This window comes from Aquarana catesbeiana, linkage group LG03, assembly GCF_042186555.1.
Source record: "Aquarana catesbeiana isolate 2022-GZ linkage group LG03, ASM4218655v1, whole genome shotgun sequence".
Classification (NCBI taxonomy): domain Eukaryota; kingdom Metazoa; phylum Chordata; class Amphibia; order Anura; family Ranidae; genus Aquarana; species Aquarana catesbeiana.
Window position 1 is genome coordinate 228,281,111 of NC_133326.1, and position 570,931 is coordinate 228,852,041.

The 570,931-nt window shown below is 42.8% G+C and overlaps 3 protein-coding genes across 8 annotated transcripts; 1 reads left to right on the forward strand and 2 right to left on the reverse strand.

Moving 5' to 3' along the window:
- The first annotated feature begins 11,043 nt into the window (after window positions 1-11,043).
- WNT2 (Wnt family member 2) lies at window positions 11,044-171,309 on the forward strand. The gene is made up of 5 exons (XM_073619830.1): window positions 11,044-11,467; window positions 35,347-35,582; window positions 47,679-47,956; window positions 50,185-50,449; window positions 170,300-171,309. Exons 1-5 carry the CDS (start codon window positions 11,334-11,336, stop codon window positions 170,527-170,529), a joined length of 1,143 nt encoding a protein of 380 aa, XP_073475931.1. The 5' UTR covers window positions 11,044-11,333; the 3' UTR covers window positions 170,530-171,309.
- A 3,412-nt stretch (window positions 171,310-174,721) lies between these two features.
- Window positions 174,722-432,485, reverse strand: ST7 (suppression of tumorigenicity 7). 6 transcript variants are annotated; one of them, XM_073619832.1, is made up of 16 exons: window positions 432,278-432,485; window positions 329,395-329,477; window positions 308,746-308,905; window positions 296,892-296,946; window positions 260,422-260,537; window positions 259,745-259,807; window positions 255,711-255,786; window positions 253,230-253,384; window positions 249,188-249,285; window positions 215,927-216,041; window positions 213,837-213,909; window positions 211,672-211,774; window positions 210,948-211,083; window positions 185,017-185,109; window positions 178,146-178,285; window positions 174,722-175,014 (listed from the first exon to the last, which is right to left on the reverse strand). In XM_073619832.1, the coding sequence occupies exons 1-16, from the start codon at window positions 432,420-432,422 to the stop codon at window positions 174,919-174,921; spliced, it is 1,707 nt and encodes a 568-aa protein (XP_073475933.1). In that variant the 5' UTR covers window positions 432,423-432,485; the 3' UTR covers window positions 174,722-174,918. The 6 variants fall into 6 exon arrangements, with proteins under 6 accessions (XP_073475933.1, XP_073475932.1, XP_073475936.1 ...); XM_073619831.1 differs by having other exon boundaries at window positions 210,933-211,083; window positions 432,278-432,484; XM_073619835.1 differs by lacking the exon at window positions 432,278-432,485 and adding an exon at window positions 376,708-377,090 and having other exon boundaries at window positions 210,933-211,083.
- Window positions 432,486-460,952: 28,467 nt separating this feature from the next.
- On the reverse strand, window positions 460,953-502,204 carry LOC141131964 (F-actin-capping protein subunit alpha-2-like). The gene is made up of 10 exons (XM_073619837.1): window positions 502,073-502,204; window positions 482,581-482,644; window positions 479,347-479,398; window positions 477,310-477,373; window positions 476,642-476,848; window positions 476,421-476,500; window positions 475,188-475,266; window positions 474,259-474,330; window positions 462,545-462,607; window positions 460,953-461,842 (listed from the first exon to the last, which is right to left on the reverse strand). The coding sequence occupies exons 1-10, from the start codon at window positions 502,109-502,111 to the stop codon at window positions 461,702-461,704; spliced, it is 861 nt and encodes a 286-aa protein (XP_073475938.1). The 5' UTR covers window positions 502,112-502,204; the 3' UTR covers window positions 460,953-461,701.
- Window positions 502,205-570,931: the final 68,727 nt, after the last annotated feature.

A 570,931-nucleotide genomic window follows, 5' to 3' on the forward strand; every position in this document is an offset into this window, starting at 1 on the left:
TGAAAAAAACTTTACTGGGAACACTCCAGACCCTCATGTCTCTACTGTGTGTTGTACGTAACACTATTGTAAGGTTTTCCTTTTCAAATTTAGCAGGTTTTTCCTACACAGCATTGTTGCTTGAGTGGTGATGTAGTTAGCTGACACATTTCCACCAAGAACACAAGGCGCATGTCTCTTGTTGTTCAGGCTGCCTGCTGTTCCAGAAACACAGCCATGGGACCTAAGTCAGTGCTTGGGTTATCATGGCTCCCTTTCCGGACACACTGATACCTTCATCTCTATTGTGAGTACCCCACAGAGGATCCCCTCATTTTGCATTGGCAGAGAAAAGATACAGATAAACTGAGGAAAAAAGGGTCTGAAAGCACTCATGCTACAGATGGCACTGCGGAAAACCAGTGAGACATAACAAGCCCCTGCTCGCTCGGTTCCACTCTCCCGACACTCCTCTGTGGCTATTGAATCAGACTGCAGATCGCAACGTCTGATGGTTCGGTCATCTGATGCTCCGGGAATCAAACTACAGCCGTTCGAATACAGTTGTGATAGCTCAGAACAAACACCAGGCAGGCTGTATGTAAGTTCAAACAGGAATCTCACTTTTATTGGATGCACACAACACACTTTTATACACAGCAGTTTGAACACCCCGCCCCCAACAACCACTTTCCTATTGGTCAATTGTAAAGTACACTTTAGTCTTCAATTAGGTTCTCTTGGCCATGCAAATGAGGACGTGTGGAGGTGCGGTTCTGTGGAAGGAAATTACCTCCATACATGGTGGGATTGCACAGCCATACAGTCCCTTTGGTCTCAGGTTTTTACCATATAGAGCAGTCTATATGATCGACCAATGACACCATCCCCAGAGATAGCGCTATTATCAATGCTCCCGGGCTCGGTCATCTGATGCTCCGGGAATTGAACTACAGCTATGTGCCGTTCGAATACAGTTGTGATAGCTCAGAACAAACACCAGGCAGGCTGTATGTAAGTTCAAACAGGAATCTCACTTTTATTGGATGCACACAACACTCTTTTATACACAGCAGTTTAAAACACCCTGCCCCCAACAACCACTTTCCTATTGGTCAATTGTAAAGTACACTTAAGTCTTCAATTAGGTTCTCTTGGCCATGCAAATGAGGACTTGAAACAGGGTCAGCAGGGATTGGTCCAATAGCTTGAATAGGAGGACTGATATGTGTAATGACACAGAGAAGCCCCAGGGGGTAATTAAAGTACATAAACAAACAGTCAAACACAGAACAATGCCTTCCTTCCAGACCATGGAGCCGTTTGGAGGGGGTTAGCCTTAAAACAGGGCAGAAGACCACCCCAATACTCCCCCCTGGAAAACAGTCCAACTGCCACAGTGGGACCCCGAACGGGTCAACTCGAGGATGTTGGAAAAGTAGTCTTAAGGTTCCAACAGTATGAATCGGTCACTCTTTGTAATATGGCAAATACAGGGTTCCTAGAGTCTGTGTCTCTTGAGGGGATATGGACCTGAATCCAAAGTAACACCACCTCAAGGGTCCTCAGGTATACAGCTCACAAAGAGCACCGTTCCCCCAAATGCCAGGGCTCACGATCGGTCGGCAAGAGGCTTGCATTCAGTCCCCTCCAAAAGCCTCTGTCCCAGCTAGGTCTGTCACATTTCTCCCTTGTCGGCAGATGAATAATACAGGAGAAGACCCCAGCCGAGTTGTCTCCAGGACAGAGGAGCACTCATACGCTTCAACACGTTGCCTTTCCAACACCAGCCCATGGTGACAACGACACCCACCGGCACAGTGTGGAACTACACGCAACTCAGCCAAGCTTGAACAGAGGCAAATCTAACTTCACCTAACAAGTAACCCACAAGATTTACCTATCAGCGGTAGATTAAAAAATCTACCAGCACAACATGGTATTGAGCCAAAACACAAAACAATAATACATTGCAGCTTAAACATTCTCCTCTGGGTGATCTATGTACATTGCAAGGCGGATAACAACCTTTGTTGCAGATTCTTACCTTTTGTTATTCTAAAAAAATCTATATACAAGTGATATAAGAAAAATTAGAATATTGTGCAAAAGTTCATTTATTTCACTAATGCAACTTAAAAGGTGAAACTAATATATGAGATAGACTCATTACATGCAAAGCAAGATAGTTCAAGCTGTGATTTGTCGTAATTGTGATGATTATGGCTTACAGCTCATGAAAACCCCAAATCCACAATCTCAGAAAATTAGAATGTTGTGAAAAGGTGCAATATTCCAGGCTCAAAGTGTCCCACTCGAATCAGCTAATTAAGCCATAACACCTGCAAAGGGTTCCTGAGCCTTTAAATGGTCTCTCAGTCTGGTTCAGTAGGAATCACAATCATGGGAAAGACTGCTGACCTGACAGTTGTGCAGAAAACCATCATTGACACCCTCCATAAGGAGGGAAAACCTCAAAAGGTAATTGCAAAAGAAGTTGGATGTTCCCAAAGTGCTGTATCAAAGCACATTAATAGAAAGTTATTGGAAGGGAAAAGTGTGGAAGAAAAAGGTGCACAAGCAGCAGGGATGACTGCAGAACTTCAAGCTTCCTACCGCAGACGAGCTCTATGGGGATGCTGACTTCATTTTCCAGCTGGACTTGTCACCTGCCCACACTGCCAAAAGCACCAAAACCTGGTTCAATGACTGTGGGATTACTGTGCTTGATTGGCCAGCAAACTCGCCTGACCTGAACCCCATAGAGAATCTATGGGGCATTGCCAAGAGAGAGATGAGAGACATGAGACCAAACAATGTAGAAGAGCTGAAGGCCGCTATTGAAGCATCCTGGTCTTCCATAACACCTCAGCAGTGGCACAGGCTGATAGCTTCCATGCTACACTGCATTGAGGCAGTAATTGCTGCAAAAGGGGCCCAAACCAAGTACTGAGTACATATGCATGCTTATACTTTTCAGAGGTCCGATATTGTTCTATGTACAATCCTTGTTTTATTGATTGCATGTAATATTCTAATTTTCTGAGATTGTGGATTTGGAGTTTTCATACCAATAATCAATTGTCAATTATGACAAATCACGGCTTGAACTATCTTGCTTTGCATGTAATGAGTCTATCTCATATATTAGTTTCACCTTTTAATTTGCATTAGTGAAATAAATGAACTTTTGCACAATATTCTAATTTTTCTAGTATCCCCTGTATGTTTCTCCATGCCTATTTGGGAAAATGAATCTAATGGGAGTGGTTTCAGAGTTATCAATCAGCTGTGGCACCTGCAGAGCACTAATGAGGTGGTGCTGGGCCTGCATCCCTTTAGACGTGTTCCTATTGGAAGTATCTCACCAAAAATTACATTTTTGTTACAGGGGATGCCTGAAATCTGACTTGTATCTTAGTGCAGACTTCTGTGGAAAATATGTGAGCCAATCACACAAGCAGGAAATTATGTTTCTGGGGTGTGTTCAGAACCACTATATTACCATATATAACCACTATATTCAATTACAATGTGACTACTGTCTCAATTGTATATGCTATATTATTTTTTCTTTATTTGCCATTTTTTTTCCCCACAAAATTGGAGTTACCCTGTAACATTTCTTAGATGTAATGGCTGTATTAGGTTTCTTTTTAGGCTTTTTTTCCTTGGATTTCACCTGTTGATCTGACCAGTTAGTTTGTTATTTTTCTAATTCCTTAAAAAGACTATACTTCCAACAAAGTAGCAGTAAGAAAGCTGAGACAAACCATAACACTAACAGGGGTACTTGCGATGGTCATTTTCAATCATTTAAGTAAAACCTTTATCCAAAATGCAAAAAAAAAGTTGTTGTTACTGGTTACATGTTAGCTGGAATGTGGCTATGATGTGTTAGTCAAGTTGCTCTAAATTTGCTAATGCATTTAGCTACCCTCTCCCCAGATTGAAAATGCTTCTGTTCCAAAGGTGTCTTTTTTGCTCCTCCAAAGAGTGAAGCCACCCTAAAGCTAGCCATACATGGACTGAACCAGCCAAATATCGATCCATGTATGGGCATCTTGTTTGTGCAGAATCAATCTAATTATCAACTTCTGTACAACCAGCCTGTCGGATAAATACCACTTGATCAGTCCTGCCGTTTAAAGACATTTAAAGATTATTAAGCCGCAATATATCACATTTTTGGATTTGGTTTTAATACAGCTTTAGATCTTGATAATTGTGTTATAGCGCCAGCTGCAGAAGTTAGAATGCTAGAAACAAAACAAAGGAGAAACTTCCTAGGGGTGGCCCCTGTTGGTGATCAACCCCTGTATGCTAAAGATCACTCAGTAACCAGTAGTAGAACAACACTGGCAACAACCAACATACCAAAGTGGTTGGTTCTATGTCCATCATTGAATGCAGAGAAAAGGATTTTATGGTAAGTACAAAACTACCATTTTATTATTTAATTTAAGGAAACGATGGTGAGTTTTTCTCACTCGGTTACCTTCTGCAAACCAGCAACTGCATACATAGCTCTCACCGCCACTTCAGGCTTTCTGTCTTTTGGGTCCTTGAAGGATGACGGCAATGCTTTCATTAAAATGACTGTGGCCCTGTTGAGCCAAGCGAACAACCACTTGTGGAGAGCACCACTTCTTACAGAAAGCTTCCTAATCCAATAAATAGCTAAAAAAAAAGTTTTGACACTGTAAATGCCTTGCTTGGTTGCTTCCACTCCTTGTAATTAAAATTGTCAAAAGATAGAGAAAAGGCAAAGCGGGGACATTCATGCTCCGCCCCCACCTGCAGGGAAACGCCATGTCTAAGTGTACTGCACTGTTGCCCGCTGGCCCTCATCTGTTGTCCATTCAGGTGCTGTATGCAACATAATATGGGATGGATGAGAGAGACAGATCACTTCTCTGCTCAGCATATGGGTGAAATCTGCCCTGCTGACTCCTGTACTCTGCCTTTCAAACTGTTGACACCGAAACTATGCACTACAAATGGTTGGCCCCTGTGCACTGCCCTACAAGCTATTGAGCCCTGTACACTACCCTACAAACTACTTGAAATAATATTTAAGGTAGACGTTTATATTGTATTTGTACAGTCACATTTGTTTCATTATATTTTCCTAAGTTTTCTTCATGTTGTCCTTACTTTTTAATGGGGCTTTACTAGTTAATTTCTTTAAAACAAAAAAGCAATGCACCCTAGTAATCTTTGATCTTTTCCACGTTGTTCAGATATATCTCCACCTCTGAAAGGTTGTCAGCCCCTGACCTAGTCTTATGTGGATGACCAAGTGTTTACACTACACCACAGGTTGCACACTTTACTGCCACTTCTACCTAGAGCTCTTATAAGGTACTCATCCACTTCCTCCTGCCTTTTAGCTATGAGGGCTTTACTACAGGATGGTCTGCACCCCAAATTCTTAAACAAACAATTGCTCTGTCTCAGGCCCAGACTCCACATAATACTCAACTTCAGAATGTTGATGCTTTCCTTGCACCAGAGCAGGAGCTACCTTTAACAGTCTCTGCCTGCTCTATCATGCAACAAATGGCCTACCTGACTAAAGAAGATTTGTCATAATCCTTTTGACAACTAACAGCTTTAATATAGCCATCACAAAACACCAGGCTCTTTCTCCTGTGTCATGATACAGGATTACTTATTGTGATATTGCACTTTAAATGGGTTTATTATTGTTGATATTTTTGCACTGACTTTTGGTTCTCATCTACCTTTTGGGTGGATTGGTGGGTTCCTTAGTGTTTGATCCAGTATCTTACTGGATGGTAAGATACTGGATGGTGGTGTTTTGTACATTCTCCTATGCCCTGCTCATAAATAGTAGGCTATTTTTATGAATCTCATTTGCTGGTGAGGATTTGCTACCCCATGTGATTTTTGTCCTTTCATAGCCCATATAAAAATCCTTTCTTAGTATGTATATTTTTTAATTTGTACAGTTTGTGTGAGGTGTCATCTGTGACACTTGCATCCCTCCTGTGGCCCACTTGTACTTCCTGGGGCAGTGTTTGGATGCACGCTGGCATAACTGTGATCTATTTATGCACAGGTAAATAAAATTCCATATTTTATGGTTATGTATGCTCCCCCCCCTAAATTTAATCTATTTGTATGTATTATATTATGGAAGCATATATATGATTATTCTAAATTCATATTTGTGCATTGTGTTGTTAATTGCTTTATTTTTCTTTTTTTTTTGTGGTTTAATATGTAGCGCTCAAAAGAGATGAAAACATTTAGAGGTCAAGTGACTGGATGAATACAACATATGGATATCTCATTCCGGCATGTTACCATGGGAAAAAAATTGTAAAAACCTTTTTAATCTATCTTATTGATGCATCTTGAATAAAAATATGGTTTTAAGGGTATATTGTTTCATTTGTTGGCACCTTTAAAATCCCAAGGTTTTTTCTTGTATGTAGTTTTATGCTAGTCTAGACCATATTTTCTTTCTGAGGTGGTATCCGTCTTCCAACTCAATAAAGACCTATTCCTTCCATCTTTTTGCCACACTCCAAAGCACCCAAAAGAAATTGCTCTTCACTGCCTGTACATAGAGCCATCAGTATCTACCTCAAAGCAACAGCTCTTATCAGACAGATTCCCTATTCATCCTACCTTCAGGACCTTGCAAGGGACATCCTGCTTCAAAGGCACCATCACTAAGATAAGAAAACTCAATACCAGAGCTTATGCTCTAAAGCAGTGGTCTCCAAACTGCAGCCCAGGGGCCGGATGTGGCCCTCTGCTTGTCTTTATCTGGCCCTTGGGGCACTACTTTTCCAACTGACACCAACGATGGAGTACTGTTCTACCTACTAACACCATCAATGAGGCACTATTCTTCTCATTGATATCAACAATGGGGCGCTATTCCTTCCATCAACACCAATGATGGGGCACTGATGCCACAGCATTTTCTACTCCCACTGGCCACCCTCCGGCCCCCCTAAAGCCTGAAGGGCAGTAAACTGGCCCTTTGCCTAGAAAGTTTGGAGACCCTTGCTCTAAAGGACAAAGCTCCTTCTGTGCTTTTGTTCTCACTCCATCAATTTGGTGAGTGTTTCCTGAGCATTCTGGCACCCAGTCTCTCTAGCTCAGCTTTGTACAGCTGCCACCTGGACCTCTGTTCATACCTTTTCAAAATTCTAGCAGGTGGACGTCCAAAGTTATGCAGATGCAGCTTTTCAGCCGCAAGGTTCTTGCAGCGGCTCTCTGAAATTGGATCTGTTGACCCCTGTTGTTATTGGGCCTGTTGACACACTTCTGTTTTCCTAGTTGTTGCCCGCCCATCTCATGACTTGGAGAAGTCCCTGAGTCTATGAATACTCAGCCTGAGTCCTGTACTGTATGATTAAGATAAGAAGAATTTTGACTTACCTGTAAATTACATATCTTTGAGTATAGTACAGGACACCCTCCCTTCCATTCCTGGGTTACTCTGCATTAATTGCTACAAAACTGAGAACTCTGAGTAGTGCAGGGTAATTGGGGAGGCGGGCGCTTGTCCTTATAAGATTGCCTGTGTACAATCTCCTGAAGGTACCAGCATATTACCCATGTTCTAGGAACACTCAGCCTGTGCCTTGTACTGTATTCCAGGAAGTGGAATTTATGGGTGCATTAAATCTCTCTTTTTGTAGATGTCTGTTCACAGGAGATTGTGATGAGACCTTGAAGAAGGTAGACATAATGTAATTCATTCAAGATAGTGTGTTACATCATATGGACATGTAGGATATATATATTTCATATTACATGTTCTACTCCACTCAAACTGCATTGCTCTTGTTCTTGCAAAACTGGGAAATGTGAAATACATTACACTCATAGGGGGAAGGGAAAAAATGTTTTTTTGGTGGAGTTTAAGGGTGCTTTAAATGATTTCTGAATATGACTAACTACTATGAAGCTATACCATGACCTAGATAAATGAGATAAAAAGAGTCTGCAACTCCTTGCTTGCTCTTTAAAATCTTCAGAATTTATTGTTTCTCCATAAAAGACACAGTAACAGACAGCAGATGTAAACGCGTTTCGGCCTTGTTCACTACCAGGGTAGTGGTAGTGAACAAGGCTGAAACGCGTTTACATCTGCTGTCTGTCACTGTGCCTTTTAAAGAGAACCAATAAATTGTGAATATTTTAAAGAGCAAGCAAGAAGTTGCGGACTATCTTTTTTCATGACTGCTATTGCAGCTGTGCGACTGCCTTTCTGCACCCAGGTAGCTCTAAATATTTTCTCATCTTTTTGGGTAGTAGCACCCTACCTCTGCTTTACTTTATAGATGGATGAGAACCTTTGCAAACACATACTATAATATGTTTATTAATGGGAGTGGAGATGTGTTGCAGCATGAAACTCTGAACTGCCCACATAGAGCACAAGTATGTACAAATTGCATACAGTGCCAATGCTTGTAGAGCAATTTGCATAGATTATTTCTCACAGAGTAAATTGTAGTATTTTACCAGGTATACAGTACCAGTTACTATCTTATGTTTGCATGAATTAGTTCAACGTTCTTAAAACTTTTCATGTGAGATTTATAAACATTAGTGGCCTATCTGGAAACAATTCTGTTTCTCCGAGCGCATTTATTGTTTGCTTTACCTAGTTGCATTGAAACAAGGTTTGCATGACTGTTATATCTAAATATTATTATTAATGCAAGTTTTGTATTGGAATATTTATGATGTAAATGCTTATCAGATTTACCACAGTTTTAAATGGAGAAAATCCCTTAAAATTTTTCATGCTAAGCTATCAATTTATATTGTAAACTGCTTTAACTTTGTGTATTCACTGCTTTGTATTTAGATACTAGTGAATATCCCCACAAGTGAAATTTGTGGCCAAATGTAGACATTAGGTGTAATGTTGGAAGATGTTAAAATAACAAGCCAGTGCAAAATTTAGTGCAGTACCAGCAAATGAGCTTCTAATGTACTTATGTATTGCTAGAAGCCTGTTATGGACCTACAATCAACAGGTCATTTGCCCAAATTGCTGTCTATTTACAATACGTAAATACATTCTCGAATTTTCCCTAGAAAGTTTAACATTTCATTAAAGCCAGTGCAGCACTCAGGAGAAGTTGAAATATGTGGTTATGAGAAAACAGGACGACCACCAGGTTTGTGCTAACAGATTTCCAACTTTGCCATTGAACTTCTAAAAGGTCATAGTCATCTATACCTGGTTAAATAGTGTGTTATGTTACTGACCTTAAATAAAACAACATGCTTTTTTTGCTGATGACTTGTTTGTATCCCTATGCAGTTTAAGTATTTGTTTTAAGTGAGTTTTGATTGGGTATGTAGTTGAATTAAACTGGTATTGTTTGGTGTAATGTTTTGCAGAGCTTGTGTTTTTTGTATTGGTTTTAAATCTGGACTGTATGTTCAGTTAAGTGTACTATGTTTGACAATGAGAAGCGTGGCTGTTATTCCAGGCACGGAAACTGATTATGGTTCCTTGGAAATCCAAGGATCCCCCAATGCTGGGGGAATGGGTTAAAAATGTAGGCAAGGTGTTAAGAATGGAGAAGCTTATTTACCATCATAGAGGAAGTACGCTTAAATATGAGAGATTATGGGCACCGTGGTTGGATGTCCCGGGGCTTGCCCCGGTGGATCTGATTATGGATAGTCTACTTGGGCTCAATGCTGGCTAACGTGCTTTACAGATGTTCTTGCTTGTATTTACATGGTTACTATGTTTTGACTTCGTTGGCAAAAATATTTTCGTTGTGTTTTGCACTGTAATGCAAAGCTGGCAATTGATGATGCTTAATCTTTAATAAACATCTTTTTTGAATAAAAAAAAAAAAAAAAAAAGAGATGTGTGGCTGTGTTAAATATTGGTAAGGTAAACCGTGTTATGTGCAGACTCTGATACTTAGTTCCTTCATCAGAATGGAGAATTTAACTCAAAGTAGTTGTCTGGAGGGCATTAAAAGTTGTTGAACTAAATCCCTTCAGTTAGCCAGTAAATGGCATCACTTAAACCTTGTTCTTTTTTTCTTCTAAATTCTAAAATGTAATCATGTGGAATGTTTAAGGCAGTGATAGTTGTTGCCACTAATTTATGTACTGTTATAGGATATATCATGAATCAGGAGATTTACGTGTCAGAAGACCATACACAATACTGATGTCCACTAATGTGTGTTTATACTATTGAGATGTTTAACCTTGGATTTCACCTTTCACTTTCACATGCTTTCACTTTTTAAAATGTTACTGTGTTTTTGATAGGATACATGAACGTTTAGTATTGTTGTCTACTTTCTAGTAGTTTTTTTTTTTATTTTTTTTATATAATATTGAAATTTACTATTTTATAATAATGTTTTTTTATTAGATGACTGATTTCTAAAGGCTGCACATTTAAAATGTAGTTAGTTTGTAAACTTGAGTGTTTCCATGGGTAACTCAGCTGTGAAATCAAATCGAACTGTTGCATGATTTTTGTCAGCTCTAATTATTTGCACTTAAGTAATGTATACTTATAGGCTAAGGATACAAAAGCTATTCATAGTTTCAAGGCAAATGTTAAATTATCTGTAAATCATGTTGTTCTTGTCACTGAATAGTGGGTACTGTGCATAAAAATGATCTGAGGCCCTAGCAATGTTACCAGTGATAATTTAATTAACCTCTACTTGGCCCAACAGTCCCATTTACAGACAAGTGTACTTAATTATAATACGGTTTTACAGAATCACAAGTTGTTTATCTACTTTAGTATGACTTGACATTAGAAGGAATGTTATCATTGGAAATGCAGTTATACGTACATACATTTTCAGAGTTCTGGACTACAGTTTATAGGAGGGGGACACATGGATCGTATTAATATAGTATTTTCATATACTTACATTCGATCGGATACTGTTTGGGTTTCATGTTGCTCAGAAGTGACCTCAGGGTTTAATTGTCAATCAAAGGTGTTCCACTCAGCCCTCCCTTCCCTAACCCATCTTGTCTTTTGACATCATTCCATCCATCAGTGTTATAAACCCACCCATTCTTTATGCAACGTCCATCAGCTCCAGAACAGTCCTTCCACTGCACAGGAGAGATGAAATAAGCTCACCTCTCATTTCTTTCCCGCTAACCATTTGATTCTGAGACAGAGCTGAAGTCATTTGAGAATGTTCCAAGTCCTTTTTTGCCGTAGTTTTTAATTTCATATCACAGTAGCTGATCAGACTCCCAGGAAGCATTGTAAGCTTCAGATGCACAGAATATTATGAAGTCTTTTGGTTGCTTTTTAATGCTAACATAGCAGTCTTTTTTAATTTCTCATGGGATTTTCTGTGTTAACATTGATATGCTGTGAAGGTTTTTCTTTTAATATGAACACCTTGTTCCCGGACGTCTGTTTTCTTGCTCCTGTCATCTTGCTGCTTGTGACACCTGAAGCAACTACTTCATGGTGGTAAGTCTTTAGCTCTGGTGCTAAGTACAGGAATTGTTGGTTACTGGCTGATACTTTTTTTTTCTTAATGCATCAGCATAAATAGGGCAATTATATGCTATAGCTTGTAGAACTAGTTTATTCCTCTCGACTCATTCCTTTGTATGACATTTGAATTTTAAACAGAAACAGTCATGCAAATGTGGCAGTAAAGTTTAATCTGTCTATTGATGCACTTACTTTTGTTTTCACTGTTAACTACAAGAGATGCCTCAGCATATAATTTAACTTAAAAATACCACATTGCTTTCTTATCAGCTGTGCATGTAATCATCTTATTTAGGTTGTTGGGATTGACTGTACACTGTAACTGTATATTAGACATGCAGGTTATGTTAGTGAATTCATCCTTTTCTTTGCACTGTAAAATAGTAGTATCTGTACACCTTGTAACGTATGCATTGTTTTAGTAGCTGTAACCTATGTTGCATGGATGTTTGTTTTTAAATCTGTATTTTGCTTATAGCTTTGTAGAAAAATACTCAGCACTTCATAATTACTTTTGATAAGAGAAAATGTATTGCATGCACTAAATAATACTTTAGCTACACAAATCCTGCGTAGATGATTCATAGCTGAGTCACAGGAGCATTGTCACTGGTTGCCAGATGTAATCCAATTGGATGATACATCAAAACATGAAATTTGGCTATTCTTGCATGCAGGGCACAAATACCATCCTATACATTATCCATATAAGCAAGATTCATCTCTTCATTTATTTCTCAGCATTTATCTTAACTATTTCAGGATGCATAAACTCTCTGGTGTATTTTCTTAACACTTTGCATTCTATAGGGAAACCTTTTTACCCCCAAGGAGCCCTTGAAATCATTTTCAAGTTCAGGGGATGCCCTGCTAAAACCAGTTAGCCAGTAAGGGGCAGTGGAAAAAATGCAGCTGTTGGGAGAAATACTCCCTTTACAGTGATGGTCAGAATGCCACCCTTACAGACCACTAAAAAGATCATTGGTGTCATGCTGCTGGCTCTTTTATGTCGCATTGAGCCAGGAACTGTAGCCACCATCAAATGAAAGGTCAATCATCCACAGCTCAAGGAATGCCTAGAAACCTCTGTAAGAACCCTTGAATTTCAGGAAACCCTTATTGGTAATGGCTTCTATAGAGTGCATATGACAGCTGGATGAAAAAAAAAGTTACTAGATTTTATAAATGGTTTAACTGAATCAGGTACATGGGTTTCAGAAAAAGATATGATCATTTTGTAAAATAAATAAATAAAAATAAAAAATGTGGCTTCAAGTAGTTGCATTATTGCATTTGATAGGGCTTCAGTGTATTAACCAAAGTGTATTTTTTATTATTCCATCTGAGATGGTTTATATATAGAAAAAAAATAATCACTGTTTTTCTTTTTTTCTTTTTTTTTTTTTGATATTGTCCATTTTGAATCCAAATCCTTTTCCAGCTTAAAAAATCAAATAGAGTTTAACAGTGAACAGCATGGTAAAAAGTAAAAACTGTGGGGAAAGTGCAGCAAAATTGGAGAAAAATATGGTGCTCTCTTGGCAGAGATTCCTTAACTATTCACAATATCTAATGGGTTGTTCTCAGTATAGTGTGGCTTATCAGAAATCTTTGGCAAAAAAAAAAAAAACATGGAAAGTTTTGTTGTCTTATTTCCATTTTAGATATAGCCCAGGTCAGCTTTATAAATAGGCAATTCTGATGGAAGATTTGGCTTTTTAATAGGACCCCTTTAAATAGCACTTGATTTTCATACAGTACAGTATTTATTTTGAGTATTTACTGTATATTTATATCACCTACTGGCTTCTTATATCTTGCAGGCGCAGGAACAGGAATTTTCTGCAAGCAATGCAAGGTGGTCTCACTCTCCCTGCTGCATTTTTAGCCAGGGGTATGAGACTATACAATATCAATTGCAGAGTAGGAAACTTGGGCAAGCTAATATTTCTCAGTAGAGTTCCGAAGAAAGTCCATCCATAGCAGAATTTCCAGCTTTGTTAGTGCTAAACTCTGAACAAAAATGATTTTTATAATTTTGGCCTTCTTAAATGCATATTTAACTATAAACTAGTCACATACATTGAAAAAAATTGGAACTGTAAGGGTGGGGTAATGTTTTAAAGGGTTTAAAGATACATTTGTGAGAAGCCTTTTAAGGTGCCTTTGCAGTATGTTTTCTAATCAGGAACATCTGGGCACAGATGATGTAATCTCCCTTTTTAAGACTCTTCTTTAATAATATGCTTCTGGATACATGCAATGCTTGTTCATGCTAAAGTTTTCATCAGACTTTAATCAGTCTTTTTCCATGTAATTATTTGGCTTCTAACATTTTTGTCATTGTGAATAACTTTATACGTTTTTATACATTAGTGTAAGGTGATCGCTTGCTAGTTGGGTTTGTTACATGTGCCAATCTTTGTTCATGCTTTAATTTTCATGGTTTTGAATGTTACATAAAGTAAATGTCAGTAGTTCTAAGTAGTTTACTGTTGTGACAATTACTTAATTATTAGGGTAACACATGAAGTGAACATATGCAATTTTTGTACATATTGTATATGTACATATGTACATATCTAGACATATATAAGTCTAGATTCCTAGTCAGATTTTCACTACTGTGTGTCCTAAATCAGAACTCCAGTCAAAAATAAAACTATTAGGAGCCCTTATGGTAAGGGGAGCCAAAGCCTGGACTGTTTCATTAATCAATCTCAGCTCATATATATTTATGTATTCACAGATATCCCCCTTCTTACAATCTTTACTCAAACAAATAAAACACTTTCATGACATGACACCATTTGAATTGACTTGCAGGACAAGAAACTCAATGCTGTACAAGATTCTCAAAAGCTGATAAACATGGTATGGGAGCATATCTTGAACAAATCTTAGGACACTCCAGAATGGAAAGTAGTAATATGCAATCTATCAGAATTATCCATTAACACCTCTCTAGTCCAAGCCAGTTATAAATCCCTGATGTCATGATACATTTAGGTTTTCTAAAGGGATACCTCTGGCATCACCTATGTGCTTTAGATACTGTGGATAGCTAGATACCACATTTGATGTCTGTGCCATACATTGTAACAGTTCTGGATATGGACCTACAATCTTCTATATTAGCCAAATAAACAGTAAGGGCCATAATGACTAAACTCAATCCAGATATCGCTAGACACATTATAACTTGTAGCTAACAAGATAGCAGTTGCAAAACTTTCAATATCCATGAGATTGCATGCTGGACAAGAAATGAGCAGTTTGAAAAGAAATATTATAACTCACTAGATAACTAAAACATGTTCTTTGGATAAGGGGAGAGTCTGACATTATTCTGTCCCTCCTCTCCCCTTGTCCATTCACAGAAAAGAAAAGAATACAAGTCATTTTGTGAATGAACAAGGGGGGAGGAAGGTGGAGTGAGCGATGCTATCCTTCACTGTATGGGAGACAGAACTGCCAATCCTAAAACTAGAAGTTCAGCACTTTGAGTAGTGTTGGGGATGAATGCAACTAAGGGCTTGCTCACAAAAGGTGTGATGGGAGTGTGATAGGCAGCCTTGCCCAGCACAGTCCCACTACAAGACATAGCAAGTTCACACCACTGCATTGCGTGGTGTGGGTTGAACTAAAGTATGCTATGCAGTGGTGTGGGCTGAACAAAGTTATGCCATGCATTTGGGGGCACCAATAAGGGGGTACAGCCAGTCCTCTTGTATGGGGCCTGGGCAACTTGACTAGCAGGGGGAAGGGCATCCTGTACAGGAGAGGCTGATCGGTTTGATGATGCAGTGCATTTACCCCTTGCAGCAGCTGAAAGCCAGTTTTTCCTCTTCTCCCTTCTGCCGGCTTTCAGCTGCTGCAGGGAGGAACTACTGGGAATTGGCTCCACTAAAGACACCCCTCGCTGCACCAATAACCCCCTCCTGTACAGAATCCCCTTCCCTCTGCTGCCTGCCCACTGAAATAACACAGTGAATGAACAGTACCAATCACTCAGTGTTCATTTATAACTGAAGCACAGTAAACTGTGTTTACTATGCTTCAGTTTGTGAATGAACAGGCAGACTCTGTGCAGAGCTCTTTCTGATCATTTATTTTGTATAGCCGAGGCTTCAGAGATAAAGATTGAGGACCATTGAGGATCACTTAATCTGTCTCACAAGTTAAGACCCCTGATATTTCACCAACCCCCCCCCCCCCCAACAGTATCGTAAAAAAAAAAATGCAAAAAAATTAAGGTTCTATAGTCCATACAGTGTCAATGAGCAATTTGTTTGTGCGACTGGAGTTGCCTGTTACTCTATATAGATGGAGTGGCTGTACAAACACTGCAGCAGGTTCTAGTTTGACAGGTGTGCAGGTTCAGGTGAGGGGACCCAAGTGTAGTGTCGGGAACAAACACCTGCACCAGTAACCATAAGACCTGCTGCTATGTTCGTACTGCAGCTTGCGTCCCCATAGTGTGTAACATAGGCTGCCTGCACACAGCTCCAGCCACATAATAAAAAGCTGATTCACACTGTACAGGCCACAGCGCCTATATAAATGGGCCCCTAAGACCTCATACACATGCACACGTTTTTTGTCATTTTGATAAAACAAGTTGGGGGGGGGGTGCTATCAGGTAGGCTGTAAGGCGCCCTGTGAATTCTAACAGCAGCCCTGCATGCTGATAGAAAAAAGGAGTTTCACATAAAAAGTGTTGTGTAGACATCAGAAGAGCATGTTTGCACCATTATGTTGGAAATTAACTCCTAACTATCATTGTATCATACATAAAACTGTAAAATCTCATATTTGTAAAACCAGTGAAAGATTGGGATACACTAAAGAATAAAGCAGCTTTGTTGCAATTTCTCCCTCAGTCCAGAGCTGTTCAACAAAGTACTGCTTTTTCTTATTTCAGTCTTCCAGGTTAAATTGCAGCCACCATCATTTAACCCACTTCCTCTAAGCCCGGGCTGTCATGTACCCACCCCACGCCTGTGACTGGACAATGAAGAAGCAACAGCACAGTGATGAGCTTATCTCTGTCACTCTGCTTTCTCCTACTGTCAGCATGCTCCTTGTCGGCACATGAAGTGGTTTGGCTCCTTGTGCTATTTCTTCCGATCGTATTTGAACTCTGCTGTGCAGGGGACTGCAAGAGGCTGACACCAAGTCAAATTCAGATATGTACAATTCTTTCAGTTTAAAAACATAGTATTTCATTGCAAAGTTGTATTCATTTTTTTCATATCTGCCTTGAGGTCATCTAATATGCAGCCAATAGTAACTAATCATTCAATCTGTGTTTTTAGAGCAGGTTATACCAACAACAGTCAGAGAGCTATCTGGATCCTAGGCAACACAGACAGCTCATCATGCTGATGCTTTCATGCAGATGACCAGTTGTAATTAATAGAAAGTATTATTTATATTGCATCATAAAGAATATTTCATACAGAGGATGGCTGAGATGCATTTATTGGTTGAGTATAAATGAAGATGAATGTATATACTAGTCATCTGCTTTTTACCATGTCTCTTGTTCATGCATATTCTATTACAATCATATTTAAAGGAAAATTTCAGGTAGGCCAGGGTACCACATTCACAAACATATAACAGTACAAGTTTGAAATTGATTTTCACTGTAGCACACACTAATGTTTCATGTAAAAAGCACTTTTTATTAGTACCAGTTTAAAACTATTCTGTACACAAGCAACTAATCATAAAAAGACAATGGTATATTACATAACTCGACTTGCAACCTCCCTATGTAATATCCCTACTCCTACTGATCAGCTATTTCAATGTATTGTTTTAATTACGTTGTATGGAAACCTAACAATCCACTATCAGATGCCTTGAGGTCCTTTCTGTGATGCAGCGGCTTACTTAACCGACCAGTGTATAAGTAAGGGCTTGTTTACATACGTGTTGCCTCTGAAGAATGACCCACTGTGGATTGCTTTTCAGAGGGTACTTGACAGGCAGAGTAGAGGCAATACCATTTTATTTTCTGATGAACTGTTTATGTACGGAATGGTTTTAAACTGACCCTAATAAAAATTTGTTTTTTACATAAAAAATGAGTGTATGGTACAGTGAAAGTCAGTTTCAAAAATGTTGTGGTTAATTATATTACAATAGTTTCCTATGCTGCATGGTCTTAGCAAGGCCTAAGATCTCCCTACAGTGATCTTACCACATCCATGTTAAGGCCCCAATTCACATGGGGTATTTGTATAGACAAATCTGTTGCTCCTAGTTTGACATCTGTGTGGTTACAGGTGCATGTCTTTGATCTCACACTGTGCGTGTTCAGGGACATGCTCCTGCACCCAAACAGATGTCAAATTGGGAGCAGCAAATGTATCTGTGCAAACCAATTGACATCAGTGGGACTGCCTGCACAGGGATGCATGGAATTCTGTGCACCCCCATGCAAACAAAACACGGCCCTCCATGAGTATATGCTTTACTACGCTCCAATTTGCACAAGTGTGAACACAGCCTAAAAGAAGTTGCACCAACTAAATAGATACCAAACATGTCAAGTCTTAAAACTGTGTGAACCCGTAAAACAGTGAAAAAACTTCAACACTCTTATATTTTCCATAGGCAACGCTTTTAAAGAGTTACCCTGTGAGGGTGGGCTCAAAAATTTTATTTTTTTTATTTTAGCATCTCTCTAAATGTTTAAAACCTGGGCTGAAAAAGAAACCAAAAAACGGTTTAACGCTGCGCTTGAAAACTGTGTGTGATAAGGAAATTTGAAATAAATCAAAAATATATTAAGCTGCCAGCACCAAAAAGTTCTATATACAAAACTCAAACATATGAAAAACATGGAGTGGGTGCAGCGCTAATGTTAATATGTGAAAAATTGCAAAAAGAATTTCTTAAATTAAAAGTGCATTTCAATTATTCAGAAATGGTGAACATTCTGTAAAATAATAGAAAACTAAAGCAAGGTCTCAATGACTGAAACTGCAAAGCATTAATATATGTGAAATATGAAAACAATTGTGGATACAATCTTAAACTTTAAAAATGACAAACCATTCAAATGAAATATTGTTTTATCAAAGATAAATTGAATATCAATGATCTGTAAAAATACACAATAAAAAATAGTGAGAAACCATGAATTATGAATTCTGTGACATGAAATGAGTCCGTAAAGTCCCAGTATATTCAAAAAGAATCCATGCAAGTGAAAAAATTTGATGAGAACACAACGCTGTGAAGAAATGAGGGACCCTTCTTCCAAACAAGCTGATCACCCAAGGTGGATATGTAGTCTCCTTACCTGACAAAAACATTAATCAAGCATAGGGAATTCGGTCTCCCAAAAACCTATGTAGGCGTCCCAAGCTGCTGGATCCTTAGCACTCCTTAGCACTCAAAGACATAAAAAAATTCCGCCCATAGTGAAGTATGTATAGGGATATTTATTAAAATCAAAGGAATTGCACTTACAATGTGAAGCTCATAAATGCGCGGTGTAATATAGCATCAAGATCACGGCGTCGTCTCGGGCTTCCTCTACCTGCCGCTCGCTAAACCACTATCTCCGAAGAGACAAAAAGGTGATGACGTAGGTGTCACAAGCCCACCCTTGTGAGGCATCACCCCTGCACAGTCCCCTCCCCCCTTCAGTTAGAACACAAACTAGGGAACACATTAACCCCTTGATCGTCCCCTAATGTTAACCCCTTCCCTGCCAGTGACATTTTTACAGTAATCAATGCATTTTCTATAGCATTGATCGCTGTATTAATGCCAATGGTCCCAAAAATGTGTCAAAATTGTCCGATGTGTCCGCCATAATGTCACAGTCCCGATAAAAATCGCAGATCACCGCCATTACTAGTAAAAAAAATTAATAATAAAAATGCCATAAAACTATCCCCTATTTTGTAGACAATATAACTTTTGCGAACACCAATCAATATACGCTTATTGTGATTTGTTTTACCAAAAATATGTAGAAGAATACATATCGGCCTAAACTGAGGGAAAAAAAGAATATGTTTTTGGGGGATATTTATTATAGCAAAAAGTAAAAAATAATGCGTTTTTTTCAAAATTGTCGCTTTTTTTTTGTTTATAGCGCTAAAAATAAAAACCGCAGAGGCGATCAAATACCACCAAAAGAAAGCTCTATTTGTGGGAAAAAAAGGAGGTCACTTTTGTTTGGGTACAACATCGGACTACCGCGCAATTGTCAGTTAAAGCAATAGAGTGCCGAATCGCAAAAAGTGCTCTGGTCAGGAAGGGGGTAAAATCTTCCGGGGCTGAAGTGGTTAAAAAAGCACGTGTTCCCAAGTCTCAACTCAAGTGGTTTATCAGCTGAGATTTTGTCCTCCTAAGGCCCCTTTCACACGGGACGGATCCGTGTTGATCCGCCCCGTGTTTATCCGCTGCTCAGCGGGGATCGCTCCGCTTTCCCCAGCTGAGCAGGCAGATGACAGGGCGGGACCCGCACACTGTGCAGGGACCGCCCTGTCAGATCTCCGCTCTCCCCTATGGGGGATCGGAGGAACACGGACCGTCTGTCCGTGTTCCTCCGATCCGCTCTGCAGACGGATAGAAAAATAGGATTTTCTTCCGTCCACAGAATCGGACGAGAGCGGAGGCGGACAACATCGGGTGTCAGCGGATGTACATCCGCTGACACCCGCTATCCCATAGGGATGCATGTATGTCCGTATTTCATCCAAAAACGGTTGGATGAAATACGGACATACGGTCCGCACGTGTGAAAGGGGCCTTAGTTCCTTGCTGTCCCAACATGCTAACGACGTTTTCAAATAAACCTTTGCATTTTTATGACATACCTTATTTTAGGTCCAGGAATATCATCATTGTTTACAGTTCACAGTGTGCAGATTAATCAGAATATGTATTTTCAGTAGAATACAGATGCCTGTACAACAGTGGAAAATTGAAGGTAAGGCTAGAACTGGATTCATTTGTGTCTTATACTGTATATCTGCTTACAGATCAGCTTTAACTGTTCTTTTACTTTATTTATTATTATTTTTTTGAATGTTTGTTTTTTTTTTTAAGGGTCTGATGCTTTAAAAAAACAAAAAACAAAACAAAACGTTATTGGGCCAAAAATCCCTCGGACACAATCTCTCTTGTAGTGTAAAAACATCCTCAATAACAAAACTATCCTAGTAGATCACTAAATGGATGAGCTGTGCAGATGCCTTCAAGAGTGTTGACCCTTTCAGCTTGTGAAAATGATCATCTGCCCAGTTTTTATTTTTTATAAGGCTACTGTAAAGAAGCATTGTGTGTCTGAAAATAAATAGCCTCCCCCAGAAATCACCTTTTACCTCTTTGGTGGTAGACTGCTCCATCCATAGCTGTGATCGTGTTCTCAAAAGTTCACTTTGTCATCAAGGACCTTACTGCCTTATTGGATAGCCCACTTCTCTACATGCCAATCCAGGCCAGTCAATTTTAGAATGCCTTTGTAGCACAATTGCCCTGGTACCCACTGACACTGATTTATTTGAGAACAGGTAAAATTGACCTCATGGGTGTGCAACGTGTGAATCAACAAAGTTGCCCAGCAAGTGCTCACACAATTTGGGTTGCTGGATATCTGTGCAGTCCCGAGCAACAGGGGGCCAGCTTGTAACCAATTATCTGGCAAGCCGCACTTATGAGCATAAGTACCATGTACTCTGCAGTTTATTTTGAAGCACCCCTTCTCTCTTTGCAATAGTGTAATTTTATGTATTTATTTATTGTTGTTAGGTATGTTGTACATTACTACTAGCTACAGCAGTAAAAGATAACATTACTGAGTATTTGATACTCTGCAGAGTACTTGTTCAGGATAGTTGGCTGGGAAATGTAGATTTGAATATGAACAAAAAAAATATTTAAGGATGAACTATAAAATGCAATGCACAACAATTTCTCTTTCTGTTCTGAACTCCAGTATGTAATTAACACAAAGTAAGAATATTTTTGTGGCTATTACTGGAAAATGAAACATTTTAGTGCTTGCTTAAATATATGCTGAGTTTTAAAGTATTATTATTTTTTAAACTCTTTGCAGAATCATCACATCTCAAGCACAGTAAAATACATTAGAAACTTTTCAAAGAACTGCAAATTACTTTAGGCATAGTAAATTAACAAATTATAAAACTGACCCCTAACACCATTTTTGAAAGATTCTCTAATAATTCCATAATTTCTTGTGTTAAAAGTTAAACTAAAACTTCTCTGTAAAAAGGATCAAGATTGCCAAAAATAAAACATGTGATTACTTTGTTCAAAACATAAGTCTGCCTTTAAAAAAAAAAAAAAAAAAATTAATGTAATGTTTAGCAATATAAACCAAGTGGAACACTTTAAAAAATGTTTTTGCAAGAAATCCTTAAATTTCATTTAAAAAATTCTGTCAGGCCTCTACACCACAATTGTCAATGCTTGCAATGCTCGCATGGAGGCCAGCACTGGAGTTGAAATGGCCAAACTGGACACTCCTTCCTAAGTGCAGCTCACTAATGCTGAGCTTCCTGCCTGGCCAAACAGGAATATGGTCGAGGAGTTTGTTGTGGGTTGGGTGAAGCCTGATGGGAAACTCTGTGAGACTGTTCCCCATTAGATCTGCCCTGCTGTTGATTGACAGCAAGTGGCAATGTGTGGATTCCATAGCTGCTATTTTGACCAACAGTGGCTATGAAATCCACTCGCTATCATCTGCTATCAATTACAGGGAAGGCAGACCTGTTGGGGAACTAGTTACTCAGCATCTTAATTGGGTTCTGCCCACTGTCCGTGTTCGATCTGCATCATTGATTCATTGGTCTTACTTACCTCCAGTTTTGTTATCTAAGAACTGAATGTTCTTTTTGAATTTAACCACTTTCCGCCCGGCCTATAACAGAATGACAGCAGGGAAGTGGTTCTGTTATCCTGACCTGGTGTCATATGATGTGCAGCAGGATAGCATGCCGGCGTGCGCCCGCAAGAAGCGTGGCGATCACGAGTGCGGTGTGTCAGTCTGACATGCCACATCTCCAATCGTGACCAATCACAGCTGATCATCGCGAGAACCAGGAAGTGCTGGTAAACGGCATTCCTCGGATCGCGCTGACAGGGAGAGCTGATCGGCTGTTCTCCCTGTCAGAGGGGGATCTGTGCTGATAATCAGCACATTGATTATCAGCACAACCCCATCAGATGTGCAAATCAGTGCTCAGCAGTGCCCCAATAATAAAGTCTGCCAGTGCCCACCACAGTGCCAATTAGAGCCCACCACAGTGCCAATCAGGGTCCATCACAGTGCCAATCAGTGCCCAGCATTAATACCTGTCAGTACCTGCCCAATTAGTGCTGCCCATCAGTGCCATCTATTAGTGTCCATCAATGCCACCTATCAGTGCCGCCTGTCAGTGCCCATCAGTGCTGCATATCAGTGCCACCTATCGGTGCCCATCAGTGCAGAAAATCAGTGCCCATCAATTCTACATATCAGTGTCACCTTACCAGTGCCAACTCATCAGTGCCCATCAGTGCCGACTCATCAGTGCCCCTCAATGAAGGAGAAAACAACATTTTATAACAGAAACAAAGAAAAACTTTTTTTTTCTTTTTTCACAAATGTCGGTCTTTTTTAGCAAAAAATAAAAACTGCAGAGGTGATCAAATACAACTTAAAGAAAGCTCTATTTGTGGGAAGAAAATTATAAAAATTTAGGGTACAGTGTTGTATGACCGCGCAATTGTCATTCAAAGTGCAACAGCACTGAAAGCTCAAAATTGTCCTGGGCAGGAAGGGGCGAAAGTGCCTGGTATTGAAGTGGTTAATAACCGTGGTTGTAAAATGATGCAAAAGTGAATGCATTGTAAAATTAGTACATGAATCTGACCCATGTCAGAATTGTTAATGAAACTTGCAATGCTTTCCTAAATTTGGCATGGGATGTCTAAAGAGACCATACAGCCATAAAAGTGCTGCAGATACTTTTAATGAATTCCCCCAAAGGTTTTTTAAAGTGTATTTAAAGGCAAAACTTTTTTTTTTTTTGGATAGAGTACCCCTGTCAGATTTTTTTCTTCCATTTGTGTCCCGTTGGCAAGATTAGTCTTCACTTCCTGTCCCATAACCAAAACAGGAAATGAGAGGAAGTCCTCCAAAGTAAGGGAATCCAAGTGTGTCACCAATGTCAACAGAATGTCCGATGATAAGGTTTCCAAATTATTACTGTTCTGGTGAAAACCCAAAATTTAGGATTTTCTGTTACTTTCACTCTTGATAATAACAGTAAATAGGACTACAGAGGGTGAATCCCCCTAACAGGGGCACAGACCGACAGACTGACGGGTGTTATAATCCTCCTCCACGCTATCCTAAAGAAAAAAAAAATTTTGCCTATTAGTTACACTTTAAGCTTTTGAAATTAAAAGGATACTCCTTTTGAACTGGCCATGCTACTTCCTCAAGGGAATAAGTCAACTGGTATGCCTATAAGCATTCATAGCTGCGAATGGCTAATGCCCCGACAGGGTATCTTGATGTATTGCGGCTTGTAGATGAAACCAGCTCTACACGTTTCCTGATAAAGATTGCTTCCTCAGGAGCATGACAATATGGCTCTGAACAACTTAAAAAAAAATCTACAATCCCCAATACATCAAGATACCCTGTTGTGACACCACCCTGTATTGTTGCTGTGTTGCCATTATACATGGCTTTGTAGTTGGTGGTTTCGTTTATGAATTGATCGTGTGCTTTTTACTAAAGATATATTTTATAATTGTTTTATAATTGTTGTAACTAGCTTACAGATAAAGCGTCCTTGTGACGCCGCTGTGCCGGTAAATACCCAGCTACGAATGGCATGGGAGGTGGTTTTGGAGCCAAACTACCAAGCGGCTCTTCCGCATTAGCATAGGCGCCTCCTCTTACTGAGTGCTCGCGTGCGTGATGTTGGCAGAGTTTTCCAGCAGCGGCGCTCATATATGGGCGCCATCCATGGGCGGTTCAGGTTTTTGGCTAGTTCTCACCTCACAGGACAACACACGCCACATGTTTCTCAGCCTGGATAGCAGGTAATATCCCTGGTTTCCCCACTTTGTTCTTTGCCTCATCCTTCACCAATCCTCCTATCTACTTGTCTCTGTTGGGGGTCCCTCTCCCTTTCTTTTCTAGGACTTACCTCACTTGTGTTTTCATTGGTCATGCTTGATTTAAGTTCCATTTGTCACATTTTTTCTCCTACACCACCTTCCACTGTTAAACCACCATAAAACATAAAATGCCATTGAAGGGCAAAACATACCTCATATAAAGGTTAATGAAAACTATATGTGATAGGAAAGTTTAGTAGGTAGAGGTGGAGAAATAGAGAAAAGAAAGAAATGGAGGGGGGGTTGTCCTGCCTTGACCTAACACCGAGGTACACAATAAATTAAATCAGATTTATTTCTAAGGGAGTAAGTGAGATCTTCCATGTGATATATATGGTCTACTTCCAGTATCCATTGGCGTAGGGTTGGAATAGTCGGTTGTTTCCAGAGTCTAGGTATAAGCGACTTAGCCACGTTCAAGTGATGTGGTGTTATAGCATTTTTATATGGTTCCACTGACTTGCCTGTACAGTTAAAAACAATATCACCAATGGGTCATTGGGAACTTCTGAGCCCTGAATCTCTTTGAACCAGTATAGTATGGTAGACCAATATGGACGAATGCGCGGGCACAACCACCAGACATGAGCGTGGGTTGCCTGCTCACCGCATCCTCGCCAACAGAGTGCTGATATGGACGGGATGACTTTATGAAGCACCACTGGAGCATGATGCCACCTCGTTAACAATTTACAATTTACCTCCGCTGTTTTGGAGGCTATTGAAGAGGTGTGGGCTAATTGGAAAATCGTTGATCGTTTCCGAGAGGGGATCTTGTTCCCATTTAGATAAGAAGGAAGGCCATTCCTTTGAGGTTAGTGAAAACAGTGCCTGGTAGAAGTAGGAGACAGGATTCTCAGACGGTTAATTACTGAAAAGGACATTTTCCACCGGAGTTAGATTCGATAGTGAACATAGTGGCTTTGGTAGAGATTTAATGAACATGGAGAGCTGTTTGTATTTCCACCGGTCTATGAATGATACCATGGAAGATGGTAAGAGTGTAGAGATAGGTAGAATACCAGTGGTAGTTGTTACTTAGTGGAGTAGAACCGGTGTCGTAGAAATCCAAGTGCGGAACCTAGGGTCAAGGTTCCCTGGAGAGGAGTAGGCATGTCCCCTTAGTTGCGTTATAGGAGAGTTATAAAGCCATTTGTGTGTTTGGCATAGTGAGTCCCATATCTCAAGAGTCGACCAAGTAAGTGGTGAAGTGTTCAAGGATAGCTTCCGGAATTTCCTGGGTATCCATATCTGAGGGAACAAGTCCACACCGCTTAGGTCTAGTTTTAGTTGTACCCATAGCTTAGACTTTTTATGGTATTTCTAGTCCGATATTCTATTTAATACCATCGCTAAGAAATAACTCTTAAATCTGGTAAAGCTAGACCTCCTTCCCTTTTAGGTTTAATAAGTTGGTTTCTAGCAATTCTGGGTCGCGTGTGATTCCAGACGTACTTACATACTATTGATTTCAACACTGTGAAGAAACACAAAGGGATCATTTGGAACATGAAGAGCAGCCTGGAGATGTTCATCTTCACAACGCTGATTCTCCCCTACCATGAGTGTGCTAGCTGGGTCTATTTATGCAGGTCTGATCTAATCGAGTTCAATAATGGGGTTGGGTGGATTTATTGAAGTACAATTTTACTGAAGGTAAAATTATGTTTTAAGGTAAGTGAAATATTTATTGCATTACTTAACGTGATTGTAAAAAATGTTTTTATTCAAAAATTAAACATGTCATACTTACCTGCCCTGTGCAATAGTTTTGCACAGAGCAGCCCCAATCCTCCTCTTTTCAGGTCCCCTGCCGGGGCTCCTGGCTCCTCCCCCCGCCGAGTGCCCCCATAGTATGTCGCTTGCTATGGGGGCTACTGTACGGGCTCATTCCCAAGCCTGGCCGTTTGCGTGAATTCAGACACACTGAACAGGTTGGACCCAATCTCTGCTCACAGGTTTTGACTGACAGCAGCAGGAGCCAATGGCCTTTATGGCTCTCAGCCAAGCCTGTGAGAGCAGGGATAGGGGAGAAGAGCTGCTGCAGATGTGCACAGCGCTGAATCCAGATGAGAATTTGCGGGGGGTGTGGGGGGAGCTGCACATAAAAGATTTTTTACCCTAAGGCCCCTTTCACACTTGTGCGACCTGAAGCACTGCCTGTGTAATCTTGAGGTCTATGGATCGCAAGCTGCATCAAAGTTGGACCAAAGTAGTGCAGGAACTACTTTGAAGTCGCACAGATATGAATGGTACTCATTGGAAATCATGAGGTATGACTTGTCATGCGACTCTGCAGTCCTAAGCCGCAGGACAAGTCGCACAAGTGTGAAAGGGGCCTAAAGTACAGAATGTATTAAGGAAAAAAAAAAACTTTTACAACCATTAAGGCTAAATGTTTCCCTCTTGTTCTAAATTTTGATTTGGGTGGGGTGGCAGTTGCTGCTAATATTTTTATTTCCTGCACAGCTTACAGCAGTACGTGAAATGATTTATATATATGTACAGCACGCTGCTGACTGTAAATGAAAATCTAGCTGTATGCTATACACACATCATGAATTACAAATACTGCTGCTTGAGTGGAAAACATGTATCCCACCCATGTACCTAACAGTTTATTTGCAGCAAGATACTGCAGATTTTTCAGTTGTACAGGAAAGGTGAACCTGGAAGAAAGGTGGTATTTGCCCTTCTAGATTAGGGAGTGAAGTATGCATCCTGAAGAGGAAGAGATGGAAGTTGCAGAGCTAATCTGTTGAATTACAACAGTCTGTTTAAATGCTATTTTTGCTGAGGCCACAGTCCTGATTATCTGATACTTTCATAATGAAGTCAAAAGAAAAATGTCAAAGTGGCTAGCAGGTACACAAGCTGTTTTTTTGCCGAAATTTAACAGGAAGATAACCACTGCTACTTTCTACTGTATCGCTAATAGTAGTTATTCACATTAAACTAGACTTGTTCTGTTGAAGAGGTTTCTCATTTTACCCAAGCCACTGCTTCAGGTCACTTATTTTGCGGCTTATCCAAGCCACCCCTTAAATCCAGTTTAATTGATTACTAGTGTAGTGCTACCCCCTTGAAGGCCGCTAGAATTTGGATCCCCCTATTCCTGCACAGCCAGGCAACATGCATTTTCCAACTTTCATCCTGAGACAGAAATCAGTCCATGGGCTTGGTTTTGTTGTTTTATTGGGGGAAACGACTTTGATAGGGAATAAGGATTATGGGATACCCAACTTGACTTGAAGAACAACAAATGAGGACAACTTCCTTCTCTATGCACACTGCAAAAATGACAAATCCTCAATTGCATTCCCTCTGGAACAGCGACAGTCTTACTGGAGATGGACATTCCCCCTGTAGGAGCTCTGTGTCCCCTGGGTGAAATTTAGCAAAGTCCCCAACTGGCAGGAGCTCTATGTTTCTCTCTGAAAATGCCAGCCCAACTGGCTGCCTTGTAAAGTATCCAAGGACAAGGGGTTGGGTTTAGCAGTTGACACTGTCCCTGGAAAGCTTGCTGGATATTGCAGCCTTCTCCCTTTTAGGCCCTGGAATCCTGCTGCTTTGGAGGAGACTGCTGTTCAGGCCTCCTACTGTCCAGGTCCACCCATGCTAGCCAGGGTGTCTCCTAGAAGAGACTGTAAGATAGAATGCATTTAGCACTTTAGAGCCACTTTAACCACTTAAGGATCGGAAGATTTTTCCTCTTAATGACCAGGCCATTTTTTGCAATATGGAACTGCGTCGCTTTAACTGACAATTGCGTGGGCGTGTGACGCTGTACCCAAACAACATTGACGTCCTTTTTTTCCCCACAAATAGAGCTTTCTTTTGGTGGTATTTCATCACCTCTGCGGTTTTTATTTTTTGCGCTATAAACAAAAAAAACCTGACAATTTCAAAATATGTATATATATTTTTTTACTTTTTGCTATAATAAATATCCCCAAAAAAAAAAAATTCTTCATCAGTTTAGGCCAATATGTATACTATATATTTTTGGTAAAAAAAAACGCAATAAGCATATATTGATTGTTGTGCGCAAAAGTTATAGCGTCTTCAAAATAGGGGATAGTAGTAATGGCGGTGATCAGTGATTTTTAGCGGGACTGCGACATTGCGGCGGACAGATCGGACACTTTTTTTGGGACCACTGACATTTATACAGTGATCAGTGCTATAAAAATGCACAGATTACTGTATAAATGACATTGGCAGGGAAGGGATTAACACTAGTGGTGATCAAGGGGTTAAATGTGTTTCCTGGGAGGTGTTTCTAACTGGGGGGGTGTACTGACTGGAGGAGGAGAGAGAGATTGCTCTTCCTGATCACTAGGAACAGACGATCACTGTCTACTCCCCTGTCAGAAAGGAGATCTGTTTGTTAACATTGACAGATCCCTGTTCTGGCTCTCTGTGGAGCGATCTCAGGTGGCCGGCAGACATCGCGGCCGGCGGTCATGCGCATCGGCTCCCCCACCATGCAGTGGGCGCGTGCGCCTGCTATAGCTCTTGACAGAGCCAACATACACCTATGGCGATTTGCGGGAATGAGCCGACCTGCCACAGTATAATAAGAAATTCCTGGGACCATTTTTTCCTCTATCTTGCCAGAATTTAAAGAAGGCTCTTCATTGAAGTGAAGATATAAATCAGTTCATTCAGAATCATTTACTACAAGATTTACTGCAAAGACTAGGAGATCCCTGGTCTTGGTTATCATTTTTTTTCCCACACAAATACAGCTTTCTTTTGGTGGTATTTAATCACCACTGGGTTTTTTATTTTTTACTAAATAAACAAAAAAAGACTGAAAATTTTGAAAAAAAAAAACATTTTTCATAATTTGTTATAACATTTTGCAAACAGGTAATTTTTCTCCTTCACTGATGTGTGCTGATGAGGCTGCACTAATGGGCACTGATGGGCAGCACTAATGAGGTGGCACTGATGAGGCAACTCCGATAGGTGGCACCAATTGGCAGCACTGATATGTGGCACTGATTGGCAGCATTGGGCACTGATTGGCAGCACTGATGGGAACTAATTGGCAGCACTGGTGGGACCGCACGGATAATCAGGACACAACATAAGCTGGTTATCAGCTTTCTTGTATTTATAACCAGCTTGTATTTACATCCTGTGATCAGCTGTCATTGGCTGACAGCTAAACACGTGGTAAAGGGCCGATCACAGAGCATGCCGCAGAAGATGTGCGGGCAGCGTGATCACCGGCGGATGTCGATGTACGCCCTCCCGGCAAAGGAAGCCTGCACTGTAGCCACCTTTTGGCTATAGCATGGGCAGAAAGCGTTTAAGGAGATTCACCCTCATTATTTGTAATGTTTACCATTATTACTGAAAGTGAAAGTAAAAGAAAATCTCAAATTTTGGCTTGTCCCCAGAAAAGTAATAGGGGGAGATCTTCCAATGGGGACACTAGTTCTGATGACCTGGGGGTCCACAAGTAATTTCTTTAATTTGCAGGGACTTCCTTTCAATTCCTGTTTGGTTATGTAACAGGAAGTGAAATCTCCACAATGGGACACAGATGGCCAAAAAATTTTTTTTATATCTGACAGAGGTTATAACCCTCCCTTACTCTATCCAAAATGAAAAAAAAAAAGTTTTGCCTATAGTCCTACTTTAAGTTTCAACCAGAGGAGTAGCGGACTCTATTCTTTTAGCTTGACTTCTGTTGTCCCCCTTATGGGATATGCTGGCCACTGTTGTGGGATTGTCTAGCTGCACCTTGGGTGACCTTGCAGAAAGAAGGTAGTGTTGTAAACATCTCTCCCCTTTTGGGCTTACACAATTACTTATATTGCACAGAACATACCATACCCCAGAGAAGTTATTTCAGTGGAACCATAGACTCCCCGATCTCTCCTAAATGCAATAGAGCAGAGGGTAGGCAACCTTTGAGCTGTGACGCAGCTCGGGTGCCCCAACAGCAAGCTGCTTGCTGTAGGGGCACTCAGCAGGAGGGAGGGGCCAGGAGCACAGAAGAGGGACCTGAGAAGAGGAGGATCCCAGCCACTCTCTACAAAACCAACTGCAAAAAGCAGGTAAGTATAACGTTTGTTTTTAAAAAAAAAAAAAAAGACTTTACAATCACTTTAAAGTGGACAGCGTCAGTCAGTAGGGCAGTGGATGGTAACATTAGTTTTTATTTTTATTATTTTTTCAAATGTTTTTTCTTTCTCAATTTTTATTTTTTTGGAGCCCTGTTGAGGGGCTTTGGTGAAAGGGGAGCACATGGTGTGGATGGGGGGGGGGGGGCTGGGCTGAGCAGTAGAAAGAGGGAGGAACAATGACAGGAGTGGCAGCAGGGGAGACATTTACTGGAACCGATCCCCTGGATTTTCCTCTTGCAGGAGCTGTATGCCGGTGGAAGGGAGAGAAGGAGAAGCTGGTTTTCAACTGCTGCAGGAGGGAAATATAGGGGATCATCGGAGAGCAGGTATTTAAAAAATCTGAATTCCCAGCAAGTGGTTGGGGATTCAGATTTTACTCCCCTCCCCCCCACACCTTGGCGCCCTAAGGCGGCACCATAAGCCTTATGCTGGCAGTGCCCCATTTACGTCACGTCCCCGCATAGTAGTGTCCTCTGCCCCCCGCCCATAGCACTGCCCCCCTTTACATCACCGCCCCCCCCACACACACAGTAGTGTCCTCTTTCCCCCCATAGCAGTGTCCTCTACTGCCCTTTACATCACCATCACCCCCCCTCCACAGTAGTGTCCTCAGCCCCCCCCCATAGCAGTGCCCCCCTTCACATCATACCCCCCCACACACACACACACAAACACAGAAGTGTCCTTTGCTCTCTCTTCTCCCCGTAGCAGTGTCCTCTGCCCCCTGCCTTCCCCACATAGCAGTGTCCTCTGCCCCCCCCCCCCCCCACGCCTTCCCTTTGATAGCAGTGTCGTCGTCCCCCTATAGCAGTGTCCTCTGCCCCCCTCCCCCTATAGCAGTGTCCTCTGCCCCATCCCAAATAGCAGTGTCTTGTTCATGGACTACCTGTCACCTGCCCACGTCCGACAGGTAGACTGCAATTCACGGGTTTGCAACCACCAATAGAGGACTTAATACATACAGTATGGTATGGAGGTATCCTACACTTCAGAGATAATGGCAAGGCATTGTAAATACAACAGGGACGTGCAGTCAGGGGAGGCAGGTGAGCCAGGGCCTCATCTGCAATGAACATTAAAAAAAAAAAAAAAAATCGAGTTCAAGGATCATAGCTCGGCGACCTGGGGTCACAGAGACCCTAAGTCCTGCCCCACCACTTAATACAGAACGGCCACTTAATACAAGCTGACACACTTTGTTTGCAGCAGACTAGGGGTTGAGCTCACAGTGCCTCTCCTCACTTCTTGTCAGAGGCACTAAGCTCAATAAACAGCTTGGAGTCTTAGACCAATAGTAAAGTACCATTGATCCCAGCTGTCCAATAAAAATGCTGCAGTGGAGGCACGCCACTCACTGCAGTGTCATAGAAGGGGCATGTGTCTAAAAACAAATGCTCCCTTCCAGCCCAGCCCTTTTAACTACAAGGAAAAAACATGTTTATGAGTATAGGATTTACCCACAATCCCATGTGTTTCTCACACAGTTAAGAGGGAGAATGAGAATCTACTGCCTGCTGAAAAGGTACTGTTATATTCAAGCTAAATCATATACTATAATGCTATATGTTATAAGACTTATTATTTAGCTATCTACTGTGAAATTACTGGTTGGAAGTTATAACTTCAAACTTTAGCAATTTGTCCGTTAAGCCACCTGCTTGAGTACAGATTTTGAAAATATAGTAAATTACCTTAAAAACAATATATAATAATTATTTGTATATTACTTATGCCACCCAGGCCAATTCTGACACTTCTCTCCTACATATAAAAATCATAATTTTTTTGCTAGAAAATGACTAAGAACCCCCAAACATTATATATAGTATATTGTTTTAGCAGACACCCTAGGGAATAAAATGGTAGTCGTTTTTTATGTCACACGGTATTTTCACTGCAATTTTTTTAAACGTGTTTTTTTTTTTTTTGAAAAAAAAGACTGTTTCATGAATTAAAAAAAACAACACTAGCATTGGCACGATTTTTTTGTATAATGTGAAAGATGATGTTACGCCGAGTAAATAGATGCCTAACATGCCACACTTTAAAATTGCGCACACTTGTGGAATGGCACCAAACTTCAGTACGTATAAATCTTCATAGGAGACGCTTTAAAAATTTTTACAGGTTTTATGTTTAGAGTTACAGAGGATGTCTAGTGCTAGAATTATTGATCGCGGCGTATGTAACCTGTGTGTATCTGGCTCTGATACTATCCAGTGCCTCACCAGCCATTGACCTCACCGCACGTCCCTGAAATACAATTAACCAGATCCTTCACACCAATCTTCTATTTGAGCCAATGTTTGCTTAGAAAATATAATAGATGAGGAAACTATTCCTGTAGACGTCTGTGTTCCTATCATCAGATTATTATTTTAGGCACATAAACTACTGGCCCAAACGTATATATCTCCTAATTCACTCACACTAGAGGAGTGGAGTGTGCAGGTTAACTATTAATTAGCTACAGAAACGATTGAAGTATCAACATAGAAGTTCAAATACCTTTGAAAAAATTAGGATTCTTTGGCTGGCAACCAAAGGTATAGCACCACCCTACCTGATATTACATAGGTTGTTCTTTGAACAAAGGGTCTGGAATATCACATATCATACTCCCCAACAAAAGTTAAACACAATTGCCTTACAAGCAGCAGCACAAAAGTATATAAATATATGTTGCAGGTATGTTTGATACATCTGCAATAAACAATACTGTTAATGTATGGAATGATGTGATAAAATAACTGCAGAGCCTGAACTGTTACCACTGTATGTTTTGGTTTGAATGTAATGGCTGGAGTTGTAAAATTACAATAAAAATGTTTTGTTCGCTCTGATAGCGAGCCCTAGACCATGCCTCACATAGATCAACCATATCCCTTGGTAAACATGCAGGCTGCAGCTACAGTCCCTGCATCTTGGCAACTTAAAGGGTATCTCCAGCTTTTGTATTTGAAACAATAAATATTAAAACATGTCCTAACAACCTCCCCACTGCTGCTGTCCCTGTGCACTTGTCTGATTTTGTTTAACATCATCTGCCACCCACAGTTGACGGTGTGCAATTTCGTACACTTAAAACATTTGTACACAGCCCTGGAAGGTATGTAGAAGCATAATCTGCATAATGGTTGGCACAGTCTTGTGACAACGCTGACCAATGAGAGGATCTTCTTATTTTAAGACAAAAGAAGAAACTATCATTAATCAGCGCTGTCATATGACTGTGATAACCAATGACTAGGAGTCATTGCACAGATTATTATTCTACACAGCTTCCAGGGCTGTGTACGGATGTTTCAAGTCAATGAAATTGCACACCGGCAGCCGGCAGCCACTTATTTGCTTTTTGTTATACAAAAGCAGATAAGTGCACAGGAGACAACAGCAGTAGGGAGGTTGTTAGGGAGGATTACTTTTTTTTTCAGGTACAAAGGTGGAGATGCCCTTAAGAAAAGAAAAGTTAATCTGATCGCTCTTGTTTCCAAAATGTTGTTGTGTTGTTTTAACTCCCCTAGGGACTATGTTCCCTGGACAATCAGAGACTTGTGAATTCTGCTTCAAGGCTGACATCCATTGTCACCACCTTCTAAGATATGATTGACTTTCCCAATTCCAAGGCAGGATTGGAGATCCACAATGTCATAGAGAACTTTGACTGGATTGAAACATTGGGTGATCCAAGGATTTCATTTGTTTTCTTCCACATCGTGAGTATGTTTGATTAAAAAGGTCTGGGGTGAAGCCGGGCATTGGGAAGCTATCAGTAAGCTCAGAACCCTTGCAAAAGCGAACTGAGGGCTGCTTTTTGACCTAAGGAGTTGCATATGGTACCTTAGAGAAGTTGAGGCTTCACCAGTCACAGTGGGCATACCCCTAAAGGGGTCTTCAGGATCTGGGAGCATAAAAAATAGACTGTGGCCTTGGAGAGTTATAGCACCCTATAGCTAACTAGATACTTTGTATTTCATGAAAAGGTGAGCACCTAACACAGAATCTGGTTCCGAGGCAAACATTGCAGGCTGTCCCCAACTAGTGGGGTTAGGATACGGTCCCCAAGGTTCTCACCGAGGGTCACTGATCCAGAAACTGCTAGATAACCCAAGGCAAGCAGCAGTGAAAGCACCAGGGGGTAAAATGTAATGGATTAAAAATGAAAAATACTTCTTCAGAGGAGAATAGGCCTATCACCTAAGGACACTAGCAACATACTTGAGTCTTACAGAGTAGATGGGGTTATATGAGTGTGCACTAGGGCAGCTCTAGCTAGTATTTTGCCAGTCTCCAACCACCTGAAGATAGCCTGCATATAACCAATGGTCTATGAATACAAATATTGCACTGTACAATTCAAGATTTATATACTGTATGTTTTGAATATTCATGTAATCTGTAAACAGATGGATGAAATCACTGCATGTTTACAGGCTTTTTCACGATAATGATGCATTTGTTCCAAATGTTCATCGTATACAAATTTGATTAGTGAGTAAATGCAAGTAGTAGTTCTACATTTTTTGTTTTCTGTAGGTACATGGGAGCTCTTGGATCCTCTTCAACTTCTTCCCGTGTTATGTGCAATAATGTTCCAGGTTTGGTGACCCGCCAGAGGCAGCTTTGTCAACGTTACCCTGAAATTATGCATGTGATTGGTTTGGGAGTGCGTGAGTGGACAACAGAATGTCAGCATCAGTTTCGACATCACCGATGGAACTGCAACACGCATGAAAGAGACCAAAGCTTATTTGGAAAACTAATTTTACGCAGTAAGTATTTTGATATGTTGTATAATTGTGTTCTCCTTTCCAACATGTCACCTGAAAAACCAATGGCTGCTTTAATCCAAGCCTATGAGAGCGGGTTGAAGGGAGAGAGCTGCTACAGATGGACACAGCATTGGATGGAGTGAGGACTCAGGTAAGTATAAAGGTGGTGAGGGGGCATACTGCTGCCTAAACATTTTTTAGCTTAAAGAGGGAGTCCACCTGAAAAAAATTTATTAAAAGCCAGCAGCTACAAATACTGCAGCTGCTGACTTTTAATAAACGGATACTTACCTGTCCTGGAGTCCAGCGATGTCGGCAGCCGAAGCCGAGCAACAGCTCGGCTCTCGGCTGCTGCCGCCGCCATTCTCAGTGAGGGAATAAGGAAGTGAAGCGTTGCGGCTTCACTTCCCGGTTTCTTACTGCGCATGCACGAGTCGCGCTGCACGTCCTAAGTGGTCCCGGCTATCTCCTGGGACCTGTGTGTTTCACAGGAGACAGCGGGGGGGTGCGGGAGGGGGCGTGACTCCTGCAGCAGTCTATTCCCGGAAAGGTGCCAAGGGGGGGAATCAGATGAGCGAAAATTCCACTTTTTTGCAAGGAATGCTTTAAGGTAACAAATGTTTAGGCTTTAGGACAACTTTAACTGACTATAGAATTCTGAGATGTCTATGGACAACATAATGATCCTCATTTCCTGATAGACATCAATCCTATATGATCATTCTGTGATTTCCTGTTAGATATCAATTCTATATGACCAAACCGCGATTTCTAATGCATATCTATTTTACAGGTATTCTTAATTTGCAAAGTGTGCATATTTCACCAACAACCAGGGGCACGGTCGTGCGACGCTGTACCTAAATTAAAAGTATGCCTTTTTTCCCACAAATAGAGCTTTCTTATGGTGGTATTTGATCACCCCTGCGGTTTTTATTTTTTGCGCTATAAAACAAAAAAAGGCCGACAATTTTGAAAAAAATAACATTTATTTCTGCTGTAAAACATATCTAATAAAAAAATGGGAAAAATTAAATTTCTTCATCAATTTAGACCAATATGTATTCTGCTACTTAAAAAAAAAAATTCCAATAAGCGTATATTGATTGGTTTGCCCCAAAGTTATAGCTAGTAATAGCCACGATCAGCGACTTATAGCGGGACTGCGACATTGTGGCGGACAACTCAGACACTAAGTGACACTTTTTGGGGACCAGTGACACTAATACAGTGATTAGTGCTAAAATTATGCACTGTCACTGTACTAATGACACTGGCAGGGAAGATGTTAACATCAGGGATGATCAAAGGGTTAAATGTGTGCCTAACCTTTGCAGGAACACAGGATCAGAACCTTCCCTTCCCATAAAACGGCGATCTGCCTTGTTTACATAGGCAGACCACCGTTCTGCCTGTGTCCTGAATGATCGGTGGGTCCGCTGATTGGCTTCGGCTGTGTCCAATCAGAGTGGGAGCAGGTCACCGGCAGCGCAAGTGCATGCCCCAGAGCCATAGGGTCACGTGCAGGTACGTGATCCCACCCAGGAGAGCTGTCTTGACGCTGTATGTATACAATATACGGTCGGCAAGAGGTTAAATGGACTGTAGGGCGTTTAAGCAAAAAGCACAAAAAGAAACATATAGGTGTGAACCAGGCCTCAAAGTGGACCTTTCAAGGCTGCCTAAATACATTTTGGACATATCACAATATATAGGAAGAGTTTTATTTTTTTTTTTTTAATTTGTTTTGATTTTTAACAAAGCTGCATTTTATCATTAAATGTAATCTGAGTTCCAGCGATAGGACTTTGCCTAAGCTCAGATGATGTGGTCAGGCTGTTAAAGGGAGAAGGAAGCAGGGCATATCTTAGACCCCTTCCACACTGGGTTGTTTTGAAGGCGCTATTGCGCTAAAAATAGCGCCTGCAAACCGACCTGAAACAGCCGCTTCTGTGTCTCCAGTGTGAAAGCCTCGGGGCTTTCACACTGGAGCAGTGCGCTAGCAGGACGCTGAAAAAAGTCCTGCTAGCAGCATCTTTATCTTTGGAGCGGTGTATACACCGCTCCTGCACATTGAAATCAATGGGGCACCGCGGCTATACCGCCGGCAAAGCGCCTCTGCAGAGGTGGTTGTTAACCCTTTCTCGGCCGCTAGTGGGGGGTAAAACCGGTCCACTAGCGGCCGAATACCACCGCTAAAATGACAGTAAAGCGCTGCTAAAAATAGCGGTGCTTTACCGCCGACGCACCTCCCACCCAAGTGTGAAAGGGGCCTTAGTCGTACAGTTCTTGGCTGTGTTTACAAATGTCTAAGCACCAGAATTTACACAATTGTGCCACCTTTGAGCCAGCATCCCAGTCCACAAAGTAAATGCACTGACCCTGAATACTGCCTGAACAATGATAACACCATACTTCTGAAGAGCAAAAGGCACTTTTAAGGTGGAGTTCTGTGCTCAATGTTTGGGGTTAAAAAAAATGCCTTCAAGTGTTTCCCTTGCATGTATGCACTTAAGGCTGGGTTCACACTATTGCGAATTGGCATGTCAGGAAATTGTGACCGGGTCTCTATGAAGCTGGTTCACACATTTTCGAAGCGGCTCCAGTGCAAATTGCACAGGAGTCCCGTGGTGCGTCTTCTGGTCCATTTCAGGTCTGAATTCAGCCAAAAATACAGGCTGAAATCGGACCTTAACCAGTTCCAAACCAGCCGCCACAGTTATACTGCGGCAGGTTGGCCCGGCTGCGCGAAATCACGTAGCTGTACGTTCCATGCGCGGCCGGCTGGGGGCGACGCGAAGATTCGGGTTTGATCAGGAACCAATCAATCCCCAGGCCTAGGCCAATGATTTCTGGCCTGGACCTGGTGATCGCTCCTGACGAAGGATATCCTTCCCCTGTCTGTGTAACTGTAAACATTGACAGGGGAAGTGATGTCATCTCTCCTCATGTCGGTCTTTTCCGTTCCAGACCGAGAGGAGAGAGCATCTAAAAATGAGTTGTACAAACACTACACTGACACCAGTTCACGTAGGCACACAATTCACCCCCGATCACCCCCTCCCCAGTTAACCCCTTCACCACCTGTCACTGTGTCACCCAGTACAGCAATCAGATTTTTTTTTTTGATCCCTATACAAGTGTCACTAGTGACAAAAATCAGTGTTAGGGTAATTAGTCTTAGGCCCAGATAGGTCTAGGGACCCCCCCACCCCCAATAAAGGTTTAACCGCTTGATTACCCCCTGTCACCTGTGATCACAGTCTAAGGGACGCACTTTAGCTAGTTATTTTTTTATAGCGCCAGGGTACCCGCCGTATTTTACCCAATAAAGGTTTAACCCCCTGATTAGGTTTTAGCATCAGCGTAACTGCAGCGTTCACAGAGTCAGGCCTAATCCCTGCTAATGCTAACAGTTTTTTTGGTAGCATTTGAATCAGTCACTAACAGTCAGGAGCTTTTTTACCTGTGAGTCTCACTACTATACCAGTAAATTTGGAGACCAAAATGTCAAATCGAAGGTACAGTAGTGAAGAGGCCTACACGTTTCTGAGCATGACAGATAGTGAAGAGGAAGTCACTCATCTGTCAGATTCAGGCTCAGAATACGATCCTGTAGACGACAGCGGCACCCTGACAGATAGCTCTGGTTTTCCTATAGTCTCCTCTCCACAGTCCACACACGTCTGACTTCTCCCGTGATCCCCATCCTGGCGGCACTCCCACTCTTGACTCCTCTTCAGATTCCCTCAGAGACTGCAGACATGATACAGGAGATGTCAGAGGCTGTGGGCATGGTACAGGAGATGTTAGAGGCCGTGGGCATTGTACATGAGAGGTCAGAGGCTGTGGGCATGGTACAGGAGATGTCAGAGGCTGTGGGCATGGTACAGACCATGTCAAGATGTCAGAGGCTGCGGGTAGGGTACAGGAGATGTCAGAGGCTGCGGGTATGGTACAGGAGATGTCAGAGGCTGCAGGCATGGTACAGGAGATGTCAGAAGCTGTGGGCATGGTACAGGAGATGTAAAGATGTCAGGGGCTGTGGGCATGGTACAGGAGATGGTCAGAGGCTGTGGGCATGGTACAGGAGATGTCAGAGGCTGTGGGCATAGTACAGGAGATGTCAGACTGCAGACATGGTACAAGAGATCAATGCAGCCTCACCATCAATTCAGCCTGTGTGCCAGTCCTTGCAGCCTCACCGTGCCCATAATTGCAGCCTTATCATGCCCATAATCGCAGCCTCGGGATAAATAGAAAATAATACTAATCAGCGCAAACAAATAACTGAAATAAAAACTATTGCAAGCTGAACACTAAGGGTTAATGTCACATAGCCCCAAATGCAAATTTGTAAAAACAGACAGTGCAGAGCAATCAATATGATGAATTTATAAAAAGTCCAACATGGCATTAATCATTAAGAGCAGTTCAGAACCCAATAAAAGACAAATGAATCCACAAGTTTTATCAGATCCACTTGTACCAGCAACCAACAGGCAAAATGCTCCCCTCCACTCGCTTCATAGGAACGACCCCTGAACCAAAAGGAAGATCACTAAACACTTTTTTCCCACTTCAGAGGGAAACACTTTGGAGTGCGAGAGATCCCAATCTCACATGTATCCCAGTCATGAATAAATAAAACAAATCTAAGTGCTCTCTATTATTGTAAAAGCACAGACTTTAATGTAAGTAGAAAACTTGCAGACAATATTCTTGGTAGCAAGCATAAACAGCACACATAATGCCGATCCCATATCGTCTCGTCAGGATAGAAGCACGTGACAGCACAGTGGCTGAGCTGAGTGTGATAAGTCCCGCCCTCCTCCTAGACCAGCTCACGTGATAGACGCATTGTTCTGCCTATCACACCAGCTGCTCTAGGAGGAGGGCGGGACTTTTCACACTCAGCTCAGAGACACACAGCAGGAGATGCCTGCTATGTGTGACATGTAGAGGAGGAGGAGGAGGGAGAGCAGTGCTGCAGCCACAGCTTAGCCCAAAGAGGCCCCAGGGCAGGCAGCCTACCGGGAAATGTCCCGGTGTCCCGGTAGGCCAGTCTGGCCCGGCTTGTAGAATCCCGACTTAGACGGGGGGAGAGAGTTTGCTTGAAGTGTAATAATTTGTTAGCAGTGAAGTGGAGGGATTCACAGAATGTTTTCGTTCTGTCCTTGCTTCACGCAGACATGGCAGTCCAAATTCCTACGGTGACTGGTGTTGTAGAGAAACCTCTCTGTGTCCACGAATACAACCTTAACATGGGAGGGGTGGACCTCAATGACCAGTTGTTGGCACCGTACCTAATTGCCTGTAAGGCCAGACGCTGGTACAAAAGAGTGTCTGTTTATTTATTTCAATTGGCTTTGCTGAACGCTTTTGTGCTATACAAAGCTTCAGGATGGACTGGATCCTTCCTTAAATTCCGTGGTTGGACTGCCAAAAAGTTCCACACATGTGGTATCCCTTACTCAGGAGAAGGAGCAGAATGTATTTTGGGGTGTAGTTCCACATATAACCATGCCATGTCTGAGCAATATATCATTTAGTGACAACTTTGTGTAATTTTTTTTGTCATTTTTCTGTCACTTGTGATAAAAAAATAAAATATTCAATGGGCTCAACATGCCTCTCAGCAATTTCCTTGGGGTGTCTACTTTCCAAAATGGGGTCATTTGGGGGGGGGGGGGGATTGTACTGCCCTGCCATTTTAGCACCTCAAGAAATGAGAGCAGTCATAAACTAAAAGCTGCGTAAATTCCAGAAAATGTACCCTAGTTTGTAGACTCTAACTTTTGCGCAAACCAATAAATATACTGTACGCTTACTGACTTTTTTTTTTTTTTTTACTAAAGACATGTGGCTGAATACATTTTGGCCTAAATGTTTGACTAAAATTGAGTTTATTAAATTTTTTTATAACAAAAAGTAGAAAATATCATTTGTTTTCAAAATTTTCGGTCTCTTTACGTTTATATCGCAAAAAATAAAAATCGCAGAGGCAATCAAATACCATCAAAAGAAAGCTCTATTGGTGGGAAAAAAAAGACGCACGTTTCGTTTGGGTACAACATTGCATGACTGCGCAATTACCAGTTAAAGAAGCGCAGTGCCAAATTGTAAAAAGTCCTCCGGTCATTGAGCTGCCAAATCCTGCAGGGCTAAAGTGGTTAAATGGTGAACGGAAGCCCCGGACCCCTGCTGTGAGTAGCTCTGTACTGAGGTGTGAAGCCAGCCTAAATGATTAGTATAGTTAGGTAAACACCCCTCAAAAATCCCCTTTATACAGGTATTACCTGTCCTTGTTCCTCCAAGATATTCTATATGAGAACCGTACGTCTCCAGCCAGACTCTGCTTCTTTCACGTGGTTATCTTCCAAGGATCTCCCTGCCATCCCTTGGAAAGTGCAGGCCATGATTCTTAACCATCTCGCTTGATCACCTAGCAATAACATTTTATACTCCCTCAGAGCAAGCAAATGTATTTAATAGGTCTATACACCGATCAGCCATAACTTTATGACCACTGACATGTTATGTGAATAACATTGATTATCTAGTTACAATGGCATTTGACAATTGGTGGGATAACTTAGCCAATAAGTAAACATATTGGCCCTGAAAATGATGTGTTGAAAGCAAAAAAAAAATGGGCATTGCAGTTTGTTGTGTATGGGACTTCATATCCGCAGACCTGTCAAGGTGCTCATTCTGACCTGTGTCCACAGCCAAAAGTGCCTACAAAAGAGGTTTGACAAAGGGACTATGCCCCGAAACATGTAACCACACCCATTCACATCACATCATTGGGACCATCTTGTGGGCCTACAACATTTCATTGCTGTCCACAGTGATTTTCATCCATGTGATATATACAGACAGTTGGCTGCTTCTGTTGGCTTTTCCTAGTGTTCCCGTGGTTAACTTCCTGGTTCCAAGCACGTTACATCACATCCACCCGGAGGGGCTTTCTCACCATTGACCACCTGGAAGGTTGCCACCTGCTAGAGACTTATCAATATGATTTTTTTAATATCTTGTAAATGTGAGTGCATATTTATTGTTTTAAATTATATAAATATGTTTTTAATAAATTCACTTATGTAATGGTGCCTTTCTCTTCTTCTTTTTGTTTTTACCAATAGAAGGTAATGGAATTACATTTCAATAGTTTGCACAAATAAAAAACCTAAACAATGTGATGCTCTGTCTTCAGTGGATCTGCACTGCTGCCTCCCATGTAGTAGTGCATGCTGCTAGTGTGAATGAGACCTAATAGATTTGAAGTGTATGTAAAACCAAAACTTTTTTTTTTATTTTATTTTTTTGGGTAGAGTAGGAAAGGATTAAAACCCTGTCAGGTTATTTTATTGCTGTTTGTGCCCTGCTAATTATCTTTCACTTCCTGTCATGGAGACCCAACCAGAGTTGAGAGAAAACTCCCCAAAGTGAAGGGAGTTCCTATCTTAGCCAATTGCTACCAGAACATTTGTTCCCATTGGAAGATTTCCCTTTACCTTTACCTTTGCTTTATGATAACTGTAATATGTAGGATTTCCCCTCTTAGCGACAATGGTCATGGGATGAACCTTCACAGCAAGCACACTGATTAATCCCTTTCCACTCTGTATCCAAAATTAAATAAAGCGTTTTCCTTTTCATACACTTTACCAGTCATGGGTAAGATAATTTTTGAATACTTTAGCCATAACTAGGGCTGCCTATAATTCTCTCTGCCAAAAAAGAAAGCAGTATGTGAATGTCTTTGGTTATGGGTCAGAGACTGTGGAAGGACATTGCTTTTTGGGCCAAAAGCCATGTGCCAAAACCTGGCACCCAGAGTCTACGTGATAAATAAATTGTGCATAGGGATACATTAAGAATTAGGACTGTTGACAACAGTAGCAGTGAATGTTGTAGATTAGGTATAAAGTCATTTTATCACATATAGAATGTTTATTACTATGTAATATGGTGCTTGGCAACATGGCAGGGTCATGAAAATAATTTCTGTGTTTATAAATCTAAACCATACAAATATATATTTTTATGCATAGTATATGTGTTAAGGTAAGCTTTAAAACCAGTGTTTCATCCAGCAAAATGTAACATTTTCAGTGGATTATGACAATAACTGCTAAAATAAAAACAGATGTTCTTTTTTGTGTGTTTCTTGATGTACTGTATAGCATGTGCTATATCAAGATTAACATTTGGTGAATTAAATTGACAATTCTGCAGCAGGGCTAAATTGTTGCCCTTTGCTTAATTGCCTAATTCTGTTCTTATACAGTGAATTTAGGAGGGTGGTTGGTTTTCTCCTTAACATTTATAACTGTAATGATTCATTTTCATACACACACACAGGCGTGCATGTATGTGCTTTTCTTAAGAGATTTTCAGCTATTTGTTCACTTAAGTTTTTAAAATCCAATAATCACATAACACATCATTTGTGCAGGTATATTTTTTCCTTAGCACTCATATTTCCAGTATTTGATATAGGCTAGAGTTTTGGATAATGCATCAAATTGAATATTTGGACAGTGTCTTGTGCAGGCTGTTTTCAGGATTGTGCATGCAAAAATAAATCCTTTCACTGGTCTTCACCCCACCCAAGTATTTTCTGGAGTGACTTTACATTTTCCTTGGCCATTGCAAACTTGAGAAGTACAAGTACTTAAATCTGAAAAGTATTACAGAATCTGATGTTTTAGCAGCATCTGTTAAAATGTCTTTAATAGAGGTCAAAAATTATTTAACATGTTTGATTATATCAAAATAATAAATAATGTTTATAGTGTATAAAATATATTTAAAAAGTGTATATATAATAAATAAAAATACTTAAAGTATCTCTAACCAAAACTGAATAAAAAGGTTTTAGCTAAAAGTTCTATCATTTTCTTTCTGCTGTCTGTGGACCTGTGGTGAGATTTTTACCTCCCATTTCCTGTCCCAGTGACAACATGCTAGGAGAAAGAGAGCGTAAGGAACATTTTCCAACAGAGATACAGCAATAAAAACATTATTTTTTAAAAAGGTAGTTAAGGGGAAGGCTAATACCCCAGTTAGCTTTTTATTGCTGTCTGTGTTCCTGTTAGGGATTTTACCACACTTCTTGTCCAGGTGACAACATTGTCATGCACCCCAACAGGAAATGTGGGGCATTCTCCCCAGTGAGGTCTCAGACAGTAGTAAACCCTGAGAGGTTCTTCTCCCTAGCACCAGCTGCCTACAGAGTTTTTTGCATGTCCAAAGACAGAGGCAGTAATACACGAAGTAAGCTCTATAGATGCAGTCTAAATCTGTTCAATTTATTTGTTTATTACAGGTACTTATATAGCACCGTCAATTTACACAATTTAGGCAGTTTGCACTCAAAGAATAGAGATCATATTGATGCCAGTGAGTGATGTTAAAACTGAATTTTGTATTTTATTTTACTAAGTAAAATCAACAGATAGTGTTTTTCAGTGGCGGCCCGTAATGCAAGACGCACGGGTTCCATCCCCCCCACCCAAAAAAAATATACCACCAGGCGCCTCTGGTGTTTTTATTTAATCATAATTTCAGTTCCCCTTCTCTTAAGTGGACCTCCTATCAGATTCTGCATGCTAATGGTTAAAGTTGGCTGTATACTGTTTGAATTTCAGCCCGGTCTTGATGAACAAGCTGAAATTCACTTAGTGAGTGGCCTCACTCGAAGGAGCCAGGCAGAAAATTGACGGCTGATCAGAGGCAGCACTCAATCAGCTGCTGGCTGCAGCTGTCAGAATACGATAGCCCTAAGAAACAAACACACTGGAGATTTAGAGTCCAAAAAGTAGGATTTTATTCCAGACATATATTAAATACAAAAACCAACATGTTTAAGGGCCATACAACTCCTCCATCATCAGTGCTTTGAGAAAGATGGTATGGTATGGACACTGGATGATAAAAAGTACTGTAAATCTGCAGGGAGCTCTGTTATGTTCAGTAGCTGGTTGGAACTATCAACCAGCCCCCATCAGCTCCTGAATGCAATTGAGTTCCCTGAAGATTCACATACTTTTTTTTTTTATCACCATCCTAAGTCCATACATCTTTCTCAAAACCCTGATGAAGAGGGAGTTGTATGGCTCCCAAAACACGATGGGGTTGATTTACTAAAGGCAAATATGCATGCTATGCACTGCAAGTGCAGTTGCTTCAGAGCTTAGTAAATGAGGTAAAGCTTCACTTTGTAGAGAATACCCAATCACATGCAAGGAAATAAAAAAAGCATTTTTGCTTGTACATGATTGGATAATAGAAATCAGTGCAGAGCTTCCCCTCAGATCTAGAGTAACTGCACTTTCAGTGCACTTGCAGTGCACAGTATATTTGCCTTTAATAAATCAACCCTATTGGCTTTTGCACTTGTTTGGAATAAAATTCCACTTTTTGGACTCTAAAACTCCAGTGTGGTGCTTAGATTTTTAGGTACAAACATTCCATTCACATACCGAAGCTTCTGTGATAGTTCCTCAGCATATGGAAGCATCACACATATTACTGTTTTGCCTTGTTGGGTCACCATTAGTATACTTGCAATAAAATCTATTTCAAGCACAAATTTACTCAAGATTCCAACACTATCAATACAGAATACAATAGCCTAGCAGGAGGAATTTGTTCATCCACACTGTAAGTTGGATAGAAGTATCTGGACAAATTTCTGAACAAAAAGAAATCTAATCGTTTATAGCCAGCTTTAGTCTAAATACATAATATTAGCATCAAAAGGAAAGTAAAAGAGACCTACACCTCTTTTAAGTGTTCTGAGCTGCCATTATTCCACGTTTGGTTGTCAGTAAAATATGTTGGCTGTTGCTCATATAAGTGACCATTTTTAGTTAAAGGTTTTTCAGGTAAACTGAAGAGTTATTGTATATCTGGTCAAAAAGACCCTGAAGTACATGAAAAACTCTGCTCCCCTAATCTCCCACAGTGATTTTCTTATGTTTGGGGTCCTCTTGCGTTTAACTGTAACTCCTATGAAAATGTGTTCATGCTTTCTTCTGTGTGTATCTTTACTTACAGGTCTGAAACATACAAAAGTATACAAATGCATCCCCCAATGTCATTAGGCTATGCTTTCCCATTTGGTAACTTGCTGATTCTTTGCATATAGTAAGTAGATGATCTGTGACACCAGTAGAGAAACCTTGTAACAGGGATGCTGAGGATTCCAATTAACATAATCCCTTCCTTCCTCTCATGAGAGACTACACATTACTCATGCAGGCACAAGTTGCCAGGGGAGTTAATTTGCTTATTTAGGACGAGGGCAAATCTCAGCAAGTACAAAACAGATTTTAACACAGTATATTTTTTAAATATTCACAACTTGGTCATATACATATATAGTGCACTTTTGTCTGAATCAAGACTTTTTCAAGTGGACTTGATTTAAAAAAGTGAAATGTTGTTGTTATAGGGAACATTTAGAAATAAAAGTGCTAAAGCAGAACTCTGAAAAATTACCTTTTTTCTTCCTTTGGTAAAATAACAGAACATTTTCTTGTATGTGAAAGTGCCTAGGCACTTCTGTGCCTATAACCTCAGTTGTATACCTGCAGTCAAAGTTCTAAGGCAGGAGATATGGTGATATCACTACTGTGCTGCTCACGGTTCTCTTTGGTGGAGGCTCTGACATGAGGAAGCAAATGAGACCAAAATGGCCAACTCCATGCAGAGACTCGGTGTGAAAAAAGGCATGGTAAATCAGTAATGGGAGGGAAACTTGCAGGGAAACCACAGGCAATACCTTAGATTTGTCTTATGCCCTCTGCTTTTTTTCGGCATGGTTTCCTGAGTTCAGTTCCTCCTCAATGTTCAGCTATGTCTAGTGGTTCCCTTGACTGCTATAGGCTGCGAGTTAAAAATATAAACTTTTTTCTTTTACTTTTCTCTAGGTAAATACGTTAATTATGTTTAAGAGAGAGATATATGTGAGTATTTAGATGTAATGCAATACTGCCATTTTATATAAAATTTGAAGCTGTTAGGAAAAAATATAATCACAGTATATAGGGATCACTAATTCTTTTTTGTTGTCATTTTCAGGTAGTCGAGAATCGGCCTTTGTTTATGCCATCTCTTCTGCTGGTGTTGTATTTGCTATTACAAGGGCATGCAGTCAAGGAGAGCTCAAGTCCTGCTCATGTGATCCTAATAAAAAAGGTTCTTTTAAAGATATCAGAGGCAGCTTTGACTGGGGTGGCTGCAGTGATAACATAGACTATGGTAGTAAGTTTGCTAGAGCATTTGTAGATGCAAAGGAAAGAAAAGGAAAAGATGCCAGAGCTTTGATGAACCTTCACAACAACAGAGCTGGAAGAAAGGTACAAGTTTACTTTTCTACTGTGTATGGCAGTGCTGTTTATTATGAGCAGGGTATACAAATATTAAGGTTACTACATGTCTAAAGCATGGGTAATCTTATAAAGCGAATAACAGAATTTGACTGCAGCTCAATGAAGTACAAAAAAAAGGATTTCAGATTAGAGATGAGTTTTAAGGACACTCAAGTATGAACCACTACACACACACTAGGTTGTGTGCTGTTGACATCACTGGCAATGATAACTTTGTAAGAATGGCAGAGAATCACAGCTGAGATGGGAGAAACCAATCCTGGAGTAACTATGCTTGGCTGTTCACCAGTATGAGATTTAGGATTGATGAGGAAACCCTTAAAAAACAAAAAAAATCATGAACTCCCTTTCAAATATGCCAAAAGATGTAGATGAGATGCAGCAAAATTATAGAGAGAACCTCTGCAATTTGATGAGATGAAAATTAATTTTTTGGGATTTAGTGAAAAAATGTTCCATGTGGAAGAACGCCAACAAAGCTCATAACTTAGTTGGATGAATGACAAACCTGGTAACGTGGGAATAATATTTGTTTGTCTGCTGAAAACCCAAGCCTAGGACAGGAGTTCCCCTACCATCAGTAGAATGACCCTAAATACAAAGTCAGCTACATTGTAGTGATTTTAAACCAATAATTTGAATGTCCCAGAAAAGCCCAGTCAAGAATCTGTATCACAACTTGAAAATTGCTATTCATCAACAGTCCCTGTCTAAAACTGCAACATGTGGGAATAGCTTAATTTTAATACACAGTTGTGCTTATAAATTTACATACCCTGGCAGAATTTATGAATTTTTCAGACAATATGAATGATAACACAAAAACTTACACAAATTTAAACTGTTATACAAGCTGTACACTCCTTTACATTGTACCAAAGTGTCAATTCTTCAGTGTTGTCACATGAAAAGATATCATAAAATATTTACAAAAATGTGAGGGGTTTACTCACTTTTGTGAGATACTGTACATGTGCAAGATTATAGTGATGATCTAATCAACATATGCTATCTGATTTCATCAGAAATGTTTAATTCCTAGTCATATGTAGTAACCTTATAACTCACGTGAGGTAGGGGTTACTTATTTGTGAAAATATATATATATATATATATATATATATATATATATATATATATATATATATATAGTAAACAGATGATGAAGATCCAGTGAAGAAGCAAAAAATGCAAAATATTTTAACTTAAAATAATAAGGTTCATTCATAAATGTTGCAGATGAGTGTCAAGATTTCAAGTGACTTTTGTGCTTTGCCAGGATGACTTGTGCCCAGATTAGAATTTAAAATATTTAGCATTTTTTGCTTCTTTACTGGATACATAAACGCTACATTTGGAGAGGAGTCAACAAGGCCTATGATGAAAGGTACGGAGGTGGATCGCTGATGATTTGGGGATGTGTGAGCTACAAAGGCACAGGAAATTTGGTCAAAATTGATGGCAGGATGAATGCAGTATGTTATCAAAAAATACTGGAGGAACATTTGCATGCATCAGCCAGAAAGCTGCGCATAGGACGTACTTGGACATTCCAACATGACAATGATCCAAAACACAGGGCCGAGTCGACTCGTCATTGGCTACAGCAGAATAAAGTGAAGGGTCTGGAGTGACCATCTCAGTCTCCTGACCTCAATATCATTGAACCACTGTGGGGAGATCTCAGACGTGCAGTTCATGCAAGACAACCCAAGAATTTACAGGAACTGAAGGCTTTTTGCTAATAGGAATGGGAAAGCTTTACCATCTGAGAAGATAAAGAGAGCCTAATCCACAAATACCACAATAGATTTCAAGCTGCCATTGATGTTAAAGGGGGTAATACACGGTATTAAGAACTGGGGTATGTAAACTTTTGATCAGGGTCATTTGGGTAGTTTCTGCTGTCATTATGATTTAAAAAGAGTAAGCACAGTTGATTGATAATAAATGGTTCCGGCCAAACACTAACCATGAGTGAAAGAAATGTTTTTGTGTTATCATTCATATTCTCTGAAAAATGGCCAAGAAATCATAAATTCTGCCAGGGTATTGAGCACAACTGTGCATACTGTATATCTAATATTTTTAAACTGATGTTATCTATTACAATATATTACACAATGGTACAATAATAAAGATAGTGTTTGTGGTCTATGTGTTGATAATAGATTAATTTTGTCTTTGTGATCTAGGCTGTCAAGAGGTTCATGACACAAGAATGCAAATGCCATGGAGTAAGTGGATCATGTACTTTAAGGACATGCTGGCTAACTATGGGGGATTTCCGAAAATCAGGAGATTTCCTTCGTAAAAAATATAATGGAGCTATACAAGTTGTTATGAATCAAGATGGAACAGGCTTTACAGTGGCAAATAAAAGATTTAAGAAGCCTACTACCAATGATCTGGTATACTTTGAGAGTTCACCTGACTACTGTATCAGAGACAGGGATGCTGGTAAGTTCTGTAGCAATAGATATTTTTGCATCATGCAGTTTTTACTTTACAGGTTAAGTCCACATTTAATAACATCATGTTACACCATTTTTTAGGGTGTAACATGGTGCCAAGCACACCCTTACCCACAAACCAGATAAAATTGCTTTTTTTTTTGCAAAAAGTGGACTTTACCTTTAAAACGATGTCTAATGTTAACCATTCCAAGCTGTGTGTTAAGTGGACACTGTAATGCCCATCTTCATTCCCAAGAAATCGATGATTCCTCACCTCCTAAAGGTGGTTAGAAATCTGATCCTGATGTATTGAAGGACATATAGACCATAACCACCTGTGGCCAAATGAATATTGTGAGTAGACAAAATACAACTGGTGGAATAAATTAAAAGAAAGCTGAGTACAAAAACTATTATAAAACCTGTGCGAGCTTGCTATATTTTAAAAACGTAGATTCTGTAAATCACTGTTGGAGAGAGCTTCAGATCTTATTTTACAGTAGAATGTGCTATATCATATACCTTCTGAAATACCTCTGAATAAGCCCACATTACAAAGAGGCATAACTACTACTAGTGACCCAAGTCTTAAGTAGAGACCAACACCCTTCTGCCTCCTTGCCTGTTTGCTTGTGGTATTTGTGAGAGCAATAAAATAATACTACTCGCTCTGATGACCTGTTTTTTTTAGATTGTAAGCAGGGCCCTCTGATTCCTCTTGTACCAAATTGTAATATAACTGTAATGTCTGCCCTCATGTTGTAAAGCGATGCGCAAACTGTTGGCGCTATATAAAACCTGTATAATAATAATATAATAATAAAAAAGGCCGCACCGCTTCTGCCAGAAGCGATCGGCCAGGAAACTGTCAGGAGGAGAGCCGGCTGGATCACACAGAGCGGGTATCTCTCACTGTGACACAGCTTGGATTTGAAACACCGGCCACTATCAAACAAAGTCCCGCCTTCTACACTGGCTCCTATGATTGACAGCAAACTGGTCCAGTGTTGGTCCAGGGGGGGTACGATTTTGTTTGACAATGGTCAATGTTTCATCTTCAAGCTGTGTTACATCGGGAGATCCCCACTCTGTGTGATCCACCCGGCAGTCTTCCTGTTTCTCCCCTGTGATCCCTGCTGTATTGACGGCACTGATGAGGCTGCATTTTGGGCACCGATAGGCTGCACTGATGGGTACTGATAGGCTGCACTGATGGGTACTGATAAGCTGCACTAATAGGCTGCATTGAAGGGCACTGATGAGCCTGCACTGATGGGCACTGATAGGCGGCATTGATGGATACTGATAAGCACTGATGAGGCTGCACTGATAGGCGGTATTGATGGGTACTGATAAGCACTGATGAGGCTGCACTGGTGGGCATTGATAGGCACTGATGGGCACTGATGAGGCTGCATTGATGGGCACTGATGAGGCTCCATTGATGGGCACTGATGAGGCTCCATTGACGGGCACTGATAGGCTGCACTGACGGGCACTAATGAGGCTGCACTGACGGGCACTGGTGAGGCTGCACTGACGGGCACTGATGAGCCTGCACTGATGGGCACTGATAGGCGGCATTGATGGATACTGATAAGCACTGATGAGGCTGCACTGATAGGCGGTATTGATGGGTACTGATAAGCACTGATGAGGCTGCACTGGTGGGCATTGATAGGCACTGATGGGCACTGATGAGGCTGCATTGATGGGCACTGATGAGGCTCCATTGATGGGCACTGATAGGCTGCACTGACGGGCACTAATGAGGCTGCACTGACGGGCACTGGTGAGGCTGCACTGACGGGCACTGGTGAGGCTGCACTGACGGGCACTGGTGAGGCTGCACTGATGGGCACTGGTGAGGCTGCACTGACGGGCACTGATGAAGATGCATTGATGGACACTGATAAGGCTGCACTGATGGCCACTGATGAGGTGGCAATGATGGCCACTGATGAGGCGACACTGATAAGCTGCACTGATATGGGTGGCACAGTGGTGTAGTGGGTAGCACTCTCATCTAGCAGTAAGAAGGGTCGCTGGTTCGAATCCCGACCACGACACTACCTGCCTGGAGTTTGCATGTTCTCCCTGTGCCTGCGTGGGTTTCCTCCGGGTACTCCGGTTTCCTCCCACACTCCAAAGACATGCTGGTAAGTTAATTGGATCCTGTCTAAATTGTCCCTAGTATGTATGAATGTGTGTTAGGGACCTTAGATTGTAAGCTCCTTGAGGGTAGGGACTGATGTGAATGTACAATGTATATGTAAAGCGCTGCGTAAACTGACGGCGCTATATAAGTATCTGAAATAAATAAATAAGGCAGCACTGATATGCTGCACTGATGGGCACTAATAGGCTGCACTTCTGGGCACTAATAGTGCAGTGATGAGGCAGCAATGATAGGTGCTGATGAGGCGGCAATGATGGGCGCTAATAAGCTGCACTTATGAGGCAGCAATGATATGCTGCACTGATGAGCCGGCACTGATGGGCACTGATAAGCTGCACTGATGGGCACCGATAGGCTGCACTGATGGATACTGATATGCTTTATGTTAATATTGGTAAAGTTGTTCTTGTTAATATTTATTTTTGTAACTTAATTTTGCATAAAACATTTAACAGTGTCATTTCATGAGATAATTTACGAGGGCATGTTTAGGGTCAGGGTAGGGTAGGGTTTGGCTGGGGCAACTGATAGCGAGTAACTCTTAAGGCCTGGCTAGTAGCTCAGGACTTCAAATTTTGAGCCCTAAGCTAAACAACTTGGCAGGAGCCAATTCCTGGGCTAAAACTTAAGAAAAATATATGTCAACATAGTGATGACATTTTCAGGATCAAATGCTAGTCCAGCAGAATTACGTGGCATTTTTAAGATGACTACAGTTCATGCCTGAAGTGAGGGGCTTGCATTCAGACTAACTGTACTAATTTGATAAACGAGTATAATGGTCATTCATGTGAATTTACATCCACTTACATTGACTTTATGCACCAGTGAATGAAGTGTTTACAGGAGTGAAAAACAACCTTTTTTGTGACCTTGCAACAAGATGGGAATTGGGAGTTGTTCAGCCAGGCTTCCAGGGGGCTCAAATGGCCTACAGCAGGGCTCAAACTGTTGGCCCTCCAGCTGCTGCAGAACTATAAGTCCTATCATGCCTCTGCCTGCGGGACGCATGCTTGTAACTGTCAGCCTTGAAATGCCTCATGGGACTGCAACAGTTGGAGGGCCTCCAGTTTGAGACCCCTGGCCTACAGGAATGATGATAAAATAAATCAACGCTTTACAAAGCTACACAGTTTATTAATACCTACTGGGGCCCATTGACTAACCTATTGGAAACATGGTACTAATAAAAAAAACAATTCTCCCAGTTTAAGATTTAAAACAGAAAATAAAATCTTATATCTACCCCGAGTGAGCATTACTATTCACAATGGAGAGCAATGATATAATGTTGCTCAGTGAATCTACTTTTAATGAACAACTATTATACACAAGATCCTTTTTTTTTTTTTTTTTTTGGTTTTTGATGTGACGTACTTATCAACCCTAATGGAAATAGCAGTTTCCAATGTTGGATATCAGTGTGGTGACTTCACTTTCAGAATCCACATCTTTCTGTATATCAGGACTTGAAATGTATTGATTACGATGTCAGATTTACATAGAATGAGCTGATGTAGAGAGTGCACTTAAGGAATGAAATAAGCAAAGATGCACTTAACCTGATTTTATAATGTTCCTCTCAGACTGTGCTATTTTCTCTGAATTTCAATTGTACGTCTGGTATTAAACTGTTCGCATAAGGTCACTTTGAAAGGAATGACGTATTTATAGGATTTAAAAGAAGTACTTCGTTTTAGCTTCCTTTTTAATTTTTTCCTTTATGCTGTCTTAGAATTCTGTTTACTATAAGCATTAATATACCCAGGGCTTTTTTTCAGTTCAATCACTTCCGGCAGCCCAGCTCCCTCCAACCACTAAACACTGAAAGCGATAGAGGAAGTTTTTGTTTTACTTCCTCTACCTTTGTGCCATGGGGGTGGTTGCATAGAGAGAAGCAGCTGTGGGGGGGGGTATTGTGCAGACGTGAAAGGGAAGGTAGGAGTGTTGTGCAGAGCTTAAGGCTGTAGGGAGAAGGTTGGCAGGTTGTGTAGAGGTGAAAGATTGGGGATTGAAGAGGTGAGAGCTATGGATCGAGATGCATAGGTGAGTTGTGGACTGAGGGTTGCTAAGGTGAACTGTGGACAGGGGTACATAGGTGAGCTGTGGACAGGGTAGGAATAGGTGAGCTTTGGCTGGGGAAGAAGAGGTGTGTTGTGGAAAGTGAAGTAAGATGTGGACAGAGGAGAAAAGGTGAGTTTTGGATGGGTCGATTGGGATGAAGCTGAGATGTGAAATGGGGGGAGAGGAATTGAGTTGAGCTGTGGATGGGGGGGCACAGAGATAAGCAAAAGGTGTGTAAAGGTGAGCAAATAGATGGTTACTTTTGGGGGGCGGGTATATGTAAGTACTGTTCCTTGTGCTGATTTTTGTCTGTGCCCTGTGTGGGTTTTAATATAAGCATCTTTGAAAGTTCGAATCTTCTTTTGCTAGGGATGTCTGTAATTTGATTTCAAGCTTTGTGCCAACTTCTGAGAAGAACAGTTAGCCAAAAACACAAGCAAGGGTATTGAAAATCTGTACACAGCGTGCTATAGCATTTAAGAACAGTTTGCACTGTTGGGCAGTTAGAGAACATCATAGCTGACTACAGATTTAAAGTGTAATTGCTTTTAAAACCTAACTAAGCCTAAATCATTCTAAGCCTACTCTATCTACCCTGTAAAAGGAAAGATGCCTATACTTGCCTATTCTGAAGTTTCTCTAGTCTGGTCACATGATTGGGTGCCAGCACCTGGTATTGATTTTAGGGGGGGGGCCCGTACAAAAAAAGAATGTTGTGGGGGTCTCCCCCAAATTCCATACCAGGAAAGGGGAGGACAAGTGTGCGCCTCCCTGAACCATACCATGTCACATGCCCTCAACATAGTGGTGTACTTTACCAGGGGGAGACACCCAGCAAAGCACCTTGTCCCCATTATGATGAGGACATGGGCCTCTTCCTCACAATCCCTACCTGATGGTTGTGGGAGTCTGCGAGCTTGTTGGTTTCTGGAAGCCCCCTTTAACAATAAAGGGCCCCCAGATCCCAGCCCCCCCATGTAAACGAGTATGGGGTAAATGACATGTAAATTAACACGCATCAGTTGTTGATCTGTCCTAAAAAATAAAAGTAAGTCCCCCGATGTACAATCCATCATCAATTACAGTGCCTTGAAAAAGTATTTATACCCCTTGATATTTTCCATATTTTGTCACGTTACAACCAAAAACGTAAATGAATTTTATGTGATAAACCAACACAAAGTGGAAGGAAAATGATAAATGGTTTTCAGATTTTTTTACAAATAAATATCTGAACAGTGTGGCGTGCATTTGTATTCAGCCCCCCTGAGTCAATTCTTTGTAAAACCACATTTTGCTGCAATTACAGCTGCAAGTCTTTTTGGGTATGTCTCTACCAGTTTTGCACATCTGGAAAGTGAGATTTTTGCCCATTCTTTTTTGCAAAATCGCTCAAGCTCTGTCAGATTGGATGGAGAGCGTCTCTGAACAGCAATTTTCAAGACTTGCCTCAGATTCTCAATTGGTCTTAGGGCTGGACTTTGACTGTGCCATTCTAACACATGAATATGCTTTGATCTAAACTATTACATTGTAGCTCTGGTTGTATGTTTAGGGTCCGCCCCAATCTCAAGTCTTTTGCAGACTCTAATGCCCTGTACACACGGTTGGACATTGATCGGACATTCCGACAACAAAATCCATGGATTTTTTCCGACGGATGTTGGCTCAAACTTGTCTTGCATACACATGGTCACACAAAGTTTTCGGAAAATCCGATCTTTCTGAACGCAGTGACGTAAAACACGTATGTCGGGACTATAAATGGGGCAGTAGCCAATAGCTTTTGTCTCTTAATTTATTCTGAGCATGCATGGCACTTTGTGCGTCAGATTTGTGTACACACAATCGGAATTTCCAACAACGGATTTTGTTGTCGGAAAATTTTATAGCAAGCTCTCAAACTTTGTGTGTCGGAAATTACTATGGAAAATGTGTGATGGAGCCCACACACGGTCGTAATTTCCGACAAGGTCCTATCATACGTTTTCCGTCGGAAAATCCGACCGTGTGTACAAGGCATAAGATTGCCCTGTATTTGGCTCCATCCATCTTCCCATCAACTCTGACCAGCTTCTCTGTCCCTACTGAAGAAAAGCATTCACACAACATGACCCTGACACCACCATGTTTCACGGTGGGGATGGTGTGATCAAGGTGGTGTGCAGTGTTAGTTTTCCACCACATATAGCGTTTTGCTTTTAGGCCAAAGAGTTCAATTTTGGTCTCATCTGACCAGAGCACCTTCCACATGTTTGCTGTGTCCCCCACATGGCTTCTTGCAAACTGCAAATGGGACTTCTTATGTCTTTATTTTAACAATGGTTTTCTTCTTGCCACTCTTCCATTAAGACCAGATTTGTAGAGTGCACAACTAATAGTTGTCCTGTGGACAGATTCTCCCACCTGAGCTCTGGATCTCTGCAGCGCCTCCAGAGTTACCATGGACCTCTTGGCTGCTTCTCCGATTAATGCTTTCCTTGCCAGGCCTGTCAGTTTAGGTGGACGGCCATGTCTTGGTAGGTTTGCAGTTGTGCCATACTCTTTCCATTTTAGGATGATGGATTGAACAGTGCTCTGTGAGATGTTCAAAGCTTGGGATTTTTTTTTTTAAACCTAACCCTGCTTTAAACTTCTCCACAACTTTATCCCTGACCTATCTGGTGTATTCCTTGGCCTCCATGATGCTGTTTGTTCACTAAGGTTCTCTAACAAACTTCTGAGGACTTTGCAGAACAGCTGTATTTATACTGAAATTAAACAGATTAAATACACAGGTAGACTTCATTAACTAATTAGTTGACTTCTGAAGGCAATTGGTTCCACTACATTTTAGTTAGGGGTATCAGCAGGGCTTTTTTTCAGCGAGAACGCGGGGGAACGCAGTTCCGGCACCACCAGCACTAAATATATGTAATAGCATGGGGTGTGGGGTGTGCTGGAGGGTCTATTGATATTGGCTGCTGGGAGATCTATTGTCACTGGTGGGGATCTGATTTTGTGTGAGGGTCTATTGTTGCTGATGGGGAATCTATTGTTGCTGGTGGGTCTTATGTTGCTGGAAGGGATCTACTGTTGAGGGAGAGGTCTATTTTTACTGGCTACTGGAGGATCCATTGATGCTGGCTGCTGGGAGATCTGTTGTTGCTGCTGGAGGGGGGGGCGTCTAATGTTGCTTGGGTGGATATTTTGTTACTGGGTGTGATATTTTGTTGTGGGTGGTTCACTGTTGCTACAGGGAATCTATTGTTGTTGGGGTGGAGTCCATTGTTGTGTGGGGATCTATTGCTGGGATTCTGTTGTTGCTGACTGCAGGGATCAATTTTACTGCTTTTCTTTTTATCATTAACATGTTCCATACAAATGATTTAGCACCACAAAAATGATACTTGGTTCTGTATTCTCTAAACGGGGCAGTACTGGTAGGTGGGTAGGGGGTGGAAACAAGGGACGGTGGTCAGAGGTGGGTAAGGGGCAGAGACAAGGGGTGACTCTGATGGGGGGAGTTCCTGCACCCATTCTCCAAGAAAAAAAGCCCTGGGTATCAGAGTAAAGGGGGCTAAATACAGATGCATGCCACACTTCAGATATTTGTTTGTAAAAAAAAATAAAAATGTATCATTTTCCTTCAACTTCACAATTATGAGCTGCTTTGTGTTGGTCTATCACCCCAAAAAAAAAATTTATATTTTTGGTTGTAATTTGACAAAATGTGGAAAATTTCAAGGGGTATGAATACTTTTTCAAGGCACTGTATGTTGTCCAAATCAGTCACAATGAACAACAGCTGCCGACCCACACAGGAAAAAAAAAAAGCCTGCCCACACCTGACTATTCCCTTCGCTTGACACTCACCGAATGACTGCTCGGCTTGCCCGCTGCTGAAGTAAACAAAGGTCTATATATGGACAAAGGATCATACATCATCAATGACATCACCGGGTGACCACAATCCTTATAATGTCATTGAGCAAATATGGATACGCCCATATATGGTCAATTATGGGGTGACCCCCACCCCTTTGTTTATGCTAGCATTGCAGGGAGCGGAGTGTCATTTAGTGAGTGTCAAGCAATATTATTATTATTCAGGATTTATATAGCGCCAACAGTTTACGCAGCGCTTTACAATATAAAAGGGAGACAATATAGTTATAATACAATAGGATTAAGAGGGCCCTGCTCAGAAGAGCTTACAATCTAATAGGGTGGGGCAGGTGGTACAAAAGGTTGTAACTGTGGGGAATGAGCTGGTGGAAGTGGTAGGAGATTAGTTGGAGACGTGATAGGCTTTCCTGAAGAGATGAGTTTTCAGGGATTGCCTGAAGGTATCAAGAGTAGGGGATAGCCGGATAGATGGAGGTAGCGAGTTCCAGAGGATGGGAGAGGCTCTGGAGAAATCCTGGAGACGAGCATGGGAGGAGGAAATGAGAGAGCTTGAAAGCAGGAGGTCTTGAGAAGAGCGGAGAGGTCGATTTGGGTGATATTTGGAGACAAGATTAGTGATGTAGCTTGGGGCAGAGTTGTGAATGGCTTTGTATGTTGTGGTTAGAATTTTGAATTTAATTCGCTGGGTGATTGGGAGCCAGTGCAGGGATTAAAGTAGAGGGTTGGCAGACACTGAGCGGTTGGTAAGGTGGATAAGTCTGGCAGCAGCATTCATGATAGACTGAAGAGGGGATAGCCTATGGAGAGGTAAGTCAATGAGAAGTGAGTTGCAATAGTCAAGGCGAGAGTTAACAAGGGAGTGAATGAGGAGCTTGGTGGTTTCATTTGTTAAAAAAGGGCGAATTTTAGAGATGTTACGGAGGTGAATTCTACAAACTTTTGACAACGATTGGATTTGAGGCTGAAATGACAAGTCAGAGTCTAGGATTACACCTAGTACCCTGGCGTGAGGGGAGGGACTGATGGTTGCATTGTTGATTTTGATGGAAAAGTCATGGAGGGGGGCACGGGCGGGGGGGAATATTAATAGCTCAGTTTTAGAGAGATTTAGTTTAAGGAAGTGGTGCGACATCCATGCTGATATGTCAGTTAGTAATGCGAGAGGAGACTGAAGGAGTGAGGTGAGGAGTAGACAGATAGATTTGGGTGTCATCAGCGTATAAGTGGTATTGGAAGCCGTGGGCAGTTATTAAGTGACCAAGGGAGGAGGTGTAGATAGAGAAGAGAAGGGGTCCAAGAACCGAGCCTTGGGGGACCCCCACAGAAAGGGGCAATGGAGAGGAGGAGACAGAGTTGTAGGTGACACTGAAGGAGCGCTGTGATAAATAGTCAGAGAACCAGGATAGAGCAGAATCTCGGAGGCCAAGGGAATGTAGTTTATTGAGAAGGAGCGGGTGGTCAACAGTATCAAAGGCCGCAGAGAGGTCAAGTAGTAGGAGTATGGAATACTGGCTGTTGGTTTTAGCAGTTAGTAAATCGTTAGTGAGTTTTAGTAAGGCAGTTTCCGTGGAGTGCTGCAAGCGAAAGCCAGACTGTAAGGGGTCAAGAAGGTTATTTTCATTGAGGTAGGAGCTAAGACGGTTGTAGACTAAGCATTCTAGAAGTTTAGAGGTGAATGGGAGCAATGAGATGGGTATTAAGTTGTTCAGGTCGGTAGGGTCCAGTGAGCACTTTTTAAGAATGGGAGTGATCTGCGCATGTTTTAGAGGGGAGGGGAAAATGCCACTAGAGAGGGAGAGATTGAAGATGTGGGTGAGGGAGCATAGGATAGAAGAAGAGGGTGACCGTAGTAGTTGTGAGGGAACAGAATCCAAGGGACAATTGGTTAGGTGGGCATCCGAGAAAATTTTTGTAACCTTTTTGTAGCCAATTCAAAAGAGGAGAGTGTTGAATGTGCTGCTAGGCAAGGTAGGTTGGGTGGGGAAGACATACGCACAGTGGAGATGTCCTCGTGAATTGCATCGATCTTGTCTTTGAAGTGATTGGCAATCTCTTGGGCAGTGAGTGAGTTAGTGGGAGCAGTCAATAGGAGCAGTCGGTTGTTTGTGGGCAAGCAGGGTTTTTTTTTCCTTGCGGGTTGGCAGCCATCGTTCATTGTGATTGACATGGACCTATATCGCTCAATAATGTTGTTTGATGATGGATGTATATCAGGGGACTTCTTTTTTTTAATGAGGGACTTGTCAAAATCTTGTGTTGTTGTTTTTTGCTTTTTCTTTTTTTTTTCTGTGTACATTGTTTTGGTGAATGAGTAGAAAAACTATGTATCCCATGGGGGGGGGGCAGAATCTGGGGGCCCTCTTATTGTTAAAGGGATGTTCCAGATTCTGAAAATCTTTCCATCCACTGACATGTTCATTCCCCCCCCCCCCCCCCCCCCCCCCGCCCTTTTCTGGCCCTCCAGGTTGCATGCACAGGTGAGGGTCTGGTGTGGATTTTGGGGAAACCCTACGCTTTTTTTTTTACATTTTTGGCGTGGGGCTGCCCTTAAAATCAATACCAGACCTGGAAATCCCCAGCTGACAGCAGTGATGATTCAATGGTTGTTAAGGATACAGCAGGTCCTGGCTCCTTAACAACCATATTTTAATTTTATATATTCGTTAAATAGCACGTTGACCACAACTTATTTAACAAGTGTGTGTGTGTGCGTGTATATATATTTATACAGTATCTCAAAAAAGTGAGTACACCCCTCACATTTTTGTAAATGTATTAATATATCTTTTCAAGTGACGACACTGAAGAAATGACACTTTGCTACAATGTAAAGTAGTGAGTGTACAGCTTGTATAACAGTGTAAATTTGCTGTCCCCTTACAATAACTCACACACAGCCATTAATGTCTAAACCGCTGGCAACAAAAGTGATTACACCCCTAAGTGAAATTGTCCGAATTGGGCCAGTGTCAATATTTTGTGTGGCCACCATTATTTTTTAGCACTGCCTAAACCCTCTTGGGCATGGAGTTCACCAGAGCTTCACAGGTTGCCACTAGAGTCCTCTTCCACTCCTCCATGACGACATCACGGAGCTGGTGGATGTTAGAGACCTTGCAGTCCTCCACCTTCCATTTGAGGATGCCTCACAGATGCTCAATAGGGTTTAGGTCTGGAGATATGCTAACAAGGCAGTGGTCGTCTTGGAGGTGTGTTTGGGGTCATTATATTGGAATACTGCTCTGTGGCCCAGTCTCCGATGGGAGGGGATCATGCTCTACCTCAGTATGTCACAGTACATGTTGGCATTCATAGTTCCCTCAATGAACTGTAGCTCCCCAGTGCCGGCAGCACTCATGCAGCTTCAGACCATGGCACTACCATGCTTGACTGTAGGCAAGACACACCATGCTTGACTGTAGGCAAGACACACTTGTCTTTGTACTCCTCACCTGGTTGACTGTAGGCAAGACACCACCATGCTTGACTGTAGGCAAGACACACTTGTCTTTGTACTCCTCACCTGGTTGCCGCCACACACGCTTGACACCATTTGAACCAAATAAGTTTATCTTGGTCTCTTCACACCACAGGACATGGTTCCAGTAATCCATGTCCTTGGTCTGCTTGTCTTCACCAAACTGTTTGCGGGCTTTCTTGTGCATTATCTTGAGAAGAGTCTTCTTTCTGGGAAGACAGCCATGCAGACCAATTTGATGCAGTGTGCGGTGTATGGTCTGAGCACTGACAGGCTGACCCCCCCACCCTTTCAACCTCTGCAGCAATGCTGGCAGCACTCATACATCTATTTCCCAAAGACAACCTCTGGATATGACGCTGAGCATGTGCACTCAACTTTTTTGGTTGACCGTGGCGAGGCCTGTTCTGAGTGGAACCTATCCTGTTAAACTACTGTATGGTCTTGGCCACTGAGGTGCAGCTCAGTTTCAGGGTCTTGGCATTCTTCTTATAGCCTAGGCCATCATTATGTAGAGCAGCAATTCTTTTTTTTAGATCCTCAGAGAGTTCTTTGCCATGAGGTGCCATGTTGAACTTCCAGTGACCAGTATGAGAGAGAGCGATAACACCAAATTTAACACACCTGCTCCCCATTCACACCGGAGACCTTGTAACACTAACAAGTCACATGACACCGGGGAGGGAAAATGGCTAATTGGGCCCAGTTTGGACATTTTAACTTAGGGGGTGTACTCACTTTTGTTGCAGGCGGTTTAGACATTAATGGCTGTGTGTGAGTTATTTTGAGGGGACAACAAGTTTACACTGTTATACAAGCTGTACACTCACTACTTTACATTGTAGCAAAGTATCATTTCGTCAGTGTTGTCACATGAAAAGATATAATAAAATATTTACAAAAAGGTGAGGGGTGTACTCACTTTTGTGAGATAATGTGTATATATATATATATACTATGTGTGTGTATATATATATATATATATATATATATATATATATTTATTTCGGTGAATTGACTTTATTTACACTGGTTTATGCAGTTAAATATATTTGTTTTATTTATGTTTCTTGAAATTTTTTAGGCATTCGGGAGACCTAACAAATTGACCGATTAAGAGCCCTTTCACACTGCGCCGCCTAGGGCGTCAGTGCTAAAGCGGCGCTTTACCGTTGTATTAGCGGCACTATTTGGCCGCTAGCGGGGCGGTTTTAACCCCCTGCTAGCGTCCGAAAAGGGGTTAAATTCGCCCGAAATTTGCGCAGGGTATCGCAGCGCTGCCCCATTGAATTCAATGGAGAGCAGCGGTGGAGGAGCAGCTATTTTAGGGCGTTTTGCAGGCGCTATTTTTAACACTATAGCGCCTGCAAAACGCCTTCAGTGTGAAAGGGGTCTAAATATATTTAAAGTGTAGTGCAATTATTTAACAAAAAATTATTATTCACTATAAATATATATGTGTACCCTTGAGGAAGTCACCTGAAGTAGTGATGAAATGCGTTGGGGCAGGGCCTGTGACATCTTCTGTAAATCTGGAAGTAGACGTACAGTGTCTTTTACAGAGATGATGCCAATGGGTTGGTCTTAAGGGGGCAATGCTACAACATTTTTAAAAGTGGCCTCGGTTAAATTGATGATAGGCAACTCCCATCCTCATATTGATTAGTGGTTCCAAATTAATAATAACTACTGCAGTAGGGAACAGACACAAAAGATACGCTCAGCATCTTTCCAAATTACTGTTCTGCTTTATTATGACGCAATTGAAGGTTTTTATGCACATGATTACGTAGGTATCACATTAATATTACAATTGTACATTTATGGTAACAAGGGGCGTTACATAGGCAGGCTAATTCTAATCAGGACTCGAAAGAATGTAAACATTTACTGAAAACATTATTAGTGCCGTGTGCACAGTGAGGGCAATGTGCAATACATACAAAATACAATACAATTATATACAGAACTTACACATTTCCATTACAGTCTCCCCTCTTTTGATCAATATTTTGATCACTAACCATACCTGCTATCACCTTTAACCTGGAACCTCCACACGCTTAGGTGGAGGTAGTCCTGGCCAAAGAGGCAAAAAACTCCATTGTGGAGAAAATAATAGCTGAGCAACTTTTTTCATTACCAAATGACTTTTCATTGTGAAAAACAAATGATTGATAAGACATATTTACAGAGTACTGGCTGTACACTCCTGTGGCCAGAATGGCCTTCTAGCTGAATTGTGGACATGCTGACTTATCAGCATATGTAAACACAGACAATTCTACATAAAATGGAAGACGTACAAAAGACAAATATGACTTCAACATGGCTGAACTACTTTTCAAACATATATATATCCCTTACAATTAAAGTAATTGAATCAAAAAGTACCCTAGACTGTGATCACAAGAGGGAAACAAATCAAACACAGAAATTTCTCTAATTTAGTCATTTTTGCAGTGTCTGGTGTGGATCCAGGTGACTTTTCCTTCAAGTTTTGCAAAAACTGTACATGAAATAGATGCTGTATTGAGTCTCCAAACATTTCCTTATATATAAATGTCTCTTAACAATCCACAAGTCACCTGGCTTTAGTTTTAGATCCTTCCAAACTTTTAGGATCTGGAATTGGGGAGAAAACACATAAATGAGTTTGTCAAAAAACCTTAAAAGATCAGCAACTTTCTCTGTGAGATCCGAATGGAGGACTTCAGCTGCTGAGACAAAATATATGCAAGTGAGTAACACACTCCCAAACCAAATCACATAGGGAGAGAGTCCAACACCCCCCTTAGGGGCTTCATAAAATATAAGAAAACATTCAGGCAAAAGTTTTCTAGGTTCTTACTCTACTTTGTCTGCTACATTGTAGACAGTAAGGGGTGTAAAAATAAAACCTCAAAACTTCTATTAAGGACTCTCCTATAAAAAAATGATTTCCTCTGTTACTCTCTGTACTTTCTGCACTCTATATTTACAAACTACTAATGATAACACTTTTTACTGTGGCCTTTGCAGTAGCATTTGCCACTGGACATCCAAAAAACATGTCCATACAGACAAAATGCATACTCGTAAGATCCTAACTTGGGCATCTGGATATATCTTTTTGTAATCTCTGGGAGGGATGTTCAGCTTTTGGTAACACCTTTGGTAACAGGTAAAACAAGAAGTGGTATGTTATAAAAACAACTGTGGAGAACCCTGGCTCTATCCCACGCTCCTTTACTAAGGCAGCCATAACTGCTTGTGACTCATGACACGGTCCATGTGTCAAGCTGGAGGAAAAAGAGTGGTTGGCAGACATAAATGATCACCTTTTCCAAAGTCCTGTTTCATAAGAAGTTGCCCCCTGTGGACCACTTGTTCTTCTCGTTCTGGGGTCCTTAAAGTTGAATTATTAATCCCAGCTATACTGGGCCAGAACTAGGGTGGAATCTGTGAGTTGCACAGACCCATCAAGTGTCCGGGGCTGTAAATGCAGCATCCTTAGAGTCACCTGGTCTGCTTCCATGTGTGAAAGTTAATATGGCTACCTCAGCAAGAAGCTGGAAGGCTGAAAACAGCCGATCAAATTAACTTGGCATGCTTGGTTGGTTTACCTGCCGAAGTAAAAACAAACTTCTGGCCCTTCAAATGGAACCAAAAGCTCTCTATATCTCGACTATCTATATAAATATACACTCTTTTTATAGCTCACAGGCTTTGCTAAAACATGGAGCTCTGCTTCTTGAGCTGGGGAAAAAGGATCCAATGACTTTGAATACAGAGTATCCTTCTGGGTGATAAACTGCATACTCAAATCTACAAAAAATGAAATATCTGGGTCTTCAGGGAGTGTGTCCCGCACTGGGCTCACAGCAGCTGATTCCTACACCATCAATTTAACACATGTGTCTATTCCTTTCTTTTGAATAAATGTACGCATTTTTCATTGTTAGATTTGTACATAAACAAACTCATATTTTAAACCTTTCATTAGACAAACATTTAGTTAGCTGTATATTTGCTGCACAGAATGTCTGACCATTAAAAATTAAATGTTTGACCGAAACAATATCTAACTTTGTCTAATAGCACCTTTGCATAAAAGCTACAGCTCTGATATATCGGGATGAACCCTTCATTACTGGGTCCAGCTTCCATAAAAATATTACAATGGCTTGTTTTCTATCACGCTGTTTGTGTAAGAACTCCAGTTTCATGTTTCAAAAGACAACTTCTTCCTGGCAATATTATAATAAATGATAACAATACCCTGCGGTCATGCAGAGATGCCCATAAATCCAAAATATTCTTCTGCTTATACCACGGCACTTACAAGAAAAAGGGGCACATCATTTCACAATCCACACATTGCTTTGGATTTCAAAAATAAAAATAAATAAAACAAAAGGACCAAGAATCTGTATGATGGACCAGAAAGCATCAAAAACTATAAAACAACTGGCTGCAGGTGGCATCTATCCTAACAGGGTGTGTGGATTTGATGTGATGGGTCTGTTATATTTAAATTTTATTTAATATTACTCTTACATCATGGACCGCACATCAAGTTTTCATCAAAAACCTTAAAATTTCATTTTTGTAGAAGAACTTCTTATGTATTCCATCCATCTTGGCTTTGTTAAATATTATGGCAGCTTTATTCAAAATAACAACCTCATCTTAATCTTTTTTTCTCTCAATAAGGGCTTATTGTATAAATGTAAAATTACAAAATTGTTATCTTAATCTAAACTATTCCCATTCATTACAAATTTCCTCATTAACCTCGACTTCATTTCCAACCAAAGGTTGTCTAAACCAGTTTCAATATATCTATATTATTAATAAAATTGTTAAACTCATATTAGAAATTAATACTCATTACTACTTAATTTTTCTTAATTTCCCTTTTTTAAATGCACTGTTTCCACTATCAAAGGATATTCAATTTGTGCAATACACGGTTAAATGTAACCTTCATTTTACCATGTTTGGAAAACAGATTCAAAATAATTGTGATCACATTGTTTACCATTAGATTCGTTAACCCGGCACATTTTGTTATAAATGTTTTGTCTAAAAAACAGAAATTGGCATGGTGTCTTTCCAGCTTATCACTAACCTCTCATCCCAGCCACATTTCTTTCATGAGAGCACAAAGGAGGGGGTCACATCTGCGTACATGACACACACAAGCAATAGAACTAAAGGTCCCAGCATTCGCACACACACACATCAATATCTCTCTAAAATCGCTTACATTTTTCCCATTTGTACACAACACATGCATATCATTCTCTCACTTTCTTTTAACTCTTTAATATTTCCCTGTCTAAATTCTACTTTCTTTATTTTTGTTCAGATAACTTTTATATCTAGCTTCTATGATCAGATGGGGAGCCAGAGTGCTCATCCCATCTTCCCTCTCTGACAACATATAAAGTATTCTGTTTTACCTCTCATTTCTCTGCTTCTGACTTTTACTAGTTGTAGTGCCTGATCCCAAATTCATCCCACAACTTAACATGAAAATGTCCCTTTCTGTCTAGTTCTAATGTCACCCTTGATCCATCCTGCTCACATAGATAGCTGTTCCTCTAGCTGTTTACTCTGCATGATTCTTAGTCCCTGTGGACTTTGGTAACCCAGTTACCCATTGTGGATCCCTGTCCACTCTAACCATTAATCTAGGGGCTCAGTATAGGCGGAACCGCACCTTTGGTTCATATGTAGCGCTCCTCTTGCGCTGGGCATTTTTGAGGGTCTCTTACCCTTCATTCCCTTACTTAATTCAATGCCCATAATGACTGGCCAGTCTTCTCTCTTCTCTACGTGTGCCTATACCCTCTTGCCTCTAAACTACTTTATCTAGCAGATGTACTACATATACCTGTGAACAGCACTATTCTTCCCTTTCTTATTTATAACACTCCAATGGACAATAGACAGGGACAACATAACATATAACCACCAATCAATACAGTTCGATTAAGGGGAGTAAAATAGGTACCCTTTGTCCCGAAAATGCCTTACCGATCAAGGAAGTCTGATAACTCAAATGTAAGCAAAAGGCTTACCTCAGCCGGCTGATTATCAGAAATTCCCGGATCGTCTCAAGCTCCTCGTTTCGGATACTCAGGGTCACCTGGAATCCCCTCCTAAGGCAAAGCTCGCCATGCTGACTCGGTTAAATTGATGATAGGCAACTCCCATCCTCATATTGATTAGTGGTTCCAAATTAATAATAACTACTGCAGTAGGGAACAGACACAAAAGATACGCTCAGCATCTTTCCAAATTACTGTTCTGCTTTATTATGACGCAATTGAAGGTTTTTATGCACATGATTACGTAGGTATCACATTAATATTACAATTGTACATTTATGGTAACAAGGGGCGTTACATAGGCAGGCTAATTCTAATCAGGACTCGAAAGAATGTAAACATTTACTGAAAACATTATTAGTGCCGTGTGCACAGTGAAGGCAATGTGCAATACATACAAAATACAATACAATTATATACAGAACTTACACATTTCCATTACATTGGGTTCACAAGTGCACAAGAAAATGTGAGTGTATATTTACAGCATTTTTATTAAAGAAATTTTTTCTATGGCAGTGAGCACAATGTTTTTTTATGCTCTGAGCTGGGGTATATGTCAATTGGACTATTGGCATAATCCCTTCTGCTGTCTGAAAGATTCATCAAGGATTGAGGATTCCTAATAGTAAATCTGGAGGTATCTACAAGAAATGTTTTGAAGCCCCTTAAAGGAGAAGGACTTACTGTATATGTATGTGTACGTGCATAAATGTAGGTGAGCTCACAGAGTGAAAGGTGGTGGAAATCACTCAGCATGTTTTAATGAGAAGCATGCACAAGGACATTGGGTAGCATAATAATTAATAAGTACACATATAGTATATATAAAAAAAAAAAATCTTCATACACAAAGATAAATGAAGGATTTTTGATTTATACTGTATATTGATGTCGCACTGTGGACATTTTGTCTATTGACAGACACTTGCACTAAGTTTTTGCATGTAGTAGTCTTTGATTTATTGCTTGGAGTTGGGTACACATACCTGTATATATTTGCAGTATATATTAATTTTTCTTTTGTTGAATTATTGTGCTGCACTTTAAATATATTTAATTCACAGGTGGTATGGGAACACACATAAGCGTGAGCTGCAACTAGGGTTATATGCACACATTATTTTACAATTAGTAGGGCTGGTTGTGCAGAGATTTATTTTTATTATTAACTGTTTATGCTGTATTTACTCAGTGAGCATTTCTTTTTAGTACGATAAATACAGCATAAACCTAATGTTAATATTGCATGCGATACTTTGAATAAATATGTCACATGACTGAATATCGCATGATATTGTTTAGTAAATTGAGCTCTAGCAACATGCAGGTATTTTTTTTTTCCTTTTGTCACCAATTTTGGAAGTGGGTACTTGTGTCTTACCTTCTTACTTCATGTATTGATATTCCTAATAGCTTATTATAGGACATACACACACTGATGATAATTTATTAAATATTATTTGAACTGTTGTGTATAATGCTAAAAATACCCTTGGCTGCTGATGTATACGTTTGCGGTGAGGTCTTTTAAGAGAGGGCTTCAATTTATTGTACTAGAAGATCTTTTAGGCTGGGTTCACATATGAGCCGCATGCGGCTCACAGCAGGGGTCCAGTGTGTGCTGGTTCACCATTTCAGGTCAATTTCAGCTCAAATTTTGGGCTGAATTCGGACCTGAAATGGACCAAAATACGCACAGTGTTTTTGTGCAAAACGCACCATAGGGAGCCGGTCAAAATTTCCTGCTATTGCGAATTGGATGCCGGGAACCTGCATCCAGTTTGCAATGGTGTGAACCCAGCCTTAGTGTGTTCTGAGTAATGATATTGGTATTTCCAGAAAGGTGCAGAAAACATACATAAGGGACTGATAGATCTGATAAGGGGCGAAATGAATTTTGAATGTGTTCGTAATTTTGTCATCTGTGTTGTTTTCTACTGCATTTGGAACATCTGGTCAGAAAAGCAGTTTACAGACTGAGTGAGGCAAAGAACCCCTGTCCCCTCCTATCCAATGACCCATCCAGCTGCTTAAAGATCACTATCACAGCCAGTAATGTGTGTTAAACATATTCAGTTCAGTATTTGGTGCATGTCTGTTTCAGCATGTAAGATTCTTATATATACTTTTGCTTGATATTTTAAACTAGGCTTACTTAGTGAAAGTAAAGGCAAAACCTAACTTACTCCAAACCTACTCCCAACCCTATTCCAAGCCTAATCTATCTAGAAATGTAAAGAAAAGATCGCTATACTTACCTATTCTGAAGCCACTCTGGTCTGGTCCCAGACTGTCAGCAGCGGCTTCAGTGTGTAGGAGAGGCAGCCGACAACAGAAGCCCCTTAGAAAATCTATAGGTGACATCACTTCTCACGCATTTCCCACCTGTTGTTCGCTTTCTCCGGCACACAGAAGGTGCCGCTGTAGACCGGAGCGGCTTCACAATAGGTAAGTATAGCGATTTGTTTCTTTACAGGGCTAGATAGATTAGGCTTATGCTGCGTACACACGAGCGGACTTTACGGCAGACTTTGCCCGGCGGACTTTTCAACATACTTTACGACGGACTTTCTGAATGAACGGACTTGCCTACACACAATCCACCAAAGTCCGTCGAATTCATACGTGATGACGTACGACCAAGGAAGTTCATAGCCAGTAGCCAATAGCTGCCCTAGCGTGGCTTTTTGTCCGTCGAACTAGCATACAGACGAGCGGACTTTTCGACCGGACTCAATTTCGACGGATTGATTTAAAACAAGTCCGTCCAACTTTTGAGAAAACAAAGTCCGCTGGAGCCCACACACTATCGAATTGTCCGAGGAAATCCCGTCCGCCGGGCAAAGTCTGCCGTAAAGTCCGCTCGTGTGTACGCGGCATTAGAGTTGGGGTGGGAATAGGTTTAGAGTTAAGTTTTGCCTTTACTTCCACTTTAAAAACAGGATTGTGATAGAGCTGTGTGAATAGTTCTGTGGGATACATATACTTCTCTTTTCTGTCTGGAATAAAAGCAGACTACAATGTCTGCTTTGAACATGGAAGCGTTATACTATCAAGAGTGAATGTAGTAACATGCAGTACATGCAGTACATGCACTAACTCTTAAAAAAAATTTGGGGCACCATGACAGACATGGATTTCTCTCTGCAACCCTCTCCTAAATTGTTAGCTCATCACTGTACAGTCTACATACTTGTCTCCTACATCATATACCCCCAATTCTCAATACAGTGCCACTTTCTCTCCAACCTCTTATCCAGTCATCCGCAGCCATCTCATAATTGTTTATTCTGCATGCCTAAATCCTACAATTGTGTTCTAACTTCTCTGGGACACATGTCCCAGATCTACACAACTATGTCTGTGCATGAAGATGGATGGATTGATACTGGTCAATGATGTGCTGATACCAGCCAATGAACTGGTGCAATTTGCAGAAAAAAAAAGGTGAATGTGCATTAAAACCTGCATTGTGGTATGTTGACAGCCAAACTAAAACAAATGGGCTGCCTTACCATAAATGTACATGAATGCGCCGCAGCAGTATGACCCTTGCCTTAATGCATTAGGTTTTTTAAATTTTAATTTCGCTTAACCAGAGCATTGATTGATTTGGTTGGATACATTTCTGATATTTGTATGTATAGGTCTATTTGTGGAAAACAGGGTGTGTACTTTAGTCAGTAAAAAAATGTCCACAGCCAAAAGTGTCTGCAATGGCCATGTGAGCATCAGAACTGGACAACGGAGCAATGGAAGAAGTTGGCCTGGTCTGTTGAATACAAGACAGGGTTGAGGAACACAACAATGAGTTTGAGGTCTTGACTTGGCCTTCAAAGTCTCCAGATCTCAATCCAGCCAAACATCTGTGGGATGTGCTGGAAAAACAGGTTTGATCCATGGAGGCCCCCACCTTCCAACTTACAAAACTTAAAAGAGAAGTATGGGTTTCCTTTTTTTTACTAATATCTATTCCATGTGAGCTGCTGATATCCAAAAATCTTTCCAGCCCTCTCAGAAGTGCCCCCATTGTGTCAAAATCGAGTTAAATACCTGTGGGAGGGTCTACTGACTTTCATGACGCATCATACCGACAATGGTCTGGCTCTGGAGTCTGGATCCACCCACTTTCCTGTCATCTTGCTTGATTGATGTTGGCTTTCTGCTCGTTCCCGAGACTTCACAGAGCGTAGCTGCTCCCCCCGTACAGTGCCATCACATGCTGTATGGGGATGATGGGATTGTATAGGAATACAGGGTATGGGGATGATGGATTAATAAAAAGTCCATATATTCAAAATGGGAATCAATTCCTCTTGATAGGGGGGCGTGACCGGATGCAGGTGTGAGCGGTGAGTGTGTGCTCTCACCCGGCTCCGACCCCTATGCTGCACTAACGCTGTGGAGTGGATGGGCTTAGTCAGCCCGATGAAAGCCATGTGAAGCTCCTGGCTCCGGTTCATGACCACGGTCTCCACGGGCTGCTGACTGAGGAGTGGCCTCTTGACTGGCGGGGGCGGCAAGTAAAGAGGTCGGGAAGGACCAGCTGGCTTGCTGAGCTGTCTCGCTGTACTAGCTAGCGGAGCGCTGAGGGGAAGCCCGGCCACAGTAACGCCGCCGCTCCTCTGGCTGTGCCTGGTCGCCTGGTGACACTTCACAGGCACTGCAGGAGGCTGAATAACCTACCCAGTGAAGGTTATAGGCGAAGACACTGACGCTGAAGGATGGGTGGCAAAGGTGAGGCGACCCTGAGTGAAGGACAGCGGATCTGGATGGGCCTGGATGGATCAGCTGTAAAAACTACCTACAAAAGCCCTGTAGAAGCCCTGCAAACTCCTTGGAAGCTAACAGGAGAGAGGTAAAAACCCTGTTCTCTATATAAGTGTAAAGTACAGTGACTGTGTGTTAAAGCAGGGAGCCTGGGTCCTGTCGCTTGTTACTATAAAGAGTGGTCATCTAAAGCAAGGAAGGATTGGTTGGTGGACTGGGCAGGCTGGTGGGCTATAGAGTGACAAGAGTATCCTAGTTGGCTATGACTAAGAGGAAGGGGGTAGATCAGCTACAGCAGCCCCAAGAAAATATGCCTGTTCAAGCTACCCGTTCAGCCAAAGAAAAGGAGAAGGGGTCTCAAAATGCAGCCGCATTAACAGTCGCGGCGAAGTTGGAAAAATTTGCACATAGCGCTACGCAGTCGCCAGCCAAAAGTAATCAGCCGATTTCGGGAAAATCGTCAGCTGGGGGTTCGGGGGACAGGAAGAGTATAGGGAAGGGCCCTGATAACCCGGTAGCTAGCACAAAAGTAATGAATAAAAAAAGCCCGGAGAGGGAGCACCCAGGAAGAACAGGGGATAGCAGCCCCGATACAGCCGCAGCTAGCGATCAAGAACCCACCTTAAAAGAGGTACTATGTGCCATAAACGCTTGCAGGAGTTCGATAAGTGGAATGTGGGAAGAGCTGAAAGCGTTAAGTGAGGAGTTTGGCAACATTAAACAAGAACTACAGAAAACAGTGGAGAGAATTAAAGGCGTGGAGGAAAGGGTCAGCCAAGTAGAAGATATTGTATCCCCAATGCGGCAAGAGTTTAAAAAAATGCAAGTACAGCTAGACACCAACAACCGTAAAATGGACGATTGGGAGAATAGGTTGCGAAGACAAAATGTAAGAGTGATGGGTCTCCCCGAGAAAAGTGAGGGGTCTCGCCTCGAAGAATTTATGGAAAAGTGGCTCAAGGAGGTTTTTGGGGCTGAGGCTTTCTAACACTTTTTTTCTATCGAGCGAGCCCACAGAGTGCCTTCTAGACTGGCATACTCAGGAGATCGCCCAAGACCAATGATACTGAGGTTTTTTTGTTATAAAGATAAGCTGAATTTAATGCAAAGGTCTAGAGAGAAAGGAGACATTTTTTTTAATGGAGCTAAAATATCGATATATCCAGATTACTCCCCGGACCTACAAAGGAGAAGAGCTGTTTTTTTGGACATTAAGCGCATCTTACGAAACCATAATATTCCATATGCATTATTATACCCAGCACGGTTGCGTATTGAGGCTCTAGGAACTATCCATTTTTTTGAATCTGTTAAAGGAGTCACGGACTGGTTTGAAGAGAACAAAAAGAAATTATAAAGTTGAAATCGCATATGGGCAGCTGAAGGATTAATTTTTTTTTTGCAGTAGCAGCAGCAGTAGGGGTCAGGAGGGAGAGGGATGGGAGGATGAAGTGTGGGTTGAGAGCAATGTTTAGAGTGGTGATGGGGGGCTTTTTCAGCCCTTGGGTCAAAAGGGTTGCTGTGGGGGGAGGGGGGAGCGGGGGGGAGTGAGGGGAGTGTGGGGGGAGGGGGGTTGGATGAAGTTGGGTGAGGGGAGAAGAGAGGTCACAAGGAAGGCCCCTAGGGCACGCCAAGTGAGGCAAGGGAGGGGGAAGAAGGGGTTATGTAAAGTAGGGGATAGCACAGTTGCAGCAATAATGGTAAAAATGCACAGAGCACTGCTAACAAATTTTTTGAAGGTGAAAGAAATGAAGTGTAAATATTTAAAGTGTATAAGATTTAATAAGCTGAGGAACACTGTTTTGGATGGAGATGGGAGGGGGGGGTGTGGGGGTAATTCTCCCCTGGACCCGCTCGGTCCCCTCCCCACAATAATAGCACTGATCGTGGTAAGAGGGGGTATTGTAGATTTGAAACAGAAGGCCAAAAGGCCAGGGGGAATGAAGGCACATGCGGTGAGTTGGTATTATCAGACTAGAGGCTGGGGATTTTTTCTTTGTAGTCTTTTTCAAAAAAGTTTCGGTTTAGATCCGCACCATCTTATGGCCGTGACTTCTCAATATATAAGTAGAAGGGTAACCTTACTCTGGTATTTGCATAGCTGGTATTGCTCTTTGTTGATGTATATTTGAAATGCAGCCTAGAACATTCGGTATAAGTTCCTGGAACATCAGGGGTATGAGTGAGCCTACGAAAAAAGCCACTGTGTTCCAGGAAGTAGAATCTTGTGCTACCGAGGTGATATGCCTGCAGGAAACTCACTTGACCGCTGAGACCAAATTATTAATTAGAAATAAAAAATTTCAGTCACAATACCACTCAGTGTACTCCTCCTATTCAAGGGGAGTGAGTATTCTGATCAGAAAGGGCTTGATGTTTTCCTGCAGGGATGTCAGTATCGATAGATTGGGGTGTTATATTTTTTTGTATTGTTTAATTGAGGGTAGACCTTTTGTTATAGTAAATGTGTATATTCCCCCACCATTTAAAATGGAGATCCTGTTCTTGATACCAGGGTTCTTGGAGGATAAGAGAGAGGTCCCAGTTGTTATAGTGGGGGATTTCAATACTGTGCTTGATAGTAGGCTAGACAGATTCCCACAAGGGCTTAGCGGAGGTAGAGGGTCGGAGGGAAGGCTGGCACAGCTCCTCGAGGAGGTTGGGTGGTGTGATCTGTGGAGGGTTCGTAATCCTACTAGCCAGCAATATTCTTGCTTTTCAGGGACCCACCATACTCTCTCTCCTATTGATATGGCCATTGGCAATCAAGAAGTCCAACCCTTAATAGGTAGAATTGAATATCGCCCAAGGGGAGTGTCCGATCACTCGCCATTAATATTGACAATAACCATGCGGGATAATGGTAGCCTGAGAATGTGGTCATTAAATCCAACATGGTTGGAGTTAGTGGGGAATAGGGGCGAAATTAAATTAAGATTGAGGGAATTTATTGACTTTAACACTGGTACTGCTTCGGGGGGGGTGATTTGGGACTCCTTGAAAGCATTCCTTAGAGGGCTTTTGATTCAACAGATATCTAAGTTAAAGAAGCAAACAAGGGCAAGGGGAGAGCTTATTAGAGAAGAGGTCCGGGAATTAGAAAGAAAGTATGTATTGGATCCGACTGTGGAGAATCGAGAACTCTGGGTATTGAAGCAGCAAGAATACAAAAAGGAAGAAATTAGAAGAGCAGAGAACAGGAAGTGTTTTCAGAGGCAGAGGAATTTTGAGGAGGGGGAAAGAGTGGGTCGGACGTTGGCCTTGTTGGCCAAAACTAATTCTCCCTCTTCAATAATTCCCATGATTAAAACAAATGAAGGAGATATCTCATCAGATCCTGGGATAATTAATAAAACATTTGTAGAATTCTATAGCGAGCTATATAAGACGCGCCACTGTCCTGAACAAGCAGAGATGGAGGAATTTTTGGAAGGTATTGTTTTGCTGGTGCTGTCGGACACAGATATGAATAGTCTGGAAGCACCGATAACATTGGAGGAAATTGCGCAAGCAATAAAGAACATGCCGAACCAAAAGTCCCCGGGTCTCGATGGATTGCCATCTGAGGTTTATAAACAATATGGGGAGGTGTTGGCCCCAGAATTTCTGAAGACACTGAATTAGTCAGCTGCAGTTGGGAGTTTACCTTTGTCAATGTCTGAAGCTATTATAGTACTGATCCAGAAAGAGGGGAAAAATCAATTAGATACATCATCATACAGACCAATTTCATTGCTGGGCACGGATGTCAAGATTTTGGCAAAGGTCCTAGCAGCTAGGCTGAATAAATGTATATCTACGCTGATTCACCCGGATCAGTCTGGGTTTATGCAGAACAGGTCTACTAGTAAAAACATAAGAAGGACTTATTTGAATCTCCAGACTCCGGTAGAGAATGCAGGTTCCAGGGCTGTCTTGTCCTTGGATATTGCCAAGGCATTTGACACCCTGGAATGGGGTTATTTATGGTGGGTACTGGAAAAATTTGGGTTCGGCCCCCTGTTCATTAAGTGGCTTAAGATACTATATCTCCATCCCAATGCTAGATTAAAAATAAATAATACATACTCAGAACGGATCTCCCTTGAGAGGGGGACTAGGCAGGGGTGTCCCTTGTCGCCCCTGCTGTTCGCCCTGGCAATGGAGCCGTTCGCGGAGGTAATAAGAAGCTCTTCAGGTCTGCAGGGGTATAAAAGAAAGGGGGGTGAGGAGAGAGTAGCATTATATGCTGATGATGTATTATTGTTTTTGGGAGACATGGGGCCATCACTAGTAAAGGCAATGCAGTTGGTGGAAGGGTTCGGTAGGATATCGGGGTTAATAGTCAACTGGGAGAAATCTACACTTCTCCCGCTTGACTCGACTACCGGCTCCCTCCCCCAGGAGATACCTCGCTTTGGGGTGGTGGAGAAGTTTAAATATTTGGGTATAGTAATAACCGATAACCCAACCCAGTATATCAGAGACAATCTAGCTCCGCTTGTGGAAAAATTTAAAAGGAAGAAAGACATCTGGTGTCGGCTGCCTCTATCTATGGCAGGGCGAGCAAATTTGATTAAGATGATCTGGATGCCACAATTAATGTACATGTTACATAACTCACTGGTTTGGATTGGGAGGGAATGGTTTGTAAAAATAAATTCTATCTTTCGTGAGTTAATCTGGAAGAAGGGGCAGGCCAGGATCAGTCTTCAGACCTTGCAGCGCCCCAACAGGGAGGGGGGATTGGCGGTGCCCCATCCATATAGGTATTTTCTGGCGGCCCAGATGCAACATCTGGGGGGGTGCGAGTGCGGGGGTGAGGTGAATTCCAGTGTAAAAATCATGTTATCAGGGAATCCGCATAATTACCTGGTAGGGGCATTGGAAGCCGGGTCATTAGGATGCGCATTTCCAACATATAAACTGGTAATAAAAGTCTGGCGGTCAGTGAAGATTGAAATGGGATATAGGGGGGTTACGGAGTTTTCACCTATATTGCAGAATGGGCAGCTACAAGAACTGAAGGCTATAGGAGTAAACAGGATCTGGGAAAGGGCGGGTATAAATAGGCTGAAGCAAATATTTGATGGCAATACATTAAAGTCCTTTGTGGACCTGAGACGGGAGTTTGGAATTCCCAAAGAATCATTTTATTTTTACCTCCACATTAGACATGCACTAGATAAGCAATTCAAGATTAAGGCACTGGAATGGTGTAGCGCACCTCGGCTTAGTAAGGTGGCGAGAGTACTTAGCCTTAAGGGGCTAATATCAGAAATTTACGACCAACTAACGGCCAGGGCAATTAGTTTAGCTCCACTTTTGCGTGCAAGGGAGGGGTGGGGGGCCGATGTGGGGGAGTTGAGCGATGATCAATGGGAGAGGATATTGGAGCTTGGTCCACTGGTGTCCCTCTCTCCGTCGCAGCGGGCCTCACACCTCTTGCTTGTACACAGAGCCTACTATACCCCCAAGAGGCTGCATAGATTTGGTCGAAGACCAGACGATAAATGCCCCAGATGCCTAGAGACGGGCGATCTTATACATATAATGTGGAGATGCCCGAAACTAGTTAGGTACTGGAGCGAGATCCTAAACATTATAGATGCTAGATTTGGGATAAGAGTGGAATACGAGGCTAAGGCGTGTGTGCTGGGGCTATTTAGCAAGAATATTGGGGAAGACCACATAGGTATAGCAATTGTACGTGGTTTATACCAGGCGAGGAAATTGATCGCTAAAGCATGGTTATTAGCAGTGCCTCCTACTCCTGAAGAATGGGTTAGCACAATGAACTCATTAGTTGGAACAGAAAGGACAATTTATATTAGAAGGGGAAACTATAGGAAGTTCACAAGGATTTGGGGTTTGTGGTGTCAGGGAAGGAATATATAGATTTTTAGTGAGGGTAGGATTATTAGTAAGGAATGGATATATGAGGGAATAGGTATTAAGTAATATGTATTTATGTAGGTAATACGTTTTGCCAAGTTTAAGATATGACTAATTTAATAGAAGCAACTGTGGGGGCGGAGGGAGGGTAATTGGGGTGGCTATGGAGGGGGGTTGGGTTAAAGGGAAAAAGTAAGGGTTAGATAACTTATATTTGATTGTGTTATGGGACAATATATTAAAGAATGGCTGCTCTTTGTTTTTATGCTGTTTATGATGAATAATGTATAACATGAAAAATAATAAAAAGGATATGATTAAAAAAAAAAAAAATCATCTTGATAGAAGCAGGTCAATCACTTATCATAATGCATCTGATGTGATAAAATTAATCATGAGGGTGCACTTACCGGACCGGGTGGACCCCTTAATTACAGGGGGTCAGACAAGCCTCAAACAGCTGGACTGGATCTCCTTTGCAGGGAACACCTCCACTGAGTCTCATCTGTAGGGAATGGTTAACGGTGGTCCAGGGTAAATCCGTGCCTTAAAGCAGAGTGGAAAACAGCAGTCCCCCAGGAAAAAGAAAAGACTCTAAGAGCGGTCTGTATGGCAAAACTTTCCAAGCTCACTAAAACACTAAACAAAATGTCATGCCCCGTCACAAAAATCCTCATCATTCAGCTTCTTTTAACACATGAACAGAACACATCTTCCAACTGTCAACTGCACAGTGACAATTCTTGCTGCGTTATATAGAAAGTATGCCACAGGAAAGTGTCTTTTCCTAAGGGGACACAGGAGCAATAATGTAAAATTAATGTTCACTTATTTAGGAGAATCCAAACTTGATCACTCTTCCTTCTTTTCCAGTAGTTTTTGAGATGTATTTCCAGAGCAAGAAAAGTTTCACATTTCTTTTGTCTTTGGACTTATTTTTCTTTAAAGGCCTTGGTGTCCAGCTGTACTGGACACCAAGGCCTTTAAAGAAAAATAAGTCCAAAGACAAAAGAAATGTGAAACTTTTCTTGCTCTGGAAATACATCTCAAAAACTACTGGAAAAGATGGAAGAGTGATCAAGTTTGGATTCTCCTAAATAAGTGAACATTAATTTTACATTATTGCTCCTGTGTCCCCTTAGGAAAAGACATTTTCCTGTGGCATACTTTCTATATAACGCAGCAAGAATTGTCATTGTACAGTTGACAGTTGGAAGATGTGTTCTGTTCATGTGTTAAAAGAAGCTGAATGATGAGGATTTTTGTGACGGGGCATGACATTTTGTTTAGTGTTTTAGTGAGCTTGCAAAGTTTTGCCATACGGACCGCTCTTAGAGTCTTTTCTTTTTCCTGGGGGACTGCTGTTTTCCACTCTGCTTTAAGGCACGGATTTACCCTGGACCACCGTTAACCATTCCCTACAGATGAGACTCAGTGGAGGTGTTCCCTGCAAAGGAGATCCAGTCCAGCTGTTTGAGGCTTGTCTGACCCCCTGTAATTAAGGGGTCCACCCGGTCCGGTAAGCGCACCCTCATGATTATTTTTATCACATCAGATGCATTATGATAAGTGATTGACCTGCTTCTATCAAGAGGAATTGATCCCCATTTTGAATATATGGACGTTTTATTAATTCATAATTATCTCTTAGTTCTTTTTGCGCTGCACTTATTTGTTTTATGAATGTTTTTTGAGGTTGGTGAATTCCTTTAGTGTTCAGCTTGCATTTATTATTTTATTTTAGTTTGCGCTGATTGTCCTCTGTTTTGTATGGGGATGATGGGACTGTATAGGAGTACAGGGGATGGGGATGATGGGACTGTATTGGAGTACAGCGGATGGGGATGATGGGACTATATAGAAGTATAGGCGATGGGGGGGATAGGGATGACATCAGTGGGAGAAGGATGGTGGTGGGGGAATGGGATCAGTGACAGAGGGATGATTTTTTTATGTACAATAAAGGAGACTCTGGGGACACAAATGGGGTCACTTTAGATGTGAGGGAGTTGTCAGTCTCCCTCTCCTATGTACAGTACACAGGTATGCTCTCTACACATAGCTCTGTGTATATTTCAGAGAACAGGCACAGGTCACTATGTTCCTCACCATGTCTCCTCTTCTGATAAATACAATACCAGTGACCTTGTTTACACTTTCAACTCTTCCTCCCCCTTCTAAAATGCAATGTCTACCACTCCTTCTGACAGATGTGTCTTCTATCCTTAAACTAACTCTCCTACACACCTCTTCTCCACTCCACACCTTATAAATATCACCCTCTTCTGTCCTCTCCCTATTACTGCACTCACCAACTCTGGCTAATTCTAAATCCACACTCCCAATACTCCACACCACTGGGGCATGTCCCTTCATTACCTCCCTCACCCTTCTGCTTCTCCTATCCCCTGGTGATGTATCCCCAAACCCTGGGTCTCCTTCATCTAACTGTACTCAACACACGCATTACCCAACACCCTCTGGCTGCAGCCGCAGTGCACACAATCTAGTTCCCATTTTCCTTCTTCCCAAGACCAGACTCCCTTTCTCTTGCACCCTTTGGAATGCTCGCTCTGTCTGTAACAAACTCACCTCCCTCCATGATCTCTTTATCGCTAACTCATTTAATCTACTCGCCATTACCGAAACCTGGCTTCACAAATCCGACACTGCGTCTTCTGCTGCTCTATCCCACAGTGGTCTTCTTTGGACTCCCTCCCCCAGACCCAGTGGATGCAAAGGAGGGGGTGTTGGATTTCTTTTAGCCTCACATAGCACCTTTCAAGTACTTCACCCACCTCCCTCTCTGTCACTCTCCCCATTTGAGGCGCACCGCATTTGTCTCTTCTCCCCAGTTTCTCTAAGGATAGTTGTAATCTACCGGCCCCATGGTCCAGTATCATCCTTTCTTGATAACTTCTCTGCCTGGCTACCCTACTTCCTCTCTTCTGAAATCCCCACAATCATTCTTGGGGACTTCAATGTCCCTACTAATACTAACATTCCTGCAACTTCCAAACTTCTCAGTCTAACCTCCTACTCACTCTGAAGGCAATACCCTTGACCTTGTCTTTTCCCACCTATGCACTCCATGCAACCTCTCCAACTATCCTTACCCTCTGATCACTACCTTTATTAATTTCACTCTCTCCCTCTCAACACCTAACGGTTACCCATAGAAACCTTCGCCATCTCAACCCTTCTCTTCTCTACTCTGCGACTGACCACTTCTATAACAAAATCACACCCCTGCCCTGCACCAACCTAGCCACTTCTGTCTACCACACTTCACTTCTAGCCTCACTGGACACACTGGCCCCCCTCACTACACACAATCAGGCCCTGTCCCCTTCAACCCTGGCAAACAGATGATACTAGAAGTCTGAAAAAACACAGCCATGCTCTCGAGCGCCTATGGCGTAAGACCAAGTCCCAGAAAGATTTCAGCCAGCATGAATCTGCCCTTCCAAAAATACAATTCCAGCCTCCTCACTGCCAAGCAGGCCTATTCCATTATTCTCATTAAAAACTTATCATCCTGTCCCCGTCAACTCTTCTCTACCTTCAACTCTCTACTTTGTCCTCCACTGCCTTCACCCACTAACTCACTCACTGCCCAGGAGATCGCCAATCACTTCAAACAAGATTGATACAATTCGCAAGGAGATCTCTACTGTTCAGATTCCCTCCATGCTTTAAATGTCACTGAAATCATTAGTCTGATCCATAAATATTACTTAATCCCATTAACAATAGCCTTGTTATAGGTATGTGCATGCATGGTTGAAGCATGATGCAGCTGTTCGTAAACAGACAACGTTGTCTATTTTTAATATGATCTTGGTGTTGGTGGTGGGTACCTGGTCTTGGCCCCTTTTGTATTAAATATATTTTTCTAATAAAATGTATCCCTTATTAAGCAGCATGGTCCGCCTGTGTCTCTTCTCAGTGGGAGCCTTTCCCCTGAAAAAATGTTTTCTCTCTGTAGTATTTTAGGCACAGAGACCGCACTTATTATTGGTGAGCCTGCAAATTTTGGGACATCACACAGGTATATTGAACACCTAGTATTGTGTTTACTAATAGCGAGTATTGATCTCCAACCAATTTTTCTATAGAGGTTGCTAAATTACTTGCTAACGTCCATTTTACCACCTGCCCTCTGGATCCTGTTCCCTCGCAAATGCTACATTCACCCTCTAGCTCTATTCTACACTCTCTAACCCACATCTTCAATCTCTCCCTCTCTTCTGGCATCTTCCCCAACTCTTTAAAACATGCACTTGTCAGCCCCATACTTAAAAAGCCCTCACTGGACCCATCCAATCTTAACAACCTACGCCCCATATCCTTGCTCCCCTTTTTATCCAAACTCCTTGAACGTCTAGTCTACAACCGACTGAGCATCCACCTTGCTGATAATAGCCTTCTTGATCCCCTTCAGTCTGGATTTCGTCCTCAACATTCCACAGAAACTAAAGTGGGGGAAGATGGTAGTTGCGCTGTGATGAAGGGGGGGGGGGGGGGGGAGCTACAAAGATGACTAAAGTGGCAAAGTGAACTAAAAAAGAAACGGGCCAATGCATGAATGGATCCTACATGCTAAAAGAACATGGTGAGGATGCAGTGCAGTGCAACGTAGCTGATCAACATGACTATAATGTTGCGGGCAGACAAAGCCTAATATAAAAAGGTAATTGTGAAACAGTGACTGCTTGAATATAGCAAAGCAAAAATGCATATACTGACACAAATAGGATAAATAATGACACAATGCAAAAAAAATATAATGCAAGAAAAATACATGTGGGCTAGTCCCCCATTAGCAAAAACGTGCCAAATCCTGGTGGACTACAAGTGACAAATCCCTAGGACAAACATGAATAATAGTTCTATCATCCAGTCCAAAAACAAAAACTCGTGATGAGAAACACAAAACAATTCCAATCGTGAAGGGAAGGGGGATCTTGAGTGAGGACACCTCCGTGTTTGCAAGCCGCTTACCTTACAGCTGTAAGGTGTACAGCCTGTGTTGCAAATGACCCGCAGGTGTAGACGTTCCGTGTATAAGGTAGTGACAATGATGAACATGCCAAGCGAAATATAAAAAATAAAAAGTATACAGCATGTAAAATAACTCTGCGACGACCACAGTGGAGGGGGGGGGGGGCAAGACACACGGGGGGAGGTTGCACTCACTTTCATGAAGTGAGTGTGGGCATCAATCCACGAGCGCCGAGCTCGTATGCCTCCAGGGGTATCACCAATCTGGAATCTGTCCCGTGCCTGGAAACTGGAATATGTCCCCGTGCCTCTCTCCTCAGTGTTCGTCAGATAGAGTAGTGATGTACAGTGTGAGAGGGAAAGAGACGCACATAGCGTGATCCCATATAAAAGGTATATTTATTTAATAAAACAAGTCCAATCAACTTACATTTAAAACAATGCTGCAGTGTGTAGTAACTACGAGCGCCAAGCTCGTCTCCTGTTGTTTGTCTGTGGCAGCGTCCCGTGCTCCAATCCTAATGCCCTAAGGCATCCTAAGGCATTAGGATTGGAGCACGGGACGCTGCCACAGACAAACAACAGGAGACGAGCTCGGCGCTTGTAGTTACTACACACTGCAGCATTGTTTTAAATGTAAGTTGATTGGACTTTTATATGGGATCACGCTATGTGCGTCTCTTTCCCCCTCACACTGTACATCACTACTCTACCTGACGAACACTGACGAGAGAGGCACGGGGACATATTCCAGTTTCCAGGCACGGGGACAGATTCCAGATTGGTGATACTTAGTACTTAGATGTTGCAATGTAGCCCCCCCCCCCCCCCCCCGCCAGCGCATGAGTTTCCACTTTCACATTTCACAGAAACTGCTCTCCTAAAACTAACACCGATCTACTAACGGCCAAAACTAAGGGACGCTATTCTGTACTCCTACTCCTGGACCACTCTGCTGCCTTCGATACGTTTGACCACCCTCTCCTCCTCAAAAAACTCTACGCCTTTGGTCTCCGTGACTGTACTCTTCGGTGGTTCTCTACCTACTTATCCAACTGCATCTTTAGCGTTACTTACAATTCTTCTTCCTTCTCTCCCTTTCTCTGTTGGGGTCCCCCAAGGTTCTGTTCTTGGACCTCTCCTATTTTCAATCTACACCTCCTCCCTGGGTCAGCTGATAGCCTCCCACGGCTTCCAATACCATCTCTACGCTGATGACACTCAAATCTATTTCTCTACCCCTCAACTCACTCCTTCATTCTTCTCACGTATCACTAATTTACTATCAGAAATATCAGTCTGGATTTCGCACCACTTCCTCACACTTAAAGTGATTGTAAAGCTTTGATTATTTAAAAAAAAAATAACAAACATGTGATACTTACCTCCACTGCGCAGCTCGTTTTGCACAGAGTGGCCCCCGAACACCATCTTATGGGGTCCCTCGGCGGCTCCTCCCCACATCAGATAACCCCTTAGGAGAAGCGCTCTCCCAGGGGGTTAACCTGCGGGCGTGCTCCTGAGTCCAGCATTCGGCCGAATGTATGACTCGGCCCCATGTCATTGGATTTGATTGACAGCAACGGGAGCCAATGGTTGCACTGCTGTCAATCTATCCAATCAGAGCCGAGAACCCCGGTGCAAAGTTCCAGGACTCGGGTAAGTAAAGAAGTAAAGCGGGGGGGGGGGGGCTGGGGGGCCGGTCACTGGCAGGTGATTTTCACCTTAATGCATAGGATACATTAAGGTGCAAAAACACAAGGGTTTACAACCCCTTTAATCTATCCAAAACCAAACTTATCATTTTTCCTCCCCACGTGCCTCTTCCCCTGATCTCTGTCGTGCCTCTTCCCCTGATCTGTCTGGCACAACTATCAGCCCATCCCCACATGCCAAGGTCCAAGGAGTAGTCCTGGACTCTGAACTGTCCTTTAAGCCCCACGTCCAATCACTGTCCAAATCTTGCCACCTCAACCTCCGCAACATCTCCAAAATACAACCCTTTCTAACCAATGACACAGCAAAGCTCTTAATTCACTCCCTGGTCATCTCTCGCCTTGATTACTGCAACTCCCTCCTCATTGGCTTACCTCTGCATACTCTATCCCCCCTTCAGTCCATCATGAATGCTGCTGCCAGGCTCATCCACCTTACCAACCTCTCTGTCTTTGCTACTCCTCTCTGTCAATCCCTCCACTGGCTTCCGCTCACCCAACAAATTAAATTCAAAATACTAACAACTACCTACAAAGCCATCCACAACTCTGCCCCCAACAACATCACTGACCTAGTCTTAAAATACCAACCTAATCGTTCTCTTCGTTCTTCTCAAGACCTCCTGCTCTCTAGTTCTTTCATCACCTCCTCCCATGCTCATCTCCAGAACTTTTTCAGAGCCTCTCCAACCTATGGAATTCCTTACCCCAATCTGTCTGTCTATCTCCTACTTTATTAGCTTTTAGATAATCCCTGAAAACCCTTTTCTTCAGTGAAGCCTATCCTACCCACACGTAACAACTGTATTTTCATTTTGTCCATCTGATCATCACCCACAGCTACTACCCTTTGTTCCACTTGACCCTCCCTTCTAGATTGTAAGCTCTAACGAGCAGGGCCCTCTGATCCCTCCTGTATTGAATTGTATTGTAATTGTACGGTCTTCCCCGATGTTGTCAAGCACTGCGCAAACTGTTGTCGCTATATAAATCCTGTATAATAATAATAATAACATAACATAGTGTTATGTGTAGAGAGCTCACCAGTGTTCATTTCTGTACATGAGAAGTTTTCAGTAACTCTCCCCCCTCCCCCATCGGCTGGAGGAGACGCTGATATGAACTTTGAATGAGTGGGGGGGGGATTCGGAGGACACGGGAAGGAACATCAAAATCCAGGGGAGAGGTGATGGAGTCTCGCAGAGGAGAGCTTTCAGATAACAGCCAGGGAAAGGTGAGGACTTCACTGCTTGTTTCACACTGTCTCTCTGCTTCTCTGGGTTTTAGCTGGAGACATGCTGCCATGGAAACAGGCACGTGAAGAACGTGCTCGTTCTGGATAGCAGCCTGGGTGTGCACCTCTTCACCAAACACACCCACATGTCCTACAGAGGGAGAGAGTGAAGGAGTAGCTGGATTGTGGAGCTGTGTCCACCCCCTGGAAACTTTTGAACTGAAAAAGAACCGTTAGAGGCTGATTCTGCACACTTCAAAAGACTATTCTGCAAAAACAAAAGGGCTGAGGACAGAAAGAAATGCAATGCAGGTATGAGGGTAGCATGTACTACCTATTTTTGCATTCCCATACTTCTCCTTTAAAGCATCTGCTACTGACTGCTTGGTGCCAGATTCCACAACATACTTTCAGAATTCTAGTAGAGTCCACACCTGGACGAGTTATGGTGGGTCGTCATAATGTTATAGCTGATTAGTGTATGTTAGCTTTTTTTTTTTTCTAATAACAAAATAACTTTTGGATGTGCACCCCCCCCCCCCCCTCCAGAAGTAAGGGTTAAATATTAATTTGGTCTTGGAGGAAGATAAAGCAGAGGGATACTTACCTTAGTCCTTGCTTCTTCCCTGCCATTTTCAGGTTGGACGGATAGCCCCCTAAAGCCACACCTCTTTGCCAATTGTGTGGCCAACACCTTGTCGACATCCTCACAAACATTGCAGGACTAGGACGTTGAGGGCCTGAGAAATTGGAAAAGAGTGCCAGCCAACAGGGGAGTGAGGAAAAAGGTAAGTATTCCTCTACTTTACACCCTTGCTAGACTAAACAAGCATTTACAGTGCCTTTAAAAAGTATTCAAACCCCCTTGAAATTTTCCACATTTTGTTATGTTACAACCAAAAATGGAAATGTATTTTACTGGGATTGTATGTGATTGACCAACACAAAGTGGCACATAATTGTGAAGTGGAAGGAAAATAATAAATGGTTTTCAAAAATTTTTTACAAATATCCGAAAAGTGTGGCTTGCATTTGTATTCAGCCCCCTTTACTCTGATGTTCCTAACTAAAATCTAGTGGAACCAATTGCCTTCATAAGTCACCTAATTAGTAAATATAGTCCACCTGTGTGTAATTTAATCTCAGTGTAAATACAGCTGTTCTGTGAAGCCCTCGGAGGTTTGTTAGAGAACCTTATCGCACAAACAGCATCATGAAGGCCAGGGAACACCAGACAGATCAGGGATAAAGTTGTGGAAAAGTTTAAAGCAGGGTTAGGTTATAAAAAAATATCCCAAGCTTTGAACATCTCACGGAGAACTGTTCAATCCATTTTCCCAAAAAATGAAAAGAGTATGGCACAACTGCACAGCTACCAAGACATGGCTGCCAGAGAATCTGTCCACAGGACAACTATTGGTAGTGCACTCAACAAAACTGGCCTTTATGGAAGAGTGGCAAGAAGAAAGCCATGAGAAGTTCCATTTGCAATTTGTGGGAAGCAATGTGGGGAATACAGCAAACATGTGGAAGAAGGTGCTCTGGTCAGATGAGACCAAAATGTAACTTTTTGGCCTAAAAGCAAAACGCTATGTGCAGTGGAAAACTAACACGGCACATCACCCTGAACACACCATCCCCACAGTGAAACATGGTGGTGGCAGCATCATGTTGTGGAGATGCTTTTCTTCAGCAAGGACAGGGAAGCTGGTCAGAGTTGATGGGAAGATGCATGGAGCTAAATACAGGAAAGTCCTAGAAGAAAACCTGTTAGATTCTACAAAAGACTTAACACTGGGGTAGAGGTTCACCTTCCAGCAGGACAACAACCCTAAACATACAGCCAGAACTACTATGGAATGATTTCAATCAAAGTATATGCATGTGTTAGAATGGCCCAGTCAAAGTACAGACCTAAATCCAATTCAGAATCTGTGGCAAGACTTGAAAATTGCTGTTCACTGACGCTCTGCTTCCAATCTGACAGAGCTTGAGCTATTTTGCAAAGATGTCACTCTCTAGATGTGCAAAGTTGGTAGAGACATGCTCAAAAAGACTTGCAGCTGTAATTGCAGCAAAAGGTGGTTCTACAAAGTATTGACCCAGGGGGGCTGAATACAATTGCACACCACACTTTACAGATAATTATTTGTAAAAACTTTTGAAAAACATTTATAATTTTCCTTCCACTTCACAATTATGTGCCACTTTGTGTTGGTCTATCACATAAAATCCCAATAAAATACATTTATGTTGTTGGTTGTAACATGACAAAGTGTGGAAAACTTCAAGGGGTATGAATACTTTTTCAAGGCACTGTACCTTTACTGTCCTGGGGGGAGGGCATTCAAAGTTATTTTTATATGCTGATTGTGGTGTAGTTTTAAACCTAAGATAGTTTAGAGTATTTTTCGTATATAGTATCCTTCAGCGTTGGGTGGGCTCGTCAAAGAAATTGATGACTCACCAATAAATCAAGTACATTTTTTCTACATAATGCAAAAAAGTTATTTTTTTTATGGGTTACCTGAGCTCGGTTTCAGACAACACCCAGGGAATCCATTAAGACACTAATGGCAGCATACTAAAAATGATAAAAACGGGGTATTTACTTTTTTGATAGTAAGGTGGCAAAAGAGGCTGCTGTATGCAGGTATTTGCCATGCAACAAACATTAAAGTTAGAACTTAAGGCAAACCTTTTTTCATTTTGGATATCCTGTCAGATTTTAGCCATTTTAACCCGTCAGATTTTTTTTCTGTCATCTGTGTCCCATTTCAGAGATTTCCCTTCCATTCCTGTCCCAAAGCCAAACAGGACATGAGAGGAAATCCCTGAAAATTAAGGGAATCCCTTAGGGACCCCCAGGTCACCAGATTTAGTATCCCCATTGGAGGATTTCCCCTCTCTTACTTTTCTGAGGATGCACCATAATTTGGGGTTTTCTTTACTTTAAATGATATTGGTATACAAGACAAGAGGTAGAATCTCCTTAGCGGGGGCACAGACAGCAGTAAAAACCCGACCAGGGCACCAATCCCACTCCACTCTTTAACTTTGAAAAAAATGCCTTCAGTTATACTTGAATCCTGCAATTGAGATGAATTTGCCTTTTATTCTCACTGACTTGTATGGTGAATTAAAAGCAAATCATAAATTGATCTCAGATTTGCCCCTAACTGATTTCAAAAGCCTACGGTGTTGATTTACTAAAGGCAAATAGACTATGCACTAAGTGCAGTTGCACTCATTTTTTCCCTGCAGCCTAGTAAATGTGGTAAAGCTCTGCTGATTTCCATATCCAATCATGTGCAAGCAAAATGTTTTTTTAAATTTGCCTTGGACCTAATTGACTATTTTTTGAAAAGTGAGGCTTTACAATTATTGGCATGTACTAAGAAAAAAAAAGAGTGCAACTGCATTTGCAAAGTGCAATCTATTTGCTTTTAGTAAATCCACCTCTATCTGTACTAGTCTAAAGATGTTACTCTCATTGAAGCAGCATGTTGCTTTGTTTGATAAATACGGTGCACCACTAATGAACTTCAGAACATATAGTACTGAAAGCTTGCATGTGAATTGTATTGAGATTCTTTTACACCTTAGTAAAATGGTATTATAGAGTAAAGTTGTCCTCCAAAGGAAATTGATAAAGAACTGTTCTTTTTTATTACATTTAAGGTATTCTACTGTCATTCTAACTCATTAATCTAGGACAGGTTTCTCTAAACTTTGTAAATAAAGAGCCAGTTTACTGTCCTTCACATGGGGACGGCTGACGGCTTTGTAGCTGAAACATGTCGGGTGTATCCCTCACGATTACCGCTATTTGACCTTTTTTGAGCTGTCTTTGATCTCCTAATATGTGAGTTTATCTTTTATTATTTTAATAAATTAGTGTTTTTTAAACGTTATCACGCTATGTGAGTTTTATTTCTGGCATGGTATTTGAAATATCCGTTTGGCCTATTGGATCGTTCGGGGATGTTGAAAGCTGTGGTGATACCCCTCCTCCCATTGTAAGCTGAGGATATCTGACGAGTCATCTTGTCCAGACTGGTTGGTCAATAAGCCTCTCGGACTTGTAAGACGTAGGTCTTTTCAAGTCACTAAACTCTGGTAAGCCTCTTGATGCTCCGGTGTTGGTCCTGCCACCCACCTAGACCCTCTGTCCACCTGAGGTTCCTTATTTGTCCACTCATCTGCCAGATGTGATCAATCCCATCTACGAGGGAATTTGGGAGCTTTACTTCCACCATTTTCAACGCACAACCCCCATAGACTTTTGATGGTGGTTTTCTTTTTCACAAGTTATTTTCAACACATTTTTTGGATTTATATGGACTTGAGTGGTTGATTTGCCAAATGCGTATGGTTTTCCAGACTCAATTTATTATTATCTTTATTATTGGTTATTAATATTTACTGTATTTCAATTGTTGTTTTGAACCACACAGTGTCACTTCAATATGCACTCTTTGCCCTATAAGGGATGATTAGGTTTTTATTCACTGTTTCTATACACGTAAGACCTTTCGATATATATATATATACATATAGCGCTACACTTTTATTTTTATTTTTAACCCTTACCTGAGTCTATAGGTGTGTTAGCTGCTAATTGTAATATATATTTTCTAGTATTTTTTAGTGCAGCGCTGTCCTTACCTCCCTATTGATCCTACCAAAAATCTGAATATACAATATAATGGGGTTTTTTTTACATCTGTCTCTGAAATGTCCCTTACCGACATCCTTTTGGTCTAAAAATCCCCAGATTATAGCTGCCCCACCTCTCCTGTACCTTCTCAGCCAATAGAATGTATGTGTATACTGTGTGATTGTATACTGTTTGTGTATGTATACTGTGTGGCCCCATAATCTCTGATTGCCTGGGGGCCCCATAATCTCCTATTGCCCGGGGGCCCCATAGAGTTGTCAGTCCACCCCTAGGCCAGACTGTGGCCAGTGGGAGCATAAATTGTCCTGGTGTCAGTGGGAGTAAACAGTGCATCTTTGGTATTGCGGGAGGATAGTGTCCCACCGTTGCTGTCAGTGGGAGGAATAGTGCCCCATTGTTGGTGTCTGTGCGAGAAAGTATGCCTCATTATTGTTAGTGACAGGTATTATCCCCCATTGTTTCAGTGAGAGGAATAGTGGCCCAAGGGCCAGATACAAGCAGGCAAATGGCCGCAGTTTGTAGACCACTGATCTAAGAGAAGGCTAAACAAGCCTTGAGTGAGCCGCCTGCCAGTTAACAGTATATTCAGATGGAAAAAAGTCTTTAACCCTATCAGGGTCAGGTAGATAAGGTCCCTGGATCAGCCACACCAGTACTGGATTATAGTACTCATAAAGGATAATCACTAATCCTACTGGCCATCATCACCTACTTTGGCAAAGAAATGTGATGTTTGCTCTGCTTTACAGTGAAGAACCACTCTCTGTGGTGGTGAATAAAATGTTTTTGACATGATAAGAATAGAGGGAGTGATTTAAATGTAAAATTAAATGATCCCATGGAAAAATGCAGGTGTGGAAATTTGAGAATAGTAAAAGTCTAAATTAAAGAAATTCAACAAAATACAAAGCCCTTTCTGAACTTAAAGTGTAGCTAAAGGTAAAACTGTTTTTATTGCAGTCTGTGCCCTTGTTAGGGAGTTTTTCCCTCTCTATTTGTCCTGTTTACAGTTCTCATTGAAAGATATAGCAAATGAAAATCCCACATTTTGGATTAACATCAAAACAGAAATAGAGGGGAAATCTTCCAATTGTAACACTAGTTCTCTTGCTTGCTGTTTTGGTTATGGGACAGGAAGCATAGATAAATCTTTCGTATGGGACACAGATGGAGAAAAAAAACCTGACAGGGGTCGTAACCCTTCCTTACTTCATCCAAAACAGAACGAAAAAAAGTTTTGCCTTTAGTTACACTTTAATGGCAAGATGTAGCCTTAAGGCTCTGCGCTACCAATCCCAGTGCAAGGTTTAGACTGATTTCATGTATAGAACACACTTCATCTAGGGCTGAGATCATTTGTTATATGAAAATATAACAAAAATAAATATTAAAAAAAAGAGAATATAACCAAGCTGATCTCACAACTATTTTATAATTTCAGTGGTCAGTAGTAGGTAGATGTCCTAAATAAAGCATTGATCATAGTAGTAGACAGTAGACTTCATAATTTTAAATATGAATAGATAGCTCTTGCACCTAGTGAAAGGAGTGCTTACAATGATTATTTTTTATTTATTCATAAAACCTTTATCCTAAAAGGAGAAAAAACTGTTGTTGTAACTGCTTGTGCAACTGCAGTGTGAGCTGGAGTTTGGCTTCAATTTTGTTAGATGTACTGGCAAATTTAGATACACTAACACTCCCCTCCCCCCGGATTGGCAATGCTATTGTCCAAAGGTGCCCCTGTTCTCCTTCATCCAAAGTGGGGTCACTGCTATACAAGAGGTGTGTTACTGGCCAGATGACCAGATGAAAACAGATGAGGAAAAAAGTTTAAAAAAAAGAAAACGAATGCAGCCACTACATCCAAGAATTGGCAAGCTGCAATACATTACATTTTTGGTTTGGAGTTTAAAACTGCTTTAATATCCATACTGCCTACCCAAAGAGCAACAGGCAAGGTACCTCACCAGGACTGAGGTGCAAGGCCCACAATGTATTTCTGAGTCCTACAGATGACCAAGAAGAAGACTATATACGGTCATTATTAAATGGTACCACCTCATGTCCAAGGTGCACTGCAACTGTTTCAGGACATTGCAGCAAAAGGACCTACAGCTACATGGACCTTGATTGCAGTTAATGGGCTGATTTCCAGCAGCGGCTAAAGAAACTGTCTATAAGCACCTCTGATACCCTGCAGGAGCTGGTGATTAATGAGCAGTTCCTCCACATAGGGCCCAAGAGGATCAATCGGTGGCAATTGATGATGGAGGACTACTACAGCCAACTAGTAAGGAGGAAAAGCAACTGGGCTCTCCTCTTAGGACAGCCAGAGGTCCAAAGCACCCAGACTGTCAAAAGCCAAACCAGCAGCTTTGGACACCTGCAAATATTTTGTTTGCAACAAGGTGTGTCATCTCAGTGTGAGAAAAAGAAGTCTCAACCTCCAAGATATCCATCACAGCACCTGCAATTTTATGTGCTTCCAGGAATGCAGGAGGTCTCTCAAATATTCTGCAGCCTTTCACTGTCACACTGGGTTGGACCTTAGTGCACTGTGAGCTTGTAAGTGCTGTTAATCTTAATTTCCAAAAAAGACCATGACTGTCTTGGGGCATAACACCCAAACAGTATCCACGGCCTGTGTTCACATAGACTGGGGGGGGGGGGCCTGGAAGTGGAATCCCACTAATGAGATGCTTATCTCACTATTGTGTTTTTGGATACTGACCTAGGGCAGTTGGTAGCCTGGTTTGAGCCAAGTTCAACCGCCCTGGAACCTACATATCCAGGCCTCAGATTCACCTAAGGTACTGTTTAGAGGGCAATTCTGGGGAAGGTCAGTGGGTGAATGACTGTGTGCCAGGGGGTCTCTGGAGCAACGTTTGGATTGGAACTTAACTGGATGGACTCCAAAACTGATGACATTGTGTGATGTACATTGTTATGACATATACAATGCAGACACTCCCTCTGTCGCAGTAGTGAACCACAGAACCCCCCAGTCCTCCTTGAACTGGCTGCTGCCCACCACTACTGTTTAAGGAAGGGCCCGTCACACCAGTTTAGACCCCTCTGAACCTGGCCCAGAGGGTTTGGCTCACAGACCACCAGCCAGGGATGAGAGGATAAGGCTATATTGAGAATAGGGGGGGGTTACACCGAGAGATCATTCCCTCCTGCGTCGTCTAACTAAAGGGTGTTAGACCACAAGTTTGTTGTACCCAACAAGTCTCATAAGCAGCTCTTGTAGATCGCTATTGAGACTTCTCTCGCCAAGTACTAGGGGATACAAAAAAAAAAAAAAGGGAAGAAGAGGCCCATCTTGCTTGCAACTTTTACTGGCCACACTTGGGAACTCATATCGCTAATATTTGCCAGACCTGTGTTGCTTGTCAGTGAGTTGGCAAGACTGGAGACACAAACAGGGCCCTACTGAAGCCGTTGCCCATTTTAAAGAGCCCTTCCAGATGGTGACAGTAGACATTATTGGCTATTATCCTTACCCAGCAATTCAAAGAATGTTTAATCCCCAACATAGTAGATGATGCTGCTTCATACTTGAAGGCAGAAGCCCTAAACTTTATTTGGGTAGACAAGGTTGCAGGTGTACTGGTAAAAATGTGTCCTTGTGTCTGTTTTCCCTGTCAGATGCGCACAGATCTCAACACGCAATTTGTCTGTCCTGATACAATGCCCTTGTCAGAAGATGCAGATGGAGCATATCATGGCAAGTCTCTACAAACCACAGACCAATGGACCTTTTTCGTGGAATCTCAGGGAATGTTATCAACTCTACCTGCTCTTGGCCTATCATGAAGTGTCCCGGGTGTCTGCCCCTTCATGCGCTTTTCTTTTAATGGTCTGCGGATCCCTTAATCTCATCCAGACTTGGAAAAGGCAGAATGTTGGTCCTGGGGTGTCAATTGAGGAGTATGACCTAAAGATCTGGGAGAAAATGGCCACTCCTGGGATGGTCTGTTCCACCAGCCAGAACCCTCAATGTAGATTTGTTGCCTGACCCGTTTAGGCTCCGCTGTGCATGAGAGGTCATATGAAAATATAGAAATAAGCTGATCTCACAGCCATTTTATATTTTCAGTGGTTAGTAGTACACAGATGTGCTTATAAATTTAGTGGTCAGAGTAGTAGGCAAAGTTCAAATTTGAATAGACAGATTTTGGGGTTGGGGGAACACTTAGCTGATAACGTTCCTCTGACATATCCTGTAGACTTATGTTCAAATAAGGGGAGGACAACTGTCCCCTCACCATCCAACGTCAAAGCGATGCTTCAGACCTGTTGGCAGAATTAGCAGGTGGCTGAGGTCGTTCCATATAGGAGGAACCAGACTGTCTGTTGCAACACTCACTTTCTTAAGAGCAGTGAAATTATGTTTTATCTATGATAAAGTTCCAAATATTAGTCGCAGGGAGATTAAACATATCCCCTCTGATAGTATGCATTGTGAGCTTTGTGCAGATGCAAAAAAAAGGTTATATGTGGCCTACTCTTGGCAGCAACGCAGCATGTGGACTTGTTGCAGTTGGGTTGATGCGATGATCTTGGCAAACCCAACTTCAACCCAGCCATCAGAACCCTGTAGAACATTTAACGTATGGCCGCTTCAGAAGGCAGGTGAGGTAACACCTCAAAATGGGAGAAGTCCATCCCACAACTTTCCTCTATAAATTAAATAATTACCCTCCTAGATGGTTTTTTTTTGGTCATTGTTTGCATGTTAAAATCTGCATTTTTGGCTATAGATTCCATTTCATTAAACTATAAAATTACATTACAGTATATATTTTCAGGAAGCAGAGGCCCTGTAAAATAAAAAAGGTTTCTCAGGGAAAAAAACACTTAAATTGTATTGCATACAAACACAATGTAATTCCCAAATATTTTGTATGAAATTGAAGATGAGAAAGTGTAGCCTAAATAGATAAATGTATCAAGCCTCAAAACTGCATGTGCCAGAAAAGTAGCAAAAAATTATGGTACTCAAATTTATCAACAAGCAACACTATAAATGCCTGTTGAACTCATCAGTTTAAAATAAACCATAAATAAGAAACCTTGGGGGGCGTGGCTTAGCGATGGCCGTGTGAGGAAGCATTTCTAGAGAGCTCCTGGCTACCCCCTTCCCTGCCCGCACAAAAAGACGGCTAAACCCTTGATCAACGCGGCATGCCAACCAGCAAGAAATACAGGACAAGAGCTTCGGTTAGTGGCGCCCGGAATTCTACCCCTCGGAGCAGTATACGGAGCTATTTCCCGGACTCCCAGAGGAGCTCACCGGGCGCCATTATATCGGCACCACGTGTACATTGCCCAGCAGAATCTACGATACCGCCAGCACCTACATCCCCATCCTCGCTAGTCGGTTCGGAGTGCCCTCTGGAATCTACAAGAGACCCTCATACAGTTATGACGAACCCGGCGAGGTATGGAAGGGACATTCCGGATGATATCCGCGCCATTCTACAGGCACTCCCCACTAAAGCTGATTTTGAGGCCCTACCATCCAAATCTGACATTGAGGCCCTTATCCAGCGTGTGGAGGAGGCACATACCAGGGACATACAGGAGATCCGAGAGGAGATGCAGACGATCGCAGACCGAATAGACGCAGGAGAAAGCTCGGTTAGTGCCCTCGCACAACGGGTGTCTGACCTAGAGCGCTCACAGGAGACCCAGGCTTCCGCGGCGGTAGATTTGCAACTCCATCTCGAGGACTTGGAGGACCGCAGCCGCCGCAATAACTTGCGGCTGAGAGGTCTTCCGGAGGCCACTGGAACTGAGGACCTGGCAGCAACAGTGATGGCCATCTTTCAGGGGATCCTGGACACACCGTCACCATCCATCGAGCTGGACCGCGTACACAGGACGCTCGGCCCAAGACCCACGGACCCAGACAGACCCCGAGATGTGCTTTGTAGGGTACACCGATACACCCAGAAGGATCTTATACTCCGCAGAGCATGGGAACAAGGGGAGGTAATGTTTGACGGCGCCGAGATCAAGATCCTTCCGGATCTCTCCAGAGCCACGTTACTAAGACGAGCTAAGCTTAAACCTGTCTTGGAGCTGGCAAGGAGACAGGGATGCACATACCGCTGGGGTTACCCCCTGGCGGTGACTTTCCGGAATACCACAGCATCCTTTACCCTACGCACCCCAGCGGACTTGCCAGCTCTCTTTTCCTTCCTGGGATCAGAACCGATCACTGTCCCTAATTGGCTGATCCTTGTTCCGCGCCCCACAGGCAGATCTGGATCCACTGCACATCGATCTCACCCACCCCGCCAACAACGCACCAGAGGGAGGTCCAGGGCACCCTCTAGCGAGGGCACACGTGAGTCATGATGTAGCTACTCCATACCAGATCAATCTGTTACCTGAGCATGACATGTTACTTTCATGCCTGCTGTTGTTGACCTATTGACAGAACCTCCTTATGTGTACATAACAGATGTCTACATGCTCACTGACTGACAGTCATTTAATTCTGATCCACCTGAATATAAGAGACCTTTTACATCCTGGGACATAACCACATTGTGATATAAATCCCGAATAGAGGAGATAGGAACATTACAATGCTTGTGTTCAGGTTGGATTGGATATGCCAGAACTATAGGAGACGCTAAAGACGCAAAACTCCTCCCGAGCTGAAGGTCACACGTTCTACACTTACAGCCCTATCGCCCTGTGCCTACAAGAGACTCCGCCCACTACGGAGTTGGGAACATAATACGTGATTCCTCAAGTTTAAGCTTGCCCCATAAACTCTGATGGGGTGATGACTGCCTCCACAGCACAAACTCCCATTCTGTATTGAAATGGCACAACCGCAGAAAGGAATACTAGTTCTGATACGTTCAGCATCGGGAGACCCACTACAGTAGAAGGAGGTATTTGAGAAATGCACATGGGGACCCGGGGAAGCGGCCTCTAGTTAAGTTTGGTTTCCGGACCCCCTTTTTACATTCTCTTTTGTGTATTTTTCCCTTTCCTTGGGCCCGGAGGCTGATCTCCCCGTTTCCCCTTGTAGACATTACAGAAACAGTCTTTCTTACTTTGTTTTCAATTATTGTCGTGCTCGGGTTGGCGCACTATGTGTTCCACACAGATTGCAAAAAGATATATATCTGTTTGCTAAGCAGTTGCTGTTACATGTTTTAGCCATGCTGTATCTATATGACCAGGTACAAATAGCCGTTCTCATTGTAACATTAACATATACAGATTTATAGCGGGTTTTTTTGTGGGGGAAGGGGAGTCAGTGAGTTCAATCCTGGCTATCTCTTTTCACAACCCCAATTAGGCCTGCGCTCGATTACCAGTTGGTACTGGTGAGCGCCCTAGTACCGTAGTACTACTGATTTAGATACTCTACATAGAGTCTATAAGTGTGTTTAAAAACTTGCTAATTATTCCTCCCATCTTCTGATCTAGGTTTCTTTTTACCTTCCCCCCCTCCTTCTCTGTCGCCCCCCCCCTTCACCTCTAGTCCACCCCCCTTTCCTTTTTTTTTTTTTTTTTTTTTTTTTTTTTTTGCTCAGACATGGCGGTAGATTCTCTCATTGTGACCTCTCTTAACGCCAGGGGCTTAAACATCCCAGAGAAGAGGCGTATGTTACTTTGTGACTTTAAAAGGTCGCGGACTGACATCGCCTTCATCCAGGAGACCCACTTTAAAACAGATAAATCCCCCATATTGCAAAATAGATCTTTCTCTCGTGTTTACCACTCAACCAACTCCCAATCCAAATCTAGAGGGGTTTCCATACTAATATCCAGCAAACTACCATGGGAATTTCAAGAGATGCTAGCAGACCCCGAAGGGCGCTTTCTATTTGTAAAGGGCTTAATTGCGGGGAATCAATTCACACTGGCCACACTGTACGCCCCAAATGAACATCAGGACAGATTCCTTAAACGCACAATAGAAAAACTGTCAAAATATAAACAAGGCCAACTACTCATGGGAGGAGACCTAAATGTCCCTTTGACCCCTTCAATAGACACGTCATCTGGTAATTCCTCTTTCTCCCCTGCCGCCAGAAAACGAATAATGCAGACTTTACTTAGTGCTCAGCTGACCGACGTGTGGCGTCTTCAACATACAGGGGAGAAGGACTATTCCTTCTTTTCTCCCCCACACAAGGTATATTCCAGAATCGATCTTTTTCTGATACCCCATGACCAGTTGCACCTTGTGAGCTCCTCATCAATAGGTCAGATCACATGGTCCGATCATGCTCCCATCTCTCTCACATATATCCTCACAGACCGACCCTCACCTAGATCCCTATTTTGGCGTCTGAACGAGAGTCTTCTACAAACTCCCGAAGTTCTGGAGGATGTAACTAAAGAGCTTGATCTCTACTTTCAGGAGAATGATATCCAGGGATGCGATCCCGGAGTATTGTGGGAGGCTCACAAGTGTGTCCTGCGAGGGGTTCTAATTAAACACGGGGCGTCCATAAAGAGAAAAAGAAATGCACAAATAACTAAATTACTCGCAACTCTGGCCTCAGTAGAAATGCAACACAAACAAACCCCCACTAGAGACCTGGAGGCGCAGTTAACGACACTACGTACACAAATAACAGACCTTTTGCGCTACAAAGCAAAAGCGGCCCTTCAGTTCTGCCGCAAATTATCCTACGAATCGGGAGACAAATGCGGGAAATTGCTGGCCAAATCTGTGCAGGATCTTAAATCAGCTACTTACATCCCACAAATAATTAGCCCCGATGGCCAAAGAGCTTCTACCCCACAGCAAATATCCAAAGAATTCGGAGACTTCTACTCAAACTTATATAACCTACCCAGCTCCCCCATCGAACGAGCAAATATAGATAAATACATATCTGACTCACAGCTCCCATCTCTCCCGACTGAAACCCAGGAGATCTTAGACGAACCAATAACTTTAGAAGAACTCCAGTCAGCGGTGAAATCTATGAAACTAGGTAAGGCCCCAGGACCTGATGGTTTCACTGCCCAATACTACAAAACCTTTCTCCCCATTTTAGGCCCACGACTAGTAGCCTTCTTTAATGCCCTGGGAGAAGATGCTAAATTCCCGAGTGAGACTTTAAAAGCCCATATCTCTCTGATCTATAAAGATGGGAAAGATCCGAGCACGTGTGGCAGCTATAGACCTATTTCCCTCTTAAATTTGGATTTAAAGTTATTTTCCAAGATAATTGCCACCAGACTAGCACAACATCTCCAAAACCTAATACACTTAGACCAGGTTGGGTTTATACCCTCCAGAGAGGCAAGAGACAACATCATTAAGGCTCTCAATCTTATCCACGTAGCAAATGATAGCAAGACCCCCTCCATATTTGTAAACACCGACGCCGAAAAGGCCTTTGACAGAGTGAACTGGACCTACATGTTCTCGGTTCTCCGTCATATTGGCCTAGGAAACAAGATGTTGAAGTGGATCCAAAATATTTATTCCAATCCCTCTGCCCAAGTAAAAGTTAACGGTGTGCTATCAACCCCCTTTTCTATCGCCAATGGCACTAGACAGGGGTGTCCCCTTTCCCCCCTTCTATTTGCCCTATCCTTGGAACCCTTTTTATGCACTATTAGAGCAAACCCAGACATCTCAGGACTCCAAATAGGTAACTCCCACTGCAAAATCTCAGCATACGCTGATGACCTACTATTCTCCCTAACTAACCCCAGAATATCTCTGCCAAATCTTATGCAGGAATTCAAAACTTATGGAGCCATATCTCATTTAAAGATAAACTTTTCAAAGTCAGAAGCAATGGGCATTTCTATACCCCCCATGACACTAGGGGACTTACAGTCTAATTTCAATTTTAGGTGGACAGATACAGCCCTAACGTATCTAGGTACAAAAATCCCTTCTGACTTGTCACGTACGTTTAGCCTGAACTTCCCACCCTTGCTGATTAAAACCCGGATTTTACTAGAAAAGTGGAACGCGGGCTACCACTCCTGGTTTGGGAGATGTAATCTTCTGAAAATGTGCGTTCTACCTAAATTTACTTACCTGATCCAAGCACTACCAATTAATATCCCACCCTCATTCTTCAAGCAGGTCCAATCCCTCTTCACCAGATTTATCTGGGCTCATAAGAAGCCCCGCTTAAAACACTCACAACTCACGCTCCCCAAAAGAGAGGGGGGAATAGCTTTACCTGACATCCGCCAATATTATCGGGCCTCTCATCTAGGACGAATACTGGACTGGAGGAGAAATAAAGCATTTAAACTCTGGGTCCTACTAGAACAGAACCAAACACTGATACCTTTAAAGAGTGCATTGTGGTGTTTCGATGCCCTCCCACCTAAATTGAGGTCTCATCCCTTGATAGGCACCACTCTGAGACATAGCTACCAAACAGCCATGCAGACCTCCCTCACAACAAAAAACTCGACCCTATTCCCCATTCTTGGCCATCCAAATTTCACCCCGGGATTACATACAGTAAACTACAACAACCTTAGAGACTCAGGTAGGGACCACGCCGCCAAATTTATTATAGAGGGACACTGGCCATCCATACAGGACTTAACCAACCCGACCGGTGACTACCATCTATGTTTCTGGAAAGCAGCCCAACTGCACCACTTCCTCCACTCCCTTCCAAAAACACAAACGTTCGTCCGCCAACTAACTACGTTTGAAGAGCTCTGTTTAGAAGAGGGCCCATTGGCCCATATCCTATCCCAAACCTACTCATTATTAATCTCACCGAACGAACAACCCCCACCTCCTTACTTAACTAGATGGGAAAGAGACCTGAACTGCACATTTTCAGTGGCAGAGCGACAACGCATACTCACACTTGCCCTTAAGTCCTCGCTTTGCACTAAAATTCAGGAAACGAATTTCAAGCTCCTCACCCGTTGGTATCTGACCCCCTCCAGACTACAGAAATGCTTTCCTACCTCTTCGGACCGGTGCTGGCGCTGCGCTGAGGAGGAGGGAACATTGATACACATTTTTTGGTCATGCCCGAAGTTGAAGGACTTCTGGGGTGAGGTCAGACGGATAACACAAAAATGTACAGAGTATAATATCCCAGACGAGGCCGCGTTCTTTCTTCTACACCTTTCCTCGATCCCCATCAAGAGATACAAGAAATCTCTCACGCGTCATCTGCTCAATGCCGCAAAGACGTGCATTCCACTTTGCTGGAAACAATCCTCCCCACCAGCCCTCTCGTTGTGGCTGCGGAGAGTAGAGGATATAAAACATATGGAGGACCTGATACTTACTGCTCAACATAAACAAGAAACCTTTAAAAAAACTTGGGACATCTGGAACACATTTATTTATTCCGAGGAAGGACAACGCCTACTTAACTTATAACTCCTTCCCCATATGTATTGAATAGATTCCGTAGAGCCCAATATACTGGCTTAACTACCGCCATGTCTCCGTCTCCGTCTCCTTCTTCTCTTCCTCTTCTCCCACCTCCCATTATCTCTCTATTATTTCTCCTTCTATCCCTAAACCTTCCCCCCCTACTCTTCTCACCTCAACTCTGGTCCAGGGACTTCGGTCCCCATCTTTCTTTAGAAAATATGGAAAAAGTTGGGAGGGGAATACCCCGGAACTGTAGATACCATCACTTTGACGTGGGTCTCTTTATTTTTCATCTAAAGTATACATGTTATAGGAAATCTCAAGTCTCAAAGTGTACTGTATTATACTCTGTACTGTTTCATCCCTTGTATAACGACCATGACAAAGTGCTCTTTATTTATGTTTCTGTATCGGGGCCCCACCCCTGTTTGGAGTTGAAATAAACTTGATATTTGAAAAAAAAAAAAAAAAAGAAACCTTGAATTATTGCTCTCACTCCAAAATTCGCTGCAATGTATAACATATGCGGCACAATCGTTTGCATACATATGTGCACCGTGTGCTCATGTTAGCATTTCAGGTATGTGTTTATTTTATTTAATTAGATTTAACCACCTTCCTGCCCAGGTCAATTTTCAGGTTTCAGCGTTGTCGCATTTAACTGACAATTGCGCGGACATGTAACACTGTACCCAAACAAAATTTTTATCATTTTTTCCCCACAATTAGAACTTTCTTTTGGTGGTATTTGATTACCACTGGGCTTTTTATTTTTTGCGCTAAAAATAAAAAAAAGACCAAAAATTTTGAAAAAGAACAAGTTTTTCTTAGTTTCTGTTATAAAACTTTGTAAATAGGCAAGTTTTCTCCTTCACTGATGAGGCTGCACTGATGATGAGGCACTGATAGGCGGCACTCATAGATGGCACTGACAAGCAGCGCTGATTGGCACAGATTGGCATCCCTAATGGGCAGTGATTGGCATCCCTGGTGGGCTCTAGTAGGCATCCCTGGTGAGCTCTAGTGGGAATCCTCGATGGGTCTGCACTGATAATCAAGGTGCTGATTATCAGTGCAGATCCCTGCTGTCAGGAGAGCCGCTGATTGGCTTTCCTCTACTTGTGCCTAAACTTCCTACCTGCACCTGAGGTGTTTTTCGCCTGTATAAGATGTGCATTGACAGGGTTGCCAATGACCCACAACTTTTTTTTAATTGACAAAACAGATATTTACTATATTATGTTAGCAATAACATAAATACTCATAACAAGTGATCTGCCTATTTTTACAATGAAAAAGTCAAAATAGCATGATAAAATATGAGCATGTTTAGGATTATGAAAAACTTGGACAGTGGGGAGCCCTGGGTAGGAGCAGAAATATAATGACATAAGTAGGGATGATTTAACATAACCAGAGCCTAGTTGCTGTATACACTGCATACCTATGCGTCTTTGCACTCACAAAATACTCGTAATTACTGTTCCACACATGACAGTCTCACAAGCACACAAAAACCTCAGAACAAAGGAACAAAACTTCCTCTGATTGGCTGAGGCGGAAAGGTGGGTGAATGACATCATGATCTCTACCTCAGCCAATCACAGGAGACTTTGTATTCATTCAAAGTATACAAAGCTCCCTGTGAATAACTAAACAGCAATCAGCCCGACTAGATTTTGTTCTGGGAGTGGGACAGGAAGTTCCCTTCCCACTGTCAGAACACAGCGCTCTATACTGTATGTAGCTGAGGGGCACACAGCTTCTGCATCTGTTAGTGAAATAAATCCTTAATTTGGACCAACTTGGTTTAAATGAACTATATACAGTTTTCTAAAACCTTGAGACCAGCCTTTAACCACTTGACTACTGGGAAATTTTACCCCTTCCTGCCCAGGCCAATTTTCAGCTTTCAGCACTCTCGCAATTTGAATAACAATTGCGCGGTCATGCAACACTGTACCCATATGAAATTGTTATAATTTTTTTGACACAAATAGAGCTTTCTTTTGGTAGTATTTAATCACTAATAGGTGTTTTATTTTTTGCTAAACGAAAAAAGAACAAAAAATATGAAAAAATTTAAAACTAAATTTACGTAGTTTGTTATAACATTTTGCAAACAGGTAATTTTTCTCCTTCACTGGTGTGCGCTGATGAGTCTGCGCTGATGAGTCTGCACCGATGAGTCTGTACTGATAGGTGACATTGATGAGGGGGGAATGATGGGCACTGATGAGCACTAATATATATATATATATATATATATATATATATATATATATATATATATATATATATATATATATACATTTTTTTATTATTATTTATTTATATTAAAGTAAGGGTATTAATCGATAAAAAACTGATTATTATAGTGATAGGCCCCTTTCACACGGGACGGATCCGTGTTGATCCGACCCATGGACATCCACTGCTCAGCGGGGATTGCTCCGTTGATCCCAGCTGAGCCGGGGGATGACAGGGGGGACCCGCACACTGTGCAGGGACCGCCCTGTCAGATCTCCGCTCTCCCCTATGGGGGAATCGGATGAGCAAGGACCGTCTGTCCGTGTTCATCCGATCCGCTCTGCAGACGGATAGAAACATAGGATTTTCTTCCGTCCGCAGAATCGGACGGGGACGGATGAACATCCGCTGACACCCGCTATCCCATAGGGATGCATGTATGTCCGTTTTTCATCCAAAAAGGGATGGATGAAATACGGACATGCGGTCCTCACGTGTGAAAGGGGCCTAAGGTGTGAAAAGTCCCAAAACAAACTCTAAAGTTGGAATCCACACAAAATATTTATGTTTGATGTATCAAATGAAAGTCCAAACTGAAACAAATTGGCAAGGTGATGACAATAAGCAACTTTTGATGCCGCCCCTCACACTCTGCAAACTTGATCAGATGCTTCAAATCTAGATAGAAGAAATAAGCTTTAATGGAGCCAGATGGCCTCTTACTGAATATGATGGACCCCAAATTATAAGGGTCAAACTCGCCTGGTAACAGCAGTACTCTATAGTGGCATTTCACTCGGTCCGCTCCTGAGAACAAGCCAGCCAATCTTCCCCTTTAGGAACACCAAGATGAATTCATGATTTCCATTCACTCTAGCGACGGCAGTGATCAGCAGTGATGTTCCACCTGTTCTGCTCAAAAGGGGATAGCAGCTCTCTTCCATCACGGATAACAGGATGGATTAATAACTTCCCTTTATACTCCACTCAAAACTCCTCCAATAGGTATTTCAAAGGGGGTTCCCAGTTGATGCTTGTTACAGGGAAACGCGTCAGTTGGAGAGAATCCCGTGAAGTCACAACGCACCAGCTGATAGCCTGATAACTCGGAGCTGTGTGCTGTTCATATTTCTTTGCTGTTCATGAGAAAATCTTTGGAATAAATACTACGATTTGCTGCACTATGAAGTTCCTCTTCTTTTTTTTTTTTTTTTTTTTAAATTTGAAATACCTATTGGAGGAGTTTTGAGCGGAGTAAAAAGGGAAGTTCTTAATCAATCCTGTTATCCGTGACAGAAGAGAGCTGCTATCCCCTTTTGAGCAGACCAGGTGGAACATCACAGCTGATCACTGCTGTTGCTAGATTGAATGGAAATCATTAATTTATCTTGGTGTTCCTAACAGGGAAGATTGGCTGGCTTGTTCTCAGGAGTGGACCGTGTGAAATGCCACTGTAGAGTACTGCTGTTACCAGGTGAGTTTGACCCTTATAATTTGGGGTCCATCATATTCGGTAAGAGGCCATCTGGCTCCATTAAAGCTTATTTCTTCTATCCAGATTTGAACCATCTGATCTATTTTGCAGAGTGTGAGGGGCGGCATCAAAAGTTGCTTATTGTCATCACCTTGCCAATTTGTTTCAGTTTGGACTTTCTATTGATACATCAAACATAAATATTTTGTGTGGATTCCGACTTTGTTTGTTTTGGGACTTTTCACACCTTATCACTATAATAATCAGTTATCGGCTTTCTTCTTCTTCTCCTTACGCTGTCAGTGTGAGGAAAGAAAAGCCGCTAACCGGCTTGTGTTTACATCCTGTGATGAGCTGTCATTGGACACAGCTGATCACGTGGTAAAGGGCCGTTGTGATTGGCCCTTTACCCCGATCTGTGATCATCTGAGTCTGAAGGACTTGGCAATTACAAAGCACAGCAGGGGGTGCGTGGGCAGCGCAATCACGGGGGATATCCATGGATGCCCTCCAGGCAAACTAGGCCAATGCTATAGCCATCTTTCGGCTATAGCACGGGCAGGAAGTAGTTAACCAGTTAAGGACCAGCCACCGCAGTTATACTGCAGCAGGTTGGCTCCCCTGGGCAAATCTCCATAGCTGTATGTCGGCTGCTTTAAGAGCTCTAAGGCACGTGCACCCATGGTGTGACGACGGAGCCGATGCACCCGCGATTGCTTCTGAGAGAGACAGAACGGAGATCTGTCAATGTAAACCGACAGAACTCCATTCTCCATTCAGATATCTGTTCTGTCAGGAGAGAGGAGACAGATCTGCGGTTCATACTGATTATGAACAGCGATCAGCCTCCTCCTCCAGGCAGTCCCATCCCCCCACAGTTAGAAACACTCCTTAGGACACACATTTAACCCCTTGAGTGCCCCCTAGTGTTAACCCCTTCGCTGCCAATGACATTTATACAGTAAGTGTTTTTTCCTATCCTTTCACCCATGGTTTATTTATTCATGAGTGGAGGAAGGGAACTATTGCTTTTATATCTGGTTAATTTTTTCCCTTCTTTTGAATAAAGGTGGTATCTGGCAATACAATATTAACTTTTTTCTCTTTTTTTCTTAGGTTATAAATATTGTAATGTGTACATTATGATATTTTTATACATTTTACAATTAATTGATATTGCAACATTATTGTTGCATTGCCATAGGCTATGGAACTTTTATGAGTGCGTTGGGCGATCTGTCACTCATGAAAGGACCATGTGGGGGGGTGCTAACTTTGTATACAGGGGTAGTGATGTGGAGTTCATCCTTGAATTTCCACTGTTGCAAGATCTATAGTTAGAGTTTAGCTGCAACATTTTTATATGTGATTAATAATACCCATTAGCTAAACAATCTCACCGTCTTATCTGGGTGCGGAAAGATGAACATGATCTAGGTAATAAAAGTTTGCTCTATGAGTTAGTCAATAATCCCCTCTCTTACATAATTCTTTATTTGGAGTCACTATTATCTCCATCTGGTTGGTAGCCACTTAATATGATACTAGCCGGATTGTAGATTGTTGGTTGTTTAATCAATACTTCCAGCATCAGGTAGTGTATGGGCATTCGCCCTATTCCAAAATGGCGAACAGATGGAGGGACACCAGGAGCTCAGAGATGGGCGTCTCTTGTTGTGTTAGTTGTATATATATATATGGCGGTGAGTCAGCATGCCGCCCGTGCCCCCGGAAGACGTCATCTGTGGCGAAACGGCGTAGGGAGGAGCGGCATGCTGACGTCACCACAAACCACGCTTGTCCCGGAAGCAACAGGCAACGATCGAGAGCTGGGCGGCTCAAATATTATACGAAAACGCTTTTATACCCACGGCTAAATTGTAAGTGCAATATAGTTGGTTTTTAAGTAATAAATGTTTTTAAAGAATTACGCTATGGAAGCCTTTCTATGCTTACATGGGGAATGAGCGAATACCATTCATGCTGTGGATATCTTAGGTGGAGTATCTGGAAACACCTTGACTTCCAAGTACAGAGACCCAAGGCTGGGGAAAAAGCCACAGGCATATGCGACCTCCTTAAACAAGAGATCTAGCAAGCTGGTAAGCGGCAGTTTTTTACCAAAAATATTTAGAAGAATACATATTGGCCTAAACTGAGGAAGAAATTAGTTTTTACATTCATTTTTTGGCTATTTATTATAGCAAAAAGTAAAAAATTGTTTGTTTTTTTTCAAAATTGTCGGTCTTTTTTTGTTTATAGTGCAAAAAATAAAAACCGCAGAGGTGATCAAATACCACCAAAAGAAAGCTCTATTTGTGGGGAAAAAAAGGACATCAATTTTGTTTGGTACAGCGTCGCACAACCATGCAAGTGTCAGTTAAAGCGACACAGTGCCGTATCGCAAAAAATGGCCTGGTCATTAACCACTTGACCACTGGGCACCTAAACCCCTTTAATAACCAGACCAATTTTCAGCTTTCGGTGCTCTCACATTTTGAATGACAATTACTCAGTCATGCAACACTGTACCTACATTTGTTTTGGTGGTATTTAATTACCGCTGGGTTCTTTATTTTTTGCGCTATAAAAGAAAAAAGACTGAAAATTCTGTAAAAAAATGCATTTTTCTTCGTTCCTGTTATAAAATTTTGCAAATTAGTAATTTTTCTTCATATATTTTGGCCAAAATTTATACCGCTACATATCTTTGGTAAAAATAACCTAAATCGGTGTATATTATTTGGTCTTTGTGAAAGTTATAGAGCTATGGTGCTAATATCTGAAAATTGATCACACCTGAAGTACTGATGGCCTATCTAATTTCTTGAGACTCTAACATGCCAGAAAAGTACAAATACCCCCCAAATAACCCCTTTTTGGAACGAAGACATTCAAAGGTATTTAGAAAGATGCATGATGAGTTTTTTGAAGTTGTCATTTTTTCCCCACAATTCTTTGCAAAATAAAGATTTTTTTTTTTTCACAAAATTGTCATATTAGCAGGTTATTTCTCACACACAGCATATGCATACCACAAATTACACCCCAAAACACATTCTGCTATTACTCCCGAGTACGATGATACCACATGTGTGAGACTTTTACACAGCGTGGCCAGATACAGAGGCCCAACATGCACGGAGCACCTTCAGGCATTCTGGAGTGCCCAGGCCAATTCTGACATTTCTCTCGTACATGTAAAAATCATCATTTATTTGCTAGAAAATTACATAGAACCCCAAAACATTATATATTTTTTTTAGAAAAGACCCTAGAGAATACAATGGCGGTCGTTGCAACATTTTATCTCGCACGGTATTTGCGAAGCAATTTTTCGAATTCGTTTTTTTGTGCTTTAAAAAAAAACAAAACAGTAAAGTTAGCCCAATGTTTTTGCATAATGTGAAAGATGAAGTTATGCCGAGTAAATAGATACCTAACATGTCACCCTTCAAAATTGCACACGCTCGTGGAATGGCGCCAAACTTCGCTACTTAAAAATCCCCATAGGTGACGCTTTAAAATTTTTTACTGGTTACATGTTTTGAGTTACAGAGGAGGTCTAGGGCCAAAATGATTGCTCTCGCTCTACCGATCGCAGCAATACCTCACATGTGTGGTTTGAACACCATTTTCATATGTGGGCGGGACTTACGTATGCGTTCGCTTCTGCATGCGAGGACACGGGGAAAAAAAAAATTATTATTATTTTTTTTTTATTGTTCATTTTACTTTATTTATTTTAGTTTGACACTTTTGTCAAAAAATACATTTTTTTATCACTTTTATTCCTATTACAAGGAATGTAAACATCCTTCTAATAAGAATATGGCATGACAGGTCCTCTTTACAGTGAGATATGGGGCCAATAAGACCCCACATCTCCAACAATCAACAATCCTGGCTTCGATCGTAGCAGTGATTCGATAGAAGCACCTGAGGGCAGCGGGGGGGGACGTCACTTCTCGCCTCCCGTAAGAACGATCAAGCAGTGGAACAGCCGCTATGATCGTCCTTATGGTGTAGGGAATCGCCAGCTAAAAAAGCTGATATCTGAATGATGCCTATAGCTGCAAGCATCATTCAGATATCCCCGCACAAAGTCAAGGACGTCATATGACGGCCGGCGGGCGGGAAGTGGTTAAAACGCTTTTTTTTTTTTTAACACAAAGTTGTTCATTTATACAATATTTCTAACACATAGCATGTACATACCAAAAATGACACCCCAAAATAGATTCTCCTATTCCTCCTGAGTACGGCGATACCACATGTGTGAGACTTCCACAGCCCGGCCACGTACAGCCGAGTATGGCTGAGCATGGCTAGGTATGGCTGGGTATGGCAAAGTATGGCTGGGTATCACCGAGTATGGCAGAGTATGGCTGGCTATGGCAGAGTATGGCTGGCTATGGCAGAGTATGGCTGGGTTTTGCAGAGTATGGCTGGGTATGGCAGAGTATGGCTGATTATTGCGGGGTATTGCAGGGTATTGCAGAGTATTGCAGGGTATTGCAGAGTATTGCGGGGTATTGCAGAGTATTGCGGGGTATTGCAGAGTATTGCGGGGTATTGCAGAGTATTGCGGGGTATTGCAGAGTATTGCGGGGTATTGCAGAGTATTGCGGGGTATTGCAGAGTATTGCGGGGTATTGCAGAGTATTGCAGGGTATTGCAGAGTATTGCAGGGCAATGCACAGTAGTGCCGAGCATGGAGGGATGGCTGAGCATGGATGGATTGATGGCTGGATGTGACTGTACATGTCACAGAGCAGCGCTGTGGGCACTACACATCCAGCCCACAGCGCTGCTGCCATCCGATCCCTCCCCCTCTGTACCGATCGGTACAGAGCGGGGAGAGAGGAACTGGCGTCATGACATGACGCCGGTTCATTTACATGTGATCGCTCTGTCATTTGACGGAGCGATCACATGGTAAACGGCCGTGATCAGCACACGGATGTTCCCGTGTGCGCGCCCCAGGGGGTGCGCGGGAGCGGTTTTCCGGGATCACGTCATAGTACGTGCTCCCAGAGTTATCCAACTGCCCTGCAGCCGTCATTTGGCTATGGGCCGGTTGGTAACTGGGGGCAAATCCTTCCGGTCCTTAACTGGTTAAAGAAGAACATTGTTTAAACCAGCAACTGATGAGACATTGATCACTTTGGTATGTGCTCCCCTACCACTAGGTATAGGAAACCTTTGGAATTTTCCACTTGTAATGGCACTACAAGTCCTATTGTGTCACTTTCAAGCCATTCCTCCTTTTAAAAATACACAGCTGTAGAGCTCATGGATCTCTCAGTCCATTCCACCACCATTTTTTTTTCTGAAGGAGCCTTAGAGCTCCGCTTTTAGGCAAACAAATGACATAAGGAATATAACTACACTAATATCTAGTTAAAACAACAAAAACATTTGAAAGTGTACAATGCCTTTAATCCCTTTACGACCATGTAACACATATACGTGGCGTCCAGAAAACGGGCTTTAATCCTGGGCACTGCATGTATGTGTTCCAGTGTTTGTGCTGGAAGTGTGCGTGAACATACACTTTGATTGGGCATGTAGATTGAGCGAGCTGTTGGTGACAGCCCTGAGTCTTGTACGAACGATTGAGAACCAGAAGAGCCAGCTCTTGATCACAGGATTACTGTGATAGGCTAGGATTGGCTATCACAGTGATCATTCACTCTATAGCCCGTCCCTGTGTTGTTTCTCCTATGTGAAGAAGAGAAGCAAAATACTTCTCCTCTAACCAAGAGGAAAAGATCCAATGTATCTTTTCCTGCTCACTAGTGAAGTTTGTACATTTTATTGAAAAAAAATAGATTGATCAGATCAGGGCTTCATCTAGTTTAGTGAGTGTTAATGGTAGTGTCAGTTACTGTTAGTGCCAGTGAGATAGAACAAAAAAAAAATCTGTACTATTCTTTCTTGGCCTTACTACTGGTACAAAGAACAAATAATGCACACGTATGTGGTATCTCTGCGATTGTAAGGAGTAGGAGAATTTTTTTGGCAGGTTTTTACTGGTTTGTCTATTAGACTCCTATTGTCTCCCCTGCGCTTCACTGCAGCTAATCAAGCACAGATTGTGTTTCCTTAGCTCAGTGGTTCTCAACCTGGGGGTTGGGACCCCCTCGGGGGTCGAATGACGATTTGCCAGGGGTCACCAAATCCTGAGCTGTTCCTGAAGCCCACACCGCTCTCCCAGCCTTTTCACAGCTACCCAGCAGGGCTGTCCCTGGAGCTTGTGGCCGCCCAGCTGGGCTGTTCCTGGAGCCTGCGGCCACCCACTCAGCCTCTTCGCAGCCGCCCATTCAGTTCACAGCATGGCTGGGGGCAGAGACTAGAGGTCAGCTGATTCATGAGGAATGTGAAGTGGGAGGGGCTGGAGAAGACCCTATCTCCTGATTTTGGCATAGATGTCACTGCTGCGAGACACAACAAAGTGTCATAGTGAGACCAGTGAAGCCAGAGACACAGTGAGTAACACTACCTGTGATTATAGTTGCCATTAAAAGTCCCCACTACAGTTCTCAGATCAGCAGATGACCTTGATCAAGAACACCCAAGTTGGCTGATCAGAACTCCCCCCAGCACTGCCACTCATCCCAACTCCCCGCCAGCACTGCCACTGATCCCAACTCCCCCACCAGCACTGCCCCTCATCCCAACTCCCCACCAACACTGCCCCTCATCCCAACTCCCCGCCAGCACTGCCACTGATCCCACCCCCCACCAGCACTGCCCCTCATCCCAACTTCCCGCCAGCACTGCCACTGATCTCACCCCCCATCAGCACTGCCACTCATCACAACTCTCCACCAGCACTAACACTGATCCCACCCCCCACCAACACTGCCCCTCATCCCGACTCCCCGCCAGCACTGCCACTGATCCCACCCCCCACCAGCACTGCCACTCATCCCAACTCCCCACCAGCACTGCCACTGATCCCACCCCCCACCAGCACTGCCCCTCATCCCATCTCCCTGCCAGCACTGCAATTCATCCCATTCCCCCACCAAGGAGTAAGAGAAGCAATACAAATAGAAAATACATGAAAGGGAGAGGAAAAGAGGGGGGGAACAAAGAAAAAGGGAGAGAGAGAATAAGAGAAAGAACAAGAAAGACGGCTAGAGAGAGGGGTGGGGAAAAAAAAAACAAGAAATTAGGATAGAGAGAGATAAAAGGGAAAGAAAGGAGGACAAAGAGAGAGTGGTACATCCTAAAATGTATAATGTTTTTTTTTTACTGTACGAGTGGAAGGGACTCAGGGAACGCTAAATGTCCATGTGTTAGGGGCGCAGGTTACTTGTCTTGCCTTGGGTGCTGACAACCCACGATAAGAAAATAATTTTACTGTTAGGGGTCCCCACAACTTGGGAAATTTTATCAAGGGGTCACGGCACTAATAAGGTTGAGAAACACTGCCTTAGCTGTTTCTCCTTTTGTTGTGGCCCTAGGAAGAGAGTGAGGACCTGGGAACCATGGAGGGGAAAGGGGTCCAGCAGGGTGGCATCACACTGCCAGAATATATATAGCCACCCAGATCACTTTTACAGCCAGTAGATGGCTGAAGAAAACAAATACAAGCTCAGGGCTGCTACTGCAGCCCTGAGCTTGTAAACCCTTCACACTCTGGATTTACATAGTAGAACATTGAATTCATCTGGGAGAGTGTATTCTAAGACTTGTTTATAGTTTTCTAGCATTCTCCCACCAACAGGATAAAATAATACAACATTTTATGGCATATAGCCAAATTTCTGTAATCCCTTTTCTTTCTTGTATTTTTGTAATTTTCCTTTGTACAGATTTCTATGCATTGTCCACCTAAGTATATTCAATTATAAAATTAACATTACTTTCTGTGTACCAAGCTGCAAATGTATAATCCTAGACAGACTGGTGCATTATGTTACCTGTGTCTGTAAGCCAGGTATGACTTCACTGTTAATTTGTATGAAATAGCATTGTGGCACTGCTAATTTAATGCACATTAGCTGTCCATGTGTAAACTGGCAGATCTGTCGGACTGGGATCTGTGTATGTGTATATGGTTGCCTAGCAGACGAGCCAGCTGAAAACTACAGCTGTTGGCATGCTACAAACAAGAGTTTTATCTGTCTGTGTACATCCAGCCAGTTAGATTTTAGGCCAGTGGTATTCCAGACTGTGATGTGGTTTTATCTTCGCAAAATAAACTCTCGCCTGATTCATCTTTGAATTGAGGAGCCTAAATCACATGCCCCCTTGGCATCTGGTGGAAGCGTGTTGTTACCCATCTTCGGATCAGTGAACTTTGGGTCATTGCAACAATTTGGCAATGTGCTGGTCTATTATGTAGGATGCACTATGGACCTCGCGTATCTTCCGACCTCTTTCATCCTTATACACTTAGTACCCTCATCCATGACAATCATAATGTGCTTAGCATAAAATACAAGAACCTTTGTGAACCAAAGGTTATGTGGACACTGCAGGAAACACCAATGCAGTACAATTGTGCATATTCAAAAAAATTACACTGTATTAGAGAATAAAAAGTGAGTTGAATCTCAAAAATGTGAGGCTACTAAAGTTTGTAGAAAAACGCAGAAAATTAAGTGCAGAGTGTTGGCTTCCCTAAATATAAAACTTCTCCCTGGTCCAAACCTCAACAAACAGCTTCCAGACTACCTAGGCTTCATAATGTTATAATTACATTAGCCCTGTTAAGACCTGTTGGAGCATTCATCAGAGACAGCAAGTGCCAAATTAACCAAGATGTACGTGGAAACAGGACACCAGATGTTCCTCCACAGTTTAGTGTAACTGTCCATACTGCCCATGTTAGGGACAGGGTCTCTAGTATAATAGAAGCTTTATTGCACTCATTTGCTACCATACAACATTACAGCAATATCTTTAGATTTTCTTGGTGTGACTTAGCATCAGTGACTAGCAAACTGTGCCAAATGTCTGTTTTTTCTGGTCCAATTAGAATAAAACCATGCAAAATGCAACAGGGCGCAGCTAGTAATGATACTGTCTTTTTTTTTTTTTTTTACAAAACTTTTGCTATCATACATGCTGGATACCAAAGATGCTTTTAATATAGTGTAGTGTTTGAAGTCAATGTGCTTCAATTAACACTGACAAAAACCATACCACAGATTGTTATGAAATGTTTGTTTGAAAAAGTTAATTTACTGTACAACTTAAACTTTTGAACGTCCAATACAAATCAGGGATCGTGAAAATTGCCTAATATTTTCCCAGTTCCCAGTGGTTCAGAAAGAACCTCCCAGTCCTCCTTCGCCATCGTATTTTAGTGCAGTGTTTCTTTCCAGACAGGTCTACTTCTCATTTCCTGCGTATTCTGCAGGGTCATTTTAAAAAAATACACCCTGTGAAAAATGTATTATGAATTTAGAACTGTGCTTACCAGAATCTCCATTCAGCTATTGCATTAATCTGTGATTATCCATGTGTGATTTCACTGTGCTATATAATGGCAGCTCAAGTTTGTTGCACCTCTGAAAAATCAGACATGGGAATGATTTATATGATGAATTATGTTCTAACAGTAAACACAAGAACATTGGAGAGCTGTATTTATTTAGTACGTAGCCTATGACATCACAAACTAGTCCTCATATTCTCCTTTGCCTCATATGTAGTAAGCTACTAATCAAAATGGGGTCAAATGTTGGCCTTCTCATGTAAACATACTTTGGCATTTCAGACCATCTTTTCCTTTCTAATATCTGTATAGAATAAAGAATGGAAAAAAAAAAAAAACATACAAAAGAAGGGAAGGACTTTAATTGAAACAAATGGTGTGGCATATCACTAGTCATACTCTATGCTGTATGCCAAGTTGACTTTAATTGTGTTCAGATGAAGCTAGTACTGTATGTCATAATGCTTTTTTTTTATATATTCCATTACATGTTGCAGCACTACTTTTCCCACTATATCTATCAATTTCTTTTAATTATATATTTTAAAGACAAGCTTGAAAGTGATTGTAAAGGAAAAATGTTTATTTAAAAAAAAAAAAACAACAACAACAACAAACATGTCTATACTTACCTGCTCTGTGTAATGATTTTGCACAGAGCAGCCCTGATCCTCTTCTCGGGCCCCCCGCTAGCGCTCTGGGCCCCTCCCCCTTGCCGAGTGCCCCCATAGCAAGCTGCTTGCTGTGGGTACACTCATGCCTTCTCACTCCCGAGCTGACTCTCTGCGTCCATAAAACACAGAGAGTGCGGCTCAGCCCTGCCCAGCGCTCCTGCCTCACTGACTGTGATTGGCAGCAGTGGTAGCCAATGGCTGATGCATCTCAGCCAATCAGGAGGGAGAGCCTCAGGTCTCGTGCACATTACTGGATCAAGATCGGGCTCAGGTAAGTATTAGGGGGCTAAGGGGGGAATGCTGCACAATGAAGGTTTTTTACCTTCATGCATAGAATGCATGAAGGTAAGAAAAAACCTTCAGCCTTTACAACCACTTTAAATAACATAAACTACTTATGTTTTCCATGCAACTGTGCTAAAGTCAGGATGGTCACTTAACCAATTCAGCCCGAAAGATTTGGCTGCTCAACGACCAGGCCATTTTTTGTGATACGGCACTGTGTCGCTTTAACTGACAATTGCGCGGGTCTGTGACACTGTACCCAAACAAAATTGACGTCCTTTTTGTCCCACAAATAGAGCTTTTTTTATGGTATTTTATTGCCTCTGCAGAGAGAGAGAGAGAGAACCCTGAAAGAACCGGGATCTGTGTGTTTACACACACGCAAATCGCGGTTCTTGCTCTGTCACGAGCAATAACGGATCGGCTCCGGGCACACGCTGCGGGCACGCGTGCCCCTAGTGGCCAAAAGGCGAAGCGACGTAAGGTAACGTCGTTTCGCCCAGCCGTGCCATTCTGCCACCAGTGGCTGGTTGGCAATCGGTTAATTTACTGTATTCGAAGTTTTATGTTTTCTATTGCAACAGGTTATACCAAGCAGTCATCTTCCACAAATTTGTGCTTTTCAGATTTTATTTTATTAACTTTAGTCAGAAAATGAAGTCCTGCTAGATCACTTCAGGCTGGCACCTTTTGCAGGTATAGCTATGTAAAACATTAAAAACAAGTGGCTATACTGTTTAAAATTCAGTAACACATGAATTTTAAACAGTATAGGCAGTATAGGCATAGAATGCATTAAGATAAAAAAAACCTTCTGCCTTTACAACCCCTTTAAACCCTCATATCTTTTACAGCCAAGGAAGCTGCTTCTATTTGATCTGCAACTGCCATTGTGCTGCACATGTGATCAGTTATGACATCTGCCATTTGATGGTTTGACAGTTTGGTTGAGGACACAAGCAAATGTGACAGTTAGCAATCCCGACATTCCAGGAATATAACTGTTTTATCAAACCGCAAATTGACAGGTTTAGTTATGATTTACTGCTGTTCAGGGGCTGTGGGCTTCCGCAAAATGGAAGCCTCCAGCTAAAAAAAAACAGGAGCAATGCTGCAAGCAATTTACAGCACACGCTAATTTTGGTAGATTCATTATTAATGTGGACTGTGTGTTGCTTGCTAAAAACCATTGTTATCAAGTTTTTATGGGTAGAGTTGGGAATACCAAGCCTGCAAATGAAAGGGGCTCAGAATATGATGCTTCCAGAACTCTAGATTACTGCCTACAATATAAATTTTAAGCAGCAGGGTGGACTGATACAATGCAGCCATATCTGGATCGAAAACACGTTACTGCTGTATTTCTTTCTGGACCTAATTTTCAACTTTGCTTGCAGTTAGCTTTTAAAGTTGTTGTATACCTTTTTTTTTTACTTTTACCTACAGGTAAGCCTATAATAAGGCTTACCTGTAGGTAAAAAAAATATCTCCTAAACCTGTACGGTTTAGGAGATACTCCCCTCACAATGAGCCCCTGACTGCAGCGGCGCATGCGCACAGGGGATTCTCGGCAGACAGCCCGTCAAACTCCGGAGCTTGCCGGACAGAAGACTCCTGTGCGCAGGCGCGGGAGTGACGACATCGCGGTTCCGGTCACTCACAGTGCCGGAGCCGCGATACCCGGAAGACACGCCGAGGGGAAATGTCAGCTCCATCGGCGTGGACCGTGTGAGATGCCGGCGTCTCGTTCTAAGGTAAGTATCTCATAATGAGCTAGTATGCGGTGCATACTAGCTCATTATGCCTTTTCCCTTGCAGATGTAGAAAAAAACAAAAACAAAAAAACAGCAGGTATACAACCGCTTTAATTTGGTATGGTGCGTTTATAAGGTTAGATTCATACAGTATAGGTTATTAAACCTTTTAATCCAGGGAAAAATTGTTACCGTACTGGTACCCAAGGAAAGAATTATTGCCAAAATGTCAGCAAAGACACATAGTGATTTCTTGTTAGAAAAAAAAAAAAAAGAAGGCACGTAGTGATGGCTGTAAAACATGCTGCAGATGCTCTACACCACTTCCATAACCTTTAGTAAAAGGAGAAGAAAAAAAAAAGTAAAATGTATACTGAATGTATATGCCAAGAATCCACACCCAGTGCTGAACAGGAAGAAAAAAATCTGTTCACTTTCTAAAGAATATAGCAAGCTGAAGACAGCAGATATGCATGTAAAACTTATGTAGGGAGATTTGTTTCATCTCTGTGTACAATTCCATTCCACATACTCCTTCTCTAGGGGAGTAAACGTGCAGATTAATAAGAATATCTCTTTTTATTGTATGGAGAAGCAGATTAACAGAGAGGATAAATTTGTATTCCCGTTGAGCAGCCTGGGGGGCTTCAGATGTATTGTTGCAGCAATGTATATACCTCCACCCTTTAATTCAGATCCCCTGAAGAAATTAGCGCAATTTATGGCACTGCACCCCGGGACTCCTATTCTAGCTCTGGAGGACTTCAATAATGTTATTGACCCACGGCTGGACAGGCTGCCCACCCGCCCTGGTACTAAAAGAGTAATGCCCCGTACATCCCCCTTTGCCGCTTTAATATCTGAATTGTGTCTATGGAACATCTGGAGAGGGCGTAACAGGGATGTACAATGCTACTCCTGCCACTCCGCATCTCATTGAGGCCTCTCTAGAATAGATATGGGTATAGGTAATGATATGCTGCTCCCACATGTTTTGGATGCGGCCTATGAACCCCGCCTCCTTTCGGATCACTCTCCATTTTGGGTGGGGGTGGACACAGTAGCTCCATCTGTCAGACCGAAGTGAAGAGTTAATCCGTTCTGGTTAACTTTACTCCCTACCCCAGACCCCATCCCTGGCGAGCTGAGGGAATTTTTTATATTCAATAAACACTTTGCTAGTGGTGCAGTAGTATGGGATACTATAAAGGCATTCCTATAGGGTCTTCTCATACGGGAAATATCTGGTATAAAGAAAAGATCTAGAGAATGGGAGGACACGGTCCGCCTTGAGTTACAAAGTAGAGAGATAGCTCTAGTGGCGGATTCTACTCCAGCCAACCAAAATAGCTGGAAAGAGGCCCAATCACTATATAACAAGGTGGTGTTATCAACAGCTGAAAAAACATAATAAAACATAATAAAAAAAATACAGGTCACTTATTGTCTATGGTCGCTAAGGCGCAGCAGGAGTCCACCTCCATTACAGAAATTAAAAAAACTAATGGGGAGGTTAGCACTTCTACAACTGACATTTTGGATACATTTCAGCAATTCTATGCAGACTTATACACCTCTAAAACTAACAATACCCCCTCTGACCTGGCTTTGTTTTTTGGTGGACTGTACCTTTCCCCAGGTAACCACGGCCGAAAATAAGCACTAGATTCCCCGATCACGATAAAAGAGCTGACAGGCATTGGCAGATGCACCAAACCACAAAACTCTTGGATCTGATGGGCTGCCTGTCGAGGTGTACAGAAGGTATGGGTCTATCCTTCTACCTCCGCTATTGCGGGCCTTATAAGAGGTGGCTAAAATGGGCCATTTGCCTGACTTGATGAAGGAGGCCATTATAGTGGTCCTTCCCAAGCCAGGCAAGGATAGACAGGTGCAGGATTCATAACGCCCCATATCGCTGCTTAATATCGATGTCAAGCTGCTGGCAAGGGTTCTTGCCAACAGCCTTGCGGGTGTTGTCGGGCGGCTGGTACATCGTGACCAGTCCGGATTTATTCCGACATGGTCCATGGCAGACAACATCCGACGCCTCTTCCTCAATATTCAAACTCCAGTAGATAATCCAGGGGGTAGGGTCATTCTGTCCTTGGACGCTGCCAAGGCTTTTGACAGCATTGAGTGGCCCTATCTCTGGGAAATCCTGGCTGGCTTTGGCCTAGGGAATGCTTTTATCAACTGGGTGAAGGTGCTTTATGCTGAACCCCGGGCCAGAGTATGAGTTAATAACTCCCTCTCCCAGCCCCTCCAGTTACACCGGGGTACTCGTCAGGGCTGCCCGTTATCTTCCCTTTTATGTGCGCTAGCAGTAGAGCCACTTGCAATGTTAATCTGCAATAATGGGGACATTGTGAGATTCCGCAGGGGTCAGCTGGAGGACAAGTTGTCCCTTTACGCTGATGATGCCTTAGTATACTTGGCAGACTCAGAAGACTCACTGCAGACCCTGATGGCAACCATTACTAAATTTGGTGATTTTTCCGGATTCACTATTAATTGGTCCAAATCCGTACTTATGCCTCTAGACCCACTAATATCACCTCTCCCCTCAGAGGCGTCCCAAATAGCCATTGTTAACACTTTTAAATATCTGGGGGTAGTGATATCACTGGACCCTACTGAATACCTGAAACTTAACCTAGCACCCCTAATGGAAAGACAACGTGTTAAATGCCAGGGATGGTGTAAGCTTCCACTATCAGTGGTAGGGCAGGTAAATCTGATCAAAATGATCTGGGCTCCGCAGCTCCTATACATCTTCCACAGTTCCCCTATGTGGATTCCCAATAAATGGTTTAAGAAGATTGACACCCAATTTCACAATCTTATCTGGAAAAAAGGTAGAGCCCGTATCAGCCTAACAACACTACAATTTGGCAAGGACGGGGGGGCCTGGCGGTACCGCACTCCAAGATGTACTTCTTAGCATCACAGCTGCAACAACTTGCAGGCTGGGAGCTGCATGAGTCAGATGACCCTATTATACAGCTGGTGTCTCGCACCAATCCCATATTAACAGCTGGCTCTCATTTGGAGATGGGTCTGCCGGGTATGCTTTTGTCCTCCCCAACGGTAATACTTCTCCAGAAGGTTTGAAAGGCAGTTAAAAGGGCACTAACCATAGATGGTCCAATGGAGTTTACCCCCATTTGGAACAACCCCAACTACCCTGAGCTATTCAAACTACAGGGATTCGTCTCTTGGTCAAAAATATGGATATGGTTTTTTACACAATTATATAATGGCAATGTACTCAAATCATTAGGAAACCTATGCAGGGAATTCTCTCTAACACCGAATCAATTCTATCAATACCTCCAACTCAGGCATGCATTACAAACCCAGACACGGACGGTCAGTCTAAATATCACTAAATCTTTTCTGATACAGGAGGTCCTACAAGCTGACAGCTGCAAGCTCTGTGACATCCAGAACTTATTCTACCCTGGTAGCAACAATCCAAAATCCGGCCCTACTTAAATGCAGAACGCACTGGTCCACAGATGTGGGTTACATAGATGGTGACCAATGGGACATGGCCTGGAATCAATCCCGGCGGTGTCAATTGCGGCATCTCATAAACTCTCACAATTGTTTATACTTCATAGGTCATATCGTAAACCCATACAACTATATGAATGGGGCAGAAGAGACTGCCCCTTACGCCATAAATGTGCCACATACAGGGGAGATTTTATACACATGATATGGCGCTGCCCGAAGCTTGCTATATATTGGACAGAGGTCACACAGACTGTATCCACTGTAGTACAGACGCCCATACCATGTACACCTCTGGTGTGTCTCCTGGGTTCGGTTGATGCTGAAATGTATCCAAAAGGCGTTTATATAATGGTAACTAGACTACTATACCTGGGCAGAAAACTCATAGCACGTTATTGGCTTGCGACTTACGTGCCTACAAAGGGCCAGTGGATCGCGTATGTCAATTCCCTCCTTCTTAGGGAACAGTTGGCATACCGACACCGAAAGGTTCAAAAAAATTTGACTTTATATGGCAAAACTGGTTGAATAACCTCAACCTTGCTCCCCCCCATTTAATAATGGATAGACTGCCACGGTTATAGAGACTCTAATGTTGTAGATAGGCACTCCTCTTGAGCTTGAAGCCTCTCCTATAATGCATATGCTGTGCAGAAGGTAACTCATATCGTAAAAAGGCCCATAGACAAGCTTAGAGGAAGGAGCCTATGCTTTATAATATTCTGTTTTGTTTTATTTTATCTCATGTTAGCTTACTTTTCTATTATTTTAAAAGTGTGAGTTTTTTTTTTTTTTTTTTAAGTTTTGTTTTAAGTTCTACAAAAAACGAGGTTATATGTACCTAACACTATACAAACAAATATTCTTTTTCAACTCTCATTGAAGTTTTTTATTCCGTGCTTCAAAATATATATATAACTCATGAAATATGCTTAACAAAACTGCTCTTTTACTCCTGATTAGATGATTTCCAATAACTAAGCAGTGACCTTGAAATTTAGGAAATTGTAGGTTGTTCTCTAATTTTGATCTCCAGTGTATATATATATTTATTTATTTTTCCTCAGGAAAAAAAAGCATCTAAAGCATCCCTCAGGTGCTCAATAGAATAATCAGTGTATGCTAATTTTTGAGGGAATGAGGGATAGATAGAACTTCTGCTGAATTTTCACTACTATCCAGGGCTCCATTAGGAGGAATTACACTTCCTGTCTTGCTGATGTTTTACTAAAGTAAGGAAAAGTCTTCAAAAATGCAAAGCAAACTTATTGCACTGCAAATACAATAAATGCACATTAAAAAGTATTCAGAAGTGTATTCAGAAAAAGGTGTCACTGATATCAGGTCAATGTCCCCACTCTATATTCTCAGATGTTGATAGGGGATATTACTGCGCTAACTCAATTAGTGAAGAAAAATTAACAGCTGCTACATAAGAATGTGACAAAAATTCAATGCAAAAGATCAGTGAAAAATGTCGCGCTAAAAATATAAAATTCTCAGATGAGAGATGCAAAAATGTGAGAGAATGCCAAATGGACTTTCAAAGCCCAAATGTTCCCCACTATTCAGTTTAGATGTTGGGTGGATTTTGCAGAATTTTGAGGGTTTTGAACTAGCAAAGGCTGCTGTTTATGGTGCTGGATAAATAATCCATGGCTACTTTGCGTTTTGGAACCTCTATTAAACTATTAGCCATGTACAGAACTAATAAACTAATCAATCAAGCATAATTAATTGGAATTTTTTATCAAGAAAAATGTTTTTTTTTTTTTTTTTTTTTTTTGCATTATTACAGGCTTCTTATTGCTGTAGCAATTAGGAATTGTCACAAGAAAGCATTAAGTCGAACCCTGAATATTCTTTACTTTTTTCAAATATTAAAAACTTTCAAACTTTAGTTATTTTAATGGCACATGGTTTATTAATTCAAAAGAATCCCCAGATAGGTCTTAAATGTCACCTCTAGAAACACCTTTCATAAACTACTGCAATAATTTTCAGATTGAAAGCTCTTAACACTTGTGCAATTTTTCCAGTATAAATCATTTTGCAATATTCATAAGAGGTGTTGAATTTAAAGCAAATGTAATGATGTGAATGAAGAACATTTAACGGACACAGACCTTGTCCCATCTATTTAGCCTTGCCAACTTTTTCATATTCTTCAATTGCTCACAGAGTTTAAGATGAAATCTTCCATCATTTTACCTTTTTAGAACGATGAGTCATTTTATGACCATGTCTGTTTATAGTAATTGATGTCTAGCAGATTGCCTCACCACAGAATGTCCTTCTACAGAAACGTAGAAGGGGCATCCATACCAGCTCTGCATCAAGCATGGAACAGCACTTGACATAAATATGTCAACAACAGTTAATGCTTGGCTATTAGAAATGTGTAGGGATATCTATCTATCACACAGGTACTCTGTCATTTTCTTTTTAGTAAGGAGCCTGAATGGCATTAACTCTTTGCATCAAAGGACAACTAGATGAATTGGTGAGATTTAAAACCGGTATGTTTAGCTTGTTATGTAAAACAGTAACCGTTTAATGTTTAGGTTATAAAGGTTATAATAAAATTCTTCACACCTGCATATTTTATTCACACAAGTTGCTAGCAGTACCTGCATGGCTTGTCATTATTTTTAACAGTAGAGTACACACATCATGATGCATCACATATTCAGACATTATAAAATTATGTATTTTTCAAGAGCACACAAGGACGTATAATCTGGTAGTTTGATGATCAAGTTATCACTAAAACCCTGGCATCCTCAAAAAAATAAAAACATCAAATACCACATGGACTTCAGCCTCCCTGTTACATAGTTACATAGTAGATGAGGTTGAAAAAAGACACACGTCCAACCTATGTGTGTGATTATATGTCAGTATTACATTGTATATACCTGTATGTTGCGGTCGTTCGGGTGCTTATCTAATAGTTTTTTGAAACTATTGATGCTCCCCGCTGAGACCACCGCCTGTGGAAGGGAATTCCACATCTTTGCCGCTCTTACAGTAAAGAACCCTCTACGTAATTTAAGGTTAAACCTCCTTTCTTCTAATTTTAATGAGTGGCCACATGTCCCTTCTGCGAAAAAGTTTTATCCCTATTGTGGGGTCACCAGTACGGTATTGATAAATGAAAATCATATCCCCTCTCAAGCGTCTCTTCTCCAGAGAGAATAAGTTCAGTGCTCGCAACCTTTCCTCATAACTAATATCCTCCAGACCCTTTATTAGCTTAGTTGCCCTTCTTTGTACTCGCTTCATTTCCAGTACATCCTTCCTGAGGACTGCTGCCCAGAAATGGACAGTATACTTCAGGTGCGGACCAGAGTCTTGTTTGAGCAGGAAAATTATCGTTTTATCTCTGGAGTTGATCCCCTTTTTAATGCATGGCAATATTCTGTTTGCTTTGTTAGCAGCAGCTTGGCATTGCATGCCATTGCTGAGCCTATCATCTACTAGGACACCCAGGTCCTTTTCCATCCTAGATTCCCCCAGAGGTTCTCCCCCCAGTGTATAGATTGCATTCATTATTTTGACACCTAAATGCATTATTTTACATTTTTCTACATTAAACCTCATTTGCCATGTAGTTGCCCACCCCATTAATTTCTTCAGATCTTTTTGTAAGGTTTCCACATCCTGCGGAGAAGTTATTGCCCTGCTTAGCTTAGTATCGTCCACATATGCAGAGATTTAACTATTTACCCCATCCTCCAGGTTGTTTATGAACAAAATAAATAGAATTGGTCCCAGAACAAAACCCTGGGGGGGCCCCACTACCCACCTCTGACCATTCCGAGTACTCCCCATTAGGGATGAGCCGAACACCCCCCGGTTCGGTTCGCACCAGAACCCGCGAACGGACCGAAAGTTCGCACGAACGTTAGAACCCCATTGACGTCTATGGGACTCGAACGTTCGAAATCAAAAGTGCTCATTTTAAAGGCTAATTTGCATGGTATTGTCCTAAAAAGGGTTTGGGGACCCGGGTCCTACCCCAGGGGACATGTATCAATGCAAAAAAAACTTTTAAAAACGGCCGTTTTTTCGGGAGCAGTGATTTTAATGATGCTTAAAGTAAAAAAAAAAAAGTGAAATATTCCTTTAAATATCGTACCTGGGGGGTGTCTATAGTATGCCTGTAAAGTGACGCGTGTTTCCCATGTTTAGAACAGTCCCTGCACCAAATGTCATTTTTAAAGGAAAAAATCTCATTTAAAACTGCTTGCGGGTTTAATGTCATGTCGGGTCATGGCAATATGGATGAAAATCAGTGAGACAAACGGCATGGGTACCCCCCAGTCCATTACCAGTCCCTTTGGGTCTTGTATGGATATTAAGGGGAACCCCGCACCCAAATTAAAATAAGGAAAGGTGTGGGGCCACCAGGCCCTATATACTCTGAACAGCAGTATACAGGCGGTGCAAACAAGACAGGGACTGTAGGTTTGTTGTTAAGTAGAATCTCTTTGTAATTTTGAACATTTTTAACGTGTTTAGCTCCAGCCAAAAAATCTTTTCTAAGCTTTTTGGAAAACATAGGGAAGGGTTATCACCCCTGTGACATTTGTTTTGCTGTCTTTCCTCCTCTTCAGAAGATTTCACCTCACTTTTTTGTCCCAATGAAAAATGTTTTTTGAAAATTTGGGTTTTTTTGTGGAACAAGGATTGGAAAGCATCAGTGGAAAGGAGAACTTGTTTTCCCATATTAACTCTTACAGGAGAGAATTTCCCTTCCTAGGGGTAGATTTCATCTCACTTCCTGTTGTCTCCTTCCGTTTGCAAGTAGGAGTCGTTTGTAAGTTAGATGTTTGAAAGTAGGGTCCTGCCCTATATACTCAGCAGAAATTTGGGCCTTAGGTGTTGCTGTGGCCACAACACTGTAAGCCCTCACAGGGCCCTGCTGTGAAATATTAGATCAAGAATTGTAATTACATGCCCCTGTTGAACAGGAGCTGAAAAATTAGGCCTTAGGCACTGGTGCTGGTGCCACAACACTGCAACCCCTCACAGACACTCTAGTTGGAACGCAGGAACGAGCCCTGCTGCAAATTATTGCTTCAAAAATTGTAATTACACGCCCCTGTTAGACAGGGGCAGAAAAATTGGGCCTTAGGCACTGGTGCTGGTGCCACAACACTGCAACCCCTCACAGACACTCTAGTTGGAACGCAGGAACGAGCCCTGCTGCAAAGTATTGCATCAAAAATTGTAATTACACGCCCCTGTTAGACAGGGGCAGAAAAATTGGGCCTTAGGCACTGGTGCTGGTGCCACAACACTGCAACCCCTCACAGACACTCTAGTTGGAATGCAGGAACGAGCCCTGCTGCAAAGTATTACATCAAAAATTGTAATTACACGCCCCTGTTAAACAGGGGCTGAAAAATTGTGCCTTAGGCACTGGTGGTGGCGCCCAGAACCAAAAATGTTCTTACAAGCTATCAGCGTGATGATTGAGGAGGAAGAGGATAATTACTCAGGGATAGTCACTCAGCATCAGCATAGGCAGTCTTTGAAGGGATCTGAGATTTCAAAAAAAATTATTCGGTTACATCAGCATCAGGTGCTTGGTAGCTGGTGGTGATCCAAGACTCATTCATTTTTATGAAGGTCAGCCGATCGACCGAGTCGGTGGACAGACGCACCCTGTGATCGGTTACCACGCCTCCAGCAGCACTGAATGTGCGTTCCGAAAGAACGCTGGATGCAGGACAGGCCAGTAGCTCAATTGCATACTGTGCAAGCTCTGGCCAGTGATCCATCCTCAAGACCCAGTAACCCAGAGGATTTTCGGTGGGAAAGGTGTCCAAGTCTGATCTTGCCCCTAGGTATTCCTGCACCATGTAAAACAGACGCTGGCGATGGTTGCTGGAACCGATCATACCTTGGGGCTGCGGACCAAAAAATTGTCTGAACGCATCGGTCAGACGGCCACCTTCTCCACCGCTCCTTCTTTGACTGACCGAAGCCTCAGCAACACGTTGTCCAGAAACAGGAGTTTGTAACCTCCCAGTCTCTGGGAACGCGTTGCACAGACCTTTCTGCAAGGCCTCCCGAAGATGTTTCATCCTCTGCTCCCTCTGCGATGGCAAGATAAGGTCCGCAACCTTACCCTTGTAACGTGGATCAAGGAGGGTTGCCAGCCAGTATTGGTCCTTCTCCTTGATACCACGAATACGAGGATCCTTACGCAGGCTTTGCAGGATCAGGGAGGCCATGCAGCGTAGGTTTGCTGAGGCATTCGGTCCGGAGTCCTCTGGGTCACTAAGAACGACATGGTCCGCAGCCACCTCCTCCCAGCCACGTACAAGTCCATGTGTTTCTTGGGACTGATCCCTTAAAGACTGCTGCTGATGCTGAGTGCCAGGCTCCACCTCCATACTGACACAATCTTCCTCCTCCTCCTCTTCCTCCTCGTCCTCTTCCTGTGTGATCGGCGGGCACGCAGGAACACTGTCTGGATAAAGGGGGCCTTGAGAGCTAAGGAAGTCCTCCTCTTCCTGCCTCTGTTCTGCCTCAAGTGCCCTGTCCATTATTCCACGCAGCGTGTGCTCCAACAGGTGGACAAGGGGGACAGTGTCACTGATGCATGCACTGTCACTGCTCACCATCCTCGTGGCCTCCTCGAATGGTGACAGGACAGTGCATGCATCCCTGATCATGGCCCACTGGCGTGGGGAAAAAAAACCAAGCTCCCCTGACCCTGTCCTGGTGCCATAGTCGCACAGGTACTCATTGATGGCCCTCTGCTGCGTGTGCAGCCGCTGCAGCATGGCCAACGTTGAGTTCCACCTGGTGGGCATGTCACAGATTAGGCGGTTCTTGGGCAGGTTAAACTCCTTTTGGAGGTCCGTCAGCCGAGCACTGGCATTATATGACCGGCGGAAATGCACACAGACTTTCCTGGCCTGCCTCAGGACATCCTGTAAGCCCGGGTACCTGCCCAAGAACCGCTGCACCACCAAGTTAAGGACGTGAGCCAAACAGGGCACATGGGTCATTTGTCCCTGTCGGAGGGCAGAGAGGAGGTTGGTGCCATTGTCGCAAACCACCATTCCTGCCTTAAGTTGGCGTGGCGTCAACCACCTCTGAACCTGCCCCTGCAGAGCTGACAGAACCTCTGCCCCAGTGTGGCTCCTGTCCCCCAAGCACACCAGCTCAAGCACCGCATGGCATCTTTTGGCCTGCGTACTTGCGTAGCCCCTTGAACGCCTACGGAGCACCGCTGGTTCCGAGGAAGAGGCCATGGAGGAAGAAGAAGAGGAGGGGGTGGAGGAGAGAGGTGTGTCACAATCAGCATTTTGGAGGCGTGGTGGCGGAACAACCTCCAACACTACTGCACCTTGTCCTGCATCCTTCCCAGCTGCCAGCAGAGTCACCCAATGCGCCGTGAAACTTAGGTAACGTCCCTGTCCATGCCTGCTGGACCATGAGTCAGCGGTAATATGCACCTTACCGCTGACCGCCCTGTCCAGCGAGGCATGGACATTGCCTTCCACATGCCGGTAGAGAGCCGGAATCGCCTTCCGTGAGAAAAAGTGGCGTTTGGGTACCTGCCACTGAGGAACCGCACATTCCACAAACTCACGGAAGGGGGCAGAGTCTACCAACTGAAAAGGCAGCAGTTGAAGTGCTAGCAATTTTGCCAAGCTAGCATTCAACCGCTGGGCATGTGGATGGCTGGGAGCAAACTTCTTTCGGCGGTGCAGCAGCTGGGGCAGGGAAATTTGCCTGGTACAATCTGACGTCGGTGTACCAAAAGCAGATTGCCCACAAGTACTTGGCTGTGACACACCTAATTCTACACCTTCATTCCTCTCACTGCAGGTCTCAGAGAGGACTGAAGGTCTAGTGGGGTTGGAAATCTCAGCTGATGAGGAGCAAGGAGAGATCCTCTTTGTTCTTTGGTGTGGGTCTTTTAGATACGCTTGCCAACGAACTGCATGGCAGGTCAACATATGTCTGGTCAAGCATGTGGTACCCAAGCGGGAGATATTTTGGCCACGCGAGATACGCTTGAGACATATGTTGCAAATAGCAGCGGTGCGATCTGATGCACTCGTCTCAAAAAAGGCCCACACCAAAGAACTTTTTGAATAACGCGCAGAGACTGCAGCGCCCTGCACATGTGGAGCTTTGGGGTGTGATGCAGTCAATGTGCTGCCCTTAGGCTGGCCCCTGGAGGGCATCCTGCCTCGTTGGTGATGTGCTGCCGCCTCCTCCTCCTCCTCCTCCTCCTCCTCCTCCTCCTCCTCCTCCTCTCTCCTATCAGGCACCCACGTTGAGTCAGTGACCTCATCATCCCCTCCCTCCTCATCACTGGAGCAAACCTGGCAGTATGCTGCAGCAGGGGGAGCATGACTGCCAGATTGCTGTCCTTCTTGGGCACCCCCTCTGTCCGCGCTCATGTTACTGCCTTCATCGAGCTCAGTATCGTCATCAGAGCCTTCCAAACGCTGGGCATCCTCCTGGAGCATGTACCCAACACTGTGGTCAAACAGTTCGAGGGAATCCTCATGAGGACATGGTGGAGCTAGGGAAGGAGTCACTGATGACATTGAGCTGAGGGAAGAGGCCGCTGCTTTGCCAGACAAAGCACCCTGGGCATGGGTGAGAGAGGATGAGGAGGATGAGGACGGCTTGGTCATCCACTCGACCAAGTCTTCCGCATGTTGCGGCTCAACATGGCCAGCTGCCGAAAAAAAGGCCAAGCGTGTCCCATGGCCACGTGCTGATGAGGATGCACCGTCTCCACGACCAGCACTAGACACAGAGCCTGCTTGCCCTCTCTTATTGGCTTGTGACTGTCTGCCTCTCCTTCTTGGCCTTCCAGACATACTAATGGCCTGTAGCTGCACTAAGCTGGGATAGAACACCTGTAATTTTCTTCAAGTAGCTTTATATACTGTAACCAGACAAGCCTGCCTGTCAGTAGGAAGATAACAGGAACGGATCTAGCTGAACACTGTGAGCAGGACGCACTGTACTAAATGTAAATAGTCTAGCTGCCTGACCGTGGTACTAATAGGATCAAATAGAACACCTGTAATTTTCTTCAGGTAGCTTTATATACTGTAACCAGACAAGCCTGCCTGTCAGTAGGAAGATAACAGGAACGGATCTAGCTGAACACTGTGAGCAGGACGCACTGTACTAAATGTAAATAGTCTAGCTGCCTGACCGTGGTACTAATAGGATCAAATAGAACACCTGTAATTTTCTTCAGGTAGCTTTATATACTGTAACCAGACAAGCCTGCCTGTCAGTAGGAAGATAACAGGAACGGATCTAGCTGTACACTGTGAGCAGGACGCACTGTACTAAATGTAAATAGTCTAGCTGCCTGACCGTGGTACTAATAGGATCAAATAGAACACCTGTAATTTTCTTCAGGTAGCTTTATATACTGTAACCAGACAAGCCTGCCTGTCAGTAGGAAGATAACAGGAACGGATCTAGCTGAACACTGTGAGCAGGACACACTGTACTAAATGTAAATAGTCTAGCTGCCTGACCGTGGTACTAATAGGATCAAATAGAACACCTGTAATTTTCTTCAGGTAGCTTTATATACTGTAACCAGACAAGCCTGCCGGTCAGTAGGAATTTAACAGGAACGGATCTAGCTGAACACTGTGAGCAGGACGCACTGCACTAAATGTAAATAGCAGGAACGGATCTAGCTGAACACTGTGAGCAGGACGCACTGCACTAAATGTAAATAGTCTAGAAGATAACAGGAACGGATCTAGCTGAACACTGTGAGCAGGACGCACTGCATTAAATGTAAATAGTCTAGATAGAAGATAACAGGAACGGATCTAGCTAAACTGAATACAGTGTATATATATATATGCAACACCTGGGATGCATATATATACACAATACACTGTAAGTGCAGCTAACTGACTGACTGTTCTGCCTAATCTATCTAACTCAAATCAAATGACACTGTCTCTCTCTCTCTCTATCTCTCAGCACACCGGAACACACACTACACAGGGCCGCCGTGCAGGCGGCCTTATATAGTGTGGGGTGTGTACTAAATGCCCTGAGCCGTAATTGGCCAAAGCCACCCTGGCTTTGGCCAATTACAGCTCTCTCTACTGACAGCGCTGTGATTGGCCAAGCATGCGGGTCATAGTGCATGCTTGGCCAATCATCAGCCAGCAATGCACTGCGATGCCGCAGTGAATTATGGGCCGTGACGCGCCACACGAATTTAGCGCGAACGGCCCATAACGTTCGCAATTCGGCGAACGATCGAACAGCCGATGTTCGAGTCGAACATGGGTTCGACTCGAACACGAAGCTCATCCCTACTCCCCATTTATCACCACCCTCTAAACTCGCCTTATGTTTCATATTTGTGTGATTGATACTGAAGCCAATTGACCTGTGATTGCTTTTTCCTAAATTGCCCCGTATTTCCACATCCGTGATGAGGTCTGTATTGTTGGTAATCAGTAGATCCAGTAACACTTTATTTTTTTTTTTTTTTTACATGAACAGACTGTTCTTTTACTGAGAAAAAATATAAGTGTGATACATTTTATGAAGTACAATATGTAAATAATTAAAAATTACATGTAGGGTGTCATACAAAGGTTGCGCATCATATAGGCAGGTTAGTGGATTATCATCATAACATGCAGGACCAAATTTCCTCCAGAGAGGTAATAGCATTAACACGAGAGGACTCAGTTACATCTTGAGTGGGAACCATACTAGCGGGTGTTTGTGCGCCCGATATGCTGTCCAGGATTGCCAAATCCTCTCATATTTCCCAGGACAGTTCCTGCTTATGTAGGTGAGTTTGTACATGGGAAGAGCTGAGGTAATAGCCTGTCCCCAAGAACCCACGGAGGGGGGATTCCACCTAAGTATGATTTCTCTTCTAGCGTAATATAATAGAAAACATATCAGTAGTTTAGTGAATCTGAGTCTTTGATCGTCATCAGGAATGCTTAAGAGCAACAGTCCAGGGGTGACCGGCAAGGCCAGCTGAAGACGAAAGTTTATAAGTTCAACCACCCGCAACAAGAACCGGGCAAATCTAGGGCAGCTCCAGAACATATGCATATATGTACCCTCCTCTCCACCACATCTAGTGCAATTGGCAGATCTTTCTGGGTATATGCTATGTAGCCGCTGGGTGGGTAAAGTAAAGCAAGAACTGGACTTGAATCAGCCTGTCCCTAGATGAAATTAATGTCTGGGCACTTTCTCCGAGACAGCCATCCCAGTCCTCCCTGTCTAAGTCTGGAATGTCAGTATTCCATTTTTCCCAGAGGCGCTCCGTCCTAGGGGAGTGACAGTCCAATAGGTCAAAATACAGTGTGGATAGGGGTTTAGATATTTGTTCCAGGGCCAATCTCCCTTCTATTGGATCCATGTCTAGCTTCGGGATAGTGAGGAACTGGGCTCTAATGGCGTGACGTAGCTGGAAATACCTGAATGTCATCCAGCCAGGTAGACGTAATCCGGCCCTGAGTTCTGTTAGTGAGAGCAGTCTGTCAGCCGTTAGAATATCTCCCAAGGTCTTTATCCCGTATCTAGCCCAGAGCTGAGGGTTAAGGATTGTGCGGAGATGCGGAAGATTGGGATTCCCCCATAGCGGGGAAAAAAGGGGACCATCTATTGGGGGAAGTGAATCTAGTCCTAGCAGCAGTCCACACCCTGAGTGTAGTCTTAGTGGACTGAGGCAACTCAGCATAGGCTCGGGGCCCCCGATAGACCAAATTCCCCAGTTCCTGAAGGGAGCCTATGATCGCCGCCTCAAACAGACCACCGCATTCGTTCGTGACCGCACAAACCACCATCTGACAGTGACTAGCACTGCCGCCCAAAAATACACCCGCATGTCTGGGAGAGCCAGGCCTCCACATCTTACCGGAAGGATCAGGGTATGTTTTGCTATCCTGGGAAGTGTCCCTCCCCATATAAAGCTACCCATACATTTCTCCACCTCCTTAACCACTTTACCCCCTTCCTGACCAGAGCACTTTTTACAATTTGGCACTGCGTCGCTTTAACTGCTAATTGCGCGGTCATGCAATGCTGTACCCAAAGGAAATTTGCGTCCTTTTCTTCCCACAAATAGAGCATTCTTTTGATGGTATTTGATCACCTCTGGGGTTTTTACTTTTTGCGCTATAAATGGAAAAAGACCCAAAATTAAAAAAAAAATTATATTTTCTACTTTTTGTTATATAAAAAATCCAATAAACTCAATTTTAGTCATACCGGTACATTTAGGCCAAAATGTATTTGGCCACGTCTTTGGTAAAAAAAATGTCAATAAGCGTATATTTATTGGTTTGCGCAAAAGTTATAGTGTCTACAAACTAGGGTACATTTTCTGGAATTTACACAGCTTTTAGTTTATGACATTTATGTCATTTCTTGAGGTGCTAAAATGGCAGGGCAGTACAAACCCCCCACAAATGACCCCATTTTGGAAAGTAGACACCCCAAGCTATTTGCTGAGAGGCATGTTGAGTCCATGAAATATTTTATATTTTGCCACAAGTTGCAGAAAAATTACAAACTTTTTTTTGCACAAAGTTGTCACTAAATGATATATTGCTCAAACATGCAATGGGCATATGTGGAATTACACCCCAAAATACATTCTGCTGCTTCTCCTGAGTACGAGGATACCACATGTGTGGGACTTTTTGGGAGCCTAGCCGCGTACGGGGCCCCGAAAACCAAGCACTGCCTTCAGGATTTCTAAGGGCGCAAAGTTTTGATTTCACGCCTCACTACCTATCACAGTTTTGAAGGCCATAAAATGCCCAGATGGCACAACCCCCCCCCCCCCAAATGACCCCATTTTGGAAAGTAGACACCCCAAGCTATTTGCTGAGAGGCATGTTGAGTCCATGGAATATTTTATATTTTGGCACAAGTTGTGGGAAAGTGACAATTTTTTTTTTTTTGCACAAAGTTGTCACTAAATGATATATTCCTCAAACATGCCGTGGGCATATGTGGAATTACACCCCAAAATACATTCTGCTGCTTCTCCTGAGTATGGGGATACCACATGTGTGGGACCTTTTGGGAGCCTAGCTGCATACGGGGCCCCGAAAACCAATCACTGCCTTCAGGATTTCTAAGGGCGTAAATTTTTGATTCACTCCTCACTACCTATCACAGTTTCGAAGACCATAAAATGCCAAGATAGCACAAACCCCCCAAATGACCCCATTTTGGAAAGTAGACACCCCAAGCTATTTGCTGAGAGGCATGGTGAGTATTTTGCAGCTCTCATTTGTTTTTGAAAATGAAGAAAGACAAGAAAAAATTTTTTTTTTCTTTTTTCAATTTTCAAAACTTTGTGACAAAAAGTGAGGTCTGCAAAATACTCACTATACGTATCAGCAAATAGCTTGGGGTGTCTACTTTCCAAAATAGGGTCATTTGGGGGGGGGTTTGTGCCACCTGGGCATTTCATGGCCTCCGAAACTGTGATAGGCAGTGAAGAGTGAAATCAAAAATTTACGCCCTTGGAAAGCCTGAAGGCGGTGCTTGGTTTTCGGGGTCCCGTACGTGGCTAGGCTCCCAAAAAGTCTCACACATGTGGTATCCCCGTACTCAGGAGAAGCAACTAAATGTATTTTGGGGTGTAATTTCACATATTCCCATGGCATGTTTGAGCAATATATCATTAAGTGACAACTTTGTTCAAAAAAAAAAAATGTGTCTTTTTCCCGCAACTTGTGTCACAATATAAAATATTCCATGGACTCTACATGCCTCTCAGCAAACAGCTTGGGGTGTCTACTTTCCAAAATGGGGTCATTTGGGGGGGGGGGGTTTGAACTGTCCTGGCATTTTATGCACAACATTTAGAAGCTTATGTCACACATCACCCACTTTTTTAACCACTTGAAGACAAAGCCCTTTCTGACACTTTGTTTACATGAAAAAATAATTTTTTTTTGCAAGAAAATTACTTTGAACCCCCAAACATTAAATATTTTTTTAAAGCAAATACCCTACAGATTAAAATGGTGGGTGTTTTTTTTTTTTAACAGTATTTGCACAACGATTTTTCAAACGCATTTTTTTGGGAAAAAACACACTTTTTTAAATTTTAATGCACTAAAACACACTATATTGCCCACATGTTTGATGAAATAAAAAAGATGATCTTAGGCCGAGTACATGGATACCAAACATGACATGCTTTAAAATTGCGCACAAACGTGCAGTGGCGACAAACTAAATACATTTTCAAAAGCCTTTAAAAGCCTTTACAGGTTACCACTTTAGATTTACAGAGGAGGTCTACTGCTAAAATTACTGCCCTCGATTTGACCTTCACGGTGATACCTCACATGCATGGTGCAATTGCTGTTTACATTTGACGCCAGACCAACGCTTGCGTTTGCCTTTGCGCAAGAGCAGGGGGGGACAGGGGTGCTTTTTCTTTTTTTTTTTTTTTCTTTTTTATCTTATTTTTAAACTGTTCCTTTCATTTTTTTTTTTTTAATTATTTTTATTGTTATCTCAGGGAATGTAAATATCCCCTATGATAGCAATAGGTAGTGACAGGTACTCTTTTTTGAAAAAAACTGGGGTCTATTAGACCCTAGATCTCTCCTCTGCCCTCAAAGCATCTGACCACACCAAGATCGGTGTGATAAAATGCTTTCCCAATTTCCCAATGGCGCCTCTTTACATCCGGCGAAATCTAAGTCATGAAATGCTCGTAGCTTCCGGTTTCTTAGGCCATAGAGATGTTTGGAGCCACTCTGGTCTCTGATCAGCTCTATGGTCAGCTGGCTGAATCACCGGCTGCATTCTCAGGTTCCCTGTTGGGACAGGATAGCCAGAGAAAAACATGGAAGACGGTGGGGGGGGATTCCATCCCACTGCTTGTACAAGCAGTCTAGAGGCTAATTAGCCGCTAGGATTGCTTTTACATGAAAGCCTACTGCTGGCTGAAAAGAATGATACCAAGATGATACCTAAACCTGCAGGCATCATTCTGGTATAACCACTCAAAGTCCAGCAACATACCAGTACGTTGCTGGTCCTTGTTGGGCATATATTGTAAACTTTTTTTTCATGCAGCCTGTGGGCTGAACGAAATAAAGAGATTGATCGGTGGGTATGCCCACCATTAGAATACCAACAATAAAACATTGCAGAATAGAATACAGTAAAAAAGAGCAGAACAATAGAGAGAGAGAGAACAATAAAACGACAACTATTTTTGTTTTTTTTATTTTTTTATTTTTTTTGTGTTTTCATTTTTTTTTATTTTTTACACTTTTTTTAGTAACTTTAACTTTTGTAACTGGTACCAGGTTTGGGTCTCTCTAAATGCGATGGCATCTTGGGAGACCCTGTGAAACTGTGTCCTAGTCTGTGCAGTGCTGTACCCGACACTAATACTCAACTAGTGAATTGGTAGCGTTCAAAACATTCACCAATGCATAGACCAGGATTGTCAGGACAGGAGGGACAATAATACCGGGTGTCAACACCTATATCTGCGCTTGCTGCAGACACGACATCTTCTTTGTGGGGCTCGATGGGTAGGGGTACTCGGGAGGACATAAGGAAAATGCCTTTCATGCAGCCGGCTTACTGCATTTGGTTGGGGAAGGTGAGGTGGAGCACCGTCTGGAAACAGAAGGGCTCTGACGATCTCTTCCTGGAATTTAAGGAAGGATCCAGTCCGTCCTGAAGCTCTGTATAGCACATGAGCGTTCAGCAAAGCCAATTAAATTAAATAAACAGACACTTTCTTGTACCAGCGTCTGGCCTTATGGGCAACTAGGTACGGCGCCAACAACTGGTCGTTGAGGTCCACCCCTCCCATATTTTGGTTATATTCGTGGACACAGAGGGGTTTCTCCACAACACCAGTCGCCGTAGTAATTTGGACCGTCGTGTCTGCATGAAGGGAGGTAAGAACGAAAACATTCTTATTATCCCTCCACTTCATAGCGAGCAAGTTATTACACTGCAAGCAGGCTCTCTCCCCCAGCTTAAGACGGGAATCTACAAGCCGCTGGGGAAAGCCCCGGCGATTAGGTCTCACGGTGCCACATGCTCCAATCTGTTGATCAAAAAGGTGACTAAAAAGTGGCACGCTTGTGTAATAATTGTCCACGTACAAGTGGTACCCCTTTCCAAATAAGGGTGACACCAATCTTGCCAGCGCTTCCTATGTAGTCAGGGCAGTTTGTCGGCTTTGCCCTCGTAAACCATAAAACTACATGTATAGCCTGTGGCCCTGTCACAGAGCTTATACATCTTGACCCCGTATCTGGCACGCTTGCTGGGAAGGTACTGTTTAAATGACAAGCGGCCAGAAAATTTAATCAGGGACTCATCAACGCAGACAACTTGATGGGAAGTAAACAAGTCTGCAAAACGCTGGTTGAAGTGGTTTATGAGAGGCCGAATTTTGTAGAGCCGATCGTATTCAGGGTCTCCACGAGGACGACAGAGTTCATTGTTGTTGAAGTGCATGAACCGCAAAATCTGCTCGTATCGTGCCCTGGCCATGGAAGCAGAGAACAAGGGCATATGGTGAATTGGGTCAGTGGACCAATATGACCGCAACTCACTCTTTTTGGTTATGACCATGTTGAGGGAAAGGCCCAGAAAGATCTTAAATTCGGAGACCGTAATTGGTCTCCAATCTCTGGCAAGGGAGGACTGGGGAATAGTGGCGATGTGTTGACCAGCGTATAAATTGCTTTGGTCCACAATAGATCTATAGAGATCTTCGGTGAAAAAGAGCAAATAAAAATCCAGTGGCATAAAATCAACTGTTTCCACCTGAATGCCGGGTTGGCCAGTGAATGGGGGAAGTACAGGTGCTGCTGAAGTGGTGGGTTCCCAATTTGGATTGGCAAATGCAGCAGGAAGGGCACTATGGGCACGACGGGCCTGTGTTTGTCTTCTTGGTGGCAGCGGGACACTACTAGTGCTTGCCACCTCGTCAGCTTGAACTGCACTTATGGGACTCGCCACGTCACCACGTGATACTGCAGTGCTGAATGTACGATCAGGGTGTACTAGGCCGCTGGTGCTTGCCAGTTCACCAGAAGGAATAGCGGCGCTAGTACTGCTCTGCTCCATACGACGGACCTGCGGTTCTTGCACATCAAGGACAGAAGAAGAAGTTTGGGGTCTGGTATGCCTGACCTTGACAGGGACCACAACTCCGTCGTCAGAGCTATCTGTCATGGAGCCGCTGTCCTCTACAGGATCGTATTCTGAGCCTGAATCTGACAGATGAGTGACTTCCTCTTCACTATCTGTTATGCTCAGAAATGTGTAGGCCTCTTCACTAGTGTACCTTCGATTTGCCATTTTGGGATCTAAATTTAGGGGTACACTAGTGAGACTCACAGGCAAAAAAGCTCCTGACTGTTAGCGACTGATTCAAAATGCTACCAAAAAACTGTTAGCGATCGCAGGGATCAGGCCTGACTCTGCGAACGCTGCAGTTATGTGTGCTTAGTGTTTTGTAAGTGTCAGTGATCGATCGATACTGCACTTGGGTGGGCTGGGCAGGGCTGGGCCGAGGGGCAAAATGCAGGTGCTAGCAGGTATCTGGGCTGATCCCGCTAACACTGTGTTTATGGGAACCCTAAACTGCTGGGGACGCTAGTATAGATCTGATCGGATCAGATATTGATCTGTTCAGATACTATAGCACTAAGGGAGGTGTATGCTGCGTGCGTGGGTGTTAGCGGTACTGGCGCTAACCTGACGCTGTCTGGGGCGACGCAGACCTTATCTGACCCTAAAAACGTAACTTATATCACCGCCGGGAAATTAGGGGGTTAAACCTTTATTAGGTAATAAACGGCGGGTGCCCTAAAACTATAATAAACAAACTAACTAACCAGCATCACCCGTAACAGTTATACGGTCATCACTGGTGAAAGGGTTAACTAGGGGGCAATCAGGGGGTTAAAACCTTTAGTAGGTAGTATATGGGGGTCCCTGTCGCTATAAAACGCTGACGGCGAACCTGTATACTTACCTCCCTAACTAGCGTCACCTGTGTCACTAATACAGCGATCAGAGAAATGATCGCTTAGTGACACTGGCGACGGGGGGTGATCAAGGGGTTAACCTTTATTAGGGGGGGTTAGGGGGGTACCCTAGACCTAAAGGGGGTACCCCAGACCTAAAGGGGGCTAACCCTAACTGCCCTAACACTTATAACTGTCACAAACTGACACCAATGCAAAAAAAAAACTGCTATTGGTGTCACTGTGACAGGGGGTACAGGGGGTGATGGGGGGTGAAAAGTGTGCCTAGTGTGTTCTACTGAAAGTGTAGTGTTTGGTGCACTTACTTGATGTCTTCTCTCCTCGGCGCCGGAACGAAAAGACCGGCTCGAGGAGAGATGACATCACTTCCTCTGCCTCTGTTTACATTACAGAGGCAGAGGAATGATCTCATTGGCCGGGAGCGATCGCGAGGGGGTGGCCACGAATGGATGGCCTCCCCCTCACCTCTGATCGCTGGGGGAGAAATGCCGACCGCCTCCATCGGACCCCCCGCCCGCGGGAGGCAGATCACGTACAGGTACGTGATTTTGCCTGCCCGTGCCATTCTGCCGACGTATATCGTCGTGAGGCGGTCGGCAACTGGTTAAAGAATAGTTTGGGCATCCAAGTCAGAGAGATATGAAAAACGTAAAGAAATTTGCGAAGGAAAATCATCTTTAAGAGGCTGATTTTTCCCATAAGGTTCAGGGGTAGTGAAGATCAAGCCGTGCATTTCTCCTTAAGTTGGGTAAGTATAGGAGATATGTTAAGTTCAGGGTAGTTGGTTGGATCTCTTCTAACCTGGATGCCCAAGTATTTAAACTGTTCCACCCACACCAGCTGGTTGTCTGGGGCATTGGTGCATGTTAGGGGATCAAGAGGGGAGAGAATTGATTTATCCCAGTTAATGCGCAATCCTGAAAAATGTCCAAATTCGTTAAACAGGTCTAGGGCCGCCTCAAGAGAGCCATCTGCGTCTTGTAAATAAAGCAGTGCGTCATCAGCATATAAACAGAGCTTCTCTTCCAGCGGACCCACCTTAAGTCCTTTAATCAGGGCAGATTTCCTAATAAGTATCGCCAGTGGCTCCAAGGCCAGGGTAAAAAGGGAGGGAGAAAGCGGGCACCCCTGCCTTGTATCCCTCTGCAATGGGAAGGACTTGGATAGTTTATCATTGGTACGGACTCGGGCTCTGGGGGAACTATAGAGCATTTTAAGCCAGTGAATGAAATGAGGGCCGAACCCAAATCTCTCCATCACCTCCCACAGAAATTCCCATTCAATCGAGTCAAAAGCCTTCTCGGCATCGAGGGAGGCTATGACTCTGCTACCACTGTTGGTGTGAGTGACCGAGAGGTTCAGAAAGAGGCATTGGAGGTTAATGTCGGTGCCCCTACCCGGTATGAAGCCGGTTTGGTCAACATGGATTATGTCTTCCAGGACCACTGTAAGTCGGTTTGCAAGTACCTTGGCCAAGATCTTTGCATCAACGTTAAGAAGGGATATCGGCCTGTACGAGGAGCATTCCTCATGATTTCTACCGGGCTTGGGCACCAGCACCACCACTGCCTCTGACATGGAATCCGGCAACTCTCCCTGGAGTAGACATTGTTGGAAAAGGGAGGTGATCCTAGGAGCTAGAAGGTCCAAATATTGTGTGTAAAATTCTAGAGGTAGCCCGTCTACCCCAGGTGTCTTGCCCAGTTTGAGTTGGGTCATGGCCTTCTGGACTTCCTCTAGGGTTATTCCCCAATCAAGGTGAACACACGTCTCGTCAACAAGGTTAGGTAGGTTAATTCTATCAAGGTAGGAGTGCAGCTCAGAGGTGGTGTAGGAAACCTTGGTGGAGTAGAGTTTTTTATAGTAAAGGAGAAAGCGGTCATTAATTTCAGAGGGTGTGCGCAGTATGGTACCCGTCTGGTCCCTAATTCCACTAATAGTAGTCGCTGTAAATTGACCCTTTGCCAGCCAAGCCAACATCTTGCCATTTTGTTTCCGAACTCGAAAATCCTCTGGGCTAGGTGTAAACAGGATTTGTGTGTTGCGTCTATCCTTAGCAGTGATAGTTGCTGCAGTGCAAACTGCCATGCCCCGTATGCAGTGGGATTTGGGTTAGCCACGTATGCTGCCTCTTTTTGGTCAACCTCCCTCTCAAGCTCAGTGAGCGATTGTGCAGAGGCTTTGCGTGCAGCAGCTATGCGGGAGATATAGGCCCCCCCAGAGCCGAGGCCTTAAAGGCATCCCATGTAACCTCAGGGGTAGCAGATTCTTCATTGGCAAGCCAGTAGTGACGCACACCCTCCTGAATATGTTCTTGTATAGCTGGATCCTCTATCCAAAATCTGGACAGACGCCACATCCGCAACCCCGGCGCGCTTTATTTCTAGTTGGTGCATCTACCATCTGAACCATGAAATTGTCTTGCAAGACATTTAGGAACTGACGAACCTTCGATAAATGCGTGGTTCCCTCCGCCCAGTCTATGTCTCGATAATTAAAATCCTCCATTATGATAACACTTCCCATCCTTGCTGCTAATCCAACTTGTGATGGGAGATCCATCTCCCCCTCCTCCCTCAGGTTAGGGGGCCTATAGCATACTCCCAGTAATATTTTCCCTATAGCTTCATCCCACTGGAGCTCTATCCATAAGGATTCCACCTCCTCCCTAGCCCCCTTAGTGATGTCATCTCTCACAATCACTTGTACATTATTCTTGATATATAGGCATACCCCTCCCCTTTTTTACCCTCTCCCTGCGATAAAGGGTATACCCTTGAATGGTTGCCAGCCAATCATGAGAGCTGTTGAACCAGGTCTCTGAAATTCCCACAAAATCAAAATCCTTCTTGTACAACAGTATCTCTAGTTCACCCATCTTGTCCGCCAGACTCCTGGCATTGGTGAACATGCCACGTAGTTTAGACCGGTCACATACTATTTTCTCATTGGATGTTCCGAGATTGCAACTAGGACCTGTTACTAAATGAACAGCAATGAACAACACATTCATATGACTAAATCCGCACTCTGATGAACAGGTGGTTGGTTCATTTTGTCTGTTAGAAATTGCTTTTCTAAGTTCTTGCAGGTCTCTGTTTATTTCTTCAGTAGAACAGTCTATCCACCTTAAAGTGAGTCTAATGCCAAAACTTTTCTTTTTTTTATAGGTGGAGTTATAAACCCTGTCAGAGTTTTTATTATTGTGTATGTCATTGCTGGCCAAAATTCACCCCAATTTTCCTGGTAAAGAATGATGGAAAGTACACATGTTTAGAGCTGCCCCTTTGAAGAAGTACGTAAGGGGAAATCTTACAATGTGTAAACCTGTATCAAAGACAATTGTATAAAAGCATACTACACCATGGATGTCCAGGGAAGTTGTCTTCCCTATCTTCAAAGAGTTAATAAGGATAGTTGTCATTATATTTTCATGATGTTGCGTTACAAGTTGCCTTGCACTGCTCAGAAGACGCAATAGACTATAATTTCTGTCTGTTTTAGGCAATCGGTATGGTTGCTCATATTCTTTCACTGAGATTGTAATTCCAACATCAGAATCTTCTACTCCAGAATCGGGGTTGGAATTACAATTAGGCATGGTTGGCTCATGCTATAGGCACCCTACTGGGAGGGGTGCCTGAAATTGTTATGATCAGTTGTGAGAATGCCTGATATGACACATTTCTATATGTGTATTATATCCCCTTGAGGGATTGGGGGGGGGGGGGATACTATCAAGTGTTGTTGGGAGTTCTGTGAAAACCACCTTTTTTTTTATTTCATGGGACAGAGTAAATTCTAAAGGATAAGGGAAATGCTAAGTGTTTAAGGGTCCGTTTAAAAACCATGCAGCTAACTTGGGAACATTTGGGTGAGATACTAGCGAGTGTAAGGCAAGTCATGGAGTGGTAAGGATAGACGGGGGAGCTGGTTAGCAGAGGGAGAGGAAACTGGGCAGGAGGAAAAAAAGGTGGGGGTTAACCTCCCTGGCTGTATGATTATGTCAGATTTTTGCATCTCAATGCGGTACATTGCTTCGCATGGAAATTTGGTGTTTTATATTGTAGGCCTGTAATTCTTAGGAATAACTCCCTTAAATCTGTCCAAATAAGAGTCTAGTAGACATCCCAGGTATGATGAAGTTTGAAACACTAAATTCTAAATTATAATATAATAAATAACTATAAGTAATTATAAAAAAATAATAATACATTTTACTAAATAATGTAATCAAAGCAAAAAAGCAGAAATTTGCTCAGTCGCAGAATTGTCGCTGTTGTTACTTTCAGTGTCTGATGACAAATTTTCCCACAAATCACTATCGCTCAATTCTGCAAGTGATTCTAATTTACTATCACTGTTTTCTAGCTGGTCTAAAACCACTTTTGACATAAAGGGATGCTTTTTGGATGCCATGGACATTCTCAAGTTTCCAGGCAGAAAGAACAGTATATATAATATAAAACTGCAGGCAGGGCACTGGACAAAGCATTAGGGAGGTGAAATGATTTGATACAGTAATGTAATCTGTAAGATTACAGTGCACTGTATGTGTTATGTTTTTTTCACCTTTTTGAAATTCCCGCCAGCTCCGCCCCCGTGTGTCGCAAAGCTTGCAGGGAATGGAGCCTGGAACACAGTACATTGGGCGGAGGAACCGGCCAACGGATACAGCAGGGAGACATCGCAGGATCCTGGGGACAACATAAGTAACCTGTACCAGGATACTGCAATGCAATCCCGAGACGATGTCACTAATGCTAATGGTACTGAAATTTAACCTCGAGAAACTCTCAGGATTACATCTAGGGAGGTTAAGAAACAAAGGAAGAAGGGGGAAGTGGTATCTCATGAAGTCTCATACAGGAGTCAGCTCTCGTGTTATGCTGATACTCAGAGGACTGACTGTTCTGTACCATATAGTTAAAATCTTAAAGGTTTAGTGATCTGGAACCCTTACTTAGAGAAGCGGATCTTACCAAAGCTTCATCCACTATCTATAAACATTTAGTCATAGACATCCCTAAGGTTTTGTCTGGTTGCACTGCATGATTGTCAGGCTTCCCACAATTAGATGGTGATAACGTATGGGGTTGATGTAATCGCTGCAATAATATACAATCTAATATATCCTATATAACTATTGCATACATGTATTAATTTGTCTAGTCCCTATAATTGCTAATCTATAAGAGTCTGATAAGCACAATGATATAACAAACACCTCTGCTTAGTAAACAAGTTACATTTATTTCCCAAGAAAATAGGAATGTACTAAAACAGCAGGATTAGGAAAAAACTAACATGAAGGTATTACATGAAATTGCAATGTTACAAAGCTTACAATCAGAACACAATACAAGACTTATACTTATCACGTCCTCTCGGCTGGTCTCCAGGTGTATTAAGAGAAAGCTCTGTTTGAAACATTACTTTTTCACAAATACACCTCATCCAAACCCCTTCCCATTGCCTGCCCAACTTTGCTTTTGGACAAATCACAGTATCTCTGGGGCGTTTCCTCAACAGGTTATATCACTGACTGTCTTGCCATAATTGGCCTCTGGGGGCAGTGTTTGTCCATGAATTGCCATTATCCGACAGGAGTCAACTTTCACAGATATCTGGGTCCTTGATCTCCTTTATCCCAACTCATTCATCACCTCTGTCAGGTTCTCTTTGAAGTTCGCTTGCAGAGCAGCTAATCAGAAATTCTCATAGACAGATCAGAGCCAGCATTGTCATACGCAGCTAGAAGCTTAACGAGCTACATTCTGACCTGGGGGGGGGCATCCTGTCCTCCAAGAAGTGTGAAAATCTCATTCTTTCAAAAACCATGGGAGTCTGGCTTCTCTTGAGAATAGGAAAACATATGTACAAAATCCAGAAATGTGATATTAATTCATGTTGAATTCCAACAGGGGTACTACTCTTTCTAGATTGGTAATTTGGGTCCATAATGTTTCTTGCATCTGTGTTTGGGCTCTATAAATAAATAAGTGCAACACCAACTAAGCATTGGTATCACATAAACTCTACACAGATGAGTGGTTTTAATGGCTTTCTTTTCTCTAAAGTCTAAAGCCTAGTGCACACTATACCCCCCCCCCCCCCCCAGAACATTGGCTGAGAGCGCTGTTTGGGAGGTGGTCAGCAGACCTTTTTCATTCATGCCCCTTTGAGAGAAGCTGACCCGACTCCAGCATACACGGGTTGAATGTTGGTCAGTTTCTATTGAACCGACATTCGGCTTGTGTGTACTAGGCTTTAACAAGTCTATGGGAGGTTTTACTATGGAAGTTTACATTGATCCATCGATATAAAGTCTGCTGTCTGCAATTCAATAATTGTCCATACTTTTGGGTTCCAGTTACTGACTTTGGGATATGTTCCAGATTTATTTTCCTAGTCCCTCTGAAGCAGAAGAGTACTTGGCCTCTGTATGTTTTCCCTTTTATGTATGGTATCAATCTCAACTTTTATTGACAGCTCCAGTCCCTGTAAGTGACTGAGAACTAATCAAAGTGGTTTCCAATCATGTGATGACTATGGTGTACGTTTATCAAACAGAGAAGAGCCGAGGTCCTGATTATCATCTCGGGTGTGCCAGTTTATGAAGCTGAGATGAGGAGTGGAAAACATGTTCTTCACTTCTCATCACAGGATACACCCTTCTGTCATTCACTTTTACACAGATGATCAGTTTATGAAGGTGAGATCTGAAGATTTCACTGGCCATCTCTGTAAAATATCTCCCTCCCAGATTCTTCAGGTCAGAGGTGGAGAATATGGGTGAGAAGCTGTTGTGATGTGAGGATGGAGGCTTCATTCTTCCTAATATCAGCAATAGCAAGCTAGATTTTTGTTTAATTCGTTTTTATTGAGAAAAAACAAGGTATACAGAGCATATACAAAAGAAACACATAAAAAAAAGAGGGAAGGGGTGGAGGGATTGAGTAAAACTACTAATGAGCCTTAAAATTACATAACAGACAATTTGGAAAAAGGCGTCCAGAGTACATATCTAGTGTCGTGTTATAAAATTATAAACTCCATCTGTGACGGGTACCAATGTGCAAAGTTGCTGCAAGCTAACCCTTTTGTCCAAAATACTGAGGTTATCAGCTAGCATAGGACATAGGCACTAATAAACTCTCTGTAAGGGCCCTTAATCAAACATAGAACATTGAGAGATCCACCAAATAAAAAGTAGGAGGGAGAGAGTTGAAAAAGAAGAGAGGGGGAAGAGAGGTTAAAGGTAGGAGTGGGGGGGGGGGTGTCTGCCTCGGTCCAGACCCTCTGAACAGTATAGTCGACAAATATCACATCACATCATTTATTTTGAGACATAATTTCCGCATATGTGGACGTATATTTGAAGGCAAACCAGCAGGACCATATTTTCTTTACCAAATCAGACTTATTCCTAAGGGAGTAGGTGAGGTCTTCCATATAATATGTGTGATCAACTTCAATTAGCCATTGGTGTAATGAAGGTATGGTCGGTTCTTTCCAGTATCGAGGAATGAGTGCTTTTGCAGCATTAAGCAGGTGCGGTGTTATGGATTTCTTATATGCTCCTACTGGTGAGCCTGTACAATGAAGTATAACCAGTGGGTCATTGGGGAATCTCAAACCCTTGTATCTGTTTTGCCCAGTGTAACATAGTCAACCAGTATGGGTGGATAAGCGGGCAAGCAAGCTAGATTGATATAAATAAGATTGATATAAATAATAACTGTATATGTTTGTGTATATATATATATATATATATATATATATATACACACACACACACACACAGTATAGTTATAATGTATTTTCTTTTAGGACCCATTCACATCTGAGCAATGCAGAATTGTGCAATTCTTGCCATGATTCCAAATTGCTGTAAAATTGTGTCAAAATACGCTATGCGCTTTTGGGTGCCATTCATTGTTAATGGCACCCCAAATGCAGTTAGCAGACATGCATTTTGCCACACATTTTTTCATCTGACAAATACACTACCGACGTGTCAAAATGTGCATTGAAACAATGCTCCATGCCCAAAAAATGTTCAATTTGGCTTTTTGGGCCTTTTTTGTGTGCATTTTGATACAGTTTTTGGTGCACATTTTGCTGCTTTTTTCAACACACATTTTGGCTTGTTTTTTAAAACACATTTTATGATTTTTTTAACATGTATTTTGGCTCATTTTTTACCTGCGTTTTTGTGTGCATTCCGGAAACACATGCAAAATGCATGATATGCTTGCGGTGCCGTTAATTGTTAACGGCACCCCAAAGTGGCTAGTAAATGTGCTGTTTGCCAAAATATGCATAAAAAGCAAATCAAAATGCACGTTAAAAAGTGTCAAACTACATGCTAAAAGAAGCACCAAAATGTGCGTTACAAACCACACCAAAATGCATGTTAAAATAACCTATGCCAAAATGTGTGTTTAAAAAAGTGCCAAAATGCACAATAAAAAAAAACAACGGCCAGATGCCTGATAAAAAATACAGCATGTTAAAAAAAACAACAAAATGCCTGCAATAATGCCAAAATGAGCAATAAAAAAGGGCCAAAATACACATTTAAAGAATGAGGTGAATCATTCTTTAACATGAGGGTCATGAGCAGTGGACAGGGATCTGCTACGCTTAGGCCCACTCTGGGATGAGATTAACGCATCAATCTTTTGCTCCAAACTTATAATGGTAGAAGAAAAAACCTCCTTGGTGATATATACAGGGGCTGCAGTGTCGGGAGCTGCTGCAACACCAGCCCCCCTAATGGCTCACTCTGACCGGTCACATCACTCTCAGAGGAGCATGCCAGCTTTTTAGAGATGGATCTAAGCTGTCGTGCAACAACAGACCCTCTAGAACCCTTTGAGGTGTTCCTTATCCCCCTTCCACTCATAGCCCGATGCACAAAGCAGAGGTACTACCAGAAGGAATGCATACACTGGTTGAGCGATAGTCCAGCACAGTTCCTGCTATCAATGCCCAGCCTGATGCAGCAGTAAAATGTGTCAAAGGAAATGCCTGTGTCACCAACCAAACCTCTTAATGCCACTTTGCTCTTGTGTCCCTCCACAGCCTGCAACAACACAAATGGTGCTTTTAAAACCTTGCCCCCTTATGTTGGACGTTGGAGGACGACAACGCCGCTAAGCCCTGCCCCCCCAAGTTGCCTACAGCTCATCCCCTCCCTTTTTTTTTTTTTAAAAAAAGGAAGCCTTTTACTGCTCGAGCAGCGGGCTACAGGTCCTCTGGGACCCATGGGATGAAGCAGTATGGCGCGAGGCGGTCTGTAAGCCGGGAGCAGCGTGCTGATCGCGCCAGTTTTTTTTTTTTCTCAAAAGAAAACTTAAAGAGCTTCTTCCCCCATGAGGAGGGGAAGACAATCAGTACAGGAGGGCAATTGGTGGGGAAAAGACCCCTTCTCAAGCTTACCGGAGGTCCCGTTGTCTGCCTGGAGGAAGAAGCATCTCAGGTCTCCTGACACAGCGTGCTCTCTCAGCGTGAGGTGGTGAGTGCTCAATACAGCCCCCAGTGGTGACACATAGGCATGACATCATTTACTGATCTTAAAGGAGACATTCATATGTGCTGCTGACGGACCCTAGGTCGGTGGCAGCTAAATTTCGGGCATATTATGCAGATCTTTACTCATCTAAAATACAAGTTACTGCACAGGAGACCCGGACCTTTCTGCAGGATATTCCCTTTCCTCAAATCTCGGAATCCCAGTTGAGGGACCTTGAAGCTCCTCTCACTGTAGATGAGATTGCAGCGGCCGTGGCATCCCTGGTGCCTGCAAAGGCTCCCGGGTCGGATGGCCTGCCACTAGACTTTTATGCAGCTTACTCGGAGGTATTGGTACCTGAGTTATTGAGGTTATATAACCACATTTTTGAATCTGGGTCCCTTCCCCACTCACTCAGACAAGCGGTGATTACAGTGCTTCCCAAGCCGGGCAAGGATCCCCTGTACCCCGAGTCTTACCGCCCATTCTCACTGCTCCAGGCCGATATCAAGATCTTGGAGAAGATTTTGGCTAATCGCCTGAACCAAATCATCGTGTCCCTTATACACCCGGATCAAACGGGATTCATGCCGGGAAAAACACGGCTATGAATCTACGTCGCCTGTATATGAATGTCTCGGCAACACATGAGGAGATAGGGAATAGGGCAGTGGTGGCACTCGACGCTGCTAAGGCGTTCGACTCCGTGTAATGGGGATATCTATGGGAGTGTTTGAGGGGATTCGGGTTTGGACCCAATTTTATAAAATGGGTTAAATTACTTTACTATTTACCTGAGGCCAGTGTGTCGGTGAATGGGAGAACATCGGACCCATTCCCCCTTGAACGGGGGACCAGACAGGGCTGCCCGCTTTCCCCACTCCTATACGCATTGGCGGGGGAGCCGCTTGCCATTTCTCTCAGGAACAATTCAGAAATACGAGGCCTTAGAATGGGGAGCTTGGTGAGACGGTGAGCCTATATGCTGACGACATGCTCTTATACCTGGCAGATACAGGCCCGTCACTGCAGGCTGCCCTCCAGACAATTGAAGATTTTGGTAAACATTTGGGGTTGCGAATGAATTGGTCAAAGTCACAAATTTTGCCTCTAGATGTATCATCTCCTACTAGCCTCTCAGCAACCCTTCCTTTGCAGAGAGTGGCACGAATTCAATACTTGGGAATACAAATAACTAGGGACCCCACGGAATTTTTAGATAATAACATAGAACCGCTCTTTTTATACCTAAAATCACACATACAGGTATGGGCACGCCTTAACAACAAAACAAAACAAAAACTCTTGCGCATAAATGTATAAGCCCGACAGTTCAAAGTTCTCGATGGATGGTAGCTTTCAGCCTTGCTGCCCTCAAGGATAGGGAAATCCTAACATACAGACAAAAAACAGAAAAGAGAGGGTGCACCGGCCTTGTGCATTATCTTTAAAAAGGTTTATTAAAACAGAAAACGTAAAAGTACTACTCACAAGGGTAGATAAAAATCACGCATAATAGTCAAATGATGGTAGCAGTCTCCAGACCTATGGACAAGACGTGCAGACCGCTGCTGGCTGACGCGTTTCGAAGGTAGCACCTTCTTCTTCAGAGCCTAACAGTATCCATCTCTTACGGTACCTTAAATAGTGTGCTCATCAAGGGAGCACAGAGCAAACTGATCTAGGAGCCACTCCCATAAAGTGGGCAGTCAAGAGGCAGGCCTTGACACAGCACCATAGTAACCATTTGTATACACATATACATTAAAAAAAAAAAACGCACACAAAAGGCGCACACAAAAAATGCACACAAAAATATATATGTGCGGGGAGCGCAAGTGCACAGATCTACAGTGTGATGAGTGTCATAAAGAGGGGGGGGGGGTTGTAATGTGCACATACTATGTGATACAGTACACCAGACAGCCAGGCAATCTCCAATCCTAAATCTTACAAATGCGGCCACCTGCGCAAACAAGGAAACCCAGCTATCAAATTAAACACAAGATCAAATACAAGAATCTGCACTATGAACAGCGCACAATAGACTTCACATGAGACTATGATATAAAATTAAATGAATCACCAGGACCCATCCACACTTGTCCTCCAAGGAGATGAATGACTTAATCTCCATAGTGTGTAAAAATATCACAGATCTTACCTCAAAGACGCTGTGTAGCTGCAGGCGGCGGTTGGAACGCACGCCATATTCATTACATGTAGTGCGGTCCAGGGGGCGGAAGAAGAAGCTCCGTATTGCTTCCTGTGCGCCCGCTGACGCTCTAGGCTGTGTCAGCAGTAAAGATACCAGCAGCCATATAAGGGAAGACCAACTATAGAGGCTGAAGGCAGACACATATTAGGTGGCTAAACGAAATATCATATCAAGGTGATAGAAAAACATGGGACAAAAACAAATATCTAATTTCCAATACCATCCGTGCACTTGTATAATCCGCAACCCCACACAACTAATGCGTGTATACATGTATACAAAGGGAGCGTGTTGGTCAGTATTGTAGCTAAATAAAAGAATATGGCCAAATAGTCAACAGGGCATGCACACTCACATGCAAGCACCCATAGACATACACACGTACACCTATGTGCGCGTGCGTATAAATGCAATGGGCACGCCTTCCATTGGGTATCATGGGTAGGATCAACCTTATCAAAATGATCATAATGCCAAAGTTTTTATATGTGTTCTGGAACTCACCAGTACTCATTCCCCTCAAAGTATTTAAAACAATCGACAAACTTATCAATTCATTTGTGTGGGGCTCGAGTAGACACAAATTAGCCTGGAATACTCTTAAAAACCCTACCTCATCGGGGGGGCAGCCCTTCCAGATTTTCACACATACTACTTAGCCGCACAATTATCGCACTTTTACTATATTCACAACACGGATAGCGCCAAATACCATACTCTTGTTTGTAATAAACCCAATAAGGATACCTACTCCCCCCTACAAGTATTGTTCAGGGGTAGAGATGGCGGGAGGAGTGTAGGGGGCCGTGGACTCCTGTTGATACAGCACCAACGCGATTTTTTTCACTCTCATACCCCTTTATGGCACAACCCGCAAATGAGAGAATTGTTATCGATCCCAGGTGCTGCCAGTTGGGCTGCAAGGGGGATCATATTTTTGCACCAGGTGGTCACCCCAGCTGGTGTAAGAGACTTCCAATCTCTAAGTGATGAGTTTCAACTGCCTCCACGAATGTCATTTAATTACAGACAATTGCAACATGCCTTACAAACACAATTTGCAAACGGTTTCCCGAATACACAAGTACTATCTCTGGTGGATGTGATAACGGGAGTAGACTCAGCCAAATTGATATCAACCTTGTATTTAGCTCTTCGGGCAAGTTCGGTTGCGGGTATAATTGACACAGCGAAACTTAGATGGGAAGAGGACATAGGCCCAGTGGAGGATGCTGATTGGGATGAAGTCCTAGAAAACGTTAAAAAGGTATCCCCAAGGCTCCCGGAGCGTCTGACACAGCTGTACATAATCCATAAATCCTATCTCACACCAACTAGAATAGCTAAGTTCTCCCAAAGCCAGAATACCCAGTGTCCACGGTGCACAAGTTTATCAAGCTCCTTTTTTCACCTTATGTGGTCCTGTCCTGCTATCCAGAGTTACTGGACTCAAATTATTAAATTCTTGCATGACGATATGGGTTCCCCTGTTCAACTGGAGCCAAGGCTATGTGTATTGGGGGTACTTCCAGATGCTACCATAGATAAATTTACAGCTACTCTTCTACACGAAACACTCTTTTGTGCCAGAAAACTAGTAGCAAGACACTGGATGAGGGCCGTCCCTCCTACTTTCCAGGCTTGGATTAAAGTGGTAAACATGTCCCTACCCTACAAAAAGGTCATATATAAACACAGGGGGTGTCCTGATAAGTACAATAAGGTCTGGGATACGTGGCTTAACAATACAAATACATATGATGTATAGACTTACGAATTTTATGAGTAGTGGTGTCAGGAATTGTCCTTAGGTTAACACAACAATGATGTTATACTACAAGAAGGGAGTACCCAGAAAGTTCTGTGCTCTGCTAACATGTACTGAATACTATTACAAAAGTGTCAGTATTTTCTAGATTATGTTACTCAGTTTGTAAACCTATACGTATACCACACACTTATACAGGAGATATGTATAATGTAATATATGCTTGTATGTTTCTTTATTTGTTTTTTTTGAATAAACATGTTTCTTTAAAAAAAAAAAAAAAAGGAGACATTCATAAGAAAATTAAAAACATTTCTTAGAAAACTCCACTTACCTTTCCCGCCGCAGGGTTTTCTGTAGTAAACCAACAGACCCAATCTTCACGGTGGGTTCCGCTAAACCTTCAGGAGCTGGGAATCCGTAAGGAAACCCACTATCCTGGACCTGTAATAGCACCTCCGCCAGTAAAACTTTATGACCTTACTACCAAAAAAGTACTGGATCCCAGGGTCCAGCTCTCTAAAAAGAGAAGCGCTTACAGGCAAGACCTCGGTTCTTTGAATACGAGGCCCGGGTACCATTCAATTCGGCCAAAAAGACACCTTGAATGGATCCGGTCTGCATGGCTAGCCCCAGCAAGGATTGCTCCAGTGAAGCTCAGCACACATCTTTACTTGTGACACTGGCGAAAAAACTGAGTACTCCCAGTAGTAGGAGGGGTTATATAGGGGGTGCACTTTTTGTCTTAGGGCGTGCGAGTGTCCATCACCTGAAGGTGGCCTATAACCCACATAGTAACTACTATGGCTCTGTGTCCCGTGATGTACTTCAAAGAAAAGGATTTTACAGGTAAGCTGTTATAAAAATCCTGTTTTTCCATTTTGGAGTTTCTAGGTCCTGGTTTTCTTCCCTAAATGCTGTCATCTGCTGCTCTAGTTGGTCTTCATTGGTTAGTTCTTTGCCATGAGATTCGAGTAACTCGATGATATCATTTTCACTGATGTCCAACTGCAGATGATTACCAATAGTAACCACAGCTTGCCTGGTTGTGGCGATTTCTTCATCTGTAAACCCCAGAAATTCTTGCGTGAATTGGGGGCACAATTTGTTCCAAACTCCTCTCATATTTGTTTCTTTCACTTCAGCCCAAGCATCAGCAATATTTTTGATGGCATCATAAATGTGATAATTAGTCCAGAACTCTCTTAAAGCGAAGTTCCACCCTAAAGTGGAACTTCCGTTCATCGGATTCCTCGCCTCCTCCGGTGCCTCAATTGGCACCTTTCAGGGGGGAGGGGGGTGCAGATACCTGTATAATACAGGTATCTGCACCCATTTCCAGGAATAGCTAGCCGCAGCTAGCCGCAAATGCCCGCCCCCCCCCCCCCCCCCCCGTTGTGTTGTGGGAAACACACAGTTCCCACAACACAACGGGGATCAGTGTAGACGCACAGCGCGACTTGCGCATGCGCAGTAGGGAACTGGGCAGTGAAGCCGCAACGCTTCACTTCCTGATTCCCTGACCGAGGATGGCGGTGGGGGCAGCCGAGAGACAAGCGATCGATCGGCTTCGGCTGCCAACATCGCTGGACCCTGGGACAGGTAAGTGTCCATTTATTAAAAGTCAGCAGCTGCAGTATTTGTAGCTGCTGGCTTTTAATATTTTTTGTTTAAGGTGGACTCCCTCTTTAAGGTCATCTGATCCTTTTGGGTAGCCCTGACAGCTTGTGAGAATGTCCTCCGTAAATAATATGCCTTAAATGCTATGACTCCTTGATCCATTGGCTGGAGTAGTGATGTGGTGTTAGGGGGTAGAAATATCACCTTTACATTGGGGTGCATGTCAGCTAAAGTGTTTGGATGTCCAGGGGCATTGTCAAGGAGAAGAAGAATTTTGAAGGGAATGTTTTCCCTCAAGCAATAACGTTCAACAGCAGGGACAAAATGGTTTGAAAACCAATCTTCAAAGACTGTAACTGTAACCCAAGCCTTTGCATTTGCCCTCCAAATAACAGGAAGAGATGCCTTAGTGACATTACGTAGTGCCCTGGGATTTAAGAAGTGATGCACTAGCAAAGACTTGAGCTTTAAATCCCCAAGTAATATTGTAAGCCTGTCCTTTGATGCCCTATGTCCTGGTGTACGTTTCCTCTTTTGAAATGTAGGTCCTCTCTGGCATTTTTTTCCAAAACAAGCCAGTTTCATCCACATTAAAAAAAATTTCTTTCAATATCTTGGGAAAATCATTTGCAGCACTTACATCGGCACTTGCTGCTTCTTGAACTCTAATGTTATGCAAATTAGCTCTTTCTTTAAAGCGATTAAACCAACCCCTACTTGCACCAAATTCTTCATTGCAATCGTCTTTACTGGTTGGATGGGCAGCTTTTAAATCTTTGAATAGGCTTCGAGCCTTTTCTTGGACTAAAGAAAGACAGATATTACGCTAATTTTAGTCTTCTATCCAAATTGTCAGCAGTCTTTCCATCTTGACAATTAAAACCACTGCGTTGCTTGGTAATAATCGCAGACTGCATTGGGGTATGGCCTTTCACATACTCCATTATTCTACCTTTATCTTTTAAAATTGTTATGATCGTTGACCGATTGTAGCCTAATGCTCTGCCAATAGATGATGGAGTTTCACCTTTTTCTGATCTTTTTATTATTTCTACTTTATTTTCCATGGTGATGGTTCTTCTTTTCTTTGCTGTATTACCAGCACTTGCATCAGATTTGTTTTTCGGCATGTTAAAGACAAAAAATGTGGAATGAAGTGCACTCTAGAAAAGAAGAGCAAGAAGAAAAAGTGTAGCAGCCAGCCAATTTATTACCAGTTTATTCTAATAAAGCGGCAAGATATAAGGTTGGAGATGCCCGCTTGTTGTGCGTCCTCAGCCCTCAGCAGCAGTGGTCCTCAGAGCTGTCCAGCACTGTGGGATCCAGTACAAAAAAGAGGGCTAAAAGAGACCCAGAAGGATAGTTACATTCAGGACCAAGCAACTTCTGTACAGTACTGTATAAACAATAAAAGATGGTATAAAAAAAACCCACACACGATTGAATGAAAGCTCCACATAGGCAGATGACATGAGCTCATGCTGGGATGCAGAGATAGAATGTACAGTAACCCAGTCCAGCTATCACATAAGTTACAGGTACAAGTACTGTACAGGGCATATAGTAGTGGGCACAGAGAACAGTATGTAATCTCACCAGCTCCACAGGGGGTGTTTTTCTGGGCATGCCATCCTGTACTGTATGTGGGGTGTACAGTACATCTGCAGTGTGAGATGTGTCCCGTTCTGCAAGATGGCTACTTGGCAGTTGCCGGGACCAGCGTGGAACACAAGCGGCTGGCAGTGACGTCACGCCGACTCCGTTCGTAAGTAGGAGTCGTTCGCAAGTCGGATGTTCGTAACTCGGGGAATGCCAGTACTGTACTCCTAGATATAGATGTTAAAGCTATGTCAAAGTTCCTCTTATCTTTATTGTACAGTACAGGACACATGAGTGGATTCTTAGACCATGGGCTGTCCCCAACCAATAATTGAGTCATGTGCAACAACTAAACAGCAGCAACAGGCTCACTAGAAAAAACAACAAGAGGCAACTGAACCAACAAAGTTTTAAGCATTTCGTGGGCATATGCATAGAAAGTAAAGACATTCTGGAGATCAGACAGATCACATTCTCCATGGCATCTGCAAAGAAAAGTAGAGCAGAGGGCAAGAGCTGTAATTTGAAGAAATTCACTATAAAATTCCCCAGCCCATTTAGCCACGGTCTGGGCAACCACTAAGGTGGCAATGGCAGACTGTAGTACCGGGCAAAGGAGGATTTAAGAAGAATCTCCAAAAGCCTATCTACTAAAGGGGGGTACTCTCAATAGTAATAGTTGATTAAAAGATAAGTAAGGGATTTTTTTTTTTTTTGCAGATTCATACTTACATAGGTGGATGCAGCATCAGTCCCCCAACACCTCCGCACTGAGAACCGAGTGATCGAACACCGCCGATCACTCGGTTTTCAGAGCTCCGTGAGCAGAGAGCTGTAGACTGTCAATCACGGCTTTCTGTTCTTCTCCCTCCTTGCTCACTGGAGTGATGAGCTGTGGAGGGGGCGGAGCGGCCGTCTCATGCACTCAGTGGCTCGCTGAGTGGCTGAGCCTGTTGTCAGTCCAGGCACCTTCTGATCAAGATTCTGTGGTCAGGATGACGCTGTGCCTGGACTGACATTGGTGACGTCAGCAGAGAGTGGACTTTAGTCCGCTCTCTGCTGAAAAGGGGTCACAGGGGTGCAAAACGAATTGCACTCTTGTGATCCATAGAAGAAGTACAGCCAAACGAGCTTTGGCTATACTACTTCTCCTTTAACCGCTTTCCGACTAACCGAGTTGGCTCCCCTGCTATACGTCAGCTTGCGGGGTCGGGATAGCAGGCGCGCGCGCCCGCTGTGCAGTGGGGGTGCCGGTGCTTGTGGCCGAGGGTTGCGATGACTGGTGGCCACGAGAGATCGTGAGCAGGAGAGACAGAACAGGGACGAGTGTGTGTAAACACACACTTCCCTGTTCTGTTCTGACAGGAGTGACAGATCGTGTGTTCCTATTAGCTAGGAACCACGATCTGTCACATCCTCCAGTCAGTCACCTCCCCCTTCAGTTAGAATCACCTCCTAGGGAACGCAGTTAACCCCTCGAGCGCCCTCGAGTGTTAACCCTTTCACTGCCAGTGACATTTTTACAGTAATCAATGCAGTAATCAAAGAATACATATCGGCCTAAACTGAGGAAAAAAATTGTTTTTTTTTATATTTTGGGGGGATATTTATTATATCAAAAAGTAAAAAATAATGTTTTTTTTCAAAATTGTTGCTCTTTTTTTGTTTATAGCGCAAAAAATAAAGACCGCAGAGGCGATCAAATACCACCAAAAGAAAGCTCTATTTGTGGTAAAAAAAAGGATGTCAATTTTGTTTGGGTACAAGATCGCACGACCACGCAATTGTCAGTTAAAGCAACGCAGTGCCGAATTGCAAAATGTGCTCTGGTCAGGAAGGGGGTAAATTCTTACGGGGCTGAAGTGGTTAGCCCTCTGGTTGAATTACCAGGTCTACAGTGGCTATGGACCATTTTTGTTAAATTCTGCATTCATAGGATACAAGATTTCACAATTGTCAGGATGGGGAAACGAACTCAAGTTTGACCAATCGTAAAAAAGCCCAACTTACCTGATACAGAGTAGCAAAAGACTTGCTACAAAAGGTCCTTTTTTTTTTTTTTTTTTTTTTTTTGCTTTTACATACAGTTTAACAGACACATGCTGATGTTGCTGAAATTGGCCTGGGTATCTCATATCAAGGACCTTAGGCCACAAAAGGGTTAATAGAAAATGGTCCTGAAAGTCATTTTAACAACTATGATCTTGTTGTACAGCATAAAACTGCCCTTGTGTTTTGGGTTACTTTTTCGTAAAAGAAAAAAAAATACCTTGAATATTTTGCATGTTTATTATGGCAAGGGATTGTTATTTTATCATCTCGGTTTAGAAATAAGATTACATTTTGTGTTGGCCTTACAGGGATTTGAGGGAAGCACATGTTCTAAATTTTCTGGTGATGGATGAATACCTGGCTGATATCTGCACTGAGGAAGCGATTGGGTGTCTTTGTCTTCTTGCTAAAACGTTACAGTATATGTGAGAGAACAGCATGAAATGTGATCCCAATTAATAGGTATACTAGATTAGTATTTTAGACATACAACACTGTATTGTCAAAACCTGCCACGATTTATTTGTAACATTGCGAGGACTTGGAAACATTACATGGCACCGCGAAAAAAAAAAAAAAAAAACAGCTCTACATCGTGCTGTCTCTTATCTTAGTGACTTGGAATTATAACTATGCTTGTGATGTTTCACATTTAGTCCTTACTTTTAGAAACTTGCCCTGTACTTAAAGTGATTGCAAACCCTTGATTTTTTTTTTTAAATAACAAACCGGTTATACTTAACTGCTCTGTGCAATGTTTCAGCACAGAGCAGCCCCAACCCTCCTCTTCTCAACCCCACCCATGTTCCCTCTTCACTGGCTGTGATTGAGAGCCGAGAGAGATGCTGCTCTCATACACATCGCTGGATCAAGATCCGTCTCGGGTAAGTATTGGGGGAGGGAGGGAGGGGGGTGTAGCTGCACTCAGGTATTTTTTTTTTTTTTACTGATTTGCATTGTTTATTTGCTGATGTTTTTGTTATATTGCACAGATTGAATTTTTAAGATACATATAGTTTTGTTTAGATTGTATAATTTAGGGAGAGAATTTAATTACAGAGCACTTCAGTTATCATTCTAGGCATATGCATTTTATTAGTGTAGTGTTTGCACTGGTAGCTGCTCTGAAAAAAAAAATGTTTTCCTATTTTTTTTTATTTTATTTTAGCACTATTAATAGCATGGGGTCCTTTTATCTTTTTTTCCCAAACTGTTTATTGAATTTTTTTACATTTTTCAAGGCAAGAAATAAAATAGAAGCTTACAAATGTTGCATCTGAATGCTTGTAATTTCTAACAATAATGGAGTACATATAGATATGCTAAACTAAACATGTAGTTAGTGCCCAAAAACAAAAGGGGCATCTATCATAATAATAATATCGTACAAGTGATATGTATTGTTTGGTCTACAATAATATAGTGATGTTGGACATATTACCAGCATTTCCGGACACCCCAAGGGGAACAAGCTGTTTCTGGGTGTGGGTATGTCCTTACATCGTGCTTATGTATAATTTTTTCTGACTATTTGAAGAAACTGTATTATCGTAATGTTTAATTGAATTTTTATTGGAATGTTGACTCTGTAAACAAATCATCTTTGAAGGATGTTTCTAAATCAAGTGGTCTACTCATATTGTGTTTTCCACAACCTAGGGGTATGTGGTTCCTATTAGTGGGGTGCGGATGGGCCATGGAAAAGAGAAAGATATATCCAATCAATCTTCTTTAATTATTCAAGGGATGTGGTCTCTGTGTAAAGAGTTTGAGTAGTGGATCCAACAAGCCCATGTTTTACTGAAAATATTGGTAGGAGCAAAAAACATGGACTTTAGAGGCACACCGTAATTTTAGATAGAAAAATCAGAAAATGTATTAAACATGATTAAAAATAACATTGTTGGCATAACATGTTAAAACTAAACATGGTGTTTGATCTACACGACACTCCCACCACCTAACACAACCAAGTGTTACCACAGTACAAAATATCAACACTGATTCAATTCGAGTGATGATAGTTGGTGGAAAAGGCTGGTTGGTGGTAGAGGTGTAATGAGGAAACTCTACATGTTGCGCGCCCTTAGGCGCTTCTTCAGGAGCTTGCAGTGATATAGAATGTAAAAGGCAGTATGTATGGGCTGATCTTTTGTTGATCTGTTGTACTGTTGTAACAATTGGTTGTGTTAGGTGGTGCGAGTGTCGTGTAGATCAAACACCATGATTAGTTTTAACATGTTATGCCAACAATGCTATTTTTAATCATGTTTAATACATTTTCTGATTTTTTTATCTAAAATTACGGTGTGCCTCTAAAGTCCATGTTTTTGCTCCTACCAATATTTTCAGTAAAACATGGGCTTGTTGGATCCACTACTCAAACTCTTTACACAGAGACCACACCCCTTGAATAATTAAAGAAGATTTATTGGATACATTTTCTGATTTTTCTATCTAAAATTACGGTGTGCCTTTAAAGTCCATGTTTTTTGCTCCTACCAATATTTTCAGTTAGGACATTGGCACACTTTACTATTTTGTATCCACACCGCCATCTTGTGGTGATACATTAAACCCTAGTTTTCATGTTTTACTGAATTTGGAGGGGTTGTCTCTCATTATATGTATCAGCTCTTCGATTTCAGCTGTTTGATGAACATAGCGTATCCAATCTGAAATTGATGGTGGGGTAGAAGAGTTCCATTTCAGTGGGATACATCTTTTAGCTGCGTTTACAAAATGTAGAGCCAGGGATTTGCAGTATAAGGATCGTGGAAGGGATGTGTGGTGTAAAATGTATTGTACAGGTGTAAAATCTGGTGTGTAGGTGGTAATCTTTGTTATATTTTTCATGTATTTCCTTCCAGAAGGGTTGTACTTTCAAACATGTCCACCAAATATGTAACAGGGTACCACGTTCATTTCCACATCTCCATAGGGCGTCTATAAAAGTTTTATAGTATGCCGCAGATAGGCCATCTGGTCTAAGTTCTTCTATGGAGATTGGGCAGTCTAGTATGTTTGAGTCTAGTGAGGACAGTGTTTTTGGGCTATATTTTGAAAGGAAGTTTGTTATTGCTGACTGGCAAGCGATTTGTTCTTTTGGTGAGGTTGCTTCAGAGCCGGTTCACACAGGGGCAACACGACTCTGGCCGTGACTTTGCAAGGCGACCTGGACATGACCTGAGCGCGCACCACAGCGCGACTCGGGGCGACTTACAAGGCGACTTCAAGTCACCTCCAGGACAGGTGACTTTCCAGTGGCCAATCAAACAACAATCAGCTCTGTGGGAGGGAGGGGGGAGGGAGGGGTTTGCCTGAGAAAACAATTTTCTCTTCCTGTATTGTTGCTTCAGTTAAGACACGATCCGACTTTGGAGGCAACTTCCATTGAAATCAATGGGTACAAGTCTCCTAGAAGTCGGATTGAAGCAGTACAGGAACCTTTTCTGAAGTCAGAGTGACTTCAGTAGTGTACATTAAGACGGGTCTCATTGGGTAACATGGAATTTGACATGTTGCGTGACTTGGGGCAACCAAGGGCGACTTCAAGTCGGATCCAAAGTCGCCCTGTGTGAATGGGCTCTCAGGGTGAAGGTTGTAGAGGTTTGTATAATATTGAACAAACTGAGAGGCAATATCTGTATTAGAATACGATAGACTACCATCTGGGCCTTTTATGTGGTGGATCGTAGATTTTACTTGTTTGGCTGTATATTTGCGTTTAATATTTCTTTCTAGTTTTTCTAACAGTTATTTTCTAGCTTGCGCGAGTTCCTGAAGTGTCTGTTCAGTCTGTGATTATTTATGCACTGCTTCTAGTGATTGGATTTGTGTAATGATTTTATCTATTTGTGCTTGGTATTCTTTTTTTCTGTGTAGCTGCTGCAATGAATTCTCCTCTTATTACACATTTGTGTGCTTCCCAAATTGAGATTGGAGACAGGGCGGGATCAATGTTCTCTTTGAAGTAAGTTTGTAGGCAGGCTGTAAACTTTGTGGTCAGATTTTTATCTGTGAGTAGTGAGGCGTCCAGACGCCAAATTTTGGAGTATTTTTCTTGAGTGGGTATAGTCAGGGTCATGGTGACTGGATTTTGGTCTGAGAGAATTGCTGGCTCTATGGTGGAATTGGTCAATCTATGTAGGTCTGTTTGTTAAAGAAAGAAATAGTCAAGTCTAGAATATTTGTTATGAGGGACAGAGAAGTGGGTATTATCACGGATGTTTGAATTTAAGGTACGCCACGTATGGTGTACCTGGAGTTCTTGTATCGAGAGGTTAATTTTTTTCAGGACTCGATAAGGAATAGAGGTCGTTCCATTAAATGTATCTAATGTGGGCTGAAGAGGGACATTCAGATCTCCTCCCAAAATTAGCCCCCCAATTTTGAAGGTGGATCGATGTGATGCTATAGAAAAAATAGGTTTGTTTTGTGTTTTGACAGTATATGTTTGCTATTGTGATTGGTTTGTTATATATAGATTACCTTTTAAAAAAAGGTATCTCCCTTCAGTATCCGCAAGAGTGTGTTATGTTTATGGGTAAATGTTTTGCGATAAGTATTGATACCCCTTTCGTTTTTGTTTGGCAGTTGGTTGATTAGTGGACCGTAGGAAAAAAATGATTGGTCGGTTTAGGTATTAGATTCGTTCTGAAATGTGTTTCTCGGACCAGTACAAAGTCTGCTTTTTGTTTCTTAATTAGAGTCAATTGTGATCTTTTTTCTGGTATATTAAGACCTTGGGCATTGATCGATACTAGCTTCAGTGTTTTGGATTCTTGTTTTCTTTGTAGCATGTTGATCCTTTATGTTGTTAGAGTGTTAGGAGGAGTGTGTACACGGGAGGCAAGGAAGAGCCTGCTAGCTTGCCTAAGATGGGGATTGGGATAAGGATCTTTACCGGGGGGGAGTCAGCAGAAAGGAGATAGTTCACAAGGTATCAGTTATATCTTTTTAGGAGGCTATCTGCTGTGGGGTATTATAACCTAGATTGGACTCGTGATGAGAGCCTAGGCCTGGTAGAGGATGTAAGAAAAGTGGTATTTATATAGAGACATTTTGAACTGTGCATTTGTGAAAGTCTCCAATGGGTTTCTGGAGTATGGGTCGTGAATTATGGAGCCCATTTCTGTTCAGTGAATAGATTTCCTAACTATGTTTCAGCTTCAAATCTTGTTGGTTATATTGACATTTCGGTGTATGAAATCATATGTGGGCATGAGAACAAGGTTTACATGGATTTCGCAATTGGTCGATAATTGCAAAAGTGTTTGATTCGAGTTTTTTTTTTTTTTTCCCCTTTTTTTCAAAATGTGAGTTGTTTGCCTTGTTCTCATCTCAACAATTTATTTCTGAGTTTGTTCAATGACACTTTGAGAACCATGACAGTTTGTGTTCAAGTTAGACTTGTGACAATTGGTAGTCACAACTGGATGTGTTCTACTTCTTTAAGCGGCTGCTTGGTTTTTGAGTATTGTATGAAATTTTGACATTGCGGCCATTTTGAACTCTCCAAAATGTTAAAAAAAAAAAGACACAACTGGTATCTGTATATTCTGCATAATAACTGTGTTCATTCTTTAAACATGTTTTCCAATCTTACCTATACAGCTTCTGTATGTATATATATTTTTTTGAACCAATTAAACTTTTAAGTTCGATTACCACTACTGGTGATTAAATCTTTTGAAAATTGCGATCAACAGATCAACTTTGCAGTGCCTAAAGGAACTATTAAGCAAACATATTATTCCTGTATATATGGATGAATTTCTGTATGGTACTTCGCTGCAGACCAGAATGTTATGACAGATTATGTTTCTTGTCTGGGCCTCCTGTGGGCAGGCGAAGCGGTGGGGTTTGGGCCCTGTAAGGATCTTCGGAAATTCTGATGAGGTGCATCTGGTCTTGGTGACGTCTGTAACGGAAGGACTGTGTTTCCATTCTATCTTCTCTGTGGTGTTCTCCCATTAAAGAGGGAGGACGGAATTCTGCATACCATTCAGGAATTTGGACCATAGGATTGCCTAGGCAGTCGCAGAATTGTGGAGGGTCTTCCGGTACTTTTAGTAGAACTGTTCTTCCAGCTGTAGTTGCCGAGAGGCAGAAAGGAAATTTCCATTTATAGTGAATCCCTCTTGTCTGCAAAACATCCAATAACGGTCTCAGATCTTTGCGATGTTGCAGAGTTATGTTTGAGAGATGTTGATATATTTTGATATCGCTGATTCATGGGTTATATGTATTCTATTGCAAACTTTTCTCAGTATTTCCTCCTTAATGCAAAAACTGGTTAAGCAGCAGATTATGTCTCGTGGTGGATCTGTGTTGCTCCCTTTTGGACGTAATGCACGGTGTATTCTTTCCATCTCAATACGTTCTGTGGCTGGTCTTTCTAGGAGATTGTTAAAGATGGCTGTCACAGTTTGCTGTATTTGATCAGATTCAATTGACTCTGGGACACCACGGACCCGTAGATTATTCCTGCGTCCACAGTTGTCAAGGTCTTCCATGTGTCTTTGCATATCTCCTAATTGCAGTGTATATGCATCTTGAGATGTTTGGAGCTGATCTATTTGTGTCTTATGCTGGGCAGCAGAGACTTGAACCTCCTGTACTCTATCTGCAATGTCCTGTATGTGCTGGCAGAGATCTGCTATGGCTGCAGAGAAGGCTGCTGTGAGTGTTTCTTTAATGTCATTAGCCCCACTGCATGGAGGTCATTTAAGCAGAGAAACCTCAACTTTATACGTTGGACAACAAAAAATACATTATTTTGCATTGTTGTTCAGGTTAGGTTCATACTAATGCGGTGCACAATTCGTACGCGTTTCCCACACTGCATTCAAACCGCACTGCCCTTGCGATTCACAATGGGTGTCAGTGCAGTCTTAAAGTAGGACTATAGGCAAAACTTTTTTTTCTTCATTTTGGATAGAGCAAGGGAGGGTTATAACCTCTATCAGACTTTTTTTTTCACCATCTGTGTGCCATTGTGGAGATTTCCCTTCACTTCCTGTCCTATAGCCAAACAGGAAATCTCTGTAAATCAAGGGAATTCCTTGGTGATCCCCAGGCCACCAGAACTGGTGTACCCATTGGAAGACTTCCCCTCTATTACTGTTCTGGGGACAACACAAAATGTGGGTAATTTCTTTTACTTTCAATGATAATGGTAAACAGAACAAATAGAGAAGGTGAATCTCCTTAACGGGGGGCACAGACAGCAATAAAAACACAGAAGTGTTCTAATCCCTCTCCACTCTATCCAAAACCAAAGAACAAGTTTTGCCTTTAGTTATATTTTAATGGCACCTCAAATGCAGGTTGCAAATGCAGTGCATTTGCTGGGACCGGATCGCATAGTAGAAAATGACCAGTTCCTCTGTAATTCACATGTGGTTCATAGAATGCTTTAGATAAGATTTATTGTCATTGTAGAAAACAAATTCACAATGAAATTACATTTCTACTCCACACATATTTCATACATGTGGTAAATGCATGGTTAATAATTGTGATGTAGGAATAATGTGTGGAGTAGAAATGTAATTTCAGTGTGAATTTGTTTTGTACAACAATAAATCTGATCTAAAGCATTCTATGAACCACATGTGAATTGCATAGGAACTCGTCGTTTTCTACCATGCGATCCGTTGAACCAAGCGTTGAGGTTTTCTTTTAAATGTCTTTTTTTTTTTTTTTTTTTTTTTTTTTTAGGGAAAAGCTTTGTAGCTAGTTACTTTCATTTTTAGTATGCAAGGATGCGCCCCTAGTGGATTCCCAACTGTGTACCTAATATTTGCTACACTTTGATTTAGACATATACTTAGTTGTATCCCTGTTTAGCCTCCAGTTACACCCGTGAGTGGAGAAATATGGGAGATTTTATTGCTGGCCTCTGAGACTGCTAGTTTCCTGGACATGTCCAGCTTTATTACATTTGAGGTACTGATCAGGAAAAAGTATGCATGAAATGAAAGAGAAAAGTCAGAATTTCTTATTATTATTTTTTAGGTCGGTGGCTAAAAAAGTGCCAAGGCATCAGCAAAAGAGAATCTTGTGACATTTCTTTTAAATACATACATACATGCACACACAGGCAGCGCTATAATCTCCAAAAATACAGTACAAATATTAAAAAAAAAAAGCGCCAGGGTGTGGCTTTACAACGACCATCAGTGACCTCAGCACGCCGCTCCGGACACAGCGTTCTCTACCGCTGGAAAGGGCAGGAGAATGTGGTAGGAGACACCACGCTATACCTGTATGGTCTGCTGATGCAATCTTGTTTAATGTTATGCGTGTTTGCAACGTTGTTTCGGTAAGTGCAAGTCCTAAGAGGGGGTGTTTTGTGGAAATGAATAAATCCTTTTAAACTGGATTACTCTATGGAATTTCCTTTTGATTTGAATCGAGTGTAATACTGTGTGATCCAACCCTCTGGTGCAACTTTCCCTGGGAGATTTGAGGCAGAGAGATCAAACCTATGTTATTTGAAGGGGGATGCGAGTGCCCCCCTGTTTCTGCACGTGTGGAGGTGTCGGTGACAGCTTATCATTTTGCAAGCAGAAATTGAACTTCTCTCTGGACAGTCTCACAGATTTAATATAGAATCTAGCTGCAATATATTATGGACTCTTATCGTCCCCCGATTGGGTTTTATGGTAGCAGCTTTAGCCCTAATTGGCCACATATTATTCCGATTGAGGAATTCATTCTTTTTCACCTAATCCAGAAGCGCTTGTTTAAGTAGGAATAGGCGCAGTTTTTTTTACATATTTTCTTTATCTTTTAAATATATGCTGATCTGCAAACGCCAAGCTCCTAATCTCCAGATTTTTCTTGGATCCTCAGAAAGTAACGAAGCCACAGGCCTGCTTTGGCAAGCAGTGAGAACTAATATGGTTTTATGGCTCACTTGTCTTTTGCTGAAGTCTGGAACCATAAAATACTCCTTCAGGGTGGAGAAAGGTATGAGAAGTCCATTGGTCTTCTCTACATACTATGAACCTGGAAGTGATCAGTGAAACTCTAGACTACTTTGCTTGTAAATAAGTGGTGTAATCACTCAGTTGCATGAAATCAAAACTATATATAGTTTAGTGATTGAAAAATAATTTATGTTCTAGCACTATCCAGGGAGTTTAATAGACACACATAGAAACTCCACTCCAGCAGGTGACACAAGGGCCTCATGCACACACGGACATTAGATCTGCTGCTCCTAGGGGTGTCTGGCGTTTTTTTCTCCTGCATCTAAACTCCCCTGTGTGTTAGCATATGTGACCATGCATACAAAGGCATTTAGAGGCGGAAGAAAAACCCCACAGTCAGTGCATCCAGGAACAACAGCGTTTTGATGGAAAAAAATGCTTGACGTGCCTAAACAAACACATGTAAACGCACTTGAGCAATAATACATTTCAGCGGCCAGAATAAAATCTTATTCTGGCCAATAAGAAGGAATTAATGCCCAAGCGCTTTACACACCTAAACTTGTTACAGAAATTTAAAGGTATTTTCAAGTATTTTCTCTGCCGAAACTTTGCTGCCAGCAGGGGTAAGGGGTCTAGGGTAGTTAGCAAAATGTCCAGTGTGCATGAGGCCTAAAAGCTCAACTGAAATATGTCTCAGCTTGGCGCAAATGTGCCAAAACTGGGGGGAGGATTCCCATGAAGCTGTGAAGATCCAGCATTGGACTGAAACCCCAAGCCCACTCAAAAAAATTATTTTCTGACTAAAGTTCCACATTAAACTAAATAAGTCCTGCTAAATCACTTTCGGTTGGCCCCTTTTTCAAGCATAGCTATGTAAAACATTAAAAATAAGTGTCTATGCTGTTGAATATTCAGTAATACTGTCTCACCCTGCTCTGCACATGCTCAGTTGCTCACTATTTAAAGTCACTGTGCAGAGTTTGTAGAGGCGATCTGCGGACAGCCTTAAAGTGGAATGAAACCCTCCTATCCTTTACAGCCAAGGAAGCTCCTTCTGTTTGATCTGCAACTGTCATGGTGCTACACATGAGATTAGTTATGACACCAGCCATTTGATGGTTTGACAATTTGGTTGCGGACACAAGCAAATGTGACAATTAGCAATCTCAACTTTACAGGAATGTAACAGTTTTTTGAAACCGTTAAATCAATGGTTTTAGTTCCACTTCATGATTTACTGATGTTCAGGGGCTTCGGGCTTCAACAAAATGGCAGCCTCCAGCAAGAAAAAAACAGGAGCAATGCTGGAGGCAAGTTACATCACACTAATTTTGGTAGCATAAATTGTTAATGTTCTTTGCTGAAGAACATTATTTTTTATCAAGTTAACTGCTTGCTGACCGCGCTAAAGCCTAATGACGGCTGCAGCACGGTCGGATAACTCTGTGAGGGCGTACTATGACATCCTCCCACAATCTCGCTCCAGTGTGCCCCCGGGAATATCCGTGACCGCCGGGTCCATCAAGGTAAACGGCCGCTGATAGCAGGCGTTTACCACGTGATCGCTCCGTCAAACGATTGAGCAATCACTTGTAAACAAACTGGCATTACGTCCGGTTCGTCTCTCCCCTCTGTATCGATCGGTACAGAGAGAGAGATCAGAGGCAGCAGCGCTGTGGGCTGGATGTGCAGTGTCCACAGCGCTGATATGTGGTAACTCCAGCACTCATCAAGCCATCCATCCATCCTGATCAATACTCATCCATCCATGCTCAGCCATCCCATCCATACCCAGCCGCACCCAGGCATACTCAATCATGCTTAGCCATCCCCATCCACGTCTCATCCATCCCCATTCATGCCACTAGAGTTCCTCACAAAAGTGTAATAGGTAGTCAAATTAGATTTGATATTTATGCCCCTAGAACACCTGACAGTGCTTCCTGCATGTTGGGCCTCTCTATGTGGCCACGCTGTGTAAAAGTCTCACACATGTGGTATTGCCGTACTCAGGAGTAGCAGAATGTGTTTTGGGGTGCAATTTATGGTATGCATATGCTGTGAGAAATAACCTGCTAATATAACAATTTTGTGAAAAAAAAAATTGATTTTGCAAAGAATTGTGGGAAAAATTCAAAATGTGAGAGCACCGAAAGCTGAAAATTGTTCTGGTGAGGAAGGGGGTTTAAGTGCCCAGTGGGTAAGAGGTTAAGGAAGAATCATTCTTCAAAAATGTTTGAGACTGGCAGTAGAATAGTTGTAACATCACCTGCTCTTTTCATGACCTAGGCTCATTTGGAACAGCTGGCAGAGTTTGCAACCAGTCATCACGTGGAATGGATAGCTGTGAAGTCATGTGCTGTGGAAGAGGATACGATACCGCTCGCGTTACTAAAATGGTAAAGTGTGAATGTAAGTTTCACTGGTGCTGTGCGGTGCGCTGTAAAGACTGTCTGGAGACTGTGGATGTGTACACATGTAAAGCCACCAAAGATGCAGCCTGGAGGGAGAAAATGTAGGTGTCCAGGTCACTGTTCTACCTTCTCCGAAGACATTTGTGCTGTAAATAACTGTGGATTGAAGAGTTGCTCTATTCCTTTATACCACTTTTAAATTATAATAACTTATATTGTAAATGGAGTCTTTATTGCAACAGTTACTAAAATATATTTGAGCTGTCATTTAAAGATGTGTAATTTTCAGTAATGTATACTCCAAAATATGTATCGTCTACTTGTGCTCACACAGAACATACTTGATGGTTGTTTTTATTGAACCTGCCATCATTAAACAAGATGATACATTTGTGCTTTCCCAGTACAGAATGTGTATGTTTGTATCATCTGAAATGAAGACCTGATACTGCAATCACTTCACATACCAGCAATTTAGTCTTCCTATCTCATCACTTTACATCTGTGAAATAAAAAATAAATTGGGTAAAGTGATCATGTCTTTTTATATTGCCTTGCACATTCTTCAAATTTGTAAAATATAACATAAAACAGTTGCTATATATAATTACAACAAGTGTAGCCTTTTAATGAAGGTTAATTAGTGTATGGAAGTTTGGTGTGTCCAATATCTGGCCTGTGTTGCAGCCATTGCTCTTAACGCGGAGTTCCGCCAATTTTCTTTTTTTTTTTTAAAGTTAGCAGCTACAAATACTGCAGCTGCTGACTTTTAAAATATGGACACTTACTTGTCCAGGGTGCCTGCGATGTTGGCCCCCGAAGCTGATCTGTCCCTTGGCTCTCGGGTGGAGGCGCTGCCATCTACGATAAGGGAATCAGGAAGTGAAGCCTTGCGGTTTCACAGCCTGGTTCCCTACTGCGCATGTGCGAGTCGCTCTGCGCAATCCCACTGGTCCCTGCGTGTCTCCCAGAAGACAGCAGGGGGGGGGTGGTCGGAGGAGGCGTCAGATATGGCATAGATATCCACGGATACTGCGGCTATCTATGCCCGGAAGTGGGAGCAAATACCTGGATTATACAGGTATCTGCTCCCCCCTCCCCCTTGAAAGGTGCCAAATGTGACACCGGAGGGGGGGGAGGATTCCGAAAAGCGGAAGTTCCATTTTTGGGTGGAACTCAGCTTTAAATTTATTTACACCTAACTGCAACAGTTACTTTGATGCTGTTTTATTAATAGCCCAAGACAATGTGCAGCATCAAAGTATTGTGATGCAAACTTTCTGCAATGAGAGATCACCAACAGACATAAATGAAGCGTCACGGTTTGTGCTAGTTGCTTTCTACAACAAAAAGTCATGTAAAGCAGGTGACATTTCACACAATTTTATATCATGTACTTTATGTGAAGGTTTCACCACCATTTTGCATACAAAGTAATTTATTAGGCATGAGCCTATTGATTTATTACCCACATGTGGCCTGTAAAGGGTAGTTCTAATGCTATTACCATGAAAGAAATCCACGCTTTTACATTTTAACCACTTGCCGACCGGGCCATAGTCGAAAGACGTCTGCAGCGCGGTCGGCTAGTTCTGGGTGGACGTCCTCCCAGGATACTGCTCTCGCGCGCCCCCTGGGGCGCGCACCCGAGAACTTCCGTGACCGCCGGGTCCATAGGACCCGGCGCATCACGGATCACGGTAAACGGCCGCTAATCGCGGCCGTTTACCATGTGATCGCTCCGTCAAATGACGGAGCGATCACATGTCAACAGTTCATCCCTCCCCTCTGTGTACCGATCGGTACAGTGTGAGAGGAGAGGGGGAGGGATCGGATGGCAGCACTGCTGTGGGCTGTATGTGTAGTGCCCACAGCGGTGCTCAGTGACAATTGCTGTCACATCCATCCATCCCTCCATGCTCAGCCATCCCTGCAATACTCTGCATAATAGCCTGCAATACTCTGCATAATAGCCTGCAATACTCTGCATAATAGCCTGCAATACCCTGCAATACTCTGCATAATACTCTGCATAATACCCCGCACTACTCTGCAATATACCCGGCACTACCCTGCAATATACCCTGCAATACTCTGCAATTTTTAACCAGTTCCCGCCCACAGTCATATGACGTCCTTGAATTTGAGCGGGGATATCTGAATGATGGGTGCAGCTACAGGCATCATTCAGATATCAGCTTTTTCAGCCGGCGATTTCCTACACCATAAGAATGATCATAGCAGCTGTTCCACTGCTTGATCGTTCTTATGGGAGGCGAGAGGGGACGCCCCCCCCTTCCCGCCACCCTCCGGTGCTTCTACCGACTCACCGCTAGATCGAAGCCAAGATCGTTTTTTTTTTTTGTTTTTTTTTCAGGCTTCCCAGCCTAGAGGTGAGATGTGGGGTCTTATTGACCCCATATCTCACTGTAAAGAGGACCTGTCATGCCATATTCCTATTACAAGGATGTTTACATTCCTTGTAATAGAAATAAAAGTGATCAAAAAATTTTTTGGGGGGAAAAAAGTGTCAAACTAAAATAAATAAAGTAAAATAAACAATAAAAAAAAAAAAAAAATTTTAAAGTGCCCCTGTCCGTGTGCTCACATGCAGAAGCGAACACTTACGTAAGTCCCGCCCACATATGAAAACAGTGTTCAAACCACACATATGAGGTATCACTGCGAACGTTGGAGCGAGAGCAATAATTTTGGCCCTAGACCTCCTCTGTAACTCAAAACATGTAACCAGTAAAAAATTTTAAAGCGTCACCTATGGAGATTTTTAAGTAGCGACGTTTGGCACCATTCCACGAGCGTGTGCAATTTTGAAGGGTGACATGTTAGGTATCTATTTACTCGGCGTAACTTCATCTTTCACATTATGCAAAAACATTGGGCTAACTTTACTGTTTTGTTTTTTTTTAAAGCACAAAACTGTTTTTTTTCCCCAAAAAACGCGTTCGAAAAATTGCTGCGCAAATACCGTGTGAGATAAAAAGTTGCAACAACCGCCATTGTATTCTCTAGGGTCTTTGCTAAAAAAATATATATAATGTTTTGGGGTTCTATGTAATTTTCTAGCAAATAAATGATGATTTTTACATGTAGGAGAGAAATGTCAGAATTGGCCTGGGTGCTCCAGAACGCCTGAAGGTGCTCCCCTGCATGTTGGGCCTCTGTATGTGGCCACGCTGTGTAAAAGTCTCACACATGTGGTATCGCCGTACTCGGGAGTAATAGCAGAATGTGTTTTGGGGTGTCATTTGTTGTATGCATATGCTGTGTGTGAGAAATAACCTTCTAATATGACAATTTTGTGAAAAAAAAAAAATCTTGATTTTGCAAAGAATTGTGGGAAAAGATGACAATTTCAAAAAAACTCACCATGCATCTTTCTAAATACCTTGGAATGTCTTCTTTCCAAATAGGGGTCATTTGGGGGGTATTTGTACTTTTCTGGCATGTTAGGGTCTCAAGAAATTTGATAGGCCGTCAGTACTTCAGGTGTGATCAATTTTCAGACATTCGCACCATAGCTTTTGGACTCTCTAACATTCACAAAGACCAAATAATATACACCAAGTTGTACTTATTTTTACCAAAGATATGTAGCAGTATAAATTTTGGCCAAAATTTCCAAAGAAAAATTACTAATTTGCTAAATTTTATAACAGAAACAAAGAAAAATTCATTTTTTTACCAAATTTTCAGTCTTTTTTCTTTTATAGCGCAAAAAATAAAAAACCCAACGGTGACTAAATACCACCAAAAAAAAGCTCTATTTGTGTGAAAAAAAGGCCAAAAATTTCATATGGGTAAAGTGTTGTATGACTGAGTAATTGTCATTCAAAGTGTGAGAGCACCGAAAGCTGAAAATTGGTCTGGTTAGGAAGGGGGTTTAAGTGCCCAGTGGTCAAGTGGTTAACAAGCAGTGGACCCACTTATGTTTTTTTTGTTTTTAAACAGCTCAATATAACTACTAAAGAGTGGCATGAAACCTTTAGTACCTTGCTTTAGATATATTTACGAAGCTGATTCTTGAAAGCTAAGGGACACCGAGTAGGGAATGTTGTGAAAAAGTTCCAAAGGTCTTCCTCCTATTGCTCACATATAGCACTGAGACGGCTTCTTTTTCTGTTCATCCACAAGAATGAACTTTAGTCAGTAGTAATGTTAGCGGATATAGAGCATTATCTTCTGTAGGAATTGGACTAAAATTATTAGATTGGCCGGTCACCAAAAATATTTGTATGGTGATGAAGTACCACATTGTAAATTCAATAAAACATGCTGCTGCCATACACAAAAGTTTTATTTTAAAGAATCGTTTTCTGCTCCTGAAGGCAAAATATAGCAGAACTGAACATCATGTTTTCCCATTAACAACAAAAAAAATTTGTTTCTGAGAACAGTCTATTCTTTTTAGGTAATTGGTCTTCTGTTAGTCATGCGGCTGAGTTGTTGGGTTCATCTTGTAGTGCTGCAAAAGTGTCAGATTCGAGTAAGTTGGTGCCACAAACTGGAGGGGAGTATGCTTTCCACTTTCTCCATGACAAAGTTTAAAGGTGCAAACAGGGTGCTCAAGAACTGTTAAGAAAATGACCAAAGATTAGAATGAGGCAGACAAGTTTTCAAAAGTTTCTTTAAAAACAAAAAAAACAAAAACCACGTTTGAGTAGTGTTCTCATACAATACAGCTTCAGATTTATTTTACACACACGCATAAATGCCCTCAGTATGCTAGCGTACATTGTGTAGGTGCAGTGTCACTATGAATCACATGATTTCCGTTTTCTTTTAAACTTTATTGAACGGTCACAAAATGACACTCCACCTAACTCTTTGCACCACAGCATGCTGCATGAAAATGCATATATTGCTGCATTTTTACACAACACACAGAAAAAATTGTTGTTTTCTATGTGCTCTTGCATTGATCTATGCAGATCAACACATGGTGTGAAAATTCTGGATAAAGTAGGGTAGTGTTTTTTAACCTTTTTCTGGCTCGAGGCCCCCCAGTCTCAGACAAGTTCACATTACTGTGTGTCAGGAACGTGTGTGTGAAATCACGCATGAAGCAGACAAAACATGCTGTTCTTTAGCAGACACGCGGGTGGGTTCCAGTAATTCTTTATGATATCCCCACGCATTGGAAAATGCGGCACGTTTCAGTGTGTGCCAAATCGGCTATTTTAATAACAGGCTTCTGCACTTCTTTCCCTGTGTTTTTGTTGGTAGGGTAGCCTATTAAAACGGATGGGCTGCCCTACACACAGCTGCATAGATGTGAACCAAGGGCTCTTTCACACGTTAGGTTGGGGAATGGTAAAACCATGCTGTTTAGCCATGTTTCCCACCCAACTATTAATCTTTTAGCTGCCAAAGCCAGGGTCGTACACATGGAGAATTAGGCCATCCTGCAACTGTGCCCATTGCACATGGTTGCGGTATGGTGGTGTTGCTGCATTTAGGGGATGAAAACAGGCAGTGATGTTGTGACATATCTTCACCATCTGCCAAATGTCTCTTAAAAGAGAATGGAGCATTGATCACTTTTCAGAAAAACGGCAGTTTGGATTGTATGGGTTTAGGGCCCAAGATTAAAACTAACATACACACACACACACACACGTTCAAAAATTTGTAGTACTGTACCTTTACCAGCACTGCCATGCACTGCACTTCAGGGGGAGGCAGATAGCAGAGGATTAGGAAAGATGCCACCCTCCTTCCCTACTATGCACTTCACTGTCTTTACCTAGCTCTTGCTGTACTGATTTACAATTTGGCAGATCAGTGGGAGCTCAGTCTGATATCTGAATGACCTTATCCATGATGCCATGGCACCCTGGTTGTAAAAAGCTGGAGTAGGGAATAATTAGGAGTTGTTCGTGTTTACACAAAATTTGCTCCCTTTTGATATGGTAAATACCTGTATACAACCTGAAAGTGTTTTGTTGTATCGGTTAGGTGAAAACCATATACCTGGGCAATACACATAAACATACTGTGTACAGAAGGAAGAGCGCTCCACTCTAACCTTTAGCTTTCTGTATATATATATTTTTTTGCTGCATTGAACAGACCACCATGGCACCTCCCTTTGGTCTCTCCAGCCAAGGTGCAGCAATAAAGTATACAGCAACTAAAGATTTATAATATAGCCCCGGATTCTGCCAGATTTCTGGTCACGTGATCATTTTCTTTATTATCTGGCTCTGCTGACGCTTACTAGTTACATTGTTCCCACTACATAATACTTCCCCCTCAGAATGTTTTGTTCTGTGGTCCTGTCCTAGGAGGCAACACTGCTGTCCCTGAGACATATCACGCAATGAAAATAAAACAAAGAAGCCTAAGTGAGAATTGTCAATTACCAGTAAACTCCAAATCTTGGAGTATAGTACAGGGTAGGAAGTTATAGACCATGGGTTATATTCTGCTACCTTAAGGTGAATGAACAATTGCAAAGACTTTGCCCCTGTGCACCCTCATATTGCCCCACCCACTCCGTAGGACTCCAATTTTGTAGCAAGCAATAAGAGGTGTCCTGTACTGTATTCCAAAATATAGCAATTCCCGGTAAGTTAAAATTCCCATTATCTTAATCGTACAGCACTAGACAGGAAATCATAGACCAGGGGTCTCCAAACTTTTCAAAGGGCCCGTTTACTGTTCTTCAGACTTTGGGGGGCTGGATTGTGGCCAGTGGGGGTAGAAAATGTCCCAGGCCCAGCATCAGTGAGAATAAACATGGCCTCAGGGTTGTTGGTCAGTAAGAGAAGGAATGCTACACCATTATTGGTATCAGTGGGAGTAATAGTACCCCATTGTTGGTGTCAATAGGAGGAAAAGTTCCCCATCATTGATTATAGTGGGCTGACTAGTGCCCCGTCATTCATGTCAGTGGGAGAAATTGTGCCTAATATCTTTGGGAGGAACATTGCACCAAGGGCCGGATAAAGGCTAGCAAAGGCCCACATCAGGCCCTTGGGCCACAGTTTGGAGACCAATGTCATAGACCATGTGATGTCCCCAAGCAATAACGTGATGGGTAGGCAACAATAAAACAAACTGGCCCACAAAAACAGACCCGAAACACTCAGATGACAGCGTCTAGAACCTTGCAGCCAAAGCTCGTATCAGCAGAAGCCTAAATATCCACCCTGTAAAACTTTGAGACAGTATAAACATGAGACCAGGCAGCAAACCTGCAAAAAAAAATGCTTATATTAAAATTGGTTCAAAAGGTTTTTTTTTTTTGAAGAACTGATGCTGATCAGCGGGTGCTGGGCACTCGATGTCCGCCAGCAACCACCAATCGTCAGTCAGAGAAGCAGAACAGAGATCTGTCTATGTAAACAAGTAGATGCAGGCATCATTCAGATATCCCCACGCAAAGTCCAGGAAGTCATATGATGGCCTACGGGCGGGAAGTGGTTAATGTACTAAAAACTGATCCGCGTGTTGGGATGATATTCACAATATATTAGGACACACTGTAAACTACTTACTTAAAAGTAACACTTTATCTATAATCTACCACTGGAAACTTTTTTGAATCAAACGTAGAACATTTCTTATACTGTACTCCTGCTGTACATATGAGCATAAAATGTGTTTTAACGTACCAAATGTTACCAAGCACTAGATTTAAATAAACCAACACACATAACAGGTTGTGGTACGCCAATATCAATGTGAGAAATACTTACAGCTTTTGCAAAAACTCCCATGAGTTCTGGGAACTGATGTGTGAGAAGAGCCAGCATAGCTGTGAAAGAGCATAGGCCCGCTGTGAAGAGTATGAAGAAAGGAAGTTCTTTCTTTGGATAGACTGAAACTTCATGGAATGCTAAAAACAATGAACAAGGATTTAGGGGGTTACTTTTGAAAAATTAAAACACCATTAAAAAGCAGTATTTGGCACTCGAGTTGTGTGACAAGAAGCTCACATTTCTTTTAGGATAATGCACCAAGTCAATGCTCTAGAAACACAGAAGGTTTGCAAGAGGAAAGCAACATCCAGTGCATTGCCCATCTCTTGAAAACACAACATAGTTTTACACTGACATTTCAGATTCTATGCTACCCCACACACAAATGTGTATGATAATGTGGACACTTTGGCAATGCAGTGCAGGAACCAGTGATAGGGATGAGGGCATGTCTAAGCTCCACTCTTATGTAAGCCACCTGATTCATGACAGATCCTGAGGCTTACTTTCCGAGGGAACGCTGGATCTTAGAAACCTCTGAGGGGGAACCCCCCGTAACTCCAGCTTGTAACCGCGGGATATAGTTGAGGTGACCAAGTTGTCCTGAACTATTGTTCTCCAAATGTCCGCAAAGTGCAGCAGCCTTCCCCCCACCCGATAGAGTGGGGGGCGTCCCCACGAAAGAAGGGCTTGGTGCTGGGTTAAGAGTTTTAGACCCAGGGCTTTTTCTGGCCCTGTCCTTGCGGCTTGCCCCTGGCTCTAGCACCCTGTTGGTGGCAGAACTGCCTTGGCGCTGAGACACTTGAGGAAGCAGTCCCTGACTGCTTTTAAACGAGGGATGCCTGGTGCTTTTCTTCACAGGAAGTAGAGAACTCTTCCCTCCGGAAATCTTTTGGATATACTTGTCTAAATGATCACCAAATAAACGTTCCCCATGAAAGGGGAAACCTGCCAATAACTTTTTACAAGGAAGCTCGGCTGACCAGTTCTTAAGCGACAAAAGTCTGCGCATATGTACAGACAAGAGAGCCAAATGAGAAACCTGCTGTACTGAATCCTTTAAGACGTCAACAGCAAAACACAGCGCTCGAGGAATATCTGTCTTATTTTCAGCCAGATCATCCTCCCGGTTAGGCCGTCTGACCTGATCCTTTACGGACTGATAGATACCAATTGCTGCAACAGCTGGCTGAATAGCTGATCTGTCCAAAGAAAAGGAAGCTTGTAATAATGACTCCAATTTCTTGTCAACAGGGCCTTTCAAGCCCTTTGTGTTATCTACCGGATAAATTAAGTTCTTGTTTAACCGCTTCCCGCTCATCGGCCGTCAAATGACGTCCACCCAGAACGACCGCTCCTGCGCATCGAGGCTATCGGTGGTGCGGTGTGTCAGTCTAACACACCGCTACACAGATCTCGGTAAAGAGCCTCTGACAGGGGCTCTTTACCACGTGATCAGCCGTGTCCAATCACAATGTAAACAGGAAGAGCCGTTGATCGGCTTTTCCTCACTCGCGTCTGACAGACGAGAGCTGATCGGCTGCACTCCTGACAGGGGGGTCTATGCTGGATTGTTAATCAGCGCAGCCCCCCCCACGGATGCCCATCCAGGACCACCAGGATGTTGCCAGGACCACTAGGGATGGCCAACACACTGGACCAGGGAAATGCCAAAATGCCAATCAGTGCCCATCCCCAATGCCTGCCAGTGCCATCAGTAATGCCTAACAATGCCATCTATCAGTGTCGCATATCAGTGCCCAGCAGTGCCGCCTATCAGTGCCACCCATAAGTACCCATCAGTGCAGCCTTTCAGTGCCCACCAGTGCCACCCATGAGTGCCCACCAGTGCCGCCTATCAATGCCCATCAGTGCTGCATATCAGTGCCACCTCATCGGTGCTGCCTTATCAGTGTCGCCTTATCAGTGCCCGTCAGTGAAGAAGAAAACGTATTTACAAAATTTTATAACAGAAACAAAAGAAAAAAACGTCTTTTTTTTTTTTCAAAATTTTACATCTTTTTTTATTTGTTTAGCAAAAAAATAAAAACCGCAGAGGTGATCAAATACCACCAAAAGAAAGCTCTATTTGTGGGAACAAAATGATTGGGTACAGTGTAGCATGACCACGCAATTGTCATTTAACAGCTTCAGCCCCGGAAGATTTTACCCCCTTCCTGACCAGAGCACTTTTTGCGATTCGGCACCGCGTCATTTTAACTGACAATTGCGCGGTTGTGCAATGTTGCACCCAAACAAAATTGACGTCCTTTTTCCCCCACAAGTAGAGCTTTCTTTTGGTGGTATTTGATCACCTCTGCGGTTTTTATTTTTTGCGCTATAAACAAAAAAAAGCGACAATTTTGAAAAAAAACGCATTATTTTTTTATTTTGCTGTAATAAATATCCCCCAAAAATATATAAAAAAATATTTTTTTCCTCAGTTTAGGCCGATATGTATTCTTCTACATATTTTTCGTAAAAAAAAAAACAAAACGCAATAAGCGTATATTGATTGGTTTGCGCAACAGTTAAAGCATCTACAAAATAGGGGATAGTTTTATGGCATTTTTATTATTATTATTTTTTTTTTTACTAGTAATGGCGGCGATCTGTGATTTTTATTGTGACTGCAACATTATGGCGGACACATCGGACAATTTTGACACGTTTTTTTGGACCATTGGCATTAATACAGAGATCAATGCTATAGAAAATGCATTGATTACTGTAAAAATGTCACTGGCAGGGAAGGGGTTAACACTAGGGGGCAATCAAGGGGTTAACGTGTTCCCTAGTTTGTGACCTAGGGAATCTCCTTGGTTTGTTTTGGATTGGGGCAGAGGGAAGGAATGACAATATCCTTATTGAGGTGGAAAGAGGAGGAGACCACCTTGGGTAGAAGAGGTCTCTGTCTGTAGACCAGTGAAGTCCCTGAGCAAAACCAAAAAGGTTCCTGTATAAGAAAGGGCCGACTGCCAGCTCAAAAACTCACCCAATATAGACATATTGGCCTCTAGGAAGGCAAGCTTACATGGAAGGTCTCTCAAGGGGAATTGGCTAAAAGAGGAGTCTCTGGAGTACAGAGAGCACCAGGTTCAGATCTCTAGGTGAAAAAAAGAGGTCAAATTGAGAAGACTATATGAGCAATTTTCTGAAGAAAAGTCTCCGTTAATGAGTGTGACCCAAGACATTTCTAGAAAGGAATAAATAAGGCAGAAACATGTCCCATAAATGAATGCTGGTCAAGCCTAGAGATGTAAAATTTCCGGAAATTTTGAAGCTTGGAAAAAAAACAGTTTTTTGTCCGTTTTTTGGGGGGAAAAACGGAAATTTTTGGAAAAATTGAAGAAAATGCTACATTAGCACTTTTTTGTCTTTTTAAGATTGAAAGTCATTCTGTTACTTTAGGAACATAAAATATGACTATGGACAATTTGACTTGGCATAAAATTATCACAACTAGCATATCACAATTATCACAACTAGCATATTAAAAATATAGTGTAGCCAAACAAAGGGAGCAACAATCTCATGAACTGCTTACTAGTTTATGTGGAACAGCCAAAAAGCCTTCACAAAACAAAAGTAACAATTTTTCATATTTCCTCTCCACAGTATTAAATAAAAATAAAAACCCCATTCTCATAAAAAGAATTGAAGATGGGGGAAGTGTTAAGAAGAGAGTGGGACTAAATTTCAATGGACATTTAATCAGAATCATTTTCTGAGCTGAAATTGTCAGTACCCGTCTCTGCTTCTGCAGCTGCTCCTTTTTGTCCATCATCACAATTAGGAACTTCTAAAAACTTAAGGTGAACACCCTGTCTTAAAATATTTTATTCATCATGTTAAAATAAAATATTCCACATTTTTTTTTCTATTTTTCCAATTTTTTGGAAAAAAACAAAAAAGCCTTCAGGAAAAAAAACTTTTTTTTCCCGAATTTTACTGTTTTTTTTCCGGGCCTTCACATCTCTAGTCAAGCCCAGCTTGGCTAGGATACAAACAGAGCATTCTCTGAGACGCAGATATCTGTAAGGTGGGAATGACTGAATCAGATATACCTTTATCCTTTGGGACCTAGGTTTCTACAGCCATGTCACTAAAGCAAGAGAATAAGATGCAGAGTGGAATAAAGGGCCTTGCCTGAGTACAAGTCTGTTTGGAAGAGGCCAAGGTTCATCTGCCAGGAGTCCGAGTATGCCTGCGTACCACAATCTTCTTAGCTAATTTGTTGCAATGAGGCTTGCCTGAACCTTTTCTGCCTCTATCTTGCATAGCAGTCGAGGGAGAATATTTATCGGTGGAAAGGCATAAATCAGGATGAATAAAGTCCAAGGAGTCACTAGTGAATCAACTGCAAAAGGCTAGGGGATCCCTGGTCCTGGCTACATATCTGTATTTTGCTGTTGAACCTGGAGGCCAGAATATCCACATCTGTTTTCCCCCACTGTTGACAGAAAGACATTCTGGAAGATCTTGGGGTGCAGACTGAGACCATTCCCCTGGGTCTATAGATTGGTGGCTTAGGAAGTCTGCATGCCAATGGTTGATGGCAGAAAGAGCTGGAATGTATATTTCCCAGGAGAGGTTCACTTCTGGTGCAACCTGACAATTTATGTAGGCTACTGCTGTGGCACAGTCCGACTGCACCCTGACTGGGTAACCTCGCAGAAGGGGGTTCCAGTGTTGTAGAGATAATCCGATATCTCTCCTGCCTCCATTAAGGACTAGGTCCCCTTGACAGAAAGTTGTAAATGCCCCCACGACCGGCATCTGTTGTCACCTCCTTACAGGACGTGAGAAGGAATGACTTTCCAGACTCCAGGGCAGAGCTGGAGCTCTATCCAGCCATAATTGTCTGGCTGGTTAGATGTATAGGATAATCTACAGAGTGGATCTTTTTGTTACACATTATAGGGATGTTGAGTTTTCTGGAGTAAGAAACTGGGAAAAGGGACTACCTTGAAGGAGAGATGCCTTTTTGAAAAAGAGCTCTTCAGTGTGAAATAGATCAGAGGTGACCCCCTTCTTTTATTTAAAAGAAAAAAAAAAACTTGAACTTGCTGCAGCCCAGAGTGCAGAGAATCACTTTTGTTTGCTAAAGACAATGAGCAGGACCAGCACCTGTGAATTACAACCCCTGGCAAAAATTATGGAATCATCAGTCCCTGAGGATGTTCCTTCAGTTGTTTATTGTTGTAGAAAAAAAGCAGATCACAGACATGGCCAAAAACTTAAGGCATTTCAAATGGCAACTTTCTGGCTTTGAGAAACACTAAAAGAAATCAAGAAAAATAATTGTGGTGGCCAGTAACAGTTAGATTTATAGAACAAGCACAGGGAATAAATTATGGAATCACTCAATTCTGTGGAAAAAATTATGGAATCACCCTGTAAATTTTCATTACAAACACTAACACCTGCATCAGATTAAATCTGCTTGTTAGTATGTAGGTAAAGAGGGTAAATCATCACGCGGTGTTGCACAAGATGTTGGTTGTTCACAGTCGGCTGTGTCTAAAACATGGATCAAATACAAACAACATGGGAAAGTGGTTAAAGGCAAGCATACTGGTAGACCAAGGAAGACATCAAAGCGTCAAGACAGAAAACTTAAAGCAATATTGCCTTGAAAACAGAAAATGTACAACAAAACAAATGAGGAACAAATGAGGAACAAATGGGAGGAAACTGGAGTCAACATCTGTGACCGAACTGTAAGAAACCGCCTAAAGGAAATGGGATTTACATACAGAAAAGCTAAAAGAAAGCCATCTCTAACACCTAAACACAAAAAAATAAGGTTACAATGGGCTAAGGAAAGGCAATCGTGGACTGTGGATGATTGGATGAAAGTCATATTCAGTGATGAATCTCAAATCTGCATTGGGCAAGGTGATGATGCTGGAACTTTTGTTTGGTGCTGTTCCAATGAGATTTATGCAGACGACTGTCTGAAGAAAACATGCAAATTTCCACAGTCAATTATGATATGGGGCTGCATGTCAGGTAAAGGCACTGGGGTGATGGCTGTCATTAAATCTTCAATAAATGCACAGGTTTACATTGAAATTTTGGACACTTTTCTTATCCCATCTATTGAAAGGATGTTTGGGGATGATGAAATCATTTATCAAGATGATAATGCATCTTGCCATAGAGCAAAAACTGTGAAAAAATTCCTTGAAGAAAGACACATAAGGTCAATGTCATGGCCTGCAAACAGTCCGGATCTCAATCCAATTGAAAATCTGTGGTGGAAGTTAAATAAAATGGTCCATGACAAGGCTCCAACCTGCAAAGATGATTTGGCAACAGTGATCAGAGAAGGCTGGAGCCAGATTGATGAAGAGTACTGTTTATCACTCATTAAGTCAATGCCTCAGAGACTGCAAGCAGTTATAAAAGCCAGAGGTGGTGCAACAAAGTACTAGTGATGTGTTGGAGTGTTATTTTATTTGTTTTTCATGATTCCATAATTTTTTCCTCAGAATTGAGTGATTCCATAATTTATTCCCTGTGCTTGTTCTATAAATCTAATTGTTACTGGCCACCACAATTATTTTTCTTGATTTCTTTTAGTGTTTCTTAAAGCCAGAAAGTTGCCATTTGAAATGCCTTTAGTTTTTGGCCATGTCTGTGATCTGCTTTTTTTCTACAACAATAAACAACTGAAAGAACATCCTCAGGGACTGGTGATTCCATAATTTTTGCCAGGGGTTGTACACAGTGGGATCTCTAATGAGCCACTCAATTTTTTTTTTTTCTATGATGCCAGAATAATACTCCACTATATTAATAGTTAGAAACACTGCATTTCCCATGTCATCCATACATGTGTGTATATTGAAATGGTACTTACATGGAAGTAATTCTCTGTCTGCAGTCTCTGTACAGATGGGGTATGGATAGAAAAGGTGGCCTTTTTCCAGTGGATAGGGAATCATTCTGAATGCTGGAAAACAAAGCACAGCAAACTGATATTGAAATGGGTTTAATAACACAAAGACTGCTTTAATAAAATAAAGATTTGCATGCAGTATTTTTTGACCCCTGATAAAAAAAATCTTTCAGGCTCTTCTCATTGCTGTAGGAAATTAAGTGAAACTACAGGAAGAATAGCTTCATTTTCAACATGTCTATACCAATGGAAGAAGAATAAGCCAACTATGTTAGTCTAACAATATGAAATAGTATTCTTTATTATACTGATGTTGAATCTTGGAAGTATTTGAATAAAAAATACATTTTGTGAAATGCGTTGATGGACACTGAAATCATATAATTTCATGTATTTTCTCAAAGGAATACATTGTACATCTACAAAGTATATGTACAGAGTAACATATGAAGCCTTTTTGTTAACCAAATACCCTGAAACAAGAAATTGTTAGACTCCTCTGTGTTGTATCTTAACCAATACCAGTTCTAGGTCTGACCACTGATGTGCATATTACCACATAGCCTGTCATCAATGTTTTAGCCTGTGGATATAGATGATAAATTTATGAAAAAAAATGCAGAAAATCGAGTTCTAACACATGGCATTTATTTTTTTGTACATGAATCACAGACGTCTGAAATATATTTAGCAAGGATTAACACAGCATGTATTGGATATAATCATATACAGCTGCCTTATTCGCTACAAATGGGATAGTTCTGAAAATATACAGTGCCAAGTCACAATGGATATCATATATGCAGGAAACTAGACTACAGAACATCCATCTAACACAATGCATGGCCTTTAAAAAGAGTGACGCTTCTACGAGACTCACTCTTCAAGGATCCCATTACATCACATGCTCCAAATTTGAAGACAGACAATGACAAGCCTACTATCCTCATGTCAAAACCTTGCTGCCACACAAGAACAATCAAATGTTTTAAAGTTATCTTTTCTAGCTATTCAGATGCATTTTAAATCAAACCTAACTTCTAAGGGATGGTTTCACACCCCATTATGGTCATTGTTGAGATGAATTCAGCATTTTACATACAGTGCCTTGAAAAAGTATTCATACCCCTTGACATTTTCCACACTTTGTCATGTTGCAACCAAAACCATAAATGTATTTTATTGGGATTTTATGTGATAGACCAACACAAAGTGGCACATAATTGTGAAGTGGAAGGAAAATGGGTTTCAAATTTGTTTACAAATAAATATGTAAAAAGTGTGGTGTGCATTTGTATACAGCCCCCAATACTTTGTATAACCACCTTTTGCTGCAATTACAGCTGCAAGTCTTTTGGGGTATGTCTCTACCAGCTTTGCACATCTAGACAGTGACATTTTTGCCCATTCTTCTTTGCAAAATAGCTCAAGCTCTGTCAGATTGGATGGAGAGCGTCTGAACAGCAATTTTCAAATCTTGCTACGATTCTCAATTGGATTTGGGTCTGGACTTTGGCTGGGCCATTCTAATACATGAATATGCTTTGATCTAAACCATTCCATTGTAGCTCTGGCTGTATGTTTAGGGTTGTTGTCCTACTGGAAGATGAACCCCCGCCCCAGTTTCAAGTCTTTTGCAGACTAACAGGTTTTCTTCTAAGATTGCCCTGTATTTGGCTCCATCCATCTTCCCCATAAACTCTAACCAGCTTTCCCGTCCCTGCTGAAGAAAAGCATCCCCACAACATGATGCTGCCACCACCATGTGTCACGGTTGGGATGGTGTGTTCAGGGTGATGTACAGTGTTCGTTTTCTGCCATGCATAGCGTTTTGCTTTTAGGCCAAAAAGTTCAATTTTTGTCTCATCTGATCAGAGCACCTTCTTCCACGTGTTTGCTGTGTCCCCCACATGGCTTTTTGCAAACTGCAAACTGGACTTTTTATGGCTTTCTTTCAACAATGGCTTTTCTTCTAGTCACTCCATAAAGGTCAGATATGTGGAGTGCACGACTAATAGCTGTCCTGTGGACAGATTCTCCCTCCTGAGCTGTGGATCTTTGCAACTCCTCCAAAGTTACCATTGGCCTCTTGGCTGCTTTTCTGATTAATGCTCTCCTTGCCCGGCCTCTCAGTTTAGGTGGACGACCATGTCTTGGATGGTTTGCAGTTGTGCCATACTCTTTCCATTTTTGGTTGATGGATTGAACAGTGCTCTGTGAGATGTTCAAAGCTTGGGATATTTATAACCTAACCCTGCTTTAAACTTTGCCACAACTTTATCCCTGACCTGTCTGGTGTGTTCCTTGGACTTCATGATGCCATTTGTTCACTAAGGTTCTCAGCTGTATTTATACTGAGATTAAATTACACACAGGTGGACTGTATTTACTAATAAGGTGACTACTGAAGGCAATTGATTCCACTAGATTTTACTTAGGGGTATCAGAGAAAAGGGGGCTGAATACAAATTCACGTGACACCACACTTTTCAGATATTTGTAAAAAAAAAAATTGAAGACCATTTATCATTTTCCTTCCACTTGACTACAGTTGTGCTCATACGTGTACATAGCCTGGCAGAATTTATGATTTCTTGGCCATTTTTCAGAGAATATGAATGATCACACAAAAACTTTTCTTTCGCTCATGGTTAGTATTTGGCTGAAGCCATTTATTATCAATCAACTGTGTTTACTCTTTTTAAATCATAATGCCAACACAAACTACCCAAATTACCCTGATCAAAAGTTTACATACCCTGGTGGTTTTGGCCAGATAACATGCACACAAGTTAACACAAAGTGGTTTGAATGGCTATTAAAAGGTAACCATCCTCACCTGTGATCTGTTTGCTTAAAATTAGTGTGTGTGTATAAAAGGCCAATGAGTTTCTGGACTCTTGACAGACCCTTGCATCTTTCATCCAGTGCTGCACTGACGTTTCTGGATTCTGAGTCATGGGGAAATAATTGTCAAAGGATCTGCGGGAAAAGGTAGTTAAGCTGTATAAAACAGGAAAGGAATATAAAAAATATATCCAAGGAATTGAGAATGCCAATCAACAGTCTTCAAACTCTAATCAAGAAGTGGAAAATGAGGGGTTCTGTTGAAACCAAACCACGGTCAGGTAGAACAACTAAAATTTCAGCCACAACTGCCAGGAAAATTGTTTGGGATGCAAAGAAAAACCCACAAATAACTTCAGGTAAAATATAGGACTCTCTGAAAACATGTGGTGTGGCTGTTTCAAGATGCACAATAAGGAGTATCCCACTTACAATACACCAAACAGCACAGAGATAAGCCTCAAACCACTTTTGTAAGATACTGTACATGTGCAAGATTATAGTGATGATTTAATCAACATATGCTATCTGATTTCATCCTAGTCATTTCCTAGTCATATGTAGTAAACTTATAACTCACGTGAAGTAGAGGTTACTTATTTGTGAATATATATATATATATATATATATATATATATATATATATATATATATATATAGTAAACAGATGATGAAGATCCAGTGAAGAAGCAAAAAATGCTAAATATTTTAACTTAAAACAATAAGGTTCATTCATAAATGTTACAGATGAGTGTCAAGATTTCAAGTGACTTTTGTGCTTTGCCAAGATGACTTGTGCCCAGATTAGAATTTAAAATATTTAGCATTTTTTGCTTCTTTACTGGATACATAAACACTACATTTGGAGAGGAGTCAACAAGGCCTATGATGAAAGGTACGGAGGTGGATCGCCGATGTTTTGGGGATGTGTGAGCAGCAAAGGCACAGGAAATTTGGTCAAAACTGACGACAAGATGAATGCAGTATGTTATCAAAAAATACTGGAGGAACATTTGCATTCATCAGCCAGGAAGCTGCGCATGGGACGTACTTGGACATTCCAACATAACAATGATCCAAAACACAAGGCTAAGTCAACCTGTCATTGGCTACATCAGAATAAAGTGAAGGTTCTGGAGTGGCCAACTCAGTCTCCTGACCTACATGTATCATTGAGCCACTCTGGGGAGATCTTAAAACGTGCAGTTCATGCAAGACAGCCCAAGAATTTACAGGAACTGGAGGCTTTTTGCTAAGAGGCATGGCCAGCTTTTCCATCTGAGAAGATAAAGAGCCTCGTCCACAAAAGACTTCAAGCTGTCATTGATGTTAAAGAGGGCAATACACTGTATTAAAAACTGGTGTATGTAAACTTTTGATCAGGGTCATTTGGGTAGTTTCTGTTGTCATTATGATTAAAACAGATGATTGATAATAAATGGCTTCAGCCAAACACTAACCATGAGTGAAAGAAATGTTTTTGTGTCATCATTCATATTCTCTGAAAAATGGCCAAGAAATCATAAATTCTGCCAGGGTATGTAAACTTATGAGCACAACTGTATGTGCCACTTTGTTTTGGTCTATCATATAATATCCCAATAAATAACATTTACGTTTTTGGTTGTGACATAACAAAATGTGGAAAATTGCAAGGGGTATGAATACTTTTTCAAGGCACTGTAGGTCTACTAGGCTGCTAATTTAAAGTACCGAACAATGGGTTCAACATGATAGCCTGGCAACCAGCATTTTCAAAGGAGAGGTCAACCAGGGTAGCTGCCATGGTTCTGTCATGAAAGGTTTTCTTTAACTTTACCATATAATATAATATATAATGGCTTTTCATATTTATGCTAAATAATATCTTTTACCCTGGTAAAATAAATTAACTTAACCTCTACTAGTAAAACACCTAAAGAGAAAAAGCACCTTAGCTATTATAGCTTGTAAAAATGCAATCAAAAGCATTTTCTGGGTCCCTTGATAATTTGTATCAGTGTATTTTGGCCACTGCGGATGTAGGGTCTTTATATACCATTATCGGACATGATCAGGCTGTATCTGTAAAATGGGCATTGGAGAGCTCCAACCTCCACAGTAAACTAAAGAAGTTTCTGATTAAATGTTTACGATTTTGTTTAAAGCATAATTATTTTTGGTATAGCGGCGATTATTATTTGCAAATAAAGGGTATAGCTATGGACGCGAGGTTCGCACCGAGTGTTGCGAACCTCTTTATGGCCCATTGGGAGGACGTGGATGTACTCAACCCCAGACCTAAAGAACTTATTTTATACAAAAGATTCATAGATCTTGTAATCATCTGGAAGGGGGATGACATCCTTTGAAGCATTTAAAGGATCCCTGGAAGGGAATGACAACAATATTCGACTCACCTGAACTGTCAGCAATGAGTGTATCACCTGCCTTGATTTAGAGATCTTCAAGGAGGAGGGTAGACTGTTGACAAGGAACCATTTTAAGCCCACCGACAGAAATTTCTATCTGCCAATGGACAGCTGTCATCATAAGCCCTGGTTGGTGAATATACTGAAGGGCCAGTACATGAGGATTCGTAGAAATTGTACCAAAAAGGAAGACTTTTTGAGTTAATCCGAAATACTGACCAGTAGGTTTAAGGAAAAAGGATATGACCTTGAGAAAGTTGAGGACGATAAAATGAAGGTACTAAACATGGATAGGGACCAACTACTATCAGATAAGAAATCACATGAGCGCTTGTGTTGTGAGTTTAATCTCATTCTCGATTGTAATGTGCAATTCAGACGAGTGTAAAAAATAATAAAAAAAACATTGGGGTATTCTAAGGAAAGATAGGCTGCTAGGACCCAAATTACCAGCCCTTCCAGGGTTTATTTACATAAAAGCACCTACCTTGAAGGATCTATTAGCACCAGGAGTGATAGATCCCCAAAAAAACAGAAGGGACCATCTGCATCTTGTTTTGGCATTTTTACTGATTTCTTTGCGTGTGGCGGGTGTAGGGTGTGTCGACACACAAAGAATATTAAAAAGAGAAAGGAATTCTGTTCTACCAGTACAGGCAAAAGGTACGAAATTCGATATTTCATAACCTGTGCATCCACAGGTGTTATTTATATGCTGCAATGTGGATGTGGGTTGCAGTACATTGGCGGCACATCAAGAACCTTGCAGATTAGAGTGGGAGAGCATATTGCCAATATTAAAAAAAAGGTATAATAGTGTCCTGAAACATTTTACACTAGTATACAATAAGGATTCCAGTTCGCTGCAATTTTGGGGTAAAGAACAGGTAGACAGACACTGGAGTAGGGGTCATTATATCAGACAACTCAGCAAAAGGGAATCCTTCAGGATTTATGAAAGTAAGGTACTTTGGCCGAGGGGTTTGAACAAGGACTTCGATTTGAACTGTTTTATCAGTAATTTATGAATTTAGTTATTCATGATTTTATATATATATATATATATATATATATATATATATATATATACATACACACACATACACACACACATATATATATATATATATACACATATACATACACACACACATATATATATATCTTTATTTTATAATAATATTATTTTTATAGTTTTTTTTATGCAATTTTATTATATTAAATGTGGTCAAGATGCTTATAGGATGGTGTCGCCAGCAGTAGGTTTAGTAATGGTCACTTACACAAAAGTTTTTCTCTATGAAAAAACATGACTTGGGAAGAATTGATTTTCCGCTTGTCAGATGTCCCCATGTGAATTGGTGTCGATTTCATCACTTCCCGTTTCCTGTGTCAGCCCGGATGGTGTGCCATGAGGCCTGGTTCAGCAAGGTGGGCCGGACCAGGGAGTGATGATGCAGAGCACCTGATTAGAGAGTATTAGTCTATTTAAACAGCGGTGAGACGTCCAGTCTTCACCCTTTACTGAAAAGTCACGGTGGTGTTATAGCCCATTAGACATAACGCGTATAGGGGGAAGGAGTCGCAGTGGCAACGTCATCCCGCAAGCATCTTTTCGTTTCTGTGCATCCTGAGCCCGCACTACTTAAGTGCTGCGTTTGTGAGTAACGTTTTAATGAGGAAATAAACTGTTTTGATTTACAGAGAGCACTAGATTTTGCCTTTTCTATTCCTATGTGCACCGGACTTTATTGAGGGAATCTGTACTGGCTGGTATCCATCTAATCAGCCGGAGGCAGCACGAACGGAATAGGAGCTCCATTACCAGCTGATTCGTTTGTATTCCTGAGAGGGAACCTGCTTTTTCTGACCTTCTGGTGAAACGGGTTAGAACGTGAAGTGAGCGGCTAGGATATTGAGGTGGAGGAGAGCACTTGCATTTTTCAACGTTTATGCACTAGTGGTGTGCTGTGCATTTTTGTGCAGAAGACTCTGAGGATTATATTTGTGCATTTGGACTCTTATTTTTATTCAATTCATTTTTTTGAGTGTGTGGACTATCTGTAGTGTTTACTGTTCATTATTCCCATTTAGGGAACACATATATTTCATTATTGTGTATTGTTCACTATTCCCAGTCAGGGAACACGAATGTTTGATTGTGCACTCAGTATCTTGCTACATTGCAAGTTCATCATTTAGTCTGATTTAAGGATTTATTGGTAGTTATTTAGGAAGCGCAACACTGTTTTGTTATGTATACTTTAGGTAGTAGGACCATTTTGATCAAATTGATTCTACCCATAACACCCAGTGGCAGTTTTGCCCAAATGTGATAATGTGGGGTCTTTTTAGAGCTTCATGCTAGCCACTAGTACTGAAGGTGAGGTGGTTAGTGGTGAGACAGTGTTACCCAAGGTTGGATTTTCTGCTGCTAGCAGGAGCTGCCTTGAACTGTATATACTAGCCTTATCTTGATTCTGGCCTTGTTAACCAGCATGCTTTGTGTCGTGCGTCTGTGACCTTGTACCCTATCCCTTTCTTGGGAAGGATATACATACATGTTCACATCTACTACTGAGCATACTTTCCCACCTCAAACAGCCAGCGAGTATACACCCACCTAAAACTCTGCTGGAGAGCCAGTGAGTAGACCCACCTTACTGGCCAATTAAAGAACCGACTGTTGTACCTTTACTAAAAATTCAGCACTGTAACAACCATAATGGCAGCTGCTGATACCAAAAGTAAGTGTATACGCATTTTACAAGATTATTATTATACAAGATCTAATGCTATTATTTAAAATCGTGTTAAAAAAATGCTCATATAATAAATGTTTGGAAATTGATGAATAATCAGGAACTTCATGAAGGGGTCGATGAGCAGAACTCCTGTTCTTGATGCTTATAAAAGAAGCCTGGCTGACTTCAAGACAACCTGGGCCTCATGAATAAATGCTGGAGGCAAAATAAAGTTTTACTTTACAAGACTCTAAGCTTTTGATGTCAGTGACATCATAGGTTAAGAAAATAAAAAGAAAGAATCTAATTGCTATGGGCAATATTTATATTCTTCTTAATTGGCAGATCGGTATCTGTTATGTTTGGATAGGGGGATTATTATGAAGATTTACATCTTTCTCATGTTCTTTGTGATCTCCTTCTCAACTGCCAAGAATCATGGAACATCATACTCTAATTCTAGAGATTAGTTCCTTTCTCTTAATTAACCAGTTACAAAATTATTTTATATAAGAGGATATCAAAGCCCTAGGCCTGCCATACACAAGACAATTGCTTGGCAGGAGGGATTCCCCTGTCAGCACCATTTGTGTTGATGGGGGAATCATGCAAATTTTTTTCTGGCAACCGAAGAAATATTCCCCGTCTATGACCTACCTTAGGATTTGCAGATCTTTTTATGACCACAAAAACATTCATACACAGTTTTTTTTCTTCTGACAAATGGTTCAAGTTTATCTGGCTACTTCCTATACTTGGAATAGGGATGAGCTTCGAGTTCGACTCGAACATCGGCTGTGCGCAAGTTCGACGAACAGCGAACAATTTGGGGCGTTCGCAGCAAATTCGAAAGCCGCGGAACCCCCCTTTTAAAAGTCTATGGGAGAAATCAAAAGTGCTAAAATTTTAAAGGCTTATATGCATGGTATTGTCATAAAAAGTGTTTGGGGACCTGGGTCCTGACCGCTTTTTTTAGGACCTTGAGGCAACACAAATGGAAACATCTGTTTTTCGAATCTGAGCAGTCGCCTTCAAGTAGACTTTGACTGCTCTCACCACATCCAGAGAATGTAGTGATATCTCTTCCGTAGAACAGGGTTCTGGAAAGAATGAAGGCAGAATAATATCCTGGTTTAAATGAAAACCTGACACTACCATCGGCAGAAAATTAGGATGAGGATGCAATACTACCTTATCCTTGTGAATAATTAAATATGGCTCTTTACAAGAAAGAGCAGCCAACTCCGATACCCTTCTTGCAGAAGATATGGCTACCAGAAAAATTTGTTTCATTGTCAGAAGGACGGCTCAAAAGGCTGTTTCTGCAATGCTGACAGGACTAAATTCAAGTCCCAAGGGTTCAGGGGTGACCTAACCAGAGGATTAAGCCGTGTTACCCCCTAAATAAAACCACAAACCAAAGAATGTGAAGCAAGTGGTCGTTGAAACAATACTGATAACGCCGAGACCTGGCCTTTGATAGTACTCAAGGTCAGTTTCATCTCTAACCCCACAGGAGAAAGTCAAAGATTCTGCCAATGACATACTTCCTGGGGTGCCAACCCCTGGATTCACACCAGGAGACATATGCCTTCCAGACTCTATAATATTTGATTCTGGAGGCCGGTTTCCTTGCATTAATCAAAGTAGATATCACAGAACCCGATAGCCCACGCTTCTTCAAAATGTGGGTCTCAATAGCCAAACCGTTAAACTTAGCGTTTATAAGGTAGGATGGAATACCGGACCTTGCAAGAGAAGGTCTGGACATGGTGGTAGGGTCCATGGTTCCCCTACCGCCATTCTTATGATCTCTGCATACAAGGATCTTCTGGGCCATGCTGGAGCCACAAGAATCACCGGCTTCCCTTCCTGCTTGACCCTGCAAAGAAAACGCGGAAGCAGCAGAATAGGAGGGAATGCATAAATCAGTGAGAACTGATTCCACAGGAACACCACGGCATCTGTTCCGCATGCTAGTGGATCCCTTGTTCTTGATACAAAGTAGTCGATCTTTTTGTTGAACCTGGACGCAAACAGATCTATGTCCGGGATCCCCCATCTCCAGCATATTGCCAGGAATACATCAGGGCGAAGGGCCCACTCTCCCGGGAACAACTGCTGGCGACTCAATTTTCTATTCCTGGAATGAAGACTGCCGATAGGCAAGGTACATTGTTTTCTGCCCAAGTTAGGCTATGATTCACCTCTATCTGGGCCGCACGACTCGTGCCCCCTTGGTGATTGATATAGGCCACTGCTGTGGCATTGTCAGATTGGATCCTGACAGGACAATTCCACAACCTGATCATCCAGGCCCAGAGGGTCAAGCGTGCTGCCCGATTCTCTAGAATGTTGATGGATAAGGTAATTTCTGATCTGGACCATTTCCCTTGGACAGTTACCTCTTCCGGGACTGCTCCCCAACCTGAAAGGCTGGCATCTGTTACCACCTTCCAGGTAACTGGTAGGAAGGATTTTCCCTTCTGCAGATTCATGGTTATTAACCACCAACTAAGGCTCCGGCGCACCCTTGGAGGCAGACGCATTGGGAAATCTAGCTCTTGGACCTTCTTGTACCAAGCCAAGAAATTGTTTTTCAGTAGCCTTGAATGAAACTGAGCATAAGGAACAGCCTGAAATGAAGCCACCATCCTTCTCAACAACCTCATGCTAAGTCGAATGGAAGGATTCTTGTTTGCCTTGACCACCTGAATCAGTTACCTTTATGGCACTGATCTTTGCCTGGGGGAAGAATACCTTTTTCTGGGCTGTATCTATGATCAGACCCAAGTATTGTCTCCTTGATGGTTTTAAGGAGGATTTCTCTAGGTTGAGAATCCAACCTAGGTAATCCAGGTAGCTAACTGTGGTGGTCATGCTTTGGTCTAAGCAGGCTACCGACTGGTTTATCAAAAGTAGATCGTCTAGAAACGCTAAAATCGTTATACCTTGGGCCCTTAAAGTAGATGTAAACCCGAAAATTTCTTTTTTTTTATGTCATAATGTAGCGTATAAGATTTCCTATCATTTGAGCCCAGTCTTGCCACAAAGAGTTAATCCAGCTCTGAGCAATCCTCTTTTATTGTTCAGTGAAATAAATTATTATTATTATTCAGGATTTATATAGCGCCAACAGTTTACGCAGCGCTTTACAATATAAAAGGGAGACAATACAGTTATAATACAATAAAATACAAGAGGATTAAGAGGGCCCTGCTCAGAAGAGCTTACAATCTAATAGGGTGGGGCAGGTGGTACAAAAGGTTGTAACTGTGGGGAATAGTCAAGGCGAGAGATAACAAGGGAGTAAATGAGGAGCTTGGTGGTTTCATTTGTTAAAAAGGGGCGAATTTTAGAGATGTTACGGAGGTGAATTCTACAAACTTTTGACAACGATTGGATTTGAGGCTGAAATGACAAGTCAGAGTCTAGGATTACACCTAGTACCCTGGCGTGAAGGGAGGGACTGATGATTGCATTGTTGATTTTAATGGAAAAGTCATGGAGGGGGGCACGGGCGGGGGGGAATATTAATAGCTCAGTTTTAGAGAGATTTAGTTTAAGGAAGTGGTGCGATATCCATGCTGATATGTCAGTTAGTAATGCAAGAGGAGACTGAAGGAGTGAGGTGAGGAGTAGACAGATAGATTTGGGTGTCATCAGCATATAAGTGGTATTGAAGCCGTGGGCAGTTATTAAGTGACCAAGGGAGGAGGTGTAGATAGAAAAGAGAAGGGGTCCAAGAACCGAGCCTTGGGGGACCCCCACAGAAAGGGGCAATGGAGAGGAGGAGACAGAGTTGTAGGTGACACTGAAGGAGCGCTGTGATAAATAGGCAGAGAACCAGGATAGAGCAGAATCTCGGAGGCCAAGGGAATGTAGTTTATGGAGAAGGAGCGGCTGGTCAACAGTATCAAAGGCTGCAGAGAGGTCAAGTAGTAGGAGTATGGAGTACTGGCTGTTGGTTTTAGCAGTTAGTAAATCGTTAGTGAGTTTTAGTAAGGCAGTTTCCGTGGAGTGCTGCGAGCGAAAGCCAGACTGTAAGGGGTCAAGAAGGTTATTTTCATTGAGGTAGGAGCTAAGATGGTTGTAGACTAAGCGTTCTAGAAGTTTACAGCTGAATGGGAGCAATGAGATGAGTCTTAAGTTGTTCAGGTCGGTAGGGCCCAGTGAGAGCTTTTTAAGAATGGGAGTGATCTTCGCATGTTTTAGGGGGGAGGGGAAGATGCCACTAGAGAAGGAGAGATTGAAGATGTGGGTGAGGGAGCATAGGATAGAAGAGGAGGACGACCGTAGTAGTTGTGAGGGAACAGGATCCAAGGGACAATTGGTTAGGTGGGCATCCGAGAAAATTTTTGTAACCTCTTCCGTAGTAGCCAATTCAAAAGAGGAGAGTGTTGAATGTGCTGCTAGGCAAGGTATGTTGGGTGGGGAAGACGTACGCACAGTGGAGATGTCCTCACGAATTGCATCGATCTTGTCTTTGAAGTGATTGGCAATCTCTTGGGCAGTGAGTGAGTTAGTGGGTAAAGGGGGTGGTGGACGAAGCAGAGAGTTAAAGGTTGAGAAGACCCGACGGGGACTGGATGACAAGGAATTAATAAGAGAGACAAAGTAGGCTTGTTTGGCAGCATGGAGGCATGAATTGTATTTTAGAAGGGCAGATTTATATTGGGTGAAGTCTTGCAGGCATTTGGTTTTACGCCACAGTCATTCAAGAGCACGGCAATGTCTCTTGAGATTTATAGTGTTGTCAGTTTGCCAGGGTTGTAACGGTCGGGGCCTGATTCTGCGTGTAGTTAGAGGAGCAAGTGCATCTAGTGATGATGAGAGTGAACTGTTGTAGACAGAGGTGGCCAGGTCAGGACAGGACAGGGGAGAGATTATGTCATATAGGTGGTCAGTAGCAGAATAGAGAAGAGAAGGGTTAAAGTGGCAAAGGTTTCTACAAGTAATTGTTTGCTGCTTGGAGGGATGGGTGGTTGGAGGCAAGGATACAGTGAAAGTAATGAGGTTGTGATCAGATAGAGGAAAGGGGGTGTGGGTGAGGTTGCCAGGGTTCCAGAGATGGGAGAATACAAGGTCAAGGGTATTACCATTGGAGTGAGTGGAAGTATGTGTCCATTGGGTTAGGTCAAAAGATGAGGTTAAGTCGAGAAGTTTAGCTGTAGTTGGGCTGTTAACATTGACAGGAATGTTAAAGTCACCAAGAATAATGGTGGGTATTTCAGAGGAGAGAAAGTAGGGTAGCCAGGCAGCAAAGTCATCAAGAAAGCGCGATACCGGTCCTGGAGGCCTATAAATTGCTGCAATCCTCAGAGAAATGGGAGAAAACAGACTAATACAGTGCATCTCGAAAGAAGAGAGGGATAGAGAGGGAGGGACAGGAAGGACGTGGAAGGTGCTTTGTGGGGATAGAAGGAAGCCAACTTCACCTCCTTTCTGTCTGTTGGGTCTGGGGGAGTGAGTCCAATGGAGACCACCATGGGAGAGGGCAGCAGGAGAAGCTGAGTCAAAATTTTGAAGCCAGGTTTCTGTTATGGCGAGTATGTTAAAGCCATGAGAGATGAAGAGGTCATGTACAGATGTTAGTTTGTTACAGATGGAGCGGGCGTTCCAAAGGGTGCATGAGATTGGTGGGGTGCTTTGAAGAAACCGGGGGATAGAAATTAAACTGAGTGGATTGCGGTGGTTGCCAGAGGGGGAGGGGTATTGGATATGTGGCTTGCATCTGGAAAATGGCAGACCAGGATTAGGAGAAATGTCACCTGAGACTAGGAGGAGGAGGGCAAGGAAGGCAAGGTGGGAGTGGGATGTGCATGAGCATGTCATGTTTATGTCAGCATGTGGGTGCAGCAAATGCAGGAGATGATGGGTGCCATAGTAGGGAGAGGGTAGGAGTGAGGGTGATATGTGCATGCTGCATGGAAGAGAGGAAGGGTAGAGTAAAGATAATTTGAGGATAGAAGACACCAATGTGAGAAGGATGAGAATAAGGAGCATGTTAGTGGATAGAGAGTGGGAAACTAACCTAATATAAAATAAAATTCAAAGCTGGTTTGCTTGTCGTCTTGCAGAGTGGAGCAGAGTTCTTGTTCATGCAGCTTTAGTTATCCTGCTTTTGTTAAACTGCGTCGGTGAAACTGCGCATCGCTCGTGACAGAGCCACTCAGGACAGAGCCACTCAGGACAGAGCCACGATGTCTGCGCCTTGCCCCTGTCTGCGCCACCCCATAAGCTGCCATAAATTTATAGGGAGACTAAGCTGGGATGCATTTCTCAGTTGGTCATTATTGGGTCTGATGTGAGACACCTGAATATGGGGAGGAGATGGCCAGTGCCAGACCAGCTACAGACACAGGCTAGGGTCGTAAAGCTAATTATCTCTCTTGATCACTCAAGCCATATGGAGTTGAGAATCAATCACCAGTAATATTGCTATTGCAGTGTGTTTGTTATAGAGCTAGCAGTAAATATGGAAGTTTAAAGATATGGCAGCAGGAGACAATTACCAAAAAATAAGTAACAGTAAAGTCAGTTCAGTAGGGCTGTACAGATGGATAGGAGACAATTACCAAAAAATAAGTAACAGCAAAGTCAGTTTAGTAGGGATGTACAGATGGATAGGAGACAATTACCAAAAATATGTAACAGCAAAGTCAGTTCAGTAGGGATGTACAGATGGATAGGAGACAATTACCAAAAATATGTAACAGCAAAGTCAGTTCAGTAGGGATGTACAGATGGATAGGAGACAATTACCAAAAAATATGTAACAGCAAAGTCAGTTCAGTAGAGATGTACAGATGGATAGGAGACAATTGTAAAAGAGCAAAGAAGACATGATCAGAATTGATAACTGTGTCGGTGAAACTGTGCATCACTCGTGACAGCCACTCAGGACATGATGTCTGCGCCTTGCCCCTGCCTTGCCCCAATAAATCTTGACAAACTGAGAAAAACTTTGCCAAATCCTCCCCCTTGCTGTGAGTGACAGGTGATTTACATATCTCGTGCACTAGCCTAAGACATGCATTATTTTTTAATTCCCACCCCCACCTCCTTTCTTCAGCAGCTCTGCAAGGATTGGCTGTTCCACACCTCAGCATGATTTGGCATGCTGAAGTCATGTGGTTACTTTCCTGTCTTTTCACTGGATGTTAGAGATCATAGCAGAAGTTCAGTGTAAGAAATAAACAGGAGAAAATGCATATTGACAAGGGGAGTATAGAGTTGGGCGGGGAGTCTACTGACATCACGACTCCACCCACCGAGCTCCAGACAACAGACCCACCCACAGAATGTGCAGTTTGTCAGTTCTCATAACAGACAGAGGGGAGACATTTGACAGGTAAAGATACATGCAGGAGGCATGTAAATCCTTCTAGAAAACCCTTATGGTAGTAGTTTAGAAAGGATGACATTGGGTTTACATCCACTTTAATCTGGCTAGAGGAAAAGCCAGGACATTTGTAAACACTCAAGGTGCAGTAGCTAGGCCGAAAGGCAGAGCTACAAAAATGAAAATGAAGATTAAAGATCAGTAGGATGGAGACTACTGATCGGATTGACCCCATGTGGAAAGAGCGGATATTCAGAAACCGGTTTAGATCTTTGAAATCCAGAATGGGTCTGACATCTCCATTTGGTTTTGGCACCGTGAAAAGGTTTGAATAAAACCCCAATCCCTGCTCCTGCATGGGGACCACCGAGATCACTTTTTGCGACAAAAGACGGTGCTTGAAGACTTTTTTTCTCTGGATCCTTGGGAATGTTTGATCTGAGAAAGCGAGGCGACGGGGACTCTCGGAACTCTAGCTTGTACACTAGAGCTATTGAAGAAGTCACCCATTTGTCTGGACACTCTTCCTGCCAGATCCTTGAGAACTGCAGAAGTCTTCCCCCCACTCGAGCGAGCGGGGGCACCCCTTAATAAGGAGGCTTTAGTATTTTGTTTTGTAGGTTTCCTCCCCCAGGATTTCTTTTGTCCCTGGGGTTGACCCTGAGGTTTACCTCTTGAACCTGATGGCGGAGGCCGTCGTGACTGCCTGGAGGCTGATGCCCCTGGCACTGGAGAAGGAGCTTGTTTAAATGAAACATGTTTACTCCTCTTCCTAACTGGCAAAAGAGTACCCTTTCCACCAGAAATTCTTTGGATGAATTTATCCAGCCGTTCACCGTGAAAAGGAAAACTAGCCAGGAGCTTTTTGCAGGGTGTCTTGGCTGACCAATTTTTCAACCATAAGATTCTACGCATATGCGCCAGCCCAAGCGTAAGACGCGAGGCGTGAAGAATGGAATCTCTCATGGCGTCTATTGCAAAACATAACGCCGCTGGTAGTTTGGCCAGATCCTGGGCCTGCTGATCAGGAATAACCTTGAGCACCTGTTTAAACTGGTCTCTCAAGGATTGACATACACTAATTGCTGCCAGCGCAGGCTGAGTCACTGAACCTGCCAGAGAAAAAGTGTATTTTAATAGAAATTCCATTTTTTTGTCTGTTGGATCCTTAAGCATTTGAGCATTTCTATCAGACAAGTCAAACTTTTATTCACAGAGGATATAGCAGCGTCAATTGCTGGTATCTCCCACTTTTTAGTGAATTTCTCCTCCATAGTATAAAGTGTTTTTAGGAGGGAAAAAATGTTTATCTGGGTTGATCCCACTCAGAATGCATAAGCTTTTCCAGCAAGGAATGGACAGGAAAGACATGCACGGCTAGAGGAGGCTTTAGCGAACCCAAACAAGAAGTGGGCTTATCAACTGACTCAGTTAAGGGTAGCATAAATGTGGAATGGACCATCTCAGTAAGAGATTGCACCATCAATCTTTCAGATTGTGAAGCTGATCCTTCCACATTTGACCCCTCAGAAGACTAGTCATCAGCCTCTTCATGGTCCCCTGAGAGAAATTAGTCTTCTCCCGCCCCGAGATTCTCAGCTTGAGGGTTCTGGGTAATGGAAGGGGACCTGTCGCATTTTGACCCACACTGGGATGCGATTAAAGCCGCTAACCTATCTTCCAAACCTATCATGGCAGCAGAAAAAACTTCTTCAGTAATATAAACAGGGGCTGCAGTGTTGGAAAGATTTGCAACATTTGACGGCCTCGATGGCTCACTCTGACCAGCCACCTCAGATCTCTCAGGGGAGGATGCCATTGTAGAGATGAGTTTAGGCTTTTTAGAGCTTGAAGGAGTCCCTCTTGAGCCTTTTTTTGGGGTGTTTCTACCTCCCCTTCTGATGCACAAATGCAGAGGTACTACCAGAAGAAATTGCACCCACTGCTTAAGCAAATAGTCCAGCAACTGCCGCTGCTAATAGTGCTCAGCCTGGTGCTTTAGTAAATGTGTCAAGGGAATGCCTGTGTCATCACTTACATGCCCCCGACCGACAGTAGCAGACAGTAAAATAGAGCTTTTGAAAAGTTCTCCCGCACTGGACGTTGCCGCATGCCAACGCCGTGCTAAGCCACGCCCCCATATCCCACCGCCCCCCCTCCGCCTTCTTTTTAAAAAAAGAGTGTTTCCTGCTCGAGCTTCCCATCCAACGGGATCGGCGTGTGTGGGGGCGAGGAGGCTGTGACAAACCACCGTGCAGGAGGTGAGAAATGGAGCGGCATCCGCCGATTATCCAGAGGGGGAGAGCTACTGTCCAGGTGGGGGGTGTTTTTAGGAAAAAATCCGCCCACCCCCCCACACCTTACCGGAGTCCTGGGACTGCTCGCCGGAGGGAGATCTGCAGCTTCTGCTGAGACAGCGTGATCTGAGGAAAGCATAACAAGGTACATGCTCTATACACCTCCCAGTGGTGACTTTTAGGCATGACAACATTTACTTTTTTAAAGGGGACAATTCATAAGAGAATTTAAAATTCCTTAGAAATCTCCACTTACCTTTCCAGCCGCAGGGATTCTGTGGTAAAACAGACCCAATCTTCACCCCTCACGGTGGGCTCCGTTAAAAAATCTTCAGGAGCTGGGGCCCCTTTTTATCGGGGGATTCACGCTCCTGGACCCATAAAACACCCCACCAGGAAACTTTATGGCTGAAAAAACCAAAAGCACTGGATCCCGGGGTCCAGCTCTCTAAAAAGAGAAGCGTTACGGGATAAACCTCGTTTCTTCCGCAACGAGGCCTGAGTACCATTCAATTCGGCCTGAAAAGACACTTTGAATCAATCCAGTTGCATAGCCTGTCCCAGCAAGGAATATTCCAGTGGAGCTCAGCATAGCACATCTTTACTCGTGACCAACACCTAAGACACTGGCGAAAAAACTGAGGTACTCCCAGTAGTGGGAGGGGTTATATAGGGAGTGGACTTCTTGTCTTAGGGTATGTCAGTGTCCATCACCTGAAGGTGGCCTATAACCCATATAGTAACTACTATGGCTCTGCGTCCGGTAATGTACGATAAAGAAATGATGATTTTTACATGTAGGAGCGGAGTGCAAGAATTGCAACAAATGGAGAGGCGCCTCTGGGTGCAGTCGTTTTTATAAGTATAAAATGCTTTAATAAAATGTAGATAAACTCACATTGTAGCAATAAAAACAGGCATGGTAATACAAGTCATGGATGGCGCTCCCAATCCTGTGCCTGTGGACAGTCTCTGCGGTGGATGTAGTGACAGCTCTTCCGGATGTGATAAGCCGGCTTCAAACAATGGAGGAGCGGCCTCAGAGCGAGGCTTGTAACACACGAGACTGCTGGCTGCAGGGGGATGACGTCATCAGTGGTGGACGCGTTTCTTGGGCATGCGCGCTTGGATGGTTAGCAAGCCGCGCCCCTTTCTCAACAGACAAGTCTAATCACCATGCAGGGACGTTTAATAGGGAATGGGGGAGGGAACCGGAGCGGGGAAAGGAGGGGAAAAGGCGGGGGACAAGAGATATGCAAAGCCCAATACTATTGAATGTGATCAGTGACACGAAAGGATGAAAACAGAAGGGGGCTATAAGTGTCACCATGGAGAAGTGAAAAGTGTGTGACCAAGGAATGGAAAAAAAGGGGGAGGGGGAAGGGGAAATGGAGAAAGAGGGAAAACAGAGTGGTGGAAAATACCATAGCAGAGGAAAAGAGAAGGGTAAGGGGGGGGGAGGAAAAAAGAAGGTGGGGGGGGCAAAGGGGAAGGAGAATAGATAAACCAGACTCGCAAGAACCCATGGCGCATGTCTGGAGGTCGATATCTGGAACATCTAAGTAACATTTAAATATAGTCTTACGGATTGATATGAAAAAATAATAATAATAAATTATGTATATGAGACAATAAATATACAGAATGTGTATATATACAACATGTGTATGAAATATACTAAAATATACCAATTCTACAAGAAATAAACTAACATAACATAACCACTGCCTATGCACAGCATAGTGGTAAGATTGTAACAGTAGAAAAATATATGTACGTATATATTAGAATTGTGTATATTAACTAACACATACATACAGATAAAAGTGAGTGAGAAGGACTGGTGTAATAAATGTGGGAATTAGGATATATGATGGATATATGATGGAGTGCAAGAATTGGCCTGAGTTGCAAGGGGTTAAAGTGGAAGAAACGCTGACTATAACTATTATTAAACATGTTCCCTCCTCCTACCTATCCTGCATACCCTCTATAAAAAAAGATCTGTGTAATTATCTGCTTTGGTCACATGATCTTGCAGCTCCGGCTCCCCTTTGTTGGTGATGCAGGGGACGGGAGGTAATACGGACAACAGATGGGCCATGGGAGCCTATGGGGGATGTCACAGTCATTGTTGATCACATGACCGTACTGGGAAAAAAAAAAGGTAAGTATATACATTTTTTTTTATACAGAGTGGGAAGGATAGGTAAGAGGAGGAGGGAGAGAATATTTTTAAGAATAGTTATAGTTTGGCTTTTTTTTCACTTTAAGATGTATGATTTTACATTTTGACCATAGATACACGTTAAAAAGTCCAGCCCAAGAGCAGGTACCACTTTACATTTATCTTGGATAGCCAGAAAAGTTTTTTTGCCGTTCAATGGTTCAGTTTCACTTTCTTACAGATCTAACTTTCCATTACTAATCATCATGTAATCCCCTGTGTCTGAGAGAATGCCCTTAGTGACCAGGAAGGTAGTTCCTGTACCTCAAGATGTGTTACCGGGGACTCAATTTAGATTACTAAGTTTCCTCCACTGTAATCCACCTGTCCAAGAGAGTGTCCTTACTGGCCAATGATGCACTTTCAGTACCATACAATGAAAGAAGCATGCCAACATCACTCTACAAACTAAAACATGTTGCTGTTCATTATCTACATATACAATACACTATAACATTGAAGTACAGAAAATTACCAGAAGCAAATGTAACATCCCCCCTATATCTACTGCTTTCTTACATTAGCACACAGTGAAAAAGCTCTTCAGCAGATAGATTATACCAAAGTGAAGTATTTGGTAGATGTTTACAATGAATACGCCATTTTGTCCAAACAGACACATCGTTAACATTTTTGGAAAAAGACCAAAGTTATTCAAAAGGTATGTGAAGTCTTTCAATGTGTTTTATTGAATTTACATGTTAAAGAGATCTACTGAAGATTACATAAATAATGTTTTTAAGGTGTTTTAATGTTCTTAACTTAAATAGGAACTTTAGCAGGAAATGGGAAAGTCAGCAGCTACAGTGTTTGTAAGTTGCTGACTTTTATAAAAAGGGACTAACCAGCCCCTACAGTCTAACACTGTCTTCTATGCAGCAGATTCTCCCCAGAGCTTCAACTCATCTTGCTTTTGGGAGCTGGCTGCGACTCCTTGATGTCTCACAGTTGGCTCCCCTGCCGCGCATGCACAGGCCACAGCCTATAGTGAGACATATTCTACAGCCTCCTGTAACGTGTGACGTGATTTCAGGGGGCTGTGGCCATGGAGAAAAGGTACCCAATCCAAACACATCTGCTATTTCTGACAAGGCTGGAGGTGAGGAAATTAAAAAGAGGTAAAAGAATTTTCAGTGAATGTATGCTTTAAAGTGACACTGGACAATATCCTTTCTCTCCACCAAGATTCCATACACATCAACTACTTAATGGCCCTGTAATCTAGGTTTCATAAAATGGTTTCTTACTTTGTTTTTCTGCCTCTATATAACATCCCGTGTGCTCCTTAACCTCTCCTTTTACCTCTGACTTCTAATAGCGCCTGTAAAGCGCCTCTCATGCCTCCTCAGTGTGAAATCCTGAGTGCTTTCACACTGGAGCGGTGCGCTTGCAGGACAGGAAAAAAAAAGTCCTGCAAGCGGCATCTTTGGGGCAGTGCGGGAGCGGTATATACACCACTCCTCCACCACCCCTGCCCGTTGAAATGAATGGGCAATGCTGTTGAAGCTCCTGCAAAGCGCTTCAGCAGCACCGCAAGATGGGCTCTATTAACCCTTTCCTCGGCCGCTAGCAGCCAAAAAGTGCAGCTATAACAGCGGTAAAGCACCACTAAAAACTAGCGGCACTTTACTGAGATTTCTATGTAGAAATTGGTTTCCTCAAGAGTCACAAAAATCACAACATTGCCAGCAAGAACACAACTTCGTTTTTTATGGAGTTAGTGTTTAAAAAGACACCTGAACAGATTACCATATGCTGACCTTAGTGAAAATGCTAGTCATCAGGTTGTCATGCTGAATGGTTTCAATACTGTGACTTATCAAGTACACTAATACAGCAAGTGAATTCAGAACACCTGATCAACATACTAGGCAGTGATGCACAGTACTGAAGTCAGAGGATCAACATGAAAACCAAGGAAATTGCACTGTCAGGAGAACTTCAGCAATTGCAAAATATGCAGTTCTCGCAATAAAAGGTTTCTTATAAATACTGATACAATTATTAAACACTATTACCTACTCCCATAATACAGGAGCAATGTTCCCTTGTACTTTGCAGCATTCTGTTGTGCCTTGGCAAGATACGAACCTGCCATCAAGTGTTTAATTCCATTACTGCATGTATTTTTTCTTTTTTTATGCTGCGACATGGAACGATATGGCACTGCCACCAGATGTTGGATTTTAGTACTACATTTAATGTTTTTCAATTTCTTGTTAAAATATAAAATTATCACTTGCAAAAGGTTTTTGGTGCAGGCTCAGCTATTCCATGTTAAATAAAATGTCCTTTATCCAAAAAAAAAAAAAAAAAAGCAATGTGTAAAGCCCAGTAACCTATAGCAACCAAAGTCATCATCTTTCACTAGTCTGACTACACTGTGTTACTGCACATCATTGTTCTTTGTACTGTGCTAGGAGTTGTAAAATTGTGGAACTAGAAGATAAAGAAAGCATAACGAATCTCAGCCAAACCAATTCAACAAAATAAAACAAACATTCTGGAACAATCTATTGCTCTTATGCTATGTATTTAAGTTTATCATACAAACCCTGACTGAACAATGATTTAAATTAAATGAATTGTTCCCTGTATTCAAAACATAAATAACAGAAGGTTTTTGCCTTGACTTAAAGTGGTATTAAACCCAAAATCAAACAATTATATTGCAGCTTACCAATTCTTAGATATGATGGCTGCATTTTTTTTAAGGCTTTTTACTGCAACAGTTTTTTCTTTCTTTTAGAATTAAGTGTTAGCTGGAGTTTGTGTTCAACTTGCAAGTGTATCTAAATCTGCTAGTTAGTATATTCAAAACTACCCTCCCTTCAGAGTGACAATGATGCTGTCCAGAGGTATTTCTGTGCTCCTTCATCCAGAGTGTAAGCATCATAATACAGGTGGTGTGTTAGGCTCGGTTCACACTGGGGCGACTTGTCAGGCGACTTAGCCGCCTGACAAGTCGTGCTCCATTCAGTGCAATGGAACTAACGTCGCTCCGACTTAGAAAAAGGTTCCTGCACTACTTAGGGGTGACTTCGGAGCGGCTTGCATTGACTTGTATTACAGAACTCGTTTGCACATCATGCTGAAGTTGCACTGTACGGGGCAGCTTCAGAGTTGGGCGACTTTGAAGCCGCCCCAGTGTGACCCGAGCCTAACTGGCCAGATCACCAAGTGAAAACAGAGGAAAAAATCCTAAAAATGTATGCAGCCACCACATCTAATATTTGGTAAGCTGCAATAAATTCCATTTTTGGTTTATTACCACTTTTAAAATTGTTTTCAGTCATGAACTGCAATAACAATAAAAAAAATTGCACACAAATGTACACCTAGAGGTGTGCACGACTTCCAAAGCGCTCCTAAAGCGAACTGTGTCCATATCCAAAATTGTAAAGTCCTGAGGGGATGGCCATAGAAATTAATAAAAGGTCCAAACAAACTCCTGCAGCTCTTTTGACAGATCAGGGATGGACCTCAATACATGTGCAAAAGGCAACACAGGACGCTGGAGTTAGAAAACCATAAGAATTAACACTTTATTGAATATAGCACACTTACATATTAGGTGTATGAAGACTGGCATGTAGAAATCCAAGTGGACAAGTAACACACCCCGAGGATGACAAATGGATGTAGCCCGCAAGACACTCAGTGCTATGCTTCGTGGTGTACCGGCGGCATGTACGGCCACAATGGAAGGAGGTACAGCTGTCACAGTCTGATTGTGATAGCTGGACCCCCTTCCACTCAGGCCGTACACACCGCCAGCTTGCCCACCAAATTCTGGCACGGCTGTTTGTACACCACAAGCATAACGCTGTGTCTTACTAGCTACATCCATTTATCATCCTTGGGGTGTGTTACTTGTCAGCTTGGATTTCTACATGCCAGTCTTCATACATCTGATATGTAAGTGTACTATATTCAATAAAGTGTTACTTCAGATGGTTTCCTTACTCCAGCACCCTGTGTTTGCCTTTTCCACGTGCACTGCAATAAGAGTATAGATTTAAAGTGGAGTTCCACCCAAATTTTGAACAATATCTGTATGTATTCTCTTCCTTGCCTAGATGCTGACATGCCGTTTAAAAAAATTGAAATCGCCGTAATTACCTTTTATTTTTCTATTCTTCTTTGCACTTCCTGATTCTCCTCCCGTGGGAGTAGGCGTGTTTCTAGCCTCTCCCAGACTCCTGGGAGCTAGTCTCAGGCTTCCCAGGATGCCACTGAGCATGTGCGGGAACGAGCGGTGAATGCTGGGAGCACAGCATTCACCACATCCAGGAAATAAATGCTTGTGGGCTTCAAATGCCCACAATGAAGATGGAAACCGCCTGCAGTGAATAATATAAGTTATTGTTTCCGACGAAATCTGACACAGGCGGACATATTACACACAATATGTGAGTATGTAATGCTGAGAAGAAAAGTTTGTGAATGAACTCAAAAAAAAAAAATAAATAAATAAAAAATGATAGATAGGTGGACCCCCGCTTTAAGCAGATTTGCTTTCTTTTTAACTGGAAGTTACAACATGCCTCCTTTACAGATTAAATAACATTATCTTGGTGCAAAGTTTAGTGGAGAAAGCTGAAGATGCCACCTGGTTTCCTTAAGTGGAACACCAAAGACATATAAGTTAATTCAGAAACATTAAATAATGTTGGATTATGCCCCCTGAGGTTTGTCTCTGATTCCTAAAAGGCTATGTGAACTCCCCCAGTTTTTAGTTGCTATGACCCCTGATATGAGAAGATGCTCTGCTACACATCTCACAAGGACATGGGCTAGTACATGAGCCACTATGTTAGGTACAGTGTGTTGTTCATTGTAAGGGTATATGTATTCTTTCTACAAGTGACCTCCCCTGAGAGGGCTAGCTCACTTGGAATCTGTTCAGCTTTTTAGCTTTTCAAAAATCAAAAAAATTGATTAAACAAAAAAGAAAATAGCCCAATATGCCAACTAATTCCTGTTAGCATGACAATTGCATAAACAATTCTAAAGTCTAGAGGCTAGGTTGCTTAGCTTCAATAGACATGTGATCAGCTCTTGCTAGTTATATGCTAGCACAGGCTACTACTGGCCATATAGGTGGCAACCTTGGAGCATGTCATCACAATATGGTTTAATTTACTGCACCTGCCATGCACAATTTTATTTGATCACCAGCTTTAAAAGCATCGTACACTTTCAAATGTTTTCATTGTTTTGACTAGCTATTTGTGTAGTTATTTCCCCGTGTCATTTATTTACCTTACCTTGTAATGATGTGCACCATATGTGGCTCCAATGTGTAGTGTCATGATTGATTGATTCCCCTATGTCCATGTATTCATTCACCTAGCTTTTTCCTATTCACTAAAGGGACAGGCAACTTCTTGCTCCAGATCATGCAATGTCCAATCCATGCATCACCATGTGCTTTGTGTTGCATCACAAATGTGGGTGTACTAATGTAATTAAAACATACTTCTTACCTTATTTGCTCTGCCTGCATGTATCTGTCAGATCCAATTACTATGCAGCTTTCACATGCAGAACAGTAGACTTAATGACCCAGAGACTGTGATATGTCATTTCTTCACAGGAAGTTTCAGTTCTCAATGCACATTTTATGCAGGTGAAAAACCACAAGATGCCGGTAGGAAGGTTTAAAATGCCTTCAAGCAATAAAACATTCAAAATAGTGGTTGAAATGGATGCTCCCATGCACCATTTTATGGAACAATGAATGAAGTCCAGCGGCTGTCTTAGTCTCACCCATGAAACAGCATGCTATGCAAGAGAATGCTGTGTCTGAGTCAGAGGCTCCATGCTCCCAAAATCTAGGGCATAAGAGGTCTAGTAATGTTTGTTTAGCTCCACACGGAAATAATACCATATTTACAGAGATCTGTACAATGGAGTTCATATAAGAGAACAGATGATAGAAGATGCCAGCATTGCTCCACCATTCTCTATTCAATATGTTCTAGGAAAAAGAAAAATACTTACTCCCTTCCCACGTACAATGTAAGAGGTTTAAGGCTCCCTCTACCCTTTTCCAGTGTTGAAGGTGAAAGAAAGCATATGCTATTGCTTCACTGTCCCCTCTCTTCAGAATATGTTCAGGGGGTAATATTAAACTCTTCATTTCAAGAAGATACTGTGGAAGAAAAGAAAATGTAAGTAGATGATATGAATCATAAGCTTGACTTACATTGTTAAAGACCATATTTCTAGTTTTATAATGGAGAACCTTTTGAGAGCGATAGATAACCCTTCTGATGGTTGGTGGCGGTTCTTATAGGGTTTCTGTGACACCATCTATACTTTAGACAAAGTTCTACTGCCAAAGTTCCAGATGCAGCTAAGCAGAGAGGCACCGCAGGTGAAGGATACACTCTAGTGTGTACAAGCCCTAACCTGTATTTTGCACAACTAAACAAATCATAGTGCTCTTTGTGATATACAGACCTTGGACAACCCCAATGAAAATTATACTGAGAATTTCCCCAGAAGGAAAATGTCCCAGGAGGAGTTGGCTGCATACTCCAATCTTTATTTTGATGTACACAGTCATCTAGTCATTGGAAAACAGGAACAATAATGTAGTATTGTCGCATTATTAATCAACTTCCACATTTGTGAGGGTAGTGAATAAAACCACCATTTACAGCACTAGCGTTTTAGATGGAACTATGGATTGTAACAATCTGCTGTCAGGACATAATGAATTGCCAAGCTGACATACTTTTGGCACATGTGGATTAAATTCCACTGCTCTGTGAATAGCCTCTACAGCGTTCATTTCTGCTGTGCTCAGCCCTCGTCGAGATGCAGCTTCTGGAGAAAATCTGCAAAAGACAAGACCAACAAAAAGGTGTTAAAATGACATATGTGACACAAAGTAGGTTATTCTGGGCTTTATTATTTATTGTTCAGTATAAAGTAGACAAGGATTAACTGGCCACAACAGCTGTTTAATCTGCACTAGACTTTCCATTTTCCTTTTTAAAAAGGACATAGAAACTTGGAACACAGTCATCACATATATTAGGGCTGATATACTCTGCCATTCCAGCATATGTTCCATGTAACTGGTGACACTGGTACAGGATCTATCCTACTACACTGGAAATGAACCAGACCATGCAATCTCTTTCTCACCTCACGGCAAACTCCAGTGCTGTAGTTGGCAGGCAGACACCACAGGGAAAGCTGTGAGAACCATTGCTCTGCCCTCCCAAGCTGGAGTCGCTGTGTAGAGAGGAAAGATGTTGCAGGTACTGGTCGATCTACAGGACAAAAAAAAAAAAAAAAAAAAAAAAAAAAAAAAAAGCAAAACAAAAAAAAATTACTTTTCTAATATAGCATATATTAAACACCATGCTAATACGCCTAACACCTTTTTAGGCTGTATCTCCAGAGTCTCTTGTATGGTCTGTTATTAGTGCATTAGCAATCTTGCCATGTCAGGCACTATAGCAACTTTGTGGCAATAGTGCGTTCATATATAGTCTTGGTGAAAGATATTCAGTGATCCCAAAAATGAACACATTAAATTGATATTACAAAACCAAAAAGATTTCTCTATTAAAAGTTTGTTTGTTTGCCAATTTATACTGGTAACTATTCTAAACTCACTTCAGTTATTCTACAGCAGATAACTGGGCATTTCACAAAATAGTGAAGTCCTTTTCAGAACTGCAAACTTACTTTGAATTTCTAGGTAAGTACCATGATATACAGTACTTTCAAGAAGAATACTAACTTATATTAATCTGTAATGAGGAAAGGATCTCCCCTACTCCCAACTAGCCAAGGTGAATAGGCGATAAGGAGCAGCCTCAACCTATGTGTCTCCACCAAACCACACGCCCTGATGCATTTCACCCCACCCACCAGGGCTTTGTCATATATTAATTGCTTGTTAACTATCTGGAATTACTCTAAACTTACATAATTCTAGAAGAAATGTGAAAAGGAACGATTACCTTAAGAAGACTCTTTCTAACTCCCTTTATTCCTCCTAAGAAAAATACAAAGACCTCATAGCAGACAATAATTGTCCCATATTTCCTAACCCACAGCTGAGTAGCGATTGAATGGTTGGATAACCTACTGGCCAGCGGCCCATACTCCTTATAAATGAATATCAGGCGCATGAACTGTGCTAGTTAGGAACCGATAGATAGGCTGCAAGGAGGAAGGTTGCTTCACCAAGCCTCTGATTTCAGAACCCTTGGGTAACTGACTTGGAACATAAAGCCAATTAAGTTAAAACTCCTGAACTGATAACGCAGTCTTGGTCAGAAAATGGGTATGAAAACCAGGTCAATTACATTTATGCTACATTTACATAGCCATAAAAAATTTACTGATGGTTTAATTCTTGTGTATGATGCTTGCTTTCAGATCTGTTTTAAATGCATACAATTTAATGGAGAAATTGCATATTACATATTTCCTTAGTTAAAGTTGTCTAGTGGTCTCACAAATCTCTAATATTAAATTTGTAGCCTGGTTAAGGGGCTATAATTTCACAACACTAAAAATGTGGGGAAACTGAAGGAACACAGTTTACATAAGGGTGCAATTCTAACATAGCATGTGACTGATGTGCTTCCTACTATTTCCTCAGATAGCATCCATTTGCTGTGTGCATAGATCTACAGAAGGCATACTGTCTAAGCTGATAGATGGTTAAAACACCGCAGTGTACTTGCACAATGCTGGCTCTTTAATGAGATTACAGTTCAGCTTCTATAAACCAACTCCACAAGGTGGACACGATCAGCATGGCTATATTTAAATTTTAAGAATTAAAAAAAAAAAGTACACTTTTAGAGGAGAACCTTTTGTGGACATTATATAGGCTCACCGTAGTTGAAGCACTGGCTTTGTAAAAGTACTCACTTGTCTGATACTGCTCTTGCTTTGAGTAGTGCAGCTGTGTAACATATTGTGGCAGATTTTGGTAAACTGATATCTGTGGCAATAAGAAGACACTGCTGTTATGAAAAGGCTAGTTCAATCGCATAAAAAAACCCAAGTAAAAAGCTTTTCAACATGAATTTGCAATCTAAGTCTATGTGTACATGCTGTAAGCGTGACCACGGAGACCACATACAGCTTTTATGGAGATGCCCAAACCTACACTCTTATTGGGTGGGAGTGGTGACTAAAGTTAACTCAGTATTTAAAATATCTCTTCCACTGGATCTGAGAGCTTGCCTGTTGGGTGTAATAGAAAAATAGGACTGGGAAGCACACACCAAAGAAGCCTTCCACAGAGTTTTATTCCAGGCACGGGAATGGATTATGATTCATTGGAAATCCGAGGATCCCCCAAAGATAAGGGAATGGGTTAAAAATGTAGGTAAAGTGTTAAGAATGGAGAAGCTTATTTACCAACATAGAGGATGTACGCTTAAATATGAGCGATTATGGGCACTGTGGTTGGATGTCATGGGGCTTGCCCGCCCCAGTGGATCTGACTATGGATTGGCTACTTGGGCTCAATGCTGGATAAAGTGTTAATTACAGATGTTCTTGTATCTACATGGCTATTATGTTTTAATTTCATTGGCAAATTTATTTTCGTTGTTTGGCATGGTTATGTAAAGCTGGCAATTTATGATGCTTAATCTTTAATAAACATCTTTTTTGGATGAAAAAAAAACAAACTTTTCAACAAACAGAATTTCTAAGTCTTACATTAAAGAACAAAGTTTTAAATAACGTGTCGTTTTAATCCAAAAGTCAAATGTTGTAGGTCTAAGAGACCATAAAAATGCAATATAGCAATACAAAGATCTAGGACAATTTAATGATCAATTTGAAGAATCAATGCGATGAGGGCAAAAAATGCAGAAGAAAAACAGATAATCACTGAATTGCTTGAGGCCAGCACATCAAACTTATCTTTTTTGGCCACATGGAGTTCTTGTTTCTAGAAATAAATGAAGAATGGTTGTCTTGGGATAGACTCTGGAATGATCTGTATGATATTATCTCTGGGTACTTACAAGGTGTTCTGCATTTCTCAAAAAATAAATGAGCAAACAATAACCTAGCTAGATTCCAGGAAAAGTGGAACCAGCGTGGACTGCAAGTTTTTCTGGGACAAAGACTGAGGATTATTAAGTGGTGTATAATCCTTTGACACAAAAGCACCTGAAGACCTGTGCTTTACCAATGCAGGGTAGAGCAACAGGTTTAAATTTAGTGGTGGCCCCACAGATGATACAATTACCTTTCCTTAGCTCCCCTGCTGCTCTCTTTGGGAAACCAAAGTTGCATACTTGGTACTTTCTGATATGGGAGGGCATTTAAATCCCCTTAGTCCCATGTGCTAGCACAGGTGCTTGACCACTGAGCCACCCATCACTATCACGTTTGGATGGGGAGATCATACTCAGCTCTGTGAGCTGCTGTTGCAGCATACACCAGGGGCTTCTTCTCCTCACTTCCAGGAACAACTGTGCTGAGAGAAGAAAATGGAAAGATAGGTATTAGCAGCTGCAGGAGCCCTCATTAAAATGAACAAGGTTACCTGTGTCTAAGCAATACTCTGAAAAATGTTCCTTTTGTCTTAAAATTCTCCTGAAAAGTCACTGTGCTGTCCTCTTATGTGAGGGTACTCCAATAGCTAAAGGCCCTGACATAAGGACACAAAATCTTGTCTAAACCGAGCTTCTTCCAAGATGACCACCTTCACACAGAAACACAGTGAATAACAAAACATAAGCATGGTAAGTCAGTAATGGGGACAAAATCAGCTGCAGAGAGACAGAGACCACAGGCAATACTGGCTTGCCTGCTTTTTTTTGGGGGGGGTGGGGGGGGGGTGTAAATCTTTCAGAGTTCAGCTCCTTTTTAAGACTCTAAATATGGTGCCTAGTAGGAAAGCTTACAAAAAAGAGCCTGAAAAACCACCATTTAATAGCGGTATGGCAAAGATATATAGCTTCTTGTAATTATTGGAGTACAAGAACTGAACTTACCATCGTACTTTGCTAAAACTGCTTGCACATCTGCGTATGCCTGGAGCTCTAGCAGAGCTTCTAATAAATTCTCATGAATATTGAACATGCTCAGCAGTGGGAACTCCTTCATTAACTAGAAGAAATAGGACAGAGCACAGTTCTTTTTAGGATGAATGCTCGCTCACACTGTACACAGGAGAATTATTATGCAGATCATATCACCATCATATAGCAGCCCATTTGAGCAATATACATCTGAAATAGTAGTTAGCCAGATAAAAAAACATCTTGGTAAGTTACCTTTGTGCATACAATTATTACATTAGGTTTAAAATATACGTAAATTACTTTCTATTATTGTCGGCTTTTCTAGCCACTATATTTTTTATATCCCTGCTTCTGATTTACTTTACTTTTCCCTAATAGTACTGGCTAAACAATATTCACCACTTATAACTAGTGGGGGCAGCACTGTTCACTTCTATCCCATGTTACTCTACAGTCTTAATCCCCACATATTTAAAGAATGTCCATGGACACCCACACTTTATAATAGAGAAAAGAAGAGAAGAGACAACGACACAGATCAAGTTTTGTATGATAAATATATACAGAATGGAGGAAGTCCACACTCCTGGACGTAACACAGAGTTTGGAGCATGACGTCATCCCGCAGCCATCTTGGATAGCGGCTATTTAGCCAACACATGCTTTTTCAGCTGGCACTGCTTTTTCAGATGGCACTGCTTAAAACAGAGAAGACTTGTCTGGTGTGTTCTTTTTCCATATGCACACATTTAAGTTCTGAGGTTGGTATTTTGGCATAGACACGGAATAGTGGAAACACTACACCTGCATCCTTATTTCCCTTAAAGGGAACAACAGCTTGTTTATGACCTTACAGGTGATACAGGGGTCATAGCCATAAGGTGAGCGGCTAGTGAGCACTGGTGTTGGGCCGCACAAATATTTTTATTTTTCAACATGGTGGTGGAATACAAATCTTTCTGGGACATTTTCATGGTCTTGACACACAAGAAGACTGGCACAATCATTTAAATGGAAACTTTATGCCCATTTATATATTATATTATATATTTAGAGCATATATATGATATTGTATTGTGGCATAATATTGGCAATAGTTAATCATTTCTTTTGAGTTGCACTAGACTGTATGAGTATGATATTGGGTGTGCCTATGATCTTTTTTTAAGCTTTCGTAATTTGGGTGCCCATTTCTGAAAGAGAGAAGAGCCACTATCCTGAGGATCGCAGCTGATCTCTCATATGTACCGGTTAGGAGCAAAAAGCACGCCTTTCAACACAGCACACAATTGTTCTGCCATTCACTTGTACGGCCAGTTTATGAAAGTGAGATCTTAAGATCTCACTGGCCGTTAAGTGTGAACAATCCACGTCCCAGATTCTCCAGCTCAGAGATGGAGAATCTGGGAGAGAAGCTGTGCGAGGTGAGGAAGAAGACTTTTTTCCTATATATCAGCATCAGAGGGTTAAAAACAAATTATAATCATAATATATATATATATATATATATATATATATATATATATATATACACACATACATATACACATACACACACACACACAGCCTTGACAAAGTATTCATACCCCATGACATTTCCACATTTTGTCTTGTCAGGTTACAAACAAAAACGTAAATATATTTTATTGGGATGTTATGTGCTAGACCAACACAAAGTGGCACATAATTTTGAAGTGGAAGGAAAATGATAAATGGTTTTCCAAATTTTTTACAAATAAATATCTGAAAAGTGTGGTGTGCATTTGTATTCAGCCCCCTTTACTCTGATGCTCCTAACTAAAATCTAGTGGAACCAATTGCCTTCAGAAGTCACCTAATTAGTAAATAAAGGCCACCTATGTGTAATTTAATCCCAGTATAAATACAGCTGTTCTACAAAGCCCTCAGAGGTTTGTTAGAGAACCTTAGTGAACAAACAGCATCATGAAGGCCAAGGAACACACCACACAGATCAGGGATAAAGTTGTAAAGAAGTTTCAAGCAGGGTTAGGTTATAAAAAAATATCCCAAGCTTTGAACATCTCCTAGAGCACTGTTCAATCCATCATCTGAAAAAGGAAAGAGTATGGCACAACTGCTAACCTACCAAGACATGGCCGTCCACCTAAACTGACTGGCTGGGCAAGGAGAACAATAACCAGAGAAGCAGCCAAGAGGCCTATGGTAACTCTGGAGGAGCTGCAGAGATCCACAGCTCAGGTGGGAGCATCGGTCCACAGGACAACTATTAGTTGTGCACTCCACAAATCTATGTATATATATGTATGCCCTAGGTTCAGGCTTTATGCTGACTTATACCACTAGGGGGAGTGCTGGGAGTCCTGCAGGGGAAGAGTTAATGAGCCCAGCTGAAGTAAGTGGGCTCATTAAGACCTATACAAAAAGCCCCAGAATGCTTAGGGAGATGCTCCATCCTGGAACCAGTTCTCTGTGTGTAGACTGGGGAGTGTGGTAACTGTCCTGTGCGGTGAGTTAACGCCTGTGTGGCAAACTTCTAGAACAGAGATAGGGACTGGGGCAGCACAAGGCTGCACACAGTTGTTAGATAGGGGATCTACGTGTGTAGTAAGCGGTCAAACTGACCAGGGGGTCACACACACCCGCTGCCGAGCTAACCCCCTTACAGTTGGTGGAGAAACAGGGGCAGGTTTTTTTTTTTTTTTTAAGGCCAGCATGGAGGAGATACTGAGACAGCTGGCTCTAGCAAATGCAAATCAGCAGCAGACAAATGCGGGTTTACAAAAGAGCCTTGCAGCTCAACAACAGAGCCTCGCAGCCCAGCAGCAGACAAATGCAACTTTGCAGCAGTCTGGAAGCTCAGCAGAAAGCTCACCAGCAGAGTCTGGAAGCTCAGCAACAAGCCCAGCAGCAATCTGAGGCCCGCTTCATAGACCTGTTACAAAAGCAAGAGCAGAGACTCCAACAACAAATGGAGACATTAATGCAGCAACGTCCGCAGACCAGTGAGGCAAGTGGTTCCACTAATACCGCATCCTTTGGTGTGAGCTGAAAGGGAAAAGTGGCCTAAGGAGCAGTGGGCAGGACTGATGGCCCCTCTGTTAACGGGAGAATCGCAGAAAGCCTATTATGACCTAGAGCCTGACCAAGCAAAAGACTATGTGGTGCTAAAAACGGAAATACCCACGTCCGGGCTCAGCGTGTACATAACTGGACTTTCCGGCTTCGAAAACCCCCAGGTCTCAAATGTATGATCTCATTCACCTGAGCAGGAAGTGGCTGCAGCCAGACTTTGACCGCACCAAACATTGTGGAACGTGTTGTTATGGATCGTTTCCTGAGAGCTCTTCCTACTGCCATCCAAAAGTGGGTAAGCCATGGAGACCCAGAAACTGCAGATAAGCTTGTGGATCTGGTTGAGAGGTACTTGGCTACAGAGAACCTGACCACCTCTTCCAGGGACTCACAGACTTTCCATCCTAAGACCAGACCATCCCCAGTGGTGGGTAAGATGACTCCAAGGGGTGAGGGTGGAGAGAGTGAAAGGGTGGGGGTTCAACCTAATGTCTGGTGGGAGCAGCCCAGGAAGCCCAGGCCGCAAGAGGCAGCGAGAAAGATTATTTGCTACCGCTGCCAGCAAGAGGGACATATTGCAGCCAATTGCCCACTTGTGGATGAACCTATGCAATGTGACTCTATAAGGGACAGATGTCAGTCGCTGTTTGCGACAGTTGCATACACTGCCATTCGGGGACCTGAGAAACATTTATGTAAAATGTGTATTAATGGTAGAAATGTTGATGTGTTGCTGGATTCAGGTAGCCTGGTGACATTGATAAAGGCTGAATTAGTTACTACAGAGGTCTCTGGGAATAACAAGGTGGCTGTTATTTGTATGCATGGGGACACCAGAGAGTATCCTGTAACTTCAGTGTTTTTTGAGACCCAAAGGTAACCTCTCTCATCAGGTGGGGTTATTGTCTCACTTACCACATGATGTCATTGTAGGAAGGGATTTTCCAAAGTTCTGGGAACTCTGGGATTGTCCTGAGCCCCCCACTGGTGCCCCTATAGACCAGGAAGATGATGACCAGAATTCCTCTGAGAGTGGTGAGGACTCTCCAGAATTTCCCTTGTCGGTATTGGCGGGGGAAACTTGAGAAACTGGGGAGGAGCCAACATCCTCAGATGAAAACATGCCGTCTGTGGAGTTTTCGGATCTCGAGGTTCACAGAGAAAACTTTGCCACAGAACAGTTAAAAGACTCCACCCTAACAAAGGCACGGGAAAATGTGGTGAAAATAGATGGCGAGTTAGTGAACCCAGATAAGACTTGCACTTACCTGTACTTCACTGTGGAAAGGGACCTGCTGTATGGAGTGGCTCAAAGGGCAGAAGAAACCACTGAGCAACCTGTGGGGCCCAAACCTTACAGGAAGTTGGTGTTAGAATTGGCCCATGGGCACATTCTTGGAGGTCATCTGGGGACAGAGAAAACCAGAGGGAGAGTATTGCAGAGATTCTATTGGCCTGGGGTCATGAAGGAAACAGAAAATTATTGTTCCTCCTACCCTGTCTCTCAGAAGTCGGCACCTATGTCACATTTCCGTAACCCGCTGGTACCTCTTCCTATCATTGAGGTCCCCTTTGAGAGGATCGCAATGGATTTGGTAGGTCCGATAATGGAGTCCGCTAGGGGGCATCAGTACATTTTGGTTATATTGGACTATGCCACCCATTATGCGGAAGCGATTCCTCTTCGAAATACCTCGGCCAAAACCATAGCCAAAGAGCTATCTCTTGTTTTTAGCCGCATGGGTATTTGTAAGGAACTGCTGACGGACCAAGGTACACCCTTTATGTCCCGGGTTATGAAAGAACTAAGCAAGTTGTTCAAAGTGACACAATCACGTACGTCCGTGTATCACCCCCAAACAGATGGGTTGGTTGAAAGATTCAACAAAACCCTAAAACAAATGTTAAGGAAGGTGGTGGATAGAGATGGAAAGAATTGGGACTAATACCCATTACTAATAATAATAATACTAATTTGATGTTTGCCATTAGGGAGATACCCCAATCCTCTACGGTTTTCTCACCCTTCGTGTTACTCTATGGGAGACACCCAAGAGGACTGCTGGATATCGCCATGGAAACTTGGGAAAATGAGAGTTCTCCCCACAGAAGTGTGATTGAGCATGTCGCCCTGATGCAAGATAGAATTGCACAGGTAATTCCAATCGTAAAGGAACATTTGGCCCAAGCGCAGTTAGCACAGCAGAGAGAGTACAACCGTGGGGCCAAGACCCGTACTTTTTCCCCGGGGGATAGGGTATTGGTGCTAGTCCCGACGGTTGAAAGCAAATTCATGGCCAAATGGCAAGGTTCATACAAAATCATTGAAAAAGTGAGTGAGGTGAACTACAGGGTCAGACAGCCAAGAAGGGGAAAGCCAGAACAGATATATCACATCAATCTGCTAAAAGCCTGGGGGATAGGGAATCCCTAGTCGCAGCGACTTTGTCACCGGCCCAGTCTGATTGCTTAGTTTCTGAGGTTGGAATCGCAGTCACCTTATTGAAACCCCAACAACAGGAGGTTAAAGAGTTTGTACTTCGCAACAAAGAGATTTTCTCTGAGCTGCCGGGAGAAACATCTGGCGTAGAGCATGACATTATCACCCCGCCAGGAGAAAGGGTAAAACTAAAACCTTATAAAATACCAGAGGCCCAACAGGAGGCAATACGTGGGGAGGTTCAAAGGATCCTGGAATTGGGTGTGATAGAAGAGTCCCAGAGTGACTGGTCCAGTCCTATCGTACTAGTGCCCAAACCTGATGGGAGCTGGCGGTTTTGTAACGATTTTCGACAATTGAATAAAGTTACAAAATTTGACACCTACCCTATGCCGCGTATAGATGAGTTGATCGACCGGCTGGGAACAGCCCGATACATGACAACTCTCGATCTCACCAAAGGGTATTGGCAAATTCCCCTGGGCAAGTCAGCCAAGGAGAAAACTGCATTTGTAACCCCAGATGGGGCGTTCCAATACAAGAGAATGCCGTTTGGGTTACAGAATGCACCAGCAACATTCCAGCGGAAAATGGACAAGATTCTGAGGCTGCATCAGAAGTATGCTGCAGCTTACCTGGATGATGTGATTATCCATAGCACAGATTGGGTCTCACATCTGCCAAAATTGCAAGCAGTCTTAGACCCGGGAAGCTGGGTTTACGGCCAATCCAAAGAAGTGTACCATATCTTGGTTACACTATTGGGAGGGGAGTGATAAAGCCCCAAGTCAATAAAGTCAAGGCCATACAGAGTTGGCCACGTCCTAACAGCAAAAAGCAGGTACGAGCCTTTCTGGGAATCGCTGGCTATTATCGGCGATTCATTCCCCATTTTGCTTCTCAGGCTGTGCCCCTCACCAACCTGACAAAAGGGAAAGAGTCTGTCATGGTTAGATGGTCCCCAGAGGCTGAAGCAGCATTTCAGTCCTTAAAAACAGCCTTATGTAGCCAGCCAGTGTTGTACTCACCAGATTTCTCTAAGGACATTGTTGTACAAATTGATGCATCAGACGTTGGGTTGGGGGCAGTGTTGTCCCAGGTCTGGAATGGGGAAGAGCACCCAGTCATTTACGTCAGCAGGAAATTGAAGTCCCATGAGGTAAATTACGCCACGATTGAAAAGGAGTGTTTAGCGGTGAAGTGGGCTCTAGATTCCCTTCGGTACTATCTGCTAGGTAGGCACTTTAACCTGGTTACTGATCACGCTCCTTTAAAGTGGATGGTTCAAAACAAGGAGACCAATAGAAGGATAAATAGGTGGTTCCTGGCCCTACAGGAGTTCAACTTTACAGTAAAGCATCGCCCTGGAATTAAAATATGGAATGTGGATGCTTTGTCTTGAGTACATGCGTGCCTGACTGCGTGTGTTCCAACTCCAAGGTTGAAACAAGGGGGGGGGGGTGTGTGTGTGACAGCAGGCAGGTAAAGTCACCTGGTTGCAACCAGGATGGAAAATATGTATGCCCTAGGTTCAGGCTTTATGCTGACTTATACCACTAGGGGGAGTGCTGGGAGTCCTGCAGGGGAAGAGTTAATGAGCCCAGCTGAAGTAAGTGGGCTCATTAAGACCTATACAAAAAACCCCAGAATGCTTGGGGAGATGCTCCATCCTGGAACCAGTTCTCTGTGTGTAGACTGGGGAGTGTGGTATCTGTCCTGTGCGGTGAGTTAACGCCTGTGTGGCAAATGTCTAGAAGAGACATAGGGACTGGGGCAGCAGAAGGCTGCATCCAGTTGTTAGATAGGGAATCTACGTGTGTAGTAAGCGGTCAAACTGACCAGGATTTCTTTTCATGTTTCTTTTTGTTTTGCTGTTATATTTTTTCACTGCATATAGCATAAATAAACCGCACCTTTGTTTTTTTTCAGCTGCAACGCTGTCTGCTGTGCCTGATTTTGTGTGGTGAACCCATCCAGGGGGTCACACACACCCGCTGCCGAGCTAACCCCCTTACATGGGGCAGAGGTTCACCTTCCAGCAGGACAACGACCCTAAACATATAGCCAGAGTTACAATGGAAGGGTTTAGATCAAAGCATATTCATGTGTTAGAATGGCCCAGACCTAAATCCAATTGAGAATCTGTGGCAAGACTTGAAAATGTTAAATTGCTGTTCACAGACGCTCTCCATCCAATCTGACAGAGCTTGAGCTATTTTGCAAAGAAGAATGGGCAAAAATGTCACTCTCTAGATATGTAAAGCTGGTAGAGACATACCCCAAAAGACTTGCAGCTGTAATTGCAGCGAAATATGGTTCTACAACGTATTGACTGGGGGGCATGCATTTGAATACAAATGCATGCCACACTTTTCAGATGTTTGTAAAAAAAAAAAAAAAAAAAAAAAAATTTGAAAACCATTTATCGTTTTCCTTTCACTTCACAATAAAACACATTTACATTTTGGTTGTAACATGACAAAATGTGGATAATTTCATATATATATATATGTACATTTAATAGTATATATAGTTATTGCAGGATTGCCTGCAATTCCAGATCATACTGAAATTGCCCCCCCACCCCACCCCCATGCGGTTGGTGAACATAAATTTTACCACATTAAAAAGCGCCAACACACATACTGAAAAAAGCACAATGCTTCATGCCCGAAAAGGTTTATTTTGGCATTTTGTAATTTTTAATGTATTTTGGGGCTTTTTTTTTTTAACACACATTTTGGTGCGTTATTCTTTTACATGCATTTTAGTACATTTTTATGTGCATTTGAACCTCTTCCGGACCGCGGCAGGGCGGCCCGGCTGAGCGCACCAACATACCTGTACGTCGGTCTGTGCATGAGATACAGTGGGTGCATGGGAGCGCGCCTGTGGGTCCAGCGGACTATGACAGACGGCATCTGGGATCGCAGTACAGAGGCAGAATGGGGATCTGCCCATGTAAACAATGCGAATCCCCATTCTGACAAGGGACAATACTGAGATCTGCTGTTCCAAGTGATCAGGAACAGCGATCTATGTTGTTCCAGTAATCCCATACCCCACACAGTTAGAACACACCCAGGGAAAACAGTTAACCCTTTGATAGCCCCCTAGTGTTAACCCCTTCTGTGTCATTTATACGTTGATCAGTGCATTTTTTTTTTTTTTTAGCACTGATCACTGTAATAATGTCACTGGTCCATAAATCTATACCATAGTTTGTAGACGCTATAACTTTTGCGCAAACCAATCAATATACGCCAATTGCGATTTTTCTTTACCAAAGATATGTAGAATACTACATATTGGCCTAAATTGATGAATAAATGTGTTTAATTTTTTTTTTTTCGATATGTATTATAGCAGAAAGTCAAAAATAATGTTTTTTTTTTCAAATTGTCTTTTTTTGTTTATAGCGCAAAAAATAAAAACTGCAAAGGTGATCAAATACCACCAAAAGAAAGATCTATTTATGGGAAGAAAAGGACATCAAGTTTGTTCGGGTACAGCTTCGCAATTGTCAGTTAAAGCACGCAAAAAAATTGCCTAGTCATTAAGGGGGGTAAATCCTTCTTGGGCTGAAGTGGTTAATGTGCATTTTGGCACTTTTTTTTTTTTTTTTTTAACATCCCATTCACACCTGGGCATTCCAGGTATTTGCAGAAATGTCTTTGTGTGCAAAATGCATGTCCCGCAATGAGACTCAAAACTTTAAAAGTTTAAAAGAAACCACACCAAAAATGTATGATAAAGAACCTGCGCCAAAATGTGCATAAAAAAAACCAAGACAAAATGCATGTTACAAAAAAGCCCCAGTGCTTAAAGTGATACTAAACCCAGGTCCCTGCATTCACTATACCTGGTCTCCCCACAGTACACAGAACATGGAAATGGAATTATTTTAGTAAATATAAACTGCTAAATACCTTTCCTCATCAGCAGTATATAGCAGTCTTATGACTTCTATCTGTGTCTGGTTAAAGCTTGCAGGAGTTTTCATTTTACTCTGACTGTCCTATGAGGCTGCAGGACCCCTGGCCCTCTGGACAGTGGCGATGGGCCCTGTGCCGATCGCATGCCCCCTCTCCAGGAATAAAGAAAAAAAAAATTAGCAATACACACCAAACTGAGCATGTGCAGACTGCCCCCAAGGCTCTGCGCTGAGCTGAGCTGGATTGGGGACATTGGAAGAAGAGGAGCATCAGAGAAGACAGGAACAAACAGCGTTTTAAACACAATGCGCAGGATTAACCCCTTAATTTTCACAGCGAGTATAACCAGCATGATTTACTGGATATACAGACTGATTTTACTGTTGTGGGTTTAGTAACACTTTGCTTTTTATGCAAGTGTGTTATTTAACTTTGGTTTCACTTTTTGAACTAGGCTGCACTGTAATCTCACAAGATCACATGCAGGCCTTCCCTCTCTATTCAGATCTCTGCCATTCTCAGAAGAAAAACTTCTCCCCTCTTCTCCCACTGGGAAAAGTAGTTCTCCACTTCACGAACAGGCTGCAGAGGAGAATATTTTTTTTTTCAGAGAACTGTGGAGAACTGAATTGAGAAAAATTCTCAGTTTAATAAATGTACACCCTAACAGTTTAACGTAATTTGATTACAATAGTATTCAAGAGACACAAGTGCATGGATAGGTATTGTAATTGAGATAACGTTTTTGAGGACATTATAATCAAAAGTTGATGGACAGATTTGATCCCTATACCTGCACATTCCTGCATATCCTCCAATTTAGCAAATTAGGATAGTTATGGATTACACCAGATGTTATTTGGTGGACTCCTAAGAACAGCCCAACCTAGAATGCTGGCAGCGTTTTTAAAGATTTTTAATGAAGTGGTTCCTTTAAGATGGTAGAGAACTTGCTTATGCAGATAATTAGCTAGTTACATAGTTGGCGAGGTTGAAAAAAAAGACACAAATCCATAAAGTCCAACCTATGTGTGCGATTATATATGTCAGTATTACATTGTAATATATCCCTGTATGTTGTCCTTCGGGTGCTTATGTAATAGTTTTTTGAAACTATCGTTGCTGCCCGCTGAAACCACCACCTGTGGAAGGGAATTCCACTTCCTTGCCGCTTTTACAGTAATGAACCCTCTACGCCAGGGATATGCAATTAGCGGACCTCCAGCTGTTGCAGAACTACAAGTCCCATGAGGCATAGCAAAACTCTGACAGCACAAGCATAACACCCGGAGGCAGAGGCATGATGGGAGTTGTAGTTTTACAACAGCTGGAGGTCTGCTAATTGCATATCCCTGCTCTACGCTTTTCAGTTTAAACCTCTTTTCTTCTAATTTTAATGAGTGGCCACGTGTCTTATTAAACTCCCTTCCGCAGAATTTTTTTTTCCCCTATTGTGGGGTCACCAGTATGGTGTTTGTAAATTGAAATCATATCCCCTCTCAAGCGTCTCTTCTCCAGAGAGAATAAGTTCTGGGCTCGCAGACTTTCTTCATAACTAATATTCTCCAGTCCCTTTATCAGCTTTATTGCCTTTCTCTGTACTCGCTCCATTTCCAGTACAGTTAGTCCCTGAGTTATGAACACCCGAGTTACGAACGACTCCTACTTACGAACGGCCTCAACTGCCGGCCACTTGTACTCCACGCTGGTCCTGGATACCTCCGGACACATCCCATACTGTAGTGCTACATGTACTGCATGGCCAGAAGAGCCCCAGATAACATAACAAGCGTCTGGAACATCCCACACCCATGCACAGGCGGACGTTACAATTACGAATGCATTGTTCCGACCGGACGTTACACTTACAAATGCAGTGTTGTGACTTATGAATAACTTCGACTTACAAACAAACCTACAGTCCCTATTGTGTTCGTAACTCAGGGACTTCCTGTACATCCTTCCTGAGGACTGGTCCCCAGAACTGGACAGCATACTCCAGGTGAGGCCAGATCAGAGTGGGAGAATTATCGCTTTATCTCTTGAGTTAATCCCCTTTTTAATGCATGCCAATATTCTGCCTATCATCTACTAGGACCTCCAGGTCCTTTTCCATCCTTGGTTCTCCCCCCAGTGAGTAGATTGCATTCATATTTTTGCCACCCAAATGCATTATTTTACATTTTTCCACATTGAACCTCATTTGCCATGTAGTTGCCCACCCCATTAATTTGTTCAGATCTTCTTGCAAGGTTTCCACATCCTGCGGAGAAGTTATTGCCCTGCTTGACTTAGTATCATCCGCAAACAGAGATTGAACTGTTTACCCCATCCTCCAGGTCGTTAATGAACACATTAAATAGGAATGGTCCCAGCATAGAACCCTGGGGGACCCCACTTTCCACCGCTGACCATTCCGAGTACTCCTCATTTATCTCTACCCTCTGAACTCGCCCTTGTAGCCAGTTTTCAAACCATGTACTCACCCTATGGTCCGTGCCAAGGGACCTAACTTTGTACAGTAAATGTTTATGGGGAACTGTGTCAAATGCTTTTACAAAATCTAGATACACCACATCTACGGGCCTTCCATAATCTAGATGGCAGCTCACCTCCTCATAGAAGGTTAATAGATTGACTTGGCAAGAACAATTCTTCATGAATCCATGCTGATTACTGCTATTGATACTATTTTCATTACTAAAATCTTGTATATAGACCTTAGCGCGGGCATAGTGTGGGAAGGCCATAAAGCTGTGGTCAGAGGGGAGTTCATATCCCTGGGTGCAAAACTTAAATAGATGCTTCAGGCAGACTTTGACAGGGTGTTAGCAGCTCTACAAGATGCTGAACTCAAACACAAACAAAATGGGAGCCCTGAGGCATTGCAGAGACGGAATGATTTAAGAGACTTGTTCCTGCGTTTGCTTGATCGGCAGACTCGCAAGAAAGCCAGGCACTTATCACACAAATATTACGAACATGGCAATAAGTGCGGCCGTATGCTTGCGAGGGCTATCCGCAAGAAACACGCTCAAACCTATGTACAAAAACTTCGCTCTCCATCCGGAGACGTTCTGCTCCAGTCCTCCAAAATTGCCTCAGGGTTCCGAGATTACTACTCAGGCTTGTATAACCTAAATCCTGACCCTTCAGATACTCAGAAACCCAGAGCCACTACCATACTAGATTACTTAGCCTCAGCTGGCGTCCCGCCCCTAAGTGCAGAACAATGTAATGACCTTGAACTTCCAATTTCCTCTAGGGAGATTGAATTGGTGGTGAAGTCCCTTCCCACAGGAAAAAGCCCTGGGCCGGATGGATATACTGGGTCATATTATAAAACCTTCCTGCCCCTCTTATTACCCTACATGTGTACTTACTTTAATTCCACAGCAGAGGGGTCCCCCATCCCTCCAGGGGCCCTCTTGGCACATATCACAGTGTTGCCAAAGGATGGTAAAGATCCGATGCTCCCCCAAAGCTACCGTCCCATATCCCTCCTTAATATTGATATTAAGATTTTGGCAAAGGTCTTGGAAGATAAACTTGGGAGTCTTTTGCCCCATATTATCCACCCGGACCAAACCGGGTTCATTAAAGGAAGAGAAGCGAGGGACAATTCAATTAGATCAATACAATTAACCATTGGGCCCGCTCAAGCCCTAACCCTAAACCTTACATCATCCTCTCCACAGACGCCGAAAAGGCTTTCGACTGGGTCGATTGGTCATACCTCAAAGCAGTGTTGGAGGCTCTAGGGCTGAAAGCACGCATGATGTCATCTATCTTGGCCCTTTATTCTACCCCCTGTGCACAGGTCAAGGTGAATGGAGTGCTTTCCCCCCCAATTCGCGATTCGGAATGGCACGAGACAGGGGTGCCCCCTTTCCCCACTACTCTTCGCTCTAGTTTTGGAACCGTTACTGAGCACCGTCAGAGCGAATGCAGACATTAGGGGCCTGAAGGTAGGCAATAATGAACACAAACTGTCCGCATATGCAGACGACGTATTGTTCCACCTCTCAGAACCCCTGATCTCGTTGCCAGTCCTGATGAAAGAATTAAAATTATTCGGATCGCTTTCTAATTTTAAAATTAATTTTTCTAAGTCTGAAATTCTGCCGATCCACTTGACCCCCGCATTGACCAACAGCTTACAAGCTTCATTCACCTTCACCTGGGCCAAGTCCTCCATTCGGTACCTGGGTATACAATTAACAGATAGTCTTGATACCCTCTATGCTGCAAATTTTCCACCGTTACTTAATACAATTAAAAAAGATCTATCCATCTGGACAAAGACTGCATTTACGTGGATAGGTCGCATTAACATCATAAAAATGAATATTCTGCCCCGAATACTTTTTTTTCTAAAAATGATACCAATTCCCCTGCCCAAACATTTCTTTTCTCAAATTAATAGCATACTAACTAGATTTGTGCGGAATGCAAAAAAGCCTAGAATAGCTATGAGCATCCTGAAGCGCTCAAAACTAACAGGGGGCTTGGGGATCCCAGACATTTTAAAATACTATAGAGCCGTCGCTCTCCAGAGGATCCTCAACTGGCGCTTCCACACCCGGTCCAAATTATGGGTCTCACTAGAAAAGTGGTTAGCCGGCAGGAATCTGGCCTTTGCTCCATGGCTGCCGCGTGAATACCGAGGATTGTCAGATACAACCTCCCCGTTGACGACCCATGTTCTTTCTATTTGGGACACACTGAACATAGCTCTAAAATTATCTCCACCAATGTCCCCACTTGCTCCGTTAGGGGGGTTCCTTTGGTTCCCACCAGGTGAACAAATGGCTTTTTTCGGCTCATGGGTAGATGATGGAAATGCCAGTTGCGGAAAATTAATGAGGGATGGCAAACTGATGAGTTATGAAACCCTACAACATGAACATGGAGGTTCCAAAATGAACTTCTGGAGATATAGGCAGCTCCACCACTTTTTCGAAATTCACGGGCGTTCCATAAGGGACATTTCCACTCTTACTCCATTTGAACAACTCTTTATTGAAGAAGACCCGATCCCACACATGATCTCGGAAATATATCGCTTATTAGGTACCACTGACAATCTCAGAACAACTTACATACGGGCATGGAAGAGAGATTTACAGTTAGATTTTTCCACGTCCCAACTCACGCACCTATACCAACTCACTCATTCGAGCACTATGGAATCCAAAACCCAAGAAACAAACTATAAGATTCTATCGCGCTGGTACAGAGTACCAGCTGATTTGGCTCGTATCTACCCCACGGTGTCGGATCAATGTTGGAGGGGATGTGGCCAAAGAGGTACACTCCTACACATTTGGTGGGAGTGTCCTCTGATCAAGCCATACTGGAATGACATTAAGTCTAGTGTGAAAGAGATTTTAGATCTGGATATTCCTCTGTCCCCAGCCTATTTCCTCCTGCATGTCCCCTTGACACCGATTGGTAGATATAAAAAAAGTGTACTTCCACGTCTACTAAATGCATCTAGGCGCCTTGTTCCAATTTATTGGAAACAATCTAGGGTCCCTTCAAAAGAAGATTGGATAAAAAAAAGTGAACGATATTAGGGAAGCAGAACATTGGATAGCATCATGTAAAGGAAAGACAGAACGTTTTGAAATTATATGGGGCCCATGGAAAGACTATATGTTCGATCCGAATCATATGTCTTCGAGTTTAGACCTGGCACTTCTAGAGTTAGCAGAACCATCCTTGCGATCCCGCTTAGATAATGTAAACAAGACCCACTGAAAGACATACTTTAACTTTACTTACTATAAAGAAGATATATTATTGAGGGACTCGCCCGGCACAGACCAAAAGAGCCTTCTTAGGCTAAGAGGTACGCTCCCATACCCGTTCCCCTCTCCCCTTCTCCCCTACCCTCTTACCCTTTTCTATCTGTTATCCCTTTACTCTTACTCCTTTTCCACCCTTTATTTCTATCCATATTTTTGTTTAAATGACTACTTAACGTCTCTGTTACCAGGCGGTTTTCATTTAAGATACTTGTTGTTTGTCTGGACTCACGGTGGAGATGATTGGCAGCAGGAGAACTGCCTCGTCACACAGAGGCGGAGGCCCTTTTTTCCGCTTCCTGTCGGGCGGGGCAGAGGGGGAGATGTCCTCCTAGAAACAGCGAGAAGGGCGAGGTTGTAGGAGGCTAGTGCCCCCCTCTGCCTGAATCGCTGATGGAGGATGACCCCCCATGTAAACACTCTAGCCCATATAACACTTATGGAGGTTTGTGGCTAACATCTGACCGTTTTATGGTCTCCTGACCATCCTGATTCAGGAACTCATTATAAGCTCCTGATCTCACTGGCACCTTGGGTCCAACTTAACCTTTTGGCTCTAGGCCATACCTGGATATGTTTTCTATATGTTCTACGTTGCATTTCTGTAATGTGTGTAGTCTTTTTACCAAAATGTTACCAAAATAAAGACTTTACAAAAAAAAAATCTTGTATATAGTCCCTTATCCCCCCTCCAAGAGCTTGCATACTATTGATGTTAGGCTAACTGGTCTGTAATTCCCAGGGATGTATTTTGGTCCTTTTTTAAATATTGGTGGTACATTGGCTTTTCTCCAATCACCTGGTACCATTCCAGTCAGTAGATTGTCAGTAAAAATTTGAAACAATGGTCTGGCAATTACTTGACTGAGTTCCCCAAGGACCCTCGGGTGCAAGCCATCTGGTCCCGGTGACGTATTAATGTTGAGTTTTCCAAGTCTATTTCTAATTTTGTCCTCTGTTAACCATGAGGGTGCTTCCTGTGATGTGTCATGAGGATAAACACTGCAATTTTGGTTACTGAAGCCCCCCCTGATTCCCTTGTGAAGACTGAGGAGAAGAGTTAATTCAATACCTTCTCCATCTCCCCATCCTTTGTAACCAGATTTCCTTCATCATTCTTTATGGAGCCAATTCATCCTGTCCCTTTTTTTTTACTGTTTATATACTTAAAGAATTTCTTGGGATTTTTTTTTGCTCTCCTCCGCTATGTGTCTTTCGTGTCTATCTTAGCCGCCCTAATTGCACCCTTACATTTCTTGTTGCAGTCTTTGTAAAGTCTGAATGCTGATGATGATCCCTCAGCCTTATATTTTTTGAAGGCCTTCTCCTATTCTTTTATATGCATTTTTACATTGGAGTTAATCCATCCAGGATTTTTGTTCGCTCTTTTAAATTTATTTCCCAATGGGATGTACTGGCTAATTGTCAGAAACCATGAAATCAGACCGAGATAGAAGTACAGTTAAAATCACACTTGTTTAATAATAAAAGTAAATAGAACAAACGTAGTCAAAACATTGCCAGAGTTCAGGAACTGGAAATGATAGTCAGACAAGCCAAACGTCAGGGAGCTGGAGATGAGCGTAGTAAAACAGCAAGCAGGATCTGGAGCCAGAAGGGATGTCAGCCAAGCAAGTCTTTCAACAGGAATGCAGGAGAGCGTCTCTGTGATGTTGACTAAGGCGAAGGCAGGGCTCCTCTGGACGGCCTAAGTAGGCAGGACTGACGAGCAGGATATCAGCAACAGCTGAGTAACTGTGGAGAGATAGAAGCTGGCAATTAGCCGACAGCTGAGTGGCCAGCTCAGAGAAGGAAGGGCTGAGCCCAGCCCTGACACTACCCCCTCCTCAATGACCCCCCTCCCTCAGAGGACCACCAGGCTTGAGGGGAAAACGTCCATGGAAATCACGGAGAAGGACAGGGGCATGTTTGTCTGAGGATGAGACCCAAGAGCGTTCCTCTGGACCGTACCCTTTCCAATGCACCAGATACTGTATGCGCCCACGGAACCTACGGGAGTCAACAATGGACTGTACTTCATACTCCTCATGTTTATCAACCTGTACTGGGTGAAGACGTGCCACTGCGGTGGTAAAGTGGTTGCAGACCAAAGGTTTTAATAAGGAGACATGAAATACATTTGAAATACGCATATTAGAAGGAATGTCTAACACGTAAGCCACTGGGTTAATTCTGCAAAGAATACAGAAAGGCCCAATAAACTGAGCTGCGAACTTCAGTGAGGGAACATGAAGTTGGAGGTTGCGAGATGACAGCTAGACCCTATCCCTAACCTGGTAGGAAGGCGCAGGTAGGCGTCTGCGGTCAGCATGGAGTCTGTACCTATCATTAGCATGTCGCAAAGCCTCCTGGACCTCTGCCCAAGTGGAACGAAGACCACGGAGATACTCCTCTAACAAAGGAATATTCTGCGGAACAAATTAATCAGGCAACAAAGAAGGTTGGAAACCATAATTCGCCATTAACAGGGACAAATCGGGAAGCAGAATTCAAGGCACTGTTGTGAGCAAACTCTGCCCACGGTAATAGGTCTGACCAGTTGTTACGATGGTCAGAAATATAACAACGTAGGAATTGCTCCAAGGACTGATTGGCTTGTTCTGCGGCCCCATTAGACTGCGGGTGATATGCAGAGGAGAAAGCAAGCTGAATTTCCAACTGTGCACAAAAGGCTTGCCAGAACCGGGACACAAACGGACTACCCCTGTCCGAGACAATCACCTTGGGTAGCCCATGTAAATGAAGGATCTCCCGAGCAAAAATGGAAGCCAATTCCTTAGAAGCGGGAAACTTCTTAAGTGGAATACAATGACACATCTTTGAGAACCGGTCAACCACCATGAGGATAACTGTGTTGCCCTGGGAGTTGGGTAACTCCACAATGAAATCCATAAACAGGTGGGGCCAGTGCCTCTCTCCATTGGGTATGGGTTGTAGGAGGCCCATTGGAAGGTGTCGTGGAGTCTTATTCTGAGCACACACACACGGAACAGGCAGCTACGAAGGTAATTACATCAGCACGTAGACTAGGCCACCAGAATTGTTGGGAAATGGCCCAAAAGAGTTGATTCTTCCCAGGGTGGCCAGCAGCCTTGGGATAATGGTAAGTCTGGAGCACGGCACAAAGGAGGCTCTCTGGGACAAAGCAGCGGTCACAAGGTTTCTCAGGAGGAGCATGGACCTCAGCAGCAAGAATTTTGTCACCCAAAGGAGACGCGAGACTGGTGTGAACCATAGCCAGAATACGATCAGGAGGAATCACCGGAACCGACTCCAACTTGGAAGTGGAGGAAAATTGTTGTGACAAGGCGTCAGCCCTTACATTCTTAGTACCGGGTAAGAATGAGACAATGCAATTGAAACTTGACAAGAAAAGAGCCCATCGTGCCCTTCTGGGAGAGAGGCGTTTAGCCTCAGACAAGAATGTGAGATTCTTATGGTCAGTAAGAATGAGAACCGGCACAGTGGTACCTTCGAGGAGATGTCTCCATTCTTTCAGGGCTAAAATGATCGCCAACAGCTCTGTCACCAATCTCATAATTGCACTCCGAAGGTGACAATTTCTTGGAAAAGTAGTCATGAGGATGCAAAGTGCTCTCAGAGGTAGGACGTAATGACAGAAGGGCACTGACTCGTCTCAGAAGTATCAACCTCAAGAATAAAAGGTAACACAGGATCAGGATGTGCCAACACAGGAGCAGAAACAAAGGCAGCCTTGAGACTCAAAGGCCTTTACGTACTCCGGAGACCAACTCTGTGGGTTACTGTCTGGTCATATCCGTCAGGGGCTTAACCAGAGATGAGAAGTTACAAATAAACCTCTGATAATAGTTGGCAAAGCCCAGGAAACACTGCAGAGGACGTAAACCCACGGGTCAAGGCCACTGTAGGACTGCTGAAAGTTTCTCTGGGTCCATCGAAAAACCAGCAATGGAAATGACATAACCCAAGAATTTAACCTGTTCACGGTGGAACTCGCACTTCTTCAATTTACAATAGAGATTGTTCTCTCAGTTTCTGAAGCACACGACAGACATCTGTGTGGTGGCTCTCCAGGGACTTGGAAAATATGAGGATATCGTCGAGATAAACCACCACACATAACTAAAACAAATCTCGGAGGACATCGTTAATGAATTCCTGGAAAACTGCTGGGGCATTACAAAGGCCAAAAGTCATTACGAGGTACTCATAATGGCCTGTTCTGGTATTAAATGCAGTTTTCCACTCGTCGCCCTCCTTAACCCCCCTGGCAGTATTCCCGAGTCTGGCTCGGGGTGGATTTTCAATACCAAAAGCAGTATCCCCGAGCCTTACCTTGTCCCCTGGATCCTGCGATGTCTCCCCGCTGTGATCGGCGAGCCGCCGTGTCTCGTTCAATTCACAGTGCCGAGCTCCGTTCCCTGCGAGCGTTGCGACGCACGGGGACGGAGTTCGCCGGCAAATTCAAAAAGTAAAACACACAGTACAGATACAGTATACTGTAATCTCACAGATTACAGTACTGTATTAAATAATTACACGTCCCCTTTGTCCCTAGTGGTCTGCCCAGTGTCCTGCATGCAGTTTTATATTATAAAAAATGTTCTTTCTGCCTGGAAACTGGAGATTGTCCATAGCAACCAAAAGTGTCCCTTTACATCAAAAGTGGCTTTAGACCAGCGAGAAAACAGCGATAATAAATTAGAATCACTCGCAGAATTGAGCGATAATGATTTGTGGGGAAATCCGTCACCAAAACTCAAAGTAACGAAAGCGACAATTCTGCAACTGAGCAAATTTCAGTGTTTTTGATTTGATTACATTATTGAATAATTTTTATTATTATTATTTGTTATAATTATTTATAGTTATTTATTATATTATAGTTTTTTATTTAGTTTTTCAAACTTTATCATACCCGGGATGTCTACTAGACTCTTGTTTGGACAGATTTAAGTGAATTATTCCTAAGAATTACAGGCCTATAATATAAAATGCCAAATTTCTGTGCAAAATAATGGTACCGCTTTCAGCACCTAAAATCTGAAATAATCATACCGCCAGGGAGGTTAATCCTCACGAGATTGTATGCCCCTCTCAAATCAAGCTTTGTGAAAAACGTTGCTCCCTTGAGGCGGTCAAATAATTCCGTTATCAACGGAATCGGATACGCATGCTTAATCGTGAAATGATTGAAACCCCTATAATCAATATAAAGGTCTCAGTTCACCACTCTTCTTCACAAAGAAGAAGCCAGCACCAGCAAGGGACGAGGATTTGCGGATGAAACCTCGGGAAAGTGCGTCTGCAACATACTCTTCCAGGGCCTTATCCTCCAAGACCGACAAAGGGTAAACCCGGCCACGAGGGGGTATGGCAACAGGTTGAAGGTCAACTGCACAATCATACGGCAGGTGTGGAGGCAAACTACCAGCTTGACCTTTGTCAAATACATTGCTAAAATCGCGGTACTCCTCCGGCAGAGGATCTTGGCTACCTTCTGGAAGCATGTCTTATTGCATTGTGGTGACCAGGAGAGAACCTCAGCATGGAGCCAATCAAAAGAGGGGTTGTGCCTCTGTAACCAAGGATAACCAATAACCAGCAGAAACTTAGGTGAGGAAATAACTTGGAATTGGTGAAGAGCCCCTACGGCCATGGACAAAAGAACAGTCTCATGAGTCACATGGGCAGGCTGTAGATGTCACCCATCCAGGGAACGCCCGAACCTTGAGGTCCTGTCACGGACAGACCTTAAGTGGCGTTGTTTTGTCCCCAGTTATCCAGAATAAGCCTCTGGTTTCGGTTACCCTTTCTTGGGCTGAGTCATCCGTCGAGATACAGGCTTCTAAATCTACTCTGGGGCTGCAGGCCTGTTCATTGATGCTTCCTTTGGAGGAGGGGGTCTTTCTCTGAGTCTGGTGTCAATGAGGATGGCAAATGTGATCAACTTCTCCAGCTCAGCGGGTATATCTCGGGCTGCTATGTCAACCTTGATGGTATCCGAGGGACCATGAGAAAAAGCAGCCACGAGGGCCCGATTGTCCCAAGCAACCTCTGCTGCCAGAGTATGGAATGCAATGGCGTAATCGGCAACAGTTCTCGTACTCTGATGACATGAGGCACTTGGCAGCAGAATTGGAGTGTGCAGGAACATCAAATACCCTTTTAACCACCTCAATACAGGGCACTTACACCCCCTTCCTGCCCAAGCCAATTTTCAGCTTTCAGCGCTGTCGCTGTTTAAATGACAATTGCGCAGTCATGCTATACTGTACCCAAACAGAATTTTTATCATTTTGTTCACACAAATAGAGCTTTCTTTTGGTGGTATTTGATCACCTCTGCATTGTTTATTTTTTCCTAAACCTAAAATTTTGAAAAAAAATTTTTTTCTTTTGTTTGTTATAAAATTTTGTAAATAAGTAAGTTTTCTCCTTCACTGATGGGCACTGATAAGGCGGCACCGATGAGGTAGCACTGATAGGCGGCACTGGTAGGCGGCACTAATGGGTGGCACTGGTATGCAGCACTGATGGGCATTGATAGGCGGCACTGATGGGCACAGAAAGGCTGTACTGATGGGTACTTAGGGGTGGCACTGATAGGCGCCACTGCTGGGCACTGATAGATGGCACTGGCAGGCATTGGGGATGGGCACTGATTGGAAGCTGCCTGGGCACTGATAGGCAGCTGCGTGGGCACTGATTGGCATTTCCCTGGTGGTCAAGGGTGGCATACCTGGTGGTCCAGGGTGGTGCCAATCCCTGGTGGTCCTTGCGGCATCCTGGTGGTCCTGGGTGGGCAGCGCTGATAAACAGTCAGCACAGACACCCCCTCCGTCAGGAGAACAGCTCATCGACTCTCCTCGACTAGCGTCTGTCAAACGCGAGTAAGGAAAAGCTGATCAACGGCTCTTCCTGTTTACATCGTGATCAGCCGTGTTTGGACACGGCTGATCACGTGGTAAAGAGCCTCAGTCAGAGGCTCTTTACCGAGATGGGTGTAGCGGTGTGCCTGACTGACACACTGCACCACCGATCGCCACGATGCACGCCCCCACTGGCGTGTGAGAGCGACATTCTGAGAGGATGTCATATGACGCCCGCCCTGACCAAGAGCTGCGCTACCTGGCTGTCATTTGACGGCCGGTTGGCATGAGGCGGTTAAAAGAAGCCACAAACTCAGGGTAACTCAAGACAACAAGTTTTTGCATCTCCCATAGAGGGTTTGCCCAGGCCAAGGCTCTCTCAGAAAGCAAAGATATCACAAAACCTATTTTGCTTCTGCCCGTGGGAAACACCTGGGGCAGCATCTCAAAGTATAGCTCAACCTGGTTGAGAAACCCTCTGGGGAAGCGGAGCAGAACCAGACATACCTCTTATAGAGGTAATATTCGAGCCGGGTGCCTGCACAGAGAGTGGAGCAGCAGCAGGGATGGCCTGCAACACAGGTTGTACCAGAGCAGCCACAGTGGGAGATACCAGGTGAGCTGTGTGACTCAGGAGCATTTGTAACACCATGACAAACTGATCCATGCGGTGATCCTGCTCATCCAATCTGGAAAAAATATTACCAACAAGTGGATTGACTGCATCTTCTGAATTCATGGCCTTCACCTACTGTCAGAAACCATGAATCAGACTGAGACAGAAGTACAGTTAAATCACACTTGTTTAATAATAATGGAAAAAAAGGTAAACAGATTAAACGTAGTCAAAACATCGCCACGGATAGACAACCCAAAACGCCAGGGACCCAGAGATGAGCGTAATAGGACAGCAAGCAGGATCTGGAGCCAGAAGGAATATCAGCCAAGCAAGTCTAACAGGTACACAGGAGAGCATCTCTAGAGATGTGACCAAGGCGAAGGCAGAGATCATCTGGACTGGACGGCTTAAGTAGACAGGACTGATGAGCAGGTGAGTCACTGTGGAGAGACAGGAGCTGGCAATTAGCCGACAGCTGAGCGGCCAGCTTTGAGAAGGGAGGGCAGAGTCCAGCCCTGACAAAACTTTAATAAAGAACTATTCAAACTAAAAACATAAAAATGGGAAGAACCAACCCTCTTTTTGTCACAGAATTACAAACCACAGCCAAAGACATCCTAGGTGTGGATAAGCCACAGAGAAAGGTCAGGAGGCGAAAATCCATGTTTTAAAGGCTAAACGACTATAAAAATTACAGAAAATGTATAGAAATTTTGGTAGGTTTATCTTAAAAAGATTGATTCTGGTCTGATTGATCTGGTTAAACTGGAAAGTGAGCCAGTTAAAGGAAATTATTACTGGGGTTACATTTTTGCCAATATAACAGTGAAGGCAGAGTTCTATATTATTGCCCTAATGTTTAAACTTATTCTTATTCATAGATCTGTAATTTACAGCCTGATGGTAACTGAAAAGGGCAAGTATCATCTAAAAAAAATATGTTTATCCAAACTGACGTTGAAGCTGGAAAATATACCGTAAGTGTATATTATGGACAGCAAATTTAGAAGGTGGGAATGTGGATCAGCCAAATATACTAGCATATTATAACACCATACAGTATATTAGCCAGCCCATGGATCTGGCGCATTAACCAGATTCCAACGAGGATTGAAACATTTCCGGGTCCCTGGACAGTATAGACTACATATTACACACATTTGAGGTATTCAATATTTGAATATATGTTCTTTAGATGGTCACGCTGAACATAATCCAGATGCCACATTTTAGGTGCAGACCCTGCACAGTATTTTAATTAGCCTTAAAACTGTCCTCTCTCCCTTTCTAACACCTATACTAACTAACTTGTGCAAGAAAGATGTATATACTTAATTTTTTGCCTGCTGCAGTCTGGTTACGTGAGAGGAGGAAGTGCAGACACTGAAGCCTTTAAATGGATGGGCCATTGAAACCTATGGGTGGCATCACCACTCCAGGCTTTACTAGCCCTTGTCAGCGCACTCTCTCCTCTCCCCTACAGCCACCGCTGGCTGACACAGGGGAGATCACGTGACCAAACCAAAGTGGCCTGAACATAGGAAGTATATGCAGGCTAGTTTACACTTGTGTTGATTAGTAACAATAAAGTGCCTACCACTTTAACATGCGTTTTTGATTGCACAGGAGATGTGAAGTCTGCAGCAGACACTCTTGGTATATATACATACACTAACCGGAAGTGACTGTTGATGAAGTCTTTCAGGTTCAGGTGTCTTTCAGGGTGTTACAGGATACCCTCTACACTGACCACAGCATGACTCTGTATTATGCTTATGGCAATACCTGTACCTACTAGGTTTGATTGCCAAATCTTACTGTGAAATATATTTGATGTACATGTATGCTATGTTATTTTTATTTATTTATTTTTTTTTTTTAGGGCTACGTTTACCCGTTCTGTATATGCTATGTACTAAAGTCGTGTCACTGCCTTTTAAACCTTCTATACTGTCTATAACTCAAATTTCTGCTTTTAAAGTCCAAGGAGATTATTCTAGTGCAATGCATATATATATATATATATATATATATAGGCAGTTACACCCTATACACCCTTCCCGGAAACACATTTATCACACTAACCAGAAGGGACTGTTGATGAAGTCTTTCAGGTTCACTGGTTGGTTTCCAAGTGCATCCTGGGATATCTCATAACTCTAAAAGAAAGTGAAGCTAGTGCTGAATAAGTGCCCCCTCAAGAGCAGCAGGTTGTGCTAGAGAGCGCAGCCACAGACTTCTATGTAAACTTTGAAGATGCTATGAAGCACAAAGAAAATTACAAGGGGTATTACATTTCCGAAGCAAAGCAGGGCAAACTCAACAGCGTGTACAGGACTGCAAGGCAACCATTTTAGTTAGTGACAGCTGCTTTAATTGGCATTCAGAGTGCTTTAAAAACAGGGCACTTGATTTAAAGCTGAATACTCAGAATCAGCAACTCATTATTTTAACAACCACACAATGATATCCCTGGATCTTAAATGATAAGAATACAGCCCTTAAAAAGGTAGGGATCAGCAAACCAGGCAAAGTTTGGCTCCCAAGAAAATTGCCAAACCCAAAAGAAAAAAAAAACAAACAAACCTGAACAGCATTAAAGTCTATGGGAGCTGAACATTTTTTTTCAATTGTTTTAACCCGAAACAAAGAGCAATTTTTTAATTCTTTTGCACACATGTAAAAATCTGCATTTTTTTTTAGCTTAAACCCCACATATTTTCTGAAAGCAGAGGACCTGCAGAATAAAAAGTAACTTGTTGCAAGATATTTGCGCAACTGTCTATTAAATGCATATTTTCAGCAATAAATATAGCAAGAGCAATTTTAGTGCAAACACACAAATTACCCAATTTTTTAGGTAAAATATAAAAGATGAGGTTGCATCAAGTAAATAGATACCAAGCATGTTAAGTTTAAAAACTGTAAGTGACCACGATATCGCAGAAAACTAGGATACCTAAAAATTTCTATACAGTGCCTTGGAAAAGTATTCATACCCCTTGAAATTTCCCACATTTTGTCATGTTACAACCAAAAATGTAATTGTATTTTATTGGGATTTTATGTGATAGACTAACACAAAGTGGAACATAATTGTGAAGTGGAAGGAAAATTACGGTATATTCAAAATGTTTTACAAATAAATATCTGAACAGCGTGACGTGCATTTGTATTCAGCCCACAAGTCAATACTTTGTAGAACCACCTTTCGCTGCAATTACAGCTGCAAGTCTTTTTTGGGTATGTCACTACCAGCTTTGCACATCTAGAGTGACATTTTTGCCCGTTCTTCTTTTCAAAATAGCTCATGCTCTGTCAGATTGGATGGATAGCGTCTGAACAGCAATTTTCAAGTCTTGCCACAGATTCTCAATTAGATTTAGGTCTGAACTTTGCCTGGGCCATTCTAACACATGAATATGCTTTGATCTGAACCAGGGGTCTCAAACTGGCGGCCCTCCAGCTGTTGCAAAACTACAAGTCCCATGAGGCATTGCAAGGCTGAGAGTTACAAGCATGACTCCCACAGGCGGAGGCATGATGGGACTTGTAGTTTTGCAACAGCTGGAGGGCCACCAGTTTGAGACCCCTGATCTAAACCATTCCATTGCAGCTCTGGCTGTACATTTAGGGTCATGTCCTGCTGGAAGGTGAGCCTCCGCCCCAGTCTCAAGTCTTTTGCAGACTAACAGGTTTTCTTCTAAGGTTGCCCTGTTTTCGACTCCATCAATCTTCTCATCAACTCTGACCAGCTTCCCTATCCTTGCTGAAGAAATACATCCCCACAACATGATGCTGCCACCACCGTGTTTCATGGTGGGAATGGTGTGTTCAGGGTGATGTGCAGTGTTAGTTTTCCACCACACATAGCGTCTGACTAGAGCGCCTTCTTTCACATGTTTGCTATGTTTTCCACATGGCTTCTCTGCAAACAAAAAAATACAACAAAAATAGTCTTTGTGCTAGAAATGTTCAATCCAAAGTGATAACACACTGGAAAGGGAATCCCTTAACTAGTTGCCGCCCGCCCACCGTCAAAGGGTGGTGTGGCTCTCGTTCTGGGACGCCGTCATGACGGCATACCAGAACGGCCGTGCCGTGTTGCAAGGACACGGCAGGACCCCGATCTCCGTAAAGAGCCTCATCTGCGGCTCTTTAACCATGTGATCGGCTGTGTCCAATCACAGCTGGTCACATGTAAATACGGAGATGCCGGGAAATCGTCACTCCTTGCCTCACACTGACAGTGTGTGTGGCGAGGAGAGCCGATCAGCGGCATCTCCACGCAGGGGGACATCTACACATGTAATCATCAGTGCCCTGATTACAATATAGTGCCAACAGTGTCACCAATCAGTGGCCACCATTGCCAGCAATCAGTGCCCATTAGCGATGTAAGTCATTGCTGGCTATCAGTGCTCCCTATCAGTGCTGCCATCACTGCTGTCGATCAATGCCCACCAGTGCCGCCCATCAGTGCCGCCTATCAGTGCCCATAAGTGCCGCCTCATCAGTGCCACCTCATCAATGCCGCCTCAGCAGAGTTCTCTCAGTAGAGAACCTTAGCGAGGGACATATCCGTGCTTCAGAGTAGATGAGAAGACCGCTGGATGGATGGGCTGGCTCCACAGACACAGGCTCATCAATCAGCTGCCAACAGGCCGCAAGTGAGCCGCTCACTGACTGAACAGACGGCCGGGTCAGGAGAGGGCTGTGGGGCGCCTACAACACTTGTCCCAGGGAGAGATCTGGTGAAGCCAACTGATAGAGGACGCTGTAGTTGTCAGGATAACATGTTTCAGAGGGCGTGGCCTCCTTCTTCAGATCTGCCCTCTGTTATTCAGGGAGTCTTTTTTTAGCTGAAATTGATTGGCCTGGGTTTTTTAACCCTATAATCAAAATTTATCAAACAACTAAAAAACATATGGGGGATAGTATGACAACTAGAATACATTTAAGAACAGGATGCATACAATATGCCTACGATAATTACATATGTTTTTCTCCCTTTCTTGGCAATACAATTAAATAAAAGATAATTATATATAATAATAAATCATAAATTTCAATAAAATTGGATAGGTAGAAAATAGTACTAGGGTTGTTCTATAATTCATTTCTACATATACACATACAGTATATATACACACACATTAATTCTTTTATCATTATCTTGAGATAGACAGAGATTATATTTTATATATATATATATATATATATATATATATATATATATATATATATATATATATATACATATACATATACATATACACACACACACACACACACACACGTACACACAGTGGGGCAAAAAGTATTTAGTCAGCCACCAATTGTGCAAGTTCTCCCACTTAAAAAGATAAGAGAGGCCTGTAATTGTCATCATAGGTATACCTCAACTATGAAAGACAAAATGTGGAAACAAATCCAGACAATCACATTGTCTGATTTTTGAAAGAATTTATTTGCAAATTATGGTGGAAAATAAGCATTTGGTCACCTACAAACAAGCAAGATTTCTGGCTCTCACAGACCTGTATCTTCTTCTTTAAGGGGCTCCTCTGTCCTCCACATATTACCTGTATTAATGGCACCTGTTTGAACTTGTTATCAGTATAAAAGACACCTGTCCACAACCTCAAACAGTCACACTCCAAACTCCACTATGGTGAAGACCAAAGAGCTGTGGAAGGACACCAGAAACAAAAAATTGTAGACCTGCACCAGGCTGGGAAGACTGAATCTGCAATAGGCAAGCAGCTTGGTGTGAAGAAATCAACTGTGGGAGCAATAATTAGAAAATGGAAGACATACAAGACTACTGTATGTCTGGGGCTCGATCTGGGGCTTCACGCAAGATCTCACCCCGTGGGGTCAAAATGATCACAAGAACGGTGAGCAAAAATCCCAGAACCACACGTGGGAACCTAGTGAATGACCTGCAGAGAGCTGGGAACAACGTAACAAAGGCTACCATCAGTAACACACTACGCCGCCAGGGACTCAGATCATGCAGTGCCAGTGTCCCCCTGCTTAAGCCAGTATATGTCCGGGCCGGTCTGAGGTTTGCTAGAGAGCATTTGGATGATTCAGAAGAGGACTGGGAGAATGTCATATGGTCAGATGAAACCAAAGTAGAACTGTTTGGTAGAAACACAACTCGTCGTGTTTGGAGGAGAGAGAATGCTGAGTTGCAACCAAAGAACACCATACCTACTGTGAAGCATGGGGGTGGCAGCATCATGCTTTGGGGCTGTTTCTCTGCAAAGGGAACAGGAAGAGTGATCCGTGTACATGAAAGAATGAATGGGGCCATGTATCGTGAGATTTTGAGTGCAAACCTCCTCCCATCAGCAAGGGCTTTGAAGATGAAACGTGGCTGGGTCTTTCAGCATGACAATGATCCCAAACACACTGCCCGGGCAACGAAGGAGTGGCTTCGTAAGAAGCATTTCAAGGTCCTGAAGTGGCCTAGCCAGTCTCCAAATCTCAACCTCATAGAAAACCTTTGGAGGGAGTTGAAAGTCCGTGTTGCCCAGCGACAGCCCCAAAACATCACTGCTCTAGAGGAGATCTGCATAGGGATTGGACCAACATACCAGCAACAGTGTGTGACAACCTTGTGAAGACAGAAAACGTTTGACCTCTGTCATTGCCAACAAAGGATATATAACAAAGTATTGAGATGAACTTTTGTTATTGACAAAATACTTATTTTCCACCATAATTTGCAAACAAATTCTTTCCAAATCAGACAATGTGATTGTCTGGATTTGTTTCCACATTTTGTCTCTCATAGTTGAGGTAAACCTATGATGACAATTACAGGCCTCTCTCATCTTTTTAAGTGGGAGAACTTGCACAATTGGTGGCTGACTAAATACTTTTTTGCCCCAGTGTGTGTGTGTGTGTGTGTGTGTGTGTGTGTGTGTGTGTGTGTGTGTGTGTGTGTGTGTGTGTGTGTGTATATATATATATATATATATATATATATCTCAAATTGATTGTGTAAAATCGTGTAAAAAGCCTCAAATGAGACATCTTTCTCTGTGGTATTGGTAGATTCATATGTGTCAGCTGTGATCAGCCCCTTATTGTCTTTTATGCCACGTACACACGACCGGACTTTCTGGCAGAGAAGGTCAGACGGAATTATTCCATCTCACATTCCGATCGTGTGTGGGCTTCATCTGACTTTTTCTTTCGAAAATTCTGACTGACCTAGAAATAGAACATGTTTCAAATCTTTCCGACTGAATCAGTTCCTATCGGGAAAACCGCTCGTTTGTATGCTGTTCCGACGGACCAAAAACGACGCAAGGGCAGCTATTGGCTACTGGCTATTGAACTTCCTTTTTCTAGTCCCGCCGTATGTCATTGCGTTCTAAACGATCGGACTTTGGTGTGATCGTGTGTAGGCAAGTCAGTTTCAGTGGAACTCCGTAGAAAAAACTGTTGGTTTTTCCGTCAGAATAAACTCCAGACGTGTGTATGCGGCATTGGAGAGAAAAACCGCTTCACAGTATTGTCTCTGACAAATTTGTGAAGATCTTTGATGAGCTGAAATAGGTTTACTTTACAACTTGGTGAAAAATTCAGACCCTTCTGGAGGAGACTCATCTCTCTCTCCGAAAGGTTATGTGTAGACAGATTAAAAATCTTTATGGTAGTGTTGGACTCCCCGGTTTCACTCTTTTTCTTCCTATACGTCCTTCCTTCTCTGGATGCTCTATACTTCTCTTTGGACTACTATGTCGGCTTACTGCAGCCCATCTTCAGTCTACTAGATGTGATGTCAGTATACATGGACTTGCTGCCACCTGTAGTCCTCCGCGCTTTCTCCTGCGGGAGATGTACCTGAACTCTACACTTCAGTTCTACATGTGAGTAGATATTGCTTTTTATTAATAAACTAAATTTGATACATACTCAGTGGCGCCCCTTTTCCTTGTTTTTTCTTCCAGTACATTGGACTTCCGGTCCTTTTTGGTGGCTGCCTTGATAGACTTACCTTCCACTCATATATATGTTTTATATATGTTTGTGTGGATTCTGCCCTTGCACTTATAGGAACAGTTGATTGAGGTATTTTATATTGCGCCTTTTTACTTGTATAATTGTATGCCAGCACCAGATTCCCCAAATTTCTTGGAACAGAAGTTTCTAAGACCTATGTCGTCACAAGAACTATGGGGGACCGCCTCAGAAGTTATAACACAATTGCTGCAAACAGAACTTCTTATGGCTTTCTTTCAACAATGTTTTTTTTTTTTTTGCCACTCTTCCATAAAGGCCAGATTTGTGAAGTGCATGACTAATAGCTGTCCTGTGGATAGATTCTCCAACCTGAGCTGTGGATCTCTGCAGCTCCTCCAGAGTTACCATTGGCCTCTTGGTTGCTTCTCTGGTTAATGCTCTCCTTGCACGGCCTGTCACTTTAGGTGGACGGCAATGTCTTGGTAGATTTGCAGTTGTGCAATGCTCTTTCCATTTTCGGATGATGGATTGAACAGTGCTCTGTGAGATGTTCAAAGCTTGGGATATTTTTTTTTTATAATCTAACCCTGCTTTACACTTCTCCGCAACTTTATCCCTGATCTTTCTGGTGTGTTCCTGACCTTCATGATGTTGTTTGTTCACTAAGGTTCTCTAACAAACCTCTGAGGGCTTTGCAGAACAGCTGTATGTATTCAGAATTAAATTACTGTACGTGGACTATATTTACTAATTAGGTGACTTCTGAAGGCAATTGGTTCCACTAGATTTTAGTTAGGGGTATCAGCGTAAAGGGGGTTAAATACAAATGCACGCCACACTTTTCAGATATTTATTTGTAAAACATTTTGAAAAGCATTTATCATTTTCCTTTCACTTCACAATTATGTGGCACTTTGTGATGGTCTATCACATAAAATCTTAATACAATAAATTTACGTTTTTGGTTGTAACATGACAAAATGTAGACAATTCCAAAGGGTATGAATACTTTTTCAAGGTACTGTAGGTGTTTCTTTTAAAGCCTTTACAGCTCAGTTTAGAGTTAACTGGGAGTTCTGGCGCTAGAACTATTGCTTGCACTCCAACATTCATGGCAATACCTCAAGTAGTGCAATCGCAGTTTTTTTTTTTTTTTTACACGTGCACACCCAGTGTGCAAAAGTTTTCATTTGCGGGTGCGTGGGTTAACTATATATATATTTTTTTTACATTATGTTATTTCTTTTACATTTTTTTTATTTAACTTTATTGCCATCACAAGGGGTTAACAAACCCCCATGCAATAGCACTATGCAGGAGACACTGGGGTTCTGACCTCCAATGCATCTAACCAAGCACAGATCTGCTTGCTTACCTGCTTCTCTAGCTGGATCAGCCAGAGAACAACAGCTCTTAAACCGAAACTAAGCAACATGATTGTTGGTATCAATTGCGTTCCAGGCAGAGGAGATCAAGGAAAGAAGTTTCTCTGTGTCCTCCTGCCCGCCACTGTGGTCCAGGGCTCCCAGTAAGAGTAGGAGAGCACAAGAACCACGCCGCCTACACTGTAAAAGTGACCATTGGCCAAACAGCCGCTGGATCTCCTTCACTTTACAGTCAAGAGCCAGTTGAGGAAAATGGGCACAAACTTGTGCTTAAGCCTTCACTTATTAGACCTCTATATCATACCCAAATAGCTGAACTAGTTATGGCCAATTTGAAAGCTTTTGCTAAATAGGGCATGAGCAGCTGGACATTGCCAGGGGAACATGTACCAATGCAAAAAAAAATACAAAATTCAAATAAAAAATTCAAATGCAGCTTAAAATGGCCACAACAAGAAGCAGCGGTAAGTCAGTCCTAGCAGTGCTGAAGGCAACATAGTTTCCTGTATGTAGCAAATGCTGCTACAGTATATTGTGCAGTCCCCAGCAGTCATAGTGATGTGCGATAGGCATAATATGTTTTAGCCACACTGGCCCACAATATGTTTTAACCCTTACATAATAACTGGAGTTTGGCTTTAAATAACATCCTTTTTTTTAGCATTCCTTAAACCTGCACATAACATTGCAGAGCAGTACAACGTACTCCTTTAAAAGCAACTTTTTCTTACAAACAGCAGCCACGGATCTGTTATGTAGCAGCAGTAAATGACAGATCACTGCCAACTTGTGTTTGTCAACAAACCAGGAGATGTCATTCAGTCAAGGTAGCTATTGCTGAAGGACAGATCCTCACCAGCTTGTTTGTAAATAAATGGGCCAAGGATCCTGGGTGACGTCGCTGACCATATTTGGTCAATGACATCACCCAGCATCTCCAACACCTTTGTTTACATATGGAAGCATGCAGGGACGTGTCATTTGCAATTGGAGTAACCCATGTACCCAGAGTTTAACGCTAATAACAGAAAATGGTTCAACGTGTATAATAGCTGCCATATAGACCACAGATTACAAGTGTATGTCAACAACAAAGAGCATTTACAAGGGTAAATCAAGCAAACCACTTACATCTCTCATCATCTTTACTGCTTCCCTTGTTCTGCCCAACTTTCTTGCACACATTGCTAATCTTCTTTTAATGTACACAAGTACATTTGTGTCCCGCCCTAAAAGATAAAGAATGGTTAGAAGCCACACATATATACATATATATATATATATATATATATATATATATATATATATATATATATGAGTTGGAACATCCTGCAATCTTCACTCTAGCAAGTATTTCCCTTTGTGAGGTGTACTGGACTTTATAATCCAGATTTAGATTTGCAATGAACATCAGCGCCACCCAGTAGATTTTAGTGGAGGTCAGTAAGGCAGACCTGGCACCTTAAAGAGGTATAAAACCCAAAAGCAAACATTATAATGCAGCTTCTCAGTTCTCAGATGTGGTGGCTGCATTAGTTTTCTTTTAGCTTTCTTTTCTATATTTTTACCTGGTGATGTTACCAGTAAAGCTGGTCATAGATGGATCGAAATTAGGCCAGTTATTTTGGCCATAGAAGGATATTTTGGCCATAGAAGGATATATATAGTGAAGCAGGGTGTGGCTGTGTGTAAGCGGCCGAGATTAGCTACACGAGACGGCAGGCTCTCATTACTTTCAGTGGGCTGCCTGCTGCAACCAATCACAGGCAGGTGTGAATGTGGCCTTATGCACTTGAATATTTTTTCAAAGAGAAAATCTTTGCGCTTATCCCTACATGACACACAAAAAAAAAAATCTTCCTAACGTGATATGTGAAAAAAACATTAATAATTACTAATAAATTATTAAGCAAGAGAGCTGCAACAGAGTAAGTCAGAAGACTTAAGACAAAATATATAAATAAACCATTGTGTTTCTCAAAATATCACAATAACTTAACCGAGTGGTAACAAAATATAAACAAAAAACACATCAAGTATATAGATTCATATAACTATATTATAACACAGTCCAATAAATAGGTTAGATCTGCCAGTGAAGAGTCATGCTGTAACGCCAACAAAAACCAACGTGTAGAGGTGCTTAACCAATTGCCTTCACCACATATATGCATGCCTCTTACCAGACAATGTGGATCTCAAGTTATAGAGAGCAACCACGCCATTATAAACATCCAGCCAAGGAAACTGGATCAGCCCAAAGCAAATCTCCTGGACCGTATCATCCGAAGCAAAGAATATACAGTGGATATAAAAAGTCTACACACCCCTGTTAAAATGTCAGGTTTCTGTGATGTAAAAAAGACAACGATAAATAATTTCAGAACTTTTTCCACCTTTATGTGACCAATAAACTGTACAACTCAATTGAAAAACAAACTGAAATCTTTGGGGGGGTTAAAACTAAAAAACTAAAATAATGTGGTTGCATACTTGTGCACACCCTCTTATAACTGGGGATGTAGCTGTGTTCAGAATTAGGCAATCACATCAAACTCATGTTAAATATGGGTCAGTACACGCCTGCCATCATTTAAAGTACATCTGACTAACCCTAAATAAAGTTCAGCTGTTCTAGTAGGTCTTTCCTGATATTTTCTTAGTCACATCCTACAGCAAAAGCCATGGCCCGCAGAGAGCTTCCAGAGCATCAAAGGGATCTCACTGCTAAAAGTTATCAGTCAGGAGAAGGGTACAAAAGAATTTCCAAGGCATTAGCTATACCATGGAACACAGTGAAGACCGTCCTCATCAAGTGGAGAAAATATGGCATAACAGTGACATTACCAAAAACTGGACGTCCCTCCAAAATTGGTAAAAAGACGAGAAGAAAACTGGTCAGGGAGGCTGCCAAGAAGCCTACAGTAACATTAAAGGAGCTGCATAAATATTTGGAAAGTACTGGCTGTGTGGTACATGTGACAACAAGCTCCCATATTCTTCATGTCTGGGCTATGAGGTAGAGTGGCAAGACGGAAGCCTTTTCTAACATAAAAAAACACCCAAGCCTGGCTAAATTTTGCAAAAACACACCTGAAGTCTCCCAAAAGCATGTGAGAAAATGCGTTATGGTCTGATAAAACCAAGGTTGAACTTTTCGGCCATAATTCCAAAAGATATCTTTGGTGCAAAAACAACACTGCACATCACTAAAAGAACACCATACCCACAGTAAAGCATGGTGGTGGCAGCATCATGCTTTGGGGCTGTTTTTCTTCAGCTGGAACAGGGCTCTTAGTCAAGGTAGAGGGAATCATGAACAGCTCCAAATACCAGTCAATATTGGCACAAAGCCTTCAGGTTTCTGCTAGAAAGCGGAATATGAAGAGGAACTTCATCTTTCAGCATGACAACAAACCCAAAGCATACATCTTAAAGTTTTGAAATGGCCCAGCCAGGGCCCAGACCTGAATCCAATTGAAAATCTGTGGGGTGATCTGAAGAGGGTTATGCACAGGAGATGCCCTCACAATCTGACAGATTTGGAGTGTTTTTGCAAAGAAGGGTGGGCAAATATTGCCAAGTCAAGATGTGCCATGCTGATAAGACTCGTACCCAAAAAGACTGAGTGCTGTAATAAAATCAAAAGATGCTACAACAAAAGATTAGTTTTAGGGTGTGCACACTTATGCAACCATATTTTAGTTTTACTTCCCTCCACCTAAAAGATTTCAGTTTGTTGTTCAACTGAGTTGCACAGTTTATAGGTCACATTAAAAAGGTGGAAAGTTCTTAAATGCTTTATCTTTGTCTCATTTTTTACATCACAGAAACCTGTTTTTTTTTTTACGGGGGTGTGTAGACTTTTTATATCCACTGTAGATATACTAACTGGCTGCAGTTCATTTATTGAAGCTGCAGGGCCACAGAAGAGATTCCACGCTGCTTTGAGCTTTTTCTTTTCAGTAGTTACAAACCTGTGACTTGTTATAATATTATTATACAGGATTTACATAGCATCAATAGTTTGTGCAGCGCTTTAGAACATGAAGGCAGATAGCATAGTTACAATACAATTTAATACAGGAGGAATCAAGAGAAGGGTTTTTCATGGATCGTCAGAGTGAACAGAGTAGGACAGATTGGGGTAAGAGTGGTAATACAGGAGGTGTGTTACTGGCTGGATCACCAGATAAAAACAGAGAGGAAAAAAGAAAACAAATATAACCACCACATCTAAGGATTAAAAAAGCTGCAATATATAACATTTTTGGTTTTAGATAAAATACCGCTTTTCCGAGCTTCTGTAGAGAAGGTACAGGCAAATTTCCCTTTGTATGTGAAATAACTAGCAGCAGAAAGGTTTCCCTAAAAGATTACAAGCAATGTGAACTATAAAAACACATATACTGCGCTGTCTGTAAAGCAAAATAGCAGCCAGGACAACAGTGAATCAATGGCAAAATATTTAAAAAGTTGGAAAAGTGCAGCGCTAACAAATAAACGATTTTATAACTGAACTAAAATCATTTAAGTGAAAAGATTAAGCGTACTAATGACAAACTCAATATACAAAAATGCAAGAAAGTGTCCTTAGATGAAACTTGAACCAAGAAAAGTCCTTAAAAGTGAAAAAAATCCAATATACAGTCCAATATGGTTAGTGACAGTCACAAAGCTCGATTGACTTATTGGGTGTACACCTATAGGAGTTCAATCCCTCTGGTAAGCAATTGGCGTTTCTGGTGGCGAATCTCCTATCAATTCACACCTTTATTTTTTTGATGCACATTTATGATCCAACTGACTGTCACTAACCATATTGGACTATATATTGGATTTTTTTCACTTTTAAGGACTTTTCTTGGTTCCCAAGTTTGATCTATGGACACTTTCTTGCATTTTTGTATATTGAGTTTATGACATTAGTACGCTTAATCTTTTCACTTAACGGAATTTAGTTCAGTTATAAAATAATTTGTTAGCGCTGCACTTTTCCAACTTTTCTAAAAGATTACAAGGCAGTGGGCCTATGCAGAAATGAAACCAAAGTATCTTTTTTTTTTAAAAAATGTAAAAAGCTGGGATTTTCACTTGAAACTAACTTTTGTAACTTGGATGAGACCGTAAATCCCACTTCAGCAGTAGGCTGTATAGAAAAGATGGCTCTTACTGTGCTGAGCTTCATATTGAGCACCATGATGCTGTAACTGTTGACTTCTCCTGTAGCAGCCTTCTCCAGCCTTAAGTGCTTGCTTAAACAACTTCTCCGCCTCCACAATAGTAGTCGCCTCTTCCTCAGCAAGAAGAATAAATGCAGTAGCACATCTGCAGCGAATATAAAAGACAAAAAAAAAAAAATACTTCAGGATAGTGAATATAATTTTGGAGAGAAGTCAAGTTGTCTCTTCATATTATATGTATACAGAAATATTGTTTAATGCTAACATTATAGTGATTTCCATGAATGCCTGGCATTAAAGTTTTCTCCCAACTTTATGGGGGAAAAAAAAAGGTTTCTTATCTTGGCTCATAAAGCAGCCAAAGAAACTGTTCTTCCACCATTACACATAATGCATCCTGCATAACTGCTTCAATTACTGCTGCATTAGAGGGTGCTCATTAATTGTATCATAAACGTGTTTGATAAAACTACATTCTTAGTGGTGGAGAAAATGTGGCTTTTTATGCTGCATTAAATGCTTTAGCAGTGCAATCAAGAAAAGTCAAGTTTTCTCCAGAAACAGCTTGTGCCAACCTTTAGTTTAAAGGAAAGGAGCAGAAAGGAAAAGAAAAAAGGAACAGAAAGGAAAAGAAAAAAGGAACAGAAAGAAAAAGAAAAAAGGAACAGAAAGAAAAAGAAAAAAGGAACAGAAAGAAAAAGAAAAAAGGAACAGAAAGAAAAAGGAAAAAGGAACAGAAAGAAAAAGGAAAAAGGAACAGAAAGGAAAAGGAAAAAGGAACAGAAAGGAAAAGGAACAGAAAGGAAAAGGAAAAAGGAACAGAAAGGAAAAAGGAACAGAAAGGAAAAAGGAACAGAAAGGAAAAAGGAACAGAAAGGAAAAGGAACAGAAAGGAAAAGGAACAGAAAGGAAAAGGAACAGAAAGGAAAAGGAACCCATGTGGAAACACATTAACCAAAACAGAATTTTTGAAATACAATATAATGTTTATTATAACACAAGTTGTGGTACTAATAAACAGTACTGCTTTGCCATGATAATGTTGGAAATCCACATCCAAACATTGAGCTTGTTCTCATTGCGGAATCTTCATAATATAGTCTACATCATTTCATTGCCACATAGGCTCAATGCGTATAAAGGACATACTGTACCTTTACGAAACCCTACTCTATCTCACCCTCCCAAACTGATCTTCACTAAACTCCCCACCCTAACCTCGTAAGCAGGGTATATATACACACAGAGTTTCTTTTACATTCAGACAGCCAATTGAACATAAACAAAAAACCCCTCAGACTCTGGCATCCACACAAGCAATAAGGATGCAGGCATCTCCTCCATTGTGCTACTGTATTCTGACAACGAGGATGCTTCCCTTTTTCAGAATACACTAATCAGCGTTGCAGCAGCTGATCAAATGCTGATTTTCCAACAGGACCGTTGTTCAACAGACAGGGCTACACACGTACCAAAATTTGGCTGGTTCCCGCTGAACTGACCAAATTTTCATACGTTTATATCCAGCTTTCTTTCCCTCAAAAGCACACCCACACCCTGCTCTGCTGCGCATCTACGGTTGAAATCCTTTTCTGCGCTGAAGGAACCTGTGCAATCGGCACTCAGAGCTGATGAGACTGTATTCTCTAGGCCAGGGGTTCTCAACTTCTGTCCTCAGGACCCACTAACAGGCCAGGTTTGCAAGATAATTTAAATACATCACAGGTGATATCATTTGCTGCTCAGTGATTGCACTATTCTAGTTAGCATCGCCCCCAAGGTTATACTTAAAATCTGGTCTGTTAGTGGGTCCTGAGGGCAGGAGTTGAGAACCACTGCTCTAGGCTATAAAACAGCTCACTGTGCAAGCTTGGTAAGTTGGGGGGGGGTAAGGATACAATTACACAAATCAGGTTTCTTGGGTTACCAGAACTCAGATGGCCATACTTCTTTCATTCAGCCTGCACAGATTCCTCCATCCATGCTTTACAGTGCAGATGGATCCTAATACCCAATATAGCAACTGTATCTGTTTACATGTAGCCACATGTTTGCTGAAAATCTTCCAGCAGGTTTCTTTGGCAAAAGTTGATGGAATGATCTTTTGTTAAATGGGGCGGGCCAGCAGGGACACTCACTCAGTGAATTTGGCAAAGTGCAAAATGTTCTTCTAGTAAGTAAAAAGAGCAACACGCCATGGCACACCAACCAATCAGAACATCTTTTAGTGAAATTAAAGAAAAAAAAATGTTTTGGCTTGCTGGTTATTTTTGCACTTTACTTCAGCCTTTGGTCATGCTCAACATTTGTGTCTATCCCATGAAGACGCAACCAACCACGTTATATATAATAAATATATCTCTATAGATATATATATATCTATAGATAGATAGATAGATAGATACATATATAGATCGATTGATAGAGATAGATAGATAGATGTGATTACTCAGTTGGACATGGCTACTCACTCATTTAATTCTAATGCTTCATGTGCAGCAGAAATTCTGGCTTGTGGGTTTCTTTCACGCCATGCCTTCTGCATTACTATTTAAAGACAAAGGCAGGAAAAAATAGAACACATATAACAAAGCATAAATGCTTACAATGTAAGAAAATAATCATCACTTAACAGTAAAATACTGCTGTTACAAAATCATTACTTTATGACTATAGATTAACACACACTAGCTCTCTCGGTTGTTATAGTACAGCAGTAAAAAAAATTACTAACTAGCAAAATGCTTATTATAATCGCATGACTCTTATATTTGAATATATTTCTACTGGCAGGAAGACATTTTAAATGTGTTTAAAAAAATGTAGATTATCATCTGTTATAATATCAGTTCTTGTTGTCATACTGCTGCAATTTGTCTACTTTTGTAAGCTAACTTTTGTTACCACCGTCAATGTTAGCCCCTGCGTGGACAGAAAGCTAGCATGTTAGCTAATTGTTAAACTGAATTTAAAAAAAAATGTAGATTAACATGCACCTGGAGAATACATTTAAAGAAAAATGTTATACATATGTATCACTTACTGTACCTAAAATGTCATTCTACAAAATTCACAGACCGAAGAAGGTATTTTTTCAAGTGAAACTCCAGCCAAAATCTTTCTTCCAAATTGTGGACTGCATAGAGTTAGAACCTCTGTCAGGTTTTTGTTTTATTGCCATCTATGCCCTGGTTGAGGTGGTTTCCATTTATTTATTGTTACCAAGACAGAGCGAGTAGAATCTTTTCAACAAAGGAAACAGACCGCAATAAAAACATGTTTTAGTAGAATAGAAAAAGGGATGGAACTTCTGTTTTTATCAGTGTTTGTCTTGATTGGTGACAGTTACCATACTGCTGCATTATAACAAGCATAGGAAGTTAAGGAATACATATGTATAGTTATTCTAGCTCACAAATAATACTACTGTAAAAATGATGGTGACATAAAATGAGAAACCCTTGTGTATGTGAAGTTACCACTCCAATGTGTAGTTCTTTTGATAACCCTCTGTAATTCATACCCGACATGGTTTACAGCAGCACCTGGTAACAAAGCTATGCTAGCACTGCATATCCACAGACATGCTTAACCCCCAAGTATGGATAGGAAAACACTGTCTATTTTATAGAAGGCAAAGAGAAATGACGATAGGGACATGTCCAACTTCCAGTACGAAAGCTGACATCTACCGCTGTCTTCAGCATCTTCACCCAATCACCCTGCTGCTCTGGTATGGTGAAAATATAGCACAACATCACCTGTGGCTCAAGTGAGTGTCTGGTCAAATTCACAAGGGAGCAGCAAGATGGTGCCAACTCTCAGGCTTTAGACCAGCCCTTTTCAACCGGGGTGCCTTGGCAAAATGCCTAAAAATTGTCCACAAATTGTATGAAAGCCGGCGTGTGGATAAAGCTGCCTTTTAGTTACCCAAAGCCAAGGTTTTCCTTATCCACCATAACAACCTTCTACAACCTTCTAGCCACCATCATCCTAATGACCCATAACATCACCAGATGATAAGGAGGATGCCAGTCACCTGCATAGAATCCTTGTTTGACCCTCCCCTGCCCCTCTCCATAAGCATTGAGTGATGGAGAAAAGAAATATTAATATACTAGTCAGTACCAGTTTTCAAAAGTGTATTTGCTTTGGAAGAATAAATCACCTCTAATGTTGGGTGCCCTACTTGTGTGGATGTTTAGAATGGGGTGCCTCAAGACTGTCTATAATTTTTAAAGGGTGCCTCATGACTGTCCACAAATTTTAAAGGGTGCCTTGACTGAAAAAGTTGAGAAACACTGCTTTAGACAACATTGTATCACCATACTCACAAGGCAAGCATTCTCTGTTGCAACCTGCACCTGCCCCTTTCCTTCAGAGAGAATGAGTTACAGCCAAGGGTAAAAACAATTTGCACAATCTGAGCCAACAACCAGCGACAACCCAGAAATAATGTATGCTATAGAAGCCCGTCAGTCCTCCCTCACTCAGCAAATAGAGACTTTGACAATAAATTACTACTTACACACGACATGCTAAACATTAGTCAATGATATGGAACAAAGAATCGAAGAGTTTGATGCAAAAAGGAGGCAACTCAATTTTTTCACACACATAGACAGATTATATATATATATATATATATATATATATATATATATATATATATATATATATATATATATATATATATATATATATATATAAAAATTCACCCCACTTTATTTTTTATATAGCAGTGCTGCATCATGTGATAATACACTGACAACAAGTGGGTAAAACAGTTCAAACTGAAGTTGAAAAAAAACAAAAAACCCCCAAAAAAGTTAGTAAAACTAGAGTTGCCCCCTTATTGCTGCGTTCCCATCAGTCAGTAAATAGAGGACATGGTTAACCCTCTTCACTGCTGATCTATGAACCACCAGGATTTAACCATTTGCTCAAGTAAACTGTCTGATTTGGAAGACTGGCTCAAGTGTATAAACATACAACTACTGGGTGCAGAAGGTAGGAAAACTGAATCCTATCTTAAGATGTGAATAAAGGATACTATGGGGTAACCATGCTTTTCTAAACATTTTGCTATAGAGAGGGCTTGCAGACTTCATAAAAGAAGAACCCCACCCTCAAGTGCACCTCCCAGAGCCATGATAGCTTGTATCCTGCATTTCCAAGATAAAAGATGAAAAGCTAGAATCCTGAAAAATCTGAAATATTGTGGTAAAACCAGTGCAATACTGTATATCCTGATTTTTCAGCCTCAACTCAGAAACAGTGAGCTGTTTTTTCCAACATAAAGAAGAGACAGAGAGACCAAACATATACGCTACAGCATGCTTTACTCAGCCAAGCTGTGGGAGGTGGCTTAAAAGAAAACATAGAAGCGCTTTACTGGCTGGACTCCAAAGGGCGCTATAGAGCCAGAAACACTCCTGGCCACACATAAACCTCTCATTTTTTATTTTGCCTGATACTAATTGGTGGTGTTTGTTAATTGGACATATGCTGTGGTGCCAAGCAGAGACTCCGCAGCCCTACTTCTCCATTCAACATCCTGACTTGTCTTCACTCACTCGACACAAAAATATCATCATGACCCATTTGCTTATTCTCCTCCCATAGCAACACCAGCCGCAAAAAACACTACTGTCTGGTTTGCGTCTCCTTCCTCACACATTTTCTCTAATAGAAGAAACCTGATGCCTAGTACACACGATGAGAAAAAAGGACAAAAAAATACCACTTTCGGAACGATCGTCCGATAATCTGATCATTAGTACACAGCTTTTGAGAGCCGATCACGACAGTTCATGTGAAAATATCTGACGGGACAAGCACAAAAATGTTTCTTGTACAACAACAGAATGAACGATTTACGTGTAATTAGAATGGTATTTGTACAAAAAGAATGCTCACAAACGAAAGAATACATTATAATACATTTATTGTCGTACGAGAATTTTCAGAACTTTAGTAACCTATTAGTGGTTTTCAATATGAGACTAGCATACAAAAAACGATCATTAGTCCGATATTCTTATTGTCTGTGCTAAGTGTAAGAACAAATTACATTGCAGCCAGACAGATCGGTGTGTTGCTGTAAGGAGGCCCTTCTGAATGTCTTACCGAATTGTCAAAAGTATCCAAATAAATATACTGCATTTCTCACAGTTGATTCCCCTGCATTACAAATATTGAACATGCTCTATGAGATCGCTGTTAGTAGATGCTTACCCAGTGCAGGGTCACACAAGCTATCTACTAGCAGACTATTGTGGCTACTCTACTGCATGTTTTATACCTATACTCTACCAGCCTGATCTGCAATTATTTTTCTCCTCAAACCTTGGCTCACAGCAAGTTGGGGTAGTGGGCCTGGAGGGAGGAGTTGCTTTACTGTTGTTGCGATTTTGTTTGTTCTGTGTGGCAAAGTGGGTGCATGCAATGGGTCTGCTGTTGGACACAACTGGATGTAAGGGGAGAACTGTGCTGCTGGGCATACCTGGACTAAGGGGGAACTCTGCTGCTGGGCACACCTGGAAGGAAGGGAGGACTCTGTTGTTCTCTAAATAGGAATAATCATATGCAAATAACAATTAGTGTGGGTTGATTTACTTACCTCTGTCCAAATACATATAAGGCTTAAATCAGGAAACCTGTATTAGTAAGTGCAAACTGATTTACCCATCATAAGAGATTAGAAACCACCCCAATGCCTGGTACACACTACAAGTTTTTCGTTCAACCCAGAAAGTAAAAAAAAAAAGAAAAAAAAAAAAAGACAGCTCCGGTCAGAGCCGCTGTAATAACCATCAAAAGTTAGTACAGCATTCTCCCACGCTGAGCTGTTGTGTTCTGACAAGGGAACACCCCCCCCCCCCCCCCCGAAAAAAAACAATCAGCACTTCCTGCCAATGGCTGAGACTGCTGATCGGAGTCAGTCAGCTGCTGGTTTTGCAGCATGCTCGATCCGACAGAAGCCAGCGAAACATACACACGGGCCGAACGTCAACCATTTTTTATTGAACCGCTTGATGTCGCCTGACATTCGGCCCGTGTGTACGGGGCTTAACACTTTGCTGCTTGCACATTTTATACATTTTATTGCATGATCCTGCTATTATTCAAAACACAATGGTGTTGCAGTAGAAACTTCTAGTACATTTTCAAACAACTTACTTGCATCTGCTGGTCGCATGTGATCAGTGTCACATGTGAAGAACGTTTGATGATCTTGTGCGGAAAGATTCATATCGTAATATGTTAACGGTTCTCTTCCTGTTACCCATGTGTATCTGTAACGTAATGACAAATCATCAGAAAACTGGACATATAGTCACATATTTGTGTATAGTACTACTCCTAGTCATATTTAGTTGAGACAATGGTTCTGAAGCAAATACACAGTATTTATAGTGGATCTTCAACGCATCTGAGCACTGTAAACCAAAAAAAAATGTAATTCATTTTTAGTATTCAAAGCGAACTCCCCCATCCATCCACGTCTCTATGCTTTATTTTGTTGAGAAATCACTTTGAAAAACACTCCCCTAGCATTCCTGGCTGTAGCTATCTTGAGTAAGGGTTAATGATTCATGTAGCATTTACTTCCTGGAATCCATCTGCCCTTAGCTAAAGCATACAGGCAAGAGAGTGTGCTCTCCCCTCCCGAAGACTTCTGGGATGTATGACATCACTTGCCTAGGCAAGATACCAGGAAGTATCTGAAAAAATGTTAAAAAAAAAAAAGTTAAATAAATATGATATACTTCACTATTTACTAATACCAGCAGCATGAGAATTAAACGTAATCGATGATTGGGAGAGTAAAGTTCCAAAGCCAGAAGAACCTATGTCAGCCAAGGCTGTGGCTGGGAATAACATGAAGCCCATACCTACGTAGATGGTCATATAGTCAAAACAGACACAAATGAAATGAATTTCTCAAATATATTTTGCCATGTTTCGGACATTTATGCTGTACAAGTTGTGTGTGCGCAATTGACAAATTGTCCTTGCTATCCTAACCTTTTCTTCACTACCATGATCAAATTTTGGTGTCAACTGAAGACACCAAGATATAGGTTGTTCACAACAGATGTGTCGTTATGCATTTTGCCATGTTTCCCAGTGCAGGTAAAATTCATGGACAAGAGAAAAATACTTTTGTTTTCAATAGTCCGTTCACACCAAAGCATTGTGCCAAAGTGAATTGACAAAAAAAGATCTGCCTGCTGTGTATAGACGTGTTCTTTAGGTCAATACAAATGTAATTAAAAAAAAAAAAAAAACACATTGAAATTCACAGAGTCTTATGCCGCGTACACACGGTCGGACTTTTCAGCTACAAAAGTAGCACAGCCAGTCCGACAGACTTTCGACGGACTTTTGGCAGACTTTCAACAGACTTTCTAACGACCGGACTTGCCTGCACACGATCACACCAAAGTCCGACGGATTCGTACGTGATGACGTACACCGGACTAAAATAAGGAAGTTGATAGCCAGTAGCTGCCAATGGATGGGTTTTTGTCCGTCGGACTAGCATACAGACGAGCGGATTTCTGGGTCCGGCGGAGTTACGACGTAAAGATTTGAAGCATGTTCCAAATCTAAAGTCCGTCAGATCTGCGACTGGAAAAGTCCGCTAAAGGTCCGGTGAAGCCCACGCACAATCGGATTGTCCGCCGGATTTGGTCTGTCGGCGTCCGTCGGACAAGTCCGGTCGAAAAGTCCGACCATGTGTACGCGGCATTAGCTACTCTATAGCAATCTGTTGCATGTAGTGGTCAGATAGTGGCAAGGTGTATATAAATCTGTTGCAACTCTGACAAAAACATTGCAAACGTTTCTCCTGTGAAGTAGCAAAGTTTTACAGACAGAGGAGCTATTTGAAGAAGTTGGAAGAATTATGGAAATATATCAAATATCCGTTCCAAGGGAACTTAAGGGAAAGTGTTGTTGCGGAGTTGTCTCAAACGTAAAGCACAATAATAACATTTGCAACATAATCAACAATTTACTCCAACATGGATGAGGCCTTATTTACCTCCACTCTCCTTAGCACTGATATAGCAAATTCCATAGCTCTCAACTATCCCTGATTTGGAGGGACTGTCCCTGATTTGGATCAATGTCCCCCTTTCCTCCTCATTTGTGCCTCATTTTGGTCTGATCTATATAGCTGTAAAAAAAAAAAAAAAATGCACTACTTACTTTCAAAAAGTGTTTCCCGGTGCTAAACCTTTCATCCATCTTCTAAATTGCTGCATTTGTAAATTTTAAAAGCCAGTATAAAGGAAAAGTAGTGGTAAAAAAAATAATAAAAATAAGAGCTTGTGGGTTTAACTAATTTTTTTCATATTATTCTTGCTGACCGCCTAAATGCAAATGTAGGTCATCACTTTACAGTTAAACACCGGGGTCATGGCTGCAGCTAGATGCTATAACCCCGGTATTTTTTTTTCCTTCAGGTGGTCAGCTTTCTGATAAAAGTGATTCCCAACAGCTGATTCGCTACAGGATCACTTTTATAGGCAGTGGGAGAGGTGCCCCCTCCCCCCCTTCCTGGTCGTTTCCGAGCTTATCTGAGCCATCAGCAAGTCCGAAACGGATCTGGTGAGGCCGATGGCTAGGCAGGAAGTCAAGTGAGCGCAATATAGTCCCCACTTGGCTTTATGTCCTTGCAGGACCAGAGCAACGTCTGATGTCACTTCCTGTTCTTGTGCAAAGGATTTTTAATTTTTTTTGCCTTTAAAAAGGTAAATGAGAGATCGGGGGTCTTTTTGACCCCCGATCTCTCAATAAAGCGGACCCTCCATGCTTATTTCTATTACAAGGGATGTTTACAGTCCGTGCACTAGGAGTAAAAGTGATTAAATTATTTTTTTTAAAATAAGGAACAGTGTAAAAATAAAGAGTAAAAGAAAAAAAAAATGAAGTGTCCCATCCCTCCGAGCTCGCGCACAGAAGCGAATGCATACGCAAGTGGCGCACGCATATGTAAACTGTTTTCAACCCATATGTAAGGCATCACCGCGATCATTAGAGCAAGAGAAATAATTCTAGCACTAGACCTCCTCTGCAACCTTTAAACAGGTAACCTGAGAAGATTTTTAAAGCGTCGCCTATGGTGATTTTTAAGTACGTAGTTTGTCACCATTCCACGAGCGTGCGCAATTTTAAAGCATGACGTTAGGTATTTACTCGGTGTAACGTCATCTTTCACATTATACCAAAACATTGGGCTAACTTGACAGGTTTTTTTTGTATTTTAAATTTATTAAAGTGTATTTTCTAAAAAAAAAATAGCGATTGAAAGACCGCTGCACAAATACAGTGTGACATAAAATATTGCAACGACCGCCATTTTATTCCCTAGGATCTCTGCTAATAGAGATATTATATATTATATAATATATTATAATATCTATATCTGGGAATTCTAAGTAATTTTCTTGCAAAAAATACTGATCGTTTACTTGTAAACAACAAATGTCAGAAATAGGTCCTGACAGCAAGTAGTTAAGGGGGCATGTCCTATGCCTACATACTTTTGCTAATAGGTGTCCCTCGTTCCTATTTCAAAAAGTTAGGAAGTATGCAAATTCTAATAAATCTATCACAATAGCGCCATATAGTAAAAGTGTGGAAGCAAATAGGAACTACTTTGTCACACGCACTGGTACTAACAAAGAAAATGTTATTTTCCAATGACGTTTTTCTATATTTAAGCTGTATCTAAACCAAAAAATAAAAATGTTATATACTGCAACCTACCATTACTTAGATGTGGTAGCTGCATTTTTTCCCGTTTTTTTTTTTTTTGCTTTATTTTCACCTGATATTCCTATGAATAACATCTAATGCCAGGGTGACTATGCTTACGCATTACACTATCTATGGAAGGAAGCCACGGTGGTCCCCCAGGCTGAACTTCCAACATGTCTGCCTTTGTTCAACTTACATGGCAGGACGGAAAATTGGCAATTTACAAAAAAGTAAAGAGTTTTTTTATTTCAGTGCAGCTCACAGTAAATGGCAAAGACACTGCCTTTCTGCCAAAAAAAGGTCTGTGTGTGTTTTAAAATTACAAATGTTTATTAAAATCTCACTCACATTGAAATTGTGCAAGAACTCTCTTTAATAACAATGCACAAGGAGCAGAGACAAACCACACGGCCCACCACTCTGGCTGAATCCCAAATGACAGCTCAGGGTATTAGACCAGACCAGGCTGTTGCAAGATCGCCCTCTCTAATCTGCAACACACAAGGCTCAGCGTTCCACCCTACGCGTTGTGTCGACTTCTTCAGGGATACTGAGAATCACTGGGTATCAAGCTACTTTATACACAGCCAGCTTACCTTGCCAATGAAGGCACAAGCTGTCAAATTCGGCACTGCTCTGCTTTAACATACAATACAGCAACTCACAAAAGTGAGTACACCCCTCACATTTTTAAAAATATTTTATTATATCTTTTCATGTGACAACACTGAAGAAATGAGACTTTGCTACAGTATAAAGTAGTGAGTGTACAGCTTGTATAACAGTGTAAATTTGCTGTCCCCTCAAAATAACTCACACAGCCATTAATGTCTAAACTGCTGGCAACAAAAGTGAGTACATCCCTGTAAAAAAGTCCAAATTGGGCCCAATTAGCCAAGTTCCCTCCCCAGTGTCACGTGACTCGTGCTGCATAAAGATGGCCCAGACTATAAGAAGATTGCCAAGACCCTGAAACTGAGCTGCAGCACGGTGGCCGAGACCATACAGGGATTTAACAGGACAGGTTACACTCAGAACAGGCCTTGCCATGGTCAACCAAAGAAGTTGTGTGCATGTGCTCAGCGTCATATCCAGAGGTTGTCTTTGGGAAATAGACGTATGAGTGCTGCCAACTTTGCTGCAGAGGTTGAAGGGGTGGGGGAGTCAGCCTGTCAGTGCTTAGACCATAAGCCGCACACTGCATCAAATTTGTCTGCATGGCTGTCGTCCCAGAAGGAAGCCTCTTCTAAAGATGATGCACAAGAAAGCCCGCAAACAGTTTGCTGAAGACAAGCAGAGTAAGGACATGGATTACTGGAACCATGTCCTGTGGTCTGATGAGACCAAGATAAACTTATTTGGTTCAGATGGTGTCAAGCATGCGTGGCAGAAACCAGGTGAGTAGTACAAAGACAAGTGTGTCTTGCCTACAGTCAAGCATGGTGGTGGGAGTGTCATGGTCTGGGGCTGCATGAGTGCTGCAGCAACTGGGGAGCTACAGTTCATTGAGGGAAACATAAATGCCAACATGTACTGTGACATACTGAAGCAGAGCATGATCCCCTCCCTTCGGAGACTGGGCCACAGGGCAGTATTCCAACATAAATGACCACAAACACACCTCCAAGACGACCACTGCGTTGCTAAAGAAGCTGAGGGTAAAGGTGATGGACTGGCTAAGCATGTCTCCAGACCTAAACCCTATTGAGCATCTGTGGGGCATCCTCAAACGGAAGGTGGAGGAGCGCAAGGTCTCTAACATCCACTAGCTCCGTGATGTTGTCATGGACTCCAGTGGCAACCTGTGAAGCTCTGGTGAACTGCATGCCCAAGAGGGCTAAGGCAGTGCTGGAAAATAATCGTGGCCACTAGGGATGGGTGAACGGGTCGGCCCGAGCATAAGTTCGGGCCAAACTTTGGTTGTTCAGATGTTCTGCGAACACCAAGCAATATGCGGTGTTTGGGGGAAATTCGAAATCCGCCGGAACACCGTTAAAGTCTATGGGACACTAACATGAAGAATCAAAAGTGCTCATTTTAAAGACCCTTCAGGTCTGGTATGGATTTCAAGGGGAACCCTGGCCAAAATTTAAAAAAAAAAAAAAATTACCCTTATCCGAGCACGCAACCTGGCTGGCCACAGGAAAAGGGGGGGGGGGAGGTGAGAGCGCCCCCTCCTGAACCGTACCAGGCCACATGCCCTCAACATGGGGAGGGCCTCATCCCCACAACCCTTGCCCGGTGGTATGGATTTTGGGGGGGACCCCTAAGCCATTTTTTTAAAATATTTGGCTCAGGGTTTCCCTTAATTTCCATATCAGACCTGAAGGGCCTGGTATGGATTTTAGGGGGACCCCCACGCAATTTTTTTCCCAATGAGTTTTATCTATATTGCAGAGACCTGACAATTAATTACAGCCGCAATCAATTTTAAATGACAATTTTTCTTTGAGAAATGTCATTTTGCTGTGGTACTCTTCTAAACACGGGAAAAATGCGCCACTTTACAGGCATACTATAGACAACCCCAGGCACGATATTTAAAGGATTATTTCATTTTTATTGTTTCACTTTAAGCATTAAAAAAAATAAAAAATCACTGCTCCCGAAAAAACGTGCGTTAAAGAAAAAAATTTGCATTGATACATGTCCCCTGGGGCAGGTCCCGGGTCACCAAACACTAATTATGACAATAACTTGCATATAAGCCCTTAAAACGAGCACTTTTTCATGTTCGTGTCCCATAGACTTTAAGGGTGTTTGTGTGTTCTTCCTAATATTTTGCCTGTTCGGAATGTTCTGGTGCGAATCGAACCGAGAGGTGTTCGGCTCATCCCTAGTAGCCACACAAAATATTGACATTGGGCCCAATTTTGACATTTTCACTTAGGGGTGTACTCACTTTTGTTGCCAGCGGTTTAGACATTAGTGGCTGCGTGTTGAGTTATTTTGAGGGGACAGCAAATTTACACTGTTATACAAGCTGTACACTCGCTACTTTACATTGTAGCAAAGTGTCGTTTCTTCAGTGTTGTCACATGAAAAGATATAATAAAATATTTACAAAAATGTAGTCACTTTTGTGAGATACTGTACATACAAGGTGCAGAAGGCAGACAGATAGATCTGGAAACTACATTTTATAGTCTCACTTGCTTAAGGAACAAAATAATAGCCATCACGGAAAACAAAAAAAATAGATACTATACCTAAACTGTGGTAATTTAATAAATCTGCTACCAATTATTAGGTCATAAAACTATTTCTAGTTATCTCCACAACTATTAAAAATTATTTTTTTATATGTAATTTTGCACAAATATATTCTATTTCATTTTTATTAGTTTAAATTATTAAATTGGAAAACTCAAATTTGACTTTTTTCATTCATTATCTATTTTTCACCTTATATATTTTTTTATTGATTTTTTGTGCTAATTTTTGGCATACACCATTAGGCTGGGATTATATCATTGATAATTCATGAGGTTTGGTAAGAGGATTTATAACTCTACATTTTTCTTATACTATTGGATCTTTCTATGAAAAGCAGCCCATCTTATCCACTCCGGGAACACAATTTATTCAGATATTTTTATCACATCCATTAATATTTTTTTTGTTTACGATAATATCTGGACTTCACACTTACCTTACATTTTTGGATGCATTTTTCTTTACCTGGTTATTTAGCTTTTTATTAGTTATGGAAAAAGTGTTTTATGATCTAACAATAGGTAGCCAATTTTTTATTATTATTATCTTGCAATGGTTTAGGTATAGAATCTTTATTTTATACTTATTTTATACTTTTCATGATGGCTATTTTATTTAGTGAATGAGATAATATACACAGTTTCATGATCTGTGTGTGCCTGCCTTATGTGCTTTGTACACATTTCCGTTATGTATGCACGTCTGCTTGTTGTGTATAAAGTAGTTCAACTCTCAAAGCCCCGGTCACCTGAAGAAGTTGATGACGCCATTCGTGGGGCGGAGCTCTGAGCCTTGTTATAGAAAAGAGAATAATCTCATAGTGGCCCGGCTTGATGCGAATACCACGAGAGGTCATTCGGACTCAGCCAGAGCAGTAAGCCCTGCATTGTGTGTCTTTGATCCTTGAGCATTGTTATTGAAGAGAGTTCTTACAGGATTTCAATGTGAGTGAGTTTTTAATAAATATTTGGTTTTGTAAAACACACAGGGGGGCACTAAGTTTTTTTTGTTATGTTATTATGCTAAACATGTTCTCGTGCTGGTTGATTTGGAGGGGGAAAGCATCAATTCTGCATTATAGCTTTTCTCGTCTTTTTAAAAGGAACCTGCCCTTATTGACCCTTTATAATTTTAAGGTCCATCGAAGAAGGTTGGAGTTTGTCCACTAGAGGTTATGGTGGCTGAGTGTGCAATAACCTGTTTCACTGTCATTCACCTGTGTGGTGGTTTTGGAGGAACCCAATATTTATGATCACAGAAGACTCTTTCAATGGACTTGATTTCATTTTAACTTATATCACGAGCACTCTTATTATTTTTACTTTGTAATTGCACTTGTTTATGAGTTGCAACTGTGCACTTTTTTGGATAGCACATTTATTGTAACAGTTTTGTCAGGGCTGGGCTCAGCCCTTCCTTCTCTGAGCTGGCCGCTCAGCTGTCGGCTAATTGCCAGCTCCCATCTCTCTCCACGGTTACCCAACTGCTGATGATCCTGCTCGTCAGTCCTGCCTACTTAAGCCATCCAGTCCAGAGAAGCCCTGCCTTCGCCCTGGTCACTTCACAAGAAACTATCTCCTGCGTTCCTGTTTAACCACTTCCATACCGGGCATTTTCACCCCCTTCCTGCCCAAGCCAATTTTCAGCTTTCAGCGCTGTCACACTTTGAATAACAATTGCGCGGTCATACAACACTGTACCCAAATGAAATTTTTATCATTTTTTCCCCACTAATAGAGCTTTCTTTTGGTGGTATTTGATCACCTCTGCGGTTTTTATTTCTTGCGCTATAAACAAAACAAGAGTGACAAGTTTGAAAAAAAACACAATATATTTTTTACTTTTTGCTATAATAAATATCCAAATTTTTTTTTTTAAACAAATTTTTTCCTCAGTTTAGGCTGATACATATTCTTCTACATATTTTTGGTAAAAAATATCGCAATAAGCGTATATTTATTGGTTTGCACAAAAGTTATAGAGTCTACAAAATAAGGGGATAGATTTATAGCATTTTTATTGATATTTATTTTTACTAGTAATGGCGCCGATCTGCGGTTTTTATCGTGACTGCAACATTTTGGGACCAGTCACATTTATATAGCGATCAGTGCGATTAAAAATGCACTGATTACTGTATAAATGTGATTGGCAATGAAGGGGTTAACCTGAAGGGGGCGCTGTAGGGTTAAATGTGTTCCTAAAGAGTGATTCTAACTGTGGGGGGAGGGGATTCACAAGGGGAGGAGACCGATCGGTGTTCCTCTGTACAAGGCACACACCATCGGTCTCCTCCCATCTGACAGGACGTGGATCTGTGTGTTTACATACATAGATCCACGGTCCTGCTCGGTTACTGGGCAATCGCGGGTGCCCGGCGGACATCGCGGCCGCCGGGCACGCGCACCGTGACCCGAGTGACGCGGCGGGCGGGCGCCTCCTAGGGATCCTTGAAGGCAGCGCCGTCATGATGACAGCTGCACCGTCCCGCCGTCATATGACGGTGGGCGGGCAGCAAGTGGTTAAAGACTGGGTTTGCTGACATCACTTCTGGCTCCAGATGCTGCTTGCTGTTCCTCTACTTTGATCCCTGACTTCTGCTTGGCTGGCTATCCATTCCGGTTACTGAACTTTGGCTATGTTTTGACTACGTTTGTTCTTTTTACTTTTATTATTAAACAAGTGTGATTTAACTGTACTTCTGTCTCGGTCTGATGATTTCATGGTTTCTGACAAGTTTATTACTTTGCATAAATGTTTAACACGTGCCAAAATAGAACATAGCATGGAACAGCTTTTTTATATGAACCTGAAAAAGTTGTTTTTTTTTTTTTTAGAACTGAGTACTGTAGCTCCATGTTATCTCAAATTTGTGGTGGGCGTGAAATTGATTGGGTGTATTTACCGTACTTACTGAAAGTGTTCTTAGCTTGAAAAATGAAAACCAATACATTCACTTCATTTAAGTTCTGGTATATGTCAATATATTACATTTGTGTCCTTCAGCTTAGTTATTCTTTAAACGTGAACCTGTGCTTTGCCAATGCGGGGAAAAGTAATAAGTACACTTCAATGCCCTAACAACATATTGTAAACAGACTCTCAGTGGCTATAGTAGCTGGGAGTTTGTTCACAATGTTTCTCCCAATTGCTGGCTTTCTTGCAGAAGTGAAATATTTAATACCAAATGGAAAATATAAAAACATATTCACCTGAATAAAGTTTCTTATCTCCCATCTGGTCTTAATTAGGCCTAGAGTGGGTGATTTGATATACTCACCAATAGAAGGGCTACATAAAATATATTTGTCCGATACCTTTATCTGTGATAACAGTTACCTGTAGTTACTATTGGACGGCAGTCAAATTCCCTTTACAATTGGGAGCTAACACTGCTTCAATACATTTATGGAAAAATGAACACTGTGTCCTATAACATACCATTGACCCTAATTCTCGCCATTGGGTTGTGATATAGGGTTGAAATCCATGACAATATATGTGGTTTCAAACCAATATGGTCACATGTTGCATGCAAATAGCCCCACGATATGCGATTGAAGGCTTTCTCCGTGTCAGTGGAGAGAAGCATGCCTTCAAAGCCATCGGAGTGTGCCCTGTGAATTAGATTTAGGGCTTTTGTCACATTATCCCTGGCCTCCCTACCAGGCATGAAGCCTACCTGTTCTGGACCAATCAATAGGTGTAGTAGCGGCCACAGACGATTCGCTAGGACTTTTGTGAAGAGTTTTAAATCTATGTTAAGAAGCAAGATTGGTCTATAGTTGGAGCATTCTAATGGGTCTTTATTTGGCTTGCGTAACAATGTGACATGAGCCCGTCTGGGCTTTTTCCTGGCTTAAGTGATTTACTGACCTGTATTAGCTTGTCTTCAGTAATTGGTAGTTCTAACTGCTGGGTATCCTGTTCTAGTACAGGTAACCTGTTATCTATAAGGAATTGCTTGATTGAGGATGTGCCCCAATCAATTCAGCTGGTTTATGTGATTGTGGTAGGTTAACCCTTCCGGACCGCCGCACGCCAATGTACGTCCCCTACTTTGGGGACGGATATCGTTGTTATGGCACCAGCTAGCTGCCATAACCCCGGTATCCATGTGTTCGGCCGGCGGTCCGATACAAGATAAAAGTGGTCTCTGCCTCAGATTCGCCGTGAGATCACTTTTATCGGAGGCGGGAGAGTCCCCCCCCGCCACGATCCGGTGCCCTTCGCAGCTTACCGGAGCCATCGTCAGCGGCAGAGGCGATCGCATCTGTCCCTTGCGCTGACATGGAGACGAGTGAGGGGAAGATGGCCCCCACCAGTCTCCATGACACTGCAGAGCGGAAGCGACGTCAAAATGTCACTTCCGCCCATAGCTCTTAAAAGGGCCAATTTATTTTGTTTCTTTTTTTAAATGACAAAATGTTTTTTTTTTTTTTTTATTGCATTTTAGTGTAAATATGAGATCTGAGGTCTTTTTGACCCCAGATCTCATATTTAAGAGGTCCTGTCATGCTTTTCTTCTATTACAAGGGATGTTTACATTCCTTGTAATAGGAATAAAAGTGACACTTTTTTTTTTTTTTTAAACAGTGTAAAAATAAAAAGTAAAAGGTTAAATAAATAAGAAGAAAAAAAAAAAAAGTAAAAACGTGCCTCGTCCCGCCAAGCTCGCGCGCAGAAGCAAATGCATACGTGAGTAGCGCCCGCATATGAAAACGGTGTTCAAACCACACATGTGAGGTATCTCCGTGATTGGTAGAGCGAGAGCAATAATTCTAGCCCTAGACCTCCTCTGTAATGCAAAACATGCAACCGGTAGAATTTTTTAAATGTCGCCTATGGAGATTTTTAAGGGTAAAAGTTTGTCGCCATTCCACAAGCGGGCGCAATTTTGAAGCATGACATGTTGGGTATCAATTTCCCCGGCGTAACATTATCTTTCACAATATAAAAAAAAATTGGGTTAACTTTACAGCTGTCTTATTTTTTAATTCAAAAAAGTGTATCTTTTAAAAAAAAAAAGTGCGCTTGTAAGACCGCTGCGCAAATACGGTGTGACAGAAAGTATTGCAACGACCGGCATTTTATTCTCTAGGATGTTAGGAAAAAAATGTATAATGTTTGGGGGTTTTAAGTAATTTTCTAGCAAAAAAAAACAACTGTCTTTAACTTGTAAACACCACATCTAAAAAAGAGGCCCGGTCTTAAAGTAGTTATACAGTTCAGTATATTTATGAAAAACTTGGACAATTTTTTCAGTCTCATGGATCAATTAACTTTTTGTTTTTTATGGCCGATATGTTTTTAGATAACTCCTTTATATTATACAACATGGTGTATCTACCAACATTTAAGCAATGCTTGAGCAATCCCTTCCTTGTTTGCTCTATAACCACTTGCTTTTACATTTACTTTTTGCACACATAAATATAGTATATGCACCAGTACTTAGTTCCTATGACCTGTTCACAGAGTATGTACAACCCCTATTTATGGGACTTTTTTCTTTACATCCATTAAAACTATTGCTTTGGTAACAGACTATAGTCTCCTTACTGCACTTGCTTTTATGCTGACACTAATTCTGTCAGCAAATATATTTTGGGCCACCTTTAATGCCATATAATAATAAGATCTATAACTCTCTAAAATGTATATTCAGGCATTTACCTGTATTACCATTAGCAAAATTAAATATTCTATTACAACTAGAATTAGAAAAAAAAATCACACAAATTAACATGCTTCTTTCATTTATAAATTTTATGTTCATGTACATTTACTCTAAAGACATAGATACATAGTGAATCATATGTGTATTATACACTATATATATTCTACCCATTTTTTAATTTTTTTTTTGGACACATGATATCTATATAGGAGCAAATACTACTCCTTCTATGAGACATTATGTACATTCAATTTTTAGACTCATGTTTAATTTATGTTTTCAACTACTTACCCTGTCTATATTGTTTTACCTTTAGGGGTCCCCTCTCTTTTAGCCTCAGTATATTGCTCTGGCCTGCACACATCCGGGAGGGACGGGGGTAGGTGAGATTTTATGCCCCATTAAATGGGACTACTAACAAGTAATTCTAACCAGTGATAACTATGATGTTCCAATGACAACAACCATACCAGCAACAATGCCCAATGCTATTCCAATTTTGGATTTTTAAAGTAACTCAACGAAACATATTATAAGTGAGTGACTTATTATTCAACTATAGATTGGATAAATATATCCATATTTACAGGTCATGGTAATTCACTCATTATGTTACATTTTAATTACTCTAGATCAGGGGTCTCAAACTGGTGGCCCTCCAGCTGTTGTGAAACTACAAGTCCCATCATGCCTCTGTCTGTGGGAGTCAAGTTTATAACTGTCAGCCTTGCAATGCCTCATGGGACTTGTAGTTTGGCAACAGCTGGAGGGCCGCCAGTTTGAGACCCCTGCTCTAGATGAATTGCTCTTTTCTGCTACATCCCTGAAAGACAAAAACTGTTTATTCCGAAACGCGTTGGGTGTGAAACAAAGAGCCCTCATATAATTAACTGTTTGGTCACAGTACTAAAATGTATTGATCCTGTAATATGCTCCGTTGAATATATGATATACTATGTTTTTTATCTATGTTATGTTGAAATAAAAAATCTTTTTACTCTTCATACTTTGCTACATATACTTACTACCCAAATATTTGTTAGCAAGTGCCGTTAAAGACCACCCAGGGGAATTTCCTTTTTCTATATGCATGTGTAGTATTGGATGTGGCACTGCTCCTCTTGACCTAGGGAAGCAAATAACCCCATATTGATTGTTAAGTTTTGGTAGAAAATACCACTCCCCGCACGATTTAGCAACCCTAGGAAGTAAAGATAGTTGAAAACCTTTTAAAATCAATACAATAACCTTTAGTAACCTGTCCCTTTTTTTATAGGACAATTCTATAAGACTCATTTTTTTCTTAAATTGGATTAATATAAATTACTATTGATTTATTATCTTTTGTTCTCATGGCATCTGAAATTGAAAGCATGGACATGGAAAACATGTTTATAGGACAAGATTGGGAATCCCTCATGCAGGGATACCTAAAAAAAATTCGGAGACAACGAACAAATTGAGGCAGAGTTTTCTTCTTTGTTCTTCAGATTGTCCAAGAATCTGGAGAAAAAATCTCTCCTCTTCTGGCATGTAAAACCATTCCAAGACTACATTAAGAGCAATATTAATCCACTGGGACTTCGTATCCAGATCTTCCCGACTATGGAAGACCTGGACACTAACTTCAAATTGATGTGGGAAAATATACTTAGAACATGCTCACAAAGTCTTATGGAAGCATTGAGGAATACACGAAGAAAACCAAAATCTTAGACATAGAAATTGTCAAAACATGTGAATGTCTACAGCAATTCAAAACACACAAACTAGCCATCAATAAGGAAAAAAAAACTAAAGACTCATTTAGAATCTTTTAATAAAGATATTCTTATTAAAAAAGGTCAAAAATTTCTTAGAGACAAAAATGCATTCGAGGCTGGGAAAGCATACAAATGGAATCAAAACAAAAATTACCACTAGAAATACTAATACGACACCGAATCCCAACTTTAATAGACTTCCATCTTACAACAAGCTCTCTATGAGCTCAAAATCGAAACCCACAGTAGGAACTAAACGCCAATTTCAAAGTGATTCTATACCAGACCAGAAATCTAAAAAACAAATTTCAGAAAAGACACCGAAATCCCTACACCCCAGTTTTGCACTCTCTGATAAACCCACCAATCTCTCTATGCCCCACTGTACATCACAGGAAAGCACATCATCCACTAGCCAAGACACATACACCACACAGGACCCGACACATAATGATGCATCTTTTTTAGATCAAGTCCTAGCTGGAATCAAACCAGCTCCACCCAATCTCAATATCTACACTCAGTTAACACTGTAAATGTTCACCAAGAGACCTTAACACACTTAGACACAGATCTCCGTATAATTACTGCATTTATCGGCGTATAACACGCACCCCAAGTTTAGGAGAGAATTTTAAGGAAAAAAACTTTTAGGAGGGAAGTTTATGTAAAAAAAACTTACATTTAAATGCCCATCAATGCAGCCTCATCAGTGTTCATCTGCAGCCTTGTTAGTGTCATTGCAGCCTTGTCAGTGCAGCTTTGCCCCAATGCAGTCTTCTCAGTGCAGCTTTGCCCCAGTGCAGTCCTGTCAGTGCAGCTTTGCCCCAGTGGTCAGTGCAGCCTTGCCCCCAGTGTCCACGCTTGATCGCCACCGACATACACAGTACAGATCGCCGCCGACAGTAGTTTGTGTTTTAAATATGGCGCCGCGGAGCTCGGAGGGACTCGGCGCCGGCGGAACTGAACGAATGCCGCCGAGATACACATAGTCGAGTGTATTCGGCTCTTTCCGGCGCCGCTCTCAGTTCCGCCCTATGATGGACATAACACAGGTCCAATGACGGGACTGGGCGTGACTGTGAGTGGCGCCGGAAAGAGCCGAATACACTCGACTGAGTATGTGTATCTCGGCTCTGTGATTTCAGTGGCGCTCGTTCAGCTCCGCCGAGTCCCTCTGAACTCCGCGGCGCCATATTTAAAACTACTCGCTATGTGAATTTCGGCGGTGATTGCCACTGATAGCTCACAATTAGCGGGTATCGGCGTATAACACGCACCCACGATTTCCCCCTGATTTTAAGGGGAAAAAAGTGCGTGTTATACGCCGATAAATACGGTAATTTATCTTCACATCCTTTATCGAGAGATGAACTTTCAGTCCTCAAGAAAGGATTGAACTTCTGCCCCAGTCACAACTTAGACAAATTTGAACTCTACAAAGACCTTCAGCTATTTATTCGAAAAGTAATCCTTAAAAAACTGTATCAGAAACAAAATATGAGAACAAACTACACCCCTCAAGAAAACCAAGCTTTGGATCAACTAATCACCCTCCTTGAAGAGAGTGACACATCTGACCTAACTGATTCAATAGACCTCCCCCGAATCTTACAGTCCATAGAAGAACTAGACTCAGATAATTTGACTACTCCAACTCTGTCTAAACTTAAGAAAAAATCTGACATCTGTCCTCCACCAAGTACATGCCCGAATGCGGCAGCCTTCCTAAAACTAGTAAATAATGACCTTGAAAAACTAAAAGTACAGACAAAAGGACCCTCCAACTTAAGCCAAGGGGAATTGGATGCATTAAACTCGCTAGCTGCCAATACTAAAATCACTATAAAATCATCGGATAAGGGCGGCAATGTGGTTGTCCTAAATAATGAACACTGCATAAATATCTGTAAAAAAATCTTGAATAACTTAAATTGGTACCGGCGTATGCCAGCAACTATTGTAGACAAATATAATAAGGAGTTCTATATGTTGATAGACTTGGCCTTTCTAAACAACACTATTAACAAATCCACTTGGACCTTCATCAGAAACAATTTCCCTAGAACCCCCACGTTCTATATACTTCCAAAAATACACAAAAATCTCAAAGATCCACCAGGCAGGCCAATTATTTCAGGCATTGGTTCAATTAGTGATAACGCAAGCAAAGTAGTGGATGAATACTTAAGACCATTTGTAGTCTCTCTGACATCATATGTCAGAGACACAAGTCATCTCTTACAAATTTTGGACCAACTATACGTGTCAGACCAAGCCCATCTGGTAACAACTGATGTAGAAACGCTTTATAGTTCGATCCCACATGAACGTGGACTAGCAGCCATTCGACATATTCTTCAACAAAACTTGGACACTGACCCCACGTACAATGAATTCGTTCTTGCACTGCTCGAGTACATCCTCACCCACAATGTTTTCACTTTCAATGGCTCCCACTACCTCCACAGGTGCAGGGGGTAGTGATGGGGACTTGCTGTGCCCCATCGTACGCCAACCTGTACCTGGGGGAGTGGGAGAAAGCTTTCCTCTCAGATGAGAACCTTATCCAATATACCACCCATATTCTGGGATGGTATCGCTATATAGATGACATCCTGGTTATCTGGGATGGACCGATGGATGTGCTCGAGCAGTGTTTATCGAGAATGAATAAGAACGACTTCAACTTAACATTTACTATGTCTTCCGATAAAAATCGGATAACATTCTTAGACATAGAGATCTACAAAAACAAACAGGGTAAACTAGGTAGTAAACTATTCAGAAAAACTACCGCAGGAAACACAATCCTCCACGCAACTAGCTTTTACCCCCAACCTCTTATCAATTCGATACCCTACTCGCAGTATCTTAGAATGAATCGTAACTGCACAGATAACGACACGTTCATAAGAGAAGCAGGCCTTTTACGAGACAGATTACTAGCAAGAGGCTATACCCACAAAACCTTAAAAAGAGCTTTTAAAAAAGTGTCAAAGAAACCCAGGAATACACTTTTCCAACCTCACAGACATAAAGACACTAACCAACTACACATTATTACAACATATAACCAACAACACTGCCAAGTTAGAAAAATTGTTCAAAAATATTGGCACGTTGACCCTGGATCCATCTCTGGGTCACCTAGTGGCGGAAAAAAAACAAAATTTACATTCAGAAGAGTCACCTCCATTAGCGACAGAATCGTAAATAGTGAATTCAAAAATGAATCAATGAGAACACATTGTAGATATAAGGGCACCTTTATTTGTGGATCCTGTCGCTATTGTAGGTATATGCTTACACAGAGGAATCCCATCCTTCCAAATGGCAAGAAATTCTACCCAAAACATTTTGCCAACTGCAGGACCACCGGAGTTGTTTACCTGCTCCAGTGCAACTGCGGTTGCTTCTATGTAGGCAAAACAAAGCTAGGGTTTTGGAGAAGAGCCTACAGACACATACTTTCTTCGCAAACTTGTGATCCTGACCTCCCCCTAGGCCGCCATGTCTCATGGGACCTTCCCAAAGATTAAATTCTTGATACTAGATCGGATACACCCCAACCCTAGGGGGGGCGACTGGAACAAAACTCTTCTTCAGAGAGAATTGAGATGGATCTATTTATTAAAAGCTACTTCGCCTCCAGGCCTAAATGAGGCAGTTTGTTTCAAACCATTCCTCGAGGGCTTTTGCTCCGGAGGAATGGAGAAATAACTAGGCCCCCTCCCTCAATCCATTATATTATTAATATGGGTAGACTTATTTTCTTTTTCCTCTGTGTTCTCAACTGACAAACTTCTGAATGAAAATAATAATCAAATGTGATGTATGTATAAATAAAGATCAAATGCAATGTCTGACTTATATGTATTTACAATTCCTGAGGTTGTTCTTAATCTATGACACATATGTCTGCAGTAATGTGGGTCCCCAAATGAGGTACTGATTATAGAGGAAAGTAGCCAATCACACATAATCATCTACAATATTTCCCTTTTCAATCATCAAGAATGATGAGATTTGTTTACCCTATTCCATATGTGAATAGCTCCTCTCATGTCCCTTATTTTGGGTATGGTTAATATACAACACACCCATCTGTTTTGCTAATGAAATTCTCATATACATAAATGGTCTAAGGACCCAAAACACCTAATCCATAAGCGTTATATTAAATAAATGTAACAACACGACCGGGGTTGTGCATTACACAACTGTACCCAGATTCTGCAGATCATGTATGCCATACCATGTAGATGTGTACATAACGACATCACGCATTTTTTACGTATAGTACTGCTGATAGGCACTAATAATTATAATTATTTTGTAATTTTGTATGTATCTGATTGTGTCAAAACTATTACGCTTGCCTAAGTTAACGTGGCTCACTATATTGTTATGAACCTTTTTCAATGTCTTGTATAGATGTTTACATACAATTATTCTTTACCTCTTGGTATAACGCGATTCATGATAGTCATCTCTATTTGGATAATGTCGAGTCTAGGTTGACAAATTTATACCAGCTAATTATCGGTGATATGATGCTACAATTTGATTATTCTGTATTACTAATTAGCTTTGAAAACGTGTAGACACTTGCTCATTTCAATATACATGTCAGTATATATATTCGTTAATCTCTCATTACTGTTGTTGTCTTTGTCCCAATATACACCATATTCTAAGTACCACTCTTGTTTAGAACACCGAGTTTTTCTCTCTCCCCAGGTCTTTCCACGGTGCGATAAGCCAGAGCGATTGCCCGGCACAGAAAGCCGCCCAGATATGTTATCTGGGCGGCGTCTTAGGAGGTCAGCTGGACGTATAACATCACCGTCCACGATCTCCATCTTGCTACTCCGGCGGACATGCGCAGTCCGCCAGTGTGGCTTTCCGTGTTGGTGGGTCGGATTTGCATGACGCCGCTCCAACGTAAGTGCGCTCGCGCATGCGTGGTAGGGGGGGCGGCGCCGCACATCCACAACTCAGGGGGCATATACGAGGCTCTCCCTACTAAGAACCATACAGATCAGCTGAGCGCAATTACCAGCGCCAGCTGATTGTAGGTTCGCTGATATAAAATGCCAGATCCTCTCACACCCAGCTCAGGCGTTGTACAAGCTGGATGCTGGGATGCATGGCTGGCACATTGGAAACTTGATACAAACAGGTAAGGAAACTCCTTTATATTATACAACATGGTGTGTCTACCGTCATTTAAGCAATGCTTGAGCAATCCCTTCCTTGTTTGCTCTATAACCACTTGCTTTTAAATTTACTTTTTACACATAAATATAGTATATGCACCAGTAATTAGTTCCTATGACCTGTTCACAGAGTATGTACAATCCCTATTTATGGGACTTTTTTCTTTACATCCATTAAAACTATTGCTTTGGTAACAGACTATAGTCTCCTTACTGCACTTGCTTTTGTGCTGACACTAATTCTGTCAGCAAATATATTTTGGGCCACCTTTAATGACATATAATAATAAGATCTATAACTCTCTAAAATGTATATTCAGGCATTTACCTGTATTACCATTAGCAAAATTAAATATTCTATTACAACTAGAATTAGAAAAAAATCACACAAATTAACCATGCTTCTTTCATTTATAAATTTTATGTTCATGTACATTTACTCTAAAGACATAGATACATAGTGAATCATATGTGTATTATACACTATATATATTCTACCCATTTTTTTTTTTTTTTTTGGACACATGATATCTATATAGCAGCAAATACTACTCCTTCTATGAGACATTATGTACATTCAATTTTTAGACTCATGTTTAATTTATGTTTTCAACTACTTACCCTGTCTATATTGTTTTACCTTTAGGGGTCCCCTCTCTTTTTGCCTCAGTATATTGCTCTGGCCTGCACGCATCCGGGAGGGACGGGGGTAGGTGAGATTTTATGCCCCATTAAATGGGATTACTAACAAGTAATTCTAACCAGTAATAACTATGATGTTCCAATGACAACAACCATACCAGCAACAATGCCCAATGCTATTCCAATTTTGGATTTTTAAAGTAACTCAACGAAACATATTATAAGTGAGTGACTTATTATTCAACTATAGATTGGATAAATATATCCATATTTACAGGTCATGGTAATTCACTCATTATGTTACATTTTAATTACTCTAGATGAATTGCTCTTTTCTGCTACATCCCTAAAGGACAAAAACACTGTTTATTCCGAAACACGTTGGGTGTGAAACAAAGAGCCCTCGTATAATTAACTGTTTGGTAACAGTACTAAAATTTATTGATCCTGTAATATGCTCCGTTAAATATATGATATACTATGTTTTTAATCTATGTTATGTTGAAATAAAAAATCTTTTTACTCTTCATACTTTGTTACATATACTTACTACCCAAATATTTGTTAGCAAGTGCCGTTAAAGTCCACCCAGGGGAATTTCCTTTTTCTATATACATGTGTAGTATTGGATGTGGCACCGCTCCTCTTGACCTAGGGAAGCAAATCACCCCATTTTGATTGTTTGTAGATAATGGTGCCTCTTTCAATGCCTTCGCTAGGAATTTTACTGTTTTATCACTATGATCACTACGATTTTAGAAAAAGGATTCTCTGTGCTTTCAGGTTTAGATTTACGCAAACCGCTACAGTCTATACTAACAGTTCATTGGCTGATCCAATAGCCAAAGATTGCTTATGTTGGGCTTCTAGGTTGCTTATTTTAGCCACCAGCTCTTTCAATTCCAGCTCAGCTTCCCTTTTTTTCTGGCACCCATTCTGATAAAATTCCCCTCTGATCACACATTTATGGGCTGCCCATATGGTCAATGGGGAGAGCTCATCTGATGCATTTTCACGAAAAATAGGATTTTTTATAACAGCTTACCTGTAAAATCCTTTTCTTTCGATGGACATCACGGGACACAGAGCCACAGTAATAACTGATGGGTTATGTAGGTACCATTAGGTATTGGACACTGGTCACACCCTAAGCAGGAAGTTCAACCCCCTATATAATCCCTCAGTTTTGTAGCAAAGCAATATAAGTGTATTAGAAGAGGGGCGGGACCTCTGTGTCCCGTGATGTCCATCGAAAGAAAAGGATTTTACAGGTAAGCTGTTATAAAAAATCCTATTTTCTTTCTCGGACATCACGGGACACAGAGCCACAGTAATAACTGATGGGATGTCCCAAAGCAATGCCAACTGAGGGGGGGGGGGGGGGGTCACAACCAAGTAGGGTGCAATCAGACCTGAGGACCTTGTACCGCTGTCTGCAGCACACTACGCACACTACTATCCTCATGCCTTTTCACATCCACCTGATAAAATCTGGTGAATGTATGGACTGAAGACCAGGTTGCGGCCTTGCAGATCTGAGCCATAGAGGCCCGGTGCTACACTGCCCAAGAAGCACCAATAGCCCTTGTGGAATGTGCCTTGATCAGAAATGGAGGAATCCTCTGTTTCAAACCGTAAGCTTGAATAATCAATTGTCGAATCCATTTAGAAATGGTAGCTTTTGACGCTGCCTGTCCTCTATTGGGACCCTCTGGCAGCACGAACAAATCCGTTTTGCGAATCTGAGCAGTTGCTTCCAGATAGGTCTTGACTGCTCTTACTACATCTAAAGAATGTAGTGACCTTTCTTCCGGAGAACAGGGATCTGGAAAAAAGGAAGGCAGAACAATGTCTTGGTTTAGATGAAAATCTGAAACAACCTTCGATAAAAAACTAGGATGAGGGCGCAGTACCACTCTTTCCTTGTGTACAATCAAATAAGGCTCTTTACAAGAAAGAGCTGCCAATTCCGATACTCTTCTAGCAGAAGAGATGGCTACCAGAAAAATTTTCCTTGTCAGCAAGATCAAAGGAATCTGACGTATTGGTTCAAAAGGCTGTTTCTGTAACACCGACAGAACCAAGTTCAAGTCCCAGGGGTTTAGGGGCGCCTTAACCGGAGGATTAAGACGCATCACCCCCTGTATAAAGTTTCGGACCAAAGAATGCGAAGCAAGTGGCCGTTGAAACAATACTGATAAGGCCGAGACCTGGCCCTTGATGGTACTCAAGGCCAGCTTCATCTCTAATCCTCACTGTAGAAAATCAAGAATTCTACCTATCAGATATTTTCTGGGATGCCAACCCCTGGATTCACACCAGGATATATAAGCTTTCCAGACTCTATGATAAATCATTCTGGAAGCTGGCTTCCTTGCATTGATCAAGGTAGATATCACAGGACCTGAAAGCACACGACTCTTCAGAACGTGGGTCTCAATAGCCAAACCGTCAAATTTAGCATTTGTAAAGGCAGGATGGAACACTGGACCTTGAGATAACAGGTCCGGGCGTACCGGTGGGGTCCACGGGGAACCCACCGTCATCCTTACTATTTCTGCATACTAAGTCCTTCTGGGCCAAGCGGGGGCCACCAGAAGTACTGACCTCCTTTTCTTGCCTGATCCTGCGAAGGAGTCGTGGCAGTAGCAGAATAGGTGGGAATGCATAAATCAGTGAGAACCAATGCCACGGAATCACCAACGCATCCGTCCCGTATGCAAGAGGATTCCTTGTCCTTGCCACAAATCTGTCTATCTTTTTGTTGAATCGAGATGCAAAGAGATCTACATCTGGAACCCCCCATCTTTGGCATATGGCCCAAAAGATGTCGGGATGCAGGGACCATTCCCCTGGGAGTAACTGCTGGCAACTTAGATAGTCTGCCTGCCAGTTCTCTATCCCTGGAATGAAAACTGCCGATATGCATGGCACATGCATCTCTGCCCAGACTAAGATCTGGTTCACCTCCTTTTGAGCAGCCCGACTCTGGGTGCCTCCCTGATGATTGACATAAGCCACTGCTGTGGCACTGTCAGATTGGATCCTGACCGGGCAACCCTGTAGCCTGATAGTCCAGGCCTTTAGGGCTAGATATACCGCCCGGATCTCCAGAATGTTGATGGGTAAGGTCCTCTCGGTCTTGGACCATAGCCCCTGGATCGCAGACTGTCCCAGAACTGCTCCCCAACCTGACAGACTGGCATCTGTTGTTACCACCGTCCAGGTAACCGGTAGAAAGGATTTTCCCTTCTGCAGGTTTTCGGGTATGAGCCACCAATTGAGGCTCTGACGCACCGCATACGTCAGGTGCATCTGAAAGTCTAATGCCTGAACCTTCTTGCTCCAGGCCGACAGAATATTGTGTTGCAGTAGTCTTGAATGGAACTGAGCATAGGGAACTGCTTCGAATGAAGACACCATCTTCCCCAGCAGCCTCATACAAAGGCGGACAGAAGGACCCTTCTTGGTCCTGACTGTCAGAATCAGCTCCCTTAAAGCAGTGATCTTTGTCTGAGGAAGAAATACTTTCTCCTGGCTTGTATCTATGATCAGACCCAAATACTCCAGTCTTCTTACTGGTTTTAGGAAAAATTTTTCCAGGTTGAGGATCCAACCTAGATGTTCCAGATACTTGACCGTGGTCCTCAAGTTCCCGTTCAAGGAAGCTACCGACCGGTCTATCAAGAGCAGGTCGTATAGGTATGCTATGACAGTTATACCCTGAGCCCTTAATCTGGCCAGAGGAGGAGCCAAGATCTTTGTGAACACTCGAGGTGCAGTGGCTATCCCAAAAGGCAGAACCACAAACTGGAAATGGCGCCCTCCTATCTCGAAGCGTAGAAACTTCTGATGAGCAGGAAAAATGGGCACATGCAGGTATGCATCTCTGATGTCTATCGATGCCAAAATTTCTCCTCCATGCAGGATGGAGACTACTGTCCGAATCGATTTCATGCAGAAGGACTGTTTTCTTAACCACTTCAAGCCCACGGACGTCATATGACGTCCTGGGCTTTGAGCAGGTATATCTGAATGATGCCTGTAGTTACAGACATCATTCAGATATTGCCGGTTTCAGCTGGCGAATCTCTACACCATAGGAACGATCATAGCGGCCGTTCCGCCGCTTGATCGTTCCTATGGGAGGTGAGAGGGGACGTCTCCCCCCTCCCGCCGCTTGCTCCGACTCACCGTTACGATCGGTGAGGCGGAGAGTAGATCCGCCGGTGCCGAATGTAGATCATAGAGATTTCCGGCGGACCAGATGGTCCCCGGAGTCTCTATGATCGTCGGAGGCCGGGCGCGATGTTATGACGTCACGCCTGGCCTCTCCATTCAAAAAAAAGGCGCCGCTTCGGCTGGGAAGCGGCGATCGTTTTATTTTTTTTTTTTTAATTTCAGGCTTCCCAGCCTAGTGGTGAGATATGGGGTCTTATTGACCCCATACATCACTATTAAGAGCACCTGACATGTCATATTGCTATTACAAGGGATGTTTACATTCCTTGTAATAAGAATAAAAGTGATCAATTTTTTTTTTTTCAAAAAAGTGTCAAAATAAAAAAAAATAAAATATAATTAACAAAAAAAAAAATTTTTTAAAGCGCCGCTGTCCCCGTGTGCTTGCACGCAGAAGCGAACGCATACGTAAGTCCCGCCCACATATGAAAACGGTGTTCAAACCATACATGTGAGGTATCGCCGCGAACGTTGGAGCGAGAGCAATAATTTTGGCCCTAGACCTCCTCTGTAACTCAAAACATGTAACCAGTAAAAAAATTTCAAGCGTCGCCTATGGGGATTTTTAAGCACCGAACATTGGCGTCATTCCACGAGCGTGTGCAATTTTGAAGCGTGACATGTTAGGTATCTATTTACTCGGCGTAACTTCATCTTTCACAAAATGCAAAAACATTGGGCTAACTTTACTGTTTTGTTTTTTTTTTTTTTAAACACAAAACAGTTTTTTTCCCCAAAAAAACGCGTTCGAAAAATTCCTGCGCAAATACTGTGTGAGATAAAAAGTTGCAACAACCACCATTGTATTCTCTAGGGTCTTTGCTAAAAAAAACATATATAATGTTTGGGGGTTCTATGTAATTTTCTAGCAAAAAAATGATGATTTTTACATGTAGGAGCAAAGTGTCAGAATTGGCCCAGTATTGAAGCGGTTAAGAATCGATTCAGATCTCTTAAATCCAGAATGGGTCTGACATCCCCATTTGGCTTTTGGACCGTAAAAAGGTTGGAATAGAAGCCCAATCCTTGATCCCTTGTGGGAACCACCATAATGGCCTCTTGCGACAAAAGTCGCTCTAACGCTAGAAGGAGAGACTGCTTCTTCTCTGGGTCTCTGGGGACACTTGATCTGAGGAAACGAGGAGAGGGAAATTCTTGGAACTCCAGCTTGTACCCTAAGGTTACCGTGGAGATTACCCATCTGTCCTGGAAGTCCTCCTGCCAGAGCTTGCTTTGAGAACTGTAGCAGTCTTCCCCCCACTCGAGCAAGTGGGGGCGCCCCTTCATGAAGAGGCCTTAGTGTCTTGTCTAGAAGACTTCTTCCCCCAGGACTTCTTTTGTCCCTGGGGTTGACTCTTGTTTCTTGCCCCAGACGGAGGAGGCCGTCGTGACTGCCTGGAGGCTGAAGCCCCTGGCGCTGGGGAAAGAGCCCATTTGAAAGAGGGACGCTTACTCTTCTTCTTAACAGGTAAGAGAGTGCTTTTCCCACAAGAGATTCTTTTGATATAGCTATCCAAGTCTTTTCCAAACAACCTTGCACCATGAAAAGGAAACCCAGCCAACAGCCTCTTACATGGTGTTTCGGCTGACCAATTTTTCAACCATAAGATTCTACGCATTTGTACCAACCCGAGTGAAAGAAGAGAGGTTTGCATTATAGAATCTCTGATGGCATCAACAACATAACATAAGGCCACTGGAAGGTTAGCGAACCCCTGGGCCTGCTGTTCAGGTAAAACTTTGATGACCTGCTTAACATGGTCTGTTAAGTATTGACAGACTCCAATCACTGCTACTGCAGGTTGAGCCACTGATCCTGCTAAAGGAAAAAACATCCTTTAATAAGGATTCCATCTTTTTATCCACAGGATCCCTGAGCATCTGAGCGTTGTCTACAGGACAAGTCAGACTACTATTTACAGAGGAAATGGCCGCATCAATGGCCGGCATTCCCAACATCTTAATAAATTTTTCTTCCATAGGATAAAGTGTTGAAAACTTTTTTGGCGGAAGAAATCGCTTATCTGGGTGATCCCACTCAGAATAAAAGGAGCTTTTCAAGTAAATTATGAACAGGAAAAGCAGGTGCTGTTTGAGAGGGTTTTCTGCGACCACAAAGAAGAGGGTTTCTTAACAGATTCAGGTACGGGCAACTTAAATGTGGAGCGGACCAATCCAGTAAGGATCTGTACTAAGACCTTCTCCTCTTGGGAAGCCGAAGAGGGTCCCTCTCCACCTGATTCCTCAGAAGAGGAATCATCCGTCCCATCCCGATCCTCTGAAAGGGACTCGTCTCCTTTATCCCAGAGCTTCTCTACCTGAGGGTCTTGGGAAACAGAGGAAGGCCTAGTACGTTTCTTTCCAATGAGTGAAGAAGCAATCACGGCCATTAATCTTTCCTCTAACCCAGTAATGGTTGAGGAAAAAACCTCTTGTGTAAATGTATACAGGGGCTGAAGTGCCAGAAGCCGGTACAGCCCCAGACCCCAATGGCTCTCCCTGACCAGCCATCCCTGGCCCCTCAGAGGGGGAGGATGTAGCAGACAGGGGGTCCTCAGAACCTGAACGAGATCCCCTAGTGTCTCTGGTTGTGGGGGTACTTGAACCTCTTCTACCCATAGTGCAAAGCAACAAGGTGTGAGGTATCCAAAATGAACACTGACTGCTGAGCGATGTAGTCCGGCAAAGCCCTGCTACCAAATGCCCAGTCTGGTGTTCCCTTAGTAAATGCAGCCTAGGAGAATGCCTGTGTCCCACCTTACATGCGACTGTCAGCTCTGTGTCCCTCCAAGGCTTAGAGCACCTGTAAAGTGTGCTTTAAATAGCCATGTTTCTGGCAATGTGAGCGTCTGAGCACGCTGACGCTGTGCTGACGCTCCGTCCCCCCCCCTTTCGTTTTCGAAAAACGAGCGCTTCCCTGCTAGCCGACCCTTCCGGGACAAGCCTGGAGGCAGGCTGGGGGTGGAGGAAGAAGGAGGAGGCTGGCAGTGATGGGGCCTGCATGAGCAATGGCGGCCTGGCGGCGGCGACAGTGCGGTTTAAAACCGCCTTACAGCCCATCTGTAGCCTCCCCCTGGCCTGGGGGGAACATTCCTGAGGAGAAATCCCCCCATCCCATCCTACCTGGAGCCGGTCGGAGGAGCTGTGCAGCATTGAACGCTGAGACAGATCAGCATGAGAAGGTAAGTGCTCTTGGCAGCCCCCGGTGGTCACAATAGGCATAGCATGCATTTACCTTAAAGGAGAAAACCTACTAGAATTCAAAAATTCTGTGGAATCTCCTCTTACCTTATCCAGCCACAGGATTCTGTATACACAGACCCAATCTTCACCTCTCACGGTGGGCTCCGTTTAAAAAAAAAAAGTCAGAGACTGGGGCCCCCTACAAATAGGGGGATCCTGCAGTTCTGGCCCTGTAAAGCACCCAGCCAGAAATTAGGAGATTTAAAGCCATTTCTGATCTGCGGGGTCCAGCTCTCTAAAAAGAGAAGCATTACAGGTAAAACCTCGTTTCTTCGGACACAAGGCCCGGGTACCATCAATTCGGCCATGAAAGGACACTTTGAATGGATCCGGTTCGCCTGGCTTGCCCCAGTATAGGATATCAGGATATTCCCTTTGGAGCTTCAGCACAGGACATCTTTACACGTCCAACACCTAAGACACTGGCGTAAAAACTGAGGTATCCCTGGAAGGGGAGGGATTATATAGGGGGTTGAACTTCCTGCTTAGGGTGTGACCAGTGTCTAATACCTAATGGTACCTACATAACCCATCAGTTATTACTGTGGCTCTGTGTCCCGTAATGTCTGAGAAAGAAATATGCTTTTATTGCCTCTGATAATTTCGTGTGATCTTGTGCGTCATTGAGTAAGGATGGGTTCAGCCTCCACATGCTTTTGTTTGAATGCTTAGTTGGGCAACGTAGAATCAGAGAAATATGTGCATGATCTGAGAGGCATTTGATGCCGATCTTTGCGGATTGCAGTTACAGGCTATCTCTTAGTGATAGGAAAATATAGTCTATGTGTGTGTTTGTTAGGTAAAGTCGAGAAATATGAGAAATCTCTGCCTGTGCGGTTGATTGTGCGCCAAGTATCTACTAGCGTGAGAGAGGACAGTAATGTTTTAAATTTCTTTCGTTTTTTGTAAGGTAAGCTAGAGGTGCCATCTGATTTATCCTGAGATGGATTTAGTGGTAAATTTAAGGTACCCTCCCAATATGATGCACGCTTGGGCAAAACCCTTTATTATCTCAACAATATGTTGGCAGAATGAAACTTGAGCAGAATTTGGAAAATACACGTTCGCCAGAGTTACAGATGTCCCTGCCCACAGACCTTTTAGAAACAGGAATCTCCCATTTGGGTCTGCATATTGTTGTGAAATATCCAATCCCGCATTTTTATGTAGCATAATAGAAACCCCTTTGGATTTGGAGTCGGGGTTTGTAGCATGAAAGACCTGGGGGGTAATGTTTATCTCCAAGTTTTTGAACTGCCTCGGTTTTAAAATGGGATTCTTGTAGGAATAATACATTTGGGTTTATTTTCTTTAAGTATAGAGGTAAGTTTTTCTGGTGTATTCAGGCCTATCACATTATGAGAGACCAAGAAAGTTCTTTTGTCAAGCGTAGAGTAGGCCATATTAAGTTTTGGTAATTGCTTTTCTAGATCCGATTCCTGTGTCCCTGACATGGTGTGTGTATGGAGAGGAGGTTAAACCTAGCAGTCTCTGGTAAAGAATAGAAGGAAAGAGTAAAAGGAAGTAGAAAGAGTACAAGTTAATTAGCTTGTGCTTATTCTAGCCTATTATGTAGTTTTTAGGTATAGTAAGCATGTGCCATGTCAAACTATATGAGCCTTTAAGGAAAGAAATAACAGCAGAAAAAGAAGAAATAAGTTGGAATATATGTCTTTGGTTAATAAACTTAAGAGAGAATTAAGGAATTACTTGCTCAGCTGTTTGGCCGAACGTAATCCACTGGTAGAGGCAGTGGGAGGTGTCTCAGCAGAGATTTAAAAGAAATATATATCTAGTATTAGTAGAAATATCAAAGGATTGTTCAAGATATCTCCTGCGGCCTTTATTTTAAAGTACCTAAAAGGAGCAAATGTGCCCGTTTCAGCCCTAAATTCTGCGTTTACAGTATCACGGACAAGTGTCCACAAAGTAGTAGCTTAACCACTTCAGCCCCGCAAGATTTGGCTGCTCAATGACCAGAGCACTTTTTGCGATATGGCATTGCGTTGCTTTAACTGACAATTGCGTCGCTGTACCCAAACAATATTGACGTCCTTTTTTTCCCACAAATAGAGCTTTCTTTTGGTGATATTTGATCATCTCTGCGGTTTTTATTTTTTGCACTATAAACAAAAAAAAGAGCGACAATTTTGAAAAAAAAAAAAAAAAACACAATATTTTGTACTTTTTGCTATAATAAATATCCCCAATTTTTTTTTAAAAAAGCTATTTTTTTTCTCAGATTAGGCCGATATGTATTCTTCTACATATTTTTGGTAATAAAAATTGCAATAAGCGTATATTGATTGGTGTGCGCAAGTTATAGCATCTACAAAATAGAGGATAGATTTATGGCTTTTTTATTTACTAGTAATGGCGGCGATCTGCGATTTTTATCGTGACTGCGACATTACAGCGGACACATTTTTGGGACGATTGACAATTATACAGTGATCAGTGCTATAAAAATGCACTTATTACTGTATGTCACTGGCAGGGAAGGGGTTAACACTAGGGGCGATCAAGAGGTTGTGTTCCCTGACTGTGTGTTCTAACTGTAGGGGGAGGGGACTGACCATAGGAGATGACAGATCATGGTTCCTAGCTATTAGGAACTCACGATCTGCATCTCCACTCAGAACAGAACAGGGATTTGTGTGTTTACACACACACACGTCCCTGTTCTGCCTCTCGTGCTCGCAATCGCTCGTGGCCGGCGGCCATCACGACTGCTGGTCACAAACATCGGCACCCCCGCAGTGCAGCGGGCGCGCCTGCTATCCCGCTTAAAGGGGCCAACGTATAGCTACGATGGCTTGAGGGATTGTGCCGACCTGCTGAAGTAGGATGACGGCGACTGGTCGGCAAGTGGTTAAATCAAAGAACAATGACAACAGGGATAACAATGACAAGTAGCTCGGGTAGCCCAAGCTCACTATGATTAAGGATCTAGGCTGACTTGTTCACCTGGCTCGGCAACATTAAAGAATAAACATACCTTCATATCTTATATAACTCACAATTATCGATTTATAGTAACATTTCAGCAACCATGGTGACAACTGCACTACCCTATATATGGAAAACATAACAGCATAAATAACATGGGTTAGTGAGGTTGTGTTCCCTCCCATTTTGGGCCTCCGGCCCCCAGGGATGCAACCCCTCAGTGATCCCTCCCGTTAAACAGAGCCCCACTGGGGAAAGACACCAAGGTGCACTAAATCCTAAGATGACTCTATGCAGTATAGCTCATCTGTCTGTGTTTGTGAGGAGATATACTGCCTTAGCTAGATGTTTACTAACGTCTTGAGTGACAGTGTCCTCTGTGTATTCAGCATGTAAGTCACTTTTAGCTGATTGCGTAGATGCTTGTGCTTGGTTGGAAAAATGTAGTTGTAGTACCAGTGAGCATCACTAGGTGTCATCTTTGGATAGAGCATCTCAATAGGAACAATTGCCAGTATATAAAGCTGAGAACCAGCATAGAGTATACAATGTCGGTTTCCAAGGTAGAAAGGTAAAAATTAGGGGTGTTACTCTAATAGTCAGATGACCAACATTTAACCTAAAAAATAATTCCAAAAGTTACCTTAACCAGTGTTCGGGTGAAACAAGTAGAACATATTTTCATCTGTAGACAGCATCCACAGAATAGGAAGAACTGAATCACATTGATTCCTGTTGCTCAAGTACTGTCCTGGAACCGGAATCCTTTGGCTGAATATGGGGATGTGCCATAGTTGAGGCCTGTACGTTTGTTGAATTTAGATTTCTTGGATGAAGGCGGTTTTGACGGAGAGGCTTGCGGGGAATGAGGGATTGCAGTGCCGAGCGTGGAAATCCTGAATTCCTGATACCATTCAGGTAGGTCAATCAGTGATAGAATCAACTGCTCACAAAAGGCTGGGATGTCCTCAGAGTGGCAGGTAGAATTGCTTGCCTTGGTATGTGGCATTGTGGGCGAAGGGAAACTTTCATCTGTATGGTATCCCCTTCTCTCTCAGGACCTCCAGCAGGGGATGCAGCACTTGCCTGTTTTTGAGGGTAATGTGGGAAAGATCCTGGAATAGGGAGATAGGATGATCGTTAAAGATGATTTGATCATTCCTTCTGGATTTGCCCAGGATTTCTTCTTTAAGTGAGAAGCTTTGTAAGCAGCATATGTCGTCTCTAGGTGGTGCTGTGTCTGATGGGCACGGGTTCAGTGCTCTGTGTGCCCTAATAAATTCTATGTCAGTGTCTTTAGGACGTTCCAGGAGTTCATTGAAAACAGCTTGTAATGCTTGTTTAATCTGGGCAGATTCTACATTTTAAGGAATCCCCTGATCCTAATATGTTGCCTTCCCCCCCTGTTGTCAAGGTCCTCCAAGTGTCTATTGACTTGAATAAGGTGAGTGGCATGTGTGGATACACCAGCCCCCAAATGCTCTATCGTCCTATCTCTTTTAGCCTTTCCTCTCTGTGATGGCCAGTTGCTCATTGAGGGAGAGGATGCCAGCTTTTAAATCAGTTATTGCAGATGAGGTGTTTTTTATATCTGCAGCTATCTGTGTCATCTCTGATAGCTGCAGAGGATGATCTGTGTAATCTGTGTCCCTTACCAGATCCTCCGAAGCGGACAGGGAGCCTTTACTGGGGTCTGCCTCGTGCTGCAGCGATGCCATCTTGGATCCAGTGAGGCCCCTCGTCTGTGGGGTTTGTGAGCCAAACAACTCCAGAACACTGCGGTTTCCTGGCACAGAGAGAGAGCGTTGCTGGCTGGGACCTGTAGAAGGGGATTATGAGCCGCTGTTGTGGAGAGCTCTTCTACTCGGTGTCCATTCCCGCTGAGCATCAAGCCACTCCCCCATTTATGGAATAAATTAGAACTCTAGTGGAGAAATATATGCATGTGACATCAAAAGTAACGTCCTTGCCATTTGTTTGTTGATATGCAGCGAGCACTCTTTTTTTTCAAATCTAAAGCGGAGCTCCACCCATAAGGGGAAGTGCCACTTGTTCGCAAGCTCCCCCCTCCACTGCCACATTTGGCACTTTTTTTGGGGGGGGGCGGCTACCTGGTTTTGACAGCTACCCACTTCCGGGTAAGTTTGCCGACATTTACGGCCCCTCCTCCTTCCCCCCGCTGCCTTCTGGGAGACACAGAGGTCACAGAAGATAACGTGATCATTCAGAAAGCGCATGCGCAGTAGCAAACAGGCTGTGAAGCCGCCTATCGGCGCCTGCACTCAAAGCCGATTGATGAATCGGCTAGGGGTGCCGACATGGCGGGATCACTGGACAGGTAAGTGTCGTTATATTAAAAGTCAGGAGCTACAGTATTTGTAGCTGCTGACTTTAAATTTAGTATTTTTGTTTACAGACTGGAACTCCACTTTAAGCTCAAATAGAAATGTCATAAATGTGATCAATATATGTTATATACGAGGACAGGCTGTTGCAATGTTTTGAGCACATTTTGTAACTATAGTGTGGGTACTAACCTGTTGACACCGGTCGCACGCAAGTATGTGGGCACTCGGCGGGTGGGCCTTGTAGCCTGAGCAACCTCATATTTGTGTGTATACAGCTGTGCTGAGTGTGCGCTCCCTGCACAGTTACCGGTGACTAACAGAAAGCTTCCAATCGCTACTTGCAATCGGGTTTTTGATCATGTGACCGCCATGACAGCCAATCCCGGCAGTCATATGATCATAAACCCTGCCCTGCCTCCCAGCATCCTAAACCCCTTAAAGGGCCGAGACGCGCCGGCACCAAGGGATTAAGATTGCCCCCACTTAGGCAACATATATTTTGCATATAAATAAATGTTATGTTTTATATACTTTTTCAAGTGTCAATTCCGGTCTGTGCTGACTCCTGCCCCCTCCACCTGTTGCTATGGAGGCAGAGCACCTGTGCCTGTGTTGTGACAAAATGACCAACCTGGCAGAATGTGCAACCCGCGTCACTTCCTGTGACGTGGAATCAGCTGCATCTCCAAACCGAGCGCACGGTGCACACAACGCGTCATACATCCCTTCAGTGACGGACGTCAGTGCACAGAGGAATTTGCTTGCCAAAATGGTCGACTGACTACTGCGCATGGCAAAAATAAACACTTACGACCTTTACGTTGCTAAGCCCATCATGGTACACCTTACACCCGACCTCATCACACCTACAGTAAGAAGACGGATAAGTAGATAAGCTGACTCGACTGCTGAAATTAGTTTGCAAATTAAAAATGGGGTTTAGTATAGCAAGATGTCTGCTTCCCTGCCTTCTTACTGTAGGTGTGATGAGGTCGGGAGTAAGGTGTGCCCAATGGTCTTAGCAACGTGAATGTCGTAAGTGTTAGCTGATTTCTGCCGTGCGCATATGCAGTAGTTGGCCGAGCATATTGTCAGGCAAATTCCTCTGTACACTGACGTCAGCCACTGAAGGGATATATGATGTGTGCGTAGTGCGCTCGGTGTGGCGATACAACAGATTCCACGTCACAGCAAGTGACGCAGGTTGCAAATTCTGCCAGGTTGTTCATTTTGTCAGAACACCTGCACAGTTGTTTGTTAATTTTTTTTACAATTTCAGGCAAGATCGGAGATTTATTATCTGTGAACCCATAAAGTAATTAACAGAAGTGCCAGTTGCAGCAGTCACTGGTGCATCAAAATGTAAACAAAATAGGGGATGATTGTAATATGTGCAGAAATGGGGGCGCTATCACTGCTGCCATTATTCAATGCTCTGCTGTGCCCATGTCTCTACTATTAGCCTCTCTGCTCTGTTATTAGATAAATGAGAGGCTGTTCAGTAAACTTAAATTATAGTGGGGATATTACAATGCGTCAATTGAGTGATAGCACTAGGTCTACTGATGACAGTGCAAGCAGAAGCTTTAGGTTTTAATATCATAAGATTATCAATAATTACAGGGAGATTAAATGCATGAAACAAGGAAATTTGACATAATCATATGGAAGGAGTGTTAATGATGACCAACAATAAATACTATATCAGGGGCCTATGCTTTATATTGAGAGGATTTAGATGTTCTGCAGTGATTTGATCAGTTTCACTGCCTTAGTAATAAGCACAGCCGTTTCATCTGAAGGAAATCCTAAAAACATGGCCTGTTGGGGGTACTTGAGGACTGGAGTTGAGAAACATTGCACTAAACAACTAGCCAAATGTAGAAGAAATATAATCAAATTAAGGCACATATGGTTATGTAGAAACAAAACATGCAGTGGTATCAACAAGGCCCTCATTACCTTGTAAGCGCTTTGTACAATCTTTTTGAGTTACAGGTAAAATGTTCCATCCACACAATAATGTTATAATAAAAGAACAGATATAGACACAACCGGTTGAGTAAAAAGGATACCATTCAAATGAGGTTTGTAAACTAATACATAATAGTTAAAGCGGAACTTCAGTCATTTTTTTCATCTTTCCATCTATTAAATCTTCTGCCCTTGTTGTTTTAACTTTGGATAGTAAAACATTTTTTTCTCTGCCAGTAAATACCTTATACAGCCAACTTCCTGTTTCTTGTCTGGTAAAAAGCCTAGGATTATGACATCATGCACAGTGCTCTCACGCTCATGAGAGTTTGCCAGGAAGGAAGGGGGGATGAGTCATAAGAGGGCCAATAAAAGCGGCAGAGCTGGAGGTGTGCCTTTGTGTATCTGCGTAAATCCATGAAGTTAACAGGCAGCAGCTTCAGCTGCCCACAGTTAAAAATGATGCAGCCAGACTTAGTGGAGGGAAATTTCTGCAGCATATTTGGCAAGAACAGAATCACAGTTTATATAAAATAATATGTAAAGTGGTTGGAGGGAAGCTTCAGAATGGCAAAGACGTTTTTATTACAAATTATGTGAGCAGACTGCAGTTCCTCTTTAAATTGTAAAATAGTTTCTGTGAATATTGAAAAAAATTAAAATACAAGAATTTGACAAGGAACAATGAAATAACAAATATATTACAAATCTACAAATATAATGAACAAAACTGAATAATTAAATACTCTGGAAAGTTTTTTTTTAAGAACGAGCACCAAGAATGAGTGTCCAAAACAGTGCTTCTAAGTACGATTATGCAGGTGAATCCATGAAGAACCTCCACCACTTGTAATACTAGCAGCTCACCTCAATGAGTGGACCCCTGAATGAACACAAGGGTCACAAGCGCTTCCCCTCTGAGAGCGAACTAGACCTGAGATCGCTCTCAGGTCTAGCTGCAAGGGATTGCTGGTAAGCCTGAAGGAGAGCCATTACCTTTCATTGACACTGCCAACAGAAGTCAATCCCACCTGCTGCAACTTCCACCTGTGAGCCGAAGCCATCATCCCAAGCTGCTAGTACCCCCAAAACACTCTTGTCCAAGACACTTGGAAGAGTCTGGAGCACAGAGAGAGGGATCCTTCCTGTCAGCCCAGCAATTACATCTACTGGCACAGTAACACATACCCTTTTAGGGAAAGCGCTTGTGACCCTTGTGTTCATTCAGGGGGGGCACTCATTGAGGTGAGTTGCTAGTATTACAAGTGGTGGAGGTTCTTTATGGACTCACCTGCATGATCGTACATAGAAGCACTACTTTGGACACTCGCGTGTTCTGCTGCATATGAACTTCATTGGTTTCAGTTTGCTATATGTTTATCTCAACAATGCACTGTTTTATATCAGGCTCAAAATCTCACGTATGATCTGGGAAAAGTAGATTTCTGCACCATAAAGAAACATCCTCAGAGTAACCAGACTGTATATCTAATCATTCCTCTCGTTTTACTTTTCAGAGCATTAGCAACCAAATAAATATATACAAGAATTTGCAAGGTCAATCATAATCAAACAATAGAAAGATAAGGTAGCACCTTACCGATTATATTCTGCTCCTCGAAACAGATTTAATGGGTTTCGCCATACTTTACACTCTGTATTTGAAAATAAAGGTAACAAAATTAAACAACATAACAAAACCCACACCTTAAATCTGATATTTGCATTACATATTTCATATAGATCTACACTGAAGAAACGACTCCAGGAATTATATCTGAAAAGAACACAAATAGGCAAGTGAAAGGGGTTGATTACACTCATCTTTGGGCTTTTGTTTTTCTGATACAGGTCAAATATAGGTCAAATGCAAGTCAATTTCACCTACAGTATATTCTGAATGATCTCATAAGCACTTCAAACTGATGTCACTCTGTATTCAGCCATCAATGCCAGTTAAAGCCATCCCTAAAAATAGATCTGAAGGGATGGGGGTACCATTAAATTAAAGGGTTACTAAACCCACAACAGTAAAATCAGTCTGTATATGCAGTAAATAATGCTGGTTATACTCTGTGTTGAGTAAAAAGCCTGTAGAAGGAGCTGTGAGCCCCGAGTGTGTAGCCTGTACTATCCCTATTCCTTACCTGGATGCACGCCGTACACCGGTCATTTCCGTTTCCGCGCTCCAGAGTGGTTAGCGTGGAGCTCTCCATCCAGTGGATGCTGCAGAAATAGCCTGTGACCAGATCAAACACCCTGACGGCCAAAGGGACATGACCCGAGCCAGCAGTGCATCACCAGCACATCCCAGGAAACCCCCACCTTTGAAGGATACCTCCACCCTGCGAACCAGTAAGTGCATCTACTACACTAACATTTAACTGCATAATAGGACTTTTACAGTTGGCGCCTCCACCTCCCCCCCCCCCTTCCTCTACAGTCTACATAAAAAGCCTGTTTGATCCTGTCTTCTCTGATTCTCTCCTCCTTCCACTGTCCCCATTATATTTCCTGATAATACAGAGCCAGGGGACAAGCTGCACATGCTCAATTTGGGTTGACTGCTCGTTTTCGTTTAGGGGATTGAGAAGAGGAGATATATTTACCTAATCCACCGACTGCAAGACCGGCTCCCGCTGCTCCTGCCCCCCTGCACACTAATGGACTTTTCCTGACATAATCATTCCCATAGACTGGCTCTGGACGTGAGGATAGCAGGAACAGTCCACCACTGGATGTGGGGGAGCGCAGGACCCGGCAAGTACAGCTTTCTATTGCTCCCCCCAAAACAAAATGCGCAGTTAACCACTGGATTACGGGCAGAGCCCCACTGCATGGGAGCATAAAATTGTTTAATGGAGTTCTGCTTTAAGCCTTTGCGCTCTCTACTTTCTACATTTTTCAAATTGAATCAGTCACAGCAATGGTTATGTATTAGGCAGGCCATACACAGTGCAAATTTCTTTGCTGCAACCACGGGTTAGTGTAAGCCGTCCCCACCAGGAGAAGAGTGAATATCACTAGCGGCTATAGCCGCCACTAGCGATAATCGTAAGAGAATCCGTCAGACTGGCTGTAACCAAGTTGATTGATCAACTTGGTACATTCAGCCTGCCAATTAACAGAATCTCAGCCGGGTCCCTGCTAAACCGGCCAAGATTCGAACCATGGATCACTGGCCTTAGACTTTATTAAGGCCGCCATCCTTTATACTTGTGCCAGATAAGTGATTAATGAATGTCGTAGAGGTTTGAGATTGGCATGCCACACACAGACATACCAACTCACTATTGTCCACCATGATCGTGCCATCTCAGGAACAGGCAGAGAATGCATGGTATAGCAGCCTTGAGCAGGTAGATATATTTTGAGAATACATTTCTAAAGGCAGGTTTTGGTTTTCTATCCCAGAGGGTTTCCCATTAGGGAAAAAAAAAAATGCTGGGTGAAAGCTAGTGACTACCAGCACTTTCCTGAGCACCCTGTATGCAAAATGGAGGTGGATGGCAGTCACCTGAAAAATCTCTGTCTCTAACATGCCAATCTATATGTGTGTGTGAATACATGTGTGTCCGATTGTATATGCGTATGTTCTGGTTTGTACATTTTACATGTAAATATACAAAAACTAGCAATAAAAATGTTAGAATCAATTAGAAATGTCCTTGAAAGCAACTATCTTTATGACTGTGTTGTTAAATAGACTTAAAATACAGCCAGGGCATATCCTAATGTTACAAATAGTTGCTAATGACCGAAATTACCCATTTGTAATTATTTGCATATTATTGCAAAGCTCCACTTCAAGCAACCATTCTGTAGGGTCCTGACTTTACAAATGTAGGTTCTCAGATTCACAAACAGCTAAAACTGACATAGCTTTCTCAGGAAATAAGTCAGGCTCTTGTTTTTGAAAAATTAAGGTTATTTCATGCATCAAGTTTCCAAGAAACTGAACATTTTATACAAAGACATCGCCTAGCATCTTCTAAGAAAGAAGGCAAGTGGCATCTAATCGGGACATATGTATTTCTAGCAAATGCAAAGAAAATGTTTAAATGGGCAAAATGGGTGGAGAATTAGAAAAGGGTAATAAATGGATGTCTAAGTTTGAGGTGTTTAGATCAAGACGACAAATATATGTGAGATGTAGAGCAAATAAAATGGTGCTGGAGGAGTGTTTGATGCTTTCTGTTAAGCATGGTGGGGCAAACATGGTATAAGGGCTGCTTGGATTATAAAAAGGTGGGATATTAACACAAAATGCATGGCCTAACGAACCAGAAATGGTTTCACTCTATTTTACATCATGCCATCCCCAGTGGTCAGAGCTTGATTTATACAAATTGTATTATGCAACAGGACAATAAATCAGAAGCATACATCTAAGCTACACAAACTAAAGTAAAAACTGAAATGGTTTGATAGTCAGGCATTTGACCAGGTCGGATGGATTAAATACAAATTTCTACAGTGGGATGGGGAAGCAGGGCGGCAGATGCGAGTAAAACCCTCCATGGATGCACCGAGGGCAGCCCACTGGGAAGGACAGAGTGTCTGCTGCTGTAAGCAGCAACGCGATGCCTCTGGATACCGAGGAAAAGAAGAGCGACTTCTCCCTTCCTGGATGTGAGAGCCGATAGGAGAGTGGCTGCCTGTGCAGGGGCTCGGGCGCTGAAGCATGACCATGTGGAGGTCTGTGGCTGTACATACACAGGTTGGACAGTGCTATGGGGGAAAGGGGGGGCGGTGATGTAAAGAGGGCAGAGGAAACTGCTTTGGGAAGGGCCACCACCATAGCAGTGTCTTCTTTGGGCCTTCACATCACCTCCCAAACCCTGCATTCTGAGCACAATGTATTCCTGATCCCTGCATTCTGAGCACAACGCATTCCTGATCCCTGTATTCTGAGCACAACACATTCCTGATCCCTGCATTCTGAGCGAAACGCATTCCTGATTTCTGTATTCTGAGCACAACGCATTCCTGATCCCTGTATTCTGAGCACAACACATTCCTGATCCCTGTATTCTGTGCACAACGCATTCCTGATCCCTGTATTCTGAGCACAACGCATTCCTGATCCCTGTATTCTGAGCACCACTCATTCCTGATCCCTGCATTCTGAGCACAATGCATTCCTGATCCCTGCATTCTAAGCGTAAAGCTTTGAAAAAGCACAAAAGTTTTTTTTCTGGGCAGAATCATAAATTTTTGGTCCCTTAGGGCTCATTTAGAGGAATGCTCAGTCCCATCCTCTGTACAGAGCTGCTGGTAGGTTTAATTCCATGTTGGCACTTTGAAATAAATAAGTTGGTTTGGTGGAGCTGTTTGGGCACTCAGGCTCAAAAAGGTTCGCCATCACTGCCATATTGGGTTGTGGATGAGCAGTAATTGCACAATTCATAAGTGTTTAATACACACAGCACCCAGTAAGCAGCAAAGAGTTGGTATTTCACAAACAGGCTATTGGAAACGTAAGTAAAGTTACTCGTCTTTTTGCAGATGTGTCGCTCAGGTGACCCAGTGCTGACAGTCATTTTAATTACAAATGTCTTAAAAAGCCACCATTTAAACCAGCATTGTACAATTGGTGGCCTACGATGTCTTTTACAGCCCACAAGGTCCCAGTAGACAATGCAGAGTAGCAGTGGGGTACAGAGTGCTGAAACACTCTCTGAAATGCAGCACCTGGCATATAATGGTTGGCAGTATGTATGTTGGGTGGAGTGATCTTGTGTCTGACAGAGATGGCGTTGTTCTGGCCCGATGGTAGGTAGGAAGCTGTACAACAATGCGTGGAAATGCTGAGAACCAGTGAAAAGTGGATCTTTATTTTGGCTCCCACAGAACACCAATAAGAGAGGGATCGTTAGGTTTCTCCCAGTGGATACCAATAGGGGGGGGATCTTTAATTTTTAAGCCAATGACAGCACTGAAGGGGAGGAGGAAGGACTAGGGATGGAAACCGACCAAATGAAGAAGGGTTTATTTTTGCTTACACAGTCATCAGTGAAGGTAGGTTTATTACTGCCATGTTGAACACCACTTTCCAGAAACCACTGCATGGCAGTGTATGTAGCAGTGTGTAGCTTTCATATATACATGAAAATCTTCTACTTTGATCCTATTCCCGCTGTAGATCTAGACCGGTACTGACCCAAACCGCATGCATGCACACCTGAGGCGATCCAGGAGTGACCAAACCGACTCTCAGAGCCCATGATGACCCGCAAAAGGAGATAAAGATGCCGCAGTAGCAGTGGCTATGGGGGCCCAAGATGGCCTTGGGTCTCTACAGCCTCAGCACTGACAAACAGGAGGTCGGCGGTAAGTCCCTCAAATCCAACAAGTCACTGGGGAAAGAGCAGCCCAGGGACATGCTTTACTACAACCAAAAGCTGCAGGGGACAGGCTGCTCTACCTCTTCACACACACAGGCTCCAGCTCGAGCCAGAAAGGCAGAACAACCTGAAAGCTTTGGATGACACGCTGCCTCTAGATATCTCCACTGTCCCTACCCCTGACATCTTTGACACGCTGCAAGATGAAACCCCTCAACCCACACTCACTGAAATCCTGTATGCAGTCCAAAGGTGTACTGCCTCGGTGGATGGCCTGAAAGGGGTTTGGGGGGCCCACTGAAACAGTATCCCTCTTGCCGCAAGAGCTCCAGAAAATAAGGGAGAGAACCACAGCTGTGGAGAGCAGGGTTAGTGACATGGAATATCAATTATCCTCCACTCACTAGAGACACTAGGGCAGCACTACAACAAGCCGCAAAAGCCAATGCTAAAACAGATGCCATAGAGAACTGCCTGCGGCGCAATAATGTGGAGCTCCCCGAAAATATTGAGGGCCGGGACCCCATGGCAGTTACAGAACAGTGGCTGCAAGATGTCTTTGGGAAAGAGGCCTTCACATCACTATTTGCGGTTGAGTGGGCCCATCGCACACCACCTTGGCCACTCCCACCTGGTCGTCCACCGAGATCCATGTTGGCAAGGCTCCTGAACTACAAGAATTGTGAGATAATACTTAGGCTGGCACAGGAGAAAGGCTCTGTCCACTTTAATGGGACTAAAGTTTCATTCTACCCTGATTTCTTGGCTGACATACAACGGAAGAGATCTAAGTTTACTGATGTAAAGAAACGTCTACAAAAACTCCACGTGACCTACGCCTTGCTGTTTCCTGACCAAATTGCGAGTTACAGCCAGAGGGCAATCCACATTCTTTGAATCTGCATCTGACGAAGCAGCATGGCTGGACCACAATGAACAAGAACGCAGTCCACCCTGTCTGATACCCGGAAACCCACTCTGGCAGGACCGGTATGATCTTTGATGTTAATTTTCCAGTTTATCACTTTTACAGCGGGACACCTTACCTAACTCAGCGCTATGAACAGCTTCTGCCACAATGCTAAGCGATGTGTTCAGCACCATGCAAAAGTTTGTAAGTCGTTCCTGCATGATTCTACTATGCTTCACTGTGTCCCACATAAGGGGGCACCCTTGTTGGTGCCCAGTTGGCACCTGTTTGTTTACCAGACATTGGCCTGTGGGGGAGAGGGGGCGGATCACTCCCACCCCATTAACGGTGGCCACGGTCACCCAGCAGACCAGACACATAATACTTTCTACATCTGCCATTGTTGCGCGCTTGCGCTCTCTGTTTTGCAACCTACACTTCATTAGCTTCTTGAGCATGACCTAACATTTTTCCGGCCTTCAACCTTGTGTCACATGCAGTCAGTGGGTGGTTACCTACAAGACAGTAGGATTTACAAAGTGTGCTATGGCTACCACTCTAATAGTGTCTTGGACGTCCGGGGAGTGCATGACCCGTTAAAACACATGATTAGCTATTGTCTGAAGAAATTTCATCCAGCCATAATAGGAGGAGACTCGCCTCACAAAGGACACGGTGAACTTTATGCAATATCCCTGGGTGGGCAAGGCATATCACTCCACTCACTCTGCCTATTCCCGTGGAGTGAGTGTGCTGATCCATAAGTCCTTGGCTTACCAGGAATTAGATTCAATGATTGACCCGCAGGGGCGATATGTGTTTTTGTATTGCAGACTTTTTACAATAACTGTGATTACTGGATTCATGTATATCCCCCTCCATATTCTAGAGAGATTATACAACACCTTCTGTCGTACTTGGTCAACAAGCCGGAAGTTCCCATCATGATTCTGGGAGACTTTACCTGGACCCTAGGTTGGATAGGCATCCTCCGGTTCAGCCTCCATCAGGCGGAAGAGGCACTATTCTCAGCCATCTGCTGGCAGAGTTGGGATAGACAGATGTCTGGCGTGGGAATACCCGACAACCAAACAATTTTCGTGCTTCTCCAAAACTCATGGCTCTCTTTCCCGCATAGACCTATGTATCAGCTCTTCACATATCCTTAACTTAGTCACTAAAGTAGAATACTTTCCCAGGGGGATTTAAGATCACTCACCTATGGTGGCACACCTGACCACTCGTCCAGCTTAAACACCTTTTGGTTAAAACTTTTTTTCTTCCCATGAGAGGGTGGTGAAACAAAGAGGGATTTTTCCTTAACAATCAATCAATCATCAATCAATCATATCCAAATACTTCTTTGAGGTGGGATTCCTTTAAGGCACCTTCATAGCGGAAATTGTGGCCATAAAATATAATTCCTCTGCCCTCTTGGAGCGGGTGGAAGACCAGGTATGACAGTTGGAGCTCTATGTCACAGACCCATTCGATTCTGCGAGGGAGGCATGGATATCTGGCCAGGATTCCCTGGACCAGTTGAGATCCTCCGTCACAGAGCGGAAACTTTTTTTTACTAAGCAGGCATTCTCTGTGGGGGAGAAGACAGGTCAGTTGTTAGCTAGGATTGCTAGGTCTCAACAGTCCTCCCCAGCTATAGAGGCCATTCAGTGCTCCAACAGGCAAATGGTGAATGACCCTGAACTCACGATCATTGAATTAGCATCTTTTCACACGGACTTGTACAGTCCCTGTGATGGTTACTCTGATGAGGCACTACAGAGCTATTTAGAAAATATCTCCCTACTGATTCTGACACATCAGGCTCGCCAGGAGCTGGAAGCACCACTCCCGTTAGACGAGTTAAAAAAGGCGGCTGCCTCTTTTCCTACCTGCAAAGCACCAGGGGATGATGGGATCCCTATGGAAGTCACCCAGTATGCGGCAATCATCCTACCTAAACTACTGGAAGTATTTAACTCCTCGTTGAAAATGGGACAGCTGCCCACAACCATGTCCAGGGAAAATATCATACTATTGCTTAAACCAGGAAGGCCCACCTCCCTGTTGCAAAGTGACGTAAAAATATTGGCCAAAGTACTAGCAATAAGACTTAACAGAATTGTCCTCTCTATCGTTCACCCAGACCAGGCGGGCTTCATGCCACGCAAATCCACTGCGACCAACCTCAGAAGACTTTTTTTTAACACGCAAACCCCAGAAGATAATGCCGATCACAGGGCACTGTTGTCTGTAGACAATAAGGCATTCGACAGTGTCAGCTGGCGCTATCTATGGGCTATATTGTCCAAATTTGGATTTGGTCCTAGGTTCATTGTTTGGACATGGCTGCTGTATAGTTTCCCCACAAGCATGTCTGACAGGATGTCCCCTGTCTTTGCACTGGGCAGGGGGACCAGGCAGGGATGCCCCCTGTAACACCTGCTCTTTGCACTTGCCATTAAACCTCTTGCGGTCCAGGTGGGTGACTGCCCACAAATCAGAGGATTTCGATTTGGTGAACTGCATGAACAAATCATGCTTTACGGAGATGACATGCTCCTCTGGACGACTCACTATCCATGACAATGTCCATCATTGCCGATTTCGGCCTCTATTCTGGCCTTATCATCAACTGGTCCAAATCCGCACTGATGCTGCTGGATGGGGCACCTGAGCTGCGAACAGTACACCCCTGTCCTATGCCTATAGTGAATACCTTTAAATACCTAGGCATTCATATATCCCCCAAACTTACTGATTACTATAGCCTAAATATATACCCCTTACTGACCCGTTTCAGGGATAAAATAAACACATGGAACAGACTTAAAATGTCTTTAGCAGGGAAAACTACCTCATTAACTGCTTGCAGACCAGCCGTCGCGGTTTCACTGCGGCAGGTTGGCTCCGTCTCGCAAAATCCTGTTACTGTACATGATCTCGCAGGGCCTGGATAGCAGGCACGCGCGCGTGCCCGCCACAAGCTCCATGAGTCCGACCGCGGGTCCCGTGGACTCTATTTGTCCACGGGTATACTGGCGATCGTCTCACGGAGAGGAAGAACGGGGAAATGCCAACTATAAACCAGCATTTCCCCGTTCAGCCTAGTGACACTGTCACTGATCACAGCTCTCTGTAATCGGGAGCGGTGATCAGTGTCGTGTCACACATAGCCCCCCCCCCCCAGTTAGAATCACTCCCTAGGATACACTTAACCCCTGCAGCGCCCCCTAGTGGTTAACCCCTTCACTGCCAGTCACATTTATACAGTAATCAGTGCATTTTTAATCGCACTGATCGCTGTATAAATGTGACTGGTCCCAAAATAGCGCCAAAAGTGTCCGCCATAATGTCGCAGTCACGATAAAAAACGCTGATCGCCGCCATTACTAGTAAAAACAAAAAATTATTAATAAAAATCCCATAAATCTATCCCCTATTTTGTAAACGCTATAACTTTTGCGCAAACCAATCAATCAATATACGCTTATTGCGATTTTTTTTAACAAAAATATGTAGAATACGTATTGGCCTAAACTGAGGAAAAACATTTTTTTTATATATATTTTTGGGGGATATTTATTATAGCAAAAAGTAAAAAACAATGCGTTTTCAAAATTGATGCTCTTTTTTTGTTTATAGCGCAAAAAATAAAAAACGCAGAGGTGATCAAATACCACCAAAAGAAAGCTCTATTTGTGGGGAAAAAAGGACGTCAATTAAGTTTGGGAGCCACGTCGCACGACTGCGCAATTGTCAGTTAAAGCGACGCAGTGCCGAATGGGGGAGGTTTAGCTCTCCCCAACCCTTGGCTATACCATCTGGCCACACAGCTGCAACACTTGGTAGGAGCCATGTCTCCCAACCCTGTTGGTTCGTCAGCTAAACTCATGCTGATAGGCATGGGGTCAACGTCCATAACAGAGAGCCTGGAAGCACAGCGGTTTTAGCAGCCTAACAAGCAAATGCCCACACCTACACACTTCTCCAAAAGGTGTAGAATAAGGTCTAGCAATTGCAGCAAGTAAAGGGGTGCACGATTTACAACCCACTGTGGGAGAACAAATCATATGAGGAACTGGCCAAACTCCAACAGGGACCCAGGTGGCATGCCCTAGGCATAACTCACCTCATGCATGTTTTTCACAACGGGAGACTGCTCTTTTCCAGACCTACAAACCAAGTTTGCACTACCATCTAACATGCTATTCTACTACCTACGGCTACAACAACCCGTTAAAGCTCAAGGCACCACAGTAGAATGGGTACAATCACCTACCCCTATTTTCCACTTACTCCAAAGCACCGCGGAAACAAAGAGCATAATCTCCCAATGCTTATGCTCCTTTCCACATTCATAGAGGGACATCCCTTGAAAGCAGTAGCCCAGTGGGAGGAGGATTTAGGCCCTATTTCGGGGGGTCAGTGGGAGGAGGCCCTTCAATCTGTTACCACATGTTCACTGAATGTATCGCAGAAGGTGTCCCAAATGTATATATTGCCGAGAGCACACTATACTCCAGTAAAATTATATTTAAAAACGGGCAAGCTACCTGACTTGTTATGTGGAAAATGCAAAATAGTGCCAGGTGACTTGATGCATCTCCTCTGACGCTGCTCCATAGATATTGAAGGGAGATCCTGGCCACACTTAAGCGGGTATTCCAAACCAATGTTCCTCTTGATCCTCTCTGTTGCCTTTTAGGTATACTGGAGGGGGCAATCCCAGAGGAAAGAAAAAGAATTCCAAGATCCATGAAATCATAGGTTCTTGGTCACCACATCCCAAAATAAGTAGAAAGAACAAACAACCCCCATGGTTGGGTGGGACTTTAAAAGTGACCAAGAACAAACAGTTTTAGCAAAAATATCAAATTTATTGAAAATTACATATATTGAATAAAAGACTTAAGTCGAATAACGACAAAAAGTACATGAATGATCACGCCTGATAAAGTATTGCATAATACGTGCAGACACACATAGGCTGATTGGATGAACCCAAAGTTTCTGGCTAGATGCCCTTCTTCAGGATAATTTTAACATCCATAGCCCGGTGTCTATTGAAAAAATATACAAATATACATATGAATTATATAGACAATGTGAACAATGTAATATATCCCAGAGGAAATGACGAGGACAGCAACCAAGAGAGCCTTGTTTCAAGCTAGGAAAACAATTCTTATGGGATGGAAGTCTGCCACTCCACTTACGGTTAAGTCCTGGATTGAACACACGGGGGATACCCTCATACAAGAAAGATACATATACCAACACAGGGGGAGTCCCGGGAAATTTGAAAAACTATGGGGCCCCATGGTTGGATACACCAGGAATTAGTCCCAAAGAGCTTGTTCAATTAAGACTGCTTAGATGCCTATAGACCAAATGGTTGTATAGGGGATTGAATGGGCGAGAGATGCTTAACAATGTGCAGGAAAACATGGATGAGGGCACGCGGATTAGAGGACGTGCTGTACTGTCATCTCTCTATATATATCTAGCTATATATCTATCTATATATGGATATCTATATCTATATTCCATCCACTGGCTGATATTTTTTAATATGAAGCTGTAAAAAAAAAAAAAAAAAATAAAATAAAAAAAGTTGTTTTAGATATGGCCTTTCACTTCATTTGTGGATACAAATGTGGCATTTTTATGTTGAACAGCACTATTATAACCCATTGCTTATGTGAAAGCCAAAGTCAAGAGTCAAAAGTCAAGAGTAGAAACACTCTGAGCAGTGGATAGAGTATAGGTAACCCCTGTCAGTCTTTTTCTGCCATCTGTGTCCATTGGGGAGATTTATCTTTACTGCCTGTTCTACAGCCAAAGAAAAAAAAAAAAAAGAGGGGGAGGAAATCCCTGTAAATAAGGGAATCCATTGGGGTCCCCCAGGTCAGCAGAACTAGTGTCCACATCGGAAGATTTTCCCTCTATTGTTAGACAAGACAAAATTTGGGATTTTCTTTTACTTACACTTTTGATAACAGTGAGCAGGACAAATAGAGGGTGAATCTCCTTAACAGAGAAACAGACAAAAACCTGACAGGGGTTTGATTTCCACACTACTCTGTCCAAAACTAAAAATAAGTGTTGCCTTTAGTTACACTTTAACTATTTTCACACTGTACACAAGACAATTTAAGAAAAGTTTAGCGGTTTCCAGCATAATTGGCTTATACCTGAGACACTTTGTCGACTTGAGTCAGCATCTCCATTACTTGTATTTGAGTTACTTGGTGTGCTGTTGTCAACACCTCCTAACAGAGGGCGCAAGTGACTTACAGAGACTTGTTCAATGAATGATGTTCCATACTTCCGAAAATACCACCATTCAAATATCTAAAAGAAAAAAAAAACAATCGTTACTTATGAAAGCAAACCTGGATGGGTGGAATTTGTCTTGCACGTAATAAAAGTAATACAGCAGGTAGCAGTGAAAACAATTGCCTGGGATAGCTACCACAAACGCTATTCACTATATTCAACAAAAAAAAAAAGTCACACCACCAATAAAACTCTAAACAAGAAAAGGGAAGAAGTATTTACGTACAGTTCATTGAAGCTGGCACAGGTATTCCTCTTGATCTTTCCCTTTTTGAGGGGCAGCTTTTAAAGAACTTTAAAGATTACGTAGAGTGCATTTCAAATGAGCACATAATTTGAGTGTTTTATACATTTACAGTGGGGACGGAAAGTGTTCAGATCCCCTTAAATTTTTCACTCTTTGTTATATTGCAGCCATTTGCTAAAATCATTCAAGTTCATTTTTTTCCCTCATTAAATGTACACACAGCACCCCATATTGACAGAAAAACACAGAATTGTTGACATTTTTGCAGATTTATTAAAAAAGAAAAACTGAAATATCACATGGTCCTAAGTATTCAGACCCTTTGCTGTGACATATTTAACTCAGGTGCTGTCCATTTCTTCTGATCATCCCTGAAATGGTTCATTTGAGTCCAGCTGTGTTTGATTATACTGATTGGACTTGATTAGGAAAGCTACACACCTGTCTAAATAAGACCTTACAGCTCACAGTGCATGTCAGAGAAAATGAGAATCATGAGGTCAAAGGAACTGCCTAAAGGGCTCAGAGACAGAACTGTGGCAAGGCACAGATCTTGCCAAGGTTACAAAAAATTTATGCTGCACTTAAGGTTCCTTAGAGCACAGTGGCCCCATAATCCTTAAATGAAAGATGTTTGGGACAACCAGAACCCTTCCTAGAGCTGGCCGTCCGGCCAAACTGAGCTATCGGGGGAGAAGAGCCTTGGTGAGAGAGGTAAAGAAGAACCCAAAGATCACTGTGGCTGAGCTCCAGAGATGCAGTCGGGAGATGATAGAAAGTTGTAGAAAGTCAACCATCACTGCAGCCCTCCAGCAGTCGGGGCTTTATGGCAAAGTAGCCCGACGGAAGCCTCTCCTCAGTGCAAGACACATGAAAGCCCGCATAGAGTTGGCTAAAAAAACACCCGAAGGACTCCAAGATGGTGAGAAATAAGATTCTCTGGTCTGATGAGACCAAGATAGAACTTTTTGGCCTTAATTCTAAGCGTTATGTGTGGAGAAAAACCAGGCACTGCTCATCACCTGTCCAATACAGTCCCAACAGTGAAGCATGGTGGTGGCAGCATCATGCTGTGGGGGTGTTTTTCAGCTGCAGGGACAGGACGACTGGTTGCAATCAAGGGAAAGAGGAATGCGGCCAAGTACAGGGATATCCTGGACGAAAACCTTCTCCAGAGTGCTCAGGACCTCAGACTGGGCTGAAGGTTTACCTTCCAACAAGACAATGGCCCTAAGCACACAGCTAAAATAACAAAAGGAATGGCGTCACAACAACTCCGTGACTAGGGCTGAAACAACTAATCGATTCATCGACAACTAATCGATTATGAAATTAATCGATTACTATTTTCATAATCAAGTAATCGGCCAGTAACATAATGGGGTTAAAAATATAAAATGAGCCCTTTATAGTACAAAAAGAGCAAATAATCACTACTGTAAATATTGCTTTCACCATTCTACAGTAAAAAAAATGAACCCCTTACAGTAGCGATTTGCTTTTTTTGTACTACCATATAGTTGGTTGTTTATATTTACCACTGCATAGAGATATTTAAGAATAAATTGCCTTTTTTTTAAACTTTACATATTAACTAAATTATACACCACACTTTTTTTTAAGGTTATTAACCGATTAATCGAAACAATAATCGGCCAACTAATCGATTATGAAACTAATCGTTAGTTGCAGCCCTATCCGTGACTGTTCTCTAATTGAGCATCTCTGGAGAGACCTAAAAATGGCTGTCCACCAACGTTTACCATCCAACCTGACAGAACTGGAGAGGATCTGCAAGGAGGAATGGCAGAGGATCCCCAAATCCAGGTGTGAAAAACTTGTTGCATCTTTCCCAAAAATACTCATGGCTGTATTAGATCAAAAGGGTGCTTCTACGAAATACTAGAGCTGCACGATTAATCGTATATAAGATCGCGATTTCGATACACACACACACACACACACACACACACACACACACACACACACACACAAACACACACACACCCCGCGCAATCTGCAAGCTGGATTAGCTCGATTTTCCAGATCTCCCAGTCAGAAGCACGGAACCAGCGTGGAACGCAAATGGCGCCGATATCGGAACGGACGTCAGTCAGCATAGAACATAGTGCCGGCCTGGACTGCGCAAGGGCAATCAACACGCCGCTCGCCCGCAATGCTCGGGGCTGGTTATTTAATACAGCAAGGGGCGGATACTTTTCTCAAAAGGGCAGATGTATATATGGTTATAAAGACAGCAAGGGGTGGATGCTTTTCTCAAAGGGGCAGATGTATGGTTAACTATACATCCGCCCCTTTGAGAAAAGCATCCGCCCCTTGCTGTATTAAATGAATAACCAGCCCCGAGCATCGGGAGCGAGCGGCGTGTTGATTGCGCATGCGCCGTCTACAGCTGATTTTTCGCTTTTAAATTTAACCATTTTAAAGAATCGTGAGAGAATCGTGATCTGTATTCTAAGCAAAAGAATCGCGATTCTCATTTTTCCCAGAATCGTGCAGCTCTACTAAATACTGAGCAAAGGGTCTGAATACTTAGGACCATGTGATATTTCAGTTTTTCTTTTTTAATAAATCTGCAAAAATGTCAACAATTCTGTGTTTTACTGTCAATATGGGGTGCTGTGTGTACATTAATGAGGAAAAGAAATGAACTTAAATGATTTTAGCAAATGGCTGCAATATAACAAAGAGTGAAAAATTTAAGGGGGTCTGAATACTTTTCATCCCCACTGTATATATAGTGCCTTGAAAAATTACTCATACCCCTTGAAATTTTCCACATTTTGGCATGTTACAACCAAAAACTTAAATGTATTTTATGTGATAGACCAACACAAAGTGGCACATAATTATGAAGTGAAAAAACCTCTCATGCCCCCCTATCCCCCAAATACATACATGAGCCTAATTTCAATCCAACACTGTGCCAGAGAGTAGCAGCGCTTCTCTCTCTCATAACAGGACATAGAAGCGGGAGCTGCTGCTGCCAATCAAATTCTGGGAGGAGGGAGCGTGGGCAAGCCATGCTGTGTCGAACGAATGACACTTTGTGCCCCTTTAGCAAGTGGAGTGCTAGGGGGGCACTTTTAAGGGAAGAGGAGCCAAGAGCACAGATGGGAGACCCCGAAAGAGGAGGTTTGGGGACCTCTCTGTGCAAAACCATTCCATCAACCAGGACAAGAATGTCCCTTTGGCTTCAAAAATAGCTAATGTAGTGTTTTGGGGATTGAGACAATGAGCTACAAGCACCTGAACAACCATATGTGAACAGGGACAATTTAAACAAAAGGGGCTTGTTGAGCATCCTGGAGCCTGGGGCTACAAAACACTCAGGGTGAAAATGCTTAATATGCTCCTGTGTTTTCTTTCCCACAGAATGAAAATAACCGAAAAAGTGTATCTAAAGCCAAGATTTGTTTTTGTTCTTTGTGTCCTAACGTCTAAAGTCCTCTTTGCCCCCTGTTATGGGGACACAAAAAGTGAGAGGAAATTGCTCCAAAGTGATGGAAAACTGCAGTTGTCACCAGAACAAGGTGTACTCACTGGAAGATTGCCCCTCACATCTAGTACTGGAGACATCTATAAAATGTTGGAATTTCTATCACTTTTTATTCTGTTAACAATGGTCAGCAAAATAGAGAGGGTGAATCTAAACAGCAAGACGTCACACTTTCCAAAACTAAAAAGGAAGCTTCTGCTTTAAGGCAGACGTGTGTGCTTAAAAATGCAGATTATACTTCATGCTTTACAATGCTGGGCAATATCTGAATTTGCTGCTCCTTCTCATTGTAAATATCCAAGTTGGCTAACTCAATGAAAACAATCAGCCACAAATAGAGTGCATATTTTAAAAATTGTTAACATTTATATCCAGCCAAAACTTTTTTTTTTTTTTTTGGTGGAATGAGTGAGTAAGGATTAGAACCTGTCGGCTTTTACCACTATCCAGGGCTCCTGTTGTTACCAAGGCAGAAAGTAAGAAAAGAAAGAAAGTCACAAACAGTATCACAGAAAGCGTGTTTTTTTTTTCTTCTTCAAATTGAGAGGAAAGCAGTAAAAACCTAACAGGTGTTTAAACACATCCCCTCTTAAGGCTGGGTTCACACCATTGTGAATTGGATGCTAGATCCCAGGATCCAATTCGCAATAACAGCAGCCCAAAATTCGAGCTGAAAATTGGACCTGAAACAGTAACCCAGCACGCACCGGACCCCTGCTGTGAGCCACATGTGGCTTATATATGAACAGAGCCTTATTCAAAGCTAAAGTTCTGGTTTTATATTTTGAGGGATCTATCTATAAAAATAAATTACTGCATGAATGTGACAAGCATTCAACCATCCTTGATTAATTCTGCCTATATTTCTCTAAATAATAATCTAGTGGCCATATTGTGGTATTTTTTTCTGATTGAGAAATTTCAGAAAAAATACCGCATTATGGCCACTAGATGGAATGGACAATTATAGCAAACCACTATAAAGAAAAATACAGCCAGAATTCATCAAGGACAAATGCTTGTCCAGTGAAATTTTTTTACCAACTAGACCCCTAAAAGATAGAGAGCAATTGGACCAAGCCAAAGAGATCCCCTTAGATATCAATCTTTGAATTACTTTATTGTAACCAGTTACAAAAATAGGGGAATACAAGCTTGAAGAAAATAAGAAAATACTCAAAACGCAGACAAACACAGCTAAATGGTGGTGAAAATAACATTCTCTATGAAATGAAGCCTGTTGAAAGATGAGAAACTGCCTAGAACGTAACCAGAAAGATCGTGAGAACCTCCAGTCATGTATCATTTTTATAAATGTTGGGCTGACGATATAAAGAAGCACTGCGCTTTATGTGGGCTGTTTAGTATCACAATTCCACCCAAAATGGATCTCTCAGCTTGGGGAGGCACAAGTGTAAATAATCCCCCTTTCACTTCTTATATATAAAATTACTCTGGAAGCTGAAGTTGGCCAAAGACAGACAGTAGTTGGAAGCTGTCTGCATGCCTAGGGAGGTCTTGGTAATCCATGAGGTGACCACTAACCAATTCCATTATAAATCCATTGGCAAAGACCACGTTGTGTTTTGAATGAAAATAAGAACATGAATGAAGATACAAATACAATGTGCAAGATCATATGCAACAAAAGATATAGCATACAAATCAAAAACAGATTACGCTTATCTATGGTTGCAAGAATCAATAGCATTATAACGGCTGGCGAACACATGCGTTTGAAGTTAGATAAAAATCATTCTGAGATCAGTGTGCGCCTCTTTCATTCAAATGTAATGTGAACATATGGCTCATGCACCTCCAACACCCTCTACACTAGCCTAGAGCTGCAACGAACGATTATTTTCATAATCGATTCGTTGGCCGATTATTGTTTCGATTAATCGGTTAATAACCTTAAAAAAAAGTTTAGTGTATAATTTTAGTTAATATGTAAAGTTTTAAAAAAAAGGTAATTTATTCTTAAATATCTCTATGCAGTTGTAAATATAAATAACCAACTATATGGTTAGGGAGCAAAATATCTAATCCACTCTGAGAATAACAGACAGAAGAGATATACTGTATATACTATTAGAGGAGATATACTATTAGAGGAGATATACTATTAGAGGAGATATACTGTATATACTATTAGAGGAGATATACTATTAGAGGAGATATACTGTATATACTATTAGAGGAGATATACTGTATATACTATTAGAGGAGATATACTATTAGAGGAGATATACTATTAGAGGAGATATACTGTATATACTATTAGAGGAGATATACTGTATATACTATTAGAGGAGATATACTGTATATACTATTAGAGGAGATATACTATTAGAGGAGATATACTATTAGAGGAGATATACTATTAGAGGAGATATACTGTATATACTATTAAAGGGTGAATCTGGTAAATATCATCAGAGATCACATTTTTTTTTATTAAAAACAAAAACAAACAATGTAATTTTAAGAATGTTCGTTCGATTTTCTAATCGTTAGTGGGGTCAAATCGATGTTCATTTTCAAGCACAGTGACGGGAAAATTTGGAAATACAAAACTCGGTCAAAGGAATTTTCAGACAGTGTATGTGGTTTTCGTTCAGAAATGACATTCATCTTAAAAAACAGAATGTTAAAAACAAGTGAAAATTTCAAACAACATTCTTTCATTCAGCGAATGTACAAAGATTTTTCTGAAAATTGATCGGTGTGGCCAGCATAAGGCTCGGTACACACCTATGCAGTTTGCTTTTGATCTGTTTCTGCAGTGCTTTTTGCTGTGCGTTTTGATTTTTGTGCACGTGTTTTTGCTGCGATTTGCATTTTGCTTTTTTTTGGCCAATTTGTTGTTGGGCAGATTAAAAAGCACAAATAGCTGCAAAAACGCATTACATGCTTTTCTGCAGCTTCTCTACTGAAGTACGGTATATTGAACCAAAAAAGCACCATTTTGCGTGAATGTGTCCCGTAGGAAACCATGTAAATGAACTGCAGTGCGTTTCTGCAAAAAGCACCAAAAAACACATAGATGTGAACCAGGTCTAAGACATTTAGTAACACAATGGGGATAAAAAAAACAAAAATTGGCCCTATATAGTACAAAAAAAAAAGCAGATAATCACTACTGTAAGGGGTTCATTTTTTTACTGTAGAGCTGTGAAAGTAATATTTACAGTAGCGATTATTTGCTCTTTTTGTACTATAAAGGGCTCATTTTAGTTTTTCTTTAACCCCATTATGTTACTGGCCGATTAATCGATTATCAAAATAGTAATTGATTAATTTCATAATCGATTAGTTATCGATTAGTTGTTTCAGCCCTACACTAGCCCAAAAGGTGCTGTCATAAAGCAGATATTTAAATCCATGTACACAAACCTATAAACTAATACAAAGATAAAAGCAAAAATAAATACAATAAAAATGCAATATGTACATCTAATAAGTATAATACATTCTGTATACATTGGAACTAATCTTACATTTACCAACTTCATGATGGCTGTTCTAATGTTCTGCCGTCACTCGAACGTCTATAGCAGATATTCTAACACACTCACTTTTCTTGTCAGAAGTTTTGCATATTATATTTATTGCTAGGTTCAGCTCATATATCTCCTAACCAGGTGTGCAACACTGCTTTGTGTATTATTAGCCTACTAGGCAAAAAAGGTGGAAGGTAAAACAGCTACTGTAAGTCTGTAAACTATTACCTGTTCCTGAAAAAGGGTTAGATCCATTGGTGCAGCTCAGGAGTTCTCCGCATGTGGTACAAGGGTATATTTTAAGAGTTCGCGGGCATCACATAAGGATAATAGTTTGTAATTTTGGTAAACATATATACAAAACAAACCAAATTTAATAAATTGGTTACTTTGGAAGAAGTGACCGTTTAGAAAACACCGCCATGCATTTAGTGGTTTGAACAATGCATGAATAAAAATTGTAGGGGGGTACCATGAATGGATACACGCAAAGGGTACTTCATTTACATTAGTCGCATTACTTTGATGTGACGTAACACTCTCTGGCACTCAACTTGCATCAAAGTAGTACAGGGACCTTTTCAAAGTTGCATAGATTGGAATGGGGGCCATTGAAATCAATGGGCTGCGAGTTGTCATGCGACTTTGTGTGTCCAAAATCACATGACAAGTCGCAATAGTGTGAAAGGAGCCTAAATGTCGATTGCATTATAGGCCCCTTTCACATGGGTGATCCGATCAGGTCCACCAGTTTTTCAGGTGGACCTGATCAGACCCTCCAATCTCCTATGGAGCGGCTGTAGTCCCGCTGCCATCCCATCCAATCCGGTCTCCCAAAAACAGATGGATGGGGAACCTATTCCCCAGCCGTCTGGTGGATCGGATGGCATCGAATGGAAATGGACAGGCAGTCTGTTTCCAGCCGATTGCCCTATAGAGGAGAGCGGGACTGTGTCTGCTCTGCATAGCGGAGCGGACACAGAACTGTCATCCGCCTGCTCAGTAGGGATCAGCAGAGAGATCCCCTGCTGAGCAAGCGAATTCCGCTCACGGAGGCATCCATGTGAAAGGGGCCTCAAGGATACATAATAGAACAGAGAAACACAGGTGTAACTGAGGTTCCAGAAATTCTGCAGTGGATTGTAATGTACATATACTGTATATTTGGGTTTCCAGGATGCTCTAAACCAGGGGTGTCAAACTCAATTTTATTGCAGGCCGCTTAAGTATTATGGTCACCCTCAAAGGGCCAGTTGTATCTGAAAAACTAGATGTCCAACCCCACCCCACCCCCCCTCTTATATCAGATGTTAACAGCCCCCCCTCCCCCATCAGAGTCCCCCACCCTTCCTTACGGTGCTGGGAAGCAGAAAACTGCAGGGTCTGGAGGTGAGCTGGAGTCAGCTGCATGCAGAGACCAGGGGAGGAGGAGATGAGGGGGTTCTGTGGCTTTATAGAGGTACAGGATCTGTAGGAGTTCTATGCCCCTCTCTGCTGCCGACTGCTGAGACGGTTGGGCAGAGACTAGCCTCTCTGCAGCTGCACAGAGAAGCGCAGAATCTGGTGGAGGTGTTCTGTCCTCCTCTCTGCTAATGACTGTTAAGACAAGCTGGGGGTGGAGACAAGGGGGTACTGCGGCTGCAGCAGAGGTGCGGGGGCCAGATGAAATGGCCTGGAGGGGCAGATTTTGTCCATGGGCCTTGTGTCTGACATGTGCGCTAATCTATCATGAATTACTAAATCACCCAATTTAATAAAGTACAAAGTATCGAAAACAGCATGAATGGCTCCTAATAGCAGAACAACCTGTGAGTTCTGGATATATATGTGCATGCAGCGCCTATGTCTGTACTCTGTCTCCCTGTAATGAAGTAATATACAATAAATGAAACTGCAGCTTTAACTGAGATTGATGCAGTTTCCATTGTAGCACCAAGCAGCTTAGTGTGCTAGCATTTTAAAGCTCAAGGTGGAATCCATGACTATGTGGGATGTGAGAAAATGGGTGCCACTTCATCATAAAAAATAGGATTTTTGTGATTAAACAGTGGGTAGACATCCAACAGGGATCGGACCATAGAGAATAATAATCCTGATTTTAAACAACAATCTTCATTATGCTATTCAAAATAAAAAAATTAAAAAAAATCGACATTCTGAACCATTTAATTTCATTGTGGCCCATGACCGGTTATCAAATCACTTAAGTGGCACGCACTCTTCAAAAGCTTGTGCACCCCTGACATACTTCAATTATAATGATAAACTATATAGATTTAAAAAAAAAATAGGATTTTTACAACAGCTTAATTGTAAAATCCTTTTCTTGGAGTACATCACAGGACACAGAGCCATAGTAGTTACTATGTGGGTTATATAGGCCACCTTTGGGTGATAGACACTGGCACACCCTAAGACAGGAAGTTCACTCCCTATATAACCCCTCCCATTACTGGGAGAACCTCAGTTTTTGTAGAAAAGCAATATAAATGTATCAAAAGAGGGGAGGGACCTCTGTGTCCCGTGATGTACTCCAAGAAAAGGATTTTACAGGTATGTGGTTATAAAAATCCTATTTTCTTTATCATACATCACGGGACACAAAGCCATAGTAGTTACTATGTGGGATGTCCCAGAGCAATGCTATCTGAGGGGAGGGAGACACAAACAAAAAGTAAGGAACCATAAGAGCTGAGGACCTATACTGCTGCCTGCAGCACACTGCGCCCAAAGGTGATATCCTCATGCCTTTTTACATCCACCTGGTAGAAACTGGTAAATGTATGGACTGAAGATCAAGGTGCGGCCTTGCAGATTTGAGCCATGGAGGCTTGGTGATGCACTGCCCATGAAGAACAGCTCTGGTGGAGTGCGCTTTGATTTGAAAAGGTGGAATCTTCGTCTCCAAATCATAATCTTGAACAATTATTTGCCAAACCCACTTATAAATAGTAGATTTCGATGCTGCCTGTCCTCTTTTAGGACCTTCAGGCAACACAAACAAAACATAGGATTTTCAAATCTGAGCAGTCGCCTTCAAGTAGACTTTGACTGCTCTCACCACATCAAGGGAATGTAGCGACTTATCTAAACCAGAATAAGGTAGAACAATATCCTGGTTTAGATGATAACCTGACACTACCTTCGGTAGAACGTTAGGATGAGGACGCAATACTACTCTATCCTTGTGATTAGTTAAATATGGCTCTTTACAAGAAAGAGCAGCCAACTCTGATACCCTTCTTGCAGAAGATATGGCTACCAGAAAAACTAGCTTCCTTGTCAAAAGGACCAAGGGAATATGTCGTAACGGCTCAAAAGGCTGTTACTGTAATGCCGATTCAAGTCCCAAGGTTTCAGGGGTGACCTAACTGGTGGATTAATCCGTGTTACCCCTGTAAAAAGCTACGGACCAAAGAATGCGAAGCAAGTGGTCGTTGAAATAAGGCCGAGACCTGGTCTTTGATAGTACTCAAGGCCAGGTTCATCTCTAACCCCATTTGCAGAAAGCCAAGGATTCTCCCTATGACATACTTTCTGGGATGCCAACCCTTGGATTCCCACCAAGAAACATATGCCTAACAGACTATAATATATGACTCTAGAGGCCGGCTTCCTTGCATTAATTAAAGGTAGATACCACTGAACCTGACAGCCCACGCTTCTTCAGAATGTGGGTCTCAATAGCCAAACCGTTAAATTTAGCGTGTGTAAGGTAGGGTGGAATACCGGACCTTACAAGAGTAGGTCCAGACGTGGTGGTAGGGTCCATGGGTCCCCTACCGCCATCTTTATGATCTCTGCATACAAAGATCTTCTGGGCCACAAGAATCACAGACTTCCCTTCCTGCTTGATCCTGCGAAGAAGTCATGGAAGCAGCTTCATCATAGAAAATAGGATTTTTGTGATTAAACAGTGGGTAATCCAACAGGGATCAGACCACAGAGAATGATAATCCTGATTTTAAACAACAATCTTCATTATGCTATTCAAAATAAAGAAAATCAAAATTGAACCATTTAATTTCATTGTGGCCCATGACCGGTTATCAAATCACTTAAGTGGCATGCACTCTTCAAAAGCTTGTGCACCCCTGACATACATCAATTATAATGATAAACTATATAGATTAAAAAAAAAATGTAAAATCCTAATTCTTAGAAAATTTAAATTACTATTTCTGCAATAAGACCACAAGAAATTAATGTATCAAGAGACACAAGAATCACTTAGTGTTTCAGCCCCAGAGGAATTGCTAATTTTCGAACTGTGATCATCTTTAGGGAGATGCCTATTTTCCTTTAAGCATCTACAGAGAATCAATTAAACAGCCTCGCTCCTCATTAGCTGTAAACAGCGCACATAATGGTACACCTACAGAAACCACTATACGCGGGGGTTATTAGTAAGATCCTTTGGGTCTTCCTTATCCAAGGGTCTTAAAATTTGAACTGTCAGCACAATCCCAACACAACTAGACTAAAAAAAAAAATTTTTATTAAAAAATCATTCTATAACTGTCATTTGCCAGAACTGGTCTGTATCTGTCCCAATATGGAGTACTTTGAAATGGAAATGACGTGGCCAACAAACAGGCCAGTTATTGGGCAGTTTAGGCAATGTTAAGCTGAGCATACATTTTTCTATCTGGTTGTAAAATGTCCTTTAGATCTACCATCAACAATTATATAATACAAGCATCTATCTGGCTGGATACAAATTAAATTGGATTGATGAGGCCTGTGCTATATAATTTTGATCTTATCAGAATCTAACGGAGATTGTACAATCAAAATAACATGCATGGATTCATGCCAAACCAATCTATTAACCTTCTATGAGGAGGTGAGCTGCCATCTAGATAACGGAAGGTCCGTATCTGGATTTTGCAAAAGCATTTGAAACAGCTCCACATAAACGTTTACTGTACAAAGTAAGGTCCATTGGCATGGACCATAGGGTTAGTACATGGATTGAAAACTGGCTACAAGGGTGAGTTCAAAGGGTAGTGATAAATGGGGAGTACTCAGAATGGTCAGGGGTGGAAAGTGGGGTCCCCCAGGGTTCTATGCTGGGACCATTCCTATTTAACGACCTGGAGGATGGGGTAAACAGTTCAATTTCTGGACGATACTAAGCTAAGCAGGGCTAGAACTTCTCCACAGGATGTGGAAACCTTGCAAGAAGATCTGAACAAATTAATGGGATGGGCAACTACATGGCAAACTTGGTTTAATGTGGAAAAATGTAAAATAATGCATTTGGGTGGCAAAAATAATAATGCAATCTACTCACTGGGGGGAGAACATCTAGGGGAATCTAGGATTGAAAAGGACCTGGGGGTCCTAGTAGAGGATAGGCTCAGCAATGGCATGCAATGCCAAGCTGCTGCTAACAAGGCAAACAGAATATTGGCATGCATTAAAAAGGGGATTAACTCAAGAGATAAAGCGATAATTCTTGCACTCTACAAGACTCTGGTCTGGCCTCACCTGGAGTATGCTGTCCAGTTCTGGAAATGGAACGAGTACAGAGAAGGGCAACAAAGCTAATAAAGGGTCTGGATTAGTTATGAAGAAAGGTTAGGAGCACTGAACTTATTCTCTCTGGAGAAAAGACGCTTGAGAGGGGATATGATTTCAATTTACAAATACCATACTGGTGACCCCACAATAGGGATAAAACGTTTCTGCGGAAGGGAGTTTAATAAGACACATGGCCACTCATTAAAATTAGAAAAAAAGGGGTTTAACCTTAAACTGCGTAGAGGGTTCTTTACCGTGGGAGCGGCAAGGATGTGGAATTCCCTTCCACGGGCGGTGGTTTCAGCAGGGAGCATCGATAGTTTAAAAAAACTATTAGATAAGCACCTGAAAGACCACAACTTACAAGGATATACAATGTAATACTGACATATAATCACACACATAGGTTGGACTTGATGGGCTTGTGTCTTTTTTCAACCTCACCTACTATATTACTATATGTAGCCAGCTTTCAATTGGTAAAACATTATGCAAATATGCAACCCAGTTAATCAAAGTATACAATATACAGGACTTATCCAAGTGTAGGGTCAAGTCACAGAGTTTCCAGGGTTTGACACATATGCTGTGCAGGTAGCCCTGCAGAGAGGTGCGATGCATTCATTATGGTTTTCAGTACCCAGAATTTGCTGGAGTTCTATGTTAAAGTGTCTATTTGTAGATAAAGAGTGGAACAGAACCTCAGTCAGGTTTTCATTGCAATTTATGTTTCTGTTGAGGGGATCCACTCTCACCCTTTATCCTCGTAACCGCTATCGTTAGGAATGAAGAGGATGAGAAATAGGAAAATGTTACAACTGTCACCAAAACAGGAGGTAAGATCTTCCAATGGAAGGCTTCTGGAGACAACTGTGAAAGGTGGAACCCCTCAACAATCAATTTTTACTAATTTTTTGTAGACAGAAGTGAAGGGAAACCTTTTTTTTTTTTCCAGAGCAAAATTGTTAATTTCCTTTTGGAAATATTAGTTTTTTGGCTGTAATGCTGACCCACTGGCTTAAAGTATATGTGAACCTTCATCTTGTAAAACAACCCATTCAGTTTAAAATAGAAATAAAAAAGACAAAACATTTACAGTCAGGTCCATAAATATTGGGACATCGACACAATTCTAATGTTTTTGGCTCTACAAGGTATACACCACCTCAAAGGATTTGAAATGAAACAAACAAGATATGCTTTAACTGCAGACTTTCAGCTTTAATTTGAGGGTAATTACATCCAAATCAGGTGGACGGTGTAGGAATTACAACAGTTTGTATATGTACCTTCTACTTTTTAGGGGCCAAAAGTAATGGGACAATTGGCTGCTCAGCTATTCCATGGCCAGGGGTGTGTTATTCCTTCATTATCCCATTTACAAGCAGCAGATAAAAGGTCCAGAGTTCATTTCAAGTGTGCTATTTGCATTTGGAATCTGTTGCTGTCAACTCTCAATATGATATCCAAAGAGCTGTCGCTATCAGTGAAGCAAGCCATCATTAGGCTAAAAAAACAAAACAAACCCATCAGAGAGATAGCAAAAACATTAGGTGTGGCCAAATCAACTGTTTGGAACATCCTTAAAAAGAAAACGCACCGGTGAGCTCAGCAACACCAAAAGACCCGGAAGACCACGGAAAACAACTGTGGTGGATGACCGAATAATTCTTTCCCTGGTGAAGAAAACACCCTTCACAACAGTTGGCCAAATCAAGAAGACTCTCCAGGAGGTAGGTGTATGTGTGTCAAAGTCAACAATCAAGAGAAGACTTCACCAGAGTGAATACAGAGGGTTCACCACAAGATGTATACCATTGGTGAGCATCAAAAACAGGAAGGCCAGATTAGAGTTTGCCAAACATCTAAAAAAGCCTTCACAGTTCTGGAACATCCTATAGACAGATGAGACCAAGATCAACTTGTACCAGAGTGATGGGAAGAGAAGAGTATGGAGAAGGAAAGGAACTGCTCATGATACAAAGCATACCACTTCATCAGTGAAGCATGGTGGTGGTAGTATCATGGCGTGGGCATGTATGGCTGCCAATGGAACTGGTTCTTTACATAGTAGTATATAGTTAGTAAGGTTGAATAAAGACACCAGTTCAACCTGAGTGAGTGTGGGTGGGTGTCTACAATTATCTCTACCCCTGTACATTGTGTCTCATTAAGATGCTCATCTATTATATTATTATTTATCTAAGGTACCCATATAGCATCGTCAATTTATGCAGTGCTCCACACTCACATCCCTACCCTCAAAGAGCCCACAATCCATGGTCAATTTTTTTTTTTTTGGATGGAAGCCAATTAACCTACCAGCATGTCTTTGGAGTTCTCTTGTATTTATTGATGATGTGACTGCTGACAAAAGCAGCAGGATGAATTCTGAAGTGTTTCGGGCAATATTATCTGCTCATATGCAGCAAAATGCTTCAGAACTCATTGAAGGGCGCTTCACAGTGCAGATGGACAATGACCCGAAGCATACTACGAAAGCAACCAAAGAGTTTTTTAAGGGAAAGAAGTGGAATGTTATGCAATGGCCAAGTCAATCACCTGACCTGAATCCGATTGAGCATGCATTTCACTTGCCAAAGACAAAACTGAAGGGAAAATGCCCCAGGAACAAGCAGGAACTGGAGACAGTTGCAGTAGAGGCCTGGCAGAGCATCACCAGGGATGAAACCCAGCGTCTGGTGACGTCTATACGTTCCAGACTTCAGGCTGTAATTGACTGCAAAGGATTTGCAACCAAGTATTAAAAAGTGAAAGTTTGATGGATGATTGTTAATCTGTCCCATTACTTTTGGTCCCTTAAAAAGTGGGAGGCACATATACAAACTGTTGTAATTCCTACACCGTTCACCTGATTTGGATGTAAATACCCTCAAATTAAAGCTGAAAGTCTGCAGTTAAAGCACATCTTTGTTTCATTTCAAATCTATTGTGGTGGTGTATAGAGCCAAAAAGATTAGAATTGTGTTGATGTCCCAATATTTATGGACCTGACTGTATGTACTGTATAAATATAAAAAGTTTACTTTTTTTTAATTATTATTTTAAGTGATCACATAATAAATATTCTCAGCTGCATAAGGGGCTTAGAGAGGTGGAAGTGGAGAAACTACTCCTGGAGTGGAGTACTACACTGATCTTCCCAGTGAATGGTTGTGCAATGGAGGGGCTGTCAGCACAAGTCTTGGCCATTGGAGGACAGGCAGGCTGTTCTCCCCACACAACCAGAAAACTGACCACACTGGGAAGGAAGTGCTTCTGTACCTAGTGTGGTCAGTTTAAAATAGGAAAGCAGAGGGACCGGCAGGATCTCCAGCTATTTCACACCAAGGAAGAAATACAAAGAGAACAGGAAAGTACAGAAGTAAACGGTACAGAAGTAAATGGTACAGCAGGCACATAACAGGAATATGACATGTTGGGGTAACATTCTTTGACTACTTTTTGAATCCCTGACCTGCAGCAAGTATACAGAATAAGAAAGTAGAGGGTAGAGTCAGGAGTCCTTATCTGCATACTTGTTCTGGGTTTGTGATAGTCGGTCATCATAAACTGAGAAGTCAATAATGGCAGGAAGGCATTCCTTTGATGTGGGCACAGCAGTGCAAAACTGACAGAGGTTATAATACTTTTTAACGATATCTCAAAAAAGTAAAAACAAGTTAGTTCCATTTAGAAATAGAATCTGCCCATCTATGACTGGATAACTGCACGTGTCAAACTGGCAGGGTACAGCGTTCAGACACACAACGGCTGCAGATGTTCATAAATGCAGTCACTGTGTCACCATTATTACTGTTCCTACTGTGATGTACAAGTTTGACTAAGGTCTCAGATGCCCAGAATTTTGAGATTTGTCTATATAAATTTTAAAGTTGACCTGTGTAAAGATTTTGCATATTAAAGTATTTTTACAGAACAAACAGTAAAACGCACTTCAGAGCAAGGCCTAATTCACCTTTGTTATAGGCATTTTAGAGAACATCATCCTTTAAAATTTTACAACACAGGCACTGAAATTTCAGTGCCTATTTTCTATGGCAGCAAAAACTAAGCAGTATGCCAGCCCGCTAATATAGAACAGCAGATGCTGGTAATCAGTTTTGAATGGTACCATACCACACCCTCACAACACAGTTGCCTTACAGAGCACTGCATAATATCCAAATAATGTTGTGTGATGGGCTGCACAAAAATCCAGTAAAAACTACACCAATCAGCCATAACTTTATGACCATTAAAAGGTTAGGTGAATAACACTGATTATCTCGTTATAAAGGTATCTAAAAGTTGGTGGGATATATTAGGCAGCAAGTAATCATATTGTCCATGAAGTTGATGTGTTAAAAACAGAAGAAAATGGCCATCAGAGTTTGTTGTGTATGGGGCTGTGTAGCCCCAGGGTGCCCATGCTGACCTGTGTCCACAGCCAGAAGGTGGCCTGGTGTGATAAATCACATTTTCTTTTACATTGTGTGGATGGTCAGGTGCGTGTGCATCACTTACCTGGGAAAGAGATGGCACCAGAATGCAGTATGGGAAGGGGCAAGCTGGTGGAGGCAGTGTGATGTTTTGGGCAATGTTCTGCTTTGAAACCTTGGGTCCTGACATTCATGTGGATATTACTTTGACATGTACCACCTACCTAAACATTGTTGCCAACCAAGTACACTCCTTCATGGAAACAGTGTTCCCTGAGGGCAGTGGCCTCTTTCAGCAGGATAATGCGCCCTGCCACACTGCAAAAATGGTTCATAAATGGGTTGAGGAACATAACAATGAGTTTGAGGCTTGGACTTGGCCGGTCCATTGAGTTGCCACCTTGCAATGAACAGGACTTAAAGGATATGCTACAGATGGCTTTGTGCCAGATACCTTCAAAGGCTCAATAGCATCCATGCCCCGGATGGGTCAGGGCTGTTTTGGTGGGAACTACAAAGCAAAACAGGGCGAACCGACCTAGTGCATTATCCTCAAAACATAACTTTATTTCATGCAAAGGTGATAAGTATTACATCCACAAATGACAAATGCATCATAGTACATCATATAGAAACTGCAACATTCAGGCCACACTTCATCATATTACGGCAATTGGAGATCCAATAGGCTAATGCGTTTTGAGGACATGCTTCTTCCTCGCATTAGCCTGTTGATCCTCAGTTGTCCTGTCACGTGATATGATGAATTGTGGACTGGATATTGCTGTTTCTATATGATGAATTGTGATTTATTGTCATTTGTAGAACACATACCACCACTGCATGAAATAAGGTTATGTTTTGAGGTAAATGCACTCAGCCGGTGTGCCCCCTGGAGAAAGGGGGACCTACTCAATAGTAGGTGGGTGGTCAAAGTTAACCACTTAAGCCACGGACCATTTGGCTGCCCAAAGACCAGAGCACTTTTTGCAACTCGGCACTGCGTCGATTTTCGGACAATTGCGCAGTCGTGCGACGTGGCTCCCAAACAAAATTGATGTCCTTTTTTCCCCACAAATAGAGCTTTCTTTTGGTGGTATTTGATCACCTCTGCGGTTTTTATTTTTTGCGCTATAAACAAAAAATAGCGACAATTAGCGCAATATTTTTTACTTTTTGCTATAATAAATATCACCAAAAAATATATTAAAAAAACATTTTTTTTCCTCAGTTTAGGCCGATACGTATTCTTCTACATATTTTTGGTAAAAAAAAAAATAAAAAAAACTGCAATAAGCGTTTATTGATTGGTTTGCGCAAAAGTTATAGCGTCTACAAAATAGGGGATAGTTTATGGCATTTTTATTAATAATTTTTTTTTACTAGTAATAGCGACGATCAGCGATTTTTATTATGACTGCGACATTATGGCGTATACATCGGACACTTTTGGTGTGATTTTGGGACCATTCACATTTATACTGTGATCAGTGAAATTAAAAATGCATTGATTACTTTGTAAATGTGACTGGCAGTGAAGGGGTTAACCACTAGGTGGCGCTGTAGGGGTTAAGTGTGTCCTAGGGAGTGATTCTAACTGTGGGGGGGAGGGGCTGTGTGTGACACGACACTGATCACCGCTCCCGATTACAGGGAGCGGTGATCAGTGTCACTAGGCAGAACGGGGAAATGCTTGTTTACATCAGCATTTCCCCGTTCTTCCTCTCCGTGAGACGATCGCGGGTTTCCCCGCGGACGTAGAGTCCGCGGGACCCGCGATCACACTCAGAGGTCACGGCGCGTGCGCACCCGCAAACCGCTTCTTAAAGGGCAAAGTACAGGTGCGTTAATCTGCCTGTACGTGCCCTTCTGCCGACGTATATCGGCGTGAGCCAGTCGGCAAGCGGGTAAGGCTGATCGGTGTATTTCTGTATTGAAAATCAATTACAACTCATGAATTTTGCACCCTGTTATGAATGAGCCCTTAAACCCAACATCATAGTCTCAGTTGTGATCTTTGATGGCTCGTTCACACTACGAATGGAGTCTTTCGGCACAGGATAAATGCCAGTCACTGCATGGGCACACAAACAACAACTGCAGAACAATTCATAAGTATAATTACAAGACAATTTTTAAGTTGTAAAACAAATTGTTTATGGAAGCGTTAGAAATATTGTCTTAAGGGCAATACACACGGGTGGAATGTCAGGCGGTTCAACAGAAACCAGCCTACATTAGGCCGGTGTGTACGGCAGTCCGTCTGTTGAAGGGGCATGACCGAAAAGGGTCTGCCCATTGGCTTCCAGTCAGCACTCTCAGTCAATGGCAATCTCCCTGTCAGAACTAAATAGCTCAGCAGGGGAGATCGATGTACTAACATCACAGTTAGTACAGCGGCTCCTCCCAAGCCCTTCCGTTTAGCCTGCTGGTTTAAAAAAAAAAAAAAAATTGTCAGTGTGTACCAGGCGTTAGTCCTAAAACACAGTACATACAAAAAAATGTATCTAACTACACACTAAAGTTTTTTGATTGTATAGATTAGTTTAGTTATAAAAGGCAATGTTTACAAAAGTTGACAACAAAACCTACGAAAACACTAACTATTGCAAACCTAGGCTGGTCACACCCAAGCATATCAACTGGTCTGCCAGCCGTCTTATTCTCTATGAAATTTAAAGCGGAGTTAATGTTTCCATGGGCTCTCAGGTTCTGCTGATGCCAATTGTGGTAAGGGAAACCAGCAGTGAAGCCCTTCAGCTTCACAGTCGGTTCCCTACCTTGCATTCGTGAAGCGTGCTGCGCTTTCTGAATGTCCCAGTGGCGGGGGAAGGAGGAGGGGGCCAAACTTCCAAGCGATCTCGACGCGGCGAGATCTCTCTGAAGTGGGGATAGGTACCTGTCAAAAACCGGTACCCGCTCCACCCTCCTCCTCAACAGGTGCCAAATGTGGCACGGGGGGGGGGTGTCAGGCAGATAAGCGAACCTTCCACTTTCGGGTTTTGGGTGAAACTCAGCTTTAATATGTACGCCAAACAAAGTTGTTTTTTTAAAAGACAGTTTTGATACAATTTGAGATATTGCACTATGCTCTTGGCCTTGTTAATAAGGAACAGTTATAGTCACCAATTGTTCACATGCCAAGGACACATAACAGCACCTACAAACAAATCTAAACTCAGCACAACTAATGTTATGGGACTTTGGGCCCATTACATGTCCACATATAACAAACCTTAATTTACAAATGAAAAGTATTTACTTACCAATATAAGCCCTGAGATGAGGGAGGATGTACCCGTCAGAGCAACATAAAATTTAGGGGTTAATGTATTCAAAAACATGCTCACTGAAAGAGAGAAGACAGACAGGTGTAAATCCCTACTGAAATAAAATGATTTTCATGTAATCATCCAACAAACACAGTGTCTATTGTACCAGAATAGTCTCACTTAAAACATTTTACTTGCGTCTTGTTTTTTCTTTTGAAAATTGAATAAAAGTTACTGAAAAGAAATAAAGATTTGTTCAACCAGAACAAGAAAACTGTATACAAAAGAGGACAAGACTAGTAAAACCCTACTTCTTACTGGGATCAATCCTTACTGCTTTTCAGTTCACCATACTTTACAAGGCTCAGGGTTAGCCCCTCTTTCTCAGTCAGGTTTTTTGGACACACCGGGGAAATATGCATGGAAGTCCAAGTTCAGAAGAGTTTCACATTGAGAACTGCGTCCTACACAGAGATTGATCTTCTGTGCTCATTCATTTCAGGTTCAGCACAGAGCAGAAAACGCAGCATACAGCCAATGAAGCAAAGTATATAAATACATAAAACACAGTGGGGTTAATTTACTAAAGGCAAATATGCTGTGCACTGCAAGTGCAGTCACTCTAGAGATTAGTAAATGAGATAAAAGTTCCCTTTGGGTATTCTTAGCAATCATGTGCAAGGAAAAAAAAATGTTTGCTTGCATATGACTTGATAGAAATCAGCAGAGCTTCACCTCCTTCACTAAGATCTGGAGAAACTACACTTGCAGTGCACAGTATATTTGCCTTCAAAACCAATGAAGTCAAATTCTTAAAAAATGTTAGCAGATAATGATATCTATCATATTTTGAAGTATAATTATAATTTTAGGCAGGGCATTTTTTCTCAGAAGTTAGGTGCAGATACTCCCCTCTTCCAAGTCACCCCTTGCCTACGAACACCGTCCCTTGGTTCCACCCCCTAGTTTTTATGGAATTTGTTAACAAAAAAAGCAGTAAAAATAGATCTGCAGCCAGCAACAATAGCCCCCCAAGCAACAATAGACCCCCTTCCGAGCAACAACAAATACCCCCAGCAAGAAAATAAACCCTGCAACTAAAACACCCCCTCCCTCCCCAAGCAACAACAGATCTACCCTGGGAATAATAGCCCCCTACCAGCAACAATAGATCTCCCAGCAGGCAGCATTAATAGACCCTCCAGCAATCAGCAACAGTAGACCTCTCCCTCAACAGTAGATTCCTCCCAGCAGCAATTGACCCCCCTTTGAAATAGAAGACCCACAGAAACAATATATCCAACACTAAGCAATAGTTCCCCCAGCAACAATAGATCCCCCTGCAGCCATCATTAATAGACCCTCCAGCATTAATAGACCCCCTCCCTCAAAAGTAAATCCCTCCCAGCAACAATAGACCCCTCATTCAACAAAAGATTCCCCCACCCAGCAACGTTGGATTCCCCAGCAGCCAGCATCAATGGACCCCTCAGCACACCCCAGCAACCCTTGCCATTACATACTGTACATTCAGTGCTGGAGGTGGCGGAACTGCGGTCCCACTGAAAAAAGCCCCGATTTTACGTAATATTATGAATAGTTGTATTTTTGTGATCTGTATTTAAATAGTTACTCTGAAATCATGTAAACTTGTGATGGTATTTAGATTAAATCAATACATTCCCCGGTGAAGGTGAATTTGGTAAAGTTTGAGTCTGTGTGCAGTGAGTGACTTGTTTGCCCAGCAACTCTGGTCTGGTTTGTGTTCCTATTTCAGTCTATAACCACTGGAAAAACACATCCAAGATGAATGTTCGATCTGAGCAACATTCCTTTGTTAATTAATTTATTACCCGGAAAAAGAATTTAGGGTCCATGCACATTAAGCGCCTGAAAAAATGTCAGGACCTTTGGCAAGTAAAAGAAGCATAAAAAAAACACATTCATAATGGCTCGTATTGCACACAAATTTATGCATGTTTATGTGTGTTTGCATTTACAAGCAGGTTTTTTCCAGAACATTTCCTTCTGCTCATTTTTCTCTATAATCAATTAACATTGAAAATGCCAAACACCCAGATTTGCATTGACACATAGGCTAGCATAGAGTTTTTTACAGGCTGAAAGAGAAAAAACAAAAGAAAAAAAACGCATGTACAAGCAGCACTTTGTATACCTAGCGTGCATGAGGCCTTAGCCTAGGTTTACACTTATGTGTGCTATGCGGCCCACGTTGCTCGGACATGACAGCCCACTACATGATTTTATAGACTAGTGTTTCACAATATTTATTCAGTCATAATAGGGGTGTCTTTGTCATGCATTGTGCAAAGTCATCTGGAATGTTTAAAGGCTGACAAAAACACCCCTATTATGACCGAAGAAATATTGTTTTTATGTACGAGGGAAACATTACTGAATATTTGTGAAAAACTAGTCTAAAATTATTGTATGCACCCAATCAGGAGCAAAGCAACAGGTTGCATTAAAGAACTAGAGAGTAAGGGAGGGTTATAACGTTTCAGGTTTTTTTTTGCCATCTGTGTCCCACTGCGGAGATTTCCCTTCACTTCCTGTCCCATTGCCAAACAGGAAAGCGAGATAAAATTCCTGCAAATAAGGGAATTCTTTGGGGACCCCAAGGGTTACCAGAACTAGTGTCCCCATTGGAAGATTTCCCCTCTATTACTTTTCTGGGGACAACCCAAAATTTGGGATTTTCTTTTACTTTCAATGAAAATGGTAAACAGGACAAAAAGACAGCAGGACTCGGGCCCGCCCCCTGTGTCACTGGATTTGATTGACAACAGCAAGAGCCAATGGCTCCTGCTGCTATCAATCTGTCCAATGAGGCCCTGAGGCAGGGGCTGGAGCTGCTGGGCTTGTTCTCATTGCTGGAACGATCGAGTTCAGGTAAGAAAAAGGGGGGTCTGGGGGGAGCTGCACCACAGAGGGTTTTTCACCTTCACCTTTTTTCACCTTCATCATGCATGAAGGTGAAAAACCTTCAGACTTTACAACTCCCTTAATGGTGGCATAGACAGCAATAAAAATTGACAGGTGTTCTAATCCCTCTCCACTCGATCCAAAACTAAAAGAAAAGTTTTACCTTTAGTTATACTTTAATAACTACCAGACAACTCCCCAACCCCAACACACATCCCAGAGCTCCATATACCCTACTCTCTTGACTGGGGGAAATAAAAAAAAAACCCTGTGTAAGCCTATAGCTGGTCTCAGCGCTTACAGTGGGCTAATGGCACTCTCTCCCCACCCCCACATGACAGCACTTGTGCCCTGTGATTGGTTGCTCTCTATAACTAGAAGTACCAGGAATTTCTCTTTGCTCCCAGCAGGCAAACAGAACAGTAGGGCAGGGATTAAAAAGTAAGCTGAAAGAGCTCATCTACAGTAGCTAAATGGGTTTCATAGTCCCCCACCCAATAGAGAACTGAAAATTCTAATGATCGTATATTTGAGGTTGTCGGGCCTGTGGCCTATGAAATACCCTTTAGCTGTATATTGTTCCGGCAATGCCGGGTCTTCAAGATCATCCAGCTGGGGCAAAAGGCCTTGGTGGAGGCCTTTGAGGGCATCTTGAACCTCTGCCATATCTCACTTGTCTTAATCTTCAGGAGGGTAAACCTGTCCTACTTTCTGGTCGTGCCTCGGGATTAAATGCTTTTGGCACTTAGTTTACTAAATGTGTGGTGGTGTTATGCACCACTATCTGCCTCTAACCCCTTAAAAGGCACTTTCTGGCCTAATAGATAACCCAGGAACTAGAATTCCAAGAGGCTGCAAAGAACTCATCACTATTACATCCCTTAAAGCACGAAAAACCATCCTACATAAGTGGATCTATTGCGAACCCCCCACTATTTTTTTGTTAATGGCTAAACTAGCCTATGTTTTTCACATGGACTTGGTGGAGGCCTCCTTAAGCAAAGATGTTTTGCTGTTTGGGAATCCTTTATCCAAACCCTACCTGTTGGCACCCAACAGTCTATAATGAAGTGTTTGTAATATACCCAATGATATCAAATTAGATTGCCAATTAATGGCCCTCTAATTCTTTATTCGCTGCTTAACTGGAAATGTGTTAAAACCTGGTAATTAAGGCTCTCCCCCCTTCCAACTCTACCTATCCATTTTTACCTGACCGTTGTCCAACCAACTTGAAACTTAGGGTGGCCATACACACCACAATCTAATTGTACAACAACTTTACATTCTTGCAGTGCATTGCAATAAAGGTAGCCCACTGAAATCAAGAGCTGCAACTGTACCAAAAATCATACAAAAACAAAATTGTAACAATTATGCTGCATTGTGGTGTGTATCAACACAGGTGGACTGCCTAAGTGCATTTACATATTAATTCTAGAAACACACAGACATAAAATGACTAGCTCCTTTAAACAAACACATGGCAACCTGTGCAATGCTTATGAAAAAGACTAATGAGTAATACACAGAATAAAACTTGAGTGAGGGGAAAAAAAATGACAATCGTCACAGAATTTTAGTTTCATATGATCACACAGACAAATCATGCAAATGATGGAGACCCGTCTAACAAAATTCTCCCTGTATCGGGGGGCAGGTCAATATTGATCCATAGAGACTGATTGCAAAAGTGTGGCCAGATGAAGGGAAGATTTCCGCTAAAGAATCTGAATATTGCTGGCAGGGATTATCTGATTCAGGTAAATATAAATTTAGAGTGGAGGAGGGCAAACAAGATGACTGTGCTTTCTAAATATATTTATCCTTTAATGGCTTGAGAAATAGTACATGGAGCTTGCTGTACACTCTGCTCTATAAATTGCCATTAAAATGCTGAAGCCCATGTGTACAATGTCAAAGCTAAAAGCACTAGGAAAAAAATACTATAACGTTTTGGCATGAAGCCAGTTACATATCTTCAGGATGACTAAAAAACATGGTAAACATTGACGATGAATTAAAGTGTTAACCACTGCAGCCCCTGAAGGATTTGCCCCTTAATGACCAGGCCATTTTTTGCTATACGGCACTGCGTCGCTTTAACTGACAATTGTGCGGTCGTGTGATGTTGTACCCAAACAAAATCGACGTCCTTTTTTACCCACAAATAGTTTTTTCTTCTTGCGACTTATTTTTTGCGCTATAAACAAAAAAAATACCGACAAATTTAGAAAAAAAAAAACTACTTTCTGCTTTAATACATATCCCCCAAAAATATATATATATAAAAAAAATAAATAAAATTTAGTCATCAGTTTAGGCCAAAATATTATCTTCTACATATTTCTGGTTTTAAAAAATAAAAAAAAAATAAAATCGAAATAGGCGTATATTGATTAGTTTGCGCAAAAGTTATCACATCTACAAACTACGGGATAGATTTAGGGACCTTTATTTTTTTTATTGTTTTTAGTTGTAATGGAGGCGATCTGTGATTTTTAGCGGGGCTGCTACACTGCGGAGGACAAATTTGACCCCAAATGACACTTTTTGGAGACCAGTGACATTATTACATTAATAAGTGCTATAAAAATGCACTGATCAATGTAAAAATGACACTGGCAGGGAAGGGGTCAACACTAGGGGGCGATCAAGGAGTTAAGTGTGTTCCCTGGTTGTATTCTAACATTAAGGGGGGTGGGCTCACTGGGAAATTACAGATCACTGTTCCCGATCACTGGGAACAGAAGATCTCTGACATGTCATTAGGCAGCACAGGGAATCACCTTGTTTACATAGGCAGTTCCCTGTTCTGCCTCTGTACACAGCGATCGCAGGTCGCCGGTGGACAGAGCTTGCAGGGCATGACCCGGCGGTGCGCACGCCCGCTATCCTCCTTGCACAGACCGACGTACACCTATGGCAGTTTGTGCAGGAGAGCCGATCTGCTGCAGTATAATGATGGCAGCTGGTTGGCAAGAGGTTAATAAACCCACAACAGTAAAATCAGTCTGTATATGCAGTAAAGGATGCTTGTTATACTCACTGTGGAACCTAAGGGGTTAATCCTCCACATTAGCACTGTCCAGACTGAGGGTTCAGGAGTCATGCAGCCTCATAGGAAAGTCAGAGGAGAATGAAAACCCCTCCAACAAGCTTTAACCAGTGCTCAGCCGGGCATTGATAGAAGTCACAAGACTGCTATTTACTGCGGATGAGAAGGTATTTAGCAGTTTATATTTACTAAAATAATTGCATTTCCATGTTGTGTACTGTGGGAGACCAGATATAGTGAATGGAGGCTCCTGGGTTTAATACTATAACTGGATGTGACCATGTACAGAATTAGGCTCCCAGTCAGTGCTACAGTCAGAAAGCTACAGCACATGTAACAAAGGTGGTAGGCAGGGCTGTGCATTACTTCATAGGAACACTCAAGGCTTTACCTTCTAATCTGGTTAAAGCTGTATTAAAATGTAAGCCAATTACTAAACAACATTATCCAGGGTGTATTTAAAAAGTATTTAGCAGCTTTTTGTCTTTAATAGCACTATATCTCTTTTACTTCAAAACTGTCCTTCAATGCAATGGTGTGTGTTTTTCCATTTAATCTAAATAAGCAAACTATGTGGAAATGTATTCAAATTTAAAGATGAACGTCAGGCAGATGGCTAAACACACTGTGTAGATGAAATCCATATACAAATCCTTTGGCAGGTATAATAGCTACCTTTTATATGTATATCTGTCCACCCAGGCCTGATTTACACTTTGATACATAGCAAAGCCCTGTCAGGTGGGATTTTTTTCTTCACTGCAGCTAAAGTGTATGTAAAGCCAAAAAATAGAGAAGGGAAGGATAAAAACCACAATGGAGTTATTTTCTGCTGTGTCCCCATTCACTTCCTGTCCTGGGGACACAACAGGAAATTTTAGAAAATCTCTCCAAAGTAAACAGAATTCCCACCTTAGACAGTTGTCATAGAATGGGCGTCCACTGGTTTTCTAGTCTCAATAGGAGAATTTTTCCTCACCTATTGAACGGATGACAACTCAATTTGAGGCTTTACCCTCCCCATTCAGTCTTAAGCTAGGTTCACATTATTGCAGTTTCCCTGCTGCTGCGTTTGCACAGGCACAGTAAATCACCCTTTGAATGGACTGCTATACCTATAAAAACGTAGTGAAAATGTCCTGGCAATGTTTTCCAAAATCGCAGACGCATGAAAACTGCACAGAGTGCTATACGATTCCTGGTATGGGAAGACGTGCTGCAGTTTCCAGTGCATGGGGTTACAACTAGGAATGAATGGCAACACCATATTTCTGCTGCAGGTGCTAGAAATTACACACAGTCCCACACAAGTGTGAGTCTAGCCTTAGGCTTGGCCATACACAGTTCGAATCTCAGCTGGTTCAGCAGGAGCCGCCTGAGATTTGTATCGTTAATGGGCAGACTTTTGCAGGTATAGCTATGTAAAACATTAAAAAGAAGTGTCTATACCGTTTAAAATCCAGTAATACACTTCCTCACCCTGTTCTGCACATGCTCAAAAGTAAGCATTTTTAGGGACCACTAAGTTTGTGGAGGTCAATCTGTTGGCAGCCTTAAAGTGGAATTAAACACTTCCTATCCTTTACAGCCAAGGAAGCTGCTTCTGTTTGATCTGAAAAATGTCATGGTACTGCACATGTGACCAGTTAGGACACCAGTCATTTGATAGTTTGACAGTTTGGTTGAGGACATAAACAAATGTGACAGTTGGCACCACATTTCAGTAATGTAACTGTTTTTTTGAACAGGTCAACACGATGGGTTTAGTTCCACTTTATAAATTTACTGTTGGGGCTCTGGGCTTCAGCAAATTGGCAGCCCCTGGCAAGAAGAAACAGGCGCAATGCTAGAAACAAATTTACATCACACACTAATACTTATGCTACCAAAATGAATGTGGAATGTATGTAACTTGCTAAAGATCATTATTTTTTTTTATCAAGTTCTTATGGGTAAAGTTCCGCTTTAAAAAGTACAACTAAAAAGCTCCTGTAGATAGTAACTGGATTGGGGACTTTAGACTAAGAGAAGCAATAGCCTCATAAGGTAAAACAAAAAACATAATTTCTCATACACTCCCCTCTCAAAAGGTTTCAGCAACAGAGGCAGTGCTGTCAGTGCAGAAAGCTGTGAGCAGGACTAGGTGTGGCCAAGTTCTGATTGACAAGTTACAAGCTTATTTGTCATCAGTGACCAAGACACGTCCCCTGCCATGTGTTCTCTGGCAGGACTATTATTTATATAGCGGCTTCACTTTGTGCAGCGCTATACTACATGAGGACTGTCAGTGCAGTTACAATACAATTCACTACAGGAAAAATCAGAGGGATCTGCTCATTAGGGCTTACAATCTAAGAGTGAAGGTCAAGTGATACATTTGAATGGCCGAGCTGTGATGGCCACACATGGGAATCATGAACGTGGCACAACGTTGTGGACTGACGGTACATTCTGTGTGCCCTCAATTCAGAGTGCAGTGTGTATGTGCCAGTAAAGTCATCAGCTGCAGAACGGTGCATGTTTAGGAGATATTCATTGTGCCTACAGGTAAGCTTTATTATAAACTTACCTGTGAGTACAAGTGACCAAGTGGAATGTACTACCACACAATATTTTTTATTGGAAGGCCATAATTCTATTCTAACAATATATTGATGCATATTAAGCTGCATTCATTTGTGTATTTTATAATCTGTGTGGAGTTCAGCTTTTTTTTTTTTTTTTTTTTTTTTAACGCCTTGCTCAAAAAAAAATTAAGTCACAAACAGTAAGTGTAAAGGACACAATTGTATTTTCCAAATATAGCTAAAAATAGCCATAGACAGGCGAAAAATAGGAAGATAATGACTGTTATATACCATTTCTGGTAGTAATTTGCCCAAAAAGGAGTATTTGTCGGCTGACTGCCATCTTCTCCAATGTAGAAGAGGAAGGATGGAAGAAGGGCAGCTGTAAGAGGCATGTCGAAGGATGCCAAGAACGATTCCACAATTGCTTCCAGTTTCCCAAGCACAACATAAACAGTGGTCATATCTGTCAAAAGTTGTCATCAGCATGCAAGCCAAATATGCTGCTGACCAACCCGCCGAAGGGAAAAAAGGAAAAACACATCACTTCAGGTATGTAAAAAGTTTCAGCAATTACAGTGTAGTTGAAAAGCTCAGTCATCAAAACTGATGGATTCCTCTACAGGCAGCTTCTGTCTTTATCGACCAAGTCTGAAGAATAGTTGTCAATATTGTACTGAACATATTCAGCTTAACAATCTTTAAAAAAAACAGACCAAAGATCCACCTGTATATAGGAAGAATATCATCATTTTCCATATACCATCATCCAACAGACATAAGAGTTACTAGTTACGTCACCTCCATGTTCCTGAGCAGTTCTCATCCCCCACAAAGAAGTATTCTCTGTCCCCCACATGTAGTGATATTTGCCTCCTTCACAACACACAGCCCTGTGTAGGTAGCTCTCTCCCACCTTACACCGGCTGTACATCAGAGCGGAGTGCTGGGTGGAGGGCGGGAACAGGAGCTGCAGCTGATGATTGGTAGGACTGCCTTGCAATCAACCACCTGCTGGTTAACTTGCAAAGTTACTAAAAACTACCCGTGTTCCCACCCTCCATCCAGCACAGTTTTGCCTCTTACTCCGCTCAGCTATTAAAAAGGAGAGCGGTGGAGGCTGAGGAGAAGCATGGGCACAGCCCTGTTAGTGATTTACCCTTCGGCTTCCTAGGATCGATGAGTTGCCGCCCCCTGCCCTAGTTTGATGCTGGAATGGTAGGGAATGTACTCTTCTTCTCTCTCTGCCTCTATCTGCATTAAAGTGGTTATAATGGCAGAAGGTTTTTATATTTAATGCATTCTATGCACTAGGATAAAAAAACCTTCAGTGTGCAGCAGCCCACCTAACACTTACCTGAGCCCCATCTCAATCCAGCATTGTGCATGAGTGCCTCAGCCGTCCGGGACTCTCTCTCCTGATTGGCTGAGACACAGCAGCAGCGCCATTGGCTAACTGACTTTGATAACAGCAGGAGCCAATGAGGAGAAGGAGGGGCGGGACCGAACCGCGACTCCGTGTCTGATTGTACACACAGAGATGCGGCTCGGATGTCCCCATAGCAAGCTGCTTGCTGTGGGGGCACTCAACAGGAGGAAGGGGCCAGGGACCCAAGAAGAGGAGGATCCAGGCTGCTCTGTGCAAAATCAGTACAAAGAGCAGGTAAGTATAACATGTTTGTTATTTTGAAAGAAAAAAAAAACTAAAAAGATAAATAAAAAACGAGACTTTTGCCACTATCTGCATTAATATTCTCTTCTCAAGCATGCACACAATAGCACAAAGGCTCTTAGTTCTGTGCTCCATTTCAATTACACAGCTCTATCTCCTTACTCAGAAAACTACCCACAAAGAGGAAGGAGGAGGTAACTGATGTATAACATCCCCCCAAGAATGGGGTATTGGAGAAATGAATCCTGAAAACACTGACACACCTAGTCACAACAAAACCAGCTAAAAGTAAGTCGCATTTACAAACCACAACTATTTGCAGGAAACATTTCAAAAAGTGCAGATTACTGGCATTTAGCTACTGTCCGATACAAATATCCGTGTAATGTACCCTAAGTGCCCATTCACACCAGTGTGACTTGTCATGCGATTTTACAGTTCCAACTACAGTGCCAGCTGTGGAACCATTCATATTGCTGCAACTGATGTTGCAGTGATTATGAAAAAGGTTTGTGCACTACTTTTTACCAAATTCATTACGACTTGCATAGCCTTCTGTTAAATGAAGTCGAAAGCCAAAATGAAATCGGCAGTGTAAAAATCGCACTGATGTGCAGCTTTGAAATCGCGCTGAAGTAGTGCGATTTCAAAGCTGCACCGGTGTGTACCAGGACTAAAAGGTCCATCGCTCTTTGTAATGATTAAAAGAGATGTTGTTCCTGAACATATCTTCATGTTCAATGCCAGTTTATGGCCTCATGCACACTGGACGTTTTTACAGCTGCCTTTTTTTGCTTCAGGCGTTTTTTTTCTGCAACTGATAAACTCCCCAGCATGTTATCCTATGTGTCCATGGGGTGTTTTTTCTGGCTGGAAAAAAGCTCAAGAACTAGTTGGTTTTGAGAAGATCTGCTGTAAAAACGCTCAAACACTGAAAAATGCGGCTATTCAGCATTTATCAGCGTTTTTGAGCCATAAGCTGTTGTGGGAGTATAGTTTTGCTAACAAAACACTACAGCTAAAAAGCGCTGAAGAACCCTGAAAAACTCTTTCTACAGCCTGCTACAGATAACGCTACTGGTATTTTTAGAACGTCCAGTGTGCTGGAGGCCTGTATGATCACACAATAAAGTGAGCAGATATTATTTGTATCATGAGATACTAAAGATATTTTTTTTTTTTTTTTAAACCATAACATTCAAGAAAAAATCTGAAATAATGTGCGCATATACTTTTTGTATTTTGTCTTTGTATTAGCCCCCCATAATCCCTGCACATCAACATTCAGGCCAGGAGAGAAACGGAGCAACATTGCAGACTAGTCATACTTTACCGCATTGCACAGTGCTGTGAATATAACAAAAACACTTCTTGATAGGAGACAAGTGGACAAAAGCTGTTATTCATTTGCCATCCAATCAGTCTGGACCAAGCTGTATTGCATTAAAGCGTATCTAAACCAAAAAATGAGAATTTAAAGTGGAACTAAACTGTATCCGAAAACATTTATCTAATATTCAGTGTTAATTTCGTCGACTAAAACGTCTAAAAGAATATTATTTTAGTCGACTAAAATACGACTAAAACAACTGAGATGACTAAAATACGACTAAAACTAAAATGGCATTTTAGTCAAAAGACTAAGACTAAACTAAATTGAGAAGTGTTTTTCCAGCTTCAGTGGGATTTGTCAGCTGGAAAAAAAAAAAAAAAAACAGAACGCTCCGAGAAGCTTCTAAACACTGTTAACCACTGCTAAGCACCAGTTTCCAGGCTTTTGTCTTTTTTCTAGCCAGCGGCCCACCGCACTCTAACAACAGATAACCCGTCAGCTGTCTGCGGGGGGTTCCCAAAATAGCCAAAATATATAACAAAAATGGCGTGGGGATCCCAACAAAATCCATACCAGACCCCTTATCTGAGCATGCAGCCTGGGAAACAGAACATGGGCTGTTATGTTTACACATTCTAATCCAGTAACCAATGCCTTAGCTTACAAACATCAACCTTGAAAGAAAAAAATAAAATAAAGAAGACCACAGCAGCTCCAACAATGCAATAACGGTATATGACCCCAGTAGATGTGTGGGGGGTGTGTGTGTGTGTGATGTTAGAGATTATTTTAGAACAACTGCTAGAATGCACTATTGAAAGCAGCACACAGTCCAAACAAGAAAAATGGGAGATGGTTTCCTGTACTATATAAGAGCCATCTCCTGCACCCCCTTCCACCAGCACTTCTAGGTACTTGTGGTTAAATTTGGTAGAAGTGGACAGATGATTAAAACAGTGTTAGAAATATGTTATTATGTATTATAAATAAGACTTGGATCTGGACCTTTAGGCCCCCTTCACACTATCGGCCCGCACGGATCCGCCTGTCCGTTTTTCAGGTGAATCTCAGCGGGTCACCCATTGACTTCTATGGGCAGGCGGATGTCAGAGGAGATGTGTCTACTGACACCAGCCCGCTATCCGTTTTGAAAAGATGCGCTCAAAACAGACAGATGGCAATACGTTCGCCATCCATCCAGCAGATTGGATGAAAACAGACAAGCTTTCCCGTTTTCATCCGATCTCCCCATAGAGAACAGCGGGGATCTGACAGGTCGGTCCCTGCACAGTGAGCAGAGACGGACCTGTCATCCGCCTGCTCAGTGGTGATCTCCCCGCTGACCTAGCGTCAGCGGATCCGCCCCATGTGAAAGGGGCCTTACGTTTCTGCTCTACAGCCGAGGCCAAAAGTTTTGAGAATGACACAAATATAGATGTTCACAAAGTCTGCCTCAGTTTCTATGATGGCAATATTACATATACTCCAGAATGTTATGAAGTGTAATCATATTGAATTTGCTATGAAAATGAACTTAATCCCATAAAAAAACATTTCCATTGAATTTGTGAAGATAGCTTTAGGGCGCCCAAGAAAGTCAAGCAAGCGTCAAGACAGTCTCCTACAGTTGATTTAGCTGCGGGATCGGGGCACCAGGAAAGTCCCCAGACCTTAACCCCTTAAGAACTTGTGGTATTTCTCAAGAGGCAGGTGAAAAGAAAAAAAAAAACTCCACAAATTCTGACAAACTCCAAGCATTGATTATGCAAGTATGGGTGGCCATCAGTCAGAATGTGGCCCACAAGTTAATTGACAGCATGCCGGAGCAAACTGCAGAGGTCTTGAAAAAGAAGAGTCAACACTGCAAACATTGACTCTTTGCATAAAACTGAAAGAGGAAGTAAAGTCTTCCTCCTTAATTGTACCTATAGGTAAGCCTATAGTAAATATCTTTTAAACTTGCACCATTTAGGAGTTATTTACTATATACGCTTCCATCGGTGCATGCACACTAAAGGAACGGCCCGCTCGTGCGGGTTCTTCAGTACCTGTGCCGTGACTGGCAGCCCCGGTGTGCATGCGCGGGAGTGACGTCATCGTGGCTCTGGACAATCACAGCGCTGGAGCCCACAAACCTAGAAGTAACTCCAGGAAAGATGTCGGCCGTGGGAGCCAAGTGTGGGCGGCACTACAGGGCATCGGTCTAAGGTAGTTCATACAATAATAATAATAATAATAATAAGTATAATAATGCATACTAGCTCATTATATGCCTTTGTCTTGCAGGTTTTTTTTTTTTTGAGGTTTACAACCTCTTTAATGTAATGGTCAATAAAAGTAACATCTGACAAAAAAAAAAAAAATCTAAAAATTTACTGAAGCAGCAGACTCTGTAAAAATGTATTTTTATGTCATTCTCAAAACTTTGGCCAGGGCTGTACAATCTTCACGGCTGTACAATATTCATTTTGATGTCAAATTTAAATGTAATTTTAGGCTGGGTTCACACTACTGCGAATTGGATGTGGGTTTCTCCGTATTCAATTCGCATAGCAGGAGATTGTGAGCGGCTCTCTATGGAACCGGTTCACATATCTCCACAGCAGCTCTGGTGCAATTTGCACAGGAGCCCTATGCGTCTTTTGGCCAGTTTCAGGTCCGATTTCCGCAAAAAATTTGGGCTGAACCTAGATCTTAAAACAGTGAACGAGGACGTGCCAGACTCCTGCTGTGAGCCGCTGCGTGCTCATATGTGAACCCAACCTAGTCGTATTTTAGTCATCTGAATAGTTTTAGTTGTATTTTAGTTGACTAAAATCTAATGGGTTTAGTTAAATAGTAGTGAATTATTTAAGCATTTCTCTAGAATTAAGGTATGTAAAAATTGGTGCTGCGCTGTTCTTTTAATACAGCACCAATTTTTACATACCTTATTTCTATTGCTGTATGGGCTGAGCTTGACCTATATTCGTTGCTTGCAGCAGTTCAACGTTCATTGCCCTTCGTTTACATGGTAGCGCAGGAATAACTATACATTTCAGTATTTCTCTAGAATTGGCAAACTCATTATATAATCCTGGAGTAAATATCAAATAACATTATTTATGGTATCAAGGTTTGAACATTCACTACAGACACAGATTTAGCTGTTGTGATATAAAACGTCTTTATAAAAAAAGAAAACAGTTTCATAACAACCTGAAATATTTCTTTGACAAAACAGAAGTACAACTTTAAAATATATTTTAAAAAAACAAAAAAACTGTAAAATTTATTGGCTGTAATGCCATTGCACATATTACCTGAATATATTACCAACATTAAATATTTGGAACAAAAATAAAAAAAGAAAAGAAAAACCCTTTTCTTTTCTTTTTTCTCTTTCAGCAGTTTAATACTCAGTAGATGCCCCCTACTTATTCTTATGTGGTAGTGCAATACATGTTTAAACTTTATTGTGCTATTATAGGCTAAGGATGGAATTGTGTTGCAGGTTTAGAAAAGGCCAGCAAAGGCTTTTTTAAATCATTCACACAAAGATTGGGTGAATGCGTGGAATGTATGGAACTGCATAGGAAAGGGAAAATATTGGATTGATGGGAGCCTGTGTTTCTCAGCCAATACAGCTTGCCGATAGAGTCAGGGGGCTGGGGCTTTAACAGACAGTTTTTGTAAATTGACTTTGATTCAAATTTTATTTTCATTTAGATTTAATCGCTGAACCATCACTGAGCAGCTGATAAAAATGATGACAACATAACACTGCTGCTCTAGGCACTAGACAACAAGTGCCATTATGGTAAAAACAGTCCTGCTGGGAAACAGAAGATAATTAAAGGAGCAGTAAAGCCAAAGCTCATTTGGCTGCATTTCTCCTATGGATCACAGGAGTTCAGTTCGTTCTGCACTCCTGTGACCCATTTTCAGCAGAGAGCGGGCTGAAGTCTGCTCTCTGCTGAGTTGGTCCAGGCTCGGCGTCATCATGACCATGGAATCGGGATCCGCCCAAATCCCTGGACTGACATCCGAATCAGCCCTTTAGCGAGCCGCTCCCCGCCCCTCCATAGCCTAGCGCTCCAGTAAATGAGGAGGGGGCAGGGCAGAGAGCTGGTGACTCACAGTCACCAGCTCTCTGCTCAGGAAGCTGTGAGACCCGAGCAATTAGCGGTGTTCGATCGCTCAGTTCTCAGTGTTAGAGACGCGAGGGGACAGATGCAGCATTGGACCAATGCTGCATTCACCTAGGTATGAAGTATGAATCTGAAAAAAAATAAAAATTACTTCTCTTTTAAAGCAGTAATAAACCCAAAAGCAAACATTATATTGAAGATTATCAATTCTTAGATGTGATAGTTGTACTAGTTTTCTTTTTTTAGTCTCTCTTCTATTTTCATCTGGTGATCCAGACAATTTTTTGATTTTTTGAAAGAACAAGCACTCTTGCAGATGTATCAGTTTACAGAGATTATCCAAACCGTTTAACACCTACGGGGGGATTACAATGATCAGCTTTTATTTATCCATGTAACAGTGTTATCCAAATAGCAGGGTTGCACCTATACGGTGGTATTGGTGTAAATACTAAGCATTTGCACAAGTATCGGTACTCATACAAATGCTCAGATACCTGCAACGGATACTTTCAGGCTCTGTTCTTTTATCTGAAAAGTAAAAAAATAAATAAATAAATTAAAAAAAGAGCCGGAAATCATCATTTGTTAGGGAGCGGGGCCACCGTGTCCTTAACAACAGATGATGCATTCAGCTGTCAGTGGGGTCCCCCTGTTGACAACTGACGTGCTCCTTCACACCACTGGAGCGATGAGCTGTGGAGGGGCGGGGAGCGGCCGTCTCATCGTCTTAGCGGCTCACTAAGAGGTCGAGGTGGCCATCAGTCCAGGCACCTGGTGGATCCAGACTCCCAGAGTCGGGATGATGCTGTGCCTGGACTGACATTGGTGACGACTGAAGTCCACTTTCTGCTGAAAACGGGTCACAGGAGTGCAAAACGAATTGCACTCTTGTGATCCATAAGAGAATTACAGCCAAACAAGCTCAGGCTGGACTTCTCCTTTAATAACATTGCTCAGAAGGCAAGAAAAAAAATTAACATGGTCTCTTTTTTGAAACAGGAGACATTCACTTTGCATGCAGCCGCTGACGTCAGCGGCACATGTGCTGTAAAGGTCTGGCAGACCTGACAGCGCCGGGTTCAGCTGCCGACACCTCGTTCTAAGGTAAGTATTTCATAATGAGCTAGTATGCGGTGCATTAGCTCATTATGCCTTTTGCCTTACAGGTTTAAAAAATAAATAAATAAAAATTCTGCGGGTGTACAACCGCTTTAACATATATTTTACATGTTTCACATTGAAAAAAAGTGCAAAATTTTCAATGCTTTGTACCATTGCTGACAGCTGAAGTATAAACAAAACAGTTGTGGTAGGTATCTGTAATTGGTATCGGCGAGTACTAAAAAAAAAAAAAAAAAAAAAAAAGTATCGTATTCAGATGGTATTGGTGCATCCCTACTAAATAGGAAGAAAACTACTTGCTGTAACTGATTATAAAGTATGAGCTGGAGTTTGGCTTCAGTTTGTTAGTGTATTTAAATCTGATAGTATATCTAACACTCTCCTCCCCCCCAGACTGACAATGCTGCCATCTGCTGTGCCCCCTGTGCTCCTTCCTCCAGAGTGGGGGCACTCTAATACAGGAGTTGTATTGCTGGCTGGATTGCCAGGTAAAAATAAAGGAAAAAGCCTAAAAAAAAAAAAAAAATGCAGCCACCACATCTGATGATTGGTCAGCTGCTATATATTACATTTTTGGTTTTGGGTTTAATACCACTATAACTTACATTTGTAAAGGTTTAGTCTACTGTAAATGTTTTACAGTTGTTTCTCCTTTGTTCCATCTGACATTAGGGGTTTCTGTCTGACATTTTGCTTCTATGATTTAACAAACCACATTGCCTAATACATGTCAGTCTATGCTCTGTGCTTGGATTTACATTAGTGTTTGCTTGTGCTTTGCCTGCTGTTGCTGGATTTGCAGTCAGAGACCATTTTAGAACTGCTGAAGGACCAGAAATGAATGAAAGCTGGATTAAATGATGCATGTCATACATCGCTCCTGATTACACCGTGAACTTTCGTCTGTCCTCATTTGCGTGTAACAAGATCAAAAATGCAAATGAAATGCGAATATTTTCATTTTACATGAAGACATGAGTGAATTAGGGAGGAAAAAAGCAAAACAGAACAGATGGCACTTTGGATTATTTATCCTTCTGATGCAATTTATTAGACCACTACACAATCAAATCGATTTAAAGCCTCAAACCTCTGCAGAATACTCTGTTCGAGATTCTGCAGAGACTGGAACACAAATAAATATTTATATTTTATGCATAAAATGTTGAACATGAAGACAAAACCCTTTCTTTAAAGAAAGAAAAATAGTCAATACATTCTGAATCACAAGTGTATATACACTCACTGGCTACTTTATTAGGTACACCTTGCTAGTACCGGGTTAGACCCCCTTTTGTCTTCAGAACTGCCTTAAAGTGGATGTAAACCCGAAAAAATTTTTTTTATCAGACTGTAGAGTATAAGATTTCCTATCATTTGAGCCCAGTCTTGCCACAAAGAGTTAATCCATCTCTGAGCAATCCCCTTTTATTGTTCAGTGAGACAATTCTTGACAAACTGAGAAAAACTTTGTCAAATCCTCCCCCTTGCTGTGAGTGACAGGTGATTTACATCTCGTGCACTAGCCTATAAGACATGCAGTATTTTTAAATTCCCTCCCACTCCTTTCTTCAGCAGCTCTGCAAGGATTGGTTGTTCCACACCTCAGCATGATTTGGCATGCTGAAGTCATGTGGTTACTTTCCTGTCTTTTCACTGGATGTTAGAGATCATAGCAGAAGTTCAGCAGAAGTTCAGTGTTAGAAATACACAGAGAAAATGCATGTTGACAAGGGGAGTATAGAGGTGGGCGGGGAGTCCACTGACATCACAACTCCACCCACCGAGCTCCAGACAACAGACCCACCCACCTAATCTGCAGTTTTTTGGGTCTAATAACAGACAGAGGGGGGACATTTGACAGGTAAAGATACATGCAGGAGGCATGTATATCCTTATAGATAACCCCTATGGCAGTAGTTTAGAAAGGATGACATTGGGTTTACATCCACTTTAATTCTTCGTGGCATAGATTCAACAAGTTAAAGTTTTGAGAATGACACACATATAAAATTTTTACAAATTCTGCTGCTTCTGTATTGGTAAACTAAGTGTAGCGCTAAAGTGTTGAAAATGAGTAGACTAAACGTAACCACACATATATATATTCACAAATGACCATAAATAAATTGATATGTCACCCTATAAAATCATTAATACAATGTGCAAAAAATAAATAAATGCATGAATAAATCACAAAATTCCACAAATGTGAATGACTAAAAATTAAGTATTGCAAAAAGTGATGATGAAAAGGAAAAATGCAAATAAATGTGTCCGTAAAAAAATGAACGATCCGCAGTGTTAATTGGATAGAAGGAAAGTTCTAAATCACCGCTTAGACATCCAATCTGGTATATAAACAAAAAGGGGCTGAGAACACCAGTGCAGCAAAACCTCCACAAAGACAGATGTAAGCTTACCAAATGGTTTGAACTCAAGAGAACATACGTTCTATGAGTCAAACATACTTTGTGTTATCGACCGACAACCAGGGCGTAGTATTAGGAATCCTCTCTGTGAACCAAATACGTCCCAAAACGCATGGACAATCCGTCTCCATATGTAGGCGATTGAACATCGAATGATATCAAATTTCAACTGATAGGATAGGAGAAATGCAGAGAGAAGAGCCACATAGCATAATTCCGTATGAACTGTTAAAATGTGTTAATATAAAAAACACACTCACATTTAGGACGTGTTAACAAGCGCTTGTGTAAAATAGTGGCGGCAGTGGAGTCCTCCTGACGTGTTTCGTCTCATTAGACTTCGTCTGGGGTAGTCTCTCCACTGCAGCCCAACTTACTTATAAAAGAAATGTGACCCCAATAACGAGAATCCAGCTCACACCGTGTCACGGATAGATTTGGTGGTTACTTCTGGTTCGTAAAAAATGGCGGACCGACGTGCGTTCCACGACTCGGTATGTTGCCTGAGACGTGCGTTCCAAACATTGTTACGAACGTGGCGTTCGTATTAAAGAACGTTCAAGCGTTATATCCTATGTATGAAGTGACGAACAAGTGTGTGTGATGCCGTTTCGTCACACATCCAGCCAGATTAACCCAGAGCGCATGTCAAGATGCATATTGCTGACACAAACGACGCTGCATATCTAAACTAAAAGCAGAACGTCTCATTATAAGCCAACCAGAACTAATGGTAAATCTAATCTAATTAAAAATTAATTATAATAAAGCCAAAAATCCCCGTAAAAAACTATTACAAACCAAACATAAAAAATATTAAAGTTATGAATCAAAACCTGTAACTTAATAAAATTGAGTGTAGACAAATCCTCTTGATGATTAATAATGAGAATGTCTATAACTCATGATGATATCTATATTGATATCAAAATATTTAATTACCCTAATGGAATGAATTCATTGATAGATAATAAAAAAAAAAATGACGGAAGAAAAAAAAAGAAGGAAAAAAGAAAAAGAAAAATTAAGACACACGTCCAAGATTGATTTTCTTAAAGGGACCATTAGAAATTACGACACACATCCCAGATGGATTCTCTTGAAGGGGCCATTACAACATTGATAATAATCATCTGTATTTTTAAACCTTTTTGTCAGATGTTACTATGGTATGCTGAAGTATAATTACAGGCATTTCATAAGTGTCAAAGGCTTTTATTGACAATTACATTTTGTTTATGCAAAGAGTCAATAGTTGCAGTGTTGACCCTTGTTTTTCAAGACCTGGCATGCTGTCAATCAACTTCTGGGCCACATTCTGACTGATGGCAGCCCATTCTTGCATAATCAATGCTTAGAGTTTGTCAGAATTTGTGGGGAATTTTTTGTTCACCCGCCTCATGACGATTTACCACAAGTTCTCAATGGGATTAAGGTCCGGGGAATTTCCTGGACCCAAAATTTAAATTTTTTGTTCCCCAAGCCACTTGGTTATCACTTTTGCCTTATGGCAAGGTGCTCCATCATGCTGGAAAAGGCATTGTTCCTCACCAAACTGTTCTTGGATGGTTGGGAGAAATTGGAGGATGTTTTTGTACAATTCTTTATTCACGGCTGTGTTCTTAGGCAAAATTGTGAGGGAGCCCAGTACCTTGGCTAAGAAGCAACCCCACACATGAATGGTCTCAGGATGCTTTACTGTTGGCATGACACAGGACTGATGGTAGCACTCACCTTTTCTTCTCCAGGCAAGGTTTTTTCGGGATGGCTCAAACAATCAGAAAGGGGATTCGTCAGAGAAAATGACTTTACTCCTGTACCTTTTGCAAAATATCATTCTGTCCCTAATGTTTTTTCCTGGAGAGAAGTGGCTTCTTTGCTGCCCTTCTTGACACCAGGCCATCCTCCATCGACTCATTGTGCGTGCAGATGCTCTCACACCTGCCTGCTGCTATTCCTGAGCAAGCTCTGCACTGGTGGTACCCCGATCCCGCAGCTGAATCAACTGAAAGACAGTCCTGGTGCTTGCTGGACTTTCTTGGGCACCCTGAAGCCTTCTTTACAAATGAAGTGTAAATGTTTTTTATGGGATTAAATTAATTTTCATAGTAAAGGAGGGACTTTGCAATTAATTGCAATTCATCTGATCACTCTGCATAGCACTCTGGAGTATATGCAAATTGCATTATAAATACTGAGGCAGCAGACTTTCTGAAAATGTATATTTGTATCATTTTCAAAACTTTTGGCCACAGCTATCAACTATCCTTTAAAAAAAAAAAGGGCTGGTAAAAAGAAATAAATAGCAGTAAAATCTAAATCTATATAATACAGTACAGCTGTGCATCTTCACTGATCTTACCATTCGATTTGATTACGATTATCAATGCATCATGATTACTGCCCATGGTTTTCAGAAAAAAACCCAACAGTGCAGCAATATCAATGCAGCCTCACCAGTGCCCATCAAAATGCAGCCTCACTGGGCCCATCAAAATGCAGCCTCACCAGTGCCTGGATCACACAGAGCAACGATCCTCCGCTGTGTCACAGAGCTTGGATATGAAGATTCCGGTGGCAGCTGTCAACAAAGTCCCACCACCTAGACTGGCTTCTATGATAGATGCACACTGATTCAATTTCCCGACATTGGATCAGTGTGCCGTCTATCATAGGAGCCGGTCTAGGAGGTGGGACTTTGTTACATTTCAGATCCAAGCTCCGTGACGCAACGGGAGATCGCTGCTCTGTCTGACATACACAAGGAGAGGAGGAGGGAGGGGAGGACTCTGACAGGGGCGCGCCGGGATGACGTCATTGATGCAATCACGATTCAGCCGTTCTCTACATCGATACAGAATCGTTAAAGGCTGAATTGCGTTGCATCGATTATACTCTTATATTCAACACCCCTATATTACAGGTGAAAAGGTTTACCAATTTCAGAAAGGGTAAAAGTGGAACTCCAGGCAAAGTGCTAATATTTGCCAAATGATTTGCAATTCTGTACATTAAAGAAGTTCACTTTATTTTTCTAAATTCCAGCTTCCCTATGTACCAATATACCATTAATGTACTACTTTTGCAGAAATAAAAAATCTTTCTATTTATCTTACGCAACCCTTACCTCTGTGGCCAGCTGGCTGTAAAAAAAAAACGTAATTAGTTTCTGGATGGACCTTGGGACGTGACACAGGAAGAAGGTCACCAGCTGACCTCATAAATAGCTTGGAGAAAGGGTAAAATATTCAACAAGGATTCATGATGTGCATAGGTGTCTGAGGACACATCTGTCTGTCCTTATCATAACAGTATTAGGAGGCATATACTTTGGGTCATACTGCCCTGTCCTTTATCAGACTTGGCCACACATATACACTTTTTAAGTATGATAAATCTGAGTGTACTACAGGCAAATCAAACGTTTGGATTATGCAGGGGGCAAGACATGCAGTTGTAGGATGAAAGCATACATTAGAAGATTACTGTAAAGCCAAATTTTCATACAGACCTGTACAATACTCTTGTAGACAGCTATCAGCCACATATTTCTGCTATGCCCAATACATAAAAACTGCATTCCAAGGCTAAAAATTGCTCAGTGGAGAAAGTTGGAATGTATAAATATACAAAGTAGACATCACACATTATGTACAAGCAGATAAAGCCAAACAAGGCACAACACCCACCTGTGCTCTGCTGACGAGGTATACATTACCATTATCTAGGGATTTCACAAAATAAGAAAAAATCCAACAGTTTATTTTAAGGTAAATTGCTGAAATTGTACACCAGTCGGAGACAACTGCCAGCCCCAACAGGCAATTACTAATTACTACTATTGTGAATAGTCATCAGTGAACACATCTCGAGAGAATAACAAACTTTAGTAGGATACTAAGATTTATGTTCCTCAAAGAGGGGTTCCTTTGAAGCTGGAAGAATAAGAGCTAAGCTTTATCAAACTGACTAAAGAGCCATAAAACCATCCCTAAAGTTGGGTAAAGATAGACACAGCGTTACTATTTACCAGCTAGAACAATAAGAATTATGTCCTCACAGAATATATGTACTGAAAAGCAGTTTCCAAAGTTTAATGTATAGGTAATAAACTACAGCTGTTGCCATGGGTTCTGCATTCAAGATCATTATAGGTCTAAAATGACTTTATTACCTACGCTCTGGAATTTCTGCTCCACTTCTCGTCTGACACAGCTTTGCCCATGTAGCAGATCCCTCAAAACAGGCATTTTTATAAAACCGAAGAGATCCGAATTCACAGCCATTTCATTTAAATAAAGAACATCGTATTTACTATGCAAGCATAAAAAGCCTATACAGCTGACTTCTAGCAATATGTAAGATGCATAACTTAAAGTGATTGTAATCGATCGCCTTGTAAAACAACCCATTCAGTTTAAAATAAAAATGAAAGGCAAAGCATTTGTGCACAGATAAAGAAAAGAACACGTTATATCACATTTCCCCGTGAAAGGCTGTGCAAGGCGGGTGTCAGGACAAGTCTGATCATTGAAGGAGAGCAGGCTGAGTTCAGAGCATACCTAGAGAACTGACCACGGTGTGTTCTTGGTGGGATCAGTTTTGATAGGAAAGCAGAGGGACTGGCAGGATCACCAGGGATTTCACACAAAGGAAGTGATACAAAGAGAACAGGATACTTTTCATACAAGCAAAGGGTACAGCAAGCACATATCAGTAATATGAAATGTTGGGGTAAAAAACACTTTTACCACTTCAGCTCGGAAGGTTTTAGCCCCTTCCTGACCAGGCTATTTTTTGGGATACGGAACTGCTTTTTTTTTTAACTGACAATTGTGCGATCGTGCGACACCGTACCCAAATAAAATTTATGTTGTCATTTTTTCCCCAGAAATAGAGCTTTTTTTGGTAGTATTTGATCACCTCTGTAGTTTTTATTTTTTGTTGCTATAAAAAAAAAAAAAAAAAAAAAAAAAAGGAAGACCAACAATTTAGAAAAAAAACCCAAAACATTTTTTTTTTACTTTCTGCTATAAACCATTTCCAAAAAAAAAATTTAAAAAAAAAATCAGATTTCTTCATAAATTTAGGCCAATATGTACATATTTTTGGTAAAAAAAAAAAAAAAAAAAATCATCCCAATAAGCATATATTGATTGGTTTGCACAAAAGTTATAGCATCCACAAACGATGGGATAGATTTAGGGACTTTTTATTTATATATTTATTTTACTGACACTTTCTGGGGACCAGTGACACTAATAGAGTGATCAGTGCCATAAAAAAAAAAATGCACTGTATAAATGGCAGTGAAGGGGTTAACATCGGGGCATTTAACGTGTTAACTGTGTTCCCTGTGTGTGCTTTCTAACTGTAAGGCGAGTGGTTTGACTAAAGGAAAACAGAGACCCATGTTTCTGCTTAGCAGAAACAGGAGATCTCCATTTCTGGCAGAACAGCGGTCTGCCTTGTTTACATAGGCAGACTGCTGTTCTGCCTCTCTACGAACGATCGCCGGGTTCCTGTCGGCCATCGCGGCTGTCGGACCTGCCGATTGGCTCCCGATGTGTCCAATTACAGTGGGACAGACGGCATGCGCACCCGAGAGCCGATCACGAGAATCATGTACAGGTATGTGATTTCGCGCTAAAAGGCCCCCCGCCGCAGTATATGTACGTGGGGTGGTCCTTAAGCGGTTAATGCAGCTCTGTATCAATTATTATTACATAACAGGATTAAAAGTTTGCAGAGTGCTTTACAGCATAAAGGGTGATATTACAGGGTTAAATTAAAGGCTCCCATTTACATCAATGCAACTCGGCACAGTGAGATTTTGGAAAAAACAGTTCCTTTACTACTTTAGTGTGATTCCATCACTATTTTGGCCCCATAGAAAATACAAACCACATCCAAGTAGCATCAAAGTAGAATCCAAATTGCACTACATATCGCACTGAATATTGGATCAAAATTGGACCGCAGCAGCGTGAACCTAGCTTAAGTTATACAAATAATAACTGTGCGGGGATAAGTTGATGGAGAAAGTCAAATTTTATAAGATTATAAGCTCAGGTTTTGAAAAGAATGAGACTGAAGAGGTGCTGTGACATCCTTGCAAATATGTCAGTAAATTAGTGATGTGGGAGAAGATTGAAAGGGTGAGCTGAAGAGTAGAAAGATATATTTGGGTGTTTTTTGCAAAGAGATCGTAATGGAAGCAATTAGAGGCTACCAATCAACCAAGGGAAGGGGTGTAGACAGAATAAAAAAAAGGTTCAATGGCAGAACATTAGAGGACCCTTAGGGAAAGAGGAAGAGGAGGAGATCTTGTACAAGTGATTAACCATATTAAAAGGCAGCACAAAGGTCCAACATAATGAGTATGGAGTAGCGGCCAATTAGTCGAGAAAAGTGACGGGTCTTAAGTAATTCATATTGGTGGGGTTCAGTGAGGGCTTTTTAAGTACAGGGAGTGACCAGCACATGTTTTAAAGGGGAGAGGAAGATGGCAATAGACTGGGCTAAAGATTGAAGATGTGAGTTAGAAAGGGTAGAATAGAGCAATAAGGTAGCCAGGCTAGCAGTGAGGTGAGTCATCCTTAAGCAACCTTCAAAATAGGAAATGGGGTGTGCGGTGAGATACTCGCCATGAATCTCTTTTATCTCTCACCATATTTGCTTTAATAATGGGACTTATAGTTGTGGCCCTATGTACTAACCCTTCTATACATGGCCTAGCGCTGCACGATTCTGGAGAATCACAATTTTTTTGCTTAGAATAAAGATCACAATGTTTGCAGCTTAACAGCTTTCACGTTATACAAACAAATTGGGCTATCTTTACTGTTTGTTTTTTTTTTTACTTCATTAAAGTGTATTTTTTTTCAAACAAATTGCATTTGAAAGACCGCTGCACAAATACAGTGATATTAAGTATTGGAACAACCATCATTTTATTCTCTAGGGTCTCTGCAAAAAAAATGTAATTAAATAAAAAAAAAAAAAAAATTATCAACAAGTGGGACACAATTGTGAAGTGGAACAAAATCTTTTGGATTTTTGAAACTTTTTTAACTAATAAAAAAATGAAAAGTGGGGCGTGCAAAATTATTCGAAGGGACCATGGATTCTCCACCGCTATCTTTACGATTTCTGCATACCAGGACCTTCTGGGGCTACAATAATTACCGGCTTTCTTTCCAGCTTGATCCTGCAAAGAAGCCGTGGCAGCAACTGAATAGGGAATAAAGCCTAACTCAGTGAAAACTGACCCCATGGGGTCACCACGCATCTGACTCGCATGCGAGTGGATCCCTTGTCCTTGACATAAAGTTGACCAACTACATGTTGAACCTGGATGCCAAAAGATCTACATCTGGGATCCCCCATCTTTGGCATATAGCCAGAAAGAATTTCGGGGTGAAGGGACCACTCCTCGGGGAACTGCTGGTGACTCACATAGTTCGCCTGACAATTCTCTATTCTTGGAAAGAAGACTTCCGATAGACAAGGAACATCCTTTTCTGCCCAAGCTAGAATATGGTCCACCACTCTCTGAGCTGCGTGACCCTTAGTGCCCCCTTGCCGATTGATATAGTCCACATCTGTGGCATTGTCGGATTGGATCCTGACAGGACAATCCCGTAACCTGAATGTTCAGGGTTTCAGAGCCAGACGCATTGCCCGAATCTCTAGGATGTTGATGGGCAGGGCTTTTTCGGTTCTGGACCACTGTCCCTGGACAGTTGTCTTTTCCAGTACTGCTCCCCAACCTGAAAAGGTTGGCATCTGTCCTTGCCACTTTCCAGATAACTGGTATGAAGGTTTTTCCTTCTGCAGATTCACCGAGCACCAACTGAGGCTCTGGAACACCTTTGGGGACAGCCGCATTGGCAAGTCTAAAGCTTGAATCGTTTTGTTCCAAGAGCACAGGATACTGTTTTGCAACAGTCTCGAATGGAACTGGGCATAGGGATCCGCTTCGAATGAAGCTATCTTTCCTAACAACCTCATGCAAAGGCTAATGGAGGGATCTCCTTTCCACCTGACTATCCGCACCAGCTCTCTTATGGAGTTGATCTTTGCCTGAGGCAAGAACACCTTTTTCTGGGCTGTGTCTATGATCAGACCCAAGTACTCCAGCCTTTTTAGCGGTTTTAAGGAAGACTTCTCTAGTTTGAGAATTTAACCCAGATCAGGTATTTGGTTGTAATGCGCACGCTTTGCTCCAAACGAGCCACCGACTGGTCTATTAGCAATAGATTGTCTAGGTACGCCAATACGGTTATGCCCTGTGCCTTTAACCTGGCTAGAGGTGGGGCCAGAACTTCTGTAAACACCCGGGATGCTGTAGCTAGACCGAAGGGCAAGGCTACAAACTGAAAATGCTGCTGTTCTACCTTGAACTGCAGAAACCCTTGGTGAGTGGGAAATACAGGGACATGCAGATATGCATCCCTGATGTCGACAGACGCCAGAAGTTCTCCTCCTTGTAGGATAGAAACCACTGACCTGATCGAATCCAATGCAAAAGGAAAGGATCTTCAGGAACTGATTTTGATTTTTTAGATTTAGAATGGGTCTGGGTCTGACCATCTCCATTCGCTTTTGGTAGCATAAAGAGGTTTGAATAAAACCCCAAACCTTGCTCGGCTGTGGGGATTTGTATGATCACCCCCTGAGCCAGTAATCGGTCTAGTGCCCAAAACAGATATTGCATTTTCCCTGGCTCTTTGGGAACATTTGACCTCAGAAAACGAGATGGTGGAAACTCCCGAAATTCTAGTTTGTATCCTAGAGACACCGTGGAGATGACCCATCTGTCCTGAATTTCCTCTTGCCAGGCTTCTGAGTATTGCAGAAGTCCCCCCCCCCCCCCCCTCCACTTTTGATAAAAACAATTTTCTATACGGTATTTTTTTATGTATAGAATTTTTATATATAAAATTTTATATAGGTCACATTTTATATCATCTTTGTTTTTAACTATTATTTTTATATTGTCCATACATTGCGGATATTGTTTGCATTATGAAGTTTATGTATTATTTGAGTCTTAATGACATTTTATCGCATCCTCCATGTGTGTTTATCCCTGTACACATAATAGTACTGAGGGTGGTTGCCCAGTACGTAATTTATGGTGTACAGTATGCTTTACAATAAATTGGGTATATGCATAAAGAGGGGGTAAACCGACTGGTAGGGTGCTTTATGCATCTCATTAGGAAATTGCATATTCTCTGTTGAGTTTTATTTTACAATTGTACCCACGTTATTGATATTTGTATTTTTATGATGCATGCATGGAGGAATCGTGCAATATGCATACAGGTCATCTTCCTTTAGGGTCCGGTCGGTGCTAGCTCAGGGCAGTCTTGGCATATTTTGGGGGAAAGTGGTTTTCGTGATCGTTCCCCCACTGCTGACAGTTTCCTTGATACAGGGATGTGTGTAGTTGTTACCTATCAGCAGCTTTTTCCGGATTGGCCACTGAGTTAGTCACTCACCTCTCTTGTGGTAGATTACGCCCTCAGACGACGTCCGGAAGTGACGAAACGTGTCAAGGACGTAATCTACCGGAAGTGACGCATGCGTTCCACGGACTAGAGAGGAACCAGGAAGCGTGTCGTTTTTGCTAGACACGGCGAACGCTCTTGATGACTTCCCAGGAGCCGTGGAATTTAACAGGCACAGTGCACTTTATACAATTGCTCTATATAATATATTCTCTGGTACGCATATCATAAATAGGGGGGCATATTTGGATGTTTAGTTGAATAAAACAATTTTAGCAATATCACACTATGTGGACATTCTATTCCTCCTAGAGGTTATGCTGCAATAACTGAGAGTATTACTGACATCTGGTGGCCGTATAGAGGAGGTGGAGAACTATTTATAATATCATAAAGGCTCGTGTATGCTGGATTTCTGGTGAGTGTATTCCCATTGGGGTCTACTCCCCCTCACGTGGTGATTGTTTTGGGTGGAAGGAGTTCCCCACTTCTACAGAACACAGCTACTGAAGCTATCATAGATCTCCTCTTCTACTGCATTTAAAATGTGTCCAGAAGGCTTCTGACACACAGCGCTGCTGCAATAAGATATTAAAAGTCTATGTATCGTCATTTTAGTTTTTATGGTTTTTTTATTGCCTTATATATACATTCCATTTTTTGGTGAATTTCTCCTCCATGGGATAGAGTGCTGTGAATCTCTTTGGAGGGAGAAAATGCTTATCCGGGTGATCCCAATAAGCTTTTCCAGTAATGCATGGACAGGAAACGCATTCAAAGACTGTGAAAGTTTTAAGGAACCTAAAGAAGAAACAGAACTTTCAGCTGACTCCGTTAGGGGTAGCTTGAAAGTGGAACAAACCATTTCCGTAAGAGATTGTACCAGCAATTTCTCAGATTGCGAGGCTGAAAAAGGTTCATCCACCGCTGAGGGTAACACCTCATCCTCTACCCAATGTCCCCTTGGTAAAGGGTCTAAGGTGGGAGAGGGGGATCTAACACTCTTTCTATCCTCTTGGATGGAGGATGCGATTAAAGCCGCTAATCTTCCTTCTAGGCCCAGCAGGGCGGAGGAAAATGCATCTTCAGTCACGTATAGAGGGGCTGAGATGTGAGAAGCAGCTGCACCACCAACTGGTTCCAATGACTCACCCTGGCTTTGGCTTACCACATCTGATATTTCAAGAGAGGATGAGTGTGTGGAGGCACAACTGGAGTTCCCAGCACCTGGGGGTGACATTTTTGGTACCTTCTTTGTGGTGTCTTTTTTGGGAGCCATAGTGCCAAGCATAAAAGCAGAGGCACTAAGTAAATGCACTACTTGCTGAGCAATAGTCTAGCATACACTGCCGCTAATAGAGTTCAGCTTGGTGCTGAGTAAAAAGTGTTTCCTTTACTGGGAAAATGCCTGTATGCAGCACCTTACGTGACCCCACCGCTCCTGTGTCCTGTGTGATCTGCAGCTGTATCTCCAGCTCTTTCGCTGAGGAGAGTTGCATCTTTTTGTGTGCTGCCGAAGCAAGCACCACTTGTATATGCAAACTCTGTGTCCCCAGTGCCTACGCTACGTCCTGGCACACGGCGCCGTGCTTAAGCCACGCCCCCTCTGCACATTAACCCGCACCCCACCTTTTTCAATTTTGAAGTGGTTCCTGTGCGAGCGGCGTTCGGGTCTTGCCAGTCGGCAGACCCACTGCGAGGAGAGGGGAAGCCGGATCATCCACCACTGTGACACAGAAAAAACACGATACACATGCAAAATATATGGGAAGCCACCGCACCCTCCCCGAGGGGGGGGGGTACACTTGATGTACCTGCTAGCCCCTTCCCTCAGGGGGAAGAATACATTACTTCTTTCCTGATAGGAATCCCCTGACGAGCTGCATGAATGAGACCACACACCTGCTATTAGGCATTCACAGAGCTGAGAGGCAACATTAACCACTTCAGCCCCGGAAGGATTTACCCCCTTCCTGACCAGAGCACTTTTTACAATTCGGCACTGCGTCGCTTTAACTGCTAATTGCGCGGTCATGCAATGCTCTACCCGAACGAAATTTGCGTCCTTTTCTTCCCACAAATAGAGCTTTCTTTTGATGGTATTTGATCACCTCTGCCGTTTTTATTTTTTGCGCTATAAACGGAAAAAGACTGAAAATTTTGAAAAAAAATGATATTTTCTACTTTTTGTTATAAAAAAAATCCAATAAACTAAATTTTAGTCATACATTTAGGCCAAAATGTATTCGGCCACATGTCTTTGGTAAAAAAAATGTCAATAAGCGTATATTTATTGGTTTGCGCAAAAGTTATAGCGTCTACAAACTAGGGTACATTTTCTGGAATTTACACAGCTTTTAGTTTATGACTGCCTATGTCATTTCTTGAGGTGCTAAAATGGCAGGGCAGTACAAACCCCCCCCAAATGACCCCATTTTGGAAAGTAGACACCCCAAGGAAATTGCTGAGAGGCATGTTGAGCCCATTGAATATTTATTTTTTTTGTCCCAAGTGATTGAATAATGACAAAAAAAAAAAAAAAAAAAAAATTTACAAAAAGTTGTCACTAAATGATATATTGCTCACATAGGCCATGGGCATATGTGGAATTGCACCCCAAAATACATTCAGCTGCTTCTCCTGAGTACGGGGATACCACGTGTGGCACTTTTTGGGAGCCTAGCCGCGTACGGGGCCCCGAAAACCCAGCACCACCTTCAGGATTTCTAAGGGCATACATTTTTGATTTCACTCCTCACTACCTATCACAGTTTTGAAGGCCATAAAATGCCAAGATGGCACAACCCCCCCCCAAATGACCCCATTTTGGAAAGTAGACACCCCAAGCTATTTGCTGAGAGGCATGGTGAGTATTTTGCAGCTCTCATTTGTTTTTGAAAATGAAGAAAGACCAGAAAAAAAATTTTTTTTTTTTCTTTTTTCAATTTTCAAAACCTTGTGACAAAAAGTGAGGTCTGCAAAATACTCACTATACCTCTCAGCAAATAGCTTGGGGTGTCTACTTTCCAAAATGGGGTCATTTGGGGGGGTTTTGTGCCACCTGGGCTTTCCATGGCCTCCGAAACTGTGATAGGCAGTGAAGAGTGAAATCAAAAATTTACGGCCTTAGAAAGCCTGAAGGCGGTTCTTAGTTTTCGGGGTCCCGTACGCGGCTAGGCTCCCAAAAAGTCCCACACATGTGGTATCCCCATACTCAGGAGAAGCAACAGAATTTATTTTGGGGTGTAATTTCACAAATCCCCATGGCGTGTTTGAGCAATATAACATTTAGTGACAACTTTGTGCAAAAAAAAAAAAAAAAAAAAAAAATTTGTCTCTTTCCCGCAACTTGTGTCACAATATAAAATATTCCATGGACTCGACATGCCTCTCAGCAAATAGCTTGGGGTGTCTACTTTCCAAAATGGGGTCATTTGGGGGGGTTTGAACTGTCCTGGCATTTTATGCACAACATTTAGAAGCTTACGTCACACATCACCCACTCTTCTAACCACTTGAAGACAAAGCCCTTTCTGACACTTTTTGATTACATGAAAAAATTATTTTTTTTTGCAAGAAAATTACTTTGAACCCCCAAACATTATATATTATTTTAAAGCAAATGCCCTACAGATTAAAATGGTGGGTGTTTCATTTTTTTTTTTCACACAGTAATTGCGCAGCGATTTTTCAAACGCATTTTTTGTGGAAAAAACACACTTTTTAAAATTTTAATGCACTAAAACACACTATATTGCCCAAATGTTTGATGAAATAAAAAAGATGATCTTAGGCCGAGTACATGGATACCAAACATGACATGCTTTACAATTGCGCACAAACGTGCAGTGGCAACAAAATTAATACATTTTTAAAAGCCTTTAAAAGCCTTTACAGGTTACCACTTTAGATTTACAGAGGAGGTCTACTGCTAAAATTACTGCCCTCGATCTGACCTTCGCGGTGATACCTCACATGCATGGTGCAATTGCTGTTTACATTTGACGCCAGACCGACGCTTGCGTTCGCCTTAGCGCGAGAGCAGGGGGGACAGGGGTGCTTTTTTTTTTTTTTTTTCTTTATTATTTTTTTGCTTTTTTATCTTATTTTTAAACTGTTCCTTTCATATTTTTTTTTAAATCATTTTTATTGTTATCTCAGGGAATGTAAATATCCCCTATGATAGCAATAGGTAGTGACAGGTACTCTTTTTTGAAAAAATTGGGGTCTATTAGACCCTAGATTTCTCCTCTGCCCTCAAAGCATCTGACCACACCAAGATCGGTGTGATAAAATGCTTTCCCAATTTCCCAATGGCGCTGTTTACATCCGGCGAAATCTAAGTCCTAAAATGCTCGTAGCTTCCGGTTTCTTAGGCCATAGAGATGTTTGGAGCCACTCTGGTCTCTGATCAGCTCTATGGTCAGCTGGCTGAATCACCGGCTGCATTCTCAGGTTCCCTGTTGAGACAGGAGAGCCAGAGAAAAACACGGAAGACGGTGGGGGGGGGGGCATTCCCTCCCACTGCTTGTAAAAGCAGTCTAGAGGCTAATTAGCCACTAGGATTGCTTTTACATGAAAGCCGACCGCTGGCTGAAAAGAATGATACCAAGATGATACCTAAACCTGCAGGCATCATTCTGGTATAACCACTCAAAGTCGTGAATGGCGTACCTGAAGACAAAAAAATGGTTAACAATAAAGCACAGTAAACGGTAAAGTATAAAAAATTGCATACCTGAAAAGCAAACATGATAAAACATAATAACAATAAAACATTGCAGAATAGAATACAGTAAAAAAGAGCAGAACACCAGAGAGAGAATAGAGAGAGAGAGAACAATAAAACGACAACTATTTTTTTTTTATTTTTGTTTGTGTTTTTTTTTTTTTTTTTACACTTTTTTTTTGTAACTGTAACTTTTATAACTGTAACCGGTTCCAGGTTCGGGTCTCTCAAAATGCGATGGCATCTTGGGAGACCCTGTGAAAGTGTGCCTAGTCTGTGCAATGCTGTACCCTACGCTAATACTCAACTAGTGAATGGTAGCGTTCAAAACATTCACCAATGCAAAGACCAGGATTATCAGGACAGGAGGGACAATAATAGCGGGTGTCACGTCTATATACGCGCTTGCTGCAGACACATCTTTTTTGGGGGGGTTCGTTGGGTAGGGGTACTCGGGAGGACATATAAATGCCTCTCATGCAGCCGACTGCATTTGGTTGGGGATGTGAATGGGGGAAGTACGGGCGCTGCAGAAGTGGTGGGTTCCCAATTAGGATTGGCGAATGCAGCAGGAAGGGCATTATGGGCACGACGGGCCTGTGTTAGTCTTCTTGGTGGCAGCGGGACACTACTTGTGCTTGCCACCTCACCAGCTTGAACTGCACTTATGGGACTCGCCATGTCACCAAGTGTTACTGCAGTGCTGGTATGACTACGACTGGGGTGTACTAGGCCGCTGGCGCTTGCCAGTTCACCAAAACGCTACAAAAAAAAGTGACAGTGATCGATCGATACTGCACTTGGGTGGGCTGGGCTGGGCCGGGCGGAGGGGCAAAACGCAGGTGCTAGCAGGTATCTGGGCTGATCCCACTAACACTGCGTTTTTGGGAACCCTAAACTGCTGGGGACGCTAGTATAGATCTGATCGGATCAGATATTGATGCGTTCAGATACTATACCACTAAGGGAGGTGTACGGTGCGTGCGTGGGTGTTAGTGGTACTGGCGCTAATCTGACGCTGCTTGGGGCTGGTGCTTGCCAGTTCACCAAAATGCTACCAAAAAAACTGTTAGCGATCGCAGGGATCAGGCCTGACTCTGCGAACGCTGCAGTTATGCGTTTAGTGTTTTGTAAGTGACAGTGATCGATCGATACTGCACTTGGGTGGGCTGGGCGGAGGGGCAAAACGCAGGTGCTAGCAGGTATCTGGGCTGATCCCGCTAACACTGCGTTTTTGGGAACCCTAAACTGCTGGGGACGCCAGTATAGATCTGATCGGATCAGATATTGATGTGTTCAGATACTATACCACTAAGGGAGGTGTACGGTGCGTGTATGGTGCGTGCGTGGGTGTTCGCGGTACTGGCGCTAATCTGACGCTGCCTGGGGCGACGCATATCACCGCCGGGCGATCAGGGGGCTAAACCTTTATTCGGTAATAAACGGCGGGTGCCCTGACACTAAAAAAAATAAACGAACTAACCAGCGTCACCCGTAACAGTTATACGGTGATCAGTGGTGAAAGGGTTAACTAGGGGGCAATCAAGGGGTTAAAACATTTATTAGGTAGTATATGGGGGTCCCTGTCGCTATAAAACGCTGACGGCGAACCTAAATATTTACGTTCCTAACTAGCGTCACCAGCGACACTAATACAGCGATCAGAAAAATGATCGCTTAGCGACACTGGTGACAGGGGGTGATCAAGGGGTTAAAACTTTATTAGGGGGGGTTAGGGGGGTACCCTAGACCTACAGGGGGCTAATACTAACTGTCCTACCACTGCTAACTGTCACAAACTGACACTATGCAGTAATCAGGAAAAAAACAAAACAAAACAAAAAAACCTGCTTGGTGTCAGTTTGTGAGGGGGGGGGGTGATTGGTGGGGGATCGGGGGGCGATCGGGGGGGGGATCGGGGGTGTTTAGTGTGCCTGGCATGTTCTACTGTGTTGTGTGTGTGTTGGTGCACTTACATGTCTTCTCTCCTCGGTGCTGGAACGGAAACTGGCCAGCCGAGGAGAGATGACATCACATCCTCTGCCTCTGTGTACTATACAGAGGCAGGGGATGTTTCTCATTGGCTGGGAGCGATCGCGAGGGGGGGGCCACGATCGGATGGTCTCCCCCTCGTCTCTCAACCCTCCCAGCCAAACGCCGACCGCCGATGGCACCGGGGGGGGGTCCGATCGGACCCCCCGCCCGCGGGAAGGCAATCACGTACCAGGTACGTGATTTTGCCTGCCCGTGCCGCTCTGCTCACGTATATATGCGTGAGGCGGTCGGCAAGTGGTTAAAGGTATGTGCATTTACTCCGTCTAGTGGAGACTTAAGGCATGACAACAGTTTACTCATGGAAGAAAAAACCATAGGTGGATTTTTTACAGTTCCTAGGCTTCTTCCCTTACCTTATCCTCGCCGCAGGATACTGCTGAAGTCAGACAGATCCAAACTTCACCCATCACGGCGGGCTACGTTAGCAAACCTTCAAGGACCGGGTCCCTTTTTTATTGGGGTTCCACTTAGAGGTCGACCGATATGGGTTTTTCTCTGACCGATATTTAGAAATCGCGGTGGCCGATGGCCGAATGTGATGCCGATTTTTTTGGGCCGATATATTACGCCGAATTTTTATTTATTTTTTTCCCCTTCATCTCATAAAATATAACAGTTAGACCCCTTTCACACTGGGGCGTTTTTCAGGCGCTTTTGGGCTAAAAAATAGCGCCTGTAAAGTGCCTGTAAAACGGCTCCCCTGCAGTCTCAGTGTGATATCCCGAGTGCTTTCACACTGAGGCGATGCGCTGGCAGGATTTTAAAAAAAAGTCCTGCAAGCGGCATCTTTGGAGCGGTGTATACCGCTCATCCACCACTCCTATCCATTGAAATGAATGCGCACAGCTGCCGAAGCGCCTGCAAAGCAATTCGGCAGCTGCGCTTCAGGGGCGCATTTAACCCCTTCCTCGGCTGCTAGCTGGGTTATAAGCGCCCTGCTAGAAGCCGAATAGCGCTGCTAAAATGACGGTAAAGTGCCGCTAAAACTAGCAGCGTTTTACCGTCAACGCCTGCCTGCTCCAGTGTGGAAGCAACCTTAAGTGATACAGAAATTTTTTTACATTTAAACATTTATTAAACAAAACAAACCTCCAATCAGTTCACTTGTATGTAGAATTTAGATTAAAAAAAATTAAAAAATCTTAAATATTAAATACACAAAAACAGGTAATCAGAACTTTTGGATGAAAAAAAATGGGCTAACTTTACTGCGTAGTTTTTTTTTTAATTTATTAGTGTATTTTTTCAAAAAATATTGCGTTTGAAAGACCGCTGTGCAAATACCGCGTGACATAAAATATTGCAACAACTGCCATTTTATTCCCTAGGGTCTCTGCTAAAAAAATATATATAATGTTTGGGGGTTCCAAGTGATTTTCTAGCAGAAAATACAGGATTTTCACTTGTAAGCAACAAGTGTCAGAAAAGATTTAGTCTTTAAATGGTTAAACTGAGAACTTCTACACATGGAGCTCAGCTCATTCATAAGTGTAAACATTGTATCCTTCAGGTTCTTTTTATCAGATTTGGCAGGCTGCCCAGAGGAGGGCAGAAGTCTCTTCACAGTTTTCAGGCAACTTGTATTGACTTCTATTACAGAAGTCATTTGCAAGTCCATATCTGCCTTTTTTATCAGCACAATCGGCCGATGCCGATTAAGTAAAAAACACCAAATATCGGCCGATATATCGGTCGACCTCTAGTTCCACTCCCTTGGACCTGTATTAGCACCCCTCCAGGAAAAGCTTTAGGTAATGTAAGCATGACTAAAAAGCCCTGGGTCTCAGGGTCCAGCCCTGCAGGGAGAGGTGTTACAGGCAAAACCTTGTGCTTCATATACGAGGCCCGGGTACCATCCAACTTGGCCTTAGTGGCACTTTGGATGGATCCGGTCTATGGAGGCTGTTTAAATCCAGCAAGGATCCCTCCAGTGGAGCTCTTCAGAGCACATCTTCACTTGTGACCAACACCTTAGACACTGGCGAAAAAACTGAGGAGCTCCCGGTACAGGGGGGGTTATATAGGGGGGCAACTTCTTGTTTAGGGTGTGCCAGTGTCCATCACCTGAAGGTGGCCTATAACCCACATAGTAATTAATATGGTGCTCTGTGTCCCATGATGTACGATAAAGAAATGAAGGATTCCCACTCCACTTCCCTTTTATCGACTGGGTCTACGGTAAGTAAGTCCAGTTGTTGATTGCAGATGCTGCCCGATAAATGAGGGTGCCAGATGTGCAGGTGAAATTTAGAGAAGAGATTGTGGGAAATATCCCCAGAAGTTAGGAGAATCAGAAGGTTGATGAAAGAAAGAAGGGAACAAGAGTTATGTGATCACACATGTCCCAGTGTCCTGGAGGTTGAAATGTGGGGCAAAGAAATGAGAGTTTAAGGAGAGAAGACAATATTGTGAGAAAAAAAAGGCATAAAGAGCATTTTAAAGGGTGGAGAGAGGAGAAATCAGACTTGGAAAGAAAGAAAGCTGGATGTGGAAATACAAGTTCTCTTGCAGTCTGTCCAAAGTGGAGAATGGTTATTTGTAGATATTGTAGATACTTTCTTGTTTCCGCCTTAGGCAGGCCCATACACGGTTCGAATCTTGGCTCACCAGGAACCGGCTGAGATTCGAACCAGTAATGGGCAGGCTGAATGTACCAAGTTGGGCAATCAACTTGGGTACAACCAGCATGCCGGATTTGCTTCCGATTATCGCAAGGGGCTGTTATAGCCACTAGTGATAATCACGGTCTGACATTTGAAGACAATGGCTCGGCAGGAGGGATTCCCCTGTCAACACGGTCCGTGTTGATGGGGGAATCATGCAAATTATTTTCCTGTAGCCTTTGGATGCAGAAAAGAAATTTGCACCATTTATTGGCTGCCTTAAACTACCATGTTAAAGTGCCATTGTTCCCAATTTGAAAGGATATGGGGTGGGGGAGGGTTAGTCAATTAATCAATATATGAAGTGATAAAAGAAACATGAAAGAAAGAGGAAACTTTCACACCAAGACAAGCAAAAGCCATAAAAGATAACTGCAAATCTCTAATCAAAAAAGAAAACAGGACAGTAAATCTATCCCAATAATAAAGCCACATGTTTAACAGTTCTAGGTTAAAAGTAATGTATCATGCAGGATGTCACTTTAAGACAGACACAGGAGGGCAATAGTTAAAATTATTAAAAGAAATGTACAGGAAATTATTTTTACTGCTTCTGGGGTTGAATAAAACTCCAAGGCCATGCCACTCAACATGGCTGGGACCCCTCAAATATAAAATAAATGCATTTTTTTTAAATGCAAGCAGTATAAGCACCTGGCATCAGCCTCTTCCAATCCCCTGTAAAAGTTGTGCTGCAGTGTAATGCTGGCCATAGACCGTTCGAATCTCGGCTGGTTCAGTAGGAACTGGCCAAGATTCCAACCAAGTACATTGGACATAAAAAGTCTACACACCCCTGTTCAAAAGCAGGTTTCTGTGACATAAAAAAAAAAGGAGACAAAGATAAGCAATTTCTGAACTTTTTCCACCTTTAATGTGACCTATAAACTGTACAATTCAATTGAAAAGCAAAACTGAAATCTTTTGGGAGGGCTAAAAATAAAAAACTAAAATAATGTGGTTGGATAAGTGTGCACACCCTCTTATAACTGGGGATGTAGCTTTGTTCAGTATTAGGCCCCTTTCACACTGGGGCGGTGGGGGCGTCGGCAGTAAAACTGCTCTATTTTTAGCGCTGATTTACCGTCGTTTTAGCGGCGGTATTCAGCCGCTAGCGGTGTGGTTTTAACCCCCACTGGCGGCCGAAAAAGGGTTAAAACCGCTCGCATAGCGCTGCTACAGCGGCGGTATAGCCGCGCTGCCCCATTGATTTCAATGGGCAGGAGCGGTGACGGAGCGGTGAATACACCGCTCCAAAGATGCTGTTTGCAGGAGTTTTTTTTCTCTCCTGCCAGCGCACCGCTTCAGTGTGAAAGCCCTCGGGCTTTCACACTGGAGAAACAGTAGCGGCAGTTTTAGGTCGGTTTGCAGATGCTATTTTTAGCGCAATAACGCCTGCAAACCGCCCCAGTGTGTAAGGGGCCTTAGGCCTCATGCACACTAGATGTTTTTTGATGTTTTTACAGCAGCTGTTTTTGGCCGTAGACTTTTTTTTCTACAGTCATTAAACTCTCCATCATGTTATCCTGTGTCCATGCACACATACGCTGTTATCAGCAGTTTTGGGAAGTGGCGTTTTTGAGCAGTAAAAATAAAAAAAAAAAAAAAAAAAAAAAAAAAAAAAAAAAGGAGTGGGTTCTGAGAGACGTTTTTCAGCTGTAAAAATGCTCTAACGCTGATAAAAGTCAATAAACACTCAAAACGTCGCTCACCAGCGTTTAACGTTTTTGATCCATTGGAAAAAAAACCCACTAAAAACGCTAACTCGGAAAAACGCTAAAAAACAATATTGCAAAGACGTTGAAAAACTCACTGCAAAGCTACTGACGTTTTCATAACGTTATATTAACGTCCAGTGTGTATGAGGCCTTAAAGTGGGAGTTCCACCCAAAAGTGGAAGCTCCGTTTATCTGCTCCCCCCCCCCATCTGGTGGCACCTTTTAGGGAGGGGGAACAGGTACCCATCCCCACATCTGGGAGACTGAGCCACGGTGATGTCCCTCAGAAGTTTGGCCCCCCTCCTCCTTTCTCCGCCGCCGGGCCAGTTAGAAAGTGCAGCGCACTAGGGAACTGGCTGTGAAGCTGAAAGGCGAATTGCGGTGGCAGCAGCACCCGAGAGCAGATCCGAAAATCGGCTGGAGTACAGACATCGCGGGATCCCTTGACAGGCAGCTGCCGAATATTAAAAGTCAGCAGCTACAGTATTTGTAGCTGCCGACTTAATTTTTTTTCGTGGGTTTTCCGTTTTTTAAGCAATCACATACAAACTCATGTTAAATAGGAGTCAGTACACGCCTGCCATCATTTAAAGTGCCTCTGATTAATCCCAAATAAAGTTCAGCTGTTCTAGTAGGTCTTTCCTGACATTTTCTTAGTTGCATCCTACAGCAAAAGCCATGCTCCACAGAGAGCTTTCAAAGCATCAGAGGGATCTCATTTTTAAAAAGTATCAGTCAGGAGAAGGGTACAAAAGAATTTCCAAGGCATTAGCTATACCATGGAACACAGTTAAGACAGTAACATTACCAAGAACTGGACGTCCCTCCAAAATTGATAAAAAGATGAGAAGAAAACTGGTAAGAGGCCTACAGCAACATTAAAGGAGCTGCAGGAATATCTGGCAAGTACTGGCTGTGTGGTACACGTGACAACAATCTCCCGTATTTTTTATATGTCTGGGCCATGGGGTAGAGTGGCAGGACAGAAGCCTTTTCTTAAGAAAAACATCCAAGTCCGGCTAAATTTTACAAAAACACATCTGAAGTCTCCCAAAAGCATGTGGGAAAACGTGTTATGGTCCGATGAAACCAAGCTTGAACTTTTTGGCCATAAAGATATGTTTGGTGCAAAAACCCTGCACATCACCAAAAGAACACCATACCCACCATGAAGCATGATGGTGGCAGAATCATGCTTTGGGGCTGTTTTTCTTCAACTGGAACAGGGGCCTTAGTCAAGGTAGAGGGAATTATGAACAGTCCCGATTACCAGTTAATATTGGCAAAAAACCTTCAGGCTTCTGCTAGAAAGCTGAACATGGCTTCACCAGAAGATGATTAAAGTTTTGGAATGGCCCAGCCAGAGCCCAGACCTGAATCCAATTGAAAATCTGTGGGGTGATCTGAAGAGGGCTGTGCGCAGAAGATGCCCTCGCAATCTGACAGATTTGGAGTGTTTTTGCAAAGAAGAGTGGGCAAATATTCCAAGTCAAGATGTGCCAAGCTGATAGACTCATACCCAAAACTAGTGCTGTAATAAAATCAAAAGGTGCTTCAACAAAGTATTATTTTAAGAGTGTAATAATGCGACCACATTATTATTTTTTTTTTTTTTTTTTTACTTCCCACCCCTAAAAGATTTCAGTTTGTTGTTTAACTGAGTTGTACAGTTTATAGGTCACATTAAAGGTGGAAAAAGTTCTGAAATTATTTATCTTTGTCTAATTTTTTTACATCACAGACACCTGATATTTTAAACAGGGGTACTTAGACTTTTTGTATCCACTGTATGGGTAGGCTGGTTGTACCCAAGTTTATTGATCCATAAACTTGGGTACAACCAGCCTGTTTGATTTTACATGTGATTATTGCTAGCGGCTATTAATCAATGTGTTCTCCTGGCAGGGATGTCTCTCTTCCCCTCTGCCAGGAGAACAGAATGGCTCCACAGGATGGACTCCTCCATCTACACTGACTGACAACCTGTGTTTGCAGGAAAGAGAATTTCTCCATCTATGGCTGGCTTAAACATGAAGTAAACTGCTTTTTTTTCTTTGCCTTTTTCTTACTTGTAAAGTAAAGGCATATTGTGCTAGTATGCATTGCATACTAGCACATTATGTGACACCTGCAAACGAAGCCCTCGTCGTACCCACTGGAGGCCGCATCCATCTTCGCCAGTCTTCCTTCCGGGTCTGTGGACTCGGGTTCTGTCACTGGCTGGAGCCGCCGGTCATGGCACGGGGCTCTGAAGAAACGCCACTGGAGGCCGTTCCTTCAGAGCACATGCGCCGATGATGTCATTGGCGCAGTATACAGTAAATATCTCCTAAAAGGTGCAAGTTAAGGAGATATTTACAGTACCTATAGGTAGGCCTTACCTATTGGGTACAAACTTTAGAGGGAAGTTTACTTTCAGGTGCATGCTGATAGGGGGAGACAGTGGGGTGGCAGCGAGACCAGCATGCCATTTTTGCTTTTAGTTTTCAGTCACAAGGTAGGGACATTGAAAAGACTTACGTGCTAATGAACTGCATTGGACCTCATGTACACTGCAGCTGCTAAATTGGAGTTTAGGAGCAGTCGTGTGTTTTTTTTCAGCAGAACTTTCCTCTATGTTATTTTATGTGTACATGTACACTGCTGCTGGTAAACGGACGTTCAGAGGCAGTTGGATGCTTTTTTCAGCTGCCCCTGAACTCATCCAATGTTCTCTTATGTGTACATGTACACAGGTTCGTTTAATGTCGTTTTTAGGCAGTAGAGTTTAGAGGCCTTTTTTGGAAAGCAAAAAAAAATGAGTTCAGACACCGAGTTTAGAGGCATTTCAAGTGCCAAACGCTTCGAAATGCGGTAACTCACGTTTAAAAAAAAAAAAAAAAAATAATAATAATTAGTTTTCAAACGCTTCTAAGTGCAAACGCGGCATGTAAGTGTGGCAAAACGGACGTTTTAAACGTGGTTTACTATCTGTCAAATCGTTCAGGAGAGGTTGTAAAAACGTCCCATGTACATTAAGCCTCAGTCTTAATAGTCTTAGTAGGTTACAGGAAGTTTTTTGTAAACAGAAAAATCTCGTTCAGGACTGAAGTTTACTGGCATTTCAAATGCCAAATGCTTGTAATTGCGGCAAACCACTTTTATGTGCGTTTGCGTTTAGAAGAGTGTTTTTTTATTATTTTTTTGGGGAGAAAATATTTCTGATCATTTTTGAACATATCAAAATGTTGAAAAAATACATTTCACCACATGCTGTTGCCTGCATCAATGGAGGAGTCCAGTAACGACGAACTCTGGTCCTCTCACGCAATTTTCTCTCTTTGGAGCTTCAGCAACATCAAGAGCATTTCCTCACACATACTCATGATGGGATCCATAGTGAAAACACAAAAAATAAGACAGCTACAGTATCTAACAAGCACACTGCTCTCTCTCTCTTCTCTCACAGAATGGCTGAAATAAATGATCTTTAAATTAAATTATCTTTAAAAAACGCTTCCAACCTCAAAAACTCATAACAACTGCTGCTAAACTTGCATAAACTCAGTATGTAAAAGCTGTAAAACGGGAGTTTTTCAATGTCGGTTATCAGCTGTCAGTTTGTTCAGAAGAGATTGTCAACTGTCCTGTGTACATGAAGCCCTTAGAGAATAATTAGCTGTTATGCCCTGCTAGATGGGACTGAGCTCTGTCCCATAACTGGGTACATCTCAGGACAGGATGGATAGAGATACGAATCCTTCTGCACTTAGTAAAAAAGCTCTTATTTATGTGCACCATCCGTGTACTTTACTTTTTGCCCGAAGCTCATCTTTAACAGTGGAAGATACACAAATAAAAAAAATAAAAAAAAGTGGAGACCAAAAGGAAAACAAGAAAATGAAAGGCATTTCCATATGCTACCAATCCGATAACAGCGGTCTGTTTCTATTGGCTAGGACTACTTTTCCCCAGAGCTTACACATCAACTCAATTGCATTCTATATAAAGCATATATTTTTAGACATTTAAATACTTAAAAAGTATGCCAGGTTACTTTAAAAACAAAGACCCTGGACATAAAATACTTCTGCGCAGAGTAAATTTAAAAGGGTAACATAGTCTTGTCTTTAGGTCATCAGTTCTAAAAAAAAAAGAAAAACCTTTTTTTTTTTTTAAAGGGCCTTCTGAGCCTTTAATAACTGTAATCAAATGAAAGGTATTACATTTCACAGCTAACCTTGTCTCCAGCTTTCCCTGCTGCTATGCTAGAATGAGCAAAAAGCAACCCCCTCCTCTTTATTGGTAATCTGGTAGCCATGGAAACAAAAGCAGCAAGCAGCTGAGAGCAAAACAGATAGTTTTCTGATAAAGCCACAGACAGGCTATGTGCAAAAGATAAAGGGAACACCCTTTCACCAGATAAAGCATGGCAAGGCACTGTCAATGGAACTGTCCATAATTTCACAGATTTTGTTACCTAAAGAAAATGTAACGGTATGCACAATTGTGTAGGCAGCATGCAGCCATTGCTAGAACATCGTCTGTTTTCCCCGCAGAGCCAAGTACAATGCCTTATAGTATAGATCAGAAATTACAATGAATGATGCACATTCTTGCAGGTGCGGTTTGTGATAAACGGCTTGAAAATGGAAGACTTATTCACACAATCAGAGGAATGATTGTCCATTTTTTGTCTTTTTTGTTGCATTCTAGTCTATCGAAAACCAATAGGTTTCTAAAGTTACGAAAATTCTCATACTTTGGAAAACAACTTTGAAAGTGATGTAATGTGTTCTTTCATTTTTGAGCATGCATAGTCTTGGTTTTTCAATTTTTTTCGGATGAATACTGTACCGAGTAAAAAACGAAAATCGTTAGTTATGGTATATGAGAACACATTTTGGTGTTTGTCCCTTTGAATAATTTTGCATGAACTGTCGTGATGTACTAATGATCAGATTATCAGACGATCACATTGTGTGTACTAGGCATTGCAATCAAGTTAAAAAAAAAAAAAAAAATGGGGGTCTTTACATCTCCAGAAAATATGGTGCCATTTCCATAATAATACATAGAATTTCCAGTTTGTTTTAAATGATTAACCAATGACTTGAACCTCATGGCCCGTACACACAATCAGAAAATCCTACGAAAAATACCGCTTTCAAATCGTTCATATGATAATCTGATTGTTAGTACACAGCTTTTGGGAGCCGATCATGACAGTTCATCCAATGGGACAAGCACAAAAAATTAAAAAAAATTAAAATCAATGATAAAATAAAAATAATAAAATAATAATATTATTATTATCTGATTTTTATTTAAAATCTTTTTTTTTTTTTGCTTTTTCTCAAATTTATTTTTATCTAATTTATCTAAAATATAGTTTTCTATTTAAGATACATTAATAATTTAGTTTATTCAGCATAAAATGGAGCTTAATATGTAGCATGAGGCTGTATATTCTGCAATATTTACATTTTTGGTAAACACATTCAATGAATCAAAGCTCTGCAAGCTGAGAGAACATGCACTGCACTGATGAATTCACACAATTTCACAGTAACCATGAGATAAGGAAAAGTTTAGGAAAATTCCATTATCCTATTGTTTTGCAAATCTATGTACACTACAAACTGATTGAATCGGTTCTGATATTGTTGTTTTACTAACCTGACAGCTTCTTATTCTAAATAGGAAACCTTCATTTTGTTTGCAAATATTAAAGATTCTAACTACCAGCAAGAATAAGTCCTTACATTTAAAGAGCACCTGTCATTTCAGATCCATCATGGCAGAGCCTTAGCGGGCATCCACTCACCTTGTTGTGTCACTACCGCATCACCAGCCGTCCCATTAAAGTGAATGGGACTGACGGTGAGTCAACAGCGGGTCAGAGGAGGAGCCGTTGTGGAACAGAGAGGACAGTTGCTCTTTAAAAATGATGATTTAAAATAGAGTTGATTTAAAATCAAGCCGTTTTACTAGTGATTTAAATACTTAAACCAAATCCACCCTGATATAAACATAATACAACACATTACATCACTTCCAAATATTTATTCTATCGTACACAAATTTTCGTAACTTTAGTAAACTCTTCGTCATGCATATGAGACTAGCATGCAAAAAAAAAAAAAAAAAGAGAGACGATCATTCGTCTGATATTCTCATCGTGTGCACCAGGCATAAAGGGATTTTGATAAACTTGAATCTCCAAAAATGTTGCACGTTATGAAAAAAAACACACACACAAGTGTCAAGTGTGTCTGAAGATTAAACATGCTTGTTCCCACATGCTACATGACTATGCAATCACAGGAACTAGCATCATACAGAGAAAGGGAAATAGAAAATAAATTGTACATACAAATATACTTGCACATCTTTTTTTGCAGAATACTGTTGTGACTATAATTCTGTTTATTTCATGCCAGTTTAAATTGAAATAAATGAATTTCAGTGAAACCTCTGACAAGCATGTGGCAAGGTCACCGACTTAATGAGGAGTGTAAAGTGGAGAGCACACAATAGGCTGAGCACACCTGCATGTGTCCCTGCAGCAGTCTGCCAGACTGGGAACCTTCTTAATGGCACTTTATCTCCAGGATAATTATGGATTCAAGTTCCATACAGCTAGCTCCCCAGCATACACAGAAGATCCCTATTTACTGCTTAGAGGATGTATCACTTCTTGCTAAATATGAGCATGAAACACGTGTCTCACTCAAAAAACACTCACACACTACAAGTTTCTAAATACATATGCTTTCAGCGGTCATGTGTAGAAAAGGAAGCACTTTGGCCTATGTTGTATACAGCTTTACATAAACCTAATCCACAGCTGCTGCACTTTTTGCATTCGATAACGGCTACAGATAACAAAAACGTATCCTTATACACAGCTTCCTCTTTTAGGCAGTTAAATAATGACCAACAATCACAATGCTTAGTATTAGCAATGGTTTTCAAGGCACTGGTCTCTGGACAGGTGTCAAGACTGACCTTGTTATTTTATTTAAAACCCATCAACATCTTCATCCTGCATGCCTCCCAAAGGACAAGCGGGGAATCTGGGAGCAGAAAGCTAGGAAAAGCATATCTAAAGATGTATCCATTAGTGCCTGTGAGGAATCACTGACATGTCTCTCTGTGTCAATAGATGGTGGGAGAACTAGTGCTGCTCTCTCCCAAGCTCTGCATCAAGCACAGGATGAAATCCGCCTGACTGCCTAGAAGCTTGCAAACAGACTAAAGAAAAGCAATAAATCACAAATTGAACATCCTATTCAATGAATAGAGAACTGCCCACAGATCTGCACACACACAGGAAAACACTGGCTAAAAAACAAGCATATAGAAATCCATGTACTTACATGATGATTCTGTACCAAACATGGCTGGCCTCAGATGAGGGTTTAATAAATTAGAATGAAATGAGGGAGGAAATATTCGCTTTCATACAGCAGGGATCATGAAGGCAGACAATGCAGTCCCAGCTATCCAGCTGCCAGATACCTTTCTCTGCAGAGCGCTCTCACTCACACAGAAACAAGCCTCTTGACGGAGACACAAAATCATCAGCTTCTCTTTTCAATCCAATGGGCACGCATAGGCCAATGTGTGTGTCTCTTGTATGATGCAGCCAGGCAGAAATAGGTAGCAGAAACCAGATACTGCAGTCCACAGCCCTACTCTCATAAGACAATAGCACAGCTTATGCACACACTGAATGACGTCAGGACACTGCAATGACCGACTGCTGTTAACCAAAGGCTGGGGGGGGGGGGGGGGGGGGGGTTGGATAAAGCAGAGTAATTCAAATAGGAATTCCTTTGTCACCAAAGCCACAAAGAAAAAAAAAAAAAAAAGACATCCCCTTTCTTAACCGACAGCAATGAACCAGCACTAGCCTTGCACTTGTGCATCAAAGTACCAGATCAGGAGTGATGCCATTTAGTAGGAATACACCCTGTGTACCTTCTTTATGGAACACTACTAGTTTCATTTAAATTATAAAAACAGCAAATGTTACTTTGTTTGCTAGGTTTCAGAATATTTACACCGTAGTTCACCTACAAGAAGTGTAAAAATACAATACACAGACCTCAAAAGATTTCTGACACAAATTTGGACAATTTTGTTGGTACCCTTTTGCAGCTCGGCAAAACAATGCTTCATTACACCAAAAAAAAAAAAAAAAGATGAAATTAACCACTTTGCATCCATGGCAAGTTTTTAATTTTTTTTTTTTTTTGCAAACACATTAAAATCGGATTTTTTTTGCTAGAAAATTACTTTGAAAACTTAAACAATTAAATATTTTCTGAAAGCAGAGACCCTTTTAGAATACAATGGTGGCAGTTGTACACAGCATTTACAAACTGTTTATCAAATGCATATCTTCAGGAAAAAAAAATTGCAATGCATTTTAGTGCACACAAACACTAAAATACACAATTTTGGTAAATTATAAAAGACAGGATTGCATCGATAAACTATTTTGCCCTGAACAACAATTTGCTTTGCACCACTTTACTGCAACTAAATTGACTATAGAGAGAGCCTGGAAAACTCCAACTCTTATGCCGTGTACACACGACCGGACTTTCCGTCAGAATAAACTGACGTTCTTTCCGACGGAGTTCAGCTGAAACGGATTTGCCTACACACAATCACACCAAAGTCCGTTCGTTTAGAACACGATTACGTACGACAGGACTAGAAAAAGAAGTTCAATAGCCAGTAGCCAATAGCTGCCCTTGCATCGTTTTTGGTCCGCCGAATAGCGTCCATCAGAATTTAAAAAAAAAAAAAAAAGTCAGCTGAAGCCCACACACGATCGGAATATCCGATTAAATGATTCCGTCGGACCTTTTCTGCCGGAAAGTCCGGTCGTGTGTATGCGGCATTAGTTTCAAAGCAGTCAAAAACCGTATGAATGACATTATGGTCAATGAGAAATTGACTGCCATATTATCAGACACTCAGGAGAAATTTCATCAGGTTTGGCAACCCTCTTGTGTCCTGCTGCTGCGTCCATTGACACAGACAGCAGGACTTAGCCCCGCTGCACGCATCATTGGATTTGACAGCTGTGGGAGCCAATGGCTGCGCTGCTATCAATCTATCCAATCAGGACCGGAGACACCGGCTGGAGCTGGTGTGCTCGTCCCAGTAGCTGGAAAGACCGGGTTCAGGTAAGTAAAAGGTGGGGCTCTGGGGGGGGGGCTGCTGCATCACATGACGTTTTTCAGCCACTGACAGAGACTGTTTACCACGTGATCGCTCCATCAAATGACGGAGCGATCACTTGTAAAGAAACCGGAGTCATGTCCGGTTCATCTTTCCCATCCCCGTACCGATTGGTACAAAGAGGGGAGAGATCAGGTGCAGCGGCGCTGTGGGCTGGATGTGTACTGCCCATAGCGCTGATCTGTGCCCATCCCAGCAACCCTCATCCAGCCATCCCAGCAATACTCATCCATCCCATCCATCCTTAGCAATACTCATCCATCCTATCCATCCTCAGCAATACTCATCCATCCCATCCATACTCCGCAATACTCCTCCACCCCATCCATGCTCAGCCATTCCCAGCCATCCCACCCACACTCAGCCATACCCACCCAGCTATACCCGAACCAGCCATCCACACTCAGCCATACCCAGCCATCCCATCCATACCCACCCAGCCATACAAGAAAAAGAACCGCTGCTCCAGGTGTATAAAGATAAGGCTGATTGGAATATCTTGCAGAGTGCTAGCCCCGGGCCCACCTCCGTGGGAAACTTTGGAAAGAAAGAAAGAAATGGCTGCACATCTAGAACTTCCGATTGCCTTTTATTTTGTTTCAAAAAGATAACGCCAAAGACGACAAACTGTGGTCATGCAGACGCGTTTCACACATACATCTTGCGCTTAATCATTATGATATGGTAATGACTAACCACAAGATGTATGTGTGAAACGCGTCTACATGACCACGGTTTGGTGTCTTTGGTGTTATCTTTGTGAAACAAAATAAAAGGCAATCGGAAGTTCTGGATGTGCAGCCATTTCTTTCTTCTTTCCATACTCAGCCATCCACATCCACGGCTCATCCATGCCACTACAGTGCCTCAAACTGTAATAGGTAGTCAAATTAGATTTGAAATTTATGCCTCTAGAATGCCTGATGGTGCTCCCTGCATGTTGGGCCTCTGAATGTGGCCAGGCTGTGTAAAAGTCTCACACATGTGGTATTGCCATACTCAGGAGTAGCAGACAATGTTTTGGGGTGTAATTTTTGCCATGTACATGCTATGTGTTAGAAATATTGTATAAATGGACAACTTAGTGTAAAAAAAAAAAAAAAAAAATGCGTTTTCATTTTCTTTCCACATTTTCCAAAAACTTGTAGAAAAATGACATGTTCAAAAGACTTGATATGCCTCATAGTTTATACGTTGGGGTGTTTTCTTTCCATAATGGGGTCATTTTTTGGGCGTTTTTATTGTCCTGGTGCTCCAGGGCCTTCAAAAGTGCAAGAGGTAGTCAAGAAATTAGATGTATAATTTATGCTCCTAGAACACCTGAAGGTGCTCCCTGCATGTTGGGCCTCTGTATGTGGCCACTGTGTGTAAAAGTCTCACACATGTGGTATCACCATACTCAGGAGGAGTAGCAGAATGTATTTTGGGGTGTAATTTGTGGTATGCATATGCTGTGTGTGAGAAATAACCTAAAAATATGACACTTTTGTGAAAAAAGAAAAACAAATCTTGATTTTGCAAAGAATTGTGGGGAAAAAAATACAAAATTGAAAAAACTCACCATGCCTCTTTCTAAATACTTTTGAATGTCTACTTTCCAAAAAGGGGTCATTTGGGGGGTATTTGTACTGTCCTGGCTTATTAGGGTCTCAAGAAATTAGCTAGGCCGTCAGTACTTCAGATCAATTTTCAGAGATTGGCACCATTGCTTGTAGACTCTAACTTGTAGACTCTAACTCACACAGACCAAAATAATATACACCAATTTGGATTATTTTTACCAAAGATATGTAGCAGTATATAATTTGGCCAAAATTTATTATGAAAAATTACTAATTTTCAAAATTTTATAACAGAAACAAAAGAAAATTTTTTTTTTTTTTTTTTTTTTTTTACAGACTTTTTGGTCTTTCTTCATTTATAGCGCAAAAAATAAAAAACCCAGCGGCGATTAAATACCACCAAAAGAAAGCTCTATTTGTGTGAAAAAAAGGACAACAATTTCATATGGGTACAGTGCTGCATGACTGAGTACTTGTCATTTAAAGTGTGAGAGCCCAGTGGTCAAGTGGTTAAGTCACTAGCAGAAAAAACTGAGAATTCACAGAGTGGGGTAGGGTTATAGGGGGACACCCAGGGAGCCATGTCCTCAAAAGCTTTGCTAGTGTCCAATAACCTAAAGGTAGCAGCCTATAACCCAGGGTCTATGAATATCAAGCCTTTGTCCTGTACTATACAATTAAGATACTATATTATAGGGGCGTGGCTTGCGGCTGATGGAGAAAGCAGCGTGGTGTGAGAGCTCCACCGAAACTCCGCACATTTATCCTGATCCAGACGCCCTGTCGCACCTAATCTGCTCCTAACACACACCGGAGGGACCCCCACACTGTCCACGATCCAGCGGTGCTATTTTCACCAGGATTCGGCAACAGACATGTCCCGCAAAGGAGGCAAAGAGTCTCTGCCTGCAGCAGAGCATGGAGGACAAGATGGCGCCCGCTCTCAGCGCTCTGCTAAAGAAGCAGCCATGAGGATGTTTGGCGGTGCTATGGGGAAAGGCACCCCTTCCAAACCGCCCTCCTCTCTCCTGGACCCTGCAGAGCAGGATAATCTTCCTGAAGCACAGGAACACGCCTGGCCGGAGGACATTGCAAACACTACCACATGGGACACAGTGAGTACACTAGGCCCTGATAACAATGCCAGAGCTATGACAGACCAGGAGTCCCCTTCCCCTGAATCAACCTGTGACAGACCTAGCCGGGAGAGAGACTTTTGGAGGGGACTGTATGCTAGCCTCTTGCCGATCGATCGGGGGCCCTTGCATTTGGGGGAATGGTGCTCTTTGTGAGCTGTATGTCTGGGGACCCTGGATTTGCCATATTGGAATAGTGGCTGATTCATAATGCTGGGACAGATACTGTTAGGAGATGCTGATGTAAATTCCAACACCTGTCTGTCTAGTGTCTGCTAAAATGTGTATTGTAAATAAGTCTACTATGGGATCTAAGAGTCATTAGATCCCCATTGTTATTTGTGTTAATTAACTCTGCTATTGTGTAAAGAAGAGTCCATGTTGATTGTGATAATGTTGATTGGATTCTCTGAACTACAAGACGGCCAGTCTGGCCTAACGGTCATGTCTGAGTCATCTAGTCTGTCTAAAGGGATTAGTTAATTAGCTCATGTTAATTAGGTTAATTAGGTTACAGCTGTATTGTTAGAGTAATATGAGCAGGAGGTCTGCACCTACACTTTGAGTGTATAAAAGCCTGTATCTTGTCAATAAAGATAGATTTCTAGTTGAACTTACATACAGCCTGCCTGGTGTTTGTTCTGAGCTACACAACTGGGTTAGAACGGCACATAGCTGAAGTTCTAATCCCGGAGCATTGGATGACCGAACCATCAGACACTGCAATCTGATTCAATAGATGCAGAGGAGTGTCGGGAGAGTGGAACCGAGCGAGCAAGGGGCTCGTTACATTGGTTGGCAGCCGTGGGATTTGCTCTCCGGTTACTGGGACACTCCAAACCAGCCTGCAGGAGAGCCATGCTGAAAGACTTACTTGAGAGCCGTGGAGGGAATGGTGGAATCGTGCTTCCTTGCCGTGAACACATCCAAACCATCACCTGGATCCAAGGTAGCAGGATAGCAGGAGAGGAGAAATACCAGCCACCATGGATGAGGAATTCAGAAGGAGGGTGCGAGAGGAGATACAGCACAGAGGACCAGTATCAGAGCAGGTCCTGCTAGGATGGTTTGATTCTGTCCGCTGTGAGCTCTGGAAGGAAGCGCTAGCCCGTGAGCAGCGACACCAGGGAAAAGTTCTCCCCTCCGTCCATGTGAGGTACTGGTGGCAGTATGAAGTGCGAATGCTGTTTTTGGGGGAGCAGCCGAACCAGGAGTGGACAGCCTAGTTAAGCAGGCTGATCCGGGCAGAAATGCGGTTGGACGAGAGCTACAGAGCCCTCTGGTGGTATGTAGCCCAAGTGTGCCCATGGACGGCGGATGACAGCCCCACGGAAGGCTTTGACTACGATGCCTGGGATTGTTATACTGGAGGCTGTCCAAGGACCCCGACTTTGGAAGTGTTCGGGAGGGGCGTTTGGAGGAAATAATGGAGCACAGAGAGCGAAGACTGAATGTCTCAGAAGTGCACTGGAAGATTTGGAGTTTCTGGCCGTTCAGGAATGGGAGTTGGAGATCGCCTACAAACAGCTGTTAGACTCTGCTCAGCAGCAGGGTGGTGCTCCCTTTGCCTGGGACTATCAGGAAATACCAGTTGACAACTCTGAAATCCTGGCTGAAGAGTTGACAATGTGGCAGAGTAACGGTGTGCTTTGCCAACCTGCACCTGCAGCTATGGAGGCGGAGGTCTTATGGCGGATGCAGCAAGTGCTGACTGACCTTGATGAACCTGTTTCTGCATTGGATGATCTTGAATGGAGGAATGTGCCTGTCCAGCAGAATGCCAGAGAATCGGCAGTGGAAAATCTGAAGATTGCCGTCCCCAAACCTGAAGTGCTGACAACAGGGCAGAGCTCTGCTAACCTCTGCCCAGCACTGATAGCATCTTCTGTGTTCCACGGAGAGGAGATGGTGAACCTTTATCCCAGACACCAGTTGCAGAGACAGGGGATTTGATAGACTTTTCTGCTGAGGAAGAACAACCTGGTGAGCCTCCAGCAGAAGAAGAGCTGTTATTAGGGCCAAACTTCACTATGTTCTGCCCAGCACCAACAGAAGTATCTGTGAAGTCACAAGGAACTTCCCCAGCTGAAGCGCTGGCAACCGGACAGAGGGTCCAAGATCTCTGCCCTACACCTGCGGCAGTTCCGGAAGCTCAGGGTGAGAAGGAGGTGGTCACGTCCCAGCAGCAGATCAGGATACAGGGGGAGAAGGGAGAGGAGGTGTTCGTCATCCCTCTCCAACAGTTAGCCGGAGCAGATGGTGTGGGGTTTCCAGCAGAAGGGCTGGCAACAGGGCCTAGTACTGCTGGACTCTGCCCTCAACTAACAGAGGATGGATGTCCTGTGAAGGTGGATGGGACTTCAGTCTCCACCTGTATACCCCAGGGATGCTGGGCAGTCGGCCCAGATCCCCAACAGCATGACGGTGTGAGCCCAGACACCCTGTCTTCTCTCCAGCGGCAGAAAGGACTCCAGGGAGAAGGGCCAGTCCAGGCCTCTCCCCAGCGGCAGATATATTCTCTGAGAGAGGCAGAGGTTGGCTGGGTGAGTAATACTTTGTTTGGAACAATTTGTTTGGGGTACTGGCATTAGAGGACTGGAACTACTGACTAACTTCGGAGTCAACCCGTCTGGGGTCTCCTCCTGTGTTAGTCTCCTGCTGAAAGGGGAGAAATGTGACAGACCTAGCCGGGAAAGAGACTTTTGGAGGGGACTGTATGCTAGCCTCTTGCCGATCGATCGGGGGCCCTTGCATTTGGGGGAACGGTGCTCTTTGTGAGCTGTATGTCTGGGAACCCTGGATTTGCCATATTGGAATAGTGGCTGTTTCATAATGCTGGGACAGATACTGTTAGCAGATGCTGATGTAAATTCCAACACCTGTCTGTCTATTGTCTGCTAAAATGTGTATTGTAAATAAGTCTACTATGGGATCTAAGAGTCATTAGATCCCCATTGTTATTTGTGTTAATTAACTCTGCTATTGTGTAAAGAAGAGTCTATGTTGATTGTGATAATGTTGATTGGATTCTCTGAACTACAAGACGGCCAGTCTGGCCTAACGGTCATGTCTGAGTCATCTAGTCTGTCTAAAGGGATTAGTTAATTAGCTCATGTTAATTAGGTTAATGCTGTATTGTTAGAGTAATATGAGCAGGAGGTCTGCACCTACACTTTGAGTGTATAAAAGCCTGTATTTTGTCAATAAAGATAGATTTCTGGTTGAACTTACATACAGCCTGCCTGGTGTTTGTTCTGAGCTACACAACTGGGTTAGAACGGCACATAGCTGAAGTTCTAATCCCGGAGCATTGGATGACCGAACCATCAGACGCTGCAATCTGATTCAATAGCTGCAGAGGAGTGTCGGGAGAGTGGAACCGAGCGAGCAAGGGGCTCGTTACACAACCCTTAGGGATATCTTTGCAGCAGTTACCTCATGCAACATGTCTATTACTACCCTAACTACTGAAATTAAAGGGGTGAAATTGGAGCTGAATTTAGTTAGACAGGACATGCAGAAGTGAGACCATACCACAGTCTAGGAAAACAGAGTAAGCAATGTGGAGGATGATGTTGTACCACTGCAGAGAGAAGTGCGCCATATGCAATCGATCATCACAGGCCATTCAGCCCGTTTAGAGTACATGGAGAACAGGCAGAGACTAAATAATGTCCGTGCAGTGGGCATACCTGAGAGGGCAGAGGGAAAGAACCCTGTGGCATTTATAGAGAACTGGCTGATCAACACATTTGGCAAAGACACCTTTTCCCCTATGTCTGCGGTGGAAAGGGCCCATAAAGTCACACCTAGACCGCCTAAACCTGGAGAGCCACCCAGGCCGTTTCTATTCAAAATGCTGAACTACAAGGACCAAGACGCCATACTGTTTCAGGCCAGAACCAAAGGAAATCTTATGAAGATTGATAACGCCCGCATATCATTCTACCCAGATTTCTCTGCGGAACTACAACGCTGCAGGGCTAAGTTTCCCGAAGTAAAAAAGCGCCTCCGAAAATATGATTTCGCATATGCTATGCTATATCCTGCCAAGTTTAGAATCGCAGCAAATGGTGAAACACAATTCTTTGATAATCCTGCAAATGCATCTCATTGGCTGGATCATGTGGAGCATACCCTCAAGAAGGCACCAGCACTTATGTAATGAATGTATCCTACCTTTTATTCTTTGATCCAGCTTAATGTGCTCCCCCCCTGGGAGCAGAACCAAGAAAACTCTCCCATTCCCTATTTCATCCTGTCAGGTGGAGAGGTAGATATAAAACTTTGTTTGCACTATATTTTACCAATGACTTGGACTCGCAATTCCCTTTGAATCAGAGTTGAACAGAGACGTTGGGCCCCCACTACAGTCCTGCATGGACATGCTCATCGTTACTGAGCTCCTTTACTGTCACCAGGATGCAAAATCTTTTTTCTTCCCCCTCTTCAAATTTTTTTTTTTTTTGGGTGCTTCATGTTGTTGTATTACACTCTAACCTGACCCCTGCCGGTTGCAGGGGGCATGATGTTTTTTTTCCTTCTGTCCGCTAGTAAACCCAATGGGAAACATGGCTCAGGCGCTCACCACCACATGCTTCCCTGATCCTGAACTGGGAACACATTTTATGGTCACACTATATGGAGATTTGAAGATTCTCTTGGCATACCCATATACTTGTATATGCTCCTGCAAGCTTCAAACCAATTTATTAGTAGATGTCTACTGAATGTACTTTAGTTCCATGGAACGTACAAGGGCCCATCCGTGGGGTAGGCTATCCCTATTTGGGTACTGGGTGACTATAATAATGTAATGGATAGACAAATGGACAAATTTAAATCTGGAACTAGCGGTAGTCCCACGCCTGGTGGCCCTACCCCTTTTCCTAGATTTTGCTAGAACTTGGCCTGCGAGATGTGTGGAGGGACCTTAATCCCACGGTGCAATGCTATTCTTGTTATTCAGTATCGTACAAGTGCCTATCCCGCATTGATCTATGTCTGGGAAACAGCCTGGCGCTTTCACTTACCGCTTCGGTGGTGTATGCGCCACGTAACATATCAGACCACTCTCTCCTTTGTGCTAAGGTGACTACTGCCCCTAGGCCCAGGTACAGGCTGTGGAAGGTAAATCCTTTCTGGTTCACAATTTTCCCAGAGTCTGACCCCTCCCCCAAAGCCCTGAATGAGTTTTTAGGTTTCAACCGGTGCTCAGCAGGGTCTGCAGTGATTTGGGATGCTCTGAAGGCTCATTTAAGGGGTTTAATTAATACACAGATTATCTCCATCAAAACTAAAACTAAAGAATGGGAGAACTTAGTAATGCGTGAGGCTGCCAAGGCTGAGGAAAGGTATATCTCTGCCCCGAATCCTGACTCGGAACGTAAATGGCAGGAAGCACAGGCCCTGTACCAACAGGTTTCCACACATATTGACGCCATCCAGAACACAGCAGGAGACACGGTTACTGATCAGACTCGTGTCCCTGAGGTGTTTTCAGAATTCTTTAGGGATCTATATACGTCTAAGATACACCCCACAAAAGCGGAGCTGGACCAATTTTTGGACCAGTGTTCTATCACAACAGGGCCTTGCTACCCTTAATAAACCACTAACTTTAGAAGAATTTACTCTAGCGGTGGCACAAATGGCGAACAACAAATCACCGGGAGACGACGGTCTTTCCACGGAAACATGGGAAATATGGTGACATTCTTTTACCCACCCTATTAACAACCCTGAATGATGCCCTCAAAGAAGGCAGTGTGCCCGCCTCTATGAATGAGGCTATCATAGTAGTCATCCCAAAGCCTGGTAAAGACCCGCTACAACCTGACTCCTACAGGCCTATCTCACTTAATGCAGATGTGAAATTACTAGCCCTGGTACTGGCCACTAGACTCTCGGGGGTTGTGGCAGACTTGGTAGACACTGACCAGTCTGGCTTCATCCCCACTCGATCTACGGCGCTGAATATCCGCAGACTATTCCTTAACACTCAGATCCCGGTTGACAACCCCAACATTAGAGACATCTTTTCCCTCAACGCTGCCAAAGCTTTTGACAGCATGGAGTGGAAATATTTGTGGGAGGTGCTGCATCAATTTGGCTTGGAAGATAAATTTATTTCTTGGGTGTGGTTGCTGTACGCTGCCCCCACAGCAAAAGTGAGGATTAATGACACCCTATCTGAGAAATTTCCTGTGTTCCGTGGCATATGGCAGGGGTGCCCATTGTCACCCCTGCTGTTTGCCCTTGCATTGGAGCCCCTTGCGGCTATGGTGCGGGCCTCTCCTAACATTGTGGGCTTCTGGCGTGGTCAAAATGAAGAAAAAAAATCTCATTGTACGTAGACAATACACTGCTGTACTTGGGAGATACTGGGGACTCTGAGAGCTGTACTGTCCCTAATCGACCAATTCGGGCAGCTTTCAGGCTTCGCCATTAACTGGCATAAATCGGCTCTTCTACCACTGGACCCTCTATTAACCCCTTTACTGGATGATCTTTCACATATACAAGTTGCTACCTCAACAAAAACAAGCCAGCTGGAGTAGGCTACCACTATCAGTATCCGTACGGGTAAATCTTATCAAGATGATCTGGGCACTACAACCATTGTACATTTTACATAAAGCCCCAATCTGAATACCACAATACTGGTTCTGATGGGTTGACTCACAATTCAGGGCCCTTATCTGGAGAGGTGGAGTGGCACATATTAAACTTGCCACTCTACAACTCCCAAAAGATCAAGGTGGAATGGCTGTCCCACACCCTCAAATGTATTACTTTGCAGCCCAGCTACAATACTTTACGGGGTGGGACCTTGGGACACTCAGGGACCCCTCCAGGAGTCTTCTTGTTGGCCTGGACGTAGCTTACACCGCCCTAGCTCATATGGAAATGGGATTTCCTAATGTCCCCTTTAATTGTCCCACAACTCAGCTAATAATTAAATTATGGAAAGGGATCAAAAGTACACTTGGATTAACAGGCTATTTGCGTCAAACCCCAGTCTGGCACAATTGCCACTACACAGATCTAGCTAGAGTCTCCAAACACCCAATTTTGGAGAGGGCGGGGATTAAATTCCTATATCAAATCCTAGATGGGTCCACACTGAAACCATACTCTCAATTGCTAAGGGAATTCCCCGTACTTAAGAGGCCACCATTATCAATATTTTCAACTACATTATGCTCTGAGGGGCCAAAGTAGACACTCTAATATGACACTGGAAAACACTGCACTGTTGTGCATTGATTGTATACCTATGCAATTATACCTTATAGTGCCTTATGTTCTCATCAATAAAAACTTTTTGTTGATTAAAAAAGATACTATATTAGGCATACGGGCTCACATTGCTGCTGTGGAATATAATAATTTACATCACCAAGGAGTTTTGTGACCTTTAGCATGCACATGTATGACTGCAGTCCAATTGCAGCGAAGAGTTGCCAAGCTCCTGAGTACATCACAATATTTTTAGATAATATACCAAACCTGTAATCACTTCACACATAAAATTTGTGTAGAAAGTACCCTTGCACGTCTATATGTTTGAAGTAAATCGTTCTTTTCATGCTGTACTAAAATCACCCCTTGCTTATGACAGACATTGATAAATGAGCAGTCGGCAAAAAAATGGTACAGACTTTCACAGAAATTGACAGAATGTAACCTAAAAATTTTATGTAGAATTTACCCAAACGAAAAAATTTTTTTTTTAAAAATGCATGTTTCAACAGCTTTGCCCACTTTTAGGCAAATGATAGCCTAAAGGGAACAGTGGCACAATTTGACAGCTGTCAAATTGTATAAAGAGCACACTCAGATGTCACAAGGAACAGTTTATGCAGATGTCATTTACAGAAAGTGCCATAAGCGTTTAATAGTGAACTCTATTCTAATAACCATTTAGCAGTCTTTCACCGAGGCTAAATACTGTGTAGCTCCAGTACTCTACAACAACCCATCACTAAACTAAAGAACGGAAACCACATGCAATACTATCTTTTGCCATCTCAGGCCAGCAGCTTTAAAATGACAAATAAATTAAACCAAACTTTGGACAGAGACACTACTAGAGCTTGCACTTTGATAAATCTTATCAAACATTTTAGGCGTTCTATAACAGTTAAAATACCTTACAATCAAAAATGTAAGAAACAAAATTGAAAGAAGGAAATTTAAGACATACGAGTATAGCCAGCATTACATTCTGCTTAGATATGTTCCCACAAGCACTGTATGCATGTTGGTGTGTTGCAGTACCAGTTATTTTGAATGGTATCCCAACATACCTGTGCTGAGCTTTATAGTAAACTGCACTGCAAAAGAGAAAAAATGCAACATGCACTAAAGTACAGTTATAATGCTTCTATTTTGAATGGGCTTGTTTAATGCAATGTGGCTCAACGCACAAAACCTGACATGTTGAGGTTGTGCTGTAAACAAGCCAGAGGTAGGCAGGTCAAAAATCTTTTGGTGGCTAAACCAATATGTTTTTCAACAGCAAATGATTACCTTTGGGCTGGAACTGCCTGTTAAGGCACTTTAAAAACTACTTCCTCCGTTGGGTCCCTCTCCCCACTATTTCTGTAGCGAGTCATATTTTCCATAGTCACAAACCTGCAGAAATCTTCCTTATGCAGCTTGCCTGGCACTAAGTATTCCATCCCCTAAAGCATTATAGTCCAAAACTTCACTGGCTTTAACAGATGGTCTATCAACAAGCTTAAGAGGGTATGGACAGGCTTTCAATAGAAATCAACAGGGCTATACACGCAGAAAGGATGCGCTGAAGGACTGGGAAGAAAGGCAGCGACAAGTTGTTTTTTTGTAGCTGACAGTTTCTAAGACATATCTTCCATGACTGTAGATGCATGCATTTTAACTTCATTTTAAAAAGGAAAGAGAAAAGGGTATATTTGGGACTTTAACCACTTGCCGTCCGCACTATAGCCAAAAGACGGCCACAGCGCGGACTTAATTTGCCGGGAGGGCATCTCTGGACGTCCTCCCGTGCTTGAGCGGCCTGCGCGGCGCGCTCTGTGATCAGGCGAGTCTATGAGACTCGCCTGATCACAGATCGTAGTAATGGGTCGATCCCGACCCCTTACCACGCTGATCAGCCAATGACAGCTGATCATGGGATGTAAACAGCTATTTTTCCTCCTCACGCTGATGTTGAAAGATGTTGTTACGCCGAGTAAACGGACACACAACATGTCACGCATCAAAATTGCGCCCGCTCGTGGAATGGCGACAAACTTTTACCCTTAAAAATCTCCATAGGTGACATCTAAAAAAATTCTACAGGTTGCAGGTTTTGAGTTACAGAGGAGGTCTAGGGCTGGAATTATTGCTCTCGCTCTACCGATTGAGGCGATACCTCACATGTGTGGTTTGAACACAGTTTTCATATGCGGGCGCTACTCACGTATGCGTTCGCTTCTGCATGCGAGCTCGGCAGGACGGGGCATGTTTAAAACATTTTTTTTTCCCTCTTATTTATTTTACCTTTACCTTATTTATTTTGTGTCACTTTTATTCCTATTACAAGGAATGTAAACAATCCTTGTAATAGAAAAAAAGCATGACAGGACCTCTTAAATATAAGATCTGGGGTCAAAAATGCAATATAAAAAAAAAATTTTAATTGTCATTTGAACAAAAAAAAAAAAAAGGCCCTTTAAGAGCTATGGGCGGAAGTGACGTTTTGACGCTGCTTCCGCCCTGCAATGATATGGAGATGGGGGCCATCTTCCCCTCACTCGTCTCCATGTCAGGCTAGGGAGAGGATCCTATCGCCCCTGCCGCTACCGACGGCTCCGGTAAGCGGCGGAGAGAGGGCCCCTCTCCCGCCGCCGATAAAAAAGTGATCTTGCGAATCCGCCGCAGAGACCACTTTTATCTTGAAGCGGACCGCCCGCTGAAGAAGAGGATACTGGGTTATGGCAAGCTAGCTGCTGCCAAAACAACGATATTCCCCTTCAAATTACCAATGTATAACGACGGTGGGTGGTCCGTAAGTGGTTAAAGACATGCCTCATGTATGGTAATATAGAAGACGTATAGTGGTGGTCAAAGCGGTACAATGTTTTGCATGGAAATTTGGCGTTTTATATCGTAGGCCTGTAATGCTTAGGAATAACTCACTTAAATCTGTCCAAAAAAAAAAAAGAGTCTAGTAGACATCCCGGGTTTGATAAACTTTGAAACACGAAATCATAAATTATAATATAATAAATAACTATAAATAATATAATAATAATACAATGTATTCAATAATGTAATCAAATCAAAAACACTGAAATTTGCTCAGTTGCAGAATTGTAGCTGTCATTACTTTCAGTGTTTGATGACGAATTTCCCCACAAATCACGATCGCTCAATTCTGCAAGTAATTTATTATCGCTGTTTTCTAGCTGTCTAAAACCGCTTTTGACGTAAAAGGGATACTTTTTGGTTGCTATGGACAATTTCAAGTTTCTAGACAGAAAGAACAGTATATATACACAATATATATTTATATATTTAAACAACTACATGCAGGGCACTGGACAAAGCATTAGGGACAAAAGGGATGTGAAATAATTTGATACAGTAATGTAATCTGCAAGATTACAGCATACTGTATGTGTTCTGTTTATCACTTTTTGAATTTGGCGCCGGGCTCCGTCCCCATACGTCGTGACGCTAGCAAGGAATGGAGCCCGGCACTATGATAGATCGAGCGGAGGACGGCTCGCACACACTGCGGGAGGACATCGCAGGATCCTGGGGACACGGTAAGTAACTTTGCCTGGATCCTGCAATGCAATCCCGAGTGGAGGTCGTGTATGGTCAAATTGGTCAAGCAAGAGTAAAACTATAAAAGGAAAAATATAGAACCCTTCACTTATAAGAAAAGGATAGTCTACATTAAGGTTTGAAACAATAGGCAATAGAACATTGGGCTAAAAATCCAGGACCTGCAAATTACTACTTGCCTTCAGAATAGTCTATACAATCTAAATTGTTGACAAGCGAGATAGATTAATATCAGAGTTAATTAACGCACTTTTTCTTTATTGATAATAGATGGATCTGGTCTCTGGTATCATTTTAATTTCTTATTTATCGGTTTATACCTTTGGCACCCTCGTTTGGGGTTAGCCTGTATCACATTCCTTGTTTCTCAGCCAGATGCCATCTTTCTGCACCCAGTCTAGATGTAACACTAGGTTGTCATTGTCTCTTCCGGTCCATGTGACTTCTGTTTACTTGCTCCCGGTTTCGACGGCATCTTGGTACACCCGCTTAAGCTGCAGGTGTACTTCTCACAGGATGGCGGCGTTTAGCCTCCGGCGACTCCCACAGGACAGGGAGAATCCCTGTATTTTGGCGGGGACTTAGGCCTGATTCACACCTATGTAGGTTTAGGGCTGGGAGATTTTCTTTAAAAAAAAAAATCTTCGATTCTCTTAAAAAAAACTCGATTCACGATTCAAATCGAGTTTTTTTTTTTTTGGAAACCGCGCCGGTCCCGAGGCGCTGCGGGCATGAGCTTTTAGGCGAGGCCGTGGCTTCGGCCTAGTCCGTGGCGTCCGGCCTAGCGGACTAGGCCGAAGCCGCAGCCTCACCTAAAAACTCCTTGCCCGCAGCTCTTCAGGCCCGGCGCAGTATCCGCGCCGGTCCGGAGGCGCTGCGGGCATGAGTTTTTAGGCGAGACCGCGGCTTCGGCCTAGTCCGCGGCGTCCGGCCGTAGCCGCGGACTAGGCCGAAGCCGCGGCCTCGCCTAAAAACTCATGCCCGCAGCGCCTCGGGACCGGCGCGGTGAAAAAAAAGAAAATCTAAAAAAATCGATTTGCTTAAATTTAGAATCGATTTGACCTCTCAACTCGATTCAAGATTTAAATCGATTTTTTTCCCAGCCCTATGTAGGTTGCAGTTTGCAGGTGCATTTTGTGTTTTTCAATACACATTTTTGATCCATTGAAGTCTATGGAACCAAAAACCATAAAAAAGTTCCTGTCCCTCTCAATAAAATACACAGATGTGTACTACATCCATAGGAACCAATGTTAAATGGACTGTAGTGCGTTTCTGCAAAACTGAACATGCAATAAAAAATGCATAGGTGTGAAACCAGGCCTGAGGTGGGGGAGGGAGAGGTCCGCGGTGATGTGGGCAATCATCGGACCAGTTGTGACCCCACCCGCGGCATTCCCAGTGGCCCTTGAAGGATCTCTGCTAGGTATATAAGCACCTCCCTCTCTCTGGTAGTTGATCTGTCTACTTTGGAGTGGAGAGACATACCATCCTTTGGTTTGCTGGTCTATGGAAAGGTATAATTACATACTCCCCTTCCTTTGTTTGCTGTATTATTCTCTGAAGGGTTTATTTGGTTATGCTTGGTATCTTGAGCTCATGGTTTGCTATCCCATTTTTTTTTATACTATAGATGCCTATTACATGCTGAGCTAAGATGTGTTGCTGACAAGTTGCACTTTATTGTTTTTGGATTTCAATCCCTGAACTTCAGTCTATGCTATACATCTTAGGCATCCATCTTAGGGTAAGATTGATTTACCTTCCTGGACTACTAAATTCAATTATTGTCGTCCCTAAACACAACCCCCCCCCCCCCCCCCCCCTTTCTGAGCTTTTGCATCTGGGCTTATATTAAATACACATACTCTTCTTGTTATTTCTAGATCAAGTACAATGCCGCCCCCCCCCCCCCCCCCAGCCCAGGCATTTTAATTGACTCTGATATTAATCTCTCTCGCTTGTCAACAATTTAGATTGAATAGACAATTCTGAAGGCAAGTAGTAATTTGTAACTAGCCCAATGTTCTATTGCCTATTGTTACAAATTTCAATGTAGACCATCTCACTTTCTTATAAGTGAAGGGTTCTAGCTTTATTTTTATAGTTTTACTCTTGTTTGACCAATTTGACTATACACTACCTCCATCCCTGCCGGTCATCCTCCCATGGGCCGGTAGGCTTTATTGGACCAGTGACCTCTCCCTTTAAACATAGCATGCTGCCCCATCTATTGGGGTGAGAAAAAATTTTTAATACAAATTGTATTATTATTGACCACCACTATATATATCACCATACATGAGGCATGTCTTTAAAGTGTATATGAATGTATTTTGTTTGTTATGATGCTCTGACCTATATATATATATATATGGTTAACTGATACAAACTCCTTCCCACAAACATTGTTCCCTATCCAATTCATTTTAAAAAGGGAAACTATAATACATTGTCAGAGGGTTTTGAATACAATGCTAACCTTGAAGTAAAATTGGCATTTTTTTTTTCTACGGGATATACATTTAACATTTTTATGCCCCGATATACACGTTAAGATATAGCCAAAAAAGGATCAAGAACATATTGCTGTTAAAACAAAGGTTTGCACAGAAGAGATAACTTTTACTCATTTATTCTGTGAGTGCATTAACTAAATATTTTATGTGTAGCAAAACATCATTGCATATACAGTATATATATATATATATATATATATATATATATATATATATATATATATATATATGGAAGAATTATATGTATCTTGCAAACAACGGCCACAGCAGGAAGTCCAGATCAAGCCACAAACCGTCAACGGCCATCAATAGATTAGGGTGCACGAGACATGATGCTTCTTGCAACATACTTAAGAGATCAGAGAAACAAGTTATCTTTTTTGTCATCAAGCTCATAAATAATCTTGCTTCTAGCATGCAGGTCTACTGATAAAATGATCAAATTCTACAGTAAGCCCGGGTTCACACTATAACGGGCTGCGGATCGCACAGGAGCGCTGTGCGTCCCTGTTCCCCATTGCAGGGACGAATCAGGGCCGATTCTATGCCTGAATTCGGCCCTGAAACGGAGCCAAAGACGTACAGCGTTTTTGTGCAGTGCGCTCCGCAGCTGCCCCGGAGATATGTGAACCGGCTCCATAGGGAGCCAGTCACATTCTCCTGCTATGCGAATTAGATGCGGGGAAACCCACATCTAATTCGCATAGGTGTGAACCCGGGCTAATATGTAATAATCATTAATATATGTGTAATTAACTTGCTAATGAATTTAAAGTAGAACTATAGGAAAAACTTTTTTTTTGGATACAATAAGGGAGTGTTATAACCCCTATCAGGTATTTTGCCATCTGTGTCCCATTGGGGAGATTTCCATTCACTTCCTGTCCCATAGCCAAAACAGGAAGTGAACATAAATCACTGCAAATTAAGGTAATCCCTTGGGGTCCTCCAGGTCACCAGAATGAGTGTCCCCATTGGAAAATTTTTGATCCATTACTTTTCTGGGGACAACCCAAAATTTGTGATTTTCTTTTACTTTCACTGAGAGTTGTAAACAGGACAAATAGAGAGGGTGAATCTACCTAATAGGGGCACAGACAGCAATAAAAACCTGACAAAAAAGTTTTGCCTTTAGTTATACTTTAACTACTTTAGTACCTCGCTATAGCAGAAAAACTGCTACGGCCCGACTCTCTAGTTCTGGGAGTCCATGGACAACTTCCCAGAACCCCACCAGTCTCCTGGGGTGCACAACGGGCATGCTTTGTGACAGCTATATCCTTTGGACACAGCTGATCACAGATTGCAGTAAAAGGGACAATCGCAGCAACCGTTTATCTTGTGATCACCTATGTCCAATCACAGTTGTTTACATGTAAACAGACATGCTGGTTATCAGCAGTCCTTTCCTGACACGCTGTGTCTGTGTGAGGAAAGGAGAGCAGATAACTGGCAAGGCTCTCTGTACATTCTTTACACTCATAATCTGTGCATCCTCTTAGTGCCCATCAGTGAAGTAGAAAAATTACTTTCAAAAAATTACTTGAAAAATTTGCAAAATTTTGTAACAGAAATTTAAAAAAACACTCCCAACCCCCCCCCCCCCCCCCCCCCCCCAAATTTTCAGTAATTTTTCATTTTAGTAAAAAATAAAAACCCAGTGGTGATTAAATACCACCAAAAGAAAGCTCTGTCTCAAAAAAAAAATACAAATTTCATATGGATACAGCGTTGCATGATCGCACAATTGTCATTCAAAATGCAACAGCACTAAAGCTGAAAATTGGCCTGGGCAGGAAGGGGGTGAAAGTGCCTGGCATTGAAGTGGTTAAAGATAATCTGTCTTAAAACATTTTTAGAATTAAACTTCCATGTATCAAAATACTGCTTATAATCTACAGTATTAATACCATGGACATAATTTCTTACCCGAAAACATTAACATGTTCTTTTATTTTTGCACGTTTATGTACAACAGGCAACAACACTACTTAACTTGTGAATTTATTAGGAAGATATCCGACAGCCGTGACGGAACACCCAAAGACAGCTTGCAAAATATCTTTACCCATAAATGCCTTAAAAGGAAAAAAAAAAAATAAAAAAAAAAAAAACTGGAATTTAGCTCAAAGTTAGGTACTTCTTTTAAGAAACTACAGTTCCTAAAAGAAAACCTGAAAATGATCAAAAAAACAGGCATCTGCCATAAGTGTAATTACATTTAACATCTACAAACAACACGCACTTTTCTTTTCCAGATATTTTCAGGCTGGTTACATGATGGGCAAAGTCTCCTTGCTCTTCAAATCTTCTCCGATGGGCAACAATGCAAAGTGTGGAGCTGCTGTGAAGATGTCAGCACCACGCTCTGCCTCATTACACCGAGTGCAGTGTGCCAAGGTACACACCCTACGGAGCTGAGTCCATTATGAAATCACTTAATGTCTTCAGTCCTGCAGATTAATTGACACTGGGCATCATTCAACCCAGAATATTGAGGACATCTAGTGGCAGAAAAGAATTACTGCTGGGAACAATTTAAGAGAGGAGGTGATTATTGACCAGAGGTGGGCTTTGAGTGTGCATGAGTAATTCACCTTATCAGTCAATGATCAGGCATGATCAGATCACCCTCAGGGCAGAAAATCTTTTATCACAGTACTTCATAAAAGTATGTCAAGTCGAGTTTAGTCAGTTTTCCAACACACCCAATGGACATTTTCACTAGGACATATTGACATATAGCAGGACTCAACAAATCCCAGGCACCAGGTCACCTAGAAATTGCGTCCTGGCACCTGGGCGTTTGTCAGCCCATTCACTTTTGACGCCAGGCGTTTCTGCATTTCTGGGTAGGAGTCCAGGGCCTTCTTTAACGCAGGGCAAAAGGGGCAGTTGCCCATGGCCCAGTCATTGTTGGGGGGCCCAAAGCAACTGCTCCTTGAGCCCACGCTGCCTGCAAATATTCTTCCTGTGTAGCGGGTGCAGCCGATTCCCCACCTCCTCTCCTGGCCAGCTGATACAAGTGGCCCCACTGCGAGTGTAACAGGGGAAAGGCAAGCTGTGGGAGTATGTGCCGAAGCTGTTTGTCCCACATCTCCCTATATATCAGCACCAGAGCAGCTGTTACGGGAAGTAAAGCAGAGTGGCTCAGTGTTCCCCCCGCCCCTTCTCTGGGTCAGTGTTCCCCCGCCCCTTCTCTGGGTCAGTGTTCCCCCGCCCCTTCTCTGGGTCAGTGTTCCCCCGCCCCTTCTCTGGGTCAGCGTTCCCCCGCACCTTCTCTGGTCAGTGTTTCTCCCCGCTCACCCCCCGCCCCCTCTCAGGTCAGCAGGACTAAGATGAAAGACACAGAGCGGGCTGTGATTGTTCTCCTTCACCCTTCTCCTGTCAGCAGCGGAGGAGGATGGATTGATAAAGCAGCGGCTAGACCGGAGCAGCCTACAGAGGGGTATACTGAGTTACCGGAATCAGTGTGCAGTAACTTCTAGCAAGTAGTAGTAAGAGTAGTAATGGTGTGCAGTAATCTCTAGCAACCCAGTCACTGAACGGTAATGGTGTGCAGTAATCTCTAGCGACCCAGTGAGCGGTATTGTGTACAGTAATCTATAACAACCCAATCAGTGAACGGTAATGTGTGCAGTAATATCCAGCAACCCAATCAGTGAGCGGTGATGGTGAACAGTAACCTCTAGCAACCCAATCAGTGAGCAGTAATGGTGTGCTGTACTCTCTAGCAACTAGGGATGCGCCGCTACTGGTATCAGTGCCGATACTAGGCATTTTCACGAGTATCGGTACTCGGGAAAATGCTCTGGTACCGAAAACCGATAGGCAGTACACGCCTTACGGCACCAGGACGAAGGGGGGGGGGGGGGGGTCGGGAAAATCCACAGCACAGTGAGAACAGGCCGACAGCTGGCCACACCGACACTCCTGCTCCTGGCTGTCTTTTTTTCATTATGCAGCACTGCTGCGATCCTCTCCTGCCTCTGTAAACAAGAAGAGGGTGGGTGATGTCATGACTCCTCCCATCCTGTTTCTGCACAGAGAGAGAGCTAGCTGGATGGCTGGCTGCTATCCAATAACAGAGAGTGGGTAGGTCGCCAAGGGCAAGGGGCTGGACAGCATCAGCACATTTGTTTCTATGTGAGGCAGCTGTGGAATCGTGCCTGGAAGCAGAACCAAGTAATGAGGAGAGCAAGTCCTGCAAACAGGTTAGTGTAGTATGTACAGGACAGTGTCAGCAGGGTACAGACCAGTGTTATACACTAGCACCATACAGTATATACAGACCAGTCTGTACCCAAACACTGTACTGTATATGTTATACACACACCAGTCTGTAAATAATGTAAGGTACTGTGTGGTGTCAGTATACAGACTGGTCTGTACCTAATGCCCTGTACTGCACCCTCCTAATGCCCTGTACTGTGCCATCCTAACACCCTCCTAACGCCCTGTACTGCGCCATCCTAACACCCTCCTAACGCCCTGTACTGCGCCATCCTAACACCCTCCTAACGCCCTGTACTGCGCCATCCTAACACCGCCCTAACGCCCTGTACTGTGCCATCCTAACAGCCTCCTAACGCCCTGTACTGCGCCATCCTAACACCCTCCTAACGCCCTGTACCGTGCCATCCTAACACCCTCCTAACGCCCTGTACTGCGCCATCCTAACACCCTCCTAACGCCCTGTACTGCGCCATCCTAACACCGCCCTAACGCCCTGTACTGTGCCATCCTAACAGCCTCCTAACGCCCTGTACTGCGCCATCCTAACACCGCCCTAACGCCCTGTACTGCGCCTTCCTAACACCCTCCTAATGCCCTGTACTGCGCCATCCTAACACCCTCCTAACGCCCTGTACCGTGCCATCCTAACACCCTCCTAACGCCCTGTACCGTGCCATCCTAACACCCTCCTAACGCCCTGTACCGTGCCATCCTAACAACCTCCTAACGCCCTGTACTGTGCCATCCTAACACCCTCCTAACGCCCTGTACCGTGCCATCCTAACAACCTCCTAACCCCCTGTACTGTGCCTTCCTAACACCCCCCTAACGCCCTGTACTGTGCCTTCCTAACACCCTCCTAATGCCCTGCACTGCGCCCTCCTAACACCCTGTACTGTGCCCTCCCTGTTTTGCCTCCTCCTTCCCCCCCACCAGCTGTCACCTCTACCCCCATGTCTCTTAATGACCCTCCCATCCTCTTCCCCCAGCAATCACAGCCTTTTTCTTCTCAATTCTCCCACCCCACAATCCCTATTTCACCCCACCCTCAACTACCCTGCCCTCACTTATCCCTCTACTTCCCACCCTGTCCTCACCCAACTCCCTAACAACCGCCCTCCCAAACTACCCCCCTACCTATGCGACAGATATCGGTAATTGGTATCGGCGAGTACTTACAAAAAAGTATCGGTACTCGTACTGATAAGGTCAGGGATTTAATTTAGAGTTCTCACTTAATATGATGCCTACATGTAAATCTGTTTTTAACTTTTTGGCTGTTGAACCCAATTGAAGCTGCTTTTGTTGTCTTGTAACTATATTGCCATGGTGTTGAAGCTTGTGTTCGTAACCCAGGTGACTCCTGTTGTTGTTTACCCTTGCCCTGTGTGGGGGGGTTGTGCTAATGCTATTGTTTGTATAAAAGGCCTTGGAAAGATTAAAGAGCAGCAGTCCATTATGCTCAAGAACTGATACACGGATTTCTGACTCTGTGTCTTAATTCCTATATGAAGCAATAATTTGGCAAAGCAATATAAACTATAAGCAACTTATTTAACAGTTGCATCTAACATTTTGGCGCCCGGACGAGGAACTCACCGATGATACTACAAGAGGTGGATGAGCTACGCTGACGGAACAAAAGAAATAGGCATTCCGGGAATCACAGATCAAAAAAAAAACCTGCGCAGGTAAGAAAAAGCTTTATTTTTCTTATATTCTGTGCTCCCCTGATTTGTGCCTATCCGTTCTGTCAGTTACGGTTCTCCTGGTTTTAAAACACCAGCCTCTGTAGTGGTGAGTCTAGAATTACTGCATATTTTAGTTTATATTGCTGGAATTATTTGTTTGTTTTTGTTATCTGTGTTTGTCTTGTCTGTCTTGTTGAGAAAGTGAATGAGCCTTGTCAAGGATGGTATGAGTTAGAAGGGGATTGCCGAACTAAGCAACAGAATGCGCCTTACCTCACACGATTGGGAACCTGAGGGCTTGTGAGCTTGGGGGTCTGACGCTTATGCTTAACCTCACATCTAACTCATAAACCATAGACGGGTTGAGAGTATAAGCCCTGTCTGCTCCATAAAGCAGGGATAAGAGTGTATGAGAGGGATTCCCAGATACGGGGAGGGAATAAGGTCTCAACAAAGTCCCGAGATCTAGTCGGATACCTGGCCACTTAAAGGAATGCTTGTATATGTTGTAGCCGCATTTTTGTATATGTTGTAGCCGCATTCTGGTTTGTTATTGGGCTAGCATATAAAGTAATTATTTATTTTTGGGCTAGCATATAAAGTAATTCGGTTTCAGAAATCTCATTCCGGAGAGGTTTCTAGAATTCTAGCACCCTAGGAGGAAGGCAACGAGGAACTAGTGTAACTTAGCTGGTTTGCTATTGGGCTAGCATATAAAGTAATTATTCATTCTTGTATATGTTGTAGCCGCATTATATTGTACACTAAGTGTCCCACACGCTACCTAGGCAGGACTGTTAGAATGGGCCAGAGGAACACAAAACCCCGTCAGGGAATTGTGGCGCACTATATGGTGCCACAGATAATTAAGAACATTTATGGGAAAACCGAAGCACAGGACTTAAAGGATGTCCTTCGTAAATTTAAGGTGAAAGGAGCAGCGGGCTTAGACCCGGATGTATGGAGTGAAATAAAAAGGGACAGACAAGGAGAGGTGTTAGAGAAGCAATGGATGCGTCAGCTTCAATGCTTAATTAGGGTCTCAAATAGAGCGAAAGAAGAGGGGTGGAAGTATAATCCAGATTGTGATGGTTGGGATATGAAAGATAGAAGAACAAAAAATGTCGAGGCTCCCAGCTCAGCCATCCCACCCCCATACACTGACGTAGAACGCAAACCACACAAGATATATCCGGTACTTGAGGGGAGAGGATGGGTTTGTCAGGATTGTGGAGCACAAAACCCAGAATGGGCAGTAGAATGTGTGCATTGTGGGGCACAAGAATTTCATTCAGAAACTGTAGCCCCCGTACGCACTGATACATGCATTATAGTAAAGCCAGCTGTTTTTTTGTAGATTTGTGACACAGTTAATGAATACACATGAAGCGACCTGGCAGGATGGGGAGGATCTATGCAGACATAAAAATGACTCTGACCCTGTTTAACCAGTTTATGACTGACCTGCAGACCGAGCTGAGGGGGATGGCAATACTGGAGACAGGAGACGTCAGATACATAGACTCAAGGGCTCCTTTTATTGCTAGATTAGAAGCTTTTTGTCAGGCAAAACAACAGGAGAGGGGGTCCATATCACCCATGAAGCAAATGCCAGGACAGACTGTATCGGAATTTTACTTATCTATGGAAAGTATGATGGCAGATGAGGGATTGGACTTGGCCCTGCCAGTCACAATCCGAGCCTTCAATAGACAATTTATGGAGGGATTAATTCCACAGATAAGTGAGAGACTGAAAGCCTGCACACCAGAGTGGAGGGCAACTAGAGATAGAGGGACGTTGTTACAAAAAGCGCAAGGCATAGAGGCGGACTTAGCAGAAACCAAAGGGAGGAAATCTCATGGTATCAACGCACTCGGGGGTCCCCAAGAGCAAGGTAGAGGTTCCTTTCGCAAACCCCTTACCTGTCACTACTGTAACAAGATTGGTCACATCAGACGCAACTGTAAGAAAAGAATAAGGGATGAAGGAGAGGAAGGTGTTGATTCTCCAGTTAATCAGAGAAGGAACCAGCCCAGGGACAACAAAAATAGTCATATCAGGCAGCAGGGAGATGGTCCACGAGCATGACTCACCCCGGTTTTAGAAAAATCCAAAACAACAATGCTTAAGACAAATATAACGGTTGGTAATAAGAAAATCTCTTGTTTAGTCGATACAGGAGCTTCACGCTCGTTACTTTCTGACTCTGAACTACTCCCTGGCCAAAAATCACCTGACACTTTACTAATAACTGGATATGATGGCATTTTAGCCGACGCCCCGCTTACAAAACCTCTGAAAGTTAAAGTAGGAAATCACATGTTCCTTTCACGCTTTCTGGTATCCAGAGGAGCCCCCACTAATTTGTTAGGAGCTGACATTTTGCAGAAAATAGGAGCTAACATTACCTATCACCCAGATGGCACTGTCACCTTAGCTATAGGGGATAATCAAGAACACATGGAGATGTGTAACCTGATACAATACCTAGAGGAGGAATCGGAATTGTCCGGTACACCTCCTTCAGACTTAGATCAGATTTTGTCGTCCCTTCCAGGAGAACTATGGGAAAAACATCCAGCTGATGTTGGACTTTTGCCCATACCTCCGGTTACCCTACAGCTGATTCCAGGAGCAGTGCTTCCCCAACAAAAGCAGTATCCACTTAGTGCACCCCAAGAGACGGCCATAGAAATGCAGGTCCAATCCTTCTTAAAAAGTGGAGTTCTAAAAGAGGTAAAATCACCGGCAAACACTCCCTTGTACCCGGTTAAAAAGAAATCAGTAGCCGGTAGTCTGGTTAAGTATAGAATGGTCCAAGACCTTAGAGCGGTCAACAAAATACTAGCCCCGATGACACCTTTAGTACCCAATCCACATACATTACTGTCACAAATACCATCAACCAGTATGTACTTTACGGTTATAGATTTAGCGAATGCTTTCTTTTCCGTCCCGCTTGCTGAAGAATGCCAACTTTGGTTCGCATTTTCAATAAAAAATCGGCAACTAACCTGGACACGCCTACCTCAGGGTATGGCGCATTCACCTACCTTGTATTCGCAAGCATTGAAAACGGTGTTGGGAGAATGGGTACCACCAGATTCCTGTGTATTGTTACAATATGTGGATGATTTATTGTTATGCTGCCCTGACAAAGAAACTTGTTTGGCCACCACCCTTGGTTTGTTGCGATTTTTGGCAGAAAAAGGTTGCAAGGTTAATAAGAAAAAGTTACAAGTGTGTCAGGAAAAAGTTATCTTTTTGGGACATTGTATATCACAGGGTACGAGACATCTCACTGAGGAGAGGGTTCAAGTGATAAAGGGAATGTTACCCCCACGGAATTTCAAACAATTGCGTATGTTTTTAGGTATCGTGTCATATTGTAGACAGTGGATACCACATGCTAGCGCTTTGATGCAGCCATTATACGATTGTTTGAAAATTGTACCGTATATGCTTACAGAAATAGCTTATGAGTCGTTTATCACTTTGAAAAAGTTGTTGATTTCTGCCCCGGCTATTGGTATACCAGATTACACCAAGATATTTAATCTGTACATTGCTGAGATCACTGGACACGCCACAGGTGTTCTGACACAGGCACATGTAAAACAAAGACCAGTCGCTTACTTTTCAGCAGCATTAGATCCAGTATCTAGAGGTTCACCGTCCTGTGTACGGGCGGTAGCTGCAGTGTCAATTATCATAGATAAGTCATCAGAGATTGTTCTAGACAATCCAGTCGTAGTGCATACCACACATGACATACATGCAATCTTGTCTCAGGTACAGCCCAAACACATTTCAATGGCCAGGCAATTAAGATTACAGTGTACTTTACTTTTACCTCCAAATGTCACTTTTCAGCGCTGTACAACCTTAAATTTGGCTACCTTTTTGCCTCTTCAGTCACCAGATTTGGCAAGCGGGAATGATAGTACTAATAGTACTAGTGAGAAAAGAAATGAGGACACTGACACTCTTTTGTTTAAAGAAGTAGATCAGCACGATTGTTTTCAGCTCATGGAACAGGAGACAATGGGATTCCCACATGTTACAGATACACCGATTTTAAATGCTGAGCACACCTTGTATATAGATGGTAGTAGGTTTGCTGATGACAAGGGTAAATATCACACAGGGTATGCTGTAGTGACTTATACGCAGGTAATTGAAGCACAGGCCTTACCAGCCCACATGTCAGCACAGGAAGCAGAATTAAAAGCTTTAGAACAAGCCCTAGAATACTTAAAAGAACGAGAAGGGAATATTTACACTGACTCTGCCTACGCTTATGGCGTAGCGCATGATTATGGCCACATATGGAGGGCTAGAGGTTATCTGACAGCAGCAGGTACACCTGTAAAACCTGGAGAAGGGATTAAGAGAGTCCTGAACAATCTTCAAAAGGTTAAACGAGTGGCCATTATGAAGATAGCGGCACACACGAGCGCAAAAACAATTGAGGCAAAAGGAAATGCATTTGCAGATTTGACTGCAAAACAGGCAGCTCTAGGGGAAGGAGGCCCTGAGACCTTAGCAGCGGTAGAGGTGAGTATCCCAGAACCAACATGGCAGCAGCTGAGTAAATTACAGGAGCAAGCAGGGGAGAGCGAGAAAGATAAGTGGGTCAGGATGGGAGCAGCACCAGACCTTGACAATGTATGGAGGGAAGGGGGCAAAATATGCCTGCCTGCCTCTCTGTACCCAGCAATGGCAGTGGCAGTTCACCTACCCACACACGTCAGTTCCAATTCCATGTATAGGATTGTGAACCAAGGATGGCTCGCCCCTGGATTCAGTAGCACTGCAAGAAACTACTGTGCAGCCTGCCAAATCTGTCTCCTGAATAACCCAGGACAGAGAGTAAAAACCCCATGTAAACACCAGGTCCGGGCCCAATACCCCTTCCAGAGACTGCAGATTGATTACATACAAATGCCTAAGAGCGGCCCTTTTGAATTTGTCCTCGTGTGTATCGATTTATTCTCAGGTTGGCCCGAAAGTTATCCAGTAAAATCGGCTACAGCTAAAGCCACAGCTAAGAAACTGATCACTGAGTTAATACCTAGGTTTGGTCTTCCTGAAACCATAGAATCAGATAGGGGGACACACTTTACAGGAGAAATCATGCAGAATGTGATGACCATGTTAGGGGTTCAACAAAGTTTTCACACCCCTTACCACCCACAGAGTTCAGGATCAGTGGAGAGAGTAAATGGGACAATAAAGTTAAAAATACAAAAAGCCATGCAAGAGTTAAACAAGCCTTGGCCAGAATGCCTGCCTTTGGCTTTGTTCTCTATAAGGTACACTCCAACAGGAAAGACAGGATTATCCCCATATGAGATACTTTTTGGGAATGCACCTAGATTGGGTTTATACTTTCCACAGAGTATGCAATTGCAATGTGATAGTTTGACTGCATATGTAATACAATTACAACAACGTCTAACTAAGATCCACAAAAGTGTGTATTCTTCTCTTCCAGACCCTAATTCAATAGCAGGTACACATACTCTGCTGCCAGGGGATTATGTATATGTAAAGAAACACACCAGAAAGACATTGGAGCCAAGGTTTGAAGGTCCTTATCAAGTGCTTCTGACCACAGCCACTTCAGTAAAGCTGGAAGGAAAACCTACCTGGATACACGCATCACATTGCAAGAAACAACCCGAGAAAACAACATGATGAAATATCTACTTACAGATTTTTTGTTGAAGATTGTTGTTTTACAAATATATGCATGGACTCCTGGTATTAATGTACTTGAAGTAGAGGAAACAACAACTTTCGAATGGGCTATAGATGATCCTAAAGTAGCAAATTATTATTGACAAAAGGTAGACTAGTACATCTTTCCTCACAGATACAACAGGATACTGCACCACATTGGTGGGATATATTTAGTGGAATGTCTTCTACAGCAACCAATACCTTTCACTGGTTGTTAAGTCCAATGGTAATTATTATTCTAATATTAATATCACTTACAATCACGAATATATGTGTATACAGGAAAATAAATAGGAAAATTAGGAGAATAGACAGGGTATACTGATAAATGTGTATTGACATCACCCTACTCCTATAAAACTCCTCTTCTTGAATTTTAAGATGTTGGTAATACCTAGGGAGATGGGTTCTACCCCTCTGACAACTCGCGGTCAGGGAAAGGACTCTGGGGAAAAACTGACTAGAACTTATTCATGAGGACCCAGGGGGAAGGAGAGGATGATGTCAAAGGGGGAAATTGATAAGGTCAGGGATTTAATTTAGAGTTCTCACTTAATATGATGCCTACATGTAAATCTGTTTTTAACTTTTTGGCTGTTGAACCCAATTGAAGCTGCTTTTGTTGTCTTGTAACTATATTGCCATGGTGTTGAAGCTTGTGTTCGTAACCCAGGTGACTCCTGTTGTTGTTTACCCTTGCCCTGTGTGGGGGGGTTGTGCTAATGCTATTGTTTGTATAAAAGGCCTTGGAAAGATTAAAGAGCAGCAGTCCATTATGCTCAAGAACTGATACACGGATTTCTGACTCTGTGTCTTAATTCCTATATGAAGCAATAATTTGGCAAAGCAATATAAACTATAAGCAACTTATTTAACAGTTGCATCTAACAGTACTCTGTGTTAAAAAAGTGGTATTGGTGCAACCCTACTAACAACCTAATCAGTGAGCGGTATTGTGTGGAGTAATCTCTAGCAACCCAATCAGTGAACGGTAAGGTGTGCAGTAATATCCAGCAACCCAATCAGTGAGCAGTAGTGGTGTGCAGTAACCTCTAGCAATCCAATCAGTGAACTGTAATGGCATGCAGTAATCTCTAGCAACCCAATCAGTGAGAGGTAATGGTGTGCAGTAATCTCTAGCAACCCAATCAGTGAGCGGTATTGTGTGCAGTAATCTCTAGCAACCCAATCTGTGAGTGGTAATGGTGTGCAGTAATCCGTAGCAACCAGTGAACAGTAGTGATCTGCTGTAATCTCTCGCAACCAGTGAGTGGTAAGGATAGGCTGTAACCTCTGGCAACCAATTTCAATCGCTGCGTGAGCTGCTGCAGTAAACTGATTTTGAGTCTACCTACTATTTTTTGTTTGTCTCAGAATGTAGGGAGGTGCCTAAGAAAATATTTGCCCAGGGCCCAATCAATATTAAAAAGACGGCCCTGTAGGAGTCGTGCGAGTTTGCCTGTCCACTTGGATGCGGTCTCACTGGCTCCCTTACAAGCCAAATCTGTAAACAACACAGATTTCTCTACTGATAGCAGGGATGTGACAGTTTTTGTCTCCATGCAAACCTTTATCTTGGTCAGACCACAGGACATGGTTCTAGTAATCCATGGCTTTAGTCTGCTTGTCTTCAGCAAATTGTATGCAGGCTTTCATGTGCATCATCTCTAGAAGAGGCTTCCATCTGGGACCACAGCCATGCAGACAAATTTGATGCAGTGTGCGGCATATGGTCTGAGCACTGACCCCTTTCAACCTCTGCAACAAGGTGGATTTGATTTAAATCATTAGTAAAAAGGCTCAATTTAAATTAACTCAATTTAAATAATTTTTAAAGAGCAACTGTTATCTCTGTCCTGCAGCGGCTCCTCTGCCCTGCTGTTGACTCACCAACAGTCCCATTCACTTTAACCTCCCTGGCGGTTTTCCCGAGTGTGGCTCGGGGTTAAAATTCAGGACCATTAGCGGTAACCCCGAGCCACACTCGGGATTGCATCGCAGGATCCTGGTGCCTCCTTACTTACCTTGTCCCCGGGATCCTGCGATGTCCCCCACAGTGTCTGTGGGCTGTGTCCTGTTCCGAAGCCTCTCTGTGCCAGGCTCCGTTCCCTGCGAGCGTCGCGACGCACGGGGGCGGAGCCTGGCGGCAAATTCAAAAAAATGTAAAAAGCATAACACATACAGTACTGTAATCTTACAGATTACAGTACTGTATGAAATCATTTCACATCCCATTTGTCCCCAGTGCTCTGGCCCATGCCCTGCATGCAGTTTTATATTGCATATACTGTTCTTTCTGCCTGGAAACTGGAGATTGTCCATAGCAACCAAAAAGTGTCCCTTTACGTCAAAAATGGCTTTAGACCAGCTAGAAAACAGCGATAGTAAATTAGAACACTTGCAGAATTGAGCGATAGTGAATCGTGTGGAAATTTATTTTATTACTATTTATTTTTATTTTTTTTTAATTATTATTATTTTTTTATTATATTATAATTTATGTTTTTGTGTTTCAAACTTTATCATACCCGGGATATCTACTAGACTCTTGTTTGGACAGATTTAAGTGTGTTATTGTTAGGAATTACAGGCCTACAATATAAAACGCCAAATTTCCATGCAAAATAATTGTACCGCTTTCAGCACCTAAAATCCGAAATAATCATACCGCCAGGGAGGTTAATGGGATGGCTGGTGATGCGGCAGTGACACAACTAGGTGAGGGACGTGGCGGCAGCAGGTGAGTGGATGCCTTCTAACAGGCGCTGCCATGATGGATCTGAAATGACAGGTGCTCTTTAAATGCAAAGACTCATTCTTGCTGGTAGTTAGAATCTTTATTATTTGTAAACAAAATGAAGGTTTCCTATTTAGAATAATAAGCTGTCAGGTTAGTAAAACAGCAATATCAGAACCGATTCAATCATACAGTTTGTAGCGTACATAGATTTGCAAAGCAATGGGATAAAGGAATATTCCTGAACTTTGTTTTCTCTCATGGTTACTGTGAAATTGTGTGAATGTATCAATGCAGTGCATGTTATCTCAGCTTGCTGAATGAGTTTACCAAAAATGTAAATATTGCAGAATATACAGCCTCATGCTACATAACTAAGCTCAATTTCATGCTGAATAAACTAAATCATTAATGTATCTTACATAGAAAACTATCTTCAGACAGATTTTTACTCCAAAAGCATTTTATTAAAATAAAAAAAAAAAAGTTTGATTGATTTTGTAAAAAAAAAAAAAAAAAAAAAAAATCATCAATTTTTATCCACCCTGCTCTGCAGCAATGCTGGCATTACTCGTACTTCCATTTCCCAAAGACAAACTCTGGACATGACACTGAGCATGTACATTCAACTTCTGTTTGGAACCTGTCCTGTTAAACCGCTGTTGGTTCACTGTGCTGCAGCTCAGTTTCAGGGTCTTGGCAATCTTCTTATAGCCTAGGCCATCTTTATGTAGAGCAACAATTCTTTTTTTTCAGATCCTCAGAGAGTTCTTTGCCATGAGGTGCCATGTTGAACTTCCAGTGACCAGTATGAGAGAGTGAGAGCGATAACACCAAATTTAACACACCTGCTCCCAATTCACATCTGAGACCTTGTAACACTAACGAGTCACATGACTTCAGGGAGGGAAAATGGCCAATTGTACCCAATTTGGACATTTTCACTTAGGGGTGTACTCACTTTTGTTACCAGCGGTTTAGACATTAATAGCTGTGTATTGAGTTATTTTGAGGGGACAGCAAATTTACACTGTTATACAAGCTGTACACTCACTACTTTACATTTTTGTAGAAAAGTGTCATTTCTTCAGTGTTGTCACATGAAAAGATATAATAAAATATTTACAAAAATGGGAGGATTGTACTCATTTTTGTGAGGTACTGTATATAATAACTTTACAAATCACTTTGTTCCGGTGTTTCCAGATATGTATGTAAAAGATCTGCTTCAGGTAAATCTCATCAATGTGAACTAATGTTTTAAAACCTTGTACAGTTTGTATTTATAGACATGCAGGAGAACAGCCATATTTGCTCACTGCATACACAGGCTCTGCTTGTGCAATGGTTGTGCTTTCCTATTCATTCTCACAATGCAAATCTATGAGTTGGTCAACTCACTGAAAATGATGCATTCTGATACCTTAAGGCCCCTTTCACAGGGGACAGATCTGTGTTGATCCGACCCGTGAACACCCGCTGCTCAGCGGGGATTGCTCCGTTTTTCCCAGCTGAGCCGGCGGATGACAGGGCAGGACCCCCACACTGTGCAGGGACCACCCTGTCAGATCTCCTCTCTCCCCTATGGGGGAATCAGATGAGCAAGGACCGTCTGTCCGTGTTCATCCGATCCGCTCTGCAGACGGATAGAAAAATAGGACTTTCTTCCAGCCGCAGAATCGGACGAAAGCGGGGACGAATGATATCGGGTGTTAGCGGATGTTCATCCGCTGACACCCGTTATCCCATAGGGAAGCATGTATGTCCGTATTTCATCCGAAAACGTGTCCGCATGTGTGAAAGGGCCCTAAAGTAGAAGTAAAGGCAAAACGTTTTTTTTCCCCCACTTTGAATACACTGAAGGAGGGTTACAGCCCCTATCTTTTTTTTTTTTTTGCTACCTGTTTCTCATTGGGGAGATTTACCTTCACTTCCTGTACCCATAGTCAAAACAGTTACCAGGAGGTGAGAGAAAATCCCACAATAGTGGGGCAAACCCTGACTGTCACTAGAATCACCAGAACTAGTGTCCCCATTAGAAGATGTCCCCTCTATTGCTGTTCTGGTGGCAACCCAGAATCTGGAATGTATTTTCACTCTCATCAATACTGATAAACAGGACAGATAGAGAGGGTAAATCTCCATAACAGGGGCAGAGACAGCTATAGAAACCTGACAGGTGTTCTAATCCCCCCTTCAGTCCACTTTAACACAAAAGATTCCTCACCCTCTGTAGAGCATATTCCAACAACATTTATTTTACCTTCCTGCAGCAAGAAAGGACTTTTACTGGTCTGTGATGTCATTAGAAGATTTATAAAATTCTTGCACTTGCAGATGCTGAGTATTCAAGTTCCTACCGATATAGGGGCACACCCCCAGATCTTTCTGGGAAAGAAATCAATGTATGCATGTTGAGAAAGACAGAATGGTGGAGAACAGGCAGCATTCTATATAGTCCAGCAGGCAAGGCTGACAATACTGGCTTGGATTTCAGAGCAGAAAAGGCAAAATGTGCTTACAGCTCAGGCAGGAAGTTAGGGGCACAGCAGTTATTTTTCGTATTTGTGTTTAAAAATGGGATTAAATGTGGAGAAATGTGCATGTACTGGATATCTTTGTTTTTTTATTTTGCTGTGACATATACTTTAACTCAACACTTGTTAAGCAGTGCAAGGGTAATGGAAGTAGCTAACTGAGCCTCCGGCTAGTGGATGACCTGCAAACCTCTAGATTTACAAAATAAAAATAAAGAATTCAAATAATCCAAAATTATTTTTACTGAAAACATGCAACTTTGCGCAAAAGGTGGACCCATGCATTAACCCCAACTGTTGGAATGAGCCCCAATAATCTCAAATAAAGTGAAAAGAGAATAATCCTGCTACACACTATATAATTTCACTTATACTGCTTAGAAAAGTTGCAGAACTAAAAACAAGGGTGGGAGCATATCAGTCCACCTGTAAGTGAACTTTCAGTCTCCGTTAAATTGCACCAGCTTCAATCACCTATTCATTTACAGCACTTCGGGCTGTGGAAATGATTGCTTCATTTCTCAGGTTTACATACCCGATTGAGGCTGGGTTCACATATGAACCGCATGCGGCTCACAGCAGGGGTCAAGTGCGTCCTGGTTCACCATTTCAGGTCCCATTTCAGCCCGAATTTTGGGATGAATTCAGACCTGAAACAGGCCAAACGACGCACAGCGTTTTTGTGCAAAACGCACCAGACCTGCTGCAGAGATGTGAACCGGCTTCATAGAGAGCCGGTCAAAATCTCCTGCTATTGCGAATTGGATGCGGGTTGGTGTGAACCCAGCCTCAATCAATACACAGGAGGTCCGATCACAAGGATATTAATAACTGTACATTTATATAAAAAAATGCACAAGTACAGAAATACTTCAAGGTGAAGGAAGAACTTAAAGGCCAGATTCAGTAGGCTAAATCCCACCGTCGGCTGACATCACAGAGATGGTCCAGGCTCTGCACGGATCCCGACAATGCCGGAACGCATCCAAATTCCTGACCAGCAGCTGCCTCTCAGTGCAGCACTGAGAGCCTCAGCCAGCCGCTCCCACAACCTCCACAGCCTGGCGCTCCAGTGTGCTTGGAGCAGAATTGAGAACAAAGTGATCAGCAGTCTTTGAGCTCTCAGTTCTTGGTGTAGAGCCAGCTGGGGACCTTTGTAGTATCAGATCGATGCTGCCTTCACATGGGTGAGTATGTGGGGTTTTTTTTTTTTTTTTCTTATCCCGCAGAAAGCCAACAGACCTCCAGAAACATATGCAAACGCCACCCTTCAAAAAGAGAAAATATTGGGTAATGCGACGGCCTAATAAGCAAATGTTCTGCGTGAGTGCTTTGAAGACCAATTTATATATTTTTTTAAGATTGAATGGAGATAGGGTTAAATTTCATTTTTCTCCCTCTGTGACTCTAATTAAGGAGATTTTCCCTCAAAGACTAACTGTACAAGAAACGAGGATTGCATTTTTCAGTGGGACACTGGGATCAGTGAAAATTAGTCAGAAGTTAAATGGTGGTAGTTGCAGTTTTTACTCTGGGAAGGAGGACTGTCTGGTGGTTGTGGAGGTGATCAGGCAGCTTTACAGCCACCTGAATCACTTCCAATCGGAAAGTTGACAGTTGGCATGATAAGGTTACACACACCCTTGCTGCTGCCAATGGAAGTCACTGCAAAAGGGACATAGATAGCAATAAAACCTGACAGAGGTTCTAACCTTTACCTTAAAAAAAAAAAAAAAGAAGAAGGGGTGAGACAGCCACTTTTAGGCCTGATATGACAGAAAGGCAACAGTACCTCAAATAACAACTCGTTACAACCAAGGTATGCAGAATACTATTTTTGAACGCACAACATATTAAACCTTGAAGCAGATGGGCTACAGCACCAGAAGACCACCCCGGGTGCCACTCCTGTCAGCTAAGAACAGCAAACTGAGGCTACAATTTGCATAGGCTCACCGAAATTGGACAATAGAAGATTTGAAAAAAACGTTGCCTAGTCTGATGAGTCTCAATTTCAGCTGTAACATTCAGATGGTAGGGTCAGAATTTGCCGTAAACACGAAACCATGGATCCATCCTGCCTTGTATCAGCGGTTCAGGCTGGTGGTGGTGGTTTAATGGTGGGGGGTATTTTCTTGGCACACTTTGGGCCCCTTTTGTACCAATTGAGCATCGTTTAAAGAGTAACTCCACTTTTGTTGAGAAAAACACATTCCCCTCTGGGTGATCTGTGTACATTGCAGGGATTATAACAATCTTTGTTGCAGATTCCTACCTTTTGTTATTCTGAAGTAATCCCTGTGTGGTCTGTTCCTCTGAGCCTCAGTCATGAGTGGGAATAATGGGAGTGGTTTCATATTTATCTATCAGCTGTGCACCTGCAGGGCTCTAATGAGGAAATCTGCTGGGCCTGCATCCCTTTAGACGTGTTCCTACAGGGAATGTCTCACCAAAAACAACATTTTTGTTGCAGGGGATGCCAGAAATCTGACTTGTATCTTAGGCAGACATCTGGGGAAATTTGGTGAGCCAATCACACAAGCAGGAAATGATGTTTCTGGGGAGTGGTCAGTACACTTTCTGTGTACAGAACAGCTCCATGTAGCCATATTGCATTCTCTAAAAATTACAGCGGCTGCAGATTGAAAAGGAAAGGTCATTTTTAATAGCATTCAATTACAATGTGACTTGTGTCGCAATTGTACACGCTATATTATTTTTTCTTTATTTGCTATTTTTGTCCCCCACAAAAGTGGAGTTACCATTTAAACATCGTGGCCTACTTGAATATTGTTGCTGACCATGTCCATTCCTTTACGACTACAGTGTACCCATCTTCTGATGGCTACGTCTAGCAGGTTAACGCACCATGTCACAAACCCTCCCAAACTGGTTTCTTGAACATGACAATGAGATCATTGTACTCCAATGGCCTCCACAGTCACCAGATCTCAATCCAATAGAGCACCTTTGGGATGTGATGGAATGGGAGATTTGCAGCAACTGCGTGGTGCTATCCTGTCAATATGGACCAAAATCTCTGAGGAATGCTTCCAACACCTTGTTGAATCTTTGCCACGAAGAATTGAGGCAGTTCCTAAGGCAAAGGGGGGGGGGGGGGGGGGGTCCAACCCGGTACTAGCCAGGTGTAGCTAATAAAGTGGCCAGTGTGTATACATTTTTTTATTATTTATTTTTACATTACTATACAGGATTTATATAGCACCAACAGTTTGCGCAGCACTTAACAAAACGAAGGCAGACATTACAGTTACATTACAATTTGGTACAAGAGGAATCAGAGGGCCCTGCTCATTAGAGCTTACAATCTAAAAAGGAAGGGTCAATTGATTCAAAAGGTAATAGCTGTGGGGGATGAGCTGATGGAGAAAATAAAACCGTGTATTAGTTAGAAGCGGGATAAACTTCTTTAAAGAGAAGGGTTTTCAGGGATCGCCTTAGGATAGATAGATTAGGGGACAGTCGGACAGATTGGGGTAGGGAGTTCCAAAGGAAGGGAGAAGCTCTGGAGAAATCCTGGAGGCGAGCATGGGAGGAGGTGACAAGGGAGATAGAGAGCAGGAGGTCTTGGGATTACCGAAGAGAGCGGCTTGGTTGGTATTTTGGGACTAGGCTAGTGATGTAGCTGGGAGCAGAGTTATGGATGGCTTTGTAAATTATTGTTAGTACTTTGAATTTGGGTGAGTGGAAGCCAGTGGAGGGATTGGCAGAGTGGAGGACACTAAATGGTTGGTAAGGTGGATGAGTCTTGCAGCGGCATTTATTATGGACCGAAGGGGGGATAGTCTATGTAAAGGTAATCCAATGAGGAGGGAGTTGCAGTAGTCGAGGCGAGAGATAACCAGGGAGTGAATTAGAAGCTTGGTGGTGTCATTATTTAAAGGGCGTAGCTGTATTCTAGAAATGTTGCGGAGGCTAAGGTGGCATGATTTAGACAGGGATTGGATGTGGGCCTGAAAGGACAGTTCAGAGTCTAAAGTTACACTGAGCACCCTGGCATGTGGGGATGGACTGATAGATGTGCCATTGATCTTGACAGAGAAGTCAAGGGAGGGGGCACGTGGGGGAGGAAATATTAGGAGCTCAGTTTTAGATAGATTCAATTTGATGAAGTGGGTTGACATCCAGGCTGATATGTCTGTTTGTAAATCAGTGATGCGCGAGGAGACTGATGGGGTGAGCTGAGGGGCAGAGAGATAGATTTTGGTGTCATTGGAAGCCATGGGAGGCTATCAGCTGACCCTGGGAGGACGTATAGAGCGAGAAAAGTAGGAGGTCCAAGGACAGAACCTTGGGGAACCCAACACACACACACACACACACACACACACACACACACACACACACACACACACACAGTGAAGGAAAAAAGTAATTGAACCAATACTGATTTTGTATGTTTGCCCACTGACAAATAAATGATCAGTCTATAATTTTAGGTTTATTTTAACAGTGAAAGACAGAACAAAAAAATCCAGAAAAACGCATTTCAAAAAAGTTATAAAATTGATTTGCATTTTAATGAGTGAAATAAGTATATGACCCTATCCTCCTATTCTGGGGTTCCCCGTCAGCGCTCCTGGCTCCTCCTCTCCATCGAGAGTCCTCACGGAGAGCCGCTTTCCACGGGGGGGGGGGGGGGGGGGGCGGCACTCATGCGATGCGCTCGAGTCCTGTTGCTGCGTACATTGACACAAACAGCAGGACTCGGCCCTGCCCCCCCGTGTCACTGGATTTGATTGACAGAAGTGGGAGCCAATGGCTCCTGCTGCTATCTATCCAATGAGGTCCGAGACAGTGGCTTTTTTTTTTTTTAAACCTGTAAAGCAAAGGCATAATGAGCTAGTATACACTGCATACTAGCTCATTATGAAATACTTACCTTAGAACGAGGCGTCGGCATCTAATCCCAGTTATCATCGAGGGAGCTGACATGTTACCCTCGGCGTGTCTTCCAGGTTCCCGGCTCCAGGGCATGTGCACTGTACAGGTTTAGGAGATATTCATTTTACCTACAGGTAAGCCTTATTATAGGCTTACCTGTAGGTGAAAAAAAAAAGGTATACAACAAGGTGAAAAACCTGGAGGGTTTACAACTCCTTTAAGGTTTCGAGGCTGACGTTTGGGAACTCAAACCTTCAGCACCCTCCACATATTTACTATGGGATTAAGGTCTGGAAACTGGCTAGACCACTCCAGGACCTTAACACCTTCCATACTGGGCCTATTCTGGCACTCCTCTCCTACATGTAAAAATCATCATTTTTTTGCTAGAAAATTACTCAGAACCCCCAAACATTATACATGTTATTTTAGCAGACACCCCAGGGAATAAAATGGCGGACATTGCAACTTTTTATGTCGCATGGCATGCAAGCACACTGGGACGCCTTAATTTTTTTTTATTGTTTATTTTACTTTTTTTTAATCACTTTTATTCCTATTACAAGGAATGTAAACATCCCTTTTAATAGGAATAGTGCGTGACAGGTCCCCTTTATGGAGAGATATGGGATCTATAAAGACCCAACATCTCTCCTCCAGGCTGGAAAGCATGAGATAAAAAAAAAAAAAAAAAATTAAACGATGTCCCCTCCCATCGCCTGCAAGAATGATCTAGCGGCAGAACTGCCGCTATGATCATTCTTACCGTGCACAGAATCGCCAGGTCTAAAAGATGATACCTGAATGATGCCTGTAGCTGCAGGCATCATTCAGATATCCCCACTGAAAGTCAAAGACGTCATATGATGTCCTTGGGCTGGAAGTGGTTAATGTGCTTATTCTTGAGCCACTCCTTTGTTGTTTTGGCCGTTTGTTTTGGGTCATTATCATGCCAGAATACCCATCCATGACCCATTTTCAATGCCCTGGCTAAAGAACGGAGGTTCCCAGCCAAGATTTGACGGTACATGGCTCCGTCCATCGTCCCTTTAAAAATGCTGTGAAGTTTTCCTGTCCTCTTAGCAGAAAAACACTCCCAAAGCATAGTGTTTCCACCTCCATGTTTTATGGTGGGGATGGTGTTCTTGGGGTCATAGGCAGCATTCTTCCTCCTCCAAATACTGCAAGTTGAGTTGATGCCAAAGAGCTCAATTTTGATCTCATCTGACCACAACACTTTCGCCCAGTTCTCCTCTGAATCATTCAGATGTTCAATAGCAAACTTCAGATGGGCCTGTACATGTGCTTTCTTAAGCAGAGGAACCTTGCAGGCACTGCAGGATTTCAGTCCTTCACGGCGTAGTGTGTTACCAATTGTTTTCTTGGCGACTATGGTCCCAGCTGCCTTGAGATCATTGACAAGATTCTCTTGTGTAGTTCTGGGCTGATTCACCACTGTTCTCATGATCATTGAAACTCCACGAGGTGAGACCTTGCATGGAGCCCCAGACCAAGGGAGATTCACAGTTATTTTGTGTTTCTCCCATTTGCGAATAATCGCACCAACTGTTGTCGCCCTCTCACCAAGCTGCTTGGCAATGGTCTTGTAGCCCATTCCAGCCTTGTGTAGGTCTACAATCTTGTCCTTGACATCCTTGGACAGCTCTTTGGTCTTGGCCATGGTAGAGAGATTGGAATCTGATTGATTGCTTCTGTGGACAGGTGTCTTTTATACAGGTAACAAGCTAAGAATAGGAGCACTCCCTTTAGGAGTGTGCTCTCAATCTCAGCTTGTTACTTGTATAGAAGACACCTGGTTGCCACAAATCTTGCTGATTGATAGGGGATCAAATACTTATTTCACTCATTAAAATGCAAATCAAAATTTACAACTTTTTTGAAATGCGGTTTTCTGGATTTTTTTGTTGTTATTCTGTCTCTCACTGTTAAAATAAACCTACCATTAAAATTATAGACTGATCATTTCTTTATCAGTGGGCAAACGTACAAAATCATCAGGGGATCAAATCCTTTTTTTGCCCTCACTGTACAAATATTATATATATATTTTATAAAAATACATTCATTACATAACAGGACTTCCAGAGACAACACAGCTGAGCTGCTTCCTTTGAGGACAAAATTTGTCTGCAACTAAATAGCCAGCTCAGACTAAAACAGAGAATATATATATATATATATATATATATCTCCACTGTGCATTCCCTATGTTTGCAGATCTGCAGTTTTCCACAATTTTCTTTTGTTTTATAAATGCCCTGTACACATCACAATGCTGGTGTTAAAGTGGTGTTCCACCAAAAAAAAAAAAAAACTGCCTCTTTCAGTGCCTGGGCTGGTGACATCACTTCCGTCTCAGCACAGGAAGGGCTCAGCTCTGTTCCCTCCCTCCTGTCAATCATCTGGGACCCATTACAGGTCCCAGGTGACTGAGCGGCCAATCACGGTGCTCACGCATGCGCAGTGGGTGCCAGGCTGTAAAGCCACAGCCCAGCGCCCACAGTTGCAATGCCGGCACCGCCGAATGGAGGGGGAGACGAGCGGGGCTTCGTTCCCCCGCATCGCTGGACCCAGGGACAGGTAAGTGTCCAATTAAAAGTCAGCAGCTGCAGTATTTGTAGCTGCTGACTTTTAATTTTTTTTTTTTTTGATAGGCCTTCCTCTTTAAATAGCCATAAAGTGGAAGTCCATGCTAAAACTAAAATTCCTGCAGCTATAGCCGCCAACATTCTAACACTAACCTCTCTAGCCCTGTAAAGATAAAATCAGTATACATACCTTTTCTGCAGGCGACCTGACCAGATCTCCAGCAGTGGAAGTGCTGCAGAGGACACGGCTGACAGCGGCTGTGAAATGAATGGGGAGTGACGTCACCCACAGACTTACTACAGGGCTTCCGTTGTTGGACTTTTCCTCTGCACCTGCTTACACAGTGAAGCTGCGGCTGACAGCTCAGCATGAGCTGCTGGCTATAGATGCAGGGATTTTAGTTTTAGCATGGACTTCCACCTTAAAAGTATGTCAAAGGCTAACATTTTTTTTTCTTTAGATTAGGATGCAGCAGGTTAGGGCTTGAATCCCTGTCAGGTTTTTACTGCTGTGTTCATGCTAGAGATATTCACTTTCATTGCCACTGGCACAGAACCTAATGAGAAAATTCAAATTTGTACAGTCGTTACCTGAAAAGAAATAGAAGGGAAATTGATTGAAAAGAAACCCAATAGGGTTTTTAACCATTCTCAACTTTTCCTAATACTAAAAGTAGATAAGATATGCTTTAAGCCAGGGGTCTCAAACTGGCGGCCCTCCAGCTGTTGCAAAACTACAAGTCCCATCATGCCTCTGCCTGTGGGAGTCATGTTTGTAACTGTCAGCCTTGCAATGCCTCATGGGACTTGTAGTTTCACAACAGCTGGAGGGCCACCAGTTTGAGACCCCTGCTTTAAGCCATATTTCCCGATTAAATGTAATTAACTTGTTACATTTAAAGTTCAAAAATAGTTCTGCAACTCTGGACCTTTCCTGGCAGCAGTCCATTAAACCCAGCTCTGTAACATGCAGTACTGGGTATTTATGTAATCTTACTGAAGCTTTCAAACAAATTTGTATGCCAACAGCCTATATTTAGTGTAGCGGTATAACAGTAAAGGCTGCTGAAAGTTGTGGCCCACCTGTCACCCTGCAGAGCCTGGCATTCACTTCACAATCACCTTGAGTCAATAAATAGTACATATGTTTGTTTTGTTATTTTATTGAGGGATTTGAACTTGCATAGGGATGGGAATTTATGGGAGGCCCTGTAGAATTTTAGAACAGTCAATTAGGGACAGAACTATGTACACTCTTTGTACACCACGCTTCTTCAAACTCCTCCCGCACAACACTTGCTTGCAGACCATCACTCTCTCTCTCCTGCTCGACACTTAACTTCAGACACAGCTAGCACATGGTTAGGCCCAACACGGACTCAGTCAGGCCCAAGAAATTGCCATTTGTAGGTAGGGACCGCGGGTCCCTTTTCAATGTAGCAAAAATAGAATAGGAGGTCTTTTAGTGTTAGCTGTCCTATGGGGGGCTACTGCTCTCAGCAATCCCTCTTCAGGCCCTGCCAGCCCTCCTGGCTGCAACTGCCCAACTCCACTGCCTGTGACATTGCAATCCTCACTGGCTCCACACCCAGCTCTGACTGTTGTCTCTCAGTCCTCTCTGGCATGCCTCTCCAGTACTCGATGGCACATGTTACTCACCAGCCATCCTGGCTGCGCACACACCGGTGATTCCCTCTTGAAGACTTGCCCGACACCACTAGCTCCTGTTGTCCTCTGACTTCTCTCTGTGCCTCCTGTTCAGATCCTTCATGCGGTCTTGAAGGGATCCTCCCTGCACCCAAGTCCCAGGCCCAAAGTCACCCCCCAAAATTGGGAGCGTCCTCAAAGGCCCCGACGGCCTAGCACTCCATCCTCAGTTCTTCCACCCAACAACTCCTCCCCTGCTGGGCTGACTCCAGGTATTTAAGGAGGCCTTCCCCCTGCCAATCCAGGTTGGGGATTGGTCAGGGCTTCTTAGAAAACCCCAGGCAGCTCCACCTCTCTTCTAGAATCCTCTAGAAGGAAAAGGGAGGTGACAGTGAAGTGATACTGTCTGTGAATCACCAGCCTACTTTGAGCCAATCCAAGCCCACACAAATCAAAACAAAAAACAGGCCTAGCTTCCAGCTAGGCCTGCCTAAAGTTACCTGCACTCACCGAAAAAAAAACTCTAGCACCTACCCAAGTAGGGTGCTACATTAGCAACATCAGCTATGCTTTATCGGACAGTCATCACAGTATATATGTACAGTGGGGAAAATAATTATTTGATCCCCTGCAGATTGTGCAAGTTTGCCCACTTACAAAAAAATTGTCAATTGTTATAGGTGCATTTTAAACGACATAAAATCAATCAAAAATCCAGGAAAAAAAACCCCACGATACAAATGTTATAAATTGAGTTGCAGTTCAGTGAGTAAAATAAGTATTTGATCCCTTACCAACCAACAATAATTCTGCCTCCCACAGACTGGCTACGGTATGTGCTCATGTGGTACACAGATCAGTCCTGTCAATTTAAGAAGGTGCGCCTAATGACAACTCGTTATGTGTATAAGAGACAGCTGTCCACGGAATCTCTTTCTTCCATTTAAACCTCACCATTATGGGCAAAACCAAAGACCTGTCAAAAGACATCAGGGACAAAATTGTATACCTGCACAAGGCTGGAATGGGGGGACAGGACCATCAGCAAGAAGTTTGGTAAGAAAAAGACAACTGCTGGAGTGATTATTCGCAAATGGAAGAGATACAAAATAACCATCAATTGCCCTCAGTTTGAAGCTCCATGCAAAATTTCGCCTCATGGTGTAAGGATGATCATGAGAAAAGTGAGGAATCAGCCCAGAACTACACGGGAAGAGCTTGTGAATGATCTCAAAGCAGTTGGGACAACAGTCACCAAGCAAACCATTGGTAACACAATACACCGCCATGGATTGAAATCCTGCAGCTCCCTCAAGGTCCCCCTCTTCAAGAAGGCACACGTACAGGCCTGTCTGTTTGCCAACATCTAAATGATTCAGAGAAGGATTGGGAGAAAGTGCTGTGATCAGAGGAGACCAAAATTGAGCTTTTTTGGGCATTAACTCGACTTGCTGTGTTTGGAGTAAGAAAAATGCTGACTATGACCCTAAGAACACCATCCCTACAGTCAAGCACAGACATTATGCTTTGGGGCTGTTTCTCTGCTAAATATACAGGGCGACTTTGCTGCATTGAAGGGCCAATGGACAGGGCCATGTATTGTAAAATCTTGGATGAGAACCTTCTTCCCTCAGCCAGAAGAGAGGACCAAAATCCCTCCTGAGATGTGTGCAAACCTGGTAACCAACTACAAGAAACGTCTTACCCCTGAGCTTGCCAACAAGCTTTACTCCATCCAGTACTAAGTCAAGTTTTGCTTGGGGATTAAATACTTATTTTTACTCAATGAACTGGGTCGTTTTTTTTTTTTTAACATTTGTATCATTTTTTTTCCCTGGATTTTTGGTTGACAATATTCTGTCTCTATTATTTAAAATACGCCTATGATAAAAATTATAGACCCTTCATTTCTTTGTAAGTGGTCAAACTTACAAAATCTGCAGAGGATCAAATAATTATTTTCCACACTGTACAGTATGCATGCATGCCCTTCAATTTAACGCTTCTGCTTAAGCATTAGTACCTATACTTGAAAGACAGTAAACGCAAGCCAAAAACAGTAAATCATAGTGCACCAGCAACACACAGGATCTGAGCAAATTAGAACAAATACTACAAATTTGTAAATGACTTGTAACATGTCAACAATGTTATTACTATATGCACCTAAATACATCATAAAAGGAGTAACAAAATTGTATATAAAAAGATGAACAGACAAACAGTCTATATAACGTGTAATAGCGAATGCAACTGTTAGCCCCGGGTTCACACCGAATGTGGCTTTGAAACTGCGCTACTTCAGCGCGATTTCATGTGCGGTTTGACTAAATCAGTGTGACTTCATGCACAGATGTCAATGCAAGTCGCAACGCACATGAAAGTGCCAAAGGTGCAGGAACCTTTTCAAAGTCAGTGCAAGTCAGAGTTGCACCAAATTGAACAGCTCTATAGCCAGAAATAAGGTAAAACTTGTCATGCAACTTTGACCTGTCAAATCGCGTGACAAGTCGCAACTGTGTGAATGGAGTCTTACTGTGATTGCACACTGCTACATCCATTAATATGTTGAGGATGTTATAGAAACTCTATAGTGAATATTGTATATGAGTAAAAAATATATAATTTATTATGGTGACTTTTCTCACTAGGACAGTAAATGATTGGAAATGCAAATGTTTGTAAGAGCCGGAATAAGACCCCTTTCACACTGGGGCGTTTTTCATGCGCTTTAGCATTTAAAAAAAGCGCCTGAAAGAAGCCCCATCTGCAATCCCAATGTGAAAGCCTGAGTGCTTTCACACTGGGGCGTTGCACTGGCAGGGAGTCAAAAAAAGTCCTGCAAGCAGCTTCTTTGAAGCGCTTTCATGTTTTTGCCACCGGGCTGGGTGCGCTGATGGCCCGAGCCCTTTCACACTGCCAGCGCCTGAAAAACGCCCCAGTGTGAAAAGGGTCTCAAGCAGCGCTTTACCAGCGTTTTTTGGGCGCTGGTAGTGTGAAAGGGCTCGGGCTTTCACATTGGGATTGACTTTTTAAAAATAAGTACAGTATACTAATAGCAAAATAGAGGGCATGGCTTAAGTCACCTACAGTTATGAAAACTTTCATAGAAACAAACTTCCCACTGTTCACATTTACAATGTGGTGAAGTCACGCAGAAGTTCAGCCCACCTTCTCCTTTCCCCGCCGCTGGGCCATTCACAAAGTACAGGGTTCTTCATGCATGCGCAGTAGGGAGCCAGCTGTGAAGCCACAAAGCTTCACTGCTGGTTTCCCTTACAAGAAATGGCAGTGGCAGCACCCGAGAGCCGATTGAAAAATCAGATGGGGTGAAGATACCACTGGATTCCAGGACAGGTGTCCTATTAAAGGTCAGCAGTTACAGTATTTGTAGCTGCTGACTTAATTTTTTCTGAAGGAGCCTGGAGCTCATCTTTAACTGCTTGCCGCCCGCCATCAAATGACGGTGGGGCAGTGCGGCTCTCGTTTCCGGGACGCTGTCATATGGCAGCATCCCAAAATGGACGCTTGCAGGGGCGCACAGCGTTCGCGGCCGCGCCGTGTTGCTAGGACACGGTGCAACCCCAATCTCTGTAAAGAGCTGCTTCTGTGGCTCTTGAACCATGTGATCGGCTGTGTCCAATCACAGCCGGTCACATGTAAACGTCTCTCCTCGCCTCACACTGACAGAGCGTGCAGAGAGGAGAGCCGATCAGCGGCATCTCCTCACAGGGGACAGCTAGGAATGTAATCAGGGCACTGATCATCAGTGCCCTGATTACAATACTGCAATATAGTGGCAGCAATCAGTGCCCACCAGTGGCAGCAATCAGTGCCGCTTATCGGTGCTGCCCATCAATGCCCATCAGTACCACCTATCAGTGCCCACCAGTGCGGCATATTAGTACCTCATCAGTGCCACCTAATCAGTGCCCATCAGGGCCACCTCATCAGTGAAGGTGAAAAATTACTTAGTAAAAAAAAAAAAATTAAAAAACATTTTATTTTTCAAAATTTCTTTTCACCAAAAGAAAGCTCTATTTGTGTGAATAAAATTATAAAAAATGTGTTTGGGTACAGTGTAGCACGACCGCGCAATTGTCATTCAAAGTGCGATAGCACTGAAAAATGGCTTGGGCAGGAAGGGGGTGTAAGTGCCCGGTAGGCAAGTGGTTAAAGTGATGGTAAATGATCACCTTATAAAATGATTCATTCAGCTTAAAATAAAAGGCAAACCATGTACTGATATAAAAAAGCACACACATTATAAATACTTTTTTTCCCCCTTTCTTTATAAGGCCTCATGCACACGAGACGCCGGTGCAAACTCTGCCGAACACGTTTTTAAAAGCTGAAACCGGCGTTGAGAAACGCCCGTTTTGCCGCGTTTGCATGCCGCATTTAGCTGCGTTTTACCGCGTTTGCGTCTAGAAGCGTCTGCAGAGCAGAGAATGACATTTTGCGACCCAATTTTGGGGCCCCGTATCTCGGGCCACTTGGTGCTAGGAACCCCAAATTTGGCTAACACGGTGGAACTAGCACTACAACATATCCAAATTTGGGTTTCCTAGCACCAAGTGGCCCCGAGATATGGGGCCCCAAATTCAGGTCGCAAAATGTCAGAAATGTCAAAGTGTCAAAGTGTCCAACTGCCTCTGAACACGCATTTAACAGCGTCTCGTGTGCAAGAGGCCTAAATGATTGCATTTCCTCTGTTTTCAGCTGCATAAGAGCTGGGGGAAGAGAAGTAACAGTACACTGAGTTTCCTAGTGAAAGGCTGTGCAGGGGAGGTCAGGACAAGTCTGATCATTGGAGGAGAGAAGGCCAAGTTCCCAGAATAGCTAGACAACTGACCATGATGTGTTCTCCTGTTTAGTGTGGTCAGTTTTTAATAGGAAAGCAGAGGGACTGGCAGGAACACCAGGGATTTCACACAAAGGAAGCAATATAATGAGAACAGGATACTTTCTCATACAAGTACATGGTACATCAGTCACATATCAGGAATATGAAATGTTGGGGTAACAAACACTAAATATTTTGGATGGCTGTGTAAGTGAGAGGTATTCAGAAATTAGTCCCCCCATTGGTATAGGGAGCAGAGTGGGGTTTAGGATGTCTCCTGAAGCAATTTGTAGGCAAAAGGCAATTTTGAGGCCTGACATATTCGGTATCCATTTACTCGACAAATCATCATATCATATTTTAGCAAAAAAATAAAAAAATAAATAATCTTATATTGTGTTTATGTGCAATAAAATTAATTTGGAGTATATATTTTTTTTCATTAAAAACATATTGCACTAACATAGGGTGCCACAGAAAATAAGATTTTATTTTGTAGGCCTTCTGCTTTCAGAAAATGTAACGTTTTGGAGATTTTAATGTGTGCAAAAATGAAAAGCAGCAAAAACAGTAGAGCAGAATCTAGGCTACAACCTAACTACTCTTAAAAGTGTTCCCTCCCTTTCCTAAACCTATTCTGACAAACTTGTGTAAGAAAGATCGATATACTTACCTATTTTTAGGCTGCTTTAGTTATATGACCTCCCATGTGTCAGCCAGCACCAGCTGTGGGGAAGAGGAGGACAGAAGCAGGAGCCAATGGTGCCGCTGCTGTGTCTCAGCCAATCAGGAGGGAGAGTCCCGGATGACCGAGACACTCGTGGACAGAGATGTACCTCAGGTAAATATTGGGGGTGCTGCTGCACACAGAAAGCTTTTTATCTTAGGATTAAAAAGAAAAAACTGACTTTACAACCCCTCAAATGTTTTTTTTTCTATTTCAAAAATTCAACTCAAATTGGAGTTGAAAAGAGTTAGAAATCCTGTTGGTTTTTACTGCTACAGGCAGTCCCCGAGTTACGAACACAATAGGGACTATAGGTTTGTTCGTAAGTCGCAACACTGCATTTGTATGTGTAAATTCCGGTCGGAACACTGCGTTCGTAAGTGTAACTGCCGCCTGTGCATGGATATGGGATGTTCTGGGCGCTTGTTATGTTATCTGGGGCGTAGTACGGCAGTGTAGGATGTGTTCGGAAGTGCTCCAAAGGTATCCAGGACCCGCGTGAGGCACAAGTGGCCGGCATTTGAGGCCGTTCGTAACTCGGGGACTGCCTGTATTGGGGTTTATCAGATAGGAAGTGAGGGAAAATCTACAACAGGGATACAGACAAACACAACATTCTGTTGGGGGTTCTAAACCTCCCCTACTCTACTTATATATTTTTATTACCATGTAGCTTTTGGAGAGTTCCCCTCACTTCCTGTCTGGAAATACGTTGTCAGCAGGACAGGAAATGAACAGGGGTTCTTACCTTTCCCACTTCATCCAAAACTATTTTGGCTGGAAATGAGTCATACCTGGATCACCTAAACACCACCACCAAGGTCACAATTGTTTTGGCATATTACTAGAAAGTTCCTACACCTCACCACTCAACTTCACATTGAAGTCTACAGAAAAATATGTAGAAGATGGGACACCCATTTACAAAACCTGTTTTGTTTTTTGTTTTTTTTAACCACTTGCTTACAGGGCACTTAAACCCCCCTCCTATCCAGACCAATTTTCAGCTTTCATGCGCTGACGCATTTGAATGAAAATTGCGCGGCCATACAACACTGTACCCAAATGAAATTTTTATCATTTTTCACCACAAATAGAGCTTTCTTTTGGTGGTATTTGATCACCTCTGCGGTTTTTATTTTTTGTTAAAAAAAATTTAAAAAGACCGAATTTTAAAAAAAAATTATTTTTTTTTATATTTTGTTATAAAATTTTAAAAAGGGTAATTTTTCTCCTTCATTGATGTACGCTGATGAGGCGGCAACAATAGGCACTGATAGGTGGCAGTGATGGGCACTGATCTGGTACATTGATCTGCAACACTGCTAGGTGGCACTGATTGGCACCACTGGTGGGCATTGTTAGGTGGCAATGGTGGGCATTGATAGGTGGCACATATGGGCATTGATACGTGGCACTGGTGGGCACTGTGGGAACTGTGATGAGGCAATTTAAGGTGGCACAGGCAGGGGGTACTGGTGGCACAATTGAGGCATTATTGCCTCCTCCTCTTCGGGACCGATGTCCCTTGCTGGTGAGCGGCTTTTTTATCTCCTCGCACTCTCAGCGCGAGGAGAAAAAAAAAAAAAAAACGATCACAGAGCTTTTGTTTTGATCATGTGATCAGCTGTCATTGGCTGACAGCTGATCACATGGTAAGGGGCCGGGACCGGCCCCTTACTTGGATCGGTGATCACCCGAGTCTCAGTGACTCAGTGATCAAAGCGCGCTCCACGCGCGCCCTCATATGACGGCCTCCCGGGAATTCAGGTCCGCGCTGTAGCCGTCATTCGGCTATAGCGCAGATATCAAGTGGTTAATATATGCAAGTAAAAGCAAGCCCGGAAAAGGTAACCAAACCAAAATCTGCAGTTCTTGCCACCAATGACACTTTCACATGGTCTTCTTCTGAGCTCGCATGTTCAGCCATCTTGATTGGCAGTTCTGGGATGACACTCCCCACACAGTAGTTAATGTCCCTGGGACTAAAGCATGCCGATATTGTACTCCAGTATCTGCGCAGAGCTTATCGTATATTCTAAGGCGTCTTGTAGACGGTACTGATGTTTGAAAAACAGCATTTCTGGACGTAAATTTCAGGCATTTATGGAGGGTTTATTTTCAAAAAAATAAAAAATAATTCTAGCTATTAATATTTTCGCATAAAGTTCCACTTTGTGGTTTATGCATGAAGACGTTAGCACAAACATTTACATGTGTACAGTGTAATTGGTCCAAATTCCAATTTTTTTTCTACACAAGTGAGCACAACATTAGGCTACCAGGAGCAACTGTGTGAGTGAGCCCACAGCCTTCTATACTGCTGTATGCAGAACTATACACATCTGTACGTGACATCCATTTGAATGAGCACTTAGGGGGTTACATGCTTACCACATGCAGACAGCATTTCATGTATGCAGACTAATGGTGAATGCGGTCTAAGGACACTTTCACACTGAGGCTCTTTACAGGCGTTTTAGCGCTAAAAATGGCTCTCACACTGGAGAGACAAGAAAGGAGCTGAGTGCTTTCACACTGGAGCAGTGCGCTTGCGGGACAGGAAAAAAAGTCCTGCAAGCAGCATCTTTGGGGACGGTTTAGAAGCAGTGTATTGAAATCAATGGCCAGCGCTTCAAACCCTTTTTCGGCCGCTAGCAGGGGTTAAAAGCGCTGCTAAAACAACGATAAAGCGCTACTAAAACTAGCAGCACTTTACCGCTAACGCATATGCCACTAAGTGGCCTAAGGGTTCAAAAGCAGTCCAACCCTTTTCCCCAGGGAGAATGCCTGCCTTTTTTTTTTTTTTTTTTTTTAAACTAGGGCCCTGTTTTCCCAGTGCATAGTGACATGGTCAGGTTGCTTTTAACCACACAGTTCTTTTTACCACTAGATTTAGCAAACTTCCACATTTTAACCATTAGACCCCTTTCACACTGGGGAGTTTTTTTTTTTAGGTGCTTTTGGGCTAAAAATAGTGCCTGAAAAACGCCTCGCCTGAAGCCCCAGTGTGAGAGCCCAAGTGCTTTTACACTGGGGCAGTGCACTTGCAGGACGTTAGAAAAAGTCCTGCAAGCAGCATCTTTTGGGCCATGCGCCCCTGCCTATTGAAATCAATGGGCACCGCTGCCGAAGTGCCTGTAAAGCGATTTGGCAGCTGTGCTTTGCGGGTGCTTTTAACCATTTATTCGGCGCATTCAAAGTGCGCTGCTATAACCGCTAACGCCCCCCGCCCTAGTGTGAAAGTAGGTGTCTCATATTTGTATCTATCGTCACTTTCTGGCTAGGAGGAACTAGCGCTGCACGATTCTGGCAAAAATGAGAATCAGAGAATCACTATTTAGAATAAAGATCACGATTCTCTCAGCGCAACATCTTTCACATTATACAAAAAGGGCTTTACTGTTTAGTTTTAATTCATTAAAGTGTATTTTTTCCAAAAAGATTGCATTTGAAAGTCCACTGCGCAAATACAGAGTGACATAAAATATTGCAACAACCACCTTTTTATTAGGGTCTCTGCTAAAAAATATATGTTTGGGGGTTCTAAGTAATTTTCTAGCAAAAAATATGGATTAAGGGGTTGTAAACCTTCGTGTGTTTTCACCTTAATGCATCCTAAGCATTAAGGTGAAAAAACACCTGGCAGTGACTGGCCCCCCAGCCCCCACCCCGTTTTACTTACCTGAGCCCTAGAACTTGACCCGACGGAGGCGCGCTGTCTCTCTGCCCGGGATTCTCGGCTCTTGATTGGATAGATTGATAGCAGCGCAGCCATTGGCTCCAGCTGCTGTCAATCAAATCCAATGACATGGGCGCCGGGGCCGAGTCATACATTCGGCGGCTATGGACACCAAATGCTGGACTTGACAGCGTGCCCGCAAGGCAACCCCCTAAGGAGAGAGCTTCTCCTAGGGGGTTATCTGATGCGGTGAGGAACGGGAAGGACCCCAGAAGAGCAGGTTTGGGGCCACTCTGTGCTAAACGAGCTGCACAGTGGTGGTAATTTAAAAAAAACAAAAAAAAAACAAAAAAAACTCTTACAATCACTTTAAGCAACAAGTGTCAGAAAAAGGTTTAGTCTTTAAAGAGGAGTTCCGCCCACCCCTTTAAAAATTAAAAGTCAGCAGCTACACATTCTGCCCCTGGAGACCAATCTATGCAGCTTTGAGAACCACCAATGCTAAAGAAGGAGTACCCAATTCTTCATGTGATTAGCTAGAATTAAAATTTAAGAAAAAAAAAAAAAATATATATATATATATATATATATATATATATATATATATATATATATATATATATATATATATATATATATAAAGTTTTGGATACAGTGGTGGAGATGGATTAGAAAGCTTGTTAGTTTTTATTGCAGTCTGTGCCCCCATTAGGTAGTATCACCCTATTAGTCCTATTTACCATTATCATTGAAAAATAAAGTAAAAGAAAAATCAAATTTTGGGTTGTCCCCAGAAAAGTAATACAGGAAGAATCTTCCAATGGGGAAGCTAGTTCTGGCCCCAAGGAATTCCCTTAATTTGCAGGGATTTCCTTTCACTTCTTGTTTGGCTATGGGACAAGAAGTGAAGAGAAATCTCTGCAATGGGACACAGATGGCAAAAAAAAAAAAAAAAAGGGAAGATCTGACAGGGGTTTTAACCCTCCCTTACTCAATCCAAAATGAAAAAAAAGTTTTACCTATAGTTCTACTTTAAATGTATGTATGTTGGATGTTAAATACATATGGTATGGACCCTTCATTTACAACCAGAGATTGGTTTTTCATAGAGATGTGATTGCTGAGACGCTCTCTTCAGCTTGGCACATGCACCCTGTAGCCCCATTGGCTACAGGGTGGAAGATGCAGAAATCAATAGTAGTCTACACAGCTACAGGCGGATATGCCAAGCTGAGTAGAGCTATGGGGGCACACACAGCTGAATGGTCTACTGGCACATATTGCCAGGCTGCACGCGGCTACGGGGAGGCGAGCGCCGGGCTGCACGCGGCTACGGGGAGGCGAGCGCCGGGCTGCACGCGGCTACGGGGAGGCGAGCGCCGGGCTGCACGCGGCTACGGGGAGGCGAGCGCCGGGCTGCACGCGGCTACGGGGAGGCGAGCGCCGGGCTGCACGCGGCTACGGGGAGGCGAGCGCCGGGCTGCACGCGGCTACGGGGAGGCGAGCGCCGGGCTGCACGCGGCTACGGGGAGGCGAGCGCCGGGCTGCACGCGGCTACGGGGAGGCGAGCGCCGGGCTGCACGCGGCTACGGGGAGGCGAGCGCCGGGCTGCACGCGGCTACGGGGAGGCGAGCGCCAGGCTGCACGCGGCTACGGGAGGCGAGCGCCAGGCTGCACGCGGCTACGGGAGGCGAGCGCCAGGCTGCACGCGGCTACGGGAGGCGAGCGCCAGGCTGCACTCGGCTACGGGAGGCGAGCGCCAGGCTAGATGCTACTTTTTAGGCTCCTATGTAGGTGCGATGGTTTGCGCACATTTTTTGCACGTCACATGTAGGGTGGCCCATTGATTTCAATGGGCTGCCCTAAGCGTGAAAATCAAACAAATGAAATACATGACCTCATTTTTGCACCTCACAAATAACACATGGCACTTTCACACACGATGTATGATTATTTGTATGTTGCAGGAACATGCACATTATTGTATGATTTCTCACAATACACAAACATGAATGTAGAGCCAGGCTGGAGCTGTGTGTCCCACCATGGGGAGTCTGTGCTTCCGGCACTAGGACCCAGCAGTCACCTCCTGATAAGTCCGTCCACAAACAATGGAAAAGAGCGGAGAAAAGTATGTGGGGGGCTCAGGCCGGACCCCCCTTCTCCTCCCGGGGTACCGGACATCCCCCCACCACACTCCCAGCCGCCCCCCCCGTCCTCACACCAACTTCTTCCCCACCCCCCCTCAGTGCAGAAAACGTGGCAGTCCCCTCCTCCCCGCCTACCTGTACTCAGATTGTCATTGATTTTCAGCGGGACCCTCAGGATGTAGACCAGGAAGAGCATGAAGAAGAACCACACCGTCCACAGGTACGTCCACGACCACACCATACACGACTTCAGCTGCTCCAGGAAGCCAGCTTCAGCCATATTCTGTGTGAGGGGAGAGCTGCTCTCTGCTGCCCCCAAGCGCTCAGCGAGTGTACAGCCTGGGAGGACTCACTCACTCACTGCTACATTGTAACCAATCAGAGACTAAGATACCTGCCCTCCCCTCCCCCAGCCACCCACCACAAGCCAAGACATGGCCCACTGACAGCTCTATGACTCCACACATCTCCCCCCCCCATTACCACAGGATAAACATTGACTTCACTTGTGGGATTACAACCCCTGGCAGCTTTATTTCTGGCTGCATTCACACCTGATGTGTTTTTGTTCAGGCTTTTTGGCATTTTTGAGCTTTGGAGTTTTTCTTATTAGCCAATAGAGAAAAATATCATTTGTTTTATCATTTGTTGCTGTTTTTCAGCTTTTTATTCACTTTCATTTATTTATTTTTACTTTTTTTGTAAGGGGTTATAGGTTATGGATAGGGATTCATTCATTTATTACTTTTTTTCCTTGTTATTATTTATTTTGTTAGGTTAGGTGTTAATATTAAGGTTAAGGCCCCATGTACACGGGACGCTGCTAAACGCGCGTTCAGAGGCAGTTGGATGCTTTTTTCAACTGCCCCTGAACTCATTCAATATTATCCTATGTGACCATGTACACAGTCTCGTTTATTGGCGTTTTTAGGCAGTTGCATCTAACAGCGTTTCTTTGAAAGCAAAAAAATGGACGCAGAAGATTTTCACGTTTCAGACGCCAAACGCGACTAAACACAATACCGGTGTTTAGGCGCGTTTTCGTTTATAAGCGTCTTTAACCACTTGCCGACTGACACATGTACATATACGTCAGCAGAATGGCACAGGTGGGAAAATGGGCATACCTGTACGTCCCTTTGAATTTGCGCGCCCCTGCCTCGAGCCCCATGAGTAGGATCGCAGGTCCCACGGACATCGAGTCCACAGGATACCCGCGATTGTCTCACAGAGAGGAAGAATGGGGAGATGCTAATGTAAACAAGCATTTCCCCATTCTGCCTAGTGACAGTGTCACTGATCATAGCTCCCTGTGATCGGAAGCGGTGCTCAGTGAAGTGTCACTCGTAGCCACGCCCCCTAAGAGTTAAAATCACTCCCTAGGACACACTTAACCCCTTCCGAGCCAGCTAGTGGTTAACCCCTTCACTGCCAGTGTCATTTTTACAGTAATCAATGCAATTGTTTAGCATTGATCGTTGTAAAAATGACAATGATCCCAAAAATGTGTCAAAATTGTCCGATGTGTTTGCCATAATGTCGCGATAAAAATCACAGATCGCCGCCATTACTAGTAAAAAAGAAAAAATTATTACTAAAAATGCCGTAAAACTATCCCCTATTTTGTAGACGCTATAACTTTTGTGCAAACCAATCAATAAACGCTTATTGCGATTTTTTTTTTTTTTTACCAAAAATATGTAGAATATGTATCGGCCTAAAATGAGGGAAAAAATTGTGTGTTTTTTGTATATTTTTTGGGGATATTTATTATAGCAAAAAGTAAAAAATAATGCGTTTTTTTCAAAATTGTCGCTCTATTATTGTTTATAGCGCAAAAAATAAAAATCTCTATTTGTGGGAAAAAAAGGACGTCAATTTTGTTTGGGAGCCACGTTGCATGAACGCGCAATTGTCAGTTAAAGCGACGCAGTGCCGAATCGCAAAAAAAGCTCTGGTCTTTGGTCAGCCAAATGGTCCGGGGCTGAAGTGGTTAAAGGTACCCTATATTTTTGACCTGAAAAGACAAAAATATGATGGAAAACGATGAAAAAAACATAAAAAAGAATAGTTTAAAATGTTTTAATTACTTGCGATGATTCATAGACCATATATAGCCCTTGATGCAACGCAATACACCACTAGCATTGCTGTATCCGAATTTGAATTGGAATTTTACCCATATGTTCAGATTTGACCAAGATGACCACACCATTGTGCTTGACCCCCTAATTGATATATTATAAAAAATGAAATTAACCTTTAAATTTGCATAAAATAGACAAAATATTTTTTTTTCCTTAAAAAGTAATTAAAAAACAAAAATAATACCATATACAGCTGAAAAAAATCCAATAAATATATTAATCAATTAATTTTTAAAAATTGCCAAAAAAATGTTATATATTATAAAAAATTTAATTAAATAAATATTTTTTTTTTTAAAAAAATAAAGGAAAAACAAAAATAATACATCTGTACATCTATAGATATATATAAATATATGCACATACCTGATCATCACCAACAGACGTTCCTCTGGTGACACACTCTTCCGCATGTTGGTGTCCATGCGTGTCAGACTGGGTCCTACTTTTTCTAGTAGAAGGTCAAATGTGGTAATAGACATGCGTGTGGAATAAAAAAATTTGTCGGGGTAGGTATGCAGCTTTACATACATGTTGGAAAAATATCCTACCGACATTCGCTGAGCAATCAATGGATGGGTCCAATAGCGATGAACTCTGACTCTGGACCTCGCACGCAATTTTCTACGTCGTTCTAGCCTCATCAAGAGCAATGTCAGGAGCATTTCCTCACATATGCTTATTATGGGATCCATTGAAAAAAAAAGCACAGAAATGACTCTGGACCTTGCACGCAATTTTCTACATCGTTCTAGCCTCATCAAGAGCAATGTCAGGAGCATTTCCTCACATATGCTTATTATGGGATCCATTGAAAAAAAAAAGCACAGAAATAAAGGCAAATACAAGTATACAGCTGCTCTATCTGCTGCTGCTACTCACTCTGGTCAATTTTTTTTTAAATTGGGGAGGGTCTTAATGAGGTTATCTTAATAAACGGTTCTAGACACAAACGCTGTAAAACGCCGCTAAACGCGGCATGCAAACGCGGCAAAACGGACGTTTCTAGACGCCGGTTAAAAATTCATTCAGAGGAGGTTGCCCCAGCGTCCCGTGTACATGGAGCCTTAGGGTTTATTATTAGGGTTTATAATAAGGGGTTAGGAATTAGGGTTTATTATTAGGGTTAGGAATTAGGGTTTAATATTAGGGTTTATTATTAGGGGTTAAAAATAGGGCTAGGAGTTAGGGTTTATAATTAGGGGTTAATATTAGGGTTAGAAATTAGGGTTTATTATTAGGGGTTAATAATATGGTTAGGGTTTATAATTAGGGGTTAATATTAGGGGTTAGGAGGTAGGGTTTATTATTAGGGGTTAATATTAGGGTTAGTAATTAGAGTTTATTATTAGGGGTTAATATTAGGGTTTATAATTAGGGGTTAATATTAGGGTTTATAATTGGGGGTTAATATTAGGGGTTAGGAGATAGGGTTTATTATTACGGGGTTAATATTAGGGTTAGGAGTTAGGGTTTATTATTAGAGGTTAATATCGGGGTTGGGGGTTACTACATTTTTTTATTATTTATTTATGATTTTTATTATTTATATATGTATTGCATTTAATAATTATTGCATTTGAGCGGAAAAACGCGCTAAAAAACTCATAACTGCGCAAATCAAGCGCTTCGCTCAATTCGAGCTACAAAAAAAGCTCCAGAACTTTTTTGAGCTTCAGACATTTGGTTTTAGGTGATTTGTAGTGGAAATCTGAACCATCTCCATAGATATTAACTGATTTTTTTCTCCTCCGGAGCTTCAAGCTGCAAAACGCTGAGATGTGAATGGGGCCTTAGGGAGATTCACTCTTCTTCTTTGTCCTGTTTACCGTCATCAGTGAAAGAAAGTCCCACATATTGGGTGGTTACCAGAAGAGGAATAGAGGTACACTAGTTCCAGATTCCCTTGGAGAGATTTTTTTCTCACTTCCTGTTTTGGCTGTGGGAAAGGAAGTGAATGGGAAATCTCCCCAATGGGACACAGATGGCAAAAAAAAAAAAAAAACGACAGGAGTTATAACAATCTAATAGAATTGCTTCATGCATAGCTTTGGTGTGGATGTGGTGTGATTTGAGCCCAATCAAAATGAATCGCATGTGAATTGTACAGGAATGCAGTGTGGTTCCTGTTCAATTCATAGTGTGAGCCTAGGCTAATGCAAGTGCGGGTATGTATGTAAATCGCAGGCATTCCCGCAACAGCAGGCAACATGCGCTGCTCTTTAGCAGGCACATCTGAAAACACAGCGCCTTTTTTGGGGGTAGTAAAGATTTCTGCACCGCTGTGAATTTGAAAAGGCACAGGGATCTTTTTCTCACATGCCCCGCAGGTACAGCAGTCCATTGAAGTGAATTAGGCTGCCGTGCCTGCACAAACACAGCACATAGGAATCACATATATGTGAACCTAGTCTAAAGGATCATTCGCAGCATATAGGTGTGTCCAAGCACACGTTCTTTGCATGTTCCCGCACATTTCCATTAGCACATTCATTTCAATGGGCTGCCAAACACATGGAAATGCATAAAAAGTACGGTAGGCACAATTATTTAAATTATGTAGTGCCCAATGATATGCCATGATGACATAAACGTCCGAAAGCTCCAGCCTACTGGTTTTGTCACTAATGGATGTCCTCAGAGGTCTTTGAAGTTTTAAATACATGATTATTTTAATGAAACATCTAATTTTAACAGGACATATTCAGAGGAATTTAATAAAGCATTAGGGCCAGGGCTTTCTAGTAGTATGGCCCTTTAACCACTTCAATACAAAAGGGCACTTATACACCCTTCCTGCCCAGACCAATTTTCAGCTTTCAGTGCTCTCGCAATTTGAATGCCAATTACTTAGTCATGCAACACTGTACCCAAACAAAATTTTTATCTTTTTTTTTGCACAAATAGAGCTTTCTTTTGGTGGTAATTAATCACCACTGGGTTTTTTATTTTTTGTAACATAAGTGAAAAAGAGCCAAAATTTTGAAGAAAAAATGCTTTTTTTTTAGTCTCTGGAAAAATATTGCAAATAAGTAATTTTTGTTCATAAATTTGGGCCAAAATTTTGGGCCAAAATTTACACTGCTATATATCTTTGGTAAAAAAAACAAACAAATATATATACAAGTATATTATTATGGGGCGTATACACGGTCGGACTATTCGGCTACAAAAGTCCGACGGACGCCGACGGACCAAATCCGGCGGACAATCCGATCGTGTGTGGGCTTCCCCGGACTTTCAGCTGACTTTTCCAGTCACAAATCTGACGGACTTTAGATTTGAACTTGCTTCAAATCTTTACGTCGTAACTCCGGCGGACCCAGAAATCCGCTCGTCTGTATGCTAGTCCGACTGACAAAAACCGACGCTAGGACAGCTATTGGCTACTGGCTATCAACTTCCTTATTTTAGTCCGGTGTACGTCATCACGTACGAATCCGTCAGACTTTGGTGTGATCGTGTGTAGGCAAGTCCGGTCGTTAGAAAGCCCGTTTAAAGTCCGCTAAAAGTCCGTCGAAAGTCTGTCGAAAGCCTGTCGGACAGGCTGTCGGACTTTTGTAGCCAAAAAATCCGACCGTGTGTACGCCCCATTAGGTCTGTGTTAAAGTTATAGAGTCTACAAGCTATGGTGCAAATCATTGAAAATTGATCACACCTGGTGTACTGACGGTCTATCTCATTTCTTGAGGCCTTGAAATGTCAGGAAAGTACAAATCTCCCCCCCCCCCCCAAATGACCCCTTTGTGAAAAGTAGACAGTCCAAGGTATTTAGTAAGAGGCATGGTGAGTTTTTTGAAGTTGTAATGTTTTCCCACAATTCTTGGGAAAATTAAGAAATTATTATTATTATTCATATGCATACTTCCAATTACACCCCAAAATACATTCTGCTACTCGTCACAAGTATGGCGATACCACATGTGTGAGACTTTTTTACAGCCTGGCCACATAGAGAGGTCCAACATGTATAAAGAGGTCCACCATGCAGGGAGCACTGTCAGGCATTCTAGTAGCATACATCACACATCCAATTTCCTAACAACCTATCACACCTTTGAAGGTCCTGGAGCACCAGGACAATGGAATTACCCACAAATTGACCCCGTTTTGGAAAGCAAACACCCTAACGTATATTCTATGCGGCGTAATTAGTCTTTTGCACAGTTTATTTTTTTCCAAAGGTTTTTAAAAACGTGGAAAGAAAATGAAAACGTATTTTTTTTTTTTTTTACACAAAGTGGTCAATTTATAAGATATTTCTAACACACAGCATGTACATAGCAAAAATTACACCCTAAAATAAATTCTGCTACTCATCCCGAGTATGGCGATACCCCATGTGTGAGACTTTTTCACAGCCTGGCCACATACAGAGGCCCAACATGCAGGGAGCACCATCAGGCGTTCTAGGAGCATAAATTACACATATCATTTTCTAACGACCTGTTACATTTTTGAAGGCCCTGGAGCACCAGGACAATGGAAACGCCCACAAAGTGACCCCATTTTGCAAAGCAAACACCCCAACGTATATTCTATGAGGCATTATGAGTCTTTTGAACGGTTAATTTTTTCCAAAAGATTTTGGAAAACGTGGAAACAAAATGAAAACTTTTTTTTTTTTACACAAAGTTGTCAATTTATTAGATTTTTCTAACACATAGCATGTACATAGCAAAAATGACACCCCAAAAAATATTCTGCTACTCCTCCTGAGTATGGTGATACCACATGTGTGAGACTTTTACACAGCCAGGCCACATAGAGAGGTCCAACATGCAGGGAGCACCATCAGGCGTTCTAGGGGCATAAATTACACATTTAGTTTCCTGACTACCTATTACATTTTTGAAGGTCCTGGAGCAGCAGAACAATGGAATTACCCAGAAAATGATCCCATTTTGGAAAGAAGACACCCCAACTGGTGACAGGTACTCAGATACTTTGATGGGCTAGAGTTAGGTACTAGGGTAACTCTGATGGGCTGGTGACAGGTACTCGGGTACTCTGATGGGCTAGAGATAGGTACTCGGGTACTCTGATGGGCTGGTGACAGGTAATCAGGTACTCTCATGAGCTGGAGACAGCTACTCAGGTACTCTGATGGGCTGGAGATAGGTATTTGGGTACTCTAATGGGCTGGTGACAGGCACTTAGGTACTCTGATGGGCTGGTAACAGGTACTCGGGTACTCTGGTGGGCTGTTGACAGGTACTCGGGTACTCTGGTGGGCTGTTGACAGGTACTCGGGTACTCTGATGGGCTGGTAACAGGTACTCGGGTACTTTGATGGGCTGGTGACAAGTACTTTGGTACTCTGGTACTCTGACGAACTGGTGACAGGTACTTGGGTAGTCTGATGGGCTGGTGGCAGGTACTCGGGTACTCTGATGAGCTGATGATAGGTACTCAGATGGGCTGTGATAGGTACTCAGATGCTGGTGACAGGTACTCTGAGGCTGATGAGGGGTACTCTGGGTCTGGTGATGGGTACTCTAGGGCTGGTGATGGGTACTCTAGGGCTGGTGACAGGTACTCAGATGCTGGTGATGGGTACTCAGATGCTGGTGATGGGTACTCTGATGCTGGTGACAGGCACTCAGATGCTGGTGACAGGTACTCTGGGGCTGTAATGGGTACTCTGGGGCTGGTGACGGGTACTCTGATGCTGGTGACAGGTACTCTAGGGCTAGTGACGGGTACTCTGGGGCTGGTGACAGGTACTCTGAAGCTGGTGACAGGTACTCTGGGGCTGATGAGGGGTACTCTGGGGCTGATGAGGGGTACTCTGGGGCTGGTGACAGGTACTCTGGGGCTGGTAATGGGTACTCTAGGGCTGGTGACTGGTACTCAGATGCTGGTGAGGGGTACTCTAATGCTGGTGAAAAGTACTCTGATGGTGGTGACAGGTACTCAGATGCTGGTGACAGGTACTCTGGGGCTGGTGACAGGTACTCCTGATGGGCTGTTACAGGTTCTCTTTATTTGGGCGAGCAATCAGGCACATTCCTGCACTTTTTCAGCCAGGTCTCCTCCTCACACACTGAGGAGGAGAACCTGGAAACAGCGCTACAGCCGTTTGTTAACATTTGTGACCAGCTGTGATTGGACACAGCCGGTCATGTGGTAAAGAGACAATTTTATTGGCTATTTACCCTGATCGAGGATGGGCTGTGTTCGAGGAACACGCCTCATCCCGATCACCACGCTGCACGCCCCCGGCGATCATGAGCTCAATACATGTGACCAGCTGTGATTGGACACAGCCGGTCACATGGTAAAGAGCCAATTTCATTGGCTCTTTATCCTGATCGGGGAGGGGTTGTGTCCAGAGGGACACACCTGATCCCTGATCGCCATGCTGTGGGCCCCCGCAGTAGCGGCGAGAAGCAGAGGCTGTCATATGACATCCACCCGGGATGGCAGGGTATTTTTGTGGACGTAATTTGACAATGGCCCGGTATGGAAGTGGTTAAAGTGGAACTTCAGTCATTTTTTCATCTTTCCATCTATTGAATCTTCTGCCCTTGTTGTTTTAACTTTGGATAGTAAAACATTTTTTTCTGCCAGTAAATAACTTATACAGCCTACTTCCTGTTTCTCGTCTAGTAAAAAGCCTAGGCTTACCAGATCATGCACTGCTCTCTCTCTCTCTCTCACTCTTGTGACAGTTTGACAGGAAGGGAAGGGGGGGGGGGTGAGTCATAAGAGGGCCAATGAGAGCTGCAGAGCTGTAGGTGTGCCTCTGTGTGTCTGTGTAAATGCAGGAAGTGAACAGTCAGCAGCTTCAGCTGCCCACAGTTAAAATGATTGCAGCCAGGCTTAGTGGAGGGAGATTTCTGTAGCATATTTGTCAAGTACAGAATCACAGTGTATATAAAATAAAATGGAAAGTGGTTGGAGGGAAGCTTCAGAATGGCAAAGATGTTTTTATTACAAATTATGTGAGCAGACTGCAGCACCTCTTTAAAAGGTCCTGCACCAGATTTAAAAAGCCCTGCCACCAGTTACAGTAGCTTTACCAAATTGTGTAGCAAAATAAGGGAATCAGGCATTTAAAACTTCATTCGGAAGCGGCACTTTTATTGCACCAAATTTTAAAAAAATACTCCCGTTTATAGTTATCGAAATTGGAAGTAATTAAAGTGGCTGTAAACCCTTCCATATATCCAGTGAAGTAGAAAAGTACAGAATTTATTCAGCTTGTCTGAGCTTCCAGAAAGCAAGGAGCTGGGAGCTGAATTTACACTCTGCAGATCTCAGTGAAAGGAGCTCTGAGGGCTGATTGGAGGAAAGAGGCACACCCCCCTTCACACAGAAACAGAGCTGAGGCTGCCAATCGCAGGCTGTGTGCTGGAGATTCCCGCCCATCACCATTTTTCTCGGTGTCAGGAATACTTGTCAGAAGTGATTTATGCTGATAGCAGAGGAACGGAGCAGCAGAGATAAATGACACTTAGTGCTCTGGATAAAGACAAACACACACTATATAGGGATATGCTTTTTTTCATAATTAATGTCTGAGGTTTACAACCACTTTAAGTGTAACTTGGCATGCAGAGGCAGGCAGAGTGACTGTCTCTGTATGTTGTGTAGCTGAGCAGCATATTTGCCACCACTACCTCTTCCTCTCCCCACCTGTCCCTGGCTGTTAAAGAGGAACTCTGGTAATTTCTATAAAAATGTAAAATCAAAAGCCAGAAATACTGTAGCTGCTGACTTTTATTATATAGACACTTACCAGCCCAAGTATCAAGAGCTGCCATCACCCAGGTCAGTTCTTTGCCAGTCTGCAGGTCTCTGTTGCCGCCATCTTGAAAAAGGGAATCCATCTGCGACTTCCTGGTGTTTCACAACCGGCTGCCCACTGTGTATGTGCCAGATGTACTGCACATTCCAACTAGTCTGGCAGCCTCCTAGGACTTTTGACATGTCTCAGCAGGTTGTTGTGCCTAGATGCACAGTGCAGAAGTGGGAGTGGGTACCTGTCAGAAATAGGTGACCACTACCAGAGAAAAAAAAAATCTGCAATAACGAGAGGTGAGGGAGAAGAAGGAGAATGTGTGTAACTTCCCAGTGAACTGAGTCTGATGACAGTGACAGTGAAGGGAGTCTGATGAGAATACTGCAACCAGGAGCAGTACAAGGGGGGGCGTAAGGGGCAGATGCCCTGGGCGGTACAATTTGCTGGAGGGAGGGGGAGACACATGTGAAGTGCCGGCAGTGTGCTTCACAACTGTGTCTATACACACTAGCCCGCGCCGCTGTACCTGTAAAACTGTCTGTAAGATGTGCCGCGTGTGCTCCTGAATCCAGCACAAGCCCTTCACCTCCCTTCTCTGTTAGCAGTGGCATATCATCCATGTGTGCAGGGTGTTCACTGCACACGGTCCCCCAAAGGGGGGGGCCACTGTGACCCACCCTGCACACATGGAAGATTGTCCCTTGACAGCCAGGGATGATCGGTGCGGCAGGGGGACAGTTGCAAGCAACAATCTCCCTGTATGGCTTTTCAGACAGACGGTTTGCCTCCTCTTCCTCCAATGGCTGTCAGCTAAAATGCCATACAGGGACATCAGTGCTTGCAACTTTCTCCTGCCGCACCGATCATCCCCCCAATGTCAGCCATGTCCTCCTCCTCCTGCAGCCCTTGTGTTCTCGGGACCCCTGTGTCCTCTTCCTTCGGCCCGCTGTGTGCTCCTCCTCTGCTGCCCACTCCCTTGACCCCCCGCAGCTGGCTTCCTTCCTCTCCCGCCAGCTGCTGTGGGGTATGTGTCAGGATGGAGAGAGGAGGAAGGGGCTGGAATTTTCTAAATTGGACACAGGGAGTGATCGCTCCTGTGTCCTTTGATAACTGAGCAAAGTAAACTGTGTCCCCGTCTTCCTCACTAGTAGTGAGCGTCCACCTTCACCCCTCTTTCTTCCAGGGCCATGAACTCCGGCTGTGACTGGCCGGAGTCGCGTGACGTCACTCCTGCACATGCGCACGGGAGCCGCCTTTAACGGCATGACCCGAGCTAGAAGCTACAGCGTGCCCTAACTCCGGTGCATGTGCAGAAGAAATCGCCCTACGGCGATTTGCAAATACCTCCTAGACCGTGCAGGTTTGGGAGATATTTCAAGCACCTACAGGTAAGCCTTAATCTAGGCTTACCTGTAGGTTAAAGTGGTTGTAAAGGGTTTACAACCACTTTAAACACAGTGATATACAGTCCACTCCTCGGTTCCTCGTGAGTCTCACAATACCGTTCTGTCCAGGTTGGGTTTTGGTTGGTGAGTGCACTAGTACCTATTTCTGTTTGAAATGTTTTAATACTCCAATGTTACATTTTTGTTAACTATTTCATTGTCATTTATTGCCTATGTAGCTGCAGCTATCTGATATTTTGAGAATTCACTTGGACGCCTCCTGAAGAAGCGGTCCATCCGCGAAACTGTTGAGGGCACGGTCCCAAGTATTCTAAACATAGCCTCCAACCACCTTTGTGGGCAGTTTTAATATATTATTGTAATTTTGTATTGTTTGTGATATCTATATTTTGATTATATAGATGTTTTATTATTGCTGTATTTTTGAATAAATTTAAACATTTTTACTCATATTGTATTGTTGTATGAGGTACCAGAATAGTCCAATATTTTTGGGGGGTGGCAGAAAAAAAGGTGGGGACTCTATTGGAGTAGTCCCCACTAATCTCTTTCCCTCCCGTTTTCCTCTATTTAAATACTCCACTATATACAGTCCACTCCAATCCCCTGTGTAGTAGACACCATATAGGACCACCACCTACAGTAAAAAAAAAGTCCTGCTTAGCAGAAATACTGGACCTTGAAAAGGCCAGTGACGCTTGTGGCTGATTACCCCACCAGGCCCTTTAGATGACAATCCAACCAAGATTCAATGGTCCTGCAGGCGGTTCCTCTCTCTCCAGGTATCAGGAACATCCCACTCAAAAATAATAAAGGAGGCTCCACATAGTGTAAGATCCAATGGTTTATTGGTTGTAAAATACCTCCCAAACACGGAGGAAAACTAGTAAAAAGCCGACCGGCATACACATGAAAAAACCAGCGCCCACGATTCTGGGACTTGTAAGTCGCAATGTCGTCCTGCCTATGCGTTTCGTCAGAGATTGACGTCATCCTGGGGCACAAGCGACGTACTGCAGCATCGCCTAATATACCACAAATTACCAACCAAGCCTCGTTCTGATTCCCGAGGACTTAGCAAGCATCAAGCCTCGTTTTAACATCAAAAGCTCAGATGGGCATCAAGCCTCGTTTTGAGGGTCAAGCTGGACACCAGTGATATTACCTAGAGTGGATATTCACCACAATTTAATCTCTAATAAAAGACTAAAGAGACCCTAGCATATCCGCATACAATTAAATATTTGAATTCAAATACTCAGTTAAAGATACCTAATAAGCTAATATCTAAAAAAATAGATTTAGACACTGCATGGAATTATCCTACGTGGTTTGACCTGGAAGAATGCAGAATGTCAACACTGGAGACACTCTACCACACTGCCAGCTACAGGAAGCCTTATATATTGCACCTGGTTCAGCCCAGAATGGTGTGAAATATCGAAGATAAAAACACTCCAACATACTGCCTACTGCAGGAGACCTTATGCATTACACATAAGTACAAAAATGTAAATTAAAAAATGTAATTGATAAAAATTGATACGGCAAAGGGAAGATTAAAAAATAAATAAAAAATAGAAATCCCCGTTTTATCTATTACAATGTCCACGCGGACTCCAGTATGTGGGCAGGACCAAACGGGCCCTACAGGTGAGACTGAATGAGCATATTAACAATATTATGAAGGGTTTCCTGAATCATTCTGTCTCAAAAAATTATGCACTAGTATATAATAGGGACCCCAAGAACACCTTGTTTATGGGCATTGACAGATACAGTCCACATTGGAGGGGGAGCTCATTATTAAGGGGGATCTCTCAACTTGAAATGAAATGGATTTTTACAGTTGGATGTTTTTCTCCTTTGGGCCTTAATGTGGACGTAGATGGCAATGCTTTTGTTAATAATTCATAATCAGTAGGTATCATGTGTGGATTAATTGTGGATGAATTAAAAATTTAGATTGATTATTAGCTTATTTAAAGTATTCAGACTAGATTTTGGATTAAAGATATATATTTATTTTGAATTACAGATTGATGTATATTAGGAGGGATTAAAGTTAGTTATGTATGTATTTTGAATTATAGATTGATGTACATTATGAGGGACTATCTGATGCAGACCTAAAGGGGATTTCCATTATTTATTTATATTTTAACCACTTCCGGACCAGCCCCCGCAGTTTTACTGCGGCAGAATGGCACGGCTGGGTGAAACGACGTTACCTTACGTCGATTCGCCTTTTGGCCACTAGGGGCACGCACATGATGACTGCTGGGCTCCCACGATTGCTCGTGACAGAGCTAGAACAGGGATCTGTGTGTGTAAACACACAGATCCTGGTTCTCTCAGGGGAGTAGAGAGAGATCGTGTGTTCATCTCTCTCTCCTCCTAGACAGTCCCATCCCCCTAAAGTTATAACACACCTAGGGAACACAGTTAACCCCTTGATCGCCCCCTAGTGTTAACCCCTTCCCTGCCAGTGACATTTATACAGTAATCAGTGCATTTTTATAGCACTGATCGCTGTATAGGTGTTGATGGTCCCAAAAATGTGTCAAAAATGTCCGATCTGTCCGCCGCAATATCGCAGTCCTGATAAAAATCGCAGATCACCACCATTACTAGTAAAAAATCAATACATGCTTATTGCGATTTTTTTTTTTTTTTTTTTTTTTTTTTACCAAAAATATGTAGACGAATACATATCTGCTTAAACTGAGGAAAAAAAATTATTTTTTTTTAAAAAAAATGTGGGATATTATAGCAAAAAATAATTTTTTCAAAATTGTCGCTCTTCTTTTGTTTATAGCGCAATAAAAAAAAAAACACAGAGGTGATCAAATACCACCAAGAGAAAGCTCTATGTGTGGGAAAAAAACAGACGCAAAATTTGTTTGGGTACAATGTCGCATGACCGTGCAATTGTCAGTTAAAGCAACAAAGTGCCAAATTGTAAAAAGTACTCTGGTCAGGAAGGGGGTACAATCTTCCAGGGCTGAAGCTGTTAATCTTCTTTTTGCTGTATCAATTTTTATCAATTACATTTTTTAGTTTACATTTTTGTACTTATGTGTAATGCATAAGGTCTCCTGCAGTAGGCAGTATGTTGGAGTGTTTTTATCTTACATTTCACACCCTTCTGGGCTGAACCAGCATATATGTTGCATATTCAGGTGCAATATATAAGGCTTCCTGTAGATGGCAGTGTGGTAGCGTGTCTCCAATGTTGACATTCTGCATACTTCCTGGTCGAACCACGCAAGATAGTTCCATTCAGCGTCTAAATCAGGGATCTCAAACTGGTGGCCCTCCAGCTGTTGTGAAACTACATGTCCCATGAGGCATTGCAAGGCTGACAGTTACAAGCATGACTCCCACAGGCTGAGGCATGATGGAACTTGTAGTTTCGCAACAGCTGGAGGGCCGCCAGTTTGAGACCCCTGGTCTAAATCTTTTGTTTTAAATATTAGCTTATTAGGCATCTTTAACTGAGTATTTGTGCTGTACGACGACCTCAATCTGTCAAAACGTGTAGGGCGGAGGACGTGCTGATCCGGAAGCACGGACGCTCATTTTTATGTATAAGCCGGCCGGTTTTCCTCCATGTTTGGGAGGTATTTTACATCCAATAAACCATTGGATCTTACACTATGTGGAGCCTCCTTTATAAGTTTTAAGTGGGACATTCCTGATACCTAGAGAGAGGACCTGCCTGCAGGACCATTGAATTTTGGTCGGATTGTCATCTAAAGGCCCTGGCGGGGTAATCAGCCACAAGCATCACTGGCCTTTTAAAAGTCCAGTATTTCTGGTAAGCAGGAATTTTTTTTTTACTGTCGGTGGAGGTCTCATATGGTGTCTACTACACAGGAGATTGGAGTGGACTGTGTCTCACTGTTTGAAATCCATGAGTGGAATATTACTCACGAGATCCTGGCACTGCGGTCTACTTATCATCCTGGGTTTTTTTCACCACCTTTCCATTCAAGGAGAACTTTTTCTGTTTGATGTTTTATTGAGTATGTGTATGCAAAGCACGACTCTGTCCTATATTAATATTATTATTGTCAATTGGCTATGGATCTAACCGTTGCCTATCAGAAAGGGAGCAGATCTGATGGGAAACTAGTGTCTCTCCAATCAAGCCCACCCAGCTACAAAACTGCTTGGCCGCTGCGTTGTCTGTGTGACGCTTGCAGCATCAGGGAGGAAATCCAGCTGCACTGAGGACAGCATGTAGGTATGGAGGCTTGGGCCTCACTGCACCTCCGCACATGGTGTTTTTTCCAAATTCATAACAGGTACATGAATCTGTAACCCACAATTTTTTCTCCCGGGGAGGCACGTCACGATTCTAAAGATTGTCATAGACACTTTCTATGAATTCCCCTCTATCTTTGTAACACCTGACAAGTCCCAGCATATGGTTAGCCCACATGCAATACTTTATATTAAAAATAAAGGATGTGGTGGCTGACCTAATAGGTAAGCCCAAAAAAAAAAAAAAAAACATAAAAAATACTTCACCCCTATCCTGGCTATCCTGGGCAACCCTGAGTCTCCTCAAGGCCTGCACTGTAGACATTTCTTGTGTTTGACAGACTCTGCCCATTTACCAACCAGACAGGCAATCAGCACTGCTGGTCTTAGACCCCCTATATGGAGCTACTTATTCCAGAGGTTCCTAAACAGGGAAAATGGCTTCAGTACCTCCAACTCAAACATTTCCATACTAAACTTCTTGAGTCGGGATGACTCTGTAGAGATCTAAAACCCTTTATGCTATCTATTTTTCTCTTACTTTTCCTGCTCTATGTCTTTCTTTTTGAGGTTCCACCCATCATACTGAGGGAATTGGATATCTGCCTCTTCGAACAACCATGTCATCTTTCTTTTTGATGGTTCATCCTACCCTAAATAAACCTGAGCCATGTTTTTTTTGTGTGTGTTTAGCTTGGTAGATCCGTGGTGTGCTGGCAAATACAGTGGGGAAAATAATTATTTGATCCCCTGCAGATTTTGTAAGTTTGCCCACTTACAAAGAAATGAAGGGTCTATCATTTTTATCATAGGTATATTTTAAATGATAGAAACAGAATCAACCAAAAAACAGAAAAAATACATGATACAAATGTTATAAATTGAGTTGCAGTTCAGTGAGTAAATTAAGTATTTGATCCCCAAGCAAAACATGACTTAGTACTTGGTGGAGAAACCCATGTTGGCAAGCACAGAGGTAAGACGTTTCTTGTAGTTGGTTACCAGGTTTGCACACATCTCATGAGGTATTTTGGTCCACTCTTCTTTACAGATCTATTTTCTATAGGATTAAGATGTGGAGGTGTGGCCACTCCATGACCTTAATGTGCTTCTTCTTGAGCCACTCCTTTGTTGCCTTGGTGGTATGTTGTGGGTCATTGTCATGCTGGAAGTCCCATCCAGGACCATTCTTCAGTGTTCTGGCTAAGGGAAGAAGGTTCTCATCCAAGATTTTACAATTGCTTTTCCCCGTCCATTGGCCCCTAAATGCGGCAAAGTCGGCCTGTACCTTTAGCAGAGAAACAGCCCCAAAGCATAATGTTTCCACCTCCATGCTTGACTGTAGGGATGGTATTCTTAAGGTCATAGTCCACATTTTTCTTCCTCCAAACATGGCGAGTCGAGTTAATTTTGGTCTCATCTGACCACAGAACGTTCTGCCAATCTTTCTCTGAATCGTTTAAGTCGGGGCCATAAATATTGGGACATCTACATGTCACGGACCGTCCCACACTCCGCTTGAGTGCTTCCGTCAGTATACCGCTTCCTAAGTTCTGGAACACAAGTCCAATGGATCTGACTATAGGAACCCCCAAGAACTAGACAACACCAGTCTTGGAGTACATCAGGACTAACTCTTTATTTGAGATCTCACACACATTTATACAGCAGGTTGACCCAAAGCTAACCTAATTAACATGAGCTAATTTACTACAAAATTTACCCAGACCAGATGACAGACTTGTGGGCACCGAGCTTCACACAGTAGTATAAACACAATAGCTGGAGCTAATTACAATTAACAATACAAACAACAATCTCCCCCCTCCTCAGCCTAGACCGTTCGTCTCCTAGCCAGTGGTGGTGGCTAATGTGATCAGCTCATTCAATTAACACACATTACCATAAACATCAACACAGGGTTAATTAGAACAAACAACAATGAGTTGAATACCCTTAGAACCTTTGGTAAGCCAGACTAAAATCATTTACTTTAAACACATTATAGCTGACATCAGACAGGTGAGTGGAGTTGATGACACCAGCATCTCCTCACAGGATGTGTTCCAACAGTATAATTCAGTCTTATCATTCTAATATGGCATATAAAGGGTTCCCAGAGTCTGTGTGTTTTGGGGGGACATGGAGCTGAATCCAAAGTAACACCAACCCCAGGGTCCCCAGGCATACAGCTCACAGAGAGCACCATTCCCCCAAATGCTAGGGCCCATAATCAAAAGGCAACAGGCTTGCATTCAGTCCTCTCCAACAGCCTCTGTCCCGGCTAGGTCTGTCACATTTCTCCCCTTTCGGCAGGAGACTAACACAGGAGGAGACCCCAGACGGGTTGACTGCGAAGTTAGTCAGTAGTTCCAGTCCTCTACTGCCTGTACCCACACAGTACCCCAAATAAATTATTCCAAACAGAGTATTACTTACCCAGCCAACCTCTGCCTCTCTCAGAGAACATATCTGCCACTGGGGAGAGGCCTGGACTGGCCCTTCTCCCTGGAGTCCTTTCTGCCGCTGGAGAGAAGACAGGGGGACTGAGCTCACTCCATCCTGCTGTTGGGGATCTGGGCCGACTGCCCAGCATCCCTGGGGTATACAGGTGGGAACTGAAGCCCCATCCACCGACACCAGATCAAGCTGCAGTTGTGAGGTGATGACTGCATTCTCTCCTTGGATCCTGATATGCAGATCATGATAGACTGCCCCCTCCTCAACTTGGGCCTCCACAATTGCTGCAGGTGTGGGGCAGAGGTCTTGGACCCTCTGTCCGGTTGCCAGCACTTCTGCTGGGGATTTGCTAGGTGGTTCCTCCTCTACAGAAACGTCTATCAAATCCTCAGTCTCTGGAATTGCTAAAAGTGTGGGACAAAGGTCTTGGACCCTCTGTTCAGTTACCAGATCTTCAGCTGGAGAAGTTTGTTGTAACTCCATAGATGCTGCTGGCAGAAAATCACATGTCCCTGTCAGTGTTGTGGGAGAAAGGCCGACTACCTCTTCTCTCAAGAAGGCCGAAGCCACTGTTGGTGCTGGGCAGAGCACAGTGAACTTTGGCCCTGATAGCAGCTCTTCTGCTGGAGGCTCATCAGGTTGTTCTTCCTCAGCAGAAAAGTCTATCAAATCCCATGTCTCTGCAACTGATGTCTGGGGATAGAGGTTCATCTCCTGTCCGTGGAACTCAGAAGATGCCATCAGTGCTGAGCAGAGCGCAATGAAGTTTGGCCCTAATCCCAACTCTTCTGCTGGGGGCTCACCCGATGGTTCTTCCTCAGCAGAAAAGTCTATCAAATCCCCTGTCTCTGCAACTGGTGTCTGGGGATGGAGGTTCACCATCTCCTGTCCATGGAATCCAGAAGATGCTCTCAGTGCTGGGCAGAGGTTAGCAGAGCTCTGCCCTGTTGTCAGCACTTCAAGTTTGGGGATGGCAATCTCCAGATTTTCCACTGCAGATTCTCTGGCATGCTGCTGGACAGGCACATTCCTCCATCCAAGATCATCCCAAGCAGAAACAGGATCATCGAGGTCAGTCAGCACTTGCTGCATCCGCCATAAGACCTCCGCCTCCATAGCTGCGGGGGCAGGTTGGCAAAGCACACTATTGCTCTGCCACATTGCCGACTCTTCAGCCAGGATTTCAGGGTTGTCAGCTGGTATTTCCTGATAGTCCCAGGCAAAGGGAGCCCAGCCCTGGCACTGAGCAATGTTTAGCACCCGTCTGTAGGCGATCGCTAGCTCCCATTCCTGAACGGCCAGAAACTCCAAATCTTCCTGTGCCCAGTGCACTTCCGAAATGTTCAGTAGCCCTTCTCTGAAATCCATGATTTCGTCCACCCACCACTCCAAATCACTCCCAAAGTTAGAGTCCCCTGTCAGCTTCACATACAACAGTCCCAAGCCGCCGTAGCTTAAGCCTTCCGTTGGGCTGTCATCCGCTATCCAGGGACATGCTTGGGATACATGCCACCGGAGGGCTCTGTAGCTGTCATCCAGCTTTATCTCTGCCCAGACCAGCCTGCTTAATTCAGCTGTCTGCTTCTTGTGTGGTTTTTCTCCCAAAAACCGCACCCGCAGTCCGTACTGCGACCAGTACCTTTCCTCGATGGAGTGGAGAACTTTTCCCTGGTGTCGCTGCTCACGGGCTAGCACTTCCTTCCAGAGTTTGCAGCGAATAGAATCACACCATCCCAGCAGGACCTGCTCTGATACTGGTCCTCTGTGCTGTATCTGCATCTCTCGCAACCTCCTTCTGAATTCCTCATCCATGGCGGCTGGTATCTGTACCTCTCCTCTCCTGGTATCTGGACCTTGGATCCAGATGGAAGTTTGGATGTCCCAGACTGCAGGAAGCTTTCCCGCTGCTTGCCACCAATGTCACGGAACGTCCCACACTCCGCTTGAGTGCTTCCGTCAGTATACCGCTTCCTAAGTTCTGGAACACAAGTCCAATGGATCTGGCTATAGGAACCCCCGAGAACTAGACAACACCAGTCTTGGAGTACATCAGGACTAACTCTTTATTTGAGATCTCACACACATTTATACAGCAGGTTGACCCAAAGCTAACCTAATTAACATGAGCTAATTTACTACAAAATTTACCTAGACCAGATGACAGACTTGTGGGCACCGAGCTTCACACAGTAGTATAAACACAATAGCTGGAGCTAATTACAATTAACAATACAAACAACAATCTCCCCCCTCCTCAGCCTAGACTGTTCGTCTCCTAGCCAGTGGTGGTGGCTAATGTGATCAGCTCATTCAATTAACACACATTACCATAAACATCAACAGGGTTAATTAGAACAAACAACAATGAGTTGAATACCCTTAGAACCTGTGGTAAGCCAGACTAAAATCATTTACTTTAAACACATTATAGCTGACATCAGACAGGTGAGTGGAGTTGATGACACCAGCATCTCCTCACAGGATGTGTTCCAACAGTATAATTCAGTCTTATCATTCTAATATGGCATATAAAGGGTTCCCAGAGTCTGTGTGTTTTGGGGGGACATGGAGCTGAATCCAAAGTAACACCAACCCCAGGGTCCCCAGGTATACAGCTCACAGAGAGCACCATTCCCCCAAATGCTAGGGCCCATAATCAAAAGGCAACAGGCTTGCATTCAGTCCTCTCCAACAGCCTCTGTCCCGGCTAGGTCTGTCACACTACACAATTCTAATCTTTTTGGCTTTATACACCACCACAATGGATTTAAAATGAAACGAACAAGATGTGCTTTAACTGCAGACTTTAATTTGAGGGTATTTACATCCAAATCAAGTGAACGGTGTAGGAATTATAACAGTTTGTATATGTGCCTCCCACTTTTTAAGGGTTTGTTTGGTCCCAACTACCTTGAGATCATTCGCAGGCTCCTCCTGTGTAGTTCTGGACTGATCCCTCACTTTTCTCATGATCATCCTTACCCCATTAGGCGAAATCTTGCATGGAGTTCCAGACCAAGGGTGATTGATGGTTATTTTGTATTTCTTCCATTTGCGAATAATTGCTCCAACAGTTATCTCCTTCTCACCAAGCTTCTTGCTGATGGTCTTGTAGCCCATTCCAGCATTATGCAGATGATTTACAGTCTTGTTCCTGACGTCCTTTTACAGCTCTTTGGTCTTGCCCATGATGGCGATGTTTGAATGGGAAAAAGAGATTCTGTGGACAGGTGTCTTTTATACACATAACGAGTTGTCATTAGGAGGACCTTCTTAAATTGACAGGACTAATCTGTGTACAGCATGAGCACATACTGTACCCAGTCTGTGGGAGCCAAAATTATTGTTGGTTGGTAGGAGATCAAATTATTTTACCCACTGAACTGCAACTCAATTTATAACATTTGTAACGTGTTTTTTCTGGATTTTTGGTTGATATTCTGTCTATCATTTAAAATACACCTATAACAATTATAGACCCTGCATTTCTTTGTAAGTGGGCAAATTTACAAAATCTGCAGGGTATCAAATAATTATTTCATCACTGTATTTACACTGTAGCTGGGTAGCTTGACCCATGGCAACCCTACAGTGTATTCTTATAGGTTGCCTTAAACATTAATTCTTTGCATGCTGTATTGCGTAACTGGTTGATTTGTTAAACAATTGTGGTGTACCTTTGTCTTTATGCACTTTTCTTTTCCATGTCTTTTAAGGCTGAGTTCACACTGCCATACGGAGTGGTTGACAGCAGGGGTCTGGTGCGTTCCTGTTTCATTTCAGGTCCAATTTTGGTCTGAATTTTTGGTTGAATTCGGACCTGAAATGGACCAGAAGACTCACAGGAATCCTGTGCAATTCGCCCCGCACCACCCCAGAGATGTATGAACGGGCTCCACTGAGAGCCAGTCACAATCTCCTAACATGCTAATTGGAATGCAAGAAAACCACATCCGATTCGCAATAGTGTGAACCCAGCCTAAAGGCCGTACACACGGTCAGAAAATCTGAAGATAAATTTAGTCAGATGAATGATCTGCCGATTTTCTGATCGTTAGTATGCTGCTTTTGACAGCCCATCACAAATTTTCGCCGTACAAAAACTGGATGTGCAGGCTTGAAAATTTTTGTCTGATGTGACCACAACGTCCAATTTTCTTTTCATTAGTACGGTTTTCTGACAAAAAAAAAAATCTGAAGAGCAAGACTAGGCATGCTCAGAAATGAAAGAACACATACAAAACAATTCAGCACATTATGTCACTTCTGACGTTGAATTCTGTCATCAGAAAATCTTTCTGATGGTGAGTACCCTCTTCACTTTCAATTTGAGACTAGCATCAAACAAAAAACTGACAAATTCATCCAATAATCTGACGCTGTGTACAAGGCTTAAGTGTATTTTTGTTGTTCCACTTTATAACCTAATAAAGTCTATTCTTTAAAAAAAGAAAAGGACTTCACCCTGGCTTTTCCTCTTGAATATTGTCAAAATCCCAATACTTACAGTTCCAAACTAGTGTGACAGCATTCTAAGAAGGGCTGAAGCGGTTCTAAATGTCCTTAATGCCTTAAAGTGATATTTTAATTCAAAAATAAAAAAACTTTAATAACATGTCATACTTGCCTGCTCTGTGCAACGGTTTTAGACAGAGCGGCCCCAATCCTCCTTTTCTCTGGTCCCCTGCTGGGTGCCCCAAGCCGCTCTGTCTGCGTGTATTGACACAGAGCCCACGCCACGCTTCCTCGTCATAGGATTTGATTGATAGGAGCGGGAGCCAGCAGCAGCATGGAGGGACAGAGCCCTCCAGAGCACATTGCTGGATCGAGGTTCAGGTAAATATAAAAGGGGGCTGGGGATCCTTTGCAACATAATGTTTTCTACCCTAATGCATTAAGTCTACTTTTATGTGTTTAGAGGACCTTTCTAAACACATATAAATGCATATGATTTTTTTTTCAGTGGTGCCATTCACACGGCACATCAAATGACTGAATGTCTGACTGAACTCACTTTTCTCTCCATAGTCTATTTATGTTTTGAGGAACTGTGATGCCTGCTTAAAGGTGTTGATCTTAAAGTTACCCTGGATAGTCCTCATGCTTTTATGTACTTTATGTTGGAGGTCCGATATCTCTAGTAAGAGGCTGTGATTGGTATTGGTGCATAGAAATGTTCACGTGTGATTTCCAATCAGTACTTCCTCTCCTATGGATGGACTTTGTTCCTACTGTGGAGTGTTTTTTTTTTTGTTTCATTCATGTTAATATATGTTTGTGATTATGGGACATAATGAATGGATTTTTATTTACTGATTTGTTCACCAGTATATGTTTACAGTGACATTATATACCAAGTTATGGTATACTTTTGTTGGTTCATAAGAATTTAAAGGAAAAGCACTACAGGTTTTATGTGTATATACACTCTTCTGCTGTAGAGACAGTCACACCACCCGGGAATTCCCAGATTCCAAAGCTAACAACATGGTCCTTGGTGCCAAACAAATCAATCTGTCCGGGAACCTGATTGATTGTCCTATGACAGAATATTGGATTATAGAGCTATGGAGTGAAACTGGGCAAATAAAAAAAACTCAAAAAGGGAGGCTACTAACAGGCTCAGGACTGCAAAAGAAGAGTCAGGTAACTCCTACACTGAAGAGTTTGAATCTGAGACCAGTTTGGATTATCTCCCCGTGGAAGAAACCTTATGGCCTGAGCTGTGTCCAGGGTCAGATACTCCAAATGATAAGTCGATTCCAGTAAAAATTATAGCTACTGTAACAATTGGCTCAAAAGTCCATACATCTTTTTTTTTCTTGAAAGCAAAGTCACAACCAGTGGAACAACAGTAGCCAATATATTTCAGGGGCTAAAGCAGCCCCCTGGCTTGGTTGCTAAAATTTTTAAGTATGGGCTTGAGAAAACCTCCTGGGCAGAACTCTTAAACAAAAGCACAGGCCAATGTGCAGAGCTCAGTGGCTTTGTAATGGAGTTGCAGGTACCCAAGATCAATGACATGATTGACAAACCTGGGACCAATAGCAGGGGGTCCAAGAGCTTGCTAAATTTTTGAGGGCATCCACTGTGATGTAGTACCAGCCTTTCCTGAATCAGCGTGATTAACCTGAGCCTTACACTCCTCATATAATAATGTTGTAGGAGAGGCATTTTTGAGCCATCAATTTTCTAGCCAGAAATAGTAATAGAAATGTATGTCATGGGAGGAATCATGTATCTAGGAAGCCTAATAAACAAGTGAATTGAATGGTATATCAATTTGGTACATTCTAGTAAAACAGTCTTTTTCACTACTGGGAAGCAGTTGTCCAATGTGGGAAAACACATGTAATATGTCATTCTTGCCCTTTCCATATAATTTGAAAGATACATTATACCCATTGACTAAAGAAAAGTTGCATGAGCTTATGTGAGGGAGATAGGGACACCTTGGGCCTCTAACCTCGGGTCTAAGATTATCAAGCTTAGCATTATGTAAGATGTATTAAGATATTTGTTTCAGCTTTATGAGAGACTAAAGCCTCGTACACACGATCAGATTTTCATTTGGAAATCGTGCGATGACATACTGTTTGCCTAAAATCCAACCGTTAGTACGCTCCATCAGACAATTGTTGGCCAACTTTACGCCAACAAATGGATGGCAGGCTAGTAAATATTCATATCGTGTGTACCCAAGTCTGTCACACAAAAGTCCAAACACGCATACTCAGAATGAATGCTCACCAAACACGACAATAGCAGAAGGCGCCCAAAGGGTGGCGCTCAAGAACTGAAATTTCACATAGTATGTCACTAAGTTCATGTTTGTTGGCCGACAATTGTATACCATTTGTATGCAAGACAAGTTCACGGCACACGCTCTTCAGACAAAAGTCTGATGCTTTGTCTGCGGAAAATCCGATCTTGTGTACAAGGCTTTAGGGGTTGATTTACTAAAGTCAAATAGACTATGCACTTTGTAAGTACTGTTGCACTCATTTTCCTCAGAATTAAAGTGATTATAAAGTCATATATATATATATATATATATATATATATATATATATATATATATATATATATATATATATATATATATATATATGTGTATGTATGTGTATATATATATATATATATATATTTTTATTGTGACAGTATGAATCCCTGTCCTAGTGATAGTCTCCCAGGATTCTCAAATGGGCAGGTTGAGAGGCCCCAGGAGGATTATTTAATTTGGAGGAAACTGTTTTATCAGTTTCCTCTGTGGTTGGTAAAATCCAGTTGGGGACCTGAGGCCTGGAGATTTCATAGCGATCTGGGTGGGATGAAATCTCCAATCCTGGGACCGGGTTTTGGGAACAGCCAGGAGTCTGGCTTGTTGATTGTACAGGTGGGTCCTGAGCTTATAGCAGAGCCAGGACCAGGGTTCTGGGCTCCACCCTCCCGAGGAGTCCAGGTGGGCAAGGGAGAAGTGTGCATGTCTGCACAGTTCTGTCTGTCAGCAGACAGAGCGTCCAAGCCTGTGGGCTGGAACACCAAGGAGGCTGGAAAAGAGTGCTGAGGTAGAGGAACTCCGTTATAAAGGCAAGAGGTCTGAAGCAAAGCCTGAGCAGCAGAGCCAGGTGGCTTGGTATTTTTGTTAATTGCTACATTACTGCTATGAAGTTGAAACCCCTGCATGAGAATTATGGATGGACATTTTCTATCTCTAATAAAAGCTGGCCTATAAGCCCTTAAACGGCATATCTGACGTGGACTCCGCTCACTGGTAAGCTCTACACTAAAGCTAAATAACCCCCAATATTTATATATAATAAATAACACACACGTTATACTTACCTGCTCTGGTGCAGTGGATTTGCACAGAGCAGCCCGGATCCTCCTCTTCTCGGTTCCCTTTTCTGTGCTCCTGGCCCCTCCCTCTTGTTGAATGTCCCCACAGCAAGCAGCATGCTATGGGGCACCCGAGCCGACACAGCTCCATGTGTCGATACAGACATGGAGCCACGCCCCCTCTCACTGCTGTCTCAGCCAATCAGGAGGAAAGTCCCAGACAGCTAAGACACTCGTAGACATTGCTGGAGAGAGATGGGGCTCAGGTAAGTAATTAGGAGGTGCTGCCAAGGCTGCTACACACAGAAGGTAAATAAGTGATAAAAAAAAAAAAAATCTTCTGCCTTCACAACTCCTGTAAGTGAATGTGGTAAAGCATCACATTGTAAAAAATAACTTATCAGGTGCAAGGAAAATTAAAAAAAAAAAAAAAAATTATATAGAGATATATAAAACACAGCATTTTTACTTGCACATGATTGGATGATGGACATTCACTAAGCTCCGAGAAAAGTGAGTGCAATTACACTTACATTGTGCACAGTCTATTTTCCTTTAGTAAAACCAACCCTAAATTTAAGTGTACACCAGCCTGGTCTGCTGTTAAGTGTTAAGGCAGTCCTTTTATTTGAATGGGCTGCCTAATGCACTGCAACGAATCAAAAACTGTGTATGCAGCATTTTCAGCAGAGCACCAAAAGGCAAGTAAGTTTAAGTATGTCATACTCTGCTGCAAAAGCATGTGCACTGGGAAGATGTATTGGGGTTCCTTTCAGAATGATTGGTACCCAAATGATACCAGTATATGTTACTGCACTGCTATAGTGTAAACAAGCCATTACTTGGAGCTAAAGATGAACTATCTGATAAAAATTGCTGAATTTCTTCTCCAAAATTCCACTGAAGCACACTCTAACCAGGTGCAGGTAACCCTCCCTCCTTCTGTAGGCCATACGCAAGATGATCATTTGACAAATGCAAAAAAAAAAAAAAAAAAATTGTTCCATTCTCATTGTGATTGCAGAAACTGAAAATGCCTACAGATACTAACCAAAATTTTTTTTTACTTTATACAGGACATGTTACTAAAAATTCTATAAAACTATGGGAACAGTATTAACACTGTTGGATAAAAGAAACTGATGTGGTAGGTCAAGCAGAAAGAGGTGGTGAATATAAGGCAAAGTGATTGTAGAGTCGTTTTTTTTTTCCTATAAAAATAACAAACATGTTATACTTACCTGCTCTGTTGCAGTGGATTTACATAGTTACATGTTAGTAAGGTTGAATAAAGATACCAGTCCATCCAATTCAACCTGAGTAAGTGTGGGTGCGTGTCTACAATTATCCCTATTTATTTAAGGTACCCATATAGTGCCATCAATTTATGCTTCACACATACATCGGTCCCTACCCTCAAGGAGCCCACAATTCAAGGTCCCCAAACTCACATTCATATACTAGGGCCAATTTTGGACAGAAGCCAATTAACCTACCAGCATGTCTTTGGAGTGGCACAGAGCCTCCTCTTCTCGGGTCCCTCTTCTGTGATCCTGGCCCCTCCCTCCTGTTCAGTGCCCCCACAGGAAGCAGCTTGCTATGGGGACACCCGAGCCAAGTCACAGCTCCCTGTGTCCATTCAGACACTGAGCCCCATCCTGGCCCCACCCTCTCTCCCCTGATTGGCTGGCTGACTTTGATTGACAGCAGCGGCAGACAATGGTGCCGCTGCTGTGTCTCAGCCAAATCAGAAGGGAGGAAGAATCTCAGAGGGCTGCCAGCGCTGAACAGAGAGGGAGCTCAGGTAAGTATTAGGGGGCTGCTGCACACAGAAAGCTTTTTATCTTAATGCATAAGATGCATTAAGATAAACTTTAACTTTACAATCCCTTTAAAAGCTACTTTTTTGTGTTCAATTAATTGATTCAATTATTTTACTGGCACTGCTATTAATGCATGCCGTAATCCATCAGACACGAAGATTCAGAATATGCAGTATGCATATTACATCAATACTTATGGGGGGGCACAGTGGTGTAGTGGGTAGCACTCTCGCCTAGCAGTAAGAAGGGTCGCTGGTTCGAATCCCAACCACGACACTACCTGCCTGGAGTTTGCATGTTCTCCCTGTGTCTGCGTGGGTTTCCTCCGGGTACGCCGGTTTCCTTCCACACTCCAAAGATATGCTGGTAGGTTAATTGGATCCTGTCTAAATTGGCCCTAGTATGTATGAATGTGTTAGGGACCTTAGATTGTAAGCTCCTTGAGGATGTAGGGATTGATGTGAATGTATAAGCGCTGCGTAAATTGACGGCGCTATATAAGTACCTGAAATAAATAAATAAAAAAATACTTGTTTTAAATAGACCCTTTTGAAAATGTAATTTTAGAGCTTTCAGTTAAGACTGAAATGTTAGATTTGGATGGAGCCCCCAGCACTTGGATCTCTCACTCCAATTTACTAAAGAAACAATGGGTTATGCTGGCCATAAATGGATCAAAACTCAGCTGGTTTAGCACCATTCAGGTTTTTTTTTTTGTTTTTTTGCCCTCAAGCAGCCTGGTGGTGATCCAAAAAAACTGACTCATGTATGGCCAGCTTTAATAATGATCATCACTTGTCAGCTGACCCACTGCTTCTTCAGATAGCCAAGATACTTTATCTTCAAGCAATTCACATCAGGAGATTACTGCAAAATGTCCCCATCTTCCCCTACTCTTGTAAACAGGCACAAAGTCTCTGTAAACTACATTCCATCCAAAACACACTGCAATGACTACTTACATTTACCAGTACTATCTTTTACCACAGAGTAGCAACACTGGGAGTCCCCATTTTGTAAGGACTTTAGTGATTTTGCTGGTCACATCAGAAGAATGTATATTGCATCAGTTTCCCAATATTGAGCTCATAATTCATTTCCAAAAACCAAGGCATATAATAATTTGCTGCAAGCAAATTCTACTCAAATAGAAAATTTGCATTTTAATATCACATTAAGTTGTAATACATTTCAAGGGCGGAGAAAAAAAAAAACTGAGACATGAAGAGTACATAATTATATTTTCTTTACAATTTGCCTTATTATAATACATTGGAGGCTATATGGTAAAAAGACTTTATAGGTAGAAGAATTTCTAGCCAATTCAAAGAGGCCCCACAAGAGCAAAGCATTTAATGGTCAAGCATTTTCTGGTTTAACATAAGAACTTGGCCATGCAAGTTGTGTGTTTTTTTTTTTCCCCCTTAAAGGGATTAATTTGACAGAAGACAATAATGAAAGGGTTTATGAAGCTTTGTTGTCAATCTAGCGAAGGGATAGAAGCCATTTGGCTTGTAGCACATTACACATGGCTACATTTTACCAATGAATACTGAAGCCATAATGAGCACTTTTGTTCCACACCGGCACCAGAATGTTTTTGGGGTTTTTTTTGTGCATAAGTTTAATCAGACCAGATCAGTCAAATGCAGCACATGTACCAACCTCCAAAACAAAAAATATAAACCAGCGGAAATAAGAGTATAATGTAAATCTTGTGCTGTAGCTGAATTATTTTATTTACAGAAATGTTATTTTTTATAGCAAATGGCCATGCTGACCAGGCAAATTGGCAGCTTAAAAATATTTGCAGCCATGTTTATTTGTATGCACAGACTCTAAAATCATCCATTCATACAATGTTCATGTTAGGCATTTTGCATTTCTTTTCCAATTTTGTAACTAAGAATCTTGTTCCAGTCAATCTTGGTGCGCGTCACTGGCAGCTGGCGGCGTAAGGCTTTGAAAGTAGTGTCAGACATAGTCTGGTAGTTCTCACTGATTGCAGTCTAAGACCAGAAGAAATAAAAGGTTTAAAATCATGGCAGTCAATGTACACGAAAGCACTGTCTTAGTTTACAGAGGGTGCTGTATGGATTAATTTATGGTCGATTATAGTAATCATGATAAATAAAGTTTGCTTTTCAAAATGGTAATTTTGCATGTCTACACTAAGACTAAAGTGAATGTTTAGCCATTTTTCAGTTTTGGATAGAGTAAGGAAGGGTTAAAGCCAGTCAGGGTTAAAGCCAATTAAATGTTAACTTCATATAAGCAGTAACATGTCTTCAAAGTGTAATTCCAGTCAGAACCAAAGATTAAATCTACTCCCATTCTAAACTTATTCTATCTACCCTGTAAAGAGAAAGATGTCTATACTTACCTACTGTATTCTGAAGTTGCCATGTTCCGGTCACATGAACTCTGCAACGGCAGCTTATGTATAGAGGAGAGTGCAATAGCTGCAGAGCCTGGGCGATGACTTCACCCTTAGGCTTACTATGGTGTAGTCATTGTTGGCAGTCGCTCCTCTACAAGGAAACCGGCACTGGACTGGAGTGATTTTAGAATAGGCAAGTATGGACTTTTTACAGGGTAGGTAGAATAGGCTTGGAATGGGTGTGGGAGTAGATTTTAACTTGGTTAGGTTTGAGTTTTGTATTCAGGATTACGTTTTCATTTTCAAAATCCTGAAGCCATAAGAGACATACCTGGTATTCATTTTCAGCATCCTCTACAGTTTTAATGAACTCCTTTGCAGTCTGAATTTCATTCTGCAAGATGCAATGCATCAAAATAGAAAACATGTACAAATTAGAAAAAAGGGAATAGGTTGTTGCCATATAAAAAGCGAATTTATAAACTCTACAGTACGTAATCAAAATTTCTTTCAATATAAACTGAGAGCTGTAATATAATAATAGTGTTTCAAGATGTTTTGTCACTGCTGATTCAGTAAACCAATATGAAAAACACAAAGCCATAGCAACCAAAAATGTATGCTTGTGCAGTGCACCCCTAAAGAGCCGCTGGTTAATTTGGTCCTATTTCCCCCTTTTTTTGGGCATATACATCCAGGCACACAGGATTTGGTTCATTCTTTCACTGGCTCAGAAAACAATCCAGGGGTTCTTTTCAAGGTTTTTATTGGAACAATGAACTTGGGCAGCGGTAAAGAGCATGGGATACCCCAATAAATTGCCATTGAACAATCTGAGGACTCTACTTCTGGTGGCACTTTACAACTGTTGGTTGCACTGTAAACACTGGATGACTAAAGCAGCTGGTGATTTGTACTCCTTCAGGAGTTAAAAAGCCACTTCTCAGCATTGGGGGTCAATTACTCACCAGTTGCCTCCTGCTGATATCCACAGGCTCTTCTACATGAGGGAAATCTAGACTCGCATCATCGCAGGACAGTTGGATTCCTTCCCACCAACTTCCTCCTGGCTCTCTCCGGCTTCCTTCTGAACCAGCTTGATCCTTGGAAAATGGATCTGTGAATAGGCCCCCCAGCTTAGCCTGGCTGGGACCTCGGTGTCTTTAGAAAAGGCTTCTCTATCACTCCTACCCCCATGGGCAGAGAACCCTGCACAGGGCTTACCTCCTGCAGGACTGGACCCAGGAACACTGCACTCTTCTGCCCAGGCCTCAAACTATTTATGGACTCTCCCTCCACCTTCTGGGCACACCTCCCCAGGGATTGGCTGGAATTCAATAAATATTCAGGTTGCCTGGTCTGCCCTTCTACCCACTATACTTCTAGAATCCTCTAGAACAGCTGACCACTGATGGTGCACAAGAAAATTGATGGTCCCCAGGGGTTCTGCCGCAAATCAACATTGTGGAGGATGTATACTGCCCAAATGTTTCCAGTGTTGTTCTCAAAGCGCGCTGACAGTTAAGACTTCTCAATCAATGCCTCCTCTGTAGTTCTGGCTGCTGTCAACTCAGAGAGTAGTGTGGGAGTTGAAGAAGTGGACTTCCAAGGTCAGTGCTGATCACAGACTGTGGGAGGGAACATTGAGCTCGAGCACATGGCTGGATGAGATCCAATGATATGGGGGGTTGTTTACTTGAAGTGATGGCATTGATGGATTATGTGTAAACAAGGTGAAGAACTTTAGATAGCGTTCAACAGTAAACAGGAACCGGTTGAATTTCAATCCGTGTACAGTATGGCCATTCCCAATTACGCCAATCTTATTATTAAATCAACTTTTCATGAACAGGTTTGAAAACTTTTTGCTTGATTGGCTGCAGTGCTGATCAGTGTATTCTGATGGCGGGGGGAGGATTTCCCATCCACCGTGTGTGTGTGTGTGTGTGTGTGTGTGTGTGTGTGTGTGTGTGTGTGTGTGTGTGTGTGTTCTCTGACTTCTGGTATGTGAGTAGTCTTTTTCCAGAGCTCCGGACCACGCTGTGATCCTGCAGAATCCTGATCAGCCCTAGGCTTCGATTTCCAGTGTACCCACCCAATCCAAGATGGCGCCTGGGACACTCGAGAGCAGCCACGCTCCCCTCGCTGATGGCTAACCAAGGACAAAATGGATGGACGCTTCAGATCCTTTGGCGATTCCTCTGCCTTCTCCCTCCACAGACCTGGGGTAGGGAGGCTCTGGTTCACAGGTAGGAGAGCCAACACAATTGCAAATAATGGAAACCATAAATAGCTGCCATGCTTCACTCTCCACACAAATTAAAACTATCAGGGTTGATTTCACACTGTTGAAGGATGATGCGCACAAAGTCAGACACAGGGTCACTAATGCAGAACAGTGCATTTTTTTGGGGGGATTTTCGTCATTTCATTAGATACATATCTTCTACTTACCTTATCAGTACAATATGATACACTATGCATCCTTTTAGACCCCTTTCACACCGAGGGTGTTTTGCAGGCGCTATAGCGTTAAAAATAGTGCCTGCAATCCGCCCTCAAACAGCTGCTCCATTGTCTCCAGTGTGAAAGCCCGAGGGCTTTCACACTGGAGTGGTGTGCTGGCAGGACGTCAGGAAAAGTCCTGCCAGCAGCTTCTTTGGAGCGGTGAAGGTGCGGTCAATGGGGCAGCGCTGGGATACCGCCGGCAAAACACCGCTATTGCGGCGCACTGCGGGCGGTTTTAACCCTTTCTCGGCCACTAGCTGGGGTGCGCACCAAATCCGACGGTAAAACAGCATTTTACCACCAACGCTATGGGCGGCTCGGTGTGAAAGGGGTCTTACTTTAGACTCATTTCGGCAGTCCTCACTGACACAATACCTTGTCCTACCATGAAACCCAGCTACCCGGGTCTAGTGTGTGCAGGGGGTTTTGTGCATTCGCCCCGCTAGCGCTCGGCTCTATCACCTCAGCTCCCGGGAAAAGACCACCATTCTGGCCTTGGCTCCATACCTACCACACCCCCCTGCATTGATTCCATGTAAGTACTCAGGGTGGGTTCACCTACCTCTCCCTGTTACAATTAGTTACAGCTAGATTAATTCTATTTTACTACACTTTATAGATATGTCTGATCATCCGCCCCTGATGAGTAGTTTACACGAAACGCGTCGGACAATCTGATGCAGACACACACCTACATCATACCATCAACTCAGAACATTCTCCATAAATCAATCATGGTTTTATTGTTTTACAATTTTTTATTCAAGTGCTGCATTGATGTATTTATATGTATTCATTGAATGTATTAACCAATCAGTAGAGACCATTATGTGGCGTCTAGTTGAAATATATTTGATGTATCCTTGATTCCTATATTGCATGCGCATACATATGTGTGCGAATATTTATGAAATTGCATTTATTACAATGTTTTTCATTATGTGGTTTCTGTTACTGATATGTCTTATACAGTTCTGTATCCAATAAATATGCACTTTATTCCATCAACCTCTACCTTGTCCATAGGCCTCATTTAAATTCCCAAATTTCCCACCTTATCTTGCAAATAAATGGAAACCATAAATAGCTGCCATGCTTCACTCTCCACACAAATTGAAACCATCAGGGTTGATTTCACACGGTTGAAGGATGATGTGCACAAAGTCAGACACAGGGTCACTAATGCAGAACATCGCATTAGCGCGGTGGAAGATGATTTAAATTCACTGATGGTGATGGTTAGAGAAGAGGCAGTGAACCACAAGTCCCAGGAAGCCAAACTTGAAGATATCGAGGATAGGCTCCGCCAAAATAATCTTCGCTTTCTGGGATTTCCAGAGGGCAAACTCCCTGAGGAATTCCTGCTCAAGCAAACCTTTGGAGAGGAATGCTTCTCCCACCTGTTCGCTATCAAGAGGGCTCATAGGGTCCCATTAAGAGCTCCTCCGCCAGGCAGATACCCCAGACCTCTGCTGGCCCTTTTCTTATACTTCAGAGATATAAAAAAAAAAAAAAAATATCGCAGTTACTTACCGGTAACGTCCTTTTCCAGGAGTCTTTCAGGACAGCACCATAGAGAGACCTTCGCTCCTTCCCTCTTGAGGAAACACTGCCTTCAATTTTAAGATTTAATCCTCACCGCCCCCCCAGCCCCTCAGTTCTTTCAGAGGACCTCCGGCTAGCTGGGGAGACACGAGAACACGTCATAATCTCTATCTTACCTGACGTTCTCCTGCGATGAGTTCTTCAGGAATGTCCAAAAATTTGGGTGGGTATCTGTGCTGTCCTGAAGGACTCCTGGAAAAGGACGTTACCGGTAAGCAACTCCGATTTTCCCATTTCCGTCTTTCAGGACAGCACCATAGAGAGGATAAGCGAGCACCTTACCTTAGGGTGGGACTACTGCCTGCAGAACTTTACGACCAAAAGCCTGGTCTTTTGCTGACAGTAGATCCAATCTGTAGTGCCTCATGAACGTGTCAATTCTGGAGCACGTTGCCGCCCTACAGATCTGCTCCGGAGACGCACCAGCCCACTCTGCCTGAGAAGTCGCCATTGCCCTGGTGGAATGTGCCCTAATACCTTCCGGGGGCTCTAAACCACTGACTACGTAACCTGGATAATGGCTAACCTTAACCATCTGGCTATTGTACGCCTAGAGGCTCTGCATCCTTTCCTAGTTCCTGAAAATACAAAAAAAAAAAAAAAAAAAAAAAAAAGACTCAGACTTTCTAAATGGTTTTGTACCTTCCAACTACTGAAGGACGCACCTTCTGACGTCCAATTTATGAAAAATATGTTCCTGTTCCCTCACAGGATTCGAACAGAAGGTGGGCAAAACAATTTCTTGGCCTCTGAAAACTCGAGGCCACCTTTGGCAAAAAGGCCGGACACACCTGAAAGAAAGGTGCTCTAATAGAAAGGGCTTCGAGTTCACTCACTCTCCTTGCCATAGTGATCGCCACCAAAAACACTGTTTTGAGGGTGATCCATTTTAACGTTCAAGTCTCTAACGGCTCAAAAGGTTCCACCGTAAAGGCCTGTAAAACTAAAGAAAGATCCCACATTGGTAAAGGGGAGACTAACTGGTCTCTGCCTGCTTAAGGCTTTAAAAAACCTAACTATCCACGGGTCTATTGCTATCTGTTTTTCCAAAAAAACACTCAGAGCAGATACCTGTCCTTTTAGGGTGCTAAGGGCTAACCCCTTTTCCACCCCTGATTGCAGAAATTCTAAAACCGCTATGGGACTGCGCACATCAAAGGAACTTTCTGTGCACCAGCTATTGAAACTTTTCCACGTCTTCAGGTAGATAACCTGCGTTTCTCTCTTTCTGCAATTCAGGAGGGTTTCCACTAAACGATCTGAGAAACCCTTGCCCCTCAGCAATTCCTTTTCAGTAGCCAAGCTGCGAGGCTCCACCTCTCCACCTGAGGACAACAGATTGGCCCCTGAGAAAGAAGATTCTCCTGGACTGGCAGAAACCAGGGAGGTTCCGCTGCTAGACTCCCTAGGATGGAAAACCACAGCCTCCTGGGCCAATGTGGTGCAATTAGAATAAGAGTTGTGCTCTCTAATTGGAACTTCCTCAGTACCGCAGGAATCAGTACAGGGGGGAGGCATAACACCTGGCGAAAGACCAAATCTGGGCCAATGCGTCCACTCCAAGTGCCCCGTCCCATCTGTTCAGGGAGAAGAAAAGATGCGTCTTCCTGTTTTCTCTCGAAGCGAAGAGGTCTAAACAAGGCCTTCCCCACTTTTGAGATATTGCCTCAAAAACTTCCTGGTTCAAAACCCAGTCGCCCTCTCTCAGCAACCTCCTGCTGAGGAAATCCGCCACCCGATTTTGTTCCCCCTTCAAATGCACCGCCGAAAGGGACAGGACATTTGCTTCGGCCCACCTGAGAATCGATTCTGCGAGGACCCACAGGGATCTGCTTTTGGTACCCCCTTGCCTGCTTATATAGGCTACTGCTGAGGAGTTGTCCGATCGGACTCTCACATGCTGCCCATGGAGTTCCCCCTGAAAGGCTCTGAGTCCCAAGGCTATAGCTCTCAGCTCCCTCCAGTTCGAGGACCTTTTTGCGTCCTTTCTCAGCCAGACACCCTGAACCATACGGGAATCTAGATGCGCGCCCCAACCTGTGCCACTCGCATCGGTCGTGATACTTTTGGACACTGGTAGGACCCAATCCAGACCCTGTGAAAGATTGGCCCCCTTTCTCCACCACCAGAGGGACCTCTTGATCTGACTTGGCACCGATATCAGGGAGTCCAAAGACCCCTGACTGCCGTCCCAGACCCTCAGGATGAATAGTTGTAGAGGGCGAAAATGTAATCCTGCCCACTGAACTGCTGGAAGGGATGATGTCAGTAAGCCCAAAGCTGACATATCTCTTCTTACAGATATCTGATGACTGCACTGGAGTAACAACATTGCCCTGTCCACCTTCTGGATTTTTTCCAAGGGAAGGAAGACTTTCTGCTTTGTTGAATCCAACACGTAACCCAGAAAGACCACTCTTTGCGACGGTATCAAGCTGGATTTCTCCAGGTTCAAGAGCCACCTTAGATTCTCCAGGGTGTCTCTTGTTGACTGTAGATCCCGCGACAACTGTTCCGGGGAAGAGGCAAAGAGGAGCAGATCGTCTAAGTATGCGATTACAGAGATGCCTCTGAGCCGCAGAAAAGCTAAGACCTCCACCATAACCTTGGTGAAGATGCGGGGGGGAAGAGGATAGCCTGAAGGAAAGGGCCCTGAACTGCAAGTGAAATGTCCCTTCTTTGGTATTCACCACCAGCCTGAGGAACTTCTGGCACCCTTCCGCGATGGGAATGTGTAGATAGGCATCTTTCAAGTCCACCGATGCCATGAAGCAGTTCGGGGGAAGGAGCGCTTTCACCGAGTAGAGTCCATTCGGAACCTCTTGTAGGTGAGCGAGACATTCAGAGGCTTCAGGTTCAGGATGAGCCGACGGTTTGCGGACCACAAAGATGTGGGAATAAAAGCCTCTGCCTGTCTCGCCTTCTGGGACTCGTACTACCACCTCCTATTCCTCCAACTCCTGCAGAGAGGAAAGAAGAGCTGATGACCTTTCTGCGCATTTTGGCAGCGTGGTGACGAGGAGTCTGCGTGGTAGAGGTTCTGCAAACTCCAACCGGTACCCTCTTCTTATGATCCCCAAAATAAATTGGTTGGAGGTGATCATATCCCACTGTGGTAGATAGCACCCCAATCTTCCTCCCATTGTGGTTCTGTCACTTGGTCTTTTTGGGCTGTTCAGGAGGGCGAAAAATAGCCCCCCCACGCCCTTTGCCCTTTTGTCCCCAACCCTTTTTCTGTTGTTCAGTTTTTGGGGGGGTCAAACCTCTTCCGGGGGCGAGACTTTTTTAGTCTCTGCAAATTTCATTTTAAAAGGAAAAGCCTTTTTTCTGTCAACCGTCCGATCCAAGACGGCCTCCAGACCAGGTCCAAACAGCAAGTCCCCTGTGAGAGGAATTCTGCAAAGTTTAACTTTAGATGCGGTATCTCCCTGCCACGTCTTAAGCCATAAGGCTCTCCTTGCTGAATTGGATAATGCTGCCGATCTTGCGGACATACGCACCGATTCTGCCGAGGCATCCGCAAGATAAGCCACCCCCTTAAGGATAGGGAAAGACAACAGGATCGTTTCCTTAGATGTCCCTGCCTCTATGTGCGCTTTAATCTGCGTCAACCAATATTCCATGTTCCGTGCCACCACTGTGGATGCCATGGCAGGCTTAAGGTTACCCAGGGAAGAATCCCAGGATTTTTTCAAGAGGGAATCTATCCTCTTGTCCATGGGATCTGGGAGAGACCCCATGTCCTCAAAAGCCAGGTCAGTATGCCTGGAGACCTGTGAAAAGGCCGCGTCTGGTCTAGGAGATTTATTCTATACCAGCGCCTCCTCCTCTGCAAAGGGAAACCTTCGTTTCAGAGTTCTTGAAAAGAAAGGTTTCCTTTCCGGGTCCTGCCACTCTTTTTTGATAGCATCAACCAAAACCTCATGGACCGGAAACACCCTCTTCTTATGCTCTCCCAGGCCCCTATACATCTGGTCATGGAGAGATAACTTCTTCCTTTCCTCCTGGATTCCTAAAGTGGTATGGATAGCTCCTAAAAGTTCCTCCACTTCTTCCAGCGAAAGTTTATAGCGAGAGGCTGTTGTGGATTCCCCATCCACTTCCTCTCCCTCAGACTCCCCCTGGGGATTTGAAGAACCGCTATCAGGCTCCTCCTCAACCTCCTGTCTGGTGCCTCCTGGATTTTCTCCACTCCCAGAGGGAGCATCCATCAAGCTTGGAGCAACACTCCGTTGTGCTGGTGGAGAAAGGACCTGGGGCTGTGGCAACTGAAAACTAGAAAAAAGCGTTTTAAAAGTTTGCACAGTGCTAGAAAGCTCCTTGACGGACACTGCTAGATCCGAACATTGTTCCACTGACTGTTTCCTTACTATCCCCTCTATACAGTCCTTACAAAGTGGCTTGGACCAAGACTCCCCCAACGTGGCTCTGCACGAAGGGCATTTTTTCTTGGGATTATGGGGTGACTTGCTTTTTTCCGTAGACTTGCTCTGAAAAATTTAAAAAATAAAAATCAGTCAGAATTTATCCACCAGCACCTCCCACAGAGGGCCACCAGGGGTGCTTTTCCCAGAATTAACCACCACCTGGGTCCCGGTTACAACCCTTCCCCCCACCACCAGAGGAAACAAACACCTGTGGAGCTTACAGGAAGGGGTTAAGGGAACACCACCCCAATGTTCCCCTTACCTTTGAGTGGCTGGTGCAGGAATCTCCGGGAGCAGTTCAAGAAGCCTCCGCTTCCGACATTTTCCCTCTGGAGAGCGTGTGGTTTCCTAACCTCCGTGTGCTGTCCCCACAGCAAAGATGAGGCAGCACCAGCCAAGTGTGCAGTCCGCCTTCAACCGGTCGCGGGTTAGACGGAAACACTGACCCCCGCTGGAACTGACGTCACCCGCCGTCCGACCCAGCGCTCCCACGCTGGCTGCATAGAGCAGGAGGGTCTCCCTGTGCCTCCGCCCCGTGCCACCCCTGGGCAGAAGGCGGACCCCTGCAGCTTTAATCTTCGCCAAGAGAAGCTGGAGGAGCCTGATGTGCAGTTGATACAGGTAACCAGCTCATTAGCCTCTCAGACTGCAGGGGAGAGGGAGAGGGAGCTCAATCGGCCTCAGCCCCTGGTCCCTAGCGATGTCTCCCCACCGGAGGAAACACCAGAACTGAGGGGCCGGGGGGACGGTGAGGATTAAATCTTGAAATTGAAGGCAGAGTTTCCTCAAGAGGGGAGGAGCCAAGGTCTCTCTATGGTGCTGTCCTGAAAGACGGAAATGGGAAAAATTCTACATAGAGCTGGCAACATACCTGAATTGCTTTACAATAATAGACGTATTACCATCTTCCTGGATTTTTCTGCAGTTACGCAGAAACAACAAGCAGCTTTCCAAAGTCTAAAGCAACGCCTACAAGATTGTAGTTTACTGTAGAGCATGTTCCATCCTACAAAGCTCAGAGCGGTGCTCAAAAGGCAAAGCACAATTATTCACTTTTTCTAAGGAAGTTAAGGGTTGGAATCTTTGGGTAGTACCTGAAATGCTGTTTTCTCACCTCTGATTGTCACTACATAGGAGCGTCATGGAGGAGCTCCTCGTTCTTGGTTTAAGTTTACTGGCCTCATTATGTGCCTTACTTTTGGAAACAGGATCCTTAACTGATCAAGTGTAATCTGGCTGACATTGATAGACCTGCAATCAATGGGCTCATTGTTTGCTCTGCTGACTACTACGTTCTCACCCTTTTTCTTCCTCTCCGGCTGGACTAGAAAGAATTCCCCTATTACGGCGAGTTTGATGTTTGGGGCAGAAGCCTGTAGTGTTTGGGACTGCAGGCAGGGTGGCGGGGGTTGGGATGTGTGATCCTACGTTTTGGATCAGTAGTTTTATGGTTTGTTGTTTCTACTGTGTTTTATAATGCAATTTATTCCAACCACTTGCTATTGGTTATGTATGCATGCATGTCTTTCAATGCTGCTTCCTCGTAAGGCAGTTTCTACAATTCCTTCTGTCCACCCTTGGTGCCATTTTACCACTATAATTGGTATTATCCTCCTGTAGCGCTTCATAGATATGTCACCAAATCTGCAAACTCTTAATCTTTTGTCTTTGAATGTGCAAGGCCTCAATTCCTCATTAATTTTCCTGCAGGATTCACATTTGGTTGGTTCTAAAACCCTAGCCTTTCAGAGAGCATTTGTGGGACATGCCTTTCATTCCACGTATTCCAATTACGCCAGAGGCGTCTCCGTCCTGGTGGCCAAATCGCTGTGCACCCCTAAAACTATAGCAACGGACCCCTTTGGTAGTTTCGTGGTTATGGTCTTTATACTTGATAATTCACCTTATTCTCAGACCAGAGAATCTTATTTCTCACCATCTTGGAGTCCTTCAGGTGTTTCTAGGCAAACACCATGCAGGCTTTCATGTGTCTTGCACTGAGGAGAGGCTTCCGTCGGGCCACTCTGCCATAAAGCCCCAACTGGTGGAGGGCTGCAGTGATGGTTGACTTTCTCCCATCTCCCAACTGCATCTCTGGAGCTCAGCCACAGTGATCTTTGGGTTTTTTTTAACCTCTCTCACCAAGGCTCTTCTCCCCCGATAGCTCAGTTTGGCCGGACGGCCATGCTTTAGGAAGGGTTCTGGTCGTCCCAAACGTCTTCCATTTAAGGATTATGGAGGCCACTGTGCTCTTAGGAACCTTAAGTGCAGCAGAATTTTTTTGTAACCTTGGCCAGATCTGTGCCTTGCCACAATTCTGTCTGAGCTCTTCAGGCAGTTCCTTTGACCTCATGATTCTCATTTGCTCTGATATGCACTGTGAACTGTAAGGTCTTATATAGACAGGTGTGTGGCTTTCCTAATCAAGTCCAATCAGTATAATCAAAACACAGCTGGACTCAAATGAAGGTGTAGAACCATCTCAAGGATGATCAGAAGAAATGGACAGCACCTGAGTTAAATATATGAGTGTCACAGCAAAGGGTCTGAATACTTAGGACCATGTGATATTTCCGTTTTTCTTTTTTTTAATAAATCTGCAAAAATGTCAACAATTCTGTGTTTTTCTGTCAATATGGGGTGCTGTGTGTACATTAATGAGGAAAACTTAAATGATTATAGCAAATGGCTGCAATATAGCAAAGAGTGAAAAATTTAAGGGGGTCTGAACACTTTCCGTGCCCACTGTAAAAAAAAAAAAAAAAAATATATATATATATATATATATATATATATATATATATATATATATATATATATATATATATATATATATATATATATATATATATATATATAACATTCTTTAAATAAAAACATTACATGGTCATTCTCAAACCCCCCCCCCATCGTTTATGAGCCCAGCACTTACCCCATCTATGGCGTGGGCAGCGATCTGGGCGGTGGCATCCGTGTGTCTCCTCCTAGGCCACTTGGAACGCTTCTCCTTTTGGCCAATCAGGAAACGGGTCTCAAACCCGCTTCCCGATTGGCCGGGAGGAGAATCAGTGTGACAATAGCGATTAATTCGCTTGTGTCACACAACTGGGCCTAATCACGTGCTTTAAAAAAACAAAAAAAAAAACACCAATTGGAATCCATGCGTCTGGCACCCCGCATGTAGATTATGGCGTCGGACACATTGATGGGGGGGCGGTACCCGTGCGCCCTGCATTATGATTGCCTGCCAACACAGTAAGACTCTTTAAACCTCTGTTTTTCACTACAAAGGTTGGGGACCCAAAACCATTTGTGTTGGAAGTAATGTTGGTTTACTATATTCACCTTTGTGTCCTACATCTTTAATAGGAAAAAATAGGTAAATAGCATTTGAGAGTCAGCCTACTTCCCCAATTAGTATGAGTTTGAGACATATTCCCAAATCGATACCTTAAAACACAGAGCTGTAAGCATTTTAATTTGGATGGGTGAAGAACATACTTACAGACACCGTTAGGGATTCTTCAACATCTTTATGGCTCACTAACTGTACATTCCCGTCTTCATAATAATGGACCTATTTAAAATATACAAGATTTTGTTTTATGCTACAAAAAGTATTACCCAACTTTGAAACAGCATTTAGATGTAAAAACAATTACAAAAACAGTAATTTACTAATGCCATTCAGCAAACACTGCAACTGTATTAAAAGTCAACTTCATTTTAAAAGGCAGCGAGGCACTGGGCTGAGTTAGAGCCCTTTCACACTGGGGCAGTGGGGGCGGTAGCTTTGGTGCCACTATTCAGGCGGGAGCAGGGCGCCTTTAACCCCCTAGAAGGGGTTAAAGGAGCCGTGTAGGCGCTTGCAGGTGCTTTACCACTGGGTTTGCAAGTAGTAAAAACCGCTTGCAAACTGCCCCACTGGGACTGTAAATGAGGCATTTTTCAGGCGCTATTTTTAACGTTAAAGCGCCTGAAAACGCCCCAATGTGAAAGGGGTCTAAAACAGTTCTCTGGAGTAGGGTTGCAGGTGTTACTTCTCTATTGTAACAGTTCAAAATTTACCATAGCCAGGAACGTTATTTCACCAGGACTCAGTATGTATCTTGAAGTGTCAGCTAAAGAAGTTTCGCTATTCATTTATTTAGCTTCCTTAGCAGATAAGGAAGCGTCTTAGTTGAGAAGCAAATCATCTTCAGCATTACAGAACAGGTCAAACATCAGCAGATTCAGAATAGTGGCAGCTTCAAAAACACCCTTCAGGTATTTGTATGCGCCAACTGGTTAATCATGATCGCTAAATACTAAATTTACATACATTGCATAAAGCCGTAAAGGATTTTTCATCGTGTAGATGAACAAAACTGACTGCAATGGATGAAGGAAAAGCAGTTTTAAAATCACAACAAAAAAGGTAGGCCAGTGAAATACCTGAATTTTTTGAATTCCCACAACTTTTGTAGTAGATTGTGTTATGGTAAATTTCCATTCTGATCTCCAGCGTCCATTCCTGGAAAACAAAACAGTAATGCAGTATGAGACAATTGGTTACAAAATTCTAACAAAATGACTGCAATAAAATTCTTGCTTGGAGTGATGTAATCAACAATTAATCTGTGAATGCACACACCCCCATCAATTTTATATACGGTTAAAAAATATATTTACATAGAAGGTTCCTTTCAAAAGTTAGTATGCAGTACCTTTATTTAAAAAAGAAATGTACCGCACATGGTGACAATCTGAATTCTAAAAGGAGGTAAGCGTAAGAGCTGGGGGGAGCAGAGGTCCACTGAGCTTCCCAGTGACAGGCTGTGCAGGGGGGCATGTCAGGATATGTCTGATCATTGGAGAGTACACCGTGTTCCCAACATATCTAGAGAACTGACAATACTGTGTTCCGATGCTTAGTGTGGTCAGTATTTAATAGGAAAGCAGAGGGACTGTCAGGAACACCAGGGATTTCACACAAAGGAAGCAAAGAACAGGATACTTTCTCATACAAGTACATGGTACAGCTGCCACATAGGGTAACAAAGCAAGTTTCAATACGGAGCTGTTTAATACAGAAACAGATACCATGACACTATATGCCATAAACCGTGATCACTACTGACTGCTGAGAAGGGGCAGAGGGCATTGACGTTAAAAGGTGGAGGGGGACTGATGAGAAGGGGGGCTGTAATGTGTAAGGGACTGAACACACTGATGTGAAAGGGGGACAAAGGCACCAATGCAAAAGGGGTCTGAATACACGGATATAAAAGAGTGGCTGTGATTTAAAACGGGAGGGTCTAATGAAAGCTGCATATACAGTTTCAGCACTGCTGGGGCATGCAATACCTGAAACTGTATGTAAACCATAAAACTATATTTCAGCATGTTTGGCATCTTGCCTCGCTGCATAGTTTTCAGTGAATCTGTTGCAGAGTTTCTTACCTGGAGACGTGTCAGTTACAGGCTGACAAAGCTAAGCAACGGTCTTGCAATTAGAAGCAGCAGATTTAAAAAAAACGTATTTGCTAAAGAAAACTGCATGCAGTGAGATGGTGCTGAACAGTGTAAAATAGGTTTATAAAAAACAGGGTTTGTATACACTTTACATGGATATAGCTTCCGAATGGGGGGAGGGGGAAAAAAAAAAAAAAAGGAGGAGGGACTTACCAGAAGTTTTTAGCTTGAAACTGATGACTCTCAATACATACAATTATTGTTTGCTGTCCATCAATTGTTTTGCCGTATACCTAAGTTAATAACATGTAACTGGTATGAAATGTGTTATATTGCAACTTACAGGGCTATATGACTAAAACTATTTTTTTAAATCAATTTTTCACACCATTATAAGACAGTTCCCATTAAAGCAAATAGTTACTTCTACTTACAGTACTAACTCCATTAGGATAATGATCTTTCACATAGGATCTCACTGCAGTGTCCACAACATTCCTCCAGGATTCTATGGCATTTTCTCCCTCATGGGGCCTGGGATCACTGGCTTCCTTTCTTAAGTGATCAAATCTGAATGAAATCTTGTTCCTTGGATCTAAAAACCTCCCGTTACCAAGGTCTCCATGTTCAGTTATTAATACCTAGGGGGAATAAGATAAAATGTATATGTTTACACTCACAATATAAATCCTTTTAAACAGAAAATCATTAGCTACTGGGTTTTACTGACACCTACAGGAAAATGTCAACAGCAAACAAAAAAAAAAAAAAATTGTTGGTCAGCTCATGATAATCCCTCCCCATGACCAGCATGCCTTCGCTGTGAAGCAAGCAGTAGCAAGAGCATAATCATAAGCCCAGAAGAGAGGGACCAGTGTCCCTAAATTTAGTCTAAGCAAAGGAGTACAAAATCCCAACATTTTTTTCTCATCCACTGGGGGACAGAGGGTGCCAACAAATGAATAGCATGAAGGTGTGAGAAGTTTCAGTGGATAGGAGAGGCTTATCAAGAGAACATGTCACTTTGTCGTCAATGGTGCCAAGGTCACACAACAATGGTCTTTGAGGGGAAAATTATTCAGCTATGCAGACAAGAACATACCTGATCTTCATAGCCTTCAACTTTTACTGGAGTAAACTGATCCAAGTTATACTGTGCAAATGCACTAGATGTAACAAGAAAAAAAGAAAATACCCAACAATAAATAAGGTTTAAAGGGTACTTTTGAAATTCACATCACAAAATGAACAGGCCACATCAATTACATTATTTCCTCCTTGAATTAATTAAAAACGTAATTTAGTCAAGCTCCGTGAAGTGTCTATAAGCCTAGATACCATGGTCTCCGACAACCAAAGTGGGGTTTTCATGCCATTGGAGGACTACAGAGATTTAAACTAGCAGGAAAAAAAAGATTAGTAAAGCAGATCCTGCACATGTGGTGAGCAAAAATGACTGCCACTCATGTACGCAAGACAAGGTACTTGATAGCTTGAATTAAAACCAATCAGCTAAATACATGGTTTTAGCTTTTAGTAGTGGTCATTGGCACACCACTGCTTCACTGCATAATCACAAGATAACTATATCCGCTTTGAGGCTTAATGTACACGGGACATTTTTACAACCTCTCCTGAACGTTTTAACTTGACAGATGATAGTAACCCACGTTTAGAACGGCCGTTTTGCCGCATTTGAAAAAACATTTTTTTTTCTTCTTTTCAAAATAGCCAAAAAAGAAAAAAAAAACACCTGTAAACGAAAATGCGGCTAAACACAAATTACCGTGTTTAATGCTTGAAATGCCTCTAAACTCAACATCTGAACTAATTTTTTTTGCTTTCCAAAAAAGACCTCTAAACTCGACTGCCTAAATACGACATTAAACAAACCTGTGTACATGTACACATAAGATAACATTGGATGAGTTCAGGGGCAGCTGAAAAAAGCATCCAACTGCCTCTGAACGTCCTCTGTTTACCAGCAGCAGTGTACATGAGGCCTTACAGTTTCCTGTGTTGCCTGCTTTGAATAGAGGTGAAATTAAAAAAAAAAAAAAAAAAAAAAAAAAAAAAACGAAAAAAATTTGCACCACATGTGAGGCATCACTGCAAACGTCAGAACGGGGCCACAATTCACAGCTAACTAAAACGGACAATGAAAAATTTTATGTACCATAGTTTGTCGCTATATCACAGGTGCGCGCAATTTTGAGTCTTGTATCTATGTCTGACACAAACCCACTTTATTCTCCTCGGCCTCTGCTTTCAGAAAACATTTGTTCTAGCAAAAAATGCTGATTTTAACATGTGTGAATTATTTAAAGTTTGCCCTGGACAGCAAAAGGTTAATGTTGTGCATTAAAAACTGTTTACTTGGGATCATCTGCTGCCTGTATGAAGACCATTCCCACCAGACTGCACTTGAGTAAGGCCCCTTTCACACATGCGGACCGTATGTCCGTATTTCATCCATCCGTTTTCGGATGAAATACGGACATAAATGCATCCCTATGGGATAGCGGGTGTCAGCGGATGTACATCCGCTAACACCCGATGTCGTCCGCCTCCGCTCTCGTCCGATTCTGCGGACGGAAGAAAATCCTATTTTTCTATCCGTCTGCAGAGCGGATCGGAGGAACACGGACAGACGGTCCGTGTTCCTCCGATCCCCCATAGGGGAGAGCGGAGATCTGACAGGGCGGTCCCTGCACAGTGTGCGGGTCCCGCCCTGTCATCTGCCTGCTCAGCTGGGGAAAGCGGAGCGATCCCCGCTGAGCAGCGGATAAACACGGGGCGGATCAACACGGATCCGTCCCGTGTGAAAGGGGCCTAATGCATTGATTTGAGATCTCTCCTAGTTACAATGCTTGGCATGATTCTGAACAAGGCAGAGCAAACTGATCAAAGTTACACTGCTTCTCTATAAAAGTTATGATACTGTCAGTGCATTGGAAAATGTAAATATACTCTGGTTAAGACCATCAGTATCTGTTGCTATATACTGTAATATTCATTGACTTTAAAAATAAACTCTCATTGTACTCACACTGGTGAACTTTTGACTCAAATACAAATGTGGGCTATTGCACCACTGTACTGTTAGAAAGTCTGGAAGAACTGTAACAGGAACACTTACTGAGCAGCACCTTCCCTGAGTAAATTGTCATTGTTGAGTAGGAACCGAACATCTGTACAGGAAACAAAGAAAATGAAAATATTAGCACTTCAGCTGGATGGGGCAAAAAAAAAATAAAAATAACATTACAGAAAACAAACTATGAAACGTTAAACACCATGCCATAATCAGAATTGTATTCACATTTTCTTAATATACCAAATAACCAGATATGTAACCGTAATTTTTAATTTTCAACTAAAACCGATTTTTGCATATTCAAAGATGTTGGTGTGATACAGTGCTATTCATTCATTCTAAATAGCACCCAAATGCCCCTTGCTGATGGGCACACACTATCGTGCATTGCAGTGTGCTGCCAAAAATGTTACAGGTCTTCATGCATTGGGTAGCTCATTTAAATATATTGGCTTAACGCAATTCACATTAACCAACAGCATAATGCATGTTAAGGTGCCTGCGTCACTATAGTCTGAGGAAGAGGTCCTTAGTAACCCCAAAACCACGCTGTTTTCTGTTAGCGACATTAAAGTAGTAATCTGAAGAATATGGTGTGCTGGTGATATCTTGGACTGCATGTGCCAGCTTTAATGCAGTGCAATAGTGTGAATGGGCCCTTAGATGTAAGCAACACTGCCCACTTTTAATGGCAAAGAAGGATATTATGTGGCATATAACAGATTTAGCCTTTTTAAAAGTCTCCCCTGATGTTACACTGCCTTGTGAGGTTTGTCACAACACTGTGGACATTACAATGACTTACTGTATATATTTTACAAAAAGTTATCCAGGAACTTTACTGCGCAAAACTATCGGGATGAAGGGAAAGAGAAAAGTGGGATAATATACACTCAAATGAAAAAGAAATAAGTACATCCCATGAAAATTTAGAACGCCAACATATTTGAACAGTAGATATTTATTGAAATGCTGCCTACAGATAAAGGCGATATACATGAATAAGAACGCAAGGAAAATTTGCCTTGCGTAAGTCTTCTATGACTTACGGAGTGCATCCGTAAGTCATAGAAGACAATACAGGTGATTAAAGATTGAGGATTATGGCAAGTTACATGTTGGGTTTACAGTAACGATTCATAACTTATGAACAAGCTGATAAGAAAGGGAAGGTGGGATGTTCTTTTACTGCAAAAGAAGTTAAAAATTTGGTTTTAATTCCTTGCAACTGGCCATTCTTTTTCAAGTCTTCATTTTTAGTTTATGGTGGGCAAATCTACAGCAAGTTATATTGTCCGGGACACCTGCTCAGTCCATATGCGAAGTACTGAAGGATGTGGTCTTCAAGATAGTTTACGTGTTCTGGTAGGAGCAATAGATGTGAAACACATCCGCATAATTAAGCCCAGTAGCTCGTTGCAGCAGTTTTTACAATTCTAAAAAAATATTTCTCATTTGTGTTTGCAGTGGAAGATGCCAATTAAAGTTTCAGTTATATTGATATAGGTTCCTATGGAAGTTGGGAAGTTGCTCTGACTACAGGACAGCTGCTGCAACAAATTAATTGGGCCTGCCAGAGAACTGTCCACTACTGGGAACAACGTGTCCTGCTCTACCCCATGTCTTTGTGGGGGGAATGAGGCTTTTGCCCTGGGTGAGTACCTGCTAAGGCCCTTTTGCAGTCATTCACTGAATGTAGAGAGGAGAATGTTTAATTATAAAGTCACTAGGATATGGAGAGTTGTAGTGTGCTCTTGCCATCCTTTCCAATAAATGGTGTTTCTAGCACACTCCCATCCACCTAGACATGCAGAATGCAACAAAAAGAGCATGTGCCCCGCACAACTTCATTCATAAATGTGATGGCTTCCAGTTTGAGGACACACTTAGCCAACACATTAGTTCAATTATATCAACTTCATCTGTAGGCACTAGTTGAATCAACATCCAAAGCTTGCCTATTCAAACATGTTAAGAAGAAAAATTTACAAGGGGTGTACTTACTCCCCCCTCCTCCTCTTTTACATGGTTGTAGATGGTCATAAGCTTTTTTTTTTTTTTTTTTTTTTTTTCTTTTTTCACAAATCACAGCACATTAGGCCCACTGGACAGCTCCTCAATTACCAGTGATAAGCGCAGAACTTTGCCTGCTCAGAACTGCCTGGCATTTGGATATGCAGCTTAGACCCCTTTCACACCAAGGCGCTTCAAAAACGCCCTAGCGTTATTACCGCGTTTTAGGGGCGCTGCAGGCGTTTTAACAGCGTTTTTCAAGCGTTATTGAAGCATGCGTTATTGATGCCATCTTTCTGCTTGCATGTTTATCCTTTGTGATAGCATGTAAAACAAGCAGTGTCTTGTAAAGTAACAAGCAGTATCTTGTTTTACTTCAAATCTTCATTTTTCTGGGATTCTTTTTTTGGCACTTTGATGGTCTGTTTAATCATTCTGACCTTCCCACAAGTTCAGTACTGTTGTTGTAGATGCTCTCTTTTCTGCTTGCATGTTTACCTTTTTGTGAGATCATGTGAATTTTCTACAGTTTAGGGCGGATTATAGGCGCTATTCAGGCGTTTTTACAGCGTCTTCAATTCATTTCAATGCAGAGGGGCATTTTTGAAGCGCTTTTTTCAACGCCCAAAAGCTGCTCCAAAGATGCTGCTTGCAGGACTTTTCTCAACGCCCCACCAGCGCAACGCCTCAGTGTGAAAGGGTCCACTGAGATGCATGGGGAGCGTTTTATGATCGTTTTAATAGCGTTATTTTTAGCGCTAAAATGCTGCAAAACCGCCTTGGTGTGAAAGGGGTCTAAGGGCCCTTTCACACTGGGGCGGGGGTCGACGGTAAAGCGCCGCTATTGTTAGCGGCGATTTACCGTCTGTATGTGGCCGCTAGCGGGGAGGTTTTACCCCCCCGCTAGCGGCCGAGAAAGGGTTAAAAACCACCGCAAGGCGCCTCTGCAGAGTCGCTTTGCCGGTGGTATAGCCGCGCTGTCCCATTGATTTCAATGGGCAGGAGCGGTATACACTCCGCTCCTTCACCGCTCCAAAGATGCTGCTAGCAGGACTTTTTTTCCCGTCCTGCTAGCGCACCGCTCCAGTGTGAAAGCCCTCGGGGCTTTCACACTGGAATCAAAGCAGCGGCACTTTTGGGTCGGTTTGCAGGCGCTATTATTAGCGCAATAGCGCCTGTAAACCGCCCCGGTGTGAAAAGGCCCTAAAGGTGAAGCATTGCATTTCAAAAATATAAAAGTTGGGTGTTAACTGGACTACTCACCATTAAATACTTCGTTGAATTCCCCAGGAGGTGAATGGATGATGAATTTTGCTGCTACACGTACCTAAAACAAGACGAAAAAAAAAAAAAAAAAAAAGTCAGTCATTCTGACCAACACACATCTTGTGATCACACACACACAAAAAAAAAAAAAAAAAAAAAAAAGTGTACTTTTAAAGCTGAACAGCTAAATAGGATTTTTATAACAACTTATCTGTAAAATCCTTTTCTTTGAAGTACATCTTGGGACACAGAGCCATAGTAATTACTATGTGGGTTATAGGCCACCTTCAGGTGATGGACACTGGCACACCCTAAGACAGGAAGTCCACTCCCTATATAACCCCTCCCATTACTGGGAATACCTCAGTTTTGTAGCAAAGCAATACACGTGTATACTAGAAAGAGCGGAGGGACCTCTGTGTCCCGTGATGTACTTCAAAGAAAAGGATTTTACAGGTAAGCTGTTATAAAATATCGTACATCACGGGACACAGAGCCATCTATGTGGGATGTCCCAGAGCAATGCCAACTGAGGGGAGGGAGACAACAGAATTAGGGCAACGTGAGAGTTATTACTGCTGCCTGCAGCACACTACGCCCAAAGGCGATACCCTCATGCCCTTTTATAGTCACCTGATAAAATCTGGTAAATGTATGGACTGAAGACCAAGTTGAGGCCTTGCAGATTTGAACCACGGAAGCTTGGTGATGCACTCCCACGAAGCACTAACAGTCCTAGTGGAGTGCGCTTTTGATTTGAGAGGGTGGAATCCTCCTCTTTAACCACTTAAAGACCAGCCTCGTTTTGGAATTTAGGCGTTTACATGTTTTTTTTTGCTAGAAAATTACTTAGAACCCCCAAACATTATATACTGTTTTTTTTCTAACACCCTAGAGAATAAAATGGGGTCATTGCAATACTTTTCACACCGTATTTGCGCAGCGGTCTTACAAGCTCGCTTTTTTGGAAAAAATTCACTTTTTTGAATAAAAAAATAAAACCGTAAAGTTAGCCCAATTTTTTTATATTGTGAAAGATAATGTTACACCGAGTAAATTGATACCCAACATGTTATGCTTCAAAATTGCGCCCGCTCGTGGAATGGCATCAAACTTTTACCCTCAAAAATCTCCATAGGCGACGTTTAAAAAAATTCTACAGGTTGCACGTTTTGGGTTACAGAGGAGGTCTAGGGCTAGAGTTATTGCTTTCGCTCCAACGATCACGGCGATACCTCACATGTATGGTTTGACCACTGTTTTCACATGCAGGTGCTACTCACGTATGCGTTCGCTTCTGCACGCGAGCTCGTCAGGACAGGGCGTTTAAAAAAAAAAATTATTTTTTCCTTATTTATTTTACTTGATTTTATTTTTACACCGTTACAAAAAAAAAAAAAAAAGTGTCACTTTTATTCCTATTACAAAGAATGTAAACATCCTTTGTAATAGAAAAAAGCATGACAGGACCTCAGATCTCATATTTACACAAAAAAATGCAATTAAAAAAAAAAAAAAAAAAAAAACACGACATTGAAAAAATGTGGCTTTAAGACGTATGGACGGAAGTGAGGTTTTGACGTCGCTTCCACCCTGAAGTGTCACGGAGACAGGTGGGCGCCATCTTCCCCTCACTCGTCTCCATGCACAGCTAGGGAAAGGACGCGATCGCCTCTGCCGCTGCCGACGGCTCCGGTAAGCGGTGGAGGGAACCGGATCGTGGCGGGAGGGGGGCCCCTCTCCCGCCACCGATAAAAGTGATTTCGCGGCCACAGAGACCACTTTTATCTTGTAGCGGACCGCCTGCCAAAAACAGGGATACCGGGGTTATGGCAGCTAGCTGCTACCATAACAACGATATCCGCTGCCAAAGTTAGGACGTATATGTACATGCGGCGGTCGGCAAGTGGTTAAACCACAAGCCTGAACAATTATTTGCTGAATCCATTTAGAAATAGATTTCGATGCTACCTGTCCTTTTCCTAGGACCTTCAGGCAACACAACAGAACATCCATTTTTTGAATCGGAGCAGTCGCCTTCAAGTAGACCTTGAGTGCTCTCACCACATCAAGAGAATGTAGTAATTTTCCTTCCGTAGAACAGGGTTCTGGGAAAAAAAAAAAAAAAAAAATGAAGGTAGAACAATATCCTAGTTTGGATAAAACTAGACACTACCTTCGGAAGAAAGTTAGGATGAGGACGCAATACAACCTTATCCTTGTGAATAATAAAATATGGCTCTTACAAGAAAGAGCAGCCAACTCTGATAAATAACCCTCTTGTAGAAAATATTGCTACCAGAAAATTAGTTTCCTTGTCAAAAGGATCAAGGGAATAGGCTGTATCGGCTCAAAAAGGCTGTTACAGCAATGGCAACAGAACTAAATCCAAGTCCCAAGGGTTCAGGGGTGACTTAACCAAAGGATTAAGCCGCGTTACCCCCTGAATAAGCTACAAAAAAGAAGAATGCAAAGCAAGTGGTTGTTTGATAGTACGCAAGGCCAGCTTTATATCTAACCCCATCTACAGAAAGTCAAGGATTCTACCTATGACATACCCCCTGGGGTGCCAACCCCTGGATTCACACCAGGAGACATATGCTGTCTAGATTCTAATCTATGATTCTGGAAGCCAGCTCCCTGCATTAATCAAGATAAATACCACTGGACTTGACAGCCCACGCTTCTCCAGAATGTGGGATTCAACAGCCAAACCTTTAAAATTTTGTAAGGAAGGATGGAATACCGGATCTTGCGAGAGAAGGTCTGGACGTGGTGGTAGGGTCCATAGGTCCCCTACCGCCATCCTTATGATCTCTGCATACCAAGATCTTCTGGGCCACAAGAATCACTGATCTCCCTTCTTGCTTGATCCTGCGAACTAGTCGTGGAAGCAGCAGAATAGAAGGAAATGCATAAATCAGTGAGAACTGATTCCTTGGGAACACAAAGGCATCTGTTCCGCATGCTAGTGGATCCCTTGTTCTTGACACAAAGTTGACGATTTTCTTGTTGAACCTGGACACAAACAGATCTACGTCTGGGATCCCCCATCTTCGGCATATTGCCAGGAAGATATCAGGGTGAAGGGAACATTCTCCCGGAAACAACTGCTGGCGACTGAAGTAGTCCGCCTGACAATTTTCTATTCCCAGAACGAAGACTGCCGAAAGGCAAGGTACATTGTTTTCTGCCCTAGTTGATATATAATTCACCTCTCTCTGGGCCGCAACAACTTGTCATGTCCCCTTGGTGATTGACATAGGCCACTGCTGTGGTATTGTTGGATTGGATCCTGACAGGACAATTCTGTAACCTAAACATCCAGGCTCTCAGGGCCAAGCGCGCTGCCCGGATCTCTAGAATGTTAATGGGCAAGGTAATTTTTGATCTGGACTATTTCCCTTGGACAGTCGCTTCTTCCCGGACTGCTCCCCAACTCAAAGGGCTGGCATCTGCTGTTACCATTTTCCAGGTAGCTGGTAGGAAAGATTTTCCCTTCTGCAGATTCTTGGTCATCAGCCACCAACTGAGGCTCCGGTGCACCCTGGAGTCAGACACATTGGGAAATCTAGAGCTTGGACCTACTTGTTCCAAGCCGACAAAATACTGTTTTGCAGCAGCCTAAAATGAAACTGAGCATAAGTAACGGCCTCGAATGAAGCCACCATCTTTCTCAACAACCTCATGCAAAGTCAAATAGAAGGATTCTTCTTTGCCATGACCATCTGAGTCAGTTCCTTTATGGCACTGATCTTCGCCTGGGGCAAGAATACCTTTTTCTGGGCTGTATCAATAATCAGACCCAAGTATTCCAATCACCTTGATAGTTTAAGAAGGATTTCTCTAGGTTGAGAATCCAACCTAGGTATTCCAGGTAGTTGACTGTAGATCATATTTTGGTCTAAGCGGGCTACCGACTAGTCCATCAAGTGCAGATCCTTTAGGTAAGCTTTAACAGTTATACCTTGGGGCCTTAATCCGGCTACAGAAGGGGCCAGACCTTTGCAAATACTTGAGGTGCAGTAGCTACACCGAAAGACAGAGCTACAAACTGAAAAAGAAGAAGATTTTCTACCTCGAAACGTAGATATTTCTGGTGAGCAGGAAATCTAGGTACATGGGAGGTATGCACCCCTGATGTCTATTGACGCCAGAAGTTCTCCACCTTGTAGGACGGAGACCTCTGGATTGACTCCATGCGGAAAGAGCGGATATTCAGAACCGGTTTAGATATTGGAGATCTAGAATGGGTCTGACATACTCATTTGGTTTTGGTACCGTGAAAAGGTTGAAATAAAACCCTAATCCCTGCTCTTGCATGGGAACCACTAAGATCAATCTTTTGAGACAAAAGATGGTCCAATGCTTGAAAGAGAGACTTCTTTTCCTCTGGAATCTGAGAAAACGAGGAGACGGGGACCTTCGGAACTCAAGTTTGTACCCTAGAGTTATTGAGGAAGTCACCATCTGCAGCCTACGGCACTTGGCATTCCTAGGCGGTCTCCCATCCAGGTACTGGCCAGGCCCGACAAAGCTTAGCCTCTGAGATCACCACTAAAAATTTTTTGGATGTATTTATCCAAATCATCCCTAAACAGCCATTTACCGTGAAAAGGAAAACTAGCCAGGAGCTTTGCATGACGCTTCGGCTGACCAATTTTTCAACCATAAGATTCTATGCTTATGCACCAACCAAGCGTAAGGCGCGAGGTTTGAAGTATAGAACCTCTCATGGCATCTATTGCCAAACATAATGCTGCTGGTAACTCGGCTAAATCCTGGGCCAGCTGATCAGGAAAAACCTTGAGCACCCATTTAAACCAGTCTCTCAAGGATTGACATACACCAATTGCTGCTAGCGTAGGTTGAGACATCAGAAGAAGAAAAAAAAAAAAAGTAGTGTTTTTTTTTTGTTTAAAGAGGAATTTCCAACTTTTTATCCGTTGGATCCCTAAGCATTCGAGCATTGTCTATCGGACAAGTCAAACTTTCATTCACAGAGGATATAGCAGCGACAATTGCTGGTATCTCAAACATCTTAGTGAATTTTTCCTCCGTAGGTAAAAAAAAAAAAAAAAAAAAAGTTAAAACTTTATAGGAGGAAAAAAAAAAAAAAATGTTTATCTGGGTGATCCCACTCAGAATACATAAGCCTTTCCAGCCATGAATGGAAAGGAAAGGCATTGAGGAGGCTTTAGTGAACCCAAACAAAAAAACGGGCATATCAACCGACTCAATGAAGAGTAGCAAAAAAAAGCGGAGCAGACAAATTCAGTAAGAATTGCACCATCAATCTTTCAGGTTGTGAAGCTGATCCCCCCGCATTTGACCCCTCAGAAGAGACATCATCAGCCTTCTCACGGTCCCCTGAGGGAAATCGCATTTTATCCCATTCTGGGATGCGAGTAAAGCTGCTAGCCAATCCCATCACGGCTTGAGGAAAACCCTCTTCAGTAATAGACGGGCAGCAGTGTTGAAAACAATTGCAATATTTGATAGCCCTGATCGCTTACTCTGACCGGCCATCCCAGAACTCTCAGGGGAAAATGCCAATGTAGAGTGTATAGAGCTTGCAGGAGTCCCCTTTTAAGCCCTTTTTGGGGTGTTTCTACCCACCCCTTCTGACCATAGCCCGATACACAAATGCAGAGGGACTACCAGAAGAAAAATCGCATCCACTGCTTGAGCAAAAGGTCCAGCAACTGCCGCTGCTATTTAACGCTCAGCCTGATGCTTGCAGTAAATGTGCCAAAGGAATACCTGTGTCACCACTTACATGCATCTTTTTAGCTTTTGTTTCTCTCCGACAGCCGCAGTCAGCAAAAAAATAGAGCCTTTTAATAGTGCTTTCCTGCGTATTTGCGGGCCTCTGATCTGACGGGATCGGCGTGTGTGTGTGTGTGTGTGTGGGGGGGGGGGGCTGTGACAAACTGCCATACAGAGGCGGTTGAGAACGGAGCGGCATCCGCCAATCGTTCTGCTTCTCCCTCTACTCAGAAAGAGGGGGAGAGCTTTTGTCTGGGTGGGGGGGGGGGGGGGGTGTTTTTTTTAGGGAAAAATCCCCCCCCCCCCACCTTACCGGAGTCCTGTGACTGCTAGCCGGAGAGAGGCCTGTCAGCGTCTGCTGACACAACATGATCTGAGAAAGCATGACAAGTTACGTGCTCTATACAGCCCCCAGTGTTGACTTTTAGGCATGACAACATTTACTTTTTAAAGGAGACAAGTCACAAGAAACTTTAAAATTCTTTAGAAGTCTCCACTTACCTTCCCTGCCGCAGGGTTTTCTGTGGTAAAACTAAAAGACCCAATCTTCACCTCTCACGGTATTCTCCGTTTAAAAAAAAAAAAAAAAAAAAAAAAAAAAAAAAAACACTTTCAGGAACTGGGGCCCCCTTTTTAATCGGGGGATCTGAACTCCTAGACCCGTAAAACACCCCACCAGAAAAAACTTAAGGCTGAAAAAAAAAAACAAAAAGCACTGGATCCCGGTGTCCAGCTCTCTAGAAAGAGAAGCATTACGGGCTAAACCTTGTTTCTTCCGCCACGAGGCCCGGGTACCATTCAATTCGGCCTAAAAAGATACTTTGAATGGACGCGGCTACATAGCTAGCCCCAGCAAGGATTGCACCAGTGGAGCTCAGCACAGCACATCTTTACTCTTGACCAACACCTTAGACACTGGTAAAAAAAAAAACTGAGGTACTCCCAGTAGTGGGAGGGGTTATATAGAGAGTGGACTTTCTGTCTTAGGGTATGCCAGTGTCCATCACCTAAAGGTTGCCTATAACCCACATAGTAATTACTATGGCTGTGTCCCGTGTTGTACGATTAAGAAATACATATATGCTTTTATATAGAGATGCAAATAAACGTATGTAACATTTATTTTGTTATTGCCTTCTGTGGTGCCTTAAAAACAGTGTTAATATCTAAATATTCTCTGCTTGTGGACACGTCCATTCTTGTTGCCGACAGCTCGGAATGGAGTCCTTATCACTAGGAGACTGAGCATATTTAAATCCTGCATCTCACCCAAATCCTTATGCTGAGGTTAGAGATGCGGCCGAAAATAGTGTTCTCTCCGATAAAGAAAACGATGCCGATAATGGCCCGGAAACGCACGCGACTTTACTGTGCTTATGATGCGTTTTTCATAGGTCACGCGACAAAAAAAAAAAAAAAAAAAACACAAACCGTAACAGGTGCGTTATTGATGTATTCTTGCTGTGTTTTCAATGCATTTCAACAGTTTTTGGTGCAGTTTTTTTTAACTGACAAAATACAGTAAGCAAGATTTTTAACACCACAATGGAAGCGCAACGGACCAGTGTGAAGACATACATAGAATTTGAGAGATTTTTTTGAGCTTTCTTGTGCTAAAAAGGTGCAGATAATGGCTGACAAACTCATTCATTTAACCTCCTCCCACGCTATAGCCGAATAACGGCTACAGCGCAGGCCTTAATTGCTGGGAGGCTGTCATATGACATCCTTCTGTGCATGAGCTGCCTGCGCGGTCTGTGATCACCAAGTCTATGAGACTCGGCTGATCACAGATCAGTTTAAGGGGCCGATCCCAACCCCTTATCACGTGATCAGCTGTCAGCCAATGACAGCTGATCACGTGATGTAAACAGAAGATCGGTAATGGTCTTTCTTTTTCCCCTCACGCTGTCAGCGTGAGCTAAAAAAAAAAGCCCATCAGCCGGCTTCTGTCATCGGTCCCTCACACAGAGAGCCGTGGCTGCCTCATCTGTGCCCACCAGTGCCACCTGCCATAGCCCATCAGTGCACATCAATGAAGGAGAAACATTACCCGTTCTCAAAATTTTATAACAAACTATGAAACATTTTTTTTTTTTTTTGGTCATTTTTTTGTCAAAGAATTAAACACCACCAAAAGAAAGCTCCATTTGTGTGAAAAAAAAAAAAAAAAAAATGATAATTTTATTTGGGAACAGCAATTGTCATTCAATTGCTGTTCCCACTTGCCCAGTAGAAAAGTTCTGTAGCATGACCCAGTTACGTAGCATGAGGCTGTATATTCTGCAATAGTTACATTTTTGGTAAACTCATTCAAAGAATCCAAGCTCTGCAAGCTTAGATAATATGCACTGCATTGTTGCATTCACACAATTTCACAGTAACCATGAGGTAAAACAAAGTTCAGGAATATTCCTTTTAGGGCTGGCTGAAACAACTAATCGATTAATCGACAACTAATCGATTATAAAAATAGTAATCGATTAATTTCATAATCGATCAGTAACATAATGGGGTAAAAAAAAAAAAAAACGCGCCCTTTATAGTACAAAAAGAGCAAATAATCGCTACTGTAAATATTACTTTCATAGTTCTCCAGTAAAAAAAAAATTGACCCCCATACAGTAGTGATTATCTGCTTTTTTTTTGTACTCTAAAGGGCTAATTTTTGTTTTTTTAACTCCATTATGTTACTAAACATCTTAGACCTGGTTCACATCTGTGTTTTTTGCAGAAGCGCACTGCAGTTCATTTATATGGTTTCCCATTGGACACGTTCACATCTATGCTTTTTTCAGCCACTGCGTATTTGGAAAGGGTCAAGGACTTTTTTTGCGTAAAAAAAAAAAAAAAAAAAGTGTTTTTTGGTTCAATATACTTCAATGGAGAAGATGCAGAAAAGCATTTGATGCGTTTTTGCAACAATTTGTGTTTTTTAATCTGCCCAACAACAATTTAGCCAAAAAAAATGCAAAAACGCAAATCGCCGCAAAATCAAGTGCGCAAAAATCTAAATGCACATCAAAAAGCACTGCAGAAACAGATCAAAAGCAAACTGCATAGGTGTGTACCGAGCCTTATGCTGGCCACACCGATCAATATTCAGACGAAAAATCTTTGTACATTCGCTGAATGAAAGAATGTTGTTTGAAATTTTCACTTGTTTTTAACATTCTGTTTTTAAAATGAATGTGATTTCTGAACGAAAACCACATACACTGTCTGAAAATTCCTTTGACCAAGAAGTTTTCTATTTCCAAATTTTCCTGTCACTGTGGTTGAAAATGAACGTCGATTTGACGCCACTAACGATTAGAAAATCGAACGAACGTTCTTAATAGTATGTACAGTATATCTCTTCTCTAACAGTTTATACAGCATATCTCCTCTAATAGTATATCTCTTCTGTCTGTTATTCTGGATTAGATATTTTGCTCCCTAACCATATAGTTGGTTATTTATATTTAGCACTGCATAGAGATATTTAAGAATAAATTGTCTTTTTTAAAAACTTTACATATTAACTAAATTATACAATCACATTTTTTTTTTTTTTAAAGGTTATTAACCGATTAATCGAAATAATAATCGGCCAACTAATCGATTATGAAAATAATCGTTAGTTGCAGCCCTAATTCCTTTATCCCATTGTTTTGCAAATCTACGTACACTACAAACTGTATGATTGAATTGATTCTGATATCATTGTTTTACTATCCTGACAGCTTATCATTCTAAATAGTATATTTAATATTTGCAAACAAAATGAAGGATTCCTAACTACCAGCAAGAATACGTGCTTACATTTAAAGAGCACCTGTCATTTCAGATGCATCGTGGCAGCGCTGTTAGCTCACCTGCTGCCGCCACGTACCTCACCTTGTTCGTCGTCACCTTGCGTCTCTGCCGCATCACCAGCCGTCCCATTAAAGTGAATGGGACTGACGGTGAGTCAACAGCAGGTCAAGGGAGGAGCCGCTGTGGGACAGAGATGACAGCTGCTCTTTAAAAATTATGATTTAAATCAAGCCTTTTTACTGGGTATTTAAAGCGACTTAATTTAAATCAAATCCACCGTGTTTTACACACAGAGCTGTCACAGATCCCCACACACTGTACACCAAGCACCACTGTCCGTGTCCCCATGAACATCTGCACCAGTGTTCCATTGTGACAACATCTGTCAGTGTACAAAAACCATCTGCCAGTGTACCAGTGTCCCACCAATAAACAAAACATTTAAAGCGCCCCCATCCCTCCGTGCAAAGGGTAACGCACACGTTAGTCCGGTACGCATACATGAACAGCGATCGCACCACATGTGATATATATATTGCCGCAAACTTCAGAGTGAGAAAAATAATTCTAGCACCAGACCTTCTGTGTAACTCTAAACTGGTAACCAATAAAGGCTTATAAAGTGTCACCTATGGAGATTTTTAAATATCGAAGTTTGACACCATTTCACAAGCATACGCAATTTTAAAGCGTGATATATTTGCTATTTACCCAGCGCAACACCATATTTTATAGAAAAATTGGGTATTATATTGTCTCTGTGTGCATTGAAATTCATTAAAATGTATTCATGCATTAGTGTGTACAACTGCATTCGAAAAACTGCTGCGCAATTACAGTGCGACATAAAAATTTGCAAAACCCACCATTATATTCTCTAGGGCCTTCGCTACAAAAATATATAATGTTTGGGGGATCCAAGTCATTTTCTAGCAATGAATATAGATTTTTACTTGTAAACCAAAAAAAAAAAAAATTGTTGGAATAAAGGTCTGGATAATGGCTGAATGTGCTCCTTGGATGTTGCGCTTCTCAATGTGGCCAGGCTGTGAAAGGCTCACACATGTGGTATCGCCATACTCAGGAGGAGTAGCAGAATGTGTTTTGGGGTGTTGCAAGTATGCCTATGCCATGTGTAAGAAACACCTTAATATGACATTTTTGTTAAAAAAAATACCTTTCCTAATTCTCCAAAGAATTGTGGGAAAAAATTACAACTCTAAAAAAAAAAAAAAAAAAAAAAACTTGTCATGTTGAGCTTGGGCTGTCTACTTTCCAAAAAGGGGTAATTTGGGGTGTATTTGTACTGTCTTGACAGGTTAGAGCCTCAAGAAATGAGATCAATTTTTAATGAGCGGTACCATAGCTTGTAGACTCTAACTTTCACACAGAACACATAATATACACTGATTTGGGTTATTTTTTGCTAAAGAAATGTAGCAGTATAAATTTGTCAAAATTTAAGAAAATTTACTTCGTTTCTGTTTTTAAAAATTTTGCAAATAAGAAAAACTTTTTTTTTTTCTCCAAAGTTTTCGCTTTTTTTCATTTGTAGCTAGCGCAAAAAATAAAAAACCCCAGTTGTGAGTAAATACCACCAAAAGAAAGCTCTATTTGTGTGAGAAAAAAAAAATGATACAAAAATTTAATTTGGGTACAGTATTGCATGACTAATTTTCATTCAAACTGTGAGCGCTGAAAATTGGTCTGGGTAGGAAGGGGGTGAAAGTGCCCTGTATTGAGGTGGTTAAAGAATGAGTGATATACAATGCATAATGTTGACAGCTGTAACTCCCAAATGCAACAGAAAATATGTTTCTACAATTGACAAAATACATTTTTATTTTATTTTTTTTTTTAAACTAAAAACTGCATTGGCATCTTATATGCCCATTTTTGGCTAAACAATTCAGAAAATGAAAGGGAAAATAAATAGGAGAGGAAGAGGAAAGCAGACATGCTGGAATTTAATAGACATCATAGAAATGCTGAAATGTCTTCAGGGAAAAATAAATAAAAATATCATACCAACAGATTCAGACATTTTAAAGCTCAACTCCAGGAAACCTAAAAATGTTCCCTTGTAGTGGGGGTTGCTTGTTTCTGTTTAGGGGGTTTAGAAAAGCAGATTTACTTAAATCCTTTACGATGATAGACCAGTTCCCACAACCTCCTCTCCCCCAAGCTCATTCAAAAGCCCCTTGCACATGGGCTGAATATCGGCCAGTTCAACAGAAACTGGCCAACACTCGGCCTGTGTGTACATCAGCCAGGCCGGCTTCTGTCCAACAGGCATGCTGGAAAACCAGAATCCGATCAGAGCTGCCAGCCAATGGCTGCGAGCGCTGACCGGAGTGTTCTGGCGGGGTTACTGTCAGAACACACTAGCTTAGCAGGGAGATTGCTGTTCTAACATCAGATACTTAGTACAGCACCTAAGCTTCTCAGTTTTTTTCCATTCAGCCCGCTGGGTTGAATGAAAAGCAAAAAAAAAACAATAGTATTCACCAGGCATAAGGACCATAGCCCTGCATTAGTGCTGAGAACACCAAGGGACAGTTCACTGCCAAACCATGGAGAAGTAGAGATTAGCGTAATTAAAATTGCTTTAGACTAAACGAGCAGTTAAGCCTTGCAGTCCAGGCACAGCTCCACTGCAAGGGAGACATTTTAGGTTTCCTGGGTCAGGGGCAGCTGTAAATCACAAAGCACAATTTACCTCAAAAGATCACACAACACTTAGGCCCCTTTCACACTGGAGCGGTTTTCAGGCGGTATTGCGCTAAAAATACCGCCTGAAAACCGCCCCTAAACAGCCTCCGCTGTTTGTTCAGTGTGAAAGCCCGAGGGCTTTCACACTGAAGCGGTGCGCAGGCAGGGCGGTGAAAAAAGTCCTGCAAACCGCTTTTTTGGAGCGGTGAAGGAGCGGTGTATTCACCGCTCCTTCACCGCTCCTGCCCATTGAAATCAATGGGACAGCGCGGCTATACCGCGGTAATAGCCGTGCTGCACGAGGGATTTTAACCCTTTTTCGGCCGCCAGCGGGGGTTAAAACCGCACCGCTAGCGGCCGAATACCGCTGCAAGAACGACGGTACAGCAGCGCTAAAAATAGCGCTGCTGTACCGCCGACACCCCCACTGCCCCAGTGTGAAACGGGCCTTAGGGCCTATTCACATCACTAGCACATGTTTTAGGGCTTTTTCACACCAGCCAACCGTGCTGAACGCACAGCCAAGAGCCAATTACCCTACCAGCGTGTCTTTGGAGTGTGGGAGGAAGCTGGAGTATCCTAAAAAAAAAAAACCCACACAAGAACATGCAAACTTTATGCAGATAGTGTCCTGGCTGGAATTTGCACCAAGGACCCCAGTGCTACAAGTCATTTTTTTACCCCTACTCATCTTTTCTGACTGTTTTTCACTAGTTTTGCATTTGGCTAGGGTCAGTGTCACTACTGGTAGTATGAGGCGATACCTGGACCCTATAGAGGTTGCACAGACAGTCCAACTCCTCCAGGATGGCACATCAATATGTGCCATTGCCAAAAGGTTTGCCGTGTCTTTCAGCACAGTCTCAAGAGCATGGAGGAGATTCCAGGAGACAGGCAGTTACTCTAGGAGAGCTGGAAAGGGCTGTAGAAGGTCCTTAATCGCTTCCTGACCGACTTACGTACATTTACGACACCAGGTTGGCTCCCTTGCGCTAATCGCCGTACCTGTACTTCGGCTCCCTTAAGAGCGACAGCAGGCAAGCGCGTGTCCACTGGCCACCCGCGATTGAGCCAGAATGGGGACGTGTGTGTGTGTGTGTGTATATATAAACACACACACACACACATCCCCATTCTGACAGGAGCGGAGAGACAGATCGTCTGTTCCTAGTAATTAGAAACAGCGATCCATCTCCTCCTCTAGTCAGTTAATGCAAGCAATGTATTAAAGTTAAAAAACGTTTTTAGGTTTAGTAACACTTTAAGTGCAGACGATTCCAAAGAAGCACCCTCATAGGACCACAACAGCCCCTTCACAAGTGCAGGCACGGATGACGATATACTTGGCTACTCTTGAATACAGTAGCGCATTTAAAGGGCTTAGGAGCAGTGAAGAGTTCTTCAAGAATACTCCACCGTCTGGTTTTAAGTCCAGATAACATTTGCCCCTTTGTATAACTGACTGGCCAGAGAGTTGCAGTTACCGGCCACCTTTGTTTAAAGTGGGGGTCCACCTATCTATCGTTTTTTTTTTTTTTTGAGTTCATTCACAAACTTTTCTTCTCAGCATTACATACTTACATCTTGTGTGTAATATGTCCGCCTGTGTCAGATTTCGTCGGAAAGAATAACTTATATTATTCACTGCAGGCGGTTTCCATCTTCATTGTGGGCATTTGAAGCCCACAAGCATTTATTTCCTGGATGTGGTGAATGCTGTGCTCCCAGCATTCACCGCTCGTTCCCGCACATGCTCAACGGCATCCTGGGAAGCCTGAGACTAGCTCCCAGGAGTCTGGGAGAGGCTAGAAACACGCCTACTCCCACGGGAGGAGAACCAGGAAGTGCAAAGAAGAATAGAAAAATAAAAGGTAATTATGGCGATTTAAATTTTTTTAAACGGCATGTCAGCATCTAGGCAAGGAAGAGAATACATACAGATATTGTTCAAAATTTGGGTGGAACCCCGCTTTAAGGAATCTGTCATCCATCCCATCTTGTGCTTACATCTTGAAAAAGCTTGTGTTTAGGTGTATCCACTTAATGCTGCTTCGGTTTCAACTTGCTGCTGGCTAGCTCACTTTTTAAAAAATGTTCAACTAGTCCTCTTGCAGCACTAACAGCTCTCAATTCTTTAATGCAGCACTCCAGCACAAGGCCATCTAAAAATCGGCTGACCAACAGATAGCGATTCAAATATATATTTTCAAATATTATGTTGATTAGTTATTTCAGCCCTAAAAGTATGTTGTATAGTTTTGTGATCATTGTGCTGTGTCACTGGATTGTTTCCACACGTTTAAATATTTTTCTTTTTGCATTATCATTTTGAGGAAACATTGTGGAGTAGATAGAGTCTAAGAGCTCATGTACACCAAGACTAGGTTGACTGCCGGCCATGGTCAAAATGGTCCTATCCTGAACACAGTTCTTCCGTGTTCAGGAGAGGGAGGTTAAACCTCCTCTAACTGCAGCAGCTTTTAAAATGGCCGGATTCACATGTGTGTGAATTGGATCCAGGCTTCTCCGCATTCAATTTGCATGACATGCGAGTGTGACCAGCTCTCAATGGAGACGGTTCACACAGGTCCGGGGGCGGCTGCGGTCCGCATTCCAAAAGGGTCCTGTGTGTGTTTGGGATCTGGTTTAGGGGCGAATTCAGGCAAAAAATCATACCTAATTTGCACCTGAATGCACAAGACCTCATGCTGGGAACTGTGTCCGCACATATGTGAACCCAGCCTTAAAGCCTATGTGTGCATGGACACAGGCTTGTATGGAGTTGAGTTTACAAACCTTGCCAAAAAAAACAACAAAAGCTCTTAAACTCAAGTTTAGAAGCTGTAGTGTACATGAGCCCTGCTGTGATCAAGGCTTGTAAACCGGAACACGTGAGCCCCTGTATGTTTTTGCTCACTTTTTTTACGTACCAATAAAGAAGCAACAAGGACGTTTGGAGTTGTTGGCTGTATTCTTTGTATTTATGTACATGAGCCAGATTTTCATTGGTTTGGTTTGTCATGTCAGTTTAAAACACACCAGTGGCTACTCCAAATCTATTGTACAGTTGCATGTTTATTTTTGGGTCTTGGAGGAATGGTTTGAATCCCTTCAACACCGGCGCCTCCTGGCGCTTTAATGTGGGTTCTGATCATGTGACCCCCGTGACTGGCTGGCGCAAGATCAGAAAGCTCCCAATCGCAAGCTCTCGGCACGGCTTTGTTTACATTCTGGTACACATACATGCGGCCGCTCGGCGTGAAGAGGTTAAATTACAGCGTCCATTCACATCACAGCCCTCCCACCACCCTTTTACATCACAGCACATCCCTTTAAATCAGTCTTCCTTTTTATATATCACCCCCCCCCCCCCCTTTACATCGCAGTGCCCCTTATTGCAGCCCCCTTAACAGCACAGCAATCCTCTATCTACATTAGTGCCCTTAGGGCCCCCCTAAGTTCTACCTCACATAGCATGATATAGAACAGAAGGCGAGACAGGTTTGGATGAAGGGCGGGAGCTTCCCTACTTTTCCTGTGCGACTGGTTGCTAGAACCACCCCAGCAACCAATCACCCACAGTTATAGTGGGGCAGCTCCCACCCTTCATCCAGACCTGTCGAACCCCCCCCCCCCTCTGCCATACTGTGAAAATTACAGCAGCAGGGAGAGAGTATACATAGGCAGCTTAATTTTGGTTTGACTGTGGTGGTCCAGATCTGGACCGCTGTCAATCATTTAGTAATGCCTGGTTTACAGACATCAACTTGCACATAAAAACAATTCATTGGGGGCATTTTTTTTTTCTATTTTTTATCTGCATGAGTATGGAATGAATCTGACTGCTTGTTGGGGAGCCCCTGGGGTCATACATCCAGTGCTTGGTACAATGTTTTTGGAAAAAGTCAGTAAGGTGAACTAACCCCTTTAAGCACAGGGGTGTTGTAAATTTGTACAGAATCCCTTTTTATTATATGCAGTCTATCCACTGTGATATCATATGTTGTTGGGGTTGTGTAGCTCAGTGGTAGATGCATTGCACACCACCATGCATTAACCAAAACGAATATAAAAACGCCACAATAGTTGCCCAGGCAGGAAATTTTCACTGACAAAACAGATAACAAAAAAGCCAAGCCAACTGGCTCTTTAAGCAGTTCTGCTGCTCTTGTCAGGATCCTTCAGACCCAGTTCCCGTTCAGCCTTTAGTTACAGCATTCAGCTGCATAAGCCCACTCCCTGGCCTCATAATATGGGATCTCCTGGCACCCCAGGCTCTCTCACTCTACCAAGATTCACAGACTCCCTCAGTCCCTTGGCTTCGCCTAGATGTCTCAGCTCTCCCAGTTCTCCAATTGCCAACTCTCTCAGTCCTGTGGGTAAGGAATCTCTCCAACATGGAGTGCAGTCTCTGAAATACATCACGTCTCCTAATGGGAGTACACGTATCCCCTGGAAGGAGCACAAAATTTAAATCTTTTCAAAGTCCCCAAGCTCCAGAGCCTGATGCGGGATCACCAAAACCGGAGACACTGACAAGCCAGTCATCTCCAATCAAAAACCCCTCAAACTGTAACTTTGAGACCCCTGTGGGCCATTTGCCTATACTGACACATTGACAGGGCCTAGCCTTGTCACACTACATAAGAAAAAAAAAGTGTAAAAAGGTGGCAGAAATCACTTCTCTATACAACAAAACAGTTTCCATATTTCTTGCATAGAGCCAAGTTTGTCGAGTTGGGTGGTGTCAGTAGTTTCCTATTTCACACAAACTAGAACATTTGGCCTCTTGCAGTGTATTGACAGCTCTTCTGCTTCCTGTCCTTGATTTAGGCATACTTCATGTTAAGGGCCCACTCTGGGCAAAAACTCCCGAACCCCAGTGCTGCATCCATTGACACTGCTCCCTCGTCATTGACTTTGACTGACAGCACTGGGAGCTGCATATGTGCACAGCACTGGATCAAATGAGAGCTCAGGCAAGTATAAGGGGGGTGAGGGGCCAAAAATCAATGGCCTAAACATTTTTACCTTATTTACGTGATTGTAAGGGTTTTTTTTTTTTTTAAATTAACAAACACATCATACTTCCCTTCACTGTGCAGCTTGTTTTGCACAGAGTGGCCCTGAACCTGCTCTTCTGGGGTCCCCCGGCGGCTCCTCCCCACATCAGATAACCCCCTAGGAGAAGCGCTCTTCCAGAGAATTACATTGCGGGCGTGCTCCCGAGTCCAGCATTTCGGCGTCCACAGAGGCCGAATGCAGGACTCGGCCCTGCCCCCCCCCCACGTCATTGGATTTGATTGACAGCAGCAGGAGCCAATGGCTGCGCTGCTATCAATCTATCCAATCCCCCCATCACATCAGATTTCCCCTTCAATTCAGAGTCCCATCACAAAAGGGTCCCACCTTCAAATCAGAGTCCCCCGTTTGCATTGGAATCCCCTTCTTCATGCTAAAGTTCTCAAATAATGTCAGAATCTCTTCTTCATGAAATGTAACTCTAGTCAGAAAATAAACTAGAAGTCCACCTTAACACTAAAATCGATACATCTACAGACATCCATGCTCTACCACTAACCTATCTAGCCCTATAAAGAAGAGATCAATATACATAAGTTTTATGAAGCCGGCCTGAGCTGTCATCTGTGGCTTTGCTGTGTAGGCGGGTGCAGAGGACAAATCCAACGGAAGCCCCATAGTAACTCTACGGGTGACGTCACTTCCCATTCATTTCACAGCTGTCCTCTGCAGAGCTTCCTCCGCTGGAGCCCAGATCAGCTCCAAAAAAAAAAATGTATGCCGATTTCTTCTTTACAGGGCTAGATAGGTTAGTGTTAGATCATGGATGTCTGTAGATGCAGGGATTTTAGGGTTAGGGTGGACATTCACAAAATCCTGCTAGATCACTTCAGGCTGGCTTCTTTTGCAGGTATAGCTATGTAAAACATTAAAAATAAAAGTTTATACTGTTTAAAATCCAGTAGTACACTGTCTCGCCCTGCTTTGCACATGTTCAGTTGCTCTCCCTTTTTAGGCACTGTGCTGAATTTGTAGAGGTTGATCTGCCGACAGCCTTAGACCCCTTTCAGGCGGTTTAGCTGAAAACTGCCTCCCGTTCTCGGTCCCGTTTACACTGGGGCAGAGCGGTGCGCTTAGAAAAAGTCCTGCAAGCAGCATCTTTGGGGCGGTTTGGAAGCGGGGTATACAGCGCTCCCAAAAGCCTCTGCCCATTGAAATGAAAGGGTAGCACTTCCAAAGGGCCTGAAAAGCGCTTCCAAAGCACCGCAATATGGGAGTTTTTAACCCCTTCTTTGTGGTTAAAAGCGCCTCACGCCCAAAAAAATGGTGCAAAAGCGCTGCTAAAACGAGTGGAGCTTTACGTGAGAAGGCAGCCTTAAAGTAGAATGAAACCCTCTTATCCTTTACAGCCAAGGAGTTTGCTTCTGTTTGATCTGCAACTGTCCTGGTGCTGCACATGTGATCAGTTATGACAAGCAAATGTGACAGTCACGGAATGGAACTTCTTTTGGAAACCGTTAAATCGATGGGTTTAGTTACGCTTTATGATTTACTGCTGCTCAGGGGCTCTGGGCTTCAGCAAAATGGCATCCTCCAACAAGAAGAGACAAAAAGCAATACTGGAGGGAATTTACAGCACTCACTAATTTTGGTGGCAGAATTATTGTTGTGGAATGTATGTTCCTTGATGAAGAACATTATTTTTGATGAAGTTATGGGTAAAGTTTTGCCTTAATAAAGTGTGTGTGGTGAAAACAATGAGTGTCTTGTGTCTGGAGCCTCCTCAGGTCCCCCAATGCAGCCCAGTGGACACACCTGAGGTATGGAGCCGCCCAGAGAACACACAACCACCTCCTACATTCAACTTGTACGAGGAAGTCCGCAGAGGGATGAGAGTTCTACAAAGTTCTCATGTGACCTGACCCCAATCAGGAGGTGACAGTCTGTGGGGGTCCGCCCTTCTGTCTCCTATTTTCGGCTGAGGCCGTACAAGGAGCGGACCGGCTGGGAGGAAGAAGAGGCGGAAGTCAGCCAACCCCACCCTGACCGGAGCCCACTTACCTGAGACACCTCAGCCGGGCCCCTCCCCCCCGCCACATACCGGGGACCCCCTACACAGGACTCCCCCCACACCCCTCCCTCTACAAGGAGCGGAGCTCATCCTTCACACACATCACACAACACCGACCTTCTCCTCATCAGACAGCTGCTCCTCCACATCCGCCATCTTCTTCACCCCCTTTTCCTGACTGACTGCGCGCGACACATGTGGGCGGAGTCTGATGTCCCCTCCGCCGGCCCGCCCACAGGAGAAGGGAGGGAGGGGGCGCGCTCGGGCTGGGGTGACGGGAGCGCGCTGTGCTGTGATCGAGGCGGGAGGAGAGGATGAGACGTCATGTCTCAGAACAGCGCCCTCACCGGCCACACTATGTCAGTTCAGTGTAATGTCACCTGGACTTGTATCCTCCTATATCCCACCTTGTACCTGGTGTATACATTCACTGTGCTAGTGATGGGCTACGTATGGCTAGAGAGACCAATGAGGAGAGGAATAGGAAGGTGTTCAATATCACACTCACCCAGGCCTCACTATTCTAGAGTCCCCCATCACATAAGGGTCCCTCCTTCATGTCAGACTCCTCCCTATCACATAAGGGTCCCTCCTTCATGTCAGACTCTTCCCCATCACATAAGAGTCCCTCCTTCATGTCAGACTCCTCCCCATCACATAAGGGTCCCTCCTTCATGTCAGAGTCCCCATCACATAAGGGTCCCTCCTTCATGTCAGAGTCCCCATCACATAAGGGTCCCTCCTTCATGTCAGAGTCCCCATCACATAAGGGTCCCTCCTTCATGTCAGAGTCCCCCCATCACATAAGGGTCCCTCCTTCATGTCAGAGTCCCCATCACATAAGGGTCCCTCCTTCATGTGAGACTCCTCCCCATCACATAAGGGTCCCTCCTTCATGTCAGACTCCTCCCCATCACATAAGGGTCCCTCCTTCATGTCAGAGTCCCCATCACATAAGGGTCCCTCCTTCATGTGAGACTCCTCCCCATCACATAAGGGTCCCTCCTTCGTGTCAGAGTCCCCATCACATAAGGGTCCCTCCTTCATGTGAGACTCCTCCCCATCACATAAGGGTCCCTCCTTCGTGTCAGAGTCCCCATCACATAAGGGTCCCTCTTTCGTGTCAGAGTCCCCCATCACATAAGGATCCCTCCTTCATGTCAGAGTCCCCCATCACATAAGGGTCCCTCCTTCATGTCAGAGTCCCCATCACATCAGATTTTCCCTTCAATTCAGAGTCCCCCATCACATAAGAGTCCCTCCTTCATGTCAGAGTCCCCATCACATAAGGGTCCCTCTTTCATGTCAGAGTCCCCATCACATAAGGGTCCCTCCTTCGTGTCAGAGTCCCCATCACATAAGGGTCCCTCCTTCATGTCAGAGTCCCCCATCACATAAGAGTCATGTCAGAGACCCCATCACATAAGGGTCCCGCCTTCATGTCAGAGTCCCCCATTACATAAGGGTCCCATCTTCAAATCAGAGTCCATCCATTGCATCGGAGTCCCCTTCTTCATGCTAAAGTTCACAAACAATGTCAGAATCCCTTCTTCATGTCAGAGATTCCCCTTCACATCAAAGTCTCTCCATCACCTCAGAGTCTCGACCTCATGTCAGAGTTTCCCATTACGTCAGAGTCCCTCCATCACATCAGAGCTCCCCCTTCACATCAGAGTTCCTTCTTCGTGTCAGAGTCTTTCCTTCATGGCAGAGTTTCCCATTATGTCAGGGTCCCCCTATCACATTAGAGTCCCTCCTTCATGTCAGAGTACCTCCATTATGTCAAATTCCCCCTTCATCCAAATCACCCCTTCATGACAGAGGCCCCTCCCATCACATCAAAGTCTGCTTTTCATATCAGAGTTCCCCCCTCACATCAAAGTCCACATCTTGTCAGAGTCCCTCTATCATATCAGAGGCCCCCTATGGAAAGGTTTCTTCACAGTAATGCCCCGTACACACGGTTGGACATTGATCGGACATTCCGACAACAAAATCCATGGATTTTTTCCGACGGATGTTGGCTCAAACTTGTTTTGCGTACACACAGTCGCACAAAGTTGTCGGAACTTCCGATCGCCAAGAACGCGGTGACGTCAAGCACGTACGACGAGACTAGAAAAGGGCAGTACAGAACCAAGAGTGGCACCCTTTGGGCTCCTTTTGCTAATCTTGTGTTAGTAAAAGTTTGGTGAGAGACGATTTGCGCTTTTTCAGACTCGTGGTTTTCAGATCGTTTTCTGCGGTTCAGTTTGTGCTTGTGGGTTTGTATCTGCTCTTCAGTGCGTGCAGCAAGTTCCGCGTGACTTTGTCATTGTGTTCTTGTTCGTTCGTTACTGTTTTTCAGGTCGCTCTTCACAGGCCTTGCTGTTCTTCAGTGCGTTCTGTTACTTCGTTCTGAGCAGCGTTTTCTAGCCATGTTGCGTATACGTACTCCTCGTAGAGTTCGTGCTGTGCAGGGGCTTGGTGTTGGGGTCCTGACCTTGACACAAGTCCAGACCATGAACAGGGTGGGGAGGAGTTCATGGACCAAGAATTGGTTGCTTCAGCGTGACCAGTTCTCTCATATGCCTTTGCTCCGTGAGATCCGTGAGAATAATCCTGATGATTTCAGGAACTTTCTCAGGATGACGGACCCCGTTTTTCACCGTCTGTTGGCTTAGCTGACCCCCTATATTAGCAGGCAGGATACCTGCATGAGGCAAGCCAGCACACAAAAAAACAAAGTGATTTGGAGGGGTTTTAAACTCTCCCCAAAACATCAATGATGTTATTATTTTTTTGAATAACATCATTGATGTTTTTCTTGAGGTTTTCCAAAGCTAAATTACACCCCATGATCTCCCCAATAAGGATCTGGGCACTTTCTGACGTGAAATGCCCTGGATCCACAACATCACGATCACCTAAAAAGAGAGAAACCAAAAAAAAAAAAAACAGGTATTATAAATCTGCCGGCATCCATCTATTACCTGAGCCTGTGGTCACAGACATTCACCTGTTGTGGTGCCAATTTCCACCACATCTTCTTCCTCCTCCTGCTCATCTTGTGTTGGGGGTATTTCACCTTCTTCCAGAGGGGGGGGGCTCTGGTCTCCTCGGATGAGGGGTATCCTCTGAGTCTTTTCTCCCCTATGTAAAACAAAAATGGTATAATTAGCACACAGATATTTGATGGCAGAACTAGAAAGATGAAACATTGCTTGGAAGTGGGGTACAATTGTCTATTTTTGCAGAGTTCCAAGATGTAGAATTTTGAGTGTCCTTTGTCAAGCTTCTATACTTTACCTGTCTTGTACAAGCTTCACAGATGGAGACACCCCTATAGTATACACTGGAGCACCTGTGTGGCCCCCTAATAAAAATGGTGTTCTTGTGTCCCACACTAGTGCTCCAGTGTCCAGATGTGAAAACAGCTGCTGAGTGTCCTCTCCCTACACAGAATCGAGTTTGCATTTCATTCTAGTAACAAAGCCATCTACACAATCAAATATTTTTCATACAAGTAGGCCCTAAAAAATGTGGGAAAATGCATATGGCCTAAACAATGGTGTTTTATAGGCCGAAAGAAAAATGTTTGATACGAACAAATAATGTGCCCATGAACACGAAAGTTTCCATTTTAAACTGTACAACACTCAAGAAAAGCACATGGAGCAGCACGTACGTAATAAAGACAAAAAGAATAGGAACACTGGACAACTACTTGCTTTTTTGCAGCACTCTCCGGATTTTTCGGTACTGCTCGTGTTCTCTTAATTTCAGGTCAGACCACCTCTTCCTGAGCTGATCTTTCGATCGTCGTACCCCGAAATTCTGGTGCAGACTTTTGACCACTTTTGCCATGATCTTGGCCTTTCTGATATTGGGGTTGGGGTAAGGTCCATACTTTCCATCATAGTCAGCCTTCTTCAGGATGTCCACCATCTCCAACATTTCCCCAAAGGACATATTTGAGGCCTTAAATTGTCTCCTTCTGGATCGGGACGTTTCCGGATCCGGGCTTTCCTCCTCCTCGTTGCTATAATTAGCACGCACCTGCTCTGACTCCGCCATGTGCTTTTCACCCACTGCGCCGAGCGAAAAGGGGCGGAAACTAGAAAGAACGTCAGGGGGCGGAGTTACATGCATGCGCAGTGTGTATAAAGTGTAACACGCGTGCGTAGTACGTACGATCTGTGAGCGGAGGAAGGAGTATCGGAGGGGCCAATCGTGATAACGAAGGTAAGAGCCAAACTTGGGCCTATACTGCTTTTAGATTGAGGCTTATATTGTAACTAGATTAGGAGAGTTTTGCCTGACATTATTGTTTGTCTTGTGTTGTGTCTTGCAGTGAAAATGGATATCTTGAAAGATACCGACTTTATGGCAATCTTCATAGATATGTTCAGGGAGCTGCCCTGTCTTTGGGAGATAAATCACCCACATTATAAGAACCAAACAAAGAGGAAGGCAGCGCTGGATCAATTGCTGGAATTTGTGAAGATGGTGATCCCCACGGCAGACATGACCTATTTGAAGATCCTAATTGGTGGCCTGAGGAGCACTTATCTAAGGGAGCACAAGAAGGTCCAGGATTCGCAGAGATCCGGAGCAGCAGATGACATCTATGTCCCCAGGATGTGGTACTATGACAGGCTGCATTTTCTGGCAGGCCAGACTGAACCCAGGTCATCACTCTCCAGTCTTCCTTCCACGCTTCCTTCCCCCCCAGCTGAGGCTTCTGACGCCCAACCTGGGCCTTCCAGGCAGCAACATGTGGAGGAGCCCAGCTTGAGCCAGGTATAGCATTCCTCTAAATATTTCTGCTTGTCCAGTCAATGATGTTAACTAGATGTTAGTTTGGAGTACTAATTTATGAATGTGATTGATGATGCAAAAAGTAAAACCATGTCCCTTTTTCATACACAGGGAAGTCTCAGCCAGGAGGTGGCCGGGCCAAGCAGGCTGTCTGATATCCAGGTCCCTCCCAGCCACCTGCAAAGAGAAAGTGGCAGGAAGAGGAGTACCCTGGAGGAGGCTGCCATAGGCCTCTTTTGGAAGGCTACAGAGGCCCTGACAGCCCCCACACTGTGGAGGAGGACTTTGCTGGCATAATTGCCTGTAAAATGCAGCGGATGGAGGAGGGCCAACAACTCATGTGTGAGTCCTTAATGTTGGAAGCTCTCAATAAGGGGTTGAGGGGCCAAATAACATCTGCTACCCACATTTGTGACCTCACACATGGTCCTCCTCCTCCTCCAGGTCCTACTACTCCTCCTCCTCCTCCTCCAGGTCCTACTAGTCCTCCTCCTCCTCCAGGTCCTACTCCTCCTCCTGCCACATCTCCAACAGCAGAGCCACAGCCAGGAAGGAAGCGTGGAAAGAAGACCAGAAAGTGATGACCCTGGGTCCAGTCTGGTCTGGCAAAAGATGCAGGCTCTTGTAGTACCACAGCCTGGGGACACAGATGTCATCTGCTGCTTTCCGGATCTCGGGGACTTCTGGACCAGACTGCACTCCCTTAGATATGGACTCCTCAGGCCACCAATTTTGATGTTAAAGAATTGATGTCTGCCCTGGGGGTCCAAGGCTTCGCCAATTTCTGCTGTTTCTCCAGCGTTGCCTCCCTCTTTGTTTGGTTCTGAGCCCTTAATAAAGGAATTTTTGTTTCAATTATACTCGCCAATGTGTGTTTTCCTTCAAAAAGGACAGTTTGTTTGTGAGGATTCAGATACATTTCTAAAGTACAATGTGAAATTAACAAGAGACACCAACACCAAACAATCTCCTTGAGATTAAATAATACAAGATATCAATGGTGTTGTGGTAACTTGACACACAAAACACACACAAAAATATTCTGGAGAAAAAACTAAAAATAAAATAAAACAAAGATCAGCCTTAAAAAAAATACAAACCTAAAAAATGAAAAAAATTACACCTTAAAATTTAAAAAAATAAATAAAACAACACAAAAATAATTTTGTCAGATGTGACAAATCAAAATATATTGAGGGAATCCCGATAAATAATAAAGAAAGAAGTTTGTGAGAAGTCTGTGTGAATATGAGCAGCGAAACTACTTCATTCTTCTCACATTATAAAGAAGAAGAGAGTGTGCTGTATTAAACCATTTTTAACATTGCACCGTGACGAAAGTGTTGTATCCATTGCGAACGCTAATTTTACCAGACCGAGCGGTTCCGTCTCGGAATTTCTTCTGAGCATGCGTGGCACTGTGTGCGTCGGAACTGGCCACACACGGTCGGAATTGACGCAATCGGATTTTATTGTCGGAAAATTTTATAGCCTGCGCTCAAACTTTGTGTGTCGGAAAATCCGATGGAAAATGTCCGATGGAGCCCACACACGGTCGGAATTTCCGACAACACGCTCCGATCGGACATTATCCATCGGAAAATCCGACCGTGTGTACGGGGCATTAGAGTTGTGATAATATGGAATAGATTCCCTCCAGAGGTGGTTCTGGCCAGCTCAGTAGATTTCTTTTAAAAAAGGCCTGGATTCTTTCCTAAATGTACATAATATAATTGGATACTAACATTTATAGGTAAAGTTGATCCAGGGAAAATCCGATTGTCTCTCAGGGGATCAGGAAGGATTTTTTTTCCCCTGCTGTAGCAAGCTGGATCATGCTTTGCTGGGGTTTTTCGCCTTCCTCTGGATCAACTGGGGGGGGGGGTAGGATTGTGTATATGGGATTGTTTTTTTGTTTTGTTTTTTTTGGATGAACTTGATGGACTTGTGTCTTTTTTCAACCTGTGTAACTATGTATACATGTCAGAATTTCCCACCATCACATCAGAGTCCCTCCTTCACATACGAGTCTCCCCATTATTTTAGTTTTCCTCTTCATGTCATAGTCCTTCAATCATATCAGAGTCCCTTCCTCACATCACAGTCCCTTCCTCACATCAAATTAACCCCTTCAGATCAGAGTCCCCTATTCATGCCAAAGTCACCCCCCACCCCACCCCCCCCCACCCACAGAGTCCTCAATTCCCATCAGATGCCTACATTATGGCACCAGCAGCATGGAAGAGGGTGGAAGGTGGAGCAGGTCTGGGCAGAGGCCTACTTCCATCCTCTCCTGGGTGCTTGGGGTGGTCCTGTATGCCACGAGCCCTGGATCAGCATCATACATTGCTATGGTGTGGGCGGGCCAGCAACCAGCTCCATAGCAATGAGTGACACTGAGCTTCCTGGTCATTGTGCTTCAATGGTTGTTATGGTGCTGGTGGAACCATGGCACCATGGAAACGGATGCTACTGATCCAGAGCAAACCACATTCTGTGCTCTTGGCACCTCAGGGGAACCCAAATGGCTGCATATTTGTTACAATACTGTAGATTTTTATTGTGATTCACATAAACTGAACAAGGCACTTCATCACACATCACATTTCCTTCAATGAACATAACAGGCTTTAACACATAGGAACGCAGAATACAACACGTGTATATTCCACACAAAAAAATAATAATAAAAATGCCATAAATCTTTCCCATATAGTTTGTAGATGCTATAACTTTTGCGCAAACCAATCAATATACCCTTATTGTGATTTTTGACCAAAAATCTGTAGAAGAATACATATCAGCCTAAACCGATGAAGAAATTTGTTTTTTTAAATCAAATTTGGGGATATTTATTATAGCAAAAAGTAAAAAAATTTTTTTTTTTTTTTCAAAACTGTCACGCTTTTTTTGTTTATAGCGCAAAAAATTTCATCTGCAGAGGTGATCAGATACCACCAAAAGAAATCTCTATTTGTGGGAAAAAAAGGATGCAAATTTTGTTTGGGTATAGCGTCACATGACCACGCAATTGTCAGTTAAAGCGACGCAGTGCCAAATTGTAAAAAGTGCACTGGTCGGGAAGGGGGTAAAATCTTTCGGGGCTGAAGTGGTTAAAAACTAAGTTCTTTATAACACAGGACACAATGTGTGAATACTGCCGGGAATATGCCCATATGGAGCTGATCATAATTGTATCTAAAAGCAAAAAGGAGGGAAAAACTAATGATAAAAAAGAGAGTAAAATTCCCCATTTATTTGTAGCACCCTCCTAGGTAGGTGCTAGGATTAGGTAAATAGGTGTCAGGATTAGGAAAGTTTCAATTTTGGCTCACAAAGTGTTGTGACACATTGAAATATGTATATTGGAAAGAGGGAACCAATTTTTTAAGGATATTTGTGAATACAGACTGGTGGGAGAGAGCCTGGAGACTGTGTGCTAATGCCATCCCTCACGTTCTAGAGTCAGGGGGCTCAAAGGAGACATTGTGTCCTGTGTTCTAAAGAACTTAGTCTTTAACCACTTCAGCCCCGAAAGATTTTACCCCCTTCCCGACCAGTGCACTTTTTACAATTTGGCACTGCGTCGCTTTAACTGACAATTGCGTGGTCATGTGACGCTGTACCCAAACAAAATTTGCATCCTTTTTTTCCCACAAATAGAGATTTCTTTTGGTGGTATCTGATCACCTCTGCAGATGAAATTTTTTGCGCTATAAACAAAAAAAGCGTGACAGTTTTGAAAAAAAAAAAAAAATTTTTTTACTTTTTGCTATAATAAATATCCCCAAATTTGATTTAAAAAAACAAATTTCTTCATCAGTTTAGGCTGATATGTATTCTTCTACAGATTTTTGGTCAAAAATCACAATAAGGGTATATTGATTGGTTTGCGCAAAAGTTATAGCATCTACAAACTATATGGGAAAGATTTATGGCATTTTTATTATTATTTTTTTGTGTGGAATATACACGTGTTGTATTCTGCGTTCCTATGTGTTAAAGCCTGTTATGTTCATTGAAGGAAATGTGATGTGTGATGAAGTGCCTTGTTCAGTTTATGTGAAAAGACCGAAAATTGTGAAAAAAAATTTTTTCTTAGTTTCTGTCAGTAAATTTTGTAAATAAGTAATTTTTCTCCTTCACTGATGGGCGCTGATGAGGTGGCACTGATAGGCTGCACTGATGGGCACTGATGAGGCGGCACTTATGGGCACTGATTAGGTGGCACTGATAAAGAGGCATACAAATGCTGCACTTATAGGCACTGCTAGGTGGCACTGATATGTGGCACTGATGAGCACTGATAGGCGGCACTGATGGTTGGCACTGGTGGGCACTGATGGGCACTGATAAGCAGCTCTGGTGGGCACAGATAGGCAGCACTGGTGGGCACAGATAGGCAGCATGGCAATTGTGAGCACTGATTGCTGGCACTTTTCGGCACTGGTTGGCACTGATTGCTGGCAGTGGTGGGCACTCATTGCTGGTGGCACTTAATTGTAATCAGAACACTGATGATCAGTGCCCTGATTATATTCCTAGATGTCCCCCTGTGAGGAGATGCCGCTGATCAGCTCTCCTCTCCTCACACTCGGTCAGTGTGAGGCGAGGAGCGCCGATTACCGGCATCTCTGTGTTTACATGTGGTCCGGCTGTGGTTGGACACAGCCGATCACATGGTTAAAGAGCCGTGGCTGTGACTCTTTACACGGCGCGGCCACGATCGCTGCGCTGCGCCCCCGCAGGTGCGAGAGCGGTCGTTCTGGGAAGCCGTCATATTACGTCCACCCAGAACGAGAGCTGCACTGCCCAGCCATCATTTGACGGTGGGCGGGCGACAAGTGGTTAAAGGATAAATTCACCTTTTAAAAAAATAAATAAATAAATGCACATCTTTTTGCAGGTAAAAAAAGTGCATTTATTTTTATTTTTTTACTAGGAGCCTGGAAAGTATTTCACCCATGATCAGCAGATCGCAGGTGCAATGCAGGACTCCTTGCAGACTCGTCAGTGTATCTGTCCGCTCATACCTCGTATGGGCAGGCAAATACACACTGATAGCAAGAATAAATACCAGAGCACTCAACAGTGCCCTGGTAGTTAATTGAGAACTACAATCCGACAGCCGCAAAGGCTGTCAGTACTTGAAGTTTCCCATTCTGTGAATAAATAAAAAAATAAAAAATAGTGACAGCAAATGGGGGGGAGAAGATCGGGGAGATGCTGCAGGAGTGGGAACATAATCCCAAAGGTAAACTTGTCAGGGAGCAGGGCAGAAAATTCTTGTCTGAACAGAGCATGCATCCAATCAGATGCAGGCGCTGTTCAGGTATTCTGACAGTGCAGGTGCTGGCTGTCAGCATACAATAGCTGTGATTGTATATTTAGTGTGGATGGGGGAATCAAGTATTTTTTCTTGATGAGCCCCATGTATGGCCAGCTTACCAAAAAGGTTGTTTTTGGTAGATAGAGGAAAGCTATATGTGAAAATGGCAGGCACAATAAAAAAGGCAAATAGAATACCTATTTATTAGCCATTATACAGTATTTACCCTGTTTCCCTGAAAATAAGCCCTACCCCGAAAATAAGACCTAGTTAAAGTCGTTCTAAAATCATGTAATCTGCTCTGTAAAAAGATTATATAATGTGCATTGTGTCTCCTTTTGTAACTTTATTGTGGAAAAATACCTTATACAGAGCACTGCTAGGCGCTCACGTGACCCGTCAGAGATCTTTTCCTCTCCTACCGGCTGACGCAGCTTTGAAAGAGCTCTGGCGGGTCATGTGAGTGCCCAGCGGCGCTGCAAATAGGGTATTTTCCACAATAAAGTTACAAAAGGAGACACACCGCACATTATATATTATTTTTTTCAAAATGGATTACATAATTTTACAATGACTTTAACCAGGGTTTATTTTTGGGATTACAGAATGTCATAATGCTGACTCCTGAGCTGACAGGGGGAGAGGGGGAGAGAGGACAGGGGACACAGGAACTTTTTAAAAAACATTTTCTTGTTTTATTCCAGTTTTTTTAGAACATAGAGAGGGGTAAATGACACAGCACAAGCACTGTGCTATCATGCTTTAACTACTTAACAACCAGCCGCTGCAGTTGTACTGCTGGAGGTTAGCTCTCCTGCGCAAATCGCCGTCATTGTACATCGGGCGCATACGTGGCGATCTGTGGGCGCACACATGCCCATTCTCTAGACCATTCGCTAGGCCATTCGGGTGAGCCTATCAGCCACCCATGATCGCCCCACAGAGAGGCAGAATGGGGATCTGCCAGTGTAAACAAACACATCCCCGTTCTGTTAGTAATTAGGAACAACGATCTCTCTCTACTCCCTGTCAGTCCACTCCCCCCACAGTTAGAAAACACCTCCCTAGGCAACATTTAACCCTTTGATCGCCCCTGGTGTTAACCCCTTCCATGCCAGTGTCATTTCTACAGTAATCAGTGCATTTTTATAGCACTGATCGCTGTATAAATGTCACTGGTCCCAAAAATTGTCAAAAGTGTCCGATCTGTCTGCCACAATGTCGCAGTCCCGCTAAAAATCGCAGATCACAGCCATTACTATTAAAAAAAATATAATAATAAAAATGCCATAAATCTATCCCCTATTTTGTAGACGGGATAACTTTTGAGCAAACCAATCAATATACGCTAATTGGGATTTTTTTTTTACCAAAAATATGTAGAAGAATACATGTTGGCCTAAAATGAGGAAGAAATTTGTTTTTTTAAATGTTTTGGATATTTATTATAGCAAAAAAGTAAAAAATATTGGGTTTTTTCAAAATTGTTTCTATTTTTTTTTGATTATAGCACAAAAAATAAAAACCGCAGAGGTGATCAAATACCACCAATCTATTTGTGGGAAAAAAAGGACATAAATTTTGTTTGGGTACAACGTTGCATGACCGCGCAGATGTCAGTTAAAGCAGCGCAGTGCTGTATCGAAAAAATGGCCTGGTCAGGAAGTGGGTAAATCTTTTCGTGGCTGAAGTGGTTAAAGGATCAGGATTTTTTTTTTTTTTTTTTTTTAGGCTGGGTTCACATATGAGCTGCATGCGGCTCACTGCAGGGGTCCGGTGCGCCCTGGTTCACGTTTCAGGTCCGATTTCAGCCCGAATTTTGGGCTGAATTAGGGTTACAACCATTTTAAGATCGTCATAATGACATGACTGTATTTGAATAAATATAAGTAAAGAAAAAAGTTGCACTACTAGTGCACCTGTGAAACAATAAGTCAGCAGCCAGCATCAACAGTGTAGTGAACTGTGTAATAACCAGAAAACATGAAAAAATGCAGCGCTAATGTGATATACACAATCCCCAGAGTAGCCCCTAGGTGAAATATAAGACCAATGGCCGTTCATGAATGAGAAGCCAATGTCTAGTGAATATAACATAGAATAAATCACAAAATCAGTACAGTGTACAGTGAATGGCAAAAGAAAAATGGATATAAAATGAAAAATATATAAAGTATTAGTAAACAAAAGGTCAACAAAACGTCCGTGAAAAACTATAGTTTCAACTGCAAAACTCCTCTATAGAATGTGGTATAGTCCCATGTAAGGGAAATATTAAAGTGATGTCCTTTCCACAGATGATAGGTGAGAATGCAAAGGTTTCTTCATATGTCATTCGCAGATAAACATGTGAAATAAAGGAAGATTAGGTACGCTTACCAAAAGAAGATGGACACACACGCCATACGGCAGTGGGTCATGCAAGCATTTAGACCATTCACTCCAGCAGGTCTTTAATGGAGATAAATAATAATGAAAAACAACTCAGCGCTGACACATAAACAATAAAATATAAATGCAAGCAAGCACAAAGGCAAATTCAACAAAAAACCTCAAATGACATATGGATAATAAAAGTGCTGCGCAAATAAATTGTCCGTTCAATAATTATAGGTAGGAGATGAGATCACCAGTGGGTAGTCAAACGCCTAGGGTAAGATCAGAGGTGACTAAAATCCCTTCACCATATATGGATGGCCCCTCACCTGCAATCTTCGACCTGAAACAGGTCACACAGCATGTAAACCATATACAAGGTAAGCTGAAACAGGCGATAGTGACTTCTCATAAAATACTCCCACTCTCATCAGATGGCATAGATGTAATATGTAAATAAAGCATAGACAATATAGTGCTCTCCGTTTCTTAAACTTTATTGCTAAAATAGAAAAAAACTATTGCACTCACAAATCCGAGCACTCAGAACCGAACTCCTGGCCCCCGTACGCGTTACGTCCTGTGGGCGGGACTTCATCAGCGTGGGGCGGGATACGCAACGACGGCCCGCATTGTTGATAAGTAATGGCATGGTAACCAATGCTCCAATCACAGCACTGGTACAGTTATCCAGAGGACGCGAGCCCGCACGTCACTCCGGCTACACCTACTAAATTAAAAAATTTAAACCGCTCAACTTCTCAAAGGGTAAAGGGGCAGTGAAAAAAACTTCACATCCCAGATATAGAATTCTTGTGTGGCTATGAAGGGATTATAGCCCAAGGATATCGCTGAAACAAAAAACTCCCCATACACTAGAGAGGAGATCAGAGCTGGTTAATCATCCCTTACTTAAAGGGAAAGTTTAAGCAATATGATTGCACAAAGTCGCTAAAAATCGCATACACAAATGAGGAAAACAATTGATAAAAGGTAGCTAAAAGAAATATGACAATCAAACCGCGGGTGTCCCCTGGATGCGATCACACTTACATAACCCATCAAAAAATAAAATAACCACAAACAAATAATGCACAAACTAAATATAATACTAAAAAAATGTATAATAAAAAACAACAAACAACAAAAAATAAAAAATCATCTATTAGAAATAAAGCAATTTAAATCAAAATCCACGTTCATACCTGCCGGAGATAAGACCTTGGTCTCATAGATCCAGAAGGATTCTCTACGGCTAAGTTGTCGGATATAGTGACCACCTCTCCAGTGGCGAGGGACCTTTTCAATCCCCCAAAATTTGAGACATTTGAGGTCTCTATTGTGGCATAGGCGAAAATGCCTGGACACACTGTGGGTTTTTACCCCCCGTTTGATGTTACTAATATGTTCGCCAACCCTAACGTGTAAAGCCCTTGAGGTGCGGCCCACATACTGGAGTCCACAATCGCACTCCAGCATGTAGACCACCCCCAACGACGAACAAGTAATAAGACCTTCAATTTGGTATTTTTTATGCGTGCTGTTTGAAACAAACTCTTTGCGCCTTTTAATATTCTTGCTGGCCTTCCTGCAAGTGGCACACTTACCACAAGCGTAAAAGCCAGAGAGAAAACCAAACATCCTATTGATTCCTGTTTTAGGTGGATCGATAACTCCCGGGGCTAATCGGTCACGTAAAGATGGGGCTTTACGATATATAAACTGTGGGCGCTCCGGCAGTACAGACCCCCAAAGTACGGTCACCCTTAAGTATAGGCCAGTGTTTAGCTATAATTTGTTCGAGTTTTTTATACTGGATATTATAGTCCAGTATAATCCGGTAACTAGTGGTCGCCTCTTCACTTACGGGGGGTTTTATCCTATCTGCCACGATAGAATTCCTGTCGGTGGAAAGTACTTTAGAAATTTCGGAGTCAACCATGGTCTGCGTGTAACCTTTTTCTTTAAACCTAGTTGCCAAGATTTGGGATTGTGTTAGGAAGTCTTCATCAGAGGTGCAATTGCGACGTAAGCGGATGAATTGTCCACGTGGAATGTTACAGAGCCACGATTTATGGTGACAACTAGTCAGTGGAATGTACGCATTCCTGTCCGTCGCTTTAAAATGATTCCTCGTTTGGAAAACTCCCTCTCCTTTGAATATTTCTAGGTCTAGAAATGTAATCTGTTGTTTGTCTATAGTCCATGTCAGCTCAATGTTTTTAGTATTTTCATTCAACTTATCCATGAAAAAATGCAAGCTAGTTAGGTCACCTTCCCACACCATGATTACATCATCGATGTACCTTCTATAGCACAGTAATTCCGATGGGGGGTCATGAAAAATAGTATCTTCCTCCCAGTGGGCCATAAAAAGGTTAGCCACACTGGGAGCGAACCTAGCCCCCATGGCGACTCCTCGTGCCTGCAGGAAGTAGTCACCATTAAACCAAAAATAATTACTCAGTAAACAAAATTCCAAACCTTCCAATAAAAAGGAACTATGGTCTTTTGAGAGCTCGGTGGTGGTTAAAGCCCACCTTACAGAATCCAAGGCCTGTTTATGATCAATGATTGTATAAAGAGACCCGACATCTGCAGTAATCAGGAAGCACTCTCAAAAGACCATAGTTCCTTTTTATTGGAAGGTTTGGAATTTTGTTTACTGAGTAATTATTTTTGGTTTAATGGTGACTACTTCCTGCAGGCACGAGGAGTCGCCATGGGGGCTAGGTTCGCTCCCAGTGTGGCTAACCTTTTTATGGCCCACTGGGAGGAAGATACTATTTTTCATGACCCCCCCCACCGGAATTACTGTGCTATAGAAGGTACATCGATGATGTAATCATGGTGTGGGAAGGTGACCTAACTAGCTTGCATTTTTTCATGGATAAGTTGAATGAAAATACTAAAAACATTGAGCTGACATGGACTATAGACAAACAACAGATTACATTTCTAGACCTAGAAATATTCAAAGGAGAGGGAGTTTTCCAAACGAGGAATCATTTTAAAGCGACGGACAGGAATGCGTACATTCCACTGACTAGTTGTCACCATAAATCGTGGCTCTGTAACATTCCACGTGGACAATTCATCCGCTTACGTCGCAATTGTACCTCTGATGAAGACTTCCTAACACAATCCCAAATCTTGGCAACTAGGTTTAAAGAAAAAGGTTACACGCAGACCATGGTTGACTCCGAAATTTCTAAAGTACTTTCCACCGACAGGAATTCTATCGTGGCAGATAGGATAAAACCCCCCGTAAGTGAAGAGGCGACCACTAGTTACCGGATTATACTGGACTATAATATCCAGTATAAAAAACTCGAACAAATTATAGCTAAACACTGGCCTATACTTAAGGGTGACCGTACTTTGGGGGTCTGTACTGCCGGAGCGCCCACAGTTTATATATCGTAAAGCCCCATCTTTACGTGACCGATTAGCCCCGGGAGTTATCGATCCACCTAAAACAGGAATCAATAGGATGTTTGGTTTTCTCTCTGGCTTTTACGCTTGTGGTAAGTGTGCCACTTGCAGGAAGGCCAGCAAGAATATTAAAAGGCGCAAAGAGTTTGTTTCAAACAGCACGCATAAAAAATACCAAATTGAAGGTCTTATTACTTGTTCGTCGTTGGGGGTGGTCTACATGCTGGAGTGCGATTGTGGACTCCAGTATGTGGGCCGCACCTCAAGGGCTTTACACGTTAGGGTTGGCGAACATATTAGTAACATCAAACGGGGGGTAAAAACCCACAGTGTGTCCAGGCATTTTCGCCTATGCCACAATAGAGACCCCAAATGTCTCAAGTTTTGGGGGATTGAAAAGGTCCCTCGCCACTGGAGAGGTGGTCACTATATCTGACAACTTAGCCGTAGAGAATCCTTCTGGATCTATGAGACCAAGGTCTTATCTCCAGGAGGTATGAACGTGGATTTTGATTTAAATTGCTTTATTTCTAATAGATGATTTTTTATTTTTTGTTGTTTGTTGTTTTTTATTATACATTTTTTTAGTATTATATTTAGTTTGTGCATTATTTGTTTGTGGTTATTTTATTTTTTGATGGGTTATGTAAGTGTGATCGTATCCAGGGGACACCCGCGGTTTGATTGTCATATTTCTTTTAGCTACCTTTTATCAATTGTTTTCCTCATTTGTGTATGCGATTTTTAGCGACTTTGTGCAATCATATTGCTTAAACTTTCCCTTTAAGTAAGGGATGATTAACCAGCTCTGATCTCCTCTCTAATGTATGGGGGGTTTTTTGTTTCAGCGATATCCTTGGGCTATAATCCCTTCATAGCCACACAAGAATTCTATATCTGGGATGTGAAGTTTTTTTCACTGCCCCTTTACCCTTTGAGAAGTTGAGCGGTTTAAATTTTTTAATTTAGTAGGTGTAGCCGGAGGTGCGGGCTCGCGTCCTCTGGATAATTGTACCAGTGCTGTGATTGGAGCATTGGTTACCATGCCATTACTTATCAACAATGCGGGCCGTCGTTGCGTATCCCGCCCCACGCTGATGAAGTCCCGCCCACAGGACGTAACGCGTACGGGGGCCAGGAGCGCATGACGTCACCCGCGGCTGTCAGCCTGTTCACGATCACACGCCATCCAGCCGGCACTCGGTTCTGAGTGCTCGGATTTGTGAGTGCAATAGTTTTTTTCTATTTTAGCAATAAAGTTTAAGAAACGGAGAGCACTATATTGTCTATGCTTTATTTACATATTCCATCTATGCCATCTGATGAGAGTGGGAGTATTTTATGAGAAGTCACTATCGCCTGTTTCAGCTTACCTTGTATATGGTTTACATGCTGTGTGACCTGTTTCAGGTCGAAGATTGCAGGTGAGGGGCCATCCATATATGGTGAAGGGATTTTAGTCACCTCTGATCTTACCCTAGGCGTTTGACTATCCACTGGTGATCTCATCTCCTACCTATAATTATTGAACGGACAATTTATTTGCGCAGCACTTTTATTATCAATAGGTCTTTAATGGAGGACACGAGTGATGTGATGGTGTACTTCAATGATCACAACCAAAATGATGTAGGGTAGATGATACAAACCAGGAATTCCAGTGGACTGACGTGCCTAGATTCCCAATCATTCGCCAGCTGGATAAGATGTATGGTATTTCCAAGGACATCAGATCAACGTGTTAGGTCATGAGGATGGGAAAAAAAGAAAACCTCCACATAGTGCATGAATCCGAATGGAAGAAAAATTTATTAAAAAATACTAAAGTTAAAAGTACAAGCACCAGCCAAGGTGGGTACATAAAGTGATCACATAAAAAGGAAAAAATGCTTTTTGTCAGATGCACAATAGGCTAGCAACCCGACATGTTTCGGACCATAGTCCTTCTACTGGGGCATAGGACCTAATGCTTGATACCACGCTTTTATAAAAACATTATAATTACATAAAACTAATCAGCTGTGTAACAATGACAGCTGCCGTTTAGAATGGCCAATCACAGGCTATTGTGTGAACACCAGAAGACTGTGATAGCCAGTCACAGGTCGACAATGCGCTCACATAAATATAGATTATTGTACATGCCGTAAATAAATAAGACATCCCCGGAAAATAAGCTCTAGTGTGTTTTTTGTAGCCAAAATTAATGTAAGACCCGGTCTTGTTTTTGGGGAAACACAGTATCTATTCTTGGAAATACATTTCAGAATTGTTAGAGTTGTTATTGTTTTTAGTTTTTTTTTGTTTGATGCTATTATTATTATTCTGTAGTAAATGTGAGATCAGGATAAGTATAAGTACATTACTACAGTTATGTTTCCAGGATACTTGTACTAACTCTCAGAGGTCACTGGGTGGCAACTCTAGAACTGCTATTTCAATTCTGCACCTGTGTAGAAAAATCAGTGATTGCTGACCTGTACATTTCAAGAGACATTTGAACACCTACTTTGCTAAAATAGTAACATATGCATGTTTATTTTATGAATAAGCTGTATGCAAAACCTTGCAACATTGTTATAATATAAAGCATGTCATATTTTAAAAAATTAGTTTCACACGCCTTTATTCTGTTTACATGCCTTGTAATTTATTTACTGCCTAAAGTGTCTCTAAATCCAAGAACAAAATGTAATATATTGCAGCTTACAAGTCATTAGATGTGGTGACTGCATTATTTTTTTTTTTTTAGACTTTTTTTCCTTGTTTTCACCTGGTGATCCTGCCTGTCTACACACTTCTTGCATACCTCACAACTATCCTGGATCCCGTGGGACTACTTGAGAATATGATCAAAATCCTGGAGTCCTGCGGATCCATAGCATGTCCCACTGCGGGACCAAGTAACACCTTACTGCAGATCAGTGTTAAAGCGGGATTCCGGCCTAAAAAAAATAAATAAATAAAAAGTCAGCAGCTACAAACACTGTAGCTGCTTACTTTAAATAAGTACTTACCTGTCCTGGGTGCCCGCGATGTCGGCCACCCAAGGCCTATCCGACCCTCGGCTCTCGGGTCCCGGCACTGCCATCTTAGGTAAGGGAAACAGGCAGTGGAGCCTTGCGGCTTCACTGCCAGTTTCCTACTGTGCAGCGCTCTGTTAATGGCGCCGTGGTGTTCTGGGAACACACACAGTTCCCAGAAGACAACAGGGCCACTCACCGAGGAGCAGAAGACGCCGCGGAAAAGGAAGAGGCAGATTAGGAAGACTGCCTAACAACAAGGGTTTAGGTAAGTTTAAAATTTTTTTTTTTTTCAAATGTTTTTTTTACATTTTTTTTAGGATTTTTGGTGTAATTTATTTTTTCAGGGTGGCCCTCCACTTTAATTTCGTAGACAAAAATATTGTCATCATACAGTGAGGGGAAAAAAAGTATTTGATCCCCTGCTGAGTTTGCCCACTGACAAAGAAATGATCAGTCTATAATTTTAATGGTAGGTTTATTTTAACAGTGAGAGACAGAATAACAACAAAAATATCCAGAAAAACGCATTTCAAAAAAGTTATAAATTGATTTCCATGTTAACCACTTCAGCCCTGGAAGAATTTACCCCCTTCCTGACCAGAGCACTTTTTGCGATTCGGCACTGCGCCGCTTTAAAGGACAATTGCGCGGTCGTGCGACGTGGCTCCCAAACAAAATTAACATTCTTTTTTTCCCACAAATAGAGCTGTCTTTTGGTGGTATTTGATCACCTCTGCGGTTTTCATTTTTTGCGCTATAAACAAAAAAAGCGACAGTTTTGAAAAAAAAACCGCATTATTATTTACTTTTTGCTATAATAAATATCCCCAAAAAATATATAAAAAACATTTTTTTCCCTCAGTTTAGGCCGATACATATTCTTCTACATATTTTTGGTAAAAAAAATTGCAATAAGTGTTTATTGATTGGTTTGCGCAAAAGTTATAGCATCTACAAAATAGGGGATAGTTGTATGGCATATTTATTGATAATTTTTTTTTTTACTAGTAATGGCAGCAATCAGCGATTTTTATCATGACTTCGACATTATGGCAGACACATCGGACAATTTTGACACATTTTTGGGACCATTGGCATTAATACAGCGATCAATGCTAAAAAAATGCATTGATTACTGTAAAAATGTCACTGGCAGTGAAGGAGTTAACCACTAGGCGGAGCTGTAGGGGTTCAGTGTGTCCTAGGGAATGATTCTAACTGTGGGGGGGGCTGTGTGTGACACGTCACTGATCACCGCTCTCGATTACAGAGAGCGGTGATCAGTGACAGTGTCATTAGGCAGAACGGGGAGATGCTATTAGCATCTCCCCGTTCTTTCTCACCGTGAGACGATCGCAGTTATGCCCGCGGACATCGAGTCCGCGGGACCCGCGATCATGGTCACGGAGCTCCCGGCAGGCGCGCCCGCGAGCCCCCTTTTAAAGGGCAATGTACAGGTACGTTAATCTGCCTGTACATGCCCTTCTGCTGCAGTATATCTGCGTGAGGATATAGGGAAGCGGTTAATGAGTGAAATAAATATTTGGCCCCTTCGCAAAACATGACTTAGTACTTGGTGGCAAAACCCTTGTTGGCAATCACAGAGGTCAGACATTTCTTGTAGTTGGCCACCAGGTTTGCACACATGTCAGGAGGGATTTTGTCCCACTCCTCTTTGCAGATCCTCTCCCAGTCATTAAGATTTAGAGGCTGACTTTTCAACTACAAAAAAAGTCTGGCGCCAGGAAACTGGGACATTTATGGCATTGGGAACAATTTCACTGTCCTACTTCTGCTCAATAAGCAGCCATATGAGTGAGCATACCAGGAGAGGTGTAAATGTAAATACAAACAGTCAATAGCAACCATAGAAAAGAGCGCTAGTCAAGCCAGTCTTGTGCGGACAGATAGCCAGGCAAAAACCAATAAGATAAACCATATATGGATTTATTGTTACCATAAGATGATTCAAAAAAACAGTTAAAATTCTCCTCACATAAATAGATCACAATCAACTTGCTCACTGTTGTGGTGGCACCTTATGGCGGTGGCCAGAGATGGACTGGCTTGTTGAAGATTTGCTGCAGTGATGAAACCCTCATGTGCCCCTACAAAATCCACAAAAGCGGAGAAGGGGGAGGGTGAAGCCAACTCACGTAGGGACCAGGAGACGGTGTATAGCCTCAACCGAGTCTCTGGTGGTAACCAGCGGTGAGCAGCAGCGCGGCTAGCCAACCGTAGGTGGAGAAGGGACCGGAAGACAGCCGGAACAACCTCCAATAGGAACCAGTGAGCGTAGAATTCCCGGGTGTGACGTCAAATGCTCAGGGTGACCAAATCCAAAGCGAGGCTTGGAGCTCAAGATGGTGGAGAGCAAGCCGAGAAGAGCAAGGAGAGAACGTGGCTGTTGTCCTGACAACACGTTTCGGGACGTGGCCCTTCCTTAAGCCATGTGACATGACCAGCCAATGGGGATTTAAATATGAATTCGCCGCAGGGAGATTAACATTTTTAAAGGAACTATGACTGGTTACCCCACTACAGCAAAACCTCTATTGTTAAAAAAGCTTAATAAAACAAATTCATATTGCAAAAACTAGAAAGACACTAGAACAACAAACAGAGGAGCTAAAAACTAAGATCTAAATCAATAATACACAATGATCAAGGCAAGTAATATTAAAAGAAATAACAAAAATGACAATGACTATCATGGAATTAAAGAAGTGGGGGGGGGGGGGTTGAGAAACATAAAAAATATATATGTGTGTACAACTGAATGGTTACATGGTGACACCTTGTACATCAACAGAAGGTTATTACCTGTAACCAGACAAAATATAAATGTTATACAACAAAAATGAACAACCAATGATGCAAGGTCTAGATGATGCTATGGATCTCAAGGCCCTCGTTTAACCCATTGGGGGACAAAGAGGCCCATTTATAGATCCAGAATGATTCCCGTTTGCACAATAAAGAGAACCTCTCATTGTCAGTTAGGGTACCACTTGGAATATATTCAATGGCTACAACCTTTAGTGAATGGATGTTTTTGGCATGATGACTTTTGAAGTGGCGGGGAACACTGTGTTCATGAAGGCCCTTCTGTATAAACCGTGTCCTCACCCACCGTTTTCGTAGAGTTCACATCGTCCGGCCCACATAGAGCAGATGGCAAGGGCATATTAATACATATACCACATACTCAGTGGAGCAGGTGAAAAATTGCTTTATATCATATGTATTGCCAGACCTATCAAAGAAGGAGGATTGACCATGTTGGATTTACAGACAGGTCAAACACTCTCTTTTCTTACACTGAAAAATACCAGTTCTATTGTCAAAGTAGGAACTGATGTCCATGACTCTCTTCCTTCGAAACCAGGAGCTATTGATTGTCAAGTGGAGGGACAGACGAAACATCCACATGCTCTCGACAATCCATAATGACACCTACGTGGAAGTCTCCAGAAGAAACGGCCCAATCCAGAAACCTGCTTGTATCCATGACTATAATTTGTTTATGGGGGAGTGGACTTCAATGACCAGATGATTGAACCCTACCTTCCCACAAGAAAATCCCGTCATTGGTATAAAAAAGTGTCCATTTATTTTTTCAGTTTGGCCATGTATAACACTTATGTTATTTACAAAAAATCTACTGAGACCCCCGTATCCTATCTTCACTACCAGGAACAAGTAATCTCCGCACTTTTGTACCCTGAAATCCCACCAGAAAATATTCGCTCTGAAATGCCGGGTGTGCTCCAGAAGAGGAGTTAGAAGAGACACCACGTATTATTGTCCCCAATGTCCTTCCCAACCAGGCCTCTGTATAGGTGAATGTTTCCGCCGTTAGCATACTTCTCTACATTATTAGGGAAGTATGGTAAACATAATTCTCATTTCCTGTCATTTTCCTCCACACCCATTATGCCACTGCACTGAACTGTACATACCTCTGCCTTCTCTGGAACCGACCCTAGCCTGTTATACGACCAAGCTTCTGCCTAACGCTAAACTTTACCTACCTCTGCCTGCTCTGGAACTGACCCTGGACTGTTTGACCACATTATTTGCCTGCCTCTTGGACTGATCATTTATCCTGCTATGCTAGTGGGAACACAGGGGTCTCATATACGTGAGGGGCTCCAGAAATGTTTTTCTGGATGAAGAAAACTAATTCTTTAGTTTTCTCATTCCCCGATTAGGGTCTGGAGGCTCAGAGGCTTCAAAGAGATTTGGGTGGGGGAAGCCTCTACCCGTGTCCCCATTCTTTCCTGGCCTGCTACTTGGACCATGTTCCTGCTTACTACCAGGACCAATATTTTGGCACTGCTGTCAATGTCTCCACTTGCACTGACCCTGGACTGTATATGGACAGTATCCCTGCCTGTACTGACTATGGACAATATTCCTGCCTGCTGCCTGGACAATTCCATTCACTGTCGCTGACTACGTCCCTGCCTGCTGCCTGGATCAGGGCTCTCCTCCTGTGGACAACTGCACTACTAAAACCACAGGTAATCTTTTGTTTACCCTTTGCTCAGCAGAATGTATTTTAGGGTGTAATTCTTGGTATGTTCATGCTATGTGTTAGAAATATGAAGGGCCTTCAAAAATGTGATAGATTGTAAGGAAATTAGATGTGTAATCTATGCTCCAAGAATGCCTGAATGTGCTACTTCAATGTTGGGCCTCTGTATGTGGCCAGGCTGTGTAAAAGTCTCACACATGTGGTATCGCCATACTCAGGAGGAGTAGCAGAATATATTTTGGGGTGTCATTTTTGCTATGTACATGCTATGTGTTGGAAATATCTTAGAAATGGACAACTTTGTGTAAAAAAAATGCGTTTTCATTTTTTCCAGATTTTCCAAAAACTTCTGGAAAAAAATGAACCATTCAAATGACCCATTATGCCTCATAGATTATACGTTGGGGTGTTTGCTTTCCAAAATGGGGTCACTTTGTGGGCGTTTCCATTGTCCTTGTGCTCCAGGGCCTTCAAATATGTAATAGGTGGTTTATGCTCCTAGAACGCCTGAATGTGCTACTTCAATGTTGGGCAGGGCCGGACTTATCATTGGGCTTGACTGGGCCCAAGCCTATCGGCTATGTATGTCGGCGCTCGGCTCCGCTCACAGTCACACCCAGTCCCGCCATTGGACCTGTGTTATGTCCATCATAGGGCGGGACTGGGAGGGACTGCGAGAGAAGCCGAGAAAAGCTGACAGGAGCCGAGATACACAGGACTGGCTCTGTGTATCTCGGCGGCGCCATATTTAAACTGCAGTGACACTGACAAGTCACTGCAGTTTAACTGCAGCCTGGTTAAGGCTGCAAATTATACGGACAAGGCTGCAGATGGACACTGATAAGGCTGCAGATGGAGGCTGCAAGGCTGCAAATGACACTGGCAAGGCTGCAAGGCTGCAAATGACACTGACAAGGCTGCACATGACACTGACAAGGCTGCAAGGCTGCACATGACATTGATAAGGCTGCAAGGCTGCAAGGCTGCAAATGACACTGACAAGGCTGCAAATGACACTGACAAGGCTGCAATGTCACTGGGCAAGGCTGCAAATGATACTGACAAGGCTGCAAATGACACTGGACATGCATACAGATGAACGCTGTGCAAGGCTGCATTGATGAGCATTTAATGTAAGTTTTTTTCCTTAAATAGTTTTTTTCCTTAAAATTCCTTAAACTCTTATCTTGAGGTTTGCTGATTGGTTATTGGCAGTTACGTAGTGCCTCGTTTACTGCCGTTGAGAAAACCTCTCTGCATTAGACAGTGATGTAATGGCGGACAAACAGTATCAGAGTGGCGTGCTTAAAAGAAAACTAAAGGTTTAAAGTAATGTATAGAAGGTAGGGCCCGAAAGTGACTCAAGCCCAGGGGCCCCCACCACCCTAAGTCCTGCCCTGATGTTGGGCCTCTGTATGTGGCCAGGCTGTGTAAACGTCTCACACGTGGTATTGCCATACTCAGGAGCAGTAGCAGAATATATTTTGGGGTGTCATTTGTGGAATGTACATGCCATGTGAGAGACATAACCTGTTATAATGACAATTTGGTGTGGAAAAAAAAGGAAAAAAAATCTTCATTTTTCAAAGAATTGTGGGAAAAAATAACAACTTCAAAAAACTAACCACGCCTCTTACTAAATGCGTTGGAATGTCTACTTTCTACAAAGGGGTCATTTTGTGGGTATTTGTACTTTCCTGGCTTGTTAGGGTCTCAAGAAATGAGAGCCTCAGTACATCAGGTGTGATCAGATGTGATCAATTTTCAGTGATTGGCACCATAGCTTGTAGACTCTATAACTTTCACACAGACTAAATAATATCCACTAATTTGGTTTATTTTTACCAAATATATGTAGCAGTATAAATTTCGGCCCAAATTTATGAAGAAAAATTACTTATTTGCAAAATTTTATAATAGAAATTAAGAAAAATGCATTTTTTTTACAAATTTTTTTTCATTTATAGCACAGAAAATAAAAAACCCAGAGGTGATCAAATACCACCAAAAGAAAGCTCTATTTGTGTGAAAAAAAGGACGAAAATTTCATATGGGTACAGTGTTGCATGACTAATTGTCATACAAAATGTGAGAGCACTGAAAGCTGAAAATTGGTCTGGTTAGGAAGGGGGTTTAAGTGCCCAGTGTTCAAGTGGTTAAACAAGTGTGATTTAACTGTACTTCTGTCTCGGTCTGTTTCATGGTTCCTGACAGTAGGCGAAGCCAGATTGGATAAGCAGGACTACCGCATGGATCAGTTTGCCATGGCGTTACAAACGCTCCTGAGTCGCACCTGGAATCTCCCACTGTGGCTGCTCGAGTACAACCTGTGTGGCAGGCCGTTCCTGCTGCTGCTCTAGTCTTTGTGCAGGCACCCGCCTTGAGTATTACCTTTATAAGAGGTATGTCTAGTTCCGCTCCACTCCCCCAGTGATTTGGGGGCGATCCAAGCCAATGCAGAGGGTTTCTCAACCAGAGATATACTTTGAGATGCTGCCCCAGGCGTTTCCCATGGACAGAAGCAAAGTAGGTTTCGTGATACCTTTGCTTTCTGAGAGAGCCTTGGCCTGGGCAACCCCTCTATGGGAGACGCAAAAACCTGTTGTCTTGAGTTACCCTGAGTTTGTGACTTCTTTTAAACGGGTATTTGACATTCCCGCACGCTCTGCTTCTGCTGCCAAGTTTCTCATGTTCATCAAACAGAGTATAAGAACTTTTGCCGATTACGCCAATGAATTCCATACTCTGGCAGCAGAGGTTGCTTGGAACAATGAGGCCCTCCTGGCTGCTTTTTCTCATGGTCTCTCGGATATTATCAAGGATGAGATAGCAGCTGGAAATATACCCACTGAGCTGGAGAAGTTGATCACGTTTGCCATCCTCATTGACTCCAGAACTTCAGAGAAATATTCTCTTTTAAGGACCGCTTGCGGAAGCCTCCTGTACATTTGTCTCCGAGCTTTGCAGTCCCACCCTTGTCTCCCTCACGTCCCATGCCTCTTGGTACCGAGTCGGTCTATGAAGATGAACCCATGCCCTTGGGCTTCACACGTCTCTCTGCAGATGAGAGAACCCTTAGGAGGAGGGAGAGATTGTGCCTTTATTGTGGCCAGGCAGGTCACTATTTGAAGTCTTGTCCTACCCGTCCAGGGAACGCCCGAACCTTGAGGTCTTGTCACGGACAGATCTTAGGTGGCGTTGTTTCGTCCCCAGTTATCCAGAAGGATAAGCCCCTGGTTTCGGTTACCCTTTCTTGGGCTGAGTCGTTCGTTGAGATACAGGCTCTAATCGGCTCTGGGGCTGCAGGCCTGTTCATTGATGCTGCCTTTGTATCGAAGCACTTGATTCCGCTGCAGCTGAGTGACACTCCATTTGCCATTGAGGCTCTTGACGGGAGACCTCTACAGCCTGCCCATGTGACTCATGAGACTATTCCATTGTCTACCATGAGATAATCCAATTCCAAGTTATTTTCTCACCTAGGTTTACGCTGGTTATTGGTTATAATTGGTTACAGAGGCACAACCCCTCTTTTGATTGGCTCTGTGCTGAGGTTCTCTCCTGGTCGCCACAATGCAGTAAAAAATGCTTCCAGAAGGTAGCCAAGGTCCTGTGCACCTCTTCACTCTCCTCCCTGCCGGAGGAGTACTGCGATTTTAGCAATGTCTTTGACAAAGGTCAAGCTGGTAGTTTGCCTCCACACCGGTCGTATGATTGCGCAATTCACCTTCAACCTGGTGCCATACCCCCTCGTGGCCGGGTTTACCCTTTGTCGGTCTTGGAGGATAAAGCCATGGAGGAGTATGTTGCAGACACACTTTCTCAAGGTTTCAATCCTCATCTCCTGCTGGTGCTGGTTTCTTCTTTGTGAAGAAGAAGAGTGGTGAACTGAGACCTTGTATTGATTATAGAGGTCTCAATCGTTTCACAATTAAGATGGCCTATCTGATTCCGTTGATTACGGAGTTATTTGACCACCTCAAGGGAGCAACGGTTTTCACAAAGCTTGATTTAAGTGGGGCATACAATCTCATGAGGATTAAGGAGGGCGACGAGCGGAAAACTGTGTTTAATACCAGAACAAGCCATTATGAGTACTTTGTAATGCCTTTTGGCCTTTGTAAGGCCCCGGAAGTTTTTCCAGGAATTTATTAATGATGTCCTCCGAGATTTGTTGCAGTTATGTGTGGTGGTTTATCTGTTATCTCTCACAGATGTCTGTCATGTGCTTCAGAAACAAAGAGAAAACAATCTCTATTGTAAATTGGAAAAGTGCAGATTCCATCATGAACAGGTTAAATTCCTGGGTTATGTAATTTCCACTGCTGGTTTTTCGATGGACCCAGAGAAACTTTCAGCAGTCCTACAGTGGCCCCGACACGTGGGTTTACGTCCTCTGCAGCGTTTTCTTGGCTTTGCCAACTATTATCGGAAGCTTATTTGTAACTTCTCGTCTCTGGTCAAGCCCCTGACTGATATGACCAGAAAGGACTGGCTGGTCTCCGGAGTCCATTAAGGCCTTTGAGAGTCTGAAGGCTGCCTTTGTTTCTGCTCCTGTGTTGGCACATCCTGATTCTACGTTACCTTTTATCCTTGAGGTTGATGCTTCTGAGACTGGAGTTGGCGCCCTTCTGTCTCAACGTCCTACCTCTAAGAGCGCTATGCATCCTTGTGGCTAGTTTTCCAAGAAAGTGTCACCTGCGGAGTGCATTTACGAGATTGGTGACAGAGAGCTGTTAGGGATCATTTTAGCCCTGAAAGATTGGAGACATCTGAAAAGTACCACTGTGCCGGTTCTCATTCTTATTGACCATAAGAATCTCACATTCTTGTCCTCTTTACCAGAAGGGCCCGATGGTCAAGTTTCAAGTACATTTTCTCATTCTTAAAGGTCTTAAGAATGTAAGGGCTGACGCTTTGTCACAACAATTTTCCTCCACTTCCAAGATGGAGTCGGTTCCAGTTCCTGTGATTCTTCCTGATCATATTCTGGCTAGGGTTTGCACCAGTCTCACTTCTCCTTTGGGTGACAAAATTCTTGCTGCTCAGGTCCATGCTCCTCCCGAGAAACCTTGTGACCGCTGCTTTGTCCCAGAGAGTCTCCATACTGCCGTACTCCAGACTTACCATTCCCCCAAGGCTGCTGGCCACCCTGGGAAGAATCAACTCTTTTGGGCCATTTCCCAACAATTCTGGTGGCCTAGTCTATGTGCTGATGTAACCGCCTTCGTAGCTGCCTGTTCCATGTGTGCTCAGAGTAAGACTCCACAACACCTTCCAGTGGGTCTCCTAAAACCCATACCCAATGGAGAGAGGCCTTGGACCCACCTGTCTATGGATTTCATTGTGGAGTTACCCAACTCCCACGGCAACACAGTTATTCTTATGGTGGTTGGCCAGTTCTTGAAAATGTCTCATTGCATTCCACTTAAGAAGTTGCCCACTTCTAAGGAAAAGGCTTCCATTTTTGCTCGGGAGCTCTTTTGCTTACATGGGCTACCAAACGTGATTGTCTCGGACAGGGGTCGTCAGTTTGTGTCCCGGTTCTGGCGAGCCTTTTGTGCATCGTTGGGAACTCAGCTTGCTTTCTCCTCTGTGTATCACCCGCAGTTAGGGATGAGCTTCGTGTTCGAGTCGAACCCATGTTCGACTCGAACATCGGCTGTTCGCCCGTTCGCCGAATTGCGAACGATATGGGCCGTTCGCGCCAAATTCGTGTGGCGCGTCACGGCCCATAATTCACTGCGGCATGGCAGTGCATTGCTTGCTGATGATTGGCCAAGCATGCACTATGACCCGCATGCTTGGCCAATCACAGCGCCGCCTGAACAGAGAGCCATAATTGGCCAAAGCCAAGGAGGCTTTGGCCAATTATGGCTCAGGGGATTTAGTACACGCCCCACACTATATAAGGCCGCCTGCACGGCGGCCCTGTGTAGTGTGTGTTCCGGCGTTCATTGAGAGAGAGAGAGAGACAGACAGTGTCATTTGATTTGAGTTAGATAGATTAGGCAGAACAGTCAGTCAGTTAGCTGCACTTACAGTGTATTGTGTATATATATGCATCCCAGGTGTTGCATATATATATATACACTGTATTCAGTTTAGCTAGATCCGTTCCTGTTATCTTCTAGACTATTTACATTTAGTGCAGTGCGTCCTGCTCACAGTGTTCAGCTAGATCCGTTCCTGTTATCTTCCTACTGACAGGCAGGCTTGTCTGGTTACAGTATATAAAGCTACCTGAAGAAAATTACTGGTGTTCTATTTGATCCTATTAGTACCACGGTCAGGCAGCTAGACTATTTACATTTAGTACAGTGCGTCCTGCTCACAGTGTTCAGCTAGATCCGTTCCTGTTATCTTCCTACTGACAGGCAGGCTTGTCTGGTTACAGTATATAAAGCTACCTGAAGAAAATTACTGGTGTTCTATTTGATCCTATTAGTACCACGGTCAGACAGCTAGACTATTTACATTTAGTACAGTGCGTCCTGCTCACAGTGTTCAGCTAGATCCGTTCCTGTTATCTTCCTACTGACAGGCAGGCTTGTCTGGTTACAGTATATAAAGCTACCTGAAGAAAATTACTGGTGTTCTATCCCAGCTTAGTGCAGCTACAGGCCATTAGTATGTCTGGAAGGCCAAGAAGGAGAGGCAGACAGTCACAAGCCAATAAGAGAGGGCAAGCAGGCTCTGTGTCTAGTGCTGGTCGTGGAGACGGTGCATCCTCATCAGCACGTGGCCATGGGACACGCTGGGCCTTTTTTTCGGCAGCTGGCCGTGTTGAGCCGCAACATGCGGAAGACTTGGTCGAGTGGATGACCAAGCCGTCCTCATCCTCCTCATCCTCTCTCACCCATGCCCAGGGTGCTTTGTCTGGCAAAGCAGCGGCCTCTTCCCTCAGCTCAATGTCATCAGTGACTCCTTCCCTAGCTCCACCATGTCCTCATGAGGATTCCCTCGAACTGTTTGACCACAGTGTTGGGTACATGCTCCAGGAGGATGCCCAGCGTTTGGAAGGCTCTGATGATGATACTGAGCTCGATGAAGGCAGTAACATGAGCACGGACAGAGGGGGTGCCCAAGAAGGACAGCAATCTGGCAGTCATGCTCCCCCTGCTGCAGCATACTGCCAGGTTTGCTCCAGTGATGAGGAGGGAGGGGATGATGAGGTCACTGACTCAACGTGGGTGCCTGATAGGAGAGAGGAGGAGGAGGAGGAGGCGGCACATCACCAACGAGGCAGGATGCCCTCCAGGGGCCAGCACATTGACTGCATCACACCCCAAAGCTCCACATGTGCAGGGCGCTGCAGTCTCTGCGCGTTATTCAAAAAGTTCTTTGGTGTGGGCCTTTTTTGAGACGAGTGCATCAGATCGCACCGCTGCTATTTGCAACATATGTCTCAAGCGTATCTCACGTGGCCAAAACATCTCCCGCTTGGGTACCACATGCTTGACCAGACATATGTTGACCTGCCATGCAGTTCGTTGGCAAGCGTATCTAAAAGACCCACACCAAAGAACAAAGAGGATCTCTCCTTGCTCCTCATCAGCTGAGATTTCCAACCCCACTAGACCTCCAGTCCTCTCTGAGACCTGCAGTGAGAGGAATGAAGGTGTAGAATTAGGTGTGTCACAGCCAAGTACTTGTGGGCAATCTGCTTTTGGTACACCGACGTCAGATTGTACCAGGCAAATTTCCCTGCCCCAGCTGCTGCACCGCCGAAAGAAGTTTGCTCCCAGCCATCCACATGCCCAGCGGTTGAATGCTAGCTTGGCAAAATTGCTAGCACTTCAACTGCTGCCTTTTCAGTTGGTAGACTCTGCCCCCTTCCGTGAGTTTGTGGAATGTGCGGTTCCTCAGTGGCAGGTACCCAAACGCCACTTTTTCTCACGGAAGGCGATTCCGGCTCTCTACCGGCATGTGGAAGGCAATGTCCATGCCTCGCTGGACAGGGCGGTCAGCGGTAAGGTGCATATTACCGCTGACTCATGGTCCAGCAGGCATGGACAGGGACGTTACCTAAGTTTCACGGCACATTGGGTGACTCTGCTGGCAGCTGGGAAGGATGCAGGACAAGGTGCAGTAGTGTTGGAGGTTGTTCCGCCACCACGCCTCCAAAATGCTGATTGTGACACACCTCTCTCCTCCACCCCCTCCTCTTCTTCTTCCTCCATGGCCTCTTCCTCGGAACCAGCGGTGCTCCGTAGTCGTTCAAGGGGCTACGCAAGTACGCAGGCCAAAAGATGCCATGCGGTGCTTGAGCTGGTGTGCTTGGGGGACAGGAGCCACACTGGGGCAGAGGTTCTGTCAGCTCTGCAGGGGCAGGTTCAGAGGTGGTTGACGCCACGCCAACTTAAGGCAGGAATGGTGGTTTGCGACAATGGCACCAACCTCCTCTCTGCCCTCCGACAGGGACAAATGACCCATGTGCCCTGTTTGGCTCACGTCCTTAACTTGGTGGTGCAGCGGTTCTTGGGCAGGTACCCGGGCTTACAGGATGTCCTGAGGCAGGCCAGGAAAGTCTGTGTGCATTTCCGCCGGTCATATAATGCCAGTGCTCGGCTGACGGACCTCCAAAAGGAGTTTAACCTGCCCAAGAACCGCCTAATCTGTGACATGCCCACCAGGTGGAACTCAACGTTGGCCATGCTGCAGCGGCTGCACACGCAGCAGAGGGCCATCAATGAGTACCTGTGCGACTATGGCACCAGGACAGGGTCAGGGGAGCTTGGTTTTTTTTCCCCACGCCAGTGGGCCATGATCAGGGATGCATGCACTGTCCTGTCACCATTCGAGGAGGCCACGAGGATGGTGAGCAGTGACAGTGCATGCATCAGTGACACTGTCCCCCTTGTCCACCTGTTGGAGCACACGCTGCGTGGAATAATGGACAGGGCACTTGAGGCAGAACAGAGGCAGGAAGAGGAGGACTTCCTTAGCTCTCAAGGCCCCCTTTATCCAGACAGTGTTCCTGCGTGCCCGCCGATCACACAGGAAGAGGACGAGGAGGAGGAGGAGGAAGATTGTGTCAGTATGGAGGTGGAGCCTGGCACTCAGCATCAGCAGCAGTCTTTAAGGGATCAGTCCCAAGAAACACATGGACTTGTACGTGGCTGGGAGGAGGTGGCTGCGGACGTTGTCGTCCTTAGTGACCCAGAGGACTCCGGACCGAATGCCTCAGCAAACCTACGCTGCATGGCCTCCCTGATCCTGCAAAGCCTGCGTAAGGATCCTCGTATTCGTGGTATCAAGGAGAAGGACCAATACTGGCTGGCAACCCTCCTTGATCCACGTTACAAGGGTAAGGTTGCGGACCTTATCTTGCCATCGCAGAGGGAGCAGAGGATGAAACATCTTCGGGAGGCCTTGCAGAAAGGTCTGTGCAATGCGTTCCCAGAGACTGGGAGGTTACAAACTCCTGTTTCTGGACAACGTGTTGCTGAGGCTTCGGTCAGTCAAAGAAGGAGCGGTGGAGAAGGTGGCCGTCTGACCGATGCGTTCAGACAATTTTTTGGTCCGCAGCCCCAAGGTATGATCGGTTCCAGCAACCATCGCCAGCGTCTGTTTTACATGGTGCAGGAATACCTAGGGGCAAGATCAGACTTGGACACCTTTCCCACCGAAAATCCTCTGGGTTACTGGGTCTTGAGGATGAATCACTGGCCAGAGCTTGCACAGTATGCAATTGAGCTACTGGCCTGTCCTGCATCCAGCGTTCTTTCGGAACGCACATTCAGTGCTGCTGGAGGCGTGGTAACCGATCACAGGGTGCGTCTGTCCACCGACTCGGTCGATCGGCTGACCTTCATAAAAATGAATGAGTCTTGGATCACCACCAGCTACCAAGCACCTGATGCTGATGTAACCGAATAATTTTTTTTGAAATCTCAGATCCCTTCAAAGACTGCCTATGCTGATGCTGAGTGACTATCCCTGAGTAATTATCCTCTTCCTCCTCAATCATCACGCTGATAGCTTGTAAGAACATTTTTGGTTCTGGGCGCCACCACCAGTGCCTAAGGCACAATTTTTTAGCCCCTGTTTAACAGGGGCGTGTTAATTACAATTTTTGATGTAATACTTTGCAGCAGAGCTCGTTCCTGCATTCCAACTAGAGTGTCTGTGAGGGGTTGCAGTGTTGTGGCACCAGCACCAGTGCCTAAGGCCCAATTTTTCTGCCCCTGTCTAACAGGGGCGTGTAATTACAATTTTTGATGCAATACTTTGCAGCAGGGCTCGTTCCTGCGTTCCAACTAGAGTGTCTGTGAGGGGTTGCAGTGTTGTGGCACCAGCACCAGTGCCTAAGGCCCAATTTTTCTGCCCCTGTCTAACAGGGGCGTGTAATTACAATTTTTGATGCAATACTTTGCAGCAGGGCTCGTTCCTGCGTTCCAACTAGAGTGTCTGTGAGGGGTTGCAGTGTTGTGGCACCAGCACCAGTGCCTAAGGCCCAATTTTTCTGCCCCTGTCTAACAGGGGCGTGTAATTACAATTTTTGATGCAATACTTTGCAGCAGGGCTCGTTCCTGCGTTCCAACTAGAGTGTCTGTAAGGGGTTGCAGTGTTGTGGCACCAGCACCAGTGCCTAAGGCCTAATTTTTCAGCTCCTGTTCAACAGGGGCATGTAATTACAATTCTTGATCTAATATTTCACAGCAGGGCCCTGTGAGGGCTTACAGTGTTGTGGCCACAGCAACACCTAAGGCCCAAATTTCTGCTGAGTATATAGGGCAGGACCCTACTTTCAAACATCTAACTTACAAACGACTCCTACTTGCAAACGGAAGGAGACAACAGGAAGTGAGATGAAATCTACCCCTAGGAAGGGAAATTCTCTCCTGTAAGAGTTAATATGGGAAAACAATTTCTCCTTTCCACTGATGCTTTCCAATCCTTGTTCCACAAAAAACCCAAATTTTCAAAAAACATTTTTCATTGGGACAAAAAGTGAGGTGAAATCTTCTGAAGAGGAGGAAAGACAGCAAAACAAATGTCACAGGGGTGATAACCCTTCCCTATGTTTTCCAAAAAGCTTAAAAAAGATTTTTTGGCTGGAGCTAAACGCTTTCAAAAAAATTTACCCGTTCAAAATTACAAAGAGATTCTACTTAACAACAAACCTACAGTCCCTGTCTTGTTTGCACCGCCTGTATACTGCTGTTCAGAGTATATAGGGCCTTTCCTTATTTTAATTTGGGTGCGGGGTTCCCCTTAATATCCATACAAGACCCAAAGGGCCTGGTAATGGACTGGGGGGTACCCATGCCGTTTGTCTCACTGATTTTCATCCATATTGCCATGACCCGACATGACATTAAACCCGCAAGCAGTTTTAAATGAGATTTTTTCCTTTAAAAATGACATTTGGTGCAGGGACTGTTCTAAACACGGGAAACACGAGCCACTTTACAGGCCTACTATAGACACACCCCAGGTACGATATTTAAAGGAATATTTCACTTTTTTTTTTTTACTTTAAGCATCATTAAAATCACTGCTCCCGAAAAAACGGCCGTTTTTAAAAGTTTTTTTTGCATTGATACATGTCCCCTGGGGTAGGACCCGGGTCCCCAAAACCTTTTTAGGACAATACCATGCAAATTAGCCTTTAAAATGAGCACTTTTGATTTCGAACGTTCGAGTCCCATAGACGTCAATGGGGTTCTAACGTTCGTGCGAACTTTCGGTCCGTTCGCAGGTTCTGGTGCGAACCGAACCGGGGGGTGTTCGGCTCATCCCTACCCGCAGTCTACTGGGACCGCAGAACGAGCCAATCAGTCCTTGGAGCAATTCCTACGTTGCAATATTTCTGACCATCATAACAACTGGTCAGACCTCTTTCCGTGGGCGGAGTTTGCTCACAATAGTGCCTTGAATTCTGCTTCCCGATTGTCCCCATTTATGGCGAACTATGGTTTCCAACCTTCCATGTTGCCTGACTCATTTGTTCCGCAGAGTATTCCTGTGTTAGAGAAGCATCTCCGTGGTCTTTGTTCCACTTGGGCACAAGTCCAGGTGGCTTTGTGACATGCTAATGACAGGTACAGACTCCATGCTGACCGCAGACGTCTGCCTGCACCTTCCTACTAGGTTGGGGACAGGGTCTGGCTGTCATCTCGCAACCTCTGACTTTGTGTTCCCTCACTGAAGTTCGCACCTCGGTTTATTGGGCCTTTCCGTATTCTTCACAGGATTGATTAACCCAGTGGCTTACGCATTAGATCTTCCTTCTAATATGCGTATTTCGAATGTATTTCATGTCTCCTTATTAAAACCTTTGGTCTGCAACTGCTTTACCACCTCTGTGCCACGTCCTCACCCTGTACAGGTTGAGAAAAAAAGAGGAGTATGAAGTACAGTCCATTACTGACTCCCGTATATTCCATGGGCGCAGATAGTATCTGGTGCATTGGAAGGGGTACGGTCTGGAGGAACGCTCTTGGGTCTCATCCTCAGACGTACATGCCCCTGTCCTCCTCCGTGATTTCCATAGACGTTTTCCCCTCAAGCCTGGTGGTCCTCCGAGGGGAAGGGGACGTTGAGGAGGGGGTACTGTCAGGGCTGGGCTGAGCCCTTCCTTCTCAAAGCTGGTCGCTCAGCTGTCGGCTAATTGCCAGCTTCTATCTCTCCACAGTGACTCACCTGTTGATGATATCCTGCTCCTCAGTCCTGACTACTTAGGTCGTCCAGTCCAGATGATCTCTGACTTCGCCTTGGTCACATCTCTAGAGACGCTCTCCTGTGTTCCTGTTGAAGACTTGCTTGGCTGACATTTCTTCTGGCTTTTGATCCTGCTTGCTGTTCTACTATGCTCATACTAATACTCTGCTTACCTTTTTATATTATTATTAAACAAGTGTGATTTAACTTTGCTTCTGTCTCAGTCTGATTCATGGTTTCTGACACGGTCTCTATCTCTCTCACTGGGCAGGCAGTGTCAAGCGATCTCTCTCTCTGTGCAGGCAGTGTCAAGCAGTCTCTCTCTCTTTGGGCAGGCAGTGTCAAGCGGTCTCTCTCTCTCTGGGCAGGCAATGTCAAGTGGTCTCTATCTCTGGGCAGGCAGTGTGAAGTGGTCTCTCTCTGGGCAGGCAGTGTCAAGTGGTCTCTCTCTCTGGGCAGGCAGTGTCAAGTGGTCTCTCTATCTCTGGGCAGGCAGTGTCAAGTAGTCTCTCTCTGGGCAGGCAGTGTCAAGCAGTCTCTCTCTCTCTCTATGCAGGCAGTGTCAAGTGGTCTCTCTCTCTCTCTCTCTGGGCAGGCAGTGTCAAGCGGTCTCTCTCTCTCTCTCTGGGCAGGCAGTGTCAAGCGGTTTTCTCTCTGGGCAGGCAGTGTCAATCAGTCGCAGTGTCAATCAGTCTCTCTCTCTGGGCAGGCAGTGTCAAGCGGTCTCTCTCTCTGTGCAGGCAGTGTCAAGTGGTCTCTCTCTCTGTGCAGGCAGTGTCAAGCGGTCTCTCTCTCTCTGTGTAGGCAGTGTCAAGCGGTCTCTCTCTCTCTGTGTAGGCAGTGTCAAGCGGTCTCTCTCTCTGTGCAGGCAGTTTCAAGTGGTCTCTCTCTCTGTGCAGGCAGTGTCAAGCAGTCTCTGTCTCTCTGGGCAGGCAATGTCAAGTGGTCTCTATCTCTGGGCAGGCAGTGTGAAGTGGTCTCTCTCTGGGCAGGCAGTGTCAAGCGGTCTCCCTCTCTGGGCAGGCAGTGTCAAGCGGTCTCTCTCTCTCTGGGCAGGCAATGTCAAGTGGTCTCTCTCTCTGGGCAGGCAGTGTCAAGTGGTCTCTCTCTGGGCAGGCAGTGTCAAGTGGTCTCTCTCTCTGGGCAGGCAGTGTCAAGCGGTCTCTCTATCTCTGGGCAGGCAGTGTCAAGTAGTCTCTCTCTGGGCAGGCAGTGTCAAGCAGTCTCTCTCTCTATGCAGGCAGTGTCAAGTGGTCTCTCTCTCTCTCTCTGGGCAGGCAGTGTCAAGCAGTCTCTCTCTCTCTCTCTCTCTGGGCAGGCAGTGTCAAGCGCTTTTCTCTCTGGGCAGGCAGTGTCAATCGGTCTCTCTCTCTGGGCAGGCAGTGTCAAGCGGTCTCTCCCTCTGTGCAGGCAGTGTCAAGCGGTCTCTCTCTCTGTGCAGGCAGTGTCAAGCGGTCTCTCTGTGCAGGCAGTGTCAAGTGGTCTCTCTCTCTGTGCAGGCAGTGTCAAGCGGTCTCTCTCTCTGTGTAGGCAGTGTCAAGTGGTCTCTCTCTCTGTGCAGGCAGTGTCAAGAGGACTCTCTCACTCTGGGCAGGCAATGTCAAGTGATCTCTATCTCTGGGCAGGCAGTGTGAAGTGGTCTCTCTCTGGGAAGGCAGTGTCAAGTGGTCTCTCTCTCTGTGCAGGCAGTGTCAAGAGGACTCTCTCACTCTGGGCAGGCAATGTCAAGTGATCTCTATCTCTGGGCAGGCAGTGTGAAGTGGTCTCTCTCTGGGAAGGCAGTGTCAAGTAGTCTCTCTCTGGGCAGGCAGTGTCAAGCAGTCTCTCTCTCTCTCTATGCAGGCAGTGTCAAGTGGTCTCTCTCTCTCTGGGCAGGCAGTGTCAAGCAGTCTCTCTCTCTGGGCAGGCAGAGTCAAGCGGCCTCTCTCTCTCTCTCTCTGGGCAGGCAGTGTCAAGTGGTTTTCTCTCTGGGCAGGCAGTGTCAATCGGTCTCTCTCTCTGGGCAGGCAGTGTCAAGTGGTCTCTCTCTCTGTGTAGACAGTGTCAAGTGGTCTCTCTCTCTGTGCAGGCAGTGTCAAGTGGTCTCTCTCTCTGGGCAGACAGTGTCAAGTGGTCTCTCTCTCTGTGCAGGCAGTGTCAAGCGGTCTCTCTCTCTCTGTGCAGGCAGTGTCAAGCGGTCTCTCTCTCTGTGCAGGCAGTGTCAAGCGATCTCTCTCTCTGGGCAGGCAGTGTCAAGCGATCTCTCTCTCTGGGCAGGCAGTGTCAAGCGATCTCTCTCTCTGGGCAGGCAGTGTCAAGCGGTCTCTCTCTCTGTGCAGGCAGTGTCAAGTGGTCTCTCTCTCTGTGCAAGCAGTGTCAAGTCGGCTCTCTCTCTGTGCAGGCAGTGTCAAGTGGTCTCTCTCTCTGTGCAAGCAGTATCAAGCGGTCTCTCTCTCTCTGGGCAGGCAGTTTCAAGCGGTCTCTCTCTCTCTCTGGGCAGGCAGTGTGAAGCGGTCTCTCTCTCTCTCTCTCTGGGCAGGCAGTGTCAAGTGGTCAAACTAAAATATATAAGTACGCTGCGCTATCAAAAATACAAATATAAGTGATATATAACATGAAATAATATTGTGCAGTGCATGCAATATTACAAAATAAAATTATACTGTGCACACTTCTAAAATTGTTAAATATATATATATAGCATCCACAAAAATTATAGCATCCAAAAAATGTAAAACCAATTCTTAGAAATGTGTAATAAACATCACAGTGAGTGTATGTAACTGACCATACACTCAAGATTAAAGTGCTCCAGTGTCCTTGTGCAATATTCAAATAACAATAAATAAGTGTTGCAAAAAATCATCCATGCGATTCAGTGCTGCAGTGCGTTTGTGCAATATTCAAACTAACAGTCCATAGGTATTCCAAAAAAACATCCATGCGTCTCAGTGAATCAAAGGTAAAGTGCTGTGTCCACACATAAGTGCTCCCCCCCAGGTGATAGCCGCTCACCTTAGGGCATGTGACCTTGCTGCTAGGCTTGGTCAAATTACGCCTTAGAACCACTATAGGTTCAGTAGTAGGATCCTGGATTAATTTCACTTGTGCCTCTGTTCATCAAAGTAGTGCCACTTTTACCTCGGTAATATTAACACAGAAAGGACTTCATGGTGCAGTATATAAAAACATTTATTAAAACCAAAATAAAAATCCCCACACTGGGTACTCACAATGTCATGACGCTTCAGCGCGCCACTCTAAAATCGCAATACTGAGCGGGATACGGCGGCCGATACGGTGTACTGATCGTTCCCGACAGGTTATCTGTCTGGCATTCCATCCTGTCCCCTTCCCCATGACATCACCCCCTGATCAATATACGAAATCGGCCGCGGGATATGGCGGCCGATATCGGGGTGGTGTAATGATCGTTCCTGACAGGTTATCTGTCTGGCGTTCGGTCCTGTCCCCTTCCCCAATGTGTGTCGATACAAGGGGTATTTCGTATATTGATCAGGGGGTGATGTCATGGGGAAGGGGACAGGATGGAATGCCAGACAGATAACCTGTGGGGAACGATCAGTACACCGTATCGGCCGCCGTATCCCGCTCAGTATTGCGATTTTAGAGTGGCGCGCTGAAGCGTCATGACATTGTGAGTACCCAGTGTGGGGATTTTTATTTTGGTTTTAATAAATGTTTTTATATACTGCACCATGAAGTCCTTTCTGTGTTAATATTACCGAGGTAAAAGTGGCACTACTTTGATGAACAGAGGCACAAGTGAAATCAATCCAGGATCCTACTACTGAACCCATAGTGGTTCTAAGGCGTAATTTGACCAAGCCTAGCAGCAAGGTCACATGCCCTAAGGTGAGCGGCTATCACCTGGGGGGGAGCACTTATGTGTGGACACAGCACTTTACCTTTGATTCACTGAGACGCATGGATGTTTTTTTGGAATACAGGGGGTCCCCTACTTACAAACATCCGACTTACAAACGACTCCTACTTACAAACGGAGGGAGACAACAGGAAGTGAGATGAAATCTACCCCTAGGAAGGGAAATTCACTCCTGTAAGAGTTAATATGGGAAAAAGGTGTCCCCACTGATGCTTTATCACCTATCCTTATTTCCCTATTAACCCCAAATTTTCAAAATCCAATTGTCATTGGGACAGAAAGTGAGGTGAAATCTTCTGAACAGGGGCACAGACAGCAAAACAAATGTTACAGGGGTGATAACCCTTCCCTATGCTATCTACAAAACTTAAACATTTATTTTTTGGCTGGAGCTACACTTAAAAAATTTACCTGTTTCGACTTACAAACAGATTCAACTTAAGAACAAACCTAAAGTCCCTATCTTGTTTGTAACCCGGGGACCCCCTGTACCTATGGACTGTTAGTTTGAATATTGCACAAACGCACTGCAGCACTGAATCGCATGGATGATTTTTTGCAACACTTATTTATTGTTATTTGAATATTGCACAAGGACACTGGAGCACTTTAATCTTGAGTGTATGGTCAGTTACATACACTCACTGTGATGTTTATTACACATTTCTAAGAATTGGTATTACATTTTTTGGATGCTATAATTTTTGTGGATGCTATATATATATATTTAACAATTTTAGAAGTGTGCACAGTATAATTTTATTTTGTAATATTGCATGCACTTCACAATATTATTATTGCCAAAGCAGTTGAGTTTCTATAAGAAAAAGAAGGGGGGGGGGGTAATATAGAGGGGAATGGGCAAAAGTTCATGTAAAGGATTTTTAAGTCCTCAGTCTTTCATGTCCCTCTCAGTCGGTGACCCGCTGTCAAATATTGGGCAGCAATTTTGGCTCCTCTTCTCCCAGTAGAAATTGGAGTTTCCTCTTCTCTTCTATAGAATTGAAGTCTGGGATGAGAGTGGAGAGTCTCTGGAAGTGAGTGTCCCTCACTGATGAGTACTTTGGTCAATGTAGCAGGAAGTGGTCCTCATCCTCCAAGACCCCCTGGTCACATTGCTGGCACAGTCTACTCTCCCTGGGCTTGTAGATCTGCCTGTGTCATCCTAATTCGATTTCCAAGCTGTGGGTGCTCAGTCTGTGCAGGCTCAGGGTCTGTCTGTCTTTGGGGTCTTGTAGCAGCTCCAGGTACAGGGCCATTTTGTAGTCTCTCTGCAATGACTGGTAGACAGTTAATTGTTTGGAGTTTGATAGCTCATTTCTCAATTCTCCAGCATGTTTTTCTTTGGAGTCATTGATTATGTTTTTTATTTGAGATTTTGTCAGGCTGCATTGTTGAAAGTTTGGGATAGACAAGGTGTTGATGAGTTGTTGCAGGCCACACGGCTTGGACTGGTCCTTTCTGTTCAGTAAGGCTTTATGTTGGTATGAGTTGGGACTGCTGTTTTGTAGGTGGTCCCAGTATGATAGCACCCTCTTCTGTACTGCGAGAAGTAAGGGAAATCTGCCCAACTCAGACCGGCAAGCACTGTTGGAGGTGCTCTATGGACTTGGAGGAGGTGCTTGCAGAATTCCAGATGGAATATTTCTGTTGGGCTGGGGTCCCATTTGGATTGGTCTGGGTAGTTGACAGGACCCCAAACTTCACTTCTCTCTCTCTGGGGCAATGCATTGTGGAGCAATCTCCCTCCCCCTCTCTCTCTCTGTGCGGGGAATGTGGTGTAGATGGATGGTGAGCTGATTTGGGGGTTCAATGGGCCACTTGACTGGACTTGCCCCCCAGGCCTAAGGCTGCCAGCCCTCCCTGCTTGGAGGTGTTTGTTTCATGGAGTAGAAATGTCAATAAAGCAATATAAGAGGACATTGATACCCCATCTAATGAACGTAGCAAAAAGTTGAATTCCCCGACAGTGGCAAGAAGTGGAAAGTCCCACGATCGGAAGCTGGTGTAAAAAAAAAAAAAATGATATTTACAACATGGAATATCTAAGATATAGTGGAGATGAGGACATGGAAGTATTTGAAAATAAGTGGAAAATGTGGAAGGAATTTAAGCAGACAAGGAGATATGTAGAGATGGTGGGAATGAACAAAGATTGTAGACAGGGAGGAACAGGAGACAAGAGGGAGCTGGGGGGAGGGGGGTGATGAGAGAGGTAGAGGAGGGGGGAGAGGGGGTATTTGGGGGATTTATAAAAAAAAAATGTTAATGTATGAAAAAGTTTTTATATATTTGATATAATGAAAATTAATAAAGAGATTGAAAATAATAAAATACTTATTTCACTCATTAAAATGAAAATGAATTTATAACTTTTTTGAAATGCGCTTTCTGGATATTTTTGTTGTTATTCTGTCTCTCACTATTAAAATAAACTGACCATTAAAATTATAGGCTGATCATTTCTTTGTCAGTGGGCAAACGTACAAAATCAGCAGAGGATCAAATACTTCTTTCCCTAAAAAGCTGCATGTTTTCAGTGACAAACACAAAATGAAAATAAAATTTGAATTAAGTCACTTGACAAAAACTATGAGGAAAATCAATTTCGACTTTCATCAACAAAGGAAAACAGAACGGAAATGTGAGGGATGAATGTTTACCCACCTGAACTTCCATTTTCCTCTGAGCTCCACCTGTCTGTTAAAGCCCCAGCCCCCTGACTCTATTGCCAAGCTGTATGCATTCTCCCATCAATCCTTTCCCTTTCCTATGCAGTTCCACACATTACTCATTTGCACTATCTCTTTGGCGCCCTCTGCTGACCTTTTCTAAATCGGCAACACAATTCTATCCCCAGCCTATAAAAATAGCACATTTGTATTGGGATGTTACTAAGCTGCTAATAGAAAAAAAATGAAAAAAATGCTTTCCTTATTATTTTCTTAGGGCCAGTTCACACCACAAAAATGCACTCCAGATCCGTTTCTGCATGTGCGTTTTTAACGCTTTTTGGTGCGTTTTTTAATGCGTTTCCGGATGCATTCCAAGTGCTTTTTTTCTTATTTTTTCCTGTTTTTTCCACTATACTAGGGTCCAGTGTGTTTTTTATGCATTTTTGGTGCGATTAGTGCGTTTTTGATGCGTTTTACTGCATTCCAGTCCAGTGCAGGAAAAATGCAGCATGTTCTACTTTTTTTCTGGAACTGAAAAGCCCTGGAACTGACTGCACTGGTGTGAACTATGCCATTGGAAACCATATAACCTACTTTCCATACGTTTTTGATGCAGAACAAATACGCACTGGACTGCATGTGGTGTGAACTAGCCCTTAATATTTAATATTGGTAATATATTCAGGTAATGTGTAATTGCATTACAGCCAATATAGTTTAAGGTTTTTTTTTTTTTTTTCTTTTAAAGTTGCACTTCTGTTTGTCAAAAAGGAATATTTTTATTTGTTTATGAAACTTGGTTTTATTTATAATGACGTTATATATCACAACGGCTAAATCTGTAAATTCAGGGAGGCTTCTCCTCTCACTGTTTGCGCTCCCATTCTTCCTGTGTGCACTTGAATAACTGGTCACGTAAAGGCCTGTTCACACGATACGAAAATCGGAAGTAAAATTTAATCCGACGAACGATCTGACAATTTTCGGATCGTTAGTGTGGTGCTTTCGACAGCCGATTCCGGTTTTTCGTCCGACAAATGCTGGATGTGCAGACTATAAAATTTTTGTCGTACGTGAACTCTACATCCAATTTTTGTATAATTAGTACGGTTTTCGTATGAAAAAAATTGTAAGAGCAAGACTACGCATGCTCAGAAACTAAAGAATACATACAAAACTATTCAATACATTACGTCACTTCTGAAGTTGTATCCTGCCGTACGAGAATTTTCATATGGCGAGTAACCTCTTCACTTTCGCCATGGGACTAGCATGCAACAAAAAACGGACGAACGGTCGTCCAAAAATCTGATCATGTGTACGAGGCTTTAGAGCCGGTTCACACGGGGGCGACTTGTCAGGCGACCTAGCCGCCTGACAAGTCGCCTCCCGTTCTGTACAATGGAACCGTTCTAATCGGAGCGACGCAAGTCGCTCCGACTTAGAAGAAAGGTTCCTGTACTACTTTGGGGGCGACTTGCATAGACTTCTATACAGAAGTCGTCTTGCAAGTCGCCGCGGCAGTCGTGTGCAGGTCGCCTCGGTGAGGCGACCTGCAAGTCGTGCCGCTTCTAATGTGAACCGGCGCTTAGTCTGCAGGTCACTTTACTGAAAATCATGAGATGGAGTTGGAAGATCAGAAGAAGAGACCTAAAAGTTGAAGATCAAAGGTGAGAGATTATTTGAAATAGTGCATAACACAGTGTGATAGCAAAGCTCCCAACTTTCCCTGATTTGGAGGGACTGTCCCTGATTTGGAACAAAGTCCCTCTGTCCCCCTTTCCTCCTCATTTGTCCCTCATGTTGGTCTGATCAATATAGTTGTATAAAAAGTTGTATAAAAAGTTTTTAAAAAAGTATTTCCCAGTGCTAAAAGTGCTAAACATTCTAAATTGCTGCATTTGTAAATTTCGAAAGCTAGTATAAAGGAATAGTATTGGTAAAAAAAAAAAACATTGTGGGCTTAACCTATAATTTTTTTGTATAATTCTCCTTTAAGGGGGCATGACGGGGGATGTGTCCTATGCTTACATACTTTTGTTAATAGGTGTCCCTCGTTTCCATCTCAAAAAGTTGGGAGGCATGTGATAGGGACCAGATCATGGATAGGAAGGAAGATAAAAGGCAATAGGATTTGACTGGACGATAGATGAGCACCAAGCAAAATGCTACACAATGAGTCACAATACATGGAGAAAAGGGGAAGAGGGTGGGTTTAGATTGTGATTTGGAAGAAGGGAAAAGGCAGGTGGAGCAGAGCAGACTTGAGAAATATGGTGGGTATAGAAAAGAATCCCCCATTTAAAATAATTAAATTTTTGCTTTGCAGCCTGAAATGAAGATGGACACAGTTTTTGTTTTATCCAGCTGTATTTACTCAATACAACTTATAACAAGTGTCTAAAGATATAACACCAACATGTCAGAAAAAAAACAAAAAAACAAAACAAAAACAGAATCACTGAATTGGAAAAAGGATCACCCCCTTATGTCAGTATTTTGTTGAACCATCTTTTGCTTTAATTACAGCCTTTAGTCTGTTGGGGTATGTCACTATAACTTTGCAATATTTGCCCACTCTTCTTTGCAGATGGTGACCGTTTGTGGACTGCAGTCTTCAAGTCATTCCACAGATTTTCAATGGGGTTTAAGTCTGGGCTCTGACTAGGCCATGCAAAGACATTCACCTTTTTCTTCTTCCACCACTGTGTGGTAGTTTTTGCTGTGTGCTTTGGGTCATTGTCATGTTGGAAGGTAAATCTTTTCTACCCATTGATATCTTTTGGTGGGGTGGTGCCCACGAGTATTTATACTCGATCTTTAACTGGGGCAGTCCTCTCTTTGACTGACCACACATGGCAGACATGCTCCATACATTCTTTACTGCTGCCAAGTGCTGCCATTTATTCTAACACTTTTGCCTACATATATATCCTTTCCTGTATATGTATGGATATGACACGTCCTTATGGTCTCTTAGGGCTCCCCCTTTGCCTTGTTTTATCACTCAAAACCGAAAACACTCTCCTGCGCTCGGGTATCTAGAACCGCAATATGTGGTGTGCCCGAAATGCTTTTCGTCCTGCAGCCCTCCTCAGAATAATGGGTATTCATGGACTACAAAAAGAGAAGAAAGAAAGGAGGGCGCACCAACCTAGTGCATTACCACTGATAGCATTTATTAAAAAAGGTAAAACAGCAAATGGATACTCACAAGCGAGCATGAATGACAGGCATGAACAATAGCTGCAGGTGAGCAGTGATAAACGTCAGTAAGAAACCGGGACCGGACATCAGATGGATGAGGCAATGGCTGACGCGTTTCGGGGGAGAACCCCTTTCTTCAGAGCCTAAGTGGGTAGTGACTGCTCACAAATGAGAGCTCCTCTATATATGTGTATGTGTGTAGCTATGCATCCCAATCACCACCAGCACCAGCCCACAAAGGCCATACCCACCTCACAGGAAGCACAACCCCCCAAGATGGTGAAGCCCTCCCTAGTGTCACTCTGTCGCCATAGTGGCACCATGATGATATTCTGCCAAAAACCCCACACATCAATGGCTAAATTATACCAATTAGAATCAATAGTTCAATGGATACATTTGATAAAGGACCATATCCTAATGTACAGGAATAAACTACATAGGCAGACAAACAGAGGTAGTCTAGCAGGAGCACTATCCTGGCCATATCCTATGTGCAAGTGTATAAGCTGACAAACGGAAGTGGTCAGGCAATAATATTATTTGTACCACCTCTATAGATGCCGCATATTGGGGGATGTTGTGGGGATAGCACGTACCAGTTAAAACATCGGGGGACCTTCAGCTGCCATCTGTCGCCGGTGGAACGCACGCCGCCTCGATGTCCAGGAAGTGCGGGTGCGTATGCGCTCCACCAGCGAATTCCGGCTGGCACAGACGTCCCTTCCTCCCACGCGTGCGCAGTGGACGTGGCCCGGAAGTGCGGGTGGATGTGCGTTCCACACGCTACCTCCGACCGCTATAGCCCTGACGCTCGCTGAGAGCAGTGGTGTGTGGATGCGCACGCATCCACAAAAGGCAGGCATGTCCAGGGCAGTGTGTGTTGTATGCTAATCACCCCCCTGGGATGGACTCAATCTAAATGTGATAAAAAATAAAAGATAATAAATAAATTGGAATAAGGGAGGGAACCAAAGAGAAGGGGGGGAAGGGGGGAGGGCCAAAATGGGGAGGCTGATGCTGGAAGGTGACAAGGACGCACAAAAACCACAAGACACAGCAGACAGAGAGCCAGCCTCATAAAATTGGTCATTAGAAAGTTCCCAGTGTAGAATGGGTGGTAGAATTAAAAAAGGATGTAATTATTGTAATAAATATAAAATGTATTAAATTGTATTGTGGATAATGAATCTTTATATAAACCCCATCCGGAGAATACACATATGTATATATGTATACACGCCTTCTCAAACGGATATGTACATATGGGAACCTATTAGATAATAGAAAAAAAGTAAAACTAAGAATCAATGATTCTCATTATTAATTAATATCATAAAAAATCATTATCGATAAAAAGGTAAACACAACACATGTGCACATATATGCACACGCATATGTCGACCCATTCTACGTATTAATATAAAAAAAAACAATTATTTAGGGATATATAAAAAACTAGAGCAAATATCTATAAACCAATAGGGCCATGGTGGAAAGTGGGGCACCTAAAGTGGGGGCTAAATTACTAGCTGGGGACTTTCTAACGCCATGTACCCGCTGAATTCTGGTATGTCGCGAGGGATATGAATTGAACCCAATGAAAAAACACATATACTGTTGCAAATACACATGAAAACACATGAACGAATCATACATAAAAAAAAATGTCTACACTAAACATGCTTAAAGACTATCTATGTCCTAAACAGGAGGACCCCAGCAAACCAAGTGGGGACCCTCCCAATTTAACTATGGATGTTCAATACCTCCTATAGCCATAGAAGGTATGTGTGGTGGAAGTACATCCAAAGAAAGGGGGAGGGGCCCAACATCACGAACAGTAAGGGTGACATTAAAATGATCAGTATTCTAAAATATCGTGAGGGACCTGGATGGATCTCCCAAGGGGGAAATGGCAGGATAGCAGGAATAGCACATGTCATAAGACACTATGCAATTCAATTTCTTCATTCAGGCCCTTCGGGGCCAAAGTCCCTAAAGTGAAAATCCAATAAGCCTCTCTAGTACACAATAGCTGGTACTTCTTGCCACTGTCAAGATCATTGGGCATAGCTTCTAGGCCAAACACCCTAAGGCCATCTATACTACTGTTATGAACCTCTAGAAAATGTCTTGGTATAGAATATTTATCCTTCTTTGTCAAGATGTTGCTTCTATGTTCGTTCATTCTAATTCTCATCGATCTAGAGGTCCGGCCGATGTACAGAAGGCCGCATGGACAAAGGAGACCATAAACCACATAGGCGGTGCCGCAGTTAATAAATTGTTGATCTTGTGGATCTTACCATCAGCTCCTACTACGTCTTTTTTTCTGTGACACATGTAGATAAAATTTCCGCAGTTTGAACTCCCACATCTATAACTGCCTTTTTGGTCAAAGATTGTTGTCCAAGGGCTATTTAGGCCTCTATTTTTGATCTTTTTCACCCTACTTGGGGCAATTAGGCTCCTCAAATCTTTAGGTCTTCTGAAAACCAGATTGGGGTGTGAAGGAAGGCTTGTCTTCAGAACTGGATCCGATTCTAGAATCCTCCAATTCTTTTTGAAGATTTTATGGATTAGGGGAGCCTTATTATTGAACCTCGTACAAAAGCGTACTAGTAGTTGTGGTTGTTGTTGTGATCCATCTTCGTGGGGTCCCAACCTTCTTTCGCCCTCACCACCAACATTATCATACAACTCAAGATATTTCTTGAAGGCTTCCTCAATATGTTCATCCTTATACCCCTTTTCCTTAAATTTGGTCTTTAAGACAAGGCTTTGTTCCCCATAATCCTGTTTCAGGGTGCACGTCCGCCTGAGTCTGCAAAACTGGCCATATGGAACATTGCGAATCCATCTAGGATGGTGATGACTACGGGCGTGGAGGTAAGAATTGCCAGCACTTGGCTTAAAATGGGTTTTAGAATAAATACCTCCAAGCTCGTCTACTCGCAATTCAAGATCCAGAAAGATCAGAGACTGATCGTTCACCACATGTGTGAACGAAATACCAAAAGGATTCTCTGCACAATGTGCTAAAAACCCATCTAGCTCTTCATCGGTGCCGCTCCAGATGATGAGAACATCATCGATGTATCGAGCGTACAGTACCAGGTTCTTTCCGAAAGGGTTATTGGCCCAGATGTAATTGAGCTCCCAATAGCCCATAAATAGATTTGCGTAGCTGGGAGCGAACCTGGCACCCATAGCTGTACCCTTCACCTACCTATAGAAGCTATCCATGAACATAAAGTAGTTATGAGTCAACGTGAACTCAATACACTCATAGAGAAATTGTGCTTGTGCAGGGTTAAAGAGGTGAGCCTCCGCCAGGTAATACTCAATGGCTCTTAAGCCAAATTCATGTTTAATGGATGTATACAAGGATGCTACATCCAAAGACAACCACCTATAACCTTTCTCCCATGTGTAGGTACTCAATATCTCCAGGGCATGGCTAGAATCCTTGATAAATGATGGCAAATTTGTTACCAACCCCTGGAGAAAATGGTCAATATAGCTACCAAGGTTACTGGTTAGGCTGTCCATTCCCGCAATGATTGGTCTACCTGGAGGCTTCTCCATATCCTTATGTATTTTAGGGATATGGTAGAAGTATGGGACCACTGGATGTTTCGAATACAGGAATAGGTACTCACTCTTAGTAATGACTTGATTGGCCAGAGCTCTATCGAGAAGCTCTTTGAGCTCCATGTTGTAAATAACTGTTGGGTCCCAGGTAAGCCTTTCGTATGTATTGAGGTCGCTGATCAATCTGGATGCTTCCTCTAAATATTGGTCTCTAGGGGCGTGTCCGGACTATGGAGGAGTGAGGACGTGTGCCTTCTCAGCTCCGCTCTACCGCAGCACATTACCAGCTCCACAGCGGAGGTAACACCCGCACCCACAGCAAATTATGTCCCTGAGACACCGGGCATCCTCCCAGCCACAACGGACTGACCGATCGCGGCAATCCCAGCTGGATTCCTTCTACACTGGGCAGACCGGGAGAGGCCGCGAGCCTTCCAAGATGGCGCCGACCGGGAAAACACAGCGTGCTAACAAGGCCGCAAAGACCTCCGCTGGCCAGTCACAGCAAATGGATGACTCTCCCGCTCCATCTCCAGGGTCGGTGAGTGAATCAGTCCCCCTGATCTCCCCAGGCTCCCCCGCTTCCCAAGATGGTGACTCCACTGACCTGGACCCCCTGGCAGATGCAGACATCAGGCGCCATATTATGTCCCTACCCACGAAAGCTGATCTTGAACGCTTTGCTGACAGAGTGGAAAAAGCTTTTAAGGAAGATATTGCTCAGCTCAAAGCTGATACAAATCATTTAGGAGGCAGACTTGATTCTCTGGAACAGAAACTTGAGGAAACTCTCCCTGTCATTTCTAAACTACAAGACAAGTGTAACATACAGGGCCAACAGATTGAGGCCCTGCTATGTCAGCTGGACGACACAGAGAACCGCAGCAGACGGGCAAATATCAGGATAAGAGGCCTACCTGAAGCTACTGGGCCAAGGGACATAATCCCCACCCTGGAAGGAATCTTTAAAGAAATATTAGGACTGCCTGCCACTGCTACGATCGAAATAGACCGTGCACACAGGGCCCTGAAGCCCCCGTCCCAGGATGCGAACAATCCAAGAGATATCATCTGTAAATTACATAAATATACGCTTAAAGACCGCATCATGCAAAAAATGAGGGGGAAACCATATTTTGATTTTGATGGTGCACACCTGGCCTTTTATCAGGACATCTCGAGGCGCACTCTTATGCAACGTAGAGCACTTCGCCCTCTCCTAACAGCTATCCAAGACGCAGGCCTGGTGTATCGCTGGGGATTCCCCTTCAGCCTTCAAGTCACCAAAGATGGTAGAACCATAACTCTTCGCAACAAAGATGACCTCCCGCACTTTTTGACTTCCCTGGATCTGGACCCGGTAGACTTTCCCGACTGGAGATGTTCCTCAGACCTGGGAAACGACAAATTACCTACCCACCAACCGTGGCAACCAGCCAGAAACCAGAATCGCAAGAGGAATCGCAGGCGACATCTTTCTGAATCCTCGCTGGGAATGTCCCTACCTGGGAACTAGCAAACATCCCTTTCTGGGGCACACGAACTGCTACTGAAGTTTTTTCTTCCTTTTTTTTTTTTTTTTTTATACATATTGCACTTAGATTATCCCCTTAACATTAGCCGTAAGGCTGTTTGATGGTTTGCACATTTTTGAGTTCCCTGAAGCACCATCATTCTCTCCATGTCTAACCGCACCATATCAGACGCGGTGGACGGAGACGGAGGACCTCCTGCCCTCTCTTATAGACGGCCACTAACCCCCTAGTAGGTCGCCCTGCTTTTTTTGGGCACTAATCCCCTTTGGGATAAGGGGTCGTGGCCTGGGGTCCCTCCCTTCTCCAGGGGGGGGCTCCTCGACACGACCCTTAGTAGTTGTTTTACGTGCGTGGATGTTAACATCCATACTGTCTTGATGGTTATGACCATGTTTTTATGTTCTTCTTCTCACACATGTTTTGTCTTCTCTCCCTCTCGTCTCTTTCCTACTCCCTCCCCCTTCACTGCAGGTTGCTCCACATTGCTGTCTGTGACGGACCCCTCGCAAATTGCATACATTGAACACCCACGCTCCTTTCCATGGCTTCCCTACGGGTAAGTACATATAATGTACGGGGACTATGTTCCCCACACAAACGTAGTAAGCTTTGGGAGGAGTTAAAACGCCTGAAAACCCAAGTGGTTTTCCTTCAAGAAACCCACTTTACGCCAAAGTCTCTTCCCAAATTGCCTACTCACCTTTTTAACCAATGGTTTATTAGCACATCCCCGACCCCTAAATCTAAAGGGACAGCTATCGCCATACACAAGGCATGCCCTTTTCAACCGGCAGAACACGATACAGACCCCTTGGGGAGATATGTTTTTCTAAAGGGCAACATTGCTGGCCAAAAATATACATTCGCTACTATTTACGCCCCGAATGCAGATCAACTTACCTTCATAGACACTACACTAGACCGCTTGGCGGAATTCAGAGAAGGCTTCCTAATTTTAGGAGGCGATTTTAACGTAAGCCCTGACCCAATGCTAGACACCTCCCATGCAAGACCCCCCCACTCCTACGCATTCTTGAAGCACTTCCGCAGGACTATTCAGTCCCACCTGCTCACCGACAGTTGGCGAGCGCTTAGACCACTAGACCGTGACTTCAGCTATTACTCTACAGTACATAACGTATACACAAGAATTGACCACATCTATGTGGATCGAAATATTCTTGAACTTTTACAGTCTGCAGACATTGGTTCCATTTCAATTTCCGACCACGCCCCAGTGACGATGGCCTTTTCTTTGCCATCAGGCACACGGGGAGTTCGGACCTGGAGACTTAATGAGAACTTATTGGATGATGCGGTAGTGATGGCTGAGGTCACGGATACCCTAGCTCATTATTTTGCAGAGAACCCTGTAGGCGAGCTAAGTGAGGGGACGGTTTGGGAGGCTCACAAGGCTGTGGTTCGGGGGGCTCTGATTTCCCAGGGCAGTAGACTTAAAAAGATACGACAGGCAGACTTTTTAAGAGTACACACCGAACTCCAAAAAGCAGAACTCAGGCACAAAGCCAACGGACGCCCTGAAGACCTGGAAAAGCTGACAGAGTTACGGGAACTGTTCTTACGCCTACTCGATCGTCAAACACGCAAACAATTCCGATTCATGGCACACAGGTACTATGAACACGGAAACAAATGCGGCCGCATGCTGGCCCGAGCCCTCCGGAAACGTCAAGCCCAGACATATATACATAAACTACATAGCGCCTCGGGAACACCGATTCTACACCCATCTAAAATTGCTGCTGAATTTCGAGCTTACTACGCTAAATTGTACAACATAGATTCTGACCCCTCCCCTACGTCACGGGACAATAGACAAAACGCGATCCGAGACTATCTGACTGCAGCCAAACTCCCGACACTTACAGAAGAGCAATCCTCAGACCTAGACGCCCCAATCACCCTAAATGAGCTTCGGGCCACGGTGAATTCCTTGCCCAACGGAAAGAGTCCTGGACCTGACGGGTTCACTAAGGCATACTATAAAGCCTTCCTGACTCACCTAGAGACACCCATGTGCAAATATTTTAATTCTATTGCAGAAGGAAGAATTATCCCATCAGAGGCACTTCTGGCACACATCACTGTAATCCCGAAAGAGGGCAAGGATCCCACCGTACCCCTGAGCTATAGGCCAATATCGCTCCTTAACCTAGACATAAAAATTTTAGCGAAAACACTAGCAAACAGACTTAAATACCTTATACCCGACATTATCCACCCAGACCAAACGGGATTCATAACAGGTAGAGAAGCCAGGGACAACTCTATCAGAGCGGTACACCTTACTCACTGGGCCCGTGCCCGCCCCGAGCCACAGCCTTACCTCATACTGTCAACAGACGCTGAAAAAGCGTTCGATCGCGTTGACTGGTCTTACCTGACGGAGGTGCTTCGATCACTGCGAATGGGTCCCAGAATGCTGTCCTCTATTTTAGCACTATACTCGACACCTTGCGCACAAGTCAAGGTAAATGGAACCCTCTCGGCTCGCTTCCCCATCAGAAATGGCACGAGACAGGGGTGCCCCCTATCACCTCTCTTGTTCGCCTTAGTACTGGAGCCTTTGCTCTGCACAATACGCGCTAACCCCGACATTAGGGGTCTCACAGTTGGTAACACGGAGCATAAACTCTCGGCATATGCTGATGATGTCCTGTTCCATGTTTCAAACCCCGTGATCTCACTGCCCAACCTGATGAAGGAACTGAAGCTCTTTGGGTTTCTTTCAAATTTTAAAATTAATTTTTCAAAGTCAGAAATACTCCCTATTTGCATGTCACCCCAATTAACAATGAGCCTTAAATCAGCCTTTCCCTTCACCTGGGCCACGTCGGCTATTCGATACCTAGGTATACAACTCACAGATAATTTTAACAGCCTATATACCGCAAACTACCTCCCACTGATAACTACCATTAAGAAAGACCTATCCCAATGGACACAGACGGCCTTTACATGGCTGGGAAGGGTGAACATAATAAAAATGAATATTTTACCACGCATACTGTTCTTTTTACAGATGCTACCAATTCGATTACCCCGATCTTTTTTTGATAAAATATCTAGCATACTGTCCGAATTCATATGGAATGCGCGCAAACCTAGGATAGCTCTACGAGTCCTACGACGCTCGAAACAAAACGGAGGCCTAGGCCTTCCAGACGTCAGAAGATACTACTGGGCTATAGCGATACAGAGGATGCTCAACTGGCGTTCCCACTCTTGCTCTAAGATTTGGGTACCACTAGAGAAATGTTTAGCGGGTAGGAACTTATCATATGCTCCCTGGCTGTCCCGAGAGCATAGAGGACTGTCGGAGACAACGTCCCCCCTGACAACCCAGGTACTGTCAACCTGGGATAAGATTAACCCGCTGCTAAAATTGGCTCCCTCGGTGTCCCCACTGGCCCCATTGGGAGGTTTCCTCTGGTTCCCTCCGGGAGAACAAATAGGTTTCTTTGAATCGTGGCTGGGGGGTGGGGACGCCAGTTGTGGCAAACTCATGAAAGACGGCAAACTCCTGGGCTACGAATCTCTGCCTACAGGCAGACAGGGCACCCCAATGAACTTCTGGAAATACAGACAACTACATCACTTCTTTCAATTACAAGGCCATAAGATTAGAGACCCTTCTTCTCTCACCCACCTTGAAAAACTCTTTATTGCAGAAGAACCTACACCACACTTGGTCTCGGAACTCTATAAACTACTAGGTTCCTCATTCCCTAACACCACACCCGCATTTATCAGACGTTGGGAAAAGGACCTGGGCATCGTATTTGCAAAGACAGACTTAACTCACTTGTATCAGCTTACTCATTCATCTTCAATAGAGTCTAAGACCCAGGAAACGAACTTTAAGCTGCTATCCCGTTGGTACAGAGTACCTGCGGACTTGGCCCGCTTCTACCCTTCCACATCCGAGCTGTGCTGGAGAGGATGTGGTCAGAAAGGTACACTGAAACACATATGGTGGGATTGCCCTCAAATTAAATCCTTTTGGGAAGATATACGTAACCAAATCAAAATAGTGACAGAGATAGAAATCCCCTTACTCCCGACCTACTTTCTCCTGCAGGTCCCCCCGATCTCGCTACGAAAATACAAGAAAAGTGTGCTGCCGCACTTATTAAATGCAGCTAGGCGCCTGATCCCAATCCATTGGAAAAAACATACGACCCCCACACGTGCTGAGTGGATCGGAAAGGTTAGTGAGATCCGGGAGGCCGAGGATTGGGTGGCGACCAATAAAGGCCACAAAGACCGATTCCATGCAATCTGGATGCCATGGGCTGAATACACCTCTGACTCCACCACAGTGTCGTCTAGTCTAGACGTTGCACTACTGGAATTGGCAGACCCTACTCTTAGAGTACTTAGGCTAACAAAAACTCAACCCTGTAGGCAAGACCCTAAAACCTGACCTATCCGAGGAATAACGAATTCAGCTCCGAGGGGTCCGTCGCAGAGGCAGAGGAAGCCTATCAGTACTTGCAGGTAACCTGACCCATCCCCTTTCCCTTTCCCATCCCCCCCCTTCCTTCTCCAATTCCCTCTTCTCACTCTTACTGTACCCCCCCACCTCTCTCTTTTTTATTATTCCTATTTATTTCTGTGTCTCTCTATTGTTATTTTGATTTAATATTAGGGAAACTCATGCGAATCAGCTAAGTATGAGCTGTTCAATATAGAAACGAAATCCGCCGGGGGAGATCTCCGGTTTTCCAAGAGCCAGATAAATTTTACATGAATAAATCACTGTTGCGGGGTCGCGGGGGCCCACGTGGGAGCGGGAGGCGGATTGATGGAGGTTTTGGGCCCCCCCTTCCTGCCCCGGGCGTGGGCCACCGGGTTATGTACCCCGCACATTCCGGAGAGTCCCCCAACTAAAATACACCCTCAAAAGCCCTTAGGCGGGCCCCGCTTCATTTGCATATTGCATGAAAACATGGGGCTTCCAGAGCTCCTGATTACTCCCTTGGCGGGTCTCACAGAGTTATCCCTGGAAGAGCACTTTACATTAGATTAATAGTAATGTATGTGTTTGTTCAACCCACATATTGCATATTGTTACTGAAATGACCCTGCGAGGCCATTGTTTACAGGATTTGCACTGTTGGACATGTCATGTAATGTCTTGTTCTAAAAATAAAAACTTATTATACAAAAAAAAAATATTGGTCTCTATCTTGTATGACCAAACCTCCACCCTTGTCTGTTTTTCTAATTATAATGTCGGAATTTTTTCTCAGGCTATTCAGAGGGCCATCCAAAATAGCTTCATGGCCTTTGTTGTATTTCCGAGTATTTCCCCCACAAATCTTCCTAAACTCTTCCATTACTACCTCATAGAAAGTGGGTATAAAATTACCCTTATTCCAATGGGGGTAGAAGCTCGATCTAGGTCTAAAGTTGGTGTTAATGATCTCTCCCTCAAGGATCGAAGGAGGGGCTTCATACGTACACTCATGGCTTCCCTCTATATAGAGTTCTTCCAAGATTTCTAGTATTCCCTCGTCTAGAGGCTCCATAGAAGCAGACGGAATTATCGTCTCAGGATGATCATCAATTGTTCCATTGAGCTCCTTCAGCCTAAAATGACAGTAAGGTTCTGTATAAATTTATTGAGGTCGATGAAGAGTTCAAAAAGATTGGGGGGGCTCTCTGGAGCATAATTGAGTCCTCTTCTAAGTAATCGGAGTTCTGTTTCTGAAAGTTCACATTTGGACAGATTAAATATTTTGATCGTGGAATGGCTCTCTAATTCCTCGGATTCCTTTTTGGAAGTGATTTTACACCCTCCTCTACACCCTCTCCTCGTGGTCTTAATTGTCTCCGGGTGTTTAGGGGTGATGGTAATCGGGAAGCACTGCTTTTCTTTGCTGCAGGTACCATCTTTCCCGCAGCTCCTTCCGCCAAAAAAGGAACCTCATCGTTAGATTCAGATACTTCAATATTGGTAGCATTCCCTCCTTTTCTCAATGGATCATGGGATCTTGATCTTCCAGGGGATTCCTGTATGTTCTTTGCTGGTGCATCTATATGTGGATGCATCCCCATGGTTCCCTCATATATTATAGTTTCTTTAATTGAGGGGAAATTCGCTTTATTCTCAGTATCAGGAGCAGTCCCCCATTCTCTTGTCTCCTTGGTTATTGATGGCATTGGAAACAGGGTCTACGGAAAGTGCTTTCATTGTGCAGAGGGGAGGAAAATCATCATTTACCCACCCACTAGAGGAACCACTGTCGGACTGATCATTATGCCTGATACTATTGGAAGGATTACTGCAGCTATAAATGTAGTTAGTGTTTTTATTTTTGTGTATGTGTTTATTCTTGTTTTTATTCTGGTAGTGATTTTTCTTTTTGGAGCTATTTTTATTGTTATTAATATTTTTGCTGGAACCCCTAGTTTGATACCCCTTATATGTACTATTTTTGGTAGTAGGAGCAGTGGTCACCTGATGGTGCTCTTGCTCCATACTCCCCTCCTGTACATTAGTGGGAAGTGAAGGCATCCTGTCCTTCTTCCAATTAAACTCCTGCCCTGTCATGTAGTCCTGCCTATCCCTCTTAAATTTCCCTGATTTTCTAGTAATCAGGTCAGCCTCGAACTCTATAGTTTGTTCATTAATTTTCTTGTCCCATTCAGCAAATGATTCTAAATCTGAGAACACCGCTAGCTGTTCCTGAACCCTTGCACATAGGATATGGCCAGGATAGTGCTCCTGCTAGATGACCTCTGTTTGTCTGCCTATGTAGTTTATTCCTGTACATTAGGATATGGTCCTTTATCAAATGTATCCAATGAACTATTGATTCTGATTGGTATAATTTAGCCATTGATGTGTGGGGTTTTTGGCAGAATATCATCATGGTGTCACTATGGCGACAGAGTGACACTAGAGAGGGCTTCACCATCTTGGGGGGTTGTGCTTCCTGTGAGGTGGGTGTGGCCTTTGTGGGCTGGTGCTGGTGGTGATTGGGATGCATAGCTACACACATACACATATATAGAGGAGCTCTCATTTGTGAGCAGTCACTACCCGCTTAGGCTCTGAAGAAAGGGGTTCTCCCCCGAAACGCGTCAGCCATTGCCTCATCCATCTGATGTCCGGTCCCGGTTTCTTACTGACGTTTGTCACTGCTCACCTGCAGCTATTGTTCATGCCTGTCATTCATGCTCGCTTGTGAGTATCCATTTGCTGTTTTACCTTTTTTAATAAATGCTATCAGTGGTAATGCACTAGGTTGGTGCGCCCTCCTTTCTTTCTTCTCTTTTTGTTTTATCACTCCCCATGCCTTTTCCATCTAATGGGGGACATACAGTACCCATTGCCCCGTGGGGTCTGTTTTCATGGGTCATGTATCTTCTATCTATTTTATGGATTGCCTTTTGTACGTGAGTGTACTTGAGTGTCAGCTTATCTAATTAATGTCAGCGTTACAGTATCTCACAAAAGTGAGTACACCCCTCACATTTTTGTAAATATTTTGTTATAACTTTTCATGTGACAACACTGAAGAAATTACACTTTTGTACAATGTAAAGTAGTGAGTGTACAACTTGTATAACAGTGTAAATTTGCTGTCCCCTCAAAATAACGCAACACACAGCCATTAATGTCTAAACCGCTGGCAACAAAAGTGAGTACACCCCTAAGTGAAAATGTCCAAATAGGGCCCAATTAGCCATTTTCCCTCCCCAGTGTCATGTGGCTCGTTAGTGTTACAAGGTCTCAGATGTGAATGGGGAGCAGGTGTGGTAAATTTGATGTTATCGTTCTCACTCTCTCATACTGGTCACTGGAAGTTCAACATGGCACCTCATGGCAAAGAACTCTCTGTTGATCTGAAAAAAAGAATTATTGCTCTACATAAAGATGGCCTAGACCAGTGTTTCTCAACTCCAGTCCTCAAGGCGCCCCAACAGGTCATGTTTTCAGGCTTTCCATTAGTTTGCACAGGTGATTTGATCAGTTTCACTGCCTTAGTAATTACCACATCCTTTTCATCTGAGGGAAATCCTGAAAACATGACCTGTTGGGGCACCTTGAGGACCGGAGTTGAGAAATACTGGCCTAGACTATAGGAAGATTGCCAAGACCCTGAAACTGAGCTAAAGCACGGTGGCCAAGACCATACAGCGGTTTAACAGGACAGGTTCCACTCAGAACAGGCCTCGCCATGGTCGACCAAAGAAGTTGAGTAAATGTGCTCAGTCATATCCAGAGATTGTCTTTGGGAAATAGACGTATGAGTGCTGCCAGCGTTGCTGCAGAGGTTGAAGGGGTGGGGGGTCAGCCTGTCAGGGCTCAGACCGTATGCCACACATGGCATCAAATTGGTCTGCATGGCTGTCGCCCCAGAAGGAAGCCTCTTCTAAAGATGATGCACAAGAAAGCCTGCAAACAGTCTGCTGAAGACAAGCAGACTAGGGACATGGATTACTGGAACCATGTCCTGTGGTCTGATGAGACCAAGATAAACTTATTTGGTTCAGATGGTGTCAAGCATGTGTGTCGCGGCAACCAGGTGAGGAGTACAAAGACAAGTGTGTCTTGCCTACAGTCAAGCATGGTGGTGAGAGTGTCATGTTCTGGGGCTGCATAAGTGTTGCCGGTACTGGGGAGCTACATTGAGGGAACCATGAATGCCAACATGTACTGTGACATACTGAAGCAGAGCATGATCCCCTTCTTTTGGAGATTTAGCTGCAGGGCAGCATTCCAACATGATAACGACCCCAAAAACACCTCCACACCTCAACACTGCCTTGCTAAAGAAGCTGAGGGAAAAGGACCTAAACCCTATTGAGCATCTGTGGGGCATCCTCAAACGGAAGATGGAGGAGTGCAAGGTCTCTAATATCCACCAGCTCCGTGATGTCGTCATGGAGGAGTGGAAAAGGACTCCAGTGGCAACCTGCGAAGCTCTGATGAACTCAATGCCCAAGAGGGTTAAGACAGTGCTGGAAAATAATGGTGGCCACACAAAATATTGACACTTTGGGCATTTTTGCTTAGGGGTGCACTTTTATACAAGCTGTACATTCACTACTTTACATTATAGCAAAGTGTCATTTCTTCAGTGTTGTCACATGAAAAGATATAATAAAATATTTTCAAAAATGTGAGGGGCATACTCACTTTTGTGAGATACTGTATGTATATTACCTACTGCTATAATTATATTATAGAAATGATATACCCCACCTTTCCCCGAAGAAGGACATTTTTTTCCGAAACGCATTGGGATCTGCTTGATGATTATACCCAGACTCACCAAGCTACATAATTGTTGGAATTTCTCTTGGTGTATCTCAGATCAGCAGGGTTTATGCATTACTGTATGGTGCAATGATGTACTTTTATGCTATTTTTTGTGAAATGATGATACTATTTATAAGGCATCTCTGCCTCTTTACATAGATGGTTGACTCTGCCTATAAAGTCCCTTGGGGGTTCCTTTTCCCTTTTTTGCATCCAACCTTCATAATATACTGATACTGTACCCCACCCATTGGCTTATACTCATCACCTTGTATGCCAACGGTTTTAAAGGGCCCCAACGTAGCTGGCAGAAGATTCATCACAAAGACTTTCCTAAGTTACACTATTCTGAAGGCAGAACTGTGTTTAACTATAAAGTTTAAATTTGAAGGTCTAAACCTAGCCCCTTTGCTTGAGAGCTCCCAAATGACATAATTTGCTGTGCTTTTGTTTATTCCTTCTGGGTCATTGAGGTGTATCATCTCATATGGAGAGCTACTGTTTATGAGGTCACAGTGTAAGCTGAAATTTGACTTTTCATAGGCACAGCTGTGGAGTGAGTTACACAGTCACTGTTGTGTTTATGTGTGTAGCAAGGGCCCCAACCCCTAGAGGCCTAATGGTGACATCCAGAATCAGGGATAGCTGACATCCTTCTTGGTAGAGCGGGTTACAAGACATGGTGGGTGTAATACAAGCTGAAGTGATGAGTGCCAGACACTTTTTGAATGCAAAGAGATTTATTGTCTCTTGAACAAGAACTGTGGGAGAGAGGGTTAGGGCCAGGACACCCTTAAGTAGATGCAATGGTAATTGGCAGGACTCAAAGACTTCTATAGGTAGACAGCTATACAGTGGAAGGCCTCCAGCCAGACACCACTTTTGTATAGGTAGGTCCGCTGTCTCTTATGGCAACAATCTTGTAACAGTCACTAAAGGTAATTGTACTTAACTATTGGTAACACAGAATAGTTCTTGCACACTACAGTTGCTCACTGTAGGTCTTAATTCACTGAGCTCCTCGTCTCTCATTAGACTCTCAGACCCAATTGCCACTATGTTCCCTGAGCTCTTCCACTTCCATTACTCAGTATTGTCCTCAAACCCCACCCCCTGCTTCCCTGCTGGGTCCCTGGCTTGGCACTCACAGATACTCCTCAAGCATCACTCCTGTTGTAAATAAACGATCAAGGGGTTAATATGGCGCACAATGGAGGTAGCCGAGTACATATAACTAAAAATGGTGGGGGGAAGGGGGTGGGTTGGGGATTCCTCAGAGGGGGAACTTGATGGTGGTAGTTAATGTTTAACAACAAGTTCAGGTATTAGTCCATGTAAGGATAAAATGATGCTGAATAAATGGAAGGCAGCCAGTCTATAAAAGCTAGAAGAAGCTCTGGAACAATAAAAAAGAAAGAAGGACGGCGCCCTCTAAGTGCAGCATGTATGTTAAAAATATTCATTACAATAGATAAAAACACTCACATTTGAGTTGCTAAAAACCAGCATGTTAAGTAGTTTCATCCGCGTGCTCTCGGGGGATGTGGGTGTCACGGGCCAGTGGGGAGGTTCCTGGGATGTGAGTCCTGTGACCTGGGTCCTGGTAGCTGTACCGGTGGTGCCGAGGGTCCTCAGAGCCTCCGGGCGGCCAGGATATCGGTCATGGATCCTCCGTGGAGCGCCGTGCTGACCTGCGTCTTCACTTCCGGGAGCGGGGTGAGGCGGGCGGTGCTTTGCGTTCGGAGCATGCGTGCTCCTTCATCAGGCTATGCTGGTGGCCATATTCAGTGTGGGAATTTATACCATAGGCAATGGGAGGGGTGGAGAGGTAATTGAGAGGAGGGCGGGACTATGTATAATGATTGGGCGCGTAGGTAACCATGGAGATGGGGTGTACACAATTTGAAAGGGGAGTGAAGGGAGATGGGGGAGTGGGCGGGGCGGGGAGTGAGGAGGGGGGGAAAAAAAGGAGATATGCAAATGAGTGTGTTGTGGTAAGAACATATATGTGTGTATATGAATTGTGGGGTAAGGAGAAGGCGGTCTATATGAAGAGGAATGTTGTATTGATCATAGTGGACGGGAACAAAAAAAAAAAATATATATATATATATATATATATATATATATATATATATATATATACATACATGTGTATATACATATACAGTATATATATATACACACACATCCACATATACACACACACATATACAAGTCAACATATATGGGAAGGGAATGCAAAAATGCAGAAAATGGTATATAATTAAATAGGTATATAATTATAGGGAGAGATTGGTGGTATATATGAGAAGAAATGACGCAATGATGGAAAAGGGATAAAACATGTACAATGTATATACGTGTGTAAATACAAAGAACCGTATAAAAAGGATCCCTTCACACACACATACACATATATACACATTTAAATGATGCATAGGATTGGGACAAAAGCAGGGGGGAGTGTGTTTCCAGACGGGTATTTGGGAATGAGAGGAATGTTATGGGAAATACTGGGAAATAAATAAAAGTAAAAATAATAAAAATATATAGAAATATAAATAAAAATAAAGATATATATATATATATATATATATATATATATATATAAATAAAAATACAAATACAAGTACAAATAAATAAAAATAAAAATATAAAAATAAAGAAATTAAAAATAAAAATTTTTTAATAAAAATAAATATAAATATAAAAATTAAAAATTAAAAATAGTAATAAAAATAAAAATGGTATGTGTTATACACTAGGGCTATGTGGATGGGGGTAATGGGTGGGAGACGGGTATACCCATACACGTGTACCACGTAGACTGTAAGTTAATGAGGTAGTGACTAGATGATGGATAAAACAATAAATGAGACAACAGGTAGGACAATGGATGAAACAATACGTGGTGAATTGAGATGAGATGATGTGATGAGGCAGGGATATGGTTGAGGTCACAGCAAAATGTTAATTTCAATGCCTTCATTGAGGCCTCCTGGCAATAAAGTGTCCAGTGTGTATATCCAGTAGTTTTCTCTTTCACACAACCTTTTGTAGCGTTCAGCGGTAGGGAGGGTGGGTGGAATAGACTCAATAACCCACACGCGTAGCCCTGAAGATGTTTGTCCATGATGTTCTTTAAAATGTCTTGGTACACTATGCTTGTCAATGCCCTTCTCTACAAGGTTATGATGCTCACCAAACCTTTTGCGGAGCGGGCGTATAGTGCGGCCTACGTATAGTAGGCTGCAGGAGCATGTGAGGCAATAGACCACATAATCTGAACCACAATTGAAGAAGTCGGGGATGACATATAGTTTACCCTTATGATGGAAGTCTTTTTGCCTATGTGTAACATGGGCGCATGTGAGGCAGAGGGGCTTCCTACATTGATACATGCCTTTGATGTTAAAGAAGGTTAACGGGGCACTGGCGGTGGGGCGTGCTGTTTTCACTTTGCTTGGTGCTATTTGGGCCTTTATATTCTTAGTCCGTCTGTAGGTGACCAGTGGTTTATCACTTATGGTGGGTTTTAGATGCGGATCCTCACGCAGAATGGACCAGTGTTTGGTGAAGATCTTTTCCATTTGCTTAAATCTGTTGTGGTATTGTGTCACAAATCTGACGGGTTGGGTAGTGTCGTCTGTACTGGTTTGTCTCTTGTCCTTCGCGTTTTCACTGAGATAGTATTGGAAGGCATCTTCTATGATGTGGTCTGGGTAACCCTTGTCTTTGAATTTGGCTTTGAGTAGTAGGCCGTGTGTTTCATAGTCCTGTAGGCGCGTGCAATTATGTTTTAGGCGGCAGAACTGGCTTTTTGGGATGTTTTTAACCCATCATGGGTGATGGCAACTGTTAAAGTGTAGGTAAGAATTCCCTGAGGTGGATTTTGTATAATTCTGGGTGCAGATGGTGTTTTCATAGTGGAAGAGTTCCAGATCCAAAAAGGCCAGTTTGTTATTGTCTGTGACTGATGTAAATGATAGACCCATGGAGTTGTTGTTGCAGTGTTGGACGAAGGGTAGGATGGTGGTTTCTGGACCATCCCAGATAATGACCACGTCATCTATGTAGCACCCGTAATAGACTATGTGGGGCGCATATGGGTTATTGTTGTGTATATATTGTAGCTCCAGTAACCCATGGTAAGGTTCGCGTAGCTGGGGGCAAAATTGGCCCCCATGGCAGTTCCTTGTGTTTGAATGTAGAAGTCTCCGTGGGATTCAAAATAATTGTGGGTTAGGCAGAATTCTAATATTTCCAGTAAGAATTGGTTCTGACGTGGGTTGAGTGATGGATCATTGTTGAGGTAGTGTCGTACAGCTTGTACACCAATGTTATGGGGAATGGACGTGTATAGTGAGACCACATCTAACAAGAGCCAGCGGTATGTCGGTTCCCAGGAGTAGTATCGTAGCATGTTCAGAAGGTGGATGCTGTCTTTAATGTAGGAAGGTAGGTTCTGTACTATACCCTGTAGAAAATGATCAATGTAGATAGAGAAGTAGCTGGTTACGCTTTCCATGGCCGCCACTATTGGTCTACCAGGAGGGTGTGTGGGGTCTTTGTGCACCTTCGGAAGGTGGTAAAAGTAGGGCCTTTTGTAAAAGTCGTGTTTAAGAAATGAGGCTTCGGATGCAGTAACTATACCATCTGCTTGTGCTCGATCTATTAGGTTGTGAGTTTCAACAGAGATACCACCTCCTTTATCTGCGGGCTTAATAACCAGTTGTCTGTTGTTGGTGAGTGATTTAAGAGCCGTGCGTTCTGCTGGGGTTAAGTTAGATGGTGGATTGGAACGTGAGTTGGACATTTGACACATTCGTAGTATATCAGCATATACAACCTGATAGAAGGTCTGGACGTAAGGTCCTTTGGCAAATGTGGGATAAAAGATAGATTTCGGTTTGAAATTGGTGTGTAAGATGGGTGGAGAGGTAGGTGGATGTTGAGTTAGAGATTCAATCTGGTCGTCAATGTAGAGATCTTCCAACTGGTCTAGGGCTATGAGTTCTGCGGGTCCAAGGGTGGAGGAGTCTTCTGTAGTAGTACTGCATTCAGCGTGGTCATTAGTAGTATATGGAGTAGTGTTTGGGGTAATGTTTGGGGTACCATTACCTTTCTTAGTGTCTTGAATGTTGAAATATCGTTTGATGGTGATATTTCTAATGAACCTATTGAGATCCAAGAAGAGAGTGAAAGGGTTGGGAGATGCTGTGGGGGCGAAGGTGAGCCCGCGTGCTAGTAGAGATTTTTCAGGCATGGATAAGGTGTGATCAGAGAGGTTGAAGATTTTTACAGTCTGCGCAATTTCTCCCTCCTTTTTGTGTCTGTGTCTCCCCCCTCTCCTGCCTCGTCGGTGAGCTTTCTTTTTGGGCAGGGCTGGGGGTGATCACTAAAAAAGAGGGGGTAGGGGTGGGAGATATATGTTTATTGGTCAGACTGTAAATGGGGGGTGATGAGATGGCGTGGATACTGGGGTAGTCCATGGTGGGCCCAGATGCATGAGTGATCTTGGGCTGTGCGGTGTGTAGATTCCCAATACCAAAATCCATAAGTGCTGTGATCTGATATGGCACTGCCGGTCTGTGTTTCTTTGAGGGTAAAAGTCTGTTGGAGTTGTAATCGTCAAAGTCTCTGTGTATCTTCTGTAATTTACATTTGATGAGGCAATCCTCTTGGTACTTAGTGTTAAGTTTCAGTTTTTTGTACCATGAGGTGGGTAGGGGTGTAATGTACGATCTTAGTTCATCTATAAGATTGGTTAATTTGGACGATAATGAGTTGAATAGGGTATCCCTTTGCTTGATGATGATTTCCATCCATTTTTGAGTGCAGAATTCGGATATGGTGGACCATTCAGCGGCTAAATCTGCGCCCAGAAATGAGCAAGTCTTTTGGCTTCTGAGACCTCTGGGAGAAATTTTGTAGTTCAAATACAGTTCCAAGAAGAACTTATCCCACCATTGTTGGTTAATGTTATTGATGGTGTCCTCTATTTTGCGAAACTTCGCACATATGCGTCTGTATTCCAGATGGGGGATATTTGCTGATGGGAGGAAGTATCCATCTGGGAAGTGTGCGTATAAGTCATCTAACTCCAACAGGATCCACTGTTGGAAAAAACCCAGACGCAATACACCCCCCCCCCCAAAGTTAACAACCAGCCCAATCTCCACACCCCATCAGGGCAAGAGAACCACGCCCCAGTCCCCCTGATGGAATGTGTACCAAGGCCCACCATGGCCCTCTTATCCTTTCAAGGCCCCTCCACCAAGCCTTATAAACCACATAGGCCACCGGCACCTTCCAGACGGCCACAGCCCACACCCACACCAAAAGAGGACCATCATCATCCACCACCCCCCGTGCCAGTTTCTTCCTCCAGTACACCCAAAACTTCCAAGAGTATAAAGAAGAAACCCCACACTGGCATCCTTACCTCAATCCCTTCCATACCGGTTACCCTCAAAGAAACACAGACCGGCAGTGCCATATCAGATCACAGCACTTATGAGGACCCCCAGTCATCCACTCTGGATTTTGGTATTGGGAATCTACACACCGCACAGCCCAAGATCACTCATGCATCTGGGCCCACCATGGACCACCCCAGTATCCACGCCATCTCATCACCCCCCATTTACAGTCCGACCAATAAACATATATCTCCCACCCCTACCCCCTCTTTTTTAGTGATCACCCCCCAATCCTGCCCAAAAAGAAAGTTCACCGACGAGGCAGGAGAGGGGGGGAGACAGACACAAAAAGGAGGGAGAAATTGCGCAGACTGTAAAAATCTTCAACCTCTCTGATCACACCTTATCCATGCCTGAAAAATCTACTAGCACGTGGGCTCACCTTCGCCCCCACAGCATCTCCCAACCCTTTCACTCTCTTCTTGGATCTCAATAGGTTCATTAGAAATATCACCATCAAACGATATTTCAACATTCAAGACACTAAGAAAGGTAATGGTACCCCAAACACTACTCCATATACTACTAATGACCACGCTGAATGCAGTACTACTACAGAAGACTCCTCCACACTTGGACCCGCAGAACTCATAGCCCTAGACCAGTTGGAAGATCTCTACATTGACGACCAGATTGAATCTCTAACTCAACATCCACCTACCTCTCCATCCATCTTACACACCAATTTCAAACCGAAATCTATCTTTTATCCCACATTTGCCAAAGGACCTTACGTCCAGACCTTCTATCAGGTTGTATATGTTGATATACTACGAATGTGTCAAATGTCCAACTCACGTTCCAATCCACCATCTAACTTAACCCCAGCAGAAAGCACGGCTCTTAAATCACTCACCAACAACAGACAACTGGTTATTAAGCCCGCAGATAAAGGAGGTGGTATCGTAGTCCAGAACCGTGCAGACTACATGCTGGAAACAACTAGACTCCTATCGGACACATCCACATACAAAAAACTTTCCGGAGATCCCTTACCCAAATTCTCTATTGAAGCTCACAACCTAATAGATCGAGCACAAGCAGATGGTATAGTTACTGCATCCGAAGCCTCATTTCTTAAACACGACTTTTGCAAAAGGCCCTACTTTTACCACCTTCCGAAGGTGCACAAAGACCCCACACACCCTCCTGGTAGACCAATAGTGGCGGCCATGGAAAGCGTAACCAGCTACTTCTCTATCTACATTGATCATTTTCTACAGGGTATAGTACAGAACCTACCTTCCTACATTAAAGACAGCATCCACCTTCTGAATATGCTACGATACTACTCCTGGGAACCAACATACCGCTGGCTCTCGTTAGATGTGGTCTCACTATACACGTCCATTCCCCATAACATTGGTTTACAAGCTGTACGACACTACCTCAACAATGATCCATCACTCAACCCACGTCAGAACCAATTCTTACTGGAAATATTAGAATTCTGCCTAACCCACAATTATTTTGAATCCCACGGAGACTTCTACATTCAAACACAAGGAACTGCCATGGGGGCCAATTTTGCCCCCAGCTACGCGAACCTTACCATGGGTTACTGGGAGCTACAATATATACACAACAATAACCCATATGCGCCCCACATAGTCTATTACGGGCGCTACATAGATGATGTGGTCATTATCTGGGATGGTCCAGAAACCACCATCCTACCCTTCGTCCAACACTGCAAAAACAACTCCATGGGTCTATCATTTACATCAGTCACAGACAATAACAAACTGGCCTTTTTGGATCTGGAACTCTTCCACTATGAAAACACCATCTGCGCCCAGAATTATACAAAATCCACCTCAGGGAATTCTTACCTACACTTTAACAGCTGCCATCACCCACGATGGGTTAAAAACATCCCAAAAAGCCAATTCTGCTGCCTAAAACATAATTGCACGCGCCTACAGGACTATGAAACACACGGCCTACTACTCAAAGCCAAATTCAAAGACAAGGGTTACCCAGACCACATCATAGAAGATGCCTTCCAATACTATCTCAGTGAAAATGCGAAGGACAAGAGACAAACCAGTACAGACGACACTACCCAACCCGTCAGATTTGTGACACAATACCACAACAGATTTAAGCAAATGGAAA

Coding starts and splice junctions, on each gene's coding strand:
- WNT2 (XM_073619830.1), top strand. CDS start 11,334: ATGGGATTTTCTGTGTTAACATTGATATGCTGTGAAGGTTTTTCTTTT. Junction 35,583..47,678: donor TGGAAAACTAATTTTACGCA/GTAAGTATTTTG, acceptor TGTCATTTTCAG/GTAGTCGAGAATCGGCCTTT. Junction 47,957..50,184: donor ACAACAGAGCTGGAAGAAAG/GTACAAGTTTAC, acceptor TTTGTGATCTAG/GCTGTCAAGAGGTTCATGAC.
- ST7 (XM_073619831.1), bottom strand. CDS start 432,422: ATGGCTGAAGCTGGCTTCCTGGAGCAGCTGAAGTCGTGTATGGTGTGG. Junction 255,787..259,744: donor AGAGTTCCCCCTTAGTCCAG/GTATGCCCAGCA, acceptor GTCTTTAAATAG/TAATGCAGAAGGCATGGCGT. Junction 178,286..185,016: donor AGACAGAGAATTACTTCCAT/GTAAGTACCATT, acceptor CATTGTTTTTAG/CATTCCATGAAGTTTCAGTC.
- LOC141131964 (XM_073619837.1), bottom strand. CDS start 502,111: ATGGCGGATGTGGAGGAGCAGCTGTCTGATGAGGAGAAG. Junction 477,374..479,346: donor CTCAGGGAAGGTGCTGCTCA/GTAAGTGTTCCT, acceptor TGTTACATCTAG/TGCATTTGCACAGTATAACT. Junction 476,849..477,309: donor TTGAAGGCTATGAAGATCAG/GTATGTTCTTGT, acceptor TATTCCCCCTAG/GTATTAATAACTGAACATGG.